Source organism: Hordeum vulgare, chromosome 6H, assembly GCF_904849725.1.
Source record: "Hordeum vulgare subsp. vulgare chromosome 6H, MorexV3_pseudomolecules_assembly, whole genome shotgun sequence".
Classification (NCBI taxonomy): Eukaryota; Viridiplantae; Streptophyta; class Magnoliopsida; order Poales; family Poaceae; genus Hordeum; species Hordeum vulgare.
Window position 1 is genome coordinate 401,732,481 of NC_058523.1, and position 576,716 is coordinate 402,309,196.

Genomic DNA, 576,716 nt, shown 5'->3' on the forward strand with positions numbered 1-576,716 from the left:
TATAATAAAGAGTGTTTTAGTTAAGGGCCTTGCCTCATGCCATGATCGAAAGAATGGTAAGAGAACAAAGGCATGAAAGATCATGTAATGATCTTATGGGAAGTGATGGCTTCACATATAAAAAGAATGTTGATTGAAACTTGTTGAGGGTGGACAAACGTAGACCTTGGTCATTGTTGCAATTAATAGGAAGTGATAAAGAAGGAGAAGTTCACATTTAAATATATCATCTTGGGCACCATCTATGATTGTGAACACTCACTAAACTTACATGCTTAGAAGTAGATGTTGGACAAGCAAGACAACATAATGAATGATGTTTGCTTGGTTCCGAACAATGTTATATGACTAGAGATCCCTTAGCATGTGACGATTGCTTCCACCTCATATCAGCCAAAACTTCCGCACTAAGTAGAGATACTACTTGTGCATCCTTAAACCTTCAACCCAGTTTCCATGAGTGTCCACCATACCTACCTATGGATTGAAGAAGATCCCTCAAGTAAGTTGTCATCGGTGCAAGCAATAAAAATTGCTCCCTAAATATGTATGATCTATTAGTGTATGGAAAATAAGCTTTGTAGGAACCTGTGATGAGGAAGACATAAAAGCGACAGACTGCATAATAAAGTTTTTTGTCACAGGAGGCAATATAAAGTGACGTTCCTTCGCACTAAGAGGCACACATCCAAACCTCAAAAGCGCATGACAACCTATGCTTCCCTCTACGAAGGGCCTATCTTGTACCTTTACTTTTGTCCCTTTAAAGTGTCATGGTGATCGACACAAATTCCTTTTTACGCCTTTATCTTGGCTAACATCATGTTCTAGGGAAAGATCTATATTCATATGTCAACTTGGAAGTAAGTATTCATGAACTATTATTGTTGACATTACCCTTGAGGTAAGTAGTTGGGAAGCGAAACTATAAGCCCCTATCTTTCTCTGTGTCCAACTGAAACTTTGATCTCATGAGTACCACGTGAGTTTTAGCAATTGTAGGAGACGAAAGGATGATTGAGTATGTGGATTTGCTTTACAAGCTCTTATTTGACTCGTTCCGATGTTATGATAAATTGCAATTGCTTCAATGGCTAAAGGCTATTGGTTGTTAATTCTCAGTAAGGTTCTTGATCCATACTATACTTTGTGAAGGAATTATCACTTTAGCATAAGATATTATATGATGGTATTGTTGTTCTGATTATGATCATGATGCGTGCATGTCCATATTTTGTTTTGTCGACACCTCTCTCTCTAAACATGTGGGCATATTTATTGATCTCGGCTTTCGCTTGAGGACAAGCGAGGTCTAAGCTTGGGGGAGTTGATACGTCCATTTTGCATCATGCTGTCATGTTGATATTTATCGCTTTACGGGCTATTATTACACTTCACGGTACAATACTTATGCCTTTTCTCTCTTATTTTGCAAGGTTTACACGAAGAGGGAGAATGTCGGCAGCTGGAATTCTGGCCTAAAAAAGGAGAAAGTTTGAAATACCTATTCTGCACAACTCCAAAAGCCGTGAAAATCAACGATGAATTATTTTGGAATTTATAAAAAATACTGGGCGGAAGAAGTACCAGAGGGGAGCCACCAGGAGGACACAAGCCTGCTAGGCGCGATCTACCCCCCTGGCCATGCATAGGGTGCTTGTGGGCTCCCTGTTGGCCCTCTAGCTCCCCTCTTTTTCTATAAGGAGGGTTTCGTTCGAGAAAAAAATCGAGAGGAGGCTTTCGGGAGGAATCGCCGCCGCCACAAGGCGGAACTTGAGCAGAACCAATCTAGAGCTCTAGCAGGGTCATCCTGCCGGGGAAACTTCCCTCCTGGAGGGGGAAATCGTCGCCATCGTCATCACCAACACTCCTCTCATCGGAGGGGACTCATCACCATCAACATCTTCATCAGCACCATCTCATCTCCAAACCCTAGTTCATATCTTGTAACCAATCTCCGTCTCGTGACTCCTATTGGTACTTGTAAGGTTGCTAGTAGTGTTAATTACTCTTTGTAGTTGATGCTAGTTTGATTACTCGGTGGAAGATTATATGTTCAGATCCTTGATGCTATTCAATACCTCTCTGGTCATGAATATAATTATGCTTTGTGAGTAGTCACTTTTGTTCCTGAGGACATGGGAATTTGGTATTCGCTCGATATTTTGATGCGTTGTATGTTGTTTTTCCTCTAGTGGTGTTATGTGAACGTCGACTACATAACACTTCACCATTATTTGGGCCTAGAGGAAGGCATTGGGAAGTAGTAAGTATATGATGGGTTGCTAGAGTGATAGAAGCTTAAACCCTAGTTTATGCGTTGCTTCGTAAGGGGCTGATTTGGATCCACTAGTTTAATGCTATGGTTAGACTTAGTCTTAATTCTTCTTTCGTAGTTGTGGATGCTTGCGAGAGGGGTTACTCATAAGTGGGAGGTTTGTCCAAGTAAGGGCAGCACCCAAGCACCGGTCCACCCACATATCAAACTATCAAAGTAGCGAACGCGAATCATATGAACATGATGAAAACTAGCTTGATAGAAATTTCCATGTGTCCTCGGGAGTGCTTTACCTCCTATAAGAGTTTGTCCAGGCTTGTCCCTTGCTACAAAAGGGATTGGGCCATCTTGCTGCACCTTTGTTACTATTGTTACTTGCTACTTGCTACAAATCATCTTATCACACAACTATCTGTTACCGATAATTTCAGTGCTTGCATAGAATACCTTGCTGAAAACCACTTGTCAGATCCTTCTGCTCCTCATTGGGTTCGACACTCTTACTTATCAAAAGGACTATGATAGACCCCCTACACTTGTGGGTCATCAATGATCAGGTGTGATAGACTCTATGTTCACATACAACGGGTGTAAGACAATTTTGCACACGTGGAACACTCGGGTTAAACTTGACGAGCCTAGCATGTACATACATGGCCTCAGAACACAAGAGACCGAAAGGTCGAATGTGAGTCATATAGTAGATATGATCAACATGGAGATGTTCACCATCGAAGCCAACTCATCTCACGTGATGATCAGACTTGGGTTGGTGAATTTGGATCATGTGTCATTCGAATGACTAGAGGGATGTCAATTTGAGTGGGAGTTTTTAGCAATATGATTTACTAAACTCATTATCTTGAACAATAGTCTAAGTAATCTTTGCAAATTTATGTTGTAGATCAATGGATTGTGCAGTAGCACCCTTGAATTTTAATGCGTCCCTAGAGAAAGACAAGGTGAAACTTTCCATACTAGGCCTGAAATCTGAGGATTGTCCTCACGGTTTCCCAAAAGTCTTATGTCCTTGATGCACCGCTTGGTGATGCACCCCTGCTACCTCTTGAGCTTGCGTTGGATTTTTCCCTTGAAGAGGAAAGGGTGATGCAGTACAATAGGAGTAAGTATTTCCCTCAGTTTGAGAACCAAGGTATCAATCGAGTAGGAGTATCAAGATGAAGCACCAATGTACCTGCGCAAAAACAGCAAACTTGCACCCAACGCTACAAAGGAGTTGTCAATCCCTTCACGATTGATTGCAAGGTGAGATCTGAAGGCGGAAAGTGCGACAAAGTAAAAGTGTAGGGCTGAAAATATGATGCGAAGTAGACCCAGGGGCCATAGTGTTCACTAGAGGCTTCTCTCAAGATAGAAAATATTACGGTGCACTAGTGGAATCCAGTTCTTTGTCGTCCGCTCGCTGATGGCAAAGAAGCTCTTTGCCGTCAGTTGGCACAAGGCGGACGACAAAGGGCTGATTGATGGCAAAAATACTATTTGCCATGTGTCGGGCCTTTGCTGTCTGCCAGCGAACGGCAAAGGGACCAAGGGCAGACGACAAAGAGCACAGGTGGGTCCCATGCCTGATGTGTCCGACGGAAGGCTAACTTTGCCATGGGTCAGCCTTTGCCGTCTGCCGTGGGGCCCTTTGTCGTCGGGGGGCGGACGACAAAGGGGCTGACCGTGTAACGACCGTCTTCTCCCCCTCGCGCTCACTGCCTGTCTCTCCCCCCGGCCCCACAGTACTGTCTCTCTCTCCCCCTGGCGCTCACTGTCACTCGCCGCCGCCGCCGCCTCGCCTCGCTCCCACCGGCGACCCCCTCACCGCGGCGACCCCTCCCCGCGGCCACCCAGGCCCCTCCCCACGGCCACACCCCTCCCCGCGGCGACCCCTCCCTGCGGCCACCCCTCCCTGCGGCTACACCCCTCCCGGCGACCCCTCCCTGCAGCCACCCCTCCCCGCGGCCACACGCCTCCCGGCGGCCACACCCCTCCCTGCGGCCACCCCCTCCCCGTGGCCACACCCCTCCCGTGGCAACTTCCCTGGTGAGTTCATTTTTTTTCTTTTTTCATTTCAGTGCATCTGTTAGTTTAGGTTACTCTAAGTGTTAATTAGGTTAATGTTAGTTTAGGTTAATTAGGTTACTATTAGTTTAATGTTAATTAGGTTATTGTTAGTTTAGGATAATTAGGTTACTATTAGTTTAGTGTTAATTAGGTTACTGTTAGAAGAGGAGGAGGAGGAGGAGGAGAAAGAAGAAGAAGAAGAAGAGAAGAAGAAGAAGAAGAAGAAGAAGAAAAGGAAGAGGAAGAGGAGAGAAAAGAAGAAGAAGAAGAAGAAGAAGAAGAAGAAGAAGAAAAAGAGGAGAGAGGAGAAGAAGAAAGAAAAGGACCCCGACCCCCCGCCCACGACCCCCGACGCCCGACGCCACCAACCCCCGAGGCCCGACGCCACCAACCCCGGACCCTCGACCCCCGACCCCCGACGCCACTGACACCCGACTCTCGACCCCCGACACCCGACACCACTCACCCCCGACACCCGACTCCCGACTCCCGACGCCCGACGCCACCAACCCTCGACGCCCGACGCCACCAACCCTCGACGCCCGACGCCACCAACCCCCGACCCTCGACCCCCGACCCCCGACGCCACTGACACCCGACTCCCGACCCCCGACCCCAGACGCCCGACACCACTGACCCCCGACCCCCAACTCCCGACGCCCGACACCACTGACCCCCGACCCCCGACTCCCGACTCCCGACCCCCGACGCCCGACACCACTGATCCCCGACCCCCGACCCCCGACGCCACTAACCCTTGACCCCCGACCCCCGACCCCCGACGCCACTAACCCCCAACCCCCGACGCCACTAACCCCCAACCCCGGGCCCTCGACACCTCTGTGGCCTCTTGTTGATCGAAAAGACCCCAACCCCCGGCGCTAGTGACCCTCGACCCCCGACCATCGACGCATTTAACCCGACTACCGACCACCGACAACCGACACCACCGACCCTCGACGGCACTGACTCCCGACGCCACTAAGCCCCGACCCCCGACACCTCTTCTGCCTTCTTTTGAACGAGAAGGTGCTTTTCGGCCTTCCAGAGGCCCACGAGGTTATAGTTTTGTAAATTATGAGTTAGGTCGCATATTTTCTGATTATGTTAATTATAAAAACATCGTATTTGTGTTGATCGTGTGAATTTCAATGTGCAGTTGTTCGACGACCTCCACGTGCGTTGGACGAGCTCCGCCCTTGCGTTTGTTGGTGAGCACAAATGACTTCTCCTCCTACCCCCTTAATTTACTCTGTCCCAGTCTTCGTGCCGATGAAACTTGCTAGCTATAGGTTTCTTCAATTATGAGTATGCGTGACCAGTATGCGTCTCCCGTTCGAAAGGGCGACATCTATAAATATGCATTTCTTTGCATATTTATAACCACCATCCTTTCAAATTGTCCAACATTATCCATGGACAGCCCGAGTATGTGTAGATTGGGTTTGTTTTCCCATATGCTGTGCTCCGGATCCGATGCGGAATTTCGTCAGTGCCTCCCCTGTTGTTCTCCGAGTACACATCCTCTCTGCTTATTGCCGAGACGTGTATCAGGAGAACAGCGGGGAGGTGCTGCCGAAATTCTGCGTCGCATCTGGAGCAGAGCATGGGAAAACGAACCCAATCTGCACATACTCGGGTGGGATTAGGACCTATCTTTACCTATTAGCGTGTAGGTTGAATGGACATAATAAAACTGACAAACTTGATTAGCGTATGAATATAGATGATGAATTATATATTTATTTCTTGTGCCCCCATAGGTAGCTAGGAAACATGAGTGATCGTGCTTGGATGTACACTGGTCACCCTAGTCAGAAAGACATGACCCATGAATGGTTAACGAAAACCAGGGGGTTTGTGAGAGCCGCATTTGCAAATGGCCATCAAAAAACATGGTGCCCCTGTCCCAACTGCGACAACTGGAAAAAGAAGACATAGTTTGAAATGGGTAAACACCTGCAGAAGTGGGGTTTTACGCCTAATTATACGGTGTGGACTTTTCATGGTGAGTCTGACCAACGTGCCACAACTGAGGTGATTCGTCGATGCACCGACGAGCATGGTACCGGGATTGAAGACATGGTGCAAGACTTTGATGATGCTCGGGATTCGGACGATGAGATGGAGGAATCTGCAAAGGCCTTCTATGAAATGTTGGAGTCTTCAAAACATCCTCTCCACGAGCATACTGAGCTTTGTCAGCTGGATGCCATCGCGCAAGTAATGGCTTTGAAGGCTCAATTCAACCTAGGCAGAGAATGCTACGACGCGATGATGACGATATTTGGACGCTTTCTACCCAAAGGCCATGTACTGCCTGCAAACCTGTACCAGTCAGAGAAAATCCTCAGTGTACTTAAGATGCCCTATGAGAAGATACATGCCTATGAGAATGGATGTGCCTTATTTAGGCTTGAGTATGCGGCCTTGAACTATTGCCCCATTTGCAATTCTTCCAGGTATATTGTGGTAGACAACGGCATGGGTGAGAAGAATCAGACCAAAATCCCCATTAGTGTTCTTCGGTATCTGCCAATCGTACCAAGACTTCAACGTCTTTTCATGGTCGAAGAGACGGCCAGACAGATGACATGGCACAAATTGGGCAAAAGAACCGAACTAGATGCGGATGGGAACAATATGCTGGTACACACTTCAGATGGTTTTGCGTGGAGGCACTTCGATGCATTACATAAGGATAAATCGGAAGATCCAAGGCAACGTAGAGTTGCCATCAGCACGGATGGGTTCAATGTGTATGGTATGACGGCAGCACAATACAGTTGTTGGCCTGTATTTGTCATTCCACTAAATTTGCCACCCGGAGAGATTATGAAAAGAAAGAACATTTTCTAGACGTTGATAATTCCAGGGCCCAACTATCCGGGGAAGAATATGAATGTGTACATGCAACCGCTTAAGGATGAGTTGCAAGAAGCCTGGGATAATGGGATCAAGACCTACGACGCGGCTACCAAAACAAATTTCAAAATGCATGTGTGGTACATGTACTCGACGCATGATTATCCGGCGTTTGCACTATTCGCTGGCTGGTGTGTGCATGGAAGGTTCCCGTGCACCACATGCAAGGCAGCTCTTCAGTTCTGTTGGCTGCAGGCTGGTCGCAAGTATTCTTCCTTCGACATGCATAGACAATTCCTGGATCCTGACCATAAGTTCAGAAAAGACAAGAAGAATTTCATCAAAGGTAGAGTTGTCAAAAACACTGCACCAGCTGTGTTGACAGGCCAACAGACCCTTGATGAGTTAAACGCTCTCGAGCCTGATCGTTTGCGTCCAGGATACTTCAAAGGGTATAATACGGAACACGCCTGGACTCATAAGTCATGCTTATGGGATCTGCATTACTTCAAAGACCTCCTTTTCCCACACAACATTGACGTGATGCACACTGAAAAGAATATTGCGGAGGCCATTTTTGGTACATTGTTCGGCATAGAGGGGAAGTCAAAAGATAATCCTAAGGCTAGAATCGACTTGGAGGCTCTATGTGATAGACCGTTGCAAAACTTGCGACAACGGAAAGGAAAGCAAAGCATAGCGAAGCCAAAGGCATGGTTCAATCTTGAAAGGCCAGCTATGAGGGAAATGCTATTGTGGGTGAAAATGCGGTTGATGTTCCCCGATGGGTATGCTGCGAATCTAAAGAGGGGAGCGAGTCTTGAGAAATTGAAAATATTTGGGCTCAAGAGTCATGATTGGCACATATGGATTGAGCGGGTAATGCCGGTGATGTTGCGTGGCTTTATCCCTGAGGATGAATGGCTAGTACTGGCAGAGCTGAGCTATTTCTTTCGTTCTCTTTGTGCGAAAGAACTATCGCCTGGCCTGCTAGATGAAATGGAAGAGTTGGCGCCGGAGTTGATCTGCAAATTAGAAAAGATCTTTCCACCGGGCTTCTTTAATCCAATGCAACATTTGATTTTGCATCTCCCGACCGAGGCAAGAATGGGGGGGCCCGTTCAAAATCGATGGTGCTACTCAACTGAGAGGATGGAGAAGACGCTTCGAGCTAAGTGTAAAACTAAACGTAGAATTGAAGCATCGATGGCCGAGGCATTCATTACTGAGGAGGCGGCAAACTTCGTGACAACACACTACGACGCCAAAAATCATCATTTGCATAACCCGAAGCCTCGGTACAATGATGGCGATCGAAAAAAAGTTCGATCCAACCTCAGCCTATTCAAAGGTAAGCTCGCACCATCCGGTGCTTCGAAAGGGAAATCGTTGGATGTCGAAGAATGGCGGACCATTTCATTGTATATCTTCACCAACCTAAAAGAAGTGCGGCCATACATCGAGTAAGTTCTCGGTAATTTATTGTTCCGCAACTTCTAATTGCTTTGAACTACTCTTATTCCCGGATATTTGATATAGTTATACGTCGCCGAATTCTCGGATGGAGCGGTCATCGAAAAGGATTCTGTCGAAGAGTATGAGCTTCTCGCAAAGCATGGAGGCGACTGTCCCGGTTTCATCTCTTGGTTCAAACAAAGGGTAATTAATTACCATTAAGGGCCCATTTGATTTCTTGGTCTAATTTGCGGCTAATGCATCCATTCTTTTGTATTAAACTTGTAGGCTGATGCAGAGTCTATGGACGCCGAGTTGAGACAAGTCGCTAATGGTTGCGAGAAAATTTTGACAACACCTCCCTACTGTTCTCCAGATACATATCTCGGGAAATAGCTGAGAGAATGTGCTCCGGAGAACAACAAGGAGGCGCCGCTGAAATCCTATCTCGGAACTGGGTAGAGCATGATCAATGCACCCAATCTACACATCCTCGGGCTGTTCGTGGAAAAACCTGGACAATCCAAAAGAGTTGGGGTGATAAATATGCAATTGAATGCATATTTATCGATGCAACCATTTCGTACGGGAGATTCCTAGGTTATGCAACTTGACATGAAAATGAAATCTAGTGATAGGATTAAAAGAGCGTAGGAGGTGAAGGTGAATTCGTAACTCACCCTTGACTGTAGAGAAAGTAGTCGAACAACGGCGGGATCACGAACCAACAACTTCAAGGACGATGACTCCAAAGAGATGCAACACCACAAAGCTTGTAACTTTTACCGACAAAACAACTTAGATCATCACATAAGAAAGGAGCTCCCCTACATCATCAATATACAAGGGCAATGATATGAGTGAACCATATAACACAAGACAAGCTAATATGTGACCATGAAGATAAACAATACTATGCATATGTCACATAATAGAGGTGTGTTGTTAGAGCAAGTGTATGTGAGACAATATAACTAGCACAAGTAGGTAACGCAGATCCACAAGCAGGAATCGAGCGAGGCAAAGGGGGCAGACTCTACCCCTTGGCACGGGCCTTGAGCTTGAGGGCGAAGGGCTGCGGTGAAGTGCATGGCCCCTTGGTGGCGATCTTGTAGAGGGCATAGAACCAGAGCTAGGCCTCCTCTGGGACGCCGGAGGTGGAGGTCGTGACGGAGGCAGAGGCGATGCTGAAGTCCTCGTCGAGCTCCATCCACTCCACGCCCTCCCAGACGTCGTCGCTGCTGGTGTCGATGCCTTCGAACAAGGGGGAGTATGAGGGGTGGGGGCGTCGAGCAAGGGGAGGGGTCGGGGATGGAGCGAGTGAAGACGAGGGAGGGGTTGGGGTGGAGCGGGTGAGGACGAGGGGTCGGGGGCGGGGCATTGTGCGAGGGGGAGAGGTCGGGGGCGGAGCGGGTGAGGACAAGGGGTCGGGGGCGGGGGCGTCGGGTGAGGGGGAGGGGTCGGGGGTGAAGCGGGTGAGGACAAGGGGGAGAGGGCGGCGACGCCATGCTCGGGGAGGGTGGCGGTGGTGGTTGCTCGGAGATGGTGGTGGCGGCGGTGTCGAGAGCCTGTGAGTAGATCATGATGAGAGAGAGAGAGAGAGAAATAATGAGTGAAGGAGGATCAGCGCGGGCGAGTTGATAAGGGCGTGTGGGTGCCACATGTCGGCATGAGGGTGTGCCACGAGTGGATAAGGGGGCCTATGCCGACAGCTTAGCCGGCGGCATACATGCTATATACTGCTTTTTAAATCTTTTTTATTATACACACATACATGCTATACATGTGTATGAGTGTTAAAGAAACAAAGTTACTACATTCTACGCATTTGCATAGATACTATTCTCACCCGGAAAGCCTCCCTCTCCGACGTTACTATGGTGTCATCACCATCTGTTACCGCTGTGTCAGCGCCACCTGTGTGCGAGGTCACACCCCAACAGTCGTACGCCAATTGTTTGAACCTACCACCACCCTTTAGGACATGCAAGATCAGCCGGCGACGGTGGCAGAGCTACCCCACGAAGGCCACCCGACGGAACAAACCCTAGCCCCGTTGACTGGTAGATCTAGGCCTTTGACATTCACTGGACGGGCTTTGACTATTGCACTCTTCCACCTGGTTGCGATAGGTCAGCCCATAGGAACACCCCTGAACATGGTCATGGCCCAACCAACCACTAGACTCCCTCCGGCTCGACCTGACGCGCGCATTCACCCCCATCTAAGTGACGGTGGCAGCAACGTCCGTGCAGGGAGGCCAGACCCTCGAGCGCCTTGACATGCGTCTACGCATGTCACTTCACTTCAAACATGGAAGAGGAACCACTGCAAGATTTGGTGGCATAGCTACCCCTAGAAGCTCCCCGGCCACACTCTTAGACATGCAAAAAACAATCTGTGAACAGTAGTCTAATCCCACCCGAGGATGTGTAGATTGAGTACTTTCTCCATGCTCTCCCCGTTCCAAATCAAATGTTTGGCAGCACCTCCCTCCTGTCCTCCAGATACACATCTCGGCAAATAGCTGAGAGAATGTGCTCCGGAGAACAACAGGGGGGCGCCGCCGAAATCCTGTCTGGGAACCGGGTAGAGCATGATAAATGCACCCAATCTACACATCCTCGGGTTGTCCGTGGAAAACGCAAGACAATCCAAAAGAGTTGCAGTGATAAATATGCAACTGAATGCATATTTATCGATGCAACCATTTTGTACGGGAGACGCCTAGGTTATGCAACTTGACATGAAAATGAAATCTGGTGATAGGATTAAAAGAGCATAGGAGGTGAAGGTGACTTCGTAGCTCACCCTCGACTATAGAGAAAGTAGTCGGACAACGGCGGGATCACGAACCAACAACTTCAACGACGATGACTCCGAAGAGATGTGATACGTCTCCAACATATCTATAATTTTTGATGGTTTCATGATATTATCTTGTCAAACTTTGGATGTTTTGCATGCCTTTTATATATTTTTTGGGACTAACTTATTAACTCAGTGCTAAGTGCCAGTTCCTGTTTTTTCCATGTTTTTGACCCCTTTCAGAGGAGATTTTGAAACGGAGTCCAAACGGAAGAAAATCCCCAAAAATATTTTTTCTGGAACGGAAGAAGATCGGGAAGCTTGGGAGCCAAGGCAGGGGAGCCTTAGGGGCTCCACAAGCCCACACCCCGCGGGTAGGGGGAGGCCGCGCCATCCAGGCTTGTGGGCCCCCTGGACGCCCTTTGCCCTAGGTCTTTCGCCTATATATTCCCATAAATTCCAAAAAAATCAGAAGATCACCGAAAGTACTTTTCCGCCGCCGCAAGCTTCTGTCTTCACAAGATCCCATCTAGGGCACGTTCTGGTGCCCTGTCGGAGGGAGGATTCGGACACGGAGGGCTTCTTCATCAACACCATGACCTCTCCGATGATGCGTGAGTAGTTCACCATAGACCTACGGGTCCATAGCCAGTAACTAGATGGCTTCTTCTCTCTCTTGGATCTTCAATACAAAGTTCTCCATGATCTTCATGGAGATCTATCCGATGTAATCTTCTTTTGCGGTGTGTTTGTCGAGATCCGATGAATTGTGGATTTATGATCAGATTATCTATGAATCTTATTTGAGTTTCTTCTGATCTCTCTTATGCATGAATTCATATCCTTGTAATTCTCTTCGAGTTGTGGGTTTTGTCTGGCCGACTAGATCTATGATTCTTGCAATGGGAGAAGTGCTTGGTTTTGGGTTCATACCGTGAGGTGACCTCACCCAGTGACAGAAGGGGTAGCGAGGCACGCATCGTGTTGTTGCCATCAAGGGTAAAAAGATGGGGTTTTCATCATTGGTTTGAGATTATCCCTCTACATCATGTCATCTTGCTTAAAGTGTTACTCTGTTCGTCATGAACTCAATACACTAGATGCATGCTGGATAGCGGTCGATGTGTGGAGTAATAGTAGTAGACGCAGAAACTATCGGTCTACTTGTCTCGGACGTGATGCCTATATGTATGATCATTGCCTTAGATATCGTCATGACTTTGCGTGGTTCTATCAATTGCTCGGCAGTAATTTGTTCACCCACCGTAACACTTGCTATTTTGAGAGAAGCCTCTAGTGAACACTATGGCCCCCAGGGTCTACTCCACACCATATTTTCAGCCTTACACTTTCTACTTCCTTGCACTTTCCGCCATCAGATCTCACTTTGCAAACAATCTTGAAGGGATTGACAACCCCTTTGAAGCGTTGGGTGCAAGCTTGTTTGTGTTTACGCAGGTACTCTGTACGTGACGAGACCCTCCTTCTGGATCGATACCTTGGTTCTCAAACTGAGGGAAATACTTACTGCTCCTGTGTTGCATCACCTTTCCTCTTCAAGGGAAAAACCAACGCAAGCCCAGCCTCTGTCAACGTGTCAATTTCTAGCGCTGTTGTGTGGGGGATAGCAGAAGAATTTCTGGCGCCGCTACCGGGGATAAAATTTCTGGCGCCGTTGCGGGGAGGATCAAGTCAAGAACTCATCCAAGTAAGTGTCGCAAACTCATCTCTTGCATTTACTTTGTTTGCCAGTTGCCTCTCGTTTTCCTCTCCCCCACTTCACCAATTTGCCTTTTTTCGTTTGCCTTTTTCGTTCGCCCTTTTGTCTCGCTTGCTTTCTGTTCGCTTTTGTGCCATGTGCCTTCAATATGCTTGCATCTTCGCTTGCTGAAAATCTAGTGATATGGATCCTCATCCACTTGCTCATCTCTTTAAAAGATCCAATTATGTTGATCCGATTGCTAGTGAGTTGAGTGCACTTGACTATCTTTATGGAGTTTTGCTTGAGATGCGTGAATCTGAAAATTGTGAGGAAGACTTTATGAAGTGATTCACGAGGGCTCCTTGGATGAAAAGCATGATTGCAATGGTTTCACTATAAATTCTATTAGTGACAATCATGCTAAAAATATGCAAAACCCTTAGCTTGGGGATGCTAGTTTTGCTATGTCCACTACTTGTTGCAATGATCATGAGTGGGGCGATGATTTTTCTTATGATCTTGATTTTTTTAAGCCTCATGATGAATATGATATTTGCAATATTATTGAAAGTGGGTTTGGAGAAGTCATGACTTTAGTTGATGATAATCCCACTATTTTTGAAGAGCGTCAACTTTGCATGCATGTGGATCATGAAAAGAATATCCTTTGTGATATATATATTGTTGAATTTGATGATGAAAGAGAGGAAAATATTGTGGGAGAAACTTTCATATCACTAAATCACCTCTCGTTGTGTGGAGATTGCTATTGTATCTTTCTTCTTCCTTGCATATGGCAACTATTGGTTGTCTTGACAATCTGTTTTCCTATAAAATGCCTATGCATAGGAAGTATGTTAGACTTAGATGTGATTTTCACATGCCTTATGATGCTCTCGTTATGCTTCAATTCTTGTCTTTTGTGTGAGCATCATTGAATTATCAATGCCTAGCTAAGGGCGTTAAACAATAGCGCTTGTTGGGAGGCAACCCAATGAATTTATCTTTTTCTTTCTGTTTTGTTGCGTCCACACTTTAATAATTCTGTTGTGATTGTGTTTTTTGTGTTTATTTTTGTGTTTGAGCCAAGCAAAGCCTTTATGAATAGTCTTGGTAATGGTTGTTTGATCTTGCTGGAAAAAGATACAAACTTTTCGCTCACGAGATGATTTTGCATTTTTATTCAGAAAGAGCTTTTGAGTTGATTCTTTTTGCTGCTGGTTGATATGCTTTTTCCCAGGCCGTCGTAATTTTTCAGATTTTTTGAGGTGCAAGAAGTATACAAAGTATACAGATTGCTACAGACTGGTCTGTTCTTGACAGATTCTGTTTTTGTTGAGTTGGTTTCTTGTTTTGATGAAACTATGGTTAGTATCGGGGGGGGGGGGTACTAGCCATGGAAAAGTGAGAATACAGTAGCCCATCATCAATATAGATAGAATTCAAGTTTGCTACAGTAGCAAAAGAAGTGGTAGTTTGTTTTCTTGTGCTAATGTTATCACGAGTTTCTGTTTAAGTTTTGTGTTGTGAAGTTTTCAAGTTTTGGGTGATGTTCTCATGGACAAAGAGATAAGGAGTGGAAAGAGCTCAAGCTTGGGGATGCGCATCCCAAGCCAAATTCAAGGACACCAAAAGACTAAGCTTGGGGATGCCCCGGGAAGGCATCCCCTCTTTCGTCTTTAATCCATCGGTAACATTACTTGGAGCTATATTTTTATTCAGCACATGATATGTGTTTTTTCTTGGAGCGTCTTGTATCGTAGGAGTATTTTCCTTTTGTTGTGTCACAATCATCTATGCTGCACACCTTTTTGAGAGAGAGAGACATGCACTCATCGTGATTTTGCTAGAATGCTCATAATGCTTCACTTATATCTTTTGAGCTAGATACTTTTGCTCTTGTGCTTCACTTATATCTTTAGAGCACGGCGGTGCGTGATTTGGTAGTTGGCTTATGCTATGAAAGTAGTCCCAAATGTGCTAGGTACCCAAATAGGATGCAAAAACCTCCATCTTCATGTGCATTGAGTAGAAAGAGAAGTTTCGATTCCTCTCAGTTAGTTTTGAGACGTGGATTCGGTAATATTGAGAGTTATGTTAGTAGGGTGTTGTGAATCTAGAGATACTTGTGTCGGAGTTAGTGATTCCCGTAGCATGCATGTATGGTGAACCGCTATGTTAGGAAGTCGGAGCATAATTGATCTATTGATTGTCATCCTTTGTGTTGAGGTCGGGATCGCGCGATGGTTTACACCTACCAACCCTTCCCCTCGGAGTATGCGTTTAACACTTTGTTTCAATTACTAATAAAAACTTTCGCAATAAGTATGTGAGTTCTTCATGACTAATGTGAGCCCATGGTATAGATGCACTTTCACCTTCCACCATTGCTAGCCTCTCTAGTGCCGTGCAATTCTCGCCGGTGCACAAACCGACCAAATTCCTTCCTCAAAACAGCCACCATACCTACCTACTATGGCATTTTCATAGCCATTCCGGGATATATTACCATGCAATTCCCACAGTTCCGTCTCATGACTTGTTCCGTCACTCTCATATTGCCATTGCATGATCGTAAGATAGCTAGCGAGATGTTTCAACGTCATACACCATGCTAGATCGTTGCACATCCCGGTACACTGCCGGAGGCATTTCCTATGGGGTCATCATCATTGTGATCTTTGAGCTGTGAGTAAATAAAAGTGTGATGATCATCATTATTAGAGCATTGTCCCATGTGAGGAAATAAAAAAAATATAAAAAAGGAGGCCAAAGAGCCCAAAAAAAGGGAGAGAAAAGAAAAAAAAGAGAGGCCTAAGAGCCCAAATGAAAAAAAAGAAAAGAGAGAAAAAGAGACAAGGGACAATGCTACTATCTTTTTCCACACTTGTGCTTCATGTTAGCACCATGTTCTTCATGATTGAGAGCTTCTTGCTTTGTCAGTACCATATGCTAGTGGGAATCTTCATTTTATAACTTGGCTTGTATATTCCAATGATGGGCTTCCTCAAAATTGCCCTAGGTCTTCGTGAGCAAGCAAGTTGGATGCACACCCACTAGTTTCCTTTTGAGCTTTCACATACTTATAGCTCTAGTGTATCCTTTGTATGGCAATCCCTACTCATTCACATTGATATCTATTAATGGGCATCTCCATAGCCTATTGATACGCCGAGTCAGTGTAACCATCTCCTCCTTTTTGTCTCACAACCACCACTACACTCTATTCCACCTTTAGTGCTATATCCTTGACTCGCGCTCATGTATTGCGTGATAGTTATAAAATTTTTGAGAAAGTAAGAGTGCGAAAACAATTACTTGGCCAATTCCGTGGTTGTGCATGATTTACATTAGTTGTGTCAGGATGATGGAGCATAGCCAGACAATATGATTTTCTAGGGATAACTTTCTTTGGCCTTGTTATTTTGGAAGTTCATGATTACTTTGCTAGTTTGCTTGAAGTATTACTGTTTTCATGTCAATAGCAAACTATTGTTTTGAATCTTATGGATCTGAACATTCATGTCACGTGAAATAAGTTGCAAAGGACAACTATGCTAGGTAGCATTCCACCTCAAAAATTCATTCTTTATCACTTCCCTACTGGAGGACGAGCATGAGTTAAGCTTGGGGATGCTTGATACGTCTCCAACGTATCTATAATTTTTTATTGTTTCATGCTATTATATTGTCAAACTTTGGATGTTTTGCATGCCTTTTATATATTTTTTGGGACTAACTTATTAACTCAGTGCCAAGTGCGAGTTCTTGTTTTTCTATGTTTTTGACCCCTTTCAGAGGAGATTTTGAAACGGAGTCCAAATGGAAGAAAATCCCTGAAAAGATTTTTTCTGGAACGGAAGTAGATCGGGAAGCTTGGGAGCCAAGGCAGGGGAGCCTCAGGGGCCCCACAAGCCCCCACCCCGTGGCCAGGGGGAGGCCGCGCCATCCAGGCTTGTGGTCTCCCTGGACGCCCTTTGCCCTAGGTGTTTCGCCTATATATTCCCATAAATTCCAGAAAAAATCAGGAGATCATCGAAAGTACTTCTCCGTTGCCACAAGCCTCTGTCTCCGCAAGATCCCATCTGGGGCACTGATGACCCACAAGTATAGGGGATCAATCGTAGTCCTTTCGATAAGTAAGAGTGTCGAACCCAACGAGGAGCAGAAGGCTCTGATAAACGGTTTTCAACAAGGTAATAACTGCAAGCACTAAAAGTAGCGGTAAGAAGTGATGGTGTAGTGAGGTGAAACGTACCAAGCGAAAATTAACAAGTAACAAGTAGTAGCAACGGTGCAGCAAGTGGCCCAATCCCTTTTGTAGCAAGGGACAAGCCTGATCAAAGTCTTAAAGGACGAAAAACGCTCCCGAGGACACACGGGAATTTCTGTCATGCTAGTTTCATCAGGTTCATGTGATTCGCGTTCGTTACTTTGATAGTTTGATCCGTGGGTGGACCGGCGCTTGGGTACTGCCCTTACATGGACAAGCATCCCACTTATGATTAACCCCTCTCTCAAGCATCCGCAACTACGAGAGAATAATTAAGACAACGTCTAACCATAGCATTAAACTAGTGGATCCAAATCAGCCCCTTACGAAGCAACGCATAGACTGGGGTTTAAGCTTCTGTCACTCCAGCAACCCATCATCTACTTACTACTCCCCAATGCCTTCCTCTAGGCCCAAATATGGCGAAGTGTTATGTAGTCGACGTTCACATAACACCACTAGAGGAAAAGACAACATACAACATATCAAAATACCGAACGAATACGAAATTCACATGACTATTATTAACATGACTTATCCCATGTCCTCAGGAACAAAAGTAACTACTCACAAAGCATAATCATAATCATGATCAGAGGTGTAATGAATAGCATCAAAAATCTGAACATAAACTCTTCCACCAAGTAATCCAACTAGCATCAACTACAGAGAGTAATCAACACTACTAGCAACCTTACAAGTACCAATCGGAGTCGCGAGACGGAGATTGGTTACAAGAGATGAACTAGGGATTGTAGAGGAGATGGTGCTGATGAAGATGCCTCCCCTTCGACGAGAGGAGTGTTGGTGATGACGATGGCGACGATTTCCTCCTCCGGGAGGGAAGTTTCCCCAGCAGGATCGTCCTGCCGGAGCTCTAGATTGGATCTGCTCAAGTTCCGCCTCGTGACAGCGGCGAGACCACGAAAAATCTCCCTCTTGATTTTTTCTGAAACAAAACCCTTCATATAGCAAAAGAGGGGGGCCAGTGGGCCGTCAGGGAGCCCACAAGCCGTGTAGCCGCCACGAGGGGGGGGGGGTGGCGGCTACCTGGCTTGTGGCGCCCTGGTAGCTCCCCTGTGGTACTTCTTTCGCCCAATATTTTTTATATATTCCCAAAAAATTCCACGTAAATTTTCAGGTCATTTGGAGTTGTGCAGAATGGAGGACTCAGATTTGCTCCTTTTCCAGTCCAGAATTCCAGCTGCTGAATTCTCCCTCTTCAAATAAACCTTGCAAAATTATATAGAAAAGGCATAAATATGGTACCACAAATTAATATAACAGCTCATAAAGCAATAAATATCAACATGAAAGCATGATGCAAAATGGACGTATCAACTCCCCTGAGCTTAGACCTCGCTTGTCCTTAAGCGAAAACCAAGTTCCATAAACATGTCCACATGTTTAGGGACGAAGGTGTCGATAAAACATAATACAGACATGAGGGCATCATGATCACACATAGAACTACAATACATCATAAAGATTCCTATGGGAGAGTAACAATTCCTTCACAAAGCAAAGTATGAAGCAAAAACCTTACCAAGAAGTAACCAACTACAATCCAAAGTCACTGAAGCAATTGCAATTTATCATAACATCAGAAAGAGTCAAATAAGAGCTTGTAAGGAAAACCCACATACTCAATCATCTCTTTTATTTTCCACAATTGTTAGAACTCACGTGGTACTCATGGTATCAAAGTTTTAGTTGGACACAGAGGAAGATAGGGGCTTATAGTTTTGCCTCCTAACTATTTACCTCAAGGGTAAAGTCAACTATAATAAAGCATAAGTACTCAACTCCAAATTGATATATGAATATAGATCTTTCCCAAGCATGTGACGGTAGCCAAGACAAAGGCAAAAATAGGGAATTGGTGAAGATCACCATGACTCTTACAAGGGCAAAAAGTAAAGGTACAAGATAGGCCCTTCGCAGAGGGAAGCATAGGTTGTCATGCGCTTTTGAGGTTTGAATGCGTGTCCTCTTAGTGCGGAGGAACGTCACTTTATATTGCCTCCTGTGATAAAGAACTTTATTATGCAGTCTGTCGCTTTTATGTCTTCCTCATCACAGGTTCGTACAAAGCTTATTTTCCACACACTAATAGATCATACATATTAGAGAGCTATTTTTATTGCTTGCACCGATGAAAACTTACTTGAAGGATCTTATTCAATCCATAGGTAGGTATGGTGGACTCTCATGGCAAAACTGGGTTGAAGGTTTAAGGATGCACAAGTAGTATCTCTACTTGGTGCGGGAGTTTTGGCTAGTATGAGGTGGAAGTAATCGTCACATGCTAAGGGATCTCTAACCATATAGCATTGTTTGGAACCAAGCACACACAATTCATTATGTTGTCTTCCTTGTCCAACATCTACTCCTAAGCATGTAATAGTTTAGTGAGTGCTCACAATTGTAAAAAGTGTCTAAGATGATATATTTATATGTGAACCTCTCTTTCCTTATTAATTCTTATTAATTGCAACAATGACTGGGGTCTATGTTGATTTATTCTCAACAAGTTTCAATCATCATACGTGTCATAAGTGAAGTTATCACTTTCCATAAGATCATGCCATGATCTTTCATGCTATCATTCTTTTCATACTTTTGATCACGACACAAATAAGGCCCTTGACTAAGATACCCTTTATTATATAGCTCGCAAGCTCGAATACATCGGGGGAGACACAAGGCAAAAGACTCAAACTAAACACTAAAAACTTATTCCCCTAAGAGAAGAAATAAAAACTGAAAAGGAAAGAACTAAGACAAAGGTAAAAGCAAAAGATATAAAGGTGATACGATACGAGGGCAACTCCCCCAAGCTTGGCAGAAGCCAAGGGGATTGCCCATACCAATGCTTAGTTATCTTCCTTTGGTGGTGATGGTGGTGGAGTTGTTGAAGCAGTCTTGAGCTTGTCTAATTTCCACTTGAGAAAAAAGTTATGCTCCCTTAGATCGTCATTTTCCTCCTCAAGTTTCAACACTCTATGGAAAAACTCCTGCTTACTCTCCTGCAAGAAACAAGAGGGGATAAATATGGTCTTAGGCTTCTTCCTGGCGTTGGGGAGGCTTGACTTCTTGAACTCCACATGGGTGTTTGCAGGTTGAGGTAAAGGAGCCTCCTCTTCATCGGAACTCGTTTGTTCTTTCCCTTTGGAATCATAGTCCTTTTACTCGTCAGTGGTCCAGCCATATGGTTCCAAGTCCCCATTAATCCTAGAGTTAGCACGATCACCGGCCACATAGATCTCTTCTTCTGAATCTTTAGAAGACATCTTGACCTAAATCTGCGGCAGACAACAGCCTCGAAATGAAAACAGAGGAAAACTGCGTGATACAGAGATCAAAACCTTTGGGCGTATATATAATGATTTTTTCTGGACCAGAAGGAGTGCTCCACAAGAAAACGTAGTCTGGGAGGCACACGAGGTGCCCACAATCCCTCTAGCCGCCACCAGGGGGGTAGGTGGCAGCTACCAAGCTTGGGGCCGCCTCGTGCGCTCTCCGAACTGCTTATTATTTTTCTAATTTTCCAAAAATTCCAAAACGGAGGAAATTTCCTATTGGAAATGCTTTGGAGTCCAATTACTTACCGAAACAGATACCTCTTTGTTTTCAGGGTCTGAAACAGGCTGATAAACATCCCTTATGTACTCCTCTGGAGTTATGATATTGATAATATTGGTCTCAACATTTATGGGAGTACCGGAGATATAATGCTTTATTCTTTGCCCATTTACCACTCTAGGAAAATTTCCTTCCGTGTTATTGATTTTGATGACACCGGAATGATATACTTCCTCGATAACGTAAGGACTTTCCCATTTAGAGAGAAGCTTGCGTGCGAAGAATCTTAAGCGAGAATTGGATAGCAGGACATAATCACCTACATTGAACTCTCGTTTCTGTATTTGTTTATCGTGCCATCTCTTAACCTTTTCCTTGAACAACTTGGCATTCTCATATGCCTCGGCTCTCCATTCATCTAATGAGCTGATATCAAACAACCGCTTCTCACTGGCAAGTTTGAAATCGGAGTTGAGCTCTTTGATTGCCCAATAAGCTTTGTGTTCCATCTCAAGAGGTAAATGACAGGCCTTACCGTAAACCAGTTTATACGGCGACATGCCCATGGGATTCTTATAAGCAGTCCTATAAGCCCATAGTGCATCGTCAAGTTTGCTAGACCAATTCTTTCGAGATCTATTGACAGTCTTTTGTAGGATCAATTTGATCTCCCTATTACTCAACTCCACTTGACCACTAGACTGAGGATGATAAGGAGATGCAAGTCTATGGTTGACATCATACTTAGCGAGCATCTTGCGGAAAACACCATGAATGAAGTGTGAACCGCCATCAGTCATCAAATACCTAGGGACTCCAAATCTTGGGAAGATGACTTATTTAAGCATCTTAATAGAGGTGTGGTGATCAACATTTTTAGTGGGGATAGCTTATAACCACTTGGTGACATAATCCACAGCAACTAAGATGTGAGTGTACCCATTGGAACTCGGGAAGGGTCCCATATAATCAAAACCCCAGACATCAAATGGTTCAATGACAAGTGAATAGTTCATAGGCATTTCCTGATGCTTACTGATATTCCCTATTCTTTGGCATTCGTCACAAGACAAGACAAACTTACGGGCATCCTTGAAGAGAGTGGGCCAATAGAAACCTGATTGCAATACCTTATGAGCAGTTCTATCTCCAGCATGGTGTCCTCCGTAGGCTTCGGAATGACACTTCTGCAGGATCTGCCCCTGTTCATGTTCAGGCACACAACGTCCAATAACACCATCTACTCCTTCCTTATAAAGGTGAGGATCATCCCAAAAGTAGTGTCTCAAATCAAAGAAGAATTTCTTCTTTTGCTGATAGGTGAAACTGGGTGGTATGTATTTGGCTACGATATAGTTCGCGTAATCGGCATACCACGGCGCACTATGTGAAGTGCGGATGACATTTAATTGCTCATCAGGAAAGCTGTCATCAATAGGTCGTGGGTCATCAAGGACATTCTCTAGCCTAGACAAGTTATCTGCTACAGGATTATCAGCACCCTTTCGGTCAACGACGTGCAAATCAAATTCCTGTAGCAGGAGAACCCATCTGATCAGCCTAGGCTTAGCGTCCTTCTTCTCTATCAGGTACTTAATAGCAGCATGATCAGAGTGAATAGTGACTTTGGAGTCAACTATATAAGATCTGATTTTTTGCATGCAAACACGACTGCTAAAAACTCCTTTTCCATAGTGGAATAGTTTCTTTGGGCACTGTCTAGAGTTATACTAGCGTAGTGAATAACATTCAACTTCTTGTCAACTCTTTGTCCTAGAACAACACCAACAGCATAATCACTAGCGTCACACATGATTTCAAAGGGCAAGTTCCAGTCAGGTGGTTGAAGAATAGGTGCGGTTACCAAAGCCTTCTTAAGTATTTCGAAAGCTTCCTCACAATCCTCATCAAAAACAAAAGGAATATCCTTCTGCAAAAGGTTGGTAAGAGGCCTAGAAATCTTAGAGAAGTCTTTAATGAACCTTCTATAGAAACCAGCATGACCTAGGAAACTTCGTATACCTCTGATATCTGTGGGGCAAGGCATTTTCTCAATTGCATCAACCTTAGCCTTATCAACTTCAATGCCTCTTTCAGAAATTTTGTGTCCTAAGACGATGCCTTCATTAACCATAAAGTGGCACTTCTCCCAATTCAAGACGAGGTTGGTATCTTTGCATCTCTGTAAGACTCGATCAAGGTTGCTGAGGCAATCATCAAAGGAAGACCCGTAAACGGAGAAGTCATCCATGAAAACCTCGACAATCTTTTCACAAAAGTCAGAGAATATAGCCATCATACATCTTTGAAAGGTGGCAGGTGCATTGCATAAGCCAAAAGGCATACGTCTATAAGCAAAGGTACCTGATTGCACTCACTGGCGAATGCTAGACGAATGCTGATGACAACAAACCTTCCCTTGCAACGGCACCAGAAGAATGCTGCTAGCACTCCCCAGCAACGAAACTAGAAGAATGTTGTTAATGGCCCACCAGCGCGTGGGTTCGCAGTAGTTTTCGAGGGTAGAGTATTCGACCCAAATTTGTTGATCGCCTATAGGAGGTGAGAGAATACTCTCAAGTATTAGCAGCTGAATTTGTCAGATTCAACCACACCTGAAAGATTAGTATCTGCAAGCAGAGTAGTAACAGCAAAGTAATATGATAACAACGGTGTCAGAAACGATATGTTGACGGCAGACTATTCCTAACGATTGTATCAATGGCGCCTCCGTTGCCGCCTTGGCGGAAGTTGTCAATTCCCGTCAACGGTCAGCGAAAAAGTACAGTAGCAGGTAGCAACAGTGTAACGAGTAACAGAAGTGGCAAGGAACATCAGTAGTGACAGCAGTAGCAAGTAGCAACAGTAGCAAGCGACAGTAGTAGAAACAGTAGCAGCAGCAGAGCAAGACAAGTAACAGCAGTAGCAACAGTAGTAGCAGCAGCAGAGCAAAACAAGTAACAACAGTAGCAACAGTAGTAGCAGCAGCAGAGCAAAACAAGTAACAGCTATAGGACAAACTCGTAGGCAATGGGTCGGTGATTTGTTTGGATGATATTCATCATGCAACAGCTATAACACGGAGAGATATGTGGCTAGCTCCCGTTCGTCAATGTGATGTAGGCATGCATTCCGTGTGTCGTCATACGTGCTTAGGGAAAAGAACTTGCATGACATCTATTGTCCATCCCTCCCGTGGCAACGGGGTCCAAAAGGAAACTACGGGATATTAAGGTTCTCCTTTTAATAAAGAACCGGACCAACGCATTAGCACTTGGTGAACACATGAACTCTCAAACTATGGTCATCACCGGGAGTGGTTCCGGTTATTGTCAATTCGGGGTTGCCGGATCATAACACATAGTAGGTAACTACAACTTGCAAGACCGGATCTAAAACACACATATATTGGTGACAACATAATAATTTCAGATCTGAAATCATGGCACTCGGGCCCTAGTGACAAGCATTAAGCATGGCAAAGTAGTAGCAACATCAATCTTAGAACATAGTGGATACTAGGGATCAATCCCCATCAAAACTAACTCGACTACATGATAGATCTCATCCTACTCATCACCGCCCAGCGAGCCTACGAATAGATTACTCACGAACGACGAAGAGCTTCATGGAATTGGAGAGGGAAGAAGGTTGATGATGACGATGGCGACGATTTCCCCTCTCCAGAGCCCAAGACGGACTCCAGATCTGCCCTCCAGATGAAGAACAGGTGGTGGCGGCGCCTCCGTATGGAAAACCCGACGAAAACTTCTCTTTTTATTTTTTCTGGGACGAAAGGGATCTTATAGACCTGAGATTGGGGGTGGCTGAGCCGTGTGGGCCCCAGAAGCCTGCAACACGCCACCAGGGGGGTGGTGGCGGAGCCAGGGCTTGTGGCCCACTGGCTCACCCCCTGAGGTGGAACTTGGCGCGGATATTTTTGATATTTTCCAAAACTGCTCCCCGTAAATTTTCAGGACGTTTGGAGAACTTTCTTTTCTGCACAAGAATAACACCAAGGCAATTCTGCTGAAAACAGCGTCAGTCTAGGTTAGTTCCATTCAAATCATGCAAATTGTAGTCCAAAACAAGGGCAAAAGAGTTTGGAAAAGTAGATACGATGGAGACGTATCAGTACCGAAGGGGCAGGTGAAAGTGGTTTTCTCCTGATCGGATTGTGCAACGGGTATTTGCGAGAAACCTGAATAACCGTCTAGAAAGCAGAAGTGTGTGTGTTTGGATAGCCTTTCTAGCATTTGGTCGATAAACGACAAAGGATAATGGTCTTTCCTGGTTGCCTTGTTCAGTTTCCGGACGTCTATCACCATCCTATAGCCAGTAATAGTCCTTTGTGGGATTAATTCATTCTTCTCATTAGGAACAACGGTGAAACCTGCCTTCTTAGGTATGCAATGTACTGGACTTTCCCAATCACTATGAGCAACAGGAAAAATGATTCCTGCTTCCAGAATCTTTAATATTTCTTTTCTAACGACCTCTTTCATCTTAGGATTTAATCTCCTTTGATGATCAGCAACTGGTTTAGAATCAGGGTCGGTTTTAATCTTGTGTTGACATAGAGTGGGACTAATACCCTTAAGATCATCAAGAGTATATCCAATAGCAGCACGGTGCTTCCTCAGAGTTTTTAGTAACTTCTTCTCTTCGTGCTCTGAGAGGAGAGCACTAATAATAACATGATATATCTTCTTCTCATCAAGATAGGCATACTTAAGAGTATCAGGCAACTGTTTAAGCTCGAACACAGGATCACTCTTTGGTGGGGGAGGATCGCCAAGATGTTCAACAGGCAGATTATTCTTGAGAATAGGATATTGTTCTAAGACAATTTTATCTATCTCATCTCTTTCCTCCATATGCATATCATTTTCGTGCTCATGCAGATATTGCTCTAAAGGATCCGTAGGAGGTACGGAAACAGAGGCAAGAGCAATGATTTCATCCCTACCAGACAACTCTTTTTCATGGGGTTGTCTTCCAAACTTGGAGAAGTTAAATTCATGAGACACACCCTCGAAACTAATTGTGACAGTCTGCTTAATGCAATCAATGTGAGGATTGACAGTGTTGAGAAAGGGTCTACCGAATATGATGGGACAAAAGCTATCTTGTGTAGTACCAAGGATGAGGAAATCAGTAGGATACTTCGTCTTACCACACAGGACTTCTACGTCTCTCACAATTCCCAGAGGGCAGACAGTGTCTCTATTAGCTAGCGTAATAGTGACATCAATGGGTTCTAGCTGAGCAGGTGCAATATCATCTTTGATTTCATCATATAAGGAACGAGGTATTGCACTAACACTAGCTCCATATCACATAAACCGTGGTAACAGTGATCTCCTATCTTGACAGAAACAACGGGCAGGCCAACTACAGGTCCGTATTTGTCTTTCGCATGAGGTTTAGCAATTCTAGCGGAGTCCTCACAGAATTTGATAACATGCCCATCTATGTCTTCGGCTAAGAGATCTTTGATAATAACAACACTAGGTTCAATTCTAATCTCCTCAGGGGGTGCAAGTGGTCTAATGTAACCCCTACGTATCACAGTTGGAGCTTTCGAATAATCCTTTTTCCTAGCAGGATAAGGTGGTTTCTCAGCGTAGGCACAAGGAACAACAGGATCACTAAAAGAAATGACTTTCTCCTCAACCAGATTGGTTTTAACTATGTTGCTTTCTACAGGAGGATGATACTTAAACCACTTCTCTTTGGGAAGATCAACATGAGCAGCAAAAGGTTCACATAGAGAAGCTACTATCTCAGAGTCAAGTCCATACTTAGTGCTAAAATCTCTAGAGGTGTTTGTCTCAACAAAAGATTTAACGCAATCAAACTGGAAATTCATACCTGACTCCTTACCTTCCTCCAGCTCCCAATCTTCAGAGTTACGTTTGATTATTTCCAATAAATTCCACTTGTGGTCAATATCCTTCTTCATAAAAGAAGGTACAAGAAGTGTCAAGCATGGTACGATCTTCATGAGAAAGCCGAGCATAAAAGTTTTGAGTGATAATTTCTCTCGAGAGCTCATGATTGGGGCATGAATATAGCATTGATTTAATCCTCCCCCAAGCTTGAGCTATGCTTTCCCTGTCACGAGGCCAAAAGTTATAAATATAATTCCGATCACGATGTACTAAATGCATAGGATAGAACTTTTGATGAAATTCCAATTTCAACCGATTGTAGTCCCATGATCCAGTATCATCACATAGCATATACCATGTCAACGCCTTATCCTTCAAAGATAAAGGAAACAATTTCTTCTTTACCTCATCCTCGGGCAAACCTGCAAGCTTAAATAAACCACAAACTTCATCTACATAGATCAGATGCAAGTCTGGATGTGAAGATCCATCTCGTGCAAAAGGATTAGCCAGCAGTTTCTCAAGCATACCTGAAGGAATTTCATAAAATATATTTTCAGTAGGTACCTCAGGTTGAGGAACAACTCCTCGTGCTTCCGTTCGTGGTGAAGATACCCCGAACAAACTCCTCAAATGAACAGTTTCCATAGTGACAAGTGACAATAAATTTCAGCACAGTATATAAATGTTTCCTTACCAATTTCCACTTACCAAAGGCGCTTTACTCCCCGGCAATGGCGCCAGAAAAGAGTCTTGATGACCCACAAGTATAGGGGATCAATCGTAGTCTTTTTGATAAGTAAGAGTGTCGAACCCAATGAGGTGCAGAAGGCTCTGATAAACGGTTTTCAGCAAGGTAATAACTGCAAGCACTGAAAGTAGCGGTAACAAGTGATGGTGTAGTGAGGTGAAACGTAGCAAGCGAAAAGTAACAAGTAACAAGTAGTAGGAACGGTGCAGCATGTGGCCCAATCCCTTTTGTAGCAAGGGACAAGCCTGAGCAAAGTCTTATAGGAGGAAAAATGCTCCCGAGGACACACGGGAATTTCTGTCATGCTAGTTTCATCAAGTTCATGTGATTCCCGTTCGTTACATTGATAGTTTGATATGTGGGAGGACCGGCGCTTGGGTACTACCCTTACTTGGAAAAGCATTCCACTTATGATTAACCCCTCCCGCAAGCATCCGCAACTACGAAAGAAGAATTAAGACAACGTCTAACCATAGCATTAAACTAGTGGATCCAAATCAGCCCCTTACGAAGCAACACATAGACTGGGGTTTAAGCTTCTGTCACTCCAGCAACCCATCATCTACTTACTACTCCCCAATGCCTTCCTCTAGGCCCAAATATGGTGAAGTGTTATGTAGTCGACGTTCACATAACACCACTAGAGGAAAAGACAACATACAGCATATCAAAATACCGAACGAATTCCAAATTCACATGACTTATTAACATGACTTATCCCATGTCCTCAGGAACAAAAGTAACTACTCACAAAGCATAATCATAATCATGATCAGAGGTGTAATGAATAACATCAAGGATCTGAACATCAACACTTCCACCAAGTAATCCAACTAGCATCAACTACAGAGAGTAATCAACAATACTAGCAACCTTACAAGTACCAATCAGAGTCGCGAGACGGAGATTGGTTACAAGAGATGAACTAGGGATTGGAGAGGAGATGGTGCTGATGAAGATGTTGATGAAGATGCCTCCCCTCCGACGAGAGGAGTGTTGGTGATGACGATGGCGACGATTTCCCCCTCCGGGAGGGAAGTTTCCCCAGCAGGATCGTCCTGCCGGAGCTCTAGATTGGATCTTCTCAAGTTCCGCCTCGTGGCGGCGGCGAAGCCACGAAAAAGATCCCTCTTGATTTTTTCTGGAACGAAACCCTTCATATAGCAAAAGAGGGGGGCCAGTGGGCCCTCAGAGAGCCCACAAGCCCGGTAGCCGCCACCAGGGGTGGCGGCTACCAGGCTTGTGGCGCCCTGGTAGCTCCCCTCTGGTACTTCTTTCACCCAGTATTTTTTATATATTCCCAAAAAATTCCACGTAAATTTTTAGGGCATTTGGAGTTGTGTAGAATGGAGGACTCAGATTTGCTCCTTCTCCAGTCCAGAATTCCAGCTGCCTGAATTCTCCCTCTTCAAATAAACCTTGCAAAAAAGAGAGAAAAGGCATAAATATGGTACCACAAAGTAATATAACAGCCCATAAAGCGATAAATATCAACATGAAAGCATGATGCAAAATGGACGTATCAGGCACGTCCTGGTGCCCTGCCGGAGGGGGGATTCGGACACGGAGGGCTTTTTCATCAACACCATGACCTCTTCGATGATGCATGAGTAGTTCACCATAGACCTACAGGTCCATAGGTAGTAACTAGATGGCTTCTTCTCTCTCTTGGATCTTCAATCCAAAGTTCTCCATGATCTTCATGGAGATCTATCCGATGTAATCTTCTTTTTCTTCTGTTTCTGTTTTCTATTTTATTTGCTGATATTAATTGCTATTTAGTTTGGCTTCAAAAAGCAATTCAAAAATTAGTTTGAATAGCCTGAGTGTTAGTTGGAATATTTCCAACCACTCATAAGGTTTTCAACATTTTTGGAAACTTTAAATTATTTGAAATCAAATATATAATTGATTTCAGTAGCTTTTAACTTAAATTTAAAATGCCAAAAGTAGTTTGAAAATAAGTTTCATCTGTGATATTTTGTTTTCAACATTTATCAGAAATATTGAACTTTTAAGAAGGCCATTTTGGGTTCATTGATTTTGGCAAGATTTGAATTTCCTTTGAATAGAAGTGGCTGGGGTTTTTGGTTTGAGTTTCACCACTTACTTTGATTTTGTTTCAACTTCTTGAATGCAATGGAAGAAAACATGAGCACAAATACTAAACCCTAGTTAGGGATCCAGGGATGTGACACTTGTGGCCTCCTTGGCGCCCCCATGACCTAACTCCTTCGCCTATATATTCCCTAAAATATAGAAAAAAATCAAGGGATCCACGACAATACTTTTCCGCCGCCGCAAGCTTCCATTTCCGCAAGATCTCATCTGGAGACCCTTCCCGGTGCCCTTCCGGAGGGGACTTTGGAGTTGGAGGGCTTCTTCATGATCGTCATCGCCCCTCCAATGACTCGTGAGTAGTTCACTTCAGACCTACGGGGCCGTAGTTAGTAGCTAGATGGCTTCTTCTCTCTCTTGGATCTTCAATACAAAGTTCTCCATGATCTTCATGGAGGTCTATCCGATGTAATCCTCTTTGGTGGTGTGTTTGTCGAGATCTGATGAATTGTGGATTTATGATCAGATTATCTATGAATCTTATTAGTTTCTTCTGATCTCTCTTATGCATGATTTCATATCCTTGTAATTCTCTTCGAGTTGTGGGTTTTGTCTGGCCAACTAGATCTATGATTCTTGCAATGGGAGAAGTGCTTGGTTTTGGGTTCATACCGTGCGGTGACCTCACCCAGTGACAGAAGGGGTAGCTAGGCACGCATCATGTTGTTGCCATCAAGGGTAAAAAGATGGGGTTTTCATCATTGATTTGAGATTATCCCTCTACATCATGTCATCTTGCTTAAAGCGTTACTCTGTTCGTCATGAACTCAATACACTAGATGCATGCTGGATAGCGGTCGATGTGTGGAGTAATAGTAGTAGATGCAGAAACTATCGGTCTACTTGTCTCGGACGTGATTCCTATATGTATGATCATTGCCTTAGATATCGTCATGACTTTGCGTGGTTCTATCAATTGCTCGGTGATACGTCTCCATCGCATCTTCTTTTCCAAACTCTTTTGCCCTTGTTTTGGACTCTAATTTGCATGATTTGAATGGAACTAACCCGGACTGACGTTTTTTAGCAGAATTGCCGTGGTGTTGTTTTTGTGCAGAAATGAAAGTTCTCGGAATGTCCTGGAAATTTATGGAGAATTTTTCTGGAAAATATGAAAAATACATGTGCAAAGATCCACCAGAGGGGGTGGGCCAGTGGGCCACAAGCCCTGTTGCCGCGGCCACCCCCCTGGCCGCGGCAACCAAGCTTGTGGGGCCCACGTGGCTCTGCCGCCCCCAATGTCAGCTCTATAAATTTACTTTCGCCCAGAAAAAAAACAGAAGAGAAGATTTCATCGCGTTTGCGATATGGAGGCGCCGCCACATCCTGTTCTTCATCTGGAGGACAGATCTGGAGTCTGTTTTGGGCTCCGGAGAGGGGAAATCGTCGCCATCGTCATCGTCAACCTTCTTCCCTCTCCAATTCCATGAAGCTCTTCATCGTTCGTGAGTAATCTATTCGTAGGCTCGCTGGGCGGTGATGAGTAGGATGAGATCTATCATGTAATCGAGTTAGTTTTGACGGGGATTGATCCCTAGTATCCACTATGTTCTGAGATTGATGTTGCTACTACTTTGCCATGCTTAATGCTTGTCACTAGGGCCCGAGTGCCATGATTTAAGATCTGAAATTATTATGTTGTCACCAATATATGTGTGTTTTAGATCCGATCTTGCAAGTTGTAGTTACCTACTATGTGTTATGACCCGGCAACCCCGGAGTGACAATAACCGGAACCACTCCCGGTGATGATCATAGTTTGAGGAGTTCATGTGTTCACCAAGTGCTAATGCATTGTTCTGTTTCTTTATTAAAAGGAGAACCTTAATATCCAATAGTATCCTTTTGGACCCCGCTGCCACGGGGGGGATGGACAATAGATGTCATGCAAGTTCTTTTCCCTAAGCACGTATGACTACATACGGAATGCATGGTTACATCACATTGACGAACGGGAGCTAGCCACATATCTCTCCATGTTATAGCTGTTGCATGATGAATATCATCCAAACGAATCACCGACCCATTGCCTACGAGTTTGTCCCACTGCTGCTGTTACTTGTTTTGTTCTACAGCTGTTACTTGTCTTGCTCTGCTGCTACTGCTGTTACTACTGTTGCTAGTGTTGTTACTACTGTTTCTACTTGCTACCACTGTCAGTACTGTTGTTGCTTGCCACTGCTGTTACTCGTTACACTGCTGCTACCTGCTACAATTCTGATTCGCTTGTCGTTGACGAGAAAAGACAATTTCTGTCAACGGGCAACTTCTGGCGCCATTGATACGACAGTTAGGAATAGTCTGCCATCAACAGATCGCTTCTGACATCGTTGTTATCATACTACTTTGGTGCTACTACTTTGGTTGCAGATACTAATCTTTCAGGTGTGGTTGAATCTCATACCTTCAGCTGCTAATACTCGAGAGTATCCTCTCACCTCATGCCTGGCGAATCAACAAATTTGGGTCGAATACTCTACCCTCGAAAACTGCCGCGAACCCACGCGTTGGTCGGCCATCAACAACATTCTTCTAGTTTTGTTGCCGGGGAGTGCTAGCAGCATTCTTCTCATGCCGTTGCAGGGGAAGGTCTGTTGACACAGAGTCAGCATTTTTCTGGCGCCGTTGTCGGGGAGTTATTGCTATATTCTCTGAGTCACTTGGGATTATATCTGTTGATCACTATGAAGAATCTGAAGGATCCAAAAACCAAAGTCTTGCCGTCAACTATGAGGGGAGGTAAGGAACTGCCATCTAGCTCTGCACTTGATTCACCTTCAGTATGACTAAGTTTGCGACATCACCTCCTGCTAGAAATCTTGATATGTCGCCTGTGCTTGATGATGCTTATGATGCTACTGCTAGAGATGCTATGCTTGATACTATGCCTAATGATGCTATGCTTGATACTGCTAGAGATACTATGCCTGATACTGCTTTGCCTAATGATGCTAGAGATGCTATTTTGCCTGATGATGCTATGGTTGATACTGCTAGAGATACTACTTTGCCTGATGTGCCACTAGGGGTATTCCTTGATGCTCATATTGCTAGAGTTACTGCCAATGCTCGTGATGCTTCTGAAACTGCCGATACTAATGAGATAGAACCTGCTTTTGCTCCTGTTAGATCTAGCTCTCCTAGATATGAATTGCCTGATATACCTGAGGGTTACGTTATGGAGGGAGAGATAGCTGAGGATTTTCTTGCGTGTAAGGATGCCTATGAAATACGATCCGAAGTTTGCCACTTCACCTATCTTTATCACCGATAAGGATTATGAATTCTCTGTCGACCCCGAGATAATCTCTCTAGTCAAATCTGATCCTTTCCCCGGTTATGTGTCTGAGACGGTCATAGCCCATTGATACGTCTCAAACGTATCTATAATTTTTGATGGTTTCACGCTGCTATCTTGTCAACTTTGGATGTTTTGTTTACCTTTTATATCTTTTTTGGGACTAACTTATTAACTCAGTGCCAAGTGCCAGTTCCTGTTTTTTCTGTCTTTTTGACTCTTTTCAGATCTGATTTTGGAACGGAGTCCAAACGGAATAAAATCCCCAAACTGATTTTTTCCAGAACAAAAGAAGATCGGGAGGCTTGAGGGCCAAGCAAGTGGGAGCACAGGGAGCCCACAAGCCTTGTTGCCGCGGCCACGGGGGAGGCCACGTCAACCAAGCTTGTGGCCTCCCTGGCGCCCCCTTGCCCTAGGTCTTTGGCCTATTAATTCCCTTAAAATCCAGAAAAAATCAAGGCGTCCATGAAAACACTTTTCCGCTGCCGCAAGCTTCCGTTTCCGCGAGATCTCATCTGGAGACCCTTCCCGGTGCCCTGCCGGAGGGGACTTTGGAGTTGGAGGGCTTCTTCATCAACATCATCGTCCCTCCAATGAGTGGTGAGTAGTTCACTTCAGACCTACGGTTCCGTAGTTAGTAGCTGGATGGCTTCTTCTCTCTCTTGGATCTTCAATACAAAGTTCTCCATGATCTTCATGGAGATCTATCCGATGTAATCCTCTTTGGCGGTGTGTTTATCGAGATCCGATGAACTGTGGATTTGTGATCAGATTATCTATGATATGTATTTGAGTCTTTTATCTATGATATGTATTTGAGTCTTTGCTGATTTCTTATATGCATGATTTGATATCCTTGTAAATCTCTCCGAGTCTTGGGTTTTGTTTGGCCAACTAGATCTATGATTCTTGCAATGGGAGAAGTGCTTGGTTTTGGGTTCATACCGTGTGGTGACCTTTCCCAGTGACAGAAAGGGCAGCAGGGCTCGTATCGTGTTGTTGCCATCAAGTGTAAGAAGATGGGCTTTTATCGTAGATGTGAGATTGTCCATCTACATCATGTCATCTTGCTTAAGGTGTTACTCTGTTCTTTTGGACTTAATACACTAGATGCATGTTGGATAGCGGTCGACGTGTGGAGTAATAGTAGTAGATGCAGAAAGTATCGGTCTACTTGTTTTGGACGTGATGCCTATAGATATAATCATTGCCATAGATAACGTCACGACTTTGCGCGGTTCTATCAATTGCTCGACAGTAATTCGTTCACCCACCGTCTACTTGCTTTCATGAGAGAAGCCACTAGTGAACATTATGGCCCCCGGGTCTATTCACACCTATCGTTTCCACTTTTGCTTTTACTTTGCTTTGTTTCTTTGTTGCTTTCAGTTCTCACTTGGCAAACAATGATTGACAACCCCTTCACAGCGTTGGGAGCAAGCTCTCTGTGTTTGTGCAGGTACTTGTGATATTCCTTCACTGGATCGATACCTTGGTTCTCAAAACTGAGGGAAATACTTACCGCCGCTGTGCTACATCACCCTTTTCGCTTTGAGGGAACACCAACGCAAGGCTCCAAGGCCACGGGGGAATCCTTTGCATATTTGCCAAGGAAGTCCCTAAAGGCGCAGCCGTAGCAGAAGGATTCCTGGTGCCGTTGCTGAGGAGTATCAGGACAAGAATAGTCTCCTGTCAGCACCCTTGTTTCTGGTGCCATTGGAAGGTATTTTGTTGCAGTAGCAGGAGGCCACACCCTCAAGCCCCGCATTGTGCGTCTACGCATGTCACTTCACTTCTGACATGGAAGAGGAACCACTGCAAGATCTAGTGGCCTAGCTACCCCTAGAAGCCCCCTGACCACTCTCTTAGACATGCGAAACACAATCTGTGAACCGTAGTGTGTTATGATACTTAGTCATTGATACGTCTCCAACGTATCTACATTTCCAAACTCTTTTGCCCTCTATTTGGGCTCTAATTTGCATGATTTGAATGAAACTAACCCAGACTTACGCTGTTTTCAGCAGAACTGCCATGGTGTTGTTTTTGTGCAAAAATAAAAGTTCTCGGAATGACCTGGAAACTTACGAGGATTTTTTATGGAATGTATAAAAAATCTCAGAGAAAGAATCAACCGAAGATACACTGCTAGTGGGCCACGAGCCCTGCAGGCGCGCCCCCCTAGGGCACGCCTAGCAGGCTCGTGGGGGCCCATGTGACTCCTCCGACTTCATCTCCAACTCTATATAACCTCTCTCGCCCAGAAAAAATCAGAGAGAAGAGTTCATCGCGTTTCACGATATGGAGCCGCCGCCACCGCCTGTTCTTCCTCGGGAGGGTAGATCTGGAGTCCGTTCTGGGCTCCAGAGAAGGGAAATTGACGCCTTCGTCAACATCAACCATCCTCCATCGCCAATTCCATGATGCTCTCCATCGTTCGTGAGTAATCTTATCATAGGTTTGCTGGACGGTGATGGGTTAGATGAGATCTATCATGTAACCGAGTTAGTTTTGATGGGGTTTGATCCCTAGTATCCACTATGTTTTGAGATTGATGTTGCTACTATTTTGCTATGCTTAATGCTAGTCACTAGGGCCCGAGTGCCATGATTTCAGATCTGAACGTATTATGTTTTCATCAATATATGTGTGTTCTTGATCCTATCTTGCAAGTTGTAGTCACCTACTATGTGTTATGATCAACCCCGGAGTGACAATAGCCGGAACCACTCCCGGAGATGAAAATAGTATGAGGATCCCATGTATTCACCATGTGCTAATGCTTTGTTCCGGTTCTCTATTAAAAGGAGACCTTAATATCCCTTAGTTTCCATTAGGACCCCGCTGCCACGGGAGGGTAGAACAAAAGATGTCATGCAAGTTCTTTTCCATAAGCACGTATGACTAAATACGGAATACATGCCTACATTACATTGACGAACTGGAGCTAGTTACATATCACCCTATGTTATAACTGTTACATGATGAATGCCATCCGACATAATTATCCATCACCGATCCAATGCCTACGAGCTTTTCCTATACTGGTCCTTGTTAAGTTACATTACCGCTACTGTTGTCACACTTGCTATACAAATTACTACTGCTACTGTTACCGCTGCTACCGTTACTATCATACTACTTTGCTACTAAAACTTTGCTGCAGATACTAAGTCTTTCGGGTGTGGTTGAATTGACAACTCAACTGCTAATACTCGAGAGTATTCTTTGGCTCCCCTTGTGTCGAATCAATATATTTGGGTTGAATACTCTACCCTCGAAAACTGATGCGATCCCCTATACCTGTGGGTTATCAAGACCTTTTTCTGGCGCCGCTGCCGGGGAGCATAGCTCTATTCTCTGAGTCACTTGGGATTTATACCTGTGGATCACTATGAGGAATCCGAGAGATCCAAAAACTAAAGTCTTGCCCTCAACTACGAGGATAGGTAAGGAACTACATCTAGCTCTGCACTTGATTCACCTTCATTTATGAGTAAATTTGCGACACCACCACCTACTAGTAATTCTGATATGCCACCTGTGCTTGATGATGCTACTTCTGGTATCCATGATGCTTATGATGATGCTTTACTTGATACTGCTTTTCCTTTGGGTGCATTTCTTGATGCACAAATTTCTAGAGTTGCTGCTGAATGTGATGATACTTCTGAAACTGCTGAAATTATTGAAGTAGAACCTGCTGTTTCACGTGTTATAATGATGATGCTTTGTTTGATAATGAAATGCCACTGGGTGAATTTCTTGATGCACAAATTTCTAGAGTTACTGCTGGATCTGATGATACTTCTGAAACTGATGAAATTATTGAAATTGAACCTGCTGTGACACCTGTTAGACCTAGCTCTCCTAGATATGAATTGCCTAATATACCTAAGGGTTATGTTATGGAGGGAGAGGTAGCAGAAGACTTTCTTGCTTGTAAGGATAGCTATGATCTTGAGAATTTATTACGCAAGTGGAAAGAAAAATCTTTGAATGCTAGAAGGAAATATGATCCTAAGTTTGCTACTTCACCCATCTTTGTTACTGATAAGGATTATGAATTCTCTGTCGATCCTGAGTTAATCACTTTGGTTGAATATGATCGTTTTCATGGTTATGAATCTGAAACTGTTGTAGGACATCTTACTAAACTGAATGATATAGCCACTCTATTCACTAATGAGGAAAAAATTCGCTATTACTATATCCTTAAGTTGTTTCCTTTCTCACTAAAGGGTGATGCTAAAACTTGGTTTAATTCTCTTGCTCCTGGTTGTGTGTGTAGTCCCCAGGATATGATATACTACTTCTCTAAGAAATATTTTTCTGCCCATAAGAAACAAGCTGGCTTGCAGGATATATTTAACTTTGTGCAAATTGAAGAAGAGAGTCTCCTACAAGCTTGGGGGAGGCTTGTCCAGTTACTTAATGCTTTGCCTGATCACCCTCTTACGAAAAATGAAATACTTGATATCTTTTATAATGGACTAACCGATGCTTCTAGGGACCACCTAGATAGTTGTGCTGGCTGAGTTTTCAGGGAACGAACCGTGGAACAAGCTGAAATTCTATTGAATAATATCTTGAGCAATGATAATGCTTTGACTATTCCCGAACCACCTCCGAAGCCAACTTCGAAGAAAAGAGGTATTCTATTCCCGAGTCCTGAAGATATGCAAGAAGCCAAGAAATCTATGCAAGAGGAAGGTATTAAATCTGAAGATGTTAAGAATCTACCACCTATTGAAGAAATACATGGTCTTGATAACCCAACACATGTAGTAGAGGTAAATTCTCTTCGTAGATTCAATGAGAGGGATATTCCTTATGATAAACCTGCTAGCTTATGCTTAGATGAATTTGATAACTTTGTTGCCAAATAACAAAGTTTTAATGATTATGTTAGCAGACAACAGAAACAAAATGCTCGTATGATTAATCATATAAGTGCTTGTGTGGATAGAAATGTTAATGATCTTAAGCTTATTGGTAAACATGCTTCTATGGTAACTACTCAAGTAGAACAAGTACCTACGGCTTAATGAATTGAATTATAATTCTGTTAGAGTTGTTACTAGAGGTGGTAGAATGACTCAGGAACCTTTGTGTCGTGGGTATAAGTCTGACAGTAGATGTGTAGGGTACGAAAGGATGGGCAGAGCCTTAGCTACAACGAGATTGTATGAGTTCAGGCCCCTCTGCGGTGGAGGTAAAAGCCCTACGTCTCAGTGCTCTTGGGAGCTTAGTGTCGAGTGGAATATAGGATTACAGTAAATGCCAACCCCTGCACCAGTGGGGAAGGGCGGCTTATATAGAGTGCGTTGCCCTTCACAATAGCCCGGTGGACAGGGGTGGAGTAGTGGCGAATAAATGCCTACGTTATAGGCAACATATGCCTTAAATGCTAATAATGGTGTATGAAAACGTATGACCGTTGTCCTCCTAGGAGGTTACGATGTACAGAGTGGAATTCAGTCGGTACGATAAATATGCTCCGAATGCTCGTCACCGACTAGATGATGGCGGGTCCTTAGTTCAGTCGGAACTGTCTAAGGGCCTTGCCCTCTATGAAGGGTAGTCCTTGGGTAGGACCTATAGGGTAGGCCTATGACCCTACCGTGGGACTATAACCCCATCATTAGTCCCCGAATGGATCGGGGTTGGAACGACGAAGTGGTGCCTGGAGTACGGATCCGACTGGTATGGATGTGACTTTGGCGTTGTTTGCCTCTATCCATTTTATCCTTTCGACCAGTGATCCGAGTGAATATACTAGTGAAACGAACCGTTAGGGACCGAGTGCTTCCGTGGAATCTTTCTATGTGACCGGTCAAACTGACAGCGGCAGATTTTCTGGGATCTTCAAATTTCGGTTGCCGTGCGCTCAGCGGGGATGTCGACATCGTCATCGAGTAGTTTCTGCCGCCTCGATTACCGCTCCTTTATCTTCTCCACTAATATCGGAGCAGTCGGTCGGGGGATAAGATTTTGGGGCCACCTGTTAGTGACCCAGTCGGAACCTTATTTAAGCCTCTCCGGTGGGGGTTTCTTGTTGCTCTGCCCTTGTTACTCGCACTCGCCCCGCTTCTCCCGTAGCTCCCTGCGCGTTCCAAGCCTCCTCCTTCCTATCCTCCTCTGCGGATCTGCTGCCTTCACCATGACGAAGGGGCACACGAGCAAGCTCGAGTCGCAGAAGAAGAAGAAGAAGGCGGCGGCTCCTGCTCAGCGGCGACAGCGAGCACTACCGGCGGGTTGGACCCAAGGGGATTTCCTACCCTCCACGGTGACGGCGGACGACCTGCTGGAGCTGGTGGAGCAAGGCATGATTGCCAACATGTGGTGGAGGCTGCCGGCGGAGGGCGAGACGGAGCCGGCACCGCAGGAGGGAGAGCGCGTCTTGCTGCTCAGCCACGTGTACACGGGCTTCTCCTTGCCTCCCCACCCCTTCTTTAGAGGTATTATGAATCACTTCGAGGCGCAGCTCCATCATTTTCCTCCCAACGCGATAGCCCATCTCGCCGCATTCGTCAGTCTCTGCGAGTGCTTTATTGGATGTCCCCCCCATTGGGGGCTCTTTAAGTACATCTTCTCCGCTAAGTCTCAGACTGTCGAAAAGCTTAGCCAGTCGGACGATAAAACCCATCTCCTCCAGCTCTGCGGGGGCTTAGGCTTCCAAAAGAAAACGAAGAGTAGCTACCCCCCTCTCCAGTTGTCCGAGTCAGTTAGGAACTGGCAGTCGACCTGGTTCTACTGCCAGGACATAGCTTGTCCGAATGCTGCGACTGGGTTGCCGCCCTTTAGCCTAGACCGTCCGGCTCCTCCGAGGCAACTTGCGCTCTCAAAGTTGGAAAAGATCCAGATCCAGCCTCTGGTCGATGCGCTGATAGCCGTCGTCCGCAAGGGAGTCACCGGCACGGACTTGCTGGAGACCTTTCTGGGTCGGCGCATCCAGCCGCTGCAAGCCCGACACCACGCCATGTGGCACTATGTGGGGCCTGAGGATTCCACTCGGACTCACCCAGAGTGCGTGACCGGGGAGACGGTGACAGCGTGGGTCCGCGGCATCACATGCGCATGCGACAACCCCCAAGGAGCCCGGCGAGTGAGGCCCTTCCGCGCCGACAACCCTCCTCCGAATGAGGTGAGCGCATCTTGTCGAGTGCTTTCAATCTTCTTAGATTTATCGCTTTTCTTGTGTCGCCGCTTGGTGTCTGACATTGTCGACTGTATTTTGTGCAGGAGTGGACCAACTGGCATTCTCCCGTCTCGAACGGGAATCCCGCTGAGGAAGAGGAGGGCAGCGTGGATAGCGCCGAGTATGTCTCCGACAGTGGGGAGACGGAGGAGGAGTCTGAAGAGGAGGAGGGGAGGCTAGGGAGCAGAGCCCGCCACCTCCACCATCAGAGCCTCGAACTAAGCGCCGTCACGAACCCGCGGCTCCGTCGGCTCCTCCAGCAGCTCCGAGTGCTCCGCCTGCTTCTCCCATGGCTCCGAGTGCTCCGCCCGCTCCTCCCGTGGCTCCAAGTGCTCGGAGCATGAAGAGGACCAGGGACGCTGCTGCTGAGCCTATGGGCCAACCGTCCAAGGTGGCCAAACCGAGCGGGTCCAAGCCTCGGAAAGCTTTGCCTCGGATGAGGATCGCTGTTCCAGTTGCCTCAGCGTAAGCGTCTTGTTCTCCAATCTTCTTTCAATATTTGATTGAACTCATGCTTATCGGACGAGTGGATTTTACTCGACAGAGCTGCCACCTCCGCCACCTCTCTGCCGCGCCAGGACGATGATCCTATGGATACGGATAACGCTGCCACATCTCAGCAAGGTACGTTGTGACGACTCCGAGAGTTTGCATTATTGTTTCGCTAGTGCTATCTTTAATCTTGCCCTTTTTCTGCAACCTCATGTTGTTCAGTCGGGCTTCCTTCGGAGGTGATTCATATGGAGGAGGACGACCAAAGGGGATCAGGGCCAACTTTGGCGCATGTCCTTGAGGTTGTTCCATCTGCCGCTGCTCCCACCGTGGACGCGCCGCCGACCGAGCCGATGCCGTCGACTGAGGCGGTGTCCCTCGCGGCAGAACCGACTGGGGACTCGGGATGCCCAAGGAGTCTTCTGTCGTGCCAGGTCCATCGACCGTCCAGTACGACGCCCGACACTTCCCGGAAGACCAAGTGGGAGCCACCAAGGAGGCCGTGGTGCAGGTGGAGTTGATGGTGGGTGATGCCAAGGGAGCGTACGACTCCATCGCGTCTTTGTACAAGAGAAGCTTGGAGCTCCGAGACGATATCCGAGTAAGTGCGCTAGGAAGTGTTTACTTCCCTCTTGTAACCCACTGGGTGTCCAAGTGATATACTCGGATACAGTAGGATTATTTTGCAGTGGGTTCACTCAGAGTGAACCTAGTGGGTGTAGTCCCCGAGACATCTGTCGAGTGCTTGCACCGACAGTTGTCTTTATATGTATTTCCCGTTATCTGAGCAGATCCGAGCTGGTCTGCCCGAATATTACCAGCGGGGGCACTCGGAGTGCATCCACTGGATGTAGTCCCCGAGAGTAGTGTTACTCAAGTCGGGTAATAGCATTCTCGTAGATTTGCCTGTTTGTCATGTAGCTCAATAGGGCCGCCCTGTTCGAGCTTCATGCCAGTGGGGTCACTCTTAGTGAACCCACTGGTGTAGTCCCCGAGACCGCTGTCGAGCGCTTGCATCGGCAGGGGTATGAAGAACTTTGAGCTTTGTTTGTTTTCCTTGTTGAATGTGTCTGAGCTTCCCTTTGGGCTGATTTGGCAGAAGACTTGCGAAATGGGATCCGCGTACAATACTCTGAAGGCTGAAAAGGTTCAGCTTGCTGCAGAATTGGAGGCGGCTATGAATGACTTGGCTGGTGTGAAGGGGGCTCTTGCTGACCGAGAGAAGTCTTTGGAGGAGTCCCGGGAGACCAACAAGGCACTGGTGGCCGAAATTGAGAAAATGGGCAAGCAAAGAAGTGAACTGATGGGTCAGATGAAGGTGATGAACCGTCGATGCATTTCGCAGGAGAAGTATGAGAACGACTGGGCAAGGAAGATGATTGCACTGGTCGGTGGTAAGCTTTTTGCCGAGTGCTTCTTGGCTTTGTAATTCATTCTGCGCTTACTTTCTGCTCTTCTTTTCTTTGCAGATTTTTGTCTGGACGCTGAGGCTGAAGCAGCCGACATTGAACGGTCGGTTGTTCCGAACGTTCCACTCGGCGACGAAGCCAATCGGGACATGCTCCGAGCACATATTCGCCTTGGCAGAGTGGAACCTTTCATCGGTCGTCTGAGAGAAGTCATCGGCCGGATCGATAAGGAGCTGTGGCCCGAAGACGATTCCCGGCAGGAAATAGAAGGGTTGATGACTCGGCTGGAGGACGTCCCGAACCGAGTGCAGGCATGGAAGAAGTCTGCTGCTCATTGCGGTGCGGACGTGGCGCTATCTCTTGTCCGAGTGCACTGCAAAGGAAGCTCGCGAAGAAAAGCTGAAGGCGTTGCAGGTCGCCAACACCAAGAAGCTTCGATTCGAAGATTTCATGGAGACCTTCCTCGAGACAGCCACTCGTATCGCGGACGGGATCGACCTTGACACCTTTGTGGAGCCTGCCAGTCCCGGTGCCAGTCCTGGTGACGCTTGAAAAACTTTACCTCGGTATGCCGAGTGGTATCTGTATCAAACTTGGGCCACTGCTGTTGGCCGTCACATTCGTGGTTCGGTGTGGATAAGCTTGATCCACACCAAGCCGACTATCGTAGATCCAACTTTGAATTCTAATCGAATCTTTTGCTCTTCTTTCGCCAAGTTTATTTTCTGACACGATTTTGGCTCGTGGTTTTTGTTTGGCGTTTCTTGGTGAAGCCAATGGCAAAAATGTGGAGCATGTAATTGTCAGTTGTCTTCACATCCACATGAGCCTCAATGAGGGTCTGCTAAGCCTCCGAGTGGATCGTGAGGATACACTCGAAGGAAGCTTTTTACTTAGGCGATTCTGGATCGCAGCTAAGTCCTCGAGTGTGGCATCTCGTGCGCACTCGGAGTGAGTTGATACTCATGTAGTTGTCAGTTGTCTTCACATCTACATGAGCCTCAAAGATGGTCTGCTAAGCCTCCAAGTGGATCTCGAGGATACACTCGAAGGAAGCATTTTACTTAGACGATTCTGGATCGCAGCTAAGTCCCCGAGTGTGGCATCTCGTGCGCACTCGGAGTGAGTTGATACTCATGTAGTTGTCAGTTGTCTTCACGTCCACATGAGCCTCAATGAGGGTCTGCTAAGCCTCCGAGTGGATCTTGAGGATACACTCGACGAAAGCTTTTTACTTAGGCGATTCTGGATCGCAGCTAAGTCCCCGAATGCGGCTTTTAGTGCGCACTCGGAGCGAGATTTGTACTTAGGCGATTCTGAATCGCAGCTAAGTCCCCGAGTGCGGCTGCTAGCGCACATTCAGAGAGAGTTTTTTACTTAGGAAACTCTGGGTCGCAGCTAAGTCCCCGAGTGCGGCTGTTAGCGCAGACTCGGAGAGAGTTTTTTACTTAGGTGACTCTGGGTCGCAGCTAAGTCCCTGAGTGCGGCTGTTAGCGCACACTCGGAGAGAGTTTTTTACTTAGGCAACTCTAGGTCGCAGCTAAGTCCCCGAGTGCGGCTGTTCGCGCACACTCGGAGAGAGTTTTTTACTTAGGCGACTCTGGGTTGCAGTTAAGTCCCCGAGTGCGGCTACTAGCACACACTCAGGGATTTTTTTTACTTAGGCGACTCTGGGTCGCAGCTAAGTCCCCGAGTGCGGCTGTTAGCGCACACTCGGAGAGAATTTTTTATTTAGGCGACTCTGGTCGCAGCTAAGTCCCTGAGTGCGGCTGCTAGCGCACACTCAGAGAGAATTTTTTACTTAGGCGATTCTGGATTGCAGCTAAGTCCCTGAGTGCGGCTGTTAGCGCACACTCGGAGAGAATTTGTTACTTAGGCGATTCTGGATCGCAGCTAAGTCCTCGAGTGCGGCTATTAGCGCACACTCGGAGAGAATTTTTTACTTAGGCGATTCTGGATCGCAGCTAAGTCCCCGAGTGCGGCTGTTAGCGCACACTCGGAGTGAATTTTTTACTTATGCGATTCTGGATCGCAGCTAAGTCCCCGAGTGCGGCTGTTAGCGCACACTCGGAGAGAATTTTTTACTTAGGCGATTCTGGATCGCAGCTAAGTCTCCGAGTGCAGCTGTTAGCGCACACTGGGAGAGAATTTTTTACTTAGGCGACTCTCGGTCGCAGCTAAGTCCCCGAGTGCGGCTCTTAGCGCACACTCGAAGAGAATTTTTTACTTAGGCGATTCTGGTTCGCAGCTAAGTCCCCGAGTGCGGATGTTAGCGCACACTCGGAGAGAGTTTTTTTGGGCCGGAGTCTGCAAACGCGGAAGAATTTTGGACCTGCAAAAAATCAGTCTGCTTTGTATTACTTCAATGATACTTGTTCTTTACATTGCCTCCGTCGGCTGTCACGTGTAGAAGCGCTTCAGGAGATCTCCGTTCCATGCTCGCGGCTCGTCCGTTTCCCTGTCGAGGTTGTAGAGTCGATATGCTCCGTTGTTCAGTACCTTAGAGATGATGAAGGGTCCTTCCCAAGCAGGAGCCAACTTGTGAGGCCTCTGCTGGTCCACTCGGAGCACCATGTCACCTGCTTGGAATGTGCGACTCCTGACGTGCCGCGCATGAAAGTGCCGCAGATCTTGTTGATAAATTGTTGAGCGAGTCAGTGCCATCTCGCGCTCTTCTTCTAGTAGACCCACTCCGTCTTGCCTGGCCTGCTCCGCTTCGGCTTCGGAGAAGAGTTCGACTCGTGGAGAGTTGTGAAGCAAGTCACTCGGAAGGACTGCCTCTGCTCCATAAACGAGGAAGAACGAGGATCGCCCTGTAGATCTATTCGGAGTTGTGCGGAGGCCCCACAACACCGAAGGCAGCTCGGTGACCCATGCGCCGGCGGCATGTCCAACTTCTCGTAGGAGTCGAGGCTTCAACCCTTGAAGAATAAGTCCGTTCGCCCGCTTTGCTTGCCCGTTGGTTTGAGGGTGCGCCACAGATGCAAAATCCACTCGGATACCTTGGCCTGTGCAAAAACCTTTGAATCTGTCCGAGTCAAAGTTTGTGCCATTGTCAGTGATTATGCTGTGCGGGACCCCGAATCTGGAGATGATGTCTCTGACAAATTTGATGGCCGTAAGGGCGTCGAGCTTCTTGATGGGCTTGGCTTCAATCCACTTGGTGAACTTGTTGACTGCCACCAACAAATGAGTGAATCCCCCTTGGCCTGTTCTGAATGGACCGACTGTATCTAATCCCCACACTGTGAACGGCCAAACAAGAGGGATTGTCTTCAGCGCAGATGTTGGCTTGTGGGACTTGATCGAATAGAACTGACAACCTTCACATCGGTCGACCATATCCTTTGCCATTTCATTCGCCTGCAATCAGAAGAAGCCAGCTCTGAAGGCTTTCGCGACGATTGCTCTTGAGGAAGTATGATGGCCACAAGTTCCCGAGTGAATTTCTTGCATGATTAACTGTCCCTGCTTAGGGGAGATGCATCGCTGAAGGACTCCTGAGACACTTTCCTTGTACAACTGGCCATCAATGACGGTGAAGGACTTTGACCTGCGGACGATCTGCCTCGCTTGGACTTCGTCCTCTGGTAATTCTTGCCTCAGGATGTATGCAATGAACGGTACAGTCCAATCGGGGATGATAGCAAGAATCTCCATGATCAAATCAACCACAGCGGGGACCTCGACTTCAGTCGGATCTGTTGAACTCTTCGGTTGTACCGGTTCCTCTGTAAAGGGGTCTTCTTTCACCGAAGGCAGATGTAGGTGCTCGAGGCAGACATCACTCGGGACTGGTCTCCGAGTGGACCCGAGTTTTGCCAACTCATCAGCTGCTTGGTTCTTCAGTCGCGGAACATGGTGAAGTTCCAGACCTTCAAATTTCTTCTCGAGCTTCCTTACTGCGTTGCAGTATGTAGTCATGGTGGTGTTCTTGACATCCCACTCCTTCATCACTTGATTAACCACCAAATCTGAATCGCCATAGACCATCAGGCGACGTACGCCGAGTGTGATGGCCATGCGCAATCCGTAAAGAAGAGCTTCATACTCTGCCTCATTGTTGGAAGAATCGAAATGTATCTGCAACACATACTTAAGCTTATCACCTTTCGGCGATATGATCACTACGCCAGCGCCGGAGCCATTCATTATCTTGGACCCATCGAAGAACATAGTCCAATTAGCCGAGTAGATGTGAGTCGGTTGCTGTTGTTCTACCCATTATGCTATGAAGTCAGCCAGAGCTTGAGACTTTATAGCCTTCTTGGCTTCAAACTTGATGTCGCAGTATAACATCTCCATAGCCCACTTGGCCACTCGGCCTGATGCGTCTCGATTGTGGAGGATTTCCGACAACGGAGGATCAGAAACGACAGACACCGAGTGGTCTTGGAAATAGTGAGCCACCTTCTTTGCAGTCATGTAGATCCCATAAATAAGCTTTTGATAATGGGGATACCTCTGCTTGGAAGGAGTCAGGACTTCGGAGACATAATATACTGGCCGCTGAACCTTGTACGCTTTGCCTTCTTCTTCACGTTCGACTGTGAGAACAGTGCTGACGACTTGATTTGTAGCCGCGATGTACAGAAGAAGGGGTTCTTTACTGAGCGGGGTAGTAAGAACCGGCTGGGTGGAAAGCAGGGCTTTGAGGTCGTCGAATGCGATCTGGGCTTCGTCTGTCCACTCGAAAGTATCTGATTTCTTCATGAGTCAGTACAGAGGTAACGCCTTCTCGCCGAGTCGAGCGATAAACCTTCTGAAAGCCGCTAGGCAACCTGTGAGCCTTTGAACATCATGTATTCTGACCGGCCGCTCCATTCGGACGATGGTCCCGATCTTTTCGGGGTTGACATCGATTCCTCGTTCGGAAACGAAGAAACCGAGTAACTTTCCGCTGGGAACACCGAATGAACACTTGGCAGGGTTGAGCTTGATATCGTACCTACGAAGGTTGGCGAATGTTTCTGCCAAGTCAGTCAGCAGGTCGGAACCTTTGCGTGACTTGACTACGATATCGTCCATATATGCCTCCACATTTCGACCGATCTGGTCAAGGAGGCATTTCTGGATCATGCGCATAAAAGTTGCTCCTGCATTCTTCAAACCGAATGGCATAGTGATGTAGCAGAAACACCCGAATGGGGTGATGAAGACTGTTTTTAATTCATCCGGACCATACAGACGGATCTGATGATAGCCCGAATAGGCATCAAGGAATGATAAACGCTCGCAACCCGCAGTCGAATTGACAATTTGATCAATGCGGGGGAGCGGGAAATGATCTTTCGGGCAGACCTTATTGAGATGCTTGAAGTCGATGCACATACGGAGGGACTTGTCCTTCTTGGGCACCATGACAACATTGGCGAGCCACTCGGAGTGGTGTACCTTGCGAATGAAGTTGGCTGCCATACGTTTAGCCACCTCCTCTCCGATTGCCTTCCTTTTGTGCGCGGCGGACCGACGCAGGCGTTCTCGGACGGGCCGAGCGGTAGGATCCACATGAAGTCGGTGCTCAGCCAACTTCCTGGGTACACCTGGCATGTCAGCGGGCTTCCATGCGAAAATGTCCCAGTTCTCACGGAGGAATTGGATGAGCTCGACTTCCTATTTTGGATCAAGGGTGGTGGAGATGTTCATCGGGGCGGCGGTGTCGTCTGTTGGGTGGATGCTGACTTTCTTCGTGTCGCCCGCCGACTGGAATGCGGACTCCGAAGCTGGCTTCTTCGAACGCATCAAGTCAGCGGGGTCGGCCGTCTTCTTGTACTCATCCAGCTCGAGGATAGCCATCTGCTGATCGGCAATCCGCGACCCCTGCTGCAGACACTCTTCGGCCCGCTGCCGATTGCCTGTGATGGTGATCACACCTTTGGGACCGAGCATCTTCAGCTTCAAATACACGTAATATGGACGGGCCATGAAACGTGCATACGCCGGACGGCCCAGAATTGCATGGTATGCACTCTGGAAGTCCACCACCTCGAATGTCAGCTTTTCCTTGCGGAAGTTCTTGTCGGAGCCGAAAACGACGTCCAACGCGATCTGACCGAGTGACTTGGCCTTTCGTCCTGGGACAAATCCATGGAACTGCATGCTGCTCTCGCTAAGTTTGGACATCGGAATGCCCATCCCCTTGAGAGTGTCAGCGTACATGATGTTCAAGCCGCTACCGCCATCCATGAGGACTTTGCACAGTCGGACTCCTTCCACAACCGGGTCGACTACCAGAGCCTGCCTCCCCGGGGTGGGCACGTGTGCTGGATGATCCGACTGATCAAAGGTGATCGCAGTCTGAGACCATTTGAGGAACGTGGGGTTGGTCGGGGTGGCCATGTTCACCTCCCTGTTCACCAGTTTCAGTCGACTCTTGCTTTCCACGTCAGCAAAAATCATTAATGTTGCGTGGACTTGGGGAACGGATCCTCCTTGTCCTCATCATCCTGCTCGTTGTCCTTTTCACTCGGCTGCCCTTCGCCGAACCCTTGGATCAGGAGGCGACATTGCCGAGTGGTGTGCTTCGGGAATATGGTGTTGCCTTCTTTATCCATCTTCGTGTGGATTGGACATGGCTGATCCAGGATGGAGTTCCCGAACTGCTTCTTCTTGGGGGTGTACTGAGCTTTCCCCTTGCCCTTGAACTTGGCATTTGTAACGACAGTTGCCTCTGCCTGCGAAGTGGACGAAGCTTTCTGCTTTTGCTTCCGATTGCTGTTCCCATCTCCGTCGGCGACTGCCTTGTGCTTGCCGCTACGTATGCGGTCCTCTTCTTCGCCATTTGCATAGCGTGCGGCTATCTCCATCATCTTGCTCAAGGAGATGTCGCCTGTCCGACTGAACTTCAGGTAGAGATCTCTGTACCGCACGCCTGCCTTGAATGCGCAGACTGCTTGATGCTCTGTGACGTTCTCCACCGTGTGGTAGAGGGTCGTCTAGCGCTGGATGAAATCGCGCAGGGGCTCATTCTGCTTTTGGACGCAGTGCTGGAGCTCCACGAGACCAGCAGGGCGTTTTCACGTGCCCTCGAAGGTCCTGATGAACACTCGGGACAGATCTGCCCAGCTGTAGATGCTTGATGGAGCCAACTGATTCAACCACGCTCGTGCCGATCCGTCGAGCATCAGGGGGAGATGTTTCATGGCGACCTGGTCATCTCCGCTACCGATCTGGACCGCCACTCGGTAGTCGTCCAGCCACGTTACTGGCCTGGATTCTCCTGTGAACTTGCTGATCCCCGTCACCAATCGGAAGTTGGGAGGGATGTCAGCTGAACGGATGGTCCGACGAAGCACTCGGGGCCAGAGACGATGGTCCTGCTTCCACTCGGATGGTCTCTATCGTGACCATCATGGTGGGCTCGACTCCTGTCTACCTTCCTCTGGGCGATGTACCCTCTTGCGTCGGGCCTTGGATCATACGTGTCACCGACTGAACGCCGATCATCATGATGTCGGGGCCCATAAGGCCCACCCCGCGGAGGGGTGCGTGAATGGCGACGATCTTCGGGATTCGTGGAACGGCTGCCCCCTCTGCGTCACTGATGAGAGTGGGGGCTGTAAACTGACCGATGCGTGTTCGCGTGAACATAACTGTTGTGGATCCTGTTGTGCGACTGGGAGACCGCCGAATTCTACTGCTGCGCCGTGTGCAACAGGGCACGGATCTGCTCGATCCCTCCACCAGCCTCCGAATCAGTCGGTTGGAGGGAATCGGCTATCTTGGCAGCGGTAGCCAGGTTGAGGATGGGTGTACAGAACACCTCGACGTTGCTCTGACGAGTGCATCGACTAGCAGAACGGTGGTGTTGACGGCGAGCGCCGGACGATTCGCCGACCTCGTGCTCGTTCCGGCCAGTTCGGTGGGGACTTTCATGGGAATTTTCCATGAGAACTTCGGCTGCAGGCCCGCGACCCAAGTACTCGGAAGGTAACTCAATCGGAACTGAGTCCAAGCACTGGGACGACGGCGCGACCACAACCGACTCGAGGACCGCCACTTGAGAGGACGCGTTCTGGCGCGCCTGGGCGTGTCGCACCCAACGCTGGAGCCGGGGACGGCGGGACCGCTTGTTGCGGCGCGTGACGGGGGCGAAGGTCAACACCGGGGCCGACTGCTGGAGAAGAAGGACGCAGCGGGCACCGGCACAGAAGTGCGTAGCCCCGCGACTAGGGATCGCCTTGACGTCGAGAGACGCATCCCGAAGCCATGTCGAATCGTCGACGATGAAGGAGAGTGCGCCGAAGAGGATCTCCCGACCCATGCATAAATCTCCGCCTGACGACATGATGAAAAGATGAAGCTGCAAACTCGCCGGAAGTCGCTTAGACGCCTGCCCCACGGTGGGCGCCAACTGCCGTGGGTATAAGTCTGACAGTAGATGTGTAGGGTACGAAAGGATGGGCAGAGCCTTAGCTACGGCGAGGTTGTATGAGTTCATGCCCCTCTGCGGTGGAGGTAAAAGCCCTACGTCTCAGTGCTCTTGGGAGCTTAGTGTCGAGTGGAATATAGGATTACAGTAAATGCCAACCCCTGCACCAGTGGGGAAGGGCGGCTTATATAGAGTGCGCTGCCCTTCACAACGGCCAGGTGGACAGGGGTGGAGTAGTGGCGAATAAATGCCTACATTACAGGTAACGTATGCCTTAAATGCTAATAATGGTGTATGAAAACGTATAACCGTTGTCCTCCTGGGAGGTTACGCTGTATAGAGTGGATTTCAGTCGGTACGATAAATATGCTCCGAATGCTCGTCACCGACTGGATGATGGGGGGGTCCTTAGTTCAGTCGGAACTGTCTAAGGGCCTTGCCCTCTATGAACGGTAGTCCTTGGGTAGGACCTATAGGGTAGGCCTATGACCCTACCCTGGGACTATAACCCCATCACTTTGTATCCTGAGGGCCATCCTAAGAGAATTGAACAAGATGCTCAAGGATTTAATACTGATGCACCTAGTCATCCTGGTAATAGGAAGAAAAAGAAAGATGATAGGAACTTGCATGCTAGTAAACCTGTTGCTGTTACACCCGAGAATCCAAATGATGTTTCTATTTCTGATGCCGAAACACAATCTGGTGATGAACATGAGCATAGTGATAATATTGATAATGGTGTTCATGTTGATGCTCAACCTAGTAATGATAATGATGCGAAGATTGAACCTATTGTTGATCTTGATAACCCACAACCTAAGAACAAGAGATATGATAAGAATGATTTTATTGCTAGGAAGCATGGTAAAGAAAGAGAACCATGGGTTCAGAAACCCATGCCCTTTCCTCCTAAACCATCCAAGAAAAAGGATGATGAGGATTTTGAGCGCTTTGTTGAAATGATTAGACCTATCTTTTTGCAAATGCGTTTGACTGATATGCTTAAAATGTCTCCTTATGCTAAGTACATGAAAGATATTGTGACTAATAAAAGAAAGATACCTGATGTTGAGATTTCCACCATGCTTCCTAATTACACTTATAAGGGTGGGACTCCTAAGAAACTAGGTGATCCCGGAGTGCCCACTATACCTTACTCCATTAAAGGAAATTATGTTAGAACTGCTTTATGTGATCTTGGAGCCGGTGTTAGTGTTATGCCTCTCTCTTTATATCGTAGACTTGAATTGGATAAGTTGACACCTACTGAAATTTCTTTGCAAATGGCCGACAAATCAACTCCTTTACCTATCGGCATTTGCGAGGATGTGCCTGTTGTGGTTGCGAACGTTACTATCTTAACAGACTTTGTTATTCTTGATATTCCCGAGGATGATGCCATGGCGGTCATCCTTGGAAGACCCTTTTTAAACACTGCAGGGGGTGTTATAGATTGCAACAAAGGCAATGTCACTTTCCATGTTAATGGTAATGAGCACACGGTGCACTTTCCGAAGAAAGAATATCGAGTTCATTGCATTAATGCTATTCAAAAATCTTCATCAATTATTATTGGAAGCTTTGAATTCCGTATACCTACTGTCAAGATGAAATATAATATACTTGTTATTGGGGATATGCACACCCCCGTTGAGGTAACCTAGTGATTATTCAAAAATTCTCCGATTTTATGTGATTCGAAAAAAAAGTTTGTCAAGGAGACTTGATCAACCTCATTGACGGATTTCATTTGATGACCATGAGATGGATGAATCTAGAAGTCACAACCTTCTATTCCCAACTTTTACTTTCTGTTATTTAGTAGAAAAATAATAAATGTAGCATTATTTTCCTGTTTTCTGCATTATCCGTTCAATAAAAAATGACCTGAAAATAAAAGTTCTCCAAATGCCCTGAAATTCAAGTATGATTTTTTCTGGAATATTTAAGAATTTCTGAGATAGATAACTAGTCAGGGGATGCACCAGTGGGCCACGATCCCAGGAGGCGCGCCCACCCCCCTGGGCGTGCCTAGCAGGCTCGTGGGTCCCACGTGGACCCCCTCCACTTATTCCAGCACCCATCTTCTTCGTCTACCTCCAGAAAAAATCATTCCACAACTCAAACCCGTGTTCTTGCTCATTTTGCTGCATTTTTCGATCTCCTTGTGCAAAGCCCCAATCACCAAACTGTTTTGGGGAATTGTTCCTTGGTATGTGACCCCTCCATTGGTCCAATTAGTTTTTATTCTAGTGCTTTATTCATTGCCTATTATTGCTGCCTTGGTGACCCTGTTCTTGAGCTTTGCATGTTAATTTTAGTTGGTCCCAAGTAGTTTTGATGCATGATATGGCCTCTTGGCACTTGTAGGAGTAGTTGCTATGAGTTTTGTTAAACTTTGTTCGTTTTTATTTTGAGTCACTAAAAATTTCATAATTATTTCACAAAAAGGAAGATGTCCAGGAGGAACTATCATGGTGGTTCCTCAAGCAAAAGGGGTGCCCGTCTCACGATTCGGGAGCCCGATCCTTATCAGCCGAGGAACGCACCGGTGCAACCATGTGAATGGCCTTCCGATGAATTCATGATTGATGCAGGTTTCAAGGACGAGTTTGATACATTTGTTCGCAACTCCGGGCTCGAAGAATTCATCTCCAATAAATGTGAACACTATACTACACTCACTACCTCTTTTGTTCATAGATTCAAATTTTCAATTGGCCGTGACACATCCATACTGTTTGATCTTTATGACAAATCGTATACTATGGATTTAGAGGATTTTAATAGAATATGCAAGATACCTAATTGGGGTAGTCCCAATGACCCTCCGAAGTCTTCGGTTAGAGATTTTATTTCTAGTATAACTGTTGGAGAAACTAGAGATATTACGCATGCTACCATGGGGAGCATTCATTTTCCCGCCTTACATTACTTTGCCCTCTTCATAGGTAGATGCATTAACGGCAAGCATGACCATAGTCACCTCTGCGCACCTGACGTTAGTATTCTTAAGAGCGCAGTAACGGTTGATAGAAGTTTCAACATGGGAGCTATAATTGCTAGGAGGCTAAATAATAATGCTAATGAAGGGGATTTCTTCTATGGGATCTATGCCACTTGCATAGCAAATTCTCTTGGAATACCCATCCGCACAGGAGATCCCCCGCTCCACACAGCTTTCCTTGATCGCGCCACTATGATACGTTATCAGTTGCTTGAGAGGGATAATGAATCCCTCCTATACCGGTTAATATTTAACCGATAGCGTGTGTTCCATATTACCCTTCTTGCTCATGCCTTCTTTAACTTTCAGGGAAAACGGAGATATTACATAACCAGAGGAGAGGCAGAGGAGTATGAGAGGGAGGTGAAGGCTGCTCGCCTCCGTGAGGCAGCTATTCAGGTGGTAGCTGTTGCATCCCAGTACAACCCCCGTTATGATTTTGGATATCGCCCGGACCAGCCGTGGAACTAGACCAACTTAGGCCCAAAATCCTAAGCTTGGGGGAGTACGTGTCTCTCACCGACTTTATATTCATGCTCACACATTCACTTTGATAGTCGGTGTTCACACTCTTCCATTGTATCATCCATGCTAGTTTATTTATTTTTCTTGCATTCTTATCGTGTGTTTGTTTAAAAATGAGAAATACAAAAAGAATTGTTGTAAGTTTAGTTTCCAGCATGCTTAGTGGTAATTAAAAAGAAAACCCAAAAATATTTCCCGTTCTTCTTTTTCTTGTTGGGAGCTTTCCCGTGTAAATAGTTTTCTTTTTCTTTGGGTCGAGGTAGAAGACCATGATTAAAATGATTAGTGGCTCTCATATGCATTATTGTTTATACGTCAAAGAACCATATTACTTTGTCTTCTCCTCTGAATTTGCTTGCAGATTCCAGCTTAGTCCAATGCACGAACACTCTTATTATTATTCACATCATTCGGTCGTGCAAGTGAAAGGCAATAATGACGATATATGATGAAGTGACTGAGCCTGGAAAAGCTGGTATGAACTCGACCTGTTTTGTTTTCGTAAATATGACTAGCTCATAGTTCCTAATTCAGCATTGTTATGAGAGAAACATGTTTGCAATGACAACTTAGAGATCATAGTTTCTGATGCCATGCTTAATTAGCTAGGAGCTTATAATGGTTTGTCTTGGATGCCAACATGAATTTCAAGATGATTATGATGTAGTATGATAGGATGGTATCCTCCTTTGAATGATTCAAGCGGCTTGACTTGGCACATGTTCATGCATGTAGTTAAAACAAAATCAACATAGCCTCTACGATATTCATGTCTATGGTGATTTATATCCTAATCATGCTTGCACCCACCATTGGTTAATTTCAATGCATATTGATGACCGTTGTCGCTCTCTAGTTGGTCCCTTCCGAGTCTTTTGCTAGCCTTCACTTGTACTAAGCAGGAATACTGCTTGTGCATCCACTTCCATAAACCCAAAGTTGTTCCATATGAGTCCACCATACGTACCCATATGCGGTATCTACCTGCCGTTCCAAGTAAATTTGCAAGTGCCACTCTCTAAATCTTCAAATAATAATCTGTTTTGTATGCCCGAACCGCTCATGTGGTGACAAGGGGCGGTTAGTATCTTCCATGCTAGGCGTGTTATCCTCGATAAGTGTTTATTCACTATCACTCACGAGAAAGGGATCGGTAATCGGAATGCCCAGTTGCATGCTCAAATAAAATCAAATATATAATTGCAAACAAAACTTCCCCTGGATTGTTGTTGGTATGGAAGGCACCTGAGGATTCGGCTAGTCGTGGAGTGTGATTGATTGGTGGTGGGGGATGCTGGGGAACGTCGCATGGGAAACAAAATTTTTCCTACGCGCACGAAGACCTATCATGGTGATGTCCATCTACGAGAGGGGATGACTGATCTACGTACCCTTGTAGATCGTACAGCAGAAGCGTTAGTGAACACGGTTGATGTAGTGGAACGTCCTCACGTCCCTCGATCCGCCCCGCGAACAATCCCACGATCAGTCCCACGATCTAGTACCGAATGGACGGCACCTCCGCGTTCAGCACACGTACAGCTCGACGATGATCTCGGCCTTCTTGATCCAGCAAGAGAGACGGAGAGGTAGAAGAGTTCTCCGGCAGCGTGACCGCGCTCCGGAGGTTGGTGATGACCTTGTCTCAGCAGGGCTCCGCCCGAGCTCCGCAGAAACGCGATCTAGAGGAAAAACCGTGGAGGTATGTGGTCGGGCTGCCGCGGAAAAGTCGTCTCAAATCAGCCCTAAAACCTTCGTATATATAGGTGGGAGGGAGGGGACCTTGCCTTGGGGCTCAAGGAGCCCCAAGGGGTTCGGCCGAGTCCAAGGGGGAAGGCTCCCCCCCCAAACCGAGTTGGACTTGGCTTGGTGGGTGGGAGTCCTTCCTTCCCTTCCCACCTCCCTTTTTTTTCTTCTTTTCTCTTTGATTTTCTTTCCTAGGCATATAGGGCCCTTTTGGGCTGTCCCACCAGCCCACTAAGGGCTGGTGTGCCACCCTCAAGGCCTATGGGCTTCCCCGGAACCCATTCGTCATTCCCGGTACATTCCCGGTAACTCCGAAAACCTTCCGGTAATCAAATGAGGTCATCCAATATATCAATCTTCATTTCCGGACCATTCCGGAAACCCTCGTGATGTCCATGATCTCATCCGGGACTCCGAACAACATTCGGTAACCAACCATATAACTCAAATACGCATAAAACAACGTCGAACCTTAAGTGTGCAGACCCTGTGGGTTCGAGAACTATGTAGACATGACCCGAGAGACTCCTCGGTCAATATCCAATAGTGGGACCTGGATGCCCATATTGGATCCTACATATTCTACGAAGATCGTATCGTTTGAACCTCAGTGCCAAGGATTCATATAATCCCGTATGTCATTCCCTTTGTCCTTCGGTATGTTACTTGCCCGAGATTCGATCGTCAGTATCCGCATACCTATTTCAATCTCGTTCACCGGCAAGTCTCTTTACTCGTTCCGTAATACAAGATCCCGCAACTTTCACTAAGTCACATTGCTTGCAAGGCTTGTGTGTGATGTTGTATTACCGGGTGGGCCCCGAGATACCTCTCCGTCACACGGAGTGACAAATCCCAGTCTTGATCCATACTAACTCAACTAACACCTTCGGAGATACCTGTAGAGCATCTTTGTAGTCACCCAGTTACGTTGCGACGTTTGATACACACAAAGCATTCCTCCGGTGTCAGTGAGTTATATGATCTCATGGTCACAGGAATAAATACTTGACACGCAGAAAACAGTAGCAACAAAATGACACGATCAACATGCTACGTCTATTAGTTTGGGTCTAGTCCATCACGTGATTCTCCTAATGATGTGATCCAGTTATCAAGCAACAACACTTTGTTCATAATCAGAAGACACTGACTATCTTTGATCAACTGGCTAGCCAACTAGAGGCTTGCTAGGGACGGTGTTTTGTCTATGTATCCACACATGTAAATGAGTCTTCATTCAATACAATTATAGCATGGATAATAAACGATTATCTTGATACAGGAATTATAATAATAACTATATTTATTATTGCCTCTAGGGCATAATTCCAACAGTCTCCCACTTGCACTAGAGTCAATAATCTAGCCCTCACATCATCATGTGAATTACATTGTAATAAATCTAACACCCATACAGTTCTGGTGTTGATCATGCTTTGGCCGTGGAAGAGGTTTAGTCAGCGGGTCTGCTACATTCAGATCCGTGTGCACTTTGCATATATTTACGTCCTCTCCCTCGACGTAGTCGCGGATGAGGTTGAAGCGTCGTTTGATGTGTCTGGTCTTCTTGTGAAACCGTGGTTCCTTTGCTAAGGCAATGGCACCCGTGTTGTCACAGAACAAGGTTATTGGATTCAGTGCGCTTGTCATGAACTGCTTCATCCAGACACCCTCCTTAGCCGCCTCCGAGGCTGCCATGTACTCCGCTTCACATGTAGAATCTGCTACGACGCTTTGCTTGGAACTGCACCAGCTTACCGCACCCCCATTAAGAATAAATATGTATCCGGTTTGCGACTTAAAGTCGTCCGGATCTGTGTCAAAGCTTGCATCGACGTAACCTTTTACGGCGAGCTCTTCGTCACCTCCATACACGAGAAACATCTCCTTAGTCCTTTTCAGGTACTTTAGAATATTCTTGACCGCTGTCCAGTGATCCACTCCTGGATTACTCTGGAACCTACCAGCCATACTTATGGCCAGGCTAACATCCGGTCTAGTGCACAGCATTGCATACATGATAGAACCTATGGCTGAAGCATAGGGGGCGGAGCGCATATGCTCTCTATCTTCATCAGTTGCTGGGCACTAAGTCTTACTCAATCTCGTACCTTGTAAAACTGGCAAGAACCCTTTCTTGGACTGTTCCATTTTGAACCTCTTCAAAACTTTATCAAGGTATGTGCTTTGTGAAAGTCCTATCAGGCGTTTTGATCTATCCCTATAGATCTTAATGCCTAGAATGTAAGAAGCTTCTCCTAGGTCCTTCATAGAGAAACTCTTATTCAAGTAATCCTTTATGCTTTCTAAAAACTCCACGTTGTTTCCAATCAGCAATGTGTCATCCACATATAATATTAGAAACGCCACAGATCTCCCACTCACTTTCTTGTAAATACAAGATTCTCCAACCACTTGTATAAACCCAAATGCTTTGATCACCTCATCAAAGCGTTTGTTCCAACTCCGAGATGCTTGCACCAGTCCATAAATGGATCGCTGGAGCTTGCACACCTTGTTAGCATTCTTAGGATCGACAAAACCTTCGGGTTGTATCATACACAACTCTTCCTTAAGGAAACCGTTAAGGAACGCCGTTTTGACATCCATCTGCCAGATTTCATAATCGAAAAATGCAGCTATTGCTAACATGATTCTGATGGACTTAAGCATAGCTACGGGTGAGAATGTCTCATCGTAGTCAACTCCTTGAACTTGTGAAAAACCCGTTGCCACAAGTCGAGCTTTATAAACGGTCACATTGCCGTCAGCGTCCGTCTTCCTCTTAAAGATCCATTTGTTCTGAATAGCCTTTCGGCCCTCAGGTAGTACCTCCAAAGTCCACACTTTGTTCTCATACATGGATCCTATCTCGGACTTCATGGCTTCTAGCCATTTGTTGGAATCTGGGCCCACCATTGCTTCTTCATTATTTGCAGGTTCATTGTTGTCTAACAACATGATTGATAAGACGGGATTACCGTACCACTCTAGAGAAGCACGTGGTCTCGTCGACTTGCGTGGTTCGACAGAAACTTGAAATGGAGTTTCATGATCATCATCATTAACTTCCTCCTCAACCGGCGTCGCAACGACTGAGGTTTCCCCTTGCCCTGCGCCACCATCCAGAGGGATGAGGGGTTCGACAACCTCGTCAAGTTCTATCTTCCTCCCACTCAATTCTCTCCAGAGAAACTCCTTCTCGAGAAAAGCTCCATTTTTAGCAACAAACACTTTGCCCTCGGATTTGAGATAGAAGGTGTACCCAACTGTCTCTTTTGGGTAACCTATGAAGACGCACTTTTCTGCTTTGGGTTCCAGCTTTTCAGGCTGAAGCTTTTTGACATAAGCATCACATCCCCAAACTTTAAGAAACGACAACTTTGGCCTTTTGCCATACCACAGTTCGTATGGTGTCGTCTCAACGGATTTTGATGGTGCCCTATTTAAAGTGAATGCAGCTGTTTCTAATGCATAACCCCAAAATGATAACGGCAAATCAGTAAGAGACATCATAGATCGCACCATCTCTAATAGAGTACGATTACGACGTTCGGACACACCATTACGCTGTGGTGTTCCAGGCGGTGTTAACTGTGAAACAATTCCACATTGTCTTAAGTGAGTACCAAACTCGAAACTCAGATATTCACCCCCACGATCAAACCGTAGGAACTTGATCTTCTTGTTACGATGATTTTCCACTTCACTCTGAAATTGCTTGAACTTTTCAAATGTTTCAGACTTGTGCTTCATCAAGTAGACATAACCATATCTACTCAAATCGTCAGTGAAGGTGAGAAAATAACGATATCCACCGCGTGCCTCCACGCTCATCGGACCACACACATCGGTATGTATGATTTCCAACAAGTCACTTGCACGCTCCATTGTTCCGGAGAACGGAGTCTTAGTCATCTTGCCCGTGAGGCATGGTTCGCACGTGTCAAGTGAATCAAAGTCAAGTGACTCCAAAAGTCCATCAGCATGGAGTTTCTTCATGCGCTTTACACCAATATGACCTAAGCGGAAGTGCCACAAAAATATGGCGCTATCATTGTTAACTCTAACTCTTTTGGTCTCAATGTTATGTATATGTGTATCGCTATCAAGATTCAATATGAACAATCCTCTCACATTAGGTGCATGACCATAAAAGATGTTACTCATAGAAATAGAACAACCATTATTCTCTGACTTAAAAGAGTAACCGTCTCACAATAAACAAGATCCAGATATAATGTTCATGCTCAATGCAGGCACTAAATAACAATGATTTAAGTTCATCACTAATCCTGATGGTAACTGAAGTGAAACTGTGCCGACGGCGATTGCATCAACCTTGGAACCATTTCCTACGCGCATCGTCACTTCATCTTTCGCCAGCCTTCGTCTATTCCGCAGTTCCTGTTTCGAGTTGCAAATATGAGCAACAGAACCGGTATCGAATACCCAGGCACTACTACGAGAGCCGGTTAAGTACACATCAATAACATGTATATCAAATATACCTGATTTTTCTTTGGCCGCCTTCTTATCTGCCAGATACTTGGGGCAATTGCGCTTCCAGTGACCCATACCCTTGCAATAGTAACACTCCGTTTCAGGCTTAGGTCCAGCTTTGGGTTTCTTCGTTGGATTGGCAACAGGCTTGCCGCTCTTCTTCGAATTACCCTTCTTGCCTTTGCCGTTTCTCTTGAAACTAGTGGTCTTATTCACCATCAACACTTGATGCTCTTTACGGAGTTCAGACTCTGCGACTTTCAACATCGCAAACAACTCGCCGGGAGACTTGTTCATCCCTTGCATGTTGTAGTTCAACACAAAGCCTTTATAGCTTGGCGGCAGTGATTCAAGGATTCTGTCAGTGATAGCCCCTTGCGGGAGTTCAATCCCCAGCTCAGCTCGACGGTTTGAGTACCCAGACATTTTGAGCACATGTTCACTGACAGACGAGTTTTCCTCCATCTTGCAAGCATAGAATTTATCGGAGGTCTCATACCTCTCGATCCGGGCGTTCTTCTGAAAGATAAACTTCAACTCCTGGAACATCTCAAATGCTCCATGACGCTCAAAGCGACGTTGAAGTCCCGGTTCTAAGCCATACAAGACTGCACATTGAACTATTGAGTAGTCCTCCATACGTGCTAACCAAGCGTTCTTAACATCCTGATCAGCCGTAGCGGGTGGTTCATCTCCTAGCGCAGCATTAAGGACATAATCCTTCTTCCCAGCTTGTAAGATTAGCTTAAGATTACGAGCCCAGTCTACAAAGTTGCTTCCCTCATCTTTCAACTTAGCTTTCTCTAGGAACGTATTAAAATTCAGGATGACTATAGCGTGAGCCATGATCTACAACACAAATATATTCAAAGTGGACTTTAGACTATGTTCAAGATAATTAGAGTTTAACTTAATCAAATTATTCGCTAAACTCCCACTCGAAAAGTACATCTCTCTAGTCATTTGAGTGGTTCATGATCCACTTATACTAGCTCAAGTCCGATCATCACGTGAGTTGAGTATAGTTCCAGTGGTAAGCATCCCTATGCTAATCATATCATCTATATGATTCATGATCGACCTTTCGGTCTCATGTGTTCCGAGGCCATGTCTGCACATGCTAGGCTTGTCAAGCTTAACCCGAGTGTTCCGCGTGCGTAACTGTTTTGCACCCGTTGTATGTGAACATTGAGTCTATCACACCCGATCATCACGTGGTGTCTCGAAACGACGAACTGTAGCAACGGTGCACTGTCGGGGAGAACACAATTTCGTCTTGAAATTTTAGTGAGAGATCACCTCATAATGCTACCGTTGTTCTAAGCAAAATAAGGTGCATAAAAGGATTAACATCACATGCAATTCATAAGTGACATGATATGGCCATCATCACGTGCTTCTTGATCTCCATCACCAAAGCACCGGCACGATCTTCTTGTCACCGGCGCCACACCATGATCTCCATCAACGTGTTGCCAGCGGGGTTGTCGTGCTACTCATGCTATTACTACTAAAGCTACATCCTAGCAAAATAGTAAACGCATCTGCAAGCACAAACGTTAGTATAAAGACAACCCTATGGCTCCTGCCGGTTGCCGTACCATCGACGTGCAACTTGATATTTACTATTACAACATGATCATCTCATACATCCAATATATCACATCACATCGTTGGCCATATCACATCACAAGCATACCCTGCAAAAACAAGTTAGATGTCCTCTAATTTTGTTGTTGCATGTTTTACGTGGTGACCATGGGTATCTAATAGGATCACATCTTACTTACGCAAACACCACAACGGAGATATATGAGTTGCTATTTAACCTCATCCAAGGACCTCCTCGGTCAAATCCGATTCAACTAAAGTTGGAGAAACCGACACTTGCCAGTCATCTTTCAGCAACGGGGTTACTCGTAGCGATGCCAGTCTCTCGTAAGCGTACGAGTAATGTCGGTCCAAGCCGCTTCAATCCAACAATACCGCGGAATCAAGAAAAGACTAAGGAGGGCAGCAAAACGCACATCACCGCCCACAAAAACTTTTGTGTTCTACTCGAGAAGACATCTACGCATGAACCTAGCTCATGATGCCACTGTTGAGGAACGTCGCATGGGAAACAAAAAATTTCCTACGCGCACGAAGACCTATCATGGTGATGTCCATCTACGAGAGGGGATGAGTGATCTACGTACCCTTGTAGATCGTACAGGAGAAGCGTTAGTGAACGCGGTTGATGTAGTGGAACGTCCTCACGTCCCTCGATCCGCCCCGCGAACAATCCCGCGATCAGTCCCACGATCTAGTACCGAACGGACGGCACCTCCGCGTTCAGCACACGTACAGCTCGACGATGATCTCGGCCTTCTTGATCCAGCAAGAGAGACGGAGAGGTAGAAGAGTTATCTGGCAGCGTGACGGCGCTCCGGAGGTTGGTGATGACCTTGTCTCAGCAGTGCTCCGCCCGAGCTCCGCAGAAACGCGATCTAGAGGAAAAACCGTGGAGGTATGTGGTCGGGCTGCCGTGGAAAAGTCATCTCAAATCAGCCCTAAAACCTCCATATATATAGGTGGGAGGGAGGGGACCTTGCCTTGGGGCTCAAGGAGCCCCAAGGGGTTCGGCCGAGTCCAAGGGGGAAGGCTCCCCCCCAAACCGAGTTGGACTTGGTTTGGTGGGTGGGAGTCCTTCCTTCCCTTCCCACCTCCCTTTTTTTTCTTCTTTTCTCTTTGATTTTCTTTCCTAGGCGCATAGGGCCCTTTTGGGCTGTCCCACCAGCCCACTAAGGGCTGGTGTGCCACCCTCAAGGCCTATGGACTTCCCCGGAGTGGGTTGCCCCCCCGGTGAACTCCCGAAACCCATTCGTCATTCCCGGTACATTCCCGGTAACTCCGAAAACCTTCCGGTAATCAAATGAGGTCATCCTATATATCAATCTTCGTTTCGAGACCATTCCGGAAACCCTCGTGACGTCCGTGATCTCATCCGGGACTCCGAACAACATTCGGTAACCAACCATATAACTCAAATACGCATAAAACAACGTCGAACCTTAAGTGTGCAGACCGTGCAGGTTCGAGAACTATGTAGACATGACCCGAGAGACTCCTCGGTCAATATCCAATAGCGGGACCGGGATGCCCATATTGGATCCTACATATTCTACGAAGATCTTATCGTTTGAACCTCAGTGCCAAGGATTCATATAATCCCGTATGTCATTCCCTTTGTCCTTCGGTATGTTACTTGCCCGAGATTCGATCGTCAGTATCCGCATACCTATTTCAATCTCGTTCACCGGCAAGTCTCTTTACTCGTTCCGTAATACAAGATCCCGCAACTTTCACTAAGTCACATTGCTTGCAAGGCTTGTGTGTGATGTTGTATTATCGGGTGGGCCCCGAGATACCTCTCCGTCACACGGAGTGACAAATCCCAGTCTTGATCCATACTAACTCAACTAACACCTTCGGAGATACCTGTAGAGCATCTTTATAGTCACCCAGTTACGTTGCGATGTTTGATACACACAAAGCATTCCTCCGGTGTCAGTGAGTTATATGATCTCATGGTCATAGGAATAAATACTTGACACGCAGAAAATAGTAGCAACAAAATGACATGATCAACATGCTACGTCTATTAGTTTGGGTCTAGTCCATCACGTGATTCTCCTAATGACGTGATCCAGTTATCAAGCAACAACACTTTGTTCATAATCAGAAGACACTGACTATCTTTGATCAATTGGCTAGCCAACTAGAGGCTTGCTAGGGACGGTGTTTTGTCTATGTATCCACACATGTAAATGAGTCTTCATTCAATACAATTATAGCATGGATAATAAACGATTATCTTGATACAGGAATTATAATAATAACTATATTTATTATTGCCTCTAGGGCATAATTCCAACAGGGGAGTCAAAACTTTACTATTCTGTTTGGGAACCGCCTATAATATGTGTAGCATGGAAGATGGTGAAAACTCTTGGTCATCGCGTTGACAATGAAAGCATGCCACCCAAAATTATTTATCTCTGTTTTAAAAAGCTTGAGCTCTGGCACCTCTGCAAATCAATGCTTCCCTCTGCGAAGGGCCTATCTATTTACGTTTCTGTTGAGTCATCCTCTTCTTATTAAAAAGCACCAGTTAAAGAGCACCTCCATCATTTATATGCTTTGCTATTAATTGATATTGAGTATGACTATGACTGGATCTTCTTTGCCATGAATTACAATTTCCAGTCGGCCTTTGGTCTTTGAAGGTGCTCTGCATTTATGTTTTGCGGTCTCAGAAAGGGCTAGCGAGATACCATTTATTCATATTGTATCATGATTATTTTGATTGAAGTGTTGACGTTTGAGACTTATTATTATTGCTCTCTAGTTAATTACTCCATTGATATGAGTATACCATGAGACCTAAATGTCATTGCTTATGTGGTTAGCTTATGATCTTGCTGAAAATCTGAATATGAGTTAGACATAATTACAACAACAAGATCAAACAGAGTTCGTAAAAGTTTTTCTTTTGTCTCTTTCAGTTTATCAACTGAATTGCTTGAGGACAAGCAAGGCTTTAAGCTTGGGGGAGTTGATACGTCTCCAACGTATCTAATTTTCTAAACTCTTTTGCCCTTGTTTTGGACTCTAATTTGCATGATTTTAATGAAACTAACCCGGACTAACGCTTTTTTCAGCAGAACTGCCATGGTGTTGTTTTTGTGCAGAAATAAAAGTTCTCGGAATGACGTGGAAACATACGAGGAGTTTTTATGAAATATATAAAAAAACATCAGAGAAAGAATCAACTGAAGATACGCTGCCAGTGGGCCACGAGCCCTGCAGGCGCCCCCCAGGGCGCGCCTAGCAAGCTTGTGGGGCCCACGTGGCTCCTCCTACTTCATCTCCAACTCTATATAACCTCTCTCGCCCAGAAAAAAATGAGAGAGAAGAATTCATCGTGTTTCACGATACGAGCCGCCGCCACCGCTTGTTCTTCGTCGGGAGGGCAGATCCGGAGTCCGTTCTGGGCTCCGGAGAGGGGAAATCGACGCCGTCGTCATCATCAACCATCCTCCATCGCCAATTCCATGATGCTCTCCATCGTTCGTGAGTAATCTTATCGTAGGCTTGCTGGACGGTGATGGGTTGGATGAGATCTATCATCTAACCGAGTTAGTTTTGATGGGGTTTGATCCCTAGTATCCACTATGTTCTGAGATTGATGTTGCTACTACTTTGCTATGCTTAATGCTTGTCACTAGGGCCCGAGTGACATGATTTCAGATCTGAACCTATTATGTTTTCATCAATATATGTGTGTTCTTGATCCTATCTTGCAAGTTGTAGTCACCTACTATGTGTTATGACCCAGCAACCCCGGAGTGACAATAGCCGGAACCACTCCCGGAGATGACCATAGTATGAGGATCCCATGTATTCACCATGTGCTAATGCTTTGTTTCGGTTCTCTATTAAAAGGAGACCTTAATATCCCTTAGTTTCCATTAGGACCCCGCTACCACGGGAGGGTAGGACAAAAGATGGCATGCAAGTTCTTTTCCATAAGCACGTATGACTAAATACGGAATACATGCCTACATTACATTGACGAACTGGAGCTAGTTACATATTACCCTTTGTTATAACTGTTACATGATGAATGCCATCCGACATAATTATCCATCACCGATCCAATGCCTACGAGGTTTTCCTATACTGGTCCTTGTTAAGTTACTTTACCGCTATTGTTGGCACACTTGCTATACAAATTACTACTGCTACTGTTACCGCCGCTACCGTTACTATCATACTACTTTGCTACTAAAACTTTGCTGCAGATACTAAGTCTTTCAGGTATGGTTGAATTGACAACTCAACTGGTAATACTCGAGAGTATTCTTTGGCTCCCCTGGTGTCGAATCAATAAATTTGGGTTGAATATTCTACCCTCGAAAACTGTTGTGATACCCTATACTTGTGGGTTATCAGTCATCTTTTAAAATTACGAAAAATACCAAAGAGCTTGGATCACATGTCCCTACACGGTGCAAAAAATCAGGAATTTGTAGTGCTCCCACTCTTCAGAACAATTCACGCAACAACAACACCGACGAATGTTACCTCTGTGTCACCGCCGTCTGTGTGGGGGGGCTCACACCCCATCAGCCGTACACCGGGTGTTTGAACCTACCACCACCCTTTAGGACATGCAACAGAAGCCGGTGCGGTGTTTCGGTGGCAGAGCTAGCCCCCAAAGGCCACCCGACCGGACAAACCCTAGCCTAGTTGACCCGTAAATCTAGGCCTTTGACTTTCTCCACTGCACTCTTCCACCTCGTTGCGTTAGGTCATCGCATAGGAACACCCCGAACATACAGGACCCAACCAACCACTAGATTCCCTCGAGCTCGACCCGACGCACACAGTTCCCCTCCTCTATGTGACGGCGACATCGACGTCCGTGCAGGGGGGCACACCCTGGAGCCCCGCGACAAGCGTGTGCACATGCCACGTCACTTTCAGACATGGAAGAGGAACCACCGTAAGATCTGGTGGCATAGCTACCCTTAGAAACCCTCCGACCACACTATTAAACATGCAAAGAATAATCCGTGAACAGTAGTCTATTAAGATACTTAGTCATATTTTAAAATCATGGAAAAATACCATAGATCTTGCATCACATGTCTCTACACGGTGCAAAAAATTCATGAATTTGTAATGCTCCCACTCTTTAGAACAATTCACGCAACAGCAACACCGACGAATGTTACCTCTGTGTCACCGCCGTCCGTGTGGGGGGTCACACCCCAACAGCCGTACGCCGGGTGTTTGAACCTACCTCCACCCTTTCAGACATGCAAGAGCAGCCGATGCGGTGTTTCACTAGTAGAAAACAGGGCTTTCGTCCTAGCTCAATCGGAGCAATAGTCCCGGCCGTGTTACGAACCGGGACTAACGTGAGCATTAGTCCCGGTTCGAGCGCCTAGGACGCTGGATGGAGCTCGATGGGCATTAGTCCCGGTTCGAATGGGATTTTTAGTCCTGGTTGGAGACACCAACTTGGACTAAAGATCCTCCCTTTAGTCTCGGTTGGAGCCACCAACCGAGACTAAAGGTCTCCTTTTCACTGGCCCAAATTCTACGCGGGAAGGGACCTTTAGTCCCGATTGGTGGCTCCAACCGGGACTAAAGGTCTATTTTCTCTTTTTTGGCTTGTTTTGTTTTTTCTAAACATGACAATTTCTGTTTTTAGATTTGGAATAACGGTTAGAATATTTATAGTTTTTGAATGAATCTTTATGCTTTCGGTCACAAAAAATATATTTTTTGTTAGTGCGAGTAGTTTTCAAATTTGAATAGCTTAAATTTGAATTCTTTCAAATTTGTGTGAATCACTACTTTGTGAATAACTTTACTTTAAAAATAGATTTAGAGTTATTCTTTTTCCTGATGTTTAATATTAGTGTGTTTTGTCATTATATTACTGATAGTTTTAGGTTATTTTAAACGGGTGGTTTAATCAAAAGTAGATTTTGTTTAGCTCTTTTAGTTTTATAGCGAAAAAAAAATTAAATGAATGAAAAATAGCAAATGAAGTCAGAAAGGATTGAAAATTGATGACATGTCTTTGAATGGTGCATATTAAATGCACAAAAAGTCTGGAGTTAAAATAAGTTTAAAAAAATGAAATGCCTTTGTAACACGTGAGTTTTCATCCGAAACCGTGATACTTCGAAAGAGATTGTTCAGTTTGTACATGAAGTGCATCCAGTTTTTGTCATAACCCTGTCAACTTTTTAGCACCTGCTATGCGGGTGAAATGATGATAGCATGCCAAGTTTCAGCCTTTTCAGAGTTTATTTGTATTGTTTTTCAGTTTCACGATCATTTAGCTCAAAAAAAGTTTAATATATCAAAAATGTTCAGCACGAGAAACTAGTTCCTATGGCAACCATCTTAGGCTCTGTTGTAAATTTTTAGAATCGTCAAATTCCGAAAGAAAAAAAACTTATCCTTAAATTTAGGTTTTTTTGAATTTTTGGTCAAACTACTTATTCCATAAATTTTAGTGTTACTAACTAATATTTTTCTAAAATAATAGTTTCAAACTCAAATGATGAAACGAGTGAATCATGTTCAAGGGCTTAATAGGACTGATATGATACATATAACATAAATTAATTGAATAAGTAGTTTATTTTTTAAAACGTTTTTAATTCTTTTAAAATTTGGAAATTCGAAAAGAATAAAAATTTGAAATTTAAAAAAATTATTTTTTAAATAAATGATATCATATTTGGATTCCTCACATTTTTTTTGATAATAATGGATATATTATTTGTTAAATTTCAATTTGTAGATTTAAATATATTAATTATGCCATATTAAATGAATAAACGGCAACAAATGAATCAAATCATATTATTACTTATTTTATTTTCATTGAAATTTAATATTATTATTAATTAATTATTTTGAACTTTTTAATTATTTTGTATTTTGTATTTTTTGAGAATTTTTTGAGTTTTTTGTTTTTTTTCCTTTTTGAGTTTTTAAATTTATCATTGTTGTTTTTTAATTATTGTTGTTTATTTTAATAATTGTTTGGAATTCAAAAAATTAAATCATGTTACATCAAGAATTAAGAGTTAATAGGATTGATAGCTTACTATTGTCAAGAAAACAACAATCGCACACTTGGAAACTAGTGAAGATAGAACTAGAAAGTTAAGCGTGCTTGAACTGGAGCCGTGAGAGGATGGGTGACCGGTCGAGAAGTTAGACGATTTGAAATGAATGCTCCACGCTGGAGGAGTGAGTAGGGGTGATTAGAGATTAACTTGTCATATAATTCGAAGAATGGAAAATCGGATTTAAAAAATAAATTCAAGGCCCGTTTTCTACTAGTGTTTTGGTAGCATAGCTACCCTCGAAGGCCACCCTACTGGACAAACCCTAGCCCTGTTGACACGTAGATCTAGGCCTTTGACTTTAGCCGGATAGGCTTTTACCAGTGCAGTTTTCCACCTCGTTGTGATATGTTAGCCCATAGGAACACCTTCGAACATGGTCTGGACCCAACGAGACGCGCATGTTCCCCCCCCCCCTCTAAGTGATGGCGGCAACGACGTTCATGTAGGGGGCCACACCCCGCAGCTCCGCGACGAACGCCTACGCATGCCATGTCACTTTGAGACATGGAAGAGGAACCACAACAAGATCTGGTGGCATACACCTCCTGTCGACATGCGAAGAACATCCCCGAACATGAGGTCACATTTGTGATTTGAATATACTTATAAAAAACATGTCAACACAGATGCAATTATTAATTATTTGTGATTTTAATACAATATAGGGACCTATATGCAAAAGTACATGAGGTCACATTACTAACATACTAAAAAACGAATAAAAACTGCATATTCATAATCTATGGAAAATTCTACCCAAATTGTTATATAATTTACTTAAGTTTATGTTAAGATAAGTCAAATTCTACTGTCGTGGTATTTCCGTGGCACATGCCAAGGGGTGGCTTAGATCGTGGTTTAGGGCCGACACGCACCAGCAGAATCTGGGAACGGGTGTAGGTGCAAAACAAATGACGCCGATCTACCCAGGTTCAGAGCCCTCCGATGAGGTAAAACCCCTAGTCCTACCGGTGTGACTATACATGATCACAGTACAATGGTGCTCCTCGAGCTATTTGTGAGGGAGGAGACGAAGCTCTTTCTGCCAGCCTCGCTGCCTCTATGGTGTGCTACTTGGGGGTTCTATTGATCAAGTGTTCGCCAGCCCCTCTCTCGGGCGGCTGGGGTTTTGCTTTATAATCCAGCCAGAAGTGTTCAGTAGTGGGGAAAAGTGGGGGCGGGGCCCAGTTGTCAGCCTCTCCGGCTCGCCAAGGGGCCCGACGGCTGTCGAGTCTTGTCCGCTATGGGGCCCGGCGGCCGAGTGCGATGGTGGTTGGCATGCCGACCGTCAGCGAGGAGGTGGGGTAAGCATGGCTACAAGGCCAACTCGTCCGGTGAGCCTTGGGAGCGACATGTAGACGTGTAGCCTCACTGACCCTCGCATCTTGACGCCTGTGCTCACGCTGGGCCTGTCAGCGCGCACTATGGACCCGAGCGCCTGTGCGTCAAGCGTCTGGTCCTGTCATCGTACGCTGGTACAGATGGATGGGACGGGCGCTGACCCGCCAGGTGCCGTTGGGGCCAGCCGGCTGGCAGTGTGATGACTGGACGGGACAGCTACCGCTAGCCGGCCCTCAAACATCTTGGAGAAGGGTTTCCTTCGCTTTGGTATACCCAAGGGCCATTGCCCCGTCATCTACACCAGGGAGCCTCCAGATGATGACACGTGGTATATCTATGCCAATGGTGGCTGTCGGCATACCTGCACATCCCAGGGAGCCTCTAGATGACAACACGTGGCACATCTATGTCGACGGTCACCGTCGGCATACCTAAGAGCCCCAGGGAGCCTCCAGATGATGACACATGGCATATCTATGCCGACGGTGGCCGTCGGCATACCTGCACGCCCCAGGGAGCCTTCGGGGTGACGACACATGGTAGATCTATGCCGACGGTCATACGTCGGAGCCCCAGGGAGCCTCGAGATGATGACACGTGGCAGATCTAAGCCGACGGTGACCGTCGGCATAACTGCATGCCCTAGGGAGCACCGAACGACACCACGTGGCAAGGCTATGCCAACAGCTTGACTGTCAGCACAGCTATGCCGCCGGCCGCCGTCAGCGTATGTTGGACGACGTCAACTCGCCGTCTGCCATCGGCCAGCCAGTCCCACGTGTATACCGACAGCCTTCCTATGCTGATGGCCACCGTAGGCACAACTGGGACTATGCCGATGGCTTTTTTGTGTCGACGGGGGCTGTAGGCATACCTAGACCTACGCCGACGGCTTTTTTGTCCTGACGGTCTACTGCCGACCATCGGCATACGTCGAGGTATGTCAACGGGGGCCGCCGGCATAGATTAGGCAGTCGGAAGCTTTATTCCGATAGTGCTTGAATCTCGGATCATCAACGAGTATAAAACACGATACATACATGTGAGGGCCATATAGTAACAAAAATACCAAGTTATCTGAAAAATGTTCAAGCACAAAATACATATTATGTATTCACATTAACTCAATAGGCATACTTGATTAAAGTTATAAACACCCCAGAATATCATAAAAATAAAGAAAAAAATTCCAAGGTTATAACCCCGTAAAAGCACATACCAACGTATCATTCCTAGACACCTCGAGTACCGAAGCATCTCCAGTAAAACAAAACACTAAAAGATAGTTCAGCAAGGCACAACTATGGAAATTCAATGCATCTTTGGTCACCTAGTATATTTTTCGGTCCGTTAGGCAGCAGGTAGAAACTTCATGCAAATTGGTGGTTTAATCTTGGCAAGAGCAAGAATGGAAGCAGGGAACGTCCATATGCCATCCCCACATATCAAAGCGGATGCAACCGCAGGCACCATGAAGCCAGCCTCCTTCTTGTTTATCTTGGTCCATGCAAAAACTATCAAACTCCCGAGGCACATATCAATAGCAAAGCTCCCACCTACAAGGAATGGAACTGCCATTGCCATTGGCAGGGGCACATACTTCGCATACTTGTGGGGCATGACATCTCTTGTTATACTTAAAATCGCCGCAAAGGCGAAAAATCCACCGGATATCACGATGCAATACTTCGGCAACACCGAGAAGCCCTCCACACCAAGTATTGCCATATTGCGGTATATGAGTGCATAAGGTGCCTTCCAAGTACCATCTGGGTTACCAATATCAAATGCCTTGTAGAAGAGCATGAACGTGAGGGGGGAGACAATGCAACCCATGGCTGTTCCAACAACTTGTGCAATCATCATGGATTTTGGTGATGTTTGAGTGAGGTAACTCGTCTTGAAGTCTTGCATCAAATCGGCAGAGATAAGCACCAACTGCTTAACCAAGGTGCCAGCAACAAGGCCGGCAATGACACCATTCTCTTTACCGGCCCATCCCGCAAAGACAAAGAGAGCGATCTTGCCATAGTTATAGCCCATGTTGATGTCGGTAAGCCCTGTCCCGTATGAATTGGCAAATCCAAGCATGGGGGCAACGACATAGGCTATAACAACATAGTACCACTTCACTTGTTTGAACATTACTGGTATTGTAACCACTGCAAGAACGCTAAACAAGGCATAACCAGCGTATGCCATCCAAGAGGGGATGTGGCCTCTCTTAAAGATCTCCTGGCGGTGTAACTCCTCAAGCGAGACAGTGTCGTCCGCATTTTTTGCTGCAATTCATTTGCTCAACATTAGGAAAAAACTCATTTCTTGAGTGATTATGCACTTTATTTTTTGTTGTCCTTTGTTCTTACCTTTGTTGTTAACCTGCTTGTGGCTAAATTGCCGATACATGCTCATAGCAGTGATGCCAACAATTTTTATGAAGTGGTACATGCCATCCCCCATGATGAGAGCTATGCATATGAAGGCCTGGGTGGTGAAGAAATTATGGTCAGTCACATACAATTTTCCATTACGGCCTGCTACTAATTTATGTGATTGTCACCAAGGAAGAAAAATAGTTGTGGTACATACCTTGTAACCGTACAAACTTTTCATGCTGCTTTCTGGTACTTTTGCAGGGTACCAATCCCCCTTGTTTTTACTGATGAGTGGCCACATTATTCCCCATGAGATAATTGCACCAAGGAGGGTAGATATATTTACTATATGTGGACAAATCATCCCGGCACCAACGTATGTCATGCTAAAGTCAAAGTAGAATCTGAAACACAAATAATAAGCTGGGAGTTAAGAGATCACACGCCACAAATTATGACGATCCACAATGAGAAGCAGCTTGTCAAAAGAATTACGTCTGCTTCCAGGCCTTCAAACCGAAAGTTGGGAACTGAACAAATCCACAAGCATCGCCTCCAGTGTAGAACCATTGGAAGAAACTCCACAGAAAGCTACCCCCAAAGTATTTCAGGAATCCACGGATTTGCTTTCTGTCATGCATGGAAGGTAAGAATAGCAATCCATACAGATCAAGAACTCACCACAAATTGCTTGGTTTAATGACTGAAAGGTCAAAATGTACATACCTTGAATTCTTGTCCCCTTGATCGGTATGGAACCCGTTTATAAGAATAGCAGTTGCAGTCCCACTTGGGTAAACTAATTTGTAGTCGACGACCAGTACCTGAACACATTATATCAAATCATCGAGTGGTCAAGACAGATGAAAAAAGGCGCAATTGTCTAACGCCTAACGAATTGTGTTACCTTCTTAAATTTTTATCAATTCTAAAGTTAAAATACAACCGTGTATATATCCGGTGTGGCTGAGCTAGTTTAATGTTAGTATGTAACGTGTAACGTAGCAACACAGTGCACATAAATTCCAAAAAAAAAGTGCACACGAGATGTTGGAAGAACTGAAGTAAAGCCAGAAGAAAGAGACCTGTCTCAGGGGAATCAAAGTGAGGAGGCCCCCGAAGCTGCAAGCGAGGAGGAACCCCGTCATCCAGCCTATCCCTGGCTCCTTCCAGCTTCCGGGCACGTTGCCCGGCGAGTCACCGGCCAGCTCGTACGTCTTCTTGTTCAGGCCCAGCAAGGTTGACCCGAACCCACCTGTAGCGCGCCAGTAACAAAGACCAATCGATCAACAACTATACAGAGACCGGCGTCATGGCAATGGCATGCATGCATGGCCAGGAATAATGTTGTGCTAACCGGCAAACGCGATGGTGTAGCATGCCACGCCGCAGGTCTGGACGATGGTGTTCTCCTGCCGCGTGAAGGGGCGGGACACGACGCCGAAGCGCTCCAGCAGGCGCGTCCACCCGCGGAGCGCCAGGAAGGAGAGCAGCGCGGCGGAGACGTTCAGCGTGGGCACCAGCCCCGTGGTGAGCGCGATCTTCATGACGATGACGGTGTAGATGAACCCGATGAGCAGCGCCGCCACCAGGCCCCGCACCGTCAGCTCGTCCTGCCACCGTGGCATGTCCTCCAGCTGCCACTCGCGCGTCGACGCCAGCGCCGGGTCCGACTCCCTGTCGCCCTCCAGGGCCTCGTCCCTGTCGATCTCCGGCGCGATCCGCGTGCGGTCCGGGGCGACGATGTCCATGGTGGCTCTGCTTCTTGCCTCCGCAGCTGCTGCTACCGTAGCAGGAAGCAAAATTAAACGAGAACAGAAAGATATCTTTACACCAAGACCAAAGTCTGGCCAGCATTTTCGAGCAAGAACTGGCAGGAAGCATCGCTCACCTCAACGATCAAGGTCGTAGTGGTCGACTGATCACTGTACCGTGGAAGAAGAATCACTGGAGGCCGCAGCTTCCAGGAAGTCGTTCCCCGTTTCCGCCCACGAGGCGAGCTGGAACCGTGTGCTTTTGCGGTGAGATTATGATGTTAATCATGGCCGATGCCATGGTTTTATAGAGAGAATCATTGGGAAAAGTCCACCCTCTTATTTATTCATGGTGTAAGCGGATGTTCCTGACCAAGTACTAAAGATGATGGAGCTGCGGCCCAAATTTACATCGGTGGTCCATCCGAAGGTGATCGGCGGAAGTGTTACGGGATGTCCTATTCGCGGGTTTGTTTGACTCTGGATCACTGATAAACTAGTAGGAAACTGTCTTATCAGTGTGTACCAAGACTACCTCCAAAAAAGAACTGTGTGTAAGCTGTCGGACTCAAAGAGAGTTGTTAAAGAAAGGAACAAGCAAGGATGGGAGACTATCAGTGCCGGCACTTTTCGTGCCATCATGTCTTAAGCTTCATTAATTCCGAAGTGCTAATGAAATGTATTAGGCAGTTAAAAACATGTATTGGGGAAATCACCTATTGATCATGCTGGGAAATCAGGTGTGGCCATATCTCAAATTATAAAAGATCTAAAGAATCTATTGTATTCACACCAAAATGGGAACATTCTTTTGTGATAACCATATATACAAACTGCAATTGTGATGAACAAACCAACTCTCTCGAACCAACTGAAAGTTATTCTTGCATCGGAATTATTACGAAAGTCAGTTGCATTTCCCAAATTTTATTTGGAGAGATGTACATATCAGTGGCAACCCCTTCAACTCTGATAAGTTAGGAATTTTGTTTCGATAAAGGGAGATTTTAATACCTCTTAACGTCGCATCAAGATGATACAAGCATAAAAGGTTCACATCCAATCAGTTGTCAAACAGAATAATGTGACGAATATTACAATAGTAGATTTCCTGAGTGTTTGTGCCTGGGTTGGATGCTTTTCGGTTTAGTTGTTGGTCTTGGTTGTTTGGCTGCTTCATTTTAATAAAATGGGATTGGTAACCCTTTTCTTTCAAAAAAATATATATTACAATAGTAGATTTTAGCAAGTCAACGGAAGAAAACAAGGTTTGTATAGGCAGCTTGGAATTGGTACTGTATCTACAGCACAACAATACGCCTGCTTCATGCCGCTTTTTGCCTTACCTATGGGATGGCAATTTTGGCACGTACAATATGATGTGCTCCAGTTGACCTTGGCTAAAAGAAATACATAATCCTTCAGTTTAAAGTGGCAAGGGCCTTTCAAAACACAAGTTTAGGCACCAAGCACTAAGCAGGAGTTGCCAAGGAGTAAGAAAAGTAGTGGTGGTCTGTGAGCGATAATCTTGCCGCTGGGTGCAAAGGGAACACGAGATTCGGTCAAAGAAAAGAAGCGGCTGCATTTGATCCATACTCGGGCAATCTAGAAATTCCAGAATACTATTGGATTAGCAGGATAATCCGGGCCTGCTGACTTTGGTAATATTTCTATTTAGAAGGACCATATTTTCTTTTTAGAACAAACTTGTAATGTTATCTCGCAAACGTTAGCCAGCAAGGGGTGGCAAGCGAAGGTTTTTGTTTGGGCAGTTTCAGGTGTTGTGAGATGGCAAATTCTGCCCTTATTTTTGCCGCAAAAGTTATTTTCTTCCAAAAAAATGATATGCGTTTCTGAACAAACTGTCAACCCTCCACGACTAAACTTGCCATGTAAAACATTGGCAAATGTCTATCCCTCCAAGCGAACGTTCGCTGGCTATTGCGGTATAAACAAAGGCCCTTCTTTACTAAACAACTGTTTCAACAAAGAGTAAGAAGAGAGTTCCGACGATGTCCCTTCTCTCCCTCCCCCTCCCTCCTCTCCCCCTCCCTCCCCTGGCACGATGGCCAGCGTCGAACCGTCGAGCCCCATGTTAGGGCATTTTTCGCCTTAGTGTTTTGGTGATGATGACAACTCACATTATGGTCTAATTGTGCGTCAAGTTCTCCACTTACACTTTGTTTGGTACAAGACGATTAGGCATTCCCTCCGGACGAAAAAGATCGAAGACGGTGTTTTCTACGTGTTTACTTCTTTAGTCGTAGGAAACATGTACTATTAAGAGGTAATCCTCATGAGAAGGTATTTTGTGAATCAATGCACGTACGCATTCCTTCTTCACCCACCTCATAATCTTCCGCTCATTGAGAGAGAAGTCCTCAAACTCTTACCAAAGCAGTAGCTTTTACTCCCAAGCGGTTGTACCGCTAGGCTGGTACGTCCGGTGCAACTACCGCCCCAGGGGTGATACCCTCGGGTTGCTGCTCTCTGGTTGATGCGAGCGGTTGTACCGTTGCCATCGGGCGGTTGTACCGCTTAGGATATGGCCAACCCTGGAGAGTAGCTTCAGGCGGTTGTATCGGTCCAGTACCGCCCTACCACTGGACCGGGTTCTGTTTTGGAGCGGTTCTTGGGCGGTGGTGGCCCGGTTGTTTTGGTCAACTTGTTTTGACCGGTACTACTGGTGTGTGGAGCAGTTGTACCACTCGAGACTTAGCCACCGCCCGTGGTCGGTCCTAGCGGTTGCACCGGTGCAACCATCGTCTCAACTATCGCTCGAGGGTGACTCCTCTTTGTTGTAAAGCGGTGGTGGAGAGGTTGTTCCGGTTCTTGGTTGCAACCGGTACCACCGCCCATGTCACCAGTTGTATCTCTCGGTAGGATTTTCTGCAGGGTATCCCTGTTTGGGAGTTGTACCGGTACACATACTGGTTGTATCGCCGCAGTGTAAACACTTCTTTAACGGTTGGATTTGGGGGACACTATATACGGGGGTGGTTCTTCCACCTACCTTCTTACCTCTTACCTATCTCTCTCCTCCGTTAACGCCCTTCAAGCTTTCTTGCCCGATCTCTCTCTCTAGACACTCAAGCTTGTTGATTTGCTAGGGATTGAAGGGGGGACCCAGATCTACACTTCCACGAACGGAAAATTGATTCCCCCATACTTTCTTGTGTGGATTTTGTTACTCTTTGGTGTTTGAGCATCCTAGATGGTAGAGGTCACCTCGGAGCCAAAATCCGTTTTGGTGAAGCTTCCTGGTGGTGTTGAGAGCCTCCAATTAAGTTGTGGACATTTCCCCAACCTTGTTTGTAAAGGTTTAGTCGCCGCCTTCAAGGGCACCACTAGTGGAATCATGACATCTCGCATTGTGTGAGGGCGTGAGGAGAATACGATGGCCCTAGTGGCTTCTTGGGGAGCATTGTGTCTCCATACCGCTCCAACGGAGACGTACTTCACCTCAAAGGGAAGGAACTTTGGTAACACGTCCTCATCTCCATCGGTTCCACTTGTGGTTATCTCTTACATTTACTTTGTGCAAGCTTTACTTGTTGTATCATTTGATTGCTTGTATTTTTGTTGTATCTTGCATCATATATAGGTTGTTCACCTAGTTGCATAGATAGAATACCTATTTGTTGCTAAACATAATTTGTTAAGAAAGGCTAAAAATTGATAGTTGCCTATTCACCCCCCTCCAGTCAACCATATTGATCCTTTCAATTTGTGTCGGAACTACGTCTCTTTTAAGGGCTTAACCGCCCGAAAAGTATGGTTGGCAAAGCGAGTGATGGAGGGGATAACTTCGTGACCGCCTTCATGACCGAAGTCACCCGTGATGATTTGAATGAGGCCATTGCGTCTCTCGAATCACCCATGGTGGACGAGGTCAAGGACACGTTAAATTTTTTCCTTGAGAGTCTTAAACTCCCCACCGATCCGAAGGATTTGGTTAATCCATTCCATACAAAGATGGATGTCGATTCTATCAAGGAAACAGCTAGTACCGAGATACCGAAATCCTCTCATGGATTAAATGGATCGTACACCCATGCTATGGTTTCTTATCCCCCGTCCTATGGTGGATCGGTTCCCTCACCTCATATTAACCCTAACAGGCCCCCACCCAAGCTTTATTTGGCTAACTTTCCTAATCGATTTTTTCATATCAAATCTCATTTGTATCATAGCTCAACACAATTGTGGAGGGTGATCGAGCAAGGCTTTCACCCTCATGATCCAAACAACATGACTCCAAGAGAAGAAGTGGATACCCAACTCAATGCTTCTGCTTTGTTCATTCTTCAATCTGCCATTCCACCCAAAGAGCTCTCCCACTTGCGTCTGTTAACCATTGCCAAAGATACATGGGCACACATTAACTCTGTGTACAAGGGAAGCTCAAGCATTGAACGATGCAACTTTGAGGTGGTCCTTGATGAAGACAATGAGTTCGTGATGAATGAAGACAAATACCCAAGAGAGCTCTATCGGAGATTGACCACCCTTGTTGTCTCTCTCAGTGATCATGGGAGCAAGGATATGGATGACAGTTGGGTCAAGCACAAGTTCCTCTAGGCCATCATGCCATTCAACAAAGTTATGTCTTTCGTGATTCATCAAAGACCCGATTTCCATGCCTTGTCTTCAAGTGAAGTTTTGGGGAGTTTGTTGCTATCAACATCTTGAACAAGACCGCACACAACGCCCTATTTTGTGCTCGATGGTCAAATAATCCCAGCCTTGCATCGAAGCACAAGGCAATCACAGAAGAGGAAGAGGAAGAAGAAGAAGAAGAAGAAGAAGAGGGTTGCCCTGAAGACACCAAATATGATTACCACGAGCACATGGCTCTTGTGTCAAGGAAATTATGAGGCAACAAGAGGAATACTATGCCCAACTTCTCCAAGAACAACTCATGTGAATCCAATGGAAAGCAACATGTGAGGACATGCTACAATTATGGTAATGTAAGTCACTTTGTTGTAGATTGCCCCTACGAGAAGCGAGAAGACAGTGGAGGCAGGATCATTCGCAAGGACAAGTTCACGTCCTTCCACAACAAGAATAACTGGATGAAGAAGGTACTTCCAAAAGGGGTTGACGGTACAAGAAGAGTACAACTCTAATGATGATGATGATGCAAGTGGAGAAGGAATGGCAACATCCTCTGTGGCTATTGACATCTCTCGTCCTACCACAGTGTCACTCTTCGACTCTCCCAACAAGGACCACATCCTGATCGCCAAATGCCTAATGGCCAAAGCCTCCAACAAGGTGAAAACTACCATATCCACTACTCCCTCTTCGAATGATAGTGTGAATGAAAAGGAAGAGAAACAGGGTGATGATAATCCCTTTGATAAATTCATGCGCAAACTCAAGGAGAAACCAAGAATAATTTCATTACTCTCTTGGAATAATTAGATGAGTCCAATGATGTCATTGACTCTAACAAAGAGACCAACTCTAAGACGATGAGATTGCGGATCTTTCCCATGCTTTATAAGAAGAGCAAAGTCTTCATTTGGATCTTGAGGAGTCACACAACATTGACTTGGCTAGTCTTAAGAAAGATCTTAATCATGCTCAAGCTCTAGCTCGTGTGCTTAAATACGAGAATGTTGAACTTGGGGTTGTCCATAAGAAACTCAATGAGGAGTTTGGGTTGCTTGACAAGGCTGGTAAGGCCTTGAAGAGTGTCCACACTAACCTCAAAGCTTCTTATGATCAAGTGCAAGTGAAGCTAACAAAGGAGATTGCTACTTATCTTCCGTTTGTGTTAATTGATAATACTTGTGCTTCTAACCCATGTTGTGAGTGTGTCCACCTTATGGAGAAAAATGCTAAGTTGAGAGAGAAACTTGAGACGGGCCATGTGACTTGCATCCAAGGTGAGAAGAACCTCAACGACCGTTTATGAAATCAAAAGAAGTTGTGTCTAAATAGGTGGGTGCCGAAGTCAAAGAAGAAGCAATCCAAGAAGAAAGACAAGACCGAGCAATCTCCCCCTCTCAAAGAAACATTTGTCAAAGAGGGAGAGGTGCTCGTAAGGAGAAGAAGAACAAGGTGATGGGTGGTAAGGCCAAAAGGGGCAACACCGCTCCTCCCAACAAAGCGAGCGATTTTAATCCCTCCTATGTTTATGGCATGCTAGTGATGGGCATGTTTATGCCAAATTTGTTGGTTCTCCTTATGAGTACATTGAATGGTCTATTAGGGTTCCTAAGACCCTTCTGACTAACATCAAATGGCCCATTCAAGCATGGGTACCTAAAATCAAGCATTGATATTCTGTAGGTCTTTGCTTCCGGAGGTGGTTCATGGTTGCTTCATAATGGAGCAACAAATGATATGACCGAAAGGAAGGACTTGGTGGTGGACATTCAAACTAACTCATCTTTGCCCACTCAAGTCCAATTTGGTGATGATTCAATCTCAAAGGCATTGGGTCTTGGCAAGGTGATTATCTCTACGTATTTAACCATTGAAAAAGTCATGCTTGTTGAGACCCTTGCATACAATTTACTTTCCATTTGTCAACTTGCACTCATGTGCTTTTCTATGTTCTTTGATATTGATATCGTGGCCCTCATGTGGAGCAAGACTCTTAAAGTAGCCTATGTTGGATATGTTGAGAACGGCCTCTATGTTGTCAACTTCTTGGAGAAGACCACTAAGACCGCAACATGTTTAATGCTTAAAGTTGATGTGGTATGGCTTTGGCATCGCCGTTTATCCCATGCCAATATGAGATCTTTGCAAAATCACCTAAATGGGGATCACGTCCGTGGACTAACAAATGTTATTTTTGCCAAATATCATTCTTGCAGTGCTTGTATCAAAGGAAAGCTTCATGGGACGCCTCATCGCTCCATGACTATTATTTACTCAAAGAGGCCCCTAGAGATCTTTCACATGGATCTCTTTGGTCCTCCATCTTTTCATAGTTTTCGAGGAAGAAAGTATTGCTTGGTGATTGTGGATGATTACTAAAGATACACATGGGTATATTTCTTCAAGAGGAAGAGAGATACCCAACAAACCATCATCGACTTTGAAAATGAAGGTCAACACCAACATGAAGCAAATATTATGATGATTCGAAGTGAAGATGGCTTCAAGTTCAAGAACTACACCTTGGATGAGTTTTTGGGTGATGAGGGGATCAAGCACCAATACTATGCACCATATACCCCTCAACAAAATGGTGTAGCAGAGGAAGAACTTGACGTTTGTCGGTCTAGTGGGACTCAGGGTACCATGGTTGGTGTGTCGTTGGCCCTCAGGGCGACGTTGGGCTGGCTCGAGAAAGGCGGCCATGCCTCGACTGCCTAGAGGGGGGAGGTGCCTCCGGGGGGTGTGCCCTGACGAAGGCCTCCAGGTGCCGGACCGCCTCGCAAGGCCCTTCTCATAGGGAAGCCTCCCAAGGCCTGGCGCGCGGCACCGACCGCAGGGGCCCCGTGCCAAGCACGTGGGTGACAAGCCGCACAAAGGAAGGACATCAAGGACCGTGCCAGCCGACATAGATAGGGAGGATTTCCCATTTGGTGATTAAGGTGCACCGCCAGCTTCCCCTCCAAGAGCAGGTGGCAAAAGCTTACCATTTCAGTGTTAGAAGATGAGGATGGATTGGCGCTGCAGGATGGAGGTCATCGCCGAGCCCACGACCGCATCATGAAGGCTACTTCATGAGATGAAGACCACCTTTAGTCGGGATAGGACTGAATTCATGTCCCCTTTTGAATTGCGGCCCTGTGGCCACTCTTTCCCGCTGATATTCTTGGGGAAGAGGACCAAGGAACGACAAGTGGGGATATGCCACATTCATGTAACGTGATCGAGCCATTCTCCCTCCAACACCCGGGTGCTAGAGCCCCAAGCTCTTCTTTTTCTAAGGCAACCAAATCATGAGTAGGAGTAGGAGCAGGAGTAGGGTTTTACGCCTTCGATGGCCCGAACCTGGGTAACTCATGTGTCCCCGTCGTCTCTGGTGAGGAAGAGTGAGTTCACCGCCAACCTTCTTGTGTTTATCATCGTGTTGTAGATCACAAGCCAAGCCCCAAGTGTTCGAACCTCATTATTGGAGAAGCTCGTGGATGCAGATCCGAGACTCCGACATTTGGTGCGCCAGGTAGGGGTAGTTGTTTTCTTTGCGACCTTGACCTCGACACCGGCATCTACATGGACAAAGTTGTACCCGGTGCACCTGTGAGGCGCCCGCATACGACCCTCGAGTTCCGAGAGGGGCACGTGGAGGGCCACTCCGCCGCCCCCTCTTTGCTAACGGGGAGCAGCTCCCCTGCCCTGCGCGTCACGTAGCTCATGGCTCAGGGTCTGTCGCGTTGTCGCCTCGCTGAGAATGTTCACGACACTCGGCCTCGGCGCATTCCTCAGCTTGCCACTGCTAATTGTGGCAGCTAGGCGCTCCCTTGCTCCGTGCCAGCCCTGTTGACGCACGCCAGGTGACGAAAGCGCGCCACTTCTCCCCCTCTGTACCGTTGCATGGGCGGCGTAGGCAGTGGCCGCGCGTCCCCATTTGTGACATTCCTGGATTCATGCTACAGTGATCAGTGTAATTAAGCTACAGTAAACCATGAGGTTAATCTAATACTTTTGATAAACAATGTTTGATCACTTTGAATCATATCTCATTTCAAATTCCACCACTAAATGGGATTCAAATTTAATGTGATAAATAAAATCCCCAAACATAGTGGGAAAATTGTTGAACACTTAACACATGTTTCAAAACAAATAATGTTTAGGAAAACAACATCACCAACTTGCTGGTATGGACTATAGCATTTTGAAACAGAGCCAAAATCATTTTTAAGTGCCCTTTTAAATTATAGAAAAACCAAACTTCTTCATTATCATCCCAAACTTTTTATGGCAGTGCTATATATTGCAAGATGAATAATGGACCAAGTGCCATATATTTACAAAATATTTTTGTTACTAAAATAAAAATGAACTGAAACAAATAAAATAAAAAGGCTAAAATAAAAATAAAAACATGAAAAAGGCCTAAGTGCACTCTGCACTTAGGCCTGCCAGCCCAGCCCACCTAGCCCCCCAACGTCCTCCCCTTTCCACCACAGGGGACGTGGGCACGACGATGCTCGCCACCTACAGCCCCCGTCGCCGTGGCGCACATCCGGCGCCTCCCAAACGCCCTACAAGGCCCCCACACATCGTGGAACCCTAGTTTCCCACCATTTCCCCCTCACCGCTCCTCTCACTCGCCCCCTTCCTCTTCCCGCTTGGACCCGCGCTGCCGTCGCCATGGCTCCGGTGTAGCCATGCCCATCGCCCTTCATTCACCGCCCCGCTTCCCCACGAGCACCGGCAACCTCTTCCATGTCATCTCCACCTAACCAATCAAGGCAGGGAGGTACAAGACGACCGGCATGACATCTTCTTCCTCCTCGGGCGTTGCCGCCCGCCGCCTTGATTCACCGCATCGAGCCCTTCACGAGAGCGCTTGAGCACATCTGCAGCGCCCGGTGAGCCGCAACTCCTCCTTCCCTCACTCTCCCGTGTGTATCTACCGTCCTAGCTCCCCTAGTTACCATGCGTTGTTGCCGGAGCTTCGCCATCGCTGCCGAACTTCGTGTCGTCAATGTAGCGACCCTCAAGCTTAGACGAGCACGCCAACATGCTCGTGGTCCCGTGTAGGTGCCGCCTTGCTCGTTAGGGCGATGAACTCAAGCCCCGATGTTTAATCCCCTCGAGCCCGAGCTCCGGCAGCTGCCGCGAGCTCGATTCCGGTGAGCTCCGACCCCCTCAGCACCTCCAGATGGTCGCAACGAACGCACGCACACCACAACTTTCAAACGCGCCCTCGCACGCACTAAATAGACGCCCGTAGGAAATTTCCGGCGAACACCCAAGCCCCTCCGCCGTATTTTTGGTCGCTGGACCTTGCTCCGGTGCCGTCGCCGATGTGGCCCGGCTGGGACCACCCAGTGACCCTACCAGTGGGCTAGAGGGCCCCAATTGACCAATTGACTTGGTTAGGTGGTGACTGTGCACTACCCATTCACTGCCATGTGGGGACACACCCATGGGCCACTGACATGTGGGCCCAGGGCGAACATAGGTAACACATCCTCATCTTCACCGGTTCCACTTGTGGTTATCTCTTCCCTTTATTTTGTGCAAGCTTTACTTGTTGTATCATTTTTGTGCTTGTATTGTTGTTGCTTGCATCATATAGATTGTTCACCTAGTTGCATATCTAAACAACCTATTTGTTGCTAAACATAATTTGTTAATAAAAGCTAAAAATTGGTAGTTGCCTATTCACCCCACCCCTTTGTAGTCAACCATATCGATCCTTTCACCCCCTTCATCCTTCCTCCCCATCCTGGTCCCCTCGCAACATCGTGCCTTCCTCCCACCTACTTCTGATCTTTTGCTCCTCGGTCGGTCGGTGACAAGGGTTGCTCCTTCGCTGCAGGCTGACCTCGTCAACCGCTTCTAGGCACTTAGCATGGATGGACCTCATTCTAACTCCAAGGATGGTTCCTGCTCACCGTGTGGTGTAGCGGCCGCCACCCAATCCTGATTTTGGTAAGGTTTGGAGGCTTGTGCCGGGAAGTGTGGTCATCACGCCTCGTATCCGTCCGTGGAGTCAGACTGGTCACTGGTGAGGTATTGGGGTCGGAGACGATCTGGTAAGCTTCCCATCCCCTCTCTGACCGGTGGCCTGCTTGGGGAAGCTCTGGTTCTCCTCTGTGGTTTGGAAGTTGCGCTAGTATCTCCCTCTACCCCCGCCTCCTCGCAAGGCACCCCATCACCGGGTTATGGCTCAACGACGGCGGTAGAGATAGCCGAGCATGTGAGTGAAACACTAGTATCATCTTGTGGCTTTGGTGATTCTAGTGGTGTGGGCCTGGGTGTGAACTATCTGATTGCATCCTCGGATAGAACCAGCCCTACTCTCATGGACAGATTTCCCACCTCTTTCGAGCGTAGTTGGTGGGCCTACTCAAGTTAAGTTTTCTGGGCCTACATGTGTTCCATTTTCCCCTCGGCCTGTTGGCCCGATGCAGTGTGGCTATTTATGGTGCACGGGGATTCCCTTGTCCCCTCCTTAGGGTTTCCGGCTTTCTGTTTGAACATGTGCTATTAAGCATTACCCATTCGCCACCTTCTCACATCTACTCCTACACACCCCTCTCGCTCTCATTTCTATAGGTTTTTCCCATGGACAAGTCACGAGGCTAGTCTAGTGAGGTGACCTACAACGGCAAGCATCACGCGAAGGCTTGACGTAGGTGGCAGCAGATCTGGACTACGAGGTTGCCCTTCGGTCAAAACTCGAGGGTGAGCATGTGATACTTGTGATCTGCGTTGGGTTTTCCATGAAGAGGAACGGGTTATCATAGCACAATGTGGGTAAGTATTTCCCTCAGTTATGAAACCAAGGTTTTCGAACCAATAGAAATATCAACCACAACCATCTTAAGCGGCTACACACAAAAGAACAAACAACTTGCACCCAACGCAGGCAAGAGGGTTGTCAATCCTCTTGCTCTTGTTATTTGCAAGCGAGTGAGGTGTGTAGATAATTGTAGATAGCAAGATAAAATAAAAACAAGTAAATCGCAACAAGGTATCAAAGGTTTTATCAGTATGTTGTGAATAGACCCGGGGTAACAAATTATTGTTGGGCAATTGACAGAAAAGCGGATAGTTATGCGATATTCACGGCAATGATCATGTGTATATAGGCATCACGTCCATAAACAAATAGGCCGACTCCTGTGTGCACCTATTACTATTGCTCCACTCATTGACCGCTATCCAACATGCATCTAGAGTATTAAGTAGAACAGAGTAATGCATGGTGAACAATGACATGATGTAGACAAAGTAAACTCGATCAATATGAATAAACCCCATCGTTTATCCTTAGTAGCAACAACACAAAGACACATCTTATCCCCTTCTGTCAGTGGGATATAGAAATTCGCAAGGCTAAACCTACTACAACGCACCTCTCTCACTGAAGCAATATCAATCTAGTTGGCCAAACTATTTCGATAGATCAGATAGAATTACGAAGCTATCATAATCATGCACATAAGAATCATATAAGAATTGAGAGGAGACTCAAATATTTATCATGAATAATCTGAAATTAAACCCACAATTCATTGGATCTCAACAGACGCACCGCACAACAAGAATTATATCATGTGGATCAAAGCAAAGATGCGATGATCATCATATTGAAGATCAAAGAGAGAGAGAGAGATTGCCATCTAGGTACTGTCCATGAACCCATAGGTCTATGGTGAACCAATCACACATCATCATAAGGGCAGCAAGGTTGATGAAGAGGTACTCCGTGATTGACCCCCCTCCGGCAGGGTGCCAGAACGGAACTCCAGATGGCCCCTGATATGTCTCCAACGTGTCTATTATTTTTGCTTGTTCCATGCTATGATATTATTATTCTTGGGTGTTTCATCATCATTTTATATCTTATTATATCATTTTAGGGAACTAACCTATTGACTTAGTGCCAAGTGCGAGTTCCTGTTTTTGCCCTCTTTTTTTAGCAGGAAATAAATATCACATAAGATCAAATTGTTCCGGAACTTTTTGAGGATTTTTTATTGAAGATAAGGATCACGTGGAACTTGGAGGCCAAGGAAGATCTTGCTGGAGGGCACCACACAACACCAGGGCGCACCCCAGGGGGCGCCTTGATTTTTTGTGGGCCCCCCATGCTCCATTTGCCCTACCTCCTCCACTATAAATTTAGCAATATTCCAAAACCCTCAAGGGAGTCCACGAAAATACTTTTTCCGCTTCTGCGAGCCTGTGTTCTCACAAGATCCCATCTCGAGGCCTTCTCCAGTACTCCGTCGGAGGGGAAACTCATCACGGAGGGGCTCTACATCAACCTTGTAGCCTCTCTGATGATGCGTGACTAGTTCACCATAGACCTACGGGTCTGTAGGTAGTAGGTAGATGGCTCTTTCTCTCTTTGTATCACAATACAACGGTCTCCATGATCTTCATGGAGATCCATTCGATGTAATGACTTTGTGCAGTGTGTTTGTTGGGATTCGATGAATTGTGAGTTTATGATCAGATATATCCTTGTTTTATTTGAGTTCTTTTTCTAATCTCTTTTATGCATGATTTAGTATAGCCTTATATTTCTTCTCCAAAGTTTTGGTCTGGTTTGGCCAACTAGATTAGATCTTCTTGCAATGGGAAGAGGTGATCGGTAATGGGTTCGATCTTGCGGTGTTCAGTCCTAGTGACAGAAGGGGAGTTGATACGCATGTGTTGTTGCCATTAAGGATAACAAGTTGGGATGAATTATTATATGCTTTTGTATTGACTACATCATGTCATCGTTCTTAAGGCATTACTTCGTTCCTATGAACTTAATACACTAGATGCATGATGGATAGCGGTCGATGTGTTTCGTAATAGTAGTAGATGCAGGCAGGAGTCGGTCTACTTGATTTGGATGTGATGCCTATATCATGATCATTGCCTTGGATAGCTTCATAATCATTTGCTTTTCTATCAATTTCCCAACAGTAATTTGTTTACCCACTGTATGCTATTTTCTTGAGAGAGATGCCACTAGTGAATCCTACGGCCCCCAGTCTACTTTTATTACACGATCAATCTCATTCACTTATACAAAACTACCAAAAATACTTGCTGCACTGTTTTATCTTTTATTTATTTATCAATCTATCAATCTATCATATATCATTTAATCTTGCTTCTTGACCGCCGAGAGATTTACAACCTCTCGTCTGCGTTGGGTGTGAAGGTTTGCGTTGTGTGTGCAGGTGTGTGTGTTGCTTGGTTCTCCTACTGGATTGATAACCTTAGTTTCTTAACTAAGGGAAATACTTACTCTACTGTGCTGCATCATCCTCTCCTCTTCTGGGATAAAAATCCAACGCAGTTTACAAATAGAAGGAAGAATTTCTGGCGCCGTTGCCGGGGAGGATCAAGCCAACATCATCAACTTGCCAATCTCTAACGCCACTACCAAGTACCTACACTATAAACTCTTATCTTTGCATTTACTTTATTTTCCATTTTCTTCCCATTTTCCTGTCCCCCACTTCTAAATAATTTACAAAAATATTTGCCTTTTCCTTTGCCATCTTTTATTTGCCTCTTTTGTCTCGCCGTTTCTTTGCCTCTTTATTCGCTTGCTACAATGGGACATTTTGTTGTGGAGAAAAGTGAGGATGGAAAAATTCCGAGGATCGAAATCCCCACTAATTTGGATGCTAAATTTTTTGTGTTGGGACACGGGAATCTCTTAGGTAAAAATATTATCCAAGAGTTCTTCAATTGTGTCAGAAATTTACCTTTAGAGGATGCTTCTATTCTTAAAATAACCACTAATTACGGTGATGCTATCTCTCTTTTGGTGCTCAAACTTGAAAGAAAATTTATTCGCACTCATCCCACCTTGTAAAGATTATTTTATGAGTTGCCTGTTATAAAAAGCCCTATGGCTAAGAAGATAGCCACCCTTGTTCTCATGAATGAATTTGATGATATAGTGCGGGAAGCTAGAGAAATCTTTGATTTTCATCGTATGACTCGTGAGAAGCCCGTAATAGATGAAATTATTTACAATAAGAATTTCCTATTGAGGCATCGTTTTCATGATAATCACACTTTTGATGGGAACACAAAAAAGGAGGTGCCTCCTATGCATATCATAGAGCAAGTTTTCAATGGCACCAATAAACAATTTTCTTGGATCGTTTCCGGTAATCAAGGAGGTTATGAGGAGACACAACTTGCTAATGACAACATACCCTTGGATGATGTGTTTTATATTGGTTTTGAAAAACCTCTTGCCAAAAGCTCCTCTATTAAATCCAAGGATGACAATACTTGATGAATTGCTATATGCCTAGCTAAGGGCGTAAGACGATAACGGTTGTTGGGAGGCAACCCAACGAATAAAATAAATTTGTGCTTTTTGTTTATGTTCTTTTTATTTTCCTTTATTTTCTTTTGTTTTGAGTTGGTTTTATATATTTTAATTATTGTTTGTGGCAAGTAAGGTCTTTGGGGTGATATGGATGCTTGTGAATACAATTCTGTGAAAAACAGAAACCTTGACGCCCAGTCCAGGAATTTTATAAATTTATCAGAGAGTTGACTGTGTATGAATTTTTTACATGTGATTGATATACAAATTTTGCACGTTGTCCTAATTTTTCAAAAAATGGAGTTTCAACAGTATGGCTTTTCGATAGATTTCTACAGAATGTTATGTTTTTGACAGATTGTGTTTTTGTTGCATTGTTTGCTTAATTTGATGAATCTATGGATTGTATCGGGGGGGTGCAAGCCATGCGAAAGTTAGAATACAGTAACTATAATGAAATTATAAAATCTTAATGGGTTTGCAATAGTTCTTATAGTAGTAATTTTCTTGGTTATACTAACGTATCTCACGAAGGTTTTGTTGAGTTTTGTGTGATTGAAGTTTTCAAGTTTGGGGTGTGACCTCGATGGATGAAGGAATGAAGAGATGAAAAATCCAAAGCATGGGGATGACCAAGGCACCGCAAGGTAATATCTAAGGAGACTCAACCGTCTAAGCTTGGGGATTCCCCGGAAGGCATCCCCTCTTTCTTCTAACGACTATCGATAACACACTTGAGACTATATTTTTATTCGTCACATGATATGTGTTTTGCTAGGAGCGTCTTGTATTATATGAGTATTTTCTTATTAGTTTTTTACAATCATCATCTCTGAACACATTTTCTTGAGATGGCCTCATGTAACGCCCCGGACACACCCGCTGGCGGTCGTTACTCCTGGCGGGATCTAGACTAGCCCCACATATCAATACTAGTCTTTTCTACGCACTTTGTCCTCACTCATGCGCAGCCGGGATCAACTTCCCGATCGGTCACCCATCCTAGAACTACTCCAAATGGGCTCCCGGAAAAGAAGGAATTCCTTATTGATATGAGTATTGTCCAAAATATCCAAACACTTATTGCAAAGGGTAATCAAAGTGTTCAAACGGTTGAGGTTTCCATTAATATGTTTAAGGGGTTCGTGATATTGTTGTAACTCGATTAAGTGCTTATATAAGTCACTCAATTTGGCGAGAATTTGAACTCCCTCTTTTGAAAAATTAAACCATTTTTTTGAGTAGGAGCCCCCAAAATCCCCTCCAAGACTTCATAAGCAGCGTTTGTATTTAATTCAATAAAATTCCCTTTCGAGGCAAAATCTAAAAGTTCTCTATGATGAAATGCCAATCCAATGTAAAAATTTCTGAGCAAAACCTTTGCATCCCCTTTTAATTTGGAGACACGGTAGGATTACATTAGCCTATACCAAGCATCTTTCAAATTTTCCCTTTGCTTTGTTTAAAGTATAGAACTTCAAAATCTAGTGACAAAGGGGAAGTGGTAATGCTAGTCATGGAGATGAGTAAAAGACAAAGAAAGAGAGGCAAAGGAGGAACAAGCGAGACTCCAATAGTAGTACCTACACAAATAATCAAACACTTGCACCCAATGCTATAAAATGGTTGTCAATCCCTTCAGAGTTATTTGCAAGGATGATATCTAATAGAGATAGGTATAAATTATTAATAGATATGGAAGTAAAACTAAATTAGATAAATTGCAGCAAAGTATTTTTGGTTTATAGATCTTCTGAAAATATGATATGCAAAATAGACCTAGGGGGCATAGGTTTCACCAGAGGCTTCTCTCATCAAGGAAAATAATGTGGTGGGTGAACGAATTACTATCGAGCAATTGATAGAAAAGCAAATAATTATGAAGATATAAAAGGCCAAGATTATGCATATAGGCATCACGTCCGTATCAAGTAGACCGAAATGATTCTGCATCTACTACTATTACTCCACACATCGACCGACTCATGCTTGTATCTAGAGTATTAAGTTCATGAAGAACAAAGTAACGCATTAAGTAAGATGACATGATGTAGAGGGATAAACTCAAGCAATATGATGAAAACCCCATCTTTTTACCCTTTATGGCAACAATACAATACGTGCCTCGCTACCTCTACTATCACTGGGTGAGGACACCACAAGAGTGAACCCAAAACTAAACACTTCTCCAATTGCAAGAATTACCAATCTAGTTGGCCAAACCAAACAAATAATTCGAAGAGACTTGCAAAGATATGAAATCATGCATATAAGAATTCAGAAGAGACTCAGATAATTTTCATGGTTAATATGAACATAAACTCACAATTCATAGGATCTCGACAAACACACCGCAAAAGGCAATTCGGATAGGTCTCCATGAAGATCATGAATAACATGGTATTGAAGATTAAAATGATAGAAGAAGCCATCTAGCTACTAGTTATGGACCCGTAGGTCTATGGTGAACTACTCACACATCATCGGAGGGGCAATGGAGTTGATGTAGATGCCCTCCGTGATCAATTCACTCTCCGGCAGATTACCGGAAAAGGCTCCCAGATTGGATCTCTCGGGAATAGAGGCTCTCGACGGCGTAAAAGTATTTGCGTGGCTCTCTTTGGCTTTTTTGGAATATTTGGGATTTTACAGGCCAAGAATTAGGGTTAGGAGACCTGCAGGGGGCCCACAAGCGAGGTGGCATGGCCACCCCGAGGGCGTGCCCTGCAGGCTTGTGGCCTCTCGGCAACTGCCTTGCCCCCTACTCCAAGTGTGTTGCGTATCTTATGGTCCAAGAAAAGTCTTTCGATAGATTTTATTCCATTTGGACTATGTTTAATATTCCTTATCTGCAATATTCAAAAACATGGAAAAAAACAGAAACTGACACTAGGCTCTAGATTAATAGATTAGTCCCAAAAATAATATAAAACAACATATAAATGCATATAAAACATCCAAAACATATAATATAATAGGATGGATGATGACCCACAAGTATAGGGGATCAATCGTAGTCCTTTTGATAAGTAAGAGTGTCGAACCCAACAAGGAGCAGAAGGCTCTGATAAACAGTTTTCATTAAGGTAATAACTGCAAGCACTGAAAGTAGCGGTAACAAGTGATGGTGTAGTGAGGTGAAACGTAGCAAGTGAAAAGTAACAAGTAACAAGTAGTAGCAACGGTGCAGCAAAGTGGCCCAATCCCTTTTGTAGCAAGGGACAAGCCTGAACAAAGTCTTATAGGATGAAAAACGCACCCGAGGACACACGGGAATTTCTGTCATGCTAGTTTCATCATGTTCGTTACTGCCCTTATGATTAACCCCTCTCGCAAGCATCCGCAACTATGAAAGAAGAATTAAGACAATGTCTAACCATAGCATTAAACTAGTGGATCCAAATCAGCCCCTTACGAAGCAACACATAGACTGGGGTTTAAGCTTGTGTCGCTCTAGCAACCCATCATCTACTTACTACTCCCCAATGCCTTCCTCTAGGCCCAAAGATGGTGAAGTGTTATGTAGTCGACGTTCACATAACACCACTAAAGGAAAAGACAACATACATCATATCAAAATACCGAACAAATACCGAATTCACATGACTATTATCAGCATGACTTATCCCATGTCCTCAGGAACAAAAGTAACTACTCACAAAGCATAATCATAATCATGATCAGAGGTGTAATGAGTAGCATCAAGGATCTGAACATAAACTCTTCCACCAAGTAATCCAACTAGCATCAACTACAAAGAGTAATCAACACTACTAGCAACCTTACAAGTACCAATCGGAGTCGCGAGACGGAGATTGGTTACAAGAGATGAACTAGGGTTTGGAGAGGAGATGGTTCTGATGAAGATGTTGATGGAGATGACTCCCCTCCGACGAGAGGAGTGTTGGTGATGACGATGGCGACGATTTCCCCCTCCGGGAGGGAAGTTTCTCCGGCAGGATCGTCCTCCCGGAGCTCTAGATTGGTTCTGCTCAAGTTCCGCCTCGTGGCGGCGGAGAATCCACGAAAAAGCTCCACCTTGATATTTCCTAGATGAAACCCATCATATAGCAAAAGAGGGGGCTAGTGGGCCACCAGGGTGCCCACAAGCCCTATAGCCGCCGCCAGGGGGCCGGTGGCGGCTACCAGGCTTGTGGGCCCCTGGTAGCTCCCCTCAGGCACTTCTTTCGCCCATTATTTTTTATATGTTCCCAAAAAATTCCACGTTGATTTTCACGGCATTTGGAGTTGCGCAGAATAGATGACTCAGACTTGCTCCTTTTCCAGTCCAGAATTCCAGCTGCCGGTATTCTCCCTCTTCAAATAAACCTTGCAAAATAAGAGAGAAAAGGCATAAGTATGGTACCACAAAGTAATATAACTGACCATGAAGCGATAAATATCAACATGAAATCATGATGCAAAATGGACGTGTCAACTCCCCCAAGCTTAGACCTCGCTTGTCCTCAAGCGAAAACCAAGATACATAAACATGTCGATAAAACATAATACAAACATGAGGGCATCATGATCACACATAGAACAGCAATACATCATAAAGATTCTTGTGGGAAAGTAACAATTCCTTAACAAAGCAAAGTATGAAGCAAAAACCTTACTGAGAAGTAGCCAACAAGAGTCCATAGTCATTGAAGCAGTTGCAATTTAACATAACATCAGAAAGAGTCAAATAAGAGCTTGTAAAGCAAACCCACATACTCAATTATGTCTTTTGTTTTCCACAATTGTTACAACTCACGTGGTACTCATGGTATCAAAGTTTCAGCTGGACACAGAGAAAGTTGGGGCTTATAGTTTTGCCTCCCAACCATTTACCTCAAGGGTAAAGTCAACAATAATAAAGCATAAGTAGTCATCTCCAAGTTGATATATGAATATATATCTTTCCCTAGCTTGTGACGGTAGCCAAGACAAAGGCAAAATAAGGAACTGGTGAAGATCATCATGACTCTTTCAAGGGCAAAAAGTAAAGGTACAAGATAGGCCCTTCGCAGAGGGAAGCAGAGGTTGTCATGCGCTTTTGAGGTTTGGATGCATGTCCTCTGAGTGCGGAGAAACGTCACTTTATATTGCCTCCTGTGATAAAGAACTTAATTGTGCAGTCTGTCGCTTTTATGTCTTCCTCATCACAGGTTCGTACAAAGCTTATTTTCCACACACTAATAGATCATACATATTAGAGAGCAATTTTTATTGCTTGCACTGATGACAACTTACTCGAGGGATCTTATTCAATCCATAGGTAGGCATGGTGGACTCTCATGGCAAAACTGGGTTGAAGGTTTATGGATGCACAAGTAGTATCTCTACTTGGTGCGGGAGTTTTGGCTAATATGAGGTGGAAGCAATCGTCACATGCTAAGGGATCTCTAGGCATATAATATTGTTTGGAACCAAGCAAACACAATTCATTATGTTGTCTTCCTTGTCTAACATCTACTTCTAAGCATGCAATAGTTTGGTGAGTGCTCACAATTATAGAAAGTGTCTAAGATGATATATTTATATGTGAACCTCTCTTTCCTTATTACTTCTTATTAATTGCAACAATGACTGGGGTCTATGTTGGTTTATTCTCAACAAGTTTCAATCATCATACTTGTTATATGTGAAGCTATCAGTTTCCATAAGATCATCTCATGATCTTTCATGCTATCGTTCTTTTAATACATTTGATCACGACACAAAACAAAGCCCTTACTAAGATACTCTTTATTATATAGCTCGCAAGCTCAAATACATCGGGGAAGACACAAAGCAAAATACTCAAACTAAACTCTAAAGACTTATTCCACTAATAGAAGAAATAAAAACTAAAAAGGAAAGAACTAAAACAAAGGTAAAAGCAAAAGATATAAAGGTGATACGATACCAGGGAAACTCCCCCAAGCTTGGCAAAAGCCAAGGGAGTTGCCCATACCAATGCTTAGTTGTCTTCCTTTGGTGGTGATGGTGGTGGAGTTTTTGAAGCAGTCTGATCCTCCGTCTTCCAAGGCATAGGTGCTCCATCATGGCAGGATGAACGAGTCGTCCGGGTCCTCAAATCTGCGGCCAACCGTATTGATTTAAATCTATACTCATACTCAAAGTTTTGGTTCTGCAGGTCATAGATCTGGCCCTGGAGTTGATCAACCTTGTCATAGAGCCTGGAGAGGTGCTTCCCAATGTCAATGGCATCCATCTTGTGATTGTTGGTGAACCCCGTGATCATCATGTGGTTGGCGCTGAGACCACGCTCCACCATCCCTTGGCACTTGAAGACTTGTTGCTCCATTGCTTCGAGCCTCGTCTCCATGCTTCCCGTCTTCTTAGGCCCCTCAACATCACGGATGTGTAACATCCCCTCATGCATCTCAATAGATTGAGGGTGTTTCAGCACTTCCGTGAGGTAGGGATTGATGACCTTGTCGAAGATCTTGTCCTTAGGAGCTTTTGGGGAAGTCATGACGATCTAGATCTGCGACAGAAACAGGCTTGAAAACAAAACAGAGGAAAACTGCGCGATACGGAGATCAAAACCCTCGGGCGTATATATAATGATTTTTTTGGACCAGAAGGAGTGCTCCGCAAGAAAACGGAGTCCGGGAGGCACACGAGGTGCCCACAAGCCCTGTAGCCGCCGCCAAGGGGGCAGGTGGTGGCTACCAAGCTTGTGGCCGCCTCGTGCACTCTCCGGACTGCTTTTTATTTTTCTATTTTTCCATAAATTCCAAAACGGAGAAAAATTCCTACTGGAAAAGTTTCGGAGTCCAATTACTTACCGAAACACATACCTCTTTGTTTTCAGGGTCTGATAAACAGGCTGATAAACATCCCTTATGTACTCCTCTAGAGTTATCATCTTGATGATATTGGTCTCAACATTTATGGGAGTACCAGAGATATAATGCTTGATTCTTTGCCCATTTACCACTCTAGGTAAATTACCTTCCGTGTTATTGATTTTGATGGCACCAGAATGATATACTTCCTCGACAACGTAAGGACCTTCCCATTTAGAGAGAAGCTTGCCTGCGAAGAATCTTAAGCGAGAATTGTATAGCAGGACATAATCACCTACATTGAACTCTCGTTTTTGTATTCTTTTATCGTGCCATCTCTTAACCGTTTCCTTGAACAACTTGGCATTCTCATATGCCTGGGCCCTCCATTCATCTAATGAGCTGATATCAAACAACCGCTTCTCACCGGCAAGTTTGAAATCGAAGTTGAGCTCTTTGATTGCCCAATAAGCTTTGTGTTCTAGCTCAAGAGGTAAATGACAGGCCTTGCCGTAAACCATTTTATACGGCGACATGCCCATGGGATTCTTATAAGCAGTCCTATAAGCCCATACTGCATCATCAAGTTTGCTAGACCAATTCTTTCGAGATCTATTGACAGTCTTTTGTAAGATCAATTTGATCTCCATATTACTCAACTCCACTTCACCACTAGACCGAGGATGATAAGGAGATGCAACTCTATGGTTGACATCATACTTAGCAAGCATCTTGCGGAAAACACCATGAATGAAGTGTGAACCGCCATCAGTCATCAAATATCTAGGGACTCCAAATCTTGGGAAAATGACTTCTTTAAGCATCTTAATAGAGGTGTGATGATCAGCATTTCTAGTGGGGATATCTTCTACCCACTTAGTGACATAATCAAGAGCGACTAAGATGTGAGTATACCCATTGGAACTCGAGAAGGGTCCCATATAATCAAAGCCCCAGACATCAAGCGGTTCAATGACAAGTGAATAGTTCATAGGCATTTCCTGACGTTTACTGATGTTCCCTATTCTTTGGCATTCTTCACAAGACAAGACAAACTTACGGGCATTCTTGAAGAGAGTGGGCCAATAGAAACCTGATTGCAATACCTTATGAGCAGTTCTATCTCCAGCATGGTGTCCTTCGTAGGCTTCGGAATGACACTTCTGCAAGATCTGTCCCTGTTCATGTCCAGGCACACAAAATCTAATAACACCATCTACTCCTTCCTTATAAAGGTGAGGATCATCCCAAAAGTAGTGTCTCAAGTCAAAGAAGAATTTCTTCTTTTGCTGGTAGGTGAAACTGGGTGGTATGTATTTGGCTACGATATAGTTTGCGTAATCAGCATACCACGGTGCACTATGCGAAGTGAGGATGACATTTAATTGCTCATCAGGAAAGCTGTCATCAATAGGTCATGGGTCATCAAGGACATTCTCTAGCCTGGACAAGTTATCTCCTACAGGGTTATCAACACCCTTTCGGTCAACAACGTGCAAATCAAATTCCTGTAGCAGGAGAACCCATCTGATTAGCCTAGGCTTAGCGTCCTTCTTCTCCATAAGGTACTTAGTAGCAGCATGATCAGAGTGAATAGTGACTTTGGAGTCAACTATATAAGATCTGAACTTTTCACATGCAAACACGACTGCTAAAAATTCCATTTCCGTAGTGGCATAGTTTCTTTGGGCACTGTCTAGAGTTTTACTAGCGTAGTGAATAACATTCATCTTCTTGTCAACTCTTTGTCCTAGAACAGCACCAACAGCATAATCACTAGCATCGCACATGATTTCAAAGGGCAAGTTCCAAACAGGTGGTTGAACAATAGGTGAGGTTATCAAGGCCTTCTTAAGTATTTCTAAAGCTTCCTCACAATCCTCATCAAAAACAAAAGGAACATCCTTCTGCAAGAGGTTGGTAAGAGGCCTAGAAATCTTAGAGAAGTCTTTAATGAACCTTCTATAGAAACCAACATGACCTAGGAAACTTCGTATACCTCTGATATCTGTGGGGTAAGGCATTTTCTCAATTGCATCAACCTTAGCCTTATCAACTTCAATGCATTTCTCATAGATTTTGTGTCCTAAGACGATGCCTTCATTAACCATGAAGTGGCACTTCTCCCAGTTCAAGAGGAGGTTGGTATCTGTGAATCTCTGTAAGACTCGATCATGGTTGCTGAGGCAATCGTCAAAGGAAGAACCATAAACGGAGAAATCATCCATGAAAACCTCAACAATCTTTTCACAAAAGTCAGAGAATATAGCCATCATACATCTTTGAAAGGTGGCAGGTGCATTGCATAAGCCAAAAGGCATACGTCTATAAGCAAAGGTACCGAAGGGGCAGGTGAAAGTGGTTTTCTCTTGATCAGATTGTGCAACAGGTATTTGCGAGAAACCTGAATAACCGTCTAGAAAGCAGAAGTGTGTGTGTTTAGATAGCCTTTCTAGCATTTGGTCGATAAACGACAAAGGATAATGGTCTTTCCTGGTTTCCTTGTTCAGTTTCCGAAAGTCTGTCACCATCCTATAGCCAGTAATAATCCTTTGTGGGATTAGTTCATTCTTATCATTAGGAACGACGGTGATACCTCCCTTCTTAGGTACGCAATGTACTGGACTTACCCAATCACTATGAGCAACAGGATAAATGATTCCTGCTTCCAGAAGCTCTAATATTTCTTTTCTCACGACCTCTTTCATCCTAGGATTTAATCTCCTTTGATGATCAGCAACTGGTTTAGAATCAGGATCAGTTTTAATCTTGTGCTAACATAGAGTGGGACTAATACCCTTAAGATCATCAAGAATATATCCAATAGCCGCACGGTGCTTCCTCAAAGTTTTTAATAACTTCTTCTCTTCGTGATTCGAGAAGTGAGCACTAATAATAATAGGATATATCTCCTTCTCATCAAGGTAGGCATACTTAAGAGTATATGGTAACTATTTTAGCTCGAACACAGGATCACCCTTTGGTGGGGGAGGATCCCCAAGCAGTTCAACAGGCAGATTATTCTTGAGAATAGGATATTGTTCTAAAACAATTTTATCTATCTCATCTCTTTCATCCATATGCATATCATTTTCATGCTCAAGCAGATATTGCTCTAAAGGATCTAGGAGGTACGGCAATAGAGGCAAGAGCAATGATTTCATCCCTACCAGACGACTCTTTTTCATGGGGTTGTCTTCCAAACTTGGAGAAGTTAAACTCATGAAACACACCCTCGAAACTAACAGTGACAGTCTGTTTAATGCAACCAATATGAGCATTGACAGTGTTGAGAAAGGGTCTACCAAATATGATGGGACAAAAGATATCTTGTGCAGTAGCAAGGACGAGGAAATCAGTAGGGTACTTCGTCTTACGCACAATTCCCACAGGGCAGATAGCGTCTCTATTAGCTAGCGTAATAGTGACATCAATGGGTTCTAACTCAGCAGGTGCAATCTCATCTTTGATTTCATCGTATAGGGACCGGGGTATTGCACTAACACTAGCACCCATATCACATAAACCATGATAACAGTGATCTCCTATCTTGATAGAAACAACGGGCAGGCCAACTACATGTCCGTATTTGTCTTTCGCGTGAGGTTTAGCAATTCTAGCGGAGTCCTCACATAATTTGATAACATGCCCGTCTATGTCTTCGGCTAAGAGATCTTTGATAATAGCAACACTAGGTTCAACTCTAATTTCCTCAGGGGGTGCAAGTGGTCTAATGTAACCCCTACGTATCACAGTTGGAGCTTTAGAATAATCCTTTTTCCTAGCAGGGTAAGGTGGTTTCTCAGCGTAGGCACAAGGAACAATAGGATCACTAAAGGCAATGACTTTCTCTTCAACTAGATTGGGTTTAACTATGTTGACTTCTACAGGAGGATGATACTTAAACCACTTCTCTTTGGGAAGATCAACATGAGCAGCAAAAGATTCGCATAGAGAAGCTACTATCTCAGAGTCAAGTCCATACTTAACGCTAAAATCTCTAGAAGTGTTTGTTTCAACAAAAGATTTAACGCAATCAAACTGGAAATTCATACCTGACTCCTTACCTTCTTCAAGCTCCCAATCTTCAGAGTTACGTTTGATTCTTTCCAATAAATTCCACTTGTGGTCAATATCCTTCTTCATAAAAGAACCGGTACAAGAAGTGTCAAGCATGGTACGATCATCTTGAGAAAGCCGAGCATAAAAGTTTTGAGTGATAATTTCTCTCGAGAGCTCATGATTGGGGCATGAATATAGCATTGATTTAAGCCTCCCCCAAGCTTGAGCTATGCTTTCCCTGTCATGAGGACAAAAGTTATAAATATAATTCCGATCACGATGTACTAAATGCATAGGATAAAACTTTTGATGAAATTCCAATTTCAACTGATTGTAGTCCCATGATCCAGTATCATCACATAGCCTATACCATGCCAACGCCTTATCCTTCAAAGATAAAGGAAAGACTTTCTTCTTTACCTCATCCTCGGGCAATCCTGCAAGCTTAAATAAACCACAAACTTCATCTACATAGATTAGATGCAAGTTTGGATGTGATGATCCATCTCCTGTAAAAGGATTAGCCAGCAATTTCTCAAGCATACCCGAAGGAATTTCATAAAAGATATTTTCAGTAGGTACCTCAGGTTGAGGAGCAACTCCTCGCGCTTCCGTTCGTGGTGAAGATACCCCGAACAAATTCCTCAAAGGAACAGTTTCCATAGTGACAAGTGACAATAAATTTCAGCACAATATATAAATGTTTCCTTACCAAATTCCACTTACCAAAGGCGCTGCCTGCTCCCCGGCAACGGAGCCAGAAAAGAGTCTTGATGACCCACAAGTATAGGGGATCAATCGTAGTCCTTCCGATAAGTAAGAGTGTCGAACCCAACGAGGAGCAGAAGGCTCTGATAAACAGTTTTCAGCAAGGTAATAACTCAAGCACTAAAAGTAGCGGTAACAAGTGATGGTGTAGTGAGGTGAAACGTAGCAAGTGAAAAGTAACAAGTAACAAGTAGTAGCAAAGGTGCAGCAAAGTGGCCCAATCCCTTTTGTAGCAAGGGACAAGCCTGAACAAAGTCTTATAGGATGAAAAACGCTCCCGAGGAAGCACGGGAATTTCTGTCATGCTAGTTTCATCAAGTTCATGTGATTCGCGTTCGTTACTTTGATAGTTTGATATGTGGGTGGACCGGCGCTTGGGTACTGCCCTTACTTGGAAAAGCATCCCACTTATGATTAATACCTCTCGCAAGCATCCGCAACTACAAAAAAAGAATTAAGACAACGTCTAACCATAGCATTAAACTAGTGGATCCAAATCAGCCCCTTACGAAGCAACGCATAGACTGGGGTTTAAGCTTCTGTCACTCTAGCAACCCATCATCTACTTACTACTCCCCAATGACTTCCTCTAGGCCCGAAGATGGTGAAGTGTTATGTAGTCGACATTCACATAACACCACTAGAGGAAAAGACAACATACATCATATCAAAATACCAAACGAATACCAAATTCACATGACTATTATCAGCATGACTTATCCCATGTCCTCAGGAACAAAAGTAACTACTCACAAAGCATAATCATAATCATGATAAGAGGTGTAATGAGTAGCATGAAGGATCTGAACATAAACTCTTCCACCAAGTAATCCAACTAGCATCAACTACAAAGAGTAATCAACACTACTAGCAACCTTACAAGTACCAATCAGAGTCGCGAGACGGAGATTGGTTACAAGAGATGAACTAGGGTTTGGAGAGGAGATGGTGCTGATGAAGATGTTGATGGAGATGACTCCCCTCCGACGAGAGGAGTGTTGGTGATGACGATGGAGACAATTTCCCCCTCCGGGAGGGAAGTTTCCCCGTCAGGATCGTCCTGCCAGAGCTCTAGATTGGTTCTACTCAAGTTCCGCCTCATGGCGGAGGAGAATCCACGAAAAAGCTCCACCTTGATTTTTTTCCTCGACGAAACCCTTCATATAGCAAAAGAGGGGGCTAGTGGGCCACCAGGGTGCCCACAAGCCCGTGTAGCTGCCGCCAAGGGGGCAGGTGCCGGCTACCAGGCTTGTGGGCCCTTGGTAGCTCCCCTGTGGCACTTCTTTCGCCCAATATTTTTTATATATTCCCAAAAAATTCCACGTTGATTTTTAGGGCATTTGGAGTTGCCCAGAATAGAGGACTCAGACTTGCTCCTTTTCCAGTCCAGAATTCCAGCTGCCGGTATTCTCCCTCTTCAAATAAACCTTGCAAAATAAGAGAGAAAAGGCATAAGTATGGTAACACAAAGTAATATAACAGACCATAAAGCGATAAATATCAACATGAAAGCATGATGCAAAATGGACGTATCAATGGAACAATCAAAAATTATAGATACGTTGGAGACGTATCAGAGCCCTCCATGGACTCTCGTAGGCGTTACCCTCCATGGGTTGAAGTCTCCACTAACATGGATGGAACCATGCCAAAAATTGTTTTGTCAATCTCTTTTCGTTTGATCTCCTAAACTTTACTCCTTTCTACATGTGCAAAGTCTTTACTTTTCCGATACCATATATGTTGACTAGAATGTGTAGGGTGTACTAGACTTGTTAGAACTGCTAAAATTTGCCAACCATAAAATTGGGAAAAGGGTAGGATTTTAATTTGTCAAAGTAGTCTAGTCACCCCCCCTCTAGACACACCTTCTATCGATCCTATAATAGGTATCAGAGAAAGAACTCTAAAATCTTGGGTTAATCACCGTTGGAGGAAGATGAATGTGACTAGTTTCGGTTTTTTAGTTGTATATTGTATATTCTTGATGGGGAGTATCCTAGACAACGGAAAGATGAAATGCTTGATATATTTGATAAGTTCCATTTGCGCAAGTATGTTGAATATCCCTATGCGCCTCCCATTAATCCCATGCTTCCTTCTCATGATGATGAAATTGATACGCTTGGTAATCTTTACACTGTTAATCTAATCATTAGAGGACTACCAAGAAATGTACTTAATCAAATGCAAAACTTTGAGTGTGCTCATACTTTGTGGAAAAACTTAGAGGAAAGATAGTGAAATTACTCCTTGAAAAATCTTGATATCATTGTCCACAAATGCATTGCCTTACACAAAATGAAGCCAAGTGATCCTAATTTAGATAAATGTCTACTCGAGCTTTGTGACCTTACACAAAATTCTGATGAAACTCTGGTTTATGTTGAGGGAATTTCATCCGATGATGACTATGTGGAGCATGGCTACTACGATGAAGATAAGGAGTTTGACATTGAGTATGATAAGACCATGAGGAACCTTAGTCTTATGGCAAACCTTCGAGATTACATGGCCGGTGGAAACGAGTGGGTTCTCAAGAGTGGATGCACCGATCACATGACCGGAGATAAAGACATGTTCTATGATATTACACAAATCGTGGACCTCGAAAGTATGTGACCTTTGGAGATAACTCCAAGGGTAAGGTAATTGGTCTTGGTAAGGTGGCCATATCTCATGATAGTTCCATTCAAAATGTCATGCTTGTTGGATCCCTTGGCTACAATCTTCTATCCGTATCTAGACTAGCACACTTTGGCTTCGATGTGCTATTTATGAAAGTTGACTGCCGAGTGTTTCGCAGCAACAACCACAACATTGTCTTTACTGGTTTCCTAGAGGTGATCCATACATTGTCGATTTCACTAAGAAATCCAAACCGTGTACATGTCTCATTGCTAAATCTTCTAAAGGTTGGTTATGACATAGAAGGCTAGTACATGTTGGTATGCATAATCTTGAGAAACTTATCAAAGGTGGACATATTCTTGGTGTTAAATATGTTATCTTTGAAAAATATAGACTTTGTAGTGCTTGTCAAGCAGGAAAGCAAGTTGGTGGAAGTCATCCCGTGAAGAACATCATGACTACAAGAAGGCCACTCGAGCTGCTCCATATGGATCTTTTTGGTCCCAATGCTTACAAGAGCCTGGGTGGGAATTCTTATGGTTTAGTCATTGTTGATGATTTTTCGAGATTTACGTGGGTATTCTTTCTTGATGATAAGTCGCGGGTACAAAATATCTTCAAAAACTTCGCTCGGAAAGCTCAAAATCAGTTTGAACTGAAGATCAAGAAGGTTCGGAGCGACAACGGAATGGAGTTAAAGAACACGAATGTGGATACCTTGATGAAGAGGGTATCTCACATGAGTTCTCGGCGACGTAAAACCTCAACAAAATGGAGTTGTTGATAGGAAGAACCGGACGCTCGTAGAGATGGCCAGAACGATGCTTGACGAATACAAGACTCCAAGACACTTTCGGGCAGAAGCCGTGGAACCAACTTGCCATGTCATAAACCGACTGTACCTACACATCCTTCTTGGTAAAACGACATACGAGCTACTCACTAGTAACAAACACCAAGTTGGATACTTTAGACTATTCGGCTCTAAGTGCTACATTCTTGATAAGCATCATGCTCTAAATTTGCTCCTAAATATTATGAAGGTTTCCTACATGGTTACGGATCAAACTCTCACACTTACTATGTCTACAACAACTTCACTCAAAAAGTTGAAGAGATGATAGATGTGAAGTTTGATGACACTAATGGTTCGCAAGTCGAACAATTGCCAAATGATGTAGGAGATAAGGAACCTTCGGAAGCCATCCAAGATGTATCTATTGGCAAGCTTCGTCCCATGGAGGTGAAGCAGATTGATAACCCAAAAGTATTTGGGATCAATTGTAGCCTTTCTCCATAAGTAAGTGTGTCCGACACAACGAGGAGCTAAAGGTAGAACAAATATTCCCTCAAGTTTGGTCGACCACCGATACAACTCTACGCACGCTTAACATTCGCTTTACCTAGAACAAGTATGAAACTAGAAGTACTTTATAGGCGTGATAGGATAAGTTTGCGAGAAAATAAAGTACACATAAATAAAAACTAGGGGCTGCTAAGATAAAGAAACAACTAAGCTGGTCTTGGTATAAATATTTTTCTCACAACAAGGTTTACTTGTCACTAGGTAATCGATAACTAGACCGGTAATCATTATTGCAATTTTCTATGAGGGAGAGGCACAAGCTAACATACTTTCTCAACTTGGATCATATATGCACTTATGATTGGAACTCTAGAAAGCATCCGCAACTACTAAAGATCATTAAGGTAAAACTCAACCATAGCATTATAAGGTATCAAGTCCTCTTTACTCCCATATGCAACAACCCACCTACTCGGGTTTATGCTTTTGTCACTGAAGCAAGACACCATAGGAAAATCATGAACACATTGCAACACCCTACAGCGGGGATCCCTCACGCTTGCGCGACACAGAGAGCACCATAGAACAACACCAATAATAAAACATGCAACTCAAACAAATCATGATCATCAACCAACCCATATGACAAAACGGATCTACCAAAACATCATAGGATAGACATACATCATTGGGAAATAATATATAGCGTTGAGAACCATGTTTAAGTAGGGATTACAGCGGGGAGAAGGGGTGTTACATCGTTGCATAGCAGGGGAGAGAGTTGGTGATGGTGGCGGCGAAGTTGTTGGTGTAGATCCCCGTCACGATGATGGCCCCAGCGGTGTTCTGGTGCCACCGGGAGAGAGGGGGAGAGAGCGTCCCTCCTTCTTCTTCTTCCTTGGCCTCCCCCCTATATGGGAGGAGGGTTTCCGCTTTGGTCCTTGGCCTCCATGGCAACGGAGGGGCGAGAGCCCCTTAGAGATTGGATCTATCTCTCTATTTCTTTGTGTTTCTGCGTTCCACATTCTGGCGTTTCATCGTTTCTTATATTCCTGGAGATCCTTAACTCCGATTGGGCTGAAATTTTAACACGATTTTTATCCATAAATTGGATTTCTTGCGGCGGAAGAAGGGCACCAACCTCCTTACGAGGTGGCCACAAGCCTGCCCGCCGCGACCTAACCCCCAGGCCGCACCCCTATGGCTTGTGCCCCCCTCGGGAACCGCCTTCTATTAATTCCACTTCCCAAAATTCACAAATATTCCAGAAAAAATCTCCGTAAGTTTTTATTCCGTTTGGACTTTGTTTGATATGGATTTTCTACAAAACAAAAACACATGCAACAAAGAGGAACTCGCATTGGGCACTGGATCAATATGTTAGTCCTAAAAGTAGTATAAAAAGTTGTCAAAAGTATATGAAAGTTGTAGAATATTGGCATGAAACAATCAAAAATTATAGATACAACGGAGACGTATCATCATCCCCAAGCTTAATTCCTGCTCGTCCTCGAGTGGGTAAATGATAAAAAAGATTTTTTTATGTGAAATGCTACGTAGCATAATCTTGATCATATAATATAATCATGGCATGAATATTAAGACACGAGTGGTTCGAAGCAATAGTCTAGTTTGAACATAATGACTTCAATACTCAAGCATGTCAACAAGCAACCATGTCTTCCGAAATATGAACACTAAGGAAAGTTATCCCTAGCCCATCATGCTCAATCATTGATCCATTCATGAAACACACTCAAATATTATCTATGCCCAATGCTCAAGTATCATCATAGTGTTCCCTAGTTGGTGCTTATAAGAGAAGATGGAGACTCAAAGCAAAATAAAAATTGCATAATGTAAATAGATAGGCCCTTTGCAGAGGGAAGTAGGGATTTGTAGAGATGCCAGAGCTTAAGGTATAAATTGAGAGAGGGAAATTATTTTGTGTAGCATGCTTTTCCTATCAACGAAAACGACAAAGTAGCTCACAATACTTTCGATGCTAGTTACATTATAGGCGGTTCCCAAACATAATGGTAGAGTTTTTACTCCCCGTCTACCAATCAATCACACTCCACGGTGAGACGAATCCACGTGTACCGTCCATACCAACAACATTCCTGGGGGAGTTTTGTTTCATTATATTTGATTTGATTTTTGAGCATGGAACTAGGCATCCCGAATACCAGCCACTTTCTCGTGAATGATAGTGAATCAACACATATCGTGAGAATAACCCACCTAGCATGGAAAAGTATTGGATACTCCCCACAGTTTCCTGAGCGGTACGGGCATACAAAAGAGAAATTTTATTTTTAAAATTTAGAGATGGCACATAAAAATTTGCTTGGAACAGCATGGAAATACCACATATAGGTAGGCATGGTGGACTCATGAGGCAAAACTTGGTTTAAGAATTTTGGATGAACAAATAGTATTTCTACCTAGTACAAATGAAGGCTAGCAAATAGATTGGGAAGCAAACAAACCAAGAAACGAAAATTCACATAAGTGAGCATTGAGTCATAACTAACACCAAATAATGCACCACAGTAGGATGTAACTTCATTACATAACTATTGACTTTCATGCATGCATAGGGAATCACAAACCTTAACACCAATATTCCTACCTAAAGAAAAATTACTCACTAATCATGACTCTAATATAACCATCTTTATATCGCAAAACTATTGCAAGGAATCGAACATATCATATTCAGTGATCTACAAGTTTTATGTAGGATTTTATGGCTAACCATGTGAATGACCAACTCCTGTTAACTCTCTAAATAGATATAACTGAAGCATGAGAGTTTAAATCTTTCTACAAAAGATATTCCCACGCTCTAACAAATATAAGTGAAGAAAAAGAGCATTCTACAAATGGCGGTTTTCTGTGTGTAGAGAAACACACAATCCAAGCTTCAAATGATATAAGTGAAGCACATGAAGCATTCTATAAAGCCACACTCAAAAGATATAAGTGGGGTGCAAAGAGCGTTCTATAAATCAACCAAGGACTTTATCATACCAGCATAGTGCATTATTAAAATAAAAATAAAAAGCACAACACTCCAAGATTTACGCATATCATGTGACGAATAAAAATATAGCTCCAAGTGAAATTATCGATGGTTGTTAGAAGAAAGAGGGGATTCCTTCCGGGGCATCCCCAAGCTTAGTTGCTTGGGAGTCCTTGAATATTACCTTGGGGTGCCACAGGAATCCAAAAGCTTAGTCTCTTTACACTTCTTAGTCCTTCATCCATCGTGATCTCGCCCAAAACTTTAAAACTTCAATCACACAAAACTTAACAAAACCCTCATGAGATCCGATAGTAATAATAAAGAAAATTACAACTTTAAGTATTGTTTACAACCAATTAATATTTGTTTTTGCATTGTATCTACTATAATATAACTTCTCCATGGCTTATACCACCGATACAATCGATAGTTTCATCAAAATGAGCAAAACAATGCATTAAAAAACAAAATCTGTCAAAAACAGGACAATCTGTAGTAATCTGTACATTCACCATACTTCTGTAACTCTAAGAATTCTGAAAAAAATAGAAAGAAATATTTTTTTTTGCATATAAGTACTATGTAAAAATTTCAGAAACTTTTGGCATTCCAGTAAAAAATGTAAATTCACGCACTACAGCCAAAGTTTCTGTTTTTGCACTTCACACACCAAACAAGCAATCTAATCATCCTAAAGGCAAATCTTGGCACATTAGTTTTATAATACAATGGATTTATACAAGGGGATAATTATTTTTGTTGAAAAGTTTCTGTAATTAAGATTCATAAGGTTTCCATGGGCGTGAACAAAGTTCAAGGCATGCTCCCATTTTAACAGTGCTCATCTCTATCACTTTCACTTTTCTTTTTGAATTTTTTTTAGGTTCCCCTCTTTATTTTTTTGTTTTTAAACTATATAAAAGCACACAATAGAATAAAATTACTTTCTAAAACTTCCGGGTTGTCTCCCTCTCAGCGCTTTCTTTAAAGCCATTAAGCTAGGCATAAGGTGCTCAAGTAATTGATCCACCCGGATCCCAAGGTATATCAAAGCCAATTTTAATTAACAATGATTTATAATTTAGTAGTGAGCACAAAGTAACATAAATCACGCAAGAACGAAGTCTAACTCTCTTCCCAAGCATCGACATGTCATAAAAGAACAATTCAGGCACACAAAGTAAAGGCCGATGCATTGTATAAACAATTTCTTGCAATTTTATCGCATTGGAAACATGGACAGGCGGATATATAGTTCCTCTCTCATAATAATTGCAAGTAGGAGCATAAAGAACATGCATATTATATCTATCAAAACCATCATGTGTAATAGTAAAAGGCAAGCCATCTATATAATCCTTAATAAGTGCAAACTTCTCCAATATAGTGTAGTTGGGAGAATTCAAAAAGATAATAGGACTATCATGTGTGGGTGCAATAGAAACAATTTCATTCTTAACATAAGTAACTATAGCAATTTCATCTCCATAATCATCATTCATATTGGCATCATGGCCACAAGCATAGCAAGCATCAAGTTCATCAAAAAGGGATATTTCAAATGGATCCAAGGGATCATAGCAATTATCTTAGTATTCATCCTTTGGTAAGCATGAAGGGAAATTAAACAATGTATGAGTTGAAGAGTTACTCTCATTAGAAGGTGGGCACGGGTGGCTAATCTGCTCTTCCCCCTTTTGTTCTTTGCTTTCCTCCTCATCTATTTCATCCAATGAGCTCACAATGTCATCAATTTCTTCTTCCATAGATTCCTACAAAATATTAGCCTCCTCTTGGACAATGGAGGATTCCTCAATATATGGCTTAACATAAGCATTAGAAGCATAGTTTTCATAGCAATATTTAAGTATGGAAAAACTTTCAGAATTGTAAAGAGTAGCATCATACTTTTCATTCAAAGAAGCAATTTCATAGGCACCCTTAAAGGCAACAAATTCTTCAATTTGCTCAATATCATAGTAATTATAAACACCCTTGCCATAAGAAGATATGATTCCATTATCCTTAAACTCACATTGGTAGGGAAGGTGCTTTTCAGGGTCTTCAGAACAACAAGTAGAATCATAAATTTCGCATAAATTCCAAGCATAGCATTGCAAAGTATTAATATGATGCCATAAAAGTTTCCTTTTTTGAGATAAGCAGTGCGCACATAATAAGCATGCTCATTTAATGATTTGCCCTCAACTAAGATAGTTGGGGTTTCAGCACGGGCACAAATGGATCGAAGATGACCCAAGTAATATTCTTCGGTGCTACGGAACACTAGTGGTTCCTCAACTTTTGGAGCAGCAAGTACATCTATTTTTTTGATATTTTGTGTTTCCTACCCATATCAAAAGATAGAAAACAAGCTGAACATCAAATAAAATCTACTTAGTGATCAAACAAATAAGCACACACGAGAATATTCACCCCACGCTTTGTATCCCCGGCAACAGCGCCAGAAAAAGGTCTTGATAACCCACAAGTATAGGGGATCAATTGTAGCCTTTCTCGATAAGTAAGAGTGTCGAACCCAAAGAGGACCTAAAGGTAGAACAAATATTCCCTCAAGTTCTATCGACCACCGATACAACTCTACGCACGCTTAACGTTCGATTTACCTAGAACAAGTATGAAACTAGAAGTAATTTGTAGGCGTGATAGGATAGGTTTGGAAGAAAATAAAGAACACGTAAATAAAAACTAGGGGCTGCTAAGATAAAGAAACAACTAAGCTGGTCTTAGTAGAGATCTTTTTGTCAGAAGAAGGCTTATTTGTCCCTAGGTAATCGATAACTAGACAGATAATCATTATTGCAATTTGATACGAGGGAGAGGCATAAGCTAACATACTTTCTCTACTTGGATCATATGCATTTATGATTGGAACTCTAGCAAGAATCCGAAACTACTAAAGATCATTAAGGTAAAACCCAACCATATCATTATAAGGTATCAAGTCATCTTTACTCCCATATGCAACAACCCACCTACTCGGGTTTATGCTTCTGTCACTCAAGCAACCCACCATAGGAAAATCATGAACACGTTGGAACACCCTATAACGGGGATCCCTCACGTTTGCGTGACACAGAGAGCACCATAGGACAACACCAATAATAAAACATGCAACTCAAACCAATTATGATCATCAATCATCCCATAGGAGAAAACAGATCTACTCAAACATCATAGGATAGCCATACATCATTGGGAAATAATATATAGCGTTGAGCACCATGTTTAAGTAGAGATTACAGCGGGGAGAAGGGGTGTTAAGCTGCTGCATAGAGGGGGAAAGAGTTGGTGATGACGGCGGTGAAGTTGTTGGTGTAGATCGTCGTCACGATGATGGCCCCGACGGTGTTCCGGTGGCACCGGGAGAGAGGGGGAGAGAGACCCCCTCCTTATTCTTCTTCCTTGGTCTTCCCTATAGATGGGAGGAGGGTTTATCCTTTGGTCCTTCGCGTCCATGGTGGCGAGGGAGGAGAGACCCTCCGAGATTGGATCTCTCTTTGTGTTTCTTTCTGTTTCTGCGTTCCAGATTATGGTGTTTCACCATTTCTTATATTCCTGGAGATCTGTAACTCCGATTGGGCTGAACTTTTAGCATGATTTTTATCCACAAATTAGCTTTCTTGTGGCAAAAGAAGGGCACCAACCGCCTTACGGGGTGGCCACAAGCCTACCCAGTGCGACCTACCCCCCAGGTCGCGCCGCTATGGCTTGTGGCCCCCTCGGGCATTGCCTTCTGTTGATTCCATTTCCCAACATTCACAAATATTCTGAAAAAATCTCCGTAAGTTTTTATCACGTTTGTACTTAGTTTGATATGGATTTTGTGCGAAACAAAAAACATGCAACAAACAGGAACTGACACTGGGCACTGGATCAATATGTTAGACCCAAAATTGTATAAAAAGTTGCCAAAAGTATATGAAAGTTGTAGAATATTGGCATGAAACAATAAAAAAGTATAGATAGATGGAGAAGTATCAGAGAGTACTTCATCAACTCAAGTGGAAGCTCCTACTTCGCATCAAGGCGAACCACAAAACTACATGGAAGCATCCACAAGCGGTACATGACATGCTGAAGAAGAGCAAGAAGTACATCGTGATGAACCACCTCAACCTTCCTCACCACCACCTCAAGGAGTTGACACAGTCAATGACAACATGCAAGATGATGATAATGATGAAGAATCTCCACCATCGAACAAGAAGAAGCTACCATGAGTCTGAGCAAGGGTGGACAGATATCATCCGTTGAATCAAATCTAATGTGACATAGAAAACGGGAGAATCACTCGCTCTAAATCTCATTTAGCTAACTTTTGTGAGCATTATTCTTTCATCTCTAGCATTTAGCCTTTGAAGTTTGGGGAAGCCCTTCAAGACCAGGATTGGCTGAATGCCATGCACGAAGAGCTACACAACTTCTAGAGGAATGAAGTGTGGACACTAATTGAGAAGCCCAACAAAGAGCACAACATTATCGGTACAAGATGGGTGTTTCAGAACAAGCAAGATGAAGATGGACAAGTTGTACGCAACAGGGTGCGTCTCATAGCCCAAGGATACATGCAAGTCGGAGGTATGGATTACGGTGAGACTTATGCACCCGTTACTAGACTTGAAGGCATTTGCATTCTTCTCGCTTATGCCAATCACCATGATATTACTTTTTCCCAAATGGATATCAAAAGTGCTTTTCTAAATGGTGAAACTGAGGAGGAGGTTTATGTCAAACAACCTCCCAGATTTGTGAATCCTAAGAAAGCTAATCATGTTTACAAACTTCGTAAAGCTTTATATGGTCTTACACAAGCCCCTAGAGCTTGGTACAAATGCCTAACAAAGTTTCTCATTGAAAAGGGTCTTGAAATTGGTGGAATTGATGTTATGTTATTCACTAAAACAGTTAATGGTGAACTATTTGTATGCCAAATATATGTCAATGATATAATATTTGGTTCTAGTAACCCACATTCTAGTGAGAAATTTGGAAGGTTCTACTAACCCACATTTGAGTGAGAAATCTGGAAGGTTGATGTGAGAGAAGTATGAGATGTTTATCATGTGTGAGCTGATATTCCTTGGATTGCAAATCAAACAATTGAGAGAAGGTACGTTTATCTCTCAAACCAAGTACACCAAGGACTTAATCAAGAAGTTCAACATGCAAGAATGCAAAGGTATGAGAACCCCATGCCTACTAGTGGACATGTTGACCTCACTAAGGAGGACAAACCAGTTGATCAAAAGGTTTATCGATCAATGATTGGTTCATTGTTATATTTATGTGCCTCCCGTCCTGACATCATGTTGACTATTTGCTTGTGTACCCGATATCAAGCGGCACCTAAAGAGTGTCATCTATTGGTTGTGACAAGAATAGTGAGATACCTCATACATACACCAAGCTTTGGCATATTGTATCCCAAAGGATCTTTTTTAATCTTGTTGTCTATTCCTACTCGTACTATGCCAGAGACAAGGTTGATAGAAAATCCACCTCGGGTACATGTCAATTTCTTGGGAGAACTCTTGTGTCTTGGTCATCCAAGAAACAAAACTCAGTATCTTTATCTACTGCCGAAGCAGAATACATTGCCGCTAGATCATGTTGTGCGCAATTACTATGGATGACTCATACTCTTAAGGATTATGGCATTCATGTTAGAAAAGTTCTGTTGTTATGTGACAATGAAAGTGCTATTAAAATTTCCTAAAATATTGTGCAACATTCTCGGACCAAACATATTCAGGTGGGACATCATTTCATCGTCATCATGTTGGTAAAGGAGATATAGATCTCAAGCATGTTCGTATTGACCAACAATTAGCTGATATCTTTACCAAACCACTTGATGAGAAAGAGTTTTGTCATTTGAGGAGTGAGTTGAACATCATTGATGCTTCAAACCTGAGATAGACTCACTTGGATGCATGCAAGGGCATGAGCTTGATTGCCTATTCCATGATGCTATTGATATGACTATCTCATATCTTGGAAAACTATGCTCCCTTATATTACATCTAATCTTTTGTAGGTACTTGGAATAATTACATTCCACAAGATTGCAATCAACTCTCATCAAAGGCAATCTTTACATGGCCAAATATCAACAACCCCTTCTTCGGAGATGAAGGAAGAAGACAAGAAAATCATATCCTTGACTATCATTTGATGAATTCATTCACTCTTGTCATTTGGATATATTATGGTCTTCCTTGCATGACTAACCAATGTAGGTGAAAACTGAACCAAAAACAACAAGGATTGCTCCTAACTCAAGAACATCTTCATCAACATTGAGCATCCACAACAAGTTCACCTACATGCCACGTCATCAACATGATCCGAAGGTATGTACTCGTATCCTTGATAAATCTTTACACCAATTCATGAGGTAAATCAACTCAAGTGATATGAAGACATTGAAATGCTTAATCTAACAATGGTAACCCCATTTTGCGCTTAACGATGAGTATCACCTATGATCAAGCATTCTTGCTTGACTCCTCAAGTCAAATACTCTAATATAGGTGACCTAGTCACCGCCCAACATCTAGATGGATATTCTTGTATGGTTCATGATTTTAATGTTCGATTTCTTGGAACCATCCAACATTCATCTATATATGTTTAAAATTTTCAAAAAAAACATTATTCTTACTGTGTTATCCTGTTTTGTCTCAATTGGAATTTCTCAATTGGTATCTGATACAATTGGAACCCTTCAATTGGAATTTTACATTTGGTATCTATTCAAGGAGTTGATCTACAATGCAACTCGGTTTCACTGATTAGGAAAAATTAGTCCCACCAATTTCTTCTAGAGGCCTTATTTCACATACTTGGTTCTACCGAATCACAATGCCTTGGTGATTCCAAAAAGTTTCTCTATCTATCATGCTTTCTGGAAATTTTGTGAATATTTGCCATAGGGAGAGAAATATTTTCTATGATCCCAAGTTTATAACCTCCTGGAATTAATTGAACTCTTCACATTTTCAAAGGATGATATAATCTGTCTCCCAAACCTTTCAAGAAGAAAAAAAATCACAAGAGGGAGAAACATCTTGGACCCCTAACAAACAGGGGGGTATCTTACAAGGAACTCTTATCCATTAAAGGGGGAGAACATTTAGTGAACCCTTACCTATACCTAAGGGGGATATTAATCAATGAAATCATATCCAAATCTAAGGGAGAGAAATATTTCAAGGAACCCTTATAAGAAAGAGATGTCCAAGATCCCTTACTCTCAATGAGCCCTTCTCTCTGACCTTTTAGGAAATTAATGCCAAAGGGGGAGAAATATCAAAGCTTCCAACAATCTTACAGAAAGGGGAGAAATTTTTCCATAAGGGAGAAATATCAAACCCTACATACTGAGGGGGAGCAACACCATTAAGGAGGAGAGAGAGTTACAATTAATACAATTGGTATTGCTACTTACTATTGATATTTTTTGGATTGAACTTGTCTCACCCTATCTACTCCCAATATATTTAAATGCTCTGATTTGGGGGGGGAGGGAATCATATATTCATTCCTAAGGGTAGAAGGTTCCAAATATTCTTGGAGACATATCTATTATCAAATCATATTTGCTCATCTGTTCTCCATATCTTGGTATTCTTGAAGCTCTTTGCATCTTTACAATAGTATACTCTTGTGTTATCTAACAAATGTTTCCTCAAGAGTACTCCTACTACTAAGATGCTCAAGATCCTCAAGGTAAGTATATGCATCATATCCTTGTTCATGATGATCTCTTGTCTCTTGCACATATTGTTTGCAAGAGGGAGTCTTGAACATGGAATCTCTTCATTCACATATGTTTGATGCATATAGACAGGATGTACATGACTTGTCTTGTCCTATCTACCGTGTGTGTGCCCATGCATTGCAAAGCAACTATCCTTTAAAAAGGGATTGCACACACTTAGGGGAAGCTTGTACTAGTCATGTATCTTTCAAAGTTGTCATATTCTAATGCCTATCTTTATTTGAATATTTGATTGTATGTTGTCATAAATTACCAAAAGGGGGGACATTGAAAGCACATATGCTCCCTTGGTGGTTTTGATAATTCATGACAACATACATTGTCTCTTGGACTAACACTTTTACCTAGTATATTTCAGGAATAGTCCATAGAGAGAATTGGCTAAAGGTTTATGTGGAGATGCCCCTTGATGCAAGAAAGGAATAATATTGGCCCAAGCTTCAAGATAGAAGACTCTTCATTTTATATTTGTGAGAAATCACTTTTGAGTCCATAGTAAAGCCAATACTATTAAAAGGGGTGAGGTATTAAAATAAATTGGTTTCTCAACTGCTCACAGATAGCCACCAAAAATACCTAGTCATTTTCCCACATAACCATTCTGTCCAATGCAACATACACAAAATTGGTGCCACCAAGTTTCCCATTTCGGCCCAACCGATTTTCATCCCACACAAAACCCTAGCCAAAGCCACCAAATTGGTGCAACCGAAACTGCGTCGGTGCTATCGAGGTTAGGTGAGCAACTTTTTGTTGCCTCGGTACACAAAATCGGAATTTACGAGTTTGGTTATCGGTGTCACCGAGTTGGGTCATGTGACCGTTAGCCACCTTTTTGGTGTCACCGAGTTGTGTATACCGGTTCTACCGAGATTCAAAAGTTGTCGCCTTTAGTGCAAGTCGGTACCACCGAGTTCATGACCTCAGTGTCACCGAGTTGGTCACTTTTGGTGTAACGGTTGGATTTTGGGGACTGCCCATATATACCCCTCCAACCATCTCTCATTCGAGGAAGAAGCACTCAGAACACACACTTCATTGCGAGATCCATTTTTCTGAGAGAGATCCAAGTACTCATGTGTTGAGATCAAGATATTCCAATCCAATCATTTGAAACTTGTTTTCTAGCCTCCCCAAGCTGCTTTCCACCAAATCAACCTATCCTTCTACCCATGCCTATTCTGTGAGATAGTGATTGTGTGTTGAGGAGACTATCTTTAGAAGCACAATAGCAAGGAGTTGATCGTTCTACTACATCTATTACCTTTTGGAGGGTGGTGCCTCCTAGATTGGTTAGGTGTCGCTTGGGAGCCTCCTACTTCGTGTTGTGGAGTTGAACCAAGATGTTTGTAAGGGCAAGGAGATCCCCTACTTCATGAAGATCTACCGTGACGGAGTCTAGTCCTTTGTGGACGGAAGCCATGGTGGAATAGACAAGGCCGCTTCTTCGTGGACCCCTTGTGGGTGGAGCCCTCTGTGGACTCTCGCGGCCATTGTCCTCCATGGGATGAAGACTCCACTAACAAGGACGTATGATAGCGGCACCTATTGGAACTATGCTAAAAATCGCCGTGTCAACCTCTTTGCGTTTGATCTCCTAAACTCTACTCTTTCTACATGTGCAAAGTCTTTACTTTTTCTCTGCAATATATGTTGACTAGCATTTGTAGGGTGTACTAGACTTGTTAGAATTGCTAAAATCTTCCAAGCATAAAATTGGGAAAAGGCTAGGATTTTAATCTTGTCAAGTAGTCTATTCACCCCTCCCCCCTCTAGACACACCTTCCATCGATCCTACAATTGGTATTAGAGCAAAGTCTCCAAAACCTTGGTTTAATCACCGTTGGAAGACGATGAATGTGACTAGTTCCGGGATTTTTAGTTGTAGAGTGCCTATTCTTGATGGGGAGTATTTTAGACAATAGAAAGATGAAATGCTTGATATATTTGATGAGTTCCATTTGCGCAAGTATGTTGAATATCCCTATGTACCTCCCATGGATCCCATACATCCTTCTCATGATGATGAAATTGATATGCTTGGTAATCTTAACATTGTTAATCTAATCATTAGAGGACTACCACGAAATGTGCTTAATGAAATGCAATACTTGGAGTGTGCTCATACTTTTTGGAAAACTTAGAGGAAAGGTATCCAAATTATTCCTTGAAAATCTTGATATCATTGTCCACAAATGTACTGCCTTTCACAAAATAAAGCCAAGTGATCCTAATTTTTATAAATGTCTTTTTGAGCTTCGTGACCTCATGCGTGCTAAAGGAGATGTCATTACTATTAACAGTATTATTGTTGAAGCCATTCGCATGCATAATTATGAACATTTTCATAGTCAAAATTCCGATGAAACTCTTGTTTATGATGAGGGAACTTCATGCGATGATGACCATGTGGAGCATGACTACTACGATGAAGATAAGGAGTTTGACATTGAGTATGATAAGACCATGAGGAACCTTAGTCTTATGGCAAACCGTAGAGACTACATGGCCGGTGGAAAGAAGTGGGTTCTCGACAACGGATGCACCGATGACATGACCGGAGATAAAGACATGTTCCATGAGATTACACTAAACCATGGACCTCAAAGGTATGTGACCTTTGGAGATAACTCCAAGGGTAAGGTACTTGGTCCTCGTAAGGTGGTCGTCAGGGGTGGAGACAGGGGGATGAGCAGGGGCCTGGCCCCCCCAACGATCGATATAACCTGAAGTATATAGTGTATATTTGACTGATATGAGCTAGTACACATGTATTTGACCCCCCTATCAGCGGCCATATCCAAATCCTGGCTCCGCCACTGGTGGTCGTATCTCATGATAGTCCCATTCAAAATGGCATGCTTGTTGAATCCCTTGTCTACAATCTTCTTTCCGTATCTAGACTAGCACACTTTGGTTTCGATGTGCTATTTATGAAAGTTGACTACCGAGTGTTTCGTAGCAACAACCATAACTTTGTCTTTACTGGTTTCCGTAGAGGTGATCTATACATTGTCGATTTCACAAAGAAATCCAAACCCCGTACATGTCTCATTGCTAAATCTTTTAAAGTTTGGTTATAGCATAGAAGGTTAGGACATGTTGGTATGTGTAATCTTGACAAACTTATCAAAGGTGATCATATTCTTGGTGTTAAAGATGTAATCTTTGACAAAGATAGACATTGTATTGCTTGTCAAGCAGGAATGCAAGTTGGTGGAAGTCATCCCGTGAAGAAAATCATGACTACAAGAAGGCCACTCGAGTTGCTCCACATGGATCTTTTTGGTCCCAATACTTAGAAGAGCCTCGACAGAAATTCTTATTGTTTAGTCGTTATTGATGATTTTTCCAGAATTACGTGGGTATTATTTCTTGATGATAAGTCGCAGGTACAAAAGATCTTCAAGAACTTTGCTCGGAAAGCTTAAAATCAGTTTGAAGTAAAGATCAAGAAGGTTTGGAGTGACAACGAAATGGAGTTCAAGAACACGAATGTGGATACATTTCTTGACAACAGGGTATCTCACATGAGGTCTCAGCAACGTACACACCTCAACAGAATGTACTTGTTGAGAGGAAGAATTGGATTGTCATAGAGATGGCCAAAACGATGGTTGACGAATACAAGACTCCAAGACACTTTTGGGCAGAAGCCATGGAAACAACTTGCCATGCCACAAACCAACTCTACCTACACAAGCTTCTTGGTAAAACGACATACGAGCTACTCAATGGTAACAAACCCCAAGTTGGATACTTTCGAGTATTCGACTCTAAGTGATATATTCTTGATAAGCATCATCGCTCTAAATTTTCACCTAAATCTTATGAAGGTTTCCTACTTGATTACGGATCGAACTCTCACACTTACCGTGTCTACAACAACTTCAGTCGAAAAGTTCAAGATACGGTAGATGTGAAGTATGATGAGACTAATGGTTCGCAAGCCGAACAATTGCCAGATGATGTAGGAAAAGTGAAAAACATGCATAAAACAACAACTGACACTAGGCAGTGGGTCAATAGTTTAGTTCTCAAAATAATATAAGTTGGTAAATAAATACCCCAAAAGTATTCTAAAATTATACTATATCAGCACGGAACAATAAAAAAATATAGATACGTTGGGGACGTATCAGTATGCGATGCACGATCACATGGCAAGGAAGCGCGAAGCATGGGCGAATCATATGTACATTTTGCATCATGATTTCCTATTGATATATATTCTTTTTTGTTCATTATTCCACTTTACGATACAATTCTAATGCTTTTTCTCTCTTAATTTTCAAGATCTACACAAAGAGAGAAATTGCGAGAAACAAGAATTCTAGATCTCATGGCCATGGAAAAGGCAGGAAATGTTCTGGAGTCCAAATGGCATGAAACTTCACATGATTTTTTAAGGAATATATAAGAATTGTTGGATCAAAGAACCACCAAAGGTGGGCACCTTCTACTCCCAAGGCAACATGACACACCATGATGCCTTGGGAGGCCCACAGACGGCCTCTAGTGTCCCTCTTCTGCTATATGAAGGGTTTTGACCTATAAAAAATAAGGAGGATACTTTCAGGACCAAGCGCCGCCGACTCGAGGAGGAAATCTGGGAAGGATCCTTTTTGCTCTCCACTAGAGCGATTCTACTAGGGAAACTTCCCTCTAGGAGGGGGAAATCAAAGCCATCATCATCACCAATGCTTCCTACTTCGTGGGAGGGCCAATCTTCATCAACATCTTCACGAGCACCGTCTCATCTCAAACCCTAGTTCATCTCTTGTACTCAATATTTGTCTCAAAACCTTAGATTGGTACCTATGGGTTGCTAGTAGTGTTGATTACATCTTGTAGTTGATGCTTGTTGGTTTACTTGGTGGAAGATAATATGTTCATTCTTTTATCATATTCATTATACCTATGATATTGAACATGATGATGATAGTGAGTAGTTGATTTTGTTCTCGAGGACATGGAAGAAGTCTTGTTATAAGTAATCATCTGAAGTGGGTATTCGTTCGATATTTTGATGATATGTACGTTGTTGCTTCCTTTAGTGGTGTCATGTGAACGTTGACTACATGACAGTTTCCCATACTTGGGCCTAAGGGATGTAATTGTGGAGTAATAAGCAGATGATGGGTTTCTGGAGTGACAGAAGGTTAAACACTAGTTTATGCGTTAATTCGTAAGGGACTGATTTGGATCCACATGTTGCATGCTATGGTTAGATTTATCTTAACTATTCTTTTGTAGTTGCAGATGCTTGCGAGAGGGAGTAATCACGAGTGGGCTTCTTGTTCAAGTAAGAACAACACTCAAGCACTGGTCCACCCACATATCAAAATCTCAAAGTAACAAACGCAGATTATCTCAACATGATGATTGTAACTAGATATAAATTCGCATGTGTCCTCGAGAGCTCTTTACTTTATATAAGAGAAATTTCGGTCTTGTCCTTTTCTATAATAAGGATTTGTACACCTTGCTGCACACTTGCTATTATTATTACTTGTTACTACCTTCGTTCCCAAATATAAGTATTTTTAGAGATTTCACTAGGGGGCTACATATGGAACAAAATGAATGAATCTACACTCTAATGTATGTCTATATACATCCGTATGTTGTCCCTTAGTGGAACCTCTAAAAAAGACTTATATTTAGGAATGGAGAGAGTACTTGTTATGAATTATCTCGCTACAAAACTTTCAATCACTATTACCAAAAGCACTTGCAGAGAATACCTTGCTCAAAATTGTTTATCATTTCCTTCTGGTCCTTATTGGGTTCGGCACTCTTACTTATATAAAGGACCATGATTGATACCCTATAATTTTGGGTCATCAAGACTCTTTTCCGGCACCGTTTTCGAGAAGTGAAGCGCCTTTCATAAGTGGAATTTTGTAAGGAAACATTTTTGCTACGTGTTGAAATGTAAAGTTGCTTGTTACTATGGAAAATAATCCTTTGAGGGGCCTATTAGGGGTATCTTCACCTTGAATCGAAGTGAAAAATACACTCAACCTACTGAAGCTACTAAAAATATTTACTATGAAATTCCTTCGGGTATGTTAGAGAAACTGCTAGCTAATCCTTATGCAGGAGATGGAACAACTTATCCCGATTTCACTTGATATATGTAGATGTGATTTGTGGATCATTTAAGCTTGCAGGTTTATCCGAAGAAGGAGTTAAAAATAAGGTATTCCTTTTATGTTTTCAGGAATGGCATTGATTTGGTACACACTATTGGATGAGGCTGGAACATGGGAGTGGAATAGATTGAAGTTGAAATTTCATGAGAAGTTTTAGCCTATGCATTTGGTTCATCGTGATCGGATTATATATATAATTTTTGTCCTTGTGCAGGAGAAAGTATTTCTCAAGCTTGGGGGATGCTTAAGTATATGATGTACACTTGCCCCAATCATGAGCTCTCAAGAGAAATAATTATAAAAAATCGTTTATGCTCGACTTTCTTAGAATGATCAATTAATGCTCAATTCTTCTTCTAGTGGTTCCTTCATTAATAAAACTATTGAATTCAAAAGGAATCTTCTAGAAAGAATTAAATGCAACTTTGAAGATTTGGAACTCGACAAAGGTAAAGAGTTGGGTATAAATCTTGAGTTTTATTGTGTAAAATATTTTATGGAAACTGATACCTTTCATAAGTTTAGCGCTAAATATTCACTTGACTCTAAGATAGTAACTTCCTTTTGTGGGTCTTTGGCTCCTCATGTTGATATCCCTAAGGAGATGTGGTTTAAATATGATCCACGCTTTGAACAATTAATAGAGGAACGTATTAAAGTTAAATATGAAACAATTATTTGCCATGTTGATCCACTTGTGCCTACTGTTAATATTGAGAAACCACCTTTTCCTGTTAGGATTAAGGAACATGCTAAAGCTACAAGTATGGTTAATGAAAGCACTGTTAGGACACCCAAACCTACTAAAAAAATAAATATAGAACCTAATATTGTTATGGTTAAATATCTATTAGTTGATAATATTGATGGGTAGGTTATTTGTTTCTATGATGAGGCTGCTACAATGGCAAAACCTGCTAGAAACGAACATGATGTGTTCGATAAGAATAAACCAGTTGTTGGCATGCCTGTTGTTTCTGTTAAAATTGGAGATAATTGCTATCATGGATTATGTGATATTGGTGCTAGTGTGAGTGATATTCCTTTTACCTTATATCAATAAATTACGAATGTTATAAGATCCTATGAGATTAAAGACATTGATGTCACTATTATACTTGCAAATAAAGATGTTATTTCACCGTTTGGGATTGTTCGAGATGTTGAAGTCTTGTGTCAAACAATTAAATATCCTACTGATTTTTTAGTACTTGGTTCACTACAAGATAATTTTTGTCCCATTACATTTGGTAGACCTTTCTTGAATACCATTAAAGTTGAAATTGAGTGTGTTAAACAAAAGGTTGGAGTGAGTTTTCGTGATGTGTCTCATGAATTCAATTTCTCTAAGTTCGGTAGACAACCACATGGGAAAGAACTATCTAGTAAAGATGAAATTATTGGTCTTGATTCTATTGTCGTTCCTCCTACTGATTTGTTAGAACAATATTTGCTAGACCATCAAAATAATATGAATATGAATGATATGAATGAATTAGATTAGATATTCTTTAGGCAAGCACCTATCTTTAAACGTAATTTGCATATTGACATCTTAAGAGATCATCCCCCACCTAAGGGAGATCTCGTGCTTGAATAAAATAAGTTACCTGATACCGTAAAATATGTTTATATTGATGAAAAGATGATATATCCTATTATTAGTGATAACCTTTCACAGTACAAAGAAAGGAGATTACTCAAAACTCTCAAGAAGCACCGAGCTGCTATTGGATACACTCTCGATGATCTTAAGGACATTAGTCCCACTCTATGTAAGCACAAGATTAAAATGCAACCATATGCTAAACATGCCATTGATCATCAATGCCATTTGAATCCTAAAATGAAGGAAGTTGTACAAACTTAAATATTAAAGCTTCTGGAGGCACGTATAATCTATTCCATAGCCGATAGTAGATGGGTAAGTCCTATTAATTATGTTGTTTTTAAAGTTAATAATAGCACAAGAGACTCCTACTATTGTTTCATTCGCAAAAATATGTTATATGGTATTTACAAAGCCATGTCTAGCAAGAAGTTCACAGATGTTTCAACTACAAAGTGAGGTTTAAAATAATGTCATCCACACAAGAAGACTTCTTGGTGGTAAATCTAAATTAGAGGATATCCATAACATGTTTGAGCATTCTAAGCCAATCTTGTTGTGTTGGTTTTTATTCATCAAACAACATTTTGTTCCTTTGCTTACAAATGTTACAAGAGGCGAGTATTGTAATTTCTGTGAACAGTGGTCTATTCCAAGTAGCATGTGCCCGATCAAACTACCTATGTGTGTCGAGTTGAAGCTCCCAATTGATATTCAATTTGTCCCAACACGCGTCATGTTCATATTGTTCCTAAGAAATGAGGTATAATCATTGTTTGTAATGATAAGAATGAAATTATTCCACAAAGAATTGTAACTGGTTATAGGATAGTAATTGATTTTAGGAAATTAAACGAAGCTGCTAGAAAATATCATTACCTGTTGCCTTTTATTGGTCAAATGATAGAAAGTTTATCTAAGCATACACACTTTTGTTTCCTTGATGGATATTCTGGCTTTTCTCAAATACCTGTGTCAAAAGAAGATCAAGAGAAAGCTACTTTTACTTGTTCGTTTGGAACTTATGCTTATAGACGTCTGTCATTTGGTTTATGTAATGCACCTGCTACATTTTGAAGATGTATGAGTGTTATATTCTCTGACTTCTGCGAAAAGATTGTTGATGTATTCATGGATGATTTTTTCCTTTAATAGACTTCTGTTGATTATTGCTTAAGAAACCCTGATCAAGTTTTACAAAGGTGCAAAGAAACTAATCTCGTATCAAATTGGAAGAAGTGTCACTTTTTGGTAAATGAAGGCATAGTATTCGGGCATAAAATCTCCAAACGAGGTATTGAGGTAGACAAACCTAAATTTATGCAATTGAGCAAATTCCATATCCTAGAGATGTAAAAGGTAAAAGAAGTTTCCTTATTCTTGCTGGTTTCTATAGAAGATTTATTAAAGATTTATCAAAGATTTCTAGGCCTTTAACTATTCTTCTTCAATAGGATACTCCATTTGTTTTCATTGATGATTGTGTAGAGGCCTTCCAAAAATTTAAGAGCTTTAATTTTTCCACCTATTGTTCAACCACATGACTCGAACTTACCATTTGAAATTATGTGTGATGCTAGTGATATGTTGTTGGTGTTTTTCTAGGGAAAATAGTAGACAAGAAATTGAATGTTATTCATTATGCGAGTAAGACTCTAGACAATGCTCAAAAAATTATGTTACCACGGAGAAAGAATTTTTAGTTGTTGTGTTTGCATGTGATAAGTTTAGACCTTATATTGTTGATTCTAAAGTTACGATTCATAATGATCATGTTGATATTAAATACGTGAGGAAAAAGAAAGATGCATAATGTTGAAAGGAAGGGACGTGATAATCCTCTAGAAGATAATTTGTCTAGGGTGGAAAGGGTTCTTGATGACCCAATGCCTATTGCGGATACTTTCCTTGATGAGCATTTAGCTATTGTAAATGGTTCACGCATGCTCCTTGGTATGCAGATTATACTAATTACATTATTGTAAATACATACCACCTAGTATCACATACTGCTAACCGACAAGTGTAAGGGATCGTTTGTAGCCTTTTTCGATAAGTAAGAGTGTCGAACCCAACTAGGATATAAAGGTAGAATTAATATTCTCTCAAGTTCTATCGACCATCGATACAACTCTACGCACGCTAACGCTTACTTTACCTAGAACAAGTATGAAACTATTTTGCGGGAAGGAAAATAGAAGTAGTTAGTAGGTGTAATAGATTCATTTGCAAGATAATAAATAAAAAGTAAATAAAATTTAGGGGTTGTTTAAATAAAGATTAATAAGTAAGTTGTTCATGAGAAAGCTTTTTGTGTAACACAAGAGAAAGATTGTCCATAGGCAGTTGAATATAACATGATATATACTAATCATATGCAATGAGGGAGAGGCATACACTAACACACTTTCCGTACTTGGATCATATGCACTTATGATTGGACCTCTTACAAGCATCCGCATCTACTAGAAATCATTAACGTAAACCTAACCATAGCATTAAACATTAAGTCATCTTTACTCCCATACTCACACAACTCATACTCGGGTTTAAGCTTTTGTCACTCTAGACACCCACTATAAGCGAATCATGAACATATTGCAAGCCCTCCTGGGTTAATCCTTCACATGTGCGCCTCACGAAACGCACCTTAGGACAACACCATATCAACACAGAACTCATATCAATAACATCATATCACTAACCAGTAGGACAAACCAAATATAATCAAACATCATAGGATAGCCACACATCATTGGATAATAATATATAGCATGAAGCACCATCTTCAAGTAGAGATTACAGCGGGGAAGAGAGGTTTTACACCACTGCATAGAGGAGGAGAGAGTTGGTGGTGACGTTGGCAAAGTTGTTGGTGTAGATCGTCGCCATGATGGTTTCCCCAGCGGCGCTCCGGCACTACCGTGAGAGAGGAGGAGAGAGCCCCCTCCTTCTTCTTCTTCCTTGGCCTCCTCCCTAGGTGGGAGGAAGGTTTCTCCTCTGGTCCATGGCCTCCATGGCACCCGGAGGGCAGGAGCCCCTTCGAGATTGGGTTTCTCTCTCTCTCTCTCTCTCTCTCTCTCTCTCTCTCTCTGATGCTCTCTCTGATGCTCTCCTGTTTTTGCAACCTGTTTGCTGGCCCTTCACCGTTTCTTAAATATCTGGAGATCCGTAACTTTGATCAGGGTGAAATTTTGAGGGGGTTTTATCACGAAAATATCTTTCTTGCGGCAAAAGGAGATCATTAACTGACTTAAGGGGTGGGAACAAGCCATCATGGTGCGACCCCCCTGGGTTGCTCCCTATTGGTGTGTGCCTCCCTCGGGCATCGTGTTGTGTTGATTTCGACTCCCAAAATTCAGATATATTCCAAAAAAATATCTGTAAATTTTTATCGCGTTTGGAGTCTGTTTGATATGGATTTTCTGAGAAATAAAACACACACAAAAAACATGAACTTGCACTAGGAACTGTGTAAGTAAGTTGGTCCAAAATTAATATAAAATGTTGCCAAAATTATATGAAAGTTGTAGAATATTGGCATGAGAAAATAAAAAATTATAGATACGACGGAGATGTATCAGCATCCCAAGCTTAATTCATGCTCGTCCTCGAGTAAGTAAATGATAAAATATATTTTTTGTTGTGGAATTCTACCTATCATAATCTTGAACAAATGTCTAATCATGGCATGAATATTAAGATACAAGTGATTCAAGGCAATAGTCTATTATTTGACAAAAAGACATCCATACTCAGGTTTACTAGCAAACAATCATGTCCTTTCGAAATAGCAATGCTTCAAGAATGCTATCTACAAAATCATATATCCTGTCATGATTGGTCTTCCTAGCATAAAGTATAAATCATAAGCACCCGGTGTCAAACCAATCAATTGGATCGTACTTTTTAACGCGTTTCAACTTTTTATTACTCATGGAATACATGAGCTTGAACCATGGATATAGCATAAAGGTGGAATAGAATATGTTGGTAGGTTTCAAAGGGGTAAAAGTGGAGAAGAAAGTATGGCACAAACTCGGCGTATCAACGGGCTATGAAGATGCACATCAATAGATATCAATGTGAGGAGTAGGGACAACCATGTAACAATGTACTCAAGCTATAAGTGTACGAAAGCTCGACTCAAGCAAACTGGGTGTGCATCCAACTTGTTTGCTCATGAAAGAGCCCGGGAATTTGAGGACGCCTGTCATCGGAATATACAAGCCAAGTTCTAAAATGAAAAATTCCCACTAGCATATGGAAGTGACAAAACAAGAGACTCTCCATATGAAGAACATGGTGCCAATTTGATGCACAAGTGTGGTAAAGGATAGTAGCAAAGTCCCTTCTCTCTTTTTGTCTCATTTATTTGTTGATTTGTTGATTTTGTATTTTTTTCATGGTGTGCTTTTTTATATTTTTTTCGCCTCCCCCAATTTTCTGTAGTGGGCTCCTTTGGCCTCACCCATTTTTTATTTCCTCACTGGTACAATGCTCTAATAATTATGATCATCACACTTTTATTTACTTACAACTCGATATGGAAAGCTGATAGGAAGATATGGCTCTATATGAATGCCTCTGGCAGTGTACCAGGATGTGCAATAATCTAGCGTAGAAAACATATCAAAAAATGGACAAGCCATGGAAATATCATGCTAGCTATCTTACGATCATGCAAAGCAACGTGACAATGAACGCTCAAGTCATGTATATGATGATAATGGAAGTTTCATGGCAATATATCTCGACATGGCTATGGAAATGCCATGATAGGTAGGTTTGGTGGCTGTTTTGAGGAAGATATAAAAGGCTTATGTGCAATGGTGCATGTCATGTCACGGGGTTTGGATGCACCAGCGAAAGTTGCATCAATCATCAAGGTGAGAATGGGCAATGCACGGTACCGAAGATGCTAGCAAATATGAGGTGGTGAGAGTTCATATATCCACGGTTTCACATTAGTCATATTGAACTCACATACTAATTGCAAGGTTTTATTAGATCTCTTGAATCAAAGTACTACTTGCATGCTCCGACGGAGAAGGTTGGGAGGAGTTAACCATCGCGCAACTCCGATTATAACAGCTCATAGGATTTCAATCAAGGATAAATTATGCTCCAATCTTCATCACATAACTAGAGACTATACGTGCATACTTTGGGAATCACAAACCTTAACATCAATATTCTTACTAATCCATAATCATAAAATAGTTCACCCACATATTACTATCTTAATGGCGCAAAGCTATTGCAGGGAATCAAACATATCATATATAGTGATCGACAAGTTTTATGTAGGTTCTTATGACTAATCATGTAAATGACCAATTCCTGTTGACTCTCTAAATAGGTATAAGTGAAGAATGAGAGTTTAATTATCTCTACAAAAGACCTAGACATGCTCTAATAAATATAAGTGAGGCAAAATAGCATTCTACAAATAACGGTTTTCTAGATGTAGATAAACATGCATCCAACTTCAAATGATATAAGTGAAGGCATGAATCATTTTAGGAATCAACTCAAAATATATAAGTGAAGTGCAAAGATCATTCTATAAATCAACCATGGGATTTCCCATGCCAGCATGGTGCATTGATAAAAGGAAAATAAAAGGCACATGACGCTCCAAGAATTTACGCATATCATGTGAACAAAACAAAAACCGAAACACACCGATAGTTGTTGAAGAAGAAAAATGGGATGCCTTCTGGGGCATACCCAAGCTTAGATTCTTGAGTATCCTTGAATAATTACTTGGTGTACCTTGGGCATCCACAAGCTTGAGCTCTTGCATCTCCTTATTCTTCTCATATCAATACCTCATCGATATTTGAACACTTCATCCACACTAAACTTGACATAACTTTTATTAGAGAGGTTAGTTCATATAACATCAAATATCATCATGTCCTACCAAAAAATATTGTATAATTATAATATAACATTACCACTGCATGCTATCACAATTCTATCGCTGCCAAGTCAATGGGGCTCAACAAGAATTCAAAACATAAGCACACAAAGCAACTATAATAGCAATATGTGAAAAATAGGACAGTTTGGAAAGATAGGGATGAAACGTATACTTGTGTGACATAGAAAATTGAAGACGTGGTAAACAATTTGTGTAACCGTACTCTGTAAAAATTTCAGACTTTTTTGACTTGCTAGTAAAATATGAAAAATCAAACACTAGAGCCAAAGTTTTTGCTTTTGCACAACACATATCAAAAAAGAAATTTAAACATCCTAAAGGTAAATCTTGGCACATAATTTTTATAATAAAATGGATTTTCATAAGGTGATAATTATTTATGTTGAGAAGTTTCTATAATCAAGATTCACAAAGTTTCCATGGGCATGAACAAAGTTCAAGGCTAGCCCCCACTTCAATGGTGCTCGTCCTTCTCACTTTCACTTTTCTTTTTGAAAAAGTTTTAGGTTCCCCACTTTATTTTTTGTTTTTAATAAATTTAAAAGCAGACAACATAAATAAATGACTCTCTAAAACTTTCGTGTTGTCTCCCTCGCAGCGCTTTGTTTAAAGCCATTAAGCTAGGCATATAGTGCTCGAGTAATTGATCCACCCGGATCCCAAGGTATATCGAAGCCAATTTTAATTAGCAATGATTTGGAGTTAAGTAGTGAGAACAAAGTGATATATATCATGTAGAAGCGAAGTCTAAATCTCTTACTATGCATTAGCATGTCAGAAAAGAACAATTCATTCACACAAAGTAAAGGCCAATACATAGCATAAGTAGTTTTTTGCAATTTTATACCATTGGAAGCATAGAGAGGTCAAGATTTGGTTCCTCTCTCATAATAATTGCAAGTAGGAGCATCAAGCACATGCATATTATATCCATCAAAATCATTATGTGTAGTGGTAAAACGCAACCTATCAATATAATCCTTAATAAGTACAAACTTCTCAAATATGTTGTAGTTGGGAGAATTGAAAAATATAATATGACTATCATGTATGGGTGCAATAGCAACAATTTCATGCTTAACATAAGGAACTACAACAAGTTCATCTTTATAAGCATAATTCATATTGGCATCATGGCCACAACCATAGCAAGCATCAAGTTCATTAAAATGGATATTTCAAACGAATCCAAGGGATCATAGCATTCATCATAGAATTCATCCTTCGGTAAGCACGAAGGGAAATTAAACAATGTATGAGTTGAAGAGTTACTCTCATTAGAATGTGGGCACGGGTAGCTAATCCCCTCTTACTCCTTTTATTCTTCGCTCTCCTCCTCGTCTTCTTCATCTAATGAGCTCATAGATACAGCAATTTATCATTCCATAGATTCATGCAAAATATTAATCTCTTCCAAGGCACCGGTCATTCTTTCAGAAAATTCATTAATACTGATACATCTCCAACGTATCTATAATTTATAAAGTATTCATGCCATGTTTATCACAATTTTATATGGGTTTGGTTTGATTTGATTAGAACTTACCTGGATTAACGCTGTTTTCAGTAGAACTACCGTGGTGTTGTTTTTTGTGCAAAAATAAAAGTTCTCCAAATACAACGAAACTTCTTGACGATTTTTTATATAAGGAAAGAGCCCCCGGAAGCTTGAAGGAAGGACCAGAAAATGCTCAGGGTGCCCACACAACACCGGGGCGCCCCCCTTGGTTGTGGGTTGATGTTGTGTGGCCCCCCTGAGGCTCCCCTTTGCATGAAACCAACGCCAAAAATTCATATATATATATATATATATATATATATATATATATATATATATATATATATATATATATATATATATATATATATATATAGAGAGAGAGAGAGAGAGAGAGAGAGAGAGAGAGAGAGAGAGAGAAAACTCTGATGGACAACTGATAACTTGGACTCCGCCATCGCACGCCTATGGATCCTGTGAAAACCAAGAACTTGGATAACCGAGAACTCTCGACCATGTTCTGGCACCCTGCTGGAGGGGGGAATGATCACCGGAGGCCATCTTCATCATCCCGATGGCCACCGCGACAAGGAGCTAGTAGTCCAACCTCGAGGGTAGGGGTATGTACTAGTAGCTATGTGTTTGATCTCTCTCTCTTTGTATCTCAATACAATGGTCTCCATGATCTTCTTGGAGATCCATTCGATGTAATGACTTTGTGCGGTGTGTTTGTTGGGATTCGATGAATTGTGAGTTTATGATCAGATCTATCCTTGTTTTATTTGAGTTCTTTGCTGATCTATTTTATGCATGATTTAGTATAGCCTTGTATTTATTCTCCGGAGTTTTGGTTTGGTTTGGACAACTATATTAGATCTTCTTGTAATGGGAAGACGTGCTCAGTAATGGGTTTGATCTTGCGGTCTTAAGTCCTAGTGAAAGAAGGGGACTTGATACGCATTTTTTGTTGCCACTAAGGATAACAAGTCGGGATGAATTCTTATATGCTTTTGTCTTGACTACATCATGTCATCGTTCTTAATACTTTACTTCATTCTTATGAACTTAATACACTAGATGCATGCTGGATATATAGCGGTCGATGTTTGAAGTAATAGTAGTAGATGAAAGCAGGAGTCGGTCTACTTGATTTGGATGTGATGCCTATATCATGATCATTGCCTTGGATAGCATCATAATTATTTTCTTTTCTATCAATGCCCAACAGTAATTTGTTTACCCATTGTATGATATTTTTCTTTTTTTTGACCGGCTACTGTAGGGAAACCCCCCACAGTCTTTTCACTCTATTTATAAAGGATTTAATATGTAGAAAAGGGGGGGACAAGAATGTACAAGAGATGTAGTGGGGTACAAACCTCAAGGAGGTAAAAATGCTATCCATCTAAGGAGATCATCCCTAAAAATAGGTTTAATCATGTGAGCTAGGAGTGAAATATCCTGAATAAAGCCAGCCCTCCATTTTCTGAACCGTGGTTGCTGATGATGAGAAACCTTTGCATTTCTTACAGTCCATATGTTCCAGCAAGCAATGAAGACCACTTGAGTGAAGAAAGGATGATGAAAGTCTCTTCTTGCAGCTAAAGAAGTACTCCACATAGAATTTCCCTACCATGAGATCTGGAGATAATTCCAAATCCTGGTACTGAAGAGACAGTTGAAAAACAAATGATCTCTGTCCTCCTTGATCATGGCATGGCAAAGAACACAAAGATTTGAATCAGACACCTTCCAGTGACGCCTCTCAAGCATATCTTGAGTGTTGAATCTGTCCATAATCATCAGCTAGGCAAACATCTTGATTTTCATGGTGCAGCAGTTCTTCCAAATCCAACTAAGCAAGGGGTTTGGTGTGATGGGTTGGTGAATATGGATATAATACTTCTTGGCAGTGTATGGTTTAGAGTCTTTACTCCAGAGCCAGATATCATCAGCATTTTGGTTTATATGAATATCCTGAAGCATAGAGTTTACATAATCCAGCTCTTGGTAAGCCTGTTCAGAGAGAGGTAAGTGGAACATGGAGAGCATATTGTTCTCATGGAAAGCATGGAAAACTTCATCAGCAGTGCAAAAAGAATCCATAACAAAAGAGAACAGTCTCTGGAACCTAACAGCCAGTGGTCTGATAGAGTCTCCAATCAACCAGGAATCAGACCAAAACAAGAATGTATCACCTCTATTTGGTTTAACATAGGTCACAACCCTGAACTTATCCAGACGTTTGCAGATGTCCTTCCACCAAAAGGAACCACAAAGTGAGGTACCTTGGGGAACTGTGTTGTGATAATATGTGTTCCAAATCAGTTTGACCCAAGGAATATCAGCTTTATTAAAAAACTTGCCTGCATGCTTTAGGAGCAGGGTCTCATTCTGGATAGCAAAATTCATAATCCCCAACCCACCCTTCATCTTAGGTGTGCATACAAGGTCTGTGACATCCTCGACTTTTGCAACAGTAATTATTGTAATTAAGCTACAGTGATCAACCGCTAATGATGCCACGTCATCGAATTCCCATCTGAGACCCGCGTTGATTCGAGTTTGTCCGGATCCAAAATTTGAAAACAAAAGAAAAGTATTTTATAAATTCATGTTAAATATTAAAAGAATATGTATATGAAAGAGAGAATTAAAAGTATGTATAATAAATTGTAATAAAAAAAGTATAATAAAAGAAAGTATTTAAAAAGAAAAATCAGTTAGTAAAATAAAAAGAAAAAAGAAATATATGTATTGCGTATGTATGTATGAGATGCGTTGTATGTATTTGCGTATGCGGATATTTGGAGGAATACGACATTTGTATGGTTATGTATTTGTGAATAAAAATGAGAAAATAGCCTTAGGCCACTTACCGGTGGGGCCAATGCACCCGCTGTCTATGACAGGGAGGCCCCACGCGATAGTTAAAATAAAAATAAAAATAATGTTTTTATTAAATAAATAAATAAATAGATATAATAATTAATTCATGAGTTAATGAATTAGTTAAATAAATATATTAGTTAAAATAATTAATTAACCTAATTAGAGTATGACACGTGGGTCCCTCACTAAATTAATCTGATTAATTAATAATTAATCTTAATAAAAACTTGTGCCTATGACGTTCGGGACCCGCAGGTCAGTTGACCAGTCAACTGCTGATGACAGCCTGACTTCGCGATGATGTCATAATAGGATTTTATTAAAATAGCTAAATCTGTTTTTAATTCCTAAATAATTAATAAAACTTTAAAAATTAATATAAGATAATCCGTAAGTCAGATCAAAATAATTTCAACATGAAAGTTGATCAGCAGATCGAGACGAACCCGGATACATGGCCCGTTCGTCTGTCACGCGTCCCTAACATGGCAAACTTGGAACTTTTCCATCGTTTCCAGTATAACCGGTAGTAGCCCGAGACCCGGAAAATATCGTCAGATATTCTTCCGACCCGTCTATGACGGATGTTGCTGCGTTAGCTCATGTCTAGCCTGCATCTTTCCATGTCATGCTTTGTGTTGCATCGGTGCTATTATTTATTGTTTCTTCCCCCTCTTCTTACCGGTAGACCCCGAGACTGACGCTGCCGCCGGGTACATCTACGACCCTGCCGATCAGTCCTTTGCCGCAGAGCAGCAAGGCAAGCAAACTCCCCTTGATCATTCCTATATCGCCTATGTCTTTCTTCCTACTGCTTGCATTAGTATTTTGCTACTGTTGTAGTTAGCTCCTATATCTGATGCATAGCCTATTTCTGATGAACTGCTACTTTCAGTCTTGTACTTTAAATATGCTTAGTATAGGTGGAGCAGTCATCCCCTCTGACCCCGTAGATCAGTTGCCCCGCTTGTTTTCAAATCTCGATCTCTGATCGACGAGCCAGACCCGACACAGCACATTCACCCCCCTTTGTTGTACGACGCTACAGAGATACTATCGGGTACCGAGGGTAACACCTCACTAAGTACTCCTGATGATATCTCTGTAGTATAGCTAGTCGGTCGTGGTTATCGAGGGTGATTCCTCTTTCACCATTCCCGATGACGTCTCTGTCGTGCCACCCCGCGAGTGTGGGACCCCCGAGGGTGATTCCTCTAAGCCCACCTTGACGGGTACATCGTTCGGAATCCAACGAGGGTGATACCTCGGATTCCCCCGATGTTACAACCACACAGTTACTCGACCATGTTACTGGGATCATTGGTGATTAGTTGTAAGACGGGTGGATTCCCGTGAGACTGTGATGCTGGCTTAATTAAAATGCTAATGGATTTGGGTATTTGATCTGGGTTGGTCGGAGACCTTTTCGCACTAACCGGCTACGCGGGAAGAATTATGGGTACTCGGCGTCGCGGTATCAGCCGAAGCTTTTCAGATGCCAGCAATGTAGCGGCGCGCGCCCGAGTGGTCCCGAGATGCATCGCGCTTGTGATTAAGGGATGCTAGGACTGACGTCGGCCGCCCACGCCACGTGCAGGAGCGTGAAGGGGAACTGGGCCCACGAACCCTTTGTGCTTAGGATTTAGACCGGCGGGCTGGCCTCTCTGATTAGTCTTAGGTGGGGCTGCGACGTGTCGATATTCCGAGGCCGGGCAGGACCCAGAAAAGTATGTCCGGCCAGAGTGTTATCGAGCGTGAAGGGACATGTGGTGCACCCCTGCAGAGATGAAAATTAACTATTCGGATAGCCGTGTCCACGGTTACAGGACGACTTGGAGTTGTGCCCCGATCTTTTACAACTACAATTGTTACTTAACTGGAATTAGTTTGCCTCGGGATTGTTTCCTCGCAGGGAGTCGAGGGAGGATCTTTAGGCGTGACCTCACTTTAATATTGCTGCAACAATATGACTATTAATGTGTTACCCCTGTTTTACTCTCGTCTATTGCTGCAAGACCCTGAAGATGCTAGTCTTCGATAGGACTAGGCCTTCTCTCTCTATTCTCGCATTGCTGCAGTCAGTCCACATATAACCCCCTTCTTGATACTGATGCATAATTAGAATAGTTCTGATGTAAGACTTGCGAGTACTTTGGATGAGTACTCACCGCTGCTTTGCTTCCCCCTTGTCCCCTTGATCCGTTTGCTACGACCAGATGATGGAGCCCAGGAGATGGAGGTCCCCGCCACCGACGACTGCTACCCCGACGGTGCCTACTACTACGTGCAGGCCGCTGATGATCAGGAGTAGTTAGGAGGTTCCCAGGCAGGAGGCCTCGCCTCGTTCGATCGTTGTATCTTTTGTGCTAGCCTTCTCTAAGGCACCCCATGTTTTATGTCTGTACTCAGATATTTGTTGCTTCCGCTGACTCGTGTGTTTATCGAGCTTTCGTATTCTAGCCCTCGAGGCCCCTGGCTTGTAATATGAAGCTGATGTTATTTTATTTGTGTCTAGAGTTGTGTTGTGATATCTTCCCGTGAGTCCTTGGGTTTGATCGTACGCATTTGCGTGTTTGGTTAGCGTACGATTAAGCCGAGGGCGTCACAAGTTGGTATCAGAGCCAACTGCCTGTAGGTAGCCCCCTTTCCAACTCCTTGGCCGAAGTTGAGTCTAGTGTTTGAAAAACTTTACTAACACTGATGTTGTGGCTTACGGGCCCACATCTCAATTGGGTGGTATTAGTATCTTTTACTCCTTTCCTATACTCTGGGCTCTACTTTCTATTCTCTTTCGGGTCAAAGATTTTACTAACTCTAACATTAGGTTCTCGAATCACATCGATCCGGAGTGCTCGACTATCTACTCTTTTTCTCCTGAATATGTATTACACACACTGTCATTGACATCCGTCAATCTTATTTTCAGATGCGTCCCGCAAGACAGCATGTGCGCCTGACACAGGCCACTGAGACGACCGGGTTCCCGGCCATTTTGGTCAATCTCCTGACCAGGCTGGGATATCGCTGGTACCCCGAGTACACTGTGTTCGAGGATTTCCGCGAGTACAACCAGTACCAGTACCAGGCTGAGGTTAGCATCTTCGACCAGAGGGGCGGCGAGACCCTCGAGCGCCACGTGTTCTGTGGTATTGGAGTGTCGGTCGAGATGGCCGTCCATGATGCGGCCTACATCGCCATCACCCGTCTCCGTGGAGCGTACCCTCACCTGGAGGAGAGCCCTTTCAGATACATCCCGCATGCTCCTGCTGGGGATGAGACTGGATCTGATCTCACCGCCTACGCTTCTGACGTTCGGGAGCGCAGCGACCGTTCCTACGTCACTGTCTGCGCCCCCTACGTGGCGCGTCGCTACGACGCGCGGGTTCTGGTGCAGTACACTGAGGCAATGGATCGTGCTTTCCGAGCTCTGACTGTGGAGCTGTATGCTACGCGCGCTCGTCTTTACGACGCGTTGACAGAGCTGCACCCATCACACTATCCGAGGGTTCCACCTATGCGCATCCGCGAGCCGAGCAGGACAGAGCTACCATCAGCTCTCGAGTGGACTGATGTTGGGGCTAGAACCCCTGCACTTGGACCTCAGTTGCTCGACTGGATGCGGTACCCTCACCAGAGTCACAACGGGACACAGGGTCCTGTCCCTACCTTCTATCACCGCCAGCTACCAGGATTCGATCGTCCTCTCCGACGTTGATGTAGCCTTATCGCTACATCTCGTTGTGGTACTCTTCCACCGCGTGCCTGCGCGCCGCCTAGTGAGTCCAGGGTACCGTCTAATGCGTCCGGGCTATCGCCAAATTTCGAATTTGTAATCATTAGTCTGTAATCGAACTTATGTATGGGTCTGTATGTCGAACTCAACTACTATGGAGTATCTATCGCATTTCCCTTTCATTATGCTTGATTACTTCATGAATGCGTGCGATGCCTTTGCAATTACTTTAAGCTAAACTACCCCTGCTACATATTTAACAGGATGGTTAGACCAGCTGGCCGCCCGCGTGCCCCTGCCAACGATGCACCACCCCCGCCTCCTGAGTATATGGCGGGGATGATCCAACAGTTTGAGCTGAACCGCCAGTTTATGCAAGGGCTCATGGATCAGTTCCAAAGGCCGAACATGAACCAACCACAAGGCGTGACACTGCAAGACTTCTGCCGTCTCAACCCTGCGATCTACTGCAGCTCAACTCAGCCTCTAGATGCTGATGACTGGCTCCGTGACATTTCTTATGAGCTGGAGTTTGCCAATGTGCCCCTGGCGAGCTATGTCAACTTTGCCGCCTACTTTCTGAAGGGCCCCGCTGCTCAATGGTGGGACAGCCACAAGCGCTCTCAGCCCGATGGAACTATCATCACTTGGGCAGAGTTCAAGGCTGCTTTCCGTGCTCGATACATTCCCCAGGGAATCATGGACCGGAAGAAGCGTGAGTTCCGCAACTTGGTCCAGGGCAACAAGACCGTGGATGCTTATCAGCGGGAATTTCTGGAATTATCTCGCTATGCTGAAGAAGACATTGCGACTGATGCACGCAGGCAGGAGAAGTTCCGTGAAGGCCTCCACCCTGATATCAAGCTGACACTCCTCGTTCAGGACTATGCTGATTTCGCCACCCTGGTGAACAAGGCTATTCAGGTTGAGACTGGTCTGCAGGAATACAAAGATAGCAGCAAGCGCAACCGTGACATGGGCTCATCTTCGGGCTCATCTGCACAAAAGCGAACGATCTGGATTCCCAACAACATGTACCATGCTCCTGCTCCTACTCCGCAGCCATCCTATGCTGCACCTCGCCTGCCTCCTCCACCGCCTAGGCAGCCGAGGCTTCCAGCCCCACCACCTCGAGTTCCTCCTTCCCGTCCTGAGGACAGGCTGTGCTTCAAGTGTGGCCGTCCAGGTCACCGTGCTAGAGACTGCAGGCAGAATCCGAATCAGCTGACACTTCCCTTAACTGGCAGTGGCAACAACCAGAACCGCAACTTCAACACTAAGTCTGCTTATGTTCGTGGTCAGGCCAACAACATTGATATGGGTCAAGCTCAAGACCAGCCTGCTACCGTGATGGGTACACTTCTCGTTAACTCAGTACCTGCTTCTGTATTGTTTGATACAGGAGCATCGCATTCCTTTATGTCGGAAAATTTTGCATACATGCATGACATTAGGAGCGAAGAGATGAACATCCCGATAGTGGTAAACACCCCCTGGGGGCGAATGCCGAACCTCTGTGGGTTGCCCCCATGTTCCAGTTGAAATTGAAGGATTAGAATTCCTTGCCAACCCCATCCTACTAAAGTCATCCAACATTGATCTCATATTGAGGATGGACTGGTTGAAAGCTCATACGGCATCGATCGTTTGTGCCACCAAGACCGTCCACCTCCTACACCCTTCAGATGAAGTAATAAGCTACCATGTGCATCTCGTCCGTAATGCTGAGGCACGACTGTATGCTTTGAATGCATTAAATGCGTCGCCTCTTGAAGGGATTGAAAACATACCAGTGGTCCGAGAATTTCAAGATGTCTTTCCAGAAGAACTTCCGGGAATTCCCCCTGCTCGAGCTGTCGAGTTTGTCATTGACTTGGTACCCGGTACCACTCCTATTGCCAAGCGTCCTTATAAAATGCCACCACATGAACTCCTTGAACTTAAGCAAGAAATTGACAACTCGCTCCGTCTGGGTTTCATCCGTCCGAGTTCCTCTGCTTGGGGAGCACCTTCTCTCTTTGTTAAGAAGAAGGATGGGACAAATCGATTGGTCCAAGACTATCGTCCTATCAACCAGACCACTATTCAAAACAAATATCCTCTCCCTCGGATAAATGATTTGCATGATCAACTTGCTGGTTCCACCGTTTTCTCTAAGCTCGACTTGAGATTGGGATACCACCAGATCCGTGTTCGCAAGGAGGATATTCCAAAGACCGCCTTTGTTACTCGATATGGATCATACGAGTACACCGTCATGTCCTTCGGCTTAACCAATGCACCGGCAACCTTCTCTCGGCTGATGAATTATATATTCATGGACTACCTTGACAAATTTGTCGTGGTATATCTAGATGATATTCTTGTGTTTTCGAAGAACAAAGAAGAGCATGCTGAACATCTTCGTCTTGTACTGGATAAGCTTCGGGAGCATAAACTCTATGCGAAGTATTCCAAATGTGAGTTCTGGCTAGACGAAGTGACTTACCATGGTCATGTGATTTCCAAGGATGGTATTGCGGTCAACCCCGAACGAATTCAAGCTATTCTTGACTGGACTCCCCCGAAGAATGTCAAGCAAGTCAGAAGTTTTCTCGGACTCGCCCGCTATTGCCGTCGATTCATTGAGAACTTCTCCAAGATTGCGAAGCCCTTAATCAACTTGCTTCACAAAGGTGTTAAGTATGAATGGACTGATAAATGTCAGGAAAGTTTCCAGGCGCTCAAGGACAAACTGACGTCCGCTCCAGTACTTGCTCCTCCAGATACGAAAAGGGACTTCGTCATATACTGTGATGCTTCTCGTCAAGGAATAGGTTGTGTCATAATGCAGGATCGCAAGGTGATCGCTTATGCTTCACGTCAACTGCGTGCTCATAAAGAGAACTACCCAGTTCATGATCTCGAGCTTGCCGCAGTCATTCATGCATTGAAGGAATGGCGACAATACCTTGTCGGTAATCGCTGTGAAATCTACACCGACCATCAAAGTCTGAAGTACTTGTTCACTCAAACGGAGCTGAACCTGCGTCAACAAAGATGGATGGAGCGTATAGCAGATTTTGACTGTAGTATATCATATACCCCTGGCAAGGCTAATGTAATGGATGATGCCTTAAGTCGCAAGTCATACTGCAACCACCTCCAGATTCATCAGGTTCACGATCGACTGCAAGAGGAATTTCGTAAGCTGAACCTCCACATTGTTCCTCGGGGTTACCTTGTTCCCCCTCCTGAAGATTGTCAAAAGATGAACCTTCGTGTTGTTAATCAGGGATCCCTCAGTAACCTAGTGGTTGAACCAGATCTTGTGAGCTCCATAAAGAATCTGCAAGACTTTGACGATGATGTCGACAGGATTAAGAGCTATATTGCGAAGGGTAAACCCTCCTTTTTCACTGTTGATGAAGGTGGCGCCTTGTATTTCAAGGGTCGCCTATTCATCCCAAATAAGAAGGAAAATCTCAGGATGACTGGGAAGGTGATGGAAGAAGCTCATGACACACCACTGTCTTCCACCCGGGTAGTACCAAGATGTACCAAGACATCCGACAAAGATTCTGGTGGCCCAATATGAAACAAGACATTGCACGCTATGTGGCAGAATGTGATATATGCCGGCGTATGAAAGCGGAACACCAAAAGCCTGCTGGAACTCTACAACCTATCTCTATTCCCGAGTGGAAATGGGACCATGTTGAAATGGACTTTGTCACTGGTTTTCCCAGATCTCAGAAAGGTAATGATGCTATTCTTGTCGTCATTGATCGACTGTCCAAAGTTGCACATTTCCTGGCCGTCAAGGAAACGATTAATGCTAGTCAACTGGCAGATCTTTATATGTCAAGAGTTGTTTCACTTCACGGTATTCCGTTGGTAATCAGTTCGGACCGTGGCAGCTTGTTCACTTCAAAATTTTGGGAAAGTTTTCAGAAGGCTATGGGGACTCATCTGTCCTTCAGCACTGCATTTCATCCTCAATCCCAGGGACAAGTTGAACGAGTCAACCAAATTCTCGAGGACATGCTTCGAGCTTGTGTCATTTCTTTCAGTAAGAAATGGGAGGAATCTCTCCCGTATGCCGAGTTCTATTACAACAATAGCTATCAAGCTAGTCTGAAGATGGCCCCTTTCGAAGTATTGTATGGGCGAAGGTGTCGAACTCCTCTGAATTGGTCAGAAACTGGGGAACGATCACTCTTCGATCCGGATATTATTCAACATGCCGAAGATCAAGTCCACATTATTCATGAGAATCTAAAGGCTGCTCAGTCTCGTCAGAAGAGTCAGTATGACCGTCATCATCAAGATATGGTCTATCAACTTGGCGAAAAGGCTTATCTTCGTGTCACACCAATGAGAGGTGCACACCGTTTCGGAATCAAGGGCAAGTTAGCTCCTCGTTATATTGGTCCTTTCACTGTTCTCGAAAGGCGTGGAAGAGTGGCTTATCAATTGGAACTGCCGGCGAACCTTTCTCAGGTTCACGATGTCTTCCATGTTTCTCAGCTCCGTCGCTGCTTCAAGGACCCTATTCGAGCAGTGGATCACGATATGCTTGAACTACAACAAGACCTCTCTTACGAAGAGCATCCGATCCGCATTCTCGACCAAGCTGAACGTAAGACTCGTCGCAAGGTCACCAAGTTCCTTAAGGTGCAGTGGTCAAATCACTCTGAAGATGAAGCCACTTGGGAACGCGAGGATCATCTTCGTGATGAATACCCCGGGCTTTTTCCCTCTACCTCTTAATTCTCGGGACGAGAATTCTTGTTAGTAGGGGAGAATTGTGACATCCTCGACTTTTGCAACAGCAATTATTGTAATTAAGCTACAGTGATCAACCGCTAATGATGCCACGTCATCGAATTCCCATCTCAGACCCGCGTTGATTCGAGTTTGTCCGGATCCAAAATTTGAAAACAAAAGAAAAGTATTTTATAAATTCATGTTAAATATTAAAAGAATATGTATATGAAAGAGAGAATTAAAAGTATGTATAATAAATTGTAATAAAAAAAGTATAATAAAAGAAAGTATTTAATAAGAAAAATCAGTTAGTAAAATAAAAAGAAAAAAATATATGTATTGCGTATGTATGTATGAGATGCGTTGTATGTATTTGCGTATGCGGATATTTGGAGGAATACGACATTTGTATGGTTATGTATTTGTGAATAAAAATGAGAAAATAGCCTTAGGCCACTTACCGGTGGGGCCAATGCACCCGCTGTCTATGACAGGGAGGCCCCACGCGATAGTTAAAATAAAAATAAAAATAATGTTTTTATTAAATAAATAAATAAATAGATATAATAATTAATTCATGAGTTAATGAATTAGTTAAATAAATATATTAGTTAAAATAATTAATTAACCTAATTAGAGTATGACACGTGGGTCCCTCACTAAATTAATCTGATTAATTAATAATTAATCTTAATAAAAACTTGTGCCTATGGCGTTCGGGACGCGCAGGTCAGTTGACCAGTCAACTGCTGATGACAGCCTGACTTCGCGATGATGTCATAATAGGATTTTATTAAAATAAATCTGTTTTTAATTCCTAAATAATTAATAAAACTTTAAAAATTAATATAAGATAATCCGTAAGTCAGATCAAAATAATTTCAACATGAAAGTTGATCAGCAGATCGAGACGAACCCGGATACATGGCCCGTTCGTCTGTCACGCATCCCTAACATGGCAAACTTGGAACTTTTCCATCGTTTCCAGTATAACCGGTAGTAGCCCGAGACCCGGAAAATATCGTCAGATATTCTTCCGACCCGTCTATGACGGATGTTGCTGCGTTAGCTCATGTCTAGCCTGCATCTTTCCATGTCATGCTTTGTGTTGCATCGGTGCTATTATTTATTGTTTCTTCCCCCTCTTCTTACCGGTAGACCCCGAGACTGACGCTGCCGCCGGGTACATCTACGACCCTGCCGATCAGTCCTTTGCCGCAGAGCAGCAAGGCAAGCAAACTCCCCTTGATCATTCCTATATCGCCTATGTCTTTCTTCCTACTGCTTGCATTAGTATTTTGCTACTGTTGTAGTTAGCTCCTATATCTGATGCATAGCCTATTTCTGATGAACTGCTACTTTCAGTCTTGTACTTTAAATATGCTTAGTATAGGTGGAGCAGTCATCCCCTCTGACCCCGTAGATCAGTTGCCCCGCTTGTTTTCAAATCTCGATCTCTGATCGACGAGCCAGACCCGACACAGCACATTCACCCCCCTTTGTTGTACGACGCTACAGAGATACTATCGGGTACCGAGGGTAACACCTCACTAAGTACTCCTGATGATATCTCTGTAGTATAGCTAGTCGGTCGTGGTTATCGAGGGTGATTCCTCTTTCACCATTCCCGATGACGTCTCTGTCGTGCCACCCCGCGAGTGTGGGACCCCCGAGGGTGATTCCTCTAAGCCCACCTTGACGGGTACATCGTTCGGAATCCAACGAGGGTGATACCTCGGATTCCCCCGATGTTACAACCACACAGTTACTCGACCATGTTACTGGGATCATTGGTGATTAGTTGTAAGACGGGTGGATTCCCGTGAGACTGTGATGCTGGCTTAATTAAAATGCTAATGGATTTGGGTATTTGATCTGGGTTGGTCGGAGACTTTTCGCACTAACCGGCTACGCGGGAAGAATTATGGGTACTCGGCGTCGCGGTATCAGCCGAAGCTTTTCAGATGCCAGCAATGTAGCGGCGCGCGCCCGAGTGGTCCCGAGATGCATCGCGCTTGTGATTAAGGGATGCTAGGACTGACATCGGCCGCCCACGCCACGTGCAGGAGCGTGAAGGGGAACTGGGCCCACGAACCCTTTGTGCTTAGGATTTAGACCGGCGGGCTGGCCTCTCTGATTAGTCTTAGGTGGGGCTGCGACGTGTCGATATTCCGAGGCCGGGCAGGACCCAGAAAAGTATGTCCGGCCAGAGTGCTATCGAGCGTGACGGGACATGTGGTGCACCCCGGCAGGGATGAAAATTAACTATTCGGATAGCCGTGTCCACGGTTACAGGACGACTTGGAGTTGTGCCCCGATCTTTTACAACTACAATTGTTACTTAACTGGAATTAGTTTGCCTCGGGATTGTTTCCTCGCAGGGAGTCGAGGGAGGATCTTTAGGCGTGACCTCACTTTAATATTGCTGCAACAATATGACTATTAATGTGTTACCCCTGTTCTACTCTCGTCTATTGCTGCAAGACCCTGAAGATGCTAGTCTTCGATAGGACTAGGCCTTCTCTCTCTATTCTCGCATTGCTGCAGTCAGTCCACATATAACCCCCTTCTTGATACTGATGCATAATTAGAATAGTTCTGATGTAAGACTTGCGAGTACTTTGGATGAGTACTCACCACTGCTTTGCTTCCCCCTTGTCCCCTTGATCCGTTTGCTGCGACCAGATGATGGAGCCCAGGAGATGGAGGTCCCCGCCACCGACGACTGCTACCCCGACGGTGCCTACTACTACGTGCAGGCCGCTGATGATCAGGAGTAGTTAGGAGGTTCCCAGGCAGGAGGCCTCGCCTCGTTCGATCGTTGTATCTTTTGTGCTAGCCTTCTCTAAGGCACCCCATGTTTTATGTCTGTACTCAGATATTTGTTGCTTCCGCTGACTCGTGTGTTTATCGAGCTTTCGTATTCTAGCCCTCGAGTCCCCTGGCTTGTAATATGAAGCTGATGTTATTTTATTTGTGTCTAGAGTTGTGTTGTGATATCTTCCCGTGAGTCCTTGGGTTTGATCGTACGCATTTGCGTGTTTGGTTAGCGTACGATTAAGCCGAGGGCGTCACAAGGTCCCAGGAAGCAAGAGAGGGGGCATGATCTTGACCATTCTTTCTCCATAAACATTGTCGTTGGATTCTTTCTAACTGTTTGAGGATCCCTGGGGGAACATCTAAACTATAGAGAAAGAAGATCGGTACCGATGACAGAGCTGAGTTTAAATATTGCAAACGCCCCCTGGGCCAGGAAGGGAGAACTAGCACTGAGCCTTCTTTCCATGTTATCCACTAATGCATTAGATCAATTATCCTTGGTGTAGTTGTTCCCACGGGTAAACCAAGGTAGGTGAATGGTAAGGAACCCACCTTGCAACCACTAGTATCTGCCAACCTTTGTAGCTGATCTTGGTCTATGTTGATGGGGAGGAGGGCAAATTTGTGATAGTTCACCTGAAGACCAGTGGATTGGGAGAACAGAAGTAGCATTCTTTTGAACTCAAGCAACTGAGATTCTTCTGCAGGTAGAATTATGAGAGTATCATCAGCATACTGCACTATGGGGAAGTCTGGCAATTGAATGAGACCATCCTCTAATAACTTATTGACCAAAGTTTGCAAAAAATTTGTAGCAATTGCAAAAAGAAGAGGGGACATAGGGTCTCCCTGTCTGACCCCTTTCCTACACATGAATTTTCTTCTAGGAACTCCATTGAGAAGAACAGAGGAGGAGCCAGAAGTGAGCAGTTGTTGCACCCATAGGAGCCATCTATCATTAAACCCCTTATATCTGAGAATCTGAAGGATGAACTCATGTTCCACAGAGTCAAAATCCTTTTCAAAATCCAGTTTGAGGATGACAATAGGTTTCTTGGACTGATGGCATTGGTGCAAGTACTCCAGTGTCCAGCCCACACAATCTTGGATGGTTCTGGATTTGATAAAGCCATACTAGTTTTTGTGTATACACTTCATAACTTGTAGTTGCAATCTATTGGCCACCATTTTAGACAAAAACTTAAGTCCCATTCCTGTGAGAGAGATAGGCCTAAAGTCACCAACCTGCTGAGGGGAGCTATTTTTGGGAATCAAAGTTATATATGATGAGTTCATCTTTTCAAGCTTGGCAATGCCACCATGGAAATCAGCTGCCAGTTGATAAAATTCAGGGCAAATAATAGACCAACATTTCTTGAAGAAAAGCCCATTGAAACCATCAGGACCAGGGGCCTTATCAGTGGGCATTTCTTTCACTCTCCGATCCATTTCAGCCTTGGTAAAAGGTTCAGTGAGTACATCCAGCCCATCCACCTTCTGGATTAGGGACTGTAAGTCAAAAGCCATATTAATGCCCTGGGAGGAGCCCATCTATCCTTGAAAGAGGTCCAGAAACAACCAGCAATTTGCTCATGATCAAAGATAACAGAGCCATCATTCAGCTTAAGAGGTGAAATGGATTTTTTCCTATATCTTTCAGTTGCCATGGCATGGAAATTTTTTGTGTTCTCTTCTCCAACTTTGATGAAACGAATTGTAGCTCTTTTTTCCAGTAAAGGAACTACAGATGCAAGAGATGATCCAAATGCAACTTGACAATCACCCTGAAATTAGCTTCAGGTCTATACAGGGGTATTAACTCTTCTAGATCATCAAGACAGAGAACAACCTGGTTGCACCTATCAATAAGAAGCTTGAGCTGAGATAGGTTAGTTTGCCATTTATTTAGGGCCTGCCTTGGGTGTTTGAATTAATCCATGATGATGGCAGTAATATGTCCTTTCCTGGATGGACTCTTCCAAGAGTCTCTGACACAATCCATGAAGCCATCCATTTCAACCCAATAGTTTTCAAAACGAAAGAGATTGCATTTTGGGATGGAAGTGTTAACTGTGACTACACAAGGGACATGATCAGATGTAGTTTTAGCCAAAGGGAGGACTTGTGTCAGAGGATATGATGAGATCCAAGAAGTAGATGTAAAAAACCAATCCAGTTGCTCGAGCAGGGGTGAATCTTGCATATTTGACCAGGTGAAAGATCTACCCTTAATAGGCAATTCCAGTAGCCCAAGGTGGCCAATGATCTCATTGAAAATGAACATGTCATTGACATCAGCCCCAGGGAGGTTTCTATTTGATGGAGATCTAATAAAATTAAAATCCCCAAGGAGTAACCAGTTGTCGTCAGCAGGGATGTTGAGATTATATAGCCAGCTGACAAAAAGATCTCGAGCCTCACCCTGACAAGGTCCATATACATTGACCAGGGTCCAAGTTTCTGCAGAGTGATTGGATGTAAAGGATATAACAAGGCCAAAAGGTTGACACTCAACTAAGGTTCCAGTAAGAAAAGATGAGTTCCACAAAGTGATCAGACCACCAGAGGCACCACGGGATGGCGAGTATGCAAACTGGTCAAATCTTTCAGGACAAAAGCTTCTTGCTGAGCGAAAATCAATCGGTTGCATCTTTGTTTCCTCTAAGCATACTATAAAGGCCAAACTCTCATCTGTTTTGTTGCGAACAACTCTCTGTCTATGATCAGAATTAAGGCCACGCACATTCCAGCAGAGGACAGGCCAACTTCACGTAGATCTACTATCCATAATAACTAATAGATATAGAAAAAGTGGAGTTACATAATAACTCACACAACCAAGGTTCAGAACACAGTAACAAAAGATAAGTAGTTGTCTGACAGACCACATAACCAGCGAAACAGGGTAATAAGAACATAGTTTTAAACATGAGAAGATGGGGTCTTGGATTCAGCAGGATCCTCCATAAGACGATCCACATAGAGCTTCTCAGCAGCAATTCCAAGCTTCTGACCAGTTGCTTGCAGAACTAGGATTGGTGTTGCTGGCGGAGCCTGGTCCTCCTCCTGATTGTCCACAGGCTTGGCGTTGGGCTTCCTCTTCTTGGGAGCATGCATTGGAAGTTCCTGCAGCACTAGTTTGAAACCGTCGCGCTTGATCGAGCCTCTCGTGCAGCGACGAACCGAGGAGTCGATGTTGAGAGATTGCACTAGTGAAAGTATGTATCCTAGGCCGAATTTTCTGTCATTGCAATATCGTTTGTGCTCCGTTTTATTATTTACTACCTTGCTATTTTTTATTGTTCACACTACAAAAAATCATATCTACTATCCATACATCTCTTCGCCGAACTAGTGCACCAATACAATTTGCCATTGTATTGCGTGTGTTAGGGACACATGAAATTTCTTGTATTTGATTACAGGGTTGCTTGAGAGAGACTATATTCATCCTACGCCTCCCACAGATTGATAAACCTTAGGTCATCCACTTGAGGGAAAATTGCTACTGTCCTACAAAACTCTGCGCTTGGAAGCCCAACACGTGTCTACAAGAACAAGTTGTGTAGTAGACGTCAAATATCGGCATTGTATTCATAATTCTCATAGCAATATTTAAGTATGGCAAAATTTTCAGATTTGTAAGGAATATCATCATACTTTTCAATCAAAGAAGCAATTTCATATGAAACATTAAAAGCAAAAAAAATCTTCTATTTGTTCCACATCATAGTAATCATATATACCAATGGCATAAGAAGCCAAGGTTTTATTATCATTAAATTCACATTGAAAGGAAAGGTGTGAAGTCTCCATCTTAGAGCAACAAGTATAATCACATCTCAAGCATAAATTCCAAGCATACCAACGCAACATTTTAATTTGATCCCAAAAGTGTTTCCCTTTTTGAGTCAAGCGATAATCGCTAAAATACTCACATTAATACAACGTGTATCCCATTATGAGTTTCAATGGGGAATTATCAGGATTATCAAAGTAGTATTTAATGTTTTCCACATAGCCATCAACGAGGGTTTTAGGAGGTTCCCCATCTCCATGAGGAGCAAGTACAACTAATGTTTTTGGTGTTGCATTTTTCAAATCAATAAATAAATATATAAAAAACTAATAACAGAAAATAAAAATTACTTAGTGATAAAGCAAACAAGCACACACGAGAATATCAACCACTATGCTATTGCTCCCCTGCAACGGCGCGAGTAAAAGGTCTTGATAACCCACAAGTGTAGGGGTTCATTTGTAGCCTTTTTTGATAAGTAAGAGTGTTGAAACCAATGAAGAGCTAAAGGTATAATTAATATTTTCTCAAGTACTATCGACCACCGGTACAACTCTATGCACGCTAACACTTACTTTAGTTAGAACAAGTATGAAACTATTTTGGGGAACGAAACTAAGTACTTAGTAGGTGTAATAGATAGGTTTGCAATGTAATAAAGAACAAGTAAATAAAATTTAGGGGATGTTTAGATAAATATTAATAAGTAAGTTTTTTAGTAGAAAGCTTTTTGTGTAACGCAAGAGAAAGATTGTCTATAGACAATTGAATATAACATGATAGATACTTATCATTTGCAATGAGGGAGAGGCATACGCTAACACACTTTCTGTAGTTGGATCATATGCCCTTATGATTGGACCTCTATCAAGCATGCGCAACTACTAGAAATATTTAAGGTAAACCCAACTCCTCTTTACTCCCGTATGCACACAACTCCCTTACCCATGTGTGATCTTCTGTCACTCTAGCCACCCACTACAAGCGAATCATGAACATATTGCAAACCCTCCAGGGTTAATCCTTCACGTGTGCGCCTCACTAAAGGCACCTAAGGAAAACACCATATCAACACTCAACTCTTATCAATAACATCATATCAAAATTAACAAGTAGGAAAAAACAAATCTACTCAAACATCATAGGATAGCCAAAAATCATTGGATAATAATATATAGCATTAAGCACCAAGTTCAAGTAGAGATTATAGCAGGGAAGACAGGTTTTACACAATTTCATAGCGGAGGGGAGAGTTGGTGGTGACGACAGCGAAGTTGTTTGTGTAGATCGTCGTCATGATGGTTGCCCCGACGGCACTCCGGCGCCACCAGGGGAGAGGGAGAGAGCCCCTTCCTTATTCTTCTTTGTTGCCTCCTCCCTAGGTGGGAGGAGGGTTTATGCTCTGGTCCATGGCCGCCATGGAAACCGGAGGGCAGCAGCCCCTCCGGGATTGGATCTCTCTCTCTGTTTCTCTCCTGTTTTCATGGCCTATTTTCACGCCCTGCACCGTTTCCGAAATATCCAGAGATCCGTAACTCCAATCGGGCTGACATTTTGAGGGGTTTTTTATCGCGATAATATATTTCTTACGGTAGAAGGAGAGCTTCAACTGACTTAAGGGGTGGGCACAAGCCATCAGGGTGCGACCCTCCCCCCCCCACCGAGGCACGCCCTATTGGCTTGTGCCTCCCTCGGGCATCGTGTTGCATTGATTCCGACACCCATAATTCATATATATTCCAAAAAAATCGCTATAAATATTTATCGCGTTTGGAGTTTGTTTAATCTAGATTTTCTGCAAAATAAAAAATACATAAAAACAAGATGTGGAACTGTGCACTGTATATGTAAATTAGTCCCAAAAATAAAATAAAATGTTGCCAAAACTATATGAAAGTTGTAGAAAATTGGCATGAGACAGTCAAAAATTATAGATACGATGGAGATGTATCACATACCAACAAAGAAAAAGTTCTTGTTTGATTTAATACATTTCTTCTGGGATGACCACATCTTTATAAAGAAGGAGTAGATTGTGTTATATAAGTTGTGCACCTGAGCATGAACATGACCAAATCCTACGGAAGTGTCCTTCCAAGGCCTATGGAGGGCACCATGCTGGCGAGAGAACTACACACAAGGTATTATAGTCTAGTCTTTATTGGCCTACTCTTTTCACAGATGCTCGTAAGTATGTCCTCTCTTGTGATGAATGTCAAAGAATTGGTAACATCGGCAGACGTCACGAAATGTCTATGAATTATTTGCTTGTTATTGAATCATTTGATTTTTGAGGTTTTAAATATATGGTACATTTCCTTCCTCTAATGGGTATACTCATATTTTAGTTTTTTTATTACGTTACTAAGTGGGTAGAATATATTCCATCTAGTGGTGATGATCATAATACTTATAATAAAATGCTTAGAGATGTTAGTTTCCCGAGGTCTCGAGTCCCTAGATATTTAATGATTGATGTTGGTTCACATTTTATTCATTGTGCTTTTCATAAAATTGTAGCTAAATATGATGTTAACCATAGAATTGCATCACCTTATCATCCTTAGTCTAGCAGTCAAGTTGAATTGAGCAATCATGCAATGAAATTTATTTTGCAAAAGACTGTTAATAGATCTAGAAAGAATTGGTCTAAGAAACTTGATGATAGATTATGGACTTATAGAGCTGCTTACAAAAACCCTATGGGAATGTCCTCATATAAAATGGCCTATGGAAAAGTATGTCATTTACCTCTTGAGTTACAATATAAAGCTTAGTCGGCAATTAAAGAACTCAATTGTGATTTCAAACTTTCCGGTGAGATGAGGTTATTTGATGCAAGCTCTCTAGATTAATGGAGAACACGAGCTTATGAAATTCCAAGTTGTTTCAACAAAAATATAAAAGATGGCATGAAAAAATAATTAAAAAACTAGAATTTAAAATAGGTGATAAAGTTCTTTTGTACAATTCTCATTTCAGATTTTTTGCAGGAAACTTCTCTCCAAATGGGAAGGACCATATATCATTGAAGAAGTTTATCGCTTCGGAGCTATTAAGATCAATAATGCAGAGGGTACAAACCAGACAGTTATTAATGTGCGAAGAATTGAGCACTATATCTGAGATACACCCTTTAATGTTGAAACTAATATTATTCAATTGATGTCATCGGAAGAGCATATAGAAGAGACCTTCTAGAACACTCCAGAACCCTAAAAAATAGTAGGTATGTGATACGGTAAGTAAACCGAATCCAAAAATTCCATAAAAATAGTTTATGTCAGTTTTGGAATATTAGAAAAATCACAAAAATAAAAACCAGCTGAGGGGACCCACTTGGGAAGTCCCAACGCAATAGGGCACGCCCTACCCCCTAGGCGCGTTGGTTGCCTTGGGAGCTTTACGAAGTTTGTAAACATGATTAGGTTTCTTAGGTTCAAAAATCCGAGAAGTTATTTGACATAAACGTCCTCCTCAATTTCACCATTTAGAAAAGCACTTTTGATATCCATTTCGTAGAGATTAATATCATGGTGATTGGCATAAACAAGAAGAATGCAAATAGCTTCAAGTCTAGCAACGGGGCCATAAGTCTCACCGTAGTCCATACCTTCAACTTGCGTGTATCCTTGGGCTACGAGACACGCCTTGTTTCGTACAACTTCACCATCTTCATCTTGCTTGTTTCAAAACACCCATCTTGTACTGATGATGTTTTTCTCGCCTTTGGGCTTTTCAAAAAGTGTCCACACTTAATTTCTCTTGAAGTTGTGTACCTCTTCATGCATGGCATTCACCCAATCCGGGTCTTGAAGGGCTTCTTCTACCTTCAAAGGCTCAATGCTAGAGATGAAAGAATCATGCTTGCAAAAGTTAGCTAAATGAGATATAGAGCGAGTGATTCTCCCGTTTTGTATGTCATCGAAGATTTGAGTTAGCGGATGATCTTTGTCCACTCTTGCTCGAACTCGTGAAAGCTTCTTCTTGTTGGATGGTGGAGCTTCTTCATCATCATCATCTTGCACGTTGTTCACGGTGTCAAATCCTTGAGGTTGTGGTGAGGAAGGTTGAGGTGGATCATCAAGATGCACTTCTTCCTCTTCTTCATCATGTCGTGTACCGCTTGTGGATGTCTCCATATCATTTTGTGGTTCGCCTTGTCGAGCTTCCACTTGAATTGATGAAGTAATTTCCTTGACTTGGTATGAATCTTGCCGATAGGTAGATCTTGGATGGCTTCTGAAGGTTCCTTATCTCCTACATCATTTGGCAATTTTTCGACTTGCGAACCATTAGATTCATCAAACTCCACATCTACCATCTCTTCAACTTTTCAAGTGAAGCTATTGTAGACACGGTAAGTGTGAGAATCTGATTCGTAACCAAGTAGGAAAACTTCGTGAGATTTAGGAGCAAATTTAGTGCGATGATGCTTATCAAGAATGTAGCACTTAGAGCCGAATACTCGAAAGTAACCAACTTGGGGTTTGTTACCGGTGAGTAGCTCGTATGTTGTTTTACCGATAAGCTTATGTAAGTAGAGTTGGTTTATGGTGTGACAAGCTATTTCCACGGCTTCTTCCCAAAAGTGTCTTGGTGTCTTGTATTCGTCCAACATCGTTCTGGCCATGTCTATGAGAGTCCGGTTCTTCCTCTCAACAACTCCATTTTGTTGAGGTGTGTACGTTGCCGAGAAATCATGTGAGATACCTTCTTCATCAAGAAAAGTATCCGCATTACTATTCTTGAACTCTGTTCCAGTATCACTCTGAACTTTATTGATCTTCACTTCAAACTGATTTTGAGCTTTCTGAGCGAAGTTATTGCAGATCATTTGTACCTGCGACTTATCATCAAGAAAGAATACCCACGTAAATTTGGAAAAATCATCAACAATGACTAAACCATAAGAATTTCCACCGAGGCTCTTGTAAGCATTGGGACCAAAAATATCCATGTGAAGTAGCTCCAGTCGCCTTCTTGTAGTCATGATGTTCTTCACGGGATGACTTCCACCAACTTGCTTTCGTGCTTGACAAGCACTACAAAGTCTATCTTTGTCAAAGATAACATCTCTAACACCAAGAATATGATCACCTTTGATAAGCCTGTCAAGGTTACGCATACCTACATGTCCTAACCTTCTATGCCATAACCAACCTTCAGAAGATTTTGCAATAAGACATGTACGGGGTTTGGATTTTTTATTGAAATCAACAATGTATAGATCACCTCTACGGAAACCAGTAAAGACCATGTTATGATTGTCACTGCAAAATACTTGGCAGTCAACTTTCATAAATAGCACATTGAAACAAAAGTCTGCTAGTCTAGATACGAAAAAAAGATTGTAGCCAAGGGATTCAACAAGCATGATATTTTGAATGGAACTATCATGAGATATGGCCACCTTACCAAGACCAAGTACCATACCCTTGGAGTTGTCTCCAAAAGTCACATACCTTCGAGGTCCACGGTTTGGTGTGATCTCATGGAACATGTCTTTATCTCCGGTCATGTGATCGGTGCATCCACTCAGGAGAACCTAATCCTTTCCTCCGACCATGTAGTCTCTAAGGTTCGCCATAAGACAAAGGTTCCTCATGGTCTTCTCATACTCGATGTCAAACTCTTCATATTCATTGTAGTGGCCATACTCCACATTGTCGTCGTCGGACAAAATATCCTCGTCATAAGAAACAAGAATTTCATTAGAATTTTGACTATGACAATGTTCATATTTATGCATGTGAATGGCTTCAACAATGACATTGTTAATGGCAATGACATCTCCTTTAGCACGCATGAGGTCACGAAGCTCAAAAAGGAATTTATCAGAATTAGGATTGCTTGGCTTCATTTTGTGAAAGGCAATGCATTTATGGAAAATGATCTCAAGATTCTTTAGTGAATAGTCGGGATATCTTTTCTCTAAGTTTTTCCACAACGAGTGAGCACACCGAAAATTCTGCATTTGATTAAGCACATTACTTGGAAGTCCTCTAATTATTAGATTTACAGTTTTAAGATTACCAAGCATATCAAGTTCTTCATCATGAGAAGGATGCAAAGGATCAATGGGAGAATCATAGGGATATTTAACATACTTGCGCAAATGGAATTCATCAAATATATCAAGCATTTCATATTTCCATTGGCTAAAATATTCCCCATCAAGAATAGGCACTCTACAACTAATATTCACCAAACTAGGCACATATCCATCTTCCTCCAATGGTAATTAAACCAAGGTTTTGGAGACCTTTCTCTGATACCAATTGAGAGATCGATAGAAGAGGTGTCTAGAGGGGGGTGAATAGGCTACTTGCATAAATTAAAATCCTAGCCTTTTTATCAATTTAATGGTTGGCATATTTTAGCGATTCTAACAAGTCTAGTGCACCCTACACATGCTAGTCAACAAATATGGGAGCGGAAAGTAAAGACTTTGCACATGTAGTAAGGAGTAGAGTTTAGGAAGATCAAACGGGAAGAAGTTGACACGACTATTTTTGGCATGGCTCCAACAGGTGGTGCTATCGTACGTCCACGTTAGTGGAGACTTCAACCCACGGAGGGTAACGGATGTGAGAGTCCACGGAGGGCTCCACCCACGAGGGCTCCACGAAGAAGTGGCCTTGTCTATTCCACCACGGCTTCTGCCCACACAGGACTAGCCTCACTCACGGTACATCTTCACAAAGTAGGCGATCTCCTTGCCCTTACAAGCATCTTGGTTCAACTCCACAACACAAAGTAGGAGGCTCCCAAGCGTCACCTAACCAATCTAGGAGGCACCACCCTCCAAAAGGTAATAGGTGTGGTAGAACGATGAACTCCTTGCTCTTGTGCTTCTAAAGATAGTCTCCTCAACACTCAATCACTCTCTCTCAGATTTGGCATGGGTAGGAAAGATTGATTTTGTGGAAAGCAACTTGGGGAGGCTAGAAATCAAGGTTCAAATGGTTGGAATGGAATCTCTTGATCTCAACACATGAGTTGGTGGCTCTCTCTTAGAAAAATGGATTTGGCAAGTGTAAGTGTGTTCTGAGTGCTTACTCTGCAAATGAGAGGTAAGTGGAGGGGTATATATAGGTATCCCCCAAAATCCAACCGTTACAACATTATTTTTCAACTCGGTGACACTGAAATGTTACTCTCGGTGGTACTGAGTTGTATTAAATGTGGAAACTTTGAATTCTCGGTGAGACCGATATAGGAATCTCGGTGGTAGTGATACGATGACCTAGACTCGTTCCCAAACTCGGTGAGACCGACTTCAATCTCGGAAATTCCGAAACTTGAAGTTAGCTCAACAGAATGTTGGTCACCCAATCTCGGTGGCACTGATAGGAATGTCGGTTCTACCGAGATGGTAGGTTTGACATAGGATTTGTCTAAGTGTAAAATTTGTATAGACGAATAGGAATTGTTGGTGGCATTGATTTTCCATAGTTGGCTTGGGACAGATATATTTTGTGTGGAAGTGGCTCGTTATTTTTGGTGGCTATCCCTAAGCGCTTGAGAAACCAGTTCATCATAATACCTCATCCCCTTTTAATAGTATTGGCTTTCCTATGGACTCAAAGTGATTTCTCATAAATGTAAAATGTAGAGTCTTCTTGCTTGAAGCTTAAGCCAATCATATTCCTTCCTTCATCAAGGGGCTTCTCCTCACCATTCTATAAACAAAGCTCTCTGTAGACTATACCTGAAATATACCACGTAAAAGTGTTAGTCCAAGAGATAATGTTTATGGTCATATATTATCAAACCTATCAAGGGAGCATATCGTGCTTTCACTAATCCCTCTTCCTCTTTGGGCTCCACGTCACAACAGTCCAGCCGCCATTACGTGAGCTACCAGAGCCGCCAGCTGTAGCCACTCCCGCATCGCCATGTCACGTGTGCCACCACCACCCGTCGCGGCCCGAGGAACCATGCGCAAGTTGCCGCCCGTCCTTGGCTCTGCCCAAGCCGCTCCTCCCGACCTCCTCCTATGCGCCATGGCGCCCCGACCGTGCGCCATCGTCGCCCTCGCACGGCCTCCTCGCCATAGCACCGTCGTTAACTGTCAGGTGAGCCCTCGGCCCCGTTCTCTCCTTTTCTTGCTCTCCCTCTCACCTCCCTTCTCTCTGACCGTTGCATGGGATCCCGACGCCATGCGAGGACCTACAGTGCCGCCTGACGCCAGCCGCCGTGGAGGTCGCTACCGACAGCTCCCCAAGCCCTTGTCCTCGGGAATGGACACATCGAGTGAGCCGCCAGCCAGATCCACTCCTCCCCTTCATCCTCGCCTTGCCATAGCTCCGCTCATGGTCGCCAGCGCCGTTATCTGTTGCTGCTTTCCATGAATCGGGATGGGGAGGACGATGCCATTGACAGCGCCCCTGCCAGGCTGCCCCATCGCCTAGGCCGCCAGCTCCCCTCCAGGACCAGCAGCGGCCGCTGCCCGACCCAGCCTCGCCAAGGCCCAGTCGAAGAAGCCCATCGCCCCGTCAACCCAGCTCCAGCTCGCCAACGGAGCCAGCTCCACTGACCGGCCCATTGGCCCATGGTGAGCATCATCTAGCCCTGCCCCACTCCTGTTGACCTATGCTCCGACCAATGCGCGATCTAGTTATATTGCGCTCTGCTCTTTTAGGCCCGAAGCTCCATTGGCCCATGTATTATTATTTTTCCTGCTCTGCGAATTTATAAAATTATCCAAGAATTGCATGATTTAAAATTTCTAGTAACTAATTAACCGTGCACCAGATGAAAATAATTTAGATATGTAAAACGCTTATTATTTTGCGTAGTTTCACAATATCCAACTTTCATCTTGTTAAAAATATTTAAACTTGTTTTTTTATTAAATTTGCATAAATGCCATGTTAAAACTATTTAATTCACATATAAATAAATGTAGCTCTGAATTAAATAAATGATATATGCAACCTGACTAGAAAAATATGTGGAATAACATAGGAACATTTATTTTGTTGTTTAACAAATCTAAAATTGTGTTATAGGTAGAACGATATCGAAATCATAATTTTCATATGGGGACTTTCCGAAACTTTTATTTATTTTTCGGGTCTCATTTAAATTTGCCTAGAATTTCATGTAGTTTCATAATATATTGTTGCATCCATGATTAACATGCTTGTGGCTCTCATTTGCATATATTTTGTATTCATACAATATCATCTTGTGTTGCTCATATCTTTGAGACCGTAACTCCGTTTTAGATGATCTATATATATATATCGGCTAGAAAGCTGTGTAGAATCACATGGTTCATTTTATTTTGCTGTTCAATAAATATAAAATGTGTTTAGTTCAGATCTGGACCAATTTCGAAATAAACTTACGTGGTCATTACGGAAATACTATATGTTGTTTCCGACCTCATTTAAAATGCCTAGATAGTGTAGTTATTTATGCTTCACCTGTTGCCATGTTTAACAACATTTAAGCTTGTCGTGTAAATATACGAGAGTGAACTAAATGATTCGAACGTGGAGTTTCGTCAATATGCAACTTGTTGATGTGTAGTGTTTGATTGTTGTGAATTTTCATGTCGTGCCTTGCATAATTAGACTGGATATGCATCATATGTGTTTGTGCATCATGCCAGACATATGTTGTGGTGTTTATGGTGTGTTGACTGTTTGTTTCCGGATTGTTTCTTCTTGATAGAGTTCCGAAACCGCTTTAGAGTGTAAGGATTTGCTCGACTACGTTGGTTCGTATACTTCATGGATTCGTTCTTCATCCAAGCGGTATCACATGCAAGATGATCATTTCACTATATACGACTACTATCATTGCTATGCTAGTTGTCTTGTTTCTTTTGCTATGTCTCGCTGCCTACAACATGTTATGTCAAGCCTCCTAATATTGCCATGAAAAGCCTCTAACCTCTCCACATCCCAGCAAACGTTTGTTTGGCTATGTTACCGCTTGCTCGGCCTTCTTATAACATCGCTAGCTACGATGCAGTTGTGTTTCATGTGAAAACATGTATTCCTTGATATATCACAATATCATTGCTATTTAATTCAATGCACCTATATACTTGGTAAAAGGTGGAAGGCTTGGCCTTTTAGCTTGGTGATTTGTTCCATCTTTGTTGTCGTAGTTACTTGTGTACCGATGTTATGTTTCATATTGAGCGCTCCTAACATGCTCGGGGTTGTTATGAGGACGCCCTTGATTTTGAACTTGGGATAAAACTATTCTGGCAAGGCCCAACATTGATACTATATTTTCCCAACATAATAATACTAAACACAGTTATTAAAGCATAGGCCTCATGAACCAAAGGAGTAATTCAACATAATACAGGTAGGGCCAGTGCTGATGGTGCGGGTCCTAAACAGAGTCATCTGCGGGGCCACCCCGGGGCAACTCGGGGTATTTCTATCACGCCACTGTACGGTGTGCTCATCCGATTGTGCCGTGAGAATGAGATATGCGGCTCCTATCGGAATCGTCGACACACCGGGCGCCCTTGCTGGATTTGTTCTTCGTCCAACCGGGATCACTAGCAATATGATCATTTCCCTAGATACCACTACTATCATTGCTATGCTAGTTGTCTTGTTTCTTTTGCTATGTCTCGCTGCCTACCACCTGTTATGTCAAGCCTCCCAACATTTCCATGAAAAGCCTCTAACCCCTCCACATCCCAGCTAACCTTTGTTCGGCTATGTTACTCCTTGCTCAACCTTCTTATAACGTCGCTAGTTGCAGGTGAAGTTGCTTTCCATGTGCCAACATGGATTCCTTGGTATATCACAATATTATTGCTATTTAATTTAATGCACTTATATACTTGGTAAAAGGTGGAAGATTTGGCCTTCTAGCTTGGTGTTTTGTTCCATCTTGGCCACCTTAGTTACTTGTATACCGGTGTTATATTTCATATAGAGAGCTCCTAACATGTTGAGGGTTATTATGGGGACCCCTTTGATTTTCATTTTGGGATAAAACTCTTTTGGCAATGCCCAACATTGGTACTATATTTTCTAACATAATAACATTGAATACCGTAATTAAAGCATAGGGTGTCATGAACCCGAGGAGTAATTCAGCATAATACAGGCAGGACCAATGCTGATGATGCTGGTCCTAAATGGAGTCATGTGCGAGGCCACCACAGGTCAACTCGGGAGATTTCTATCAGGCCATTGTATGTTGTGCTCCTTCGATTATGCCCTGAGAATGAGATACACGGCTCCTATCGGTATCGTTGGCAAGTTAGGCGGCCTTGCTAGATTTGTTTTACCTTTATCGAACGTCTTGTGCACGGGATTTAGAGGATACTTTGGGATTTCTCGAGGCAGAGGTTTTTCATCGGAATTTTCGAGGAGACTACGGGTTTTCCGTGGTTAAGTTTATTCCATGCATCTTGTGGTAGTTTGTGATGGACTAGTTGGAGAACCGCTGAAGGGTTAAATCTTTCGGAAATCCATGCCCACAGTTATGTGGTAATTTGGAAACTTTGATAAATACCCGGTCATAGCAAACTTGAAGTAAACTTAACTAAAATATTCCAACTGTGTGTAACCGTGACTGTCTTTTCTCGTGAGTTCTGTATCCGAGAGAGAACATGGTGGGGTTATGTTTGACTCGTAAGTAGGTATTAAGGATCATTTCTTGATCATTATTAGTTCACTTCCGATTATGCGTAGATCACCCCCCTCTTATTGTTGTACTCGTAAGTTAGCCAGTCAAATAAATGCTTAGTGCTTCCTGTAGCCTCACAACTTAACCATACCTCATTCATTAAGCTTTTCTAGTCTTGATACCTTTGGAAATGAGATTGCTAAGTCCTTATGGCTCACAGATTACTACCATAACAGTTGCAGGTATAGATAAAGCGATATTTTGACGTGAGCGTTATGATTGTTCTATTTGGAGTTTCTTCTTCCTCACTATCGATCATAGGATGGGTTCCTGGCCGGCAGCCTGGGATAGGAAGGATGGACGTCGTTCTTTTTTGTTTGATTTCGTCCATAGTTGGACCCTACCTTTTGCATGATGCTTGAATGTATTGTTGTATTGAGATGTTCATGATGTAGCTTGTGGCGAGTGTAAGACAATTCCATATACTCACCTCTTTTGTATATGTACTTGTAACGATATCCATTCTTGCAAAATGATGAGATGTGCTTCTATCCCTCTCGAGACCCTCGTGCCAAAATAAGGATAAGATTGCATCTTGGGCATGACAAGTTGGTATCAGAGCAGCACCGACCTAGGAGCCCCCTTGATTGATCGAACTTGGCCGAATCGAGTCTAGTTAAAATATTTTGAGTCTAATTATATATCAAACAGTAGGATTCTATTTACTCCTCTTCTATGCTCTGGTGAGGAATTATGATGTAGGAATTTTAATTCTAACCCTCTTCTCAGTCAAAATTTTGTAGGATCACGCATGTATTTTGGAACCTATACGATGTTATTGTCACTGGGATTTTGTTCCTGGTGCCTCTTGTCAATTTGGGGTAGAAATGTCCCGGGGAGTTGATCTCGAGGGGATTCTTGTCACACTCGTTGTCGTTCAGTTTCCTTACTATCTCAGGATGGAGGATGTTCGAAATTGCTTCAATACTATTTGTGGCGAGAAGAGTTTAGCATCACCCAGTCATGGGGAGAGCATCGAGATGTACTGCCATAATTGGTATCTTGTGATTACGAGGGTGTGAGGTAGATGAGTTTCCGAGTTCTCTGGTTATGTGTTGACGGATGTGATACATTTGGAGCGTAATATTATGCTAGGAGTTGAGTGATGGATTTTACTCCTTGTATCTGTTGGACCCGATTGCATAACTAAAAATTTCGGGAGTTCTTAGGTGGGAATTCAAGTAGTTACCTAGGATTATCTTCCAACAAATGCATGATGTGAGGTTGGGGTTCGACATCTAGTGGTTTGTTTGTTCACAGTCTTTCTTATAGAGGACAGTCTCAATATGCTTCATCACATATGTTTCGTCAAGCCTTGTAGTTTGGTACGCCTCGGGAGCTTATTCGAGCGTCATTTCAATATGATAATCCAATGTACGATCAAGCCCATGTGAATCTTACCACAAAAATATCAAGCGAAATCTCTATCATATATTTGTTTCTAGCTTGTTTCGTAGGCCTCATCCTTTGTTTTGCTGGAGCATGGTAATTCGAGTTGCTTTGATATCAAGTGGTGATTTCATATGTTTTTTAAGTGGTGTTCTTATATTTCCATTGAAATTGATAATCCTTTTGTTCAACCAGAGTTGTCATGAAATTCTTTCCAATTGGTGTGCTTCTCTTCAAGTTAATTCAGTCCTCTCAATATTTGCAAGATCCGTCCTCTTATTTCTTTCTGGAGTTCATCTCATCTGTCCCAAGTTGTCTTTTTTTCTCGCCCTCCCACCCTTTTTCTTTAATGATTAAATTCCCATCCAAGTGCCTTTCTTTTCATTTATGCTTCCTCTCTCTTCTCTTCCGTGTTGTATCCAGTGATTCATTATGAACATTCTCGGGAGTTTTGAGCTCATCATTCTTCATTCTTTTTCTTCTTTGGTGGATTCAATTCAATCTTTCGGTGTTCATCATATCCTTTTCATTCGTTCCAAGCATTCCCATGTGGAATTCTTATCCAAGCCTCTCTTATGTATTCATCCCTCTCTATTCTATCCGGAGTGCTGAACGTGTCTCAGAAGTTTCTTGTTTTCAATCCTTTCAATTATTTCAAGTTTCTCACCTCATCAAGTTTTCATTTGTACCATCACAATCTCTCTTTCTAAACAATCTTTCAATGGTGGTTTCTTTTGACTGGGCCCATTACCCACAGGTTTTCCTAGGATCTTACCTCGCTCTTATCATCTTTTCCGGAGATCTCAAGTTCTTTTTGAAATATGACGTAAGCATGAAATTCATCAGTCATATTTCTTCTCAAGATCATTTGCAAATTATTTTCATCATTGGCTCAACATTTCCTTACTCATTATTTCGGAGTGTCTCACTAACTCATGGTGTTATTTCTCATCATCAGTCTCATCGTGGAAGACCGAAGAAGTGTTTCTGTCAAATCTTGGTCCATTCTCGTGAAGATTCATGGTTCAAGCTTCCTGCTATGATCGTCAATTGTTTTTTATCATGAGTAATTCCTTCCATATCTATCCAGTGCATTTCAGTGTTGTCTTCATTTTTCGATCCTCTGAAGGACATCATTTCAGAAGATTTCTTTGTTCTCAGCTTTCAGCTTTCGTTCTCATTTGTTGTTCCTTCGTTTGTATCTCATTTATTTTGGATCCTCATTCAAGTTTCTGCTAGGTGGATCATGATCTCTTCATGCTCGTGTATCTCCATTCATTCATGGTATCCTTGTTCGTTTCAATTCTTCCGGTGTTTCTTTCAACACTTCTTCAAGTTTGTGCCCTATCTTTCTCTTCAATCTTTCAAGAATAATAAGTGGTATGAAATCTGTTGCTTGTCATCAATTTAAATTTATGAATGATAGTCATAATATAATTCTTATTCTTGTTTCATCAAGGTGATTTCAATCCTTATTTCATAGGTGTTCACGATGTCAACTTATCGGTTCTAAGTTGTTCATCTTTTCTCCTCCGGATTTCCAGGTATTCTCAAGTATCTTTTCACGAAGCTTCATCTAAATGTTTGCAAGGTCAAGCTTATTTTCTTGTTGAGGATTTTCCAAACAATTAATTTCAATCCTTCTTTGCAAGGATGCTTTTCAAATTTAATTGTGGTGCAAGTTGTCATTTTCGTCTCTGTTATTTTCTTTTCAATGATCTAGTTTCTATTCTTTGTTCTGGAGGCCTTGTGATGTTGCTCTCTTCAACCTATCATCTTGTTAATCAAGATCATGTTCTTCCCTTGTTTGTCCATTTAACCGGAGTATTGTTTCCTCTTGTCAAGTTATTCCATCTTGTCAAGTTTTGCCTCTATTTCCTATTGAAGTGCTGCCGAACTTTCTTTTGAATTTTGTCTTGTTTCTCGTGTCATTCTTCATATCTTGCATCCGTCAAATTTTGTTGGTTTCACTCATTTCAAAGAAGAAACTAAGTCTTACCTCTTTTGTTCTTCTTCATCTTCCTCTTTCATTCTAAGATCTTGGGTCGAGATCTCTTTTTTGTGGGTACCCTGACTTACGAGTCGAGATCGCCGAATGATCGTTGTTGGGGATATTGCCCGCTGATAACCCGCCCTTAGTGGGCCGGGTCATCGAAGGGGCGAATTACCATTCAACGCGTGTCTCGTGGGCCAGAAGCTGGATGGCGGTTCAAGAGGTCGTGCAGTTGAAAGATTACCAAGGGAGTTCCCAATCGTGGAGAGCACGACGACTTAGAGATAAGGAAAGCCACGAGGAGTAGCATGGCAGGACTTTCTAAACCCTAGGGCCTCGACCTGTATATAAAGGCGAGTCCTGGGAAAAGGTCAGGCGAGTTAGAGAGAATCGAGAGCTAGGTGAGGCGAGTTACGCCCTCCTTGTAATCGAAACAACCATCAATCCACACAAAGCAGGATGTAGGCTTTTATCTCCTCACAAGGGGCCGAACCTGGGTAAATCTGAGTCTTGCTTTCGCTCACCCCCTTCGAGTCGCCACCAAGGTGTGATGGCTCCATCTTTAAGTCCTTTCATGAGGACATCTGCCGTGACAAAACCATGACAGTTGGCGCCCACCATGGGGCTAGCGCACGATGGAGTTGAGTTCTTGAGGGAGCCCTGCCGGGGTTAGAAAGCTATGCGGTCGGCATCATGACAAAAAGCCGCCGCGGGAGGTACTACATCGACAACTCGCTGTGGGAGCCGGAAGCCAATTCAGTCGAATCTGGCTACCAAGTCCCCTTCGGCAAAATCAACATCTTCATTGGCATGATTGGGACGCCCGTGCCTGAGCCGGACACCTCCACCGACATCGTCGAGCCGGCCAGGTACATCCTCCCCATCACACGGCAGAACTGGAGTCGCCATGCATTCGTCGGTTTTACGCAGGGAAACGACGTACAAGACGAACCGGCGGTCCAGGAGATCACCCTGGTCAATTCCGACGGCGGGTAATCTATGGGTGAGACAGATTCAATCCACTCTCTCCAGGAAGGACAACTCGGAGGGCTGTCGTTGGCAATGGACCCCGAGGTCTTCGAGAGGTCCCGTCGACAAATTGCCATCTACATGGTGGGGTCAGCGCAACCTCAGCAAAATCCAACCGGCAACAACGAGACCGGTGGGACGTCCAAACCTCCAGCGCAAACCATGGCGGAATTAGCGGTGGGGGTTGCCAGCCTTATGGCAACCATCGTCACGTCCGAGAATCAGGAGTCTATCAACGCCGAGCTAGCCAAGCTGCGGGAGGCAATGGACAAGGCGCAGCGGGACATGGAAGCAGAAGCCGCCAGGGTGGAGACGCAGCAGGCCGGGATCACAGCAGAGACGGAGCTGTTGAACACCGAAGGCTGGCGGCTCGAGAGACAACAGCACGTGTCCGACGCCATTCACCAAAGGAGGCACCATGGGCGAATCCCGGCCGACTTACATCCAACTCGCCTTTTCGACACCCCGCGCACCCCCGGGGCGGGTCCTGATCGGTCTTTACAAACTGTTCCAAGCGGAGGTCCGGTTCCGCCGCCCAATCCACCGTCACCTCAACCAATGGATGCCCATGCGACTTGGTTCCAAACGCCACGGGGTCACTTCTCGAATCCCGTGGACATTGTGCTGGCGGCAACCCGCCACTTGGAGTCCCTGCCGATTTACGGAAACTCCCCAGCCGAGATAGAGGCCAGAAACGCCATCGAGATGCTAAAGACGACTGTGGTCCAGCACGCGCAGTACTCTCATAGCCTCGATCGACTCGACAACACACCTCAGGCGAGCCACACCAGGAGTCGCCACGAGGACTTACCCGCGGTAACCAACAGGCCGCGACGACTCCCTCAACCTAAGCCGCTCGGGATGCCCGACAAGCGAGCTCAAGATATCGTGGACGCAGCACAAGCTGCGCGTCAGATAGAGACAACAGCCCCGGCGGATTAGGTCTACCCGGCTTACACGTCATCACCTCCTCCGCCCCTGGACGCCGGAGGCAAGCACATCGGTGTGTCGTGTCTTGCACCAGTTTTGTGCAACGAGCGAATGCCGAAGGACTTCAAAGGGCCTCAGAAGGTCCCCAATTACTCGCCGGATCTGGAACCAGGGTCATGGATCGAGAGCTACGAACTCGCGATGGACATGTTCGACGTAAATAAGGCGGTTTACGCTAAGTGCTTCACTATGATGCTCGAAGGGACGGCACGTGCGTGGTTGAAAAACTTGCCGCCCAACTCCATCAACACTTGAGCGGAGCTAAAGGAGCGCTTTTATCAAGAATTTCAGAGGGACGTGGAAATGCCCAATGACCATCGTCGACCTACAACACTGTGTTCAGCGGCCGGATGAGTCGGCCCACCATTGGACCCGGCGAGTCGCGGAAGTTATTCATTCATCAGAAGGCATCTCGGCGGCTCAGGCGGTGTTGATCCTGGAGAAGAATTGCCATTACAAGCCTCTCGTACTAAAGCTAGGGAGGCTTAAGCGGAAAGTACAAGACATGGGCGAATTAATGGATACCCTTACTAGGTATGCTGAGTCGGACGACACCAAAGATCCCGGGGAGGACGACGACAAAGTTAGTACTGCCAGGAAGGGCGAGTTACACAAGGGCCAATCTGAGTTTCAGGGCCGGGGCAACCACCACCATGGTGGGCACGGCAAAAAGAGACAGCAGGAGGGTCCTACAGAATTTGTTGCTAATACTAATACCGGCAACGGGAACCCGCGCCATAAAAAGCGGGGCTTTAGTGGGAAGAAACCGCGCAATTATCACGAGATGCTCAAAGACCCTTGTCCGCAACAGCCACGACGGAAGGACCGATGACTCACTCTTGGGAGGATTGCTACGTAATGCAAGAATTCCGAGCCGAGGCGCTTAGGAGAGGCCAAGGTGGTGAACAGGGCCAGCGACAGGAACAACCCGGCGCATCCGGGTCACGCGAGGACCCGTTCAGTGGTTTTCCTAACCCAGGACCGCACGGTGGGTCACAGCCCAACGCTGGGCAGTACCAAGTTCACAATCAGCACTACCACCCGCCGGGAGTATTCCAGCAACCCCCCCTCGCCCTGCCCGCAAGGGGATCCCCATCGACAGGAAGATCGTGACGGGTTCCAGAATAACCCCAAACAATTGAACAGTGGGCAGTATCACGTGTTCACCACCAGCACTTGTAAGCGGGATCATAAGGTGAAGCATAGAACCTTCAGCATAGTTGAGCCGGCGCTCCCCCGGTACCTTCACTGGTCTGAACAGCCAATAACCTGGAGCAGGGAAGACCATCCCCCCCGAGTAGACAACCCTGGCGACTTGGCTTTGGTTGTGGCTCCCCAAGTCGGAGGGTATAACCTTTCCAAGGTCCTCATGGACGGAGGCAGCAACATCAACATCTTATATTTTGACACTTTCCGATGGATGAACCTCTTGGAAAAGATGTGACAGCCCGATGCCGACGTTCCAGAAGATTCCCCTTTATTTCCGTTTCCGTCATGTGGTTACTTTATTTTGTGGCCTCTTCATTTAGTTTGCATCGTCGCATCATGCATGGCATCTTGCATCGTCTGTCATGTGTGGTGTATTGAGTGTTGTGCTTCGAGTGATCACCGAGTCATAGAGCGATAGGAGTTCCCCCTCTCTCTCCTCTTATTTCATTTTCTGGTTTTGCTAAAGTTCTGTTTTAACCCCTATTTTTAAAAGATCCTTTTATTAAATGTGGGGGCAACCCCTTGGGTTTTCGTTATTTTCTCCTTTTGTTTTATTTTAAAACTGTCTCATTTTCTTTTCTCTTTCAAAGGGCTTTTATTTTATTCTTTAAATAAAAGAGGTTTTATTTTATTCGTAAAAGGGTTTCATTTTTTATTTGTTTAAAAATGCCCAAGCTATTTTATAGTTGGGGTATATTTTTTTAAAGGGAGCCAAAAGCATTTTTCTATTTTGTTAAAGAAAAAAACCTTTTTCATTTTTGTTGGGGTTTTCTGTTTTTTTAAAGGGGAAAAGGCCAAGAGCTAGCAGGGAGAGGAGCTGCCCAGCCGGCCCAGGCTCATCTGTGCTTGCCCTGCCCTAGCGAAGGCCTGCGTGTCATCCTCTTCTCGCCGCGCCGACAACTCCCTCTCCTCCCGATTCCCACCTCTGTCTGATTCCTTGCTCCCCCACGCGCAGACCCTTGTCGCCGCCCCGATCCCCTCGCCCTAGGCCGCCGTGCTCGCCTCCCCTAGCCGCCATGCCCACCGACTACAGCACCCTCGCCATGCCCCTGGCCTCCCGCGTCCCCCATGTGCTGCGCTGCCGTTTCCCCGCGCCAGTGCCGCGCCGCCGCGCTGGTGCCCGTCGGCCAGACCTCGCCGGCCCCACGTCGCCCCTAGGTCGCCGTTCTCCCCGCCTTGGTCGCCCTCGCCGTGCTCGCCTCCGGTCGTTGCGCCAGGGCCCCTCGACCTCGTCCTCATCCCGTGCTCGCCGCCCGCCGGCCGTGCTACTCGGTTCCCCGCGCCGCCTCACCGTGCGCGCCCTCCCGAGGCCCTCCGTTTGCGCCACCTCGTAGTTGCCGGGCTCGCCATTTTGCTATCCCTATTGCTGCCGCCATTTTGCAGCTTGCCTACGGCTGCGTTTGCTGTTGTTGTTGCCAAGCTTCTGCAGTAGGTGCTTGACATGCTTGCTGCTTGCTGCTGTCGGTGCTTGCTGCTGCTGCTTGCTGCCGCTGATGCTAGTTGCTATTGCTAGCTTATTTCCGCCGCCGATGCTTGCTGCTGTGCATGCTTGTGTTGCCTGCTTGCTGTTGCACCTGCTGTCGCTGTTGCTAGCTGATTTGTGCCTGCTGCTTGCTGTTGTTACTTGCTGTCGTTGCTGCTTGATGCTGCTGGCTACCGTCGCTGTAGATGATTGTTGTTGCTATTGCCTGTAGCTGCTGCATTGCTTGCTGCTATTGCTGTGCCCGCTTGCTTCCTGTTGCTTGCTTGTGTTAGCCGCTGCTGCACCACTCCCGCCTGCCGTGGGTCGACGACGAGTTCGCCGAGCACCATGTCTTCCTCGACGTCGCCGAAGAACCGTGTTCGACTACCGATGAGAAGACCCGTCTTCCGTCGCCTAGAGTACGAATACCGATGAGAAGACCCGTCTACCGACGCAGGCGAACGACTACCGTCGACGAGACCGGTACCACGACTTCCACGACGTCCGCTACGACTCGATCCCCTCCGATTCGCACCCGTCGAAGGTATAATGATGAGATGTGTCGTGTACCGAATGCATGTTGTATGAGATGAATGTATGTATGCGCCGTATATTAGCCCGTTGCACGTTATCTTCTTTCCGTTGCGCCCCGACACATGGGAACCCGATTTACGGGATCACCCCATTCTTTATTTAGTGTTCCCGCACACGCTTCCAGATCGTGGCACCGATATCTCGTTGAGTATCGGGATAGGAACGTTGCCGTGGCATCGAATCAGTTTTGCCGCCATGGTTCCCTTTCGTTCGCCATGGCGACACATGCTTCTTTTTCTTCTTGCCTGTGTTGTTGTAACTCGCATGCATGTCGCATTCATGGCATATAATCTTGTGTTGCAAGTCTCTTGTGTCGTAGTTCTGTTCTTTGCTCCGTGCGTTAAATGACTAGGACGTCATGTAGGATCACCGCTTCACCCCTTGCCATGTTAACAACAATTTAATATTGTTGTGTAAATAAACGGGAGTGAACTAAATAATAAATCGTGGAGTTTCGTCGATATGCAACCCGTTGCATATCGAGCTTCATTTAATGTGTAGTGCTTGCGTGAGGTGAATTGCCATACCATCCCTTGCATGTTGAGCTGATCATGCATAATGATGGGTTGTGCATCATGTGTGCATCGTGTGGTATATTTGTGTTGATGTTTGTTTCCGGTTTGCTCCGTCTCGATAGAGTGAGGACCCGTTCGACTACGATGGTTCGCCGACTTCTTGGAGTTGTTCTTCTTCCAAGCGGGATCTCAGGCAAGATGACCATTTCCCCAGATACCATTACTATCATTGCCATGCAAGTTATTTCGATGCTATCGGTTATGTCTCGTTGCCTACCACATGTTTACATAGCAGCCTCTCAACAATGCCATGATAACCTTCAACCTGTTCGACCTAGCAAACCACCGATTGACTATGTTACCGCTTGCTTAACCTTGTTGTTAGCGTTGCTAGTTGCAGGTGCAGTTGCTTCCATGTGACAACATGGGTTCCTTGATATATCACCATATATAAATGCTATTTAATTTAATGCACATATATACTTGGTAAAAGGTGGAAGGCTCGGCCTTTCTAGCCTGGTGTTTTGTTCCACCTTTGCCCCCTTAGTTTCGGCTACCGGTGTTATGTTCCATAAACGAGCGCTCCTAACACGATCGGGGTTGTTATGGGGACCCCCTTGATAATTCATTTTAGATTAAAGCTGGTCTGGCAAGGCCCAATTTTGGTACTACATTTGCCTAATAACTAATGAACTGCATAGGGAGTAATTAACCCGAGGAAATTTAATCAACCCCCGGGCCAGTGGTCCTCATGAGTGTTGGTCCCACCTGAGCGATGTCCGGCGCCCCTCTGGTCACCCGGAGGTTTAGCGATCCCGACGTCTAGCTCATCCGTCGTGTCCTGAGAACGAGGTACGCGAATCCTATCGGGATCGTCGACACGTCGGGCGGCCTTGCTGGATTAGTTTTACCTTTGACGGAATATCTTGTGCATCGGGATTCCCGTGATGCTTTGGGTAATCTCAGAGTTGAGGTTTTCCACTAGGGAATCCGACGAGATCGCGAGCTTCGTGATTGAGGATTTCTATGCGGCTTGTGGTAATTTGTGATGGACTAGTTGGAGCACCCCTGCAGGGTTAAATCTTTTCGGAAAGCCGTGCCCGTGGTTATGTGGCAACGTGGAAGCTTTGTTTAACACTGATGCTAGATAACTTGAAGTTGACTTAATTAAAATATGCCAACTGTGTGAGTAACTGTGACTGTCTCTTTCGTGAGTTCCTTCTCCGATTGAGGACACGGTGGGGTTATGTCTGACGTAGGTAGGTGTTCAGGATAATTCATTTGATCATCAGTAGTTCACGTCCGTTATGCGTAGATCTTCCCTCTCTTTATTCTTGTACTCGTAAGTTTAGCCACCAAATATATGCTTAGCCGCTGCTGCAACCTCACCACTTAACCTTACCTCACCTAATAAGCTTTGCTAGTCTTGATACCTTTGGAAATCAGATTGCTGAGTCCCCTGTGGCTCACAGATTACTACAACACCAGTTTCAGGTACATGTAAAGGTTACTCGACGCGAGCGCGTTGATTGTTCATTTGGAGTTACTTCTTCTTCTTCTTCATCATCGATCTAGGATGGGTTCCATGTCGGCAGCCTGGGATAGCAAGGATGGACGTCGTTCTTCTTTTGTCGTTTGTTTTCGTCCGTAGTCGGAACCTGCTCTTACTCTTGATGATTATGTAATGTACTGATGTGACTCTGATGTAGCTTGTGGCGAGTGTAAGCCAATTCTATTATTTATCTCTTCTTTTCAGTACATGTACTTGTAACGATATCCATTCTTGTGACACTATGAGATGCGCTTCTATCCCTGACGAGGTCTTCATGCCAAAAGTAGGATAGGGTCGCATCTTGGGCGTTACAAGTTGGTATCAGAGCAGTACCGACCTAGGAGCCCCCTTGATTGATCGAACTTGGCCGAGTCGAGTCTAGTGAAAACTGCTTTGAGTCTATTTATATATCAGAGAGTAGGATTCTTTTTTCTCCTCTTCTATGCTCTGGTGAGGAATCTTGACGCAATAATTTAATTCTACTCCTCTTCTCACTCAAAATTTTTTAGGATCACGCGGATATTTTTGGAATCTATATGATGCTGATGTGACGGAGTTCTGTCTTGGTGCCTCCTATCTGCTTTGAGTTTCAGGGGAGTTGAGCTCCATGGGATTCTTGAGCACATCGTTATCATTCAGAGTTCTTAGTATCTCAGAACGAAGGATGTTTGTAATTGCTTCAATACTAGTAGTGGCGAGATAACCCTGATGTCCCCAGTACTGGTGCAGATTGTTCAGGAGTACTGCCATACTTTGTATCGTTGTGATCACGAGGGTCTGTTGTAGATGAAGGTCCGAGATTCTGGTTGTGTGTTGACGGATGTGATACAAGTGACGGGTTAGTATAGGAGTTGTGTGATATTACTCCTTGTATCCGTTTACGAGATTGCATGACCAGATATTTCGGGAAATCTTAGGTGGGAATTCAAGTAGTTACTTATAGGACGATCTTCCAACAAAATCGTGTTGCTTCGATGTCAAGTGGTGATTTCAGATCTTTCCTAAGTGGTGTTCTCATATTTTTATGAGAGTACTAATTATGTTGCTCAAATCAAATTATCATGTCAATTCCTTTTCAACCGGAGTCATCGTATCAATTCCATTCAACCGGTGTGCTGCTCTTCAACTGAATTCAATCCTCTCTAAATTGTTGCAGATCATTCTCTGAATTCTTTCTAGAGTTTGTCTCATCTGTCCCAAGTCGTCTTTGTTTTTCCCTGCCCTCCCACCCTTTTCTTCAGTGATTGGATTTTCATCCAAGAGTTTTCTTTTCATGGTGCTTCCGCTGTCTGTTCTTTTCTCTCTTACCCGGTGATTCATTGTGAAGATTCTCAGGAGCTTCGTGTTCATCTTTATTCAACCTGGTTATCTTTTTTACCGGTGAATGCAATTCAGTTGTCTGTGTTCATCATATCCTTTTCATCCTTCAATTCTTTCCCATGTGAAAATTCTTGTCATCCTATCTTGTTTATTCATTCCTCTCTTTCTATCCGGTGTGTTGAAGATATCCCAGTAGTTTCTTGTTTTTAATGCCTTAATTATTTCGGGGTTCTACCTCATCTAGTCTTCATTTGTACCGGTGCAATATCTCTCTTTCTTGCAATCTTTTATAACGGTGGTTTCTTTGAGTGGGCCCATAACCCACACGTTCTTTCCGAGGATCTTTCCTGGCTCTTTTAATCTTTTCGAGAGACCTCTAAATCTTTTCAACTATGACGTAAGTATGATTTTCATCAGTCATATCCCTTCTTCAAGATCTATCTCAATTAATTCATTCTTTGGCTCAACCTTTCATTCTTCTTTATTCCGGAGTGTCTCAGTAATTCGTGGTGTTGTTATCGTCATCATTCTCAGCTTGCATTCGAAGGAGTGTTTCTCTCAATCTTGGTCCATTCTCTTCATGATTCATCGTTTCAGCCTTCTGGCATCATCTTGAATTATTCCCAATCATGCGTAATCCCTTTCGTGCTATTCGGTGCTTCTCTGAGTTGTTTTCATTCTTGATCCTCCGAAGGCCATCATTTTAGAAGATTCTTCGTTCTCAGCTTTCAGCTTTCATCCTCAAGTCTTCTCAATTGTTGTCTCTTCGTTCGTCTCTCGTTTATCCGGTGCCTTGTTCTAGTTGTATTTTAGGTAGACCTTGATCTCTTGTTTCTCATGTATATCCATTAATTCGTGGTGTTTCCATTCATTTGTGAATTCTTACCGGTGCTTCTTTCAATTTTGCCTCAAGTGGTGCTTATCTCTCTGCCTCTTCAAGATTCATTTCTAGAAGATTAAGTTGTAGGCTAATTCCGTGCTTGTCATCAATTAAACTTGATGAAGGATAAGCATAACATAATTCTTATTCTTGTTCATAGTAATCTGAATTCTTCTTCCAGAGTGGCTCATGATATCAATTCTTTTCTCAAGTGTTCTTATCTTTTCTTTTTCGGAGTTCCAAGTTTTTTTTCTCAAGTATCTCTTCATGAGGCTTCATCTAAGTCTTTGCAAGGCTTCAATCTTATTCTTTCATCCTTCTTATCCTTGCATCATCCTTTTGATATGGAGGCTCGTCATGTTGGTTCTTCAAGGATGTGATTTTTTCTTCTCAAAGTGTTCTTCAAGATTCTTGTTGGAGAACCTCAAGTATCCTTTCTCTTGCATTTATATGTGCAATTCTTCTTCCTTTATCCTTTGACGTGGTATTATAGCATTCTTGTTAGTGTAGGAGTTTCGAAGAGATTTCCTTTCAAGAATGAGATAATTAAACCCACCAATTCTATGTTCATGAGATATTTTCAACCCAGGACTTTTTCATTGAGCTATCTTGGTTTGGATTTCACCTAAAGCTTTCCCTATGGATTGTGCTATCATGGTGCTTGTCATTAATCCAAGTTCTCAATGTATCCTCTTGGTGTAAGAAATTGTTCATATCTTGTTTCTCCCAATCAATCCTTGTTTCTGTAAGTGGCTGGTTGTCACTTCATTAGTTTGAAAAGGTTTCCATAAGTCCACTACTATCTTGTTCTTTTCATTGTTGGTTTTCCAACTACTACTTCAATTCTCTGTCCGGAGGCTCTTCAATTCTATTGTGATGATAGTTGGCATTCTTTCTTCATTCTCTTCTTCCGTATGAGCTAGTTCATATTATCTTGTTCCGGAGGCTTTGTGATGTTGCTCTTTTGGGTCAATCATGTTGTTCTATCAAGATCATGGTGTTCCCTTGTTCTATTTAGTTGTTTGTCATGTATATTTTCTAATTCTCTCTTCTTATCGAATTTTTTGTCCCATTTTCCTACCGAAGTGCTGCCGAAATTTTCCGTGAATTCTTGCTTCTTTCTCATATCATTCCTCATCGCTTTTGCAACCTTCAAGGATCGTTGGTTTCACTCGTTTGTCAAAGAAGAGACTAAGTTTTTACCTCTTGTTCTTTCTCATCCTATCCCCCTTTCATTCTTGGATCTCGGGGCAAGATCCTCTTGTAGTCTAGGAGAGTTGTGACAGCCCGATGCCGACGTTCCAGAAGATTCCCCTTTATTTCCGTTTCCGTCGTGTGGTTACTCTATTTTGTGGCCTCTTCATTTAGTTTGCATCGTCGCATCATGCGTGGCATCTTGCATCGTCTGTCAGGTGTGGTGTATTGAGTGTTGTGCTTCCAGTGATCACCGAGTCGTAGAGCGATAGGAGTTCCCCCTCTCTCTCCTCTTATTTCATTTTGTAATTTTGCTGAAGTTCCGTTTTAACCCCTACTTTTAAAAGATCCTTTTATTAAATGTGGGGGCAACCCCTTGGGTTTTCTTTATTTTCTCCTTTTGTTTTAGTTTAAAACCGTCTCATTTTCTTTTCTCTTTTAAAGGGCTTTTATTTTATTATTTAAATAAAATAGGTTTTATTTTATTCGTAAAAGGGTTTCATTTTTTATTTGTTTAAAAATGCCCAAGCTATTTTACAGTTGGGGTATATTTTTTTAAAGGGAGCCAAAAGCATTTTTCTATTTTGTTACATGTTGGGGTTTTCTGTTTTTTCAAAGGGGAAAGGGCCAAGAGCTAGCAGGGAGAGGAGCTGCCTAGCCGGCCCAGGCCCATCAGTGCTTGCCCCGCCCTAGCGAAGGCGTGCGCGTCATCCTCTTCTAGCCGCGCCGACAACTCCCTCTCCTCCCGATTCTCCCCTCTGCCCGATTCCTTGCTCCCCCACGCACAGACCCCTGTCGCCGCCCCGATCCCCTCGCCCTAGGCCGTCGTGCTCGCCTCCCTAGCCGCCATGCCCGCCGACTACAGCAGCCTCGCCATGCCCCTGGCCTCCCGCGTCCCCCCGCGCTGCGCCGCTGTTTCCTCGCGCCGGTGCTGCGACGTTTTGCCACGCCGCCGCACTGCTTCCCGTCGGCCGGACCTCGCCAGCCCCGCGTCGCCCCTAGGTCGCCGTTCTCCCCGCCTTGGTCGCCCTCGCCGTGCTCGCCTCCAGTCGCCGCGCCAGGGCCCCTCGACCTCGCCCTCATCCCGTGCTTGCCACCCGCCGGCCGTGCTACTCGGTTCCCCGCGCCGCCTCGCCGTGCGCGCCCTCCCGAGGCCCTCCGTCGGCGCCGCCTTGTAGTTGTCGAGCTTGCCGTTTTGCTATCCCTATTGCTGCCGCCGTTTTGCAGCTTGCCTATTTGATGTTGCTGTTGCCAAGCTGCTGCAGTAGGTGCTTGACATGTTTGTTGCTTGCTGCTGCTGCTGCTTGCTGCCACTGATGCTAGTTGCTATTGCTAGCTTGCTGCCGCCGCCGATGCTTGTTGTTGTGCCTGCTTGCGTTGCCTGCTTGCTGCTGCACCTATTGTCGCTGTTGCTATCTGATGTTGTGCCTGCTGCTTGCTGTTGTTACTTGTTGTCGTTGCTGCTTGACGCTGCTGGCTGCCGTCGCTGTAGATGATTGATCTTGCTATTGCATGTAGCGGTTGCGTTGCTTGCTGCTGTTGCTGTGCACGCTTGCTTGCTGTTGCTTGCTTGTGGTAGCCACTGCTGCACCATTCCCGCCTGCCGTGGGTCGACGACGAGTTCGCCGAGCACCACGTCATCCTCGACGTCGCCGAAGAACCGTGTTCGACTACCGATGAGACGACCCGTCTTCCGTCGCCTACAGTACGAATACCGATGAGAAGACCCGTCTACCGACGCAGGTGAACGACTACCGTCGACGAGACCGATACCATGACTTCCACGACGTCCGCTACGACTCGATCCCCTCCGATTCGCACGCGTCGAAGGTATAACGTTGAGACGTGTCGTGTACCGAATGCATGTTGTATGAGATGAATGTATGTATGCGCCATATATTAGCCCGTTGCACGTTGTCTTCTTTTCGTCGTGCCCCGACACATGGGAACCTGATATACGGGATCACCCAATTCTTTATTTAGCGTTCCCGCACATGCTTCCAGATCGTGGCACCGATATCTCGTTGAGTATCGGGATAGGAACGTTGCCGTGGCATCGATTCCGTTTTGCCGCCATGGTTCCCTTTTGTTCGCCATGGCGACACATGCTTCTTTTTCTTCTTGCCCGTGTTGTTGTAACTCGCATGCATGTCGCATTCATGGCATATAATCTTTTTTTTTGACCGGCTACTGTAGGGAAAACCCCCCACAGCCATTTTCTGTATTGCAACTATGAAAACTGTATGTACAAGAGAGGTTGTAGAATGTACAGAGGGGGGAGGAGCAGAGGGATACAGACCTCAAGGAGGCAAAAAGGAAATCCACTTAAGGAGATCATCCCTGAAGCTAGCCTTAATTCTATGAGCTAATAAAGAAATGTCATGAATAAATCCAGCTCTCCATTTCCTCAACTTTGGCTGTTCCTGGTTGAAGACTTTTGCATTTCTGGTGGTCCAGATGTTCCAACAGGCAGTGAAAACAACCTCAGCAAAGAATGGATGAGGGAAGTTCTTTCTAGCTGCAGCAGTAGCAGTCCACATAGATGACCCCTGCCAAGTGATCTGTAGGTAGTTCCAAACCCTGGTGCTGAACAGGCATGTGAAGAATAAATGGTCTCTGTCTTCCTTGACTCGGGCATGGCACAACACACAGAGATTAGAATCAGAAACCTTCCAGTGACGCCTTTCCAGCATGTCCTGTGTGTTCAGCCTGTCCATAATGAGCATCCAGGCAAACATCTTAACTTTCATGGTACAACATCTTTTCCAGATCCAGTTAAGCAGAGGGTTAGGTACAATACTGCTATGAACATGAGCATAGTAGGCCTTAGGTGTGTAGACCTTAGCATCCTTACGCCATACCCATCTGTCAAAGGCCTGATGATCGAGGTCCAGGTCCAGAAGTAAAGATTGGACAGCAGTCAGTTCCTGATAAGCTTGAGCAGACAGTGGGAGGTGAAACATAGATAGCAGACGGTCCTCAGAAAAAGCAGCAAAGACTTCTTGAGCTGTGCAGAAAGGGTCAGCCACAAACGAGAACAATCGTTGGAATCTAGCTGCCAATGGCATAGTGGATTTGCCAAGTAACCAGGAATCAGACCAAAACAAGAAGGAATCACCCTTATTAGGCAAAACATACGTAACAGATCTGAATTGGTCAAGACGTTTGCATATGTCTTTCCACCAAAAGGAGCCACAAAGTGCAGTACCGTGAGGTACAGTGTGATGATAGTAAGTGTTCCAAATCAGATGAACCCAAGGGATATCAGCATGATTAAGGAATTTATCAGCATGTTTGAGCAGGAGAGCTTCATTCTGAACGGCTAAATTCACAATCCCTAACCCCCCTTTATTTTTAGGCCTGCACACCAGGGGCCAAGCAGCAAGAGAGGGTGCATGATCATTCCCATTTCTTCTCCATAGACATTGCCGTTGAATCCGCTCCAATTGCTTAAATCGTGGAGTTTTGTCGATATGCAACCCGTTGCATATCGAGCTTCATTTAATGTGTAGTGCTTGCGTGAGGTGAATTGCCATGCCATCCCTTGCATGTTGAGCTGATCATGCATCATAGTAGGTTGTGCATCATGTGTGCATCGTGTGGTATAGTTGTGTTGATGTTTGTTTCCGGTTAGCTCCGTCTCGATAGAGTTCCACAAGCGTGTCGGAATGTGAGGACCCGTTCGACTACGATGGTTCGCCGACTTCTTGGAGTTGTTCTTCTTCCAAGCGGGATCTCAGGCAAGATGACCATTTCCCCAGATACCATTACTATCATTGCCATGCAAGTTATTTCGATGCTATCGGTTATGTCTCGTTGCCTACCACATGTTTACATAGCAGCCTCTCAACAATGCCATGATAACCTTCAACCTGTTCGACCTAGCAAACCACCGATTGACTATGTTACCGCTTGCTTAACCTTGTTGTTAGCGTTGCTAGTTGCAGGTGCAGTTGCTTCCATGTGACAACATGGGTTCCTTGATATATCACCATATATAAATGCTATTTAATTTAATGCACATATATACTTGGTAAAAGGTGGAAGGCTCGGCCTTTCTAGCCTGGTGTTTTGTTCCACCTTTGCCCCCTTAGTTTCGGCTACCGGTGTTATGTTCCATAAACGAGCGCTCCTAACACGATCGGGGTTGTTATGGGGACCCCCTTGATAATTCATTTTAGATTAAAGCTGGTCTGGCAAGGCCCAATTTTGGTACTACATTTGCCTAATAACTAATGAACTGCATAGGGAGTAATTAACCCGAGGAAATTTAATCAACCCCCGGGCCAGTGGTCCTCATGAGTGTTGGTCCCACCTGAGCGATGTCCGGCGCCCCTCTGGTCACCCGGAGGTTTAGCGATCCCGACGTCTAGCTCATCCGTCGTGTCCTGAGAACGAGGTACGTGAATCCTATCGGGATCATTGAAACGTCGGGCGGCCTTGCTGGATTAGTTTTACCTTTGACGGAATATCTTGTGCATCGGGATTCCGGTGATGCTTTGGGTAATCTCAGAGTTGAGGTTTTCCACTAGGGAATCCGACGAGATCGCGAGCTTCGTGATTGAGGATTTCTATGCGGCTTGTGGTAATTTGTGATGGACTAGTTGGAGCACCCCTGCAGGGTTAAATCTTTTCGGAAAGCCGTGCCCGTGGTTATGTGGCAACGTGGAAGCTTTGTTTAACACTGATGCTAGATAACTTGAAGTTGACTTAATTAAAATATGCCAAATGTGTGTAACCGTGATTGTCTCTTTCGTGAGTTCCTTCTCCGATCGAGGACACGGTGGGGTTATGTCTGACGTTGGTAGGTGTTCAGGATCATTCATTTGATCATCAGTAGTTCACGTCCGTTATGCGTAGATCTTCCCTCTCTTTATTCTTGTACTCGTAAGTTTAGCCACCAAATATATGCTTAGCCGCTGCTGCAACCTCACCACTTAACCTTACCTCACCTAATAAGCTTTGCTAGTCTTGATACCTTTGGAAATGAGATTGCTAAGTCCCCTGTGGCTCACAGATTACTACAACACCAGTTGCAGGTACATGTAAAGGTTACTCGACGCGAGCGCGTTGATTGTTCATTTGGAGTTGCTTCTTCTTCTTCTTCTTCATCGATCTAGGATGGGTTCCAGGCCGGCAGCCTAGGATAGCAAGGATGGACGTCGTTCTTCTTTTGTCATTTGTTTTCGTCCGTAGTCGGACCCTGCTCTTACTCTTGATGATTATGTAATGTACTGATGTGACTCTGATGTAGCTTGTGGCGAGTGTAAGCCAATTCTATTATTTATCTCTTCTTTTCAGTACATGTACTTGTAACGATATCCATTCTCGCGACACGACGAGATGCGCTTCTATCCCTGACGAGGCCTTCGTGCCAAATTGAGGATAGGGTCGCATCTTGGGTGTGACAAAAGACCTGATGCCATCATCCACGGTTTTCCACGGCATCGTCCCCGGTAAGTCGGCGTATCCAATTGGGCAGATTAAACTTAACATGGCCTTTGGCACGGAGTCGAATTACAGGAGCGAGTCTCTCCTGTTCGAAGTGGTCAAAATCAAGAGCCCCTATCATGCATTGCTTGGACGGCCGGCGTATGCCAGATTCATGGCCCGCCGATGCTATGTCTATCTCAAACTCAAGATGCCTGGCCCCAAAGGTCCTATTACCATCAGCGGAGATAGGAAGATAGCTCAATAATGTGAAGAAGGACACGAGGCTTATGCCGAGTCGGCTTGCGCGGCTGAGGAGCTCAAGTTTCACCTAGCTAATGTTGACCCGGCGGACATGACGCCGCTCAAGAGGCCGACCATCGATTCTGAGCTGCCCCTCAAGTTTAAACCAATGGACGACACCAAGGTGATAGACTTTACACCTGGCGACTCCACCAAGCAGTTCACTATTGGGGCGGGTCTCGACCCCAAATAGGAAAGCGCGCTCATCGAATTCATCCATGAGAATCGGGACATCTTTGCATGGAAACCTTCTGACATGCCAGGTGTGCCGAGAGAATTCGCTGAGCACCATCTTAATACTGACCCTAAAGTTAAGCCAGTTCGACAGTACCTTCGCAGGTTTAATGAAGAGCGCCGTAAGGCGATTGGAGAGGAAGTAGCCCGGCTCCTGGCCGCCAGGTTTATCATCGAGGTTTTCCATCCTGAATGGCTGGCTAACCCGGTCCTGGTGCTAAAAAAGAACGGCACTTTTCGCATGTGCATTGACTACGCTGACCTCAACAGAGCCTGCCCGAAGGATCCCTTCGCCCTTCCCCGCATTGATCAAATTATTGACTCGACGGCGGGTTGTGAACGCCTGTGTTTCTTGGACGCTTATTCGGGATACCATCAGATCAAGATGGCGGTGGCGGATCAGGAGAAGACATCCTTCATAACCCCATTCAGGGCCTTCTGTTATGTGTCTATGCCATTTGGGCTCAATAGTGCGGGGGCGACTTATCAGTATTGCATCCAAAACTACTTGCACAACCATATAGGCCGTAATGGCCATGCTTATGTGGATGACATCGTGGTCAGGTACCGTCGAAAATAATCGCTCTTGGAGGATCTCAAGGAAACCTTTGACAACCTGCATGTTTACCAGATGAGGCTTAACCGCACCAAGTGCATTTTTGGTGTCCCTGCGGGGAAGTTATTGGGTTTCTTGGTATCGGAGCGTGGCATCGAAGCCAACCCAGACAAGATCGAGGCAATTACCTCACTGGGGAAGCCGGCCAACGTTAACCAAGTCCAGCGTATGGTGGGTCGAATCGTAGCTCTGAGTCGCTTTATATGTCGCCTCGGGGAGAAGGCCATCCCTCTCTATCAGTTGCTCAAGAAAACTGATCGTTTCGTGTGGACGAACAAAGCCGCCGAAGCTTTTGAAGCCTTGAAGCGGCAATTAGTTAACCCGCCAGTGTTGGCGGCTCTGGCGGATAAGGAACCTATGCTCCTATACATTGCAGCCAATTCCAAGGCAGTCTGCGTGGCAGTGGTTGTTGAGCGGAAGGAAGAAGGAAAGGAGTATCCGGTCCAGCGACCAGTGTATTTCATCAGCGAGGTCCTCACCCTCTCCAAAAACATTACCCACATTGGTAGAAGCTTGTTTTTGGGGTGTTTATGGCGAGTCTGAAGCTGAAGCACTACTTCCAGGAGTACCCGATCACGATGGTCAGTTCTGCCCCCTCGGCGACATCATACAGAATCGAGAGGCCACCAGACAGATTGCTAAGTGGGCCATCAAGCTCGTATCTCATCATGTGCGGTATACGCCTCGGACGGCCATCAAATCTCAAGCACTCGTGAATTTCATCAATGACTGGACCGGGTTACAAATCCCGGAGGAAAGGCCCGATCATACTTATTGGACCATCCATTTCGACGGGTCCAGGCAATTGGAAGGCTCGGGGGTAGGCGTGGTGATAACTTCACCTCAAGGTGATAAGTTCTGCTATGTCCTTCGGCTCATGTTTCCATGTACCAATAATGCAGCGGAGTACGAAGCCTTGCTCCATGGTTTGTGAATCGCCAAAGAGATGAACCTCACGCGAGTCAGGTGTCTAGGCGATTCAGATCTGGTGGCACAATAGGTTTTTGGTACCCGGGATTCATGAGACCCTTTGATGGCCGCTTACAGACGAGTTGTGTCAGATGTAGCGGGTCATTTCAATGGTTATCAAGTGGATCACATCGATCGGCGACTTAACGAAGCAGCGGACGCTCTTTCCCGTCTTGGTTCACAATGTAAGCCAGTTCCTCCCAATGTCTTTTTCGATGTATTGCATAACCCCTCGGTAAAACTGCCTTCAGAGGAAGATTTAGCGGTACCGGACCCCGAGTCTCAACTCGTGGTGGCTCTTCACAGTACTCCAGACTGGGCGACTCCTTACATGGCATATCTCACCAGAGGCGAGTTACCTGCTAACGAGTTATTAGCTCGCCAAATTGTCCGTCGGTGTAAATCCATGGTCATACACAATGGCGAGTTACACAAACGAAGCACCTCGGGGGTATTTCAAAGATGCGACTCTCCTAAAGAAGGATGTACCATCCTCAATGAGATTCACGCGGGCGATTGTGGTCATCATGTTGGGTCCCAATCCTTGGTCTCTAAGGCCTTCAGACATGGGTTCTATTGGCTGACGGCTCACGCAGATGCGGAGGAGATCGTTCGCCGATGTGATGGCTGTCAAAAATTTGGACGCCAGATGCACGTGCCGGCTCAGGAATTGCGGATGATACCAATTAATTGACGGTTTGCAGTGTGGGGCTTGATATGGTTGGCCCTTTCAAGATGTCTTCCACCAAAAAGACTCACCTATTGGTGGCGGTTGACAAATTTACCAAGTGGGTGGAGGCGGAACCTATTAGCAGCTGTGATGCAGATACGGCCGTCAAATTCTTGAAGAAACAGATTTTCAGATTCGGATATCCTCATAGTATCATTACTGACAATGGTACTAATCTATCCAATGGTGCAATGCAAGAGTTTTGTTCATGAGAGCATATCGGGCTTGATGTTTCCGCGGTTGCACATCCCCAATCTAATGGGCAGGCGGAGAGGGCGAATCAAGAAATATTGCGGGGGATTAAGCCTTGGCTCATGGTACCTTTGGAACGTACTCCAGGATATTGGGTGGAGGAGCTGCCGTCAGTACTATGGAGTATCAGGACAACTCCAAATCGCTCCACGGGTTTTACTCCTTTCTTTCTGGTCTACGGAGCAGAAGCGGTGTTACCAAGTGACATCAAACACGATTCCCCACGAGTCGCCGCCTACGTGGAACAGGACAACGAGCTGGCGCGACAGGACTTGCTGGACGCCTTGGAGGAGGAACGTGACTTGGCCGCGTCACGATCGACGATTTACCAACAAGACTTGCGACGTTACCACAATCGTCGGGTCAAGAGCCGGACTTTCCAAGAAGGCGACTTGGTGCTCTGTTTGATTCAAGATCATACTGGTATGCACAAGCTATCACCTCTGTGGGAAGGACCGTTTGTCATCAGCAAGACTCTTCGGAACGGCTCATACTACTTGGTGGATCTTCGCCTAGGTCGGCCAACTACAGAGGTTGAGACAACTCGCCCCTGGAACATAGCCCATCCGCGGCCTTACTACACTTAGAGCCATGAGCTCCCCTTTTTACCAGTTTTCAGAAAATTGTAATCCATGAATTATGAAAGCAATAAAGCTGGCACCCACGAATTTCGGGGTCCTTTGCCGTTTCAGCTTTTGAAAGCATGAGTCTTTATTGTTCTATAAGTCATCCTAACATGGACGCTATCAAAGTCAAAGAGCGTAAGTCGCCATGCTACACTTACTTCAAAACTGGGCCTTAATAACGCCAAAGAGGACCAACGTTGCCACGTTGCACGGTTCAAACATAGGCGCCTTATGTGGTTTTGAGAATTAAGCCGGCTTACTTGGGGGCTACTAGTCCCCAAGTCGTTTCGCAGTAAGAGTGTATACGCTTCTGTGATCCTATGCCCGGCTTTTTCCTGAATCATAGGTCACTTGGGGGCTTCCACTCATTGAGTTCAGCCTGAATACCCTCTTGGCTAGCGAAAAATTACCGCATTACAAATGGTTATACTGGACTATGTGTTGAACAAGTCACCACATGGACCTATGTACTCAGGGCGAGTCAATCCGTTATATGGACCCTGAACTCGCCTTGGTTAAAACATAAAAGGTACAGGCCAGAGTCACACATGGGAAATAGAGAAACCATTGGTTCATTGAACCTGCTTCACGGAAGCTTGACTCGCGCGTGATCAGTTGGTCTGAAACAACAAAGATTCTTGCAAAAGCTTTCTAAGGGTAACACTAGAGTTTTGCAAACTCGTCTTATCCTATCGTAACTCACTGAGTCGATAAAATTTTATTTCTTGATGGAAAGACCACAAGGTTTCTTAATATATTTGAGTCAGCTTTTGGTTATAACTCGCCCCAACTCATTTTCAAACACTATTTGCCACAACCCGGGGGGCTGATCTATTTTTTGCCATAACCCGGGGGGCTGATCCATTTTTTGCCATAATCCAGGGGGCTGGTCTATTCTTTGCCATACACTCACTGAGTCGGCTTATGCCTTTCCTGACACATAAGATGCAGACTTTTTTGTCAAATCCTGACACTCCCTGGTTCATCAAATTTACACGCGATTCACGCATAGATTTAACGAAATAAAAGTGGTTCAGGAAAGTTTCCATCAAAAGGTACTACTGATTGATTGTTGTTCCACAAAATCTAACAAGCTATTACATGGCTCGCATGGCCAAAATGGGTGTCATCCCCGAGTGAAGAAAGGATCAGTGGACGGGTCAAGCCGCCTCCGAGTTGCCTTACCTCGAGCTCTCTCCACCTTCGATTCGTAAGTCGCCCAGTTTCCAATTACATTTGGATAGGGCGATGAACTCATCTTCATCATCAAGGAAGAGGGATAGGTCCGTGTCAAGATCAAAAGGATTCTTGGGTCGACGAGGAACCAAGCTAGCAGTTTCGTACGAGGGAGGCGTCACCTTCTTTTTCTTCTCATCATAGGAGGCTTGGTATTTGCTCAAATCCAAGCTGGCTGCTAGTTGAGTCGCTGCGAAGCGAGATTCTATTATATCTCGGTGGTAGTCCACCTCGGTGAACTCTGACCCATCATCCTTCATCTCAGGGTAGCCGGCGCATATTTCTTCTGGTTTGAGCTCCGGGGCATAAGCTAAACACCGACTCAGGGTGTTCAGGACTCGCTTCCAGGCAACTGATCTTCTCAGTTCCTCTATTTGAGGGGGCAATGTGGACAGATAGCCGAGCATGTGCTTGATGGTTCTGACTGGCTCCTTGTTGCCCATCACTACCTTAATCGTCAGCACGCCCCCGGTATATAGGTGCTCGGCAAAAGTATATATAGCCTTCAGCTTCAGCATGCAGTCGTCGAGAAGATTGGCGGCTCGTGAACCTATAAAGGACAGATTAGTATGTGATAGTTTTTTGGGAGAGCATATTATTTCTTCAACAAGGCAAGGGTTAATGCTTACCAAACATAGCAAGAGTCATGTTGGTAATGTCCTTTTTTAAGCCAGAAAGCTCTTGCTGGGTGGCTTACAATTTTTCCTCAGCTTGCTCAGGACGCTTGAGGATGGCCTCTTGGTCAGCTTTGGCTTCCTTCTCCAGCTTTTGGTGGTCGGCCTTAATCTTCTCCAGCTCAGCCAGAACCAAGCGGTATTTTCTCTCCGACTCAGATTGTGCATCTTCTTGTTCCGCCAGATTCTTCCTTAAGTTGGCTAATGCCGACTCAGTCTGGGTCATATACTCCTGCACATAAAATTTGGGGAGACAAGTTTCAACATTATTGCAAGCAATACTCCTGATACTTGGGGGCTAATGTATGATTTTATTCAAAAGTCATACCATATTCAAGACACGGCTCATCTTTCAAAAGATGACCCGACCCTTGGGGGCTACATGTTGGAGATTTTAATTATATTCAAGACCCGGCTCATCTTTCGAAAGATGACCCGACCCTTGGGGGCTACATCTTTCAAAAAAGATGACCCAGCCCTTGGGGGCTACAGGTTGAAGATTTTAATTATATTCAAGACCTGGCTCATCTTTCAAAAGATGACCCGGCCCTTGGGGGCTACAGGTTAAAGATTTTAACTATATTCAAGACCCAGCTCATCTTTCAAAAGATGACCCGGCCCTTGGGGGCTACAGGTTGGAGATTTTAACTATATTCAAGACCCGACTCATCTTTCAAAAAAGATGACCCGGCCCTTGGGGACTACAGGTTGAAGATTTTAATTATATTCAAGACCCATCTCATCTTCCAAAAGATGACCCGGCCCTTGGGGGCTACAGGTTGGAGATTTTATCTATATTCAAGACCCGACTCATCTTTCAAAAGAGATGACCCGGCCCTTGGGGGCTACAGGTTGAAGATTTTAACTATACTCAAGACCCGGCTGATCTTTCAAAAGATGAGCCGGCCCTTGGAAGGCTAATGGGTGGAGGAGAATACATAAGTAGACGTACCTCATGCCTAACCCTCATAAGATGAATCAAGCTCTTGTTCATTTCATAATTACTTGGGGACATCCCGGACATCGGGAAATTACGGGCGAGTCATCCCGGACATCGGGAAAATCGTCCATAGGAATATCATGAGCCGCCGCTTGCTCTTCATCAATCTCTGGGACGGAGGTGCTCTTTCCTAAGGCGTCAGTTGTTTTAGGAGCAGAAGATAAGTCGCCAGTTTTCCTTCTCTTCGCTTATGCTCTGAGACAAAGGCACCAAGATTAAAAGCACATAGCGTTGTTTAGAAGAAATTGGGATTAACAAAGGAACTCACCCTTGTACACAAACCATCGGCAGGAGAGCTGATATTGCTGAGTCGCCAGATGTAGGGCGAGAAGTCTGGTAGAACAAAGGTTTAAAGTTAAAGAAGTGGTGAGTCATATTTTACACAAGGAAGGGTATGATAAAACAAAAGTGTACCTCGTTGGTGCATTTCTGACCGATTGTCTTCTCAGGAAGTCCGGAGATTAAGTCGCTAGAGTGACTACGGGTCTTGCGCTTGGCGGTATATCTTGCTTTCTTCAAAAGGAAATCAGGGTCCATATAAGCATAAGGGTGACAAAAGAGCACTTTTCCACAGATCCGTCTGGTTGGTCTAGGGGAAGGAGAAGGTGAGTCGGGAGAAATAGAAACTACCTCGACCGCATCATCTTGGCTCTCATTATCCTCGCCCTACACATAAAGACGCATGGTATAAGCATAAGTTGGAATACACAGGTAATGAGTGAGGGGGAAGTCTTACCTCTGAGCGTTCATCGCCAGCTCGTGACTCACCGACAATAGATGAATCTTTGGCGGCAGCTTTACCTTTGCTTCTTTTCTTCCTCTTCTTTGGTGGCGGCTTGGTGGTCTTTTGGACGGTCACTTTGGGGCCCCTTCGCCAAAATGGGTCACTTTTCTGATAAATAGAAGTGAATTTCAAACCAAGAGCATTGGTAAGTATAAAGAAACGAAAGGCGGCTTGGATTATTACTAGCGGCACCGGGTTCAAGAGGTAGAAGGCCTTGAGCCCAATCTTGTGTAACACCCTGATTTTTCAAACTTTTCTTTCCAAAATATTTTGGAGTTCCAGGGGCAAGTTGATGGGTTTTTCAAACCACTTCAACCAAGAGGGATCCTCAACCCTTGATTTCTTGCCACCAACCACTCCAAAACCTTTTTATCTTGCCAAAATGTTTCTGGGATTTATTTGCAATATTTTATTTGCCTAAACAATTTATTTTCCTATTTTTGGGAATTATGGCAACCCTATGGGTTGTAAAGCAACCCATAGCTTGCATGAGCTTTAAGCCCCGAAATTTTTACTGCATCTTCTCATTGCCATATCATTTCAGAATATGCAAAAATATTCCTTTGCCCAATGGATAATTATGGCCAGAATAATTATTTATTATCTGACCAGAATTACCCCCTTTGTGAAGCAACCCTATGATTCCTGCTTTGAAAAATTCCCAATAAATTCCTGTAGTTACTAGGGATCATATGCAGTTCCAATATGTAAACACATCCCATGGTCCAATACAAATTTTGAGCAAAACAACTCTGCTAAGTTTCTGTTAACAGTGAACCCTTGTGAAGGAAGTGCTAGCTAGGAGTGCACAATGGAGCTGAAATTTTTTGAGCATGTGTGCATTGCCAAATGACACTTCCCTACCAAACCTCACTGGTAGCAAAGCTTTCAAATGAGTGCTATGAGCTCATTTGTATTCTAGACCAGAAAGGTGCTTTACAAAGGAACTATATCCATTTGATCTCCAAACCATGCCAAATTTTGCCAGTTTGGAGTCTTTCCTATGCTGAATCCACCAGACATCACCTCTTGATCTAATCCTTATCCAATTGAGCTCCAGAACCTCCCAAACTTTGCTGTCAGAAGCTGTTTTTTATGTTCCAAGTCGATGGTGATGTTGAGTGATCAAGCCAGCAATGGTGAGTGACTAATCGAGGGTCTGCCGGCGCTAGGGACAAGGTGGCCAGGCTGGTGTGGCACCAGGACAACCACAACCATAGTGACCATGGCACTGGCATGCAACAGAGCACGCTCTGCGCAGCCCCACTGACAGTCGAGCCGTCCCGAGCGGTCACACTCTGTCCCCTCCTTGTCGTGAGCGTCGGTGAACCCCCTGGCAGACGCGTGGTACCCCTGGAAGGCACTGGGCCACCGGAGAGCGCCGCGGGCACTCCCAGCCAAGCTCCGGCACAAGGTGGAATTTTCGCCTCCGGCCATTGTGCCCGTCCGTAAGCCATTTATGGCGAGGACCCATCCCATCGCGTCTCTGCCCTCCTTGGTCACCTCCATGCGCTCCGCGACAACTAGCTCAGCGCTCCGGCAACCGTCCCCGAGCTTATCTTCGCCGCTTCGGGAGAGATAGACCGAGCTCGTCGTCGGCCTATTTAAGTAGGAGCCCGATCCCTCCGAGCTCTCCATCCCCCTCCTGGTCATCTAGATCGAGCCCCCGAAGAGTGAGATAAGGCCCGGAGGCCCTCTGGCCTCGGAGCATCACCGGAGTTCTGCCACCGCCCCCTCTCCGTCGATAGCCTTCTCCCCTGTCCCCAGAGCCAAATTGATCCCTCCGACAGGTTCAGTGAGTCCTGCTGGTGCTCCTCGGCCTCTCGCCCGAGCCCATTCCTCCTAGGAATGCCGTCTCCGACGACCACCTGAAGCTGCCGCTGCCGGAGAAGAAGGGGACGACATCGTTCATCCACCTCTAGCCGAGCTAAGGGTACGTACGTGATCGCCGTGGACTACCCATTCCATTCCGCCCATTCCCTGGTGTCGCCACCATCTCTATCACCGGCGACCATCGCCGGCCGGCCGCCTCGCCTTTGTCTCCCTCCCCTCCTCTTTGTTTAAGTCAGGCAGGTACCACCTGCGAGGGACTCTGGTCCGCGGCCGAAGCGTTAAGTGGAGGCGCCCCTCCACTTTACGCCTTCGACGTGGCCCTCCCCAGGATTTCCTTTTTCTTTTTTATATATTCAGTTATTAACAGAAACTTTAAATGCTTATAACTTTTTATCCACAAGTCCAAATCACTTGATTCTTTTTGCATTGGGTTGGTATTGAAATTCTTTACAACCTGGTAGATTTTGGTATTTTTCCCACACACATAGAACTTTTGGTTAATAAAAGGATATTAAATGACTTTTCCTTCCTTTTGCCATTTTTAATATGATTTCAGAAGGAAACTTTGGAGATAAGGAGTATTTGAACAACCCCACTGACCAAGGCAAGCCATTATTTCCATATGGTGCAAGCATTGCATAGCATGGCATATATCTTCATGTTAATGATAAGGATGATGGTTATTCTTTTAATTATTAAAGTTTTCTTATTTAGTTAGTGGTGATATATATCTACTACTATGATTCTTGAGTTTATCTCATCGAGTGGTTGATCGGAGTCACTTGTCCGGGCATTATTGTACGACCACATTTTGCCGGTATGGGACGACCGTAACTTGTGCTGATCGCGTGATCGCTCTCACCGGTACCTCCAAAGAGGGAGGGTTATGCACGCGTGCTACCCTGATCAGGTAGGCGGTGATAACCCTGTGAGCCCAGTTGAGATGATAGGGCCCGTCCCCGATTGGGACAAGTATAGTTTGGCTACAACGGTGGCAGGTGTCATGAGGACACAGGGCCACCCAGGGCAGGACTCCAGAGAGGGAGTGGTTGCCGGAGGTACAATGAGAGGATCGTAGTTCAGGAAAGTCTAGTGGAGTAATGCTGGTCCACCCGAATGGGATCACGAGGTTAGTACTCCAGAGTGTGGGTAAAGTGTGCAACCTCTGCATAGTGTCAAATCTATTCGAATAGCCGTGTCCACGGTAATGGACAACCGGAATAGACCTTGACAAGTGATCAACCGTGTCTATGATAGTAATGATGGAAGAACTCGTCTCACGAGAACACCAGAGGATGTTGGTATCATACTAGCCGAGAGAAGGCTATTTGATGAGTGGTATGATAACCACGCGATGTGACAGGGATCCGTTGGGATCGTAAGTAATTCGAGGGTTGTGGGACAACCCCGAAGATAGTAAGTTGATATTTGGTTCATTTGATACATGACTATGGTGGTTATGCTATGTTTGCTTCATTACTTGGTTATTGTGAGCTTGCGATTACATTCAAAGTACTCACCTCGCGTATCATGCCAGACGCAGGAGAAGCCGCGGACTGAGGTCCCGATGGTTCGTTCTAGGAAGTGTCCACAGCAGTGTCCGTGTGTGTGGAGTCGCCGCTACGCCGTAGAAGTACTTGGTAGTGTCGAGGCCCGTGTTGATGTTACATAAATAATGTAGATACTGTTGCAGCATCGAGGGTGATTTGGCCTCGCTAGTATTGTAAGCTTTGTACGTGATGCTATTAATAAAGTTGGCTTGTTTTTGTATCAAGTTGTTGAGTGTTTCCAGAAGACATGATCTCTGGGTTGGAAACACTGGTAAACCGGTTCTATGAATCGGGGTGCCACAACGCTTGGTATCAGATCCACGCTGACTGTAGGACACCCTAGTTAGCCGTGCTAGTTCAACGAGTAGTATAAAGTCTTGAGTAAGCATTTGCTTGTTGCATACTGATTGCTTTACTTGATTGACGCATGGCATACATCATGATTCATGGTTTAGCTAACCTCCGATTTTGTGAGTGTACATGGCACCGGTTCCGTTCCATTTCAACTATGAGCCTGCACCGTATACCTTTCCAGGACTGCTCAGGAATATTTGGCTCCGGCTGTACCCTGATGGAGACGAACCAGAGTACCAGGTGTTCCGAGAGCAGCTAGCGGAGTCCGTGTTCGAGTACCACGCAGAGGCTTTCCTGACTGCGAGCTCCGAGATTGGCAGTTACTCCTGCTCCACCAAGGGCGGAAGGGCTTCTACTCTAGAGCTGGCAATCGAGTTTGCTGTTGTAGAGGCTCTCACCGACTTGCGCTTCCACGAGGTCGAGATGCAGACTCATCCATGTTTCTTCCACTACCCCATCCTGTCGCCTACCACGGGGCGAGTCATATTTGCTTCCGTAGACCCGGCATGTGACCGTGCGACTAATGTGTTGTCTCGCTTTGTGAACGCCAGCTATCGCACGATTGTAGCCCTGGCTGAGGAGTTGTCCCGTCTCTAGGCTGCATTAGTCCTTGCTGCTACCGTGCCACCTCCACCCCAGTCTTTTGCTCCACCCCCATATGCACCACCAGTTCCACCTACTCCGGGCCATGATATTCGAGTTAGCTCCTTAGTGCCGCCAGGCACCTCGTCTGGAAGCCGCCGTCAGACTCCTGCTGAGTGGATCTCACTCCTTGCCACCCCTGCTGCTCCGATGCTGAGGCGTCGTGCTTCCCCTTCCTCGGAAGGAGGGCCGCCCCGTCAGCGTCGCCGCGTTTCCTTTGGTCCGCAGGATGAGGTCAACATCATCAGTTCTGACTCTGACTCTGGATCGGACGATGAGGAGTCTTCGATCCGCTAGTGCCCGTGCCATCCACACCACTAGAGTCGAGGTTAGAGTTGTCGAGCATGCATCGTCGCATATGTCAACTGCCGTATGAGCAGTCCAGTCATGATATTACCTCTACTAGCTTGTCGTGGATAATGCTGGATCTTATTGTATAATTATGTGTTGCTTGTTCACTTTATCGTGTAAACATTTCCTTTGGTGTTTTGCAACCCTGATTTCCCCTGTGGATGTTGCTCATCGATTCGGTATTTTGCAATGGGAACAATAATTTAGGATGAAGGGAAGCTGCAGCCATGGCAACGATGGAATCCCCCTCCGTCGGTCCGCCAGGCAAGGAGGACAGGCTCCCGAGGATCTTCCACCTCCCCCACCTCAGACACCCACCCCCGATCAGATGATGAGAATGTTTGAAGAAAAGAGGAACCAGGACCTCATGGAATTCGTGAGAAGTATGCAGGCCATGGTAGGCCAGAATAAAAACCACGGTGCACGATCCAAATTGGTCGACTTCGAACGTACCAAACCGCCCAATTTTAATCAAGCAGGAGATTCAATTGAGGCTGACGACTGGCTCAGAACTATGGAAAAGAAATTGGAAATAGCCCGTTGTGATGAGGCAGACAAGGTTCCGTTTGTGACCCACTACCTTGAAGGGCCGGCAGCTATCTGATGGGACAATACAAAGGCAGCATGGCCCTGTGAAGAAGAAATCACCTAGGATAGATTCAAGGAAGCATTTCGCAAGGACCACATCCCAACAGGCATAATGAAGGTAAAACAAAGAGAATTTCTGGCTCTCACCCAAGGAGGCCTGACTGTGGCAGAGTACCTAAACAAATTCAACAATTTCGCACGATACTCCACCCATGATGTGGCCACTGAGGAGAGGAAGATTGACCGCTTCCTAGGAGGTCTCAATCATACCCTCCGCTGTCAGCTGTGCATGCTGGACTTTCCAGATTTCCAGACACTTGTGAACAAGGCGCTTATAGCCGAACGAGAACTTAAGACCGGGTACGAGGATCGCAAGAGGAAATTCGAACCAAAAAGGGATAACAAGGAGCAGGTTGTGCAGAAGCCGCGTACCTGGCAGCCCAACACCACAGCATACAAGCCCGCATGGAATCCCAACAACAGTACCCCCAAGACAGGGAGCTAGAGGAAGACTTTCGGCAAACAACCCGTTTTAGAGGATTGCCGCCGCAACAACTCCTGTTTCTCCTGCGGCCAGAGCGGGCACTATGCAAGACACTGCCCCACCAGCAATGGAAAGACATCGTCGGACGTCAAACCGCAAGTCAACAATATTGGAAACCGTCCCAACCCCAAGTACACTCAAGGTCATGTCTTCCACATCTCAGCCAAGGAAGCGTGCGAAGCCCCGGACGTGGTGATCGGTATGTTTCTTGTTAATAACATACCTGTCGTAGTCTTATTTGATTCGGGGGCTTCCCACTCTTTTATTTCAAGAAGTTTTGCCGCCTTGCACAAATTTTCCCCTTCGCTATTGGATAAGGTCATGGTGATACAATCCCGTGGCTCACGGCTCAGAACAAATCTCGTATATCGGGATCTAGAAATACAGATTCAAGGCGCCTCATTCCCAGCTGAGCTCATTGCGATTGAGTCACCCAGACTGGATGTGATATTAAGGATGAACTGGTTGACACCTCATCGAGTATGCATCAACTGTGCCAACCGCACCGTCACACTAGCTAATCCGGCCGGACGAACTGTTCAATTCACAACCAACAATATGAGGTCGGGGAAGGGAATAGCATATCATGACGAAGCCACCGACATGAATTTGATTCTAGTAGTTTGTGAGTTCCCGGACGTATTCCCAGAAGAATTACCTGGCATGCCGCCCGATCGGGAATTGGAATTCGCTATTGAGTTGGTTTCCGCCACGACCTCGATCTACAAGAAGTATTATCGTATGCCTGGGCCCGAGTTGGCCGAATTGAAGAAGCAGTTGGATGAGTTACTACAAAAAGGATACATTCGACCTAGTATCTCACCCTGGGGGTCACCAGTGCTGTTTGTCAAGAAAAAGGATGGAAGCTTGCGGATGTGTATAGACTACCGCCAGCTTAACGAGGTCACGATTGAAAATAATACCCACTCCCATGCATCGACGATTTGTTTGACTAGCTGAGTGGAGCACGGGTATTTTCCAAGATCGACCTCAGAACGGGGTATCATCAGTTAAAGATTAAGAAAGAAGATATACCCAAGACGGCGTTTACCACCCGATATGGCCTATATGAATTCACGGTAATGTCATTTGGACTAACAAATGCTCCCTCCTATTTTATGGGCATGATGAACAAAGTATTCATGGACTTTCTAGACAAATTCGTGGTAGTATTTATCGATGACATCCTGATATACTCCAAGGATGAGGAAGAACACAAGCAACACCTCAGAGCGGTGTTGGAAAAACTAAGATCCCATCAACTATATGCCAAATTCAGCAAGTGCGAGTTTTGGCTGAAAGAAGTTGGATTTTTGGGGCATATTCTCTCAGAGCAAGGTGTGGGAGTTGACCCCAGTAAGGTCACAGCGGTATTAAATTGGAAGACACCAGTCTCAGTGACCGAAGTCCGTAGTTTCGTGGGATTGGCAGGATACTACCGGCGATTTATAGATGGCTTCTCTAAAATAGCCAAGCCACTAAGAGAGCTGCTAAAGAAAAATCAGAGATTTGTGTGGACGGCCGCTTGCGAAAGCAACTTTCTGGAGTTGAAGACTCGACTTACAACCACCACTATCCTAGTCCTCCTGAACATTCACAAGAGTTTTGACATCTACTGTGATGCTTCCCGGAGAGGAATCAGTTGTGTACTGATGCAAGAAGGAAAGGTTGTGGCCTATGCCTCTCGACAGCTGTGACCGCATGAAGAAAATTATCCTACCCACGATTTGGAACTAGCAGCTGTGGTACATGCCTTAAAAATTTGGAGGCATTACCTCATTGGTCAACGGTGTGAGATATTCACCGACCACAAAAGTCTCAAGTACATCTTCACCCAGCCAGATCTAAATCTTAGGCAACGGCGATGGCTTGAGCTGGTAAAGGATTACGACCTAGGAATCAACTACCACCCAGGGAAAGCCAATGTGGTCGCAGATGCTTTAAGCCGAAAACCAGCCACAACGAATGCGATAATGGCGAACGTACACCCGAGGTTGCAAGAAGAGCTTGCAAGTCTCAACATGATACTTTGCGGTCCGGCAATTCCGGAGACCTTGGAGATTACCCCCACCCTCATTGAGGAAATCAAAGAAGTACAGGCAGGTGATGAGGGCATCAAAAGAATAAAAGCATCACTTCCTCATCTAAAGGACGAGTCCTTTCGAGTGGACGAGAAAGACATCATGTGGTTCGAAAAGAGGATATGCATCCCTGACCAGGATAACCTGAGACAGCAGATACTCAGGGAAGCTCATGAGTCCGCATATTCCATTCACCCGGGAGGTACAAAGATGTACCAAGACCTGAGGAAAACATTTTGGTGGTCCGGAATGCGAAGGGACATAGCATATTATGTCACCTGCTGTGATATTTGCAACAAGGTAAAGGCAGAGCATCAAAAGCCCGCCGTATTACTACAACCTTTACCGGTTCCCCAATGGAAGTGGGATGACATATGTATGGACTTCATTGTCGGATTACCTAAGTCCACAAGGGGCAATGATGCTATCTGGGTTATCGTGGACATGCTCACTAAGGTAGCCCACTTCATCCCAGTGAGAACCACTCTCAATGCCAACCAACTGGCACAGTTATACATGTCTCGAATAGTAAGCCTGCATGGGGTACCCAAGTCCATCACATATGATAGAGGCTCTTTATTTACCTCAGCATTCTGGCTGCGACTGCATCAGGCCTTGGGAACCATGCTAAAGCACAGCACAACATACCATCCTCAAACTGATGGGCAGACGGAAAGGGTGAACCAAATATTGGAAGACATGCTTCGGTCATGCGCTCTTACCCATGGATCCAAATGGGAAGATAGCCTACCGTATGCGGAATTTTCCTACAACAATAGCTATCAAACAAGCTTCAAGATGTCACCCTTTGAGGCATTATATGGCAGAAAGTGCCAGACCCCGTTAAACTAGTCACAGACAGGAGACAGCCGTATCTTCAGAATCGATTTGATGCTAGAGGCTGAGAAGAAAGTCAAAGATATTCAGGAACGCCTTAAGGCAGCCAAATCCCGCCAAAAGAGTTATTACGACCCAAGGCATCAAGAAGTGACCTTTGAGCCAGGAGAATATGCCTATCTGTGAGTAACTCCTAGGAAGGGAGTGAGACGGTTTCACACTCGAGGAAAGCTTGCACCGCGATACATCGGTCCCTTTCCGGTGATCGCAAAGAGAGGTAGAGTTGCCTACCAATTGGAATTACCGCCTGAACTGTCAGATGTGCACAACGTGTTCCATATCTCGCAACTGAGGAAATGTATTGCACCACCCGTAAAGCAGGCAGACATGAGCGAGACAGAGCTATCCAAGGACTTGACATATGAGGAGAAATCAGTTAGAATTTTGGACGATATGGAAAGGATCACTCGGAGCAAAGTGCTCAAGTTTTATAAGGTTCTTTGGGAACATCACACCGAAGAAGAGGCTACTTGGGAGAGGGAAAATTTCCTGAGATCAGCATACCCAAATATGTTCCCTCAGCAACCGAATCTCGAGGACGAGATTCATTCTAAGGGGGGTAGGTTTGTAAGACCCTGATTTTCAAACTTTTCTTTCCAAAATATTTTGGAGTTCCAGGGGCAAGTTGATGGGTTTTTCAAACCACTTCAACCAAGAGGGATCCTCAACCCTTGATTTCTTGCCACCAACCACTCCAAAACCTTTTGTATCTTGCCAAAATGTTTCTGGGATTTATTTGCAATATTTTATTTGCCTAAACAATTTCTTTTCCTATTTTTGGGAATTATGGCAACCCTATGGGTTGTAAAGCAACCCATAGTTTGGATGAGCTTTAAGTCCCAAAATTTTTACTGCATCTTCTCATTGCCATATGATTTCATGATATGAAAAAATATTTCTTTGCCCAATGGTTAATTATGGCCAGAATAATTATTTATTATCTGACTAGAATTACCCCCTTTGTGAAGCAACCCTATGATTCCTGCTTTGAAAAATTCCCAATAAATTCCTGTAGTTACTAGGGATCATATATAGTTCCAGTATGTAAAAACATCCCATGGCCCAATACAAAATTTGAGCAAAACAACTCTGCTAAGTTTCTGTTAACAGTGAACCCTTGTGAAGGAAGTGCGAGCAAGGAGTGCACAATGGAGCTGAAATTTTTTGAGCATGTGTGCATTGCCAAATGACACTTTCCTACCAAACCTCACTGGTAGCAAAGCTTTCAAATGAGTGCTATGAGCTCATTTGTATTCTGGACCAGAAAAGTGCTTTACAAAGGAACTATATCCATTTGATCTCCAAACCTTGCCAAATTTTCCCAGTTTGGAGTCTTTCCTATGATGAATCCACCAGACATCACCTCTTGATCTAATCCTGATCAATTGAGCCCCAGAACCTCCCAAACTTGGTTGTGAGAAGCTGTTTTTGATGTTCCAAGTAGATGGTGATGTTGAGTGATCAAGCCAGCAATGGTGAGTGACTAATCGAGGGTCTGTCAACGCTAGGGACAAGGTGGCCAGGCTGGTGTGGCACCAGGACAACCACAACCGTGGTGACCATGGCACTGGCATGCCATAGAGCGCGCTCTGCGCAGCCATAGTGACAGCCGAGCCGTCCCGAGCGGTCACACTCTGTCCCCTCCTTGTCCTGAGCGTCGGTGAACCCCCTGGCCAACGCGTGGTACCCCTGGAAGGTGCTGGGCCACCGGAGAGCACCGCCGCCGCTCCCAGCCAAGCTCCGGCATAGGGACGAATTGTCGCCTTCGGTCACTATGCCCGTCCGCAAGCCATTTATGGCCACGACCCATCCCATCGCGTCTCTGCCCTCCTTGGTCACCTCCATGCGCTCCGCGAGGACCAGCTCAGCGCTCCGGCTACCGAGCCCGAGATTATCTTCGCCGCTTTGGGAGAGATCGACCGAGCTCGTCGTCGGCCTATTTAAGGAGGAGCCCGACCCCTCCGAGCTCTCCATCCCCCTCCTGCTCATCTAGATCGAGCCCCCGAAGAGTGAGCTAAGGCCCGGAGGCCCTCTGGCCTCGGAGCATCACCGGAGTTCTGCCGCCACCCCCTGTCCGTCGACAGCCTTCTCCCCTGCCCCCAGAGCCAAATTGATCCCTCCGACAGGTTCAGTGAGTCCTGCTGGTGCTCCTCGACCTCTCGCCCGAGCCCATTCCTCCGTGGAACACCGTCTCCGACGATCACCCGAAGCTGTCGCCGCCGGAGAAGAAGGGGACGATGTTGTTCGTCCACCTCTAGCCGAGCTACGGGTACGTACGTGATCGTCGTGGACTACCCGTTCCATTCTGCCCATTCCCTGGCGTCGCCGCCGTCTCTATCACCGGCGACCATCGCCGGCTGGTCGCCTGGCCTATGTCTCCCTCCCCTCCTCTCTGTTTAAGTCAGGCAGGTCCCACCTGCCGGGGACTGCGGCCCGCGGCCGAAGCGTTAAGTGGAGGCGCCCCTCCACTTTACGCCTTCGACGTGGCCCTCCCCCAGATTTCCTTTTTCTTTTTATATTTTCAGTTTTTAAAAGAAACTTTGAATGCTTATAACTTTTTATCCACAAGTCCAAATCACTTGATTCTTTTTGCATTGGGTTGGTATTGAAATTCTTTACAACCTCGTAAATTTTGGTATTTTTCCCACGCACATAGAATTTTTGGTTAATAAAAGGATATTAAATGAATTTTCCTTCCTTTTTCCATTTTCAATATGATTTTAGAAGGAAACTTTGGAGATCAAGAGTATTTGAACAACCCCACTGACCAAGGCAAGCCATTATTTCCATATGGTGCAAGCATTGCATAGCATGGCATATATCTTCATGTTAATGATAAGGATGATGGTTATTCCTTTAATTATTAAAGTTTGCTTATTTATTTAGTGGTGATATATATCTACTACTATGATTCTTGAGTTGATCTCATCCAGTGGTTGATCAGAGTCACCTGTCCGGGCATTATCGTACAACCACATTTTGCCGGTATGGGACGGCCGTGACTTGAGCTGATCGCGTGATCGCTCTCACTGGTACCTCCAAAGAGGGAGGGTTATGCACGCGTGCTACCCTGATCAGGTAGGCGGTGATAACCCTGTGAGCCCAGTTGAGATGATAGGGCCCGTCCCCGATTGGGACAAGTTTAGTTTGGCCACGACGGTGGCAGGTGTCATGAGGACACAGGGCCACCCAGGGCAGGACTCCAGAGAGGGAGTGGTTGCCGGAGGTACGATGAGAGGATCGAAGTTCAGGAAAGTCTAGTGGAGTAATGTTGGTCCACCCGAATGGGATCACGAGGTTAGTACTCCAGAGTGTGGGTAAAGTGTGCAACCTCTGCAGAGTGTCAAATCTATTCGAATAGCTGTGTCCATGGTAATGGACAATCGGAACAGACCTCAGCAAGTGATCAACCGTGTCTATGATAGTAATGATGGAAGAACTCGTCTCACGAGAACATCAGATGATGTTGGTATCATACTAGCCGAGACAAGGCTATTTGGTGAGTGGTCTCGTAACCACGTAATGTGACAGGGATCTGTTGGGATCGTAAGTAATTCGAGGGTTGTGGGACAACCCCGAAGACAGTAAGTTGATATTTGGTTCATTTGATACATGACTATGGTTGTTATGCTATGTTTGCTGCATTACTTGGTTATTGTGAGCTTGCGAGTACATTCAAAGTACTCACCTGGCGTATCATGCCGGATGCAGGAGAAGCCGCGGACGAAGGTCCCGATGGTTCGTTCTAGGAAGTGTCCACAACAGTGTCCTTGTGTGTGGAGTCGCCGCTACATTCCGCTACACCGTAGAAGTACTTGGTCGTTTCGAGGCCCATGTTGATGTTACATAAATATTGTAGATACTGTTGCAGCACCGAGGGTGCTTTGGCCTTGCCAGTATTGTAAGCTTGGCACGTGAAGCTATTAAGAAAGTTGGCTTGTTTCTGTATCAAGTTGTTGAGTGTTTCCAGAAGACATGATCTCTGGGTTGGAAACACTGGTAAACCGGTTCTGTGAATCGGGGTGCCACATCTTGGCACATTCTTCCAAAGGCTCACCGGTTAGCTTCTTGATGATTCCAACAATTTCACTCTCTGAGAGTCTTTTGTGGTGGAAGCACTGCGGATGATTTACCGTACCATCATATTCATACATCATCCCGTCTCGGCGACTCTGGGGAAGAATATTACACTCCACCCAGCAGCAGAACAAATCAATCCCGGTGAGCCCGTTGTTGGTCAAAGACTTTAACTCAGAAAAAATGGGAATAAACTCTGACTCTTCTTCTTCTGTGAGCTTCTCGAGCCGTTTGAAGTCCATAGGCACACGATCTACTCTGAAACCCGGGAGTGGGTTTTCGCCAGGTGGAGAGGTGTCCCGGCAATAAAACCATGACTCGGCCCAGCCCTTGGGATGGCTGGGCAGAAGGACTGATGGGAATCCATGCTCACGGCATCTTTGAATGTTGACTCCTCCAAGCTCGTGGTTGGGACCGTTGGGAAACTTGGTCTGGCGATTCAAATGGAAGAAATTCTAAAATAAAGGAACTATGGGCTCTCTCTACAAGTATACCTCACAATAGACCTGGAACTAGCACAGGTTGCTGATGGAGTTGGGTCCCAGATCTTGAGGATGAACGTTAAGGAAATGCAGGACGTCTCGAAAAAACTTTGACCCGGGCGGTTTAAAACCTCGTTCAAGGTAATCGGTAAATATGACTACTTCTCGTGCAGCGGGATTGGGAGTCAACTCCCCCGGGGTGGTTCTCCAACCGATGGTTTCCTTGTTGTCGAGAAGACCTGCCTTAACAAACTTCTCGAGAGTGGCATCATCGATTTTTGTTGAAAACCAGTTGCACTTCGAAATGTCCATGACTACAAAAGAGAGGGTAACGAGGCGATTCAGTAACAACTATGAAATATTCTAACTCGCCAGTATGGGTCTACAGTATGTTAAAAAAGGATTTGGTGGCTCACCAAATGGGTGACATACATCATAACCCGCTATTCGGGCGATTCATGGAAGTATCTTTGAAGTATTGTAACTCGCCCTTCAATTGGAAAGAAAGCGGGCGTAGCTATGGTGATAAATTTAAGTCGCTATGGAAGCTGGAGCTAAACGGTGACTCTCAAGGGTCCTTTTCCTTAGGGATATTCTCGGGAGACGAACAAACATGTTTCTAAAAACAGGCAGTAAACTATGGATCTAGGAGTGGATAAAAATAAAGGAATATTGCTCGAAATAATGGTTAAAACCTATTGGCATAAGGCAGCAACAACATTGGATCTACGACATGAAGGCTTAAGATAACAAAAAGACGCGGTAAAGTGGCTCTAGTTTGCTACTGCCTAAGTCTATTACGAAGATATGAAGCGGATCTAAGGCAGGAAAGAACGTTTGTCGCGTCATGGAGCTAGCTCGCAGGAACAATGGTCATGGTTTTCTCGGATTAACCCTAATAAGGGAATGTGTGTACCTGGGGAAAGGAAATCGGTGCCGGGGACGAAAGCGTAGAACTTCGTGCTTCTTGGCGCCCGGAAGACCACGGTCGATGGAGGAGCTCCAGGAGCCGGTGACGACGCTGGGGTGCTGGTGCTCGAAGAGGAAGAGCGCGAGGAAGACGAGGGATAGATGGAGGTAGGTGACGGGGCTTCCCTCCCCCATTTCTCCTATGGTTATTTAAAGGGAAGGAATGGGAATCGAGGTTGTCAAGGCGGAGATCGAGGAAACAAGTCAGAGACTGCGATGTTGGCGCCTAGATTTTCGGGATAAGTGATTATGGAGCAAAAAATCTGTTGGATGGTTGCGGTGTTAAAAACCCCGGGATTAAGGGGATGAGGTGATGCCATCAAGGATTACACGGTGGGTCAGGCGACTTATCGTTCGTCGAAAGATAGAAATGGTAAGGGTCGCCCCAAATTGGTGAAGGTTTATTGACATGAATGAATTCAAGACAATCTGGGGCCTAATGTTGGGGATATTACCCGTGGATAACCCGCCCTTAGTGGGATGGTTCATCGAAGGGGCGACTTACCATTCAACGCGTGTCTCGTGGCCCAGAAGTTGGATGGCGGTTCAAGAGGTCGTGCGGTTGAAAGATTACCAAGAGATTTCCCAATCGTAGAGAGCATGCCGACTTAGAGATAAGGCAAGCCACGAGGAGTAGCATGGCAGGACTTTGTAAACCCTAGGGCCTCGACCTGTATATAAAGGCGAGTCTCGGGGAAAGGTCAGGCGAGTTAGAGAGAATCAAGAGCTGGGTCAGGCCAGTTACGCCCTCCTTGTAATCGAAACCACCATCAATCCACACAAAGCAGGACGTAGGCTTTTACCTCCTCACGAGGGGCCAAACCTGGGTAATCTGAGTCTTGCTTTCGCTCACCCCCTTCGAGTCGCCACCCAAGGTGCGATGGCTCCATCTTTAAGTCCTTTCACGAGGACATCTGCCGTGACAAAACCACGACAATCGTGCTCAGTGATCCCAGAGATCAATGTTCACCGAACACACAGAAACTGAATAATAAGAGTCTTACATCCATACATACCGTTTGATACAATAAATGACCATTGCGGTCGAGTCTTACATATATAGGGCCTTAAAGGCCAACACACCAAACTGGACCAATAGCGGAATTATTGGTTGAAAGCGTGAACCCATGCCATCAGCCTTAACCTACATGCATTATGACTGGGAAGCGTCCTAGCTCGCAAGAACGTCACCGAGTTACTCTTCACCATATCATGTTCTCTCATACCTGGAATATGAAATAACAAGTGGCAAGCCAATGAGTACTTTGATTGTACTTGCAAATAGCCTATGATATGAACAATGAAAGCGAAGGATAACAATAACATGTATCTGGTGGATGTCTCTTGGTGGTAAATAAACATGATCACAGGTATGCATCAAGTTAAAGAATTACTTTTGAAGAACAGGTTACATGTATCAGTATATCTGTCGAGGGCTGAGCCATCCGAGCTCAACCTATATGCCAAGTCACCAAACTTGGTCATATCATTGTTTCCATAATAACACCTTTCCAACACAACTCACACACACTTGGTTTATGCGGAAACAACTAGACGTAGTTTAAGCAGGATTACCCAACTGTCCTTGACCGTGGACACGGCTATTCGAATAGTTTTACACTCTGCAGAGGTAGTACGCTGCACCCACAAGATCCGGGAAACTTCCGTGTCATCCACGACTCGCGGTATATAACATACCCGAGGTAAGTACCCGATCAATGCCTTTCCCATGACAATACTAGACAAAGAGGTCCACTCGATTTGTACCCAACCCACATGTTGTACGTCTTACGAGCACCGACTCTGGACAGTACCAACCATGCAGGGACCAACGGTGTGCCTGGAACTCATAAAAATGGCATAGTCGTCCTACCTGGCACGACCCCATCACGAGAGTGACCACACATCATTCCCGCCACTAGTAATGTGGCTCTTTGCTAGCACTGACCAGACTAATCAACATAGCCCCGCCCCATAAGGAGTAACATGGTCGTACTGGTAAGGTTGGAACGGTCGACACATCATAAATCTAATCCCATTTCCGAAACCATACTCACTCAAAATACCCGGTGCACTACTTCACCAAAAGTGGCCACCTAACTCATCATCACCCTCGCGCATAAGTAGCACCCGACGGGGTTTTATAAACTCTTCGATTTATACCCACAACATGCTCATGCTATTTACTCTAGCATTACTTGTCAACATGATAATAGTGTGATCCTCAAAAGGGGTAGGATCAAGCTCAATGCATGTGCTCCGAAGGAGCCATCGGTAACATCAAATCAAATGATTTACCAACACTTATGATCATATGCAACGAAAATACTTGCTATCTTATCATGCAATATAACATATGCTCAGTCATGGTCAAAGGGCTGCTTGCCTTTGCTCACATAAGTCCTCGGGTCTTCGAGGTCTTCCGCTCCAACTTTGAGTACTCCGTCTACCCGTCAACTATCGTCGGAAACAACCACGGTAAGCCACACAACAGGTAGAAATAAAGGTGCTACAAAAATACAAGTTATATTTTTCTTGGACCTCTCTAGTGAGAAGAAAAATACCTGAAGCTTGCAATAGGAGGTTTGGATCATCAGGGATTTCTGAATGGAGGAAAGGAGGAGTAGGGGATTCTTTATGAAGCCCGCAGAAAATATTATGATAAAAATGAGTGGAGGCACTCATTTAACAGAGAACAACTTTAGAAATATTTAGGAAGTTGTCTCACTGGATTTGGAGTTGAGATGAATATTCTAGGAATTTTCTAATATGGAATAAGTAGCAATAGGAAGCTATTTATTTATTGCAACAGAAGTAAGTCACACAAAAATGTTGACCAAGGCTTCAAAAATAGAGCATGATATTAGATGGCTCTAGAAATTGGAATCACTCCATTTGGAGTTGATTTGAACCCTATAGGATTTTACAAAGTGGGGCCAAATATGTTCAGATTTGGATTTAAATGGATTCTCCATAGAAAGTTGCTGTGGAAAAATGTGCCATGCACATATTTGGATAGGTTTTGAATTTAGGAACCTGTAGAAATTTGAATCATTAGAATCGGACCTAAAATGAATTGATAATGGATTTTTGAAGCTTACTGATAAAAAGGAAAGAGGGCCTCCAGAGGGTTATAACGCGCTCTGCGCGCTAAACAGACAAATGGCCGGCCCAGCTGCCTTAGCCTCAAGGGGGCCGGTGACGCCGAAGGAGTATTCAATGGAATACATTTTCCGCGCGGGGAGGCAATATCTGGTCAGGCACGGCCACTTATCCTAGGGGCCCGACCAGCGTGAGGCTGACGTGGGGGTCCCGCCTGCCAGTTCCATCTCCCACCTCCCGCTCACGCAGGGGAGGGGCAGGAGCTCGAGGGTGCACCGTCTCTCACTCTCCTGGCCAACTCCGGCGAGGCCACGCACACCAGCGAGCTCGGGCGGCTGTGCCGCACCCGACCAAGCCCTACGCGCCACCGGGGAGGGGCTGTAGCGGCGTCGGTTGGGGTGGCCACGAGGGAGGCCACCGGCCTTCACGGGCCTCGGGCGCGCGGCGCCTAGGGAGAGATGTGGCGCTGAGGGGGATGCGTGGCAACGGGGAGGGCTCACCGGAGAGCCCAGGGGCGCGGGGGAGCCCTGGTTGCTTGATCCGGAGCTGCTCCCGGGCAGGGAAGCTTCGGCCACAGCCCGCCATGGAGGAGGGGAAAGAGCCCGGGAGGAGGAGAGATGCTCAGGAGGAGCCCAAGGGAGAGAGGAAGAGATGGCAGAGCCGCAGAGGCTCGGGGAGAGAGGCAATAAGAGTGGGAAGAGGAAGAGAGAGCTCGAGAGCTCTCTGGAGCTTTCTGTGCACGGATGCCACGCACCATAGAAGGAGTTTGGAGGCTAGCTGGTGGATGGAGATGCTTGGAACCGTCAAAATAAGATGCTGAGACATGCTTAGACAAGTTGGTTTGGCAAGAAATGGTCTGGAGGAAAGCAAGAAGGTGCATAGCACCCATATTGCAGTCCACGTTGGTGGTCACCATGGGCACCAGTGCCAACAGGGCCCTAATGACAGTCAAAGTTGTCTAGGAGCTGGGGCATGATATCTGGAAGATGAGTGAGGAGTTTGATCTCTAGTGGAGTTGATTTGAATGGCTGTTGACTGAGGTTAAGTTTGTAGCAGCAAACTTAGGGCTAATGGTGAGGGCAATTACGTGAGAGATAAAGAGGGAAAAGCATGTCTAGCAGTCTTAGGCATGGAAGGACTACATTTCTGCAAAGTTTCAGCTCAAGCAAAGAAGTGTAGCTAGCACTTGCTGTACAAAGCTACCTTTCAACCATAAATCAACTTGAGGATGTGCTGCTCATTTTCTCCACATGAGCATGCCATCTCTTGGCTTGAAACAATGCCTTGGGATGCTAGGCATCCTCTGGAAAGAGATGGGGGCTTTGGCTTAAGCAGAAGTAAGGCAAGAGGGGTCAAAATAGTGATTCCAAGGGTAAAATGAGAGATAGTTACATATAGCCTCTCTCCAATAATTGACCAGTGGCCATAGAAATTTTATTGGAGGTAAAATGTAACTATATGAAGTTGTGGTAGAAAGTTGAGCTCAAGAGTTAAAGTGGAAGGGGCCAAAGTAGCCAATAAAGTGAATGCATACAAGGTGTTTGATGAGTGGCAGAGCAATCATATGGACTTCAATGGATATGAAACTTAACAGGATCAAATAATAGATAAAAATAAGCTTGGACACCAAATTTGGGATTTGGTGGAGAAGGTTTCCAATGTAGACTTGGAAACCCCATTAAATGGGCAGAAATGGTTTTCTGCTTACAAATCCATCCAAATCATTTCCCACAAATCCAAAATTTGGTGTGGCGGAATTATTTGAGCATTAAGGCATGCACAAAAAGTTTGGGGTCAATTGGATAAACTTTATAATGTAAAGTTTCCTAAAGTCACAAATCAACAGTGAGGGTTTTGAGGGGCTTGGGACAAGTTCTTCTATTCTCCTTGATTCACCACTTGGTGTGGATGCATTATTGGAGTATCAGAACATGTCCACCAAATTTGAGCACAATTGGAGACATTTGACAATGAAGAGTTACTCAAATTTCAATCTGGATAGATAGGGTTTTAGAATAATTAGGGATGTCAAATCAACTTGGATTGAGATGAAACTTTGCAGATCATCAAACATATCCTATATGACATGCTGGAATTTTACTGGAATTTATTGAGAATATTTCTTATAGAAATATTTAAAAAGATTGAAATAGGCAGGAAGGGTTTTGGAGGGGTTTGCCCAATATTTTGAACATTACCATGTGTTGAAACTCATATATATGGAATAAATATATCCACTGAGTTTCCCTAAATTTTCTTAAATATTTTGAAAGCAATAAAAATAACTTTCCTTCATAAGAGACCATTTCTGGCCTCACAGAAAGGCATTTAAATAAAATAATAAAATAACTTTTAAAATAAAAATATTGTGGTTTTTGTAAGACATTTTGATAGTAGGTTTTAAATAAAATAATTGGTGCAAAATAAATTCCCTAATTGGAGGACTTGTAGTACAAATCTCATCTCAGGGGTTTGAAAGTTTAATTCAAAGAAATGCTTTTTAGTGAAAATAATATTTGGTAAAAATAGATACTGGTCCTAAACACATGGCATGATCATTAGGCAGGAGAACATGGGCTAAGGAGGTGAGTTGGAGAATAGCAAGAAATATTGGGGAGCAACCACATGCATACAAGCAAGCAGGCAAACAATAGTTACTTCAAGCATCACAAGCATTCACAAAAAAAATTAATTGGTCTTAATTTTTGAAATAAGTTAATTAGTCAGGAAAGCTAAAGACACGGTGTTACAGACCTTACCCCCTTAAGAAAATCGCGTCCCCGAGATTTCTAGGCTAGGGGTCGGAGAGATTCGAAATCTTGAGTCGGAGGTAGTCTTCATGTCCCCATGTTGCTGTTGTGGTCTTCAGGTGCTTGATGATACAACTTCGAATGTTTCGCACATCCTTGCCTGATCGTGAGCGAGGTCTGGCAATAAGTTATGCTTGACCGAGGTCAAGGGCTTGGTGAGCTAAGTCCGTGCAAGGTTTTGGCTTGCAAGTGCATTCCAATGTCGGAATACGTGGCAAGATAGTGTGTCTGGGTTCTGGTCCCGGGGCTTCTCATGCCGGTTAGTGACATCTAGATGCCTCGCGCTAGAACATAAGGGTTAAGGCCTTCGCATGGCTCCCGGCTGTTGAGGATGTCCTGGACTCCCTTAAGGCGGACAAGCTATGGTCGTAGGCGATCTTCATCCTTGAGGGTGTTGCAGTGGTCTTCGAAGGCTTCTCGCGAAAGGGTCTTGGTTGGGTCTTGCCCATGAGTCTAAGCTCGGAGACTTTGATTCCAGAACATCGTCTACCATCTGGGAAGGTTGCGAGAGTTCCTGGATGAGCTGGCTACCCAATAGTATAGACCAGTCATCCAGTTCCAAGGTCTAGGGCTCGGCGAGCGGGTGAATCACCTTTGGCGGGTTTTCACCACGACCCAACTAGTACTCTCGTCCTTGATTTGGACCAAGAAGAGGTCGTCTGATTCTTTTGCTCGTCCAAAGGCTTCATTGTCTTGAATCGTCGAGGCTTCTTGACGTCGTTGATGTAGTCGGTGCATGATCGGTGGTTGACTTCTATTGCTTCATCGTCATTGTCGTGGCTTCCTCACCATGGCGGATCTTCGCCTTGACTTGAGTAGGATAGACTTCCGTCATCTTGGGGTTGCTTCGAGAAGCCCACCTTCTCGAGATAACACTGTACCCTCGAGAGGCATAACAATCGGCGTTCCTGGGGCTCGTCCAAACAGGACTAAGGTGTTCTTCCTCTTGCTGGGTGAATAAGTATGTCATCAGTGAGGATGACAACATACTTTCCCCAACCATGACATAAGCACAATGCTCAAGAGTCAGGTGAGGAGAACGGGGACTTGCTATGGGTGATCGCTGGCCGAGGGGGAGTTTGTAGTCCACATGACCTAGTCCTTCATGCCCATGTTCATCATAGACACGATGGGTGGCGGTTGGGCGAAGTACTGGCCATATTCCAACGACTTAGAGTCGTTTTTCTATGGCCGTAATCCGACCACCTTATGGCCGGGTGAAGCTTTAGGGTCTCAAGGAACTCAGGATGTGGGTGAACAGTTATCATCTTATCTCTAAGCACATTCCTTAGATGCCAATAGTTTGACCTCTAACTCGGGACAACATCACCTCATCTCATCAAAGATACCATCACACATGGGTCAACTCCACACCGCTCATGCTAGTCAACTCCAGGGTTGAAGGAAGAACTAACCAAAACGCTACAAGTATGGTGTAGCCACAATGCACATGCATTACTATGCAAGAACCTCGGGGAGGTATACAAGCTGCTAAGGTTGCACTGGGATGCTACAAATCCAATGTCTAGCTAGATCATACAATGGATAGGGTACTTCACTTCTATATTAAGGAAGCACATAGTATACCAATCCAATATCTTGTTTCCTTTCCACGAATCCGATCAAGTGACCCATCAATCTGATCAATCATGACTGGACCCATCACTCCTACAAATCCAAAACTGATGGGGTTCTACATAATTTCTTAGAGTCCTCATAATTCACATATTATTGCAAGGATTATGTTGTAGTGTTTCCACCAATTTCAGTATCATGGCCATCTAATATCCAAGGCCAGTTCTCATAGGCTCGAAAACTAGTTCGACAACTCCAAGCGTACGCACTTATTATCCATCGAGAAGCATGGTATCACGATTAAGATCATCGGGCTAAATCCAATTTACTCCAAACCATGTGGCCTCATATATCATCAATAGTCTGTCGGTCTACCTATTTAAATCCAATCCCCAGTCCAATAAGAACTCTTACTTGATACTCCAAGCCATTTCGGTAGAAATAGCATTCATGGAAACTACGTTCTAAAGTCATGTATACCACCAAGAATAATGTTTGCGATCATAATCGTCCTACTAAATCCAATCTTACCCCAGGAATATGTAGGTTATGCAACTATATCAACTTGTTCCACGAAGTTCACCTACCTTTGTAAGTGTCTCATGATCCACCAAGATAGTCTAGCTATATACTTCGGACAACTATCATCGTCACAAAAATCTTTAGTCTATAACTCTTATAGCATAGAACAGTCTTTCTTATGGCATCAGGGTTATGGTGCTGGCTGGAGAATAATGAATTCTCGTTCACTGTGATCGCTTGTTCCATAAAGAACCTGGTGCTAACCGGGGTATATCGGGGATCTACTAGTGTTCTGGAAAATCCGTGTACTAGACACGTGACCAAAAAATTTGAGCCGGAAAGGCTTGTGGAGGTTAGTTTGGTCTAGAGTGGTTTTCCGATGTCGAGGGAAAAACATTACTCCTACGGTTTGCATAGTTAATCATGGCGTAATCAGTGTCTTCAGCGTCAGTTGTCCGTCGAAGTGGATTTCTGATGCATCATGTCTTGCTGGTCTTCAGTTGTCGAGAGGGGTGAAAGAGAGAGAGAGTAGCATAGAGGGGAGTGTCTAAGGGTTTTAGTGCAATCAAACAAGCATTGGAAAGTCAACTCAAACAATTGTCAAAATCATTTCGAACATCAAGATAAGACAGGTGATATAATCTCGTGCTAGTTCCCTAGAGCAAAACTGCGACTTATATCAAGGCACAAACAACAAAACAAACATCACAAAATGTGGTTCCACCCGAACCACTTCACGGACTCGACCTTGCACAAGGGATCTGCGACTCATCCTATCCTAGGGTTCTCGGACTTGACAGTCGTGCTTGCTTCGTGCTCCGGGGAGGAGTCCGCTAATTCTTCTAGACCTTCTCATGGCGTTGTCACTCTTCTTGTGGTTGCTTGCCGAAGCAACCCGGTTGAGTTGTAAAGAGCTCTTGATGTCTTCTCGTCTGGGGAGTTCCTGACGAAGGTGGTTCTTCATGGCTGTCCTTGACAGGGTTTTCCTTGTCTTCATAATCTTGTCATTGTCTTCTTGTCTCCCGAGGCTTCGAGAGCCTCAAGTAGACGACCTTTACGCAATGACGTCTGCAAGGCACGATAGAGTTCCGACCTATCAGTCATACTAATCGTGATATTGACACCTAGAGCGGGGGATGAAGAGAACCGTTTTCCTGCTCACTAAGTTGAGGCGGACCAAATGGCGAGGTTCTCATCCACCGGTGGTGGTCGACACAATCCTTATTGTTGACACGGTCGCTCTATTAGTGATGCAGATCACGGATTGCATATATAACGTCCAGATTACCGTAGGTGTAAGTGGCATCACTCTGAAACAGTGTCGAGGGTCTCGCCATGTTCTAAGCCTCGAGGTCCATGTTCCTCTTGGAGCTTGCTAGTTCTCAAACAACAGCGTCAGAAATTGACACGTTGATGGAGACTTGTTTGCGTTGGTTTTTTCCTTGAAGAGGAAAGGGTGATGCAGCACAGGAGCAGTAAGTATGTCCCTCAGTTTGAGAACCAATGTATCAATCCAGTAGGAGAATCTCGTCAAGTCCAGAGTGACTGGGCAAACACAAAAGAGCTTGAACCCAACACTATAAAGGGGTTGTCAATCCCTTCAAGATTGATTGCAAAGTGAGATCTGAAAGAGGAAAGTGCAACGAAGTAGAAGAGTAAGGCTGAAAATATGGGGGGCATAGTGTTCACTAGAGGCTTCTCTCAAAATAGCAAATAATACGGTGGGTGGACAAATTACTGTCGAGCAATTGATAGAACCGCGCAAATTCATGACGATATCTAAGGCAATGATCATACATATAGGCATCACGTCCGAGACAAGTAGACCAATACTTTCTGTATCTACTACTATTACTCCACACATCGACCACTATCCAGCATGCATCTAGTGTATTAAGTTCATGACGAACAAAGTAACGCCTTAAGCAAGATGACATGATGTAGAGGGGTAAACTCAAACCAATGATGAAAACCCCATCTTCTTACCCTTGATGGCAACAACATGATGCGTGCCTCGCTACCCCTTCTGACAGTGGGTGAGGTCACCGCACGGTATGAACCCAAAACCAAGCACTTCTCCCACTGCAAGAATCATAGATCAAGCTGGCCAAACAAAACCCACAACTCGAAGAGAATTACAAGGATATGAAATCATGCATAAGAGAGATCAGAAGAAACTCAAATAAGATTCATAGATAATCTGATCATAAATCCACAATTCATCGGATCTCGACAAACACACCGCAAAAGAAGATTACATCGGATAGATCTCCATGAAGATCATGGAGAACTTTGTATTGAAGATCCAAGAGAGAGAAGAAGCCATCTAGCTACTAGCTATGGACCCGTAGGTCTATGGTGAACTACTCACGCATCATCGAAGAGGTCATGGTGTTGATGAAGAAGCCCTCCGTATCCGAATCCCCCCTCCGGCAGGGCACCAGAACGTGCCCCAGATGGGATCTTGCGGAGACAGAAGCTTGCGGCAGTGGAAAAGTACTTTCGATGATCTCTTGATTTTCTCTGGAATTATTGGGAATATATAGGCGAAAGACCTAAGGCAGAGATGGCCCAGGGAGCCCACAAGCCTGGGAGGCGCGGGCCCCCCTGGTCGCGGCTAGGAGGCTTGTAGGGTCCCTCGTGGCCCCCTACCTTGGTTCTCAAGTCCCCCGATCGTCTTCTGTTTTGGAAAAAATATTTTTGGAAGTTTCGTTCCGTTTGGACTCCGTTTAAAATCCTCCTCTGAAAGGGGTCAAAAACACTGAAAAAAGAGCAACTGGCACTTCGCACTGAGTTAATAAGTTAGTCCCAAAAAGATATAAAAGGCATACAAAGCATCCAAAGTTTGACAAGATAATAGCATGAAACCATCAAAAATTATAGATACGTTGGAGACGTATCAAGCATCCCCAAGCTTAACTCCTGCTCGTCCTCGAGTAGGGAAGTGATAAAGACTGATTTTTTGATGTGGAATGCTACCTAGCATAGTTGTCCTTTGTAACTTCTTTCGTGTGACATGAGTATTCAGATCCGTAGATTCAAAACAATAGTTTGCTATTGACATGAAAACAATAATACTTCAAGCAAACTAGCAAGGTAATCATGAACTTTTGAAATAACAAGGCTAAAGAAAGTTATCCCAACAAAATCATATAGTCTGGCTATGCTCCATCATCCCCACACAACTAATTTAAATCATGCACAACCCCGGTATTGGCCAAGTAATTGTTTTCGCACTCTTACTTTCTCAAACTTTTTATAACTATCACGCAATACATGAGCGTGAGCCACGGATATAGCACTGTAAGTGGAATAGAGTGTGGTGGTGGTTGTGAGACAAAAAGGGAGGATATGGTCACATTGACTTGGCGTATCAAAGGGCTATGGAGATGCCCATTAATATATATCAATGTGAATGAGTAGGGATTACCATACAAAGGATGCACTAGAGCTATAAGTATGTGAAAGCTCAAAAGGAGAACTAGTGGGTGTGCATCCAACTTGCTTGCTCACAAAGACCTAGGGCAATTTTGAAGAAGCCCATAATTGGAATATACAAGCCAAGTTATATAATAAAGATTCCCACTAGCATATGGTGGTGACAAAATGAGAGGCTCTCAATCATGAAGAACATGGTGCTATTATGAAGCACAAGTGTGGAAAAAGATAGTAGCATTGTCCCTTCTCTCTTTTTTTTCTCTCTCTCTTTTTTTTGGGCTCTTGGGCCTCTTTTTTCTCTCTTTTTTATTTGGGCGCTTTGGCCTCTTTTTTTATTTCCTCACATGGGACAATGCTCTAATAATGATGATCATCACACTTTTATTTACTCACAGCTCAAAGCTCAGAACGATGATGACTCTATAGGAAATACCTCTGGTAGTGTACGGGGATGTGCAATGATCTAGCTTAGCGTATGACGTTGAAACATCTCGCTAGCTATCTTACGATCATGCAATGGCAATATGAGAGTGACGGCACAAGTCATGAGACGGAATGGTAGGAGTTGCATGGCAATATATCTCGGAATGGCTATGAAAATGCCATAGTAGGTAGGTATGGTGGCTGTTTTGAGGAAGGCATATGGTGGGTTTGTGCACGAGCGAGGATTGCGCGACACTAGAGAGGATGGAAATGGTGGAAGGTGAAAGTTCATCTATACCATGGACTCACATTAGTCATGAAGAACTCACATACTTTTTGCGAAAGTTTTTATTAGTAATCAAAACAAAGTGCTAAACGCATACTCCTAGGGGAAGGGTTGGTAGGTGTTAACCATCGCGCGATCCCGACCGCAACACAAAGGATGAAAATCAATACATCAATTATGCTCCGACTTCCTAACATAGGGGTTCACCATACGTGCATGCTACGGGAATCACTAACTTCAATACAAGTATTTCTAGATTCACAACACCCTACTAACATAACTCTTAATATTACCAAATCCACGTCTCAAAACTAATTGAGAGGAATCAAAACTTCTCTTTCTACTCAATGCACATGAAGATGGAGGTTTTTGTATCCTCTTTGGGTACCTATCACCTTTGGGACTATGTTCATAGCACAAGCCAACTACCAAGTCACGCACCGCCGTGCTCTAAAAGATCTAAGTGAAGCACATAGAGCAAAATTATCTAGCTCAAAAATATAAGTGAAGCACAATGAGCATTCTAGCAAAATCACGATGAGTGCATGTCTCTCTCAAAAGGTGTGCAGCAAGGATGATTGTGACACAACAAAAAGAAAAGACTCCTACGATACAAGATGCTCCAAGCAAAACACATATCATGTGGTGAATAAAAATATAGCTCCAAGTAATGTTACCGATGTATTGAAGACGAAAGAGGGGATGCCTTCCCGGGGCATCCCCAAGCTTAGGCTTTTTGGTGTCCTATAGTTGGGCTTGGGATGCCTTGGGCATCCCCAAGCTTGAGCTCTTCCCACTCCTTATCTCTGTGTCCATGAGAACATCACCCAAAACTTGAAAACTTCACAACACAAAACTTAAACACAAACTCGTGATATCATTAGCACAAGAAAACAAACTACCACCTCTTTAGGTATTGTAGAAATCTTGATTTCTATTTATATTGGTGTTAGATTACTGTATTCTCACTTTTCCATGGCTAGCACCCCCCGATACTATCCATAGTTTCATCAAAACAAGCAACCAACTCAACAAAAACAGAATCTGTCAAAAACAGACCAGTCTGTAGCAATATGTATACTTCGTATACTTCTGGTACCTCACAAATTCTGAACAATTACGACTGCCTGGGCAAAAGGAATATAAACCAACATAAAAAAGAATCAACTCAAAAGCTCTTTCTGAATAAAAATGAAAAATAATCTCGTGAGCGAAAAGTTTCTGTCTTTTTCCAGCAGGACCAAACAACCATCACCAAGACTAGTCATAATGGTTTTGCTTGGCTCAAACACAAAAAGAAACACAAAAGACACTATCATAACAGAATTATGATGGTGTGGATGCAACAGAACAGAAAGAAAAATATAAATTCATTGGGTTGCCTACCAACAAGCGCTATTGTTTAACGCCCTTAGCTAGGCATAAAGCGATAGAATCACATATCATCGTCTTTGGTACTCAAACCATAAGTAGCATGATCACTCATCATCTTAAGGTCTTCATATTTCTTACTAGATGACTGAACACTATTTTTGGGAACAAAAACAGACTTGGTGGCCTTATTGTGGGCACAATTTGGAGTATTCTGCACAATGGCAAAAGCGGAACCCAAGTTGGTTATAACATCCTCTAGTTTGCCAATCCTAGCAGGGTCATGACCTAATTTTTCATTAACTGTGGGTTCCTTCTCCTTTAAATTTTTCAAAACCATTCCCACCTTGGATCCGTACTGATAGATTTGATTGTGGATCTTTTTATCCAAATTCTCGATAAGTTCGATCGTAGCAACTTTATTTTCAATGACATCCAGCCTACGCATCACATGTTCCAGAGTTAAGGTAGTTCCATTAACCATGAGTGGGGGCGAGCCTACCAAATTTATTACAGCTCTGTAAGAATCAACGGTATGGCTACCCAAGAAATATCCGCCTACGATGGTGTCAAGAATATACCTATTCCAAGGAGAAATATCCACATAAAAACTGCGAAGCAGGACGGTAGTGGATTGCTTATGAGTAGATCTACTCTGAGCATTGCAAATCCTATACCAAGCATCCTTTAAGTTTTCTTCCTCAATTTGTTTGAAATTGAGAACTTCGTTCTCGGGAGTATCGTTCGAAGTGGTGGATCTAGCCATGAGGACAGATAGACTATCCCCCATGAACGAACAGAAAGCAAGCGAGAGAAAAGAGTGAACGAAAAAGGCAAACGAAAAAGGCAAATGAAGAAAAGGGCAAATATTTTTGTAAATTTTTGTTGTTCAGAAGTGGGGGAGAGGAAAACGAGAGGAAAAAAAGTAAATGCACGAGATGAGTTTGCGACACTTACTTGGATGAGTTCTTGACTTGATCCTCCCCGGCAACGGCGCCAGAAATCCTTCTGCTACTTCTCAAACAACAGCGTAAGAAATTGACACGTTGACGGAGACTTGCTTGCGTTGGTTTTTCCCTTGAAGAGGAAAGGGTGATGCAGCACATGAGCAGTAAGTATATTTCCCTCAGTTTGAGAACCAAGGTATCAATCCAGTAGGAGAATCTCGTCAAGTCCATAGTACCTGCGCAAACACAAAAGAGCTTGCACCCAACGCTATAAAGGGGTTGTCAATCCCTTCAAGATTGATTGCAAAGTGAGATCTGAAGGCGGAAAGTGCAACAAAGTAAAATTGTAAGGCTGAAAATATGGTGTGAAGTAGACCCGGGGGCCATAGTGTTCACTAGAGGCTTCTCTCAAAATAGCAAATAATACGGTGGGTGAACAAATTACTGTCGAGCAATTGATAGAACCGCGCAAAGTCATGACGATATCTAAGGCAATGATCATACATATAGGCATCACGTCCGAGACAAGTAGACCGATACTTTCTGCATCTACTACTATTACTCCACACATCGACCGCTATCCAGCATGCATCTAGTGTATTGAGTTCATGACGAACAGAGTAACGCCTTAAGCAAGATGACATGATGTAGAGGGATAAACTCAAACGAATGATGAAAACCCCATCTTTTTACCCTTGATGGCAACAACACGATGCGTGCCTCGCTACCCCTTCCGTCACTGGGTCAGGTCACTGCACGGTATGAACCCAAAACCAACCACTTCTCCCATTGCAAGAATCATAGATCAAGCTGGCCAAACAAAACCCACAACTCTAAGAGAATTTCAAGGATATGAAATCATGCATAAGAGAGATCAGAAGAAACTCAAATAAGATTCATAGATAATCTGATCATAAATCCACAATTCCTCCGATCTCGACAAACACACCACAAAATAAGATTACATCGGATAGATCTCCATGAAGATCATGGAGAACTTTGTATTGAAGATCCAAGAGAGAGAAGAAGCCATCTAGCTACTAGCTATGGACCCGTAGGTCTATGGTGAACTACTCACGCATCATCGGAGAGGTCATGGTGTTGATGAAGAAGCCCTCCGTATCTGAATACCCCTCCGGCAGGGCACCAGAACGTGCCCGGATGGGATCTTGCAGAGACAGAAGCTTGCGGTGGCGGAAAAGTACTTTCGATGGTCTCTTGATTTTTCTGGAATGATTGGGAATATATAGGCGAAAGACCTAGGGCAAAGGTGGCCCAGGGAGCCCACAGGCCTGGGAGGCGCGGGCCCCCCTTGCCGCGGCTAGGGGGCTTGTGGGGTCCCTAGTGGCCCCTGCCTTGGTTCTCAAGTCCCCTGATCGTGTTCTGTTTCGGAAAAAATATTTTTGGAAGTTTCGTTCCGTTTGGACTCCGTTTAAAATCCTCCTCTGAAAGGGGTCAAAAACACGGAAAAAACAGGAACTCGCACTTGGCACTGAGTTAATAAGTTAGTCCCAAAAAGATATAAAAGGCATACAAAGCATCCAAAGTTTGACAAGATAATAGCATGAAACCATCAAAAATTATAGATACGTTGGAGACGTATCAGAGGTTCTTGTGTTAGTGTCGTCGGGTCGTAGAGTTGTCACCTTTGTCCTTCAGCACCGGGGTGATTGCTTGGAATGATTGCTTCCTTCCAGATTGCCCATGAGTATTTCAAGTAATCTCGTGGTCAGAGGGCATAAGGGTGCTAGCGAGTATTTGCAAGTTTTGAAAAAAAATAGGCGAGGAGTGTGAGAGAATAAGGGTGGAAGGCTAAAGTGTAACCTTCATTTTCTTTGAACATTTAGGAGAGGCCAGAAAATATATAGGTTCTGCAAGTACTTTTGAAGGGTGTGGAAAGCAGTTTTATCCTATCTAACGTCAGTGCTAACTAAGGCTTCCTACAGTCAGGATGGCTCTGATACCTACTATGTGGGGACCCCGACTTACGAGTCGAGATCGCCGAATGATCGTTCTTAGTGATCCCAGAGATCAATGCTCATCGAACACACAGAAACTGAATAATAAGAGTATTACATCTATACATACCGTTTGATACAATAAATGACCATTGCGATCGAGTCTTACATATAAAGGGCCTTAAAGTCCAACACACCAAACTGGACCAATAGCGGAATTATTGGTTGAAAGCGTGAACCTATGCCATCAGCCTTAACCTACAGGCATTCTACCTGGCACGACCCATCACGAGAGTGACCACACATCACTCCCGCCACTACTAATGTGGCTCTTTGCTAGCACCGACCAAAGTAATCAACACAGCCCCGTCCCATAAGGAGTAACGTGGTCGTACTAGTAAGGTTGGGACGATGGACACATCATAAATCTAATCCCATTTCCAAAACCATACTCACTCAAAATACCCGGTGCACCACTTCACCAAAAGTGGCCACCTAACTCATCATCACCCTCGGGCATTAGTGGCACCCGGCGAGGTTTTATAAACTCTTTGATTTATACCCACAACATGCTCATGCTATTCACTCTAGCATTACTTGTCAACATGATAATAGTGTGATCCTCAAAAAGGGTAGGATCAAGCTCAATGCATGTGCTCCGGAGGAGCCATCGGTAACATCACATCAAATGATTTACCGGCACTTATGATCATATGCAACAGAAATAATTGCTATTTTATCATGCAATATAGCATATGCTCAGTCATGGTCAAAGGGTTGCTTTCCTTTGCTCACATAACTCCTCGGGTCTTCGAGGTCCTCCGCTCCAACTCCGAGTACTCCGTCTACCTGTCAACTATCGTCGGAAACAACCACGGTAAGCCACACAGCAGGTAGAAATAAAGGTGCTACAAAAATAGAAGTTATATTTTTCTTCGACCTCTCTGGTCATAAGAAAAATACCTGAAGCTTGCAATAGGAGGTTTGGATCATCAGGGATTTCTGAATGGAGGAAAGGAGGAGTAGGGGATTCTTTATGAAGCCCATAAAAAATATTATGATAAAAATGATTGGAGGCACTCATTTAAGAGAGAACAACTTTAGAAATATTTAGGAAGTTGTCTCACTGGATTTGGAGTTGAGATGAATATTCTAGGAATTTTCTAATATGGAATAAATAGCAATAGGAAGCTATTTATTTATTGCAACAGAAGTAAGTCACACAAAAATGTTGACCAAGGCTTCAAAAATAGGGCATGATATTAGATGGCTCTAGAAATCGGAATCACTCCATTTGGAGTTGATTTGAACCCTATAGGATTTTACAAAGTGGGGCCAAATATGTTCAGATTTGGATTTGAATGGATGCTCCACAGAAAGTTGCTCTGGAAAAATGTGCCATGCACATATTTGATAGGTTTTGAATTTAGGAACCTTTAGAAATTCGAATCAGAGCTAAAATGAATTTATAATGGATTTTTTAAGCTTACTGATAAAAACGAAAGAGGGCCTCTAGAGGGTTATATCGCGCTCGGCGTGCTAAACACACAATGAGCCGGTGACGCCGAAGGCGTATTCAATGGAATATGTTTTCCGCGCGGGGAGGCAATATCTAGCCACGCGCGACCACTTATCCCGGGGGGCCGACCAGCGTGAGGCTGACGTGGGGGTCCCGCCTGCTAGTTCCATCTCCCACCTCCTGCTCACGCAGGAGAGGGGCAGGACCTCGAGGGCGCACCGACTCTCACTCCCCTGGCCACCTCCGGCGAGGACAGGCCCGACCAAGTCCTATGCGCCAGCGGGGAGGGGCGACAGCAGCGCCGGCTGGGGTGGCCACGAGGGAAGCTGCCGTCCTTCACGGGCCTCGGGCGCTCGGCGCCTAGGGAGGAGATGGGGCACTGAGGGGGATGTGCAGCAACGGGGAGGGCTAACCGGAGAGCCCACGGGCGCGGGGGAGCCCTGGTTGCTCGATCCGGAGCTGCTCCCGGGGGGGAAGCTTCGTCCACAACTGGCCATGGAGGAGGGGAGAGAGCCCGGGAGGAGGAGAGATGCTCAGGAGGAGCCCAAGGGGGAGAGGAAGAGATGCCAGAGCCGCAGAGGCTCGGGGAGAGAGGGAATAAGAGGGGGAAGAGGAAGAGAGATCTCGAGAGCTCTCTGGAGCTTTCTGTGCACGGATGCCACGCACCACAAAAGGAGTTTGGAGGCTAGCTGGTGGATGGAGATGCTTGGAACGGACAAAATAAGAAGTTGAGACATGCTCAGACAAGTTGGTTTGGCAAGAAATGGTCTGGAGGAAAGCAAGAAGGTGCAGAGCACCAATATTGTAGTCCAGGTTGGTGGTCACCACGGGCACCGGTGCCAACAGGGCCCTAATGACGAGTCAAAGTTGTCTGGGAGGTGGGGCATGCTATCTGGAAGGTGAGTGAGGAGTTTGGTCTCTAGTGGAGTTGATTTGAATAGCTGTTGACTGAGGTTAAGTTTGCAGCAGAAAACTTAGGGCTAATGGTGAAGGCAATTACCTGAGAGATGAAGGGGGAAAAGCATGTCTAGCAGTGTTAGGCATGGAAGGACTACATTTCTGCAAAGTTTCAGCTCAAGCAAAGAAGTGTAGCTAGCACTTGCTGTACAAAGCTACCTTTTAGCCATAAATCAACTTGAGGATGTGCTGCTCATTTTGTCCTCATGAGCATGCCATCTCTTGGATTGAAACAATGCCTTGGGATGCCAGGCACCCTCTGGAAAGAGATGGGGGCTTTGGCTTAAGCAGAAGTGAGGAAAGAGGGGTCAAAATAGTGATTCCAAGGGTAAAATGAGAGATAGTTACATAGAGCCTCTCTCCAATAATTGACCAGTGGCCATGGACATGTTACTCGAGGTAAAATGTAACTATATGAAGCTGTGGTAGAAAGTTGAGCTCAAGGGTTAAAGTGGAAGGGGCCAAAGTAGCCAATAAAGTGAATGCACACAAGGTGTTTGATGAGTGGAAAGCAATCCGATGGACTTCAATGGATATGAAACTTAACATGATCAAATAATAGATAAAAATAAGCTTGGACACCAAATTTTGGATTTGGTGGACAAGGTTTCCAATGTAGACTTGGAAAACCCATTAAATGAGCAGAAATGGCTTTCTGTTTACAAATCCATCCAAATCAATTCCCACAAATCCAATATTAGGTGTGGGGGATTATTTGAGCATTAATGCATGCACAAAAAGTTTAGGGTCAATTGGAGAAACTTTATAATGTAAAGTTTCCCAAAGTCAGAAATCAACAGCGAGGGTTTTGAGGGGCTTGGGACAAGTTCTTCTATTCTCCTTGATGCACCACTTGGTGTGGATGCATTATTGGAGTATCAGAACATGTCCACCAAATTTGAACACAATTGGAGACATTTGACAATGAAGAGTTGCTCAAATTTGAATGTCGATAGATATGGTTTTAGTACAATTAGGGAAGTCAAATCAACTTGGATTGAGATGAAACTTGGCAAGATCATCAAACATATCATAGATGACATGCTGGAATTTTAGTGGAATTTATTGAGAATATTTCTTATAGAAATATTTCAAAAGATTGAAATAGGCAGGAATGGTTTTAGAGGGGTTTGCCCAATATTTTGAACATGACCATATGTTGAAACTCATGTATATGGAATAAATATATCCACTGAGTTTCCCTAAATTTTCTTAAATATTTTGAAAGCAATAAAAATACTTTCCTTCATAGGAGATCATTTCTAGACTCACAGAAAGGCATTTAAATAAAATAATAAATAACTTTTAAAATAATAATATTGTGGTTCTTGTAAGAAATTTTGATAATAGGTTTTAAATAAAATAATTGGTGCAAAATAAATTTCCTAATTGGAGGACTTGTAGTACAAATCTCATCTCACGGGTTTGAAAACTTAATTCAAAGAAATGCTTTTTAGTGAAAATAATATTTGGTAAAAATAGATACTGGTCCTAAACACATGGCATGATCATTAGGCAGGAGAACATGGGCTAAGGAGGTTAGTTGGAGAATTGCAAGAATTATTGGGGAGCAACCACATGCATACAAGCAAGCACGCAAACAATAGTCACTTCAAGCATCAGAGGCATTCACAAAAAAAATTAATTGGTCCTAATTTTTTAAATAAGTTAATTAGTCAGGAAAGCTAAACATAGGGTGTTACATTTTTAGTGGAGGAGAGTTTTAAGAGCCTGGAACCGATGCTCCAAAAGATCCTCTTTTATCCCATTGCCGGCGTGTGATTTATTTGGTTGTCACATTCATGATCGCATCATGTGCATCATTCGCATTGCATGGGCCCTCCGTTGCCGTCATTTTTTTGAAACTTGCATCCGTTTTTAGTTGTCAGTTCTCTCCTTTTTGTTGTTGACCGTTTCAGGACAACCACACACGCACGCACCCTTGGCGTCGATAAAATATTGATTTAAAAAGTGTGTTCAAAAATTTCTCACATTGGGTTGAAAGTTGGTGTGCGCTCTTGTTATAGTGTAGGTAGCCGCGTGCCAAATTTCTTCGCATTCAGAGTTTGTTTGATACCCGAACCCTCAAATATATAGCGTCACTAACCAGTTTAATAACACATGTTTTAGGTGTTTTAAAAACTCTGTTGCCGGGCCACAAACATCCCTCTAACCTCATCTTAGACCTCTAACACAGCCCAACAGCCCACCAAACCTTGTCCCTCCCATCCATCCGTCCGGTCGCTATCGTACGGTCAAAATCAGCCTCGAAAACTCCAACCCTAGCTCCCTCTTCCTATAAAGGAAGCTCCCCATGTCCATTTTGGACTAATCCCTCTTCCTCCTCGGGCTCCACGCCACAACAGTCTATCCACCACCACTTGAGACATTGAAGCCGCCAGCCGGAGCCACTCCCACGTCGCCACATCACCCACGCCACCACCAGCCGGTGTGGCCCAGATGGACCCAGATCCGGCCTGCCCCGGGTCGGACTAGACCCGAGGAACCACGCACACGCTGTCACCCGTCCTTGGCTCCGCCCCAGCCGCCCCCCCGAGCTCCTCCCATGCGACATGGTGCCCCGACCGAGCACCGCCATCATCCTTGCATAGCTTCATTGTCGGATCACCATCGGTAACCGCCACGCGAGCCCTCAGCTCCATTCTCTCCTCTCCTTGCTCTCCCTCTAACCTCCCATCTCTCTAAACCGTTACAAAGGAGCTCGGCGCCATGCAAGTACCTGCAACTCCGCCTGACACCACCCGTCGTGGAACTCGCTGTCGCCCCCAGCCCACGCCCTCGTCCTCGGGAACGGACACATCCAATGAGCCGTCGCCCGGATCCACGCCTCCCCTCCATCCTTGCCTTGCCGGAGCTCTGCTCGCGCTCGTCGACGCCATCATCTACTACTGCTTCCTGTGGATCAGGATGAGGACGACGACGTTGTTGACCACACCCCTGCTAGGCCGCCCCATCGCTTGGGCCGCGAGCTCATCTAGTGGACCAGCAGCGGCCGTTGCCTGAGCCGGCCTCACCAAGGCTCAGCCAAAGCAGCCCATCCCCACAGACCGGCCCATGACCCATGGTGAGCATCATCCAGCCCAGCCCACACATGTTGACCTATGCTCCGCCGAGTGCGTGATGTAGTTATGTTGCCCTGTGCTGTGTTAGGCCCAAAGCTCCAGTTTCGGCCCATATAGTATTATTTTCTGCTCTGCAAATATATTTAATTATCTAGGAGTTCTATAATTACAGCCTATTGCATAACTTAAAATTTCTAATAACTAATTAACTGTGCATCACATGAAAATAATTTAGATACGTAAGATGCATAGAAATTTGTGTAGTTTCACAATACCCAACTTTCATGCTTGTTACATTTTATAAACTTGTTGTTTTATTAAATTTGCATAAATTCCATCTTAAAACAATTTAATTCATAGATAAGTAACTGTAGCTCCGAATTAATTAAATGATATATGCAACCTGACTACAAAATGTGTAGAATAACGTGGGAACATTTAATTTGATGTTTAACAACTCTAAAATTGTGTTATAGCAGAACAGTGATGACCCACAAGTATAGGGGATCAATCGTAGTCCTTTCTATAAGTAAGAGTGTCGAACCCAACGAGGATTAGAAGGATCTGAGAAGTGGTTTTTAGCAAGGTAAAATCTGCACGCACTGAAATTGTCGGTAACAAGTGATTGTATAGTGAGATGATTCGTAGCAAGCAACAAGTAACAAAAGTATCAACGGTGCAGCAAAGTGGCCCAATCCCTTTTGTAGCAAGGGACAAGCCTAGACAAAGTCTTATAGGAGGATAAACGCTCCCGAGGACACACGGTAATTTCTATCATGCTAGTTTCATCATGTTCATATGATTCACGTTCGTTACTTTGATAGTTTGATATGTGGGTGTACCGGCGCTTGGGTACTGCCCTTACTTGGACAAGCATCCCACTTATGATTAACCCCTCTCGCAAGCATATGCAACTACGAAATAAGAATTAAGACAAAGTCTAACCATAGCATTAAACTAGTGGATCCAAATCAGCCCCTTACGAAGCAACACATAAACTAGGGTTTAAGCTTCTGTCACTCTAGCAACCCATCATCTACTTACTACTTCCCAATGCCTTCCTCTAGGCCCAAATAATGGTGAAGTGTTATGTAGTCGACGTTCACATAACACCACTAGAGGAAAAACAACATACAACACATCAAAATACCGAACGAATACCAAATTCACATGACTACTATTAGCATGACTTATCACATGTCCTCGGGAACAAAAGTAACTACTCACAAAGCATAATCATATTCATGATCAGAGAGGTAATGAGTAGCATCAAGGATCTGAACATAAACTCTTCCACCAAATAATCCAACTAGCATCAACTACAAAGAGTAATCAACACTACTAGGAACCTTACAATTACCAATCGGAGTCGCGAGACGGAGATTGGTTACAAGTGATGAACTAGGGTTTGGAGATGAGATGGTGTTGATGAAGATGTTGATGGTGATGAGTCCCCTCCGATGAGAGGAGTGTTGGTGATGACGATGGCGACGATTTCCCCCTCCGAGAGGGAAATTTCCCTAGCAGGATCGTCCTGCCCGAGCTCTAGATTGGTTCTGCTCAAGTTCCGCCTCGTGGCGGTGGCGAAACCACGAAAAAGCTCCTCCTTAATTTTTTCCTAGACGAAACCCTCCATACAAAAAAAGAGGGGGCCAGTGGTCTAGTGGGCCGCCCACAAGCCCCCATGGCGTGGCCTGGGCGGGTGGCCGCGCCGTGCAGGCTTGTGGGCACCCCCTGGTGCCCCTCTGGCACTTCTTCGGCCCAGTATTTTTGATAAATTGCGAAAAAATCCCCGTTGATTTTCACGGCGTTTGGAGTTGCGCGGAATAGGTATCTCAACTTTTCTCCACTTTCAGGCCAGAATTCCAGTTGCCGGTATTCTCCCTCTTCATGTAAACCTTGCAAAATAAGAGAGAAAAGGCATAAGAATTGTACCGTGAAGTGAAATAATAGCCAAAGAAGCGTTAACTATCAACATGAAAACATGATGCAAAATGGACGTATCAAACAATACCGCAATCATAATTTGCATATGGGGACTTTCCACAATTGTTATTTGTTGTTCCGGCCTCATTTAAACTTGCCTAGAACTTCATGTAGTTTCATAACATCTTGTTGCATCCATGATTAACATGCTTGTGGTTGTCATTTGGATACATTTTGCATTCATACCATATCATCTTGTGTTTCTCATATCTTCGAGACCGTAACTTTGTTTTAGATGACCTATATATGTAAAACGACTAGAATGACGTGTAGAATCACATGGTCCAATTTATTTTTCTGTTGAATAAATATAAAATGTGTTTAGTTAAGATCTGGACCAATTTTGAAATTAACATATGGGGTCATTACGAAAATACTATATATTGTTTCCGACCTCATTTAAAATGCCTAGATAGTGTAGTTATTTATGCTTCAGTTCTTGCCATGTTTAACAACATTTAAGCTTGCCGTGTAAATAAATGATAGTGAACCTAATGATTTGAACATGGAGTTCCGTCAATATGCAACTTGTTGCACATTGCGCTTCACGTAGTGTGTGGTGTTTGATTGTTGTGAATTATCATGTCGTGCCATGCATAACTAAACCGGACATGCATCATATGTGTTTATGCATCATATCAGACATATATTATGGTGTTTATCGTGTATTGATTGTTTGTTTCTGGATTGTTTCTTATCGATAGATTTCTGAAACCACGTTGAAGTGTTAGGATTCGTGGTTTGTCTACTTCACAGATTCGCTCTTCATCCAAGCGGGATCACAGGAAAGATGATCATTTCCCTAGAAACCACTACTATCATTGCCATGCTAATTGTCTCGTTTCTTTCGCTATGTCTCGCTGCCTACCACCTGTTATGCCAAGCCTCCCAACATTTCCATGAAAAGCCTCTACTCCCTCCACATCCCAGCAAACCTTTGTTTGGCTATGTTACCGCTTGCTCCTGCTTCTTATAACATTGCTAGTTGCGGTGCAGTTGCTTTCCATGTGATACATGTATTCCGCGATATATCACAATATAATTGCTATTTAATTTAATGCACCTATATACTTGGTAAAAGGTGGAAGGCTTAGCCTTCTAGGTCGGTGATTTGTTCCATCTTTGTTGTCGTAGTTACTTGTTTACCGGTGTTATGTTTCATATTGAGCGCTCCTAGCATGCTCGAGGTTGTTATGGGGATGCCCTTCATTTTCATTTTGGGATAAAACTCTTCTGGAAAGGCCCAACATTGGTACTATATTTGCCCAACATAATAATACTAAACACCCTTATTAAAGCAGAGGCCTCGTGAGCCCAAGGAGTAATTCGACAAAATATAGGGAGGGCCAGTGCTGATGGTGCTCGTCCTAAATAGAGTCGTCTACGGGGACACCCGGGGGCAACTCGGGGTATTTCTATCACACCACTATACGATGTGCTCATCTGATTGTGCCGTGATAACGAGATACGCGGCTCCTATCAGGATCGTCGGCATGCCGGGCGGCCTTGCAGGATTTGTTTTACCTTTCTTGTACGTCTTGTGTGCAGGATTCTGAGGATACTTTGGGCTATCTTGAGGTTGAGGTTTTCCATTGGAATTTTTTAGGAGAGTACGGGTTTTCCGTGGTTTAGTTTATTCCACACAGCTTGTGGTAGTTATTGATGGACTAGTTGGAGAACCCGTGTAGGGTTAAATATATCAAAAAGACCTGACTGTGGTTATGTGGCAACTTGGAAACTTTGTTTAACACCCGGTCATGGCAAAATTGAAGTAAACTTAACTAAAATATTCCAACTGGGTCCGTAACAGTGGTCGTCTCTTGTCGTGAGTTCTGTATCCGAGAGAGAACACGGTGGGGTTATTTTTGACTTGTAAGTAGGTGTTTAGGATCATTTCTTGGTCATTATTAGTTCACGTCCGATTATGCGTAGATCACCCCCCCCCCTCTTATTCTTGTACTCCTAAGTTACCCACTCAAATAAATGCTTAGTGCTTGTCGCAGCCTGACCACTTAATCATTCCTTGCTAGTCTTGATACCAGAGGAAATGAGATTGTTGAGTCCTTGTGGCTCACAGATTACTACAAAAACAGTTGCAGGTACATGTGAAGTGCTATTTTCACGTGAGCATGATGACTACTCTATTTGGAATTTCTTCTTCTTATTTATCGATCATATGAAAGCACAATTGCTCTGTGAGGTGGTTTCGGTAATTAATCACAACATATGCATCATTGGACTAATGAGTTTTTCCAAGTATATTTAAAAAGTTCAAAAGATGCTTTGGCCATAGGATTGAGTGGAGATGCCCCTTGATGAAGGAAGGAATAAGATTGGCTAAAGCTTCAAGCAAGAAGACTCTTTATTTTACACTTTGTGAGAAATCACATTTCACTCTCTAGGAAAGCCAATACTAGTAAAAGGGGATGAGGTGTTATGATGAATTGGTTTCTCAAGTGCTTAGAGTTAGCCACCAAAAATACTGAGCTACTCGTCCACAAAATATATATGTCCCAAGCCAAATATCCAAAATTGGTGCCACCAACAATTTCCACTTGGCCCTACCGATTTCACACTTAGACAGATCCTACCCAAACCCTACCACTTCAGTGCAACCAAAAATGCATCGGTTCTACCGAGTTTAGGTAACCAACTTTCTGTTGCCTTGGTACACAAAATCGGAATTTCCGAGTTTGAGTATTGGTGTTACCGAGTTGTGTCATCTGATCTTTAGTTACCTTTTCGGTGCCATCGAGTTGTGTATATCGGTTCCACCGAGATTCAAAGTTGGTGCCTTTTGAGAAAGTCGGTACCACCAACTTTGTAACTTTGGTGTCACCGAATTGGTCAATTATGGTGTAACGGTTGGATTTTGTGTGCTGCCTATATATACCCCTTGATAACCCACAAGTATAGGGGATCGCAATAGTTTTCGAGGGTAGAGTATTCAACCCAAATTTGTTGATTCGACACAAAGGGAAGCCAAAGAATATTCTCAAGTATTAGCAGTTGAGTTGTCAATTCAACCACACCTGAAAGACTTAGTATCTGCAGCAAAGTTTCAGTAGCAAAGTAGTGTGATAGCAACGGTAGCAATGGTAACAATAGCAGCAGTGACAGCAGTAGCGGTAATAGTAGCAACAGTGACAACAGTAGCGGCAAAGTAATGTAGCAAGGACCAGTAGGAGAAGACTCTTAGGCATTGGATCGGTGATGGATAATTATGTTGGAAGACATTCATCATGTAACAGTTATAACATGGGGAGATATGTAACTAGTTCCAGTTCGTCAATGTAATGTAGGCATGCATTCCGTATATAGTCATACGTGCTTATGGAAAAGAACTTGCATGACATCTATTGTCCATCCCTCCCGTGGCAGTGGGGTCCTAATGGAAACTAAGGGGTATTAAGGTTCTCCTTTTAATAGAGAACCGAAACAAAGCATTAGCACTTAGTGAATACATGAACTCCTCATACTATGGTCATCTCCGGGAGTGGTACCGGCTATTGTCACTCCTGGGTTGCCGGGTCATAACACATAGTAGGTGACTACAACTTGCAAGATAGGATCAAGAACACACATATATTGATGAGAACATAATAGGTTCAGATCTGAAATCATGATACTCGGGCCCTAGTGACAAGCATTAAGCATAGCAAAGTAGTAGCAACATCAATCTCAAAACATAGTGGATACTAGGGATCAATCCCCATCAAAACTAACTCAATTACATGATAGATCTCATCCAACCCATCACCGTCCAACAAGCATACGATGAGATTACTCGCGAACGATGAAGAGCATCATGGAATTGGCGATGAAGGATGGTGGGTGATGACGAAGGCATTGATTCCCCCTCTCTGGAGCCCAGAATGGACTCCAGATCTGCCCTCCATAGGAAGAACAGGTGGTGGCGGCAGCTCCGTATCGTAAGACACGATTAACTCTTATCCTTTATTTATTTTCCGGGTGAAAGAGAATAAATAGAGCTGGGTTTGGAGGCGGCGGAGCCACGAGGGCCCCACAAGCCTGCCATGCGCGACCAGGGGGGCGTGCCTCTTGGGCTTGTGGGCTCCAGGCTCCACGTCTCTAGGTGATTCTTGCGCCAGTATTTTTTATATATTCCACAAAAAATCCTCGTAAATTTCCAGGTCATTCCGAGAACTTTTATTTCTGCGCAAAAACAACACCATGGCAATTCTGCTGAAAACAGCGCCAGTCCGGGTTAGTTCCATTCAAATCATGCAAATTAGAGTCCAATACAAGGGCAAAAGAGTTTGGAAAAGTAGATACGATGGAGACGTATCACCCCTCCACCTACCACTCATTCATAGAGGAAGCACTGAGAACACACACTTCATTGCCAGATCCATTTTTCTGAGACAGAGCTACCTACTCATGTGTTGAGATCAAGATATTCCATTCTAACCATTTGAACCTTGATTTCTAGCCTACCCAACTTGCTTTCACCAAGATCAATCTCTCATACGCCTACCAAATCTGAGAGAGAGTGATTGAATGTTGAGGAGACTATCATTAGAAGCACAAGAGCAAGGAGTTCATCGTTCTACCACATCTATTACCTTTTGGAGGGTGGTGCCTCCTAGATTGGTTAGGTGTAGCTTGGGAGCCTCCTACTTTGTGTTGTGAAGTTGAACCAAGATGTGTGTAAGGGAAAGGAGATCGCCTACTTCGTGAAGATCTACCGTGAATGAGGCTAATCCTGTGTGGTCGAAAGCCATGGTGGAATAGACAAGGCCACTTCTTTGTGGACCCGCTCTGGGTGGAGCCATTCGAGGACTAACAAGGACGTACGATAGCGCCACCTATCGGAACAATGCCAAAAATCGTTGTGTCAACCTCATGTGTTTGATCTCCCTACCCTTCCTTATTTACACTTGCATATTTCACTTTCTGCTGCTATATACTCTTAGATGTGCATGTGTAGGGTGTACTTGACTAATCCTAGTTGCTAAAATTGGCCAGCACTAAAAATTGGGAAAAGGCTAAGTTTTTATCTTGTCAAGTAGTCTAATCACCCCCTCTAGACATACTTTCAAGCCTACAAGTGGTATTAGAGCTTTGGTCTCAATTGCATTGGTTTCACAACCTAGGAGAGTATGGCGTCTAGTGAGGGAAGTTATCATCATAGAGGTCCATACTTTGATGGCATTAATTTTGCTAGTTGGAAGCATAAGATGAAAATGCATCTTCTTGGTTAGAATCCTGTCGTATGGGGCATTGTTCATGTTGGTGTGCAAGGTGATTTCTTCGGAGGAGGGCGGGAACCAGATCGTCATGCGATAATGGAAGAATTGAAGATGTCGCAATTCAATGCACAAGCCTATGACATCATATTCAACCGCCTATGTCCCGAAGAATTCAAAAAAATCAGTCACCTTGAGAATGCAAAGGAAATTTGGGATAATTTGGTTGTTATGCATGAAGGTACCGATTCTGTCAGAGAATCTAAGTTGGATGTGCCTCAAAGTCAGCTTGATAAGTTCAAGATGAAGGATGGTGAAGGAGTCGCTGAAATGTACTCTAGGCTAGCTCTTAGCACAAATGAGATTTCCGGCTTAGGAAGCAAATAGATGACCGACAAATTCATCATCAAGAAGATATTTAGAGCTATGGATGGAAGATATGAAACCATGTGAAGATTAATCCAAATGATGCACAACTATAAAGATCTCAAGCCTACTAGAGTAATTGGAAGGATTGTTGCTCATGAAATGTGTCTCAAAGACAAAGATGAGTTGCACAACAAGTCAAGCGGTTCTTACAAAGCTTAAGTCGATGCTCCGTTACTTCAAGTGACAACCATGTTACAAATGAAGAGATAAGCCTCATGGTCAGAAAATTCAACAAGTTCTACAAGAGTAGAAGCAAAGAGAGAAGCTCAAGCTCAAGACATGATGAGAAGCGTTCGTCCAGTCGTGACCGAAACTGTTACGACTGTGGGAAGCCCGGACACTACTCCGATAAGTTCTTGGCTCCCTACAAACGAAGAGAAGAGTCACCTCAAAGATGAAGCTCAAGAGATGAGTCACCTCGCAGAGAGAGAAGGAGTAGAGAAGATCATTATGAACGAAGACACTCCCGGAGAGGCAAGGATTTGGAGAAGAAGGACAAATATACCAAGAGCAGCTCTAGAAGAAGACATCAAGCTCATGTTGGTGAATGGGTTTTTGGCTCCGAGTCTGACAACCAATTCGAGAGAAGCTATCACTCCAACTCTAATTATAGTTAGGATGAAGGTGTTGCCGACATTGCACTTGTTTCCTCCAACTCCTACGACATATTTGATTCACCAAATCAAGGGATTGGAAACTGCTTCATGGCAAAAGGCCCCAAGGTATCACACCCTGAATATTTTGACTTTAATAGTGATGAGGATGACTTGTTAGGAGAAGATGACTTGCTTCTTGTTAAGACTGGTGATAATGCTAAAAATGAACTTGTTAATTTTCATGCTAGTCAAGAGAAATCGAATGATGATGATAAGAGAGAAATTGAATGACTAACTATAGAATTAAACACTCTTAAGTTAGCTCATGAAACTACTCTAGAAGATCATAGAGAGCTTGCACGACCTCATGAGAAGCTACACTTCGAGAAGCTAAATTTACAGCAAGAGCATGAGTTCCTAAAAGCAATCAATGATGATCTTCGAAAGAAGAGTTCCTCTTATCTAGCCAAATGATTACTCTTATCTACTTTTGTTCCACAAGTTAAACCGAAGAACACTAGTAACAAAAGCAAGAAAGTTTCTTATTCTAGTAACAACAATGCTGAAGCTAAATCAAATGATATTGTTGCTAGTAGCTCTCTTGATTCCACTAATGATTCTCTTAGCCAAGTTACATTTGAGCAAGAAAACAATTTATTGAAAGGGATTATAGAGAGAGGTGTATTCAAGAGTCTTGCTGGAAGTAAGAAATTTGAGAAAATTGTGCGGAAGCAAGGAAGACATCGGAGGAAGCAAGGTGTTGGCTACTTCAACGTCAATGAAGATGTTTGGGAAGAAGGTCCATATCCCATTCCCAAGTTTTCTCCTCAATAGGAGAAGTATGATCCTACTCCTCCCAAGGGAACAAGCTCACAAGATGGCCTTCTTCCACAAGACCACAAGGGCAAGGGAAAGCCTCAAGAGAACATTGGATCATTTGAAGAAGAGCCCCAAGCCAAGGTTGAGTTGGTTCCCAAGGACACTTCTAGTACTACCACAACTCCAAGGATTCCCATCAAGGTGATGTGGGTCCCCAAGAGGAAGAACTAGAAAGTTCTTGAAGGGTGACTCCGCTAATCAAATTCACTCCCATTCATTTTGGCAAGAACTATATGCAATCAACCTCAACCATAGCATTGGTTCAGGGAGTCACACATTAACTCAAAGATGAGCAATGGACAAGGTAATTGAAGCATCCTTGGACATCAAGTCCCATGTATTTCACTCCATGTCCATAGATATCTTTGTGTTCGTTCCTTTTGCTTTGGGACTAACCCATGTAGGTGAGAAGAGTAAGAAACAACAAGGATTGCTCCCAACTCAAGATGATCTTCATCAACATTGAGCATCCACCACTACTTCACCTACTTGAAGTCTTCTACAACAAAACCCAAGGTTAGTTTGTCCCTCTTAGGGGGGATGTCATATCAAGGGGGAGCTTCACTCTAAATCTTGAGTATAAGCATCTCCTAAAGATATGAACACATTAATGCTTTATGTAAAACTGGTAACCCCACTTGTGCTTAAACGATGAGTATGACCTATGACCAAGTATTCTTACTTGACTCCTAAGTCAATATACTCATATATATATGACTTTGTCATTGCCCACGTGCTTGATAGATGCTAGGATGTTTGTGCATGTTCATCGTGATTTCATTTGACATCTTATTGTGTGAGCATGTTGGTCTGCATACCTTTTCTCATTCGAGGATATCCAATTGTTGTTATTTGGATTTTGATGTATGTTTTGCCAATCGGATAGACAAGAATGCATAGGACCATTCTCTAGATATCTATGCTTGCTTCATCACATAACTTGAAGAAGCACTTCTCGATCCCTCTGTGTGAAGGAGCACTCGAAGTTCCGTATCGACAAAGGTTGCACTCCAAAACCTCTTTGTGAATCTCGCTGTAACTAACCCCGCAATATTGGTTCCACCTAATTCCCAAAGTTGATCTGTGTTTTCAATCGCGATACCACCGAAACCACTATCTCGGTTTCACCGAGTTTCCATGTCAACTGACAACAGAGAAACTTGGTGGCACCAAAATCTTAGTATCGAAGACACTGACACTAACGAGTATTTATTCTCGCGGATCCGACATTTTGAAATCAATCCTCAAACGTCTGTCCCCAACCCTAAGTTGTCGTCACAAGGACCCTGGTAATCGCCTTTGCATCCCTGAGCGCCTTCGCCATTGGGATTTTCTACCGCTGACAGAATCCTCGCCATCATCATCGTCTAACGGGTTCATCGCCGAATTAGGATATGAATCTGAACCCTCTTGCGCTCCTTAATCTAATTCTCGCGCATTAGGTTTTTCCCCATCCACAATACACAGTTTGCAATCTTCCTATTCTACAAGAAAACTCCATAGATTAGAGAATGAAGGAATTTTTTATTTGATTTCCCACAGCATGCATCTCAGTGATACCGAGTTAAAAAACTCGGTTCCATTTATTTATGATTTAGGGTTTCTGAGAACCACTTCGGTAAGACCGAGTAGCTCTTCTCGGATACACCAAAAAGACTGTCCAAGTTTCGGCTAAGCAAGTGGTCAGTCTCGGTGACTCCAAAAAACTCAACCCGGTGCTACCGACATTCATTATGCAGTAGATCATACCTAAACTTTCTGAATTCAAATTTTGAAAAATATCTGTTTTGTGATGATCAACCCTTTTGTTCCTCTATATCTAATTCCCAGGGTTGCTTGTCTGCTGATTTGCTGGTATGCCTGTCTGCTTGGTCTGCAAGATGTCAGGATCTCATGATAACCGATACAACTTCACTAAGGATAGTGTTGAGATTGATTCAGGCACTAGTCTTGAGAGGTCCCCTTATGATCCAGTCACCCCCAGTTCCAATAGCTTCCCAAGGCTGCTACAAGGACAAGAAGGAAACTAAATTCCAATGAAGAAGACTCACACTTTGTTCCTGTTGAGTCTGCTCTCCAAAAGCAGAAAGAGAAGCATGTTGTCAAGAAAACTATCAGGAAGGAGTACTCTAAACCTTCTGACATGACAGCTCCAGAGTCTGCAAGGCAAGGGACACTTACCCTTGAGAATCCTCCTAAGAAGGCTGGTGGGAAGACAGTTAGGAAAAGGAGCATTCATGTCATTTGTAGACAAACTTCCATGTATGAAGACCCAGCTGAAACTATTGCTGCCGAGGAAGAGAAAGTACCAGCTAAGGGCCCTCGTGCAAAGAAGAAAAATAAGCTTATGGAAGATTCTATGAAGCCTTCTTCTCCAAAGCCTTCAGCTCAAAAGAAGCTTGTAGCTTCCAAGAGGACTATAAACGACATACTTGCAGGTGCTAAAGAGAAAGGCACTACTTCCACAGCTTTTACTGCACAGGAAGATGTTGAGAATGCACCAATTCTCATGAAGTTAAGGCCTCATTTTACACTTCACAATGAGGCTCATCAAATAGATGAATACATGAAGAACAGAAGAGATGTCGGGTTGAGGAAGTGGAGAGCTACTGATCCTTATGTTGTGAGGAGAATAACTACACTTGACCCCAGGTTTGATACAAAAGACCAACAAGACTTTTATGAGACAGTTCTATATGACAAATCTCCAGCAGTTAGTGACATGAGATATGTTGACTGGAATTACATCAAAGCCAATGAAGATTTCTTTCCTCATGTGAGAGAGAACTTCAATCTTGTTGACATTGAAGAGTTTGTTGGCAGAGAGATGGCAGCATGGAATGATGCAATGATTATGCAATTCTATTCAATAGTTCATTTCTATTCAGATGGCACAATTGTCTGGATGACTGATGGCCATAGATATGAAGCCAAACTTGAAGAATGGGATAATATCATTGGTGCTCCAAATTCACGAGCAGAGGACTTGATTGTGTATTCAAAACCAAAGAAGAATCACAACTCCATGCCCAATATGTACAAAATAGTGCCAAATGACTTCCTGCCATCTAACAAGCTTTGGTCTCTCAATTTCTTGCAAGATGGAGTAACCACTACCAACACTATCTTGAGGCATGCCCTGATGCCCAAATCAGGTGATGAAAAAATAATTAGAGGCTATGACATCAATATGCTTATTCATTTAGACACCCACACTCACTTCAAAGTCACGGATTTGATTATTCAGACTATCAGGAGAACTTCTGCAGATCAAAAGTGATCTTGTGGATATGCACCATACATTTAGATGCTCATAAATGCAAGATTGACAAGCATGCATATCAGCTTGATCGTCCTCATTTTCCACTACATCCAGAGTTCGAGTTTAATGAAGTTGTGATGGATGGCACTCATCCAGATTTAGCTACAGCTAGAGAGGTGGAAAGGCAGCTGCTGCAGAGATCGCTAAGAATGCTCTGGCTCCACCACCATAGCTCAAAACCAAAGAGGAGCAGATGTCAGCACCATCCAAGGGATGGATAAGAATATTCTGAGATCATGCTAAACCAGAAGAGCCTAGAGAGGATCATGGAAACAAAGTTCCATGACCTGGTTGTGAAGGTTACGGAGCTGACCACTATAGTCAAACAGCTTCAACATGAAGTTGACTCAGTGCACACTCCATGCTCATATGATGATGATGATTCACCTCTTCATACTACCACACGTTTCTCTACCCATACCAGGTCGGAAGTCGTGCCAGTACAAGAAGATTGACCGTCTTGATCAACTCAAGCTTCAGCTCCTACTCCACCACCTCCAATGTCCACACCTCCAGCTCCTGCTCTAGCGACATCAACTGAATCCTTCATCGATGGTCTCTTGTCTACTCCAGCATCTTCTAGGGGAGGAGATCGTGCCCAAAGAGACGCTTAGATTAGACCTTTGAACTTTTTGGTACTCGTTTCCAAAGGGGAAGAAGTTAATAGATCATAGGGCTTCGAGGCTTCGAGAGAGGGAGAACTTTTGACTTTATTTCCTCTCGTTTGGTTTTCAAAACTTTATGTGTTCTTTTGGATGACATTATCTGCTTAGTTGTTTGTTTGATCATACACTTTGATTGTTTGATTCTACTACATTATTATCTTTGAGGTATCTACATCATGATCATTCACTTTTTTGGTGCTATGTGCATTTCTATTCATTCTTATATTTTATGCGCACCACTAAGCTGTATGTGACATGGAAGAGTAACCCATATTCCTAATCGATTGTGCATTTGCATTCAGATGCAAATTTAAATAATGCACAAATTTAGGGGGAGCTCCTGTTTTTCACATACCTCTCAAAGCGTCGATGCTAATCAATGATTATATCTCTTCTCGAAGATCTGATTTAAAAATTGTCATCAATTACCAAAAAGGGGGATATTGATAGCACAATTTCTCCCTAAGGTGGTTTTGTAATTAATCACAACATATGCATCATTGGACTAATGAGTTTTTCCAAGTATAATTCAGAAAAGTTCAAAAGATGCTTTGGCTATAGGATTGAGTGGAGATGCCCCTTGATGAAGGAAGGAATAAGATTGGCTAAAGCTTCAAACAAGAAGACTCTTTATTTTACACTTTGTGAGAAATCACATTTGAGTCCAAAGGAAAGCCAATACTATTAAAAGGGGATGAGGTGTTATGATGAATTGGTTTCTCAAGTGCTTAGAGTCAGCCACCAAAAAACCTCAGCCACTCCTCCACAAAATATATCTATCCCAAGACAAATATCCCAAATTGGTGCCACCAACATTTTCCCCTCGACCCTACTGATTTCATACTTAGACAGATCCTAGCCAAACCCTACCACTTTGGTGCAACCGAAACTGCATCGTCTTATCGAGTTTAGGTAACCAACTTTATCTTGCCTCGGTACACAAAATAAGAATTTCCGAGTTTACATATCGGTGTCACCGAGTTGTGGCATCTGACTGTTAGTCACCTTTTCGGTGCCACCGAGTTGTGTATATCAGTTCCACCGAGATTCAAAGTTGTTGTCTTTTGAGCAAGTCGGTACCATCGAGTTTGTAACTTTGGTGTCACCTAGTTGATCAATTATGGTGTATCCGATGGGTTTTGTGTGTTGCCTATATATACCCCTCCACCTACCTCTCATTTGTAGGGGAATTACTCACAACACACACTTCATTGCCAAATTTATTTTGTTGAGAGAGAGCCACCTACTCATGTGTTGAGATCAAGAGATTTCATTCCAACCATTTGAACCTTGATTTCTATCCTCCCCAAGTTGCTTTTCACAAGATCAATCTCTCCTACCCCTACCAAATTTGAGAGGAAGAGTTATTGAGTGTTGAGGAGACTATCTTTAGAAGCACAAGAGCAAGGAGTTCATCGTTCTACCACATCTATTACCTTTTGGAGGGTGGTGCATCCTAGATTGGTTAGGTGTCACTTGAGAGCCTCCTACTTCGTTTTGTGGAGTTGAACCAAGATGTTTGTGAGGGCAAGGAGCTCGCCTACTTCGTGAAGATCTACCGTGAGTGAGGCTAGTCATGTGTGGACGGAAGCCGTGGTGGAATATACAAGGCCGCTTCTTCATGGACCCCTTATGGGAGGACCCCTCGTGGACTCTCGCAACCATAACCCTCCGTGGGTTGAACTCTCCACTAACATCTATGTACGATAGCGCCACCTATCGGAACCCTGCCAAAATTGTCGTGTCAACCTCATACGTATGATCTCCCTACCCTTCCTTACTTTACACTTGCATGTTTCACTTTCAGCTGCTATATACTCTTACATGTGCATGTGTAGGTGTACTTCACTACTCATAGTTGCTAAAACTGGCCCACACTAAAAATTGGGAAAAGGCTAAGTTTTTATCTTGTCAAGTAGTCTAATCACCCCCTCCTAGACATACTTTTGACCCTTCATCATAGAATGGGTTCCTCACATCTAGCTTGGGATAGCAAGGATGGACGTCGTTCTTTTATCGTTTGGTTTTCTCCGTAGTCGGACCCTGCTCTTTTGCATGATGATTGTATGTATTTTTGTATTGAGATGTTAATGATGTAGCTTGTGGTGAGTGTAAGCCAATTCCATATACTCATCTCTTCTATACATGTACTTTTAACGATAATGTTCTTGATCAATTATCCAAATAGTAATGTATGGTAAACATAATGATTCTCCTTCCCTCTTATCTAAATGGTTATGTACTTCGTGGACTATCGTGAATACCATGCTCTGTTTTCCTTGGGGAAGGTAATACTTTGATATAATAATCACATTTTCCTTTCCATTGGTCTCTTTGATATGATAATCACATTTTCCTTTCCATTGGTCTGTATAACCTTTCTTGTAATATAACTTATCTGAGCAGTGGTAATTCCCTGCTTAGGTAAAAACTTCGATGTACAACCCTGTCATTAAGACCCTGTTACTATTGTGGATAACATTCCGGTAGCCGCCGGTGGATGAGAACTTTGACTATTGGTCCTCCTCGTTTCAACAAGCAGGAAAATGGTTCTATCCGTCCCCCGCCCTTGGTACCGACGTTGTTGCCAACATAACTGACATGCTATCCTCTGACATGTCTTGCTACCAAGACCGTGCAAGATGTCACATCTGTGCCTACTCTTAGCCCGCATGATGGGCCCATAACCCATAGTTCCTTAGGATCAAAACCTAACTCCCTTGTACATCTTTGATTCCGAAGTATCTCTTGCACTTGGATTTGTATGTAATTCCTGAGCCACTGTCCAAGGGACGATCTATTTTAGTATGAGACACAATATTTATTTTCGTTGCTCTGACCCCTTTTACCTTCTGATCAGGCATCGAATGGTTTCCTGCCCATTTGAAACTTTTGTACCTCACATGTTGCTCCCAATGGATTCCATGAGTTACAACTCGAGAAATAATTCATGTCTTCTTCCCTGATTTCACCGGCAGGTACCCAACATTGTGAAGGTGCGTTCTTCCAGAATTTTTCCCTCTTATTGCATTCATAGGACGATGAAGATCCCGAACAAAGGATGAATACTTCGTCAGGATGAACTAAAGCAAAGAATTGAAAACATCAACGGAAGGGATCAAGCTCTTCGACGAGAGCAACGAAGACAACAAGACTCGTTAGATTTCCATAACCAAATTCTTTCCCCTTACTTCTACCTCTTAAGTCTTGGGACGAGACTTTGTTTTAGTGGTGGAGAGTTGTGACACCCTAGGTGTCGGTGTTGAAACCGACTGATCTCGAGTAGGGGGTAAACTATCGATCTAGGCTTGATCGGTAACAAGAGACGATGGAGACAGTGTTTTACCCAGGTCCGGGTCCTCTTGATGGAGGTAAAACCCTACGTCCTACTCTAGTTGTTATTGACGAAATAGTATAGAGTACAGAGTTCATCTACTGCGACATCGGATGTTGTGGTCTAAACCCTCATAATGAGCTTAATGTGTCCTACGAGCTATGGCCCCTGGCTTATATAGATGCCAATGGTGCCAGGGTTTACACAAGGTCGGTTACAACACACAAGGAATATGTCGATTACTACATCTCCTTGGATTGCACGCCAAGTCTTCGGAAGAGTCCATCTTGAGTCTGATACTTCTACTATTGGTCGAACAGGCCCGGGAGCCCGGCCTGGAAGAATAGGTAAGCGGCCCAAGGACCCCTTAATCCTAGACTCCCTCAATTGCCCCCAAATTAGCCTCCAACACCGAATTCTTCTTCCTTTGATGACATCATAGGAGCTCTGGCTTGCGAGCTGAGTTCCTCTCTTCCTTTAACCAATGATAGTTCAGATATTGACGACTTCCTCTCCTTTCAATGCATACACAAAGATGTATGTATACAAATTTTAATTTCCAGGCCGACCATTTAACAATGAACAATGAATGTCCTTATTTCAAGAGTCCGCGGTTGGCCAGGGCCCATATTTTTTATGAAAGAGCGGTCTGAGGCCGTTTTACTCAAACGTTTCATGGAGATTGTGCTCCTCTTTTCCAGGAATATGGTTTATGGTTTGGATTTATCCCATGCGCCCATAATCGCGCGGTTTTATTGGGGAGTGTGGAGTTTACGACACACTGGCGGGTCCTTTGGTATTCTAGCAAGCCATAAAAGGAAAGAATCGTCACATTGGCCTCCTCACGCACCTCAGATTTCTCACACCATCACCATTACCTGCTCCCAAAGCTTGAGTGCCCCGGCTCCCCTTCTCTTCCCAGCCTTTGAAATCCCTTCACCAGTCCGGAAATGGCAAGCGTCGGTTCCACAGGCAAGTGGGAGGTCTCCTATGTCACTGAAAAAGACATTTTGGAGCCGAACAGCTGTGGCTATCTTCTGGAGAACATGGACCATCATGCACCGGAGAAGAACCAGGTTATCCCACCCCTAAAGATGGGGAAAGAGTAATTTTATTCCTCATTTCATTCAAGTCTTAAGTTTTCCCCTTCACCCATTTGTTCGGGGGTCAGGTTCTACTATGGGCTTGACTTCCACGATCTCCCCCGAACACCATCACCCATCTTTCCTCCTTCATCACGGTCTGTGGGGACTTGTTGCGGGTCTAACCCCACTTCGGCTTGTAGTTGAAGGTTATGAACGTCAAGTCGAAGGTCGTTAATGGCGAGCAGGCTGACTATGGAGGGGCGGTGATCGGCAAGCTCAACGGGGCTACATGGCCGAAGGGCACATTCGTTGACACCATCAAGTCGTGGCAGAAGGAGTGGTTCTACATCACCAAGCTGCACAACACAAGCGAGGTAGCTCCTCCTACATTCAGATCTGGTCCTCCCATGTGCCTCGTTTCCTGGACAGAAAAGGACCTAGATTGGAGGGTGTGGAGGTGAATGAGCTCACAAAGAGGATCTCTGACCTAATGGAGAAAATTGACCTCACTAATGTGATCTAGGTGATGCTGCATCGCGACCTTTTCCCCTGACAGCACTGGTCTACCCCAATGTGGGACTACAATGTGGAGGATCCGGACAGCGCGACTGGCCCTTTGCGGAGTTTTTTCCGCAGTACTCGCGAGAAATTGCAGAAGGCGCTCTTTAAGTCACAAAAGATTGGCCCGACGAGGAGGAAGATGAAGGCCTATCCTTCCTCAATCCTGCAGGACCGGTAAGGTTTTTACCAAAAAATTTAGATTACATCCCTTCCTTTTTTTCACAAGGCACTCATTCCTTCCTTCCCCAATGCCTGCAGATCTGGCTAAACAAGTACGGATGGATTAACTGTACGACACCTTTGCTCGAGGACGGCATGACCACTCTGCTAGCAACTATGTTAGCCAAGAAGCCGTACACAACTCTGAGGGAGAAGGAGGAACATAAGAAGGGGAAGAAGAAGATCTGGGAGGGTCTTCGGTCAAAGGGTCCCCCGAACACTAAGTCTGAAGATAGATTGGCTCCCTCCTATATGGAGGGTGAGGAAGAAGAGAATGAGGAGGAGGCGAGTAACTCCTCCCATACAAAGAAAAGGGTGGCATCCGAAGATGTCGAGAGAGATCAAGCTCTCATTGCTCCGAATAAGCAATGTAGAACCCCCATGGCCCTATTTGAGGATATTCCGAGCTCACACGAGGAGTCCGAGGATGAAGCACCGGTCCCCCGAAGGACCCTCAGGGTGAAACCTCGAGAACAAATGTATTTATGAAAAATCTAAATATATAATCCCTTTAGGTGAAATTGTTCTAGCCACACTTACTTTCATTATTACAGCCCACAACATGACTTCCTCACTGATCATATTTTAGAGGGGGATTCCCTGCCAACCAATCTGGCTGAAAGAGGGACTGGCTCGCCCCACACACCTCCCCCTGCGACTGAGGAGACCAGGGAGGTGGTATCGAGGGAGCCCGCCCCCCATGCCGGAGACTACAACCGGGGGCGACAAAATTATGGCCGAGGTTAATACTTCGGTTCAAAGGACCAGGAGGATGAACTCCCTTGGGAGACAAAGGAGGGAGGTCCAAGACCTTCTGGGTCTCCTCCGAAGACAACTCCAGAGGGTCCTCCCTCTGTGGAGCCATCAGCAGAAGTGTCTCCGCAAAGGGAGACTGCTACTGCATGTCTGGAGCCATCCACGACGAAGCCACTCTGAACTGGGTGGCCTAACTTAAGGGAGGAAGGTCTGAATGATCCTTCCATTCCTGAAGAATGCCAAACTCATCTAAGTGCGGTTTTGCAAAGCATTCAGTCCGATGATAATGGTCTGAAAGGAGCTTTCGACGCACTTTTCGCAGACATCCAAGTAATCCGCATAATTTTCCGTTTGTAATTATGCATTCTAAAGGTTTTATAATGCCTAGTAGCCCCCAAGCCATGTATGAGTATGAAAGACTCATGCAGGGGTTAGATTAGTTCAAAAAAAGTGTGTGTATCCCCCAAGGCTATGGTGGGTTGATGAGAAAACACCCTAGCAAAAGATTTCAAAAATATCTGAAGACTTATATAAGTTTCAAAATATGTTCTTCTACAGGCTTCTACAATAGGTGTCGCCCCCAATTCTCTGGAGTTGGCGGAAATGAATCAAAAACTAAAAGTTTCCGAAGAGGAGCTTGATCGGATCAACAAGCGTTTGAAGACACTCAAAGTAAGTGTGCAAGCCTAAGCTCTTTTATTAAGTTATTTGTTATCTTCGTCTCTAAATGTGTGTTGTCTAAATATCTGCCACAGTTGTTGCTGCTGACGTTGATCGGCTTAAAGCTGAACTAGGCAAGGCCAAGTAAGAGGCCGTCGAACAGAGGGCGGCGGCTGCACAGGCCAAAGCTGCTAGTGAAAATCCAAAACCCGGGTCAGCGAAGTTCAATAAGAGCTTAAGAAGTCCCTTGAGAAAAAGAAAAAGAAAAAAAAGACCGAACTGACATCGGTAACCGCTGCACTCCAAGAAGCGTGTAAGGATGCACACGACCTTCTGAAAGAGGTCCATCATATCAAGAAATTGCAGCCGGTAAGCGATATTTACTACAATGTACATTTGGCGGACGAAGATTTGTATCTCTTACTTGAATATGGAGTTCTCTAGGTGTGATTGCAAATCTTCCAAAGAGTGCGGCAGAAGTTGATAAGTACTATGCTTCTTAGGAGGGCGTAGTGCAGCAAAGGCTATTTTGGGTAGAGTTGCAAAATTTCAAGCATCCTTAGCTAGCGTATGGTTAGTTGAAATAGTTGATGGATCTGCACAAGATGATCGAACCGTCCATGAAGGACTTGTGGATCAGACTGTGGTGAGCCGAACCATTGCCTAGTAGCTACTTCGGCTTGGTTCAAAAGTTGATTGTTGGTTCCCCTCGCATCGACATCCTGAAGCGTTCGGTCTGCATCAAAGGAGCTCGTCTGGCATTTGCGAAGACAATGACTCACTTGCCAAAGTTAGAGCCCTTGAAGAAGGCCAACGCACCTCCGCCTCCTGGGAAGGAGCACATACGCCCCAAACTATATTTCTGCACTGCTATGGAAGGTGCCTGAGTTATAGACGCACAATGCTCTAAAGAAATAGTCTTTGAGTAAAAAATACTATCCTATGAAAGTGGTTGTATAATACAATGCGTGTAAATTTTTGCATGGTAGACCATGTCTTTTTAATTTCAACTCTTGCTTTGGTTGTTTTGATATTGAAAGTTTCCAGTCATCGGCTTCAGCCCCTCGCCAGATTCTACCAAAGGTATTTTTGGCTTCTGCATAGTTACCATTAGCCAACGTATTGGCACCTTAAGGCGGTAATGTGGGAGAAAACCAGGCAATCAGACTATTTGGCTTTAACACTTTCATTTAACCATAAGAGCTTCACTGTGGGTGCTAAGTACAACCCTTTCGAACATTGTGATATTTGGCCTATGTCGTGGTGTAAAAATTGATAATCAATTGGTTTGAACAACTTCAAACCTTTCGCAGAACTCGATGAACCCCGAGCGATTTTTAGTTTAAAACTTGTCTTCGGATCGCGGATCAGTTCTCGCTTATCATGTCAGTCAGTTTTCGGCTTTCTCCACCGAGGTAATTGACCAGACTAGCTGGAAATACAATCACAGCGGCTCTACCTTTACCCTTTTAGTCGAACTAGCAGAACGTAAATGGGCAAACATGGGAGCGGGGAAACCCAACATTTGATCAAAGACATAATTCACAATCGATGCATATAATGCAAATCCAAGACGTCGCACACGTGAAATGCCAAATAGTAATGTAACGGTTCAAAAGGGCTGGTCGTGACACCCAAGCCCCCGTTAATTCAGCCAATATGTGCATAAAAAAACTTGTGTATGCGTTCGAGAAATAGTTCGGGAAAAATAGGAGGCAAAATTGCAAAGCTCGTAAATCACAAAGAGCGTTCCCTTTCTCTGAATTTTTTTAACAGTAGAACTCGAACTCAACAAGTAGTTGTATATATATAGATGAATAAAAGTACACAAAGTAGAGGTTTACATAGGGTTTGGTATAACTAGCTTGATGTTCCTATAATCACCTTTCTCCACGTTTGCGCCTTCAATCTTTGAGGAATACTCCTTGAACAGGAGAGAACTTCAATGAACAGCTCCTGTGAAGAATGGTGGTCTTGAGAGGCCGCCGATGTGTGGGTGTGCTGAACGTAGAGATTGGTCCTTAATGGTACCTATGAATGTACGAAGACTGTACTGGCCATGATTCAGTTTATCTGAACAATAAGTTGTATATTATTAATCCCCATAGTTTCCCATGGTATCTTGAGCGCAAAGTTGTGTTTCGAGGTACATACTTCGCTCAAGGCAAGGTGCTGCTATGAGGAGTGTATCCCTATTTAGCTGTCATGGTATGTGACCGCGATGGGGCACGAGCCCGTTTATTCTCCTTGACGGATAACTTTGGTTTGGGAGTCATATCGACGGTTTGTACTTCGGCTGCCAAAGCCGCGGTGTGTTCCTCGGTCCGGAGGGATCGCTCGATGTTACCGTTGACTGTAATGACACCCTTAGGTCCTAGCATCATTAGCTTGAGGTATGCATAATGAGGGACGGCATTAAAGTGAGCAAATGTCGTACAATCGAGGAATGCATGGTACCCGCTGCAGAAAGGGACGATGTCGAAGATCAAATTTTTGCTACGAAAGTTGTCGGGTGAGCCAAACACTACCTCCAGGGTTATCGTGGCCGAAGAGCGGGCCTTGACGCTGGGAATTACTCCTTTGAATGTGGTTTTGCTGGGTTTCATTCTTGATGGATCAATGCCCATTTTGTGCATGGTATCCTTATAAATGAGATTAAGGTTGTTGTCGTCATCCATGAGGACTCGTGTGAGTTGGTACCCATTAATGATGGGGTCGAGTACCACGGTCGCTGACCCCCATGCCGAATACTAGTAGGGTGGTCCGTGCGATCATAAGTGATCGGGCATGCCGACCATGGATAGTATTTCGAGGTTACTCGCTCTATGGCATATAGGTCCCGAAGTGCATGCTTCCGCTCCTTCTTGGGCAAGTGGGTGACATAGATCATGTTCACCGTTTTTACTTCAGTGGAAACTGCTTTTGGCCTCCGCTGTTTGGGCGACGAGGATCTTCATCATCCTTGCCGCGGAGGCTCTTGGCCTGTACTTGGGCCATGCTTTTGCTTGCCGCCTTGATCACCCAACAGTTACGGTTGGTGTGAGTAGCGGGCTTATTCTGAGTACCATGTATCTGATAGGACCTCTAGAATATTTTGTCCCACGTGGTCGACCCATCCTCATTTCCTTTGTAAGGTTTCTTCTTGGGTCCGGACCTAGAGTTGTTGAATCCGGCATTGACCGTCGTTTCATTGGCCTCGCCATTGTGTCGACGCTTATTCTTGTTGTGTCATGGCTTTCCATTGTTGTCCGAGACCATAGTAGTGTCGGGGTTTGAGGGAGGGTTACTCCATCGAGCTAGCCAAGTATCATCACCCATGCAATGGCGGGTCATGAGGGAGGTGAGGGCGGCCATTGTCCTCGATCTTTCCTATCCAAGTGTCCAGGCGAGCCATTTGTCCCATATGTTGTTGCGGAAGGAAGCTAGTGCCTCGGCATCCGAACAATCAACATCTAATTTTTCTTGGTGAGGAATCTATTCCAGTATTGCCGAGATGACTCATCGGGTTGCTGGATTGTGTGGCTTAAGTCATCGGACCTAGGTGGTCGAACATAAGTGCACTAAAAAATTGTCTCGAAAGGCATCTTCAAGATCCTCCCAACTCCCGATGGAGTTTTTTGGGAGGTTGTTCTGCTAGTGCCTAGCCGGGCGTTTAAGTTTAAGTGGTAGGTATTTGATGGAGTGGAGTTCATCTCTGTGGGTCATGTGAATATGAAGGAGGAAATTTTCGATCCATACGGCCGGACATGTCATCCCGTTGTACTGTTCGATATTTACGAGTTTAAACTCTTCGGGGAATTAATGTCGCATCACTTCATCTGTAAAGCACATTGGGTGCAGCTCCCCTTATCCGAGTTCTGTCATGTTGGAGGTCAAATCAGGTTCTATCACGTTGTGTATACCGAACTCCATCGTTCTAATTGGTTCGAGCTTGGTACCTATCTTGTGTTGTGGGAGTGTGACCTCTAGATGTGTTAATGGATCTGGTTTCTTCTGCTTTAGACTTAATTTTCTGTCGCAGATCATATCGGTCTTTGGGTTGGACCGGTTCCTTTTGCTTGCCTCGTCCTCGAGGAGGACATTCTGGTTGATCATCTTGTGCGAATCTGGGTGGTGCGGGCTCCAAGGCCTCGTCTTTGAACTCTCACAACAAGCATCGACACGGGTAACTTTTGGTTTGCCCTTGTCGCTCCTGTGTGTACCCTTCTTCGACGGCCAAGACTTTAGTCGATCTTTCACTGATGGAATCTTGCTTGGCTTTGAGCTGTTTCTGCTTTAGCTTGAGGCTCCAAGCAGTGGTGATGAGTTGTTGCGTGAATACTTCCTAGTCCAATGGATCTTTGGGGATAATGAAATCTTCGGCTCCCATGATATCCTCCTCCTTGATCGAAGGCACGTAGTTAATGTCTTCGGAATCACCAAGATCTCCACGATGGTCTGTATCCATGTATCCTCGCAGGTTGGGGTCGTATTCGGGGTCCGAAGGTTTTGGGGATTCGGCGAGATTTTCTGTATCCTCGGGATCTGGATTTTGCCCTGTGCTTGCATTGATTTCCTTGATCTTATGATCTTTAGGATTTTTTACGCTGGGGACGGTGCTTGATAGGTTCGTCGCCGCTATACTTGACTCGGGTGTCATCATCGCTTTTCCCCGTAGCACCTTCGGCCCTAGGGGTGTCTACCATGTAGACGTCGTAAGTGGAGGTGGCGGTCCATCGTCCCGTTATGGAAGGACCTGGTGATTGAATAGATGTGTCCATATGTTCGGCTCCTACAGAAGAGAAGTCTAACATATCGGTTAGATTTTCAACAGTAGCGACTGTCGGATTTCGGGCTCCGCAAAACCTTAGGATTCAAACACAGGGTCTTGGCTCGACCTTTCCTAGCTCGCTACTCGATGGAAATGGTGGAGAACTCATACGATGGTGAGGAGAACACAGAACACAACAGTTTACCCAGGTTCGGGACGCTACGAAGCGTAAAACCCTACTCCTGCTTTTGGTGGATTGCCTCTCACGGAGGTTGGTGGATGAACTAGTACAATGCTTCCGAGCCTCCGGAGGCCAAATGGCTAGGCGTGTTGCTCTGGTGTTCCGAATGATCTGCCCCCTTGCCAAGTATCCTACCCACTCTATTTATAGTGGAGGCCCGTGTCCTCTTCCCTTATCATAGGCTGGAAGGGATCCCACAACGGCCAGTTTCGGTGGGGGACAACGGACAAGGGAACATGCTTCCCGTGTCAAAAGTGGTCTTCGCCCGCAAAGCAACTGCCAGCGTCGCAGAGGTGGGAGCATGGATGACGCTCATCGTGTCGGCGGGCGGTCGTGGTCTTGTTGCACCAGAAGGGAAACCTTTGGAAGATGCCTTTGGGACCCTGATACATTCCTTCCTCTTTTGTACCAAAGGGGAAACTGCCCCGTCCTGCCATCTCCTGTTCGCCTGTCCTTCCAGGGCATAATCCTTGACTCCTGAGGCCCGGTCTTGCCTTGAAATATCCGCCACTCCGGAGGGGTCCTGAGGAGGCCACCCACGGGTCTTGACGTCGCTCCTCCCCGCGAGGCTTGGCCCCTTGCGAGGGCCTTGTTCAGGGTAGTGTTGTTCCTAGTCGATCTTGCGTTGATGAAGTGGGCCAGCCTTGAGTTGCAGGCAGGAAGGTCTGGGTACCCCCATTCCCAGAACGCCGACAGTAACCCCCGGGCCCAAGGCGCGCCTGGGTTTGCTTCTCGGCAAAGCCTTGAAGACGGCCTAAAACGTCGCAGGCCCCATTTGCCCATGGGATAGGCGACTGCTACGGCGACAGAAATCCTTCTGTTGCCTCTTGAGCTTGCGTCGGTTTTGCCCTTGAAGAGGAAAGGGTGGTGCAGCACATGAGCAATAAGTATTTCCCTCAGTTTGAGAACCAAGGTATCAATCGAGTAGGAGAATTGCGCCAATTCCAGAGTACCTGCGCAAACACAAAAGAGCTTGCACCCAACTCTATAAAGGGGTTGTCAATCCCTTCAAGATTGATTGCAGAGTGAGATCTGAAGGCAGAAAGTGCAACGAATTAAAATAGTAAGGCTGAAAATATGGTGTGAAGTAGACCCGGGGGCCATAGTGTTCACTAGAGGCTTCTCTCAAAACAGCAAATAATACGGTGCGTGAACAAATTACTGTCGAGCAATTGATAGAACCGCGCAAAGTCATGACGATATCTAAGGCAATGATCATACATATAGGCATCACGTCCGGGACAAGTAGACCGATACTTTCTGCATCTACTACTATTACTCCACACATCGACCGCTATCCAGCATGCATCTAGTGTATTGAGTTCATGACGAACAGAGTAACGCTTTAAGCAAGATGACATGATGTAGAGGGATAAAATCAAACCAATGATCAAAACCCCATCTTTTTACCCTTGATGGCAACAACACTATGTGTGCCTCGCTGCCCCTTCTGTCACTGGGAGAGGTCACCGCACGGTATGAACCCAAAACCAAGCACTTCTCCCATTGCAAGAATCATAGATCAAGTTGGCCAAACAAAACCCACAACTCGAAGAGAATTACAAGGATATGAAACCATGCATAAGAGAGATCAGAAGAAACTCAAACAAGATTCATAGATAATCTGATCATAAATCCACAATTCATCGGATCTCGACAAACACACCGCAAAAGAAGATTACATCGGATATATCTCCATGAAGATCATGGAGAACTTTGTATTGAAGATCCAAGAGAGAGAAGAAGCCATCTAGCTACTAGCTATGGACCCGAAGGGCTATGGTGAACTACTCACGCATCATCGGAGAGGTCATGGTGTTGATGAAGAAGCCCTCGATACGTCCATTTTGCATCATGCTTTCATGTTGATATTTATCACTTTTTGGGTTGTTATTTCACTTCACGATACAATACTTATGCCTGTTCTCTCTTATTTTGCAAGGTTTACATGGAGAGGGAGAATGCCGGCAGCTGGAACTGGCCTGAAAAAGGAGCAAGTTTGAGATGCTTATTCTGCGCAACTCCAAAAGCCGTGAAAATCAACGTGCATTTTTTTTGGGATTTATAAAAAATACTAGGCCGAAGAAGTGCCAGAGGGGCGCCAGCAGGTGGCCACAAGCTTGCTAGGCGCGACCACCCCCCTGGCCGCGCCTAGGGGCTTGTGGGCTCCCTGCTGGCCCACTGGCGCGCCTCTTTTGCTACAAGAAGGGTTTCGGTCTGAAAAAAATTGAGAGGAGGCTTGTCGGAGGATTCACCGCCGCCATGAGGCGGAACTTGAGCGGAACCAATCTAGAGCTCCGGCAGGACGATCCTGCCGGGGAAACTTCCCTCCCGGAGGAGGAAATCGTCGCCATCGTCATCACCAACACTCCTCTCATCGGAGGGGACTCATCACCATCAACATCTTCATCAGCACCATCTCATCTCCAAACCCTAGTTCATCACTTGTAACCAATCTTCGTCTCGCGACTCCGATTGGTACTTGTAAGGTTGCTAGTAGTGTTAATTACTCTTTGTAGTTGATGCTAGTTTGATTACTTGGTGGAAGAGTTTATGTTCAGATCCTTGATGCTACTCGTTACCTCTCTGGTCATGAATATGATTATGCTTTGTGAGTAGTTACTTTTGTTCCTGAGGACATGGGATAAGTCATGCTATAAGTAGTCATGTGAATTTGGTATTCGTTCGATATTTTGATGTATTGTATGTTGTTTTTCCTCTAGTGGTGTTATGTGAATGTCGACTACATAACACTTCACCATTATTTGGGCCTAGAGGAAGGCATTGGTAAGTAGTAAATAGATGATGGGTTGCTAGAGTGACAGAAGCTTAAACCCTAGTTTATGCGTTGCTTCGTAAGGGGCTGATTTGGATCCACTAGTTTAATGTTATGGTTAGACTTTGTCTTAATTCTTCTTTCGTAGTTGTAGTTGCTTGCGGGAGGGGTTAATCATAAGTGGGATGCTTGTCCAAGTAAGGGCAGTACCCAAACGCCGGTCCACCCACATATCAAACTATCAAAGTAACAAACGCGGATCATATGAACATGATGAAAACTAGCATGACAGAAATTCCCGTGTGTCCTCGGGAGAGTTTTACCTCCTATAAGACTTTGTCCAGGCTTGTCCCTTGCTACAAAAGAGATTGGGCCACTTTGCTGCACTATTGTTACTTTTGTTACTTGTTGCTTGTCGCGAATCATCTCACCACACAACTACTTGTTACCGATAATTTCAGTGCTTGCAGATTTTACCTTGCTGAAAACCACTTGTCAGATTCTTCTGCTCCTCGTTGGGTTCGACACTCTTACTTATCGAAAGGACTACGATAGATACCCTATATTTGTGGGTCATCAAGACTCTTTTCTGGCGCCGTTGCCGGGGAGTGAAGCGCCTTTGGTAAGTGGAACTTGGTAAGGAAACACTCATATAGTGTGCTGAAATTTATTGTCGCTTGTCACTATGGAAACTAATCCTTTGAGGGGCTTGTTCGGGGTATCTTCACGTCAAACGTAAGCACAAAGAGTTGCTCCTCAACCTTCTACACCTACTGAAAATACTTTCTTTGAATTTACTTCGGGTATGCTTGAGAAACTGCTCGCTAATCCGTTTGTAGGAGATGGAACATCACATCCAGACTTGCATCTAATCTATGTAGATGAAGTTTGTGGTTTATTTAAGATTGCGGGTTTGCCCGAGGATGAGGTCAATAAGAAGTTCTTTCCTTTATCTTCGAGGGATAAGGCGTTGAAATGGTATAGGCTATGTGATGATACTGGATCATGGAACTACAATCGGTTGAAATTGGAATTTCATCAAAAGTTTTATCCTATGCATCTAGTACATCGTGATTGGAATTATATTTACAATTTTTGGCCTCGTGATAGAGAAAGCATCGCTCAAGCTTGGGGGAGGCTTAAATCAATGTTATATTCATGCCCCAACCATGAGCTCTCGAGAGAAATTATCATTCGGAACTTCTACGCTCGGCTTTCTCATGTTGATCGCACCATGCTTGACACTTCTTGTACCGGTTCTTTTATGAAGAGAGATATTGACTTCAAATGGAATTTATTGGACAGAATTAAACGCAACTTTGAAGATTGGGAGCTTGATGAAGGTAAGGAGTCAGGTATTAATTTCAAGTTTGATTGCGTTAAATCCTTTGTTGAAACAGATACCTTTTGTGATTTTAGCGCTAAGTATGGACTTGACTCTGAGATAGTAGCTTCATTGTGTGAATCATTCGCTGCTCATATTGATCTCCCTAAAGATAAGTGGTTTAAACATCATCCTCCCTTAGAAGTCAATGCAGTTAAACCCAATCTAGTTGAAGAGAAAGTCATTGCCTATAATGATCCTATTGTTCCCAGTGCTTACATTGAGAAACCACCTTTCCCTGTTAGGATAAAGGATCATTCTAAAGCTTCAACTATGATACGTAGAAGCTACATTATAACACCTACACCCCCTGAGCAAATTAGAGTTGAACCTAGCATTGCTATTGTCAAAGATCTCCTGTCCGACAATGTTGATGGCCATAATATTCACTTCTGTGAAGATGTTGCTAGAATTGCTAGACCTCACGCTAGAGACAAACATAGGCCTGTTGTTGGCACGCCTGTTGTTTCTGTTAAGATAGGAGATCATTGCTATCACGTTTTATGTGATGTGGGTGCTAGTGTTAGTGCAATACCACTTATATGATGAAATCAAAGATGAGATTGCACCTGTTGAGATAGAACCTATAGATGTCACTATTCAGCTTGCCAATAGAGATACTATCTTCCCTGTGGGAATTGTTAGGGATGTTGAAGTCTTGTGTAGTAAAACGAAGTATCCTGCTGATTTCCTCATTCTTGCTACCGCACAAGATAGCTTTTGTCCCATCATATTTGGTAGACCTTTTCTCAATACCATCAATGCTCATATTGAATGTGGGAAGCAAAATGTCACTGTTGGCTTTGAAAGTGTGTCACATGAGTTCAATTTCTCCAAGTTTGGTAGACAACCTCATGAAAAAGAGTTGCCTAGTAAGGATGAAACTATTGCCTTAGCTTCTATTGCCGTGCCTCCTACTAATCCCTTAGAGCAATACTTGCTTGAGCATGAAAATGATATGCATATGGATGAAAGGGATGGGATAGATAGAGTTGTCTTAGAACAATATCCTATCCTTAAGAATAACTTGCATGTTGAACTGCTTGGGGATCCACCCCCACCAAAGGGTGATCCTATGTTCGAGCTTAAACAGTTGCCTGATAATCTTAAGTATGCTTATCTTGATGAAAAAGAGATATATCCTGTCATAATTACTGCTAGCCTCTCAGAACATGAAGAAAAGAAGTTACTAAAAACTCTGAGGAAGCACCGTGCTGCTATTGGATATACTCTTGATGATCTTAAGGGCATTAGTCCCACTCTATGCCAGCACAAGATTAAAACTGATCATGATTCCAAACTAGTTGTTGATCATCAAAGGAGATTAAATCCTAAGATGAAAGAGGTAGTAAGAAAAGAAATACTACAGCTCCTGGAAGCAGGTATTATCTATCCTGTTGCTCATAGTGATTGGGTGAGTCCGGTGCATTGCGTCCCTAAGAAGGGAGGTATTACCGTTGTCCCTAATGATAAGGATGAATTGATCCCACAGAGGATTATTACTGGCTATAGGATGGTGATCGATTTTAGGAAATTGAATAAAGCCACTAGGAAAGATCATCACCCTTTGCCTTTTATCGACCAAATGCTAAAAAGACTATCTAAACACACACACTTCTGCTTTCTAGACGGTTATTCTGGTTTCTCCCAAATACCAGTTGCACAATCTGACCAGGAGAAAACCACTTTCACCTGCCTTTCGATACCTTTTCTTATAGACGTATGCCTTTTTGGCTTATGTAATGCACCTGCCACCTTTCAAAGATGTATGATGTCTATATTCTCTGACTTTTGTGAAAAGATTGTTGAGGTTTTCATGGATGACTTCTCCATTTATGGGTCTTCTTTTGACGATTGCCTTAGCAACCTTAATCGAGTCTTGCAGAGATGTAAAGATACCAATCTTGTCTTGAATTGGGAGAATTGCCACTTTATGGTTAATGAAGGCATCGTATTAGGACATAAAATTTCTGAAAGAGGTATTGAAGTCGATAAGGCTAAGGTTGATGCAATCGAGAAAATGCCATACCCCACAGATATCAAAGGTATAAGAAGTTTCCTTGGTCATGTTGGTTTCCATAGGAGGTTCATTAAAGACTTCTCTAAGATTTCTAGGCCTCTTATCAATCTCTTGCAAAAGGATATTCCTTTTGTTTTTGACGATGATTGTGAGGAAGCCTTCGAAATACTTAAGAAGGCCTTGATAACTGCACCTATTGTTCAACCACCTGATTGGAACTTACCTTTTGAAATCATGTGTGATGCTAGTGATTATGCTGTTGGTGCTGTCCTAGGGCAAAGAGTTGATAAGAAGTTGAATGTTATTCACTATGCTAGTAAAACTCTAGACAATGCCCAAAGAAACTATGCTTCTACGGAAAAGGAGTTTTTAGTAGACGTGTTTGCATGTGAAAAGTTCACGTCTTACATAGTTGATTCCAAAGTAGACGTGTTTGCATGTGAAAAGGAGCATTTTACCTCCTATAAGACTTTGTCCAGGCTTGTCCCTTGTTACAAAAGGGATTGTGCCACTTTGCTGCACCATTTTTACTTTTGTTACTTGTTGCTTGTTGCAAATCATCTCACCACACAACTACTTGTTACCGATAATTTCAGTGCTTGCAGATTTTACCTTGCTGAAAACCACTTGTCAGATCCTTCCGCTCCTCGTTGGGTTCGACATTCTTACTTATCGAAAGGACTACGATAGCTCCCCTATACTTGTGGGTCATCAGCCCTCCTTATCCGAATCCCCCCTCCGGCAGGGCACCAAAACATGCCCCAGATGGGATCTTGTGGAGACAGAAGCTTGCGGCGGCGGAAAAGTATTTCGTGGACCTCTTCTTCAGTTTTGGAATTTTTATGAATTTACAGGCGGAAGAGGTAGGGCAGACGTGCCACAGGTGGGCCTATAAGCCTGCTAGGCGCGGGCCCCCCTAGCCGCGCCTAGGGGGCTTGTGGGGTCCCCTGCTGGCCCCTGCCTTGGTTCTCAAGTCTGACACGTATCTTCTATTCAGGAAAAATCTTTTCGGAAGTTTTATTCCATTTGGACACCGTTTAAAATCCTCCTCTAAAAAGGGTCAAAAACACGGAAAAACAGGAACTGGCACTTGGCACTGAGTTAATAAGTTAGTCCCAAAAAAGATAAAAAAGGCATACAAAACATCCAAAGTTTGACAAGATAATAGCATGGAACCATCAAAAATTATAGATACGTTGGAGACGTATCAACGACCCACGTGTCTCGAAGCTGCGTGGCGACGCTCTCGCCCCTCGAGGCGCCCGGGTGGTGCCAGGCCACGACGATGTGATTCCCAAGAGTCGCGTAGGCCATCATGTTTCTCATTGAATATGACCACACCCAACGGCCCTCGCGGATGTGACTAATCGGTGGACATGTGGGGCGACGTGGGCGGCAACGCTTCCGTCGGACCACCTTACGGCCCTCGTGGGGCGTGCGATGTACACGCTCCTGCGACGGTTGATAGCTAGGGCTCGCCTATAAATTCTCCCAGCCTCCTACGGGCGGGGGGGCATCGCAACCTCGAGCTCCTTCTCTGCTTCATCCATCTGCCGCGAGGAGACTTCTTCCCTTCATTCGCTCTTCATCTTCATGGCATCCCCTGGAGATGGCTCTGGCCGGGGAAAATGTGCGGCACCTCCCGCACCTTCGTTGGCCCCCGGAGGCTGTGACGGAGGGCCTTCGGGGCCTACGCGTGTCCGCCAACGATGGGTGATGGCTCGCGAGTAAGTCCTTCGTAGTGTTTCCTTCGCTTGATGCTTCATCTGTTGTCCCACGGTTGATTTTCCTTCTTCTTCAGCGCGCCCTCCTCTGAGAAGCCGAAGCTGGAAGGGCTTCAGGAGGAGGTGGAGGGGTTGCGGGCCCGGCTTGCGGATGCCGAAGTCGCCCTCCGGAACGCCCGCGAGGATGTGGCGGAGGCCGTAGTGGAGTTGGCGTCATTAAAGAAGCAGGTCCAGGAGGCGGCCGACACCGTACTGGCTGCCAAGGGTGAGACGTCGAACGCACCGAACGATGGCACACCAGCGTGCCACGCGGTTTTCCGGTATTACTAGCCGGGCGGTTGGTGCGACACGCCGATTTGTGCAAGAGGCCCCGGCGCTGCCCAATGTGACGAGTGATGGAGGCTACCTCACCTTCTTCGAGAGGGTGGTGGAGGCGCTACAGACCGGCGGAGGACAACATGGCCGACACACGCGAGCTTCTGGGCCTTGCCCTGACGCTTGTCTTCTCCAACCTTCGTCGCCTTGCTCCGGAGCTTGACCTTCGACGTGTCGTCGAGCCGGCGCCTGCTGAGTCCCATCATCTCCCTAGGGCGAAGTATGCCCTCACATGGCCGCTTTGGTGGGGCGGTGCGCCCAGATGCCTGTCTCCAGCGAGGAGGAAGACTCCGACACCGAGCACGTGGTCGTCAAGGGCGCTGCCGGCGGTTCCTCTTCCTAAGTGTCCCCCATCTTCTGCTTACTTGTTCCTGCGATGCCAGAAAAGACCCTGCCCGGTCGGGCGTTAAGCTTTTGTCGTTATTACCTTTGCTTCTCTCCTCTTTTGTTTTGCTCCTCAGGTGATGGCTTTCATGTTGGTGGTTGTTGTAGCCAGGCTGCAAAGCTTAGGACCCGTTGCTGCAGCTGTTGTGGCTTGGGACGACGAGGGAAACACGACCTTCTGGGAGTTCTTCCCTCCCGAGGTACCTCTCATGCTGGCGTGTGCTTGGGTGTTGGACTCGCTCCTTGCTCCCGTCAAATCCTTAGGCCCTGCATCTTTTGTTAGCTCGCATGTTTTAATTCACCGCTAATTTGTCGTAAAGTGAGACAGTCCAGGTCAGGGCCTCTGAGGCACTTAGCTTGCGGATTTGTGTTGGTCCCTCGCATAGTTCCTCCGGTGCAGCCCCTGTTTCGTAAGTGGGATGAGGTGAAGACCCTTTCGGCACTCTATGTCTACAGGTCCCGGTCCCGCACATTTCCCTGCCGTCGTGAGGTTCAACCCGTTACCTAGGTTGTCCCTCTCGGGGCAAAGCCCCGGCACCCTGGGGGCGGGTGGCTTTGCGACTAGTAAGGCTCCTAAGGCGTGCTGCTTAGGAGTCCCCCTTGACACTCAAGCCACTCTGCGTCGTCAGGCCCCGGCCTTAACGGCCGATAAGGCTCCTGAGGCGCGCTCAGGAACCCCCTTTCTGGTGCCCGAGCGATTCCACACTTCGTCCTTTTGGTCATTGCGGGGAGCCCTGATGCCTCCAGAAACTCTTTGTTGTGGTATCAAATTTTGGTCCGGACCCCCGAGCGAGGGCTGATCACTGAAAAACGTTGCCGCTAAGGTGGCAAGTCCTTGCATTCATGCTCCTTGACTCCTTGGGGTGGCGCGGAGCGGTTGTCTCCAAACACATCCTCCGGACGGGAGGTTTCAAAGCCAGTGAAATAAGAAACGCCAGAGAAGGTTTTTCCCCCTTTTTATTTTTCAAACGTCGGGCATTTAGACTAGAAGAAACCAACTTAAGAAATCAGCCAGTTCAAATTGAGCGGAAAATAGTTCAAATCCAAGAAAAAGCAAGCGAGTGCTGCATCCGACATTTAAAGCTGGCATAGTCATTGGCGGACTATATGGGTTTCCTTGCTAGCTGCGAGCATGGTCATTGGCAGGCCATGCTGTTTGCCTTCGTCTTTGTACCCAGCGCGAAGCTAAGGTCTTCCACTAGGCGTGGGGTGGACCCCTTCCGCGTCCTCGGGGGGCCTGGGCATATACAGCCTCGACTCATTATTACGTGAGAGTGTCACGATGGGAGTGTATGTGGGAGGTCGCGAGGACGCTTTGGCCTCGCGAGTGTCCCTACCCCCGAGGCATTGGGGCCTGAGCTTCTAGAGTCATTGGTGGACTGTGGTGTACCCAGCGCGGAGCATAGGTCTTCCACTAGGTGTGGGGTGGACCCCTTTCGCGTCCTTGGGGGGGGGGGGGCTGGGCGTATACAGCCTTGGCTCATTATTACGTGAGAGTGTCATGGAATGAAGTAGGTTCTGGAAGGATTGAAGGACGATGGAGAGGTGCGACGGGTTGATGTAGATCTTGCGCGCTCGTGCTCCTTCTTGGGAGGCCTATTAAGGCCTTTTTATGACTCTACGTTGACAGGTCCCAGTCCCACACATTTCCCGACCGCCGTTGTGTGGGACCGAGTGAACGGATGTAGCTACAGGGTCGAGCCCTGCCTCCCGTGATAGTCAAAGGCGGCAGGTGGCCTTATGACCGGTAAGGCTCCTGAGGCACGATGCTCAGGAGCCCCCTTCTAACGTTCGAGCGGCTCTACGTCGCTAGGATCCAGTCCCGCACATTTACCGACTGCCATTGCGTGCGACCGAGTGAACGGATGTAGCCATGGGGTCAGACCCTGCCTCCCTCGACAACGGCTTGATCAAGGACGCTGTCAAGGGCGGTAGGTGGCCTTGCAACCAGTAAGGCCCCTGAAGCACCATGCTCTGGAACCACCTTTTTGATGTTCCAGCGGCTCTGCGTCGCCATGACCCGGTCCCGCACATTTCCCGACCGCCGCTGCTTGCGATCGAATGAACGATCTCAGCCACAGGGTCATGCCCTGCCACCCCTGATAACAACTGGATTACCAAGGACAATATCAAGGGTGGCAGGTGGCCTTGTGACCGGTAAGGCTCCTAGAGCGCCATGCTCTGGAGCCCCCTTGGACGCTCAAGCGACTCTTATTTTATCATGTCGGCCGTGATCCCGAGTGGCCGTGGGGCTCCCCAATTCCCGCGTTGGGGCAATGCGTTGCGGTCGATACCCCCGAGCGAGGAAGGTGGATTGCCGAAGGACACAAGCAAGGCAGCGTGTCAGGTCGCCAAGTGGATGCAATGGAAATTGTAAAAGATACGACTTGCAGGAGTATGCCCCCGAGAAGTTGAAGTCCCTGCGGTCAGCACGCACTTCTTAAGGCAATAAATCCAAAAATTACCTCGAATAGCTGCCTTGGACTTGAGGAGCACCTCGTGAGGCCTGGCCCCCGACGCCCTCGCTTGCATTGTGGTCATCACGGGTGATCTGTGCCGCTTGCGTCTCGTCTCGGCATTCGATTCATCCTCCTGAGGCTCGTGAGTTTGGCCTCACGTAGTCCTTCCGTGGGAGGGCGGCTTGTGCCGCGCTCTATGGCTTGAAGGTGCCCCCCTGCCCGGGCCTCTAGGGCTCGGCTCAAGGAGGATCCCCCAAACAATCCTCACTCCTGAGGAGGATAGGCACCCCGGGGGGACGCGTGAAGCTCTTCCTCTTCGGGAGGGTCAGGTAGGGACGCATACTCTGGCACATACGGCTCCATGTAGGCGCTTGCCCGCCCCCACGGTCGGTCATCAGTGCGATGATGGCGGTCCCTCTCAGCGGCGCAGGGGGATCTCCTCGGTCGTGTTGCTCGAAGATTTTCCTGCGATAAGCCTTCGTGTGAAGTCTCTTGTTCCTGGTGCCGTCGTCGGCTAGTCCCTGCAATGCACGGTGCTGACTACCGCCTTGATGTCATGTCGTGTCACCGCTGTCGTAGTTCATCCGCACCATCGCCTCCGCCCTCTGTTGGCTGCGCCAGATTGAGCGCTCCTGTCGGGCCACCCTGAGCTATCGAGGGCCGACCTGGTCTCGGTGATGCGTGCCAGCATGTGTGTCGGTCGTCCCGCCGTTCTCCTTGCGTCCCTGGTGGTTGGCGGCGTGGTGCGCTTCAGGGCCGGTCTCTAGGGTCTGGAGAAGGTGGAGGGAAGCACGAAGCGCGTCCCTTTCGGCCCCGCCCAGAGAGGGCAGGGCCCCGAAGCTTGCGGGCTTGGGGGCCGGCACGCGGTGCGAACCCCTGGCGCCCGACGACTGTTGCGTTGAGGATATACCAGGCTGGATGGTCTTCTGGGCGATGGCGATTAGCTCCATGATATGGTCCGCCCAGGCGTCAAAGCCCCCTGGTGTAGGTCGTTGGCGAAGCATCTCTATTGCCATCCGCAACACGTCGTGTGCGTTGAGGTCTCCCAAGTTGATGCGACACACTGCGGGTGCCTGGGCCGCCGCCCAGCCCCCATGCGCGTGGGGTAGCACGAGTGGCCGTCACGGTGGAGACGATATTGACGGTCTGGAATGAGCCGCCTGGTCTCGCGACGCGAGCATGCAAGCTTCCAGCTGCTGTGACGTGGCAGTCGGAGACCAGCTCAACGAGGCTCGGAGAAGCTGGTTTGTCGCCGGCCATCGGTGCAGCGGCCTCGGAAGGAGGAAGCTAGGAGAAAGCCTTCACACGCCCCCTACCTGGCGTGCCAAATGTCAGATTTTGGGCTCTGCAAAACCCTAGGATTCGAACACACTGGCGTGCGCGGCGATCTCTCTCGGCTCGACCTTTCCTAGCCCGCTACTCGATGGAAACGGCGGAGAACTCACACGATGGTGAGGAGAACACAGAACACAACGGTTTATCCAGGTTCGGGCCGCTGCGAAGCGTAAAACTCTACTCCTGCTTTTGGTGGATTGCCTCTCACGGAGGTTGGTGGATGAACTAGTACAGTGCTTTCGAGCCTCCGGAGGCCAAGTGGCTAGGCGTGTTGCTGTGGGGTTCCAAATGATGTGCCTCCTTGCCAAGTATCCTACCCACTCTATTTATAGTGGAGGCCTGGGTCCTCTTCCCTTATCGTAGGTGGTAAGGGATCCCACAACGACCAGTTTTGGTGGGGGACAAGGGAACATGCTTCCCCTGTCAAAAGTGGTCTCCGCCTGCAAAGCAACTGCCAGCGCCGCAGAGGTGGGAGCAGGGATGACGCTCGTCCTACCGGCGGGCGGCCGTGGTCTTGTTGCACCGGAAGGCAAACCTTTGGAAGATGCCTTTGGGACCCTGATACGTTCCTTCCTCTTTTCCCCAAAGGGGAAACTACCTCATCCTGCCATCTCCTGTTCGCCTGTCCTTCCATGGCGTCATCCTTGACTCCTGAGGCCCGTTCTTGCCTTGAAATATGCGCCGCTCCGGAGGGGTCCTGAGGAGGCCCCCCACTGGTCTTTGACGTCACTCCTCCTCGCGAGGCTTGGCCCCTCGCGAGGGCCTTGTTCAGGGTGGTGCTATTACTTGTCGATCTTGCGTTGATCAAGTGGGCCAGCCCTGGTTCGCAGGCAGGCAGGTCTGGGTACCCTCGTTGCGAGAACGCCGACAGCAACGAAGTGGTTGGTGGGTGGGGAATATAGTTCCATGCACCTGGTTCTAGGGCCATAAATGTCCTGGATCGGCTCCAGCTCGTCCTAATAGTCATTAGTTTGGTTTGGGTCTTCGTCTCATTTTACCATGAGATATTTGTCGTATTGTTCCTCGGGGCCCTAACGGATGTATTCTGGGGCTTCGGCGTAGGGCATGTGTTTGGGCGGGATTACCCTCGTGCTTCCGAACTCCATAGTCCGATCCTGGCTTGAGGCCGAATCAAGGTTAGAATCTATTTCAAACTCGAGGTCGGGAAGAGGACCCAAAGTTAAAGCTTTGGAATTTTCGAGGTTTTCGGCCACGGCCGGAACCTCTAAAAGGATCAGGTCACCCCGGGTGTTGGCAATAAATTCCAACTCGCCCTAACTTAAATTCCTGGCCCGGGGTGACCCCGTCGATCTTTATGTTATTGCTGGTGACCAAGTGAGCCATCAAACCTTTTTATAATATCACAACAGAGCTCTCAATGAAAGCACCCATGTCAGTGTCGAAACCGGCTGATCTCGGGTAGGGGCGAACTGTGGATCTAGGGTTGATGGGTAACAAGATATGATGGAGATGGTGTTTTATCCATTTTCGGGCCCTCTTGATGAAGGTAAAACCCTATGTCCTACTCTTGTTGTTATTGATGGAATAGTATAGAATACAGAGTTGATCTACTTTGAGATCGGATGTTGTGGTCTAAACCCTAACCGTAATGATCTTAATGTGTCCTACGAGCTATCGACCCCTCGCTTATATAGATGACACGGGTGCTAGGGTTTACACAAGGTCGGTTACAACAGAGAAGGAATATGTCGATTACTACATCTCCTTGGATTGCACGCCAAGTCTTCGGAAGAGTCCATCTTGAGTCTGATACTTCTACTATTGGTCGAACACGCCGGGGAGTCCGGCCCATGAGAATAGGTAAGCGGCCCAAGGACCCCTTAATACCGGACTCCCTCACCGGGGGTCATCGTGATAGCCTGGCTTATTAGGGATGATAGACTACTCATATCAATAAGGAATTCCTTCTTTTTCCGGAAGCCCATGCGAACAGAACTCCCAGGTTCAGCATGCTCGGCTTGGAGTAGTTCTAGGATGGGTGACTGACCGGAAGTTCATCCCGGGTGCGCATGAGTGAGGATGAAGTGCGCAGAAAAGACTAGTATTGAATATGTGGGGCCAGTCTAGATCCCGCCAGGAGTAACGACCGTCGGCAGGTGTGTCCGGGGCGTTACAAGTTTGGTATCAGAGCCGACCCTCGCGGTTACACGTATGTTTGCGGACAGGTGTGCGGTCATGTTGTTCATGACGTTTGTGACCCGTCGTGGCACACGGCATGGTACATGTACTGGACTGGATGCACAAACGTTTGTACCAAGAGGGAACACTCCTGTGGCCCGACGAGGACGTCGGTTCCTCTGAGTGGTGGTGTATGTGATAGCCTGGCTTATTAGGGATGATAGACTACTCATATCAATAAGGAATTCCTTCTTTTCCATAAGCCCATGCGAACAGAACTCTCAGGTTAAGCATGCTCGGCTTGGAGTAGTTCTAGGATGGGTGACCGACCGGGAAGTTCATCCCGGGTGCGCATGAGTGAGGACAAAGTGCGCAGAAAAGACTAGTATTGATATGTGGGGCCAGTCGAGATCCCGCCAGGAGTAACGACCGCCGGCGGGTGTGTCCGGGGCGTTACAGTCATGCTACAGTAACCCAGGCAATAAAGCTATATTGACGGACAAGTTTAACCTAATCCATTTTTCTAAACAGTGCATGATCACATTTGAATAATATCTCATTTCAAATTCCATCTATCTAAAGGCAAGTCAAATTTTTAATGTGATAAATTAAATCCTCAAAAAGAGTGGGAAAATTGTTGAACACTTGTCAAAAATTCCAAAAAAATATTATTAAGGAAAACAACATCACCTTCATGTTGGTGTGGACCCTGTCTTTTAAAATAGAGCCATAATACATATTTAATTGCCTCGTAAATCTATTTAAAATGCAAACTTGTGCAAATAAGTTGCAATATATTTGTGGCAAAGCTGAATATTGCTTTTTATTTAATAGACTAGGTCCCACAATTTACAAAAGTTCTTTGGTGTTGTAAATAAAAACAAACAGAAAAGAATAAATGAAACGGAAAGGAAAAAGGAAAATAAAAGAGGGGGAGCTAACCTACTGTGCCATCGGGCCTTAAGTGGCAACACACTAGCCCAGCCCACCTACCCACCTCCTTCTTCGTGTGTTCACAAAAGCCCCCGTGGATGAAGGGCGCGTGTCCATGGTGCCGATGGCCATGTGCCGGCCATCGAGCAACTCCCCGACGACCCAAGAGTTTTCCCCCAAGCCTTTGACCCCTCTCGCCCTCCCCTGAAACCCTAGCCCTCTTCACAAGCCCCTCACCTCGCTCGCTCCTCCTTCCCCACTTTCGCCCGAGAGGCACCATGGCAACACAATGGAGAGCTTGCGGCCACCACAGTTCCCACGCCTCCCGAACTTGTCCAGGAGGTCCATCATGGACAGTTCCCTCTCCCTCGCCACTTGATCGAGGCCGAGGCGCTCCATCATCGTGTCATGCATCCTCTCCTTCCCCGTCGGGCTATGGAGACCGCCACTTTGATCTGCGTCGCCCCGAGCTCCCCTGCCCTCCTCGACCTTCTCCCCGACACCGATGTGAGTAGCCGCTCCTCCCCCTTCTCTCATAAGCCCTCTCCCGTAGACGTACCAGATGTGGAGCCTAAGCCTTGGATCCGCCACGGTGCTCGCCGCCGTCACTGCTATTGACGACGTGGTTGCCTAAGCACGGGAACGTGCTCAGCACGTCCCTAGGAGTCGAACGCGCACGCACGCACCCTCTCCCGTGCCCCCTAGCCACCTCCTCGCCAAGACTCGAACCATGATCACCGCCAACCTCGACGCCTGTGATGTTCTTAGCCACCTCCGGCGCTGCCAACCCCCAATCGGATGCGGTCCACCCCGTCGGGTCAAACCCAGCATGTCGCGGGCCAAATGGACCCTTGTAGCCATTTTCTGGCGAACCCACGAGGCCTTTCGTTGCGCTTTCGGTCACCGACGACGAGCCGTTGGCCGCTGCTGACCTGGCCGGCGAGGGCCACCTCCTGGTCACTATCCAGTGGGCCCAAGGACCACCCTTAACTGTTGACTGGGTCAAGTGGCTGACTAGGCAAAGCCGGGTCACTCGTAGTGGGACCTCCCTAATTAGTTGATTAGCTAATTAATTTATTTAGCTTAACCATTTACGTCACTCACATGTGGGCCACCCCTCATTTTAATTAGTTGTTAATTAATTAGAATAATTAAATTAAACCTTAAGTCACTGACATGTGGGGCCGTGCTAGTGAATTAGTTAAATTAGTTAATTTTATATCTAGATTAACCCACTATCTATGACAGGTGGGGCCCAGCTATCACGTTTGACCTGAGAGAGCTGGGTTAACTACTGACATCACCCTGATGTCATGCTAATGCATAATTGAAATTTTTGAATTAAAATACATCCTATAATTTCAAAAAATCATTAAAACTTTGAAAATTAATAGAAATAATCCATAAGTGAGATGAAAATATTTTATATATGAAATTTGATCAAAAAAATCCACAAATACGAATACATTGTGTGTTCATCTCTCACATGCTCCTAGAATGATGACAACGGGTATTTGGCATTAGGATTATGTGTCCCGTAATAGCCAAAGACTCGGTAAATATCATGAGATATTCTCCCGCTCCGTGTGTTATGTGTAGTACTGCTTTAGCTCACCCCTAGCATTGCTTTTTGCCATGGCATGCATCGTTATGAATTTATTTGGTTTTATTTATTGTTTCTTCCCCCTCTTCTCTTCGGTAGACATGAAGACTAACGCTGCTGCCGGATACGACTACCCCCTTGTCGACCAACCTTTTGTAGCAGAGCAACAAGGCAAGAACCCCCCTTGATCACCCCTATATCGCACATTCTTTCTCCCTCATGCTTGAATTAGATTTTACTACTCTTGTAGATAGCTCCTATTCTGATGCATATCATGTTTTGTTAAACTGTTGTTGTACCCTACTAAATATTAAATGCTTAGTATAGGTGGATTAGTGATCCCCAATGACCCCACTTAGCCCTAGTTGCCTCTACTTCATCATCGGAGACTCAATGACTTGAAGACTCAATCAACTGATCGACAAGCCATGACCTGTCACATCACTTCACACCCCTTAGTTGTGTGACTCTGCAGAGCTACTGTAGAGTACCAAGGGTGACACCTCGTTATGTACTCCTGATGTTAGCTCTGTAGTGGAGTTAACTGGAGGTGGATTACGAGGGTGATTCCTCCTTCACCACTTCCAATAATGACTCTATCGTGCAACCCCTCAAGTGTGAACCATCGAGGGTGATTCCTCCCTGGTCACCTTGACGGTTACATTGATTAGAATCCATCGAGGGTGATACCTCGGATTCTTATGATGTATAGACACATGGTTACTTTCAATTTACTACTAGAATATGATGAGATGTGTGGTGCAGGTGGATTCCCACGTGATTGTGACGAGGCATGGCTGGGCATTCTTGGCCCTTGCCACACATCCTCGAGACAGGGCGAGGTTACCACATATCGTGGGTCATTGAGTGTCGTCGTAGTTAACAAAACATTAATGGGATTGGGTATTTGATTTGAGTTGTTCATTTGACCTATACACACTAACCTTCACGTGGGGACAATTACGGGAACTTGACGTCGTGGTATCATCTGAAGCTCTTCGGACGTTAGCCATGGAGTGGTGCACGCCTGAGTGGTCCGCATAAGCATTGATCTTATATAAGAGGTGCTAGGACTGACCTAGGCTGCCCTCGCAACATGCAGGAGTGCAAAGGGTGAGAGGCCCAAGACCCCTGTGCACTTAGGATCTCTCGGCGTGACTTAATAAATTTGCTGCAACAATATGACTACATATGTGTTACTGATCTACACTCTTCTAGTGTTGCAAGACACTGAAGATGCTAGTCTTCGATAGGACTATGCCTTCTCTCTATTCTGGCATTTTTGCAGTCAGTCCAAAGATATAGCCCAATTCCTTTGATACTGATGCATGTTTAGCATAGTTATGATTCAATCTTGCGAGTACTTTGGACGAGTACTCACCGTTGTTTTGCTTCCCCTTTTCCAACGGTTGTTGCGACCAGATGACGCAGCCAAGGAGATGGCTGATGCCATTGACGACTACTACTACCCCGATGGAGTGTACTACTACATGGAGGCTACTGAGTAGTTAGGAGACTCCTAGGCAGGAGGCCTTGCCCTTTCGACCCGATGTTGTGTTCGTGCTAGCATTCTTAAGGCAAATCTTGTTTAATTATGTCTATACTCAGATATTGTTTGCTTTCGCTGACTCGTTTGTATTGAATCTTATGTACTCGATCCCTCGAGGCCCCTGGCTTGTAATACCAAGCTTGTATGACTTTAATTTGTGCCGTGTTGTGATATCTTCCAGCGAGTCCCTAATCTTGGCCGTATGCATTTGCATCTATGATTAGCGTACGATCAAAATGGGGGTATCAGAGTAACCCTCCTTGGGGCTTCGGCCAAGTGGGAGGAGTCCAACTCCCACCCTTAGTAGGATCCACCCCACCCACACACAAGGAAAGGGGGGAGGCGCCTCCACCACTTGGGCACTTGTGGCCCAAGTTGCCTTCCACCTTTTGCCCTTTTTAGGCTCGTTGATATTTATTAAATAGTATAAAAATTTTCTAAATATTTTCAGACCATTTTATATACAATTTATCATCTCCAAAAACATTTTACACACACACACACATGCACACGCGCGCGCGCACACACACACACACACACACACACACACACACACACACATATATATATATATTAGTAATGCCTCGTGTTACCCGATACTCTCTGAAACCCTTTTGGTGACCCCGAAACGCTTCTGGATCCTCTCGAATCTATTTCGTATATTAATGAAACAATTCAACAAATAAATTATCGATACTATCGACCTACTAACACTCATAAAATCATGATTACCTTAAAAGTGTAACCCTAGAAGTTCGGTAACTCATAGACATGAATGAAACTCCTTCATCCAATGATCAGTAGCGGAACCGTGGACGTCCATATCATTCCCTATGAGTACACGAATGATATTTGAGTGAACCATCGTTTACCATGTGAAATTCCCTTTGATTCGCGATACATTTCAAGACCGTAGAATCATCGGTATCCTCTCAAGTTATCCAGATGCTCGTTATACTGTCATTCTCGTTATCGGTTTTGTTCTTCTTTCTCGTTGATGTGTTTTGGCATCGCCGTGACATAGCCACCTATGTATGGCCAGACAATAATTGATGCCATCACACCGAGAGGGCCATAAGAATATCTTGTTGGAATTATGCCCTAGAGGCAATAATAAATATAGTTATTATTATAATTCATGTATCAAGATAATCGTTTATTATCCATGCTATAATTGTATCGAATGAAGACTCATTTACATGTGTGGATACATAGACAAAACACCGTCCCTAGCAAGCCTCTAGTTGGCTAGCCAGTTGATCAAAGATAGTCAGTGTCTTCTGATTATGAACAAGGTGTTGTTGCTTGATAACTGGATCACGTCATTAGGAGAATCACGTGATGGACTAGACCCAAACTAATAGACGTAGCATGTTGATCGTGTCATTTTGTTGCTACTGTTTTCTACATGTCAAGTATTTATTCCTATGACCATGAGATCATATAACTCACTGACACCGGAGGAATGCTTTGTGTGTATCAAACGTCGCAACGTAACTGGGTGACTATAAAGATGCTCTACAGGTATCTCCGAAGGTGTTAGTTGAGTTAGTATGGATCAAGACTGGGATTTGTCACTCCGTGTGACGGAGAGGTATCTCGGGGCCCACTCGGTAATACAACATCACACACAAGCCTTGCAAGCAATGTGACTTAGTGTAAGTTGCGGGATCTTGTATTACGGAACGAGTAAAGAGACTTGCCGGTAAACGAGATTGAAATAGGTATGCGGATACTAACGATCGAATCTCGGGCAAGTAACATACCGAAGGACAAAGGGAATGACATACGGGATTATATGAATCCTTGGCACTGAGGTTCAAACGATAAGATCTTCGTAGAATATGTAGGATCCAATATGGGCATCCAGGTCCCGCTATTGGATATTGACCGAGGAGTCTCTTGGATCATGTCTACATAGTTCTCGAACCCGCAGGGTCTGCACACTTAAGGTTCGACGTTGTTTTATGCGTATTTGAGTTATATGGTTGGTTACCGAATGTTGTTGGGAGTCCCGGATGAGATCACGGACGTCGCGAGGGTTTCCGGAATGGTATGGCAACGAAGATTGATATATAGGATGACCTCATTTGATTACCGGAAGGTTTTCGGAGTTACCGGGAATATACCGGGAATGACGAATGGGTTCCGGGAGTTCACCGGGGGGGCAACCCACCCCGGGGAAGCCCATAGGCCTTGAGGGTGGCGCACCAGCCCTTAGTGGGCTGGTGGGACAGCCCAAAAGGGCCCTATGCACCTAGGAAAGAAAATCAAAGAGAAAAAAAAAGAGGAGGTGGGAAGGGAAGGAAGGACTCCCACCCACCAAACCAAGTCCAACTCGGTTTGGGGGGGAGCCTTCCCCCTTGGACTCGGCCGACCCCCTTGGGGCTCCTTGAGCCCCAAGGCAAGGTCCCCTCCCTCCCACCTATATATACGGAGGTTTTAGGGCTGATTTGAGACGATTTTTCCACGGCAGCCCGACCACATACCTCCACGGTTTTTCCTCTAGATCGCGTTTCTGCGGAGCTCGGGCGGAGCCCTGCTGAGACAAGGTCATCACCAACCTCCGGAGCGCCGTCACGCTGCCGGAGAACTCTTCTACCTCTCCGTCTCTCTTGCTAGATCAAGAAGGCCGAGATCATCGTCGAGCTGTATGTGTGCTGAACGCGGAGGTGCCGTCCGTTCGGTACTAGATCGTGGGACTGATCGCGGGATTGTTCGCGGGGCGGATCGAGGGACGTGAGGACGTTCCACTACATCAACCGCGTTCACTAACGCTTCTGCTGTACGGTCTACAAGGGTACGTAGATCACTCATCCCCTCTCGTAGATGGACATCACCATGATAGGTCTTCGTGCGCGTAGGAAATTTTTTGTTTCCCATGCGACGTTCCCCAACAGTGGCATCATGAGCTAGGTTCATGCGTAGATGTATTCTCGAGTAGAACACAAAAGTTTTTGTGGGCGGTGATGTGCGTTTTGCTGCCCTCCTTAGTCTTTTCTTGATTCCGCGGTATTGTTGGATTGAAGCGGCTTGGACCGACATTACTCGTACGCTTACGAGAGACTGGTTTCATCGCTACGAGTAACCCCGTTGCTCAAAGATGACTGGCAAGTGTCGGTTTCTCCAACTTTAGTTGAATCGTATTTGACCGAGGAGGTCCTTGGATGAGGTTAAATAGCAACTCATATATCTCCGTTGTGGTGTTTGCGTAAGTAAGATGCGATCCTACTAGTTACCCATGGTCACCACGTAAAACATGCAACAACAAAATTAGAGGACGTCTAACTTGTTTTTGCAGGGTATGCTTGTGATGTGATATGGACAACAATGTGATGTGATATATTGGAAGTATGAGATGATCATGTTGTAATACAAAATATCGACTTGCACGTCGATGATACGGCAACCGGCAGGAGCCATAGGGTTGTCTTTATACTAACATTTGTGCTTGCAGATGCGTTTACTATTTTGCTAGGATGTAGCTTTGGTAGTAATAGCATGAGTAGCACGACAACCCCGATGGCAACACGTTGATGGAGATCATGGTGTGGCGCCGGTGACAAGAAGATCGTGCCGATGCTTTGGTGATGGAGATCAAGAAGCACGTGATGATGGCCATATCATGTCACTTATGAATTGCATGTGATGTTAATCCTTTTATGCACCTTATTTTGCTTAGAACGACGGTAGCATTATGAGGTGATCTCTCACTAAAATTTCAAGACGAAATTGTGTTCTCCCCGACTGTGCACCGTTGCTACAGTTCGTCGTTTTGAGACACCACGTGATGATCGGGTGTGATAGACTCAACGTTCACATACAACGGGTGCAAAACAGTTGCGCACGCGGAACACTCGGGTTAAGCTTGACGAGCCTAGCATGTGCATACATGGCCTCGGAACACATGAGACCAAAAGGTCGATCATGAATCATATAGATGATATGATTAGCATAGGGATGCTTACCACTGAAACTATACTCAACTCACGTGATGATCGGACTTGAGCTAGTGTAAGTGGATCATGAACCACTCAAATGACTAAGAGAGATGTACTTTTTGAGTGGGAGTTTAGCGTATAATTTTGATTAAAGTTAAACTCTAATTATCTTGAACATAGTCTAAGTCCACTTTGAATATATTTGTGTTGTAGATCATGGCTCACGCGACAGTCACCCTGAATTTTAATACGTTCCTAGAGAAAGCTAAGTTGAAAGATGATCGTTGCAACTTTATAGACTGGGCTCGTAATCTTAAGCTAATCGTACAAGCTGGGAAGAAGGATTATGTCCTTAATGCTGCGCTAGGAGATGAACCACCCGCTACGGCTGATCAGGATGTTAAGAACGCTTGGTTAGCACGTAAGGAGGACTACTCAGTAGTTCAATGTGCAGTCTTGTATGGCTTAGAACCGGGACTTCAACGTCGCTTTGAGCGTCATGGAGCATTTGAGATGTTCCAGGAGTTGAAGTTTATCTTTCAGAAGAACGCCCGGATCGAGAGGTATGAGACCTCCGATAAATTCTATGCTTGCAAGATGGAGGAAAACTCGTCTGTCAGTGAACATGTGCTCAAAATGTCTGGGTACTCAAACCGTCTAGCTGAGCTGGGGATTGAACTCCCGCAAGAGGCTATCACTGACAGAATCCTTCAATCACTGCCGTCAAGCTATAAAGGCTTTGTGTTGAACTACAACATGCAAGGGATGAACAAGTCCCCCGGCGAGTTGTTTGCGATGCTGAAAGTCGCAGAGTCTGAACTCTGTTAAGAACATCAAGTGTTGATGGTGAATAAGACCACTAGTTTCAAGAGAAACGGCAAAGGCAAGAAGGGTAATTCAAAGAAGAGCGGCAAGCCTGTTGCCAATCCGACGAAGAAACCCAAAGCTGTACCTAAGCCTGAAACGGAGTGTTACTATTGCAAGGGTATGGGTCACTAGAAGCGCAATTGCCCCAAGTATCTGGCAGATAAGAAGGCGGCCAAAGAAAAATCAGGTATATTTGATATACATGTTATTTATGTGTACTTAACTGGCTCTCGTAGTAGTGCCTGGGCATTCGATACCGGTTCTGTTGCTCATATTTGCAACTCGAAACAGGAACTGCGGAATAGACGAAGGCTGGCGAAAGATGAAGTGATGATGCGCGTAGGAAATGGTTCCAAGGTTGATGCAATCGCCGTCGGCACAGTTTCACTTCAGTTACCATCAGGATTAGTGATGAACTTAAATCATTGTTATTTAGTGCCTGCGTTGAGCATGAACATTATATCTAGAACTTGTTTATTGCGAGACGGTTACTCTTTTAAGTCAGAGAATAATGGTTGTTCTATTTCTATGAGTAACATCTTTTATGGTCACGCACCTAATGTGAGAGGATTGTTCATATTGAATCTTGATAGCGATACGCATATACATAACATTGAGACCAAAAGAGTTAGAATTAACAATGATAGCGCCATATTATTGTGGCACTGCCACTTAGGTCATATTGGTGTAAAGCGCATGAAGAAACTCCATGTTGATGGACTTTTGGAGTCACTTGACTTTGATTCACTTGACACATGCGAACCATGCCTCATGGGCAAGATGACTAAGACTCCGTTCTCCGGAACAATGGAGCGTGCGAGTGACTTGTTGGAAATCATACATACCGATGTGTGTGGTCCGATGAGCGTGGAGGCACGCGGCGGATATCGTTATTTTCTCACCTTCACTGACGATTTGAGTAGATATGGTTATGTCTACTTGATGAAGCACAAGTCTGAAACATTTTAAGTTCAAGCAATTTCAGAGTGAAGTTGAAAATCATCGTAACAAGAAGATCAAATTCCTACGGTCTGATCGTGGGGGTGAATATCTGAGTTTCGAGTTTGGTGCTCACTTAAGACAATGTGGAATTGTTTCACAGTTAACACCGCCTGGAACACCACAGCATAATGGTGTGTCCGAACGTCGTAATCGTACTTTATTAGGGATGGTACGATCTATGATGTCTCTTATCGATTTGCCGTTATCGTTTTGGGGTTATGCATTACAAACAGCTGCATTCACTTTAAATAGGGCACCATCAAAATCCGTTGAGACGACACCATACGAACTGTGGTATGGCAAAAAGCCAAAGTTGTCGTTTCTTAAAGTTTGGGGATATGATGCTTATGTCAAAAAGCTTCACCCTGAAAAGCTGGAACCCAAAGCGGAAAAGTGCGTCTTCATAGGTTACCCAAAAGAGACAGTTGGGTACACCTTCTATCTCAAATCCGAGGGCAAAGTGTTTGTTGCTAAAAACGGAGCTTTTCTCGAGAAGGAGTTTCTCTCGAGAGAATTGAGTGGGAGGAAGATAGAACTTGACGAGGTTGTCGAACCTCTCATCCCTCTGGATGGTGGCGCAGGGCAAGGGGAAACCTCTGTCGTTGCGACGCCGGTTGAGGAGGAAGTTAATGATGATGATCATGAAACTCCGGTTCAAGCTTCTGTCGAACCACGCAGGTCGACGAGACCACGTGCTACTCCAGAGTGGTACGGTAATCCCGTCTTGTCAATCATGTTGTTAGACAACAATGAACCTGCAAATTATGAAGCAATGGTGGGCCCAGATTCCAACAAATGGCTAGAAGCCATGAAGTCCGAGATAGGATCCATGTATGAGAACAAAGTGTGGACTTTGGAGGTACTGCCTGAAGGCCGCAAGGCTATTCAGAACAAATGGATCTTTAAGAGGAAGACGGACGCTGACGGCAATGTGACCGTTTATAAAGCTTGACTTATGGCAAAGGGTTTTTCACAAGTTCAAGGAGTTGACTACGATGAGACATTCTCACCCGTAGCGATGCCTAAGTCCGTCAGAATCATGTTAGCAATAGCTGCATTTTTTGATTATGAAATCTGGCAGATGGATGTCAAAACAGCGTTCCTTAACGGTTTCCTTAAGGAAGAATTGTATATGATGCAACCCGAAGGTTTTGTCGATCCTAAGAATGCTAACAAAGTGTGCAAGCTCCAGCGATCCATTTATGGACTGGTGCAAGCATCTCGGAGTTGGAACAAACGCTTTGATGAAGTGATCAAGGCATTTGGGTTTATACAAGTGGTTGGAGAATCTTGTATTTACAAGAAAGTGAGTGGGAGCTCTGTGGCGTTTCTAATATTATATCTGGATGACATATTGTTGATTGGAAACAACGTGGAGTTTTTATAGAGCATAAAGGATTACTTGAATAAAAGTTTCTCTATGGAGGACCAAGGAGAAGCTGCTTACATTCTAGGCATTAAGATCTATAGGGATAGATCAAAACGCCTGATAGGACTTTCACAAAGCACATACCTTGATAAAGTTTTGAAGAGGTTCAAAATGGAACAGTCCAAGAAAGGGTTCTTGCCAGTTTTACAAGGTACGAGATTGAGTAAGACTCAGTGCCCAGCAACTGATGAAGATAGAGAGCATATGCGCTCCGTCCCCTATGCTTCAGCCATAGGTTCTATCATGTATGCAATGTTGTGCACTAGACCGGATGTTAGCCTGGCCATAAGTATGTGTGACGGCCCGGTGCCGACGTTCCAGAAGATTCCCCTCTCTTTCCGTTTTCGTCATGTCATTTATTTTATTTGTCGCATCATCATCGCATCATGCGCATCATCTGCATTGCATCGGCCTCTCCGTTGCCGCCCGTTTTCAAAACTTGCATCCGTTGTTAGTTGCCGGTTCTCGTCGTTGTTCGCTCCGAGCCTGACCGCACACGCACGCGCCCGCGGCATCGTCGAAACCCTGCTTTTAAAGTGCGTTTAAAACTTTCTCTGATCGGGTTGAGATTTGACGTGCGGTCGTGATTAGTTATAGCGAGGCCGCCTGTCGAATTTCGTCGCGATCGGAGACCGTCTGGTACCCGAACGGTCGCCCGTAGCGGCACCGTCTTCGGTTATTCGTCGGACGTCTGTCGGTGTTTTAAAAATCGCGTTGTCGGGCTGACCGTTTTCCCTCTCATCTTCGCCTAGCCCCTCTGCACAGTGCGTCGACCCTACGCGCGGCCCAGTCCGAAAACCTCCCGAAACCCGAACCGGGCGGTCGTGACCGTTGGGTCCGGATCAACCCCGTTTTACCCTAAACCATCATCGGTTTGTCAATTGAACTCCCTGGCCTAATAATCTCGACCGTTCGATTTTAATCAGAGGGTTGAGATAGACCTAAGCTTAGCCCACTTAATTATTTAAGCATCCAACCCTAGAACCTAGCGGTCTGTCCCATCCAAGCCTCCTCGCGCCGCCACCACCTCCTTTGTATCCGTGCCCGACCAATCCCCGCAGTCTCTGGCCTCCTGCTCGATCCCGAATGGATCGAGGCATCCATCTCCCTGGTTCCATGGACGACCACAAGGAGATCGAGTCCCACGACCTCCTCTGTTTCTCCCCTAGCGCGAGCAGGCAAGCTCCTCTGCCTGAGCCGGCGACCAACGGCAGCAGCTCCCGCTGCACCCTGCTACCCCGGCCTCCAGCGCGACCGCTGCCTCGACCTCCCAGCGCCGCAAGGCCCATGTCCTTCTTCTCCTCCCTGTCTCACTTGTTCTCTCTCTCACACATTTATTTCTCTCTGTTGGATGTGCGCAGGAGCTGCCCTGCCATGGCCGTGCCCAGCGCGAGATTTAGTCGCCGCCGAAGCTCCTGGGAGGCGTGTGATGACGGGAATCGGTCCCTGCAGACTTGACCCAGCCCGATCCGGTGATCCCTGGCCCGATCTGACGATCTCCGTCGGCGTCCCCCGTCTTCCTCCTGCTGTGTGTTGACCTGCAGGAGCTCCCCATCCCGTGCGCCTGCTGGCCTTGGACGTGTCCAACACACGCAGAGGAGCCGCACGAGCAGCTTCTGCTCCTCACCCGTGCCCGATCCATGGAGAGGAGCTCCCATGCGTCTCCGCGTCGACCTTGCCGCCAAGCCCAGTGCGCCCCTGCTTCCTTCCCCTCGTTGTGCTCTCCCTCTCTCCCTGTCCCTCACCTCTCTTCCTCTTCTCTTTTCTTCTTCAGGTACAGCCAAGTCACCATCGGCCAGGATCTCCGAGTACGTGCCGCCCCAAGCCACCTCGTTGCCGGGAATGGAACCCCCGGTACCGAAGCTTTTGAAACCCGCCATTTTTCGTGCCGCCGGACCTCATCCCCAGGCCGATTCCGCCATGGCCTCCTCTGCATCCCGACCTGCAACAAAGGTGTTCATGTTCAGTTTCGTCAGGTTCGCGACATGGTCTGGTCTTGTAGCACACCACCCGTATTCCAGCGTAGTTCCTTCATAGTCCAACTGGTTAGAGTGGCAATCTGCTTCCCAGAGATTTGGGGTTCGAATCCCAGGTGTGGCAATTTATTTTTGCCTATTTCCGTTGATGTGCCTGTAGAGGTGCTACTTCTTCTGGCGAGTATCCTGTGATATATCAAAACGGGGTTCTAGCCGAGTTGGTTAGCACAGTAGTGCTACCTCCTCCTGTAGGTCCAGGGATCAAATCACCATCACTGCATTCTTTTAGCTTCTGCATTTATTTTTGTTTTCATAGTTTAAAGTAGTGCATCTGTTTTATGTTCAGCCTTGCCCCTTTGAAATCACTAGCATCTGCATGTCATCTTGGTTCCCCTATCAATCCACATGCAGGAGGTCCTGGGGTCAAATCCCATAGAGGCCAAATTATTATGTTTCTGTTTTTTTTTCTTTTCCTTTTCTTCTTGTAGTTTTTTTTTGCTAGTTGCAGATACCCCATAATCTGTCTCCGGCACATGGAGAACCCGGTAATCGGGATCACCCCATCTTTTTGTTTGAAATGATATGCACACACCTCCAATTCGTTGCACTGGTATCTCGTCGAGCTATCAGTACCGGAACGTGTTGTGACTGTCATTGCATGCGTGATGCATCCTTGGCATACAATCTTGTGTTGCTCGTATCTTTTAGTTCGTAACTCCGTTGGAATTGGTTCATATATGTAAATGGACTAGTATGACGTGTAGTTTCACGTGCTCCACTTTGTTTCGCTGGTTAACAAACTTAAAATGTGATTAGGACAAATCTGGACAGAATTAGAATTTAACGCGTGGGGTCATTTCGGAGATGCTATATGTCGTTTCCGGCCTCATTTAAAATGCCTAGATAGGTAGTTTAATTTGTGCTTCACCCCGTGCCATGCTAACAACATTTTAATATTGTCGTGTAAATAAACGGGAGTGAACTAATAATTAAATGTGGAGTTTCGTCAGCTTCACTTAATGTGTAGTGTTTGATTGTTGTGATTGTCATACCTTGCATTAGACCGTTCATGCATCATATGTGTCTTGCATCGTGTGGTGATTCTCGTGTGTTGATGCTTGTTTCCGGTTTCCTCCGTCTCGATAGAGTTCCGCAAGCGTGTCGGATGTGAGGACCGTTCAACTACGTCGGTTCGTCTGCTTCACGGAGGCATACTTCTTCCAAGCGGGATCTCAGGCAAGATGATCATTTCCCCAGATACCATTACTATCATTGCCATGCTAGTTTTACCGTTGCTATCGTTTACGTCTCGTTGCCTACCACCTGTTAAATATCAGCCTCTCTACAATGCCATGAAACCATCAACCTGTTCACCCTAGCAAACCACTGATTGGCTATGTTACTGCTTGCTTAACCCTGTTGATAGCGTTGCTAGTTGCAGGTGCAGTTGCTTCCATGCAAAGCATGGGTTCCTTGTTACCACCATATTTAATTGCTCTTAAATTTAATGCACCTATATACTTGGTAAAAGGTGGAAGGCTCGGCCTTTCTAGCCTGGTGTTTTGTTCCACCTTTGCCCCCCTTAGTTTCCGGCTACCGGTGTTATGTTCCATATTTGAGCGCTCCTAACACGATCGGGGTTGTTATGGGGACCCCCTTGATAATTCGTTTTTGATTAAGACTGGTCTGGCAAGGCCCAACTTTGGTACTACATTTGCCTAAACACCTAATAAAATTGCATAGGGACTTTCCGGACCCCGAGGATAATTTAATCAACCCCCGGGCCAGTGCTCCTCATGAGTGTTGGTCCAAATTGGCAGACTACGGGGCCACCGCGGGGCAACCCGAGGTTTGGTACTCCTAGTGTGACCCATCCGTCGTGTCCTGAGAACGAGGTACGCGACTCCTATCGGGATCGTCGACACGTCGGGCGGCCTTGCTGGATTAGTTTTACCTTTGACGAGATATCTTGTGCATCGGGATTCCGGTGATGCTTTGGGTAATCTCAGAGTTGAGGTTTTCCACTAGGGAATTCGACGAGATCGCGAGCTTCGTGATTGAGGATTTCTATGCGGCTTGTGGTAATTTGTGATGGACTAGTTGGAGCACCCCTGCAGGGTTAAATCTTTCGGAAAGCCGTGCCCGCGGTTATGTGGCAACGTGGAAACTTTGTTTAACACTGGTTCTAGACAACTTGAAGTTAACTTAATTAAAACATGCCAACTGTGTGCGTAACCGTGACTGTCTCTTTCGTGAGTTCCTTCTCCGATCGAGGACACGGTGGGGTTATGTCTGACGTAGGTAGGTGTTCAGGATCATTCTTTTGATCATCAGTAGTTCACGTCCGTTATGCGTAGATATTCCCCCTCTGATTACTGGTACTCGTAAGTTAGCCACCAAATATATGCTTAGTCGCTCCTGCAACCTCACCACTTAACCATGCCTCACCCATTAAGCTTTGCTAGTCTTGATACCTTTGGAAATGAGATTGCTGAGTCCCCTGTGGCTCACAGATTACTACAACACCAGTTGCAGGTACAGGTAAAGGTTACGTGACGCGAGCGCGTTGATTGTTCATTTGGAGTTGCCTCTTCTTCTTCTTCTTCATCGATCTAGGATGGGTTCCAGGCCGGCAGCCTGGGATAGCAAGGATGGACGTCGTTCTTATTTTATCGTTTGTTTTCGTCCGTAGTCGGACCCTGCTCTTACTCTTGATGGTTATGTAATGTACTGATGTGACTCTGATGTAGCTTGTGGCGAGTGTAAGCCAACTCTTTATATATCTCTTCTTTCAGTACATGTACTTGTAACGATATCCATTCTTGCGACACGACGAGATGCGCTTCTATCCCTGACGAGGCCCTCGTGTCAAATTGAGGATAGGATCGCATCTTGGGCGTGACAAGTTGGTATCAGAGCCTGTACCGTGCTAGGAGCCCCCTTGATTGATCGAAATTGGCCGAGTCGAGTCTAGTGAAAAACTATTTGAGTCTTAGTTATATATCGGAGAGTAGGATTCTTTTTTCTCCTCTTCTATGCTCTGGTGATGAATCTTGACGTAATATTTTAATTCTACTCCTCTTCTCATTCAAGAATTTAGGATCACGCGGATATTCTTGGAATCTATATGATGCCGATGTGACGGAGTTCTGTCTTGGTGCCTCCTGTCTGACTTGATTTTCTTCCGGGGAGTTGAGCTCCAGGGGATTCTTGAGCACATCGTTATCATTCAGATTTCTTAGTATCTAAGAACGAAGGATGTTCGTAATTGCTTCAATACTAGTAGTGGCGAGATAACCCCGATGTCCCCAGTACTGGTGCAGATTGTTCGGGGGTACTGCCATACTTTGTATCGTTGTGATCACGAGGGTCTGTTGTAGATGAAGGTCCGAGATTCTGGTCGTGTGTTGACGGATGTGATACAAGTGACGGTTTAGTATAGGAGTTGTGAGATATTACTCCTTGTATCCGTGTACCAGATTGCATGATCAGATATTTCGGGAATTCATAGGTGGGAATTCAAGTAGTTGCTTATAGGATAATTTTCCAACAAATGCATGATGTTAGGTTGGGGTTCGACATCTAGTGGATTCGTTTGTTCACGGTCGGCTTACAGCGGTACACGTTGTGTCTTAAAGAGTCCTTGTAGCTTGCTACGACTCGGGGACGCTTCGTATGTCAGGTGCACTGCCTTGCACTTGGTGGCTACTGTAAATCGTGCCCGTGCGATCCTGTCCACGAAAATATCGAACGGAAATCTTTCTCATGAGTTTGTTCGGGCTTGTTTCATAAGCCTCATCCTTTGTTTTGTTGGATATGGTAATTCAGTTGCTTCGATGTCAAGTGGTGATTTTAGATCTTTCCTAAGAGGTGTTCTCATATTTTTATGTGAGAATGCAAATCCTTTTGCTTAATCAGTTGTCTTATCAATTCCTTTCAACCGGAGTCATCGTATCAAGTCTTTTCAATCGATGTGTTTCTCTCCAAGTGGATTCAACCCTCTCCAATTTGCAAGATCGTTCCCTCTTTTCATCCGGAGTTCATCTCATCTGTCCCATGTCGTCTTTGTTTTTCCCCACCCTCCCGCCCTTTTTCTTCGGTGATTGGTTTTCATCCAAGTGCATTCATTTCATTGTGCTTTCGCTGTCTCTTCTTTTCTCTCCTACCCAGTGATTCGTTGTGAAGATTCTCAAGAGCTTCGTGTTCATCTTTGTTCAATCTTGTTATCTTTCCGGTGAAGTTAATTCAGTTGTCCGTGTTCATCATATCCTAATTATCCTTGTAATTCTTTTTCATGTTGGAGATTCTTTCAGGCTATCTTGGTTATTCATTCCTCTCTTTTCATCCGGAGTGCTGAAGGTATCTCTGAGTTTCGAGTTTCAATTCTTTTAATTATTTCGAGGTTCTCAACCTCATCTAGTTTTCATTTGTACTGGTGCAATATCTCTCGGTCTAGCAATCTTTTCTAACGGTGATTTTCTTTGAGTGGGCCCATAACCCACAGGTTCTTTCCCAGGATCTTACCTGGCTCTTTTATTCTTTTCCGGAGATCTTTAAATCTTTTCAACTATGACGTAAGTATGATTTTCATCAGTCATATCCCTTATACAAGATCTATTTGAGTTAATTCTCATAATTTTGGCTCAACCTTGCATTCTCCTTATTCCGGAGTGTCCCAGCTATTCTTGGTGTTGTTCCTCGTCATCATTCTTAGCTTGCAAATTCGAAGGAGTGTTTTTCTCGAATCTTGGTCCATTCTCTTGGAGATTCATCATTTCAGCTTGGTGCTATCATCTTCAATTGTTTCTATCATGGGTAATCCCTTTCTTGCTATCCGGTGCATTTCTAAATTGTTTCATTCTCGATTCTCCGAAGGACATCATTTTAGAAGATTCTTCGTTCTCAGCTTTCAGCTTTCGTCCTCAATTCATCTCCATTGTTGTCTCTTCGTCGTCTCTCATTTATCTGGTGCCTTATTCAAGTTTTCTCTCAGGTGGCTTATGATCTCTTCATTTTCATGTATCTTCATTAATTCGTGGTGTTCCCATTCAATTGTGAATTCTTACCGGTGCTTCCTTCAATTTTGCTTCAAGTGATGCTTAGCTCTCTGTATCTTCAAGATTCATTTCTAGTAGAATAAGTGATATGCTAAATCCGCTGCTTGTCATCAATTAAACTTGATGAAGGATAAGCATAACATAATTCTCATTCTTGTTCATAAGTAATCTGAATTCTTCTTCCGGAGTGGCTCATGGTTTCAATTCTTTTCTCGTGTACTATCTTTGTTTTCCGGAGTTCCAAGTTCTTGTAAGTATCTCTTTGTGAAGCTTCATCTAAATCTTGGCAAGGTCATAATATTAGTCTTTTCTACCTTCATATCTTTGCGTCGTTCATTTGTATACGGAGGTCCTTCTTCGTGGTTCATCAAGGATGTGATTCATTCTCATGTGTTCTTCAAGATTCTTTTTGGAGTACCTCAAGCATTCTTTCCCTTGCATTTCGGTGCAATTGTTCTTCCTTTATCCTTTGAGGTGGTATTATAACCTTCTTGTTAGTGTAGGAGCCTCGAAGAGTTTTCCTCTCAAGAATGAGATAATTAAACCCACCAATTCTATGATCATGAGATATTTCAACCCATGATTTCTTCATCGAGCTACCTTGGTTTGGATTTCACCTAAAGCCTTTCCTATGGATTGTGCTATCTGGTTGCTTGTCATTAATCCGAGTTCTCAACGTGTCCTCTTGGTGTAAGAAGTTTTGATTCTTGTTTCTCCCAATCTATCCTTGTTCCTTTTAGTGGTTGGTTGTCACCTCACATTTGTTGAGATGATTTCCATAAGCCCACTACTATCTTCTTCTTCGTTGTTGGTTTTCCAACTACTAAGTCAATTCTATGACCAGAGGCTCTTCAATTCTATTGTGATGATAGTTGGCATTCTTTTCTTCATTCTCTTCTTCTGCTTGAGCTAGTTCATATTCTCTTGTTCTGGAGGCATTGTGTTGTTGCTCTTATGGGTCTATGTTCTATCAAGATCGTGGTGTCCCTTGCTCTATTGTACTTGTTTGTTGTGATTATTGTCAAATTCTCCTACCTTTTCGATTTTTTTTGTCCCATTTTACTACCGAAGTGCTGCCGAAATTTTCCGTGAATTCTTGCTTCTTTCTCATATCATTCCTCATCACCTGGCAACTTTCAAGGATCGTTGGTTTCACTCGTTTGTCAAAGAAGCGACTAATTTTTACCTCTTGCTTTCTCATCCTCTCCCCCTTTCATTCTTGGATCTCGGGGCGAGATCCTCTTGTAGTGTAGGAGTGTTGTGACGGCCCGGTGCCGACGTTCCAGAAGATTCCCCTCTCTTCTATCATGTATGCAATGCTGTGCACTAGACCGGATGTTAGCCTGGCCATAAGTATGGCAGGTAGGTTCCAGAGTAATCCAGGAGTGGATCACTGGACAGCGGTCAAGAATATCCTGAAGTACCTGAAAAGGACTAAGGAGATGTTTCTTGTGTATGGAGGTGACGAAGAGCTCGCCGTAAAAGGTTACGTCGATGCAAGCTTTGACACAGATCCGGACGACTCTAAGTCGCAAACCGGATACGTATTTATTCTTAATGGGGGTGCGGTAAGCTGGTGCAGTTCCAAGCAAAGCGTCGTAGTAGATTCTACATGTGAAGCGGAGTACATGGTTGCCTCGGAGGCGGCTAAGGAGGGTGTCTGGATGAAGCAGTTCATGACGGATCTTGGAGTGGTGCCAAGCGCACTGAATCCAATAACCTTGTTCTGTGACAACACGGGTGCCATTGCCTTAGCAAAGGAACCACGGTTTCACAAGACCAGACACATTAAACGATGCTTCAACCTCATCTGCGACTACGTCGAGGGAGAGGACGTAAATATATGCAAAGTGCACACGGATCTGAATGTAGCAGACCCGCTGACTAAACCTCTTCCACGGCCAAAGCATGATCAACACCAGAACTGTATGGGTGTTAGATTTATTACAATGTAATTCGCATGATGATGTGAGGGCTAGATTATTGACTCTAGTGCAAGTGGGAGACTGTTGGAATTATGCCCTAGAGGCAATAATAAATATAGTTATTATTATAATTCCTGTATCAAGATAATCGTTTATTATCCATGCTATAATTGTATTGAATGAAGACTCATTTACATGTGTGGATACATAGACAAAACACCGTCCCTAGCAAGCCTCTAGTTGGCTAGCCAGTTGATCAAAGATAGTCAGTGTCTTCTGATTATGAACAAGGTGTTGTTGCTTGATAACTGGATCACGTCATTAGGAGAATCACGTGATGGACTAGACCCAAACTAATAGACGTAGCATGTTGATCGTGTCATTTTGTTGCTACTGTTTTCTACATGTCAAGTATTTATTCCTATGACCATGAGATCATATAACTCACTGACACCGGAGGAATGCTTTGTGTGTATCAAACGTCGCAACATAACTGGGTGACTATAAAGATGCTCTACAGGTATCTCCGAAGGTGTTAGTTGAGTTAGTATGGATCAAGACTGGGATTTGTCACTCCGTGTGACGGAGAGGTATCTCGGGGCCCACTCGGTAATACAACATCACACACAAGCCTTGCAAGCAATGTGACTTAGTGTAAGTTGCGGGATCTTGTATTACGGAACGAGTAAAGAGACTTGCCAGTAAACGAGATTGAAATAGGTATGCGGATACTAACGATCTAATCTCGGGCAAGTAACATACCGAAGGACAAAGGGAATGACATACGGGATTATATGAATCCTTGGCACTGAGGTTCAAACGATAAGATCTTCGTAGAATATGTGGGATCCAATATGGGCATCCAGGTCCCGCTATTGGATATTGACCGAGGAGTCTCTCGGATCATGTCTACATAGTTCTTGAACCCGCAGGGTCTGCACACTTAAGGTTCGACGTTGTTTTATGCGTATTTGAGTTATATGGTTGGTTACCTAATGTTGTTCGGAGTCTCGGATGAGATCACGGACGTCACGAGGGTTTCCGGAATGGTCCGGAAACGAAGATTGATATATAGGATGACCTCATTTGATTACCGGAAGGTTTTCGGAGTTACCGAGAATATACCGGGAATGACGAATGGGTTCCGGGAGTTCAGCGGGGGGGCAACCCACCCCGGGGAAGCCCATAGGCCTTGAGGGTGGCGCACCAGCCCTTAGTGGGCTGGTGGGACAGCCCAAAAGGGACCTATGCGCCTAGGAAAGAAAATCAAAGAGAAAAGAAAAAAAAAGAGGAGCTGGGAAGGGAAGGAAGGACTCCCACCCACCAAACCAAGTCCAACTCGGTTTGGGGGGGAGCCTTCCCCCTTGGACTCGGCCGACCCCCTTGGGGCTCCTTGAGCCCCAAGGCAAGGTCCCCTCCCTCCCACCTATATATACAGAGGTTTTAGGGCTGATTTGAGACGACTTTTCCACGGCAGCCTGACCACATACCTCCACGGTTTTTCCTCTAGATCGCGTTTCTACGGAGCTCGGGCGGAGCCCTGCTGAGACAAGGTCATCACCAACCTCCGGAGCGCCGTCACGCTGCCGGAGAACTCTTCTACCTCTCCGTATCTCTTGCTGGATCAAGAAGGCCGAGATCATCGTCGAGCTGTACGTGTGCTGAACGCGGAGGTGCCGTCCGTTCGGTACTAGATCGTGGGACTGATCGCGGGATTGTTCGCGGGGCGGATCGAGGGACGTGAGGACGTTCCACTACATCAACCGCGTTCACTAACGCTCCTGCTGTACGGTCTACAAGGGTAGATAGATCACTCATCCCCTCTCGTAGATGGACATCACCATGATAGGTCTTCGTGCGCGTAGGAAAATTTTTGTTTCCCATGCGACGTTCCCCAACATATCTCTCCATCTTCGGAGGCACAAATCCCACTCTCAAGCTATCTAGTCCCTTGTCAAACTTGTCGATGAACCTATAAGTTGTTGTTTCATCACCTAGTTACGGATGACATTTGAGCAACCCCAAAGCTCATTGTATGGTAAGAAGTGACCACGATACTCTAATGGTCAAATGAACATAAAACACATGCTAACACTCCGTGTTATAACAATTGATCTTAAATGATATTACCTCAAAGTATAACAAACAAGTTTCGGTCGATTCAATATGATCACTCTTCTAACTTCATACTCTCAATGTTGTTTTAGGACTATCCTTACACCTAACGGTATCCTAAGATCCGGAGAACATGATCACTAACAACACTTGAGCCAGTCTTAGAGGCAAGACTGGGAAACTTTGTTTTACTGTTTATCATTCCACACATGCATATGTGTTTTCCATTGAATCACATATTCCAGAATCATAGCATTTATAACATAGAATATAAAATCTTAATTATGAATATGGAAATATAATAATACAATACTATCGACTCTAGGGCATATTTCCAACAAATGGTTGGTTGTTTTGCGGTGGTGACACATGCTAATCCGTCCTCAGGTTGGGGGTTGCTGGTGCCGGATCCGTGAGAGGTGGTGACGACGGGTGCTGTCGTTGGGTCAGGCAGTAGATACGTTGGAGACGTATCAAGCATCCCCAAGCTTAACTCCTGCTCGTCCTTGAGTAGGGAAGTGATAAAGAATGAATTTTTTATGTTGCATGCTACCTAGCATAGTTGTCCTTTGTAACTTCTCTCACGTGACATGAATGTTCAGATCCGTTAGATTCAAAACAATGGTTTGCTATTGACGTGGAAACAATAATAATTCAAGCAAACTAGCAAGGTAATCATGAACTTTCAAAATAACAAGGCAAAAGAAAGTTATCCCTACAAAATCATATAGTCTGGCTATGCTCTATCATCATTGCACAACGAATTTAAATCATGCACAACCCCGGTATTGGCCAAGTAATTGTTTCACACCTTTACTTTCTCAAACCTTTTCAACTCTCACGCAATACATGAGTGTGAGCCATGGTTTTAGCACTATAAGTGGTGTGGAGTGTGGTGGAGGTTGCAAGACAAAAAAGGAGAAGATAATCACATTAACTAGGCATATCAATGAGCTGTGGAGATGCTCATCAATAGATATCAATGTGAATGAGTAGGGATTGCCATGCAAATGATGCACTAGAGCTAAGAGTATGTGAAAGCTCTTAAGGAAAACTAGTGGGTGTGCATCCAACTTGCTTGCTCACGAAGACCTAGGGCAATTTTGAGGAAGCCCATCATAGGAATATACAAGCCAAGTTATATAATGAAAATTTCCCACTGGCTATATGGTGGTGAAAAAACGAGAGACTCTCAATCATGAAGATCATGGTGCTTAATATGCACAAGTGTGGAAAACTGGTAACATTGTCCCTTCTCTCTTTTTCTCTCATTTTTTTATTTTTATTTTTTTGGTGGGTTCTTTGGCATCTTTTTTTTGGGTGGGCTTCTTTGGCCTATTTTATTTCCTCACATGGGACAATGCTCCATCAATAATTATCATCACACTTTCAACTCAAACTTAGAGCAACTATGACTCTATATGGAATGCCTTCGGTACTGTACCGTGATAACGATCTAGCATGGCATAGACATTAATGGAAACATCATGCTAGCTATCTTACGATCATGCAATGGCAATGTAGACGTGGTGGCACATGTCATGGTGGTAGTTTCATGGCAATATATCTCGGAATGACTTTGAAAAAGCCATAGTAGGTAGGTATGGTGGCTGTTTTGAGGGAGGCTAATGGTGGGTTTTGTGCACCGGCGAAAATTGCACGGCACTAAGAAGATAGTGATGGTGGAAGGTGAAAGTGCATCTAAACCATGGACCCAACATTAGTCATGAAGAACTCATATACTTGTTGCAAAAGTTTTATTAGTAATCAAAACAAAGCATTCAACGCATACTCCTAGGGGAAGGGTTGGTAGGTATAAACCATCGCGCGATCCCGACCGCCACGCAAAGGATGACAATCAAAAGACTAATCATGCTCAGACTTCATCACATAGCGGTTCACCATACGTGCATGCTACGGGAATCACTAACTTCAACTCAAGTATTTCTAGATCCACAACACCTTACTAGCATGACTTCAATATTACCAAAACCACAACTCAAAACTAATTGAGATGAATCAAACTTCTCTAACTATTCAACGCACATGAAGGTGGAAGTTTTCATATCCCTTTGGATAACTACCCCTTTTGAGACTACTTTCAAAGCATAGATCAACTACCAAGCCACGCACCACTGTGCTCTAAAAGATATAAGTGAAGCACATAGAGCAAAAGTATCTAGCTCAAAAGATATAAGTGAAGCACATGTGAGCTGAATTGTCTACCAAAGGATATAAGTGAAGCTCGACAAAATCACGGTGAGTGCATGTCTCTCTCCAGGTGTGCAGCAAGGATGATTGTGACACAACAAAAATAAAAGACTCATACGATACAATACGCTCCAAGCAAAAACACATATCATGTGTTGAATAAAAATATAGCCCCAAGTATCGTTACCGATGGATTGAAGACGAAAGAGGGGATGCCTTCCCGGGGCATCCCCAAGCTTAGTCTTTTACGGCATCCTTGAATCTCTTGGTGTGCCTTGGGCATCCACAAGCTTGAGCTCTTGCCACTCTTTATCTCTTTGTCCATAAGAACTTCACCCAAAACTTGAAAACTTCACAACACAAAACTTAAACAGAAACTCGTGATAACATTAGTATGAGAAAGCAAACCACCACTTCCTTAGGTACTGTAGCAAACTTAAATTCTACTTATGCTGATGTTGGGTTACTTTATTTTCAATATTCCATGGCTAATACCCTCCGATACTAACCATAGTTTCATCAAAATAAGCAACCAACACAACAAAAACAGAATCTGTTAACAGCAGACTAGTCTGTAGCAATCTGTATATTTCGTATACTTCTGGTACTTCAAAAATTCTGAAAATTTACGACTGTCTGAAAAATTTGTGTAGCAATCAGCAGAAAAACGAATCAACTCAAAAGCTCTTACAGAAAAAAATTAAAATTCTTTTCGTGAGCATAAAGTTTCTGTCTTTTCCAGCATGACCATACGATCATCCCTAAGACTAATCATAACGGTTTTGCTTGGCACAAACACAAAAAGAAACAAAAAGGACACAATCATAACAGAATTATGATGGTGTGGAGAAAACAAAATAGGAAGAAAAAAGCAAAGAAAAATTTATTCATTGGGTTGCCTCCCAACAAGCGCTATCGTTTAACGCCCTTAGCTAGTCATTGATTTCAATGATGCTCACATAAAAGGTAAGGATTGAAACACAACGAGAGCATCATGGAGCAAATGGCTAGCACATTTAAGTCTAACTCACTTACTATGCATAGGGATTTTGTGATCAAACAATTTATTGGAGGAAGAATCAACTAGCATAGGAAGGCAAAACAAGCATACCTTCAAAAATTTCAACATATGGAGATGAAGCTTGATACTATTGCAATAAGTAGAAGCATATGATCCTCTCTCATAGTAATTTTCAGTAGCATCATGAATGAATTCAACAATATAACCAGCACCTAAGGCGTTCTTTTCATGATCTACAAGCATAGAAATTTTACTACTCTCCACATAAGGAAATCTATTCTCAAGAATAGTAGTGGGAGTATCGTGAAAGACTTGAGCACTACAAATTATATCCACAATGAAAAAGCAAGTTTTAGCAAAGGGGTTCTCGAGAGTATGACAAGTTTTATCATCCCTCTTCTTCAAAGCATAAGTATCCTCACAATAATCATCATAGATAGGGGGCATGCTTTCATCAAAATAATTTTGATCATCCAAAGTGGAAGAAGTAAAAAGATCATCTTCATCAAATATAGCATCCCCAAGCTTGTGGCTTTGCATATCATTAGCATCATGGGTATTCATAGAATTCATGCTAACAACATTGCAATCATGCTCATCATTCACATATTCTATGCCAAGCATTCTATGTAATTCTTTATTCAGCACGTGAGCACAATTTTCCTTCCCATCATGCTCACGAAAGACATTGAAAAGATGGAGCATATGAGGCATCCTCAATTCCATTTTTTTGTAGTTTTCAGCGAAAGAACAAGAAACAAAAAGATTCGATTACAAGATCTAAAGATATACCTTCAAGCGCTAACCTCCCCGGCAACAGCGCCAGAAAAGAGCTTGATGTCTACTACGCAACCTTCTCCTTGTAGACGTTGTTGGGCCTCCAAGTGCAGAGGTTTGTAGGACAGTAGGAATTTTCCCTCAAGTGGGTGACCTAAGGTTTATCAATCCGCGGGAGGCGTAGGATGAAGATGGTCTCTCTCAAGCAACCCTGCAACCAAATAACAAAGAGTCTCTTGTGTCCCCAACAGACCTAATACAATGGTAAGTTGTATAGGTGCACTAGTTCGGCGAAGAGATGGTGATAGAAGTGCAATATGGATGGTAGATATAGGTTTTTGTAATCTGAAATTACAAAAACAGCAAGGTAACAAATGGTAAAAGTGAGCACGAACGGTATTGCAATGCGTGGAAACAAGGCCTAGGGTTCATACTTTCACTAGTGAAGTTCTCTCAACAATGATAACATAATTGGATCATATAACTAGCCCTCAACATGCAACAAAGAGTCACTCCAAAGTCACTAATAGCAGGGAACAAACGAAGAGATTATTGTCGGGTACGAAACCACCACGAAGTTATTCTTTCTGATCGATCTATTCAAGAGTTCGTAGTAAAATAACACGAAGCTATTCTTTCCGTTCGATCCATCATAGAGTTCGTACTAGAATAACACCTTAAGATACATATCAACCAAGACCCTAATGTCACCTAGATACTCCATTGTCACCTCAAGTATCCGTGGGCATGATTATACGATATGCATCACATAATCTCAGAATCATCTATTCAACCAACACATAGAACTTCGAAGAGTGCCCCAAAGTTTCTACCAGAGAGTCAAAACGTGTGCCAACCCCTGTGCATAGGTTCCCAATGTCACTAACCCGCAAGTTGATCACCAAAACATACATCAAGTACTCACATGAATCCACGTGTGCCAACCCATATGCATAGGTTCCCAATTGTCACAAACCCGCAAGTTGATCACAGCAGATAGACACGTGCAAGACATACATCAAGTGTTCTCAAAGACTCAATCCGATAAGATAACTCCAAAGGGGAAACTCAATTCATTACAAGAGGGAGAGGGGGAAGAACATCATAAGATCCAACTATAGTAGCAAAGCCCATGGTACATCGAGATCAAGACATCTCAAGAACATGAGAGGGAGAGAGATCAAACACATAGCTACTGGTACATACCCTCAGCCCCGAGGGAGAACTACTCCCTCCTCGCCATGGAGATCGCCGGGATGATGAAGATGGCCACCGGAGATGGATTCCCCCTCCGGCAGGGTGCCGGAACGGGCTCTAGATTGGTTTTTGATGGCTACAGAGGCTTGCGGCGGCGGAATTCCCGATCTAGGTTTCTTTTTGGGGGTTTCTGAATTTATAGGAATTTATGGCGGTGGAATTGCGTCAGTTGGGCCTACAAGGAGGTCACAAGCCTACGCGCCACCACCAGGGGGTGGCGGCGTGAGGGCTTGTGACTCCCTCGTGGCCCATCTGGCCTTCTCCTAAAGCTTCGGGGGTCTCTTTTGGTCCAAAAAAATCATCTAAAGTTTCATTCCATTTGGACTCCGTCTGAAAATGGGCCAAAAACACGGAAAAAACAAAAGCTGGCACTTGACACTGAGTTAATAGGTTAGTCCCAAAAAGATATAAAATAGCATATTCATGCATATAAAACATCCAAAGTTGACAAGATAATAGCATGGGACCATAAAAAATTATAGATATGTTGGAGACGTATCAGCAGTCCTAGCTCTGAATATGGTCGTGGAATTGTGGTGTCGCCTCGCCCGGTGGCTCGGCGGACCCCGACTGATGCTTGCTATGGTGGAAGGGGGTACAATGGCGGTGGTGGAGTTGCTGCTACCGGATCTAGCGGGCGGCACCCCGAGCTTTCTGGCTACGACCCTTCCAAACAAGGCGTGCAAGTTCGGTCCTTCTGACCCGATCTCCTCTTCGGATGCTATTGGGGATCCCTTCTCCCCTCTCCTTTTGCATGGTGCTGCCTCTCAATCCTCAGGTCCTATCTCGACTCTTACTTGCTCCGCCTGTCACTGCTCTGGGTTTTTAAATCTAAGTGTGAATCCCCTCTTCTGTCTCATTTGCTGCGCTGAAGGCCACCTCACTATTGACTGCAAAGATCGATGCAAGCCACCGTCTTTCAAATTTGTGCCTTCACGTGAAGCAAATATGTGCTTATCGAGGAATCATAATTCTTCTTCCTTTTTGCTTCTTGGGGAAGCAAATATATGCTTGCATGAAAAAAACTTCTCGCGGAAGCAAATCTATGCTTCGTGTGAAAGCACATATTTTCCCTTTTTGGGAAGCACAAATGTGATTTATAGTTGTGCTTCTCACGGAATCAAATATGTGCCTCTTCAAGAAGTAAATGTGTACATCTCGTGCTTCTCGTCAATTTAAATTTGCGCCTTCACGAAAAACAAACATGTGCTTCTTGTGAAAGCGTCCAACACATAACATGTGACGACAACTCGACACGTCATTTTCATGTTCCCTGGCCACTAATAGTGACTCCTGAAAGTCCACATAAAGGGTAACATTTAGTTAGTTTCTCTAATATTTTAGTCTATCCTCATTTCATAGAAGAGAGAAGAAAACATAGCCAACTCTAATCCGGTCTAACGCGGACCTTTTATTTCGCGTGTGGGGCGACGCAAACCGCGCACCCCCTCCTCCGCACACACACTTTTGGGCCTGCCTCTGTATACCTTTTTTGTTTTTTGTAACAAATGAAAAATCTGGGTTTTTTTTCTATTGCATCAACAGAAAAAAAAAACAGATAAAAAACAAAAAAATGAGCAGCAAGTTAATGGGCTGGCCCATACGACGGGCGCCTGCGGCGCTGCATAAGAGCTCTGGATGTGTAATATGCTGTACTGAATATCGAAAAAAAGAAAAGTCATGGCCACGGCACCCGACGAGCATGGGCGCGCGCCCGACGTTCGCGCCTTCCCTCTTGCTACCTCAAACCGGAATCACCCGGTGCATCCACCGCCCACCGATCGATGGGTGACGCCCCCTCCCTCCCTCCCATGGAAATTCCGGGGACCAATCATATCGCCCGTTCCCATCGTTCCTCGGTTCAAATCTATAGCGCCGAAGGATGGCGAACCAGGGTGAGAGATCGGGCGCCATGGACGGTCTCGTAAATGGCTTGTCTGGCGCCTCGCACGGACACGGCGGGGCTGGGGACGCCGCGCCTAGGGCGGTCAACCGTGCCGGTGCCGCTCCAGGGGAAGGGGGCCGGCAGGAGATAGCCCGGCCGACGTGGGCCGAGGTGCTCGCGTGCTGTTCGATATAATGATTATGTAGGCTGTAGGGAAAGACAGTTCGGCTGGGGCTCGTCGGACTATGCTCTTATTCAATTGTTGCAGGTAGTATCCGAGGAGAAGCAAGAGGAGAGGCCGGAGAGGGCAGAAGATGGTAGGAGGCAGCACGGGCATTGCCCGCCCACGTCCACTCAACGGCGCAATCTGGTTAGAGTGCTTTTGCTTTGGCATTTGAGTATTTAGAGGCTAGGAGCCCATCCGATTCCATTGTGATGTGTTTGTCATCTTTAGGGTGAGACGGGTGAAACAAAGGGCGGAGGCTGGCAGGACCGCAGGCCGCATCAGCAGACCTTGAAATGTAAAAGATCACAACAGGTATCCAATTAATTATGTGTACTGTATGAGGATTATATGCCTGTTTTACTCTCTTATTGACTGGTTTCTACTCCCTCCGTTCCTAAATATAAGTCTTTTAAGACATTTCACTAGGGGTCTACATACGGAGCAAAATGAATGAATATACACTATAAAGTATGTCTAGATACATCCGTATGTGGTCCACTGGTGAAACCTCTATAAAGACTTATATTTAGGAACGGAGGGAGTAGCGAGTAGATTATTCGACATACATTTGTTACTATCTTATTCTGCTGATATAAATAAATTTAGTCATTACTGAAAGGAAATGGGTTGGTTTTCCATCATTAATTTCCCCTTGCTGCAGATCCTTATTGGTTATAATGTTCAATTGTCAATATTTTTATGTTAGAAGCTCAAGTTGGACCGATCTCAGACATGCTTTGAAGCCTTCTTTACCTTCTGAAAAAACACATCACACATAGTATTTGGAAAGAATGATATCAAAGGCACCTCAAAATAGGCACAAAAAGTAAAAATAATAATAATATCAAGGCGCCTAGGCATTGCCTTAGCTAACATATTCGTCTGAAGAAAGGGCTGACAACAGCACAGTTAGAGGAAAGGGAATGAAGGGAAACAAAAAAAAAGGATGTAGAGGGGAAAGGGAAAAGGCAAAGTGGCCTGGCTCCCGCCTATCAAAACAATAAAAAATATTGGTTTTTGTTGCTGTTTTTTTCTCTTCTTTTTCAGTCTGGTTGGCGCCACCCTTGGCGGCTGTGTAGCTTAGTTCCATTTTGGCAGCCTTTCTTCTGATACAAATGACGTGTGTTTGAGAAAATGTTGTGTACTGTTTGAAAAATCTGATTGGAAGGAATGCCAGTCGTAGCTGTATCGGTAATTTATAAGCTTCTGTTTCATGGATTCTGAACTTCTATTGACTGTATGAAGAACTCCGAGGAATGGAACCGATACAAAAGACCACCTTCTGAACAAGAATACTCGGAGGATGTCAGTCAGCTTCGCCATGGTCTAAATGTAAAGCCTACCAGGGAGGAGCTCAATCATTTGTCAAAGGCATGCTGTCGGCTATGGGAGCTTGACCTGAACCGTCTCCTCCCTGGTAAAGACTATAGAATCGAATGTGGCCAGGGGAAGAAGGTTTATCAGAAGGGTGACATGGCATCTGAAAACTTATTCAGCTGGCTGAAGGATGACATACTGCATAGGCCTACATACTCCCGCTTTTGTGCACTTCTTGACAACTACAACCCACGCCAAGGATACAAGGAATTAGTCACCCAGCAGGACAAGAATGAAGAAGCTGCTTTTATTGAGGAGATTGCTAGAAGTGCACCAATCAAATACTTACACCAGTATCTGGTGCTGAAGGGAATCACGTCTCAGGACCAGAAGGACTTCAAGAAAATGCTGGCATCCCTGTGGTTTGATTTGTATGGAAGGGGTGGATGCTCTGGTAGCTCTTCTGCCTTTGAGCATGTCTTTGTAGGAGAGATCAAGGGGCGGTGTCGAGGCGAGAATGAGGTTACAGGCTTCCACAACTGGATTCAGGCAGGTTATTTGTATTGTTTCAGCAGCATAGTTCCATTATCTGAAAGAAATGTTATCATGGTGTTGTGTGACTAATGTGCAGTTTTATCTGGAAGAATCCAAAGGTAATGTGGATTACCAAGGGTACATATTTCCAAGGACATGCGGAGACCTGGTGAGTTTATGATCTGAACATACATGGCATTTGTTTAGATGATAGCTTGTATGGGTCTTAAAAGATCATATGCTGAATTGCTGATCTGCAGCCAGACTCTGAGATGCAGCTGCTCACCATTCAGTTTGAGTGGCATGGCTTGCTGAAATCTGTGTCCAGCACATTGGTCGGTGTCAGTCCTGAGTTTGAGATTGCACTCTACACGCTCTGCTTCTTTGCTGGAGAGGAAAATAACCATGTCCATGTTGGTCCATATGCGCTGAACATCAAGTGCTACAGGATGGGGGTTAACAAGATTGGATCAGCTTTCCCAGTTGCAGAACAATGATGGTTTTGGTGGCCACATGCTGAAGGTCAGCAGTCTTCTGTTTCTATATTGCTGATCATTTTGTTAAGCTACTGATATACATATTCAAACTCATTTGCATTAACTAAAAACGTTGTGCTGTTTAATAATTTGCTGCCATGTTACAATATGCACTAGATGATGTTGCTCTGATCAAGCAAATGTTTTGTGTACCTGTAATACTTAGTATCTGTTTCTTTCTTCTTCTAGCAGACAAAATAAAGTTATGCCAGATGGTAATTAAGAAATATTGTTTTACATGTCAAAGAGTACGTACTTACTTTGGCATAAGAGTTCGAAATAATATCACATAAGTTTTTGTTTTATGCTAATAAGAATGGGAAGGATGAAATGAACTTGTACAAAGTAGGAACTCAAGGTGCTTGTTCGCTAATCTTTAGGTTAATTTACTTGCTAAAAGTGAAGAATTGACATCTTGGGGAGATGGTAAGCCAGCGCGTCCACCAAGTGCAATATGGACCATTAGCCTAGGCCATGGCCCTTCTTGATCTGCGGTCGACCCGTCCACAAATCCGTATGTTAAAGGAGGAGGTATACAAATAATATCTCTTTCACATCTTGACATGTTGAAAATCAGCAGTCAATAACATAACAGCAAAGTGCCATTTACCGTTATCAGACCTCAAATATCTGGCTAGCAACTGCAGAAACAAGACGCCGGCATTTTCAATGTCTACTCTACAAGGTTGGATACACGGTTAAACATAGAAAATAGACTTACATTTCATACCTGCATTGGTACTATAGACAACCCTTCACATCAGAAACTCCCAAGTTCCAAATATGCAACTCAACCTAAAGAACTACGTATGAAGAGTAGTAAACAAAACATTAGATCTTCTAAAGCTTGTACACTGATGAGGAGGAAAATCACCATTAATGGAATTTTTTCCATAGACGCATTACAATGTACACGGAGTCTAAGACATTAATTGTTACAGAAGATCATGTTGGAGTTGGAGCAGCGGCAGCCTTCATGAACATGAATCTCCTCCTTGCGATGCTGTTTCCATTTTCACCTAGAGCAGCAAGGTGAAGCATCCGCCGCCTTGCTGAAGCCACGGCAATATCGTCTGCTGTTGGCTTACCCTGGACATCATGAGGTGGCGAGTTGTCCCTTGATGTGAGACTTTCGCCATCCAACTGCTTGAGCTGCATCACTTGCTTTAGGCTGTCAGCTACCTGTCTCATGGTTGGACGGTCCCTTGAGCGCTTTGCAAGGCAGGTGTTGGCCAACTTAGCAATTTCTCTAGTTCCCTGCCTAGAGTAACGGCCTTCGAGTCTTGTATCTATAATCTTGCTGAACTGCTTACTTCCGACAGGATACTGCTTCACCCATTCCAGCAATTTCTGCTCATTCTTGGGGCGGTTCTTTTCCATAGAACGTCGTCCGGTGAGGATCTCATAGAGTACTACTCCAAAGCTCCAAACATCACTCTTGGTGGTGAGATGGCCTGTCGCAACGTAGTCTGGAGCCGCATAACCGTAAGTCCCCATAACCTGATTATGATAGAGCAAATTGTTCTCATAAGGAAATATTCATGCAGCATGAGCAAACTCCATTATCTTGCTCTGAAGTAAAACTAAGACATACCGCTGTAGACACATGAGTTTGATCTGCTGATGGCCCTTCCCTTGCTAATCCAAAGTCTGAAAGTTTCGGTCTAAACTCCTCATCCAGCAGAACGTTGGAAGCTTTGAAATCACGATATATGATCTAAAAAATTCCATGAAATGATCATAAAAAAGATGTCATTTCTATGTTATTTTCCTAAGTAAAATCAAAACCTTGAAGGTTGGAGATAAGACTTGTTTTATAATCCTTCCCTTAACAAACAGGAAATAATATTCATGACATCCATTTTCTCTCAACTATTAGTTCAATTAGTATGATCACTGCACAACATTATTTCATCCAGAAATTAATGCTTTAGCACAAACGTTTTAACTTGCATAAGTAGTTGAAGCAACATGGAATAAGTACTGTATCCATCCAAGTTATGATCAGATCGATTGGATTCATCAATACAATGAATTAACTACTACTCCATCCGTCCCAAAATAAGTGTCTTAAGCTTAGTACAATTTTGTACTAGAGCTAGTACAAAGTTGAGACAGTTATTTTGAGACGGAAGGAATATCAAGGTATCTTGATATCCACAGCTATTCTGACTTGCAAAAATTCCATTATTTACCAATAGGATGTGGTACTACACGAATTTATGCATTTTCACTCCCTATTATTTGCAAATCAGGTATGGTTCAAGTTCCAAACTAAGTTGTAAACAGTCATACATCGTTGGACTCATTCTTGATGCAGTATTCTCACACTGAAAGGATGTTGCGATAAGTTGGCAAGCTGTACCTGAACCTCCAGGCCTTCATGGAGATACATCAAACCCTGAGCAGCACCAAATACTATTTCCAACCTGACTCCCCATGGAAGAACAGGGTATGCTCGATTGAATAGATGATCATCCAGGGTTTTGTTGGTGATGAACTCATAGACAAGCAGCCTCTGAGGACCTCGTTCGTTACGGGCAGCACAGTAACCGATGAGCTTGACGAGGTTCGGGTGCTCGACAACCCCTAGAAAATGAACTTCTGCCAGCCATTGCTTATGACCCTGGTCAAGGTTGGTAGTGAGACAAAATGAAGTCAAATACAAGTACTGAACGAATCCTTGGCTCCTAGTAGCAAACAGCCAGACAATATAATGATACTACTACAATGCAACAACATTACTGAAAGTTGTTAGATTGATCTCTTCCCCAATGGGCCTTTGAAACCTTGACTCACGTCCTGATCGGGGGCGTCCAGCCCAAGCAAGGCTGGTGGGCCCCTGCCGCGAGTGATATATAGAGGAGGTGGGGACCACGGCACAAAACACGAGGTTTGTCGCCGCCACTGGTTCCCCATTCCTAACCCTAATCCGATCTAGAGGGTAGCACTGAAGCGATGGGAAGTCCACCGCCGCCGCTACCACATCTCTTTCCTTCCCCACCGTCGTCACCACCTCACGATGGACTACGAAGGGAGCTTATCGAGTGCACCACAAGGTAATAAACCACTACTCATACCGAACTCATCTAGCCTAAAAGACCCACATGATCTATCAAAAGTACGCAACTACGCATAGTGTCATTATGTTCGCATATTGCATATCATCAGAAGGATTGCAGCCTTAGGCCACAGAGATCAATTAACTACAACAACTGGGACAATAGTGCAAACCGTGTCCAAATTTGGAAAGCCAGCACGCGACGAGCTGCTACTATAAGTCGCAATTGGCACGTACTGCTAGTAAAGTATTGGGTTAAATTAAATCCGGGCTAGATCTTTACACTGGATCAACCTACGATGACGAAGAACGTGAATGAAAGAAAGAAGAACAAGAGAAGAAGACCAGCGAATGAAATCCCTCTCCAATTTTAACCATGGAAATAGAAATGGAGTACCTGGTGGCCGCTGGTGTTGAGCCTTTTAATGGCCACCACGGTGCCGCCGGCGGGGCCACTGGGCAGGCGGACGACCCCCTTGTAGACGCTCCCGAACCCGCCCTCGCCGATTTTGAGCAGCCGGCTGAAGTCGCTGGTGGCGGCGTGGAGCTCCCGGAGCCCGAACTCGCGGAGGCTGCTCGCGCCCCGCTCCTCGTACAGCTCCGGGATGCTCCGCGCCGACCCCGACGACTTGCTCCCGCCGGGCCTCACGGTCGCGCCCGAGTCCTGGGACTGGGACTGGCTCGTGGCCGCGGCCGACGACGACGCCGTCGAGCAGGTGGCCTCGGAAGTGAAGGACGCGCCCGGCGCCGGCACCGGCCTCCCATGCGGTCTCTTGCCCTTGCCCGTCCTGATCTTGCTCCTGAAGCGGCCGAGGCAACCCATTTCCCCCGGAGAACGGAAGCTTTGCTACGATCTCGGCCGGTGGTGGCCTCGTACCCCGACAGCTCCAACCACGAGGGGAATGGAGCCCAGGAACCACGGCACCGCGCGGCACAAAGCCGCCGCGGGGAAAGTCAATAAAACCGACGCGGAATCGTTTGGCACGAGAAGAGAATGGGGGGCTGCATGGCGCCACCAAGGAGCCTCTGCTTTTTCGTGGGGAACAAACGATGAATTTCACCAACCTTCCTCCAACCTAAGTTTCGAATTTTGGTTTGGTGTTGGTTTTACGCTGTGAAGCGTAGGAAGAAAGGAAGCAGAAAACGATGTGTGTGAAGACTACGGATTGCGTGCCTAAGTTTCTGAACAGAGTTACACTTACACGAACTAGGCATGGCTGGTCGTACCGTATCAGTCAAACGGAATGGTCTCCGATGGCGACCGGAGAGGAGACGGGTGGGGGTAGCCCTTGCAAATCGAAGGGATGGCTTTGACCCCACGTGTTTTTGCTATGTGCCAACCCAGTCATCGTAGTATTATCTTCCCTAAAAAATAAGTACCCCACCTAGTAGTTTTTTTAAGGGTAACCCACCCAGTAGTAGTTAATTAATGTGTGTAGGGCTAGGTATTTGATTTTTTTACCCCTTTATCTGGGTTTTCTTGACCCTTTATCTGCAGAGCAACTAGTTGGCGAATGCTTCTTCGAAAGCTTTATAACAATCACTCCACACGTCATCATTTGTCACGTTTTCGGCCACGGCCACATGTCACGTTCTGAGCATTCCCTTTAGTTTTTATTTATATTTTAACACGTGTTTTTGACTTTTTAGGTGGATTTTTGAGGTAATTTTTTGGTGTTTCAGTTTTTACCTGTCTTTCTTAGCTTTAGGATAAAAAATTATTTTTTTCGTGAAAAAACGTGTTTTCTTTATCCCGCGCAAAAAGCACGGTTTTTCTTGCACCAATGGCACGGATTTGCTTCCGCGAGAGGTACATCTGTGGCTCTAAAAGACAAAAAAGTGTTTTCCATTTTTTTTTTCCTTCGTGAGAGGTACGTTTTTTCTTCGGTGAGGCATGGTTTTGCTTTTGCAAGAGTACCTCTCTAAAAAAATGCGTTTCTGTTTTTTTTCCTTGGCGAGAGGAACGATTTTCCTTTCGCGAGGGGCATGTATTTGCTTTTGCGACGTGCCTCTCGTAAACAAAACAAATGTGTAAAAAAATGTGTTTTTGCTTTTTTATTTCTTTCGTGAGAACCACGGTTTTTCTTCCGCAAGAGGCACGGATTTGCATCTGCGAAAAAAATGTGTTTTTTGTTTTTGTTTCTTTCGTGAGAGGCACGGTTTTGCTTCCGCGAGAAGCACGGCTAGAAATGAAAAATTTCGCGAGATGTATGTTTTTTGTTCGGTTTTTCTGGTAAAACAAAAGTTCGTCAAACCTGTCAACATGGGATTTAGTTTTGATGATCTCAATGCGAGGAATCCAATGGTGAAAACGGTTTGACATTTGAACGCAAGGTTTAAAAGATAAAACATTTTAAAAATATGGATCTATGAAAAAAAGGAAAACTTCGAGGTTGCAACAAGTGGCACACATACAATGCGTTACTTGTCGCAGCCTTGGAAGGTGGGAGTTATCTCTAAAAGAAGTAGTCCCTTTGTCTCAGTTTACAAGTGCGGCACATGTATCTAGGTTGTTAATTTGATCAACTTAATAAAAGGTATATATTACAAAAAATATATCATTAGAAACTTTAGATGTTCTATTTTTAATGATATAATTTTTATATTAAATAATATATTTTATATAAATTAAATTAATAACCTAAATACAGGTGCATGTCTTTTAAACTGTGATAGAGGATGTACTCATCAATTAGGGATTTCACTTTATCTGTCGTCTAATTGCTGGGGGAGGGGGCGAGGGGACAACCCAGCCTAGCCCAGTCAGTCCTTTTTACCAGGCCTTACAGCCCACTAGGTAGTAAATAAAATAAGATAGAAAATAATAATAAAGTACCACGTCTCAAAAAAGATTTTCATGTATAACCGCTAGTAAAAAAAATAAAAAATGCCATCATATATAAATCATGCATGACAAATTTATAATAAATGCGACGATATAAAATGCCATGATATAAAATGCCATCCTCTTATAATAAAAATGACATCTTCTTTATAGAAGAAGCCATTCTCTTATAATAAAACATGTCATTGTTGTAGGGCATCCGCCTTTGTCCCAAGAAAATGCTCCTACTCTTTCATACTTAGTCGCTTGGTGAGCTTTTTTTTCATGAAAGGAATTGTGTACTGAGTAACATGGGATCCTATAAAATTGATCCCCGTGTTTCAAAATAAGTCTCAACTTTGTACGAAGAGCATCTCTAGCAGACCTTGTATACTCCTGACCCGTAAATGTCGTTTACAGTTCGCGAAAAACGGGTTTTGCGGACCGACGCGGGTGCGGACACAGGCAGACTCCTCAAAATGGACCTGAATAAAAGTATATTCGCAGAAGATGTTGTTATACGAGTCTTCAATGCCGGGTCTGTTCGGGCATCACCGCGGCGACCCGCAAACTGAAAAACCATGCGATAAAACATAGTTGCAATTTGACATCGATTCCGACAAATGAGTTCGAATGTAAACAATAAAGTATAGTTCGCGCGTGAAATGAGAGCATAGTTTGAAAGACAAACGCAAAAGGACTTCATGCATCCTAGTCGTTCTTCAGTCTGGACTATCGAGTTCATCGTCGCCCCTGAATCCATCGACTCCCCCGGATCCATTGCGTGCACTTGTTCCTACTCCGACACTTGTCCCTACTCCGACAGCAAAATCATCCGTTTCGATTCCAGAGGATAAACCATCGCCACCATAACACGGAATCATCCTCCTCTTCAAGATTTCTCTCCTTGTCATATCATGCCATTCTTTCCTGATGTCGTCCATGTCATTGCGGTTCAAAGTCATGATCTTATTCTCTTCGGCAAGAAGGTTGGCCATGGTTTTGTTCTTAGCGACACGTGCTTTTCTCTCCTCAACTTGCTTCAGCAATTTCCATCTCTCTTGTTTCTCTCGTGCCTTCTTCTCGGCCATCTCTATCTTTGCATCCAAAGACTTTGCTAGCAATACCTCATTTGATTACAGCATGGAGTCTATCTTGTCCCGCAAGGTCGATGCTTCGTGTTCCCTTTTCATCTTCTCCTTCGTCTTTTTGTCATCATCGGGTTTGTTCAAGTTTCTTGGACCACCTTCATCTTCATCTTCATCCATGTTCGTAAGTGAACCTCTCTTCGATGGAGATTCTCTATCAATGAACGCCCACTTGTTGCAATTTTTGAGCAATTCCCAACAATGCTGTAGTTTAAAAAATCTGTCTTCGGAAGCATACATGGCTTTGTACCGTTGTTGGACAAATTTTTCCTACACAATAAAAACAAAATCAAACCGATGGAACCATTGTACATTGTGCAAACTAATGGAACCATTTTATTGCAATCAACTCACATAGTCGGCTTCGACGGTTTCACTTGGAGGAGCATTGTAAACTTGTTCCAAGCAAGCTGCCCAACGGCTACAAGTCGGCTTGATCACGTTCCAACGACCTTGGAGTGACCGAAAGGTCCGTGCTGTCTTGTTTGGATACTTGACCATCAAATGTAAATATTGGTCTTCAATTCTTTGCCAACACGTCTTGGCGGTTTGAGACACACCAGTGCAAGGATCCATAGACACCGAACTTCAAGCCTTGATCAACATTTGATCTTCCAAGACCGTGTAGTTCTTTGATCTCACATTTTTTTCCTTGCGATTGCTGATATGTCCCCTCATCTATCTCCTCCACCTCTTCTTCACCTCCGTGGTCATCAATGCCACAATCTAATTCATTGTAATCGTAACCACCGATCGGGGCTTGATCGATGTCGACTGCGTTAGTGGCCAACAAGTGCACGAACTCGGCAGCGACATTGTTCGAACCACGACTACATCGAGTAAAAGCACATCACGATGGGCGAATAATCGAAACAATAATAAGTGAGAGAAGAAGCATACCTTCCGGCCCTTTCATCGAACACCTAGCCTGCGGTGGAAGCAGCGCCGTAAGAAGGCACCGTCGGGGAACGTCTCGCCGGGGCGTATGGAGTGGCCGCAAGTTTCTTCGTAGGTACCTTCTTCCGCTTCACACCAGAAACCTTGTTCATCTTCCCCGTCGGCGGCCGAGCAGATCGCACAGCGGCGGCGGTGCCCGACGAGCATTCCCTTTCGGTTGGGCCAACCGGAATGCCGTCCTGCACGATAATGTTGCCTTACCACTTGCGGGCTGGCACGTCGGCGACAGCGGGAGCGGGGCCGACATGGCCGGCGATGAGATCCGACGGAGCGGGGGCAACCTCCACGGTGACGAGATCCGACGGCTGGAAGGCTTCCATGGTGGCAAAGAAATGGCGGGGAAGAAGGTCCGGAGCATGCGGTGGGCGGGGCAACGACTGCTTCGGAGGGCGGAGCGGGGGGAACGACACGGAAATTTCCCTCACACCAAATCTCGTTGCGGATAAGGGGCGAGCTTGGGTCGGCTTTCCACCCCGTGAATCTGAAGGTTGAGGGCGAACTTTTACCGCGTCCGTAAAAAAGTTTACGGGCCGGACACGTTTGCGGGGTCTACTCTGGCAGCTTTTTTCGCCCCGATCCGTATTTTGATGATTATTTTGCGGATCGGGGCATTATACGGGGTCTTCTAGAGATGCTCTAAGTAGTATACTTGAGACATTTACTTTGGGACACTGGAAGTATTTATTTATCTAGTAAATTTCTTCAAACCTCAACTTTGTGAGAGGTTACAAAAATTTACATTTTTTTAGACGCATCTATAACTTCCGCACTAATTATTCATTGAGCGTCCAAACCGTTCATTTGATGGCACATCAAATATGTCGGGTCCATAATCAGCCGGATGTGTGCTACGATACCATTGAAGAGCCTTCCCTGAGCGCCTCATGTTTTTTTAAACACCTCCCATATACTCCCTTCATTTTTAAATATAAGTTTTTTAAAAAGATTTCACTAGGGAACTACATACGAAGCCTTCTTGTACCGTCAGGTACTACTTAATATGATGCATTTTCATTTTATTAAATAGGTACTTACGTGTCATCGGTTAACGTGTGTGTAAATTTGCAGTTGGATGGAGCATGTATGAGTAAGCCGACGTCCACTCTTGGAGGTTTCGTTTGGGCCCTACAGGTTTGGATGTGGGAGCGTATCCCTGTTGGCCGTAACGTCATCCTTCCTTCGGAAGAACCTTGGAAGTACCCTTTTGACGGGGATGAGGAGCGGTACCCCACTATCGCACACACATGGACTAATGTCTAATGGTCGAGTATCGCAGCTATGGGGCAGTACAAGGCATACATAAGAGAGCTTGACGTGCTAACTTATGAACATGTAATTATCCAAATGCTTTAGCATCTTTTCTGATTTTTTTTTCGTGCATGGGCGTGTGACTTGTTGTGATATAGGTCAATTGGAGGCCGTACACGGTACTTTTTTTTTCGTGCATGGGCGTGTGACTTGTTGTGATATAGGTCAAAGGCCGTACACGGAACGTTGCATGGGAAATAAAAATTTCCTATGCACACGAAAACCTATCATGGTGATGTTCATCTATGAGAGGGAGATTGGATCCACATACCCTTGTAGATTGCTAAGCGGAAGCGTTAATAAACGCGGTTGATGTAGTGGTACGTCTTCACGATCCGTCCCACGAACCGTCTCACGATCCTTCCCGATCAAGTGTCGAACGGACGACACCTCCGCGTCCCAGACACGTACAGCTCGATGACGATCTCCGCCTTCTTGATCCAGCAAGAGGTGCAGGGAAGTAGATGAGTTCTCCGGCAGCGTGACGGCGTGTCGGTGATGGTTATGATCTATTCCTGCAGGGCTCCGGCCGAGCTCCGCAGAAAACCGATCTAGAGGAAGAACTACAATCTAGAGGAGAGGGCATCACGTGGCAAAGTTGTGTCTCAAAAGCTCTAAACCTCTAGTATATATAGGAGGAGGGGAGAGGCATCCTTGGCGCACCAAGGAAGGCCTCCTTGTGTCGGCCGAAGTGGGGAAGGGAGGAGTCCTCCTCCAATCCCACTTGGATTAGGACTCCCTTATTTTCCCACCTCTTTTGGATTTTCCACTTTTTCCTCATGGGCTTTCCTTGGATGACTTTGTCAGCCCATTATACCTTATTGCGCATCCAATAAACCCACGTGGACCCCTTGAGGCGTGGTGGGCCCACCCAGTGGGCCCCTGAAACCCATTCGTCACTCCTGGTACACTGTCGGCAATGCCCGAAAACCTTCCGGAATCCAAATGCCAACTTCCTATATATTAATCTTCGTTTTCGGACCATTCTGGAACTCCTCGTGACGTCCGGGATCTCATCCAGGAGTCCAAACAAAACTTCGGTCACCAACACATATAACTCAACTATACTGAAACGTCACCGAACCTTAAGTGTGCAGACCCTGCGGGTTCGAGCACTATGCAGACATGACCTGAGACACTCTCCGGTCAATAACCAACAACAGGACCTAGATTTCCATATTGGCTCCTACATATTCTACGAAGATCTCTATTGGTTGAACCTCTATGTCAAGGATTCATATAATCCCGTGTACTATTCCCTTTGTCCTTCGGTATGTTACTTGCCCGAGATTCGATCGTCGGTATCTCTATACCTAGTTCAATCTCGTTACCGGCAAGTCTCTTTACTCGGTTCGTAATACAAGATCCGGTAACTAACTCCTTAGTCACATTGCTTGCAAGGCTTGTTGTGATGTTGTATTACTGAGTGGGCCCCGAGATATCTCTCCGTCACACGGAGTGACAAATCCCAGTCTTGATCCATGCCAACCCAACAGACACCTTTGGAGATACCTGTAGAGCACCTTTATAGTCACCCAGTTACATTGCGACGTTTGATAACACACAAGGTATTCCTCCGGTGTCCGGGAGTTGCATGATCTCATGGTCATAGGAACATATACATTGACATGCAGAAAACAGTAGCAATAAACTGACACGATCATATACTACGTTTATAGTTTGGGTCTTGTCCATCACATCATTCTCCCAATGATGTGATCCCATTATCAAGTGACAACACTTTCCTATGCCCAGGAAACTCTGACCATCTTTGATCAAAGAACTAGTCAAATAGAGGCTCACTAGGGACAGTGTGTTGTCTATGTATCCACACATGTATTTGAGTTTCCTATCAATACAATTCTAGCATGGATAATAAACGATTATTATGAACAAGGAAATATAATAATAACTAATTTATTATTGCCTCTAGGGCATATTTCCAACAGTCTCTCACTTGCACTAGAGTCAATAATCTAGTTCACATCACTATGTGATTGTAATGAATCTAACACCCATACAATTCTAGGCTTCGATCGTGTCTTGCTTGTGAGAGAGGTTTTAGTCAACGGTTCTGAACCTTTCAGATCCGTGTGTACTTTACAAATCTTTATGTCATCCTATAGATGTTGCTACTACGTGCTATTTGGAAATATTCCAAATGTCTGCTCTACTATACGAATCCGTTTTATTACTTAGAGTTATTCGGATTAGTGTCAAAGCTTGCATCGATGTAACCCTTTACGACGAACTCCTTAACAACCTCCATAATCGAGAAAAATCCCATAGTCCATTAGTTACTAAGGATAACTTTGACTGTTGTTTAGTGATTCCATCCTGGATCACTCTTTGTACCCCTTGACAGACTCATGGCAAGGCACACATCACGTGCGGTACACAACATGGCACACTTTAGAGCCTACGGCTAAGGCATAGGGGACGACCTTCGTCCTTTCTCTTTCTCCCGCCGTGGTCGGGTTTTGAGTCTTACTCAAATTCACACTTCACAACACAACCAAGAACTCCTTCTTTGTTGATCTATTTTGAACTCCTTCAAAAACTTGCCAAGGCATGCATTTCATTGAAAGTTCTATTAAGCGTTTTGATCTATCTCTATAGATTGATGCTCAATGTTCAAATAGCTCTATCTAGGGTTTCCTTTGAAAAACTCCTTTCAAACAACCCTTTATGCTTTACAGAAATTCTACATTACTTCCGATCAACAATATGTCAACCACATATACTTATCAGAAATTTTATAGTGCTCCCACTCATTTCTTTGGAAATACAAGTTTCTCATAAACCTTGCATAAACCCAAAAGCGTTGATGATCTCATCAAAGTGTATATTCCAACTCCGAGATGCCTGCACCAGACCATAGAAGGATCACTAGAGCTTGCATACTTGTTAGCATCCTTAGGATCGACCAAACCTTCTGGTTGTATCACATACAACCTTTCCTCAAGGAAACCGTCGAGGAAACAATGTTTTGACATGATATGTGCAATATTTCATAAATAATGCAGCAACTTACATAATTCCAACAGACTTTTAGCATCGTTACGAGTGAGAAAGTCTCATCATAGTCAACTCTTTGAACTTGTCGGAAACATCTTTGCGATAAGTCGAGCTTTTCTTAATGGTGACTTTTCACCATCATCGTATGTCTTCTTTTTAAAGATCCATCTTTTACTTAATAGTCTTAGTACCATCAAGTAGTTCTTCCAAAGTCTACACTTTGTTTTCATACATGGATCCTCTCTCGGATTTCATGGCCTCGAGCCATTTGTCGGAATCCGGGCCCACCATTGCTTCTCCATAGCTCGTAGGTTCATTGTTGTTCAACAACATGACCTCCAAGACAGGGTTACCGTACCACTCTATAGTAGTACGCGACCTTGTAGACCTACGAGGTTTGTAGTAACTTGATCCGAAGCTTAATGATCACCATCATCAGTTTCCACTTCAATTGGTGTAGGCGCCACAGGAACAACTTCCTGCGCCCTGCTACACACTGGTTGAAGTGATGGTTCAATAACCTTATCAAGTTCCACCACTCTCCCACTCAATTCTTTCGAGAGAAACCTTTCCTCAGGAAAGGATCCGTTTCTAGAAACAAACACTTTGCTTCCGGATCTGAGATAGGAGGTATACCCAACTGTTTTGGGTGTCCTATGAAGATGCATTTATCCGCTTTGGGTTCAAGCTTATCACGCTGAAACTTTTCCACATAAGCATCGAAGCCCCAAACTTTTAAGAAACGACAGCTTAGGTTTCTCCAAACCACAGTTCATACGGTGTCATCTCAACGGAAATACTGGTGCCCTATTTAAAGTGAATGCAGTTGTCTCTAATGCATAACCCATAAACGATAGTGGTAATTCGATAAGAGACATCATAGTATGCACCATATCAAATAGGGCGCGGCTATGACGTTCGGACTCACCATCACACTATGGTGTTCTAGGTGGCATGAATTGCGAAACAATTTCCACATTGTCTTAACCGTGTACCAAAACTTGCAACTCAAATATTCGTCTCTATGATCATATCGTAGACAGTTTATCCTCTTGTCACGACGATCTTCACTCTAAAATAGCTTTGAACTTTTCAATTTTTCAGACTTGTGATTCATCAAGTAAATACTCATGTATCTACTCAAATCGTCAGTGAAGTAAGAACATAACGATATCCACTACGTGCCTCAGCACTCATTGGGCTGCATACATCAAAAAATGTATTACTTCCAACAAGTTACTTTCATGTTCCATGTGGTATGATTTGCATGTCTCAAGTGAGTCCAAACGAACCATCAGCATGGAGTTTCTTCATGCGTTTATACCAATAGGTGTGGTTTGCATGTCTCAAACGTTTCAAAAATGAGTGAGTACAAAGATCCATCAGCATGGAGCTTCTTCATGCATCTTACACCAACATGACTCAAGTGGCAATGCCACAAGTAAGTGGTACTATCATTATTACTTTGTATCTTTTGGCATCAATATTATGAACATGTGTAGCACTACGATCGAGATTCAGTAAACCATTGAAGGTAATTATTCAAGCAAATAGAATAACCATTATTCTCTTTAAATGAATAATCATATTGCAATAAACACGATCCAATCATGTTCATGCTCAACGCAAACACCAAATAACAATTGTTTAGGTTTAACACCAATCCCGATGGTAGAGGTAGCGTGCGATGTTTGATCACATCAACCTTAGAATTACTTCGAACACACATCGTCACCTCACCCTTGCTAGTATCCTTTTAATCCATAGCTATAACTCCGAGTTACTAGCACTTAGCAACTGAACCGGTATCTAATACCCTGGTGCTACTAGGAATACTAGTAAGGTACACATCAATATCAGGTATATCCAATATACTTTTATCGACTTTGCCAGCCTTCTCATCTACCAAGTATCTAGGGTAGTTCCGCCTTAGTTACCGTTTCCCTCATAACAAAAGCACTTAGTCTTGGGTTTGGGTTCAACCCTGGGTTTCTTCACTAGAGCAACAACTGGTTTGCCGTTTCATGAAGTATCCCTTCTTGCCCTTGCCCTTCTTGAAACTAGTGGTTTTACTAACCATCAACAATTGATGCTCCTACTTGATTTCTACTTTCGCAGTGTCAAACTTTGCGAATATCTCAAGGATCATCATATGTATCCTTGATATGTTATAGTTCATCACGAAGCTCTAGTAGATTGGTGGCAGTGATTTTGGAGAACTATCACTATCTCATATGGAAGATCAAATCCCACTTGATTCAAGCGACGGTTGCACTCAGACAATCTGAGCACATGCTCAACGATTGAGTTTTTCTCCTTTACTTTGTAGACAAAGAATCTTGTCAGTTGTCTCATACCTTTCAACAAGGGCACGAGCATGAATTCCCTATTTTATCTCTTAGAACATCTCATATGTTCTGTGACGTTGAAGAACATCTTCGGTGCCCTAATTCTAAGTCGTTAAGCATTACGCATTGAACTATCACGTAGTCATCAAAAACGCGTATGTGAGATGTTCGTAACATCCACAGACGACGCTCGAGGTGCAGCACACTGAGCGATGCATTAAGGACATAAGCCTTCTACACAGCAATGAGGACAATCCTCAGTTTACGGACTCAGTCCGCAAAATTGCTACTATCATCTTTCAACTAAATTTTCTCTAGGAACATATAAAACAGCAGAGCTATAGCACAAGCTACAACATAATTCGCAAAGACATTTTTTTTGACTATGTTCATGATAATTGAGTTTAGCTAATCATATTACTAATAACTCCCACTCAAAATATACATCCCTCTAGTCATTTGAGTGGCGCATGATCCAAATCCACTAACTCAAGTCCGATCATCACGTGATTTGAGTATAGTTTCATTGGTGAACATCTCCATGTTGATCATATCAACTATATGATTCATGCTTGACCTTTTGGTCTCTTGTGTTCCGAGGGCATGTCTGTACATGTTAGGCTCGTCAAGTTTAACCCGAGTGTTCCGCGTGTGCAAATGTTTTGCACCCGTTGTATGTGAACGTTGAGTCTATCACACCCGATCATCACGTGGTGTCTCAAAACGACGAACTGTCGCAGTGGTGCACAGTCGGAGAGAACACAATTTTATCTCGAAATTTTAGTGAGGGATCACCTTATAATGCTACCGTCGTTCTAAGCAAGATAAGGTGCATAAAAGGATTAACATCACAGGCAATTCATAAGTGACATGATATGTCCATGTTCTTGTGCTTCTTGATCTCCATCACCAAAGGTTGTCGTGACATGATCACCGGCGCCACACCATGATCTCCATCATCGTGCCGCCATCGAGGTTGTCGTGCTATCTATGCTATTACTACTAAAGCCACCACCTAGCAATATAGTGAACGCATCTGCAAACACAAACGTTAGTTTAAAGACAACCCTATGGCTCCTGCCGGTTGTCATAGCATTGACGTGCAAGTCGTATTAACTATTTCAACATGATCATCTCATACATCCAATATATCACATCATGTCTTTGGACATATCACATCACAAGCATACCCTGCAAAAACAAGTTAGACGTCCTCTAATTTGTTATTGCATGTTTTACGTGGCTGCTATGGGCATCTAGTATGATCGCATCTTACTTACGCAAAACCACAAAGGTGATGTGCAAATTTCTATTTAACCTCTCTCCATGGACCGCCTCGGTCAAAACCAATTCAACTAAAGTTGAGGAAACAGACACCCGCCAGTCATCTTTATGCAACAAGTTCCATGTTAGTCGATGAAACCGGTCTCTCGTAAGCGTACGAGTAAGGTTGGTCCGGGCCACTTCAATCCAACAATACCGCCGAATCAAGAAAAGAATAAGGAGGGCAGCAAATCGAACATCAACGCCCACAAAAACTTTTGTGTTATACTCGAGATTACATCTATGCATGAACCTAGCTCATGATGCCACTTTTGGAGAACGTTGCATGGGAAACAAAAAATTTCCTACGCACATGAAAACCTATCATGGTGATGTTCATCTCCGAGAGGGAGATTGGATCCACATACCCTAGTAGATCGCTAAGAGGAAGCATTAATAAACGCGGTTGATGTAGTGGTACGTCTTCACGATCCGTCCCACGAACCATCCCACGATCTGTCCCATGAACCGTCTCGCGATCGGTCCCGATCAAGTGCCGAACAGACGGCACCTCCGCGTTCCACACACGTACAGCTCCATGACGATCTCCGCCTTCTTGATCCAGCAAGAGGGGCGGGGAAGTAGATGAGTTCTCCGGCAGCGAGATGGCGCGCCGGCGATGGTGATGATCTATTCCTGCACGGCTCCGCCCGAGCTACGCAAAAAACCGATCTAGAGGAAGAACTACGATCTAGAGGAGAGGGCAACACGTGGCAAAGTTGTGTCTCAAAAGCCCTAAACCTCTAGTATATATAGGAGGAGGAGAGAGGCATCCTTGGCGCACCAAGAAATGCCTCCTTGTGTCGGCCAAAGTGGGGAAGGGAGGAGTCCTCCTCCAATCCCACTTGGATTAGGACTCCTTCCTTATTTTCCCACCTCTTTTGGATTTTACACTTTTTCCTCATGGGCTTTCCTTGGATGAATTTGTCAGCCCATTATACCTTATTGCACATCCAATAAACCCACGTGGACCCCTTGGGGCGTGGTGGGCCCACCCAGTGGGCCCCCGGAACCTATTCGTCACTCCCGGTACACTGCCGGCAATGTCCGAAAACCTTCCGGAATCCAAATACCAACTTCCTATATATCAATCTTCGTTTCTAGACCATTCGAGAACTCCTCGTGACGTTCGGGATCTCATCTGGGACTCCGAACAAAACTTCGATCACCAACACATATAACTCAACTATACCGAAACGTCACCGAACCTTAAGTGTGCAGACCCTGCGGGTTCGAGAACTATGCAGAGATGACCTCAGACACTCTCCGGTCAATAAACAACAACGGGACCTGGATGTCCATATTCGCTCCTACATATTCTACGAAGATCTCTATCGTTTGAATCTCTATGTCAAGGATTCATATAATCCTGTATACAATTCCCTTTGTCCTTCGGTATGTTACTTGCCCGAGATTCGATCGTCGGTATAGCTATATCTAGTTCAATCTCGTTACCGGCAAGTATCTTTACTCATTTCGTAATACAAGATCCCGTAACTAACTCCTTAGTCACATTGCTTGCAAGGCTTGTTGTGATGTTTTATTACCGAGTGGGCCCCGAGATGCCTCTTCGTCACACGGAGTGACAGATCCCAGTCTTGATCCATGCCAATCCAACAAACACCTTTGGAGATACCTCTAGAGCACCTTTATAGTCACCCAGTTACGTTGCGACGTTTGATAACACATAAGGTATTCCTCTGGTGTCCGGGAGTTGCATGATCTCATGGTCATGGGAACAAATACATTGACATGCAGAAAATAGTAGCAATAAACTGACACGATCATATACTATGTTTAGAGTTTGGGTCTTGTCCATCAAATTATTCTCCCAATGATGTGATCCCGTTATCAAGTGACAACACTTGCCTATGGCCAGGAAACTCTGACCATCTTTGATCAATGTACTAGTCAACTAGAGGCTCACTAGGGACAGTGTGTTGTCTATGTATCCACACATGTATTTGAGTTTCCAATCAATAAAATTCTAGCATGGATAATAAACGATTATTATGAACAAGGAAATAGAATTATAACTAATTTATTATTGCTCTAGGGCATATTTCCAACAATACTTAGGCAGTTCCCTCTGAGCAATATGTGCCTTCGTGACCAACATCTTTGGCGTGTGCGGTGCCCCATGATATGCTTTTTTGCGGTCGAGTGGCATCTTCCTCAATGTGTTTCAATGCCGTTCGGAGTCCAACAACGCAGCCCACTGGATCAAACACCCGACACTGACGAGGCAACATAAGTGAGTTTTTTGTATCACTTGTTGACCAATGTCTAACACGAGAAAATGGAACTGATTTATTATACTAATGCTTTGTATGACAAACCGACAAAACAATAAGAGTGTCATCAATTGGGAGGAGCACCACATTATGTGGGTGGACATGTGGAATGCTTAGAGGAATGCTCGAGTTGAAATTGATCAAACTCCCGACACTGACGAGGCAACATATTTAAGGCATTTGGAGTGGATTCGTAAAGAGTACAGAGTTATCCACAAGGGTGCTTGGACTCGTTCAAATTGCTTGGACTTACTGCTAAGTGAGGCTGCTGATGGTGCATTCAACAACTCTATTAGGGAGACAGTTGGAGTGCATCTTGACTATGGCCCTCTCCATGACCGAGTGGTACGTCCCTCCTTTGAAATATGAACATGTGTCATTTCTTTGTGGGTGGTCTGTCAGATATGTTTTATCCAGGGCACAGAGCTATGGAGATGTATCAAATATAGTAACGTGGTGCTTGGCCGTGCCCCTGGTCCAGAAACGGACGGGCTTGTTAGAAGTACTCTGCAGGTTAGATGCCTTGTTAATCATTGTTTTATTTTTCGTAGCTCTGTTATCATATTAACATGTCAATGTCTTCTCCCTGTGGAGAAGGTCGCCAATCGATGCCGCACACTAGCCGCTTTACTGTCTTTCCATGGTGTTTCGTCCACCGATGTGCGGGCACGTGCGTAGTACATAATGGATGTGCATTCTTCCGCTCGTCCGTCTTCCAGCCGACCATGTGCTTCTTCCGCTCGTCCGTCTTCCAGCCGACCACACGCTTCTTCGAGCCGAACACATATTGATGAAGTTGAAGAAGAAGAGGAGACAGACAACGAGGCCGTGGATCCAGACTTCATGGAGTTTGGGGCTTCACAGACGGAAGACGCTCCGCAGCCAACTCAACCTACTTAGTCGACAGAAGAAACACGCCGAGCTAGCTCAAGGAACATCCGACGTCCTGGCTGACAGAACACTCCAGAGGGCTACGTCACTAAGGGCAAGATGCCGCGAAGAGAGGGAGGAAGTGAAGTGTTATGTCGTTTGAACTATGAACTATTTATGTCTTGCTATGAACTATTTATCTTCTGAGTTTGTTGTGAACTTGTCATGCTGTGAACTATGAAGTATTTATGCTGTGATTTATGTCATGTTGTGAACTATCAAGTATTTATATTGTGAACTATGAAGTATTTATGTTGTGATTTATGTCATGCTGTATTTATGCTGTGAACTATCAAGTATTTATGCTGTGAACATGTCATGATGCTGGCTGTGGCAAAACAGTGCATAAAAAGAAAAGAAGCAGAAACGCCAGGCCCCTTGGCGTTTGAAGGAGAGGCAGCAATGCCAGAGTCCCTTGGCGTTTCCACCCCACATTCACGCCCCTATGCACGCTAGCTGGTAGGTTCTGTTCTAAGGGAACACCAACCCCTTCGCTTGCTTTTGCTTACAGTGCAGCAACGCCAGCTCCTATGGCGTTTCCACCCCACATTCAAACACCCCTACGCATGCTAGCTGGTAGGTTCTATTCTAAGGGAACGCCAACCTCTTCGATGGCGTTTGTTTACAAGCAGCAACGCCAGCTCCTATGGCGTTTCCATCCCACATTCAATCGCCAGAGTCCCTTGGCGTTTTAGGAGTCCAACACACACTACAAAAATTTGGAGTGCACATAGCGATGAAAGATGACTAAATTACAGAATCATATAGGTCCAGGTCCATAGCAATTAAAGTTCAAACATCACACAGAGGACTAAATTAAAGTTCAAACATCACATAGCGATTAAGAGTACACACAATGGAGTTCCCATAGCGATTTAGAGTGCACATAGAGGTCGACTACTAAATTAAAGTTCAAAGATCACATATCGTTGAGAAGATTCATGATAACCCACAATTGTAGGGGATCGCAACAGTTTTCGAGGGTAGAGTATTCAACCCAAATTTATTGATTCGACACAAAGGGAAGCGAAAGAATATTCTCAAGTATTAGAAGCTGAGTTTGTCATTTTCAACCACACCTTAAAGATTAGTGTGTGCAAGCAAAGTATCAGTAGCAAAGTAGTATGATAGCAACGGTGTCAGAAAAAGATCTATTGATGGCACACTATTCCTAACTTGTTGTATCAATGGCGCCAGTAAATAGCACGTGGACAGGGAACTATTCTTCCTAGGCAACGGCTCCAGAAAAGTCTTGCAACAAGTAACAACAAAGTAGCAAGTAATAGTAGTAGCAAGGAACATCAGTAGTGACAGCAGCAACAAGTAACAGCAGAGTAACAAAAGTAGCAACAGTAGTAGCGACGGCAGCAGCAAAGTAACGTAGCAAGGACCAGTAGTAAAAGAATCGTAGGCAGCGGATCGGTGATGGATGAGTATACCGGATGTGATTCATCATGTAACAGCTATAACACGGAGAGATAAGTAACTAGCCCCCGCTCGTCAATCTAATGTAGGCATGTATTCTGTATGTAGTCATACGTTCTTAGGGAAAAGAACTTGCATGACATCTATTGTCCATCCCTCCCGTGGCAGCGGGGTCCTAATGGAAACTATGGGATATTAAGGTTCTCCTTTTAATAAAGAACGAGACCAACACATTAACACTTGGTGAATACATGAACTCCTCATACTATGGTCATCTCCGGGAGTGGTTCCGGCTATTGTCACTCTGGGGTTGCCGGGTCATAACACATAGTAGGTGACTACAACTTGAAAGATAGTATATAAAACACACATATATTGGCGACGACATAATAGGTTCAGATCTGAAATCATGGCACTTGGGCCCTAGTGACAAGCGTTAAGCATGGCAAAGTAGTAGCAACATCAATCTCAAAATATAGTGGATACCAGGGATCAATCCCTGTCAAAACTAACTTGATAACGTGATAAATCTCATCCAAGTCATCACCGTCCAGCAAAGCCTATGATGAGATTACTCACGAACGGTGAAGAGCATCATGGAATTGTCGATGGAGGAAGGTTGATGATGACGATGGCGAAGATTTCCCCTCTCCGGAGCCCAGAACGGACTCCAGATCTGTCGTCCAGATGAAGAACAGGAGGTGGAGGCGCCTCCGTATCGTAAAACGCGATGAATCCTTCTCTCTGATTTTTTTTCCGGGCGAGACGGGATAAATAGAGCTGAGTTTGGAGGTGGTGGCGCCACGTGGGCCCCACAAGCCCTCACGGCGCGGCCTAGGGGGTGGCCGCGGCGTAGGGGCTTGTGGCCCACTCGCACACCCCCTCCGGTGGATATTTGCGCATTTTTCATTAATTCCAGAAAAATTCTCCGTAAATTTTTAGGACATTCCGAGAACTTTTATTTCTGCAAAAAAACAACACCATGGCAATTCTGCTGAAAACATCGTTAGTCTGGGTTAGTTCCATTCAAATCATGCAAGTTAGAGTCCCTAACAAGGGCAAAAGAGTTCAGAAAAGTAGATACGACGGAGACGTATGAACTCCCCCAAGCTTAAAGCCTTGCTTGTCCTCAAGAAATTCAGTTGACAAACTGAAAGAGACAAAAGAAAAACTTTGACGAACTCTGTTTGATCTTGTTGTTGCAACTATGTCTAACTCACAACCAGAACTTCAGCAAGATCACAAGCAAACCACATAAGCAAATGACATCTAGGTATCACGGTAAACTCATATCAATGGCATAATCAACTAGCGAGCAAATAATAATAAGCCTCAAATGTCAACACTTGAATCAAAACAACATGAAGCAGTACGAACATGTGGTATCTCGCTAGCTCTTTCTGAGACCGCAAAACATAAATGGAGAGCACCTTCAAAGACCAAGGGCTGACTAAACATTGTAGTTCATGGAAAAGAAGATCCAGTCACAGTCATACTCAACACAGTTAAAAGCAAAGCATAAAAATGACAGAGGTGCTCTCTAATTGGTGCTTTTGTATGAGGAGGATGACTCAACAGGAACATAAATAGATAGACCCTTCGCAGAGGGAAGCATTGATTTGCAGAGGTGCTAGAGCTCAAGCTTTTAAAACAGAGATAATAATTTTGGGTGACATGCTTTCATTGTCAACGCAATGACTAAGAGTTCTCAACATCTTTCACGCTACACATGCTATAGGCGGTTCCCAAATAGAAAAGTAAAGTTTTGACCCCCCCACCACCAATCAATCACACTCTACGGCTAGCCGAATCCTCGGGTACCGTCCATACCAACATCAATCATGGGGGAGTTTTGTTTGCAATTATCTTTTCGAATTGAGCATGGAACTGGGAATTCCAATTACCGGCCCCTTTCTCATGAATGATAGTGAATAAACACATATCGAGGATAACACGCCTAGCATGGAAGATACTAATAGCCCCCTGTCACCAAATGAGTGGTTCTGGCATGCAAAACAGATTATTTCTTGAAGATTTAGAGAGTGGCACATGCAAATTTACTTGGAACGGCAGGTAGATACCGCACGTAGGTAGGTATGATGGACTCTCATGGAACAACTTTGGGTTTATGGGAGTGGATACTCAAGCAGTATTCCCGCTTAGTACAAGTGAAGGCTAGCAGAAGATTGGGAAGCGACCAACTAGAGAGCGACAACAGTCATCAAAATGCATTGAGAATAACTAGCATTGAGTGCAAGCATGAGTAGGACATAAATCACCATGAACATGAATATCATAGAGGCTATGTTGATTTTGTTTCAACTACATGCGTGAACATGCGCCAAGTCAAGCCACTTGAATCATTCAAAGGAGGATACCATCCTATCATACTACATCATAGTCATCTCAACATTCATATGGGCATCCAAGACAAACCATTATAAGCTCCTAGCTATGTAAGCATAGCATAAGCAACTATGATCTCTAAGTTGTCATTGCAAACATGTTTCTCTCACAACAAAGCTGAATCAGGCATGATGAGCTAGTCATATTTACAAAAACAAAATAGATTGAGTTCATACCAGCTTTTCCAGGCTCAGTGACTTCATCATATATCGTCATTATTGCCTTTCACTTGCACGACCGAACGATGTGAACAATAATAAGCATGCTCGTGCATTGGACTACGCCGGAATCTGCAGGCAAACACAAAGGAGAATACAAAGTAATATGGCTCTTTGAAAGCTAAACAGGTATGCATGCAAGAGCCACTAAACATTATAACCAATATCTTCTACCTTGACCCAAAGAAAAAGAAAACTATTTACACGGGAAAGCTACCAACAAGCAAAAGAAGAAAAAGAAAATCTTTTTGGGTTTTCTCAAACTAGATAGACACACGAAAAGAAAACTAGAAAAAGAAAATAAACTAGCATGGATGATACAGTGGCAAAGTGTGAACACCGGCTAACAAAGTGAAAGCATAAGCAAGAATGTAAAGTCGGTGAGAACACGTACTCCCCCAAGCTTAGGCTTTTGGCCTAAGTTGGTCTACTTCCAAGGAGGGAAATAACCAGCTCCAGGGTACTCTGGAGTGGACTGAGGATGCCACTACTGTGTGAGCTCCTCTGGCTCCCACTGATAAACTGGCGTCTGGTACTCGATTGGCGGCTCGGGCACGTGCGCCTGTGGTTGGGATAAGCCCCAATATGCGTAGATGTCTGAGGGCATGATAATGTACCTGCCTGCATGAAGATTGAACAAAGAAGGAGTAGGCAAAGTAATAGTCTCACGAGTACCCTGACTAAATACTAGGTTATAAATCATCCTTCTATTTATATCTCTATCAAGAAAGTCATGGCGAACCATGCTATCGTAATCTAGATATCTCTCGGGAAGAAGAACCTCTTCTTCCTCCTCCAGTCTAATGGGTATCTCAAATTGTGTGGCAAGACAGGTAGCATAGATACCTCCATAGACAACACCTTTAGAACGGTTCAGGTTCAGCCGTTGAGCTACTATGGCGCCCAAGCTATAAGTTTTATCGTTATAAAGGGCTTCGTGCAAGACCACAAGATCTGGGGAACTAAGTGACCCAGCTTTCCCACGGCCAATCAAACATTTTCCCACAAATAATGAGAAGTACCGAAGCACGGGAAAATGAATGCTAGCAGCTCTAGCGCAAGACACTCCTCTCTCCTCTCCTACAGCAATTGTATCGATGAAAGCTTCCAAGTCCCGTGGACGAGGTTCATGAATATCCCCAACGTAAGGTAATTTGCAAAAATTGAAAAATCCTGGAGTGACATGCGCTGGGGGATATCATAAAGTTTGAACTCAACCATAGGAGAATTCTTCCTTGGATAGAAGTTAAAGCTTTGCACGAAGATATTAGTGAGGAGGAGGTATTGCAGACACTTATGTTCAACGAAGGCGGTAAGGCCTGCTATTTCCACCAAGTGATAAAAGTCCTCATAAATTCCAGCGGCGCGTAAGAACACGTCGCTTGGCCACTCGCATGCTCGAACTTCTGTGACTCGAGGGACAAAATACTTGGGCTTCTTCTCACTTCCATCATCCTTGGGGTCACGGCTTGAAGAGCCTCTTAAGAACCTCCTCGTCTTTTCCCTTTTCTATCTCTGAAAATTTCTGAAATTTTTAGTGACTCTAAGGAAAAGTGAATAAGGTTCAACGAAACTCGTAGCAACTACTCCCACAAGTGCCTAGAAGCCATATTACGCATCAAAACTACTTGGGACTAGCTAAAATCAACATGCAAAGCTCAAGAACATGGTCACCAAGGCAGCAAAAATACGTGGAGTATAAGGCACTAGAGCAAAAACTAATTGGACCAATGGAGGAGTCACTTACCAAGGAGTAATTTCCCCAAAACAGTTCGGAGAATGGTGATTTGAGCAAAGAGATCGAAAATCCCAGCAAGAGGAGCAAGAACACGGGTTTGAGCTGCGAAACGATTTTTTCTGGAGGTAGGAGAACCAAATGAGAGCAAGAATGAGTGGAGGGGGTGTCTTTAGGCCCCACAAGCCTGGGTGGCACGGCCAGGGGGTGCTCGCGCCCCAAGGGCTTGTGGCCCACTGGTGCAGCTCCCAGACAAGCTCTTTGTCTAAAAAAATTTAAAAATTCCAGAAAAAATCTTACTAGATTTTCAGGACGTTCGGAGAACTTTTATTTTTGGGGTACTTTTCTACCGGACGCTAAGACAGAAAACAGGGAAAACTAAACTAAAGCTATCATTTTTCTTCTAAGCAACCTAAAGTGAAAGCTTGGAACAGAGGTTTGTGACTCCTCGATCCATCCATCTCATGGTCATCGAAAGAAAATCCGCCAATGAGGTTGATGAAGTCTCCTCGACAAACCTTTCCGAATCGCAAAAGAGAACAGAGAATTTTTGAATAGTCACTAGGTCACCTCAATGGGGATATGTATCTCCCCAACAAGCAAATCATACTTCATCTTGACACGAGGAATAGGGCATTCAAAGCTCCCAATAAGAATCGATGAAGTTTTTTCGATAGCATTGATGCAATGTACTCGATATTGTTTCTTCGGAAAGTGCACCGTATGCTCACTACCGTTGACATGGAAACTGACATTGCCTTTGTTGCAATCTATAACAGCCCCTGCGATGTTTAAAAAGGGTCTTCCGAGGATGACCGCCATGGCATCGTCCTCGGGAATATCCAAGATAACAAAGTCTGTTAAGATAGTGACGTTAGCAACCACAACAGGCACATCCTCGCAAATGCCGATAGGGAAAGCAGTTGATTTGTCGGCCATTTGCAGAGAGATTTCAGTGGGTATCAACTAATCCAGTTCAAGTCTACGATAAAGAGAGAGAGGCATAACACTAATACCGGCTCCAAGGTCGCATAACACAGTTCTAACGTAGTTGCCTTTAATGGAGCAAGGTATAGTGGGCACACCGGGATCACCTAGTTTCTTAGGAGTTCCACCCTTGAAGGTATAATTAGCAAGCATGGTGGAAATCTCAACCTCAGGTATCCTCCTCTTATTAGTCACAATATCTTTCATGTACTTAGCATACGGAGACATCTTGAGCATATTTGTCAAACTCATTTGCAGAAAGACATGTCTGATCATTTCAACGAATCGCTCAAAATCCTCATCATCCTTTTTCTTGGATGGTTTGGGAGGAAAGGGCATGGGTTTCTGAACCCATGGTTCCCTTTCTTTACCATGCTTCCTAGCAGCGAAGTCATTCTTATCGTATCTCTTAGTCTTAGGCTGTGGGTTATCAAGATCAACAAGTTCAATCTCCACATCCTTATCATTGCTAGGTTGAGCATATTTATGAATATCACTATTGATATTATCATTAGGCTAATGTTCATCACCAGATTGTGTTTCAGCATCAGAAACAGAGGCATCATTTGGACTCTCAGGGGTAGCAGCAACAGGGTTGCTAGCGTGCAGGTTCCTATCATCTTTCTTCTTCTTTCTAGGATGACTAGGTGCATCAGTGCTAACTCCTTGAGAATCTTGTTCAATTCTCTTTGGATGACCCTTAGGATACAAAGGTTCCTGGGTCATTCTACTGCCTCTAGTAACAAATCTAACGGAATTGTCATTCAACTCATTGAGCAAGTCATTCTGAGCTTTAAGTACTTGTTCTACCTGAGTGGTAACCATAGAGGCATGTTTACTCAGAAGCTTAAGATCATTGACATTTCTGTCCACACAAGCACTTAAATGACTAAGCATACGAGCATTCTGTTCTAATTGTCTGCTAACATAATTGTTGAAACTTTGTTGTTTGGCAACGAAGTTATCAAATTCATCCAGGCATAAGCTAGCAGGTTTATCAAAAGGAATATCACTCTCATCAAACCTACGCAGAGAATTTTCTTCTACTACCTGTATCGGGTTATCGAGACCATGGATCTCTTCGATAGGTGGTAGATTTTTGACATCTTCACATTTAATGCCTTTCTCTCGCATAGATTTCTTGGCTTCTTGCATATCTTCAGGACTAAGGAATAGAATACCTCTTTTCTTTGGAGTTGGCTTAGGAGGTGGTTCGGGAATAGTCCAAGCATTCTCATTGCACAAGATGTTATTCAGTAGAATCTCAGCTTGTTCTACAGTTCGTTCCCTAAAAACACAACCGACACAACTATCTAGGTGGTCTTTGGAAGCATCGGTAATTCCATTATATAATATATCAAGTATTTCATTCTGCTCAAGAGGGTGATCAGGCAAAGCATTCAGTAGCTGGATGAGCCTCCCCCAAGCTTGTGGGAGACTCTCTTCTTCAGCTTGAGCAAAGTTGTATATTTCCTGCAAGGCAGCTTGCTTCTTATGGGCAGGGAAATATTTTTCACAGAAGTAGTAGACCATATCCTGGGGACTACGCACACAACCAGGAGCAAGAGAAGTGAACCAAGTCTTAGCATCATCCTTTAGCGAGAAAGGAAACAACTTGAGGATATAGTAGTGGCGGATCTTTTCCTCACTAGTGAATAGGGTGGCTATATCGTGCAGTTTGGTAAGATGGGCTACAACCGTTTCAGACTCATAACTGTGAAAAGGATCAGATTCGACTAGAGTGATTAACTGAGGGTCGACAGAGAATTCATAATCCTTATCGGTCACAAAGATAGGCGAAGTAGCAAACTTTGGGTCGTATTTCATCCTAGCGTTCAGAGATTTTTCTTTCCATTTGAGCAGTAGTTTCTCAACATCATAGCTATCATTACACGCAAGAAGGTCCTCAACTATCTCTCCCTCCATAACATAGCGTTCACGCATAACAGGTAATTCAGGCATAGTAGCAGGTTCTACTTCAATAGTATCAGCAGTTTCAGAAGTATCATCACGTCTAGCAGCAACTCTAGCAATTTTTGCATCAAGGAATGCACCTAGTGGCAAAGCAGTATTAGGCATAGCCTCATCAGGCATAGTATCAAGCATAGCATCATCAGACATAGTATCAAGCATAGCATCATCATGCAAAGCAGTAGTAGCATCATAAGGCAAAGCAGTATCAGGCATAGCATCATGCGTAGCAGAAGTAGCATCATCAAGCACAGGCGACATATCAAGATTTCTAGCACGAGGCGATGTCGCAAACTTACTCACAACTGAAGGTGAATCAAGTGCAGAGCTAGATGGGAGTTCCTTACCTCTCCTCGTAGTGGAAGGCAAGATTTTAGTTCTTGGATCTTTCAGATTCCTCATAGTGACCAGCAGACGTCAATCCCAAGTGACTCAGAGAATATAGTTGTGCTTCCCCGGCAACGGTGCGAGAAAATAGTCTTGATAACCCACAAGTGTAGGGGATCGCAACAGTTTTCGAGGGTAGAGTATTCAACCCAAATTTATTGATTCGACACAAAGGGAAGCGAAAGAATATTCTCAAGTATTAGCAGTTGAGTTTGTCAATTTCAACCAAACCTCAAAGATTAGTGTCTGCAAGCAAAGTATCAGTAGCAAAGTAGTATGATAGCAACGGTGTCAGAAAAAGATCTGTTGACGACACACTATTCCTAACATGTTGTATCAATGGCGCCAGTAAATAGCACGTGGACGGGGAACTATTCTTCCCAGGAAATGGCTCTAAAAAAGTCTTGCAACAAGTAACAACAAAGTAGCAAGTAACAGCAGTAGCAAGGAACAACAGTAGTGACAGCAGCAGCAAGTAACAACAGAGTAACAGCAGTAGCAACAGTAGTAGCGACAGCAGCAGCAACAAAGTAACGTAGCAAGGAGCAGTAGTAAAAGACTCGTAGGGAGTGGATCGGTGATGGATGAGTATACCGGATGTGATTCATCATGTAACAACTATAACACGGAGAGATAAGTAACTAGCTCCCGCTCGTCAATAAAGAACGAGACCAACGCATTAACACTTGGTGAATACATGAACTCCTCATACTATGGTCATCTCGGGGAGTGGTTCCGGCTATTGTCACTCTGGGGTTGCCGGGTCATAACACATAGTAGGTGACTACAACTTGCAAGATAGTATCTAAAACACACATATATTGGCGACAACATAATAGGTTCAGATCTGAAATCATGGCACTCGGGCCCTAGTGACAAGCATTAAGCATGGCAAAGCAGTAGCAACATCAATCTCAGAACATAGTGGATACCAGGGATCAATCCCCGTCAAAACTAACTTGATTACATGATAAATCTCATCCAACTCATCACCGTCCAGCAAGCCTATGATGAGATTACTCACGAACGGTGAAGAGCATCATGGAATTGTCGATGGAGGAAGGTTGATGATGACGATGGCGAAGATCTCCCCTCTCCGGAGCCCAGAACGGACTCCAGATCTGCTGTCCAGATGAAGAACAGGAGGTGGCGGCGCCTCCGTATCGTAAAACGCGATGAATCCTTCTCTCTGATTTTTTCCGGGCGAGACGGGATAAATAGAGCTGAGTTTAGAGGCGGTGGCGCCACGTGGGCCCCACAAGCCCTCCTGGCGCGGCCTAGGGGGGTGGCCGCAGCCCAGGGGCTTGTGGCCCACTGGAACACCCCCTCCGGTTGATCTTTGCGCAGGTATTTTTCATTAATTCCAGAAAATTCTCCGTAAATTTTCAGGACATTCCGAGAACTTTTATTTCTGCACAAAAACAACACCATGGCAATTCTGCTGAAAACAACGTTAGTCTGGGTTAGTTCCATTCAAATCATGCAAGTTAGAGTCCAAAACAAGGGCAAAAGAGTTCGGAAAAGTAGATACGACGGAGACGTATCAATTCAAAATAAAGTGCACAACATGATGAGAACGACGTTGCACGATTGTGTAGAGCCAGGTTCAAGTCCCTTCCCCTTCTTATTCTTCCTCTCTTCTTATTCTTCCTCCTCCCTTTTCCTTATGAGACTTGCCTCGTGAACCACCTTCTCTATGAAGCGCTTGTTCTCCCTCTCTTTCTTTGCCGCCTCCAAAGCCCAAAGCTTCGCAGTTCTCTCGCGAAATTCCTTCATCCGTTTCTCTTCAGCCATCTTAACCTGCTTCTTCAGGTTCTTTTCCATATCAAGGCCTTGACATGTCATTATCCATTTCTCCTCTTGCTTCTTTTCGTACCCCTCTTCCTTCTTCTTCGCTAGAGCGACTGCCTCCTCCTCTCTCACCTTCTTGACAGCCTTGTCCCACCACCCCGGCATCTCACCTCCCCCCTCCGTGTCCTCCACCCCTTCATTGTTGCTTTGTTGGGTTGAGAAGCTGCCATACCTACAAAAAATTACAAGACATTAGTCAGTAAAGAGAAAAACAACATGAAGAAAATGTACAACACGACAATAATAATGAAATGTACCAAACTTACGGAAATGGTCCTTGTAGGTATCCGAACATTCCTCTACCACCACTCGAACCTCTACCCATAAAACCTCCTCTACAACCAACACTATCACAAGCACTTGAACCACCATGTCTACGACCGCCGGATCCTCGGCCCACAGCAATGCTACCACGTCTACCACCGCCAGATCCTCGGCCCACAGCAAGGCCACCACTTGAACCACCACATCTACCACTACCGGATCCTCGACGCACAGCAAGGCCACCACTTGGACCACCTCCACCACCAGCACTTGAACCACATCCATCACCACCACCACTTGAACCACCTCCACCACAAGCAGTTGAACCACCTCTGCCACCCCCTTTTTAAGTTTTTTTGTTTTGCAATTCCTCTTATTGTGTGTCATTTCATTGCAATCACTGCGTTGGTTGCTATCACGTGGGTCCATGAAATGTCCACTACCAAATTCTCTCGTGCTCATGAGGTCATCCATATCATTGCTGTATCGTTTTGTTCTCCTTCTATCCTTCGGTTGAACCATCATCTCTGGATCCGGCCTACTATTAGGGCCGTGATACTCTGGCCACCGTGATGGGTCAAGAAAAGGGTGGAATCTCGACGCCCATGTTAACTTATGAGTTCGCATGTTGAATTCATGCAACCTCACAACTACACCATCGGAGAAGGGCAAATTCCTCATGCGGCATGCCGTCATCATGTGCGAGCATGTCCAATGGTACTTACTCGGCCGCTCACAAGTGCAATGTCATGTCCGAAGGGACACCGTAAATGAGCGACCACCATATGATTGCCCATCTCTCGTTGTACCTCCTGGCTCATCCACTTGGTATTTCATTTCAACATTATCGAAAAAAGTGGCTCGCTACATGGCTGACATCTCTTTTTGAAACTCTAACTACTCGACAACCTTCTTCGGATAAATCTCATTGGGAGTTTTCACACTCTCACCAATCCACTTGTCCATTTCTTCGGAGTGCTTCAGAAAATACTCACTGAGCTTGTAGAAGGTATATTCTGCTATTGTCGTCACCGGCAACTGACGTGCACCCTTCAAGACAAAGTTGAAGCACTCAACAAGATTGCTTGTCATGTCGCCATATCTCATGCCTCCTTCGTCACATGCCCGTGACCACTTGTGTCTCTCATCAATATTCTTTTCTAGGAAATCTTTGAGACCTTCATTTGCCTTCTCATAGATTATGTTCAATCGTTTCGTGAACGATTGGATGGAGAAGTCCACACATGCGGAGTTAAGATCCTTTTCTAGATCTTTGTTCTTACAAGCCCTGTAAAAGTTTGCAACAAAGTGCCTCATGCACCATCGATGGTGAAGCCTCGCATGCCCTCGCATGTGATCATCCACGACCTTCAATATGCCTTGGTGCCGATCGGATATGATGCATACCTTCCTATTCGGAGGAATGATCGTGCTTCTCACAAGTCTCATGAACCATTACCAGTTGTCTTGGTTCTCCATGGACACCAAAGCAAATGCCACAGGCAACACCTGATCATTAGCATCATGTGCCATTTCTATCATTAGTGTGCCCTTGTATTTGCCTGTCATGAATGTTCCATCTATAGACCAAATAGGACGACATTGCTCAAAAGCTGCAATGCATGGGCCAAACGTCCAAAAGGCATGACGGAACACTCCTTCAATATCTTGGACATAGTGGTACACTCCGCGGTTTCTATAGGACATCGTGCCCAGCAACCTGGGTAGCATGTTGTACGCCTCTTTCCATCCACCATACAACATTCTAAGAGCGACTTGCTTGGCATTCCATGTCTTCCCGTAATTGACCTTATATCCAAACCTCTCGTAAACCCAACTCATCAACAACTTAACTTTAATGGTTGGATCCTCAGCTATATGTTTCTGGTATTTATAACTGATGAATTCCGAGGTTAGCTGATGGTGTGTCATCGGTGCTTCATCGGTCGGCGGTGTGCATTGGTGAGTTGCTTTGCAACTACTTATATTCCACCAACCATCTTTCGCGAGTCTTCCATTGACTTTCCATTGTTGGGTAACGTAGCATAAATTCAAAATTTTCCTACGCCATATTCAGATCTTCCAATGGAGAAACCAACAACGAGAGAGGGGTGAGAGCATCTTCATACCTTTGAAGATCGCTAAGCGGAAGTGTTGCTAGAACGCGGTTGATGGAGTCGTACTCGCGGTGATTCAGATCGCGGTGTGATTCCGACCTAGTGCCGAATCACGGCACCTCCGCGTTCAACACACGTGCAGCCCGGTGACGTCTCCCGCACCTTGATCCAGCAAGGAGGAGGGAGAGGTTGGGGAACATCTCCGGCAGCACGATGACGTGGTGTCAATGGAGAGACGAGGTCTCTCGGCAGGGCTTCGCCAAGCACCGTGGAAGAGGAGGAAGGAGGGAAGCAGGGCTGCGCCGAGGGAGATGGAAAACTGTGTGCAAAACAGCGCCAAAACCCTCTCTATATATAGGAGGAGGGGAGGGGGGTATGCCACCCCTAGGGTTCCCACCCAAGGTGGTGCGGTAGCCCCCAGATGGGAGGTGCGGTGGCCAGGGCAAGGAGAGGGGGTGGCGCACCCCTAGGTGGGCCTTAGGCCCACCAACACCTAGGGTTTCCCCTCCCTCCCTCTTGGTTGCGCATGGGCTGGGTGTGTGGGCACACCAGCCCACCTAGGGGCTGGTTACCTCCCGCACTTGGCCCACGTAGCCCTCCGGGGCTTGTGACCCCTCCCGGTGGGCCTCCGGAACCCCTCCGGTGGTCCCGACACTTTGCCGGTGGTGCCCGAAACATTTCCGGCGTCCAAACCCATCCATCCAATATATCAATCTTTACCTCCAGACCATTTCGGAGCTCCTCGTGACGTCCTAGATCTCATACGAGAATCCACCCGCTAGCCACCTTTATGCACGGCGTGCATGTCTGTCGGTGGAACCTGTCTCACGTAAGCGTACGTGTAAGGTCGGTCCAGGCCGCGTCATCCCACAATACCACCGGAAAAGAATAATACTAGTAGCGGCAAGCAATTGACAAATCATTACCCACAACCTTCTGTATTCTACTCGTGCATAGAATCTACGCATAGAAAACCTGACTCGGATGCCACTGTTGGGTAACGTAGCATAAATTCAAAATTTTCCAACGCCATATTCAGATCTTCCTATGGAGAGACCAGCAACGAGAGAGGGGTGAGAGAATCTTCATCCCTTTGAAGATCGCTAAGCGGAAGCGTTGCTAGAACGCGGTTGATGGAGTCGTACTCGCGGCGATTCAAATCGCGGTGTGATTCCGATCTAGTGCCGAATCACGACACCTCCGCGTTCAACACACGTGCAGCCCGGTGACGTCTCCCGCACCTTGATCCAACAAGGAGGAGGGAGAGGTTGGGTAAGATCTCAGGCAGCACGATGGTGTGGTGTCGATGGAGAGACGAGGTCTCCCGGCAGGGCTTCGCCAAGCACCGTGGGAGAGGAGGAAGGAGGGAAGCAGGGCTGCGCCGAGGGAGATGGAGAACTGTGTGCAAAACAGCCCCAAAACCCTCTCTATATATAGGAGGAGGGGAGGGGGGTGTGCCACCCCTAGGGTTCCCATCCTAGGTGGTGTGGAAGCCCCCCAGATGGGAGGTGCGGCGGCGAGGGCACGGAGAGGGGGTAGCGCACCCCTAGGCGGGCCTTAGGCCCACCAGCGCCTAGGGTTTCCCCTCCCTCCCTCTTGGTTGCGCATGGGTGGTGTGTGGGGGCACACCAGCCCACCTAGGGGCTGGTTCCCTCCCGCACTTGGCCCATGTAGCCCTCCGGGGCTTGTGGCCCCTCCCGGTGGGCCTCCGAAACCCCTCCGATGGTCCCGCCACTTTGTCGGTGGTGCCCGAAACATTTCCGGCGTCCAAACCCATCCATCCTATATATCAATCTTTACCTCCGGACCATTCCGGAGCTCCTTGTGACGTCCGGGATCTCATTCGGGACTCCGAACATCCTTTGGTAACCTCATATAACAATTCCCTATAACCCTAGCGTCATCGAACCTTAAGTGTGTAGACCCTACGGGTTCAGGAGGCATGTAGACATGACCGAGACACTCTTCGGACAATAACCATCTGCGGGATCTGGATACCCATGGTGGCTCCCACATGTTCCATGATGATCTCATCGGATGAACCACGATGTCAAGGATTCAATCAATCCCGTATACAATTCCCTTTGTCTGTCGGTATAGAACTTGCCCGAGATTCGATCGTCGGTATACCTATACCTTGTTTAATCTCATTATCGGTAAGTATCTTTACTCGTTCCGTAGCACGTCATCTTGTGACTAACTCCTTAATCACATTGAGCTCATGATGATGTTCTACCGAGTGGGCCCAGAGATACCTCTCCATCACACGGAGTGACAAATCCCGATCTCGATTCGTGCCAACCGAACAGACACTTTCAGAGGTACCCGTAGTGCACCTTTATAGTCACCCAGTTACGTTGTGACGTTTGATACACCCAAAGCACTCCTACGGTGTCCGGGAGTTGCACAATCTCACAATCGAAGGAAAGGACACTTGACATTAGAAAATCTTTAGCATACGAACAATACGATCTAGTGCTATGCTTAGGATTGGGTCTTGTCCATCACATCATTCTCCCAATGATGTGATCCCGTTATCAATGACATCTAATGTCCATGATCAGGAAACCATGATCATCTATTGATTAACGAGCTATCCAACTAGAGCCTTGCTAGGGACACATTGTGATCTATTTATTCACACATGTATTACTGTTTCCTGTTAGTACAATTATAGCATGAACAATAGACAATTATCATGAACAAGGAAATATGATAATAAACATTTTATTATTTCCTCTAGGGCATATTTCCAACAGTCTCCCACTTGCACTAGAGTCAATAATCTAGTTACATTGTGATGTATTTGAACACCCATAGCATTATGGTGTTGATCATGTTTTGCTCGAGGAAGAGGTTTAGTCAACGGGTCTGCAATATTCAGATCTGTGTGCACTTTACAAATATCTATTACTCCACTCTCGACATGGTCCTGGATGGAGTTGTAGCGGCGTTTGATGTGCTTGGTGTTCCGGTGAAACCTGGGCTCCTTGGCTATGGCAATGGCCCCAGAGTTATCACAGAAGAGTGTCATCGGACCCGACGCGCTTGGGACCACTCCAAGGTCGGTGATGAGCTCCTTCATCCAAATTCCTTCATGAGCCGCTTCTGAAGCAGGTATGTACTCCGCTTCACATGTAGATGCTGCCACGACTTCTTGCTTGCTGCTGCACCAGCTCACTGCCCCACCATTCAATACATACACGTATCCGGTCTGTGACTTAGAGTCATCCGGATCCGTGTCGAAGCTAGCATCGACGTAACCCTTTACGACGAGCTCTTCGTCACCTCCATAAACGAGAAACATCTCCTTAGTCCTCTTCTGGTACATAAGGATGTTCTTGACTGCTGTCCAGTGTTCCATACCGGGATCACTTTGGTACCTCCCTACCAAACTTATGGCAAGGTTTATATCAGGTATGGTACATAGCATGGCATACATTAGAGAGCCTACGACTGAAGCGTAAGGGACAGTACTCATCTTCTCTCTATCTGCTGCCGTGATCGGTGACTGAATCTTACTCAGTCACTACAGGAATCACCTTCTTTGCCGTCTGCCATCACAGACGGCAAAGACAGTATCCCTGACGGCAAAGACAATACCACAGACGGCAAAGATTGTCACGGCCGGCAAAATTTCTGCGTCAGCCTACGACGGCATAGGTCCTTCTTTGCCGTCTGCCCGCGTAAGGCGGACGACAAAGCTCTTTGCCGTCAGCTATCCTCAGGAGCTGTCAGCAAAGCTCTTGAGACGGCAGCCGACACGCGTTGCCTCCGTTAGGGGTTAACGGAGCCTTTGCCGTCTGCCTCCCCCTTACTCTTTGCCGTCTGCCTCCCCCTTACTCTTTGCCGTCTGCCTTCTCCTCCCCTCCCCTCCCCCTCCATCTTTGCCGTCTGCCTCTTTGACCATCTTTGCCGTCTGCCGGGTCCTCCCCTCCCCCCTCTCCACTCTTTTCCGTCTGCCTCCTTCTCTGTGCCCTCTTCTTTGTCGTCTGCCCCCCAGGAAGCAGACGGCAAAGAGACTATATGGCCAGATGCTACTGCCCAGGTTGCACAGCTGGGCGCCACGTGGCACCTTTGCCGTCGGTCAGCTGACGGCAAAGGCCTTTGCCATCAGCTGGCAGATGGCAAAGAGCCTATATTGTCACATATTTATTTATTTTTTCTATTTCACAGCACATATACATATAATTCATAGCACATATATCATAAATAGATCACAACACATATATGATATACATATAAAGCTCATCAATGCCATTTGTTCATCAACGTACATCCCATATATCAAAAGAACCAACACATACAAAGTTTCATCCATATATACATACATATAGTTGCACATATAATGTTCATCAACACATTCTTCATCAACACATACAAAGAACCAACACATTGTTCATCAATTCAAATAAAAACGGAAACTAAAGCACTCCAACGCCAGCTTCCATGCATGTAGTACATCCAATCTGCAAAATGGGAATAAGAAAGTCAGAAGAAGAAGAAGAACAACATATATATGACAAATAAGCTAAATTGAAGAAGAAATAGAAGAAGCAAGAAGAGAACAAGGAGAAGAAAAACAAGAAGGAGGAGGAGGAGGGGAAGGGGAAGGAGAAGGAGAAGGAGGAGGAGAAGAAGAAAAAAGAAGAGAAGAAGAAGGAGAAGAAGGAGGAGAAGAAGGAGAGAAGAAGAAGGAGAAAAAGGAGGGCTCCTTCTCCTTCTTCTCCTTCTTCTCCTTCTTCTTCTCTTCTTCTCCTCCTCCTCCTTCTTCTTCTCCTTCTCCTTCTCTTCTTCTTCTCTTCTTCTTCTTCTTCTTCTTCTTCTTCTTCTTCTTCTTCTTCTTCTTCTTCTTCTTCTTCTTCTTCTTCTTCTTCTTCTTCTTCTTCTTCTTCCTTCTCCTTCTTTTTGAGCTAAATGGGCTAATTATGTCATTTTAGAGGAAAACAAGCTAAGTATATAATATTCATGAGCTAACCAAGGTTCTTATGCCATTTTGAGCTTATTATGGTATTTTGGAGCTAAATGGGCTAATTATGTCATTTTTGGGTTAATTAAAGCAAGGATAATATGAAAGAGGAGAAGAAAGAGGAGGAGGAGGAGAAGAAGAAGAAATCAAGAAGAAGGAGGAGGAGGAGAAGGACTAGAAGGTCCTTGGCCTTCTTCTCCTCCTCCTCCTTCTCCTTCTTCTCTTCTTCTTCATCTCTTCCTCTTCTTCTTCTATCTTTTCATTTTGCCTATTTCCTCTCCTCTTATCCTCTTGTTGGAGCTAAATTACCTAATTATGTCTTTTTTGAGCTAAATATTCCAATTATGTCATTTTAGAGGAAAACAAGCTAAGTATATAATATTCATGAGCTAACCAAGGTTCTTGTGCCATTTTGAGCTTATTATGGTATTTTGGAGCTAAATGGGCTAATTATGTCATTGTTGGGTTAATTAAAGCAAGGATAATATGAAAGAGGAGAAGAAAGTGGAGGAGGAGGAGAAGAAGAAGAAATCAAGAAGAAGGAGGAGGAGGAGAAGGACTAGAAGGTCCTTGGCCTTCTCCTCCTCCTCCTTCTCCTTCTTCTCTTCTTCTTCATCTCTTCTTCTTCTTCTATCTTTTCATTTTGCCTATTTCTTCTCCTCTTCTCCTCTTGTTGGAGCTAAATTACCTAATTATGTCTTTTTTGAGCTAAATATTCCAATTATGTCATTTTAGAGGAAAACAAGCTAAGTATATAATATTCATGAGCTAACCAAGGTTCTTGTGCCATTTTGAGCTTATTATGGTATTTTGGAGCTAAATGGGCTAATTATGTCATTGTTGAGTTAATTAAAGCAAGTATAATATGAAATAGGAGAAGAAAGAGGAGGAGGAGGAGAAGAAGAAGAAATCAAGAAGATGGAGGAGGAGGAGAAGGACTAGAAGGTCCTTGGCCTTCTCCTCCTCCTCGTCGTCCTCCTCCTCCTTCTCCTTCTTCTCTTCTTCTTCATCTCTTCTTCTTCTTCTTCTTCTTTCTTTTCATTTTGCCTATTTCTTCTCCTATTCTCCTCTTGTTGGAGCTAAATTACCTAATTATGTCTTTTTTGAGCTAAATATTCCAATTATGTCATTTTAGAGGAAAACAAGCTAAGTATATAATATTCATGAGCTAACCAAGGTTCTTGTGCCATTTTGAGCTTATTATGGTATTTTGGAGCTAAATAGGCTAATTATGTCATTGTTGGGTTAATTAAAGCAAGGATAATATGAAAGAGGAGAAGAAAGAGGAGGAGGAGGAGAAGAAGAAGAAATCAAGGAGGAGAAGGAGGAGAAGGAGGAGGAGGAAAAGGACTAGAAGGTCCTTGGCCTTCTCCTCCTTCTCCTCCTCCTCCTCCTCCTTCTCCTTCTTCTCTTCTTCTTCTTCTTCTTTCATTTCATTTTTCCTATTTCTTATCCTCTTGTTGGAGCTAAATTACCTAATTATTTCTTCTTGGAGCTAAATGGGCTAATTATCTCATTTTAGAGGAAAACAAGCTAAGTTTGGAGGAGAAACTTACCGTAGTGGTCATCAAGGAGGAGAAACACCACGGTTGCTCGCGCTGGCTTCGTTTGGAGACAGTTGCCCTGGAGAAGGGTCGTGCGATGCCGCTCGGGAGTTATTCTGCTGAAAAGATATTTTGCAATGTCTCAGTTAGCATGATGACACTCAATTATTAATACTAGTTTATAATGAAACTCACCGTGCCAATCGAAGAGAAGACGGGCATCGACGGAGGGACTTGACCGCTCTTCTCGCACAGACCCTGAAGAGTGGGTCATATTAGTTAGTATTGAAACAGACATTACACACATGATTTGGTAATGTGAAAAAAACATACCACAGAAAGCTCGTACAGGGCCCGTTGACCCGCCTCATTCCGGGCCCTCTCCTCCTCAAGCAATCGTGCCGTGCTCTGGTCCCTCTCATCGAGAGCAGCCTGAAGAGCAGCCTGGCTTGCCAATCTCTCTTTCTCAAGAGCAGCCTGGTTTGCCGCTCTCTCTTTCTGAAGAGCAGCCAGAAAAACCATTACTCGTTACCACAGTAATGATCTATGGTGACACACATAATGAAATGGATGAAAGTGTTCTTAGTCCGTACAACTAACCTCGATGGCAAGTTCGACTGGCCATGGACGAGGCGTTATCTCAGGACATCTGCTCGACTGGCGCGCCTTGATCTCCAGAAGAGTGAGTGGACAACGTATTATCCCATCTCCAATGGCTATCGAGCCATGGGGCCTCCCGCCACCAGATATCATCACCAGCTCTGGATCCAAAGGTTCCTGGCTAGGGTTAAAGTCATCCCCTTTCGTAGCCTTCCCCGCGTCCCTGTATGCCACGAGCTTCTGGTGGGATGATATGTTGGTGAAGTTACTGGGATCATCCAGGTCAGACTCAGAGAATGCCTTCGCCTTCTTGTACGAGGCAGTATGGGCCATGCCAAAAAGGTCGTACAAGTGTGGCATCTCAGTCTTATTGTGATGCGCCTAAAAGAGAGGAACAAAATATTAGCATCAAGAATGAATTGCATGAATCATGAAGCAAATCACATACCCAGTTTCGTCCAAACTGAAGTAAGTTGGCGCTGCCTTGATGGTGTGGCACACCAACCATTTGGCTACGCCGATCCTTCGCATTCTCGTGGACGGCTCGCCAGCTGCCTGTGCACCACTCATCAACCAACGCCTCCCAACAATCCATCTTATCCGCACACCATCTCGGGGGCACCTGTAAGTTATTAGAAAGAATTTTCAGCGCTACGCCTATGAATGAAATCAAGAAAACTACGTAGAAGGACTTAAGAATAGGTAATTACCTTCATGTATTGCTCCTTCTTTAGAAACTTTCCGCGGAAATCCTTCTTCTCCTTCTTAATACCACGCGTGGCGTAGTAATCTCGAATAGCCTGCGGCCGAGCCTCGTGGCGCAAGTTCTGTAGTAACCGCCTACACTCGACCTCGAGAACCCTGGCCGCCTCCTCCTCATATCCATCCTCACACCTATAGAAGGTCTGCAATCAAACATGAAAACACCGATTAGTACAATAATTAGGTATATTGTTAATTTTAGATTTTGTAAAAGGATAATTTACCCAAAAGCTCTTGATCACCATCTCGGCCCTCGTGTGGCACAAGACATGATCTATAATCTCCTTCGGCGGGGCCTGCGCAGCCTGGTAGTGCTCCCAGGTAAATCCTAGTGTAGGAACCTGACCCTCACTAGGCAACGTGACAAACCCCGGGAAATTTGTCCGGCAAATTACACCAAGGACGGAGTTCGGCCTGCGGACTCCAAGAGGGTGTACCCATCCCCTGCAGTATGATAAGGTCAGCGCATTAGATATTTGAACAAACTTGAAGGAAAAAGCTAAAAAAAGGGTAAATGTACTTACCTATCTCCTTCAGGTTTAATCAACGGCCTCTACTCGCGGGTAGCCGGGGCGACCGGGAGACGTGTACTACCACGCTTGTACACGGTGGCCCCGTCCACCTGCACATCGCCCTCGCTATCCGTAAGCTCATACCCGCCATCCCCGCCCCCTGAGCCACCCGGACCCTCGGTCCAATCCGGCAACTCGGTACGATCCGGCCAAGGCTCCCATCCGGGCCTCTCCACGTCAGGTGAAGCCTCCGGAACCGTAGTCTCCTCCGGCTGCTCCTGGGCCGAGTGCACCTCGACCCGAGGCTGCTCCTGGACCGGAGTCTCATGGGACGAATGCCCGTGAACACCAGGCTCCTGGACCGGAGTCCCCGTAGCCTCCTTTGCAAATGGATCGACCATACTAGTCCGATGCTCGGGTGAATGAGCTGGTGGTGGTGGCGAGGACGGTTCAACAATCCTCCTGGATCTTCCGCTGCCACCACCTCTCCCTGTACCCTTCCCCTTCCTCCCTACCCGACCAGCGCCTCTCCCAGTGGGCAATGCCGCCGACGAAGAAGAACCCCCGGCTGGTGTTGAAAGACTGTCTGCCAAGGCTCTACGGAGAGATAGGGGTGGAAGGGAAGTACCACCCCTCGTGCGGGGCGCCTCGGAAGAACCCGTCAAGCGCTCTGGACCCGCGCCCACCATCTTTCAACACCTGCCATGATAAAGATTAAAAGAAATTAGTACAACATAAAAAAATTGAATGACTGACATGAATAATAACATGTACATGAATAATAAAGATTCAAATATATATAATTTAAGTTGTGAATCTTACAAACTAATAATCATCATCAATAAATGCATCATCATCATCACTATCACGCATGTCTTCATGAATGACGTGCTCATCGGGTTCAACAGCGTGAAGTTGTGAAAGGCCTTCCTTTAATCTTTGAAGCATTGACAGGTCATCCGCATCAGTAACCTCTACGAGTTCCAGGTCTTCTGGTTCCGGCTCAGGGCTGGAGTCGGATTCATTGTCGCTGTCTACTTCCATGTCCTTGGATGAAGCACGGCGGTTCTTGAAACGTTTCTTGGAAAGACGTGCTTCCTGGAAGAATTCTCCATCATATGTGTCTAGGTTAATGTGAGGTCCATAATCCTATTCATTTGGGAGAGGTGGTCTGACATGTGGCGGCACTTCATAAACAACATACCAACCTTCCAGATTCTTATCCGTTTGGCATGCCCACGGTAGATAGAAAACTTGGGTCACCTGTTGAGCCATAATACAGACATTGGGAACATCTAAATGGGTGTTTGGATTGATTTCGACCAGTCCTATATGTTCATGAGTCCTTCTAGTCTTTTTCGGCTGGAACAAATAACATTTGAAGACTACGACGTTCGGTGGGTTTTCACCATAGAATTGAATTTCCTAAATTACTTCAACTCTTCCATAATACTCGATAACAACTTCGCCGATAGCAGAGACAGCACAATTTGTAGATTTCCGGTCGGCATAGATAGCTCTTTGCCAAAGGTACGAAAGAGATACCCGTTGATGTTGTATTTCTCAAATGAACGGACCTTATAGTCAAAACCATTAGCGACTTGTCTCAGTTCGGCGTCCATAGACTCTGAATTAGCCTACAAGTTTAATATGAAACGGTTGTTGCATTAGCCGCAAGTTAGACCAAGAATGAAATGGTCCATTATTGATAATTACCGTTTGTTTGAACCAAGAGATGAACCCGGGATAGCCGCCTCCTGTCTTTGACAGAAGCTCATACTCTTCGACAGAATCATTTTCAATCACCGCTCCATCCGAGAATTTGACGACGTAACGGCTGTTTGAAATATCCGGGAATAAGAGCAGTTCAAATGAATTAGAAGTTACGGGAAAATGTGCCGAGAACTCACTCGATGTACGGCCGCACTTCTGTTAGGTTGTTCAAGATATACAACGAAATGTTCCGCCATTCTTCGATATCCAACGTTATTGGTTTCGAAGCACCGGCTGGTGCGAGCTTCCTTTTGAATAGGCTGAGGTTGAACCCACCTTTTTAGGGTCTCCATCATTGTGCCGAGGCTTCGGATTATGCAAATGATGATTTTTGGCTTCGTAGTGTGCTGTCACAAAGTTTGCCACCTCCTCAGTAATGAATGCCTCAGCCATCGATGCTTCAATTCTACACTTATTTTTACATTTAGCTCGAAGGGTCTTCTGCATCCTCTTAGTTGCATAGCACCAACGATCTTGCACGGGCCCACCCAATCTTGCCTCGGTCGGTAGATGTAAAATCAAATGCTGCATTGGATTAAAGAAGCCCAGTGGAAAGATCTTCTCTAACTTGCACAACAACTCCGGTGCAAACTCCTCCATGTCTTCTACCACGCCAGGCGACAATTCTTTCGCACAAAGAACACGGAAGAAATAGCTCAGCTCCGCCAGTACTAGCCATTCATCCTCAGGAATAAAGCCACGTAACATCACCGGCATTACCCGCTCTAGCCATATGTGCCAATCATGACTCTTGAGACCAAAGATTTTTAATTTTTCAAGACTCGCTCCCCTCTTTAGATTCGCTGCATACCCATCGGGGAACATCAAGTGCATTTTGACCCACAAGATAATTTCCCTCATAGCTGGCCTTCCAAGATTGAACCAGGCCTTTGGCTTCGACCACTTCTGCTTTCCTTTGCCTTCTCGCATGTTTTGTAACGGTCTATGACATAGTGTCTCTTGATCGACTCTAGCCTTAATATTATCCTTTGTCTTCCCATCTATGTCGAACAATGTACCAAAAATAGCCTCTCCGATATTCTTTTCAGTGTGCATCATGTCGATATTGTGTGGAAGAAGGAGGTCTTTGAAGTAAGGCAGATCCCAGAAGCATGGCTTGTGAGTCCAGGCATGTTTTGAATTATACCCCTTGAAATACCCTGGACGCTTTGGATCAGGCTCGAGGGCGTTTAACTGATCCAGGATCTGTTGGCCTGTGAAGGCAGGTGGTGCCAAGTTTTTGACAACTTTACCTTTGGTAAAGTTCTTCTTGTCTTTTCTGAACTGATGGTCAGGATCCAGGAACTGTCTATGCAAGTCAAAGCAAGAATACTTCCGACCCTCCTGCAACCAATGAAACCGAAGAGCTGCCTTGCATTGGGGGCACGGGAACCTTCCATGCACACACCATCCAGAGAATAGTGCATACGCTGGCAAGTCATGCATAGAGTACATGTACCACACATGCATTTTGAAGTTTTCTTTTCTAGCGGCATCGTATGTATTGACCCCATTTTCCCAAGCTTCTTCCAATTCATCCTTAAGCGGTTGTAGGTACACATTCATATTCTTCCCCGGATAATTGGGCCCTAGAATTATCAACGTCAGAAGTATGTTCATTCTTTGCATAATCTGCCCGGGGGGGGGGGGAGATTCACTGGAATGACAAATACCGGCCAACAACTGTATTGGGTTGCCGTCATGCCGAAGGGATTAAAACCATCCGTGACGGCGCAGACTCGAGGATTCCTTGGATCTGCCGCTTTATCCTGATGCAATCCATCGAAATGTTTCCACGCTTCCCCACCCGATGTGTGTACCATCATCTTATTCCCATCCGCGTCTAGTTCGGTTCTTTTGCCCAATTTGTGCCATGTCATCTGTCTGGCTGTCTCTTCGACCATGAAAAGACGTTGAAGTCTTGGTATGATTAGCATATACCGAAGAACACTAACTGCGATTTTGGTCTGCCTCTTCTCACCCATACCGTTGTCTACCACAAGATACATGCAAGACTCGCAATTGGGACAATAGTCCAAGTGTGCATACTCCTTCCTAAATAAGACACATCCTTTCTCACATGCATCTATCTTCTCATAGGGCATCTTAAGTACACGAAGTATTTTGTCTGACTGGTACAGGTTTGCACGCATGACATGGCCTTTGGGTAGGAAACGTCCAAATAGTGTCATCATCGCGTCGTAGCATTCTCTTCCCAAGTTGAACTGAGTCTTCAGAGCCATTACTTGTGCAATTGCATCTAGCTGACAGAGTTCAGTGTGCTCATGGAGAGGACGTTTTGAAGACTCCAACATTTCATAAAAGGCCTTTGCAAATTCCTCCATATCACCTTCCGAATCCCGAGCATCATCAAAGTCTTGCACCATGTCTTCGATCCCAGTACCATGCTCGTCCGTGCGACGACGGACCACCTCAGCTCTTGTGCGTTGTATAGACTCACCATGAAATGTCCATACCGTATAATTAGGCTTAAAACCCCTCCTCTGCAGGTGTTTAATCATTACAGCCTCTGTCGTCTTTTTATAGTTGTCGCATCCAGGACAGGGGTAATAGTTTCTTTCCTGGCCATTTGCGAATGCGGCTTTCACAAATTCCTTTGTTTTTAAAAACCATTCTTTCGTCATCTCTTTCTGACTAGGGTGACCGGTATACATCCATGCACGATCACTCATCTTGTGTAGCTACTAAAGACAGAAGAAATATATTTATATATGATTTAGCATTTATATTCATCGGTTCATCAGGTTCGCCATTTTTATTACGTCCACGCAACCTACACGCTAATAGGTAAAGATAGGTCCTAATCCCACCCGAGTATGTGTAGATTGGGTTCGTTTTCCCATGCTCTGCTCCGGATCCAACGCAAAATTTCGGCAGCACCTCCCCGCTGTTCTCCTGATACACGTCTCCGCAATAAATAGAGAGGATGTGCATCCGGAGAACAACAGGGAGGCACTGACGAAATTCCGCATCGGATCCAGAGCACAGCATACGGGAAAACGAACCCAATCTACACATACTCGGGCTGTCCATGGATAATGATGGACAATTCAAAAGGATGGCGGTTATAAATATGCAAAGACATGCATATTTATAGATGTCTCCCTTTCGAACGGGAGACGCATACTGGTCACGCATACTCATGATTGAAGAAACCTATATATAGCTAGCAAGTTTCATCGACACGAATACCGGGACAGAGCAAATTAAGGGGGTAGGAGGAGAAGTCATTTGTGCTCACCAACAAACGTAGGGGCGGAGCTCGTCCAACACACGTGGAGGTCGTCGAACAACTGCACACTGAAATTCACCCGATCAACACAAATATGATGTTTTTATAAGATAATCAAAAAATATGTGACCTAACTCTTATTTTCTTTTTTCTTTTTCCCTCTTATTCTTCTTCTTCTTCTTCTTCTTCTTCTTCTTCTTCTTATTTTCTTTTTTCTTTTTTCCTCTTATTCTTCTTCTCCTTCTTCTTCTTTTCTTCTCTTCTTCTTCTTCTTCTTCTTCTTCTTCTTCTTCTTCTTATTCTCTTTTTTCTTTTTTCCTCTTATTCTTCTTCTCCTTCTTCTTCTTTTCTTTTTCTCTTCTTCTTCTTCTTCTTCTTCTTCTTCTTCTTCTTCTTATTCTTCTTATTCTTCTTCTTATTTTATTTTTTCTTTTTTCCTCTTATTCTTCTTCTCCTTCTTCTTGTTTTCTTCTTCTCTTCTTCTTCTTCTTCTTCTTCTTCTTCTTCTTCTTATTTTCTTTTTTCCTCTTATTCTTCTCTTCCTCTTCTATTTTTCTTCTTCTTCTTCTTCTTCTTCTTTCTTCTCCTTCCCTTCCTTTTCCTTCTTCTTCTTTTCCTTCTTCTTCTTATTTTTTTCTTCTCCTTTCTCCTTCTTCTTCTTCTCCTTTCTCCTTCTCCTTCTCCTTCTTTCTCCTTCTTCTTCTTCTCCTTTCTCCTTCTTCTTCTTCTTCTCCCTTTCTCCTTTATTAAATAGGAAACTAACCTAACTAAACCTAAACTAAAACTGAACCTAAACTAAATTAAAACTAAGCCAAAACCTCAGTAAAACATATAACTAATTAAAAAAACTATTAAAAAAGAAGAAAGAAAACTAACCGGGGGGAGGAGGGCCGCAGGGGGAGAAGGGCAGCAGGGGGAGGAGGGGCACGGTGAGGGGCGCGAGGAGGGCGGCGGCAGTGGGGTGGGACGCTGGGGTGGGGGTGGCGTCGGCAGCGGCGGCGGTGGGGCAGGGAGGCCGGAGGAGGGCGCGGCGGCGGTGGTGGTGTCGGGGGTGAGAGAGAGGGGTGTCAGGGTGGAGGAGGGCGCATGGCGGCCGGGGAGGAGGAGGGCGCATGGCGGCCGGGGAGGAGGAGGGCGTACGGCGGTCGGGGAGGAGGAGGGCGTAAGGCGACCGGGGAGGAGGAGGGCGCAGGAAGGCGCAGGGAGGCCGGAGGAGGGCGCGACGGCGGTGGTGGTGTCGGGGGTGAGAGAGAGGGGAGTCGGGGTGGCCGTTAGGGGGAGAGAGAGGCGCGTGGGGGTGGGGCTAACGGCCGTTAGGGGGCACCCTCTTTGCCGTCCGCCTCCCGACGGCAAAGAGCATGCAGGCAGACGGCAAAGAAAGTGGCCGTTAGGGGGGAGAGAGGGGCTGCGGGGTGGGCCGCCCAAGCTCTTTGCCGTCTGCCTGCATGCTCTTTGCCGTGAGCTGGCAGACGGCAAAGAGCTGGCTGATGGAAAATAGTACCTTTGGCATCAGCCTGCTCTTTGCCGTCTGGTTTCTGGTAGCTGATGGCAAAGAGGGTCTTTGCCATCAGCCAACAGACGGCAAAGAAGCAGCAGATGGCAAATATCTGTTTTCCAATAGTGAATCTCATACCTTGCAAAACTGGCAAGAGCCCCTTCTTTGAGTTTTCCATAATGAACTTATTCAATATCTTGTCAAGGTATGTACTTTGCTAAAGACATATCAGGCGTCTTGATCTATCTCTATAGATCTTGATGCCTAATTGTATGCAGCTTCTCCAAGGTCCTTCATTGAAAAACTCTTGTTCAAATAGGCCTTTACGCTCAACAACAACTCTATGTTATTCCCCATCAATAATATGTCATCCACATATAGGAAAGCTACAAAACTCCCACTCACTTTCTTGTAGAGACAGGCTTCTCCATAAACATGTATGAGCCCAAACGCTTTAATCACCTCATTAAAGCGAATGTTCCAACTCCGAGATGCTTGCACCATCCCATAGATGGAGCACTGGAGCTTGCACACTTTGTTAGCACCCTTAGGGTCGACAAAACCTTCTGGTTGCATCATATACAACTCTTCCTTAAGATTCTCGTTAAGGAATGATGTTTTGATGTCCATTTGCCAAATTTCATAATCATGAAAAGCGGCAATTGCTAACATGATTCGGACTGACTTCAGCTTCGCTACGGGAGATAAAGTCTCCTCGTAGTCAACTCCTTGAATTTGTCGAAAACCCTTTGCGACAAGTCGAGCTTTATAATCAGTCACATTTCCGTTTGCATCAGTCTTCTTCTTGAAGATCCATTTATTTTCTATGGCTCGCCGATCATCGGGCAAGTCCACCAAAGTCCATACTTTGTTTTCATACATGGATCCTATCTCAGATTTCATAGCCTCAAGCCATTTGTTGGAATCCGGGCCCGCCATTGCTTCTTCATAGTTCGAGGGTTCACCATTGTCTAATAACATGATTTCCATCACTGGGTTGCCGTACCACTCTGGTGCGGAGCGTACCCTTGTGGACCTTCGTGGTTCAGTAGAAACTTGATCCGAAGCTTCATGATCATCGTCATTAACTTCCTCTTCAGTTGGCGTAAGCGCCACAGGAACAATTTTCCGCGCTGCGCTACTTTCAGGTTCGAGAGGGGGTGTAATTACCTCATCAAGTTCTACTTTCCTCCCACTTACTTCTTCGAGAGAAACTCTTTTTCTAGAAAGGATCTGTTCTTGGCAACAAAGGTTTTACCTTCAGATCTAAGATAGAAGGTATACCCAATAGTTTCCTTAGGGTATCCTATGAATACGTATTTCTCCGCTTTGGGTTCGAGCTTCTCTGGTTGAAGTTTCTTCACATAAGCATCGCAGCCCCAAACTTTAAGAAACAACAACTTAGGTTTCTTGCCAAACCGTAGTTCATACGGTGTCGTCTCAACGGATTTAGACGGTGCCCTATTTAAAGTGAATGCTGCAGTTTCTAATGCGTATCCCCAAAATGATAGCGATAAATCGGTAAGAGACATCATAGATCGTACCATATCTAATAAAGTGTGATTACGACGTTCAGACACTCCGTTGCGTTGCAGTGTGCCAGGCGGCGTCAGTTGTGAAATGATTCCACACTTCCTTAGGTGTGTGCCAAACTCGTGACTCAAATATTCTCCTCCATGATATGATCGTAGACACTTAATTTTTCTATCACGTTGATTCTCAACCTCACTCTAAAATTCCTTGAACTTTTCAAACGTCTCAGATTTGTGCTTCATCAAGTAGATATACCCATACCTACTGAAATCATCGGCGAGAGTGAGAACATAACGGTAGCCACCGCGAGCTTCAACGTTCATTGGACCACACACATCAGTATGTATTATTTCCAATAAGTCGGTCGCTCTCTCCATTATTCCTGAGAATGGAGTCTTAGTCATCTTGCCCATGACGCACGGTTCGCATGTGTGAAATGATTCAAAGTCAAGAGACTCTAATAGTCCATCAGTATGGAGCTTGTTCATGCGCTTAACACCGATATGACCAAGGCGGCAGTGCCACAAGTATGTGGGACTATCATTATCAACTTTACATCTTTTGGTACTCAAACTATGAATATGTGTAACATCACGATCGAGACACATCAAGAATAAACCATTCACCAACGGAGCATGACCATAAAACATATCACTCATATAAATAGAACAACCATTATTCTCTGACTTAAATGAGTAGCCGTCTCGCATTAAGCAAGACCCTGATACAATATTCATGCTCAAAGCTGGTACTAAATAACAATTATTAAGGTTTAAAACTAATCCTGACGGTAGATGTAGAGGTAGCGTGCCGACGGCGATCACATCGACCTTGGAGCCATTCCCGATGCGCATCGTCACCTCGTCCTTGGCCAGTCTCCGCTTATTCCGCAGTTCCTGCTTTGAGTTGCAAATGTGAGCAACAACACCGGTATCAAATACCCAGGAGCTACTACGAGCGCTGGTAAGGTACACATCAATAACATTAACATGTATATCATATATACCTTTAACGTTGCCGACCTTCTTGTCCGCTAAGTACTTGGGACAGTTCCGCTTCCAGTGACCTTTTCCCTTGCAATAGAAGCACCCAGTCTCAGGCTTGGGTCCATTCTTTTTCTTCTTCCTAGTATCTGGCTTACCGGGCGCGGCAACGGCTTTGCCGTCTTTCTTGAAGTTCTTCTTACCCTTGCCCTTCTTGAAACTGGTGGTCTTATTGACCATCAACACTTGATGCTCTTTTTTGATTTCTACTTCTGCAGACTTGAGCATCGAGTACAACTCGGGAATGGTCTTCTCCATCCCTTGCATATTGTAGTTCAGAAAAACCTTTGTAGCTTGGTGGGAGAGACTGGAGGATTCTGTCAATTATAGCATCATCCGGAAGTTCGACTCCTAGTGAAGACAGACGACCGTGTAACCCAGACATTTTGAGTATGTGCTCAGTGACAAAACTGTTCTCCTCCATCTTACAACTAAAGAACTTGTCGGAGACTTCATATCTCTCGACACGCACATGAGCTTGAAAAACTAGTTTTAGCTCTTGGAACATCTCATATGCAGCGTGTTTCTCAAAACGCCTTTGGAGCCCCGTTTCCAAACTCTATAACATGCCACACCTAACTAGAGAGTAGTCATCACTCCATGTTTGCCAGACGTTTAGAATGTCCTGGGCTGCTGCAGGAGTAGGAGGGTCACCTAGCGGTGCATCAAGGACATAATCCTTTTTAGCTCCTTCAAGGATGAGCTTCAAGTTGCGGACCCAGTCCGCATAGTTGCTACCATCATCTTTCAGCTTGTTTTTCTCTAGGAATGCGTTGAAATTGAGGTTGACGTTGGCCATCTACAATATTTATAAAGACAACTTTTAGACTAAGTTCATGACAATTAAGTTCATTTAGTCAAATTAAGTATGAACTCCCACTTAAATCGACATCCCTGTAGTCATCTAAGTGATACATGATCCATGTTGACTAACCCGTGTCCGATCATCACGTGAGACGGACTAGTCGTCATGGTGAGCAACTTCATGCTGATCGTATTCAACCATACGACTCATGTTTGACCTTTCGGTCTCTTATATTCGAGGTCATGTCTGTACATGCTAAGCTCGTCGAGTCAACCTAAGTGTTTCGCATGTCTGAATCTGGCTTACACCCGTTGTATGCGAACATTAGAATCTATCACACCCGATCATCACGTGGTGCTTCGAGACAACGATGCTTCGCAACGGTGCACACTCAGGGGAATACGTTCTTGAAATTTTTAAGAGGGATCATCTTATTATGCTACCGTCATTCTAAGCAATAAGATGAAAAACATGATAAACATCACATGCAATCATATAGTGACATGATATGGCCATTATCATCTTTGCTCTTTCGATCTCCATCTTCAGGCATCGCATGATCATCATTGTCACCGGCGTGACACCATGATCTCCATCAACATGATCTCCATCATCGTGTCTCCGTGAAGTCGTCACACCAACTACTACTACCACTACTACTATGGCTAACCGTTAGCAATGAAGTAAAAGTAGTAAACACATGGCGTTGCATCTCATACAATAAAGTAAGACAACTCCTATGGCTCCTGCCGGTTGTCATGCTCATCGACATGCAAGTCGTGAATCCTATTACAATAACATGATCATCTCATACATCACACATGTAACATCACAACTTTGGCCATATTACATCACATGTCAAACCGTGCAAAAACAAGTTAGACGTCCTCTAATTGTTGTTGCAAGTTTTACATGGCTGATTTGGGTTTCTAGCAAGAACACCTTCTTACCTACGTGACAGCCACAACGATGATATGCCAAAGCTATTTACCCTTCATAAGGAACCTTTTCATCAAATCCAATCCGACTAGAGTGGGAGAGACAGCCACCCGCTAGCCACCTTTATGCACGGCGTGCATGTCTGTCGGTGGAACCTGTCTCACGTAAGCGTACGTGTAAGGTCGGTCCAGGTCGCGTCATCCCACAATACCACCGGAAAATAATAAGACTAGTAGCGGCAAGCAATTGACAAATCATTGCCCACAACCTTTTGTATTCTACTCATGCATAGAATCTACGCATAGAAAACCTGACTCGGATGCCACTGTTGGGTAACGTAGCATAAATTCAAAATTTTCCAACGCCATATTCAGATCTTCCTATGGAGAGACCAGCAACGAGAGAGGGGTGAGAGAATCTTCATCCCTTTGAAGATCGCTAAGCGGAAGCGTTGCTAGAACGCGGTTGATGGAGTCGTACTCGCGGCGATTCAAATCGCGGTGTGATTCCGATCTAGTGCCGAATCACGACACCTCCGCGTTCAACACACGTGCAGCCCGGTGACGTCTCCCGCACCTTGATCCAACAAGGAGGAGGGAGAGGTTGGGTAAGATCTCAGGCAGCACGATGGCGTGGTGTCGATGGAGAGACGAGGTCTCCCGGCAGGGCTTCGCCAAGCACCGTGGGAGAGGAGGAAGGAGGGAAGCAGGGCTGCGCCGAGGGAGATGGAGAACTGTGTGCAAAACAGCCCCAAAACCCTCTCTATATATAGGAGGAGGGGAGGGGGGTGTGCCACCCCTAGGGTTCCCACCCTAGGTGGTGTGGAAGCCCCCCAGATGGGAGGTGCGGCGGCGAGGGCACGGAGAGGGGGTAGCGCACCCCTAGGCGGGACTTAGGCCCACCAGCGCCTAGGGTTTCCCCTCCCTCCCTCTTGGTTGCGCATGGGTTGTGTGTGGGGGCACACCAGCCCACCTAGGGGCTGGTTCCCTCCCGCACTTGGCCCATGTAGCCCTCCGGGGCTTGTGGCCCCTCCCGGTGGGCCTCCGGAACCCCTCCGGTGGTCCCGCCACTTTGTCGGTGGTGCCCGAAACATTTCCGGCGTCCAAACCCATCCATCCTATATATCAATCTTTACCTCCGGACCATTCCGGAGCTCCTTGTGACGTCCGGGATCTCATTCGGGACTCCGAACATCCTTTGGTAACCTCGTATAACAATTCCCTATAACCCTAGCGTCATCGAACCTTAAGTGTGTAGACCCTACGGGTTCGGGAGGCATGTAGACATGACCGAGACACTCTCCGGCCAATAACCATCTACGGGATCTAGATACCCATGGTGGCTCCCACATGTTCTATGATGATCTCATCGGATGAACCACGATGTCAAGGATTCAATCAATCCAGTATACAATTCCCTTTGTCTGTCGGTATAGGACTTGCCCGAGATTCGATCGTCGGTATACCTATACCTTGTTTAATCTCGTTACCGGTAAGTCTCTTTACTCGTTCCGTAGCACGTCATCCTATAACTAACTCCTTAATCACATTGAGCTCATGATGATGTTCTACCGAGTGGGCCCAGAGATACCTCTCCGTCACACGGAGTGACAAATCCTGATCTCGATTCGTGCCAACGGAACAAACACTTTCAGAGGTACCCGTAGTGCACCTTTATAGTCACCCAGTTACGTTGTGACGTTTGATACACCCAAAGCACTCCTACGGTAACCGGGAGTTGCACAATCTCACGGTCGAAGGAAAAGACACTTGACATTAGAAAATCTTTAGCATATGAACAATACGATCTAGTGCTATGCTTAGGATTGGGTCTTGTCGATCACATCATTCTCGCAATGATGTGATCCCGTTATCAATGACATCTAATGTCCATGATCAAGAAAACATGACCATCTATTGATTGACGAGCTATCCAACTAGAGGCTAGCTAGGGACACATTGTGATCTATTTATTCACACATGTATTACTGTTTCCTGTTAATACAATTATAGCATGAACAATAGACGATTATGCATGAACAAGGAAATATGATAATGACCATTTTATTATTGCCTCTAGGGCATATTTCCAACATCCAGTTGCATTTTTCTACCTCGCATTTCACGGTGTATCACTTGTTGCAGTCTGAGTGAACAACTATGAAAGTCCTGTAGTGTTTGACGACATACTCACATAACCACATTTTGAATTCTAGCATGTGCTCGAACATCAAACCTTTCTTTAGGTAAGACGTAGAAATTGCGTCGGGTGTGCTACTTGGGAACATTCTAGCCTCAATTTTCGTGCTCATTCCACCGTCGACTATAGCCTTATGTGCAAGGCTAACATCACAAAACAAGGGAACTTTGTGATCCCTACCGGTGATTTTTGTATACCACTCCGCTTCTTTCTCAGTGAAGCCATCCTCGTCCAACTCATTCACCAGGCCTTCATCATCTAACTCATCCACACAAGCATGCTGATACACAATGTGAGGATCCATGTCATCATGCCTTACTTGAACCTCTACATCACCAACAATGTTGTGGTGCCTCTCACACTCTTCGTCAGAGTCATGACCATCATGTTTTATCAGTGCACTACCTCCAAACTCATATTGGGGATACTCATTGGCTTCCACTTCAACTTTATGCTCAACAATAGGTGGGACACTACTAATCGGGCTCAAATCATCTACTAAGGGTTGGTTCAAATAAACATGAAAAAGAGGAGCCCTGACCACCTTACTTGCAAACACTTCGAGTGACTTGACTACCGAGGATGCAACAACCTCCTTTTATGTAACCCAATGCAAATTGGACTTGATACGCATTGTCTTCTTTCGACACTTGTGTGCTGACCCAACATCATATGTTCCTAATAATTCAACCTGGTCACTTGGATCAACCCACTTCAATCTTATTCGTGTTTCTTCCACAACCTCTTCATAAGTAGGACTCTCAAGAAATATCAAATCTTCCTCATAATTGTCAACAATATCAACATTCATGAATGCCTCTTTATCAACATAATGAATATTCACAATCTTGCCCATCTAAAAAAGTAACAAAAGTACCAATGCTAAGTACACCACATTCCTAACAAAACAACTAAGAAACATCTATGTCCATCCAAATTAAGCATTACCCTAACCCTAACCCTAACCCTAACCCTAACCATAAATCTTAAAAATAAGCATAACCCAACCAATACAATGCAACATTATTGAACAACTATACTCATTAGTATACACTAAGAACATCACATTTTGGAACAATGTTCAAAACTAGGGTTAGAAAACACATGAACAAAAAACCACCCAAATAGACAAATCCAACCAATAAGAATTTGTGAGATGAAGGAGATTACCTCAAGCAACGGAAATTACATCGGATCCACAGACCAAACCAATCGTTTTGGAAGGATGTAAGAGGGGGCAAGTGGGGGAGAAAAGGTGGAAAAGGGGATGGAGCTCGGGGATAGGTGAGAGAATAGAGTGAGTGGAGTGGTGGCCTCGTGGGTTAGGGTGGCGCTCTAATAACTATCTCAGGCAAAAACACCATGGTAGCTGGCGTTGCACCCTAACTTAGAAACGCCAAGAGGGGTGGCGTTTCCAGGAAACAAAAACACACACTAGTATGACGTTGCGGAAGTGTAGAAACGCAGACTAGTATGACGTTTCTTTGTTGATCAACAACGCCACGGGATCTGGCGTTTCTAAAAGGGTCAAAACATGAAATTCTTTTCTGACGAGTTCATTCTGTGCAATACTTTACTGATGTGGGTCAGAACAGTGATTTTGTCCAACAAAAGATGGGACACTGTTGGCGCATCCCTGCATACTTTGACTCCCACGAGATTTCCGCACTCTTCCTCATGCATTAATAAACTAGACAAAGCCTCAACACAAAGTAAAAACATATATGGTGATAACGAGTCTCCTTAACGGAGCCCCCTAGTAGCTGTGAATAATCTGTAAGGGAATTATTCACTCTCACGCGGTACTTGACTGTCCGCACACACTCCATAATGAGAGTCACCCATGCCGTACATAAACCCAAATGGAGGAGTACCTTTTTATTTGAACATTCAATTATGTTTATAAGATAATGGTACAAATGCAAAAGTACCCATGTTTTTATGTTGACAATTGGAAATGACCGACAAGTTACTGTAATTCCTAAGTCAATGACCATACTTTCGCCATAAGCTCACATTGAATAAAAATCTGAAGTATTTTTATTAAGTATTACCTCAAGTCTTCAGGAATTATAGTGTTCATGATCTCCATTGATTTGTTAGAACCACAAAGGTGTTGTTTGTTGGGCCCTAATAGATAAATTTTGGTAGTATCACACCGTCCATCTTCATCCTTGTGATCTTCATTGTAGGTGTTTGTGTCTGTTAGAAATATGTCCTAGAGGAAATAATATTGTATTATTTATTTTCACATTTACAATTAAGAGATTATGTTCTATACTATAAGTGTTATAATTCTGGAATATGTGATCCGAAGGAAAACTCATAATCACGTTTGGAATGATAAACAGTAAACCTGATTCCTATTCTTGCCTCTAGGACTAGCTCAAGTGTTGTATGTTGAGCATGTTTTACAGATCTTGGGATTTTGTTAAGTGTAATAATAAATCTCGAAACAACATTTTTTAGTATGATGTTAGAAGAATGATCATATTGAATTGACCATACTTGTTTGTTATACTTTGAGATGTATTCGTCACAAGTCTATTGATATAACATGAAGAGCTAACATATTCTTTAGTTCCTTAGACCATGAGAGTATTGTAGTCACTTCATATAGGACGATGGACATTGGAGTTCCTCAAATGTCATCGGTAACACGGTGATCATAACGACAACTTCGGGGTCATCGAAAAGTGTGACAAGGTGTTTGATAGCTTAAGAGTGGGATTTGCTCCTCCGACGATGAAGATATGTTCTTTCAGCCCTCTCTGTATGATTACATTCATCATCGTCTGGCAATACATAGGTGACTAGGTTACAGGGATGCCGGAACATGACAACAAGAAAGAAGAACAAAAACTAGTGACAAGGAGACCGGTATAATGAGCAAGAGAATGACTCGGGAGGATACTGATATATCTCACATAGTGTTTTGTAAAGAATCACGAAGGAAATAAAATTGTATATGATAATCAAAGGTTCATTCGAATATCATTCAGGTATTCATAGGGATCAATATGGATGCCCACGGTTCTACTACTGATCATTGAACGAAAGGGAGTTTTGTTCATGTCTATATTTTACCGTACCTACAGGGTCACACCCTTAAGGGAATAAATACATGTCGAGTGTTAGTGGATTAAGAATTATGATAAAATATTCACGAAATAGTTTCAGGAATATTAGAAATAGTTTGAGAGAAAGCAAAATAGATTCGGGGTTACCGTAAGAGTTTTAGAGTTTACCTGGTAATACGAGGAATTGATATATAGGTGGGAAATCTACCCACATATATTAAATAAATCATAGAAGGTTATAATATTGATTAGGATGCTTTTATAATATATTTAATAACAATGGGATAAATAAAATACTAAAAGGCCTAGTAATGGAGAGTTATTGGGACTTAGGCCCTAATAACAAAGTGTGGTGCCCCTTGCTTGTATGGCAAGCTAGAGGGGCTGAATTGGAGAGGGAGGATGACTCCTCCTCCCATAGGATGTGGCACCAAGGAGCGGAGTCCTCCTCCCTTGTGTGGCACCCCTCCCCTCTCCCTATACACTAGAGATTTTGCCCATCGAGACACACAAGTTTTGGAGCACCCTCTAGTTCTAGTTTTAATTTAGAGTCAATCTAATTAGAGCTAGACCAAGTTCTCTCTAATCCTCATAATACATAATCCATGTGCAGTTCTCTTCTTCTCCCTCTAATTCTCCAGTGATGATTACTTCTGGACGATGAAGCGCCACCAGATCATGAAGCATGTACACCTGCAAACCGTAGGGAGGTCGTGCTTTCGGTCTTTGGTTTGAGGGATTGTTCATGAACGGTTCGAGGGGCTTCATCAATGATCTATACCCAACTCTTCTTTTTCTGCAAATCGAAGTTGGTGATGATCTTATCTAAACCTCTAATGCATATTCATAGTGTTCCTGGATTGTGATCGTAGGGCAATTTTTGTTTTGTTTTCCACTACATTTCCCAACAGTGGGATTAGAACAGTTGTATGAGTAGATGCAAGTTTTGATCTAGATCACATGTGAGGGTATTGCACAAACATTTTAGTAATGAATTTGATCTATTGCCACTAGTAGAAAAGAGGGCTTTGGTCGACTTGATGAAATCCCATTAGTCCCGGTTCACTCACGAACCGGGACCCATGGGGGCATCGGTCCCGGTTCATGAGGCCAAGGCGTCGGCCGTGCCTCGTGGGCCATTAGTCCCGGTTCGTATGACCCCTTTGGTCCCAGTTCCAGACATGAACCGGGACCAATGTGCCTCGCTAATGGTCCACAACCATGAGTCCTGGTTTGTGGCTAGAACCGGGACCAAATGTTGAACTTTAGTCTCGGTTCTAGCCACAAACCGGGACAAATGGTTGGCCTATATATACCCCATGTCCGCGAGCAGTGCAGTGCACTGCTCTGTTTTTTGGCCGGACGTGGGAGAGCTTTGTGGTGCTCTAGCTCACCTCCTATGAACATGAGGTGTTAGATGAAATGCCCGAGCCACACTTAAGCTTTCTCCTCTCGAATCTCCTTGTACAAGCTCCATTTTCCTCAAGTTTTGTGTAGCTTTGGCGGTCCGTCCTGTCCCGTCCCCATCCTCACCGCCGTCGATCGCCCGCGCCCATCTCGGAACGGGCACCACCATGGTTAGTCTCTTCTTCTTATCTTCTTTATAAAAGAAAAAAGTTCTTACTTGTATGATTTAGATAGATACTTATGTATATCTTACTTTTATTATTGTTTCTTATTATATTGTGCGATGGTTTTGGTATCCGCTTCCGTCGGCCCTCGTCCTATCTACGATTCAGATGTGGTATATATTATCTTTTATAACTATTTGTTTTTATTTAGTGTTTATGACAATTATGCCGACCAACATGACATATATTTTTTAATCTAGAAGTTATGTGAACCGGAAATTCCAACGAACATAGAAATTTTTGCCGAGAAGTTAAATTTGGTTGAAAAATAAAATAAATACTTGAAAGAAAAATTACAAAGAGTTGAAGAGGAGAAGATGATATTGGAGTTGGATGTTGCCGATGTCGTTGACGATCACAAGATCAAGATGGATGCAATGCGCTTGAAGATTAGAAAGATTAGAAAATATGCCGTTCATACTGAGGCTTGGTATCATTAAGTCGTTGGATCAATTCGTACCTTAGTTGTGGTTATGATTGCATTTGTTGTTGCATTTAAATTTTATAGTTTCAATGTATGTTCTAATTAGATGCTCTAGAGAGCTATATGTTGTTCAATAATGAGAACTATGTATGAACGTTATGTATTTATTTTGGTCGCTACTGTACTTTGGCTTTAATGTAATGATGAATTTCTATTAATTTGGTCACTTCTCTATTCATGATATGTTGTAATGGTTTTTAATACACTTTATTGTATAACGCACGCAGATGAACCGACAATGGATGTACCGTGGCCGACCCACCTCCAAGTATATTAAGGTCCTACATAATTTTCTTGAAGCGGCTGAGGCAAACAAGCAGAATGGTTTTATGCATTGTCTATGTACTGTCTGTGGGAATACGAAGGCTTTCTCCGACTATAAAACCCTTCACTTCCACCTGCTTCAGAAGGGTTTTATGCCACACTATAATGTTTGGACCAAGCACGGAGAAAGGGGGGTTATGATGGAAGACAACGTAGAAGAAGAGGATGATGCCAACTACCCGCCACCTGAATATGGTGATGCTGCAATGAGGGAAGCTGAAGATCAAGAGGAACCAGACGATGTGCCTGATGATGATCTTCGTCTGGTCACTGTTGATGTAGATAGATAATGCGAAAGTGAAAGGGAGAAGTTTAAGTTCGGTCGCATGTTAGAGGATCACAAAAAAGGGTTGTACCCAAATTGCGAAGATGACAACACAAAGCTCGGTACCACACTGGAATTTCTGCAATGGAAGGCAGACAATGGTGTATCTGACAAGAGATTTAGTTTGCTACTAAAAATAATGAAGAAGAATCTTCCAAAGGATAACGAATTGCCTGACAGTACGTACAAAGCAAAGAAGATTCTATGCCGTCTAGGATTGGAGGTGCAGAAGATACATGCATTCCCTAATGACTGCATCCTCTACCTTGGTGCGTACGAGGATTTGAATGCATGCCCAGTATGCGGCGCATCGCGGTATAAGATCAGAAGAGATGACCCTAGTGATGTTGAGGGCCAGCGCACCGGGAAGATGGTTCCTCCAAGGTGATGTGGTATGCTCCTATAATACCACTGTTGAAACGTCTGTTGAGAAACAAAAAACATGCTGAGTTGATGCAATGGCACATAAAAGACTGTAAGTAAGACGGGAAGTTGAGAGCACCTGCTGACGAGTCACAGTGGAGAAAGATCGAGAGAAAGTGGAGCGAATTTACATGTGACCCAAGGAACGTATGGTTTGGTTTAACTGCAGATGGCGTCAATCCTTTTGGGGAGCAGAGCAGCAAGCATAGCACATGGCATGTGACTCTATTTATGTATAACCTTCCTCCTTGGTTGTGCATGAAGCGGAAGTTCATTATGATGCCAGTGCTCATCCAAGGCCCTAGGCAACCCGGCAATGACGTTGATGTGTACCTAAGGCATTTAGTTGATGAACTTTTGCAGCTATGGAATGGGAATGGCGTACATGTGTGGGAGGAGAACGAACAGGAGGAATTTGACCTACATGCGTTGATGTTTGTAACCATCAATGATTGGCCTGCTCTCGGTAACCTTTCAGGACAGACAAACAACGAATACAACGTATGCACACACTATTTAGATGACACCGACAACATTCTTGGTCTCAAGCACACTACACAGTTCTATAGAATTCTACCTTGGTGACCCCGTATGTCGATGAACACAAGAATATTCTGTGTTCCAAACACCCGGAGCAGTGTGACGACTGGATTACATATGAACACATGAGGACTTTTGGCAGTTGGTTGCAAAAACGTCTCATAGGTGACAACACTGTTTCTAATGAGCTGTACTCGTTGGCCAGGGGACCATCTTGGACTGTATTGACTTTCCAAGGGAACGAGATAAATGGGAATACGTTTTACACGATCCCCCAAGATCAAAAGAGCACCAGCCAAAATAGCGGTGTCCGCTTTGATGCAGCAAACACCAAGAGTGAAAGGACACATATTATGGTTACATAGTGGACATATGGGAACTTGACTATGGCCATGATTTCAAGGTCCCTTTGTTTCAGTGCAAATGGTTCAATCTGTCACGAGGCGGGGTACAGATAGATCCATAGTATCACTACTAGGAAAAGGGCTATAGATGATATAGACACTAATGGCACACCAGACAAGTAGTGCGCCACTACTATATAGTAGTGGCGCACCATGTGCAGGTGTGCCATTAGTGTGATGGACACTAATGGCGCACCACACACTCGATGCGCCACTACTTTTTTTTTTTGCAAAACTACTAATGGCGCACCACCAGCTGGTGCGCCATTAGTAACCAGGGTTACTAATGGCGCATCTGTTGGTGGTGCCCCACTACTATAATTTTTTTTTGCAAAACTACTAATGGCGCACCAGAGCTGGTGCGCCATTACTATAATTTTTTTTTGGAAAAACTACTAATGACGCACCACGAGCTGGTGCGCCATTAGTAACGAGGGTTACTAATGGCGCATTGGTAGGTGGTGCGCCATTGGTAGTTTGTGTTTCCCTCCCAATCAAAATTTCAGTTTCCCTCCTCTCCACCGAAAACGCTCCCCCAACTATGCGGCGCGCTCCACCCGAAAACTCGAAACGAGAACCGCCTGGAAAGCCCACGCCACGGGGAGGAACTCCAACTCCATGACGGAGTTCCTGGAGAAGAACTACAAGGACACCTTTGGCAAGGAGACCATCAAGCTCACCATCCGAGCCATTCTAGAGGTATTTATGCTGCAATTGCTTCTTGTTAGTTTTATATCCAACAGAATAGACCTCAATGTTTCCACGAAAGCCGCCGGATCGATCAAGACGACCGTCGCCGTTCTCCTTCGGTCCGTTCCCTCCTCCGACCCTCCATAGCTCGCGCCTCGCGGATCTCAGGTACGTCACAACTCCTCTCTCTCCCGCTCCCCATCACACGCCAAGCCCCCTCCCTAGGTTTTGCTATGCTCCGCCTCTTGCCGGATACTTTGGTGCGCGCCAGGATCTGATTGATCACGACTCGTGTCCCCTACGCGCCGACCAGCCTTCTCGCCCTCGTTCCCAGATCCGTGAATCTGTAATCCGTTTTCGCGAGGCATTGTTCCCCTCTAACTGTTCGTGAATCTGTGATCGGTTCGGGTTCAGACGGCCGAGGCGTGGAGCGGCTGCAGCTCGCGGCTACCAGTTTGGATATGTAGTAAACTCCAATAGCGGCTCATAGTTAGAAGTGTCAGTAGTCGGGTTCTGAGATGGCTCATGCGTGGAGTGCGAGGATTGCGCGGGCTGATGAGTTTGAAGATGTCAGTTCGGTTCTGGGATGTCAACCCGGATGTCAGATTACCCGTTGCCATATTAGTTGCCTGCCGGGCCTATCTACATTATGCTCGATTTGTTTGGATGGTTTAGCTCGAGGGTCTTAGATTTTTTTATAACGTGATCTGATGTTGTTTGATTGGGGGTATCTGATCATAGTGTTCAGTCTCCATCTGCTTCACAGTGAATGCTTTAGGCTAGCGTTATTTTAACTGACGTCTACCAGTTACCTACTTATGTGGACATTGTACTTTCGAAATTTTTAAAATATGGTATTGCTCTAGGAAAATATGTCTTGAATTCACTTGTGTTCATAATGTATGTATATGTTCCCTAGTCTTTGTGTTCTTGCTTTTTACTTATGGCTACCTCGTGAATTATACTGTTTTTGTTCCGCCACGAGCAAAACTTAAGTGGCAGAATATTTAGTTAATCCTATTTGATATGTGCATAAAACATTTATTTCTTGGCCACTCTTTGTATATGAGTGGCTGTAAATTCTCAGTTCTCGATTATTTCAAGTTTCAACTATCTTGCATGCCTTTTCTGTGAGAAATAATTAGCTTCTCTATTGCAGTTTTATAATTTGCCGACTCAGCTTTGGTAATTCCTGGGACTGACGAACCACTGAACCACTGAACAAATAGCGAGACGGAACAAATTACCAGTCAACTTTTGAAAGCCTTGCACTTTTGTGTTTCACTGTTCTTAATCACAAGTACTTTTGTTTTGGTCCACACACACAATGTTGCCAAGGAATTGATGAAGTATCACTCACAAACACTCGGATATGTAATTGGTGGCAATGGCCGGAGAACTGAAGCTGACCATCTTGCAAAGGGGGTCAATTTGTTAGTAGCAACACCAGGCAGGCTGTTGGACCATCTGCAAAACACCAAGGGTTTCATATATAAGAGACTAAAGGTAAATAACTAGTATGCACCACCTTTATGTCAAGGAACAGAGCAGATTTGAAGTTGGATTTGAAGTTGCATGTTTATGGTAACATCACATATTTATTTATGTCTAGTAGCTTTACTAAAGTAAGTAGCTATTGTCATAATACACTTATGCACAAGATGTGAGATGTAACTGGCCTTGGTACAACAGAAAACATTAGCCATTATGGTTGTAACTGTCAGCAACGTGTGAAAGAAACATACATTTTCGTGGAGGAAGCAACACTCATCATGGTTTATATATGTATGATGATGCTTCGTTGCACACCATATAGCTTAACTTAAATTTTTTATGCCAGAATTGCTTTGTTATGGACTAATCAGTCATCTAAGAGGTGCTTTACCCAGTAGGACTGCTACTGATGACCCTAGTAGTTGTAGCTCTCATTTGACAAATCACCCTCTGGTTTTGCTAGCTGTGCTGTATGGCTAATTCTGATGCACTCAAAGTGGAAAAATGAAGAATAATGATCCTCCTTTTCCCCTTCCTGTCTTAGTATTCTCTACAGTCCTTATCGCCTCTATAGCCGCATAGTTAATTTCAAGTTGCAACAGCTATGTAAATCTACACCAAGTTGCAGTTGATTCTCCTTGGATCAAAATATTTGCGGGCAATGTTCACGATCTGCCAGGCTAATGACATTCAATAACATATCCAGAGTGCACTTTCCTGCAGTTATGAGTGGTGTTTCTGTAAACTTGCAGGAATGGCGTGGCAGTAGAAATGTTTATAAACACCAAGGGTTTCATAAGTTAGCTTGAAAAATCAACGCACACTGTCATAACTAAAGGAGCAAGACCTTGGATTTGAAGTTGCATGTTTATGGAGTGCAAGGATCGGACCAAGTGTAGCTCTGTGATGTTACCATACACTTTTCTGCCAACTATGCCAGCTAGAAAACTGAGAGTTGCAGCACATAAGGTATATTTTCATTAGATTGATTTTCTCTGTGGTGTGACGTGTCAAGGAGGGGAGGATGAACATGCCTTTTTCAACACATGGGTGGGGACAAACAGTGACGGGGCTTTTCAAATGTGGTGGCCGCTGTACCCGCCTGTATAGCAAGCAGGCGCTGCGTAGCAGCGTCTAGTTTCCCAAACGCTGCCACCAAGGACGCCGTCCGTGCCTCGGCGGCTTCTGCTGCCACCAAGGACGCCGTCCTCAGGCCCTTCCGTGAGAACCGTGCTCTCAAGGTCTCACTCTCCATCTTGACACCTTCCGTGCAGTAATAAATTTACATTGCTTTGATAGAGTCTGATGATAGATGTGGCACCATGTTGTATCTGTCACTAGTTCTGATAGATGTGGTAGCGTTTTATCTTCAGACTGCATGGATAGTGCAAGTTTAGAAGTCATCTCTGGGTTTGAAGTGTAGATCAATAGAAATTTCATTGCTTTGATACGATGGAATGTGCCTACTGGACTCTGATGATAGTGATTGGCCTTCTGCACCTGCAGATCATTTCGGGGCTTCAGAATTTCGACAGGTCCAATGTTGCATCTGTCGTCACGGCCGCAGATAAGGTGTGGATGATGTTTGGTGCACTCATTTTCCATGCTCTGTTTTATTTTTTTGTACAGCTTAGCTCTTGCAGAGGGGTGAAATGTTAACCTTTGAACTTTTTCTGGGATAAAACCTGGTCGCTTTGCAGACATTTTTGTATGTACCTTCCCGTCGCCGTCGCGGGGCGTTCTTGGCTCCGATCGCTTGCCGGCTCCGGGTGGGTAGTCGATAGTGTCGTGCCGTGCTGCTGGCCTGCTGCGTGCTGATGGTGAGTGGGGGAAGGGGAAGCGGCTTGGAGTGACAGTGACATGCGATAGTGAAATGTGGACGCGAGTGCTGAAATTCTGAAAAACCTTGCTTCGAAATTCAGAGACGCCAGCTGAAGGCAAGCGTGATCATGAGTTAAAGAACCACTTGGAGATGTCTGGTTGCCTCTTGTTGTGTGTTTCAGCGCTCTACTCCCATGCTATATGTGCCGTGTTCACGGACTTTTAGTTCTATTTTTAGCATTTATGTTATCATTCATTACATAATTCCTGTTATTTTAAAATGATATGAACCTGCTGTTGTGTTGTTGGAGTCCTAACAAACAGTCAGATCCACAGGCTCGGTTTAGGCTAATTGCCTGACCATTCAACAGATGCCTTGCAACTGTTCTTTAATTTAATTTTGTACCTGGCAACTGTTCTACATAGACAAGGGTGGACCACGGGCATCTGTTGTTCCTCTCATAGTTAGACCGGCTTGTCTTATTTTTGTGATTATTGTCTTAGCTCTTATGGCTGGTGCTTGCAGAAAGATCCAATAACTGGAGAGTCTGAAGGGCTGGCATTTGAGTTCAATCTTTGCGAAGCTGTGGCCTCATGGGAGCAGGTGTGCATTTTATGTACTGTACTAACTTATCCGTGTGGTTTATATTAATTCACTGAAAATCGGCAAAACATCGTTAAGTGATGCGTTGGCACTTGACATAATGTTGTTAGAGCAACACAATAGCTATTGATGTAGTGACTTAAGTTGTTTTTTTCTAGGTTCGCAACAGCACCACAATACTCACAAAAGAGTACATTGATGCATTACCAAATGGCTGGGAGGAGTATGCATGGCATAGGATCAACAAAGGAATCCTTTTGTGGGTAGACACAAGTTTCACAGTTTCACACAGACTTGCATTATGGTTCAATTCTACAGATTGTTGAATATGTTTAGTTTTGGGTTTGCAGGAATAAGTGCAGGAACAGAACTCTTTGCATGGCGAAGCTTTCATTGGTTCTCCCTGACACATCACCATATGTACCTCAGCAATTTGGTAGCTGTGCCATTGTTGGTCACTGCCCTATAGATTTGGGTTGTATCGTTGTGTATTATATTTGCTATGGAGCTATGTACATATGGATGCTATGGAACTATATGTATATATGGATGCTATGGAATTTTGGATGTATGGATGCTATGGAATTTTGATATATGGATCATGAAATTTGTTATGCAACTTTGCATATATGTTATGTGTTGTGGATCAGTAAAACTATTGGGCACATATTATGTATTATATATTTGATATATATGTTATGTGATGTTGAATTTGTGGTTTTGAAACAAAACATATATATGCCAGAATACAAGATACTAATGGAGCATCATGGGCTATACTAATGGCGCACTGCGTGGTGCGCCATTAGTATATATGCCTTGGGAGGCATACTAATGGAGCACCATGGGCTATACTAATGGTGCACTGCCTGGTGCGCCATTATTATACCACATACTAATGGCGCACCATGAGCTATACTAATGGTGCACTTCTTGGTGCGCCATTAGTATACCAGATACTAATGGCGTACCATAAGCTATACTAATGACGCACTGCCTGGTGCGCCATTAGTATACCAGATACTAATGGCCCACCTGTGGTGTGCCATTAGTAAAAAATCTAATGGCGTGATGCTAGTGGCGCACCTATAGTGCACCATTAGTAGCCAAAATAGGTGGGCCACTAGCAGGCCTTTTCCTAATAGTGTACGGAATGACAAAAGTGGATTTGAACAATCTGGGGTACACATACGGACCATTCGTCCTAGCCAATGATGTGGCGCATGTTTTCTATGTGAAGGACATGTCTACCAAATCGAGAAAAAGAAAATATAAGGCAGCGACACGATGATTCAAAGCGCCACATAGTTCTTTTAGTAAAAAGAGACATCGTGGGATTGGAGGGCAAGACAGACATGTCTGATGATTCTGAAACGTTTCATGAAATTCCTCCCTTCAAAGTCAAGGCTGACCCAAGCACCCTGTTAAATGATGAAGATTATCCATGGCTACGGCGCAAAAAGAAAAGGACACAAGCAAAGAAAATGTGAAGAAATGAAATGCCTTTTGTAATAGATGTGTTTTCGTAGGAAACCCTGATACTTTGAAAGAGATTGTCCCATTCGTACACGAAGTCCATCCAGTTTTTGCCGTAACCCTCTCAACTTTTTCGCACATGCTATGTGGCTGAAAAGATGATACCATGCCAACTTTCAACCTTTTCAGAGCTCATTTGTAGTGGTTTTCAATTTAAGGGTCATTTAGCTCAAAAAAAAATAAGTAAATGCATGAAAAATACCAAATGAAGTCAGAAAATTGTTGAAATTGATGAGGTGGCTTTGAATAGTGTATTTTGAACACACAAAAAGTCTGGAGTTCAAATAATTTCAAAAAAATGAGATCCCTTTTGTAACAAACGAGTTTTCGTATGAAACCCTGATACTTCGAAAGAGATTGTGCGTTTTGTACATGAAGTGCATCGAGTTTTTGCCGTAACCCTCTCAACTTTTTAGCACATGCTATGTGGGTGAAATGATGATATCATGCCAACTTGTAACTTTTTGAGAGTTCATTTGTAGCATTTTTCAATTTAAGGGTCATTTAGCTCAATAAAATCAGTAAATGCATGAAAAATACCAACTGAAGTTAGAAATTGTTGAAAATTGATGATGTGGCTTTGAATGGTGCATTTTGAACACACAAAAAGTCTGGATCTCAAATAAGTTCAAAAAAATGAAATCCCAATGTAATAGATGAGTTTTCATATGAAACCATGATACTTCGAAAGAGATTGGGCGTTTAGTACACGAAGTGCATACCGTTTTTACCGTAACCCTCTCAACCTTTTAGCACATGCTACGTGAGTGAAATGATGATACCATGCCAACTTTCAACCTTTTCAGAGTTCATTTGTAGTTCTTTTCAATTTAAGGGTCAATTAATTCAAAAATAATCAGTAAATGCATGAAAAATACGAAATGAAGTCAGAAATTGTTGAAAATTGATGATGTGGCTTTGAATGGTGCATTTTGAACACACAAAAAGTATGGAGTTCAAATAAGTTCAAAACAAATGAAATCCCTTTGTAACAGATGAGTTTTCGTATGAAACCCTCATACTTCGAAAGAGATTATGCGTTTTTACACGAAATGCATCCAGTTTTTGCTCCAACCCTCTCAACTTTTTAGCACATGCGATGTGGGTGAAATGATGATACCATGCCAACTTTCAACCTTTTCAGAGTTCATTTGTAGTGCTTTTTAATTTAAGGGAAATTTAGTTCAAAAAATCAGTAAATGCATGAAAAATACCAAATGAAGTCAAAATTGTTGGAAACTGATGATGTGGCTTTGAATGGTGCATTTTGAAACTTTTTGTGACCTAAAAGCAAAAAGAATCACTAAAAACAGTAAGTAGGATCAAAATAAAATAAATAAAGTAAAAAAACAAAACAAAAAAACTAGATTTAAAAAAAATGCCACCTACTCGGCCACCACGACTTGAATACGACTAGAAACCCAACCAGCTGGTTGGTCGAGGATTCAGGCCCGCATGAGGCCCAATAGGCCCACAGGCAGTGACAAATTAGGTCCGGAAGCCTGAAGTTGAGAGGAGCTCGACAGGGTGTGTGTGCAGCAGCGCTTATAAACCACTTGCAAGCTCTTTCGGCTAGCGAGGTGGGACTAAAAATTTGGCCCCGGGCAACACCACACTTTAGTCCCGGTTGGTGGCTCCAACCGACACCAATACAACCCTTTCGTCCTGGTTGGAGCCACCAACTCGTACTAAAGGTCTCTTCTTCCCGCCCTTTTGGGCTGCTAAAAATTGACAGTTAGTCCCGGTTAGTGGCTCCAACCGGGACTGAAGGGTGGCATTGGTCCCGGTTTCAGCCACCAACCGGAAACAAAGGTCTTCGCATATATGGCGGGACTTATCGAAATTTCCACCAACTCCCATTTCCCTAGTTATCTTCTCTCCTCGTCGTCGCCGTCGCCCATGAGCCCGTCCTAGTCAACGCCCCGAGCACGTCGCAGCTGGCCCGCGCCTCCTACACGAGCCCGTCTTCACCGTCGTCATCGCCCCCGAGCCCGTAGCCATTGGCATCGTCCAGAGCCCGTCATCGCCGTCGCCCCCGATCCAATCGCCATCGCCGTCATCGTCTCCCTCGAGCCCATCGCCGTCGCCCCGAGCATATCACCGTCACCCTTGAGCCCATCGCCATCGCCATCGCCCCCGAGCCCATCGCCGTCACCGTCGCCCCCGATCCCGTCGTCGCCGCCCCAAGCCCATCGCCGTCGGCCCGCGCCTCCTCCGCAAGCCCGTCGTCATCGCCCGCGCCACCCCGAGCCGGCGCTATGTAAATATTCACTATGCATTTTTGTACATTTTCAAATATTCACTATGTACATTTGTTTATGTACGTTTGTTTATGTATAAGAATATGACTAGCAAAAGGATCCGTGCGTTGCAACGGTAAAAAAATACCACACGCTCTTAGTTTATAAAAAATGGTCTATAATATGAGAATTTGTTGTTATGACACAAACAAAGATGGTCTTACCGTACAAAAGTGCAGTTCAAGATTCCACATGTCTTCTGTTTTAACACGGCTTGCAAATAGATTTAATATGTACAAAGAAATGGGCAAGTGACCTTCAATTTCTCCAATTCAATAATGAATTATTTATTAAGATTGCATCCTAGATAGTAGTTTATTATATATTGAACAGATAAAATAACATCATATTCAATTTCTGCATACTTTTCTAATCAAATTCCATACATAACATGTTAAATTCGGAGTTACGGTTTAGAAGATATGGGTATTTTAAAAAACATTTAATATGTACTATGGGTTTAATATAAAAAACATGAGGGGATTTTTCTATAAAGTAATCTGTGACTTGTGAAGATTCCTTCATGGATGAACTAAACACACCCCTCCAAGTAGTGACAAGACACGGTTTTTTGTTCATAGAAGAAAGTTTTTTGTTTATAGAAGAAAGTTTTTTGTATAGAATCCGTTGTTTGACATCCATGAGAGAGGCAGTCCGAACGTCAGACATTCATGTTTGTATATTAATTGCCATGTTGTAATATTTGTAGAAACTTGGAACAAGAATAGTTGTTGGGTGAGATAATCCGCGACGGAGCTGCGATCTCTTTCTATCTCAATGATACCGATGGTCTGGAAGGAAAGGATAATCCGCGACATGATCATGATGGCTCCGGTGACCGAATGTCGGAGGAAGTAGGAGACCATGATGACGGCTCCAGTGATCAAACGGTGGAGGGAGCCATTGCAAAGTCCGGATTGAGCCAAACTTTGGTTACGTGAGGAGGCCCGGACAGAATTTTGGGCAAGGATGAAAAGTTCACGATCGCAGCACTCGCGGACGATGGCCTACCGATTCTACCCAAGCGGACCAAGGACGCATTTCGTGCTCAGTGCGGAGCTATTGTTAGGGACAACATCCCGATCACGATCAAGCAATGGAATAAGCCGATACGTCTCAAACGTATCTATAATTTTTGATGGTTTCATGCTGTTATCTTGTCAACTCTGGATGTTTTATGTACCTTTTATATCTTTTTTGGGACTAACTTATTAATTCAGTGCCAAGTGCCAGTTCCTATTTTTTCTGTGTTTTTGATTCTTTTCAGATCTGATTTTGGAACGGAGTCCAAACGGAATAAAATCCCCGAAATAAAATTTTCCAGAACAGAAGAAGATCGGGGGATTTGAGGTCCAAGGCAGGAGAGCCACAGGGGGGCCAACAAGCCCTGTAGCCGCCACCAGAGGGGCCGGCGGCTACCAGGCTTGTGGCCTCCCTGGCGCTCCCCTACCCTAGCTCTTTCGCCTATAAATTCCCTAAAATCCTAGAAAAAATCAGGGCATCCACGAAAACACTTTTCTGCCGCCACAAGCTTCCGTTTCCGTGAGATCTCATCTGGAAACCCTTCCCGGTGCCCTGCCGGAGGGGACTTTGGAGCTGGAGGGCTTCTACATCAACATCATCGCCCCTCCAATGACTCGTGAGTAGTTCACTTCAGACCTACGGGTCTGTAGTTAGTAGCTAGATGGCTTCTTCTCTCTCTTGGATCTTCAATACAAAGTTCTCCATGATCTTCATGGAGATCTATCCGACGTAATCCTCTTTAGCGGTGTGTTTATCGAGATCCGATGAATTGTGGATTTCTGATCAGATTATCTATGAATTATATTTGAGTCTTTGCTGATTTCTTATATGCATGATTTGATATCCTTGTAAGTCTCTCAAAGTCTTGGGTTTTGTTTGGCCAACTAGATCTATGATTCTTGCAATGGGAGAAGTGCATGGTTTTGGGTTCATACCGTGTGGTGACCTTTCCCAGTGACAGAAGGGGCTGCAAGGGACGCATCATGTTGTTGCCATCAAGGGTAACAAGATGGGCTTTTATCATAGATATGAGATTGTACATCTACATCATGTCATCTTGCTTAAGGCGTTACTCTGTTCTTATGAACGTAATACACTAGATGCATGCTGGATAGCGGACGACGTGTGGAGTAATAGTAGTAGATGCAGAAAATATCGGTCTACTTGTTTTGGACGTGATGCCTATAGATATAATCATTGCCATAGATAACGTCATGACTTTGCGCGGTTCTATCAATTGCTCGATAATAATTCGTTCACCCACCGTCTACTTGCTTTCATGAGAGAAGCCACTAGAGAACACTACGGCCCCCGGGTCTATTCACAACTATCGTCTCCACTTTCACTTTTACTTTGCTTTGATTACTTTTTGCTTTCACTTCTCACTTTGCAAACAATCTATAAGGGATTGACAACCTCTTCGTAGCATTGGGTGCAAGCTCTTTGTGTTCGTGCAGGTACTTGTGATTTGATGCGATCCTTCCACTGGATCGATACCTTGATTCTCAAAACTGAGGGAAATACTTACCGCCGCTGTGCTTCATCACCCTTTCTGCTTCGAGGGAACACCAACGCAAGGCTCCAAAGCCACGGGGGAATCCTTTGCATATTTTCCAAGGAAGTCCCTAAAGGCGTAGCCCATAGCAGAAGGATTCCTGGCGCCGTTGCGAGGGAGGATCGCTTGAATAATCTCCCGTCAACACGCTTATTTCTGGCGCCGTTGGAAGGACTTTTGTTGTCGTAGCAGAAGTATTTATGGCGTCGTTGCCAGGGATAAGAGAGATCAAGTCAAGATCTATACAAGTAGGTGTTACAAACTCATCTCTTGCATTTACCTTTTTTGCTAGTTGCCTCTCGTTTTCCTCTCCCCCACTTCACGTTTGCCGTTTTCATTTGCCTTTCTACTTTGCTTTTTTGCCTTTCTCCTTTGTCATTTTCTTTTGTCCTTTGCCTTTTTCGTTTGCCTTTTTGTTCGCCTTTTTGTTCGCCCTTTTCTCTCGCTTGCTTTCTGTTCGCTTGTGTGCCATGTGCCTTCAATATCCTTGCATCTTCGCTTGCTGAAAATCTAGTGATATGGATCCTCATCCACTTGCTAATCTCTTTAAGAGATCCAATTATGTTGATCCAATTGCTAGTAAGTTGAGTGCACTTGACTATCTTTATGGAGTTTTTCTTGAGATGCGTGAATATGAAAACTGTGAGGAAGAAATTTATGAAGAGATTCACGAGGGCTCCTTGGATGAAAAGCATGATTGCAATGGTTTCATTATAAATTCTATTAATGACAATCATGCTCAAAATATGCAAAACCCTAAGCTTGGGGATGCTAGTTTTGCTATGTCCATTACTTGTTGCAATAATCATGATTGGGGTGATGATCTTTCTTATGATCTTGAAAATTTGTTCAAACCTCATGATGAATATGATATTTGCAATAATATTGAAAGTGGGTTTGGAGAAGTCATGACTATAGTCAATGATAATCCCACTGTTTTTGAAGAGCGTCAACTTTGCATGCATGTGGATCATGAAAAGAATATCCTATGTGATAGTTACATTGTTGAATTCGAGTATGATCCCACATGTAATTATTATGAGAGAGGAAAATATGGTGGTAGAAACTTTTATATCACTAAATCACCTCTCGTTATGTTGAGATTGCTATTGTCTCTTTCTTCTTCCTTGCATTTGGTAACTATTGGTTGTCTTGACAATATGTTTTTTCTATAAAATGCCTATGCATACAAAGTATGTTAGACTTAGATGTGATTTTCACATGCTTTATGATGCTCTCGTTGTGCTTCAATTCTTGTCTTTTGTGTGAGCGTCATTGAATTATCAATGCCTAGCTAAGGGTGTTAAACAATAGCGCCTGCTGGGAGGCAACCCAACGAATCTATCCTTTTATTTCTGTTTTGTGTTTTCCACACTTTCATAATTCTGTTATGATTGTGTTTTTTGTGTTTCTTTTGCATTTGTGCCAAGCAAAACCGTTCTGATTAGTCTTGGGGATGATCGTTTGGTCATGCTGGAAAAGACAGAAACTTTCTGCTCACGAAAGGAATTTTCATTTTTTGTCTGTAAGAGCTTTGAGTTGATTCTTCTTGCTGCTGATTGCTACGCAAATTCTTCAGACTGTCGTAATTTTTCTGAATTTTTGATGTACCAGAAGTATACGAAGTATACAGATTGCTACAGACTAGTCTGCTGTTAACAGATTCTGTTTTTGTTGAGTTGGTTGCTTATTTTCATGAAACTATGGATAGTATCGGGGGGTATTAGCCATGGAAGATTGAAAATATAGTAACCCAACATCAACATAAGTACTCCCTCTGTAAATTAATATAAGAGCGTTTAGATAACTAAAATAGTGATCTAAACGCTCTTATATTAGTTTGCGGAGGGAGTAGAATTTAAGTTTGCTACAGTACCTAATGAAGTGATGGTTTGCTTTCTTATACTAATGATATCACGAGTTTCTGTTTAAGTTTCGTGTTGTGAAGTTTTCAAGTTTTGGGTGAAGTTCTTATGGACAAAGAGATAAAGAGTGGCAAGAGCTCAAGCTTGGGGATGCCCAAGGCACCCCAAGTTGATTCAAGGATGCCGTAAAAGCCTAAGCTTGGGGATGCCCCGGGAAGGCATCCCCTCTTTCGTCTTTAATCCATCGATAACGTTACTTGGGGCTATATTTTTATTCACCACATGTTATGTGTTTTTCTTGGAGCGTCTTGTATCGTAGGAGTCTTTTATTTTTGTTGTGTCACAATCTTCCTTGCTGCACACCTAGAGAGAGAGAGACATGCACTCACCGTGATTTTGTTGAGCTTCACTTATATCCTTTGGTTAGACAATTCATCTCACATGTGCTTCACTTATATCTTTTGAGCTAGTTGATTTTGCTATATGTGCTTCACTTATATCTTTTAGAGCACGGAAGCGCGTGGCTTGGTAGTTGATCTATGCTATGAAAGTAGTCTCAAAAGGGGTAGTTATCCAAAGGTATATGAAAACTTCCATCTCAATGTGCATTGAATAGTTAGAGAAGTTTGATTCCTCTCAATTAGTTTTGAGTTGTGGTTGTGGTAATATTGAAGTTATACTAGTAAGGTGTTGTGGATCTAGAAATACTTGTGTTGAAGTTAGTGATTCCCGTAGCATGCACGTATGGTGAACCGCTATGTGATGAAGTCTGAGCATGATTAGTCTACTGATTGTCATCCTTTGTGTGGCGGTCGGGATCGCGCGATGGTTTATACCTACCAACCCTTCCCCTAGGAGTATGCGTTGAATGCTTTGTTTCGATTACTACTAAAACTTTTGCAACAAGTATATGAGTTCTTCATGACTAATGTTGAGTCCATGGTTTAGATGCACTTTCACCTTCCACCATCACTATCTTCTTTACTGCCGTGCAACTTTCGCCGGTGCACAAAACCCACCATATAGCCTCCCTCGAAACAGCCACCATACCTACCTACTATGGCTTTTTCAAAGCTATTACGAGATATATTGCCATGCAACTACCACCATGACATGTGCCACCACTTCTACATTGCCATTGCATGATCGTAAGATAGCTAGCATGATGTTTCCATTGATGTCTATGCCATGCTAGATCATTGTCACGGTACACTACCGAAGGCATTCCATATAGAGTCATTGTTGCTCTAAGTTTTGAGTTGTAAGTGTGATGGTCATCATTGATGGAGCATTGTCCCATGTGAGGAAATAAAAGAGGCCAGCGAAGCCCATTTACAAAAAGAGGCCAAAGATGCCCACCAAAAAAAAGAAGAGGCCAAAGAGCCCACAAAAAATAATAATGAGAGAAAAATAGAGAAGGGACAATGCTACTATCCTTCCACACTTGTGCTTATTAAGCACCATGATCTTCATGATTGAGAGTCTCTCGTTTTGTCACCACCATATAGCTAGTGGGAAATTTTCATTATATAACTTGGCTTGTATATTCCAATGATAGGCATCCTCAAAATTGCCTTAGCTCTTCGTGAGCAAGCAAGTTGGATGCGCACCCACTAGTTTTCTTTTAGAGCTTTCACATACTCTTAGCTCTAGTGCATTATTTGTATGGTAATCCCTACTCATTCACGTTGATATCTATTGATGAGCATCTCCATAGCTCATTGATATGCATAGTCAATGTCACCATCTTCTCCTTGTTTGCCTTGCAACCTCCACCACACTCCATTCCACTTATAGTGCTAAAACCATGGCTCACGCTCATGTATTGCGTGAGAGTTTAAAAAGTTTGAGAAAGTAAAGGTGTGAAAACAATTACTTGGCCAATACCGAGGTTGTGCATGATTTAAATTCGTTGTGCAAGGATGATAGAGCATAGCCAGACTATATGATTTTATAGGGATAACTTTCTTTTGGCCTTGTTATTTTGAAAGTTCATGATTACCTTGCTAGTTTGCTTGAAGTATTATTGTCTCCACATCAATAGAAAACTATTGTTTTGAATCTAATGGATCTGAACATTCACGTCACATAAGAGGAGTTACAAAGGACATCTATGCTAGGTAGCATGAAAGCATAAAAAATTCATTCTTTATCAATTCCCTACTCGAGGACGAGCAGGAGCTAAGCTTGGGGATGCTTGATACGTCTCAAACGTATCTATAATTTTTGATGGTTTCATGTTGTTATCTTGTCAACTCTGGATGTTTTATGTACCTTCTATATTTTTTTGGGACTAACTTATTAATTCAATGCCAAGTGTCAGTTCCTATTTTTTCTGTGTTTTTGACTCTTTTCAGCTCTGATTTTGGAACGGAGTCCAAACGGAATAAAATCCCCGGAATAAATTTTTCCAGAACAGAAGAAGATCGGGGGACTTGAGAGCCAAGGTAGGAGAGCCACAGGGGGCCCACAAGCCATGTAGCCGCCACCAGGGGGCCGGCAGCTACCAGGCTTGTGGCCTCCCTGGCGCTCCCCTGCCCTAGCTATTTCGACTATAAATTCCCTAAAATCCCAAAAAAATAAGGGCATCCATGAAAACACTTTTCCGCCGCCGCAAGCTTCCGTTTCTGCAAGATCTCATCTCGAGACCCTTCCCGGTGCCCTGCCGGAGGGGACTTTGGAGCTGGAGGGCTTCTACATCAACATCACCGCCCCTCCAATGACTCGTGAGTAGTTCACTTCAGACCTACGGGTCCGTAGTTAGTAGCTAGATGGCTTCTTCTCTCTCTTGGATCTTCAATACAAAGTTCTCCATGATCTTCGTGGAGATCTATCCGATGTAATCCTCTTTGGCGGTGTGTTTGTCGAGATCCGATGAATTGTGGATTTGTGATCAGATTATCTATGAATTATATTTGAGTCTTTGCTGATTTCTTATATGCATGATTTGATATCCTTGTAAGTCTCTCAGAGTCTTGGGTTTTGTTTGGCCAACTAGATCTATGATTCTTGCAATGGGAGAAGTGCTTGGTTTTGGGTTTATACCGTGTGGTGACCTTTCCCAGTGACAGAAGGGACAGCAAGGCACGCATCATGTTTTTGCAATCAAGGGTAACAAGATGGGCTTTTATCATAGATATGAGATTGTCCATCTACATCATGTCATCTTGCTTAAGGCGTTACTCTGTTCTTATGAACTTAATACACTAGATGCATGCTAGATAGTGGTCGACGTGTGGAGTAATAGTAGTAGATGCAGAAAGTGTCGGTCTACTTGTTTTGGACGTGATGCCTATAGATATAATCATTGCCATAGATAATGTCACGACTTTGCGCGGTTCTATCAATTGCTCGACAGTAATTTGTTCACCCACCGTCTACTTGCTTTCATGAGAGAAGCCACTAGTGAACACTACGGCCCCCGGGTCTATTCACAACTATCATCTCCACTTTCACTTTTACTTTGCTTTGTTTACTTTTTGCTTTCAGTTCTCACTTTGCAAACAATCTATAAGGGATTGACAACCCTTTCATAGAGTTGGGTGCAAGCTCTTTGTGTTTGTGCAGGTACTTGTGGCTTGACGCAATCCTTCCACTGGATCGATACCTTGGTTCTCAAAACTCAGGGAAATACTTACCACCGCTGTGCTACATCACCCTTTCCGCTTCGAGGGAACACCAACGCAAGGCTCCAAGGCCACGGGGGAATCCTTTGCATATTTGCCAAGGAAGTCCCTAAAGGCGTAGCCCGTAGCAGAAGGATTCCTGGCGCCGTTGCCGGGGAGGATCGCTTTAATAATCTCCCGTCAACACGCTTATTTCTCGCACTGTTGGAAGGACTTTTGTTGCCGTAGCATATGCCTAACGCGCCGACATCCCTGAAGGTGATTATGTCACCGATAGGCAGAAAGATGATCTTTGGACCGCGCTGAAGGCAAGTTTCACCCTACCACCAGAGGAGGATCGAAATAAGCCAGTTATAGAGCCACTAGTCAAGGCGTGTGCTCTTAAGTAGATGGCAAATCTATTGAGGAGGTGGAAGAAAGAGTTGAAATCAAAGTTTGTCGACAAAGGGAAGACTCCAGAATTCATCGGCCAATTTGAGAAGATGAGAGATCACTGACACACATTTGTGTTCTAGAAGACATCGGATAAGAGTAATAAAATGTCAGAGACAAACAAGAACAATGCTGCAAAGAAGCCGCATCACCATCACACATGGTCAGGTGGCTACCTCAAAGCCTGTACGTTGTGGGACAAAGCTGAGAATGACCTGATTGCTAAAGGGGTCGAACCACATATATTTAACTGGCCAGACCGTTCAAGGACTTGGTTCTTCGGGGTCGGGGGAACTTTGGACCCTGAATCAGGGAAGTGCCGATGGACGAACGAGCAACTTGCAATACCCAGCAACAACCTTCAGAAGTGTATCACCGCAGCGCAGGAAGGGACGTTCATCCCCGACAGAGAGAAGGACGAGCTGACTGAGGCCCTAGGGAATGCTGAGCACCCCGGACGAAGACGAGGGACACCAGGCTTCGTTTCGTGGAAGGTTGGATTTCCCGACGCAGGCAGTTACAGAAGCTGGAAGAGAATGAGGAAAGCGGAGCTGAGTGACATGCAGAAGATCCAAGCAAGACTACAAAAGCTGGAGGAACTTGAGAGCGAGCGAGCTGCCGACCAACCATCTCAGAGGCACGAAGCTACCCCAGAAGCTACCCTTCCATCTCAGCGGAGAAGCAGTACGGCTTCCACGGAGCTCGTTCAGCCTGACTTCACGGCTCCTAGCTACCCTGTGGATACTATCACGGAGTCTCAACATTGCGAGCTTATGACGAAATGTCGGAACCTCACTTTCAAGGTTGTTATCGGCTCTGTTGCACCTCCTCAACCAAACGGAACTTTTCACTGCCTTCTGATTCCAGATGGCTTTGCTGTTGTGATGGGTGGATGAAGTTATGGAGGGTTATGAGGAGCTCGAGCTTGACCACCCTATAGGTGAAGGGGAGAATAAGTTGGTTCATGCTATGAGGAGTACATGTCTATGGCAGAAGGAGTACATCAAGCTTCCAAACTAGACTCCTCCGCCTCCTCCTTCTCCTCCGGCGATAAAGGTTACTCCGCCTCCTCCTCCTCCTCCTCCGGCAAGTGATCAGGGCATTTCGCCTCCTCCTCCTCCGATGAATGATTAGGGCACTCCGCCTCCTCCTCCGGCGAGTCAGGGCACTCCGCCTCCTCCTCCTCCGGCGAGTGATCAGGGCACTCCTCCTCCTCCTCCTTCTCTCAAGCGGAAGAGAGATGCCGCCGCTCCAGCGGCTAGCAGTGATGCAAGGTTAGCAAAATGAAGAAGTGGGAAAACAATTCCCCAGCTCGGCCAATAGGAGAAGCAATCGTGCCCCCCGCTCAAGGTGTCTAGCGATATCGTCGTCGCTAAACATCCGAGGATGGTGCCCGGTACCAATCCTGACGATTACTTGGAGGATGATGTAATTTTTCTAACAACCAAGGTAACAAAATAAAAATATAAATACGTGCACGGGAAGCCTCTCGTCAAACCTGGTCATCCTCCTCTAACACTGATGATGCACAAATTGCATGAGTGGTACATAAAAACCTGCATGGAGTCTGGGAAAGACACTATCTATATGGAAGTGAAACCAGAGCACAAATTCATTGGAGCTCCAGTGATGCCTGTTGAATTTGTGGAGTTATTTCAGTTACACAATCAACTGGCCCTCGACAAACAACTCACGACTTCCTACTATTTGTAAGTATTACTTCTATATTTAAGTCTCTAGCTCAGCTCGTTCATTGCATGTATATATAATTATCCTCACTATATATATTATGCAGATTGAAGATCGTCGAATTAAAAAAACAAGAATCTTCTACGTTGGGTTCATTATCCCAGATGCCGTAAATGAATGGTCAGTACAAAAATCAATCAAAGAGACCGAGGACAAATTGCTAAACTCATTCCTTATAAATCAAAACAAAAGGGAAATACTCTTTCCTTACAACTTGAAGTGAGTGTTGCTGTCTTCTCTGTATACTCGGTTTCTCTTACTCGAGGTGAAGTGATGTAATTGATGATTTATATATGCGTGCGCAGTTACCAATATATTCTACTATCCATTAAGCTTGACGGGGCAAAAGTAACTGTCTTAGACTTGAGACCATAAAGATCCCAAGTATTATGCGGACATGACTGCAATGCTCAAGAAGTAAGTTCAGTCAATATCGGGACCATATCGACATGCAACTCTCTTTAATTTCCTGATATCCAGTAATCATTTTCTTTGCCTCGCAGGGTTTGGAAGAAGTTCACCAAAAAGGCTCCCGGTCTAAACAAAGAGTTGCAATTTACGCACCCAAAGTAAGTAGTACTAGCTAGTTTCGCACATCTCTAATTGATTCAAATTTTCATCAATATATCATTACCATGCTTGCTTATCAGTTTGATTGAACTCTATTCTCGTAAAGTGCTTGTACCAGGAAGGTGGGACTGGATTATGTGTATACTACGTATGCGAGTTCATTCGCCTCTCAACCTCTGAGCGGGCAGGCTTATCTGAGAAACAATATCAAGTACGTAAATAATATTCACAATTTTATTTTATATATTACCATCAATCATGTTGATGTTTACTCATATTTATGCATGTACTGACCCCCTTCTTTAAATTAGATGTGGCAGATGCGGGATGTAATCCTAACACATCATCACATACGGGCAATTCAAGAGGAATCACCTGGATTCTTTCTTGACCACATCATATCTAAAGACGGAGAATACTATGTGGGTTATTTGTGATTGGATCTTAGGTAGATGAAGTTAGGGATTGTAAAAGATGTTATATTGTAAAAGATGTTAGGGATTGTAAATGGTTTCCTTCATTTCCTTATTAGCTAGCGTCAAGTTCTTTCTATATGTATAGTAGCTAGCATCGACCAAGAACGAAGAAAGAGAGGACACTTCTCTCTATTAGCTAGCTAACACAATATGAAACCACTAAATTAACCCTCCACCCCCATTAAAAAAACAAAAACCCTAGCTCCGGCCAGATGCTGGCGCATGGATGCCATTTGGTCCCGGTTGGTGTGACCAACCGGGACTAAAGTTCGTCCTGCCTGGGCTGCCCACAACGGCCTTGTGGAGCTCCTTTGGGCCCGGTTTGTAAGCCAACTGGGACTAAAGGTTTGGGCCTTTAGTCCCGACCCTTTTGTCCCGGTTCCGGAACCGGGGCTAATGGGCCTCTCGGACCAGGACAAATGGGTCATTTTCTACTAGTGTGCTAAAAAGAATTAAGAACTCGATGAGTTCTAGAGTTTAACAAAATTGTGCTAGTAGAAGATAAGATATGTTGTTTTAGATGCAATCTTTTACTTGATGTTCTTGTTTTCTTCCCTAAAGTGTTGCCTTGTTTTAGTTCATTATCGGCATGATGGAGCTTTCTCAAAGTCCTCACAATCGATCAACTCTCGCTGTCAACGATCTGCTAACAGTTCTTCACGCTACATTATAGTCAAGAATAGCGAATCGTCGCAAACACAAGAGGAATGTAGATTTCGATCTACATGGGGGTCACATGTATCGATGAAGTTTAGTGTGGGGCTAGAGATTTTGCATTAAGTCTCTTCCCTCACACACCACACAAAGTTAATCCAGAAAAAAGAATAATCATACTTTGATGGTGGACATAGGCAGCTAATTTTCTCCAAAACCCTAGAAGCCACGTAAATTAAAACTTTCTAAACCGATTAGCGGACGTTTCACTTGACTTTGCAGGATGCATGTGATGTGGTATAGCCTTCGTCATGATAATGTGTTTAAGTATGCTATGGTTATGTAATGTAAATTTAATTCACGTGCGCATTACAGTACGCATAATGGCTGGAGCCAAAGGATTGTCACTTTAATGACATGCATGTCAAAACTTAATGCAATAGAGTAGCTATAGAGATTGCATACATGTTAAGAACGACGGTGACAAGCTTGCATGGAGGACCCCCGATGCGAGGACGCTGTACAAGGTGTGGAGGAGAAGGGTTGAATTTTTTGTACAACGACAACGTTTTTTGAAACAACTTCCATGACTACAATTTTTCTGCTGCCACAACAAGATTTTCAGCTAGGTGTTGGTGAAGATGACTTTTTTTGTACAACGATTTTTTAAAAAAAAATGCCATGACTACAATTTTTCTTCTGCCATGACAACATTTTCAGCTAGAAGTTGATGAAGATCTCTAAGCGCCTAGGGCTATACCATATCACGCTATTATAAATGCCTGAGATGTTTATCCCTTTTAATTGCACGTAGTCATTTTTATTAGGGTGGTATCTCACATAAAATATCAAGTTGTTTGTGCTCTTCCTAGTGCAACACCGCCTATAACTAGTAAGTTTTTGGGGTACGACATGTACACATGAGTACAAACAAGTCGTGAGGTATAAGGTGGGTGAAGGTCAGACCCTATGGCGGAAAGACTTGGCTTTCTTGAAGTTCTAGAAGGATAGTCCTAAGCTCGGAGCACAAGCATCAAAAGATGAAAAAGTGTCATGTGGAGATGTGACTGGCAAGTTTGCCTATTGGTTGAAGATCACGTCATTAGTGATGGACACATCAATGGATGTGAATAAGATCAAGGTCCCGAATCCACTAGTAGGAAAAACCTTATAGGTAGGAGCCTATTAGTAGCACTGGAAAATAACACGTGTTGCTGCTACTTAGCAGTAGCGCTGGAAATACAAAGCGCTACTACTAATGTCCTTAGCAGTAGCGCTGGCTCTAGTTTATTTTCAGCGCTACTGATAAATAGGTCCCAACGAGCACTACTAGAAAAAAGGCTGTTAGTGGCGCACCTATTTTGCCTATTAATTGCGCACTATAGGTGCGCCACTATTATCACAGATAGTAATGGCGCCATTACTATGTCCAACAGTGCGCCATTACTATCTGACTTAGTAATGGCGCACTTCAATTTTTGTTTTCAGAATTGTTTTTCCTTTTTTTCTTAATCTCGGGTCACTATGGCTTAATCTCAAGTCAAATCGCACTCCATGGTCAAACTTCACGAAAGGTCACCCATCCTCACACTACTCCAGCCCCACCACGCTTAACTTCTCAATTCTATCCAACCGAGCACCAGCTGACTTAACAAGCACTTGTTGATATATCTATCATATCAGTCCTATTAAACCTTGTTGATGTCTAGGACATTGTTCATGTTATGACTGTGATGAAATTTTTAAAAAATATTTCAAACTTCTCGGTCTTATTACGTATCATATTTTGAACATTTTTTCCAAAAAAATATTCGAAACCAATTTTTTTTCTGTTACTAGTGGCACACCTAGCAAATGGTGCGCCATTACTAAGTTTATTTTTTCCCATTTCCCCCCTTGTAGATCTTAAAAGCCCCGTATCTTTTATTCTGTTAGGTTTTTGGGGATTCTAAAAATCTTCAACGGGGTTCTCTCGATTGAATTCGGATGTAACTTTTCGAGTAGATGATTTTTCATATAAAAAACTTTTTAATCCGAATTGATATGCAAAGGTTATGCCCATTTTACTAAATTCCAGAGAGATTTTGCAAATAAAGTCGAAATTCATATTTGTAAATTTTTCCAACAACTAGACCACATATCACATGGAAACTTATTTTCTTTTTTTTACATTTCCATCATTTTCTTTTATTTTTTGAAAAACTTAAAAGGCGGTCCACGAAGTGCGCCATTACTATGTGTATGACTTGGTCAAACCTTGGTCAAACTTAGTAATGGCGCACTTTGTATAGGTGCGCCATTAGTAAGTTGACATAGTAATGGCGCACCTTTACAAAGTGCGCCATTACTAAGTTTGACCAAGGTTTGACCCAGTCATACACATAGTTATGGCGCACTTTGTAAAGGTGCGCCATTACTATGTCAACTTAGTAATGGCGCACCTATACAAAGTGCGCAATTACTATGTGTATGACTGGGTCAAACCTTGGTCAAACTTAGTAATGGCGCACTTTTCACCTGGTGTGCCATTACTGTTTTGGTTACTGATGACGCACCTACACATGTTGCGCCATTACTATTTAGTAATGGCGCACCACATGTATAGTGTGTCATTAGTGTCCATATTGGCTATAAGTGTTTTTCTAGTAGTGGAGGCCACCCGCAGTAGCTATAGTAGCAGCGCTTGGTGTTACAAGCGCTACTTCTAAGGTCCATAGTAGTACTGCTGTACTGCATCCAGCGCTACTGCTAAAAGGGGCCCAACGAGTCCAGCGACAGTAGTTGTAGTAGCAGCGTTGTCATGGTAAAAGCGCTACTCCTAAGTGCAATAGCAGTAGCGCTCCTTCGGAACCAGCGCTACTGCTACACGTGGCTGTGGGCATCTTTTCACCCCCACACACCCCCTCTCCCCCTTCCTCCCCCTTTGCCCTATCCCCTCCTTTCTCCTTTCCTCTATCTAAGTTACTTCTCCACCATTGTTTCCCTTCTTTTCTCTTCCTTCTACCTATCACCCACACACACCCCCTCTCCCCTTCCTCCCCCTTTGCCCTATCTCCTCCTTTCTCCTTTCCTCCACCATTGTTGCCCTCCTTTCACCCACACACACCCCCTCTCCCCCTTCCTCCCCCCTTTGCCCTATCCCCTCCTTTCTCCTTTCCTCTCTGTAAGTTACTTCTCCACCATTGTTACTTCTCCACTATTTAGCCGCGAAGAATGTCTCTCGGGATATATATAGGTGAGTAAAAAGTTGTGCATTTCAATAATGGGAATATGTGTGTTTGCGATAGGAAGGGATTTGTGTGAGTGACATGACCCGTGAGTTGCTTATGTTTTGCCGAAATGTCGATTTATTTCCATTACGGCGAACTTCGAGGAAACTCAATATGTCCTATTTTTAGGCAAGGTCATGCCAAATTTTTATATGCATGCATTTTGTTTATGACCCTTTTGCTTGTTATACCTTACAGCCATGAAGGTGAGTGGTAGGAAGGTTGAGCAATACTTTCAATTGGTGATGATGGACATGTATGCAAATAAACAGGCTGGGATTAGATGTCCGTGTACAAAATGCAAAGGAGTAATTTTCGACCCTTTTGATGGTGGCAGTTTGAAGGCCCACTTGCTGATCAATTGCTTCATGGATGGCTATACTCTTTCGATAAATGAATTTTATGATGAGGACATCCACATGGTAGGGAATAACGACATGGGTCTAGACGAAGAGATGACCGATCGACACGAAGACGATGGTGTTGGACACGGTGGCGGTGAAGAGTCCGAACACGGCGGAGGGGAAGAGTCCGGACATGGCGGTTGGGAAGAGTTCGGACATTGCGTCGGAGAAGATTCTGGATACGACGAAGAAGCAGAGTCCGGACATAGCAGAGAAGAGTCGATGGACACGCCACAGGCTTCGATGCTACTAAGTTCAGTCATACAGGACCCTCATGTTCGAGACCTCCTTCGCAAGAGTACGAATAGCGATAGAGTTGCTTCTAGAGAGGAGGCCAAGCTGGCTCAACTTGAAGTAAACTCGAAGGCTCCATTATACGACGGTTGCGATCCTGAGGTTACCCTCTTGAGTTTCACGCTCGAACTTCTAAAGACGAAGGTCAAAAACAAATGGACAAACAAAAGCCTCGATGAGCACTTGAATTATCTACATAATAAAGTTCTTCCCGCAAGGAACCTGTGTCCTACTAGTGTCGATGAGGCTAAGAAAATCGTTTGCCCTCTGGATCTGCCGCACATTAGATACCACACATGCACCAACGATTGCATCATTTATCGGGGTGAGCACGCGGAAAAACCAGGTGTCTAGTGTGCAATGCTTCTCGATACAAGAAGGCATGAAAGAAAGCTCCCCAGAAAGTTGTATGGTACTTTTCGATCACTCCCCGTCTGCAGCGGTATTTTGTTGATCCTAAGGAAGAAAAGCTCATCCGCTGGCACGCGGAGAGGAAGAAGCCCGATGATGGATGATCCAAAGACCCGATGATGGATGATCCAAAGTTGAGACACCTCGCAGATGCTAGCCAGTGGAGAGCACTCAACGCCGAATATTGTTTTTAGGAGAAGATGCGAGGAACATCGTGCTTGGTGCATGTACCGATGGCATGAATCCGTTTGGAAACCAGAGCACCAACCACACCACACGGCCGGTCTTTGTATGGATGCACAACCTCCCCCCATGGAAGTGCATGAAGACAAAGTACATACACATGAGCATGCTGATTCAAGGGCCGAAACAATCGGGAAATAATATTAACCTATATATGGGGCTTCTAAAAGAGGAGCTAGACACGTTATGAAAATCGCTGGTCAAGACATGGGACGCCAACACAAGAGATTATTTCTATATGAGAGCTGTGCTGATGACAACGGTGCACAACTATCTCGGTTACGGGTACACCTCAGGCCAGGTGTGCCACGAATAGTGCGGATGCACGAGGTGCATGGATGACACAACGTCTCAGCCGCTTACGTCAATGAAAGATGGTGGGTCAGGGAAAATTGTGTACATGGGGCCTCATAGATGGCTCGAAAAGGATAAATGGGGTCATCAAAGGATTCGTTCGTAATATGTCTCGTCCCGAGGGGAGCATCATCCAGGGGTATCTTACCCAAGAGTGGATCTCCTTTTGCGATAATTATATGGGCAAAGAAGACCATGTTGTTGGTTTGCACGTCAACAAGCACCATGCGAGGCTCGGAGGAGAAGGTCACAACAATGGCCGAAGGGAATTGCACGTGGACTACTAGGATCGACGGGACGACTTTGACATGGCTAACTTAGTAGTGCTACAACACTTAGATGTGGTAGATGATTTTGTGTCACTGCACAAAGAAATCATCGCAAAGAAGTACCGTGATCACGGGATGCGCAAGACGGATGACGAAGTTACTATAGAGCACAACGCCACTTTCTTGCGTTGGTTCAAAGAGCAGGTTCGTGCTAATCCCCCCGAAGAGGGCAGTGCAGATGGGTTTCTCATACTCGTCTTAGCACAGGGCCCCGCGCACAAACGTGTGTCCTATGACGCATATGATATCAACGGGTACATGTTCTACACGGAGGCCATAGGCATGGACAGTGATTACCAGAACTCAGGGGTGACGATTGAATGTGTGACCGACTCCAACGGCACAACGAAAAGATTCTACAGAAGGGTCGAAGAGATAAGGGAGCTTTACTATGCTGGAAAGCACGATGCGACGATGTTCCGTGTCAGGTGGGCTAAGGCCGTCGTAAGAGAAAACAAGTATTTCACTACCCTGTCTATACCCGATGCAAAGAGCGCTACCGTGAATGTTAACATCATCGCCAAAACCGAGCCATGGATACACGCTAAGCACGTGACACAATGCTTCTTCATGACCAATCCGACCAACCCCAGCCGTGTTGTCGTGAGGAGAGGCAAAAGGAACATCATCGGAATGGATGGAGTCGCCAACGAGAAAGACTACGACCAATATGGCAACCCGATGAGGGAAGATGACGATGACGATGAAGCATACGTGAAAAGAAGAATCAGGACTATATTACCTAAGAAAGATTGTACTCCATGGTGTTAGAAAAGAAGAATCAACAAAACATACAAGAAATGAAAGAAGATCAATTTGAAACTTCTTCGACGCAGCTGAGAAACAATCATTTATATATATGTATGTATTTTGTGTATGCAATTAAGTAATCGTTATCGGTCAAATGATGTATACATTGTATCCCCTTCAATTACCACCACATGGTTCGAGTGATATTCACGTGGTGTGGGGACGTTCTTGTTCACTACTGCGTGCGAGGTCGTCGGGATAAAAACAAAAAACAAAAACAAAATGGACAAAGTAATACAAGAAAGAAAACTAAACAGAAAAGGAAAGGAAAATAATAAAAATAAATGAAAAATAATAAAAAGAAATGGAAAATAATAAAAAGAGATGAAAAAATTTCCGCCGTAAACAGAAAGGAAGAAAGCAATACAAAAGGGACAAAGCAATACAAAAGAAATACAAAAGGGAGAAAGCAATACAAAAGAAATACAAAAGGGAGAAAGCAATACAAAAAAGCAAAAACAAAAGGAAGAAAGCAATACAAAAGAAAAATATAATAAAAAAGAAAACAAAAAATATTAAAAAGTAATACATATTAGTAGCGTTGGATTATGAACCAGCGCTATAGCTAATATAGTTATAGCGCTGGATCCTAACACAACGCTACTACTATGTGTATTTTAGAATAAAAAAACTAAAAATTAAAACAGTTAGTAGTAGCGCTGGATTACCACAAAGCACTATAGCTAATTTAGCTATAGCGCTGGTTCTAACCCAGCACTACTACTATTTTGAGTTAACCGCCGCCCGTGCTCAAATTTTGCGAACTCCCACCCTCACTCTTCCACCTCTCCCACTCCTCTATGTCGCGCGTTGTCGTCACCCCTGCCTGCTGCTCCGACCTCCTCCTCATCCACACGGACGCCCGAGCCCTTCGTCGAGCTCACCATTGCCACGCGCGCCTGCCCTCGACCTCGCCGCCCTTGCTGCCCTCAACACCTCCGAAGCCACCGGAGCCGCGAGCCCTCAACGTCACCGAAGCCGCGCACCCTCGCCGCCCCTGCCTCAGTCAAAGCCACGGGAGCCGCGCGCCCCTCGCTGCTCCTGCCGCCCTCGACGCCATCGTCGGTGTGCGGATTGACGCGCCAGGGACGGGGAGGCCAACACCACCCTCGTCGACTTCATCAACTCGGTAAGTTAGTTCTTCCCTCCCTGATGATACACACCACTACTACACTACTGCTTGATCTAGACGAACTGCCCGTCTAGATGATGATCGGTAGTTCCATGATATAGTTGTGAGACTGAAGAAGCTTCAACTTTGTATGATTTGCTTAGAATCTTAGTTTAGAATAAGCTTGTTGTGGACACAAGAAAAAAAATCATTTTAGAGCAAAATCTTAGTTTAGAGAAAAAATTCAATATAGAAATAACTCAAAGTATAAATAAAAAACTTTAAATAAAAATAGTAGAAAATTTTGTAGCTTTAAATAAAAAACTAGCTAGGCTTCGTAGGTGTAAAAATGAGTAGAATTTTTTTTATAAAAAATAGTTGCAAAAATTAATAAATAACAATAGCAAGATGTTTGAATGTTGGTTGGTTTGTATATGTGCTCCTCTTGGTTGAATGTTGGTTGCAAATTGATGTTATATATGCGCTTCTATTGGTTGCAAAATGTTTTTTGCAAATTGATGTTGGTTGCAAAATGTTGCAAATTGATGTTGGTTGTGAAATGTTTGTAATGTTGGTTGAATGTCGAAGAATATCCGAGTGGACTATGTTTTGCCGGAATGTTGATTCATTTCCGTTATGGAAAATTTCACGTGCTCCATATGTCCACTTTTTAGCAAAGGTCATGCCGAAAATTTCCGTGAATTTCTGGATGACTAGTGCTAGAAACTAGGACATATGGAGTACCCGGGAATTGCCCGGAAAGGGGAATTAATCAACATTCCGACCAAATATAGGTCCCTTTTTATTATTCATGTTATTCGGCCTAGAATTAAAATATTATACTTAAATACTCATAGGAAATTAATATGTCTAGCCACAACGAAGCCAGGGGTTCTGTTCGCGCCGGAGATGTCTATTTTTAGGAAGCAGATGATTTTCTCAATTCCTGGACCAATGCACGTTCGGGACGCATGGTCGCAGTGAGACCAACCCCGACACCGACGCTAGCACCGGCACCGACACCGCCCCCAAGACCAGCAACGATGCTGACTTAGTCGGTAAAGGACCGAAGCCGAAGAGGGCAAGAAAATCAAATGAGCTCGGCACCGGACAAATCATGGTCATGACGATGCACCCCATGAAATTAGAGCCAACGGAGCCAGAGAAAGCGCGGAAGTGCTACGCAATCAACTCGGATGCATCCTCAGGGAAACCGCCAACATCAATGACGAAAAGTTAAAGAAGATACCACATATGGAGCACATGCTCCTAACGAAGTTGCACAATAGGTTCCTGTTCCCTGGCTGGGATGAAGATGAACTTCCATGGAAGGACAAAAACATGACAAAGATAAACAACAAGGCAATGGTGACATTCACCAACGCCTTTGCCGCTTGTAAAGTACGGGTTAAAAAAGCCATTATGAAGAATAAACCGTGGTCCAAGATTAATGCTCACAATCCGTCAATAACGGAAGAGGACTTCGAAAAATTCAAAGAGGCTTGCGCTACAGAATAAGCCCAGCAAAAGTCGGGGAAAAAGAAGGAGCTCCAAGCCAGGAACACGCCTGCCCATCGCCTCGGAAGCCGTGGTTACATGGGGAAGAGGAGAACATCGGCCAAGGAGGACGCCGAACGTGAAAGTGACGGAATCCCAGACCCCTTGGCGGAGTTCACCGACCCGCGGGAGCGTGACTGGATCAGGGCCTGGCACAAGTGGGACCCCGTCAATAAGGTCTTTTACACGAACCCAAACACGAGGGAGTTCATGAGACTACTGGTAATTGTTCTATTAGCACCTTATATTAAGTAGCTTCCAATCAATTCGACAACAAGTTTTGTCACATTTATAAACCATCCATGTTCCCTTTGCAGAAAGAGTAGCACCAAAAGGCAGCCGAAAGAGACGAGTCATCTCAGTCATCGGCGAGGCCCAAGTGGGACAACCCGTTTAACCAGGCCCTGAACATACTGAAAAATGTCTCGGTGGACAAACCTCCATCGGGTGGACGTGTGCACCGCGTCGGAGATGGCGCCTCGTGGAAGAAGTGCTACCACGAGAAGCTGGAGGAAAGAAAGAAGAGATGGGAGCATACTCAACTCACCATCGACGAGAAGTTCGCGCGGGCGGTTGATCAGACCAAAGAAGAGTTGACCAAGGTAGTCGACGATAACGTCAATGCAGCTATGGCAGCTTCCTTGGGCCAATTGGTTCTCGCAGTTTTTGAGTATGTGAGGAGGAATCCAGAAAAAGGGCCAGAAGACTTTCCACTACTCAGCTTTGTCGGGAGCAATTCAGCAAACATCGCACCAACAACACCTGCTCACGCAACCTCAAATGCTCCCGTACCTGGTCTCGCTCCATTTCATAGCACCCCATCCCCTGTCTCTCGCGTTATCGGCGGGGCTTCATCTTTGGTTGAGCCCGACGCCATCACAGTAATTATGCGTCATACACTCTTCACAAGCATATCTATATAGTGTTTCATTTCAGTTGCCTTTCATATGTCTCACGTCGTAGTCATGTCATCGCAGGCCGACGAAACACTGTGCACCCTACTGTACGATAGCAACAGCCAGAAGGTGGACGTGGGAAAGGCAACGATCATCAAGCCGAAGGACTGTATGCTCAACAACAAACAGATGGCCCATGGCATCTTCAAAGTTTGCATGGCCAGTGTCAAAGCGGCTTCGAGAATTTCCCTCTACCGGTACCAGCCGGTGATGACGAGACCCCTCAACTGATTGGTGCATGCAAGATCTAGGTCTTGCCTTGGCTGAAGACTCACCTTCGTGTCGAGGCGCCCGGTAGCACACGAACGACAACTCCTCAACAAGGTATGAACACCACCCCACCTACCCAATTACTAGCACCTTGCGTGGGGGGAGATAGCGGACGACGCGGAGAGGGAGAGCCTCCATTAGTGCGAGAGGACGTCACCCCTGTCAAAGAAACAAATGCTGATGATGTCATGGAGGAGGAGGAGGATGATGACGACCCTAACCAGTATATCAATACCGGCTATGACGATGCTCGTCAATATGACTCAGACTATGAGCATGCAGATGACTTGATGATGCCTGATTTGCCGGAGTCGGAACGTCCGACGGCTGATTGCAAAAAGTCTCTCTTCATGCGATCCTCGCACGAGACGCCTCGAGATGCCGCCTCTATCCAGCAAGAACAACACAGGGTCCGTCCACTGATAATTAGCCTGGCGACGCTGGGGGAGGTGGTTAGCGAAGGTATGGGGGGCTCACTACTGCCACCCGCCAAGAAGCCAAGGAGGAGACCGGACAAGAAAGGCTGTAAAGGCGCCATAGCTACTTCAAGCAGCTAGCTGAAGCCCCGGGAGGTAGACAGAATACATGTCATAGGTGCGGAGGGTTTCCATATCGCCGGCCACCCGATCCTACCTCAGAAAGCGGTAGAGAGCATAATGAACAATGATCTAAGGAGACTTCATGATGATGTCTTGGCCACAGAGATGAGACTTCTCAGCTCGGAAAAACCAGGATACCTGCTTTACCTAGTTCATGTTCCGGGTGCGAGTGGATACGTCGACACATGGCCCGTAGAGAAGTTCATCCCACGATTTGACTACATCTACGGCATCTTTCACACGACCAAACTAAATTTTTAGTTCATCTGCCTGTATGCGCTGCATCTCAACTACATCATCAGGCGCGAGAACATAGAATATATGTGCGTCGCAGACCCGTACTATATGCACGAGAGCTTCTTGGCACACTGCAAAGAGCACCGGCACTCTGCGAGAAAGTACATCAGCGACTTCATGATCGCTAATAAGGACAAGGAAATGATTCTCCTGCCTTATCAACCCACATAAGTTATCCGCAGATATCCTTTCGTAAGTTTTGATCATTCCTTTGCAAGAATGGAGGCTAATTTGAGCTCTGCTTATTTTGCGCAGCGGGGGGGGGGGGTCCTCATCTGTCTGTACCCACAATACTCCTATGCTCTGTACTTGGACTCATCGATGAATGTCTAGAAGAAGGATTACACGCACATAAAGAGTGTTCTTGATAGTGCCATTTTCACCTACAACCTTAATCATGGATATATCCAGGTGAAAAAGTACATGAATAAAGCTCGGGGTCTGGACCTGAATCCTTTCAAGAAGCTCGGGTGCTTCCTCCCTGACTATGATGATTTGAGCTTCGACATGGAATAGTGATTGACGATGACAATGTGTGTGTCCAATTATAATTAATACTACTAGTATTTCTATGAACTGACGTCCATCGCTCTAGTTAATTAGTTTGTGTATGAGGAACTTTGTTATTTATATATGTTTATTGCTTGTATTCTGCTAACTATGCCTCTTTGTGTTTCTCAAGTACATTATGTTGCATATTATATATCATTGAATTAATCAACTTACGATGCAGGTACATAGATCGGAGATGGTGAAGGACTGCTACACCATATTCATTGGGAGGGTTCCACGAGTGTACGTCCACTCGCCAGACGCTCAGGCCCAAGTGGACACGTACCTGGGCGCTAGCCACAGAGGGTTCGACAGGAGAGCCAAAGCAGAAATAAGTTACTTGAGGTGGATGCTACAGCAAGAGACGGAGCGAAACTGGTGCCTTAAGAAGTACTACATAGTCGCGCTCTTGCTCATGCTGATCGCTCTTCTCTTCGACATGATGGTTTAGATAGGGATGATGAAACTTGTGGGTGTGCCATGACTTGTATGTATCGTTATTTTCAAGATTTGATGATATTTGTGCTGGATAATGATGATGATGATGATGGTATAAATGACGAGACTACTTTATGTGTATGATGTTATGACAATAATGCATGTTTATCATGATATGATGAAACCACTCTATAGAGCATGCACAAATACGTAGGGGGGGCATAAATACGAATTAAATTTTGAAAGAAGGAATATTATTAGTAGCGATGGCTTAGCACTAGGGCTTTATTTATTCCAGCGCTACTGCTAATGTGTATACCAGTAGCGCTCTATATTCAGCGCTAGTGCTAACATGTTAGGTGTAGCGCGTTAGCAGTAGCGCTGGCCCCAACGCTACTAGTAAGGGAAAAAACAGCGCTACTGGTAGCCTTTCTCCTACTAGTGATCACTCACTTTCACTTTTGAGAGATAATGATTTGAGTGGGAGCGCACTTTATAATAAATCTGTTTAAACACTAGTGCACATTAATTATAAACAATGTCAAAGTGAATATTGTGTTTATCGTTATAGATCAATGGCTCTGAACACTTTCAACTTTGCCCCTTTGTTAGAAGAGGAAATTATGGTGTAACTGGGGATAGGATTGGATCCAGAACCTGAGATATATTCTCACGGATGCTAGGACATAATATGTGCTTCCCCTTGGTGATCCTCCTGTGTCAACAGTGACTTAGGATGTCATGAACGCGTTTATCTCATGGAGTGATGATTGCAGTGTTGTTGTCTTGCATGGATATCATGCTACAGAAACGTTTTGAACAACTAAGTGCCATCAAAATTGTTCTATAACATCAAAAGGAAACAACTGAAGTTCATGAGATAACTGGAGCTATATATTGAAGAGTGCAAAAAACTGAGGATTCTCTAGTTCATGAGGAGAGTTTCAGATTAGCAAGCTATTATGATGGTATTTTTGCAATGGGAGTTGATTTCTCAAAGACACCTGGTAATGATTTGATCCTTAGTTCTCTTTATAAAGTGTGTTAGTGCATCTAGTGCCCCTTAGTGCTTTTGGGGTATTGAAAACAAATGGGTTAAGGGACTATTGTTTTTGTTAGTGTACACATGATTTAAAGTCCCTAAAGATTTGGTCTAACTGATGAAAGATGACCCCTAAAAATGCATTTCCTCATGTGAAGAATTTGGTGCGTCCTTTAAAGAAATGAAAATGAAGAATTGGAAGCTTGAAGTTTGTTTTTGTTTTTTATTTGTTCTTATTTTGAGTCATATGAAACACCGTACTGCTAAAGGGGGTTTAGGTGATACATAGGCATATTTTCGAAGTGATGCTCAAAATCTACACCTACCAATTTCTTTGAGTTGAAGACTTTGGTAACCTCTTCTAGTGCAGTCTAGTTATTTGGCGACAAAATCAAAGTTCTTGTGGCCAGTGATGAAATTGTCTAACTAAAGATTTAGGATTTCGCTAGTGCGACTTCCCTACCATGAGGAAATTGAGTGCCTCGACGAATTTGAGAGTTCACATTTCCGACCGTTCTTGAGCTAGCTCCACTTGCCAAGTGGATCATCATCTCGACAATGGTCATGTCCGAAGGTGTATTTATGTCTTATCATGCTGGGTTGCTTCAGAAGTTGGTTGTTTGCTCCGAGAGAGAGATTGGCAAGTTCCATTTACAGAAACCCATGATCTTCCAAACACCGAGAGCCCTAAGTGATTGAGCATCACTGAAGAAATTGTCATGTGTGATCTGACGCTCTTTACCTTTGAAGACCATGATCTTCCAGACGGTTGGGCGTCATGTTCTCACCACCCAAGAGGAAAGGTGGCTTGCACGGGAACAAGCATGTGAAGGTTTTGGAAGTCTACCTTCAATACATACCATGAGTGATCAGGCGGAGTCTTAGTGACTTTATCTCAAAGAGAATACGATGAAGACTTAGTGTATTTTATGTTCAGTCTCAAGCCGACGTAACCATATGTATAGTTGTCACAACAACTAGAACTGGTCACAGAAATCCATTGTCTTCATCGAGCAATTAAGTTCTATTTCTTCAACTTTACATTTACTCATTTGTATGCTGAAGAAGTTGCTTTCTGTTTGGTGAAGAATTAGACTGGAGAATTTCTTAATTTCACCAACATCTATTGCATCTATTTTTATTTAGTCTATGCGCTTCTCACCTCTTTCTCTTCATGATCACTTGATTGTATGCTGCTCATTCAATGTGTATTCTTTGTATCGCCATGATGACCTTATTTTCACTCAATTCCACATGCATATGAGTAGTTTACTTTTTGTGCAACATTTTTCCACTATGTATTTCTTCACTAAGTATTTCATCAGTGATTTTTAAAAAAAAATCGTCCAATCACCCCCTCCAGTCGATATATCACACTTTCAATTGGTATCAAAGCAATGTACTCCCTTGTTCCGTCCAATTTTGGTTTAACCACCTGAAGTTGAGTTATGTCAGCTACACGTATGATCAAGATCTTTGTTGCATGTCCCACCATTGAAGGTTAGGTTGCACGCAGGACAGGATGTGGCTGCGAGCCGAACACCAAAGCGGGAGGCTGTATTTGTAGTAGGCAGCCCGCCTCACGCCGCTTCACTTTTGGCGGAAAATGCGGCATGTGATACGTCCATTTTGCATCATGCTTTTATGTTGATATTTATCGCTTTATGGGCTGTTATTACACTTTATGGTACAATACTTATGCCTTTTCTCTCTTATTTTATAAGGTTTACATGAAGAGGGAGAATGCCGGCAATTGGAATTCTGGTCTGAAAAAGGAGCAAGTTTGAGACACCTATTCTGCGCAACTCCAAAAGCCGTGAAAATCAACGAGGAATTATTTGGGATTTTATAAAAAATACTGGGCGGAAGAAGTACCGGAGGGGAGCCACGAGGAGGCCACAAGCCTGCAAGGCCCGGCCTACCCCCCTGGCCGGGCTTGGGTGGCTTGTGGGCCCCCTGTTGCCCCTCCGGCGCTCATCTTTTTCTATATAGAGGGTTCCGTTCCAGAAAAAATCATAAGTAGGCTTTCGGGAGGAATCACCGCCGCCATGAGGCGGAACTTTAGCAGAACCAAATTAGAGCTCCGGCAGGGCCGTCCTGCACGGGAAATTTCCCTCCCGGAGGGGGAAATCGTCGCCATCGTCATCACCAACAGTCCTCTCGTCGTAGGGGACTCATCTCCATCAACATCTTCATCAGCACCATCTCATCTCCAAACCCTTGTTCGTCTCTTGTAACCAATCTCTGTCTCACGACTTCGATTGGTACCTGTAAGGTTGCTAGTAGTGTTAATTACTCTTTGTAGTTGATGCTAGTTGGATTACTCGGTGGAAGATTATATGTTCAGATCCTTGATGCTATTCAATACCACTCTGGTCATGAACATAATTATGCTTTGTGAGTAGTCACTTTTGTTCCTGAGGACATGGGATAAGTCTTGCTATAAGTAGTCATGTGAATTTGGTATTCGTTCGATATTTTGATGCGTTGTATGTTGTCTTTCCTCTAGTGGTGTTATGTGAACGTCTACTACATAATACTTCACCATTATTTGGGCCTAGAGGAAGGCATTGGGAAGTAATAAGTAGATGATGGGTTGCTAGAGTCACAGAAGCTTAAACCCTAGTTTATGCGTTGCTTCGTAAAGGGCTGATTTGGATCCACTAGTTTAATGCTATGGTTAGACTTAGTATTAATTCTTCTTTCGTAGTTGCGGATTCTTGCGAGAGGGGTTAATCATAAGTGGGATGTTGGTCCAAGTAAGGGAAGCACCCAAGCACCGGTCCACCCACATATCAAACTATCAAAGTAGCGAACGTGAATCATATGAACATGATGAAAACTAGCTTGACAGAAATTCCCATGTGTCCTCGGGAGCGCTTTACCTCATATAAGAGTTTGTCTAGGCTTGTCCCTTGCTACAAAAGGGATTGGGCCATCTTTCTGCACCTTTGTTAGTATTGTTACTTGCTACTCGCTACGAATTATCTTATCACACAACTATCTGTTACCAATAATTTCAGTGCTTGCAGAGAATACCTTGTTGAAAACCACTTGCCAGTTCCTTCTGCTCCTCGTTGGGTTTGACACTCTTACTTATCAAAAGGACTACCATAGATCCCCTACACTTGTGGGTCATCAAGACTCTTTTCTGGCGCCGTTGCCGGGGAGTGAAGTGCCTTTGGTAAGTGGAATTTGGTAAGGAAACATTTATATAGTGTGCTGAAATTTATTGTCACTTGTCACTATGGAAACTAATCCTTTGAGGAGCTTGTTCGGGGTATATTCACCTCGAACGGAAGCACAAGGAGTTTCTCCTCAACCTGCTGCACCTACTGAAAATATTTGTTATGAGATTCCTTCGGGTATGCTCGAGAAACTGTTGGCTAATCCTTTTACAGGAGATGGAACATCACATCCCGACTTGCATCTAATCTATGTAGATGAGGTCTGTGGTTTATTTAAGCTTGCATGTTTGCCCAAGGATGAGGTCAAGATGAAGGGCTTTCCCTTATCTTTGAGGGATAAAGCATTAACATGGTATAGGCTATGTGATGATACTGGATCATGGAACTACAACTGATTGAGATTGGAATTTCATCAAAAGTTTTATTCTATGCATCTAGTACATCGTGATCAGAATTATATTTATAATTTTTGGCCTTGTGACAGAGAAAGTATCGCTCAAGCTTGGGGAGGCTTAAGTCAATGTTATATTCATGCCTCAACCATGAGCTCTCGAGAGAAATTATTATTCAGAACTTCTATGCTCGGCTTTCTCATGATAATCGCACCATGCTTGACACTTCTTGTACCGGTTCTTTTATGAAGAGAGATATTGACTTCAAATGGAATTTATTGGAAAAAATTAAATGCAACTCTGAAGATAGGGAGTGTGATGAAGGTAAGGAGTTAGGTATGAATCTCAAGTTCGATTGCGTTAAATCCTTCGTTGAAACAAATACTTTTTGTAATTTTAGCGCTAAACATGGACTTGATTCTGAGATAGTAGCTTCATTATGTGAATCATTTGCTGCTCATATTAATCTCCCTACAGAGAAGTGGTTTAAATATCATCCTCCTATAGAAGTCAATGTAGTTAAACCCAATCCAGTTGAAGAGAAAGTCATTGCTTATAATGATCCTATTGTTCCTAGTGCTTACATTGAGAAACCACCTTTGCCTGTTAGAATAAAGGATCATTCTAAAGCTTCAACTGTGATACATAGGGCTACATTAGAACACCTACACCCGCTGAGCAAATTAGAGTTGAACCTAGCATTGCTATCATCAAAGATCTCCTGCCCGACAATGTTGATGGCCATGATATTCACTTCTGTGAAGATGCTGCTAGAATTGCTAAACCTCATACTAGAGACAAACATAAGCCTGTTGTTGGCATGCCTGTTGTTTCTGTTAAGATAGGAGATCATTCTTATCATGGTTTATGTGATGTGGGTGCTAGTGTTAGTGCAATACCTCAATATTTATATGATGAAATTAAAGATGAGATTGCACCTACCGAGATGGAACCTATTGATGTCACTATTCAGCTTGCCAATAGAGATACTATCTACCCTTTGGGAATTGTTAGTCATGTTGAAGTCTTGTGTGGTAAAACTAAGTATCCTGCTGATTTTCTCATTCTTGCTACCACACAAGATAGCTTTTGTCCCATCATATTTGGCAGACCTTTCCTCAATACTGTCAATGCTTATATTGACTATGAGAAGCAAACTATCACTGTTGGCTTTGAAGGTGTGTCACATGAATTCAATTTCTCCAAGTTTGGTAGACAACCTCATGAAAAAGAATTCTCTAGTAAGGATGAAATTATTGCCCTAGCTTCTATTGATGTGCCTCCTACTGATTCTTTAGAGCAATATTTGCTTCAACATGAAAATGATATGCATATGGATGAAAGGAATGAGATAGATAGAGTTATCTTTGAACAACATCCTATCCTTAAGAATAATTTGCGTGTTCAACTGCTTGGAGATCCACCCCCACCAAAGGGTGATCCTGTGCTTGAGCTTAAATAGTTACCTGATACTCTTAAGTATGCTTATCTTGATGAAAAAGAGATATATCATGTTATTATTAGTGCTAGCCTTTCAGAGCATGAAGAAAAGAAATTATTGAAAACTCTGAGGAAGCACCTGCTGCTATTGGATATACTCTTGATGATCTTAAGGGCATTAGTCCCACTCTATGCCAGGACAAAATTAAAACGGATCCTGATTCCAAACCAGTTGCTGATCATCAACGGAGATTAAATCCTAAGATGAAAGAGGTAGTAAGAAAAGAAATACTAAAGCTCCTGGAAGCAGGTATTATCTATCCTGTTGCTCATAGTGATTGGGTAAGTCCGGTGCATTGCGTCCCTAAGAAGGGAGGTATTACCGTTGTCCCTAATGATAAAGATGAATTGATCCCACAGAGTATTATTACTGGCTATAGGATGGTAATTGATTTTAGGAAATTGAATAAAGCCACCAGGAAAGACCATTACCCTTCGCCTTTTATTGACCAAATGCTAGAAAGATTGTCTAAACACACACACTTCTGCTTTCTAGATGGTTATTCTGTTTTCTCCCAAATACCTGTTGCACAATCTGATCAGGAGAAAACCACTTTTACCTGCCCTTTCGGTACCTTTGCTTATAGACGTATGCCTTTTGGCTTATGTAATGCACGTGCTACCTTTCAAAGATGTATGATGGCTATATTCTCTGACTTTTGTGAAAAGATTGTTGAGGTTTTCATGGATGAGTTCTCTGTTTATGGGTCTTCTTTTGATGATTGCCTCAGCAACCTTGATCGAGTTTTGCAGATATGTAAATAGACCAACCTTGTCTTGAAGTGGGAGAAGTGCCACTTTATGGTTAATGAAGGCATCGTCTTAGGACATAAAATTTCTGAAAGAGGTATTGAAGTCGATAAGGCTAATGTTGATGCGGTCGAGAAAATGCCATGCCCTACATACATTAAAGGTATAAGAAGTTTCCTTGGTCATGCTGGTTTCTATAGAAGGTTCATTAAAGACTTCTCTAAGATTTCTAGGCCTCTTACCAATCTCTTGAAAAAGGATATTCTATTTGTTTTTGATGATGATTGTGAGGAAGCATTTGAAATACTTAAGAAGGATTTGATAACTACACCTATTGTTCAACCACCTGATTGGAACCTACCTTCTGAAATTGTGTGTGATGCTAGTGATTATGCTGTTGGTGCTGTTCTAGGACAAAGAGTTGATAAGAAATTGAATGTTATTCATTATGCTAGCAAAACTCTAGACAGTGCCCGAAGAAACTATGCTACTACTAAAAAGGAATTTTTAGCAGTCGTGTTTGCATGTGAAAAGTTCAGATCTTACATTGTTGATTCCAAGGTTACTATTCACACTAATCATGCTGCTATTAAGTTTCTCATGGAAAAGAAAGATGCTAAACCTAGACTTATCGGATGGGTTCTTTTGCTACAAGAATTTGATTTGCATGTTGTTGATAGGAAGGGTGCTGAGAACCCCATAGCAGATAACTTGTCTAGGTTGGAGAATGTTCTTGATGACCCACAACCTATTGATGATAGCTTTCCTGATGAGCAATTGAATGTCATCAATGATTCACGTAGTACACCGTGTTATGATGATTATGAAAATTATATTTTTGCCAAATATATACCACCTAGTTTCACATACCAGCAAAATAAGAAATTTTTCTTTGATTTGAGTCATTACTTTTGGGATGATCCTCACCTTTATAAAGAAGGAGTAGTCGGTGTTATTATACGTTGTGTACCTAAGCATGAAAAGGGACAAATAGTACATAAGTGTCACTCCGAGGCTTACGGTGGACACCATGCGGGAGATAGAACTGCACACAAGGTATTGCAATCCGGTTTCTATTGGCCTACCCTCTTCAAGGATCCCCGTAAGTTTGTATTATCTTGTGATGAATGTCAAAGAATAGGTAATATCAGTAAACGTCAGGAAATGCCCATGAATTATTCACTTGTTATTGAACCATTTTATGTTTGTGGTTTTATTATATGGGACCTTTTCCAAAGTCCAACGGATATACTCATATCCTAGTTGCTATTGATTACATTACTAAGTGGGTAGAAGCTATCCCAACTAGTAGTGCTGATCATAACACCTCTATTAGGATGCTTAAAGAAGTTATTTTCCCTAGATTTGGAGTCCCTAGATATCTAATGACTGTTGGTGGTTCACATTTTATTCATGGTGCTTTCCGTAAAATGCTTGCTAAGTATGATGTCAACCGTAGAATTGCATCTCCCTATCATCCTCAGTCCAATGGTCAAGTAGAGCTAAGCAATAGCGAGATTAAACTAATTATGCAAAACACTGTTAATAGGTCTAGAAAGAATTGGTCTAAGAAGCTTGATGATGCACTGTGGGCTTATAGAACTGCTTATAAGAATCCCATGGGCATGTCTCCGTACAAAATGGTTTACGATAAAGCATGTCATTTACCTCTTGAGCTAGAGCATAAGGCTTATTGGGAAATCGAAGAGCTCAACTTTGATTTCAAACTTGTTGGTGAGAAGAGGTTATTTGACATTAGCTCACTCGATGAATGGAGAACTCAGGCATATGAAAATGCCAAGTTATTCAAAGAAAAAGTTAAGAGGTGTCATGATAAAAGGATACAAAAACGTGAGTTCAATGTAGGTCATTATGTCTTACTATACAATTCTCGTTTAAGATTTTTTGCTGGCAAGCTTCTCTCTAAATGGGAAGGTCCTTATATTGTTGAGGAAGTGTATCGTTCCTATGCCATCAAGATCAACAACACGGAAGGTAATTTTCCGAGAGTTGTAAATGGGCAAAGAATCAAACATTATATCTCAGGTACTTCCATAAATGTTGAAAGCAATATTTTAATACCATAACCCCGGAGGAGTATATAAGGGATATTTATCAGCCTGTTTCAGACCCCGAAAACGAAGAGGTATGTGATTCTGTAAGATCACCAACTCCAAAACTTTTCCAGTAGCAATTTTTCTCTGTTTTGGAATTTTTAGAAAAACAGAAAAATTTAAAGTAGTCCCGAAAGCGCACAAGGAGGCGACAATCGTGCCAGGCCCGGCCTGGGTCGCTTGTGGGCACCTCGTGTGCCTCCCGGACTCCGTTTTCTTGCGGAGTACTCCTTTTGGTCGGGAAAAATTCATTATATATTCTCCCGAAAGGTCTGACCCTCGTATCACGCAAATATCTTCTATTTTTGTTTCGAGCCTGTTTATGTCGTAGATTTAGGGCAAGGATGTTGTCTCAGGAATCTGTCGGGGAGAACAATCTCCCTCAAGTCTATTAAGAAGTAAATGATGATCTGAAAAGAATGGAGGTCATGGAGGCCAAGGAAAGGCTGCTTGAAGAAACTAAGGGCAAAACTAAGGAGGAGAATCCGGCGTTGGACAAAGGGCAATCTGTGCTCAACAAGGAAGAAGCTGAGGAAGAGGATTTTCTTCAACCCTACCTCCACCTTTTACCTCCATCCTTGATCGAACTCTTGAGGTTATGTGAAATAACTCTTGTTCCTAATACTTATCTCACCAGTGAAGTTGTTTTGCTGGAGAAACATATCACAGAGCTCCAAGGTATAAATCAAAGATTGATGGCCCTCTTGGAATCAAAAGACAGGACAACTCCACCACCATCACCTTTGAAGGAAGACAATTAAGTACGGGTATGGGCACTCCCATTGGTTTGTGCCAAGCTTGGGGGAGTTTCCCCGGTATAGTATCACCATCACATCTTTTGCCTTTACCTTTTTCTTAGTTCGATCCTTTTTGATTTTATCTTTTTCTAGTAGAATAAAGTTCTTAGCAGGTTCTAGGCTTGAGTTTTGCTTTGTGTCACCCCCAATGTAATCGAGTTCATGAGTCATATAATAAAGAGTGTTTTAGTTAAGGGCCTTGCCTCATGCCATGATCTAAAGAAAAGAATAATAAAAGAACAATAGCATGAAAGATCATGTAATGATCTTATGGGAAGTGATGACTTCACATATAAAAAGAATCTTGATTGAAACTTGTTGCGGGTGGACAAACGTAGACCTTGGTCATTGTTGCAATTAATAGGAAGTAATAGAGGTTCACATACAAATATATCATCTTGGGCACCATCTATGATTGTGAACACTCATTAAACTATTACATGCTTAGAAGTAGATGTTGGACAAGGAAGACAACATAATGAATTATGTTTTCTTGGTTCCAAAAAATGTTATATGACTAGAGATCACTTAGCACGTGACGCTTGCTTCCACCTCATATTAGCCAAAACTTCCGCACTAAGTAGAGATACTACTTGTGCATCCATACACCTTCAACCCAGTTTTGCCATGAGAGTCCACCATACCTACCTATGGACTCAAGTAAGTTGTCATCGGTGCAAGCAATAAAAATTGCTCCCTAAACATGTACGGTCTATTAGTGTGTGGAAAATAAGCTTTGTACGAACCTATGATGAGGAAGACATAAAAGCGACAGACTGCATAATAAAGTTCTTTATCACAGGAGGCAATATAAAGTGACGTACCTCCACACTAAGAGATCACACATCCAAACCTCAAAAGCGCATGACAACCTCTACTTCCCTCTGTGAAGGGCCTATCTTGTACCTTTACTCTTTATCCTTAAAAGAGTCATGGTGATCGACACCAATTCCTTATTTCGCCTTTATCTTGGCTAACGTCATGTGCTAGGGAAATATCTATATTCATATGTCAACTTGGAAGTAAGTACTCCTGAATTATTATTGTTGACATTAGCCTTGAGGCAAGTCGTTGGGAGGCGAAACTATAAGGCCATGTCTTCTCTGTGTCCAACTGAAACTTTGTTCTCATGAGTACCACGTGAGTGTTAGCAATTGTAAAAGACGAAAGGATGATTGAGTATCTGGATTTGCTTTACAATCTCTTATTTGACTCTTTCCGATGTTATGGTAAATTGCAATTGCTCCAATGATTAAAGGCTATTGGTTGTTAATTCTCAATAAGGTTCTTGATCCATACTTTATTTTGTGAAGGAATTGTCACTTTAGCATAAGAGATTATATGACGATATTGCTGTTCTAATTATGATCATGATGCCTGCATGTACGTATTTTGTTTTATCGACACCTCTACCTCTAAACATGTGGGCGTATTTGTTGATCTCGGCTTCCGCTTGAGGACAAGCGAGGTCTAAGCTTGGGGGAGTTGATACGTCCATTTTGCATCACGCTTTTATGTTGATATTTATCGCTTTATGGGCTATTATTACACTTCACGGTACAAAACTTATGCCTTTTCTCTCTTATTTTATAAGGTTTACATGAAGAGGGAGAATGCCCGCAGCTAGAATTCTGGTCTGAAAAAGGAGCAAGTTTGAGACACCTATTCTGCGCAACTCCAAAAGCCGTGAAAATCAATGAGCAATTAATTTGGATTTTTTACAAAATAATGGGCGGAAGAAGTACCGGAGGGGACCACCAGGAGGTCACAAGCCTGCCAGGCCCGGCCTACCCCCCTGGCCGGGCCTGGGTGGCTTGTGGGCCCCCTGTTGCCCCTCCGGCGCTCATCTTTTGCTATATGGAGGCTTTCGTTCCAGAAAAAATCATAAGGAGGCTTTCGGGAGGAATCGCCGCCGCCACGAGGCGGAACTTGAGCAAAACCAATTGCTACGGCAACACACAACAGCGCCAAAAATTGGCACGTTGACGGAGACTGGGCTTGCGTTGGTTTTTCCCTTGAAGAGGAAAGGGTGGTGCAGCACAGGAGTAGTAAGTATTTCCCTCAGTTTGAGAACCAAGGTATCAATCCAGTAGGAGAATCTCGTGAAGTCCGGAGTACCTAAGCAAACACAAAAGAGCTTGCACCCAACGCTATAAAGGGGTTGTCAATCCTTTCAAGATTGATTGCAAAGTGAGATCTGAAGGCGGAAAATGCAAGGAAGTAAAAGAGTAAGGCTGAAAATATGGTGTGGAGTAGACCCGGGAGCCATAGTTTTCACTAGAGGCTTCTCTCTAAATAGTAAATATTACGGTGGGTGAAAACATTACCGTCGAGCAATTGATAGAACCACGCAAAGTCATGACGATATCTAAGGCAATGATCATACATATAGGCATCACGTCCGAGACAAGTAGACCGATACTTTCTGCATCTACTACTATTACTCCACACATCGACAGCTATCCAGCATGCATCTAGTGTATTGAGTTCATGACGAACAGAGTAATTCCTTAAGCAATATGACAGGATGTAGAGGGATAATCTCAAACCAATGATGAAAACCCCATCTTTTTACCCTTGATGGCAACAACATGATGCATGCCTCACTACCCCTTCTGTCACTGGGTGAGGTCACCGCACGGTATGAACCCAAAACCAAGCACTTCTCCCATTACAAGAATCATAGATCAAGATTGCCAAACAAAACCCACAACTCGAAAAGAATTACAAGGATATGAAATCATGCATAAGAGAGATCAGAAGAAACTGAAATAAGATTCATAGATAATCTGATCATAAATCCACAATTCATTGGATCTCGACAAACACACCGCAAAAGAAGATTACATCGGATAGATCTCCATGAAGATCATGGAGAACTTTGTATTAAAGATCCAAGAGAGAGAAGAAGCCATCTAGCTACTAGCTATGGACCCGCAGGTCTATGGTGAACTACTCATGAAGAAGCTCTGCGTATCCGAATCCCCCCTCCGGCAGGGCACCAGAAGGTGCCCCAAATGGGATCTTGCGGAGACAGAACTTGCGGCGCAGAAGTACTTTCGATGAGCTCCTGATTTTTCTGGGATTTTAGGGAATATATGGGCGAAAGACCTAGGGCAGAGGTGGCCCAGGGAGCCCACAAGCCTGGGAGGCGCGGGCCCCCTGGCCGCGGCTAGGGGGCTTGTGGGGTCCCTAGTGGCCCCTTGCCCTGGTTCTCAGGTTCCCCCATCTTCTTCTGTTTCGGAAAAAATCCTTTTGGAAGTTTTGTTTCGTTTGAACTCCATTTAAAATCCTCCTCTGAAAAGGGTCAAAAACACGGAAAAAACAGGAACTGGCACTTGGCACTGAGTTAATAAGTTAGTCCCAAAAAAGATATAAAAGGCATACAAAACATCCAAAGTTTGACAAGATAATAGCATGAAACCATAAAATATTATAGATACATTGGAGACGTATCAAGCACCCCAAGCTTAACTCCTGTTCGTCCTCGAGTAGGGAAGTGATAAAGAATGAATTTTTGATGTGGAATGCTACCTAGCATAGTTTCCTTTGTAACTTCTTTCGTGTGACATGAATGTTCAGATTCGTAAGATTCAAAACAAAAGTTTGCTATTGACATGAAAACAATAATACTTCAAGCAAACTAGCAAGGTAATCATGAACTTTTGAAATAACAAGGCCGAGGAAAGTTATCCCTACAAAATCATATGGTCTGGTTATGCTCCATCATCCTCACACATCGAATATAAATCATGCACAACCCCGGTATTGGCCAAGTAATTGTTTTCACACTCTTACTTTCTCAAACCTTTTATAACGATCACGCAATACATGAGCGTGAGCCATGGATATAGCACTATAGGTGGAATAGAGTGTGGTGGTGCTTGTGAGACAAAAAGGAGGAGATGTTCACATTGACTCAGGGTATCAAAGGGCTATGGAGATGCCCATTAATTGATATCAATGTGAATGAGTAGGGATTGCCATACAAAGGATGCACTAGAGCTATAAGTATGTGAAAGCTCAAAAGGAAAACTAGTGGGTGTGCATCCAACTTGCTTGCTCACGAAGACCTAGGGCAATTTGAGGAAGCCCATCTTTGGAATATACAATCCAAGCTATATAATAAAGATTCCCACTAGTATATGGTGGTTACGAAACGAGAGGCTCTCAACCATGAAGAACATGTACTATTATGAAGCACAAGTGTGGAAAAAGATAGTAGCATTGTCCCTTCTCTCTTTTTCTCTCTTCTCTTTTTTTTATTTGGGCTCTTGGGCCTTTTTTTATTTGGGCTCTTCGGCCTCTTTTTTTCCTTTTTTTATTTCCTCACATGGGACAATGCTCTAATAATGATGATCATAGCACTTTTATTTACTCACAGCTCGAAGCTTAGAACGATGATGACTCTATAGGAAATGCCTCCGGTAGTGTACCGGTATGTGCAACGATCTAGCTTGGCATATGACGTTGAAACATCTCGCTAGCTATCTTACGATCATGCAATGGAAATATGAGAGTGACGACACAAGTCATGAGACGGAACGGTGGGAGTTGCATGGCAATATATCTCGGAATGGCTATGAAAATGCCATAGTAGGTAGGTATGGTGGCTGTTTTGAGGAAGGCATATGGTGGGTTTGTGTACCGGTGAAAGTTGCGCAGCACTAGAGAGGCTAGCAATGGTGGAAGGTGAAAGTGCATCTATACCATGGACTCACATTATTCATGAAGAACTCACATACTTGTTGCGAAAGTTTTTATTAGTAATTGAAACAAAGTGCTAAACGCATACTCCTAGGGGAAGGGTTGGTAGGTGTTAACCATCGCGCGATCCCGACCTCAACACAAAGGATGACAATCAATAGATCAATTATGCTCCGACTTCCTAACATAGCGGTTCACCATACGTGCATGCTACGGGAATCACTAACTTCAACACAAGTATTTCTAGATTCACAACACCCTACTAACATAACTCTTAATATTAACAAATCCATGTCTCAAAACTAATTGAGAGGAATCAAGACTTCACTTTCTACTCAATGCACATGAAGATGGAGATTTTTGTATCCTCTTTGGGTATCTATCACCTTTGGGACTACTTTCATAGCATAAGACAACTACCAAGTCACGCACCGCCGTGCTCTAAAAGATCTAAGTGAAGCACATAGAGCAAAATTATCTAGCTCAAAAGATATAAGTGAAGCACAATGATCACTCTAGCAAAATCACGAGGAGTGCTTGTCTCTCTCTAAAGGTTTGCAGAAAGGATGATTGTGACACAACAAAAATAAAAGACTCCTAAGATACAAGACGCTCCAAGCAAAATACATATCATGTGGTGGATAAAAATATAGCTCCAAGTAATGTTACCGATGGATTGAAGACGAAAGAGGGGATGCCTTCCCGGGGCATCCCCAAGCTTAGGCTTTTTGGTGTCCTTGAATTTTGCTTGGGATGCCTTGGGAATCCCCAAGCTTGAGCTCTTTCCACTCCTTATCTCTTTGTCCATGAGAACATCACCCAAAACTAGAAAACTTCACAACACAAAACTTAAACAGAAACTCGTGATAACATTAGCACAAGAAAACAAACTACCACCTCCTTAGGTACTGTAGCAATCTTGATTTCCATTTATATTGGTGTTAGATTACTGTATTCTCACTTTCCCATGGCTAGTACACCCTGATACTATCCATAGTTTCATCAAAACAAGCAACCAACTCAACAAAAACAAAATCTGTAAAAAACAGACCAGTCTATAGCAATCTGTATACTTCTGGTACCTCAAAAATTCTAAAAACTTACGAATGCCTGGGAAAAAGGCATATCAACCAGCAGCAAAAATAATCAACTCAAAAGCTCTTTTTTAATAAAAATTTAAAATCATCTCGTGAGCGAAAAGTTTCTGTCTTTTTCCAGCAGGATCAAACAACCATCACCAAGACTAGTCATAAAGGTTTTGCTTGGCTCAAACACAAAAGGAAACACAAAAGACACAATCATAACAGAATTATGATGGTGTGAACGCAACAAAACAGAAAGAAAAAGATAAATTCATTGGGTTGCCTCCCAACAAGCGCTATTGTTTAACGCCCTTAGCTAGGCATAAGGCGATAGAATCATGTATCGTCGTCTTTGGTGCGCAAACCATAAGTAGCCCTCGTCATCTTAAGGTCTTCATCTTTATTACTAGATGATTCACCACTATTTTTAGGAACAAAAACAGACTTGATGACCTTATTGTGGGAAAAATTTGGAGTATTCTGCACAGCGGCAAAAGCGGAACCCATGTTGGTTATAACGTCCTCTAGTTTGCCAATCCTAGCGGAATCATGACCTAGTTTTTCGTTAACTGTGTGTTCCTTCTCCTTTAGATTTTTCAAAACCATTCCCACCTTGGATCCGTACTGAGTGATTTGGTTGTGGATCTTTTTATCCAAATTCTCAATAAGTTTGATGGTAGCAACTTTATTTTCAATGACGTCCAACCTACGCATCACATGTTACAGAGTTAAGGTAGTTCCATTAACCATGAGTGGGGGTGAGCCTACCAAATTTATTACACCTCCGTAAGAATCAACGGTATGGCTACCCAAGAAAGTTTCACCTATGATGGTGTCAAGAATATACCTATTCCAAGGAGAAACACCCACATAAAAACTGCGAAGCAGGACGGTAGTAGATTGCTTATGAGTAGATCTACTCTGAGCATTGCAAATCCTATACCAAGCGTCCTTTAAGTTTTCTTCCTCAATTTGTTTGAAATTGAGAACTTCGTTCTCTGGAGTATCATTCCAAGTGGTGGATCTAGCCATGAGGACAGGTATACTATCCCACACAAACGAACAGAAAGCAAGCGAGAGAGAAGGGCGAACGAAAAGGCAAACGAAGAAAAGGGCAAATCTTTTTGTAAATTTTTGTTTTTCAGAAGTGGGGAGAGGAAAATGAGAGGCAAAAAAGTAAATGCAAGAGATAAGTTTGCGACACTTAGTTGGATGAGTTCTTAAGTTGATCCTCCCCTACAACGGCGCCAGAAATTCTTCTGCTACGGCAACATACAACAACGCCAAAAATTGGCATGTTGACGGAGACTGGGCTTGCGTTGGTTTTCCCTTGAAGAGGAAAGGGTGGTGCAACACACGAGCAGTAAGTATTTCCCTCAGTTTGAGAACCAAGGTATCAATCCAGTACGAGAATCTTGTCAAGTCCAGAGTACCTGCGCAAACATAAAAGAGCTTGCACCCAACGCTTCAAAGGGGTTGTCAATCCCTTCAAGATTGATTGCAAAGTGAGATCTGAAGGCGGAAAGTGCAACGAAGTAAAAGAGTAAGGCTGAAAATATGGTGTGGAGTAGACCCGGGGGCCATAGTGTTCACTAGAGGCTTCTCTCAAAATAGCAAATATTACGATGGGTGAACAAATTACTGTCGAGCAATTAATAGACCGCGCAAAGTCATGACGATATCTAAGGCAATGATCATACATATAGGCATCACGTCGGAGACAAGTAGACCGATACTTTCTGGATCTACTACTATTAATCCACACATCGACCGCTATCCAGCATGCATCTAGTGTATTGACTTCATGACGAACAGAGTAACACCTTAAGAAAGATGACATGATGTAGAGGTATAATCTCAAACCAATGATGAAAACCCCATCTTTTTACCCTTGATGGCGACAACACGATGCGTGCCTTGCTACCCCTTCTGTCACTGGGTGAGGTCACCGCACGGTATGAACCCAAAACCAAGCACTTCTCCCATTGCAAGAATCATAGATCAAGTTGGCCAAACAAAACCCACAACTCAAAGAGAATTACAAGGATATGAAATCATGCATAAGAGAGATCAGAAGGAACTCAAATAAGATTCATAGATAATCTGATCATAAATCCACAATTCATCGGATCTCGACAAACACACCACAAAAGAAGATTACATTGGATAGATCTCCATGAAGATCATGGAGAACTTTGTATTGAAGATCCAAGAGAGAGAAGAAGCCATCTAGCAACTAGCTATGGACCGGTATGTCTATGGTGAACTACTCACGCATCATCGGAGAGGTCATGGTGTTGATCAAGAAGCCCTACGTATCCGAATCCCCCTCCGGCAGGGCACTAGAACGTGCCCCATATGGGATCTTGCGGAAAGAGAAGCTTGCGGCGGCGGAAAAGTACTTTCGATGATCTCCTGATTTTTTCTGGGATTTTAGGGAATATATAGGCGAAAGACCTAGGGCAGAGGTGGCCCAGGGAGCCCACAAGCCTGGGAGGCGCGACCCCCGTGACCGCAGCTAGGGGGCTTGTGGGGTCCCTGGTGGCCACCTGCCCTGGTTCTCAGGTTCCCCAATCTTCTTCTGTTTTGGAAAAAATCTTTTTGGAAGTTTCGTTCCGTTTGGACTGCGTTTAAAATCCTCCTCTGAAAAGGGTCAAAAACACGGAAAAAATAGGAACTGGCACTTGGCACTAAGTTAATAAGTTAGTCCCAAAAAAGATATAAAAGGCATACAAAACATCCAAAGTTTGACAAGATAATAGCATGAAACCATCAAAAATTATAGATACGTTGGAGACGTATCACCAATCTAGAGCTCCGCCAAGGCCGTCCTGCCGGGGAAATTTCCCTCCCGGAGGGGGAAATCGTCGCCATCGTCATCACCAACACTCCTCTCATCGGAGGGGACTCATCTCCATCAACATCTTTATCAGCACTATATCATCTCCAAACCTAGTTCATCTCTTGTAACCAATCTCCGTCTCGCGACACCAATTGGTACTTGTAAGGTTGCTAGTAGTGTTAATTACTCTTTGTAGTTGATGCTAGTTGGATTACTCAGTGGAAGATTATATGTTCAGATCCTTGATGCTATTCAATACCTATCTGGTCATGAACGTAATTATGCTTTGTGAGTAGTCACTTTTGTTCCTGAGGACATGGGATAAGTCTTGCTATGAGTAGTCATGTGAATTTGGTATTCGTTCGATATTTTGATGCGTTGTATGTTGTCTTTCCTCTAGTGGTGTTATGTGAACGTCGACTATATAACACTTCACCATTATTTGGGCCTAGAGGAAGGCATTGGGAAGTAACAAGTAGATGATGGGTTGCTAGAGTGAGAGAAGCTTAAACCCTAGTTTATGTGTTGCTTCGTAAGGGGCTGATTTGGATCCACTAGTTTAATGCTATGGTTAGACTTAGTCTTAATTCTTCTTTCGTAGTTGCGGATGCTTGAGAGAGGGGTTAATCATAAGTGGGATGTTTGTCCAAGTAAGGGCAGCACCCAAGCACCGGTCCACCCACATATCAAACTATCAAAGTAGCAAACGCGAATCATATGAACATGATGAAAACTAGCTTGACACTACTGGAATTGATAAATTTGCCGTCTGCCGTGCCTTTGCCGTCTGCTGACGCATGGCAAAGATGCTCTTTGCCGTCAGTTGGTACAAAGCGGACGGCAAAGAGGTTGCAGATGGCAAAGGTCTTATTTGCCGTCTGCCACCTCTTTGCCATCTGCTGACGCATGGCAAAGGCCCTAAAGGCGGACGACAAAGAGCGCGCGAACGACAAAGGGGCGCCACCCTAACGGCCAACTCGCGTCGCACCCCACCCACCCCTTTGCCGTCTGCCTCCCAGCCTTTGTAGACGGCAAAGGAGCTCCCCCTAACGGCGCCCAGCCCCCACCCCCCGCTCCCCTAACGGCCAACTCCAGCGCACTGCCCACCCCCCTAACGGCGCCTAGCCCCCTCCCCGCGTAGTGCCTACTCCAGCGCTGCCGCCCCTCCTCCCCGCGCAACTCCTCCCCTCGCCGGAGCTCGCCCTCCCCTCCTTCCCGCGCAACTCCTCCCCGCGCCCGTCCTCCATGCGCCCCTCCTTCCCGTGACCTGCCCACCCGAGTGTCGCCGCCGCCACCACCGGAGCCGCTCCGGCCCACCACCGCCATGCGGCCGGAGGTCGCACTCCACTCCTCCCCCCGCACCTCCTCCCCGCCGCCCAGGGCCGGAGCTCGCCCTCCCCTCCTCCCACTGCCCTCCGCCCCGGCCGCCCACTGCCCCTACGCAGGTAAGGTTTTTTTCTTTTTTGCTTTATTTCTTGTTTTTTCTTTTAAATTAGATAGTTAGTTTATTTTGTGATTTTTCTGTTAAATTGGATAGTTAGTTTCTTCTTCTTCTGTGTTTATGTTAAATTAGATAGTTAGTTTATTAAGTAGAAAAAGTAGATAGAAAAGAAAAAACATAGATAGAAAAAAGAAATGATAGATGAAGAAGGGTATGGGCCCCAAAAAAGAAATGATAGATTTGCATTTGAAGTAAATGTGCATTTTTGACAGAAGTTGCATGTTAAGCTTTTGGTCTGAAGATAGGAGGTGTTGACATAAACCTCATGCATGAAGCATTGATGTAGTTTTATTTGCACCTCTTAGATCTTATCCTTTTGAGGTTCTATTGTGATAGAAACATGTATGTTTGCGCTGAATTGTATGTTATGCTCCTACTCTACATGCTTTATCTAGTCAAACTTAGAAGAAAATAAGAGAATAATAAACTAGAAGAAGAAAGAAGAAGAATAAGAAGAAGAAGAAAGAGGAGAGGAGGAGAAAGATAAAAGAAAGAAGAAGAAGAAGAAGAAGAAGAAGAAGAAGAAGAAGAAGAAGAAGAAAGAGGAGAGGAGGAGAAAGATAAAAGAAAGAAGAAGAAGAGGAGGAGGAGGAGGAGGAGAAAGAAGAAGAAGAAGAATATTATGATGATCAAGAAGAAGAAGAAGAAGAAGAGAGAGGAGAAGAAGAAAGAAAAGGACCCCGACCTCCGACCCCCGGCCCATGACCCCCGACGCCCGACGCCACCAACCCCCGACCCTAGACCGCCGACCTCCGACGCCATTGAGACCCGAGTCCCGACCCCCGACGCCCGACACCACTGACCCCCGACCCCCGACTCCACTAACCCCCGACCCCCGATGCCCGACGCCATTGACCCTCGACTACGGAAGCCACTGACCCTCGACCCTCTACCCCCGACGCCCGACGCCACTGACCCTCGACTCCCGACGCCACTGACCCTCGACCCCCGACGCCCCTGACCCTCGACCCCTGGCCCCCTACCCCCGAGCCCCGACACCAATGACCCCCAACCCCCGACCCCCGACACCTCTTCGGCCTCTTGTTGACCAAAGAGACCCCAACCCCCGACGCCAATGATCCTCGACCCCCGACAACACTAACTCCCGACCACCGACACAACTAACCCCCGACCGCCGACGCCACCGACACCCGACACCACCGACCATCGACGCCACCGACACCCGACACCACCGACCATCGCCGCCACTAAGCCGACGGGGTCATAATTTTGTAAATTATGAGTTGGGTCACATATTTTCCGATTATGTTAATTATAAAAACATCATATTTGTGTTGATCGGGTGAATTTCAATGTGCAGTTGTTCGACGACCTCCATGTGCGTTGGACGAGCTCCGCCCTTGCGTTTGTTGGTGAGCACAAATGACTTCTCCTCCTACCCCCTTAATTTGCTCTGTCCCAGTCTTCGTGCCGATGAAACTTGCTAGCTATAGGTTTCTTCAATCATTAGTATGCGTGACCAGTATGCGTCTCCCGTCCGAAAGGGCGACATATATAAATATGCATTTCTTTGCATATTTATAACCGCCATCCTTTCGAATTGTCCAACATTATCCATGGACAGCCCCAGTATGTGTAGATTGGGTTTGTTTTCCCGTATGCTGTGCTCCGGATCCGATGCGGAATTTCGTTAGTGCCTCCCCTGTTGTTCTCCGGGTACACATCCTCTCTGCTTATTGCCGAGACGTGTATCAGGAGAACAGCGGGGAGGTGCTGCCGAAATTCTACATCGCATCTGGAGCAGAGCATGGGAAAACGAACCCAGTCTACACATACTCGGGTGGGATTAGGACCTGTCTTTACCTATTAGCGTGTAGGTTGCATGGACGTAATAAAACTGACAAACTTGATTAGCGTATGAATATAGATGATGAATTATATATTTATTTCTTGTGCCCCCATAGGTAGCTAGGCAACATGAGTGATCGTGCTTGGATGTACACTGGTCACCCTAGTCAGAAAGACATGACCCATGAATGGTTAACAAAAACCAGGGGGTTTGTGAGAGCCGCATTTGCAAATGGCCAGCATAAAACATGGTGCCCCTGTCCCAACTGCGACAACTGGAAAAAGCAGACAGAGTTTGAAATGGGTAAACACCTGCAGAAGTGGGGTTTTATGCCTAATTATATGGTGTGGACTTCTCATGGTGAGTCTGACCAACGTGCCAGAGCTGAGGTGATTCATCGTCGCACCGACGAGCATGGTACCGGGATTGAAGACATGGTGCAAGACTTTGATGATGCTCGTGATTCGGACGATGAGATGGAGGAATCTGCAAAGGCCTTCTATGAAATGCTGGAGTCTTCAAAACGTCCTCTCTATGAGCAGACTGAGCTTTGTCAGCTGGATGCCATCGCACAAGTAATGGCTCTAAAGGCTCAATTCAACCTAGGCAGAGAATGCTACGACGCGATGATGACGATATTTGGACGCTTTCTACCCAAAGGCCATGTACTGCCTGCAAACCTGTACCAGTCAGAGAAAATCCTCCGTGTACTTAAGATGCCCTATGAGAAGATACATGCCTGTGAGAATGGATGTGCCTTATTTAGGCTTGAGTATGCGGCCTTGAACTATTGCCCCATTTGCAATTCTTCCAGGTATATTGTGGTAGACAACGGCATGGGTGAGAAGAATCAGACCAAAATCCCCATTAGTGTTCTTCGATATCTGCCAATCATACCAAGACTTCAACGTCTTTTTTCATGGTCGAAGAGACGGCCAGACAGATGACATGGCACAAATTGGGCAAAAGAACCGAACTAGATGCGGATGGGAACAAGATGCTGGTACACACTTCAGATGGTTTTGCGTGGAGGCACTTCGATGCATTACATTAGGATAAATCGGAAGAAACAAGGCAACCTAGAGTTGCCATCAGCAAGGATGGGTTCAATGTGTATGGTATGACGGCAACACAGTACAGTTGTTGGCCTGTATTTGTCATTCCACTAAATTTGCCACCCGGAGAGATTATGAAAAGAAAGAACATATTCCTGATGTTGATAATTCCAGGGCCCAACTATCCGGGGAAGAATATGAATGTGTACATGCAGCCGCTTAAGGATGAGTTGCAAGAAGCCTAGGATAATGGGATCAAGACCTACGACGCGGCTACGAAAACAAATTTCAAAATGCATGTGTGGTACATGTACTCAACGCATGATTATCCGGCGTTTGCGCTATTCGTTGGCTGGTCTGTGCATGGAAGGTTCCCGTGCACCACATGCAAGGCAGATCTTCAGTTCCGTTGGCTGCAGGCTGGTCGCAAGTATTCTTGCTTCGACATGCATAGACAATTCCTGGATCCTCACCATAAGTTCAGAAAAGACAAGAAGAATTTCATCAAAGGAAGAGTTGTGAAAAACACTGCACCAGCTGAGTTGACAGGCCAACAGACCCTTGATCAGTTAAACACTTTCGAGCCTGATCCTTTGCGTCCAGGATACTTCAAAGGGTATAATACGGAACACGCCAGGACTCACAAGTCATGCTTATGGGATCTCCCTTACTTCAAAGACCTCCTTTGCCCACACAACATTGACGTGATGCACGCTGAAAATAATATTGCGGAGGCCATTTTTGGTACATTGTTCGGCATAGAGGGGAAGTCAAAAGATAATCCTAAGGCTAGAATCGACCTGGAGGCTCTATGTGATAGACCGTTGCAAAACTTGCGACAACGGAAAGGAAAGCAAAGCATAGCGAAGCCAAAGGCATGGTTCAATCTTGAAAGGCCAGCTATGAGGGAAATGCTATTGTGGGTGAAAATGCGGTTGATGTTCCCCGATGGGTATGCTGCGAATCTAAAGAGGGGAGCGAGTCTTGAGAAATTGAAAATATTTGGGCTCAAGAGTCATGATTGGCACATATGGATTGAGCGGGTAATGCGAGTGATGTTGCGTGGCTTTATCCCTGAGGATGAATGGCTAGTACTGGCAGAGCTGAGCTATTTCTTCCGTTCTCTTTGTGTGAAAGAACTATCGCCTGGCGTTCTAGATGAAATGGAAGAGTTGGCACTGGAGTTGATCTGCAAATTAGAAAAGATCTTTCCACCGGGCTTCTTTAATCCAATGCAACATTTGATTTTGCATCTCCTGACCGAGGCAAGAAAGGGGGGCCCGTTCAAAATCGATGGTGCTACTCAACTGAGAGGATGCAGAAGACGCTTCGAGCTAAGTGTAAAAATAAACGTAGAATTGAAGCATCGATGGCCGAGGCATTCATTACTGAGGAGGCGGCAAACTTCGTGACAGCACACTACGAAGCCAAAAATCATCATTTGCATAACCCGAAGCCTCGGTACAGTGATGGCGCTCGAGAAAAAGTTCGATCCAACCTCAGCCTATTCAAAGGTAAGCTCGCACCATCTGGTCTTCGGAAGGGAAATCCTTGGATGTCGAAGAATGGCGGCCCATTTCATTGTATATCTTCACCAACCTAACAGAAGTGCGGCCGTACATCGAGTAAGTTCTCGGTAATTTATTGTTCCGCAACTTCTAATTGCTTTGAACTACTCTTATTCCCGGTATGTGGTTTGCTTCATGCCTCATGCAATTCAATTTTCCTTCTCCTTTACCAATACAATTTTCCTCTCTCTCTCTTTTAGGCGCGTCACACTAAGACGGAGGCGCCACAAATGTACGACCTGTATGCGATGGCCCATACTGCCTCGTACAAGAAGGTCAAGGCATTCTCTGAGTCTGACCTCGAGCATCCAGAAAACTTCACCAACATCTCCTCCCACGACAAGCTCGTGAAGTACAGAGATCACGGGAAGGCGAGGAAAGGGGAGGACTTTAACCCGAGCGAGGGGCCTATTGATCCAGAGCTGGTGATGATAGCTGGCAACGGGAGGCCCCATGGCTCGATCGCCATTGGAGACGGCCTTATACGTTGTCCTAGCTCTCTCCGGCAGATAAAGGCACGCCAAACGAGCTCTTGTCCGGAGATAACACGTCGTGCATGGCCAGTCGAGCTCGCCATCGAGGTTAGTTTAATGGACTCAAATATCTTTCCGCATTATGTTGTGCGTTGGAACCAATATGCTAACAATGAGTTGTGTTGTAGGCTGCTATTCAGAAAGAGAGAGAGGCAATGCAGGCGGCTATGGCGGAGAAGGATAAGGAAATTAGGGAGCTGGAGGAGAGGACGACTGCATTGGTGGAGGCGGAGAGGGCACGGAATGATGCGTCTACCAGGGCCATATACGAGCTCTTCGTGGTAAGTTTCTTCTTCATGTTATTTCAAATCTTGCATTTGAATGTCCGTTTCATTAATAAATAAAAAGTTTGACTTGTCGAAACCAAATGTTCAGTCTATGTGCGAGAAGAACGGACAAGTCCCTCCGCCGATGCCAGTCGTTAACGTGGCGGGGACTGTGAGTTTCATTTCAGTGGAGTGATCTTAACAGTGTCCTCATGCTAACTACACACTGCAAACGATGTTTGGTGCAGAATATGTCCCGAAACGCATCGCACGACCCTTCTACAATCGAGCCTTCTCCAGGGCAGCCTTCTCCAGGTGAAACAAGCCAGAGCCACCGTGCTTGACCCTAACTTAGGTATGTTATTTCTAGTATTTTAATAAAAGATAGCTAGATGACATAATTAGCTTAGTTAGCTCCAAAAAGACCTATTTAATAAAATATAGCTAGATGACATAGTTAGCTTAGTTAGCTTAGTTAGTTTATTTAGCTTAGCTAGCTTAATTAGCTTAGTTAGCTTAGTTAGCTTAGTTAGCTTAATTAGCTTAATTAGCTTAGTTAGCTCCTCCTTCTCCTTCTTCTTCCAACAAAGCCTAAATTGGATAATTATCCATCTAAATGACATAATTAGCTTAGTTAGCTCCTAAATGGTCTATTTAATACAAAATGACCTATACTTAGCTAATTATCCTCGAAATGACATAATTAGCTCCAAAAAGGCATTCTTAGCCAATTTAGCCCGAAGAAAGAGATGAGAGGAGAAGAAAGAGGAAAAATGAAAGGAAGGAAGAAGAAGAAGAGGAGAAGAAGAAGAAGGAGATGGAGGAGGATAAGAACAAGGAGGAGAAGAAGGAGAAGGAGCTCCTCCTTCTCCTTCTTCTTCCTCCTTCTTCCTCCTTCTCCTTCTCCTTCTTCTTTTCTTCTTCTTCTCCTCTTCCATCTCCTTCTCCTCCTCCCCCTCCTCCTTCTTTTACTTCTTCTTCTCTTTCTCTTATTCTACGTAGGTTAGACTTATCCAACAAAGCCTAAATTGGCTAATTATCCATCTAAATGACATAATTAGCTTAGTTAGCTCCTAAATGGTCTATTTAATAAAAAATGACCTATACTTAGCTAATTATCCTTGAAATGACATAATTAGCTCCAAAAAGGCATTCTTAGCTAATTTAGCCCGAAGAAGGGGACGAGAGGAGAAGAAAGAGGAAAAATGAAAGGAAGGAAGAAGAAGAAGAGGAGAAGAAGAAGAAGGAGAGGGAGGAGGATAAGAAGAAGGAGGAGAAGGAGGAAAAGAAGGAGAAGGAGCTCCTCCTTCTCCTTCTTCCTCCTTCTTCCTCCTTCTCCTTCTCCTTCTCCTTCTTCTTTTCTTCTTCTTCTCCTCTTCCGTCTCCTCCTCCTCCTCCTCCTCCTTCTTTTACTTCTTCTTCTCTTTCTCTTATTCTACGTAGCTTAATTAGACTCATCCAACAAAGCCTAAATTGGCTAATTATCCATCTAAATGACATAATTAGCTTAGTTAGCTCTTAAATGGTCTATTTAATAAAAAATGACATATACTTAGCTAATTATCCTCGAAATGACATAATTAGCTCCAAAAAGGCATTCTTAGCCAATTTAGCCCGAAGAAGGGGACGAGAGGAGAAGAAAGAGGAAAAATGAAAGGAAGGAAGAAGAAGAAGAGGAGAAGAAGAAGAAGGAGAGGGAGGAGGATAAGAAGGAGGAGAAGGAGGAGAAGAAGGAGAAGGAGCTCCTCCTTCTCCTTCTTCTTCCTCCTTCTTCCTCCTTCTCCTTCTCGTTCTTCTTTTCTTCTTCTTCTCCTCTTCCGTCTCGTTCTCCTCCTCCTCCTCCTCCTCCTCCTCCTTATTTTACTTCTTCTTCTCTTTCTCTTATTCTACGTAGCTTAGACTCATCCAACAAAGCCTAAATTGGCTAATTATCCATCTAAATGACATAATTAGCTTAGTTAGCTCCTAAATGGTCTATTTAATAAAAAATGACCTATACTTAGCTAATTATCCTCGAAATGACATAATTAGCTCCAAAAAGGCATTCTTAGCCAATTTAGCCCGAAGAAGGGGACGAGAGGAGAAGAAAGAGGAAAAATGAAAGGAAGGAAGAAGAAGAAGAGGAGAAGAAGAAGAAGGAGAGGGAGGAGCATAAGAAGAAGGAGGAGAAGAAGGAGAAGGAGCTCCTCCTTCTCCTTCTTCTTCCTCCTTCTCCTTCTCCTTCTTCTTTTCTTCTTCGTCTCCTCTTTCGTCTCCTTCTCCTCCTCCTCCTCCTCCTCCTTCTTTTACTTCTTCTTCGCTTTCTCTTATTCTACGTAGCTTAGACTCATCCAACAAAGCCTAAATTGGCTAATTATCCATCTAAATGACATAATTAGCATAGTTGGCTCCTAAATGGTCTATTTAATAAATAATGAACTACACTTAGCTAATTATCCTCGAAATGACATAATTAGCTCCAAAAAGGCATTCTTAGCCAATTTAGCCCGAAGAAGGGGACGAGAGGAGAAGAAAGAGGGAAAATGAAAGGAAGGAAGAAGAAGAAGAGGAGAAGAAGAAGAAGGAGAGGGAGGAGGATAAGAAGAAGGAGGAGAAGGAGGAGAAGAAGGAGCTCCTTCTCCTTCTTCTTCCTCCTTCTTCCTCCTTCTCCTTCTTATTTTCTTCTTCTTCTCCTCTGCCGTCTCCTTCTCCTCCTCCTCCTCCTCCTCCTCCTTCTTTTACTTCTTCTTCTCTTTCTCTTATTCTACGTAGCTTAACCAGACTCATCCAACAAAGCCTAAATTGGCTAATTATCCATCTAAATGACATAATTAGCTTAGTTAGCTCCTAAATGGTCTATTTAATAAAAAATGACCTATACTTAGCTAATTATCATCGAAATGACATAATAAGGCTTACGTAGCTGCAACATGACCTATTCCCCCTAACTTAGGTATTAAATGGCCTATAATTAGCCTAGCTAGATCAAAAATGGCTTAATAAGCATAGTTTGCTCCGGAATGACCTATTTTACCCAAGTTAGCTCTGAAACGACCTATAGTTAGCTAGGGTTCCACCTAAATGACATAATTAGCTTAGTTAGATCCTAAATGGTCTATACTTAGCTAATTTCTCTTCGAAATAACCTATATATACACTACTTCATCTAGTATTATTCTTCTAACTTTCTTATTTGTCATTTTGCAGATTACCTTCACTTCACGGGAAGCTTGGCAAATATTGATGGAATGCTTGAAGATGATTTCTTGTACCATGGGTTGTATTGAAACTATTGTAGTATATGAATATATGAAACTTTGTATGCACGTGGATGAAACTGGTGTAATATATGAAACTTTGTATGCACGTGGATGCAACTTGAAAGCTGGATATAAGAGGTTATTTTAATATGGTTATGAGTACGGAAAGAAAATTATTTATGTAAAATATATATATATCCTGATCATTGTTAAAAATGCTGGATATAACAAAAAATAAATAAATAATGGGCTGGTTCCCCTCTTTGCCGTCTGCTCCCACATGGCAAAGGGGGGGAGGCAGACGGCAAAGGGGGGAATCTGCCCCCTTTCTCTCCCCTCTTTGTCGTCTGCCCCCACATGGCAAAGGGGGGAGGCAGACGGAAAAGGGGCAATCTGCCCCCTCTCTCTCCCCTCTTTGCCGCCTGCCCCCTCATGGCAAAGGGGTGGAGGCAGACGGCAAAGGGGGGAATCTGCCCCCTCTCTCTCGCCTCTTTGCCGTCTGCCCCCACACGACAAAGGAGGGGAGGCAGACGGCAAAGGGAGGAGGCCTGCCGTTAACACTTAACGGGGACGTTGCACCCTTTGCCGTCCCAGTTAATTTGCCGTCTGCCCACTCATGGCAAAGATTCTTTGCCGTCCGCTTTGGGAAAGCTGACGGCAAAGAACCTCTTCACCGGATTTTTTTACCGTCTACTTTGCCGTCTGCTGACCGACGGCAAAGCCTTTGCCGTCCGTGGTTGCACCCTTTGTCGTCCGCTTAGGCAGACGGCAAATTTATGAATTTCAGTAGTGTGATAGAAATTCCTATGTGTCCTCGGGAGCGCTTTACGTCATATAAGAGTTTGTCCAGGCTTGTCCCTTGCTACAAAAGGGATTGGGCCATCTTATTGCACCTTTGTTACTATTGTTACTTGCTACTCGCTACGAATTATCTTATCACACAACTATCTGTTACCGATAATTTAGGTGCTTGCAGAGAATACCTTGCTGAAAACCACTTGTCAGTTCCTTCTGCTCCTAGTTGGGTTCGACACTCTTACAATCGAAAGGACTACGATAGATCCCCTACACTTGTGGGTCATCAGCATCCCGCATGAGCCCACCAAAGACCCTCCACACGGTCGATGCTTGTACTACAACTGAGTCAAGCTCTGGATAGTCACCCTCGACGGGGCCAGAGGCAGCGCGAGGGAGCTAAAGTCGGCCACAGAGGTGGAGGGCATGGTGGCAGAGGCGTTCGGTTTGCTGCCATCATCGGAGCTGTTCAGGAAGTCCAACGGGAAGGACATCTCCGGTTCATTCTGGTGGGCATTGTTCCTGGCGCCTGATACGTCTCCGTCTTATCTACTTTTCCGAACTCTTTTGCCCTTGTTTTGGACTCTAATTTGCAAGATTTGAATGGAACTAACCCGGACTAACATTGTTTTCAGCAGAATTGCCATGGTGTTGTTTTTGTGCAGAAATAAAAGTTCTCGGAATGACCTGAAATTTACCCGCGCAAAGATCCACCGGAGGAGGTGAGCCAGTGGGCCACAAGCCTAGGGGCCGCGGCCACCCCCCTGGCCGCGCCATGAGGGCTTGTGGGGCCCACGAGGCTCCACCGCCTCCAAACTCAGCTCTATATATTCCGTTTTGCCCGGAAAAAAATCAGGGAGAAGAGTTCACTGCATTTTACGATACGGAGGCGCCACCACCACCTGTTCTTCATCTCGACGGCAGATCTGGAGTCCGTTTTGGGCTCCGGAGAGGGGAAATCGTCGCCATCGTCATCATCAACCTTCCTCCATCGCCAATTCCATGATGCTCTTCATCGTTCGTGAGTAATATCATCGTAGGCTTGCTGGACGGTGATGAGTTGGATGAGATCTATCATGTAATTGAGTTAGTTTTGACGGGGATTGATCCCTAGTATCCACTATGTTCTGAGATTGATGTTGCTACTACTTTGGCATGCTTAATGCTTGTCACTAGGGCCCGAGTGCTATGATTTCAGATCTGAACCTATTATGTTGTCGCCAATATATGTGTGTTTTAGATCCTATCTTGCAAGTTGTAGTCACCTACTATGTGTTATTACCCGGCAACCCCGGCGTGAAAATAGCCGGAACCACTCCCGGAGATGACCATAGTATGAGGAGTTCATGTATTCACTAAGTGTTAATGCGTTGGTCCGGTTCTTTATTAAAAGGAGAACCTTAATATCCCGTAGTTTCCATTAGGACCCCGCTGCCACGGGAGGGATGGACCATAGATGTCATGCAAGTTCTTTTCCCTAAGCACATATGACTACATACGGAATACATGCCTACATTAGATTGACGAACGAGAGCTAGTTACTTATCTCTCCGTGTTATAGTTGTTAATGATGAATCACATCCGGCATAATCATCCATCACCGATCCAATGCCTACGAGTCTTTTACTACTGGTCCTTGCTATGTTACTTTGCCGCTACTGCAGTTACTGCTGCTGCTGTTACTCTGTTTCTACTGATGTTACTTTGCTGCTACTGTTATTCCTTGCTACTGTTGTTCCTTTCTATTGCTGTCACTACTGCTATTCCTTGCTACTGCTGTCACTACTGCTGTTACTTGCTACTTTGTTGTTACCTGTTGCAGACATTTTACTAGCGCCATTGATACAACAAGGCAGGAATAGTCTGTCGTCAACAGACCATTTTCTAGCACTGTTGCTATCATACCACTTTGCTACTAATACTTTGCTTGCAGACACTAATCTTTCAGGTGTGGTTGAATTGACAACTCAGCTTCTAATACTTGAGAATATTCTTCCGCTTCCCCTTGTGTCGAATCAATAAATTTGGGTTGAATACTCTACCCTCGAAAACTGCTGCGATCCCATACGCTTGTGGGTCATCAAGGCTATTTTCTTGCGCCGTTGCCGGGGAGGCACAGCTATATTCTCTGAGTCACTTGGGATTGACGTCTGCTGGTCACTATGAGGAATCCGAAAGATCCAAGAACTGAAATCTTGCCTTCCACTACGAGGATAGGTAAGGAACTGCCACCTAGGTCTGCACTTGATTCACCTTCAATTATGAGTAAGTTTTCGACATCACCTCCTGCTAGAAATCTTGATATGTCGTGCTTACGATGATGCTATGCTTGATACTACTTTGCATGATGATGCTATGCCTGATACTGCTTTGCCACTAGGTGCATTCCTTGATGCACAAATTGCTAGAGTTGCTGCTAGATGTGATGATACTTCTGAAACTGCTGATGCTATTGAAGTAGAACCTACTATTTTTCCTGCTAGACCTAGCTCTCCTATGCCTGAATTGCCTGTTATGCCTGAGCACTATGTTATGGAGGGAGAGATAGCTGAGGACTTTCTTGCGTGTAAGGATAGCTATGATGTTGAGAAATTACTGCTCAAGTGGAAAGAAAAATCACTGAATGCTAGGATGAAATACGGCCCGAAGTTTGCTACTTCACCTATCTTTGTGACCGATAAGGATTATGAATTCTCTGTCGACCCTGAGCTAATCACTCTGGTCGAATCTGATCCTTTTCATGGTTATGAGTCTGAAACGGTTGTAGCCCATCTTACCAAACTGCATGATATAGCCACCCCATTCACTAGTGAGGAAAAGATCCACCACTACTATATCCTCAAGTTGTTTCCTTTCTCGCTAAAGGATGATGCTAAGACCTGGTTCACTTCTCTTGCTCCTGGTTGTGTGCGTAGCCCCCAGGATATGGTGTACTACTTCTCTGAAAAATATTTCCCTGCCCATAAGAAGCAAGCTGCCTTGCAGGAAATATACAACTTTGCTCAAGCTGAGGAAGAGAGTCTCCCTCAAGCTTGGGGGAGGCTCATCCAGCTACTGAATGCTTTGCCTGATCACCCTCTTGAGAAGAATGAAATACTTGATATCTTCTACAATGGACTTACCGATGCTTCCAAAGACCACCTAGATAGTTGTGTTGGTTGTGTTTTTAGGGAACGAACTGTAGAACAAGCTGAGATCCTATTGAATAACATCTTGTGCAATGATAATGCTTGGACTATTCCCGAACCACCTCCTAAGCCAACTTCAAAGAAAAGAGGTATTCTATTCCTCAGTCCTGAAGATATGCAAGAAGGTAAGAAATCTATGCGAGAGAAAGGCATTAAATCTGAAGATGTCAAAAATCTACCACCTATCGAAGAGATCCATGGTCTCGATAACCCGATAGAGGTAGTAGAAGTAAATTCTCTGTGTAGGTTTGATGAGAGTGATATTCCTTTTGATAAACCTTCTAGCTTATGCCTGGATGAATTTGATAACTTTGTTGCCAAACAACAGAGTTTCAATGATTATGTTAGCAGACAATTGGAACAGAATGCTCGTATGCTTAGTCATTTAAGTGCTTGTGTGGACAGAAATGTCAATGATCTTAAGCTTCTCAGTAAACATGCCTCTATGGTTACTACTCAGGTAGAACAAGTACTTAAAGCTCAGAATGACTTGCTCAATGAGTTGAATGACAATTCTGTCAGAGTCGTCACTAGAGGCGGTAGAATGACCCAGGAACCTTTGTATCCTCAGGGTCATCCTAAGAGAATTGAACAAGATTCTCAAGGAGTTAGCACTGATGCACCTAGTCATCCTAGAAAGAAGAAGAAAGATGATAGGAACCTGCACGCTAGAACCGTGTTGCTGCTACACCTGAGAGTCCAAACGATGCCTCTGTCTCTGATGCTGAAAAACAATCTGGTGATGAACGTGAGCCTAATGATAATATCAATAGTGATGTTCATGATGATGCTCAACCTAGCAATGATAAGGATGTGGAGCTTGAACCTGTTGATCTTGATAACCAACATCATAAGAATAAGAGATACGATAAGAATGACTTCGCTGCTGGGAAGCATGATAAAGAAAGGGAACCAAGGGTTCAGAAACCCATGCCCTTTCCTCCCGAACCATCCAAGAAAAATGATGATGAGGATTTTGAGCGCTTCGTTGAAATGATCACACCTGTCTTTCTGCAAATGCGTTTGATAGATATGCTCAAAATGTCTCTGTATGCTAAGTACATGAAATATATTGTGACTAATAAGAGGAGGATAGCTGAGGTTGAGATTTCCACCATGCTTGCTAACTATACCTTCAAGGGTGGAACTCCTAAGAAACTAGGTGATCCCGGTGTGCCCACTATACCTTGCTCCATTAAAGGCAACTACATTAGAACTGCGTTATGCGACCTTGGAGCCGGTGTTAGTGTTATGCCTCTCTCTCTTTATCGTAGACTTGAACTGGATAAGTTGACACCCACTGAAATCTCTCTGCAAATGGCCGACAAATCAACTGCTTTCCCTATCGGCATTTGCGAGGATGTGCCTGTTGTGGTTGCTAACGTCACCATCTTAACAGACTTTGTTATCTTGGATATGCATGAGGACGATGCCATGGCGGTCATCCTCGGAAGACCCTTTTTAAACACTGCAGGGGCTGTTATAGATTGCAACAAAGGCAATGTCACTTTCCATGTCAACGGTAATGAACGTACGGTGCACTTTCCGAAGAAACAATATTGAGTACATTGCCTGAATGCTATCAAAAAAACTTCATCGATTCTTACTGGGAGCTTTGAATGCCCTATTCCTCGTGTCAAGATGAAGTATGATTTGCTTGTTGGGGAGATACACATCCCCATTGAGGTAACTTAGTGACTATTCGAGAATTCTCCGTTCTCTTTTTGCGATTCGGAAAACTTTGTCAAGGAGGCTTGATCAACCTCACTGACGGATTTCTTTCGATGACCATGAGATGGATGAATCGAGGAGTCACAAACCTCTGTTCCAAGCTTTCACCTTCGGTTGCTAAGAATAAAAATGATAGATTTAGTTTAGTTTTCCCTGTTTTCTGTCTTAGCGTCTGGTAGAAAAGTACCCCGAAAATAAAAGTTCTCCGAATGTCCTAAAAATCAAGTATGATTTTTTCTGGAATTTTTGAAAAATTCTAAGAGAAAGAGCTTGTCTAGGGGCTGCACCAATGGGCCACAAGCCCTGACGGCACGGGCACGCCCCTAGCCGCACCACCCAGGCTTGTGGGGCCCACAGGCACCCTCTCCACACATTCTTGCTCTCATGTGGTTCTCCTACCTCCAGAAAAAATCGTTTTGCAGCTCAAACCCGTGTTCTTGTTCCTCTTGCTGGGATTTTCGATCTCTTTGCTCAAATCACCATTCTCCGAACTATTTTGGGGAAATTACTCCTTGGTAAGTGACTCCTCCATTGGTCCAATTAGTTTTTGCTCTAGTGCCTTATACTCCGCGTATTTTTGCTAACTTGGTGACCATGTTCTTGAGCTTTGCATGCTAATTTTAGCTGGTTCCAAGTAGTTTTGATGCATAATATGGCCTCTAGACACTTGTGGGAGTAGTTGCTACGAGTTTCGTTGAGCCTTATTCACTTTTTCTTAGAATCACTAAAATTTCAGAAATTTTCAGAGATAAAAAAGGGAAAAGACGAGGAGGTTCTTAAGAGGCTCTTCAAGTCGTGACCCCAAGGATGATGGAAGTGAGAAGAAGCCCAAATATCTGGTCCCTCGCGTCGCAGAAGTTCGAGCGTGCGAGTGGCCAAGGACGTGTTCTTACGAGCCGCTGGAATTTATGAGGACTTCTATCACTTGGTGGAGAACGCAGGTCTTACCGCCTTCGTTGAAGATAAGTGTCCGAAATACCTCCTCCTCACTAATATCTTCGTACAAAGCTTTAACTTCTATCCGAGGAAGAATCCTCCTATTGTTGAGTTCAAACTTTATGATATCCCCCAGCGCATGTCACTCCAGGATTTCTGCAATATTTGCAAATTACCTTATGTTGGGGATATTCATGAACCTCGTCCACGGGACTTGGAAGCATTCATTGATACAATTGTTGTAGGAGAGGAGAGAGGAGTGTCTTGCGCTAGAGCTTGTAGCATTCATTTTCCCGTGCTTCAGTACTTCTCACTATTTGTGGGAAAATGTTTGATTGGCCGTGGGAATGCTGGGTCACTTAGTGCCTCAGATCTTGTGGTCTTGCGCGAAGCCCTTTATAACGATAAAACCTATAGCTTGGGCGCTATAGTAACTCAGCGGTTGAACCTGAACCGTTCTAAAGGTGTTGTCTATGGAGGTATCTATGCTACCCGTCTTGCCAGACACTTTGAGATACCCATTAGACTGGAGGAGGAAGAAGAGGTTCTTCTTCCCGAGAGATATCTAGATTAGGATAGCATGGTTCACCATGACTTTCTTGATAGAGATATAAATAGAAGGATGATTTATAACCTGGTATTTAGTCAGGGTACTCGCGAGACTATTACTTTGCCTGCTCCTTCTTTGTTCTATCTTCATGCAAGCACATACATTATTATGCCCTTGGACATCTACGCATATTGGGGATTAGCCCAACCACAGGTGCCCGTGCCAGAGCCACCAGTCGAGTACCAGATGCCAGTTTATCAGTTGGAGCCAGAGGAGTTCACACAGTAGTGGCATCCTCAGTCCACTCCGGAGTATCCCGGAGCTGGTTATTTCCCTCCTTGGGAGTAGACCAACTTAGGCCAAAAACCTAAGCTTGGGGGAGTACGTGTTCTCACCGACTTTACATTCTTGCTTATGCTTTCACTTTGTTCATCGGTGTTCACACTTTGCCACTGTATCATCCATGCTAGTTTATTTTATTTTTCTCGTTTTCTTTTCGTGTGTCTGTCTAGTTTGAGAAAACCCAAAAGATTTTATTTTTCTTCTTTTGCTTGTTGGGAGCTTTCCCGTGTAAATAGTTTTCTTTTTCTTTGGGTCAAGGTAGAAGATATTGGTTACAATGTTTAGTGGCTCTCACATGCATACCTGTTTAGCTGTCAAAGAGCCATATTACTTTGTCTTCTCCTTTGTGTTTGCCTGCAGATTCTAGCGTAGTCCAATGCACGACCACTCTTATTATTGTTCACATCGTTCGGTCATGCAAGTGAAAGGCAATAATGACGATATATGATGAAGTGACTGAGCCTGGAAAAGCTGGTATGAACTCAATCTATTTTGTTTTTGTAAATATGACTAGCTCATCATGCCTGATTCAGCTTTGTTGTGAGAGAAACATGTTTGCAATGACAACTTAGAGATCATAGTTGCTTATGCCATGCTTACTTAGCTAGGAGCTTATAATGGTTTGTCTTGGATGCCCACATGAATTTTGAGATGACTATGATGTAGTATGATAGGATGGTATCCTCCTTTGAATGATTCAAGTGGCTTGACTTGGCGCATGTTCACGCATGCAGTTGAAACAAAATCAACATAGCCTCTATGATGTTCATGTTCATGGTGATTTATGTCCTACTCATGCTTGCACTCAATGTTTGTTAAGCTCAATGCATTTTGATGACTATTGTCGCTCTCTAGTTGGTCGCTTCCCAGTCTTTTGCTAGCCTTCACTTGTACTAAGCGGGAATACTGCTTGTGCATCCATTTCCATAAACCCAAAGTTGTTCCATATGAGTCCACCATACCTACCTATGTGCGGTATCTACCTGCCGTTCCAAGTAAATTTGCATGTGCCACTCTCTAAACCTTCAAGAAATAATCTGTTTTGCATGCCCGAACCGCTCAAGTGGTGACAGGGGGCTATCAGTATCTTCCATGCTAGGCGTGTTATCCTTGAGATGTGTTTCTTCACTATCATTGACGAGAAAGGGACCGATAATTGGAATTCCCAATTCCATGCTCAAATCGAAAAGATAATTGCAAACAAAACTCCACCAGGATTGATGTTGGTACGAGCTACTTCTCAAACAACAATGCCAGAAATTGACACGTTGACGGAGATTGGGCTTGCGTTGGTTTTTCCCTTGAAGAGGAAAAGGTGATGCAGCACAGGAGCAGTAAGTATTTCCCTCAGTTTGAGAACCAAGGTATCGATCCAGAAGGAGGGTCTTGTCAAGTCCAGAGTACCTGCGCAAACACAAACAAGCTTGCACCCAATGCTTTAAAGGGGTTGTCAATCCCTTCAAGATTGTTTGCAAAGTGAGATCTGAAGGCGGAAAGTGCAACGAAGTAAAAAGTGTAAGGCTGAAAATATGGTGTGGAATAGACCCTGGGGGCCATAGTGTTCACTAGAGGCTTCTCTCAAAATAGCAAGTATTACGGTGGGTGAACAAATTACTGTCGAGCAACTGATAGAACCACGCAAAGTCATGACGATATCTAAGGCAATGATCTAGCATATAGGCATCACGTCCGAGACAAGTAGACCGATACTTTCTGCATCTACTACTATTACTCCACACATCGAACGCTATCGAGCATGCATCTAATGTATTGAGTTCATGACGAACAGAGTAACGCTTTAAGGAAGATGACATGATCTAGAGGGATAATCTCAAACCAATGATGAAAACCCCATCTTTTTACCTTGATGGCAACAACACGATATGTGCCTCGCTACCCCTTCTGTCACTGGGTGAGGTCACCGCACGGTATGAACCCAAAACCAAGCACTTCTCCCATTGCAAGAATCATAGATCTAGTTGGCCAGACAAAACCCACAACTCGAAGAGAATTATAAGGATATGAAATCATGCATAAGAGAGATCAGCAGAAACTAAAATAGGATTCATAGCTAATATGATCATAAATCCAAAATTCATCGGATCTCGGCAAACACACTGCAAAAGAAGATTACATCGGATAGATCTCCGTGAAGATCATGGAGAACTTTGTAATGAAGATCCAAGAGAGAGAAGAAGCCATCTAGTTACTAGCTATGGACTCGTAGGTCTATGGTGAACTACTCACGCATCATCGGAGAGGTCGTTGTGTTGATGGAGAAGCCTTCCGTGTCCGAATACCCCCTCCGACAGGGCACCAGGACGTGCCCCAGATGGGATCTTGCGGAGAGAGAAGCTTGCGACGGCGGAAAAGTGATTACGATGCTCCCGTGATTTTTTGGGAATATTTGGGAATTTATAGGTGCAAGATCTAGGTCAGGGGACCTCCAGGGGGCCCACAAGCCTGCATGGCGCGCCCCCCTGGCCGTGGGGTGGGGGCTTGTGGGGCCCCTGGGGCTCTTCTGGCTTGGCCCCCAAGCTCTCCAATCTTCTTCCGTTCCAGAAAAATCTTTTCTGGGATTTTCTTCCGTTTGGACTCCGTTTCAAAATCTCCTCTGAAAGGGGTCAAAAACATGGAAAAAACAAGAACTGGCACTTGGCACTGGATTAATAAGTTAGTCCGAGAAAATAAATAAAAGGCATGCAAAACATCCAAAGTTTGACAAGATAATAGCATGAAACCATCAAAAATTATAGATACGTTGGAGACATATCAAGCATCCCCAAGCTTAACTCCTGCTCGTCCTCGAGTAGGGAAGTGATAAAGAATGAATTTTTGATGTGGAATGCTACCTAGCATAGTTGTCCTTTGCAACTTCTTTCACGTGGCATGAATGTTCAGATCCGTACGATTCAAAACAATAGTTTGCTATTGACATGAAAATAGTAATACTTCAAGCAAATTAGCAAAGTAATCAAGAACTTTCAAAATAACAAGGCCAAGGAAAGTTATCCCTACAAAATCACATAGTGTGGCTATGCTCCATCATCCTCACACAACTAATGTAAATCATGCACAACCCCGGAATTAGCCAAGTAATTGTTTTCTCACTCTCACTTTCTCAAACTTTTTATAACTATCACGCAATACATGAGCGCGAGCCATGGATATAGCACTATAGGTGGAATAGAGTGTGGTGGTGGTTGTGAGACAAAAAAGGAAGAGATGGTCACATTGACTCGGCGTATCAATAGGCTATGGAGATGCCCATTAATAGATATCAATGTGAATGAGTAGGGATTGCCATACAAGAGATGCACTAGAGCTATAAGTATGTGAAAGCTCAAAAGTAGAACTAGTGGGTGTGCATCCAACTTGCTTTCTCACGACCTAGGGCAATTTTGAGGAAGCCCATCATTGGAATATACAAGCCAAGTTATATAATGAAGATTCCCACTAGCATATGGTAGTGACAAAGCAAGAAGCTCTCAATCATGAAGAACATGGTGCTAACATGAAGCACAAGTGTGGAAAAATATAGTAGCATTGTCCCTTCTCTCTTTTTCTCTCATTTCTCTTTTCTTTATTTGGGCTCTTAGGCCTCTTTTTTTATTTTATTTTTTTGTTTTTGGGCTCTTTGGCCTCTTTTTTTATTTCCTCACATGGGACAATGCTCTAATAATGATGGTCATCACACTTTTAGTTACTCAAAGCTCAAAGATCACAATGATGATAACTCCATAGGAAATGCCTCCGGCAGTGTACCGGGATGTGCAGCGATCTAGTATGATCATGCAATGGCAATATGAGAGTGACGACACAAGTCATGAGATGGAACGGTGGTAGTTTCATGGCAATATATCTTGGCAAGGCTATGAAAATGCCATAGTAGGTAGATATGGTGGCTGTTTTGAGGAAGGAATTTGGTGGGTTTGTGCACTGGCGAGAATTGTGCGGCACTAGAGAGGCTAGCAATGGTGGAAGGTGAAAGTGCATCTATACCATGGACTCAACATTAGTCCTAAAGAACTCACATACTTGTTGATAAAGTTTTTATTAGTAATCAAAACAAAGTGCTAAACGCATACTCCGAGGGGAAGGGTTGGTAGGTGTAAACCATCGCGCGATCCCGACCTCAACACAATGGATGACAATCAGTAGATCCATTATTCTCCGACTTCCTAACATAGCGGTTCACCATACGTGCATGCTACGGGAATCACTAACTTCAACACAAGTATTTCTAGATTCACAACACCCTACTAACATAGCTTTTAATATTCCCGGATCCATGTCTCAAAACTAATTGAGAGGAATCGAAACTTTTCTTTCTACTCAATGCACATGAAGATGGAAGTTTTTGCATCCTCTTTGGGTACCTAGCACATGGGACTACTTTCATAGCATAAGCCAAATACCAAATCACGCACCGCCGTGCTCTAAAGATATAAGTGAAGCACAAGAGAAAAAGGTATCTAGCTCAAAAGATATAAGTGAAGCACTAGAGCAAAAGTATCTAGCTCAAAAAGATATAAGTGAAGCACTATGAGCAAAAGTATCTAGCTCAAAAGATATAAGTGAAGCACTATGAGCATTCTAGCAAAATCACGATGAGTGCATGTCTCTCTCTCTCTCTCAAAAAGGTGTGCAGCAAGGACGATTGTGACACAACAAAAAGGAAATACTCCTAAGATAGAAGACGCTCCAAGCAAAACACATATCATCTGGTGAATAAAAAATATAGCCCCAAGTAATGTTACCGATGGATTGAAGACGAAAGAGGGGATGCCTTCCCGGGGCATCCCCAAGCTTAGGCTTTTTGGTGTCCTTGAATTTGGCTTGGGGTGCCTTGGGCATCCCCAAGCTTGAGCTCTTTCCACTCCTTGTCTCTTTGTCCATGAGAACATCACCCAAAACTTGAAAACTTCACAACACAAAACTTAAACAAAAACTTGTGATAACATTAGTACAAGAAAACAAACTACCACTTCTTTTGGTACTGTAGCAAACTTGAATTCTATCTATATTGATGATGGGCTACTTTATTCTCACTTTTCCATGGCTAGTACCCCCCGATACTAACCATAGTTTCATCAAAACAAGCAACCAACCCAACAAAGATAGAATCTGTCAAAAATAGACCAGTCTGTAGCAATTTGTATACTTCGTATACTTCTGGTACCTCAAAAAATCTGAACAATTACGATGGTCTGGGGAAAAAGCATATCAATCAGCAGCAAAAAGAATCAACTCAAAAGCTCTTTCTGAATAAACAAGAAAAATCATCTCGTGAGCAAAAAGTTTCTGGCTTTTTCCAGCATGATCAAACAACCATTACCAAGACTAATCATAAAGGCTTTGCTTGGCTCAAACACAAAAAGAAACACAAAAAAACACAATCACAACAGAATTATGAAAGTGTGGACTCAACAAAACAGAAAGAAAAAGATAAATTCATTGGGTTGCCTCCCAACAAGCGCTATTGTTTAACGCCCTTAGCTAGGCATAAAAGCGATAGAATCACGTACCGTCGTCTTTGGTGCTCAAACCATAAGTGGACATCATCATGGATTTATAAGGCAGTCTTATTTTCTTTCTAGGAAAGTGTTCCATACCATTCCTTAAAGGAAATTGAAATCTAATATTCCCTTCCTTCATATCGATGATAGCACCAATAGTCATTAGGAAAGGTCTACCAAGTATAATAGGGCATGTAGGATTGCAATCAATGTCAAGCACAATGAAATCCACGGGTACATAGTTCCTATTTGCAATAATAAGAACATCATTGATCCTTCCCATGGGTTTCTTGAGAGTAGAATCAGCAAGATGCAAATTAAGAGAACACTCTTCAATCTCATTAAAACCCAGAACATCACATAAAGATTTTGGAATCGCAGAAACACTAGCACCCAAATCACACAAAGCATTGCACTCATAGTTTTTGATTTTGATTTTGATGGTAGGTTCCCACTCATCATGAAGCTTTCTAGGGATAGAGACTTCCAATTCAAGTTTCTCTTCAAGAGCTTTCATCATAGCTTCGACGATATGATCGGTAAAGGCTTTGTTTTGGCTATAAGCGTGTGGAGAGTTCAACATGGATTGCATCAAAGAAATGCATTAAATCAAGGAGAAACTATCATAATTCAATTCCTTGAAATCCACGGTAGTAATTTCATTACTACTCAAAGTTTTAACATCTTCTACTCCACTTTTAATGCTCTTAGCATCAAAATAGACGGACTCCGAATCATTGGGGCACTTTTCATCCAAAGTGGATTCATATCCAGCCCCATAATCATTAGGGTTGACACAAGAAAACAAAGATTCAATGGGAGTCACACCAAGCACTTTAAGATCTTCGTGATTCTGATCACGAGAACACGCCTTTTTAAGCCATTCATGTCTAGCACGAATTAGGGCGGTTCTTTCTTGGCTCTCAATCATGGAAACACGCATAGCTTTCAAAGTTTCATCCATGTTGATTTTGGGAGGAGCACATCTAACTTTCAAAGCATCAACATCACAAGAAATCCTATCAACGCTCTTAGCCAAATCGTCAATTTTGAGAAGTTTTTCCTCTATGGACGCATTGAAAATCTTTTGAGAGTTGATGAACTCTTTGATATTAGTCTCTAGATCAGAGGGTAATCTATTGTAATTTCCATGAGTATTGTTGTAGGAGTTGCCAAAATTATTAGAGGAGTTACTAGGAAAAGGCCTAGGAACATAGTTTCCTCTAAAAGCATTGTTGTTGCCAAAGTTATTCCTACGAACAAAAGTAACGTCCAAGCTAGCATTGCTACTCTCAATCAAAGAAGACAAAGGCATAACATTAGGATCCAAAGGATCACTTCTACTAGCAACCAAATTCATTAACTCATCCATCTTAGCACTCAACGAGTTAATTTCTTCTATAGCGTGTACCTTCTTACTAGTAGGTGACCTTTCAGTGTGCCATTGAGAGTAGTTTGTCATGATCTTGTCTAAGAGCTTTGTGGCTTCTCCTAACGTGATTTCCATGAACGTTCCACCTGAGGCAGAGTCCAAGATATTTCTAGAAGCGAAATTCAAGCCAGCGTAAAACATTTGAATAATCATCCAAAAGCTCAAGCCATGAGCGGGACAATTTCTAATCATTAATTTCATTCTCTCCCAAGCTTGTGCAACATGCTCATGATCATGTTGCTTGAAATTCATGATATCATTACGGAGAGAGATGATCTTAGCTGGCGGAAAATACTTGGATATATAAGCATCTTGCACTTATCCCAAGAATCGATACTATTTTTGGGCAAAGAAGAAAACCAAGTTTTTGCGCGATCTCGCAACGAGAAAGGAAAAAAGCTTCAATTTAATCACATTATTATCCACATCTCTTTTATTTTGCATATCGCACAGCTCAATGAAGGTATTGAGATGGGATGCAGCATCTTCTCTAGGAAGGCCAGAGAATTGCTCTTTCATAACAAGATTCAGCAAAGCGGCATTGATTTCGTATGACTCCGCACTAGTGGCGGGAGCAGTCGGAGTACTAATAAAATCATTATTATTAGTATTCGAGAAGTCACAAAGTTTGGTGTTTTCGTTCATGGTGACTTCAGCAAGCAAGCAAGCACACAAGCAAATAAAAAGCGGGCGAGAAAAAGGGCGAACAAAAAGGCGAACGAAAAAGGCAAATTTGTGAAGTGGGGGAGAGGAAAATGAGAGGCAAGTGGCAAACGGAGTAAATGCAAGAGATGAGTTTGCGACACTTACTTGGATGAGTCCTTTACTTGATCTTCCTCCCCGGCAACGGCGCCAGAAATCCTTCTCCTACTTCTCAAACAACAGCGCCAAAAATTGACACGTTGACGGAGATTGGGCTTGCGTTGGTTTTTCCCTTGAAGAGGAAAGGGTGATGCAGCACAGGAGCAATAAGTATTTCCCTTAGTTTGAGAACCAAGCTATCGATCCAGAAGGAGGGTCTCGTCAAGTCCAGAGTACCTGCGCAAACACAAACAAGCTTGCACCCAACACTTTAAAGGGGCTGTCAATCCCTTCAAGATTGTTTGCAAAGTGAGATCTGAAGGCGGAAAGTGCAACGAAGTAAAAAGTGTAAGGCTGAAAATATGGTGTGGAGTAGACCCTGGGGGCCATAGTGTTCACTAGAGGCTTCTCTCAAAATAGCAAGTATTATGGTGGGTGAACAAATTACTGTCGAGCAATTGATAGAACCGCGCAAAGTCATGACGATATCTAAGGCAATGATCTAGCATATAGGCATCACGTCCGAGACAAGTAGACCGATACTTTCTGCATCTACTACTATTACTCCACACATCGACTGCTATCCAGCATGCATCTAGTGTATTGAGTTCATGACGAACAGAGTAACGCTTTAAGCAAGATGACATGATGTAGAAGGATAATCTCAAAACAATGATGAAAACCCCATCTTTTTACCCTTGACGGAAACAACACGATACGTGCCTCGCTACCCCTTCTGTCACTGGGTGAGGTCACCGCACAGTATGAACCCAAAACCAAGCACTTCTCCCATTGCAAGAATCATAGATCTAGTTGTCCAGACAAAACCCACAAATCGAAGAGAATTACAAGGATATGAAATCATGCATAAGAGAGATGAGAAGAAACTCAAATAAGATTCATAGATAATCTGATCATAAATCCACAATTCATCGGATCTCAACAAACACACCGCAAAAGAAGATTACATTGTATAGATCTCTATGAAGATCATGGAGAACTTTGTATTGAAGATCCAAGAGAAAGAAGAAGCCATCTAGTTACTAGCTATGGACCCGTAGGTCTATGGTGAACTACTCACGCATCATCGGAGAGGTCATGGTGTTGATGGAGAAGCCTTCCGTGTCCGAATCCCCCCTCCGGTAGGGCACCAGGACGTGCCCCAGATGGGATCTTGCGGAGACAGAAGCTTGCGGCAGCGGAAAAGTGATTATGATGCTCCCCTGATGTTTTGGGAATATTTGGGAATTTATAGGTGCAAGATTTAGCTCACGGGACCTCCAGGGGGCCCACAAGCCTGCATGGCGTGGCCCCTGGCCGCGGGGTGGGGGCTTGTGGGGCCCCTGGGCTCTTCTGGCTTGGCCCCCAAGCTCTCCGATCTTCTTCCATTCCAGAAAAAATCTTTTCGGGGATTTTCTTCCGTTTGGACTCCGTTTCAAAATCTCCTCTGAAAGGGGTCAAAAACATGGAAAAAATAGGAACTGGCACTTGGCACTGGATTAATAAGTTAGTCCTAGAAAATAAATAAAAGGCATGCAAAACATCCAAAGTTTGACAAGATAATAGCGTGAAACCATAAAAAATTATAGATATGTTGGAGACGTATCAGTATGGACGGTACCCGAGGATTCGGCTAGCCGTGGAGTGTGATTGATTGGTGGTGGGGGAGTCAAAACTTTACTTTTCTATTTGAGAACCGCCTATAGCATGTGTAGCGTGGAAGATGTTGACAACTCTTAGTCATTGCGCTGACAATGAAAGCATGCCACCCAAAATTATTATCTCTGTTTTCAAAGCTTGAGCTCTGGCACCTCTGCAAATCAATGCTTCCCTCTGCAAAGATCCTGTCTATATATGTTCCTGTTGAGTCATCCTCCTCTTATAAAAGCACCAATTAGAGAGCACCACTGTCGTTTTTATGGTTTGCTTTTAGCTGTGTTGAGTATGAGTGTGACTGGATCTTCTTTGCCATGAATTACAATGTTTAGTCAGCCCTTGGTCTTTGAAGGTGCTGTGCATTTATGTTTTGCGGTCTGAGAAAGAGCTAGCGAGATACCATCTATTCGTACTGCTTCATGATTGTTTTGCTTGAAGTGTTGACATTTGAGGCTTATTATTATTTGCTCGCTAGTTGATTATGCCATTAATATGAGTGTACCGTGAGACCTGGATGTCATTTGCCTATGTGGTTTGCTTGTGATCTTGCTGAAATTTTGGTTATGAGTTAGACATAGTTGCAACAACAAGATTAAACAGAGTTCATCAAAGTTTTTATCTTGTCTGTTTCAGTTTGTCAACTGAATTGCTTGAGGACAAGGAAGGATTTAAGCTTGGGGAGTTGATACGTCTCCGTCGTATCTACTTTTCCGAACTCTTTTGCCCTTGTTTGAGACTCTAATTTGCATGATTTGAATGGAACTAACCCGGACTAACGCTGTTTTCAGCAGAATTGCCATGGTGTTGTTTTTGTGCAGAAATAAAAGTTCTCGGAATGACCTGAAAATTTACGAAGAATTTTTCTGGAATTAATGAAAAATACGTGTGCAAAGATCCACCGGAGGAGGTGAGCCAGTGGGCCACAAGCCCAAGGGCCGCGACCACCCCCCAGGCCGCGTCGTGAGGGCTTGTGGGGCCCACGAGGCTCCACCGCCTCCAAACTCAGCTCTATATATTCTGTTTCGACCGGAAAAAATCAGGGAGAAGAGTTCAGCGCGTTTTACGATACGGAGGGGCCGCCACCACCTGTTCTTCATCTGGAGGGTAGATCTGGAGTCCGTTTTGGGCTCCGGAGAGGGCAAATGGTCGCCATCGTCATCATCAACCTTTCTCCATCGCCAATTCCATGATGCTCTTCACCGTTCGTGAGTAATCTCATCGTAGGCTTGCTGGACGGTGATGAGTTGGATGAGATCTATCATGTAATCGAGTTAGTTTTGACGGAGATTGATCCCTAGTATCCACTGTGTTCTCAGATTGATGTTGCTACTACTATGCCATGCTTAATTTTTTCACTAGGGCCCGAGTGCCATGATTTCAGATCTGAACCTATTATGTTGTCTCCGATATATGTGTGTTTTAGATCCTATCTTGCAAGTTGTAGTCACCTACTATGTGTTATGACCCGGCAACCCCGGAGTGACAATAGCCGGAACCACTCCCGGAGATGACCATAGTATGAGGAGGTCATGTATTCACTAAGCTTTAATGGGTTGGTCCGGTTCTTTATTAAAAGGAGAACCTTAATATCCCGTAGTTTCCATTAGGACCCCGCTGCCACGGGAGGGATGGACAATAGATGTCATGCAAGTTCTTTTCCCTAAGCACGTATGACTACATACGGAATACATGCCTACATTAGATTGATGAACGGGAGCTAGTTACTTATCTCTCTGTGTTATAGATGTTACATGATGAATCACATCCGGCATAATCATCCATCACCGATCCAATGCCTACGAGTCTTTTACTACTAGTCCTTGCTACGTTACTTTGCCGCTACTGCTGTTACTGCTGCTGCTGTTACTCTGTTGCTACTGCTGTTACTTTGCTGCTACTGTTGTTCCTTGCTACTGTTGTTCCTTGCTACTGCTATTCCTTGCTACTGCTGTCACTACTGCTGTTACTTGCTACTTTGTCGTTACCTGCTGCAAGACATTTTACAGGCGCCATTGATACAACAAGTCAGGAATAGTCTGCCGTCGGCAGACCACTTTCTGGCACCGTTGCTATCATACCACTTTGCTACTAATACTTTGCTTGCAGACACTAATCTTTATGGTGTGGTTGAATTGACAACTCAGCTGCTAATACTTGAGAATATTCTTTCGCTTCCCCTTGTGTCGAATCAATAAATTTGGGTTGAATACTCTACCCTCGAAAACTGCTGCGATCGCATACGCTTGTGGGTCATCAGCTTGAACATCGACTGAACATGTTCCTGACCATGTTGTTGTTGATGTCTAAGTACCGACTGAAGATCCTCCCCTTGATGGACATCGAAAAGGGAGCCATCAGCAACATCATAAATCAGGCGCCAGTGGTGCACATGTTGTCCAAGTGCGTGAGGTTGAGCTAGTTCGAGGACTGGGGCACCAAGATGCGGGCCAAGCTGGTCCTCCCCATCATGAAGACAAACCAGCTGGTGAAGGTCCACGAGGACGAATCAACGCTCAAGGTGTTCCACGAGATGAGGAAGCATGGAAAGTCCATATTTTCCCAGCTTGGAGACAGAACAAAGCGGAATCTAATCCTCGCACATTGCGAATCATAACTGGACGTGTGGAACTCGTGCGAGACAAAGTGGTCAGACCGCTTGATACCACCACAAACGTTGCAGTGAACCCTGCGGGGCGTTTTGTGGGCGTAATTGCGGGGTAGCATAGCGGCCTGATGAGATGCCCCATGTCGCTTACATCTTAATTAATGGCATGGACTACCCCTATTGGAAGAATAAAATGCACACGCATCTTGAGGCTATTTGGAAGGATCTATGGTTTGTCGCCGAGAATGTTGTTCCACTCATGGGGCCAAGTATCAATGACGCCGACGTGAATAGATTCAAGCAACTCAATTCTCAAGCGAAGAATATCATATGTGGGCATTTGAGCCAAGGATAATATAGCATAGTGAGTGCTTTGGAAACCTCAAAGCTTATCTGGGATAGGATGTCCAAAGTGAATGAGGGGGTCTCGACTCAACATGACTCCCGAGGTGATGTTCTTCACAATCTCTTCAACCGCTTCAAGAGGCTCAACAATGAAAATGTCCAACAAACCTTCGATTGCCTCGCTGATATCTCCAATGAACTTCAAGCTCTTGGTGCCACTGACATCACTGACCATGAGGTGGTGAAGAAACTATTGAGGTCTCTTGATTCTTCATTTGACACACCATCGTTGATGATTCAAGAGTGTTCTGACTGCATGCCTCTGAATCTAACTGATATTTTTTGAGAGGCTAAATACTCATGAATTTCAACAATCTGAGAAGAAATATCACATGGGGCCAAGCTATGGAGGATCTCGTGCATTAAAGGCAAAAGCAATTTCCTCATCCGAAGAATCTGATTGCAGTCTTGGTACTCATGATGAAATTGGTTGTGAGCTGGCTATGCTAGTGAGAGAATTCTAGAAGTTATCCAGAAGTGCTCATTTTAGAAAATCATCAAGGGATGATGTGGAGAAATCAGAATTTTCCTCACGTGGCTACAAGAAGGGAACCTGCCACAAATGCAAGAAGCCAGGACACTACATCGTTGATTGCTCCCTCCGAAAAAAGGAATTAAACAATAAGAAGATTAAATTCAAGGATGATAGTTCTAATGAATTGAAGAGAAATAAGTCATCGAGATCTTCTTAAAAATCTCCATCCTACAAGAAGAGCAGTTCCAAGAGAGCCGATGCTCTCATCGTCAAGGAAATGGACTCTGCTGACGAATCTGATGATGTTGAAGAAGAAGAGAAATTTGAGGAGTAGTGAAACTCAGGTGTGGCGAGCCTCACTCCCGCCACCGTTTTTGTCAGCAAGTCCATGTTCGATAGTGAAGAAAATGACATCAACAACACTACACATTGCGACGATGTCTTTCCTCCCACCTATTGCTTCATGGCAAAAGATGTCGAGGTCCTCTCACATCCTTCCTCTTCGGATTAAAGTGAGGATGAATCTGATGATAATTTGAAACCTAGATATTCCAAAATGGCTAAAATTTCCACTAAGAAGTAAAGTGACATGGAAATGATCCATAAACATTTATAGAGAAGCGACGATCTTCTGAACAAGGAAATGGGTCGGAATCGGTCTCTCACTCACGACTTTCAAAGTCTCTAGTAAAGTATAACAAACTTCAAGTTGTCATGGGACCCTCTTAGCCGACCATGAGAAGCTTTCCTATGAATTTATTCAAAGTAAGAAAGATCTTAAAAACTAAGAGCGTCTCATGATGATCTTCGAATGGAAAATGATATTTTGCTTGCTCAGCAGACCTCTTCCGCCCAGGAAGAATATGTCCCACCCTGCTTGAAATGCACCGAACATGAAACTGCTAATTCTTCTCGTGAATGTTTAAAAGTTTCGAAATTCGAATTACTTCAACTATCTTTATGGCCACTAACCCCTCATATGAGAAAGCACACATGTTACTGACGAAAATGGAGGGTTGAAGGAATTGTATGTGACAGGCATGTACAAAAGCCCCAAATGGCATAAAACCTTTTGTGATGTGCTTAAGAAGCAGATATTGAATAGGAACCCTAGGAAAGAGGTATTGCATTTGAAAGGAAACTCAATGCATGTGGATCTTAGTGAAACCAGAGCAGTACCCCAAAACCACATGGGTTGCGACAAAAGGATGTCACGTAGATCCATCCACTTTGTCTCTCTATAACTATGATACTTCACATTCCTCTCATGACTTATTTGACTCCAACTATATACTGTTAAAAAACAGAATGGTGAAGTATTGGCTAGATACGTTGGAAGTAACTGGAGGAATAGCCCCCCTATGAAGAATTTGGGTGCCTCAAAGTTAGTTAAAAGTCTTCACGTGAATGTCGTCATGACACCACCCATGAAGAAGATAACCCCATATGAAATTCTTCATATGGACCAAATTCTTCATATAGACATAAATATACTCGTGCTCGTACTAATGCCTCTCTTTCATAGGGAAACATTAGAGCTCATAAATACGAGCATTATTCTTCAAGCCATTATGTTCACAAATATTCGAAGAATTTTTTTGCTTATTCTTTTGAGTACTCTATCCTCCTACCATGAAATGAAGTGCATTAGCTTCAATGCCAAAATTTTCACATGTATCACGTAGACTCATCAAGTACTTTCCACCCATTCAAATGTGGGTGGCTAAGAAGGCCTAATCTCTTCTGTAGGGTCGGGTCTCGAGAAGAAATTCAATGTCTTCTGAAATTGCTGGAGACCTAAAGAATGTTTGATGGCATGCAATCTAATCATATGAAATGAAATTTTCATTTCTCACGCCCTATATGATACTGAAATTACTCTATCACCTGATGAATTCTATTTGACAAAGTTGATTCTCATATTCTTCACTTTGAATTATATGAGTTCATAACTTAGACTAATTCGCGTGCAGGAAGAATTAACGAAAGCTAATGAGTGGGTTCTCAACTATGGATGTACTTATCACATGACTTGCGTCAGGAATCTATTGATGGACCCAACACTTAATCCATCCCATGTGAAGCATATCACCTATGATGAAAAAGGGAAAACAAAGGTATTGGGTCTAGGAAGGGTTGCAATCTAAAAGGATCAATACATCACTACAGGAATCTGAGAATTTGCCGTGTACCATGACTGACGTCAAAGGGGGGAACACCAGATGGCAAAGGCTTTGCCTTCCGTCAGCTGACGGCAAAAAAATATCCGGTGAAGAGGTTATTTTCCGTCTGCTTTTGTAAGGCGGACGGCATAGAATCTTTGCCATGAGGGGGCAGGCAGCAAATAAAATGGGACGGCAGATCCACAGACGGTTCCGTCAAGTGCTAACGACAGGCTTCTCCTCTTTGCCGTCTGCCCTACTCCCTTTGCCGTCAGCCCCCTCATGGCAAAGGGGGCACCCAGCCCCTCTGTCCCTCCTCCCTTTGTCGTCTGCCCTCTGATGTTTGTTGTGTATCCCTTGCAATGGCGCCAGAAATAGTTGTGTGGACGGCACCAGGAATCCTTCAGCTGCGGCTACGCCTTAAGGGACTTCCTAGGCAAGTATGCAAAGGATTTCCCCCGTGGCCTTGGAGCCTTGCGTTGGTGTTCCCTCGAAGCGGAAAGGGTGATGTACCACAGCGACGGTCAGTACTTCCCTCAGTTTTAGAATCAAGGTTTCAATCCGGCGAAAGAGTATCTCAAGATCCTGCACAAAAACAAAAGCTTGCACCCAACGCAACGAAGGAGTTGTCAATCCCTTATAGATTGTTTGCCAAGTGAGAACTGAAAGCAACAAAGTAACAAAGCAAAGTAAAAGCGGAGGTGTAAACGATGGATGTGAATAGACCCGGGGGCCGTAGTGTTTACTAGTGGCTTCTCTCATGAAAGCAAGTAAACGGTGGGTGCACAAATTACTGTCGAGCAATTGATAGAACCGTGCAAAGTCATGACGATATCTATGCAATGATTATATCTATAGGCATCACGTCCGAAACAAGTAGACCGATACTTTCTGCATCTACTACTATTACTCCACACGTCGACCGCTATCCAGCATGCATCTAGTCTATTAAGTCCATAGGAACAGAGTAACGCCTTAAGCAAGATGACATGATATAGAGGGATAATCTCAAACCAATGATAAAAACCCCATCTTTTTACCCTTGATGGCAACTACTTTATGTGTGCCTTGCTGCCCTACTATCCACAGGGAAAGGTCACCACATGGTAGAACCCAAAACCAAGCACTTCTCCCATTGCAAGAATCGTAGATCTAGTTGGCCAAACAAAACCCAAGACTCGGAGAGACTTACAAGGATATAAAATCATGCATATAATAAATCAGCAAAGACTCAAATATATATCATAGATAATCTGATCACAAATCCACAATTCATCGGATCTCGACAAACACACCGCCAAAGAAGATTACATCGGATAGATCTCCATGAAGATAATGGAGAACTTTCTATTGAAGATCCAAGTGAGAGAAGAATCCATCTAACTACTAACTACGGACCCGTAGGTCTAAAGTGAACTACTCACGAGTCATTGGAGGGGCGATGATGATGATGAAGAAGCCCTCCAACTCCAAAGTCCCCTCCGGCAGGGCGCCGAGAAGGGTCTCCAGATGAGATCTCGCGGAAACGGAAGCTTGCAGTGGCGGAAAAGTATTTTTGAGGCTCTCCTAATTTTTTGCGTAATATTTGGGAATTTATAGGCCAAAGACCTAGGTCAGGGGGCGGCCAGGGAGGCCACAAGCTTGCCTACCGCCGCCTCCCCCTGGTGGCGTGGTGCGAGCTTGTGGGCTCCCTGGAGCCCACCTGGCTTGGCCCAAAGGCCCCCTGGTCTTCTTCCGTTCGGGAAAAATTCATTTCGGGGTTTTTATTCAGTTTGGACTCCGTTCCAAAATCAGATCTGAAAAGAGTCAAAAACACGGAAAAAACAGGAACTGGCACTTCGCACTGAATCAATAAGTTAGTCCCAAAAATGATATAAAAGGTACATAAAACAACCAAAGAAGACAAGGTAACAACGTGAAACCATCAAAAATTATAGATACGTTTGAGACGTATCAAGCATCCCCAAGCTTAACTCCTGCTCGTCCTCGAGTAGGGAAGTGATAAGAATGAATTTTTGATGCTTTCATGCTACCTAGCATAGGTGTCCTTTGTAATTCCTCATATGTGACGTGAATGTTCAGATCCATTAGATTCAAAACAATAGTTTGCTATTGACGTGGAAAAAATAATAATTCAAGCAAACTAGCAAATTAATCATGAACTTTCAAAATAACAAGGCCAAAAGAAAGTTATCCCTACAAAAGCATATAGTCTGGCTATGCTCTATCATCATTGCACAACGAATTTAAATCATGCGCAACCCCGGTATTGGCCAAGTAATTGTTTCACACCTTTACTTTCTCAAACCTTTTCAACTCTCACGCAATACATGAGCGTGAGCCATGGTTATAGCACTATAGATGGTGTGGAATGTAGTGGAGGTTGCAAGACAAAAAAGGAGAAGATAGTCACATTAACTAGGCATATCAATGAGCTGTGGAGATGCTCATCAATAGATATCATTGTGAATGAGTAGGGATTGCCATACAAATGATGCACTAGAGCTACGAGTATGTGAAAGCTCTTAAAGAAAACTAGTGGGTGTGCATCCAACTTGCTTGCTCACGAAGACGTAAGGCAATTTTGAGGAAGCCTATCATTGGAATATACAAGCCAAGTTAAATAATGAAAATTTCCCACTAGCTACATGGTGGTGACAAAACGAGAAACTCTCAATCATGAAGATCATGGTGCTTAATATGCACAAGTGTGGAAAAAGTGGTAGCATTGTCCCTTCTCTCTTTTTCTCTCATTTTTTTTGGTGGGCACTTTGGCCTCTTTTTGGTGGTCTTCTTTGGCCTCTTTTATTTCCTCACATGGGACAATGCTCCATTAATTATGATCATCACACTTTCAACTCAAAACTTAGAGCAACTATGACTCTATATGGAATGCCTTCGGTAGTGTACCGTGGCAATGATCTAGCATGGCATAGACATCAATGGAAACATCATGCTAGCTATCTTACGACCGTGCAAAGGAAAAGTAGACGTGGTGGCACATGTCATGGTGGTAGTTGCATGGCAAAATATCTCGGAATGACTTTGAAAAAGCCATAGTAGGTAGGTATGGTGGCTGTTTTGAGGGAGGCTAATGGTGGATTTTGTGCACCGGCGAAAGTTGCATGGCACTAAGAAGATAGTGATGGTGGAAGGTGAAAGTGCATCTAAACCATGGACTCAGCATTAGTCATGAAGAACTCATATACTTGTTGCAAAAGTTTTATTAGTAATCGAAACAAAGCATTCAACGCATACTCCTAGGGGAAGGGTTGGTAGGTATAAACCATCGCGCGATCCCGACCGCCACGCAAAGGATGACAATCAATATACTAATCATGCTCAGATTTCATCACATAGCGGTTCACCATACGTGCATGCTACGGGAATCACTAACTTCAACACAAGAATAATTCTAGATCCACAACACCTTACTAGCATGACTTCCAATATTACCATAACCACAACTCAAAACTAATTGAGATGAATCAAACTTCTCTAACTATTCAATGCACATGAAGGTGGAAGTTTTCGTATCCCTTTGGATAATTACCCCTTTTGAGACTACTTTCAAAGCATAGATCAACTACAAAGCCACGCACCGCTGCGCTCTAAAAGTTATAAGTGAAGCACATAGAGCAAAAGTATCTAGCTCAAAAGATATAAGTGAAGCACATGTGAGCTGAATTGTCTACCAAAAGATATAAGTGAAGCTCGACAAAATCACGGTGTGTGCATGTCTCTCTCTCTAGGTGTGCAGCAAGGATGATTGTGACACAACAAAAGTAAAAGACTCCTACGATACAAGATGCTCTAAGAAAAAACACATAACATGTGGTGAATAAAAAGATAGCCCCAAGTAACGTTACCGATGGATTGAAGACGAGAGAGGGGATGCCTTCCTGGGGAGTCCCCAAGCTTAGGCTTTTACGGCATCCTTGAATCTCTTGGGGTGCCTTGGGCATCCCCAAGCTTGAGCTCTTGCCACTCTTTATCTCTTTGTCCATAAGAACTTCACCCAAAACTTGAAAACGTCACAACATGAAACATAAACAGAAACTCGTGATAACATTAGTACAAGAAAGCAAACCACCACTTCCTTAGGTACTGTAGAAAACTTAAATTCTACTTGTGTTGATGTTGGGTTACTGTACTTTCAATCTTCCATGGCTAATACCCCCCCCCCCCCGAATACTATCCATAGTTTCATCAAAATAAGCAACCAGAACAACAAAAACAGAATCTGTTAACAGCAGACCAGTCTGTAGCAATCTGTATGTTTCGTATAACTCTGGTACTTCAAACATTCTAACAAATTACGACAGTCTGAAGAATTTGCATAGCAATCAGCAGCAGAAAGAATCAACTCAAAATCTTTTCGTGAGCAGAAAATTTCTGTCTTTCCCAGCATGACCAAACGATCATCCTCAAGACTAATCATAACGGTTTTGCTTGGCACAAACGCAAAAAGAAACACAAAAGACACAATCATAACAGAATTATGAAAGTGTGGAAAACAAAAAACAGAAAGAAAAAGATAGATTCGTTGGGTTGCCTCCCAACAAGCGCTTTTGTTTAACGCCCTTAGCTAGGCATTCAATGATGCTCACACAAAAGACAAGAATTGAAGCACAATGAGAGCATCCTAAAGCATGTGAAAATCACATCTAAGTCTAACATACTTCCTATGCATAGGCATTTTATAGGAAAACAGATTGTCAAGACAACCAATAGTTGCCATATGCAAGGAAGAAGAAAAGACAAGAGCAATCTCAACATCACGAGAGGTGATTTGGTAACATGAAAGTTTCTACCAAAATATTTTCCTCTCTCATAGAAATTACATGTGGGATCATATTCAAATTAAACATTATAGCTATCCCATAGGATATTATTTTCATGATCCACATGCATGCAAAGTTGACGCTCTTCAAAAATAGTGGGATTATCATCAAATAAAGTCATGACTTCTCCAATCCCACTTTCAGTATTGTTGCAAATATCATATTCATCATGAGGTTTGAACAAATTTTCAAGATCATAAGAAAGATCATCACCCCAATCATGATTATTGCAACAAGTAGTGGACAAAGCAAAACTAGCATCCCCAAGCTTAGGGTTTTGCATATTTTTAGCATGATTGTCACTAATAGGATTTATAGTGAAATCATTGCAATCATGCTTTTCATCCAAGGAGCCGTCGTGAATCACTTCATGAATTTCTTCCTCACAATTTTCAGATTCACGCATCTTACGCAAAACTCCAAAGAAATAGGCAATTTCCCTCAACTCAATAGCAATTTGTTCCACACGAGTGGGTCTCTTAAAGAGACTAGCAAGTGGATGAGGATCGATATCACTAGATTTTCAGCAAGCGAAGATGCAAGCATATTGAGGGCACATGGCACACATGCGAACAGAAAGCAAGCGAGAGAAAAGGGCGAACGAAAAAGGCAAAGGAGAAAACGGCGAAGGAGAAAGGCGAATGAAAACGGCAAATGTGAAGTGGGGGAGAGGAAAACGAGAGGCAACTGGCAACAAAAGTAAATGCAAGAGAAGAGTTTCTGAGACCTACTTGGATAGATCTTGATTTCTCTTCCTCGGCAACGGCGCCAGAAATACTTCTGATGTTTGTTGTGTATCCCCGGCAACGGCGCCAGAAATAATTCTGCTACTGCAACAAAAGACCTTCCAACGGCGCCAGAAATAGGAGTGTTGCTTGATACTCCTCAGCAAAGGCACCAGGAATTCTTCAGCTGCGGCTACGCCTTAAGGGACTTCCTAGGCAAGTATGCAAAGGATTTCCCCCGTGGCCTTGGAGCCTTGCGTTGGTGTTCCCTCGAAGCGGAAAGGGTGATGTAGCACAGCGACAGTAAGTACTTCCCTCAGTTTGAGAACCAAGGTATCAATCCGGCGGAAGAGTATCTCAAGATCCTGCACAAACACAAAAGCTTGCACCCAACGCTATGAAGGGGTTGTCTATCCATTATAGATTGTTTGCCAAGTGAGAACTGAAAGCAAAAAAGTAACAAAGCAAAGTAAAAGCGAAGGTGTAAACGATGGATGTGAATAGACCCGGGGGCCGTAGTGTTTACTAGTGGCTTATCTCATGAAAGCAAGTAGACGGTGGGTGAACAAATTACTGTTGAGCAATTAATAGAACTGTGCAGAGTCGTGACGATATCTATGCAATGATTATTTCTATAGGCATCACGTCCGAAACAAGTAGACCGATACTTTCTGCATCTACTACTATTACTCCACACGTCGACCGCTATCCAGCATGCATCTAGTGTATTAACTCCATAAGAACAGAGTAACGCCTTAAGCAAGATGACATGATGTAGAGGGATAATCTCAAACCAATGATAAAAAGCCCATCTTTTTACCCTTGATGGCAACTACTTGATGTGTGCCTTGCTGCCCCTACTGTCACCAGGAAAGGTCACCACATGGCAGAACCCAAAACCAAGCACTTCTCCCATTGCAAGAATCGTAGATCTAGTTGGCCAACCAAAACCCAACACTCGGATAGGCTTACAAGGATATCAAATCATGCATATAAGAAATCAGCAAAGACTCAAATATATCTTATAGATAATCTGATCACAAGTCCACAATTCATCGGATCTCGACAAACACACCGCCAAAGAAGATTTCATCGGATAGATCTCCATGAAGATCATGGAGAACTTTGTATTGAAGATCCAAGAGAGAGAAGAAGCCATCTAGCTACTAACTACGGACCCGTAGGTCTGAAGTGAACTACTCACGAGTCATTGGAGGGGTGATGATGATGAAGAAGAAGCCCTCCACCTCCAAAGTCCCCTCCGGTAGGGCGCTGGGAAGGGTCTCCAGATGAGATCTCGCGGAAACGGAAGCTTGCGGCGGCGGAAAAGTATTTTCGAGGCTCCCCTGATTTTTTGCAGAATATTTGGGAATATATAGGCGCAAAACCTAGGTCAGGAGGCGGGCAGGGAAGCCACAACCTTGCCCACCGCAGCCTCCCCCCCTCGTGGCGTGGTGCAAGCTTGTGGGCTCCCTGGGGCCCACCTGGCTTGGCCCAAAGGCTCCCTGGTCTTCTTTCGTTTCGGAAAAAATCATTTCGCGGATTTTATTCCGTTTGGACTCCATTCCAAAATCAGATCTGAAAAGAGTCAAAAACACGGAAAAACAAGAACTGGCACTTGGCACTGAATCAATAAGTTAGTCCCCAAAAAGATATAAAAAGGTACATAAAACATACAAAGAAGACAAGATAACAGCGTGAAACCATAAAAAATTATATATATGTTTGAGACGTATCAGACACCATGGTGGCGAGCAAGTCACGGCCCAGATGGCCCCAGATCTTCATGTTGTCGAGGTGATCACATATTTGCTCCACCTCCACGATCGGCTTCGGAAGTGTCGCTTTCCAGTTCAACTTCGCTGTCGGAGGAGCGACGGTGAAGGGGGGCAAATTGATGTAGTCGTGGGAGGGGTTGACATTCTTCACGTAGAAGAACCCCTTCTGCCACATCTTGATAGAGTCTTGCAGCGGCATCTGAGGGAAGCCGGACGCCATCCGGTGATGCACCAGCGCGGTGCCGCACAGGGCCATTGTCTTGGGACCCGTAAGCTTCGCCGCCTCGGCCTTGTCCATCGTGACGGATTGCTGCTTCAAGAAGAATAGCTTTCGCCAGATGTCCAAGCGAGGCTCGATCCCCAGGAATCCTTCGCACGGGACGACGAAGGCGACTAGCTAGAGGATGGCGTTGGGCGCAAAGTGATGCGGCTACAAGCCGAAGAAGGTGAGGAAGCGGGTGAAGAAGTCACTCGCCAGAAGGCCGAAGCCATGGTAGAAGTGTTCTTCAAACAACACCACCTCGCCCTTCTCCGGGGTCGGGACCGCTTCGGCGCCGGGTACCCGTGCCGCCACGAGGGTTGCTGGAGGCAGCATGCGGTGATCGCGGAGCGCGTCGATGTTGTCATCGCAGATGTCACTGCCCACCCAAGCGCCTCGGTACTGCCCCTTCTTGGGGGCACTATTGGACATGGTGGGTGGCGGTGGAGGCTAAGATGGTCCTGGTGGCGGCCGGCAGCGATGGCTCGAGCAACGACGAAGGCGAGACAGCACTCTTCTTTCTCTGGCTCAGGGAAGGAAGGGGTGTTGGTGTAAAGAGAGAAGGGGGCGAATGGCCTCCTCGACGCCCCCGCACCCTATTTAAACCCCCACGACAGATCGTGGGGTGGGGATCCGGTGTGCATAATGCCCACCTCCTCCAATTACTACGGGCGCATTTACGCCTCACGGAGCCCAACCGTCACGGAGCAATCTGCAGAGCATCCGCTCGCACGAGGGTCGAGGGGGCATCGTGGCGGGACCCAGGGCGCAGTCCCACTCCCATCAATTGTTAAAGTCATCATCACGTCAGGCCGGGGCCTGGCACGTGGTGCAACAGCGCTACTTACGGCGAAGCCGAGGCGTTCCTTGGAAGCCACATGGCTTCCGACCCGATGCCTCCTGCTACAGGCGGCCTAAGAAGATCGTCAGCAAAGAAATCAAGCCGGTGAGGCCTTCCGCTCTGAGGCGGCGGACCTCCCCTGCATCGGGGACTACTGACACGGGGATAACCCTGAGGTAGGCTCATCGAGCCTACTCCTTTGCATTCAAGATTAAAGGGAAACCGCAACTCTTTTCATATAGCCAAATCCTCATGTCCGGCTAGGAAGCCCGTTCTGGCTAGGAGCGAGACGGCCAACTCCCCCTGGCCGTCTAGGAATCACCTGCCAGCTATGGGCGAGACGGCTACCTCCTTCTGGTCGTCTAGGAGGAGCCTGCCGGCTAGGGGCGAGACGGTCGTTCCTAGGCCGGCTAGTGAGTCCGCTAGCCGGCCAGGGAGCTCAAGTCATATCAGATCGTAGGCCATGACGGGACTCTATGATTAAAGGTGAATACGCATCATCACGGGTACACGGTGGGAGCGGACAGAATATACAGTGTCAGCGGCCATACCGCTGTCCTACTCCGGCTCCGATCCGTCAACCCCGCACAGTACCGGCCCGTCAGCACCCACTCCATTACCAAGCTTGGCATGGGAAAAGTGGAGACGGCCGTACTGGCGGCCCATGACGAATCTCGCAAGACAACACTAGACGTACTGCTCGTGTCCTGTGTCGGCCTTACGCAAGAGATTCATTGGCTGGACGGCGGGTCCCAAGGCCAGATGGGACCTTGCAGCCGGCGGGGCCCTCCAGCGATAAGACAGGACCACTGTCAACCCCATGGCCAGCCGGCGAGGCTGCCAGGCGGGTCCCTCCTTTGTACTTTTATCCTTATTTTAGGTGTGTGGGTTCGTCTATAAACCCCCCGGTCCCCCTCCATGTAGAGGGTCGGTCAATTGCTCACACACACACCCATACAGGAGAGGTAGACGCGAGCCGGCAACTCCTTCCTCCTCCTCCATCGAACAGCTCAAGGAGCACACTATAACCTCTTTGGTGTATTATACATTCCGGCAGGACTTGGGGTGTTATCCTTACGAAGAGGCGTGAACCTGGGTACATCGTGCATCCCTCGCTTGTACCAACCACGTTCACGGAGCCCGCCGGTGTCCTCTTAGTTCCCACCACTCATGTTTAGCCTACCAATGGTTGATGCCGGGAGTAAACACTGACAATGGGCTCTGTCTGGCAAACTAGCTTGTGAAACTAGAGATCGGTTTATTTGATAATTGTTACCTCGCTAGATAACTGTGACAAGTGAACTTAATACTACTTGCATGATAACAAAACTTCGGTCTGCACTCTTCATCTACAACTTGAAGTGAGTATGCTCTTCTTTGTTTCATTTTCCTCACCAACTTAAAGCAATAGAGTTCCTCTTTTATTTCAATGATTCGAAGATTAAGTGATTTCAGCTAATAGAGTTCCTCCCTACTAACAGCTCTTCCCTATCTCCTCGACAATGGACTGCTCCATCCATCTAGCTCCCTCTCAATCCACGAGTCAAGGTATCAAAATACTTTGATTTCAGGTAAGAAACTGCCATGATTATTATTGCGCTCTTTGGATGTTGCTGAAATGCTTGCACAATTTCATCATCTTGGCTTTAGCATCTCAGGAAAGATTCGACCTTTTTCAACAGAACTTGGGGCTTCGTAATGCTATTTCTAGAAATGCAACAGAGATGATTATCTCCATATATGCACTAAAAATGGAACCATTCTATTGTTCAGCAATCACTACTAGGCTCTGCATTGCTACACGTGATTTTAGTTCTTGGGTGTGCTTTGTTTGTGGGTGGGTTTGCGCATCCTAATGGATACCATCTCTTTAATTAAGTACCATTAAACGAAGTAGTTTTTATTTTCCATAATATGTTTTGGTATTATAGCATGTTACCCATGAAGTACCATTAAATACACAATAAATTTTCATTACATACACATTCATATTAATACATTATAACAATATTTGATTCACCGTATTTGTTTAGATTTGTTTTGTTGTATGCTTCAGTTAGGAACTACCACTATTTGTTAAATCAGTTGGTGACACTCGCTTAAGTAAAGACATTAAAGATTTGAGTCTCGATAAGAATTGAATATTTGTCTTATACATTTGTTGTTATTGAAATACTTACTTTACAGTATTTGTATTAGTCGACTTGGCTTGCAAATGTTATTTATTTTGCTTTGGAGTTCCCGGTGTGGATCGTTGGATAAGAGGTACTTTTATTATTCAATAACGCTTACCTTGCAATATTTATATTAGTCAACTTGGTTTGCACAGTCAAGATTAATGATGAATATTAATAATTTTTCTTTCGAGTTCCTAGTGTGGACTGTTTGATGATATGTATTTTTATTATCCAATAGCGTACTAAGAAATATAAGTATGCCTTAGTATGAGCTTGAGATTGCATAATAAATATTATTTTTCATATGTATTCCATATTTCTGAGCATTTTTTGACACGTGCGTTGATGCATGTGCTCGATTACTAGACTCTACTATTGAAAGCACGAGAGGGCAGATCCAATTAGGCATATTAACCGTTGATTACCTAATCTAATGGTCTCAAATCTGCTAACAAAACGCTAACGAAACGTGCTAACGAAACCTAATAACCCTATTACCGCTTCGTCTCTCTACGCATCTCACCATACCCACATGACTTTTGTCGCCGCCGCCAACCGCTCAGCCATGCCACTCGCCGCCAACCGCCTACCACACTGCTCCTGTCGCTCGGCTCACCGCAGCTATCGCTCCTGCCGCTCAACGCCAACCGCACCCTCTCCCTCGGGGCGCTGCACCAGTCGCTCTGCCATCCTGCTCGCCGCCAACTGCCGCCACTTCTTGCTGCCAACCAGACTCCCCCGACGCCGGAGGATAGGGATTGATTCTCTCCTATTTTTTTCTCGCCAAGGGACAAGGGCGATGCCAATGAGGCACACATTGACTGCAATGGTGACGCCGCGGTGACCAGATAGGCCGCATGCGCCCTGATGACCCACAAGTATAGGGGATCAATCGTAGTACTTTTGATAAGTAAGAGTGTCGAACCCAACGAGGAGAAGAAAGCTCTGATAAACGGTTTTCAGCAAGGTAATAACTGCAAGCACTGAAAGTAGCGGTAACAAGTGATGGTGTCATAAGGTGAAACGTAGCAAGCGAAAAGTAACAGGTGACAAGTAGTAGCAACGGTGCAGTAAAGTCGCCCAATCCCTTTTGTAGCAAGGGACAAGCCTGAGCAAAGTCTTATAAGAGGAAAAACGTTTCCGAGGACACACGGGAATTTTTGTCATGCTAGTTCCATCATGTTCATATGATTCGCGTTCGTTACTTTGATAGTTTGATATGTGGGTGGACCGGCGCTTGGGTACTGCCCTTACTTGGACAAGCATCCCACTTATGATTAACCCCCCTCGCAAGCATCTGTAATTACGAAAGAAGAATTAAGACAACGTCTAACCATAGCATTAAACTAGTGGATCAAAATCAGCCCCTTACGAAGCAACGCATAGACTGGGGTTTAAGCTTCTGTCACTCTAGCAACCCATCATCTACTTACTACTCCCCAATGCCTTACTCTAGGCCCAAATATGGTGAAGTGTTATGTAGTCGACGTTCACATAACACCACTAGAGGAAAAACAACATACAGCATATCAAAATACCGAACGAATATCAAATTCACATGACTATTATCAGCATGACTTATCCCATGTCCTCAGGAACAAAAGTAACTACTCACAAAGCATAATCATAATCATGATCAGAGGTGTAATGAATAGCATCAAGGATCTGAACATAAACTCTTCCACCAAGTAATCCAAGTAGCATCAACTACAAAGAGTAATCAACACTACTAGCAACCTTACAAGTACGAATCGGAGTCGCGAGACGGAGATTGGTTACAAGAGATGAACTAGGGTTTGGAGAGGAGATGATGCTGATGAAGATGTTGATGGAGATGACTCCCCTCCGATGAGAGGAGTGTTGGTGATGACGAAGGCGATGATTTCCCCCTCCGGGAGGGAAATTTCCCCGGCAGGATCGTCCTGCCGGAGCCCTAGATTGGTTCTGCTCAAGTTCCGCCTCATGGCGGCGGCGTATCCACGAAAAAGCTCCACCTTGATTTTTCCTCGGACAAAACCCTTTATATAGCAAAAGAGGGGGGCCAGTGGGCCACCAGGGTGCCCACAAGCCCTGTTGCCACGGACAGGGGGTAGGCCGCGACAACCAGGCTTGTGGGCCCCTGGCTGCTCCCCTCTGGCACTTCTTTCGCCCAGTAATTTTTATATATTCCCAAAAAAATCCACGTTGATTTTGAGGGCATTTGGAGTTGTGCAGAATAGAGGACTCAGACTTGCTCCTTTTCCAGTCCAGAATTCCAGCAGCCAGTATTCTCCCTCTTCAAATAAACCTTGCAAAATAAGAGAGAAAAGGCATAAGTATGGTTCCACAAAGTATAATAACAGTCCATAAAGCGATAAATATCAACATGAAAGCATGATGCAAAATGGACGTATCAACTCCCCCAAGCTTAGACCTCGCTTGTCCTCAAGGGAAAACCAAGACCCAAAACATGTCCACATGTTTAGGGATGAAGGTGTCCATAAAACATAATACGGACATGAGGGCATCATGATCACACATAGAACAACAATACATCATAGAGATTCTTATGGGAAAGTAACAATTCCTTCACAAAGCAAAGTATGAAACAAAAACCTTACCGAGAAGTAGCCAACAACAGTCCATAGTCATTGAATCAATTTCAATTTATCATATTCTCAGAAAGAGTCAAATAAGAACTTGTAAGGCAAATCCACATACTCAATCATCTCTTTTGGTTTCCACAATTGTTACAACTCACGTGGTACTCATGATATCAAAGTTTCAGTTGGACACAGAGAAAGTTGTTCAGAGTCCCGGATGAGATCCCGGGCGTCACGAGGAGCTCCAGAATGGTCCGGAGGTAAAGATTGATATATAGGACGGATGGTTTTGGACACCGGAAGTGTTTCGGGCGTCGCCGGTAACGTACCGGGACCATCGGAGGTGGTCCCGGGGGTCCGCCGAAAGGGGGTCCACGACCCCAGGAGGCTAGATGGGCCAAGTGCGGGAGGGAACCAGCCCCTAGGTGGGCTGGTGCGCCCCCCACACTCAGCCCAAGGCGCAGGAGGTGGAGAGGGGGGGGGGGAACCCTAGGCGTTGGTGGGCCTAGGGCCCACCTAGGGGTGCACCACCCCCTCCCCGTGCCCTGGCCGCCGCACCTCCCATCTGGGGGGGCTGCCGCACCACCTAGGGTGGGAACCGTAGGGGTGGCACCCCCCTCCCCTCCTCCTATATATAGTGGGGGTTTCGGGGCTGTTCGACACACAGTTTTCCCTCTCCCTCGGCGCAGCCCTGCTCTTCTTTCTCGTCCTCTCTGCGGGTGCTTGGCGAAGCCCTGCCAGGAAACCTCGTCTCTCCATCGACACCACACCGTCGTGCTGCCGGAGATCTTCCCCAACCTCTCCCTCCTCCTTGCTGGATCAAGGTGCGGGAGAGGTCACCGAACTGCACGTGTGTTGAACGCGGAGGTGCCGTGGTTCGGCACTAGATCGGAATCACACTGCGATCTGAATCGCCGCGAGTACGACTCCATCCACTGTGTTCTAGCAATGCTTCCGCTTAGCGATCTTCAAAGGTATGAAGATTCTCTCACCCCTCTCTCGTTGCTGGTCTCTCCATAGGAAGATCTGAATATGCGTAGAAATTTTTTGAATTTATGCTACGTTACCCAACAGTGGCATCCGAGCCAGGTTTTCTATGCGTAGATTCTATGCACGAGTAGAACACAAAAGGTTGTGGGCGATGATTTGTCAATTTCTTTCCGCTACAAGTCTTATTCTTTTCCGGCGGTATTGTGGGATGAAGCGGCCCGGACCGACCTTACACATACGCTTACATGAGACTGGTTCCACCGACAGACATGCACATCGTTCATAAAGGTGGCTAGCGGGTGTCTCTCTCTCCCACTCTAGTCGGATTGGATTTGATGAAAAGGGTCCTTACAAAGGGTAAATAGCTTTGGCATATCATCATTGTGGCTGTCACGTAGGTAAGAAGGCGTTCTTGCTAGAAACCCGAATCAGCCACGTAAAACTTGCAATAACAATTAGAGGACATCTAACTTGTTTTTGCAGGGTTTGACATGTGATGTGATATGGCCAAAGTTGTGATGTTGCATGTATGATGTATGAGATAATCATGTTATTGTAATAGGTTTCACGACTTGCATGTCGATGAGTATGACAACCGGCAGGAGCCATAGGAGTTGTCTTAATTGATTGTATGAGATGCAACGCCATGTGCTTACTACTTTTACTTCATTGCTAACGGTTAGCTATAGTAGTAGTGATAGTAGTAGTTGGCGTGACGACTTCACGGAGACACGATGATGGAGATCATGATGATGGAGATCATGGTGTCACACCGGTGACAATGATGATCATGCGATGCCTGAAGATGGAGATCGAAAGAGCAAAGATGATAATGGCCATATCATGTCACTATATGATTGCATTGTAATGTTTATCATGTTTTTCGTCTTATTGCTTAGAACGACGGTAGCATAATAAGATGATCCCTCTTAAAATTTCGAGAACGTATTCCCCTAAGTGTGCACCATTGCGAAGGATCGTTGTCTCGAAGCACCACGTGATGAGCGGGTGTCATAGATTCTTACGTTCGCATACAACGGGTGTAAGCCAGATTTACACACGCGAAACACCTAGGTTGACTCTACGAGCTTAGCATGTACAGACATGACCTTGAATACAAGAGACCGAAAGGTCGAACATGAGTCGTATGGTTAAATACGATCAGCATGAAGTTGCTCACCATGATGACTAGTCCGTCTCATGTGATGATCGGACACGGGTTAGTCAACATGGATCATGTATCACTTAGATGACTAGAGGGATGTCGATTTAAGTGGGAGTTCATACTTAATTTGATTAAATGAACTGAATTGTCATGAACTTAGTCTAAAAAGTTGTCTCTATAAATATTGTAGATGGCCAACGTCAACCTCAATTTCAACGCATTCCTAGAGAAAAACAAGCTGAAAGATGATGGTAGCAACTATGCGGACTGGGTTCGCAACTTGAAGCTCATCCTTGAAGCAACTAAGAAGGCTTATGTCCTTGATGCGCCGCTAGGTGACCATGCCGCTCCCGCAGCAGCTCAGGACATTCCGAACGTCTGGGAAACGCGGAGTGATGACTACTCTCTGGTTAGGTGTGGCATGTTATACAGTTTAGAAACCGGGCTCCAAAGGCGTATTGAGCAACACGGTGCATATGAGATGTTCCAAGAGCTGAAGCTAGTTTTTCAAGCTCATGCCCGTGTAGAGAGATATGAAGTCTTCGACAAGTTCTTTAGCTGTAAGATGGAGGAGAACAGTTCTGTGAGTGAGCACATACTCAAAATGTCTGGGTTACACGACCGTCTGACTTCACTTGGAGTCGAACTTCCGGATGATGCTATAATCGACAGAATCCTCCAGTCTCTCCCACCAAGCTACAAAGGTTTTGTGCTGAACTACAACATGCAAGGGATGGAGAAGACCATTCCCGAGTTGTACTCGATGCTCAAGTCTGCAGAAGTAGAAATCAAGAAAGAGCATCAAGTGTTGATGGTCAACAAGACCACTAATTCAAGAAGGGCAAGGGTAAGAAGAACTTGAAGAAAGACGGCAAAGCCGTTGCTGCGCCCGGTAAGCCAGATGCCGGGAAGAAGAAAAAGAATGGACCCAAGCCTGAGACTGAGTGCTTCTATTGCAAGGGAAAGGGTCACTGGAAGCAGAACTGCCCCAAATACTTAGCGGACAAGAAGGCCGGTAACGTTAAAGGTATATGTGATATACATGTTATTGATGTGTACCTTACCAGCGCTTGTAGTAGCTCCTGGGTATTTGATACCTGTGATGTTGCTCACATTTGCAACTCAAAGCAGGAACTGCGGAATAAGCGGAGACTGGCCAAGGACGAGGTGACGATGCGCGTCGGGAATGGCTCCAAGGTCGATGTGATCTCCGTCGGCACACTACCTCTACATCTACCGTCGGGATTAGTTTTAAACCTTAATAATTTTTATTTACTACCAGCTTTGAGCATGAATATTGTATCAGGGTCTTGCTTAATGCGAGAAGACTACTCATTTAAGTCAGAGAAAAATGGTTGTTCTATTTATATGAGTGATATGTTTTATGGTCATGCTCCGCTGGTGAATGGTTTATTCTTGACGAATCTCGATCGTGATGTTACGCATATTCATAGTGTAAGTACCAAAAGATGTAAAGTTGATAATGATAGTCCCACATACTTGTGGCACTGCCGCCTTGGTCATATCGGCGTTAAGCGCATGAAGAAGCTCCATGCTGATGGACTATTAGAGTCTCCTGACTTTGAATCATTTGACACATGCGAACCGTGCCTCATGGGCAAGATGACTAAGACTCCATTCTCAGGAATAATGGAGAGAGCAACCGACTTATTGGAAATAATACATACTGATGTGTGTGGTCCAATGAACGTTGGAGCTCGCGGTGGCTATCGTTACATTCTCACTCTCATCGATGATTTGAGTAGGTATGGGTATATCTACTTGATGAAGCACAAATCGGAGACATTTGAGAAGTTCAAGGAATTTCAGAGTGAGGTTGAGAATCAACGTGACAGAAAAATTAAGTGTCTACGATCTGATCGCGGAGGAGAATATTTGAGTCACGAGTTTGGCACACACCTAAGGATGTGTGGAATCGTTTCACAACTGACGCCGCCTAGCACACCGCAACGCAACAGAGTGTCTCAACGTCGTAATCGCACTTTATTAGATATGGTACGATCTACGATGTCTCTTACCGACTTACCGCTATCATTTTGGGGATACGCATTAGAAACTGCAGCATTCACTTTAAATAGGGCACCGTCTAAATCCGTTGAGACGACACCGTATGGACTATGGTTTGGCAAGAAACCTAAGTTGTCATTTCTTAAAGTTTGGGGATGTGATGCTTATGTGAAGAAACTTCAACCAGAAAAGCTCGAACCCAAAGCGGAGAAATGTGTATTCATAGGATACCCTAAGGAAACTATTGGGTATACCTTCTATCTTAGATCCAAAGGTAAAACCTTTGTTGCCGAGAACGGATCCTTTCTAGAGAAAGAGTTTCTCTTGAAAGAAGTAAGTGGGAGGAAGGTAGAACTTGATGAGGTAATTACACCCCCTCTCGAACAGGATAGTAGCGCAGCGCGGTAAGTTATTCTTGTGGCGCCTACACCAACTGAAGAGGAAGTTAATTATAATGATCTTGAAGCTTAGGATCAAGTTACTACTGAACCTCGAAGGTCCACAAGGGTACGCTCCGTGCCAGAGTGGTACGACAACCCTGTAATGGAAATCATGTTGTTAGACAACGGTGAACCTTCAAACTATGAAGAAGCTACAGCGGGCCCGGATTCGAACAAATGGCTTGAAGCTATGAAATCCGAGATAGGATCCATGTATGAGAACAAAGTATGGACTTTGGTGGACTTGCCCGATGACCGGCGAGCCATAGAAAATAAATGGATCTTCAAGAACAAGACTGATGCAAACAGTAATGTGACCGTTTATAAAGCTCGACTTGTCGCAAAGGGTTTTCGACAATATCAAGGAATTGACTACGAAGAGACTTTCTCTCCCGTAGCGAAGCTGAAATCAGTCTGAATCATGTTAGCAATTGCCGCCTTTTATGATTATGAAATTTGGCAAATGGACGTCAAAACAGCGTTCCTTAACGGGAACCTTAAGGAAGAGTTGTATATGATGCAACCAGAAGGTTTTGTCGACCCTAAGGGTGCTTAACAAAGTGTGCAAGCTCCAGCGCTCCATCTATGGGCTGGTGCAAGCATCTCGGAGTTGGAACATTCGCTTTAATGAGGTGATTAAAGCGTTTGGGTTCATACAGGTTTACGGAGAAGCATGTCTGTACAAGAAAGTGAGTGGGAGCTCTGTAGCTTTCCTCATACTGTATGTGGATGACATATTATTGATGGGGAATAATATAGAGATGTTGGAGAGCATAAAGGTCTATTTGAACAAGAGTTTTTCAATGAAGGACCTTGGAGAAGCTGCATACATATTAGGCATCAAGATCTGTAGAGATAGATTGAGACGCCTCATAGGTCTTTCACAAAGTACATACCTTGACAAGATATTGAAGAAGTTCAATATGGAAAACTCAAAGAAAGGGTTCTTACCAGTTTTGCAAGGTATGAGATTGAGTAAGACTCAGTCACCGACCACGGCAGCAGATAGAGAGAAGATGAGTATTGTCCCCTACAATTCAGCCATAGGCTCTCTTATGTATGCCATGCTATGTACAAGACCTGATATAAACCTTGCCATAAGTTTGGTAGGGAGGTACCAAAGTGATCCCGGTATGGAACACTGGACAGCGGTCAAGAATGTCCTTAAGTACCTGAAGAGGACTAAGGAAATGTTTCTCGTTTATGGAGGTGACGAAGAGCTCGTCGTAAAGGGTTACGTCGACGCTAGCTTCGACACAGATCCGGATGACTCTAAGTCACATACCAGATACGTATATGTTTTGAGTGGTGGGGCAGTGAGCTGGTGCAGCAGCAAGCAAGAAGTCGTGGCAGCATCTACATGTGAAGCGGAGTACATAGCTGCTTCAGAAGCGGCTCATGAAGGAATTTGGATGAAGGAGCTCATCACCGACCTTGGAGTGGTTCCAAGCGCGTCGGGTCCAATGACACTCTTCTATGATAACACTGGGGCCATTGCCATAGCCAAGGAGCCCAAGTTTCACCGGAAGACAAAGCACATCAAACGCCGCTACAACTCCATCCAGGACCATGTCCAGAGTGGAGTAATAGAGGTTTGTAAAGTACACACGGATCTGAATGTTGCAGACCCGTTAACTAAACCTCTTCCATGAGCAAAACATGATCAACACCATAATGATATGGGTGTTCGATACATCACAATGTAACTAGATTATTGACTCTAGTGCAAGTGGGAGACTGTTGGAAATATGCCCTAGAGGCAATAATAAAATGGTTATTATCATATTTCCTTGTTCAAGATAATCGTCTATTGTTCATGCTATAATTGTATTAATAGGAAACAGTAATACATGTGTGAATAAATAGATCACAGTGTGTCCCTAGCAAGCCTCTAGTTGGCTAGCTCGTTAGTCAATAGATGGTCATGGTTTCCTGGTCATGGGCATTAGATGTCATTGGTAACGGGAGCACATCATTGGGAGAATGATGTGATGGACAAGACCCAATCCTAAGCGTAGCATTAGATCGTATTGTTCGTATGCTAAAACTTTTCTAATGTCAAGTGTCTTTTCCTTCGACCGTGAGATTGTGCAACTCCCGGATGCCGTAGGAGTGCTTTAGGTGTATCAAACGTCACAACGTAACTGGGTGACTATAAAGGTGCACTTCGGGTATCTCTGAAAGTGTCTGTTGGGTTGGTACGAATCGAGATCGGGATTTGTCACTCCGCGTGACGGAGAGGTATCTCTGGGCCCACTCGGTAGAACATCATCATGAGCTCAATGTGACTAAGGAGTTAGTCATATGATGACGTGCTACGGAACGAGTAAAGAGACTTACCGGTAACGAGATTGAACAAGGTATAGGTATACCGACGATCGAATCTCGGGCAAGTTCTATACCGACAAACAAAGGGAATTGTGTATGGGATTGATTGAATCCTTGACATCGTGGTTCATCCGATGAGATCATCGTGCAACAAGTGGGAGCCACCATGGGTATCCAGATCCCGCTAATGATTATTGGCCGGAGAGGTGTCTCAGTCATGTGTGCCTGCCTCTCGAACCCGTAGGGTCTACACACTTAAGGTTCGATGATGCTAGGGTTATAGGGAATTGATATACGAGGTTATCGAAAGTTGTTCGGAGTCCCGGATGAGATCCCAGACGTCACGAGGATCTCTGGAATGGTCCGGAGGTAAATATTGATATATAGGACGGATGGTTTTGGACACCGGAAGTGTTTCGGGCGTCGTCGGTAACGTACCGGGACCACCGGGACCATCGGAGGTGGTCCCGGGGGTCCACCGAAAGGGGGCCACGACCCTGGGAGGCTAGATGGGCCAAGTGCGGGAGGGAACCAGCCCCTAGGTGGGCTGGTGCGCCCCCACACTCAGCCCAAGGCGCGGGAGGTGGAGAGGGGGGGAAACCCTAGGCGCTAGTGGGCCTAAGGCCCACCTAGGGGTGCGCCACCCCCTCCCCCTGCCCTGGCCGCCGCACCTCCCATCTAGGGGGGCTGCCGCACCACCTAGGGTGGGAACCCTAGGGGTGGCACCCACCCTCCCCTCCTCCTATATATAGTGGGGGTTTTTGGGCTGTTTGACACAGAGTTTTCCCTCTCCCTCGGTGCAGCCCTGCTCTTCTTTCTCCTCCTCTCTGCCGGTGCTTGGCGAAGCCCTGTCGGGAGACCTCGTCTCTCCATCAACACCACCCCGTCGTGCTGCCGGAGATCTTCCCCAACCTCTCCCTCCTCCTTGCTGGATCAAGGTGCGGGAGACGTGACCGAACTGCACGTGTGTTGAACGCGGAGGTGCCGTGGTTCGGCACTAGATCGGAATCACACCGCAATTTGAATCTCCGCGAGTATGACTCCATCAACCGCGTTCTAGGAACGCTTCCTCTTAGCGATCTTCAAAGGTATGAAGATGCTCTCACCCCTCTCTCGTTGCTGGTCTCTCCATAGGAAGATTTGAATATGCGTAGGAAATGTTTTGAATTTATGCTACGTTACCCAACAATAATTTTGCCTCCCAACCATTTACCTCAAGGGTAAAGTCAACTATAACAAGTTGATATATGAATATAGATCTTTCCCAAGCATATGACGTTCACCAAGAAAAAGGCTAAATAAGGAATTGGTGAAGATCACCATGACTCTTACAAAGGCAAAAAGTAAAGGTACAAGATAGGCCCTTTGCAGAGGGAAGCAGAGGTAGTCATGCGCTTTTGAGGTTTGGATGCGTGTCCTCTTAGTGCGGAGGAACATCACTTTATATTGCCTCCTGTAATAAAGAACTTTATTATGCAGTCTGTCGCTTTTATGTCTTCCTCATCACAGGTTCGTACAAAGCTTATTTTCCACACACTAATAGATCATATATATTAGAGAGCAATTTTTATTGCTTGCACCGATGACAACTTACTTGAGGGATCTTATTCAATTCATCGGTAGGTATGGTGGACACTCATGGCAAAACTGGGTTGAAGGTTTATGGATGCACAAGTAGTATCTCTACTTGGTGCGGCATTTTTGGCTAATATGAGGTGGAAGAAATCGTCACATGCTAAGGGATCTCTAATCATATAACACTGTTTGGAACCAAACAAACACAATTCATTATGTTGTCTTCCTTGTCCAACATCTACTTCTAAGCATGTAATAGTTTGGTGAGTGCTCACAATTATAGAAAGTGTCTAAGATGATATATTTATACGTGAACCTCTCTTTCCTTATTACTTCTTATTAATTGCAACAATGACTGAGGTCTATGTTGGTCTACTCTCAACAAGTTTCAATCATCATACTTGTTATATGTGAAGCTATCACTTTCCATAAGATCATCTCATGATCTTTCATGCTATTGTTCTTTTCATACTTTTGATCACGGCACAAAAAAAGCCCTTGACTAAGATACTCTTTATTATATATCTCGCAAGCTCAAATACATCGGTGGAGACACAAGGCAAAAGACTCAAACTAAACACTAAAGATTTATTCGACTAAGAGAAGAAATAAAAACTGAAAAGGAAAGAACTAAAACAAAGGTAAAAGCAAAAGATATAAAGGTGATACGATACCAGGGCAACTCCCCCAAGATTGGCATAAGCCAAGGGAGTTGCCCATACCAATGCTTAGTTGTCTTCCTTTGGTGGTGAAGGTGGTCGAGTTGTTGAAGCAGTCTTGAGCTTTGTCTAATTTCCACTTGAGCATAAAGTTGTGCTCCCTCAGATCATCATTTTCCTCCTCAAGCTTCAACACTCTATGGCAAAGTTCCTGCTTACTCTCCTACAAGAAACGAGAAGGGATAAACAAGGTCTTAGGCTTCTTCCTTTGGTCAGGGATACTTGACTTCTTGAACTCCACATGAGTGCATCCAGGTTGAGGTAGAGGAGCCTCCTCTTCATCGGAACTCGTTTGTTCCTTCCCTTTGGGATCATAGTCCTCTTCCTCGTCAGTGGTCCAGCCATATCGTTCCAAGTCCGCATAGACCTTGGGGTTAGCAAGGTAATCAGCCACATAGCTCTCCCCCTCTGAATCCTGAGAAGACATCTTGACCTAGATCTACGGCAGAAAACAGGCTCGAAACGAAAACAGAGGAAAACTGCGCGATACGGAGATCAAAACCCTCGGGCGTATATATAATGATTTTTTTTGGACCAGAAGGAGTGCTCCCCAAGAAAACGGAGTCCGAGAGGCACACGAGGTGCCCACAAGCCCTATTGCCGCGGCCAGGGGGAGGTCGCAGCAACCAAGCTTGTGGCCGCCTCGTGCGCTCTCCGGACTGCTTTTTATTTTTCTAATTTTCCATAAATTCCAAAATGGAGAAAATTTCCTATTGGAAAAGTTTCGGAGTCCAATTACTTACCGAAACACATACCTCTTTGTTTTCAGGGTCTGAAACAGGCTGATAAATATCCCTTATGTACTCCGCTGGAGTTATGATATTGATGATATTGGTCTCAACAGTTAAGGGAGTACCAGAGATATAATGCTTGATTCTTTGCCCATTTACCACTCTAGGAAAATTACCTTCCGTGTTATTAATTTTGATGGCACCGGAACGATATACTTCCTCGACAACATAGGGACCTTCCCATTTAGAGAGAAGCTTGCCTGCGAAGAATCTTAAGCGAGAATTGTATAGCAGGACATAATCACCTACATTGAACTCTCGTTTTTGTATTCTTTTATCGTGCCATCTCTTAACCTTTTCCTTGAACAACCTGGCATTCTCGTATGTCTGGGCTCTCCATTCATCTAACGAGCTGATATCAAACAACCGCTTCTCACCGGCAAGTTTGAAATCAAAGTTGAGCTCTTTGATTGCCCAATAAGCTTTGTGTTCCAGCTCAAGAGGTAAATGACAGGCCTTACCGTAAACCATTTTATACGTTGACATGCCCATGGGATTCTTATAAGCAGTCCTATAAGCCCATAGTGCATCGTCAAGTTTGTTAGACCAATTCTTTCGAGATCTATTGACGGTCTTTTGTAAGATCAGTTTGATCTCCCTATTACTCAACTCCACTTGACCACTAGACTGAGGATGATAAGGAGATGCAACTCTATGGTTGACATCATACTTAGCGAGCATCTTGCGGAAAACACCATGAATGAAATGTGAACCGCCATCAGTCATCAGATATCTAGGGACCCCAAATCTTGGGAAAATGACTTCTTTAAGCATCTTAATAGAGGTGTGGTGTTCAGCATTTCTATGGGGATAGCTTCTACCCACTTAGTGGCGTAATCCACAGCAACTAAGATGTGAGTATACCCATTGGAACTCGGGAAGGGTACCATATAATCAAAGCCCCAGACATCAAATGGTTCAATGACAAGTGAATAGTTCATAGGCATTTCCTGACGCTTACTGATGTTCCCTATTCTTTGGCATTCGTCACAAGACAAGACAAACTTACGGGCATCCTTGAAGAGAGTGGGCCAATAGAAACCTGATTGCAATACCTTATGAGCAGTTCTGTCTCCAGCATGGTGTCCTCCGTAGGCTTCGGAATGACACTTCTGCAGGATCTGTCCCTGTTCACATTCAGGCACACAACGTCTAATAACACCATCTACTCCTTCCTTATAAAGGTGAGGATCATCCCAAAAGTAGTGTCTCAAATCAAAGAAGAATTTCTTATTTTGCTGGTAGGTGAAACTGGGTGGTATGTATTTGGCTACGATATAGTTTGCATAATCAGCATACCATGGTGCACTATGTAAAGTGCGGATGACATTCAATTCCTCATCAGGAAAGCTGTCATCAATAGGTCACTGGTCATCAAGGACATTCTCTAGCCTAGACAAGTTATCTGCTATAGGGTTATCAGGTCCCTTTCAGTCAACAACGTGCAAATCAAATTCCTGTAGCAGGAGAACCCATCTGATTAGCCTAGGATTAGCGTCCTTCTTCTCCATAAGGTACTTAATAGCAGCATGATCAGAGTGAATAGTGACTTTGGAGTCAACTATATAAGATCTGAACTTTTCACATGCAAACACGATTGCTAAAAACTCCTTCTCCGTAGTGGCATAGTTTCTTTGGGCACTGTCTAGAGTTTCACTAGCGTAGTGAATGGCATTCAACTTCTTGTCAACTCTTTGTCCTAGAACAGCACCAATAGCATAATCACTAGCATCGCACATGATTTCAAAGGGCAAGTTCCAATCAGGTGGTTGAACAATAGGTGCGGTTATCAAGGCCTTCTTAAGTATTTCGAAAGCTTCCTCACAATCCTCATGAAAAACAAAAGGAACATCCTTCTGCAAGAGGTTGGTAAGAGGCCTAGAAATCTTAGAGAAGCCTTTAGTGAACCTTCTGTAGAAACCAACATGACCTAGGAAACTTCGTATACCTCTGGTATCTATGGGGCAAGGCATTTTCTCAATTGCATCAACCTTAGCCTTATCAACTTTAATGCCTTTCTGAGAGATTTTGTGTCCTAAGACGATGCCTTCATTAACCATGAAGTGGCACTTCTCCGAGTGCAAGACGAGGTTGGTATCTTTGCATCTCTGTAAGACTCGATCAAGGTTGCTGAGGCAATCATCAAAGGAACAATCTTTTCACAAAAGTCACAGAATATAGCCATCATACATCTTTCAAAGGTGGCACGTACATTGCACAAGCCAAAAGGCATACGTCTACAAGCAAAGGTACCAAAGGGGCAGGTGAAAGTGGTTTTCTCCTGATCAGATTGTGCAACAGGTATTTGCGAGAAACCTGAATAGCCTTCTAGAAAGCAGAAGTGTGTGTGTTTAGATAGCCTTTCTAGCATCTGGTCGATAAACGGCAAAGGATAATGGTCTTTCCTGGTTGCCTTGTTCAGTTTTTGGAAGTCTATCACCATCCTATAGCCAGTAATAATCCTCTGTGGGATTAGTTCATTCTTATCATTAGGAACGACGGTGATACCTCCCTTCTTGGGTACGCAATGTACTGAACTTACCCAATCACTATGAGCAACAGGATAAATGATTCCTGCTTCCAGAAGCTTTAATATTTCTTTTCTCACGACCTCTTTCATCCTCGGATTTAATATCCGTTGATGATCAGCAACTGGCTTAGAATCAGGATCGGTTTTAATCTTGTGCTGACATAAAGTGGGACTAATACCCTTAAGACCATCAAGAGTATATCCAATAGCAGCATGGTGCTTCCTCAAAGTTTTTAATAACTTCTTCTCTTCATGATTCGAGAGGTGAGCACTAATAATAACAGGATATATCTCCTTCTCATCAAGATAGGCATACTTAAGAGTATCTGGTAACTATTTTAGCTCGAACACGGGATCACCCTTTGGTGGGGGAGGATCCCCAAGCAGTTCAAGAGGCATATTATTCTTGAGAATAGGATATTGTTCTAAAACAATTTTATCTATCTCATCTCTTTCATCCATATGCATATCATTTTCATGCTCAAGCATATATTGCTCTAAAGGATCCGTAGGAGGTATGGCAATAGAGGCAAGAGCAATGATTTCATCTCTACCAGACGACTCTTTTTCATGGGGTTGTCTTCCAAACTTGGAGAAGTTAAATTCATGAGACACACCCTCGAAACTAACAGTGACAGCCTGTTTAATGCAATCAACGTGAGCATTGACAGTGTTGAGAAAGGGTCTACCAAATATGATGGGACAAAAGCTATCTTGTGCAGTAGCATGGACAAGGAAATCAGTAGGATACTTCGTCTTGCCACACAGGACTACTACGTCTCTCACAATTCCCACAGGGCAGATGGTGTCTCTATTAGCTAGCGTAATAGTGACATCAATGGGTTCTAACTCAGCAGGTGCAATCTCATCTTTGATTTCATCATATAGGGACCGGGGTATTGCACTAACACTAGCACCCATATCGCATAAACCATCATAACAGTGATCTCCTATCTTGACAGAAACAACGGGCAGGCCAACTACAGGTGTGTATTTGTCTTTCGCGTGAGGTTTAGAAATTCTAGCGGAGTCCTCACAGAATTTGTTAACATGCCCGTCTATGTCTTCGTCTAAGAGATCTTTGATAATAGAAACACTAGGTTCAACTCTAATTTCCTCAGGGGGTGCAAGTGGTCTAATGTAACCCCTACCTATCATAGTTGGAGCTTTAGAATAATCCTTTTTCCTAGCAGGGTAAGGTGGTTTCTAAGCGTTGGCACAAGGAACAATAGGATCATTATAGGCAAAGACTTTCTCTTCAACTAGATTGGGTTTTACTATGTTGACTTCTACAGGCGGATGATACTTAAACCACTTCTCTTTGGGAAGATCAACATGAGAAGCAAAATATTCACATAGAGAAGCTACTATCTCAGAGTCAAGTCCATACTTAGCGCTAAAATCTCTAGAAGTGTTTGTTTCAACAAAAGATTTAACGCAATCAAACTGGAAATTCATACCTGACTCCTTACCTTCTTCAAGCTCCCAATCTTCAGAGTTCCGTTTGATTCTTTCCAATAAATTCCACTTGTGGTCAATATCCTTCTTCATAAGAGAACCGGTACAAGAAGTGTCAAGCATGGTACGATCTTCATGAGAAAGCCGAGCATAAAAGTTTTGAGTGATAATTTCTCTCGAGATCTCATGATTGGGGCATGAATATAGCATTGATTTAAGCCTCCCCCAAGCTTGAGCTATGCTTTCCCTGTCATGAGGCCAAAAGTTATAAATATAATTCCGATCACGATGTACTAAATGCATAGGATAAAACTTTTGATGAAATTCCAATTTCAACCGATTGTAGTCCCATGATACAGTATCATCACATAGCCTATACCATGTCAATGCCTTATCCTTCAAAGATAAAGGAAAGACTTTCTTCTTCACCTCATCCTCGGGTAAACCTAAAATCTTAAATAAACCACAAACTTCATCTACATAGATTAGATGCAAGTTTGAATGTGAAGATCCATCTCCTGTAAAAGGATAAGCCAACAGTTTCTCAAGCATACCCGAAGGAATTTCATAAAAGATATTTTCAGTAGGTACCTCAGGTTGAGGAACAAATCCTCGTGCTTCCGTTCGTTGTGAAGATACCCCGAACAAATTCCTCAAAGGAACAGTTTCCATAGTGACAAGTGACAATAAATTGCAGCACGGTATATAAATGTTTCCTTACCAAATTCCACTTACCAAAGGCGCTTCCCTCCCCGGCAACGGCGCCAAAAAAGAGTCTTGATGACCCACAAGTATAGAGGACTCAGACTTGCTCCTTTTCCGGTCCAGAATTCCAGCTGCCGGTATTCTCCCTCTTCAAATAAACCTTGCAAAATAAGAGAGAAAAGGCATAAGTATGGTTCCACAAAGTATAATAACAGTCCATAAAGTGATAAATATCAACATGAAAGAATGATGCAAAATGGACATATCACGCCCCCGACGCCGGCTGAGTAGGAGGCCGACCAGGGGTTGTGGCCCTCCTATTTTTCACTCGGCGATGGGTGATACGTGTCCGTCGTATCTACTTTTCTGAACTCTTTTGCCCTTGTTTTGGACTCTAATTTGCATGACTTGAATGGAACTAACCCGGACTAACCCTGTTTTCAGCAGAATTGCCATGGTGTTGTTTTTGTGCAGAAATAAAAGTTCTCGGAATGTCCTGAAAATTTACGGAGATTTTTTCTGGAATAAAAGAAAAATACCTGCGCAAAGATCCACCGGAGGAGGTGGACCAGTGGGCCACAAGCCCACAGGCCGCGGCCACCCCCTCGCTGCATCATGAGGGCTTGTGGGGCCCACATGGCTCAACCGCCCCCAAATTCAGCTCTATATCTTCTGTCTCGCCCGGAAAAAAATCAGAGAGAAGGTTTCATCGCGTTTTACGATACAGAGGCGCCGCCACCTCCTGTTCTTCATCTGGAGGACAGATCTGGAGTCCGTTTCGGGCTCCGGAGAGGGGAAATCGTCGCCATCGTCATCATCAACCTTCCTCCATCGACAATTCCATGATGCTCTTCATCGTTCGTGAGTAATCTCATCATAGGCTTGCTGGACGGTGATGAGTTGGATGAGATCTATCATGTAATCGAGTTAGTTTTTGACGGGGATTGATCCCTAGTATCCAATATGTTCTAGATTGATGTTGCTACTACTTGGCTATGCTTAATGCTTGTCACTAGGGCCCGAGTGCCATGATTTCAGATCTGAACCTATTATGTTATCGCCAATATATGTGTGTTTTAGATCCTATCTTGCAAGTTGTAGTCACCTACTATGTGTTATGACCCGGCAATCCCGGAGATGACCAGAGTATGAGGAGTTCATGTATTCACCGCGTGTTAATGCGTTGGTCCGGTTCTTTATTAAAAGGAGAACCTTAATATCCAATACTTTCCATTAGGACCCCGCTGCCACGGGAGGGATGGACAATAGATGTCATGCAAGTTTTTTCCCTAAGCACGTATGACTACATACGGAATACATGCCTACATTAGATTGACGAATGGGAGATAGTTACATATCTCTCTGTGTTATAGCTGTTACATGATGAATCACATCCGTCATACTCATCCATCACCGATCCACTACCTATGAGTCTTTTACTACTGGTCCTGGCTACGTTACTTTGTCTAGGCTTGTCCCTTGCTACAAAAGGGATTGGGCCACTTTGCTGCTACTGTTGCTATTGTTGTTGCTACTGTTGTTACTCTGATGCTGCTGCTACTGTTGTTCCTTGCTACTCCGCTGCTACTTGTTGCAAGACCTTTTCTGGAGACGTTGCCGGGGAAGAATATTTCCCGTCCACGTGCAACCTACTGGCGCCATTGATACAACAGTTAGGAATAGTCTGCCGTCAACAGATCATTTCTGGCACCGTTGCTATCATACTACTTTGTTACTGATACTTTGCTTGTAGACACTAATCTTTCAGGTGTGGTTGAATCTGATAAACTCAGCTTCTAATACTTGAGAATATTCTTTCGCTTCCCTTGGCGAACCAACAAATTTGGGTTGAATACTCTACCCTCAAAAACGGTTGCGATCCCATACGCTTGTGGGTCATCAAGGCTTTTTCTGGCGCCGTTGCCGGGGAAGTACAGCTATATTCTCTGAGTCACTTGGGATTGACGTCTGCTGATCACTATGAGGAATCCGAAAGATCCAAGAATAAAATCCTACCTTCCACTACGAGGAGAGGTAAGGAATTGCCATCTAGCTCTGCACTTGATTCACCTTCAGTTTTGAGTAAGTTTGCGACATCACCTCCTGCTAGAAATCTTGATATGTCGCCTAAGATTGACCGTGCTACCTAGTCCATGTTTCATGGTGCACCTTTTGATCAATGAATTAGGATTTTGTCAATCCCTCATTCTATTGATCACATCATCATGCCCTAAAAAGCAAGATTGTTCCCGAGCTTAATAACATATCGGTGGTTCGTGATTTTCCGAATATCTTCTCGGAAGTATTAGCACGTTGTTTCCTGACTGTTATAATAGAGCTCATGATCAAGTTGGTTTCTCTATAAGCCATTTTCTCCAAGAATCCGTATTGGATACCCCGAGCTAGTTGGTTAAGCTAAACAACAACTTGGAGAGTTGGAAGATAAAAGCTTCGCCTAAACTTAGTTCATTTTAAAGGGACATCTTTCCTGTTGTGAGAGTCTTGAAGAAAGATGATATTGTCATCAGATGATTCGTGTGATCAATTGTTGCATATATTATCTTGTTCAATTTTGATTTGAGCATGGGCTATCATCAAATCAAACTCAGAACCAAAGATTTTCGTAGCGGTGTTTTACTCATGGATTTCTCTGAGCATACACCATTGTATTCTTTGACCTGACCAATGCTATTATCTTGCTCACATAGTTGTGGAAATCCATTTATATGGGTATCTTGATGAATTGTTTTTGAGCCCATCGGCAGCATTTTCATTTGTTCCATGATTTATGTTGAACATTAAGTTAGTGCTGGAAACTTTGTAGACATTGTCTTCGTGTCTCGTGCACGAGGTATATGCTAGGTGTAAGAAGTGACTTCCTCTAATTCATGTGCATCTAATGCAAGTTGCCGCCGTGAATTCCAGAAAAGTTAATTTCTTTCTTCAGAATCATCCCAAATCAGTCATGCATGTGCGAAGTATGTTGTGGTTTGATAGCTTTGCAACCTCTCTCTCCATATGTATTTCCTAGCACACCAAGCCACTGATTGATTTGTTCAAGGAAAAGAAGTTAAGTGCCATTCCTGAAGGTACCAGACGGACTTGCACATGGCTTCGATATCCGCAATGATGGTTCCCATCCAGAACTCGGTAGTGTTTTGTTGTAAGACTTTTCATGTGTTCACAAGTTGTCTTGGGCAGTGTGTTCACGTGGGTCTTGCGATCCAGCTCATGTTTTGGAGTTGTCTTCCGTAGTTCATTTCCTGAGAATCATGCAACGTTATCTCGTCGATTTGTGTTGCAAACTTTCTTTTCAGACATGCTGAGTCTGAAGCATCATGTCACCAACCGGAGCTGAATCTCAGGCACTTATAATGGTTGGAATTTTCCCCAAGAATTGTAATATTGGTCTCTATGTAACCCGGTAAAGTGGTGAAATGGCTAACACACCTAGCCGGAAGACTTGATATTATAATATCTTGCATCAGCAATCTTAGCCATCTTCCGTGTGGTTTTTGTATGACCTATTTTATAAGTTGTTCCTCATGGATTCCCTTTGGTCCCGAAGTCCGACCTATACTTGATGCGCTAGATATCAAGCACGATCTATAACTGGGTTGTGCTAGTACATCAAGGAGAACATTAGAAGCGGAGTGCTAAATGTCTCTCGGTCGATCAACCAGATTTCGTTCCCTTGGCACAGCTATGGTGAAATCTGAGGAGGTGTTGTCTTCCTTTGCATCTGCATCCTCCATCACTGTTCATCATGGTAGTACGTTTTGTCACCAGGATCCTTGGCATGGATGTTGGTAAACCTTGATGAATATGGAAATGCTCAAGTTCTTGAGAGCACGCTCAGACACTAGGTTATATCCTCGGTAATATTTGCAATGTGCCATCTATTCGCCGAGTTGTTCTATAACCCTAGTTTCTTTCCAACCTGAGTATGCCATTCTTTCAAATTGCTTCAAACAATCATTTGTGAATTGTCTTTCCTGATAGGAAGAGTTTCAATGATCTTAGGATCAAAAGTAATTCTTTTTGCCACTGAGGGGAATAACTCTAAGAGTCACCTTCCTAAGGTGCCCCGTTGTGGTATGGAGGGCAACCTAATCCTCGCTACTTTGAAACCTCGTCACCATCTGATTTAAGCATGGATTTATTGCCTACCAATTGAACCTTTGTCTTATGCCTCACTTCCTCGTTTCTGTGATGAGTGTTGTGTTTCAGCTCAAGGGACGTCTTTATGTCTCATTCTATGAGTTGATCTTGAGTTGCTCGATCTTCGAGGAGATCGAATCTTATGTCGTCTCTCTGTTCTTTTGTCGTCAAGCTAGATGAAGACCTCAAGGACAAAGATGTCAAGATCAACATGGTACGATGAATCAACATCCTCGAGAGAAGCAAATGGATCGTGAAGATTGTGATAGTTTAGTGTCCCCTCTCCCTCTTCCCGACTACGCCTGAATCTCGGGACGAGATTCTTGTTCAGTGGGGGTCAGTTGTCACAGCCCAAGTTTGCCTTGCTTGCCATTGCACTTCATGCATGCATTCAAATTGCATTGAATCTGGAAATGGAAGTGATCAAGTCAAATGAGTTGAAATTGACAAAAAGGCAATAAAAATATTACCTTAAAAGGAACCCGAAAAATGTTCCAAACATTTGGGAAAATAGTGACAGGGAATAAATTTGTCAAACCAAATTTCTAAGTCCCAGAAACTTATGAACATGAATTTTGATTGGATTAAATAACTGTTTGGAATGGAGTTATTTTGTTTTCTTTAAAATAAAAGTTTCAAAAATGTTGAAACTATTTTGTGGCATTGATTTTTTTTATTACTGTCACATAATACTATTTTAGGATTTTATAAAATGATTAAATGTTTTATTAAAATCCTGAATCTAAATGTCAGAAAGAAAATAAAACAAAAATAGAAAAAAGGAGAGAGAGAATCTTAACTGTCGCCCCTCCACGCCCAGTCCACCAGGGGCGAGGAGGTCATCTTCTTCCTCTGCGAGGAGGACGGGCAGAGCCATGGCGAGCTCGCCGTCGTGCCTCGCCACCTCCTGCTTCCACCTCCTCCCTGCGTGCCTGCCTCGCCTCCTCTCCCTTATCTTCACGCCGCTGAGCCCCCCCCCCCCCGCCCCCTCTGTCTCATCTTCTTCCTCCCCTCCATCTCTCTCTCGGCCTCTCCCACCATGGCCGAGCACTGCTCGACGCCACCGATCGTCGCAGCCGCAGCCTCCGGCCTCCCCTCGGCTCTACGAAAAGCCCATAAGGACCGCCGCGTCGCCCTGCTCCTCATCGCCACCGGAATCGGGCCCGGGAGCCTCGGAGCGCCGCCACTGCCGCCATCGTCCTCATCTCCGGCCGCCGGATGCCGTCGTCGATTCACTGCCAGCAGGGCCTCCTCGAGCGTTCCAAGCCTCCAGTCGAGCCCCCCGTGAGCCGCTGACCATTTTCCCCCATCTCCCTGTCCCGTTCCGCGTCCCAGCGCTAGCCCCACCATGGCCGAACCCCGTCGCCGCTTAAGCTCGTCGTCGGCCATCATTCCGGCGATATCATGTTCCTCCATGTGCCCCATTGGAGTCGCGCGAGCCTGGGCTACGCCCCAGTGCTCCCAGCGCTTGATTTCGGCCCGTGTAGTTCCATCTAGGCAACTCCGGCGTGCCTCCACCGCCTCGGACCTCGCCGGCGTCGAGCCGCCGGTGGGTCTGACCCTGTCGACCAGGGGTTTGACCTCCCAGGGTCACAGACAGGTGGGGCATAGCCCGTGTTAAGTTTTAGCTAATCTCTAAATTTAAATAAATAGTTTAACTAATCTAATGACTCACTGACAGACGGGCCCCACTTCTAATTAATTCGTTAGTTAGCTAAAAAAACCATGTTATTAAACTGAGTCACTGACGTGTGGCCCCACACGTCAGGTTTGACTCTGACCAAGCCAGTTGACTGCTGACGCAATGCTGATGCAGTGCTGACGCAGTAGTTGATTTTCAATTATATAATAAATCCAGGAAATTGCTAAAAGTTGTAAAAATCATAGAAATTAAAATATAACTCGGATGAAAATAATTTATATATGAAAAAGTATCAGAAAAATCCAAGGAATCCGATTATGGCATTTTCATGTATGTTTGAAAAAGTTAACAACACTAAATAGGCAAAATGATGAATAGGGTAAATTTAATAAATAGTTTGGAGTTGGAAATTGATACTTATTTGATTTCCACTTCAATTGTTATGACCAAACATTGGTCAATGCAAATCAGTACCTCAAAATACTAACTCCATACATGTTGGAATAATTTGTTATGAGCATCAGGTCGAATCAATTATATGTGTACTTGGAAAGATACCCGGCTTGACGTGATGTTTGAATCCTAATTCAAACCAACTTCAACTTAAGAAATGATAGCCACATTAGCCATGCCACCTTTCATTTCATGTCTTGAGCATGCATCGTAGTGTTGCATTTCCGTGAAGTAATTGTTGTTCTTTCTTGTTTGTTGGTGTTGTTTCCCCTCGCTAAACGATGTTTCCGACGATGTGATCGTTGACATTGATGAAGACTCATTGCTATCTTGAGACGTGTCAGGCAAGCAAACCCCCCTTGAGCATATCAAAATAAACCCACTCTCTCGCTCCTGCTCTCTTTTACTGCATTAGGACAAACACGATTCAACTGTACATGTTATCGGTAGTTGAACCCATTCCTTTGCATGACCTGATTTTGTCACAGTAAATAGTTGAAACCACTTAGCATGAGTAGCAACTGCTTGAGCCTTGTTGTGCTTACTCATCCATGCTTGTTTACAATTCCTGCTATGCGTAGAGTCGTGTCGGGTCTGATCCATCTAGGTGATGAATCGGAATGGTTGTGATCATGTTCTACAGTGTGAGAGTAAAGGTGTGAATCTGATTTGGTAAAGGTAGCGATGAGAGGCCATGTAGGAGTACATGGCAGGTCGTCTCATTGGGACCGTCCTTAAGAACTGAGTTCTGTGTATGTTATCCAAGACAAGATACTACCATGCATTGGGCCCTGAAATATGACCCCGCTCGGCTTATTAATTGCCTAGATCCCTGTCCAGGAGTTGCAATTAGTTTCTGGTGTTTGTAGGAAAAGTGTTGGCGGCCGTGTTTAGTTCTGCCCGACGGGGTAGGCTTCTCGGCAGTAGATACACAGTGGCACGGTGTACCAAGTGGCACCCGGATGGTGGGCTTGGGAACCCTGCGCGCATCGTTTGGGGCCGTAGAGGAAACCTCGACCGGACTTCCTTGCGGGTTCAGTCTCAAATAGGCGATAAACCTGGACTAGGGTCTTGTGTGGTTAACGGTCGTGGCCGACACCCAAGCCAGTGCTTCCGCTTGAAGGTTGCCAAGATGCATGACGTGCATATGGTGCTAAGTGGTGGGAGCATGTGTGAAGAAGTATACCCCTGCAGGGTGATTCAATATGTTCGAATAGCCGCGTCCTTGGCTATGGACTACTTGGAAACATTACGTGGTACATAGACAATTTAAATGGATACTTTAAAACATGCAAGATAAGTGTGAGTGCTATGGAAGGCCTTCTCGTAGGGAGACGAGAGTGGATCCATAGTGGTGTATTGCATTGGTGAATATGTGGACTCGTGTGCATTATCCCACCTCAAAGAAAGAACTTGTAGTCGTAGTACAGGTTAGCCAAGAGTCAAAGCTGGCTTGCTGCAATCAAACCCCACAATCCTTTCATTGAAACATGATGCATATGTAGATAGTTCTGATGTAAGACTTGCTGAGTACCTTTGTACTCACGGTTGCTTTATTTATGTTTTTGCAGAGAAGACTTACACTCATTAAAGGTTCTACGCGATGTGTTTGATGTTGACAGGAATAGCTTGGGAATCCCAGACAGAGGTCTGGCTCCTTTGGTAGGGTCGTAGTAGCTTTTCAGGCTCTTCCAGCCACTTTTAGTAGATGTCTGTACCCAGACATGATTTGCTTCCGCTTGTTGTTTGTATGACTTGAGTGTCGGGTCACGAGACCCCTGTTTGTAATATCATACTATGTTGACTCTTATGAGTCTTTAATAAATGCTTGAGTCATAGAGTTATGTTGTGATGCCATGTTGTATCTACACATATCGTGCATAATGTGTGTATGTTTGAAATGCATTATATGTGTGGGATTCGACACCTAGTTGTTTGCCTTTAGTAGTACTCTTTACAGGGAAATGCCTCTTTGTGATTCCATCAAGCCTTGGTAGTTTGCTACTGCTCGGAACACATTGATTGACCGGCATGTATCCTTCTTTGCTGCTGTGTCTGTCCCCTCGGGGAAATGTCACACGGTGTAAGGGAGTCCTTGTAGCTTGCTACGACTCGTCTACACACGCTGATGACTGACACCTTCTTTGCCGGGTTATGTATGCCTGTCCCTGTACGGTTGTACCGCTGGGGTTTATAACTAGTCATGTCGACCCGGGTTCTTTGTCGTTTGAACGCTAGCAACATTTCATATACGTGAGCCAAAAGACGCAAACGGTCCCGGCCAAGGTAAGGTGGCAGCCGTGGAGTTTACCGTGCGTGAGGCTGCAAAGTGATGTGATGTGTTAGAGGCTAGGTTCTTATGACTCAAGATCGGGGTCCCGACATGTACATGGTCTGGTACCGGAAGACAAGAGCCTATACATGGGTGCTGAAACCCGAAATCAACATTTGGGATATGAATGAAATTTCTTTGCACGGCTTAGATCAATGATATATTAATTCTTCATTGCTTCTACCCAGTACCATGTGTTAAGCTTTCCGTAGTCGGTCCATCAGCAGTAGTCTGTCATGCATGAACATCAGATTGTCAACCGGTCATGGAGTCTTGCAAGACAGCGTTGTGGCTGCAGTCACGGGTAGGCTGGGCAACAAGATCAACCACCAGGAGCAACAACAGATGTTGACAACTGGCCCGTCTAGGAGCTACCATTAAAACTGACTTCAACAGTGAAGGTTTTATGTTTTTTGCAAGATGCCTCGTGGAAGAATAACTCTCTGCAACCTGGTACAAGCATTGGAATCTATGTTTGAAGAGAACAGGACGATCATGGCAAGATTGCGTATTCAACAAGCCATGTTCCTAATAGATAACCAAACATTTTCTAAAGCTACAGCTTGAGGTGACCTCCTTTCCAATCCAATCCAAGGCAGTAGCCTATTCAATTTGACCTTGCAGATTTCTTGTGGGCATATAACTTGGTTGCTCTCCGAAGTATATTCATTTGAACACCAAGGTTGTGAGTAGATTCCCATGATTTTTATTACATGAATTAGTGTTTAATGTATATCCCGCCCCTTTTTATTTGTAATTAAATTTTTAAGGTTTGAAATCAACATTATTTCTCTAATCTAGAGAAAAATTAAGGTTTGAATTCAATAATGTGTGTTTAATATATCCACTGCCTCCTTTAGATGATATTTAAAATAAGAAAAGTAATGTTGATTTCAAACCTGAGGCATATGCATCATGTCACTCACCTTGCACGATGTTGAGAATTTTCAAGGATGTATTTTAACGTCGTGTAGGGTGAGCGGATCTGTTTCAACGTCGTGTAGGGTAAGCGGTGGGATGCAAATGCATCAGGTCCTTTGATCCCTTGGTTGGGTTCGAGTGAGTGTCGACCTCTTCTAGATAGATACATACATATGCTTCAATCTGTTTTTAAGATGAACTTGATCTTGGTGGTTGTTCTAGATCTTTAAAATCCTAAAATTAGCATCAGCCTGGACTGGATGTTCATCTTTCTAATCTTCGAGGCACACAAAATGGGAATATTGAAGGTTCATGCTTCTGTGTATTATATAATTAATCATTTCATATTATCATTTTGTGCCCTTACATATCATAACTTCTATCCAGCATAAATATTACTTTGATCAAGGTATTGGAGTTTGAAGCATGAGTTGTACGGCAAATGCAATCACTACTTCATGGACTTAATTTGATTATCGCTAACTCCATGTCGACCAACTCCGCTCGGATGCCACATACTGTGCAGTTGCACAATGCGTTAGGCCTTGCCTTTTCGTAATGCAAATCCCTATCCGCCTCCTCTATTCTGGGTCATTATTTTGGCACCAGAAAGGTTTATAATAAGACCCCTCTTTAATGGTATCTCAAGTATATTGTCAAAGTAGGTAAATTGTACTCCATCCTCTGTTCTGAGTAACTTTGTTCGCAGTGGGGCTTTGGTATGTCAAAATCTTTCCAAGAATCACAAAGACACTACAGTGATTAGTAATATAACTTCGATCTTTCATTGGGGTTGTGAGACTTCATCGAAATGGCAAGCACTCACCATCTTTCAGATGCTCCAATCGTAGGCAATTTGGTTCCATTGTTCCAGAAAACATTGCTAATTCTTGAGTATATTTTTTGCAAATTATTTTTACATATAGCAAGTTTGATCAGGAATATATCATATATATACTCATAAATATTTCATAATTTTTATATATTTACATGATCAATTAATGTCATGACTTTTTTCGAGCGGTAATGTCATAACGGTGTTATTATTTAAAAAGATCACCATCTAAGATAAATGACCCATCTAGGACATTGACTTCATGTCTAGGGTATATGAATTCATTCATCTTAAACTTTTTTGTGTATATTTCACTTATCCATGGACATAGCTATTTTGCACCCCGGGCAATATTATTGGTATGTAAGATGAAAACAAATGTAAATGTTTGTCACATCCCTGATCCCCATTAGGGTTTAGCAAGTTTGAGCTCATGTTTTCTTCCTTTGCATCTTAAGAATTTGAATTGCAATCAAGGAAGGAAATGAAATCAAAGCAAAACCTCAAACAAACTCTATATTCAAAAGAAAACCAAAGTAGTGACAATTCAATGAATCCAAAATGGCCTTCGTAAAAGTTCAATATTTTGGATAAATGTTGAAAACAAGATATCAGGGGTAAAATATATTTTTAAAATGCTTTTGGCATTTTATTTTAAAGTCAAAAGCTAATGAAATCAATTATATAATTGATTTCACATATTTCAAAGATTTCAAAAATGTTGAAACATTTATAAATATTTGGAAATATTTCAAATAACATTTCAGCATGTTTCAAACTATTTTAGGAATAGTTTGGAGCCAAAAATAAAACAAAACAAAGTCAGTAAGTAAATAACAGAACAGAAATGGAAAAAATGAAAGTAACTTACTTGTCGCTCACCTAAGGCCCAGCCCACCCCGACGGATGTCGTCTACCTCATGCCAGCGAACAGCAGGAGGTGGTCGCCGCTCGTTCCGGCGCGGCCACGCACCTGTGCGTCTGCCTGGACCTCCCTGATGCACTGGAGAGGAGGGATAAGGCCTCCGGGATCCATTCCCGACCTCATCCTCTCCCATTCGATCTCTCTCCTCTCTTTCTTCCTCGGCCACCATGACAGCGAGCTCGAGCTCGAGCTAGCCATCGCTCCGGCCGTCCTTCCCTGCCCCTGAGAGTGTCGTTCGCTCCGTCTCGTCGAGCTGGTCGTCTCTACTAAAGGAAAGAAGCCCCCGAGCCCTGCATCGCCGGATCTCCATCATCTTCTTCCTCGGGTCGTCGACATTCACCACCACCGTTCTCCCTCCTTAGGCCGTCTCCAAGCCTGCTTTCGACGCCGATGCACTCCCTGTGAGCCTAGGGTGCCTTCCCCCTTGTCTCCCCTCTCGATTTCGAGCTCTAGGCCTAGTTTCACCGGAGCCCGACGAGGACCGCCGCGATAGCTCGTCGCCGGTAGTCCTACGGTGACCGGTTGGTCCTCTCGAGGCCTGTAATGGCTCCAGCTCGTCGTGTAGATGCTCTAGGAGCCCCGCCCCGCGTGAAATGCCCTCTGTTTTGATGACCTCGACGATGGCCGAGCTTCGGCCGCCGCCAAGCTCGTCCCCGGCGTCGATTCCGGCCACCCCAGCCCTTGGGGTATGCTCCATCGTGCGCGTCGTTGAGTGGTCGTTCTTCCTGAGGTCTCTGCCGTGCATTTGGTCATCGAAGATGCGTTTCCGACGCCCTCCATCGTCTCTGGTGTTGCCCGAGGCTCACTGCCGGCGAGATCGACCTTGTCGCCGATGGGTTTTTCCCCCTGAGCCTATGACAGGTGGGGCCAGCCCCTGTCTAATTAAGTTTAATAAAAATAAAAATAAAATTTGTTTAATTAACTTAAACAGACACTAACACGTGGGTCCTACTCTGTTAATTAGCTAATTAAGTTAAATCTAAACTAAAAACTGGCCAGAGTCACTGACCAGTGGGTCCCACTGCTCAGGTTTGACTTTCAACGACCAGATTGACCTGCTGATGTCATGCTGATGCAATAAAACCTTTTCTGTTTAAAAATAACTCCAGAATAAGTTCAAAACTTTGAAAATTCATAGAAATTTGAATATAACTCCAAATTTGACAAATTATATATGTAAAATGAAAAATTCAAGGAATCTAATGGTGCTACTTTCATGCATGAAAAACAAAGTTATGAAACAGCATCTGGTCAAATCAATTAAAAGAATTTGATAAATTATAATTCAAATGATATTTGAATTATGATTTCAAATCAAGATCACCCAAAACATTTTGTTAGTCACCTCAAACCATGCTACATTGCATTTCATGCATTATTTTGTTGCATATGATTGATATTGATTGTATGTTGTTATTCCGGTAGGCTCCGCCCCTCCGGATACATGTGATTATCCGACTGACGGATATCACCCCTCTGCTGAGCAACAAGGCAAGCAACCATTTTGATCATCCCGATAAATCCCATTTTCTCGCTCCTGCTCTTACTTATTGCATTAGGTTAAAATGCTTTCAATGCTTTTACCACGTTAGTTGAACCCACTTCCTTTGCATGACCTGTCCTTGTCACAATAAATGGTTGAACCTTGCAACCTAGCATACCTGGTAGATGCTTGAGCCCTGATGTGCCTTATCCTGCTATGCATGCTATGCTTAGAGTGGTGTATGGTCTGTCATCTGGATGATGAACAGGATCGTGAGAATGTGCTCAGTTAGTAAAGGTTGTGCGTTGAACGTGATTTGGTAAAGGTACCGGTGAAAGGCTATGTAGGAGTACATGGCGGGTTGTTTCATTGGAACCGTCCTTAGGAACTGAGTTCCGTGTATGTAATCCAAGACTAGATACTACCACACGTTGGGATACTTAACTAACCCTCTCGACTTATTAATCGCCTAGTACTCGGTCCAGGAGTTGCAAGTAGTTTCTGGTGTTTATAGTCATGCTGGAGGCCGTGCATGGTGCTGACCTTAGAGGTGGGCTATGATGCGGTAGGCAGTGGCACAGTGCACCAAGTGGCACCCGGATGGTGTGCTTGGGAACCCTGCGCACATCATTTGGGGCCATGGCGGAAACCTCGGCCGGACTTCCGTGCGGGTTACCCTCAAATAGGCGATAGACCTGGATTAAGTATTAGCGTGGTTAACGATCATGGCCGACTCCCTCGCTCGGCTTCCGCTTGAAGGTTGCCGAGGTGCATGACGTGCACATAGCGATAAGTGGCGAGAGCATGTGTGAAGAAGTACACCCCTGCAGGGTTATGATCTATTCGAATAGCCGCGTCCGCGGATATGGACTACTTGGAAGCATATGTTGTTCATAGATAACTATAATGGCTACTCATAAAATTGTCAAGATAAGTGTGAGTGTCGTGGATGGCATTTCCGTAGGGAGACGGAATGATTCCACGATGGAGTATTGTTGTGGTGTTAGTGGACTCGTGTGCGAGAAAACAAAGTTGTCAAAGCTATTTGAAAATGCAAGTTTGTCTAGCCAAGAGTCAAATGCTGGCTTTCTGCATGAAACCCCCAACTCCTTGTTGATACATTGCATGAGTAGATAGATTATCCTAAAGTCTTGCTGAGTACTTTTGTACTCACGTTTGCTTAATAAATTGTTGCAGAGGTTGTTAATGACCCTAATGGAGGATTCTACCTAGACGTTGACGACGACGAGTAGCTGGTGTCCCAGCTACAATCTGGCCCTAGGTTGGGTCTGTAGATAGTCGGGCCATGTGCCTTTTGTTGGGGAACGTCGCATGGGAAACAAAAAAATTCCTACGCGCACGAAGACCTATCATGGTGATGTCCATCTACGAGAGGTGATGTGTGATCTACGTACCCTTGTAGACCGTACAGCAGAAGCGTTAGTGAACGCGGTTGATGTAGTGGAACGTCCTCATGTCCCTCGATCCGCCCCGCAAACCGTCCCACAATCAGTCCCAAGATCTAGTGCCGAACAGACGGCACCTCCGCGTTCAGCACACGTACAGCTCGATGATGATCTCGGCCTTCTTGATCCAGCAAGAGAGACGGAGAGGTAGAAGGGTTCTCCGGCAGCGTGACGGCGCTCCGGAGGTTGGTGATGATCTCGTCTCAGCAGGGCTCCGCCCGAGCTCCGCAGAAACGCGATCTAGAGGTAAAACCGTGGAGATATGTGGTCGGGCTGCCGTGGCAAAGTTGTGTCAAATCAGCCCTAAAACCTCCGTATATATAGGGGGAAGAGGGGGAGCCTTGCCTTGGGGTCCAAGGACTCCCAAGGGGGTTCGCCGAACCTAAGGGGGGAACCCTCCCCTTCCAAACCGAGTCCAACTAGGTTTGGAAGGAGGAGTCCTTCCCCCTTTTCCCACCTCCTCTTTTTTTTCTCTTTGATTTTTCTTCCTATGGCGCATAGGGCTCTCTTGGGCTGTCCCACCAGCCCACTAAGGGCTGGTGCGCCACCCAAAATGCCTATGGGCTTCCCCGGGGTGGGTTGCCCCCCCCCCCCTCGGTGAACTCCCGGAACCCATTCGTCATTCCCGGTACATTCCCGATAACTCCGAAAACCTTCCGGTAATCAAATGAGGTCATCCTATATATCAATCTTCGTTTCTGGACCATTCCGGAAACCCTCGTGACGTCCTTGATCTCATCCGGGACTCCGAACAACATTCGGTAACCAACCATATAACTCAAATACGCATAAAACAACGTCGAACCTTAAGTGTGCAGACCCTGCGGGTTCGAGAACTATGTAGACATGACCCAAGAGACTCCTCGGTCAATATCCAATAGCGGGACCTAGATGCCCATATTGGATCCTACATATTCTACAAAGATCTTATCGTTTGAACCTCATTGCCAAGGATTCATATAATCCCGTATGTCATTCCCTTTGTCCTTCGGTATGTTACTTGCCCGAGATTCGATCGTCACTATCCGCATACCTATTTCAATCTCGTTTACCGGCAAGTCTCTTTACTCGTTCTGTAATACAAGATCCCGCAACTTACACTAAGTCACATTGCTTGCAAGGCTTGTGTGTGATGTTGTATTACCGAGTGGGCCCCGAGATACCTCTCCGTCATACGGAGTGACAAATCCCAGTCTTGATCCATACTAACTCAACTAACACCTTCGGAGATACCTGTAGAGCATATTTATAGTCACCCAGTTACGTTGCGACGTTTCATACACACAAAGCATTCCTCCAGTGTCAGTGAGTTATATGATCTCATGGTCATAGTAACAAATACCTGACACGCTGGAAACAGTAGCAACAAAATGACACGATCAACATGCTACGTCTATTAGTTTGGGTCTAGTCCATCACATGATTCTCCTAATGATGTGATCCCGTTATCAAGTGACAACACTTGCCTATGGCCGGGAAACCTTGACCATCTTTGATCAACGAGCTAGTCAACTAGAGGCTTACTAGGGACAGTGTTTTGTCTATGTATCCACACAAGTATTGTGTTTCAAATCAATACAATTATAGCATGGATAATAAACGATTATCATGAACTAAGAAATATAATAATAACTAATTTATTATTGCCTCTAGGGAATATTTCCAACAGTCTCCCACTTGCACTAGAGTCAATAATCTAGTTCACATCACCATGTGATTCCAACGAATCCAACACCCATATAGTTATGGGGTCTGATCACGTCTTGCTCGTGAGAGAGGTTTTAGTCAATGGTTCTGAAAATTTCAGATCTGTGCATTCTTTACAAATCTTTATGTCATCTTATAGATGTTGCTACTACGTGCTATTCGAAAATGCTCCAAATATCTACTCTACTATACGAATTCGTTTCACTACTCATAGTTATTCGGATTAGTGTCAAAGCTTGCATCGACGTAACCCTTTACGACGAACTCTTTAACCACCTCCATAATCGAGAAAAATTCCTTAGTCCATTTAGTTACTAAGGATAACTTTGACCGCTGATCAGTGATTCAATCCTGGATCACTCTGTGTACCTCTTATCTGACTTGCTGCAAGGCACACATCAGGTGAGGTACTCAGCATGGCATACTTTAGAGTCTATGGATAAGGCATAGAAGACGACCTTCGTCTATTCTCTTTATTCTGCCGAGGTCGAGTTTTGAGTCTTACTCAAATTCACACCTCACAACGCAATCAAGAACTCCTTCTTTGTTGATCTATTTTGAACTCCTTCAACAACTTGTCAAGGCATGCATCTTGTTGAAACTTCCATTAAGCGCTTTCGATCTATCTCCATAGATCTTTGATGCTCAACGTTCAAGTAGCGCAATCCAGGTACTCCTTTGAAAACTCCTTCCAAACAACCTTGTATGCTTTACAGAAATTCTACATCACTTCTGATCCACAATATGTCAACCACATATACTTATCAGAAATTCTATAGTGCTCCCACTCACTTCTTTGGAAATACAAGTTTCTCATAAACCTTGTACAAACCCAAAATATTTGATCATCTCATCAAAGTGTATATTCCAACTCCGAGATGCTTGCACCAGTCCATTGAAGGATCACTGGAGCTTGCATACTTGCTAGTATCTTTAGGATCGACAAAACCTCCTGGTTGTATCACATACAATGTTTGCTCAAGGAAACCGTCGAGGAAATAATGTTTTGACATCCTACGTGCAATATTTCATAAATAATGCAGCAACTACTAACATAATTCTAACAGACTTTTAGCATCACTACGAGTGAGAAAGTCTCATCATAGTCAACTGTTTTATCTTGTCGAAAACATCTTTGCGACAAGTCGATCTTTTCTTAATAGTGACTTCTCACCATCATTGTCTGTCTTCCTTTTAAAGATCCATTTTTACTCAATAGTCCTCTGGCCATCAAGTAATTCTTCCAAAGTCTACACTTTGTTTTCATACATGGATCCTCTCTCGGATTTCATGGCTTCCAGCCATTTGTCGGAATCCGGGCCCACCATTGCTTTCTTCATAACTCGTAAGTTCATTGTTTCTCAACAACATGACATCCAAGACAGGGTTACTGTACCACTCTGAAGTAGTACGCGACCTTGTCAACCTACGAGGCTTGTAGTAACTTGATCCGATGCTTGATGATCACCATCATCAGCTTCCACTTCAATTGGTGTAGGCGCCACAGGAACAACTTCATGCGCCCTGCTACACACTTGTTGAAGTGATGGTTCAATAACCTCATCAAGTTCTACCACTCTCCCACTCAATTCTTTCGAGAGAAACCTTTCCTCGAGAAAGGATCCGTTTCTAGAAACAAACACTTTGCTTTCGGATCTGAGATAGGAGATGTACCCAACTATTTTGGATATCCTATGAAGATGCATTTATCCGCTATGTGTTCGAGCTTATCAGACTGAAACTTTTTCACATAAGTGTCGAAGCCCCAAACTTTCAAGAAACGACAGTTTAGATTTCTCTAAACCTCAGTTTATACTGTGTCATCTCAACGGAAATACGCGGTGCCCTACTTAAAGTGAATGCGGTTGTCTCTAATGCATAACCCATAAACGATAGTGGTAATTCGATAAGAGACATCACAGCATGCACCATGCCAAATAGTGCATGGCTATGACGTTCAGACACATCATCACACTATGATGTTCCAGGTGGCATGAACTGTGAAACAATTTCCACATTGTCTTAACTGCGTACCAAAACTCGTAACTCAGATATTCATTTCTATGATCATATCGTAGACAGTTTATCCTCTTGTTACGACGAACTTCACTCCGAAACAGAATTGAACTTTTCAATATTTCAGACTTGTGATTCATTAAGTAAATACTCTTGTATCAGCTCAAATCATCACTGAAGTAAGAACATGATGATATCCACTGCGTGCCTCAGTACCCATTGGACTGCATACATCAAAATGTATCACTTCCAATAAGTTACTATCTTGTTTCATCTCAATGAAAACAAGGCCTTGCTCATGTGGTATGATTTGCATGTCACTAGTGATTCGAAATCAAGTGACTATAAAGATCCATCAGCATGGAGCCTCTTCATGTAATTTATACCAACATGACTCAAGCGGCAGTGCCACAAGTAAGTGGTACTACCATCATCACCTCGTATCCCTTTTGGCACCAATATTATGAACATGTGTAACACTACGATCGAGATTCAATAAACCATTGAAGGTGATTATTCAAGAAAATAGAGTAACCATTATTCTCTTTAAATGAATAATCGTATTGCAATAAACACGATCCAATCATGTTCATGCTTTAACGCAAGCACCAAATAACAATTATTTAGGTTTAACACCAATCCCGATGGTAGAGGGAGCGTGCGACGTTTGATCATATCAACCTTGGAAATACTTCCAACACGTATCGTCACCTCGCCTTTAGCTAGTCTCCGTTTATGTCGTAGCTTTCATTTTGTGTTACTAATCACTCAGCAACCGAACCAGTATCCAATACCCTCATGCTACTAGGAGTACTAGTAAAGTACACATCAACATCATGTATATCAAATATACTTCTTTTGACTTTTGCCAGCCTTCTTATCTACCAAGTATCTAGGGTTGCTCCGCCTCAGTGACTGTTCCCCTCATTACAGAAGCACTTAGTCTCGGGTTTGGGTTTAATCTTGGGTATCTTCATTAGTGCGGCAACTGTTTTGCCATTTCACGAAGTATCCCTTCTAGCCCTTGCCTTTCTTGAAACTTAGTGGTTTTACTAACCATCAACTATTGATGCTCCTTCTTGATTTCTACTTTCGCAGTGTCAAACATCGCGAATCGCTCAAGTATCATTGTATCTATCCTTGATATGTTATAGTTCATCACGAAGCTCTCACAGCTTGGTGGCAGTGACTTTGGAGAACCATCACTATCTCATCTGGAAGATTAACTCCCACTTGATTCAAGTGATTGTCGTACTCAGACAATCTGAGCACACGCTCAACGATTGAGCTTTTCTCCTTTACTTTGTGGACAAAGAATCTTGTTGGAGGTCTCGTACCTCTTAACAAGGGCACAAGCATGAAATCACAATTTCATCTCTTTAGAACATCACTTATGTTCCGTGACGTTTTAAAACGTTTTCGGCGCCTTGCTTCCAAGCCATTAAGTATTTTGCACTGAACTATCGTGTAGTCATCAAAAACGTGTATGTCGGATGTTCACAGCATCCACAGACGACGCTCGAGGTGCAGCACACCGAGTGGTGCATTAAGGACATAAGCCTTCTGTGCAGCAACGAGGACAATCCTCGGTTTTACAGACTTAGTCTGCAAAGTTTGCTACTATCAACTTTCAACTAAATTTTCTCTAGGAACATATAAAAACAGTAGAGCTATAGCGCAAGCTACATCGTAATTCGCAAAGACCATTAGACTATGTTCATGACAATTAGTTCAATTAATCATATTACTTAAGAACTCCCACTCAAAAAGTACATCTCTCTAGTCATTTGAGTGGTACATGATCCAAATCCACTATCTCAAGTCCGATCATCACGTGAGTCGAGAATAGTTTCAGTGGTAAGCATCTCTATGCTAATCATATCAACTATACGATTCATGCTCGACCTTTCGGTCTCATGTGTTCTGAGGCCATGTCTGCACATGCTAGGCTCGTCAAGCTTAACCCGAGTGTTCCGCGTGTGCAACTGTTTTGCACCCGTTGTATGTGAACGTTGAGTCTATCACACCCGATCATCACGTGGTGTCTCGAAACGAAGAACTGTCACAACGGTGCACAGTCGGGGAGAACACAATTTCGTCTTGAAATTTTAGTGAGAGATCACCTCATAATGCTACCGTCGTTCTAAGAAAGATAAGGTGCATAAAAGGATTAACATCACATGCAATTCATAAGTGACATGATATGGCCATCATCATGTGCTTCTTGATCTCCATCACCAAAGCACCGGCATGATCTTCTTTTCACCGGCGTCACACCATGATCTCCATCATCATGATCTCCATCAACGTGTCGCCTTCGGGGTTGTCGTGCTACTCATGCTATTACTACTAAAGCTACATCCTAGCAAAATAGTAAACGCATCTACAAGCACAAACGTTAGTATAAAGACAACCCTATGGCTCCTGCCGGTTGCCGTACCATCGACGTGCAAGTCGATATTAACTATTACAACATGATCATCTCATACTACAATATATCACATCACATCGTTGGCCATATCACATCACAAGCATACCCTGCAAAAACAAGTTAGACGTCCTCTAATTTTGTTGTTGCATGTTTTACGTGGTGACCATGGGTATCTAGTAGGATCGCATCTTACTTACGCAAACACCACAACGGAGATATATGAGTTGCTATTTAACCTCATCCAAGGACCTCCTCGGTCAATTCCGATTCAACTAAAGTTGGAGAAACTGACACCCGCCAGTCATCTTTGAGCAACGGAGTTACTCGTAGCGATGAAACCAGTCTCTCGTAAGCGTACGAGTAATGTCGGTCCGAGCCGCTTCGATCCAACAATACCGCGGAATCAATAAAAGACTAAGGAGGGAAGCAAAACGCACATCACCGCCCACAAAAACTTTTGTGTTCTACTCGAGAAGACATCTACGCATGAACCTAGCTCATGATGCCACTGTTGGGGAACGTCGCATGGGAAACAAAAATTTTCCTACGTGCACGAAGACCTATCATGGTGATGTCCATCTACGAGAGGGGATGTGTGATCTACGTACCCTTGTAGACCGTACAGCAGAAGCGTTAGTGAACGTGGTTGATCTAGTGGAACGTCCTCACGTCCCTTGATCCGCCTCGCGAACCGTCCCACGATCAGTCCCACGATCTAGTGCCGAACGGACGGCACCTCCGCGTTCAGCACACGTACAGCTCGACGATGATCTCAGCCTTCTTGATCCAGCAAGAGAGACGGAGAGGTAGAAGAGTTCTCCGGCAGCGTGACGGCGCTCCGGAGGTTGGTGATGATCTCGTCTCAGCACGGCTCCGCCCGAGCTCCGCAGAAACGCGATCTAGAGGTAAAACCGTGGAGATATGTGGTCGGGCTGCCGTGGCAAAGTTGTGTCAAATCAGCCCTAAAACCTCCGTATATATAGGGGGAAGAGGGGGATCCTTGCCTTGGGGTCCAAGGACTCCCAAGGGGGTCCGCCGAACCTAAGGGGGGAACCCTCCCCTTCTAAACCGAGTCCAACTAGGTTTGGAAGGAGGAGTCCTTCCCCCTTTTCCCACCTCCTCTTTTTTTTCTTTTCTCTTTGATTTTTCTGCCTATGGCGCATAGGGCTCTCTTGGGCTGGTGCGCCACCCCAAATGCCTATGGGCTTCCCCGGGGTGGGTTGGCCCCCCCCGGTGAACTCCCGGAACCCATTTGTCATTCCCGGTACATTCCCGGTAACTCCGAAAACCTTCCGGTAATCAAATGAGGTCATTCTATATATCAATCTTCGTTTCCGGACCATTCCGGAAACCCTCGTGACGTCCGTGATCTCATCCGAGACTCCTAACAACATTCGGTAACCAACCATATAACTCAAATACGCATAAAACAACGTCGAACCTTAAGTGTGCAGACCCTGCGGGTTCGAGAACTATGTAGACATGACCCGAGAGACTCCTCGGTCAATATCCAATAGCGGGACCTGGATGCCCATATTGGATCCTACATATTCTATGAACATCTTATCGTTTGAACCTCAGTGCCAAGGATTCCTATAATCCCGTAAGTCATTCCCTTTGTCCTTCGGTATGTTACTTGCCCGAGATTCGATCGTCAGTATCCGCATACCTATTTCAATCTCGTTTACCGGCAAGTCTCTTTACTCATTCCATAATACAAGATCCCGCAACTTACACTAAGTCAAATTGCTTGCAAGGCTTGTGTGTGATGTCGTATTACCGAGTGGGCCCCGAGATACCTCTCCGTCATACGGAGTGACAAATCCCAGTCTTGATCCATACTAACTCAACTAACACCTTTGGAGATACCTGTAGAGCATCTTTATAGTCACCCAGTTACGTTGCGACGTTTGATACACACAAAGCATTCCTCCGGTGTCAGTGAGTTATATGATCTCATGGTCATAGGAACACATACTTGACACGCTGAAAACAGTAGCAACAAAATGACATGATCAACATGCTACGTCTATTAGTTTGGGTCTAGTCCATCACATGATTCTCCTAATGATGTGATCTCGTTATAAAGTGACAACACTTGCCTATGGCCGGGAAACCTTGACCATTTTTTATCAACGAGCTAGTCAACTAGAGGCTTACTAGGGACAGTGTTTTGTCTATGTATCCACACAAGTATTGTGTTTCCAATCAATACAATTATAGCATGGATAATAAACGATTATCATGAACTAAGAAGTATAATAATAACTAATTTATTATTGCCTCTAGGGCATATTTCCAACACCTTTATCTTTGAATCTATCTGTACTCAGATAGTTTGAATCTTCCGCTGGCTTGTAAGTCTTGTGTGTACGACTTGTGATGATGGGTCGTGAGACCCATATCTGTGTAATATTATGTGTGAGGCTCTTCCGAGCCTTCTAAACAAAGTTTGTATGTTTATAGTTATGTTGTGATGCCATCGATGTATATATGCATATCGGTATGCCATGCGTACGTGTGTTGTACCTGATATGTATGGGGTTCGAATACCTAGTCGTATGCCTTAGTAGCACTCCTTACGGGGAAGTGCCCCTTTGTGATTCCATCGAGCCGTGGTAGTCCGCTACTGCTCCGGACACATTGGTTGACCGACATGTGTCCTTCTTAGCTGTTGTGTCTGTCCTTTGGGAAATGTCACGCGTTGTAATGGAGTCCTTGTAGCTTGCTACGACTCGTCTACATTCGCTGATGACCGACACCTGCTTTGCTGGGTCATGTATTCCTCTCCCTGTACGGAACTGCAGCTTGAGTTTATGACTAGACATGTCGATCCGGGTTCTTTGACATTGGATTGCTAGCGGCACAATTGCATACGCGAGTCAAAAGGCGCAAACGGTCCCGGTTAAGGTAAGGCTGCAGCCGTGGGGATAACCGTGCGTGAGACTACAAAGAGATGTGATGTGTTACGGGCTGGATTCCTATGGCTTAGGATCGGGGTCCCGACAGCGTTGGTATCAGAGCCTGACTGACTGTAGGATTACTAAGCCAAACTGGTCGAAGTTGAGTCTAGAATTGCTTTAGTTATACATAAGGGAATTGTTTGTGGAAGGGAACGTAAGACTCTTGCTTCTCTTCTTAAATTATTCTATTCTGGTCATCCTCGTCTTTTCTGCGAGGATAAAGGACTAGTTTACTTATCTTTCTCTTAGGCTCATGTTTTTCTGATCGGTAGATTATAGGACAATGAGTCGAGAGTTACTTCGAGTTTCTCTTATTTCAAGGGAAAGAAAGTAAGTTTTGATGACCATGGAATTGAACTTGATAGTTGAGTGGTTATGCTATCCTATCTTTGTGGGTTGTCTCAATATTGTTTTTGAGCATTTACACCCGTTATGCTGCCCAAATATTGTCTTCAGAGCTTTAATGCTTTTGCATTACGCTCTATTTTCAGATGCCTGGCCGTCCTTCTCGTCAGGTGGTTCGTCTGACTAGGTGCATTGATGTGCGAGGTCACACGGCCATGCTAGTCAGGATGATGTCAGTAGCCGGTTACCGCTGGTACCCAGACTACACAGTGGAGTTGCAGTACCGGGATTTTAATCAGAGTTAGTATCTCTGCACTGTTAGGGTATTCCCAGATTACCCTGGAGCTGAGGAGCCGATCCATTGATCTTATGGATTGGGGTTCACTGTTGACATGGCAGTACAAGATGCTGCCTATTCAATGCTAACCATCATGAGGGCCAGACATGCACTGCTGCACAATTCACAGTTTTGCTATATTCCTGCCTCTCAGCCAGGAGAAGAAGGATACCTTAGTGGAGTCTACTTTGATTCCTCTATGGAGGATCCGCTGCTGCAGTCCACCGTTGAGATGCTAGAGAATAGAGACAGGGATGCTCGTGCCCTTCGTATGGAGCTCTATGCTACACGTGTCCGTCTGTGGACAGCTTTGACACAGCTGGCACCTGTAGTCCAGACACGGTATGGAGATATGGAGATGCTGAACCCTGTTAGGACCCATCTTCCGGCTCATGTTGACTGGCCTGCTATTGGAGGAGTCACCCCTCTTTGGGGATCTCTACTACCACCAGTCAGGGGACCAAGGCCACAGCCGTGCGCTTACGGTTCCCAGGGGTCTCAGGCTTGAGTATTTCCTGATCCGCAGGTTGAGCTCCCAGGTCATGGAGGAAATCTTTATGAGATTCTCTATGCGGATGCCTGAACTTGTGAGTTGAAGAGTAGTATGGTAGTAGTTGTACTTCCACAGTCCTGTGTGTCTTGTGAAGTATGCTTATGTCGTGAGATGAATTCCGGAGGCATAGATAAATAATGTATAGGAAGCTTGGAAAGCCTGTGATGATTTGTGTCATCTTTTCAGTAGTTTGCTCTTCGGTTAAGGTTGTACTTAATTATGTAACGGTGTGTATGAACCATGGTGTATATATAGCAGTTGCTTGTTACCATGTTGTTCGGATGTTCATTTCCGCATTCCATGTGTTCAGTGCATTCTTAATCCATAGTTAGTATTGATGTTGATATTGGTCTAAGCTGTGAGTTTGTTTGTCAGGATGGTGCTCACCAGGTTGAACCGTGCCCCTGCTCATGAGCAGGGAGAGGGTAGTCAAGCATTGCAGGAGGAACTAGCTCACCCGCCCTCTCTAGCGGAAGTTATGCTTGAGGCAGAAAGAAACAAAAGGGAGACCAACCGTTTGTTAGAGTGTATTGAGAAAAATACGGCTCGTCAGCCTAGGAATGATGCAGTGTCCCTCAATGACTTCGTGAAGCTGAATCCTCCAAAGTTCCATCACTCCGTCGATCCCCTCGATGCTGACGACTGGTTGTGCAGTATATGGCGCAAGATTCGCTCTGCGAATGTTTCTGAGGCCGACAAGGTGACCTTTGCGGCGTACTTCCTGGAAGGACCCGCCAATCTATGGTGGGAGAACTTTGAAGCTATGCGCCCTGCCGGACCAGTAGCCACATGGGCAGACTTTAGTGCAGCCTTTCGTCTGCACCATATTCCAGAGGGTCTGATGGACAGAAAGAGAGAGGAGTTCTGTGCATTCACCCACCGAAAATTGACCGTGGATGCCTATAGCCGCAAGTTCGGTAACCTCGCCAGCTATGCAACTGAACAGGTGTCAACTGATGCCAAGAAGCAAGAAAGATTCCGCAAGGGTCTGAGCCCTGAACTTCGTCGTGATCTGCGTCTCCACGAATGTACAAGCTTTCAAGCTCTTGTCAACAAGGCGATCAGTGCCGAGACTGGTCATACCGACTATGAAGCTACAAGGAAGCACTCCCATGACTCTGGCTCGTCATTTGGTTCCACATTCCCAAAATGCAGGCTGTGGGTTCCAAATAGTTCTCTGCCGCCAAGATACACCCCGAGGCCATCCTATGTGGCGCCTCAGGCGAATCAGACCAACCCTCTAGCAAAAACCTATGGTGGTCCAGCTAGCAATGTTGCACCACGTGCCAATCAGGTGATCTGTTACAAGTGTGGAGAACCAGGACACTATTCTCGAGAGTGACCTCAGAATATGGGTGCCAAGCAACCTGGAAAGTCTGTTGGGCAAGGCAAGTCGGGCAAAGCTTACTATGTGAAGCCAACTCCTGCACGTGGTCGTGTGAACTCTATTTCAGCAGAAGAAGCTGCAGAGGATCCCGATGTTATACTGGGTACGCTCCTTGTCAATCATCACCCAGTGTCTACTCTTTTTGACACTGGGTCATCTCATTCCTTCATTTCAGAAAGTTATGCACAGTTGCATAACATGCCTTTCTGTGATATGCCAATCCCATTGGTTGTCCAAACCCCTGGTAGTAAGTGGCAAACCTCCAGGATAACCTATGACAATGAAATTCTAGTAGACAGGCTAGTTTTTCTAGCATCTTTGATAGCCTTGAAATCTTCACATATCAATATCATCTTGGGTATGGACTGGATGTCAGCCCATTATGCCAAGATTGGTACTCATTCTAGAAATGTTTAGCTTACCCATCCCTCGGGTGAGATAGTCAATGTCTCTACTCGAGTTGCCAAATGCCAACTCTATTCCCTCAATGCCAACCCTCTTCCACAACTTGAAGACATTCCGGTAGTCCGTGACTTTCCGGATGTTTTCCCAGAAGAACTGCCAGGAATTCCACCTGACAGGGATGTAGAGTTTGTGATAGACCTTGTTCCGGGAACTGTGGCAATAGCCAGAAGACCTTATAAGATGGCACCCTTGGAGCTAGCCGAACTTAAGAAGCAACTAGATGAGGCCTTGAATAAAGGTTTCATTCATCCTAGCTCTTCTCCTTGGGCTTGTCCCGTCCTCTTCGTTACGAAGAAAGACGGAATGGATCGGATGGTTGTAGATTATCGACCAGTTAACCTGGTCACCATAAAGAACAAGTATCCGCTCCCCAGGATCAACAATCTGTATGATCAGCTCGCTGGATCCTCAGTCTTCTCCAAAATGGATTTGAGGTTGGGTTACCATCAAATCAAGATCAAGAACGGGGACATCCCAAAAACGGCTTTTGTCACTCGCTATGGCCAATACGAGTACACCGTCATGTCCTTTGGATTAACCAATGCCCCAACCACCTTTTCTCGCTTGACGAATTCAATCTTCATGGAGTATTTGGATAAATTCGTCGTAGTATACCTCGACAATATTCTCATCTACTCGAAGAACGAACAAGAACATGTCGAGCATCTAAAGCTGGTATTGATGAAACTTCGAGAGCACCGCATGTATGCCAAGTTTTCAAAATGTGAATTTTGGTTACCAGAAGTGACCTATCTAGGTTACGTAATCTATGGTAAGGGTATTGCTGTCAATCCCGAGAGAGTTCAAGTTGTCCTTGATTGGACTCAACCTGAATCGGTTAAGCAAGTTAGGAGTTTTCTTTGTCTAGCGAGCTATTGTCGCCGCTTTGTCGAGAATTTCTCCAAGGTTGCAAAGCCTCTAACTGAACTCCTCAAGAAAGATAAAAAGTTCGAGGGGACAGCACAGTGTGAGCATAGTTTCCAGGAACTGAAAAGACGCCTGACTTCCGCACGTGTGTTGCTACCACCAGATTTCTCCAAGGACTTTGTTATCTACTGCGACGCCTCGAGAGACAAGGATTAGGTTGCATTCTCATGCAGGATCGTCATGTGATTGCATACGCATCTCGATAGTTGCGTCCACATGAGGATAATTATCCCACACATGATCTTGAGCTTGCAGCTGTAGTCCATGCACTTAAAACCTCGCGACATTACCTTATTGGTAATCGTTGCGAAATATTCACTAGTCACCAAAGTCTGAAATATATCTTCACCCAGCCGGATTTGAATCTCAGGCAAAGACGGTGGGTTGAGTTGATCACGTATTATGACTTAGGGATAACTTACACCCCGGGGAAGGCCAATGTTATGGCTGATGCACTAAGTCGTAAGTCTTATTGTAACAACCTGATGCTACAACCAGGTCAACCACATCTCTATGAGGAATTTCGGAAGTTAAATCTTCACATTGTTCCTCAAGGATTCCTTTCTACCCTGGTGGCGAAGCCTACTCTTAGGGATCAAATCATAGCCATGCAGGCATATGATAAGGGTATATCCCGGATCAAGGAGAATATTGCTAGCGGAAATGCTAGGGATTTCTCTGTTAATGAGCAAGGTGTTGTGTTCTTTCAGAACCGTCTAGTGGTTCCTAAGAGAAAACGTCTGCGGCAATTGATCCTTAAGGAGGCTCATGATTCTCCTCTCACCATTCATCCTGGTAGTACTAAGATGTATCAGGACCTATGCCAGAGGTTTTGGTGGACTAGAATGAGGAGAGAGATTGCTGAGTTCGTTGCTAACTGTGACATTTGTCGTCGAGTTAATGCAGAACATCAAAGGCCTACTGGAACTCTTCAACCTTTAGCTATTCCTGAATGGAATGGGATAAAGTCAGTATGGATTTCATCACCGGATTTCCCAAGACCAAGAAAGGAAATAATGCTATATTTGTGGTCAATGACCGTCATTCCAAAGTAGCTCATTTTCTTCCAGTTCGTGAGAGTATAACATCTAGCCAGCTAGCAGAGTTATATATCTCTCGAATAGTGTCTCTTCATGGTGTTCCTCTGGAGATTAACTCAGACCGTGGAAGTATCTTTACTTCTCGCTTCTGGGAGAGTTTTCAGAATGCCATGGGGACTCACTTATCTTTTAGCACTGCTTTCCATCCTCAATCAAGTGGTCAAGTTGAAAGAGTGAATCAAATCCTAGAAGATATGCTCCAAGCTTGGGTTATATCGTTCGGTGTGAATTGGGAGAAGTGCCTTCCATTCGCCGATTTTGCTTATAACAATAGTTACCAATCAAGCTTGGGCAAAGCTCCTTTTGAAGTTCTCTATGGACGAAGATGTAGAACACCTCTTAATTGGTCAGAAACCGGAGAGAGGCAACTCTTTGGTCTGAATATGATCCAGGATGCACAAGAGCAAGTTCGCATTATTCGTGAAAAGCTGAAAACAGCCCAGTCTCGTCAAAAGAGCCAATATGATCGTCATCATAAGGCTGTGACCTTTGAAGTTGATGAGAAGACTTACCTTCGGGTTACACCTTTTAAGGGAACCCATCGTTTCGGTATCAAGAGCAAGTTGGCTCCTTGTTATATCGGTCCTTTTCGCATTCTTGCCAAACAAGGAGAAGTTTCCTACCAATTGGAACTTCCTCCGCATCTTTCCAAGGTTCATGATGTATTCCACGTCTCGCAACTGAGGCGTTGCTTTTTGGATCCGATCCGCGAAGTGGACCACGAAACGCTTGATCTCCAAGATAACCTTTCATACCGAGAATACCCTGTGCATATTCTTAATCAAGCTGAGCGTACCGCTCGACGTCGAAACCTCAAGTTTCTTAAAGTTCAATGCCCAAATCATTCTGAAAAAGAAGCAACATGGGAAAGAGGATCGTCTGCGACTTGAGTTTTCCGCGCTATTCCCGACGACTTCCAAATCTCGGGACGAGATTCTTATGAGTGGGGATGAGTTGTCACATCCCTGATCCCCATTAGGGTTTAGCAAGTTTGAGCTCATGTTTTCTTCCTTTGCATCTTAAGAATTTGAATTGCACTCAAGGAAGGAAATGAAATCAAAGCAAAACCTCAAACAAACTCTATATTCAAAAGAAAACCAAAGTAGTGACAATTCAATGAATCCAAAATGGCCTTCATAAAAGTTCAATATTTTAGATAAATGTTGAAAACAAGATATGAGGGGTAAAATATATTTGTAAAATGCTTTTGGCATTTTATTTTAAAGTTAAAAGCTACTGAAATCAATTATATAATTGATTTCAGATATTTCAAAGATTTCAGAAATGTTGAAACATTTATAAATATTTGGAAATATTTCAAATAACATTTCAGCATGTTCCAAACTATTTTAGGAATAGTTTGGAGCCAAAAATAAAACAAAACAAAGTCAGTAAGTAAATAACAGAAACAGAATGGAAAAAAATGAAAGAAACTTACCTGTCACTCACCTGAGGCCCAGCCCACCCCGACGCCTGTTGTCTTCCTCATGCGAGCGAGCAGCAGGAGGTGGCCGCCGCTTGTTCCGGCGCAGCCACGCACCTGTGCGTCTGCCTGGACCTCCCTGATGCGCTGGAGAGGAGGGATAAGGCCTCCGGGATCCATTCCCGACCTCGTCCTCTCCCCATTCGATCTCTCTCCTCTCTTTCTTCCTCGGCCACCATGACCGCGAGCTCGAGCTCGAGCTAGCCATCGCTCCGGGCGTCCTTCCCCGCCCCTCAGAGTGTCGTTCGCTCCGCCTCATCGAGCTGGTCGTCTCTACCAAAGGAGAGAAGCCCCCGAGCCCTGCATCGCCAGATCTCCATTATCTTCTTCCTCGGATCGCCGACGTTCACCACCGCCGTTCTCCCTCCTCAGGTCGTCCCCGAGCCCGCTTTCGACGCCGCTGCACTCCCTGTGAGCCCACGGTGCCTTCCCCCTTGTTTCCCCTCTCAATTTTGAGCTCTAGGCCTAGTTTCACCGCAGCTCGATGAGGACCGCCGCGGTAGCTCGTCGTCGGTAGCCCTACGGTGACTGGTTGGTCCTCCCGAGGCCTGCAATGGCTCCAGCTCGTCGTGCAGATGCTCTAGGAGCCCAGCCCCACGCAAAATGCCCTCTGTTTTGATGACCTCGAGGATGGTCGAGCTTCGGCCGCCGCCAAGCTCGTCGCCAGCGTCGATTCCGGCCACCCCAGCCCCTCGGGTTTGCTCCATCGTGCGCGCCGTCGAGTGGTCGTTCTTCCTGAGGTCTCTGTCGTGCATTTGGTCATCGGAGCTGCGTTTCCGACGCCCTCCGCCGTCTCTGGTGCTGCCGGAGGCTCACCGCCGGCGAGATCGACCTCGTCGCCGGTGGGTTTTTCCCCCTGAGCCTATGACAGGTGGGGCCAGCCCTTGTCTAATTAAGTTTAATAAAAATAAAAAAATAATTTGTTTAATTAACTTAAACAGACGCTGACAGGTGGGTCCTACTCTGTTAATTAGCTAATTAAGTTAAATCTAAACTAAAAACTGGCCAGAGTCACTTACCAGTGGGTCCCACTAGTCAGGTTTGACTTTCAATGGCTAGATTGACCTGCTCATGTCATGCTGATGCAATAAAACCTTTTTTATTTAAAAATAATTCTAGAATAAGTTCAAAACTTTGGAAATTCATAGAAATTTGAATATAACTCCAAAGTTGCCAAATTATATATGTAAAATGAAAAATTCAAGGAATCTAATGGTGCTACATTCATGCATGAAAAACAAAGTTATGAAACAGAATCAGGTCAAATCAATTAAAAGAATTTGATAAATTATAATTCAAATGATATTTGAATTATGATTTCAAATCAAGATCACCCAAAACATTTTGTTAGTCATCTCAAACCATGCTACATTGCATTCCATGCATTATTTTGTTGCATATGATTGATATTGATTGTATGTTGTTATTTCGGTAGGCTCCGCTCCTCCGGATACATGTGATTATCCGACTGACGGATATCACCCCTCTGCTGAGCAACAAGGCAAGCAACCATTTTGATCATCCCGATAAATCCCATTTTCTCGCTCCTGCTCTTACTTATTGCATTAGGTTAAAATGCTTTCAATGATTTTACCACGTTAGTTGAACCCACTTCCTTTGCATGACCTGTCCTTGTCACAATAAATAGTTGAACCTTGCAACCTAGCTTACCTGGTAGATGCTTGAGCCCTGATGTGCCTTATCCTGCTATGCATGCTATGCTTAGAGTGGTGTATGGTCTGTCATCTGGATGATGAACAGGATCTTGAGAATGTGCTCAGTTAGTAAAGGTTGTGCGTTGAACTTGATTTGGTAAAGGTACCGGTGAAAGGCTATGTAGGAGTACATGGCGGGTTGTTTCATTGGAACCGTCCTTAGGAACTGAGTTCCGTGTATGTAATCCAAGACTAGATACTACCACACGTTAGGATACTTAACTAACCCTCTCGACTTATTAATCGCCTAGTACTCGGTCCAGGAGTTGCAAGTAGTTTCTGGTGTTTATAGTCATGCTGGAGGCCGTGCATGGTGCTGATCTTAGAGGTGGGCTATGATGCGGTAGGCAGTGGCACGGTGTACCAAGTGGCACCCGGATGGTGGGCTTGGGAACCCTGCGCACATCGTTTGGGGCCATGGCGGAAACCTCGGTCGGACTTCCGTGCGGGTTACTCTCAGATAGGCGATAGACCTGGACTAAGTATTAGCATGGTTAACGGTCGTGGCCGACTCCCTCACTCGGCTTCCGCTTGAAGGTTGCCGAGGTGCATGACGTGCACATAGCGATAAGTGGCGAGAGCGTGTGTGAAGAAGTACACCCCTGCAGGGTTATGATCTATTCGAATAGCCGCGTCCGCGGATATGGACTACTTGGAAGCATATGTTGTTCATAGATAACTATAATGGCTACTCAAAAAATTGTCAAGATAAGTGTGAGTGTCGTGGATGGCATTTCCGTAGGGAGACGAAATGATTCCATGATGGAGTATTATTGTGGTGTTAATGGACTCGTGTGCAAGAAAACAAAGTTGTCAAAGCTATTTGAAAGTGCAAGTTTGTCTAGCCAAGAGTCAAATGCTGGCTTTCTGCATGAAACCCCACAACTCCTTGTTGATACATTGCATGAGTAGATAGATTATCCTAAAGTCTTGCTGAGTACTTTTGTACTCACGTTTGCTTAATAAATTGTTGCAGAGGTTGTTAATGACCCTAATGGAGGGTTCTACCTAGATGTTGGTGACGACGAGTAGCTGGTATCCCAGCTACGATCTGGCCCTAGGTTGGGTCTGTAGATAGTCAGGCCATGTGCCTTTATCTTTCCATCTATCTGTACTGAGATAGTTTTAATCTTCCGCTGGCTTGTAAGGCTTGTGTGTACGACTTGTGATGATGGGTCGTGAGACCCCTATGTGTGTAATATTATGTGTGAGGCTCTTCCGAGCCTTCTAAATAAAGTTTGTATCTTTATGGTTATGTTGTGATGCCATCGATGTATCTATGCATATCGGTATGCCATGCGTACGTGTGTTGTACCTGATATGTGTGGGGTTCGAATACCTAGTCGTATGCCTTAGTAGCACTCCTTACGGGGAAATGCCCCTTTGTGATTCCAGCGAGCCATGGTAGTCCGTTACTGCTCTTGACACATTGGTTGACCGGCATGTGTCCTTCTTAGCTATTGTGTTTGTCCCTTTGGGAAATGTCACGCGTTGTAATGGAGTCATTGTAGCTTGCTACGACTCGTCTACATTCGTTGATGACCGACACCTGCTTTGCTGGGTCATGTATGCATGTCCCTGTATGGAACTGCCGCTTGAGTTTATGACTATACATGTCGATCCGGGTTCTTTGACATTGGATTGCTAGCGACACAATTGCATACGCGAGTCAAAAGGCACAAACGGTCCTGGCTAAGGTAAGGCTGCAGCCGTGGGGATAACCGTGCGTGAGACCGCAAAGAGATGCGATGTGTTACAGGCTGGATTCCTATGGCTTAGGATTGGGGTCCCGACAGCGTTACACAATTATTCTGAAAATTGTTTGATGGAAATCGAAACGTGCGTTCCACATCAAGTCATATAGATGATGGTTATAGAAAGAGAAAGAATGGTTTCAAGTAGTTGAAACTCTGAATATAGTGTCAAAACCAAGTGTATGACATAATTTAAGATTTCCTTGAATGGTTAGAAGAATCACTTGACCACTCTTAAATGTGTTTTTGTTTTTTAGGCTTTTAACTTCTGTTAAATTTTGGTTGATCGATGCTTAGACAAACTAGCTTGTTTTTTAACTGTAAAAGTCTCCCCACTTGAATATATTTTTAAATATTTGTAACAAGCTAGACAAGGCAAGAAATAAAGTAGTCCCGCCACAAGCCGGCGTGAACTTTTTCACCCATCTTCTTAAGGCGGTGAGACCACAGCTTTAGGTCCGAGACTATACCACTAATAACATTAAGGGGAGAGACATCTAGGTTCCTAAAAGTTTTTTGCATTTTATGCGTCCCAAATTTTCCAAATAATAAAAAGGAGGATAAAAGGCTAGACCGAGTCTGGGATACCAGCACGCACGTGGGAGGTCCACAGATCTCCAAAGGGAGATGAGCAAGGGTGAATCCCAATAGCATCATAGATGGCACGAGTTGCCAAGCAATTGAAGAAACGATGGGCTCTGTGTGGCAAACTAGCTTGTGAAATTAGAGATCGGTTGATTTGATAGTTTTTTCCTGGCTAGAAAACCCTGACAAGTGAACTTAATACTACTTGCATGACAACTACACTTCGGTCTGCACTCTTCATCTACAACTCGAAGTGAGTATGTTCTTCTTTGTTTCTTTTTTCCTCACCAACTTAATGCAATAGAGTTCCTCTTTGATTTCAATAATTTGAAGATTAAGTGATTTCAGCTAATAGAGTTCCTCCCTACTGACAGCTCTGCCCTATCTCCTCGACAATGGACTGCTCCATCCATCTGGCTCCCTCTAAATCCAGGAGTCAAGGTATAGAACTCCTTTGATTTCAGGTAAGAAATTGCCATGATTATTATTGCGCTCATTAGATGTTGCTGAAATGCTTGCACAATTTCATCATCTTGGCTTTAGCATCTCAGGAAAGATTCGACCTTTTTCAACAGAACTTGGGGCTTCTTAATGCTATTTCTGGTAAGCAACAGAGATGATTATCTCCATATATGCACTAAAAATGGAACCATTCTATTGTTCAGCAATCACTACTAGGCTCTACATTGCTACACGTGATTTTAGTTCTTGGGTGTGCTTTGTTTGTGGGTGGGTTTGCGCATCCTAATGGATACCATCTCTTTAATTAAGTACCATTAAACAAAGTAGTTTTTATTTTCCACAATATGTTTTTGTATTATAGTATGTTACCCATGAAGTATCATTAAATACACAATAAATTACCATTAAATACATCGTATTTGTTTAGATTTGTTTCACTGTATGCTTCAGTTAGGAACTACCACTATTTGTTAAATTTGTTGGTGACACTCGCATAAGTAAAGACATTAAAGATTTGAGTCTCGATAAAAATGGAATATTTGTCTTATACATTTGTTGGCATTGAAATACTTACTTTACAGTATTTGTATTAGTCAATTTTGCTTGCAAATGTTATGTATTTTGCTTTGGAGTTCCTGGTGTGGACCGTTGGATAAGAGGTACTTCTATTATTCAATAACGCTTACTTTGCAATATTTATATTATTCAACTTGGCTTGCACACTCAAGATTAATGATGAATATTAATAATTTTGCTTGCGAGTTCCTGGTGTGGACTGTTTGATGAAATGTATTTTTATTATCCAATAGTGTACTAAGAAATCTAAGTATGCGTTAGTATGAGCTTCAGATTACATAACAAATATTATTTATCGTATGTATTCTATATTTCCGAGAATTTGTTGACACGTGCGTTGATGCACGTGCTCGATTATAGAGGAGTAAGGTCCCCGAACTGTTTTTGTTCATGAACGTAAGTTCTTTTGAGCCACGGGTAAGTTTTTCAAACTCACCCATGGCTCGGGGCATGTCATATCTATAAGGCATGTAAAAACCTTATAAATTAATCTAACATTAATTGGTTTACCTTGAAGGCTTCCACAAACCTGAGGGATCGACAAAAGATGTGTCTAGAGGGGGGTGAATAGACTACTTGTTAAGATAAAATTTCTAACCTAACCCAATTTCGAGGAAGTCAGAACTCTAGCAGTTATAACAAGTCAAGTACACCCTACACATGCAGTTCTAAGAGTATAGCAGCGGAATGTGAAACATGCAAGTGTAATATAGAGGAGTAAGGTAGGGAGATCAAATGCATGAGGTTGACACGGCGATTTTTGGCATGGTTCTGATAGGTGGCGCTATCGTACGTCCATGTTAGTGGAGACTTCAACCCATGGATGGTAATGGCTGCGAGAGTGCACGGAGGGCTCCACCCACGAAGGGTCCACAAAGAAGCGGCCTTGTCTATTCCACCACGGCTTTCATCCATGGAGGACTAGCCTTACTCACGGTAGATCTTCACGAAGTATGCGATCTCCTTGCCCTTACAAACATCTTGGTTCAACTCCACGACACGAAGTAGGATGCTCCCAAGCGACACCTAACTAATCTAGGAGGCACCACCCTCCAAAAGGTAATAGATGTGGTAGATCAATGAACTCCTTGCTCTTGTGCTTCTAAAGATAGTCTCCTCAACACAAATCACTCTCTCACAGAATATGCATGGGTAGGAGAGATTGATTTGAAGGAAAGCAGTTTGGGAAGGCTAGAGATCAAGTTTCAAATGATAGGATTGGAATATCTTGGTCTCAACACATGAGTAGGTGGTTCTCTCTCAGCAAATGGATTTGGCAGCGAAGTGTGTGTTCTGAGTGCTTCTCCCCTGAATGAGAGATGGGTGAATGGGTATATATACGCAGCAGCCAAAATCCAACCGTTAAACACAAAAGGGAAAACTCGGTGACACCGAAGTTGAGAACTCGGTGCTACCCATTAGAACAAAGGTGTGAACTTTTGAATCTTGGTGAGACCGATATATGAAACTCGGTGGCACCGAAAAAGTGACTAATGGTCAGATGGCCAAACTCGGTGGCACCAATACTCAAACTCGGAAATTTCGATTTTGTGTATCTTGGCAACAGAATGTTGGTCACACTGAACTCGGTAGCACCGACTTGATTTCGGTTGAACCGATTTGGTGGGAATGGCTGGGGTTTCTCTGTGAGGTCAAACTCGGTGGGTACGATATGGAAATGTTGGTGACACCGAATTTGTGAATGTGGATCTTGACAGAGTGCATATGTGGGACAAATGACTGAGTGTTTTGGTGACTAACTTTGAGCATTTGAGCAATCAATTCATTTTACTACCTCATCCCCTTTTAATAGTATTGGCTTTCCTATGGACTCAAAAGTGATTTCTCACAAATATAAAATGAAGAGTCTTCTAGCTTGAAGCTCGAGTCAACATTGTTCCTTTCTTGCATCCAGGGGCAACTCCACATAAACCTTAAGCCATAGCTCTCTATGGACTTTTCTGAAATATCTAGGTAAAAGTGTTAGTCCAAGAGACAATGTATGTTGTCATGAATTATCAAAATCACCAAGGCAGCATATATGCTTTCAATCTCCCCATTTTTGGTAATTCATGACAACATACAATCAAAGCTTCAAATAAAGATAATCTTAAGGATATGACAGCTTTGAAAGGAACATGACTAGTACAAGCTCCCCCTAAATGTGTGCAATCCCTTTTTAAATGATATTTTCTTTGGAATGCATGGGCACACCCAAGGTAGAAGGACAAGACAAGTCATAGAAAACCTGGCTATATGCATCAAAAATATGTAAATGAAGAAGTTCCATGTTCAAGACTCCCTCTTGCAAACAGTATGTGCAAGAAACAAGAGGTCATCATGAGAAAGGATATGATGCATATACTTACCTTGAGGATCTTGAGAGTCTTGACATAGGAGTACACTTGGGGAAAAAATGTTAGATAACACAAGAGTACCCTGTTGTAAATATGCAAAGAGCCTAAAAAATACCAAGAAATTGAAGACATATTGAATATACGTCTCCAAAGAACAAGAACTTTTCTCCCCTAAAGATGATTATGTAACGATTCCTCTCCCCCTGAATCATAGCATGTAGATATTGGGAGTAGGTAGGGAAAATAATTTCAAACCAATAAAGCCATATTTACCTCTCTCCCCCTTAATGTGTAAGGTTTGATACATCTCCCTTTAGGAACAAATATCTCCCCTTAGTGTTGTTTCTCCCTCTTTTGTAGAAGCATATTGATGATATTTCTCCCCTATAAATAGGTTCATTGAATGGAAGCTTTGATACTTTGATATTTCTCCCCCTTTGGCATAAATTACCAAAAAGAAGGTCAGAGGGTAAGGGCTCATTGAGAGAAAGGGATCCTGGATAATTCTCACTTTTACAAGGGCTCCTTGAATTTGTCTCCCCTTTGGTATGAATAAGAGTTCCTTGAATTATCCCCTCCTATGTTTGGGATCCTAGGTGTTTCTCCCTCTTATATAACATGGGATCACTAAGGTGTTTCTCCCCCTAGAGAAGTTTTCTCCCCCTTAAACATACGTTCAGAAGAAATTTTCAGAGCAATAAAGCTTGTCCGAAAAATCAGAGTCACCGAGGCTAAATGGTTCGGTAGAACTGAGTATGATATTGAGGCCTCTTGGGTGAATTCGGTTGGACCAAGTTTCCCAATTTGGTGAAACCGAGTTGCAATGTTAGTCAACTCTTTAACACAAGAATAGGCTGGTCGGAAGATTTGTTTCAAGATTCCAATTGTAAAAGAAGGTACTAATTGAGAAAGAGAAACAAAAGTAGAAGAAAAACAAACAAAAAAATTGTTTTTATTTTTTATTTTTTAGAGATATAAGATATATACATACATGTAGATGAGAGTTGAATGGTTCTAAGAGTGTGAAAGTGTTGGGGAACGTCGCATGGGAAACAAAAAATTTCCTACGCGCACGAAGACCTATCATGGTGATGTCCATCTAGAGAGGGGATGAGTGATCTACGTACCCTTGTAGATCGTACAGCAGAAGCGTTAGTGAACGCGGTTGATGTAGTGGAACGTCCTCACGTCCCTCGATCCGCCCCGCGAACAATCCCGCGATCAGTCCCACGATCTAGTACCGAACGGACGGCACCTCCGCGTTCAGCACACGTACAACTCGACGATGATCTCGGCCTTCTTGATCCAGCAAGAGAGATGGAGAGGTATAAGAGTTCTCCGGCAGCGTGACGGCGCTCCGGAGGTTGGTGATGACCTTGTCTCAGCAGGGCTCCGCCCGAGCTCCGCAGAAACGCGATCTAGAGGAAAAACCGTGGAGGTATGTGGTCGGGCTGTCGTGGAAAAGTCGTCTCAAATCAGCCCTAAAACCTCCGTATATATAGGTGGGAGGGAGGGGAGGAGGCAGCCTCAAAACCTAAAGGTTTGGCCGAAATTGGAGGTGGAGGAGTCCTACTCCAATCCTACTTGGAGTAGGATTCCACCTTCCCACTTGGAAACTCTTTCCACCTTGTGTTTTTTCCTTCTCAAACCTTATGGGCCTTAGTGGGAACTTATTCTAGCCCACTAGGGGCTGGTTTATCTCTTCCCATAGCCCATGAGACCCCTTGGGGCGTGACACCCCTCCTGATGGTCCCCGGCACCCCTCCCGGCACTCCCGGTACACTACCGATGAGCCCGAAACTTTTCCGGTAATGCACGAAAACCTTCCGGTAACCAAATGAGGTCATCCTATATATCAATCTTCGTTTCCGGACCATTCCGGAAACCCTCGTGACGTCCCTGATCTCATCCGGGACTCCGAACAACATTCGGTAACCAACCATATAACTCAAATACGCATAAAACAACGTCGAACCTTAAGTGTGCAGACCCTGCGGGTTCGAGAACTATGTAGACATGACCCGAGAGACTCCTCGGTCAATATCCAATAGCGGGACCTGGATGCCCATATTGGATCCTATATATTCTACGAAGATCTTATCGTTTGAACCTCAGTGCCAAGGATTCATATAATCCCGTATGTCATTCCCTTTGTCCTTCGGTATGTTACTTGCCCGAGATTCGATCGTTAGTATCCGCATACCTATTTCAATCTCGTTTACTGGCAAGTCTCTTTATTCGTTCCGTAATACAAGATCCCGCAACTTACATTAAGTTACATTGCTTGCAAGGCTTGTGTGTGATGTTGTATTACCGAGTGGGCCCCGAGATACCTCTCCGTCACACGGAGTGACAAATCCCAGTCTCGATCTATACTAACTCAACGAACACCTTCGGAGATACCTGTAGAGCATCTTTATAGTCACCCAGTTACGTTGCGACGTTTGATACACACAAAGCATTCCTCCGGTGTCCGTGAGTTATATGATCTCATGGTCATAGGAACAAATACTTGACACGCAGAAAACAGTAGCAACAAAATGACACGATCAACATGCTACGTCTATTAGTTTGGGTCTAGTCCATCACATGATTCTCCTAATGATGTGATCCCGTTATCAAGTGACAACACTTGCCTATGGCCAGGAAACCTTGACCATCTTTGATCAACGAGCTAGTCAACTAGAGGCTTACTAGGGACAGTGTTTTGTCTATGTATCCACACAAGTATTGTGTTTCCAATCAATACAATTATAGCATGGATAATAAACGATTATCATGAACTAAGAAATATAATAATAACTAATTTATTATTGCCTCTAGGGCATATTTCCAACAGAAAGGTCAAATGTGAACCATACAATGATCTCCATCTAGATGTGGGGCGGTGACAAGGTCACCTATATTAGAGTATTTGGCTTGAGGAGTCAAGCAAGGATGCTTGATCATAGGTCATACTCATTGTTAAGCGTGAAATGGGGTTTCCATTTTTCGATTAAGCTTTTCAATGTCTTCATATCACTTGAGTTGCTTTACTCCATGATTTGCTGTAGAGCTTTATCAAGGATATGAGTAAATACCTTCGAACGATGTTGATGACATGGCATGTAGGTGAACTTGTTGTGGATGCTCGAGGTTGATGAAGATCATCTTGAGTTGGGAGCAATCCATGTCGTTTTGATTCCCTTTTCACCTATAATGGTTAGTCATGCAAGGAAGACCATAATATATCCAAATGACAAGAGTGAATATCTTCATCAAATGATAGTCAAGGATTTGATTTTGTTGTCTTCTTCCTTCATCCTTGAAGATGGGTTGTTGATACTTGGCCATGTCAAGATTTCTTTTGATTGGAGTTGATGACAATCTTGTGGTGTGTATTTCTTCCAAGTACCTACCAAAAAGTTGGATGCAATACAAGGGATCATAGTTTCTAAGATATAAGATAATCTAATCAATGGCATCAAGGAATAGTCAGTCAACCTCATGCCCTTGCATGCTTCCGAGTGAGTCTAGCTCAAGTTTGAAGCATCTATGATGTTCAACTCACTCCTCAAATGATAGAACAATTTCTCATCAAGTGGTTTCATAAAGATATCAGCTAGTTGTTTGTCAGTACGAACATGCTTGAGATCGATATCTCCTTTAGCAACATGATCACGAATGAAATGATGTCGCACTTGGATGTGTTTTGTCCTAGAATGTTGCACGGGATTATAGGCAATCTTAATATCACTTTCATTGCCACACAATAATGGAACTTTTCTAACATGAATGCCATAATCCTTAAGCATTTGAGTGATCCATAGTAATTGAGCACAGCATGATCCGTCGGCAATGTATTCAGATTTGGTAGTGGATAAGGATATCGAGTTTTGTTTCTTGGATGTCCAAAAGATAAGAGATCTCCCAAGAAATTGACATGTACGATAGGTGGATTTTCTATCAACCTTGTCGCAAGCATAGTCCGAGTCGGAATATCCAACAAGATTAAAAAAAGATCCCTTGGGATACCATATGCCAAAGTTTGGTGCATGTATAAGGTATCTCACTATCCTTTTCGCATCCAATAGATGACACTCTTTAGGTGATGCTTGATAGCGGGCACACATGAAAAACACTCAACATGATGTCACGACTGGAGGCACATAGATATGACAAAGAATGAATCATTGATCGATAAACCTTTTGATCAACGGGGTTGTCCTCCTTAGTAAGGTCAAGATGTCCACTAGTAGGTGATACTTCTTCAACGTATCTATATTTTTTTTATTGTTCCATGCTATTATATTATCTGTTTTGGATGTTTTATATGCATTAATATGTTGTTCTATATTATTTTTGGGACTATCCTATTAATCTAAAGCATAGTGTCAGTTTGTGTTTTTTCCATGTTTTTGAGTATTGCAGAAGGAATATTAGACGGAGTCCAAACGGAATAAAATCTCCAGAATGATTTTTCTTGGACCAGAAGAAACTGAGAAGACTTGGAGTAGGGGGCAGGACACCTACCGGGAGGCCACAATCCTGCAGGGAGCGCCCTAGGGGGCGCCCCTGGCTTGTGTGTCCCCTACAGGTTTCATAACCCTATTCTTCGGGCCATAAATTCCCAAATATTCCCCATCGCTAAAAAGAGCCACGAAAATACTTTTCTGCTGCCGAGAGCCTCTGTTCCCGAGAGATCCAATCTCGGAGCCTTTTCTAGTAATCTATCGGAGAGGTAATTGATCACGGAGGGCATCTACATAAACTCCATTGCCCCTCCGATTATTTGTGAGTAGTTTACCACAGACCTACGGGTCCATAGCTAGTAGCTAGATGGCTTCTTCTCTTTCTTTGATCTTCAATACCATGTTCTTCATGATCTTCATGGAGATCTATTCAATGTAATACTCTTTTGCAGTGTGTTTGTCGAGATCAGATGAATTGTGAGTTTATGTTCAGATTATCCATGAATATTATTTGAATCTCTTCTGAATTCTTATATGTATGATTTCATATCTTAGCACGTATCTTCCAGTTATTGGTTGGTTTGGCCAACTAGATTGGTAATCCTTGCAATGGGAGAAGTACTTAGTTTTGGGTTCAATCTTGTGGTGTCCACACCCAGTGACATAGTAGGGGTAGCGACGGACGTGTTGTATTATTGCCATCGAGGATAAAAAGATGGGGTTTTCATCATATTGCTTGAGTTTATCCCTCTACATCATGTCATCTTACTTAATGCATTACTTTGTTCTTCATGAACTTAATACTCTAGATGCACGCAGGAGTCGGTCGATGTGTGGAGTAATAGTAGTAGATGTAGAATTGTTCCGGTCTACTTGACACAGATGTGATGCCTATATGCATAATCATTGCCTTGGATATCTTCATAATTATTCGCTTTCCTATCAATTGCTCGACAGTAATTTGTTCACCCATCGTATTATTTTCCTTTATGAGAGAAGCCTCTAGTTAAACCTATGGCCCTCGGGTCTATTTTCCATATTATACTTTCATATCTATAAACCAAAAAAACCAAAAATATCTTGCTGCAATTTATTTACTTTTGTTTTCGCAATCTTTTATATCTATCTCTATCAGATCTCATCCTTGCAAATAACTCTGAAGGGATTGACAACCCCTTTTTAACGTTGGGTGCAAGTGTTTGATTGTTTGTGTAGGTACTACGATTGGGGCCTTGCTTGTTCCTCCTATTGGATTTATACCTTGGTTCTCAACAAACTGAGGGAAATACTTATCTATTTTTTTTCATCACCCTTTCCTCTTCAAGGAAAAACCAACGCAAGCTCAAGAAGTAGCAAGAAGGTTTTCTAGCGCCGTTGCCTAGGAGGATACATAGCAAGATCAAGCCTAGCAAGTACCCATCACTAACTCATCTCTTGCATTTACATTATTTGCCTCTCGTTTTCGTCTCCCCCACTTCACCAATTTCCATTTTATTCTCCCTTTTCTCGCCTTATCTATTTTTTCTACTTGTGTTACTATGGCCTTCTATTTGCTTGCATCTTTGCTTTCTAAAAATCTATTGATATGGATCCTCATCCACTTGCTAATCTTTTCAAGAGATTCAATTATTATGAACCAATTGCTAGTGAGTTGAGTGTACTTGATTATCTCCATGAAGTTTTGCTTGAGATTCGTGAATCTGAAAATTGTGATGAAGTGATTCACGATGTTTCCTTGAATGAAAAGCATGATTACAATGATATTGTTATAAATTCTATTAATATCAATTGTATGCAAACCCACAAGCTTGGGGATGCTATATTTTATGAGTTTGCCATGACCACTACTTATTGCAATGATCATGATTGGGGTGATAATGCTTCTTATGATCTTGATAATTTATTTAATACTCTTGATGAATATGATTTCGAAAGTGGGTTTGGAAGAGTGTCAACTTTAGGTAAAAATAACCCACATATTTGGAGAGTGTTCAATCTTATGAATTTTTATATAAAAGTGGGTTTGGAGAGGTCATGACTCTAGTTAATGTTAATCCCACTACCTTGGAAGATTGTAAGACTTTTATGCATGTGGATCATGAATATAATGCTTTATGTTATAGCTATATTGTTGAATTTATCCATGATGCTACTGAAAATTACAATGAGAGAGGAACATATGCTTTTACATATTGCAACGATATCAAGTTTCTTCTCTATGTGTTGGAACTTTTGAAGTTATACTTGTTTTCCCTTCCTATGCTAATTGATTTTTGTTCCCATAATTTGTTTGCTCACAAAATACCTATGCATAGTAAGTGAGTTAGACTTAAATATGCTTACCATGTGATTCATGATGCTCTGTTTATGTTTCTGTTCTTTACCTTTATGTGATCATCACTGAAATCGTTATGCCTAACTAGGGACGTTAAACAATAGCACTTGTTGTGAGGCAACCCAATTTAATTTTTATGCTTTTGTCTTTGCTTCTGTTTTTGAGTGATGCACACATTATTACCTCTGTTATAATTGTGGTTTCCTGTTTTAATTAGTGTTTGACCCAGGTAAGACCTTTGGGATGGTCTACGGTGTTTGCAAGTTGATTTTGCTGAAAAACAGAAACTTTCGCTCTTAGTCCAGGAATTTTGTAAATTCACTTGGATGTGATTTTGATCTGAATTTTTACACAAGATTGATTTACAAATTTCCCATATTTTCCTAATTTTTCAGAATTTTTTGAGTTACAGAAGTTTTCGAAGTAAACAGATTATTACAGATTGTTCTATTTTTGACAGATTATGTTTTCTTTGTGTTGTTTGCTTATTTTGATGAATATATGGGTTGTATCGAGGGGTATGAACCATGGAGAAGTTGGTATATATTAAATATTACATCAATATAAATAAATAATGAGTTCACAACAGTACCTAAAGTGGTGATTTTATTTTTCTTATACGAACGGATCTCACGAGTTTTCTGTTGAGTTTTGTGTTGTGAAGTTTTCATGTTTTGGGTAAAGATTTGATGGACTATGGAATAAGGAGTGGCAAGAGCCTAAGCTTGGGGATTCCCAAGGCACCCCAAGCCATATTCAAGGATACCAAAGAGCCTAAGCTTCAGGGGCATCCCCTCTTTCGTCTTCAATCCATCAGTAAATTTACTTAAGGCTATATTTTTATTCACCACATGATATGTGTTTTGCTTGGAGCGTTTTGTATGATATGAGTCTTTACTTTTTAGTTTGCCACAATCATCATTTCTGCACACATTGTTTGAGAGAGATACATTGAATCATGAATTCATTAGAATACTCTTTATGCTTCACTTATATATTTTGAGCTAGGCAATGTTGCTCTAGTACTTCACTTGTACTTTTAGAGCACGGCGGTGTCATGTTTTATAGAAATTATTAAGCTCTAGTACCTCACTTATATTATTTTGAGAGTTCTTTAAACAGCATGGTAATTGGTTTAGGTTATGAATTTAGTCCTAATATAATGGGCATCTAAGAGGGGTATAATAAAAACTTTCATAGTAAGTGCGTTGAATATGATGAAAAGTTTGATTCCTTCCATCTAGTTTCGAGATATGAAGATGGTAATATGAGAGTCATGCTAGTAAGTACTTGTGAATTAGAATAAATATGTGTGTTAAAACTTGTGATTCCCGTAGCATGCATGTATGGTGAACAGTTATGTGATGAAGTCGGAGCATGATTTGTTTAATGATTGTCAACCTTTGTGTGGAGGCCGGGATCACGCGATGGTTAACTCCTACCAACCCTTCCCCTAGGAGCATGCGTCTAATACTTTTCTTAGATGACTAATACGCTTTTGCAATAAGTATGTGAGTTCTTTATGACTAATGTTGAGTTCATTTATTATACTCACTCTCACCCTTCCACCTTTGCTAGCCTCTATAGTACCGCGCAACTCTCGCCGGTACATTAAACCCACCTTCCTCCAAACAGCCACCATATATTTTCCTCAAAACATCCACCATATCTACCTATTATGGCATTTTCATAGCCATTCCGAGATATATTGCCATGCAACACCATCGTCTCGTTTTTATGACATGCACCATCAGTTCCATACTGCTTATAGAGTCATATTTTGTTCTAGATATCGAGTTGTAATCTTTGAGTTGTAAGTAAATAAAAGTGTGCTGATTTGCATTATTAGAGCATTGTCCCGTGTGAGAAAAGGATGATGGAAGCTAAGATTCTCTCATAAGTTGGGATGAGTCTCCGGACTTTACAAAAAAATAAAAGAGGCCAGCGAAGCCCAAAAAAATAGGCGAGAGAAGCCCACCAAAAAAGAGAGAAAAAAAATGAGAGAAACAGAGAAGGGACAATGCTACTATCTTTTTCCACACTTGTGCTTCCAAGTAGCACCATGTTCTTCATAGCGAGTCTTCTATTTTGTCACTTTAATATAACTAGTGGAATTACATCATTTGCAAAACCACTTAGTTTCCTTTTTGAGATTTCATACACTTATAGCTCTAGTGCATTTGTTGCATGGCAATCCCTACTCACTCACATTGATATTTATTGATGGGCATCTCCATAGCCTGTTCATATGCCTAGTTGATGTGAGACTATCTTCTCCTTTTTTTGCAACCTCCACCATACACTATTCCACCTATAGTGTTATATCCATGGCTCACGCTTATGTATTGCGTGAGAGTTGGAAAGGTTTGAGAACATAAAAAGTGTGAAACAATTGCTTGATTTTCATCGGGGTTGTGCATGTTTTAGATACTTTGTGTGGTGAAGATCGAGCATAGCCAAACCATATGATTTTGTAGGGATAACTTTCTAAGACCATGTTATTTTGAAAGGAAGCAATTGCCTTATTAGTATGCTTGAAGTATTATTTTTTTATGGCAATATTAGACTTTTGTTTTGAATATTATGGATCTGAATATTCATGCCACAATAGAGAATATTACATGGATAAATATGTTAGGTAGCATTCCACGTCAAAAATTCTGTTTTTATCATTTACCTACTCGAGGACGAGCAGAAATTAAGCTTGGGGATGCTTGATACGTCTCCAACATATCTATAATTTTTGATTATTCCATGCTATTATATTATCTGTTTTGGATGTTTTATATGCATTAATATGTTGTTTTATATTATTTTGGGGACTAACCTATTAATCTAGAGCCTAGTACGAGTTTCTGTTTTTTCCATGTTTTTGAGTATTGCAGATAAGGAATATTAAATGGAGTTCAAACGGAATAAAATCTCTAGAATGATTTTTCTTGGACTGGAAGAAACCCAAAAGACTTGGAGTAGGGGCGGGACACCTATCGGGAGGCCACAAGCCTCTGGGCCGCGCCCTAGGGGGCGCCCCTGGCTTGTGGGTCCCCTGCAGGTCTCCTAACCCTATTATTCGGCCTATAAATTCCCACATATTCCCACATCGCTAAAAAGAGCCACGAAAATACTTTTCCGCCGTCGAGAGCCTCTGTTCCCATGAGATCCAATCTGGGAGCCTTTTCCGGTAATCTGCCCGAGAGGGAATTGATCAGGGAGGGTATCTACATCAACTCCATTGCCCATCCGATGATGCGTGAGTAGTTCACCACAGAACTACGGGTCCATAGCTAGTAGCTAGATTGCTTCTTCTCTCTCTTTGATCTTCAATACCATGTTCTTCATGATCGTCATGGAGATCTATTCGATGTAATACTCTTTTGCGGTGTGTTTGTCGAGATCATATGAATTGTGAGTTCATGTTCAGATTATATATGAACATTATTTGAATCTATTATGAATTCTTATGTGCATGATTTCATATCTTAGCAAGTCTCTTCGAGTTATTGGTTTGGTTTGGCCAACTAGATTGGTAATTTTTGCAATGGGAGAAGTGCTTAGTTTTGGGTTCAATCTTGTGGTGTCCTCACCTAGTGGCATAGTAGGGTTGCGAGGCACGTATTGTATTGTTTCCATCAAGGATAAAAAGATGGGATTTTCATCATATTGCTTGAGTTTATCCCTCTACATCATTTTATCTTACTTAATGTGTTACTTTGTTCTTCATGAACTTAATACTCTAGATGCAGGCAAGAGTTGGTCGATATGTGGAGTAATAGTAGTAGATGCAGAATCGTTTCGGTCTACTTGATACGGATGTGATGCCTATATGCATAATCATTGCCTTGGATATTTTCATAATTATTCGCTTTTCAATCAATTACTCGATAGTAATTTGTTCACCCACCATATTATATTCCTTTATAAGAGAAGCCTCTAGTGAAACCTATGGCCCCCGGGTCTATTTTCCATATTATACTTTATGATCTATAAACCAAAAATACCAAAAATATCTTGTTGCAATTTATTTTCTTTTGTTTCCGCAATCTTTTATATATATCTCTATAAGATCTCATCCTTGCAAATAACTCTGAAGGGATTGACAACCCCTTTTAGTGTTGGGTGCAATTGTTTGACTGTTTGTGTAGGTACTACGATTGGGGCCTTGCTTGTTCCTCCTACTAGATTGATACCTTGGTTCTCAACAAACTGAGGGAAATACTTATCTACTTTGCTGCATCACCCTTTCCTCTTCAAGGGAAAACCAACGCAAGCTCAAGAAGTAGCAGTAGGCATGGGGGTTCTCATACCTTTGCATTCTTGCATGTTGAACTTCCTGGTCAAGTCCTGGGTGTACTTGGTTTGAGAGATGAACGTACCTTCTCTCGATTGTTTGATTTGCAATCCAAGGAAGAACTTCAGTTCACTCTTCATAGACATCTCATACTTCTGTGACATCACCTTTCCAAACTTTGCACTAAAATGTGGGTTAGTGCAGCCAAAGATAATATCATCCACATATATTTGACAAACAAATAGTTCGCCATTAACTCTTTTAGTAAATAAGGTTGCATCAATTTTACCAATCTCAAAACCCCTTTCAATGAGAAACTTCATTAGGCATTTGTACCAAGGCCTAGGTGCTTGTTTAAGACCATATAAAGCTTTACGAAGTTTGTAAACATGATCAGGTTTCTTAGGGTTCACGAAACCAGGAGGTTGTTTAACATAAACTTCCTCTTCAATTTCTCCATTGAGAAAGGCACTTTTAATATCCATTTGATAAATAGTTATATCATGGTGATTGGCATAAGCTAGAAGAATACGAATGGCTTCAAGTCTAGCAACAGGAGCATAAGTCTCACCAGAGTCCATACCTTCGACATGCGTGTATCCTTGGGCTACGAGACGTGCTTTGTTGCGTACAACTTGTCCGTCTTCATCTTGCTTGTTCTGAAATACCCATCTTGTGCCAATGATATTCTGCTCACCTTCAGATTTTTCAGCAAGTGTGCATACTTGGTTCCTCTCGAAGTTGTGTAGCTCTTCGTGCATAGCGTTTACCCAATCCGAATCTTGAAGAGCTTCTTATACCTTCAAGGGTTCAATACTAGAGATGGAAGAACAATGCTCACAAAAGTTAGCTAAACGAGATTTAGAGCGAGTGATTATCCCATTTTTTATATCACCGTAGATTTGTTTCAAAAGATGATCTCTATCGACTCTTGCTCTAATTCTTCACAACTTCTTCTTGTTGGATGGAGGAGCTTCTTATTCATCATCTTCATCATCTTGAGTGTTGTCGTTGACGTCATCATCTCCTTGGGGTGGTGGTGAGGAAAGTTGAGGTGGATCATCATGATGTACTTCTTCCTCTTCTTCATCATGTCGTGTACCGCTTGTGGATGCTTCCATGTCATTTTGCGGTTCGCCTTGACGTGAAGTGGGAGCTTCCACTTGAGTTGGTGAAGTACTTTCCTTCACCTCCATGGGACGAATCTTGTCAATAGATAAATCTTTGATAGCTTCTGAAGGTTCCTTATCTCCTACATCAATTGGCAATTGTTCGACTAGTGAACCGTTAGTCTCATAAAACTTCACATATGTTGTCTCTTCAACTTTTCGAGTGAAGTTGTTGTAGACACGGTAAGCGTGAGAGTTTGATCCATAACCAAGAAGGAAACCTTCATAAGATTTAGGTGAAAATTTAGACTGGCGATGCTTATCGAGAATATAGCACTTAGAGCCGAATACCTGAAAGTATCCAACTTGGGGTTTGTTATCGGTGAGTAGCTCGTATGTCGTTTTACCAAGAAGCTTGTGCAGGTAGAGTCGGTTTATGGCATGGCAAGATGTTTCCACGGCTTCTGCCTTAAAGTGTCTTGGAGTATTGTATTCGTCAAGCATCGTTCTCGCCATCTCTATGAGCGTCCAGTTCTTCCTCTCAACAAATCCATTTTATTGAGGTGTGTACATCACCGCGAACTCATGTAAGATACCTTCTTCGTCAATAAAAGTATCCACATTAGTGTTCTTGAACTTCGTTCCATTGTCGCTCCGAACCTTCTTGATCTTCACTTCAAACTGGTTTTGAGCTTTTCGAGCAAAGTTCTTGAAGATCATTTGTACCTGCGACTTATCATTGAGAAAGAACACCCACGTAAATCTGGAAAAATCATCAACAATGACTAAACCATAAGAATTTCCACCGAGACTCTTGTAAGCATTGGGACCAAAGAGATCCATGTGAAGCAGCTCGAGGGGTCTTCTTGTGGTCAAGATGTTCTTCACGGGATGACTTGCACCAACTTGCTTTCCTTCTTGACAAGCACTACAAAGTCTATCTTTGTCAAAGATAACATATTTAACACCAAGAATATGATCACCTTTGATAAGTTTGTCAAGATTATGCATACCAACATGCCCAAGCCTTTTATGCCATAACCAACCTTTAGAAGATTTTGCAATAAGACATGTACGGGGTTTGGATATCTTAGAGAAATCAACAATGTATAGATCACCTCTACGGAAACCAGTAAAGACGATGTTATGATTGTCGCTACGAAACACTCGGCATTCAACTTTCGTAAATAGCACATCGAAACCAAAGTCTGCTAGTCTAGATATGGAAAGAAGATTATAGCCAAGGGATTCAACAAGCATGACATTCTGAATGGAACTGTCATGAGATACGACCACCTTACCAAGACCAAGTACCTTACCTTTGGAGTTGTCTCCAAAATTCACATACTTCCGAGGTCCACGGTTTGGTGTAATCTCATGGAACATGTCTTTATCTCTGGTCATGTGATTGGTGCATCCACTGTCGATAACCCACTCCTTTCCACCGGCCATGTAGTCTTTAAGGTTAGCCATAAGACTAAGGTTCCTCATGGTCTTCTCATATTCGATGGCAAGCTCTTCATCTTCATTGTAGTAGCCATGCTCCACATTATCATCATTGGATGTGTTGGAAATATGCCCTAGAGGCAATGATAAAATAGTTATTATTATATTTCCTGTTTCAAGATAATCGTCTATTAGCCATGCTATAATTGTATTGAATGAAAACATAGATACATGTGTGGATACATAGACAAAACAATGTCCCTGGCAAGCCTCTAGTTGGCTAGCCAGTTGATCAAGGATGGTCAAGGTTTTCTGACCATATGCAAGTGTTGTCACTTGATAACTGGATCGCATCATTAGGAGAATCATGTGATGGACTAGACCCAAACTATGAACGTCGCATGTGATCGTGTCATTTTATTGCTATTGTTTTTTGCGTGTCAAGTATTTATTCCTATGACCATGAGATCATATAACTCACTGACACCGGCGGAATACCTTGTGTGTATCAAACGTCGCAACGTAACTGGGTGACTGTAAAGGTGCTCTACAGGTATCTCCGAAGGTGTCCGTTGAGTTAGTATGGATCAAGACTGGGATTTGTCACTCCGTGTGACGGAGAGGTATCTCGGAGCCCACTGGGTAATACAGCATCACACACAAGCCTTGCAAGCAATGTGACTAAGTGTAAGTCACGGGATCTTGTATTACGGAACGAGTAAAGAGACTTGCCGGTAACAAGATTGAAATAGGTATCCGGATACTGATGATCAAATCTTAGGCAAGTAACATACTGAAGGACAAAGGGAATGACATACGGGATTATATGAATCCTTGTCACAAAGGTTCAACCGATAATATCTTCGTAGAATATGTAGGATCCAATATGGGCATCCAGGTCCCGCTATTGGATATTGATCGGGGAGTGTCTCGGGTCATGTCTGCATAGTTCTCGAACCCGCGGGGTCTGCACACTTAAGGTTCGATGATGTTTTAGTATAGTTGAGTTATATGTGTGGTTACCGAAGGTTGTTTGGAGTCCCGTATGAGAACACGGACGTCACGAGGGTTTCCGGAATGGTCCGGAAACGAAGACTGATATATAGGATGGTTTCATTTGGTCACCGGAAAGTTTTGGGCATTTCCGGCAGTGTACCGAGAGTGACGAATGGATTACGGGTATTCACCGGGAGGGGCCCACCCACCCGGGAGTGAGCCCAGTGACCCTAGGGTGGGGCACCAGCCCTTAGTGTGCTGGTGAGGCCAGCCCAATAGGGCCATGGCTCCACAAGTGAAAAATACAAAAGGAAAGGAAAAAAAGGAAAGAGGGAGGTGGGAAGGGAGAGGAGAACTCCTCCTTCTCCAAACCGAATTGGAGTTGGAGTCCTCCTCTCCACTTCAGCCGGCGCCCTTGGGGCTCCCTAGAGCCCCAAGGCTAGCCCCTCCTCTCCTCCTATATATACTGGTGGTTTTAGGGCTTTTTGAGACACAACTTTGCCTCGTGCAACTCAAACCTATACCACGTAGTTTTACCTCTAGATCGGATTTCTGCAGAGCTCGGGCGGAGCCGTGCAGGAGTAGATCATCACCACCACCGCAGCGTCATCGGATCAAGAAGGCCGAGACCGTCATCAAGCTGTACGTGTGCTGAACGCGGGGGTGCCGTCCGTTCGGTGCTAGATCGGAACGGATCATGTGACGACGGTGATTTGAATCACGAAGTTGTACCATTACATCAACCGCGTTTCTTAATGCTTCCCGCTTAGTGATCTACAAGGGTACATAGATCTAATCTCCTCTCGTAGATGGACATCACCATGATAGGTCTTCGTGTGCGTAGGAAAAAATTTGTTGCCCATGCAATGTTCCCCAACAGTGGCATCATGAGCTAGGTTCATGCGTAGATGTTATCTCGAGTAGAACACAAAAGGTTTTGTGGGCGTTGATGTTTGATTATCTGCCCTCCTTAGTATTTTCTCTATTCGGTGGTATTGTTGGATTGAAGCGGCCCGGACCGACATTACTCGTACACTTACGAGAGACTGGTTTCATCGACTGACATGCAACTCGTTGCATAAAGATGACTGGCGGGTGACGGTTTCTTCAACTTTAGTTGAATTGGTTTTGACCGAGGCGGTCCTTGGAGAGAGGTTAAATAGCAATTTGCACATCTCCGTTGTGGTTTTTGCGTAAGTAAGATGCGATCATACTAGATACCCATAGCAGCCACGTAAAACATGCAACAACAAATTAGAGGACGTCTAACTTGTTTTGGCAGGGTATGCTTGTGATATGATATGATCTATGACGTGATGTGATATATTGGATATATGAGATGATCATGTTGTAATAGTTAATATCGGCTTGCACATCGATGCTACGGCAACCGGCAGGAGCCATAGGGTTGTCTTTAAACTAACATTTATGTTTGTAGATGTGTTTAATGCATTGCTAGGTCATAGCTTTAGTAGTAATAGCATAGATAGCACGACAACCTCGATGGCGGCACGATGATGGAGATCATGGTGTGGCGCCGGTGACAAGAAGATCATGTCGATGCTTTGCTGATGGAGATCAAGAAGCACAAGATGATGGCCATATCATGTCACTTATGAATTGCATGTGATATTAATCCTTTTATGCACCTTATTTTTCTTAGAACAACGGTAGCATTATAAGGTGATCTCTCACCAAAATTTCAAGACGAATTTGTGTTCTCCCCGACTGTGCACCGTTGCGACAGTTCGTCGTTTCGAGACACCACGTGATGATCGGGTGTGATAGACTCAACGTTCACATACAATGGGTGCAAAACAGTTGCACATGCGGAACACTCGGGTTAAACTTGACGAGCCTAGCATGTGCAGACATGCCCTCAGAACACATGAGACTGAAAGGTCGAGTATGAATCGTATAGTTGATATGATTAGCATAGAGATGCTTACCACTGAAACTATTCTCGACTCACGTGATGATCGGACTTCCGTTAGTGGATTTGGATCATGCACCACTCAAATTACTAGAGAGATGTACTTTTTGAGCGGGAGTTTATCGGTAATTTGATTAGTTAAAGTCTAATTATCTTAAACATAGTCTAAGTCCACTTTGCAATATTTTATGTTGTAGATTAATGGCTCACGAGGTAGCAACCCTGAATTTCAATACGTTCCTAGAGAAAGCTAAGTTGAAAGATGATGGAAGCAACTTTGTAGACTGGGCTCGTAATCTAAAGCTGCTCCTGCAAGCTGGGAAGAAGGATTATGTCCTTAATGTTGCGCTAGGAGATGAACCACCCGCTACGTCTAGCCAAGATGTTTTGAACGCCTGGTTAACACGTAAGGAGGACTACTTAGTAGTTCAATTTGCAGTCTTGTATGGCTTAGAACCGGGACTTCAACGTTGCTTTGAGCGTCATGGAGCATATGAGATGTTCTAGGAGTCGAAGTTTATCTTTCAGAAGAATGCCCGGATCAAGAGGTATGAGACCTCTGATAAATTCTATGCTTGCAAGATGGAGGAGAATTTGTCTGTCACTGAACATGTGCTCAAAATGTCTGGGTACTCAAACCGTCTAGCTGAGATGGGATTTGAACTCCCGCAAGAGGCTACCACTGACAGAATTCTTCAATCACTGCCACCTAGCTATAAGAGCTTTGTGTTGAACTATAACATGCAAGGGATGAACAAGTCACCCGGCGAGTTATTCGCGATGCTGAAAGTCGCGGAGTCAGAACTTCGGAATGAGCATCAAGTGTTGATGGTCAATAAGACCACTGGTTTCAAGAGACACGGCAAAGGCAAGAAAGGTAACTCCAAGAAGAGGAGCAAGCCTGTTGCCAATCCGACGAAGAAACCCAAGGTTGGGCCTAAGCATGAAACAGAGTGTTATTATTGCAAGGGAATGGGTCACTCAAAGCGCAACTGCCCAAAGTATTTGGTTGATATGAAGGCGGCCAAGGAAAAATCAGGTATATTTGATATACATGTTATTGATGTGTACCTAACCAACTCTCGTAGTAGTGCCTGGGTATTTGATACCGGTTTTGTTGCTCATATTTGCAACTCGAAGCATGAACTACGGAATAGACGGAGGCTGGCGAAGGATGAAGTGACGACGCGCGTGGGAAATGGTTCCAAGGTTGATGCAATCGCCGTCGGAACCGTCTCACTTTAGTTACCATCAGGATTAGTTATGAACTTGAATAATTGTTATTTAGTGTCTGCATTAAGCATGAACATTATATCTGGATCTTGTTTATTGCAAGACGGTTACTCGTTTAAGTCAGAGAATAATGGTTGTTCTAGTAATATCTTTTATGGTCATGCACCCAATGTGAGAGGATTGTTCATATTGAATCTTGATAGCCATGATAGACATATACATAACATTGAGACCAAAAGATGTAGAGTTAACAATGATAGCGCCATATTTTTGTGGCACTGCCGCTTAGGTCATATTGGTGTAAACGCATGAAGAAACTCCATTCCGATGGGCTTTTGGAGTCACTTGATTTTGAATCACTTGACACGTGCGAACCATGCCTCATGGGCAAGACGACTAAGACTCCATTCTCCGGAACAATGGAGCATGCAAGTGACTTGTTGGAGATCATACATACCGATGTGTGTGGTCCGATGAGTGTGGAGGTGCGCGGCGGATATCGTTATTTTCTCACCTTCACTGACGATTTGAGTAGGTATGGATATATCTACTTGATGAAGCACAAGACTGAAACGTTCGAGAAGTTCAAGCAATTTTAGAGTGAAGTTGAAAATCATCATAGCAAGAAGATCAAGTTCCTACATTATGATCGTGGGGGTGAGTATCTGAGTTTCGAGTTTGGTGCTCACTTAAGACAATGTGGAATTGTTTCAGAGTTGACACCACCTGGAACACCACAGCGTAATGGTGTGTTCGAACGTCGTAATCATACTTTGCTAGAAATGGTGCGATCTATGATGTATCTTACCGAATTGCCGTTATCGTTTTGGGATTATGCATTAGAGACAGCTACATTCACTTTAAATAGGGCACCATCAAAATCTGTTGAGACGACACCATACGAGTTGTGGTATGGCAAAAGACCAAAGTTGTTCTTTCTTGAAGTTTGGGGATGTGATGCTTATGTCAAAAAGCATCAGCCTGAAAAGCTGGAACCCAAAGCAGAAAAGTGCGTCTTCATAGGTTACCCAAAGGAGACAGTTGGGTACACCTTCTATCTCAAATCCGAGGGCAAAGTGTTTGTTGCTAAGAATGTAGCTTTTCTTGAGAAGGAGTTTCTCTCGAAAGAATTGAGTGGGAGGAAGATAGAACTTGATGAGGTTGTCGAACCTCTAATCCCTCTAGATGATGGCGCAGGGCAGGGGGAAACCTCTGTCGAAGCGACGCCGGTTGAATAGGAAGTTAATGATGATGATCATGAAACTTTGGATCAAGTTCCTATCGGACCTCGCAGGTCGACAAGATCACGTACTGCTCCTGAGTGGTACGGTAATCCTGTATTATCAATCATGTTGTTAGACAACAATGAACCTGCGAATTATGAAGAAGCAATGGTGGGCTCGGATTCCAACAAATTGCTGGAGGCCATGAAGTCCGAGATATGATCTATGTATGAAAAAAAAGTGTGGACTTTGGGTATTACCTGAAGGCCGCAAGGCTATTCAGAACAAACGGATCTTTAAGAAGAAGACGGATGCGGACGGTAATGTGACCGTTTATAAAGCTCGACTTGTGGCAAAGGGTTTTTCACAAGTTCAAGTAGTTGACTACGATGAGACGTTCTCACCGGTAGCGTTGCTTAAGTCCGTCCAAATCATGTTAGCAATAGTGCATATTTCGATTATGAAATCTGGCAGATGGATGTCAAAACGACGTTCCTTAACGGTTTTCTTAAGGAAGAGTTGTATATGATGCAACCCGAAGGTTTTTTCGATCCAAAGAATGCTAACAAAGTATGCAAGCTCCAGCGATCCATTTATGGACTGGTGCAAGCATCTCGGAGTTGGAATAAGCTCTTTGATGAGGTGATCAAAGCATTTGGGTTTATACAAGTGGTTGGAGAATCTTGTATTTACAAGAAAGTGAGTGGGAGCTATGTGGCGTTTCTAATATTATATGTGGATGACATATTGCTGATTCGAAACAATGTGGAGTTTTTGGAGAGCGTTAAGGATTACTTGAATAAAAGTTTCACAATGAAGGACCTGGGAGAAGTTGCTTACATTCTAGGCATTAAGATCTATAGGGATAGATCGAGACGCCTGATAGTACTTTCACAAAGCACATACCTTGATAAAGTTTTGAAGAAGTTCAAATGGAACAGTCCAAGAAGGGGTTCTTGTTAGTGTTACAAGGTATAAAATTGAGGAAGACTCAATGCCCAGCAACTTCGGAAGATAGAGAACAGATGAGTTCCATCCCCTATGGTTCAGCCATACGTTCTATCATGTATGCAATGATGTGCACTAGACCGGACGTCAGCCTGACCATAAGTATGGCAGGCAGGTTTCAAAGTAATCCAGGAGTGGATCACTGGATGGCGGTCAAGAATATTCTGAAGTACCTGAAAAGGACTAAGGAAATGTTTCTCATTTATGGAGGTGACGGAGAGCTCGTCATAAAGGGTTACGTCGACGCAAGATTTGACACTGATCCGGATGACTCTAAGTCTCAAACTAGATACATATTTATTCTTAATGGGGGTGCGGTAAGCTGGTGCAGTTCCAAGCAAAGCGTCATAGCAGATTCTACATGTGAAGCGGAGTACATGGCTGCCTCGGAGGCGGCTAAGGAGGGTGTCTGGATGAAGCAGTTCATGACGGATCTTGGAGTAGTGCTGAGCGCACTAAATCCAATAACTCTATTCTTTGACAACACTGGTGCCATTGCTTTATCAAAGGAACCAAGGTTTCACAAGAAGACCAGACACATCAAACGACGCTTCAACCTCATCCGCGACTACGTTGAAGGAGAGGACGTAAATATTTGCAAAGTGCACATGGATCTGAATGTAGCAGATCCATTGAATAAACCTCTTCCACGGGCAAAACAAGATCAACACCAGAACTGTATGGGTGTTAGATTTATTACAATGTAAATCACATGGTGATGTGAGGACTAGATTAATGACTCTAGTGCAAGTGGGAGACTGTTGGAAATATTCCCTAGAGGCAATGATAAAATAGTTATTATTATATTTCCTGTTTCAAGATAATCGTTTATTATCCATGCTATGATTGTATTGAATGAAAACATAGATAGATGTGTGGATGCATAGACAAAACAATGTCCCTAGCAAGCCTCTAGTTGGCTAGCCAGTTGATCAAGGATGGTCAAGGTTTTCTGAACTATGAATGTAGCATATGATCGTGTCATCTTATTGATGTTGTTTTCTACCTGTCAAGTATTTATTCCTATGACCATGAGATCATATAACTCACTGACACCGGAGGAATACCTTGTGTGTATCAAACATCGCAACGTAACTGGGTGACTATAAAGGTGCTCTACAGGTATCTCCAAAGGTGTCCGTTGAGTTAGTATGGATCAAGACTGGGATTCATCACTCTGTGTGACGGAGAGGTATCTCGGGGCCGACTCAGTAATACAACATCACAAACAAGCCCTGCAAGCAATGTGACTAAGTGTATGTCACGGGATCTTGTATTACGAAACGACTAAAGAGACTTGCCGGTAACGAGATTGAAATAGGTATGCGGATACCGGCGATCGAATCTCGGGCAAGTAACATACCAAAGGACAAAGGGAATGACATACGGGATTATATGAATCCTTGGCACAGAGGTTCAACCGATAAGATCTTCGTAGAATATGTAGGATCCAATATGGGCATCCAGGTCCCGCTATTGGATATTGACCGGGGAGTGTTTCGGGTCATGTCCGCATGGTTCTCGAACCCGCAGGGTCTGCACACCTAAGGCTCGATGATGTTTTAGTATAGTTGAGTTAATGTGTGGTTACCGAAGGTTGTTCGGAGTCCCGGATGAGATCACGGACGTCATGAGGGTTTCTGGAATGGTCCGGAAACGAAGATTGATATATAGGATGGTTTCATTTGGTCACCGGAAAGTTTCGGGCATTTTCGCCAGTGTACCAGGAGTGACGAATGGATTCCGGGTATTCACCGGGAGGGGCCCACCCACCTGGGAGTGAGCCCAGTGACCCTAGGGTGGCGCACTAGACCTTAGTGGGCTAGTGAGGCCAGCCCAATAGGGCCATGGCGCCACAAGGGGAAAATACCAAAGGAAAGGCAAAAAAAGGGAAAGGGGGAGGGTGGAAGGGAGAGGAGGACTCCTCCTTCCCCAAACCGAATTGGAGTTGGAGTCCTCCTCTCCATTTCAGTCAGCACCCTTGGGGATCCCTAGAGCCCCAAGGCTATCCCCTTACCTCCTCCTATATATACTGGTGGTTTTAGGGCTCTTTGAGACACAACTTTGCCACGTGCAACTCAAACCTATACCACGTAGTTTTACCTCTAGATCGGATTTCCGCGGAGCTCGGGCGAAGCCCTGCAGGAGTATATCATCACCACCACCGGAACACCGTCACGCTGCCGGAGAACTCATCTACTTCTCCATCCCTCTTGCTGGATCAAGAATGCTGAGATCGTCATCGAGCTATACGTGTGCTGAACGCGGAGGTGTCGTCCGTTTGGCGCTAGATCGGAACGGATCGTGGGACGACGGTGATTTGAATCACGAAACTGTACCACTACATCAACCGTGTTTCTTAACGCTTCCTGCTTAGCGATCTACAAGGGTACGTAGATCTAATCTCCTCTCATAGATGGACATCACCATGATAGGTCTTCGTGTGCGTAGGAATTTTTTTGTTTCCCATGCAACGTTCCCCAACAGGATGAAGTTCCCTCATCATAAGGAACAAGAATTTCATCAGAAATTTGGCTATGAAAATGTTCATGTTAATGCATTTGAATGGCTTCAACAATGATATTTTTAATAGTAATGACATCTCCTTTAGCACGCATGAGGTCACGAAGCTCAAATAGGCATTTATCGAAGTTAGGATCGGTTGGCTTCATTTTGTGAAAATCAATGCATTTGTGGAATATGATATCAAGATTTTTCAAGGAATAGTCTAGATATCTTTCTCTAAGTATTTCCACAAGGTATGAGCATACTCAAAGTTTTGCAGCTCATTAAGCACATTTGGTAAACCTCTAATGATAAGATTGACAGTGTTAAAGTTACCAAGCATATTAACTTCATCATCATGAGAAGGATGTGTCAGATCAATGGGATGCGCATAGGGGTATTCAATATACTTGCGCAAATGGAACTCATCAAATATAACAAGCATTTCATCTTTCCATTGTCTAAAGAACTCCCCATCGAGAATAGGCACTGTACAACTAAAAATCTGGGAACTAGTCATATTCATCTTCCTCGAATGGCGGCAAAACCAAGGTTTTGGAGACCTTGCTCTCATACCAATTGAGGGATTGATATAAGATGTGTCTAAGGGGGGTTAATAGACTACTTGTCAAGATAAAATTTCTAATCTAACCTAATTTCATGGAAGGCAGAAATCTAGTAGTTATAGCAAGTCAAGCACACCCTACACATGCCGTTCTAAGAGTATAACAGCGGAATGTAAAACATGCAAGTGTAATGTAGAGGAGTAATGTAGAGGAGTAAGGTAGGAAGATCAAACGCATGGGTTGAGACGGTGATTTTTGGCATGGTTCCGATTGACGCTATCGTATGTCCATGTGAGTGGAGACTTCAACCCACGGAGGGTAATGACTGCGAGAGTCCACAGAGGGTCCACAAAGAAGCGGCCTTGTCTATTCCACCACGGCATCCGTCCACGGAGGACTAGCCTTACTCACGGTAGATCTTCACGAAGTAGGCGAGCTCCTTGCCCTTACAAACATCTTGGTTCAACTCCACAACACAAAATAGGAGGCTCCCAAGTGACACCTAACCAATCTAGGAGAGGCAGCACCCTCCAAAACGTAATTAAAAAACATTGATATACTTAGTTTATGAAAATGTTACCCGCATTGAAAATATTGTTCGTCGAATGTAAAGGTTTGTTTGCGTGGTGTTAAAAAATATTTTCCATGTACTTGAAGAATTTTTTACACTTATTTTTAAAAATGTCAACGTCCATTCAAAAAATAGTGGAATATGAAATAAATGACAAAAAATAAAATATAGTAAGGAATAAAATAAAAGAACGAAAATAAAAACCAATAAACTAGCAGAGAAAAACAAGGAGGAAACGGATGGAACCTTGTGAAACATGAGAGAAGGTTCCGAAAACCGATGGGCTAGCACACCTCTTTTGCGAATGGGGCGCAACCCACTATGAATTGCTAGAGGCGAGTGCTTCTTGGGTCTTGCAGAAGGCGGGACGTAGCACTTTCTATTATATAACCTGCCAATCGGTGCCCTTTCTTTGGGAATACTTATGGGTTTCTTTCCAGAATATAAAGGAAAAAAAGGAATAACGAAATGTACAAATAGTGCAATCGAGTTAGGCCAAAACCTACAAGAACAACAACCCTTCAAGAACAACGACTATCCAGTTGGGCCAGGCTTGCTCAAGGATTATAACTTGGCGCATCGGACCAGTCCACACCTTCCCGGTAGCACAATAAACCACACCCACGTCCACTTTCCCCTTCTTTCTTTCTTGTCGGTGGAGGCGGAGGCGAAAAAGATCATGACTTATAAACACATGTCTTCAAATTTGAAAAAAGGTCACGACTTTAGAAATAATAATTAAAATCCAAAAGAAGTCACAGATTTGAAAAACATTCAGGAATTAAAATATATTCATGAGTTTAATATTAAGGAAATAAAGAGGTAGAAAAGGACAAATGAAAAAGACGCCAAAGAAAACAGATACAACTAGCAAAGGGAACATAGAAAAAAAAAAGAAAATAAACCGATGGATAAGAAATAGAAGAGAAGAACTGCAATGGGTCGGGTGCAGGGTACGTAATTGCCTACCAGAGAAGAAATAATCGAGTCCCTTTTGTGAAAAGAAAAATTAAGACAAGCGCATAGTTTGGGCTAAAAAAGAGTTAAAAGAAGAAAGAAAAGGAAACCTACCAAACTACCCCCAATTGGTCCAAAACCTGCAAGAACAAGGACACTCTCAATATTATAAGTTATAAAATGTTAATATTCATGTAACTAAAAAATGTCCACAGCTCCCACACATTTTATGAATAGGACAAAATATTCATTTAATGAATTTTTTTGCGAGTATATACTTAGTTTGTAAAATGTTTACCTCGCATAGATTTTTTTTGTGGAATGTAAAAGTTTGTTTGCTTGGTGCAAACAAATATTCATACAATTCATAAAAATGCTTTACATGTATTTGAAGAATGGTCGAAATTTATTTCAAAAAAACCAATGTCCATTATAAAATTATATATAGTGAAATAAGAAAAAAGAGGTTAATAAATAAAAATAGAAAATCATAAGAAAGAAGAAACAAAAAGAAAACTAACAAACTAGGAGAGAAGAACACATAAAAAGAAAGAAGAAATAAACATGTTGAAATGTTCCAAATTCTTTTGCTATCAACCTCCATCTCCTCATCCTTGTTCTGAATTCATCAAGTTCTTCCTGATTTTCAAGCACCTTGTTCTGAATAAGACTTACCCTGTATCGAAAATGTTGTTCGCTGAATGTAAAGGTCTGTTTGCATAGTGTTAAAAAAAGTTTCACATGTACTTGAAGAAAGTTTGACATTTATTTTGAAAAATGTCAACGTACATTTAAAAATAATAAAATAACAAGAAAAGAAACAGGTAAGAAATAAAAAAATAAAAAAATAAGAGATTGATAAACTAGCAGATAAAACACATTAAAAGAAAGAAAAATAAACGGTCTGAAACATTATAAAACAACATCGAAGATTTCCCAAACCGTCAGGGCTAGGGCACCTCTTTTGCTAATGGGATGCAACCCGTCCGAATTGCTGAAGGCAAGTGCTTCTTTGGTCTCGTAGAAGGGAACATAGCATCTTCGGTTATATAACATAGCATTTGCTCACCACTCTTTCTCCTCACTATAAGAACATGGTTTGGTGGTCTATACGATGTGAACGTGGGTTCTCAACCATGACTCCCGATGATGCGGTTGCTACCTTCTTGCAATATGATGAGTATGAGATGGAAGGAAAGTGATAACTTGCTATGCAAGAAGGTAGTCAAAAGACCGACCCTGCTTTGAAGGTCAAGCGTGTCCAAGTTCAAGAATCAAGTGATGAAGAAGAACATGACGATGAATAATAATAATAAGATGACTAGGATGGGTGTCCATCATAAACCCACAAACATGTTATCCTTTCAAGCAACCCTATGCATGTCCAAGCAGTTATGTGAGTATCTTCTAAAGCCACAAACATGTCACTCCTTCTTATCAAAGGGAAAGGGGAAGTTGCAGCGGAGCTACCACTACCACAAAGATTTCCTAACAGCAAAGGCATTCGCCACTTGAGTGCCAAAGGATTATTGGGACCCAGGAACTTATACTCTATCTTCTGAAACCACAAAGAGTTGCACCTTCTTCTGAATACCTAGGCATTATACATTTTCTTCTGCCAAGTTCATCTCCTCATTCTCCCCAACACTAGCATCAACCTCCATCTCCACTTCCTTGTGTTGAATCATCAAGTTTTTCCCGACTTTCATGCACCTGCACTATGTAAAAATAATCATGTAATTAAAAAAATGTTAATATACTTAGTTTATAAAAGTGTTACCCCGCATTGAAAATGTTGTTCGTTGAATGTAAAGGTTTGTTTGCGTGATGATAAAAAATATTTTACATGTACTTGAAAAACGTTTAACATTTATTTTGGAAATGTCAACATCCATTAGAAAGGAGAAAATATGGTAAAATAAGAAATAAATGACAAAATAACAAATAGAAAATAATATGGAGTAATTCAATAAGTAGAATGAAAATAAAAATTGCTAAACTAGCAGAGAAAATAGGGAAAAATATAGATGCCTTTGGGCGTCTTTCAAAAATATAGTTATGCATCGTGTGAGGAGTATAGGGTAGCTTGGGGCATGGTTTTCTGCAAATAATGTCGCATATGTTTCAGACATGGTGTAAAAATTAGTTCTATCTGAATGCAATGCGTGAATTCAATGGTGGATTCGCAGTGTGTCGAGATTTGAATAAATAACAATAGTTTTCCCTCACAAAAGAGTATAGTTCTGCCAAAGGAAAAAAAGAGGAAAAAAATGCCAATATACTTAGTTTGTAAAAAATGCTTACCTCGCATCGAAAAAAATATTTTTTTGTGGAATGAAAAAGGTTGTTTGTATGGTGTAAAAAATATATTCATACAATTCCTAAAAATGATTTACATGTATTTGAAGAATAGTCGACATTTATTTTGAAAATTTTGAATGTCCACTTTAAAATTATATATAGTAAAATAAGGAAAGAAAGTTAAGAAATAAAAATATAAAACTCATAAGAAAAAACAAAAAGAAAACTAATAAACTAGCAGAGAAAAACACATAAAAAGAAAGGAAAAAATAAGAAAGCTGAAACATTTTGAAAAACACAAAAGGTTTCCAAAACTGTTAGAGCTAGTGCACTCTTTTGCTAATGGGATGCAATCCGCTCTGAACTGTTAAAGGCGAGTGCTTCTTCGGTCTCATAGCAAGCAAGGCATAGCATCTTCGGTTATATAACATAGCATTTACTCATGACTCTTGCTCCTCACTATAAGAACATGGTTTGGTGGTCTATACGACGTGAACGTGTGTTCTCAACAATGACTCCCGGTGATGTGGTTGCTACCAGCTTGCAATATGATGAGTATGAGACCAAAGGAAACATATGACTTGCTATGCAATAAGGTAGTGAAAAGACCAACCTAGCTTTGAACGCCAAGCATGTCCAAGCTGAAGAATCAAGTTATGAAGAAGAAGGTGGCCATGAATACTAAGAAGTTGACTAGGATGGGTGTCCCTCATAAACCCACAAACATATTATTTTTTGCAAACAACCCTCTGCATGGCCAAAGGAGTTATGTTAGTATCTTCTAAATCCACAAACATGCCACTCCTTCATATCCCAGGAAAAGGGGGAGTTGCAAGGAGGTGCCACTTTCACAAAGTTTCCCTAGCAGCAAAGGCATTCGCCACTTGAGTGCAAAAGGATTCATGGGACCCAAGAGCTTGTACTCCGTCTTCTGAAACCACAAAGAGTTGCACCTTCTCCTCACTACCTAGGCAGTCTAGTTTTTCTTCTTCCTCCAAGTTCATCTCCTCATTCTCCCCAACACGGGCATCAACCTCCATCTCCTCTTCCTTTTCTTGAATTTCGTTAGGAGAGTTGCACCCTGTAAGAATATTTATGTAATTAAAAAATGCTAATATACTTTTTTTATAAAAGTGTTACCCCATATTGAAAATGTTGTTCGTTGAATGTAAAGGTTTGTTTGAGTGGTGTTAAAAAGATGTTTTATGTGTACTTGAAGAATGTTTGACATTTTATTTCAAAAATGTCAACGTCCATTAAGGAAAAGAGAAAATATAGTAAAATAAAAGTAAATGGCAAAAAAGGAAAATAATAGGAAAGAATTAAATAAATTGAATGAAAAGAAAACCGAGAAAGTAGCAAAGAAAATAGGGATAAATATAGATGCCTTTCGGTGTCTTTCAAAAATATAGTTTGGCCTCATGTGAGGAGTATAGGATAGCTTGGGGCATGACTTTCTACAAATAATGTCGCACACATTTTAGCCGGGGTGCAAAAGTTGGTTCCGAGTTCCACCTGAATGTGTTAATTCAGTGGTGACTTCGAAGTGTGTCGGATTTGAATAAATAGCAACCGTTTCCCTCACAAAAGAGTATATTTCTTTGCCAAAGGAAATAAAAAAGAGGAAAAGGAAAGGAAAGAGCAAGATATAACCTGCCAAAATCTACATGAAGTGCAACTCAGTTGGGCCGAAACGCCCAAAAACAACAACTCTCCGAGAACAAGCAACAGCATCAACCTCCATCTCCTCTTCCTTGTCCAAAGTATCATCAAGTGTTTCCTGATTTTCAAGCACATGCGCCCTTTAAGAATATTCATGTATATAAAAAAGTTAATATACTTAGTTTATAACAATGTTGCCCCTCATTGAAAATGTTGTTTGTCGAATGTAAAGATATGTTTGCGTGGTGTGTAAGAATATTCATGTAATTAAGAAAATGTTAATATACTTAGTTTATAAAAGTGTTGTCCCTCATTGAAAATGTTGATCGTTGAATATAAAGGTTTGTTTACGTGGTGTTTAAAAAGATGTTGTACATGCACTTGAAGAATGCTTGACATTTAATTTGAAAAATGTCAATACACATTAAGAAAAATAGAAAATATAGTAAAATAAGAAATAAATGACAAGAAAAAACAGAAAATAATAGGAAATAATTAAATGATATATATAATGGAAAGAAAACCAATAAAGTAGCAGAGAAAATAGGGAGAAATATAGATGCCTTTGGGTGTCTTTTAAAAAATAGTTTTGCCTCATGTGAGGAGTATAGGGTAGCTTGGGGCATGATGTTTCGTAAATAATGGCGAGGGTGTTAAAGTTGGTTCCGGGTTCCACCTGAAAGCATGAATTTAGTGGTTGCTTCAGAGTGTATCGGGATTTGATTGACTAGCAAATCGTTTTTCCCTCATAAAAGAGTATAGTTCTCCGCCAAAGCGAAAAAAGGAAGAAAAGAAAGAGCAAAGAACAAGGCAAATCCTATTTGGCGCTGCACGCGCCTGTTTATGTGTTATTTTGCAAACAGGCGCGTGCAGCGCGCCGCACTGGGAGAAAACCGATAAAGTAAAAAATAATAGAAAATAATTAAGTAATATATAGAATGGAAAGAAAACCGATAAAGTAGCAGAGAAAATAGGGAGAAATATAGATGCCTTTGGGTGTCTTTTAAATATATAGTTTTACCTCATGTGAGGAGTATAGGGTAGCTTGGGGCATGACGTTTCGTAAATAATGGCGAGGGTGTTAAAGTTGGTTTCGGGTTCCACCTGAATGCGTGAATTTAGTGGTTGCTTCGAAGTGTGTTGGGATTTGGTTGACTAGCGAATCGTTTTTCCCTCACAAAAGAGTATAGTTCGGTGCCAAAGGAAAAAAGAGAGAAAAGAAATAGCAAAGAAAAAGGCAAATCATATTTAACGCTGCACATGTCCGTTAATGTGTTATTTTGCAAACGGGCGCCTGCAGCGGCCCGCACTGGGCCGGCCCAACTAGCTTTTTCGTTTAATAAGCCGGCATAAAAACTATGCGCCCGGGAGGAATAACCACCACTCCCACTTCACATATGTGATAACTTAGATCATCTTCCTAGTTTTGTTCTTTAATTCCCTTTTTCTTGTTTATTTTTTCTTTTTTCGTTTGCCTTTTTTCTTTTGGTTTCCCTTTAATTATTATTATTATTTTATATAAATCTGTTTAAAAAGTTCATCGGATTTTTATGTATCTTTTTTCAAAATTTGATGAACTTTTTCCCAAATGTTGAATCACTTTTACAAATTTTGGGAACTCTTTTCTAATTTGTTGAACTTTTATCAAAATCAAAGAACCTTTTTCAATAATCGTGAACTTTCTTCAGAATTTGTGAACTTTTTTACAAAAATCAATGAACTTTTTCAAAACTAATGCATTTTTTTAAAATGATGATTATTTATATTTTCTTGAACTATTATGAATTTCGTGAACTTTTTCTAAAATTTCATGAACTTTTTCGATCTGTGAAGTTTTTTCAAACTCATGAACTTTTTAAAATTCATTAACTTTTTTGAAATTAGTGGGCCTTTTCAAATTCCGTGAAGTTTTCCAAATTTATGAATTTGTTTCTCGAATTAGTGAACTTTTTTCAATTTTCGTGAGCTTTCTTTAATACCTGCACATTTTCTTTTTGAAACAAATTCATGAACTTTTTTTAATCTGTGAACTTCTAAATTATGGACCAGCACGGCTGCAATTGCCCATAAACATTTTGTCATACTACAAATTAGTAGTGTGAGATGGCTGTAGTGGTTAGCGAGTAAGCTCAGGAACGAAACGGCGCGAGTTCCACTCCATGATGCAACAAAAATTGCTCTGATTTTTTCGCTGTTGTTGAATTTTTATGAGCCAGCCCACTAGGGCGCCACAGTCGGCGCCGGTTTGATTTGGGGGCGCTGAACGCGGGAGCTCCTAGTCGGCGCCTTAAGCGCCGGCTAGGAGAACCAGCGCCCACACGCCCTCCAAAATTGGTCAACCCAGGGCTGATTTCTTTATAAAAACCCCAAAAAGAAAAAAATGAACACAAAAAGTTCATAAAAAGCTAAAAATGGTTCACAAGTTTGAAAGAAAAGTTCACGAATTTAAAAAAATCACTGTGATCTAAAGAAAAAGTTAAATATTTTTTAGAAATTCATGGATTTTGAAGATTAGTTCATGAATTTGAAAAAAGTTTTAAAAAAGTTCGTTGAACTAAAAAAAAGTTCATAAATCTTTAAAAAGTTCATCATTTTTTAAAAAAGTACATCCATTTCAGAAAAATGTTCATCAAATTTCAAAAAAGTTTGTCAAAATTTGAAAAAAGTTCATCGATGTTCAAAAAAGTTCATATAATTTTAATAAAAAATTGTAAAATTTTGAAATGGGTACATTGATTTTGAAAAAGCTTGTTCGTTTTAAAAAAAGTTAATAAAAAAAGGATGTGCTTTTCAAAAAAATAAAAATTATATATAAAATAAAATGGAAATGAAAAAGTAATGAAAAGAGTAATAAAAGAAACAAAAAAAAGAAAAAGCAAAAAACCTAAGGAAAAACAGTCCTGAAAAAACCTAAATGAAAAAACCCATTTGGGAAGCTTCTAAAAACTTCACAAATTCGGAGAAACCTCCCTCCCCCTCGGCCGGCCCATGACCAAACGCTGCAGGCACCGGTTAAGTAAAATGTATTTTAACCGGCGCCTGCAGCGCCAAATAGGATTTGCCCTAAGCACACTGAATATGAGGTCCCAAAGAACAAGATACGTATAACCTACCGAAACTGAAATGTCCACTATACTGAGTGCAATCGAGTTGGGCCAAAACCTCCAAGAATAAGAATTGTCCAGTTGGGTCGGGCTTGCTCGCAAGATTATGAGGAAGCGGAAGAAACCACAACAACATCTAGTTTCCCCTTCTTTATTTCTTCTCGCTGAAGGTGGAGGCGGAGGTGAACGAGGAATCCTAGCCGCGCGAGGAACAAGGTATTGCCACCGCTGGCCGGCCCGAACATTTTTTGAAGTTATGAATGTCTTTGAAAAAGGCAACTATTTGAAATTTAAAACTTTTTTTAAAAAGCAAGAACATTTTTTAATTTGAAGAACAATTTTTTAAAATCCAAAACATTTTTTGAAAATCCATAACATTTTTTGAAACAGAAACAAGAAAGAACAAAAAAAGAAGAAAGAAAAAGAAAATAGTTCTCTACCAAAGGTAACATGCCGTTTTACTTGTACTTGAAGAGCTTTTGACACTTATTTTACAAAATGTCAACGTCCATTTCAAAAAATAGTGAAATAAGTAATAAATGACAAAAAAAGAAAATATAGTAAGTATAAACAAAAAGAACGAAAAGAAAGCCGATAAACTAGTAGAGAATAATAGTGGGAAAATGGATGGAACCTTGTGAAACATGACAGAAGGTTCCAAAAACGATAGACTAACGCACCTCTTTTGCTAATGGGACGCGACCCACTATGAATTGCTAGAGGCGAGTGCTTCTTCGGTCTTGCAGAAGACGAGACGTAGCATTTTGTGTTATATGACATGCCGATCGGTGCCCCTTTTTATGAGAATGCCTATGGGTTTCCGAAATATAGTAGTTTTGCCAAAGGGAAGAAAGGGATACCGAAATGTCCACGGAGTGCATCCAGTCAGGGCGAAACCTACAAGAACAACAACTCTCCAAGAACAAAACTATCCAGTTGGGCCAAGCTTGCTCTAGGATTATAAGTTGGCGTACCGTATCGGACCACACCTTCCCAACAGAGCGAGAAACCACACCCACATCCACTTTCCCCTTCTTTCTTTCTTGTCGGTGGAGGCGGAGGCGAAAAAGATCATGACTTATAAAACATGTCTTCAAATATGAAAAAAGATCATGACTTTGAAAATAATAATTGAAATCCAAAAGAAGTCACAAATTTTAAAAAAAAAAGGATTAAAATATATTCATGAATTTAAATTTAAGGAAATGAAGAGGCAGAAAAGGAAAAGGAAAAAAGACGCCAAAGAAAACAGATAAAACTAGCAAAGGGAACATAGAAAAACAAAAAACGATGGAGAAGAAATAGAAGAGACAAACTGCAATGGATCGGGTGCTGCACAGCAGGAGGGGTACGCAATCGCTTGCCAAAGAAGAAAGAATCGGACCCTTTAGTGAAAAGAAAAATTAGAACAAGTGCATAGTTTGGGCTTAAAAAGAGTTAAAAGAAGAAAGAAAAAGAAACCTACCAAAATACCCGCAGTTGGTCCGAAACCTGCAAAAACAAGGACACTCTCAAGATTATAAGTTACAAAATGTTAATATTCATGTAACTAAAAAATGTCCACAGCCCGCACACATTTTAAGAATAGGACAAAATATTCATTTAATGATTTTTTTGCCAATATATACTTAGTTTGTAAAATGTTTACCTTGCATTGAAAAAAAAGTTTGTGGAATGTAAAAGTTTGTTTGCATTGTGTAAACAAATATTCATGCAATTCATAAGAATGTTTTACATATATTTGAAGAATGGTTGAAATTTGTTTCAAAAAAATTCAGTGTCCAATAAAAAAAATTATATATAGTAAAATAAGAAAAATAGGTTAATAAATAAAAAATAGAAAATCATAAGAAAGAAGAAACAAAAAGAAACTAACAAACTAGCAGAGAAGAACACATAAAAAGAGAGAAAAAATAAACATGATGAAACGTTCTAAAACAAGATAGAAGGTTTCCAAAATGGTTAGGGCTAGTTCACCTCTTTTGCTATTGAGATGCAACCCGCTATGAATTGCTGGAGGTGAGTGGTTCTTCGGTCTCGTAGAAGGCGAGGCATAGCATATTTGGTTATATAAAATAGCATTTACTCACGACTCTTGCTCCCCATTATAAAAACATGGTTTGGTGATCTATACGACGTGAAGGTGGGTTCTCAACGATTACCTCCGGTTATGTGTTTGCTACCTTCTTGCAATATGATGAGTATGAGACCAAAGGAAAGAATGGCTTGCTATGGAAGAAGGGAGTCAGAAGGCCAACCTTGATTTGAAGTTCAAACAAGTCCAAGTTTAAGAATCAAGTTATAAACAAGAAGGTGGCGATGAATAATAAGAAGTTAACTAGGATGGGTGTCCCTCATACACCCATAAGCATATTATTCCATAAGTTGAAGATGGCGATCATTGTGGTCTTAGATGTGCTCTTATTATCTACCGGTATTTTTGGGTATCATGTAACGGTTTTCTTAATAATATATAGTTATAAGATGTCTTTGGATCTCTTAAAAAATAGTTTCTGCCTCAGACAAAAGAAGAAATGAAAAGTAATAGTGTGCAAAGGCCAACCCACTAGCAACTGCGCTACAGTGGCGTGCAACGTCCACACCAGTAATAACTAGTTACGAGTGGCATGATTCTAGTGGTGTGCACTAGATGCGCAACAATTATCGATTTCCAAACGCTGCTAGTAGGCTTTTGTGCACCAGTGAAATGTCGGAAGAAAGCAACAGTTTTTATAAAGAAAATGCATCTACCGCCTCCTTGCTTAATGGCTTCATCAAAAAGCTTTTCTCATGAAGAAGCTTAGATCACCATCCTCACTCAGATGAAAGAGCTCTCTGGTCTGTCCAAGAGCAATGCTTCAAAGCTAGAAAAGTTATAGCAAGTGATTAAGAATTATGCTCTAGAAGTTGTGGATAGCCCTCAACCAGCTCTGGATGTACCTCCTTCAGCTCTAGCTCCTCAAGATTCTTCCCCTTAATCTCCCATCCTTTTCTTTCCACTCATCAAATGAAACTTGCAAAAGGTGCTCACAGACCAAATCTTGGCTACCACCTCATGAAACCCTTCCCTCTCTACCCAACAATTTTCGTATCTATAAACAAAGTTGCATGTGGGTTACATTGACCAAAAGCAAAGGCGCATGATCAGACAACTCTTTATTCAGACCCATCATATTGGCCAATAGAAAAGAGGCATCACAATCTAAAGCAACTATAATCCTATCCAGTTTTTTCAAAACTAGGATCCGCTAGGTTATTTACCCATGTGTAAGGCCTACCAATGAGTAGAAGTCCCCCGTGGGCATGCCCATCAATAATAGAATTAAATTTATGGCTCCATTTGGACAAAACACATGGCTTAGGCTGCCCGTAATGAGAGTATCATAGGTAGTATCATGCATGCCAAGTAGGTAATTTTGACGATGTGGCATAGAATTAAATGAAGAAAGAGAGGGTTGAATATCATATCATGATACGGTATCATATTAAATGATGTGCTACTATGTGTCTTGCATAACAATAAGTAAACTACTTTATGATACTAACATATGATACTAGCATTACGGATGTAGTATCGTAGACTAGTATCATATGCATGATACTAGTATATGATACTATCCATTACAACGAGCCTTATTCTTGTCGCCAATTTTACTGATGATATTTAAATCGCCACCAAGGACCACATATCCCTTACTTTTATTACACAAATGTGCACATTCACCAAGTAAATACCCTGGAAAAAAAATCACCAAGTAGATGATATTTACCATCATTTTGAGTAGGAGTTTAAATGGAAGCTAAAATGGCTCATCATGTGTAATCTTATCTTTGAGATGCATGCTGACAAAAATGACATTGAGTGTCATTGCTGAAAATATCAAACTTATTAGCATCTACACCTAGCAGAATACTTCCGGATCTACGAGCAGGTTCTAGATGTACTAGATGTACGCATGAATTTTCTTAGGCCCGGAGAGCTTTCTCAGCCATTGTAAGTTGAAGCCGTGTGTCAAGGTATCCTTCAATAAAAAAAAGTCATGTATTAAGGTTTCAGACAAACCTATGAACCGAACCATGTTTCCAAAAATCAATTATCCCAGGAATCGTTTGTAGAGCGTTCTAGACTCCCCTAGGATCCTGTTTCCAAGTCCATCCGCTAGGTCACCGATGTACTCCCTCAGCGGCTAATTTTATTTTCAGTGTCGTTGTCGAGTAACTTCCGTACCAGTGGTGTTGGGAGGCCAGCACAGTAGCAACTGCCCTACTAGTGTCATGGAGGCGCCACACCACCAATTGATGGAAGCCTGTGAAACGTCGCAAAAGGTTCCAAAAACCGATGTGCTAGCGCAAGAACAACGACACTCACAAGATTATAAGTTTATAAAATGTTAATATTCATGTAAGTAAAAATGTCCACAACCCCCCCCCCCCCCCCCCCCACCTTGTAAGAATATTCATGTAATGAAAACAATGCCAATATACTTAGTTTATGAAAAATGTACTTCATTTTCTAGAACCACAAAGGTTGCACCTTCTCCCGACTACCTAGGCAGTCTAGTTTTTCCTCTTCTTCCAAGTTCATATCATCATTCTCCCGGCTACCTAGGGAGTCTAGTTTCTCTTCTTCTTCCAAGTTCATCTCCACATTCTCCCGACTACCTAGGCAGTCTAGTTGTTCTTTTTTCCTTTCAAGTTCATCTCCTTATTCTCCTCACTACCTAGGTAGTATCTGTTAGATGTGTATAGTTCCTTTACTGTGTATCCCTATTGTATAAGGGATTTCTTTCCTTTTACCACATGTATATGTACTCGCCCTTGGCCCCCCTCTAATGAGAGTTTCTCATTCTTAACATGGTATCCGATGTTTAGGCTTTTCCTTCCGCACGCTGCAACTCGCGTGCTCCACCCGCACCGCGGCTGCTAGCTCCGGCCACCCCGCGACTGCTACCTCGTCGGCCGGCCTCATCTCGTTCGGCTGCTCCAGCATGCGCTGCCGGACTCGTTTTCCCTGACCTTGCTTGGGATCCGGCTGGCTGTTGCCTCCTCTCCACCTGGCCGTCGTCGTCCTCAGCACGTCCGACCGCCGCCGCCCCTGGCCCGTCCGACAGGTGCCTCATGCGGGCCTACCCGCCGGTGTCCTCAGTCGGTCCGACCACCACCGCCCCCGTCCGGCTTCTGCCGTTCCCGGCCGCCCCCGCTGCGGCCCGTCTTGCCGCTTGCCACTGCCGCTCCTGGCTCGTCCGTCTGGCGGCTGAGCCGTCCCTTGCTTGGGATCTGACCGCTAGCACTGCCTGCTAGCTCCGGCAGCTAGTGATGCCTCCTACTCCGGCCGATTGCAGATCGGACACTGGTCTCCATCCTCGGGCAAGATACTGCCGGACCCAGATCGGGTCTCCTGCGCCCGTTGACTTAGAAAATAAGAGACAGAGAGAGAGGGACATCATCATGTCTTCTTCGAGCTATGTTGTTGTTCCTCGGTGCTCGGTGATCTTCGATGGCACCAACTATGTTGAGTTTGTGGGCTTCATGCGTATCTACATGCGTGGTCTTCTGATGTGGGGCGTTCTCTCTCGTGAGCTCCCCTATCCGCCATGCCCTGTTGCTCCCATGGATCCTACCCTGCGAGTGCCGCCTGTTCTGGCTGCTAATGCTTCTCAGGCTGATCAGGATGCAGCCGAGGCTCTTGATGATGCTGCGATCGATGCTTATGATCAACATGTATCTGCTTATTCAGATACTCTTTTTGTCTACCGGGATGATCTATCTGCTTACACTCGGTGGTGCAACAATGATGCCCGGGCTGATGTTGTTCTCATTGCAAGTGTCCTTCCTCAGTTTGCCTCCGAGTTCATGGGTCTCAGCACTGTTGCAGCAATGTGGTCCTATCGCTGTTAGCGCTATCAGCCCTCTGGTGATGCTCTCTACCTATCTGTGGTGCGTCAGCAGCATGCTCTTCAGCAAGGTGATTCTTCTGTTGATGAGTTCTACACACAGAGTTCTGCCATCTAGCGCCAGCTTGACTCTCTTCGAACAGCTGTCTGTGGAGCTTGCCGTTGTTGCCAGACTATGTGGTCTGACTTGGAGTTTCAGCGTGTCCATGATTTCTTAGCTCGCCTCCGCTCTGAGTTCGAGCCTCGGCGTGCTCACTTGCTTGCTCGTGATTTACTCCTATTACAGAGGTACTTGCCGAACTTCGTGCTGAGGAGACATGCCTTCGTTCTGTTGGTTTGCTTGCAGTTCCTTCTGTGTTGGTTGTCCGAGCTCCTGTGCCATCTTCTCGGCCCACTTCACCGCCACTCCTGCCCACACCCAAAGGAGGGATGGGCCACCCTCCTTCTGCTGAGAAGGGTCGGTCACGTCATGATACATTCTGCGGCTACTGCTCCACGCCAGGTCACCCAGAGGTTGTTTGTCGCCAGAAACAACGAGACCAGATGCGTTCTTCCTCTAGTGGGAGTCATGCATCTTCCTCGACTCCGTCACTGACTAACCAGGACATTATCCTTCTCAAGCGCCTCGTGGCTTCTTCTGGCTCTTCATCGACGGGTTCCACTGCCGCTGTGACAGCTCCCACCCCTTCATCACCATCAGCACCTACACAGTCAGGTACATCTTCGTGGGTTCTGGATTCTGGAGCTTCTTTTCATATGTCTTCTGATTCTTCCACGTTGTCTTCTCTTCAACCTCTTAATTCGTGTGTTAATGTTCTCACTGTCGATGGCATCCCCCTTCCTGTTGTTAGTCTTGACACTCTTTCTACTCCATCTTGTTCTGTCCCTAGTGTTTCTCATGTTCCCTGTCGTACCGTGAATCTTTTCTCCGCTGCCCAACTTACTGACTCCGGTTGTCGTGTCATTCTTGATACCGACTCTTACTCTATTCCGGATCTTCGCACCAAGGCTCTGGTTGGTGCTGGCCCTCAGCACCGTGAGTCGGAGGGCCTTTGGGAGGTTGACTGGCTTCATGTTCCTTCCGCTGCCGCCACTTCTGCCAGTTCTCATGCTCTTGGTGCCTCCTCTTCTGTGACCTTCCAGCAGTGGCATCATCGAATTGGTCACCTATGTGGTTCCTGCTTGTCGTCGTTGGTGCGTTCGTGTGTCTTAGGGTTTGTCTCCGGAGATGTATCTTTACATTGTAATGGTTGTAGACTTGGCAAACAGACTCAATTACCTTATCCTACAAGTGAGTCAGTATCTCAGTGTCCTTTTGACTTAGTTCATTCTGATGTTTGGGGTCCTGACCCCTTTGATTCGGAAGGTGGCCATCTCTATTATGTTCTATTTATTGATGATTTCACTCGCTACACTTCGCTTTACTTTATGAAATCTCGTAGCAAGGTTCTCTCTATATACAAACGATTTGTTGCCATGGTTCATGCTACCTCTTGAGCTTGCGTTGGTTTTCCCTTGAAGAGTAAAGGGTGATGCAGCGAAGTAGATAAGTATTTCCCTCAGTTTGTTGAGAACCAAGGTATCAATCCAGTAAGAGGAACAAGCAAGGCCCCAATCGTAGTACCTACACAAATAATCAAACTCTTGCACCCAACTCTAAAAAAGGGTTGCCAATCCCTTCAGAGTTATTTGCAAGGATGAGATCTAATAGAGATAGATATAAAGGATTGCAAAAACAAAAGTAAATAAATTACAGCAAGATATTTTTGCTTTATAGATCTGAAAGTATAATATGGAAAATAGACCGAGGGCCATAGGTTTCACTAGAGGCTTCTCTCATAAAGGAAAATAATAAGGTGGGTGAACAAATTACTGTCGAGCAATTGATAGAAACGCGAATAATTATGAAGATATCTAAGGCAATGTTTATGCATATAGGCATCACGTCCGTGTGAAGTAGACCGAAACGATTCTGCATCTACTACTATTACTCCACACGTCGATCGACTCTTGCTTGCATCTAGAGTATTAAGTTCATGAAGAACAGAGAAAAGCATTAAGTAAGATGACATGATGTAGAGGGATAAACTCAAGCAATATGATGAAAACCCCATCTTTTTATCCTCGATGGCAACAATACAATACATGCCTCTCTGCCCCTACTGTGTCACTGGGTGAGAACACCGCAAGATTGAACCCAAAACTAAGCACTTCTCCCATTGCAAGAATTAACAATCTAGTTGGCCAAACCAAACCAATAACTCGAAGAACTTGCTAAGATATGAAATCATGCATATAAGAATTCAGAAGAGATTCAAATAATATTCATAGATAATCTGAACATAAACTCACAATTCATCGGATCTCGACAAACACACCGCAAAAGAGTATTACATGGAATAGATCTCCATGAAGATCATGAAGAACATGGTATTGAAGATCAAAGAGTGAGAAGAAGACATCTAGCTACTAGCTATGGACCCGTAGGTTTGTGGTGAACTACTCACGCATCATTGGAGGGTCAATGGAGTTGATGTAGATGCCCTCCGTGATCAATTCCCTCTCCGGCAGATTACCGAAAAAGGCTCCCAAATTGGATCTCACGGGAACAGAGGCGCCCGGCGGCGGAAAAGTATTTTCGTGACTCTCTCTTGCAATGGGGGAATATTTGGGAATTTATAGGCCGAAGAATAGGGTTAGAAGGCCTACAGGGGACCCACAAACCAGGGGCGCCCCCCTAGGGTGTGCCTTGCAGGCTTGTGGCCTCCCGGCAGGTGCCCTGCCCCCTACTCCAAGTCTTCTGGGTTGCTTCTGGTCCAGGAAAAATCATTCCGCAGATTTTATTCTGTTTGGACTCCGTTTAATGCAATACTCAAAAACATGGAAAAAACAGAAACTCGTACTAGGCTCTAAAATAATATAAAACAATATATTAATGTATATAATATAAAACAACATATTAATGTATTAATGTTAGTCCCAAAAATAATATAAAACAACATATTAATGTATATAAAACATCTAAAACGGATAATATAATAGCATGGAACAATAAAAAATTATAAATACGTTGGAGACGCATCAAGCATCCCCAAGCTTAATTCTTGCTCGTCCTCGAGTAGGTAAATGATAAAACATAGTTTTTGATGTGGAATGCTACCTAACATATTTACACAAGTAATATTCTTTATTGTGGCATGAATATTCATATCCATAAGATTCAAAACAAAAGTCTAATATTGACATAAAAACAGTAATACTTCAAGCATACTAATAAGGCAATTGCTTCCTTTCAAAACAACATGGTCTTAGAAAGTTATCCCTACAAAATCATATGGTCTGGCTATGCTCCATATTCACCACACAAAGTATCTAAATCATGCACAACCCCGATGAAAATCAAGCAATTGTTTCACACTTTTTATATTCTCAAACCTTTTCAACTCTCACGCAATACATGAGCGTGAGCCATGGATATAGCACTATAGATGGAATAGAGCATGGTGGAGGTTGCAAAAAAAGGAAGAAGATAGTCTCACATCAACTAGGCATATCAACGGGCTAATGAGATGCCCATCAATAGATATCAATGTGAGTTAGTAGGGATTGTCAAGCAACACATTCACTAGAGCTATAAGTGTATGAAAGCTCAAAAAGGAAACTAAGTGGTTGTGCAAAAGATGTAATTCCACTAGTTATATGAAAGTGACAAAATAGGAGACTCTCTATGAAGAAGATGGTGCTACTTTGAAGTACAAGTGCGAAAAAAGATAGTAGCATTGTCCCTTCTCTCTTTTTCTCTTTTTTTTCTCTTTTTTTCTTATTTTTTTTGTGGGCTTCTTTGGCCTCTTTTATTTGTATGGGCTTCGCTGGCCTCTTTTATTTTTTTGTAAAGTTCGGAGACTCATACCAACTTGCGAGGGAATCATAGCATCCATCATCCTTTTCTCACACGAGACAATGCTCTAATAATGAAAATCACACACTTTTATTTACTTACAACTCAAAGATTACAACTCAATATCTATAACAAAATATGACTCTATAAGCAATATGGAAGTGATGGTGCGTGTCATAAAAACAGGACGGTGGTGTTGCATGGCAATATATATCGGAATGGCTATGAAAATGCCATAATAGGTAGGTATGGTGGATGTTTTGAGGAAAATATATGGTGGCTATTTTGAGGAAGGTGGTTTTAATGTACCGGCGAGAGTTGCGCGTTACTAGAGAGGCTAACAAATATGGAAGGGTGAGAGTGCGTATAATCCATGAAATCAACATTAGTCATAAAAGACTCACATACTTATGGCAAAGGCCTATTAGTTATCGAAGCAAAGTATTAGACGCATGCTCCTAGGGGAAGGGTTGGTAGGAGTTAACCATCGTGTGATCCCGACCTCCACGCAAAGGTTGAGAATCATTAAACAAATCATGCTCCGACTTCATCACATAGCGGTTCACCATACGTGCATGCTACGAGAATCACAAGCTTTAACACAAGTATGTATTCTAATTCACAATTACTTACTAGCATGACTCTCATATTACCATCTTCATATCTCAAAACTATATGCAAGGAATCAAACTTCTCATCATATTCAATGCACTTAATATGAAAGTTTTTATTATATCCCTCTTGGATGCCCATTATATTAGGACTAAATTCATAACCTAAACCAATTACCATGGTATTCAAAGAACTCTCAGAATAATATAAGTGAGGTACGAGAGCTCAATAATTTCCATAAAACATCACACCACCGTGCTCTAAAAGATATAAGTGAAGCACTAGAGCAACATTGCCTAGCTCAAAAGATATAAGTGAAGCACAAAGAGTATTCTAATAAATTCAAGATTCAGAGTGTCTCTCTCAAAAGATGTGTGCAGCAAGTATGATTGTGGAAAACTAAAAAGTAAAGACTCATATCATACAAGACGCTCCAAGCAAACAACATATCATGTGGTGAATAACAATATAGCCTCAAGTAAATTTACCGATGGATTGAAGACGAAAGAGGGGATGCCTTCCGGGGCATCCCCAAGCTTACTCTCTTTGGTATCCTTTAATATGGCTTGGGGTGCCTTAGGCATCCCCAAGCTTATGATCTTGACACTCCTTATTCCGTAGTCCATCGAATTTTTACCCAAAACTTGAAAACTTCACAACACAAAACTCAACAGAAAACTCATGAGATCCGTTAGTATAAGAAAAATAAAACACCACTTTATGTACTATTGTGAACTCATTATTTATTTATATTGATGTAATATGTACTATATTCCAACTTCCCATGGTTCATACCCCCCGATAAAACCCATAGATTCATCAAAATAAGCAAACAACACAAAGAAAACAGAATCTGTCAAAAACAGAACAGTCTATAGAAATCTGTTTACTTCGAATACTTGTATAACTCCAAAAATTCTGAAAAATTAAGAAAAACTGTGAAATTTGTAAATCAATCTTGTGTAAAAAATTCAGATTAAAAGCACGTCCCAGTGAAGTTACAAAATTCTTGGACTGATAGCGAAAGTTTCTATTTTTCAGCAAAATCAACTTGCAAACATCGTATACCATCCCAAAGGTCTTACTTGGCTCAAACACTAATTGAAACAAGGAAACACAATTATTATAGAGATAATAATGTGTGCAGCACTCAAAAAAAGAAGCAAAAACAAAATCATAAAAATAAAATTGGGTTGCCTCCCAACAAGCGCTATTGTTTAACGCCCCTAGCTAGGCATGATGATTTCAATGATGCTCGCATAAAGGTAAAGAATTGAAACATAAAAAGAGCATCATAAAGCATATGGAAAACACACTTAATTCTAACATACTTCCTATGCATAGGCATTTTATAAGAAAACATATTATCAAGGCAAGCAGAAACCAGCATATGGAAGGAAGAAGAAAGAGACAATAGAAATCTCAACATGAAGAGAGGTAATTTAGTATCATGAAGATTTCTAAAACCATAATTTACTCTCTCATAATAATTACATGTAGGATCATATTCAAATTCAACAATATATCTATCACATAAAATATTCTTTTCATGATCAATATGCATAAAAGTCTTACAATCTTCCAAGGTAGTGGGATTAACATTAACTAAAGTCATGACCTCTCCAAACCCACTTTTATCAAAAAATTCATAAGATTGAATACTCTCCAATTATGTGGGATTATTTTTACCTAAAGTTAACACTCTTCCAAACCCACTTTCCATATCATATTCATCAATAGTATTAAATAAATTATCAAGATCACAAGAAGCATTATCACCCCAATCATGATCATTGCAATAAGTAGTGGTCATGAAAAACTCATCAAATATAGCATCCCCAAGCTTGTGGGTTTGCATATCATTAGCAAAATTGATATTAATAGATTTTTATTCAAGGAAACATCGTGAATCACTTCATCACAATTTTTAGAATCACGAATCTGAAGCAAGACTTCATGGAGATAATCAAGTACACTCAACTCACTAGCAATTGGTTCATAATAATTGAATCTCTTGAAATATTAGCAATTGGATGAGGATCCATATCAATAGATTTTTAGCAAGCAAAGATGCAAGCAAATAAAAGGCACATGGTAACACAAGTAGACAAAAAGAGATCTGGCGAGAAAAAGGCGAATAAAACAACAAGTTGGTGAAGTGGGGGAGAGGAAAATGAGAGGCAAATAATGTAAATGCAAGAGATGAGTTTGTGATGGGTACTTGGTAAGATTGATCTTGCTATGTATCCTCCCCGACGACGGTGCCAGAAATCCTTATTGCTACCTCTTGAGCTTGCATTGGTTTTTCCTTGAAGAGGAAAGGGTGATGAAGCAAAGTAGATAAGTATTTCCCTCAGTTTGTTGAGAACCAAGGTATCGATCCAGTAGGAGGAACAAGAAAGTCCCAAATTGTAGTACTAATGATGAGTTGATGGATATACTTCTCGCCCCTCGTTGGTCACCCCAAGTGGAAGGTGGAGATGTAGTCAGCAGCTGATTTCCCTTACACGGGGACTGTAAGGTTTATCGAACTAGGAGGACTCCGAGGATCAACAAGTAGGTGCCCGTTGCTCTGGCGGTAGCAGAAGACGTGGACCTGCACACACAACAAATAACTTTTCTCCCAACGAGTTCAGAGAGGTTGTCAATCTCTCCAGCCTTGTAGTTTGCAAAGGATCAAAACAGAAGCGAGAATAGTGATAGTGATTGCAACGGAAAAGTAAATAAAAATAGTAAATGGTGGAGGTGTAAACAATGGTGGAAATATGGACGAGGGTCCCATGATGTTCACTAGTGATGTATCTCTCCCAAAAGACGATAAACAACTATGTTGGGTAAACAACTTACAGTTGGGCAATTGATAGAATTATAAACGCACGGCAATGCTAATCATGATACAAGAAAGTTAGAGGCTCAAAAGTAATGGGCAGTATGCCAAGACAAGTAGACCGTTTATCCATCAACATCTACTCTCTAATCATCCACCTTGAGATATCTATCCAGAACATCTCGCTCGTATTAAGTTGTGAGCCCCATCCAAAGTGTAAACTTAAAGCAACGAACAACTACATTAACGAACTTTGCGTAAGGTAAACAATCCTTGCAGCCGTGGTTACAAGCGTCGTTGTTTTCTCCCTGGTGGCAACAACACATCCTCTAGTCTCATGTTTCTGTCACTCAAGCTAGACATCAGGGGGCATGAACCCACAATCATGCATAACGCTCCCTCTTGGAGTTACAATCTACTACTTGGCCAAAGCAATAAAATGCAACGGAGAACATGCATTTATTACTCAAGAACATAATATAAAAGGAGAACCAAATATATAACTCATCACAATCTGAACATAATCTCATAATACATCGGATCCCAGTAAACCAACATAGCAACAACAGGTAAATTACATAGATACCTTGATCATGTAGGGCAGCTCACAAGGGCTAAGCATTGAAGCACAAGATTGGAGAGAAGACATCACATAGCTACTGGTCATGGACTCATGGTCCAAGGAGGACTACTCACGGCACATCCGGGAAGCATCCATGATGGTGGAGAAGCTCCCGGAGGTCAATCCTCCCTCCGGCAGGGTGCCGGGAAGAGGTCTTCTCATGCTCCCGATCTCGGAAGAATCCCACTTATGATTAACCCCTCTTATGATTAACCCCTCTCGCAAGAATCCGCAACTACGAAAAAAGAATTAAGACAGAGTCTAACCATAGCATTAAACTAGTGGATCCAAATCAGCCCCTTATGAAGCAATGCATAAACTAGGGTTTAAGCTTCTGTCACTCTAGCAACCCATCATCTACTTACTACTTCCCAATGCCTTACTCTAGGCCCAAATAATGGTGAAGTTTTACGTAGTCGACGTTCACGTAACACCACTAGAGGAAAAACAACATACAACACATCAAATTACCGAACGAATACCAAATTCACATGACTACTATTAACATGACTTATCCCATGTCCTCAGGAAAAAAAGTAACTACTCACAAAGCATAATCATATTCATGACCAGAGAGGTAATGAGTAGCATCAAGGATCTGAACATAAACTCTTCCACCAAGTAATCCAACTAGCATCAACTACAAAGAGTAATCAACACTACTAGCAACCTTACAAGTACCAATTGGAGTCGCGAGACGGAGATTGGTTACAAGTGATGAACTACGGTTTGGAGATGAGATGGTGCTGATGAAGATGTTGATGGTGACGAGTCCCCTCCGATGAGAGGAGTGTTGGTGATGACGATGGCAACGATTTCCCCCTCCGGGAGGGAAGTTTCCCCGGCAGGATCGTCCTGTCGGAGGTCTAGATTGGTTCTGCTCAAGTTCCGCCTCGTGGCGGCGGCGAATCCACGAAAAATCTCCTCCTTGAGTTTTTTCTGGACGAAACCCTTCATATAGCAGAAGAGGGGGGCCAGTGGGCGAGCAGGCTGCCCACAAGCCCCCTTGGCGCGGCCTGGGGGGGTGGCCGCGCCGTGCAGGCTTGTGGCCACCTGCTGGCGCCCCTCTGGCGCTTCTTCGGCCCAGTATTTTTTATATATCCGGAAAAAAATCCTCGTTGATTTTTACGGCGTTTGGAGTTGCGCAAAATAGCTATCTCAACTTTGCTCCACTTTCAGGCCAGAATTCCAGCTGCCGGCATTCTCCCTCTTCATGTAAACCTTGCAAGATAAGAGAGAAAAGGCATAAGTATTGTACCGTGAAGTGAAATAACAGCCCAAGAAGCAATAAATATCAACATGAAAACATGATGCAAAATGGAGGTATCAACTCCCCCAAGCTTAGACCTCGTTTGTCCTCAAGTGAAAGCCTAGCTCAATAAATATGTCCACATATTTAGGGAGAGAGGTGTCGACAAAACAAGATACGAACATGCATGCATCATGATCATAATTAGAACAACAATACCAACATATAATTCCTTCACAAAGTAAAGCATGGATCAAGAACCTTACCGAGAAGTAACAACCGATAGCCTTTAGTCACTGAAGAATTGCAATTTATCACAACATCAGAAAGAGTCAAATAAGAGCTTGTAAAGCAAATCCACATACTCAATCATTCTTTCGTTCTCTACAATTGCTACAACTCACGTGGTACTCATGAGATCAAAGTTTCAGCTGGACACAGAGAAAGAAAGGGGCTTATAGTTTTGCCTCCCAACTCCTTACCTCAAGGGTAATGCCAACAATAATAATTCATGAATACTTACTTCCAAGTTGACATATGAATATAGATCTTTCCCAAGCATATGATGTTAGCGAAGATAAAGGCGAAATAAGGAATTGGTGAAGATCACCATGACTCTTTCAAGGGCAAAAAGTAAAGGTACAAGATAGGCCCTTCATAGAGGGAAGCAGAGGTTGTCATGCGCTTTTGAGGTTTGGATGTGTGTCCTCTTAGTGCGGAGGAACGTCTCTTTATATTGCCTCTTGTGATAAAGAACTTTATTATGCAGTCTGTCGCTTTTATGTCTTCCTCATCACAGGTTCGTACAAAGCTTATTTTCCACACACTAATAGATCATACATATTAGAGTGCAATTTTTATTGCTTGCACCGATGACAACTTACTTGAGGGATCTTATTCAATCCATAGGTAGGTATGGTGGACTCACATGGCAAAACTGGGTTGAAGGTTTATGGATGCACAAGTAGTATCTCTACTTGGTGTGGAAGTTTTGACTAATATGAGGTGAAAGAAATCGTCACATGCTAAGGGATTTCTGAAAGTGCGTTATATCGACTAGAGGGGGGTGAATAGGAGATTTTTAGAATTTCATCACTGAGGAAATTCTTTTTGAGGAAATTCCTCACTGATGACTAACTTACAGTGGAAACAGTAAAGGATCAGGAGTGCAAAGTTTCACTACAGCAGTTTTTCAGGATGAAGAATATGAAAACAGTTTGCACAGTATGCAGGCACGCGGAAAACAGATGAGGATTAACTTGCATGAAGAATTTGGGGTTGAGGAATTTTAGAGAAAGTCTTCAGCAAATTCTTCAAACAGTGATAGTGAAAATCATCAACACACAATGTGAGGAATATAAAGAGTTGAGGAAATAGAACCCGTTTCACTATGAAGACAGTGGTTGATGACCCAGTTCCAACTGCTGTGACAGTTTCACATCTGGTTTGGAGGGGCTTGGTATTGAAACCAAAGGACACACAGTCCCGGGACACATAGTCCCTACCGTATTCTTCTTGGGCTAAGAACACATAGTCCTCGCCCAACACTCGCGGTAAGTCTTCAGGGCAGACTTCCAAACCCTCACAAAGTTGGTCACCTGGCGATCCACAATTGACTGCTGGATTGCTCTAGACCATGACGCCTAACCGTCTGGAGGATGCACAGTCCTCAAAGGTAAAAGGCTTCAGTCCCACACAGGAACAACTTCTTCAGTGATGCTCAATCACTTGGTTTTCGGTTTGTGGTTTGGTGTTTGGGGTATTTCCTCACTTATGAATTACTCTCGAAGACTCTGAGGAATTTGGGTTGCTCTTATGACAAGTGTTAGTTTCTAACAGAGCAGCCAACCAGCTAATGGTTGTGGGGGGGCTATTTATAGCCTGGGAGCATCCCGACATGATTTGACATTAATGCCCTTAAATAATATGACCGTTGGTGTGGATAAGACCAATGATGTGGCGTAGCTATTGTTAACGATCGGGACCCTCAACTGTGAGAGTCCTCATGTCTCTCATATTCCTCATTTGAGGCTTTTGGTTGGATTAGGCTTGGGTTGAGCATCATGAAGAAATTCATTCCAATGTGTTACCTCGACCCCCTTTAACAGTACGGTGTTCCTATTACTCAAGTGTGAAGAAAACAAAACAAAAAGAATAAATCTTCATGCTTCAGAGTCTTCAGATTGATTTTCTTCAGGACACACCGAATTCCTCACTTTCAATATCTTCATGAGGAATATCAATTTCATCGCAAATTCTTCACGATTCAATTCTTCAGCTTCAGACCAATTTCTTCAACCGAAGATATACATTTTTAGGGGTCGATATTCATTGAATATTTCAAACTCCTCAGCGAGTTATAGATCCTGTGTACACTTAAGAACACATTAGATACTTAACCTATAAGTCTTCAAACCACCAAAATCACTAAGGGGCACTAGATGCACTTACAATCTCCCCCTTTTTGGTGGTTGATGACAATTAGGTTAAGTCTTCAACAGGGATAAAAATATGAAGTGTAAATACTCATTTGAGGAATTTGAAATCAAGATTCAGAGAGACTCCCCCTGAAGATGTGCATATCTTGAGGATTTTGCTTTTCACAGCAAATGCACATTGATGATTTATATCATGGAGATCTCCCCCTGAGTCTTGTAAATCATGCATACATATGACATATAGTATGAATAAATTGAGGATGCATGATGACAAATGGTATCTGACGAATTCCAGCATGTGTGCATTAAAATGTTGAGGAATAAGCATGCGAAGAAAAACGTTCAAAAGCGTCAGAGTACCATCGGGCTTAAGTTACAACTCATTACATAAAACACTTCAGAAGGGCCAAGAGTTTGTAACTTAAATATAGTTCACAAGCCCCAAAATATCCCGCGTGAAGACTAACTCTCAAGTTTCTCCCCCTTTGTCATCAAGTGACAAAAATGGGACAAACTGAGGACTAACGCCCGTGAAGACTTTCACTCCTTGGTAGTTGATGAAGACGCGTGAGGATTCTTGGGAGCAGACTTCCTCCTTGGACCGGTGGCAGTGTCTTGTTGTTCTTCATCAGATTTGGCAGTGCGGAATGAAGAAAAAGAACTGTCCTCAAGGTCTGGAACTGGAATTGGCATGGATTTCTTCTTTGGTGGCCAGGACCAGTCGAAGTCACGCACAAACTCCAATTCTTCAAGTTCTGCTAGAGTCTTCAAATGAGCCAGTGTAGCCCAGGTGCAATCAAAAACCTCATGAAGATAATAGTGGTTAAGCTTCACAACATTCTGCGTTTCATTGAGGGTTTTCACAATGGCACCGAACTAGCGTTTGACCCACTTGTGATTTCGATCCACCTTCTGGTGAAGACTGAGAAGAAGCTCTCTGGTATTCATCACCCGAGGAGCAACATGACTTGGAGGATGGGTTTCAGTGTCATCCCATGAAGATTAAGCTTCGGGCTCTCTGAACTGGCCATCAAGGGGCCGAGTGCCTTCATCAATGACGGACTTGCCTTTCCTTCAACAGGCTCGAAAGTATTCTTGTTGACCCTTATAGGAGGCATATAACTGACATGGTTGTTGAAATCAGCGTGATAATTGATGCTTGACCTTGTTCTGATGAATCTCATGATCCATGAAGCATATATCTAGTGGTCAAAAGGAGACATTGCGTTCTCGGCCAAAGTCCTCAAGAAGAAATCATGAATGTTGATGGGAATACCATGTATGATGTTGAAGAGGATATTCTTCATGATGCCTACGACATCTTCTTCATCATCATGGCCCTTGATTGGTGCAAGAACGCTGCAGAGGATTCTGTAAACCGTCCTGGGTTCATATTTGAGCTCATGGATCAGGAAGGTTGTTCTTGGTGGTTGCCCCTTATCCAAAGGCTTCATGAGGACATCCATCAGCTTGTTAGGTAGCTCACGTTCATCATAAAGCTTCACGACCTGCTCTGAGGGAATTGATACTGGTAGTTCACGCAGTAGCTCATTGGCAGGAGCCTTGAAGTGTGTGGTTTGCGTCATCCAGTCTAGCACCCATGTGTTGATGTCTGTTGGATCTCCTAAGATGTGAAGAGTGGCATAAAATTGAAGAATAAGCTCACTATTCCAATCACATATATCTGAGCACATTGGGAGGAGTCCAGCTTCAAAAAGGACGTTGAGGACTGGAGCAAAGCATGGTATTTCTTCAAGCTCAACGTGAGGAATATGCCTATGCTGGAAAATCTTGTTTCTTCCACACAACATAGAGGCATAGTAGTTGAGTTGTGTCCTTGTCCAAAACTTCAGATGCCTAATGCGAGGCTTGTCATAGGGATTTTTTGCGATAAAGAACATGCATTCTTAAAAGAAGGACTCCTTTTGAAACTTTGGTCGCTTGGAGAACGGCTGACGCTGCATTTGCTGAATATTTTGCGGTTGGACTTGAGGGGAGACAACTATCGCAGACTCTGGGTTGAGGACGACAAAGGCATTGTCTGGGTGTGGTGCATTTTCTTCAACATGGTCCTCAGGGTGAGGAATTTCATCAGCTTGAGCTTCAGGCTGAGGAACATGCTCTGGTTGAGATTCAGGCTGAGGAATGTCGTCAACCGGAGCATCCTGTTGGGGGTTTTGCTCTGGAGGAGGAATAGGTTCAGCCTGAGCCTCAGCTTGAGGGTTTTTCTCAGGAGGAGGAGGAGTTGGGTCAGCCTGATCCTCAGGTTGAGGATTTTGCTCAGGACTGTGACTTTCATCAGGCTGAGGATTTTCACTTTGTTCTTCCTCAGCTTGCTTGGTGACGGGGCCAGATTCATCAGCTGATGCAGCTGATCCTTGTGCAGTTTCTTCATGAGGAATGGAGGTCTGAGGACTGTCATCAATGCGAATTTCCTCATCAATATGTTCCTCAGATTCAGCATTCTTCATTTCCTCATCTACCCCTTGCTCCTGGTCTTCGCTTGCGAAGGGAATCATCTCATATGATGGAGCACTGTTAAGAGGCACAGGGTCCAGAGGAGCATTTTGTTCAAGTGCTTTGAGGCGCTTGGCCTCAGTGGATTCTTCTGCTGATGAAGCTTTCCTTTTCTTGGCTTCCTTTTCAGCAACCCTGGTCTTTTTCACGTCTGATGCAGACGGGGTCATTTTCTTCACCTTTGAAGCTTTTGGTGAAGGTGTTTTCTTAGCAGAGACATTTTCATCAGCTGGATTTGAAGCACAAGCTGGAGTAGAGTCATCAGCTGGCTTTGAAGCATCAACTGGAGCAGAGTCATCAGCTGGCTTAGAAGCAGCAGCTAGAGCAGGGTCAGTCTCACGAGCTGTAGCAGAGTCATCAGCTGGATTTTCCTTGGTGATTTCCTCAATCGCCGGTTCATCCGCACGGCTTCCTTGAGGGATTTCCTTGGCATGAGCAGTTTTTCAGCTGGTTCTTCAATCAGAGGATGAGGAGTTGGTACAGGAGGGGCAACCTTCTTGTTGTAGTTGTCAACAACTTCCATGGCAAATTTGATGAAATTGCTTTTGATACTTTGACGGTCAGAGAGCTTAGAGTACTTATCTGTCAAAGTCTTCAATTCAGCATGTGTTGACACAAGTGCATCAGGCGTTAGGTTGAGGAGATTCTGCCTGAGGAATTTCTCCTTTTTGAGCTTGGTAACCTTGTCCTGTTTGGCTTGCTGCTCCTTCCACTTGGCCTCGTTGATGAATGTGGCCACCATGTGGCTGATGCCTGGGGGAAGCTTCAAATCATCAAGTGGAGTGTTGGGGTCCTCATACCAGATGTTGATGTAATCGAGGAGGACTTTTGGGTCCATGGCCAGAGGAATGGAGCTGCCAGAAGCTTGAGCTACCTTCTCTTGCTTGTTTCTGATGATGGCTTGCAAAGTGTCATCATCAAATTCATCACTACCTTCTGATGCAGAACGGACCTTGATGGTTTTGCTTGGGCTTGGTCTTGGTCCTCTCCCAGCAGTCACTTTAGTCTTCAGAGGAGTTGGTGAAGACTTTGTCTCCGAGCTTGTTGCACATGGGACTGAGGAGCTAGAGACAGCGGGTAGTTGCTTCACTATCGGCTTCTGTTCAGGCTTTGAAGCCTTTGGAGCTGAGGGTTTTGTTGCTGAAGGTTTTGGTGCTGATGCTAAAGCAGTTTTCTCTTGAGGCTTTGAAGCCTTTGGTTTTGGTGGCACGGACTTCAGTTCACGAATTGCCGTACCAGAAGTCTCAGCTGCAGAGGAAGTAGCGACAGTTGCAGCAGCAGCAGATTCTTCATTGAACTTCCTCACAACAGCCTCTGCTTGCTTCTGAAGCTTTGACAAGTGTTTAGACTTTTCCTCAGGATAGTCATCAATTGTCTTGATGCTTGAGGGGTGTGCTTCATGATAATCCTCAAGTGGAGCCCGTTTGCCAGGAGGCTTCAGAGCGAATTTCTTTGCGTATTTGGGAGTGATGAATCTGTACTCCTTCCACTCCTTAGCCCATCGGCGTTCTATCTTTTGAAGCCTGATCTTTCTCTTGGGCATAGATTCATGTTCGTCGGGAGTGCAGTAATCCAGGTATATATCCTCAGGAATATCTGCGGCAGTGTTCTGCTCGAGTTTCTTGCCTCCCTTTTGCTTCCTTTCATCCTCCATTTTCTTCAGCTGAGGCTTTTGCTGATGAGATTGAACTCTTGAGGATTCTGATGAGACTTGCAAATTTTCTTCAAGAAACGCTGCAAATGAGTTAATTTGATGAGAACCGAGAGATTCATCAGCTGACATGTTTGTACCTGTGAACAGAGTATAGTTGCGAGGAATTTGGAGAGGTCATATGTGTTCTCGGATTTAATGAAATGAAAAAATTTGACAGTTGAGGAATTTTACCAGTGGTTGAGGAATTCGTCTAAGCATACTGTTCTTGGGTTCCAGAGTTGTACAGATCCGAAAATTCGCACAACTGAGGAATCTCGTGAAAATCTTAGATGCTTAGTGAATTTCATCAATAGTTTGGTGATAGGCATTGTTTGAGGAAAAGAAACTGATGGATTCTTGAGGAAAAACAGATTTCACGTCTCAAAGGTAAAATAGTAGATCAAATTGGTTGTAAAAAAAGGGTTTTTATTTACCCTAGATGGCGCGCACGAAGAACAGAGAAGAGGTAGCAGTAGATGCTCTTTTGGTGCGAGTCCAATGCGCCCTAACTTGGCAGCAGAGGATGGCTACGGCGGCGGCAGACGAAGATGGTCCTGTTCCGGCGTGGTTTCGACGACGGAGAGGTCGAGGCAGTCAAGCTCTTCTTCACCGGCGTCGAGACTTCTAGCAGTGGCGCTAGGGCTTGGAGCTTTGCTGTAGCAGGAGGACGATGGAACGAAGAAGATTTTACCGAGGGAGATGGGGACATATTTATAGCCAGGCGGTAACTGTGGGCGCGAAAATATCGGACCAAATAGCCCCTGTCTCTACGTCTCCGCAAGACACGTGTAGCTCACGAGAGAAGCGGTGGAGATCGTGGAGATCCGAACGAGGAAAGTGGGGTTCAGTTACTGTGTATAAAAAACATTTTTGAAGATTTGAGGATTTTGTTAAAAATCATGAGCTCACAAGGACGCAATGATGATTTCGAACAAAGTTTCAAGTAGAACGCATATGAAGAATTGAATAGACTGGGTGAGAGTAGCTTAGAGGGAAAGTAGGGTCCGATCACATTCACTTAGATGAAATATCAAATTGAAGAAATAGCTATAAGTGAATGTTGTTGAGGACTTGAAATCACAGTCTATCTAGGTAAACGAAAATCATCAAGTGTTTTTGAAGATTTGAATGACTTGAGGATTTTGTGATAAAGCGTCATGATGATGAATTTCAGTTTTGAAGAAAAACGATTTTGAAGAGCAACTGTTTTGAATAATATCAAATTTTGAAGAAATTCAACTTGAGGAATTTCACATTGGGCGGTGGCGTGACCCACCATATAAGAATGTTGATTACAGACGCTGCGTACAATTGTTGTAGGGCCCTGAGAATCAATTTCTTCGTTGATTTCTTCACACTCAGAGTGATATTCTTCATTAGTTGAAGAAAATCGATTCATCATGTGTTGCACATCTAAGTCATCAATTTTGCATAAGTGTTAGGATGTGTGCATGTTTTTACAAAACATTTGAAGATTCTAAGATATTTAGCTCACACCGCAACTTGCAAAACCTTTTCTCATCCAAGGGCTTAGTGAAGATATCTGTCAGTTGATCATCAGTCTTCACATGGTCGATGAGGATATTGCCCTTTTGGACATGGTCCCGAAGAAAATGATGACGAATCTAGATGTGCTTGGTCTTCGAGTGTTGTACTGGGTTGTAAGCAATCTTGATTGCACTCTAATTGTCGTAGTAGAGAGGCACATTCTTCATGTTGATGTCGTAGTCCTTGAGGGTTTGCTTCATCCATAGCAATTGAGCACAACATGAACCAGCAGCAATGTACTCAGCTTCGGCAGTGGAGAGTGAAACGCAGTTCTGCTTCTTTGAGGACCAGCAAACCACTGATCTTCCGAGGAAATGACATGTGCCAGAGGTTGACTTGCGATCCACACGGTCACCAACATAGTCAGAATCAGAATATCCCACAAGATGAAGATTTGAGCCCTTGGGGTACCATAACCCTAGTGTTGGTGTGTGAGCTAAGTATCGAAGAATATGCTTCACAGCCTTATGGTGTGATTCCTTCGTTTTGCTTGAAAACATGCACACATGCAAACACTAAGCATTATATCTGGCCTAGATGCACATAAATACAATAAAGAGCCAATCATAGAGCGATATACCTGCTGATCGACTTCTTTACCATTTTCGTCAGTGCAGAGGTGGCCGTTGGTAGGCATTGGAGTCTTGGCACCTTTGCATTCATGCATGTTGAATTTCCTTAGAACATCCTTGAGGTATTTCTCCTCTGATATGAAGATTCCATTGCATTGTTGACGAATTTGAAGACCTAAGAAGAATTTCAGCTCCCCAATCATAGACATCTGATATTCTTCACTCATCATGTAAGCAAATTCATCATTGTATCGTTTGTCAGTACAACCAAATATAATATCATCGACATATATCTGGCACACAAATAGTTCATTATCATAGGATTTAGTGAAAAGAGTTGGATCGAGTGAACCAGGTTTGAAGCCTTTCTTCATGAGGAATTCCTTCAATGTATCATACCATGCCCGAGGGGCTTGCTTAAGACCATAGAGCGCTTTTTTGAGTCTGAAGACTTTGTATGGATTCTTTGGATCCTCAAAACCTGGGGGCTGAGCAACATATACTTCTTCCTCAAGCTTACCATTGAGGAATGCACTTTTCACATCCATTTGATATAAGATGATGTTATGATGATTAGCATAAGCAAGTAGTATTCGAATAGCTTCAAGTCTAGCAACAGGTGCAAAAGTTTCATCGAAATCTATTCCTTCAACCTGTGTGTAGCCTTGGGCTACAAGTCGTGCCTTATTCCTCACCACTTGACCATCCTCATCTTGCTTGTTTCGGAAAATCCACTTGGTTCCGATGATATTGTGCTTGCGAGGATCTGGTCGTTTGACGAGCTCCCATACGTCATTCAGCTTGAATTGAAAAAGTTCGTCTTGCATAGCTTGGATCCACTCTGGTTCCAGGAAAGCCTCAACAACTTTTGAAGGTTCTGTGATAGATACAAAGGAGAAATGCCCACAAAAGTTAACTAAGTGTGAAGCTTTTGAGTGAGTGAGAGGACCTGGCGCGTTGATGTCATTGAGGATTTTGTCAAGTTCTACTTCATTTGCAATCCTTGGATGAACTTGTTGAGGATTTCGGCTGGGCTGAGGAATTGGTTCTGGAGAAATTTCCTTAGGAGCATCTTCTTGATTTTCATCAGTGATGGGAATGTGAAAAGGATCGAGATGGACCTAGAGGGGGGTGAATAGGTACAAATCCAAATTTTAATAATTACTTAGCAATTTTAGGCTAAAGTGCGGAATATGAGTGTAAGCCTAATAATTGCTATGACAAAGAATAAGCTATTAGGAATGAAGCAAGGCAAGAGGTAAATAATAATCAAATACAAGTATGTAATAAGGATTAACACAAGTAGAGAGTTAGGGTTAGGAATAACCGAAACTCCGAGAGAGACAAGGATGTATCCCGATGTTCACTTCCTTGGAGGGAAGCTACGTCACCGTTAGAGGGGCGGATGTTACCACGAAGGCACACCAACGCCACGAAGGCTCACCCTATTCTCCCTTTGATATAACTCCACGAAGGCGTTTCTCAACCACTAGTGGTAAGCCTTGAGGTGGCTTCCAAACCTTCACAAACTTTCCGGGGGATATCACAATGGTTTGATTCCTCTCCGAAGACTCCTACCGCCTAGGAGTATCCAACCTCCAAGAGTAACAAGATCACGGGGATTGCTCAAAACTTGCTCAAATCACAAATCACTTTGGTGGGAAGGAGGAGAGGGAGACGATCTATCTTTTGATTGGAACAACACTCAAAAGGACTCACAAATTCTCTTGGGATCTAGGATTTGGTGTAGACAAGAGTCAGTGAGAGGAAAGGTGTTCTTGGGTGTATTCTAGCTGTGTTGAACACCCTTTCATGAGGTGGGAGAAGAGTATTTATAGTGTGGAGTGAAATCCAGCCGTTGGAGGTGCAATAAGTCACACAGGGTCCAGACGTTCGACACTTGCCGGAAGTCCGGGCGTCCGTGAGGGGCCGGACGTCCGACAGGGGTCGGTCGTCCGAGACCTGTAGGCACGACTGGAACTCTTCTGAATTCATCAGCGACCGGACGTCCGACAGGGGTCAGTCGTCCGAGGCCTGTAGATGCGCCTGAACATATTTGAATTCATCAGCGTACGGACGTCCGGAGTGGCCCGGAAATCCGTGTTATACAACACAATTTCTACTGGTGGTGGCTTCCGGATTTCCGATGGGGGTCGGACGTCCGGAGGGAGCCGGATTTCTGAGATATAGAGCACAAACTCTACTGGTGTAGACTTACGGATTTCCGGAGCTTGGCCGGACGTCCGGCCCTCGGACGTCCGGAGGGAGCCGGATTTCCGAGTTATATGCCTCACAAACTTCTGGTGAGGGGCTGTGGATTTCCGAAGCCAGCCGGACGTCCAGCCCTAGGACGTCCGGAGGGAGCCGGATGTCCGAGGCAATTGGACATGTATTGAATTGAAGACAGAGTGGATAGTATGTGGTGTTTGGTATGATAGTAGAGATGTGGTATGAGAAAGTTTATCGCAAAACCTGTGATCCCCTCTTAATAGTGCGGGATCCCTATACTCAATATCAGTAAACTCAAAAGACTACTCTACATCATCTCTTCTTAATCCCGAGCCTTCTCGAAATATAAATCACCAATCTTTTCAGACAACCTTTGGCACATAAATCTCAATCTACTTAAAGTACTTGCCGTCCTGAGATACACTCAACAAATATGACTAGTTTCCTATGTATGTGTTGTCATTAACACCAAAAGACGATTAGGGGCATAGCATGCACTTTCAGAATGTTTTCTTCATCAATTTCCTCAGTGGGAACAATGTCTTCAGTAGCTTTGAGCTTTATTGCTTTCTTAGGAGACAACTTATCTGGATCAGAAGGCAATTGCTCTCTTTGCAAGCCATTAGTTTCATCGAACCGCACATCTACAGTCTCAACAACCTTGTTGTGATAGTTGTTGAAGACTCTGTAGGTGTGCGAGTCCTTTCCATAACCGAGCATAAAATCCTCATGTGCCTTAGGTGCAAATTTTGAGCTATGGTGAGGATCTCTAATCCAACATTTTGCACCGGAGACTTTGAAATAACTTACATTGGGTTTCTTGTCAGCGAGGAGTTCATATGAGGTTTTCTTGAGGAATTTGTGAAGATATACCCTGTTGATGATATGGCATGCAGTGTTGATTGCTTCAGGCCAAAAGCGACGAGGAGTCTGATATTCTTCAAGCATGGTTCTTGCCATCTCAACCAGAGTCATGTTCTTCCTTTCGACGACACCATTCTGTTGCGGAGTATAAGGAGAAGACAATTCGTGAGTAATACCAAGTTCATCAAGATAATTATCAAGACCAGTGTTTTTGAACTCTGTTCCATTATCACTCCCGATGTGTTTGATCTTGATGCCGAAGTTTGCCGAGGCCCTTGAAGAAAATCGTTTGAAGACTTCCTGCACTTCAGTTTTATATAAGATGATATGCACCCGTGTATATCTGGAATAATCATCACCTATGACGAAGCCATATAAAGATGCTGCATTTGTTAGTGTGGCATAATGAGTAGGTCCAAATAGATCCATCTGAAGCAATTCAAATGGACGAGTAGTGGTCATGATAGTCTTCGAGGGATGCTTGGATCTGGTCATTTTCCCAGATTCACACGCACCGCAGAGGTGATCCTTCATGAATTTGACTGATTCGATGCCGATGACATGCTTCGTCTTCGCGAGCGTGTGCAAATTCCTCATTCCTGCATGACCGAGTCTTCGATGCCACAACCACCCTTCTGAGGTTTTTGCTAGCAAGCAAGTGGCTGGTTGAGGACCTGTAGAGAAATCAACAATGTACAAATCCCCTCTTCTGACACCTTCGAAGACTTTGGATCTGTCAGATTCCATGATGACAACACATCTATATCTACCAAAGATAACAATCATATCAAGATCACAAAGCATCTAGACTGACATGAGGTTAAATCCAAGGGATTCAACAAGCATCACTTTGTCCATATGCCTATCCTTGGAAATAGCCACTTTGCCAAGTCCCAATACCTTGCTTTTACCTTTGTCATCATATGTGATTTGCTTCAGGTGTGATGGAGTTAGTGGCATATTCATCAGCAAGCTTTTATCACCAGTCATGTGATGTCTGCAGCCACTATCAAGAACCCACTCAGTACTCTTGGGTTTGTCATCCTACAGATGAATTAGTACAGCTTACCATCTCATATGCTTCAGACTTGAAGAATATGATATCAATTTCATCGGATAGGAATTTCATCATAACAGAATTATAAGGACGTGTGAAATATTTCTATTTCATCAATATTAGCTTGCGTACTATCAAGCATTTCCTCAGGTCTCCAGCAAATTCTTCAGATGATGATTTTCATCTGGAGACCTGACCTGGAGAAGTGATTAGTTCAATTTCTTCACCACCCACATCTGATGGGGTGGTAAAGCATTCATCATCCTGTGAGCACCATATGAGAAAGGGGGCATTGAAGCTAATGCACTTCTCTTAACAGTAGGGGGGTTAAAGTACTCATATGAATATGCAGAGAACTGGTTCTCTTAACAGTAGGAGGATTTATATGCAGAGAACATAATGATTTGAAGAATAATGCTCATATTCATATTCCTTGTAGTTTCCCTGCATGTTTGAAGCATTAGCACGGGTACGAGCATAGTTTTGACCAGTTGAGGATTTTGATCCTCTTGAAGACTTTGGTCCTCCTGAGGAATTTGATCTGGGGTTCAAATTCTTCATCGGTGGTGTCATGAGGACATTCACCTGAATATTTTCAAGACAACTTTTGGGAACCCAGATTTTCCTCAGGGCAGGCCCATTCCTGTAGTTAGTTCCAACATATCGAGCAAATACTTCACCAGATTGATTTTTGAATAGTTTATAGTTGGAGTCAAATGATTCATCTGAGGAATAGGATAATTCACATGAAAAGCCTGTTAGATTGGATGGATCAAAAGGAGGCCCAGTATCAGCAACCCATGAGGTTTTGGGATACTCCTCAGGTTTCCAATAAGATCCATTAGCATTCAATTTCCTCTCAAAGGCAATTCCTTCTTTCCTCAGGTTCCTGTTCAAGATTTGCTTTTTGAGCACATCACAAAGGGTTTGATGTCCTTTGAGACTTTTGTATATGCCTGTCACATACAATTCCTTCAGCCCTGCATTTTCATCAGTGACATTTGTGTTTTCCTCAAGTGAGGAATTTGACACTACAAGAGCAGTTGAAGAATTTGTAGCAATTGAAGCATTTGATGATTCTGGTGAAGAATTAGCAGTTTCACGTTCAATGCATTTAAGACATGGAGGAATGAATTCAGCTTGAGCAGCACTGATCTGTTGAGCTAGTAATGAATCATTTTCCATTCGAAGATCATCATGAGAAATCCTCAACTTCTCTAGATCAAGCTTCCTTTGAAGAAATTTATAGGAAAGTTTCTCATGATCAGCGAGGAGTGTAACATGACGATCATGAAGATTATCAAATCTAGACTGAAGACTTTTCATATCATCAGTGAGGATTTGGGTAAGATTCATTTCATCATTCAACAGATCATCGCTTCTATCTAGTAGTTTCTGAAGCTTTTCCAGGGCAGTTTGTTGTTTAGTGGCAATGAGAGCAAGTTTACTGTAACTGGTTTTTTTATAATCATCAGGTTCACAGTCACTTGAATCAGAGGAGGAAGCATCATTCGGTACCTTTGAACCTTTTGCCATGAAGCAATAGGTTGGAGCGAGGTCATCCGCATAGTCATCAGTGTGGATGGTGTTATCATTTTCTTTAAGGTTGAAGATTGACTTGCTGACGAATGTGGTTGCCAGTGCAAGACTAGCCTGTCCGGATGCTGAGTCTTCATCAGAACCCTCCTCTTCATCACATTCCTCGGATTCTGCCTCGGAATCCATTTCCTTGCCAATAAGTACCCGAGCCTTTCTGAAACTAGTCTTCTTGTGCGATGAGGACTTTGAGGATGAGGATTTTAAAGGTTTCTTCTTTTTCTTCGAGTCATCAGAACTTTCATCCTTGTATTTATTCTTCTTTGATTCCTTTCCCCAATGAGGACAATCAGCAATGTAGTGACCTGATTTCTTGCATTTGTGGCAGGTTCTTTTCTTGTAGTCCTCAGATGAAGATTCTGATTTCCTCATATCTCTTCTTGAAGATTTACCGAACTGGCCATGTCGTGTAAACCTGTGGAATTTCCTCACGAGCATTGCAAGCTCCTGTCCAAATTCTTCAGGATCACCAATGCTACCATCCGAGTCTTCTTCTTCAGATGAGGAAATTGCTTTGGCCTTCAGTGCACGTGGTCTAGAATAGCTTGGTCCATATAGATCTCTCTTCTCTTCTTGTTGGAATTCATGAGTATTGAGTCTTTCAAGTATATCAACTGGATCAAGCATCTTGTAGTCTGGTCTTTCTTGAATCATCAGAACTAAAGTATCAGATGAAGAATCCAAAGATCTTAGCAGTTTCTTCACAACTTAGTGATCAGTAATGTCTCGAGCTCCCAGTGCTTGCAGTTCATTTGATATTTTAGTGAGGCGATCAAAGGTATCTTGGCAGCTTTCATTGTCAAACCTCTTGAAGCGATTGAAGAGATTGCGAAGAACATCAACACGAGAATCACGCTGGGTTGATACTCCTTCATTAACTTTGGACAGCCTTTGCCAGGTAAGTTTTGCTGAGCCCAAAGCACTCATTCTGCCATACCGGCCTTTGCTCAGATGGCCACAGATGATATTCTTCGCTTGAGAATCAAGTTGCTTGAATTTCTTCACATCAGCAGCAGAGATAGAGGCAGAGATGATGGGGACGCCATGTTCCACAATATACCAGAGACCATTGTCAATAGCTTGTAGATGCATCTGCATCTTGGTCTTCTAGAAGGTAAAGTCCTTTCCTTCGAAAGTACGACATGCTGCAGTAACCTTAATCATGCCTGCAGTCGACATAACTAAAACTCCAGGTGGTTAAACCAAAATCACACAGAACAAGGGAGTACCTTGCTTTGATACCAATTGAAAGTGTGTTATATCGACTAGAGGGGGGTGAATAGGAGATTTTTAGAATTTCATCACTGAGGAAATTTATTTTGAGGAAATTCCTCACTGATGACTAACTTACAGTGGAAACAGTAAAGGATCAGGAGTGCAAAGTTTCACTACAGCAGTTTTTCAGGATGAAGAATATGAAAACAGTTTGCACAATATGCAGGCACGCAGAAAACAGATGAGGATTAACTTGCGTGAAGAATTTGGGGTTGAGGAATTTCAGAGAAAGTCTTCAGCAAATTCTTCAAACAGTGACAGTGAAAATCATCAACACACAATCTGAGGAATATAAAGAGTTGAGGAAATAGAACCTGTTTCACAGTGAAGACACTGGTTGATGACCAAGGGTCCAACTGCTGTGACAGTTGTACATCTGGTTTGGAGCAGCTTGGTATTGAAACCAAAGGACACATAGTCCCGGGACACACAGTCCCTACCATATTCTCCTTGGGCTAAGAACACACCGTCCTCACCCAACACTCGTGTTAAGTCTTCAGGGCAGACTTCCAAACCCTCACAAACTTGGCCACCTGGCGATCCACAATTGACTGCTGGATTGCTCTAGACCATGACGCCTAACCGTCTGGAGGATGCACAGTCCTCAAAGGTTAAATGCTTCAGTCCCACACAGGAACAACTTCTTCAGTGATGCTCAATCACTAGGTTTTCGGTTTGTGGTTTGGTGTTTGGGGTATTTCCTCACTTATGAATTACTCTCAAAGACTCTGAGGAATTTGGGCTGCTCTTATGACAAGTGTTAGTTTCTAACGGAGCAGCCAACCAGCTAATGGTTGTGGGGGCGGCTATTTATAGCCTGGGAGCATCCCGACATGATTTGACATTAATGCCCTTAAATAATATGACCGTTGGTGTGGATAAGACCAATGATGTGGCGTGGCTATTGATAACGGTCGGGACCCTCAACTATGAGAGTCCTCATGTCTCCCATATTCCAAACTTGACGCTTTTGGTAGGATTAGGCTTGGGTTGAGCATCATGAGGAAATTCATTCCAATGTGTTACCTCGACCCCCTTTAACAGTACGGTGTTCCTATTACTCAAGTGTGAAGAAAACAAAACAGAAAGAATAAATCTTCATGCTTCAAAGTCTTCAGATTGATTTTCTTCAGGATACACTGAATTCCTCACTTTCAATATCTTCATGAGTAATATCAATTTCATCGCAAATTCTTCACGATTCAATTCTTCAGCTTTAGACCAGTTTCTTCAACCGAAGATATACATTTTTAGGGGCCGATATTCATCGAATATTTCAAACTCCTCAGCGACTTATAGATCGTGTGTACACTTAAGAACACATTAGATACTTAACCTATAAGTCTTCAAACCACCAAAATCACTAAGGGGCACTAGATGCACTTACAATTTCTAATCATATAACATTGTTCGGAGCCAAGCAAACACAATTCATTATGTTGTCTTCCTTGTCCAACATCTACTTCTAGGCAACCATGACCAAGGTCTACGTTTGCAATAGTTTAGTGAGTGTTCACAACCATAGATGGTGTCAGAGATGATATATTTATATGTGAACCTCTCCTTCTTTATCACTTCCTATTAATTGCAACCATGACTAAGGTCTACGTTTGCCTACCCTCAACAAGTTTCAATCCTCATTCTTTTTTTATGTGAAGCCACCACTTCCCATAAGATCATTACATGATCTTTCATGCTTTTGTTCTTTTCTCACTCTTTTGATCATAGCAAGAGGCAAAGCCCTTCAACTAAGACACTCTTTATTATATGGCTCACGAGCTCGAATACATCGGGGGTGACACAAAGCAGAACTCAAGACTAAAACACTAAGAATTTTAATCTACTACAGAAAGAGAAAACTGACAAATAAAACTAAAACAAAGGTAAAGGCAAAATATGTGATGGTGATACGATACCTGGGCAACTCCCGCAAGCTTGGCAAAAGCCAAGGGGATTGCCCATACCCATGTTTAGTTGTCTTCCTTTGGTGGTGATGGTGGAGGAGTTGTTGCAACATGGGCTTGATCCTCCGTCTTCCAAGGCATAGGTGCTCCATCATGGAAAGATGAACGAGTCTTCGGAATCCTCAAATCTGCATCCAACCGTATTGATTTAAATCTATACTCATGCTCAAAGTTTTAGTTCTGCACGTCATAGATTTGGGCCTGGAGTTGATCAACATTGTCATAGAGGCTGGAGAGGTGCTTCCCAATGTCATTGGCATCAATCCTATGCTTGCTGGTGAACTCCGTGATCATCATGTGGTTGGTGTTGAGTCCACGCTCCATCATCCCTTGGCACTTGAGGACTTGTTGCTCCATTGCTTCGAGCCTCGTCTCCAGGCTTCCGGTCTTCTTGGGCCCCTCAACATCACTAGCAGTCCACAGCAAGGACACTAGAGAAATGTTGTTGACGTGTCCCTGACTTGATGCCTCCGCGGCAACAGAGCCAGAACTGCTCCCAGTTGCTGAACAATTAGCAATTGTCTTGCAATGGCCCACCAGCGCGTGGGTTTGCGGCAGTTTTCGAGGGTAGAGTATTCAACCCAAATTTGTTGGTTCGCCAGACGGGAAGTGAAAGGATACTCTCAAGTATTAGCAGCTGAATGTGTCGGATTCAACCGCACCTGAAAGATTAGTATCTGCAAGCAAAGTATCAGTAGCAAAGTAGTATGATAACAACGGTGTTAGAAACGATCTGTTGACAAGGCAGACTATTCCTAAATGTCGTATCAATGGCGCCGGTAAGTTGCCCGTGGACGGGAAATATTCTTTCCCGTCAACGTCGAGCGAAAAAGTATTGTAGCAGGTAGCAGCAGTGTAACGAGTAACAGCAGTGGCAAGGAACAGCAGTAGTGACAACAGTAGCAACTAGCAACAGTAGCAAGTAACAGCAGCAGAGCAAAGCAAGTAACAGCAGCAGAGCAAAACAAGTAACAGCAGCAGTGGGACAAACTCATAGGAAATGGGTCGGTGATTCGTTTGGATGACATTCATCATGCAACAGTTATAACACGGAGATATATGTGGCTAGCTCCCGTTTGTCAATGTGATGTAGGCATGCATTCCGTGTGTAGTCATACGTGCTTAGGGGGAAAAACTTGCATGACATCTATTGTCCATCCCTCCCGTGGCAGCGGGGTCCAAAAGGATACTACGGGATATTAAGGTTCTCCTTTTTATAAAGAACCAGAACAACACATTAGCACTTGGTGAACACATGAACTCCTCAAACTATGGTCATCACCGGGAGTGGTTCCGGTTATTGTCACTCCGGGGTTGCCGGGTCATAACACATAGTAGGTAACTACAACTTGCAAGATCGGATCTAAAACACACATATATTGGTGACAACATAATAATTTCAGATCTGAAATCATGGCACTCGGGCCCTAGTGACAAGCATTAAGCATGGCAAAGTAGTAGCAACATCAATCTCAGATCATAGTGGATACTAGGGATCAATCCCCGTCAATATTAACTCGATTACATGATAGATCTCATCCTACTCATCACCGCCCAGTGAGCCTACAAATATATTACTCACGAACGATGAAGAGCTTCATCGAATTAGAGAGGGAACAAGGTTGATGATGACGATGGCGACGGTTTCCCCTCTCCGGAGCCCAAAACGGACTCCAGATCTGCCCTCCAGATGAAGAACAGGATGTGGCGGCGCCTCCTTTTCGCAAACGCGATGAAATCTTCTCTTCTGATTTTTTTCTGGACGAAAGTGAATTTATAGAGCTGGAGTTGGGGGCGGCAGACCCACGTGGGCCCCACAAGCTTGGTTGTCACGGCCGGGGGGCACGGCAACAGGACTTGTGGCCCACTGGCCCATCCCCTCCGGTGGATCTTTGCGCAGGTATTTTTCATATTTTCCAGAAATATTCTCCGTTAATTTTAAGGACGTTCCGAGAACTTTCATTTCTGCACAAAAACAACACCATGGCAATTCTGCTGAAAACAGTGTCAGTCCGGGTTAGTTCCATTCAAATCATGCAAATTAGAGTCCAAAACAAGGGAAAAAGAGTTTGGAAAAGTAGATACGATGGAGACGTATCAACTCCCCCAAGCTTAAAACCTTGCTTGTCCTCAAGCAACTCAGTTGACAAACTAAAAGAGAAAGAAAAACTTTGACAAACTCTGTTTGATCTTGTTGTTGCAACTATGTCTAACTCATAACCAGAATTTCAACAAGATCACAAGTTAACCACATAAGCAAGTGACGCAAAGGCCTCACGGTAAACTAATATCAATGGCATAATCAGCTAGCGAGCAAATAATAATGAGTTTTAGATACCAACAATTCAATCAAAACAAGCATGAAGCAATATGAATAGGTGGCATCTCGCTAGCTCTTTCTGAGACCGCAAAACATAAATGCAGAGCACTTCCAAAGATCAAGGGCTGACTAAACATTGTAATTCATAGCAACGAAGATCCAGTCATAGTCATACTCAATACCAATCAAAAGCAAAGCATAAAAATGATAGAGGTGCTCTCTAATTGGTGCTTATATAAGAAGAGGATGACTCAACAGGAAAATAAATAGACAGGCCCTTCGCAGAGGGAAGCATTGATTTGCAGAGGTACGAGAGCTCAAGCTTTGAAAACAGAGATAATAATTTTGGGTGGCATGCTTTCATTGTCAATGCAATGACCAAGAGTTCTCAATATCTTCCATGCTACTCATGCTATAGGCGGTTCCCAAACAGAAAAGTAAAGTTTTAACTCCCCCGCCACCAATCAATCACACTCCACGGCTAGCCGAATCCTCGGGTACCGTCCATACTAACATCAATCCGGGGGAGTCTTGTTTTACAGTTATGTTTTCGATTTAAGCGTGGAATTGGGCATTCCAATTACCGGCCCCTTTCTCGTGAATGACAGTGAATAAACACATGTCGAGGATAACACGCCTAACATGGAAGATACCAATAGCCCCCTGTCACCACATGAGCGGTTCGGGCATGCAAAACAGGTTATTTCTTGAAGGTTTAGAGAATGGCACATGCAAATTTACTTGGAACGGCAAGTAAATACCGCAAATAGGTAGGTATGGTGGACTCTCATGGAAAAACTTTTGGGTTCATGGAGGTGGATGCACAAGCAGTATTCCGCTTAGTACAAGTGAAGGCTAGCAAAAGACTGGGAAGCGACCAACTAGAGAGCGACAACAGTCATGAAGAAGCAATGAGTTTGACTAACATTGAGTGCAAGCATGAACAGGATATAAATCACCATGAACACGAACATCATAGAGGCTATGTTGATTTTGTTTCAACTACATGCATGAACATGAGCCAAGTCAAGCCACTTGAATCATTCAAAGGAGAATACCATCCTATCATACTACATCATAGTCATCTCAAAATCTATGTTGGCATTCAAGACAAACCATTATAAGATCCTAGCTAAATAAGCATGGCATCAGAAACTATGATCTCTAAGTTGTCATTGCAAACATGGTTCTCTCCCAACAAAGCTGAATCTGGAACGACAAGCTAGTCATATTTACAAAAACAAAATGGATAGAGTTCATACCAGCTTTTCCAGTCTCAGTCACTTCACCATCATCATTATTGCCTTTCACTTGCACGATCGAACGATGTGAACAATAATAAGAGTGCTCGTGCATCGGACTAAGCAGAAATCTGCAGGCAAACACAAAGGAGAAGACAAAGTAATATGGCTCTTTGAAAGCTAAACAGGTATGCATGCAAGAGCTACTAAACATTGTAACCAATATCTTCTACTTTGACCCAAAGAAAAAGAAAACTATTTACACGGGAAAGCTCCCAACAAGCAAAAAGAAGAGAGGAAAATCTTTTTTGGGTTTTCTCAAAAGGACACAAAACAAGAAAACGAAAACGAAAATAAACTAGCATGGATAATACAGCGGCAAAGTGTAAACACCGACGCACAAGGTGAAAGCATAAGCATGAATGTAAGGTCAGTGAGAACACGTACTCCCCCTAGCTTAGGCTTTTGGCCTAGCTTGGTCTACTCCCAAGGACGGTCCTGGCGAAACCCAAAATCGTAATCGGGGTTATACGGGAGCGCTGCAACCACTGCCTGAATAGCTGCCTCACGAAGACGAGCAGCCGTCGCCTCCCTCTCATACTCCTCTACCTCTCCTATGGTTATGTAGTATCTCCGTTTTACCTGAAAGTCAAAGAAAGCAGGAGCGGGAAGGGTAATATGGAAGACACGCTGCCGGTTAAATATCAATCGGTATAGGAGGGATTCATCATCCCTCTCAAGGAACTGGTAGCGTGTCATAGCGACGCGGTCAAGGAAAGCTATATGGAGCGGGGGATCTCCTGCACGGATGGGTACTCCAAGAAAATTTGCTATGCGAGTGGCATAGATGCCGCCAAAGAAATCCCCCTCAATAGCGTTCTTATTCAGCCTCCTTGCTATAATAGCTCCCATGTTGAAGCTTTTGTCACCCGTAACTGCGCTCTTAAGGATACTAAGGTCGGATGCGCATAGGTGACAATGTTCAACCTTACCGTTAATGAATCTACTTATGAAGAGGGCAAAGTAGTGCAAGGCAGGGAAATGAATGCTTCCTATGGTAGCTTGCGTGATGTCTCTAGTTTCTCCAACAGATATACTAGAGAAAAAATCTCAAACCGGAGACTTAGCAGGATCTTTAAGATTACCCCCATCGGGTATTTTGCAAATCCTATTGAAATCCTCCAAATCCATGGCATAGGATTTATCATACAGATCAAACAGTATGGATGAGTCACGTCCAACTGAAAATTTAAATCTACGCACGAAAGAGGCAGTGAGCATAACATACTGTTCACATTTGTCTGAGAGGAATTCTTCTAACCTGGCATTGCGGACAAGTGTATCAAACTCATCCTTGAAGCCTGCTTCGATCATGAACTCATCGGAAGGCCATTCACACGGTTGTACTAGTGCGTCCCTTAGTTGATAAGGATCGGGCTCCCGAATAGAAAGACGGGGACCCTTCTTACTTGAGGAACCGCCATGAAACTTCCTCCTGAACATAATTTCTTTTGCTGAAATTTTTGAAGTTAAAGACAAAAGTGAATAAAGACCAACCACACCTTTTAGCAACTACTCCTACTAGTGCCTAGAGACCGTATCACGCGCTAAAACTACTTGGGACCAACTAAAATCAACATTTCAAGCTCAAGAACAGGGTCACCAAGGTAGCAAGAATTCGCGAAGGATAAAGCACTAGAGCAAAAAGTAATTGGACCAACGGAGGAGTCACTTACCAAGGACTAATTTCCCCAAAACGGTTCGGAGAATGGTGCTTTGAGCAAGGAGATCGAAAATCACAGCCAAATGAGCAAGAACACGGGTTTGAGCTGCGAAACAATTTTTTCTGGAGGTAGAGGAAGAGGATGGGAGCTGGAATGAGTGGAGGGGGGCCGGTGGGCCCCACAAGCTTGCTTGCCGTGGCCACGGGGTGGCCGCGGTGACCGGGCTTGTGGCCCACTGGTGTGGCCCCCAGGCCAGCTCTCAGTCCCAGTATTTTTCAAATATTCCAGAAAAAATCATACTAGATTTTCAGGACCATCAGAGAACTTTTATTTTCGGGGTATTTTTCTACCAGACGCTAAAATAGGAAACAGGGAAAACTAAACTAAATCTATCATTTTTCTTCTAACCAAAAGAAAGTGAAAGCTTAAAACAGAGGTATGTGACTCTTTGATTCATCCATTTCATGGTCATCGAAAGAAATCTGTCAATGGGGTTGATCAAATCCTCATGACAAAACTTTCTCGAATCGCAAAAGAGAACGGAGAATTTTCGAATAGCCACTAAGTCACCTCAATGGGGATATGTATCTCCCCAACAAGCAAATCATACTTCATCTTGACACGAGGAATAGGGCATTCAAAGCTCCCAATAAGAATAGATGAAGTTTTTTCGATAGCATTGATGCAATGTACTTGATATCATTTCTTCAGAAAGTGCACGGTATGTTCATTACCGTTGACATGGAAAGTGACATTGCCTTTGTTGCAATCTATAACAGCCCCTGCAGTGTTTAAAAAGGGTCTTCCGAGGATGACAGCCATGGCATCGTCCTCGGGAATATCCAAGGTAACAAAGTCTGTTAAGATAGTGGTGTTAGCAACCACAACAGGCACATCCTCGCAAATACCAACAGGGAAAGCAGTTGATTTGTCGGCCATTTGCAGAGAAATTTCAATGGGTGAAAACTTATCCAGTTCTAGTCTACGATAAAGAGAGAGAGGAATAACACTAACTCCGGCTCCAAGGTCACATAAGGCAGTTCTTACGTACTTTCCTTTAATGGAGCAAGGTATAGTGGGCACTCCGGGATCACCAAGTTTCTCAGGAGTTCCACCTTTGAAAGTGTAATTGGCAAGCATGGTGGAGATCTCAAGATCTGGTATCTTCCATTTATTAGTCATGATATCTTTCATGTACTTGGCATACGGAGACATTTTGAGCATATCAACTAACCGCATCTGCAGAAAGACGGGTCATCATTTCAATAAAGCGCTCAAAATCTTCATCATCCTTTTTCTTGGGTGGCTTAGGAGGAAAGGGCATAGGTCTCTAAACCCATGGCTCTCTTTCTTTACCATGCTTCCTAGCAGTGAAGTCATTCTTATCGTATCCCTTAGGTTGTGGGTTATCACGATTAATCGTAGGTTCAATCTCCACATCCTTATAACTGCTAGGTTGAGCATTATTATGAACATCGCTATCCGTATTGTCACCAGATTCATGTTCATCACCATATTGTGTTTCTGCATCAGACGCAGAAATA

At 43.9% G+C, this 576,716-nt stretch overlaps 3 protein-coding genes across 9 annotated transcripts; 1 reads left to right on the forward strand and 2 right to left on the reverse strand.

The window, feature by feature from the left end:
* Positions 1 to 71,490: 71,490 nt before the first annotated feature.
* Positions 71,491 to 74,880, reverse strand: LOC123404400 (iron-phytosiderophore transporter YSL15-like). 3 transcript variants are annotated; one of them, XM_045098323.1, is made up of 8 exons: positions 74,670 to 74,880; positions 74,136 to 74,555; positions 73,864 to 74,033; positions 73,505 to 73,602; positions 73,274 to 73,408; positions 72,993 to 73,182; positions 72,770 to 72,887; positions 71,491 to 72,685 (listed from the first exon to the last, which is right to left on the reverse strand). In XM_045098323.1, exons 2-8 carry the CDS (start codon positions 74,527 to 74,529, stop codon positions 71,754 to 71,756), a joined length of 2,037 nt encoding a protein of 678 aa, XP_044954258.1. In that variant the 5' UTR covers positions 74,530 to 74,555; positions 74,670 to 74,880; the 3' UTR covers positions 71,491 to 71,753. The 3 variants fall into 3 exon arrangements, with proteins under 3 accessions (XP_044954258.1, XP_044954259.1, XP_044954257.1); XM_045098324.1 differs by having other exon boundaries at positions 74,136 to 74,561; XM_045098322.1 differs by having other exon boundaries at positions 74,136 to 74,558; positions 74,670 to 74,879.
* Positions 74,881 to 292,758: 217,878 nt separating this feature from the next.
* Positions 292,759 to 304,970, forward strand: LOC123403746 (poly(U)-specific endoribonuclease-B-like). 5 transcript variants are annotated; one of them, XR_006611546.1, is made up of 7 exons: positions 292,759 to 293,104; positions 293,202 to 293,303; positions 293,388 to 293,471; positions 294,405 to 295,025; positions 295,108 to 295,179; positions 295,275 to 295,532; positions 304,605 to 304,970. XR_006611546.1 is itself a non-coding variant. In XM_045097659.1 (7 exons), the coding sequence occupies exons 1-6, from the start codon at positions 292,931 to 292,933 to the stop codon at positions 295,505 to 295,507; spliced, it is 1,290 nt and encodes a 429-aa protein (XP_044953594.1). In that variant the 5' UTR covers positions 292,770 to 292,930; the 3' UTR covers positions 295,508 to 295,532; positions 304,605 to 304,970. The 5 variants fall into 5 exon arrangements, 4 of the variants coding, with proteins under 4 accessions (XP_044953594.1, XP_044953596.1, XP_044953595.1 ...); XM_045097659.1 differs by having other exon boundaries at positions 292,770 to 293,104; positions 295,271 to 295,532; XM_045097661.1 differs by lacking the exon at positions 304,605 to 304,970 and adding an exon at positions 297,867 to 298,032 and having other exon boundaries at positions 292,770 to 293,104; positions 295,271 to 295,532.
* Positions 296,245 to 299,780, reverse strand: LOC123403745 (probable serine/threonine-protein kinase PBL19). The gene is made up of 4 exons (XM_045097657.1): positions 299,005 to 299,780; positions 297,912 to 298,172; positions 297,141 to 297,263; positions 296,245 to 297,046 (listed from the first exon to the last, which is right to left on the reverse strand). Exons 1-4 carry the CDS (start codon positions 299,428 to 299,430, stop codon positions 296,492 to 296,494), a joined length of 1,365 nt encoding a protein of 454 aa, XP_044953592.1. The 5' UTR covers positions 299,431 to 299,780; the 3' UTR covers positions 296,245 to 296,491.
* Positions 304,971 to 576,716: the final 271,746 nt, after the last annotated feature.

Bases quoted from the DNA above. Each gene is read 5' to 3' on its own strand.
- LOC123404400 (XM_045098323.1), bottom strand. From the start codon at position 74,529: ATGGACATCGTCGCCCCGGACCGCACGCGGATCGCGCCGGAGATCGAC. The intron at 73,183-73,273 runs GTAATTCTTTTG...TTTGTGTTTCAG, and splicing joins TTGAAGGCCTGGAAGCAGAC to ATTCTACTTTGACTTTAGCA. The intron at 72,888-72,992 runs GTATGTACCACA...TTCACCACCCAG, and splicing joins AAAGTTTGTACGGTTACAAG to GCCTTCATATGCATAGCTCT.
- LOC123403745 (XM_045097657.1), bottom strand. From the start codon at position 299,430: ATGGGTTGCCTCGGCCGCTTCAGGAGCAAGATCAGGACGGGCAAGGGC. The intron at 298,173-299,004 runs GTACTCCATTTC...AACCTTGACCAG, and splicing joins TCAACACCAGCGGCCACCAG to GGTCATAAGCAATGGCTGGC. The intron at 297,264-297,911 runs GTACAGCTTGCC...GGAATTTTTTAG, and splicing joins ATGAAGGCCTGGAGGTTCAG to ATCATATATCGTGATTTCAA.
- LOC123403746 (XM_045097659.1), top strand. From the start codon at position 292,931: ATGGCGAACCAGGGTGAGAGATCGGGCGCCATGGACGGTCTCGTAAAT. The intron at 293,304-293,387 runs GTTAGAGTGCTT...TGTCATCTTTAG, and splicing joins CCACTCAACGGCGCAATCTG to GGTGAGACGGGTGAAACAAA. The intron at 295,180-295,270 runs GTGAGTTTATGA...GCTGATCTGCAG, and splicing joins CAAGGACATGCGGAGACCTG to CCAGACTCTGAGATGCAGCT.